The 460,890-nt window shown below is 38.7% G+C and overlaps 7 protein-coding genes, 1 long non-coding RNA gene and 3 pseudogenes across 16 annotated transcripts; 5 read left to right on the forward strand and 6 right to left on the reverse strand.

The window, feature by feature from the left end:
* Positions 1-392: 392 nt before the first annotated feature.
* On the reverse strand, positions 393-1,852 carry LOC306645556 (heterogeneous nuclear ribonucleoprotein F-like; annotated as a pseudogene). The gene has a single exon. The product of its transcript is annotated as a heterogeneous nuclear ribonucleoprotein F-like (transcript).
* Positions 1,853-11,859: 10,007 nt separating this feature from the next.
* Positions 11,860-317,366, forward strand: PLPPR1 (phospholipid phosphatase related 1). Its single transcript, XM_079112261.1, has 8 exons — positions 11,860-12,180; positions 179,287-179,394; positions 260,422-260,610; positions 280,000-280,132; positions 304,200-304,450; positions 307,851-308,027; positions 311,550-311,681; positions 315,474-317,366. Exons 2-8 carry the CDS (start codon positions 179,332-179,334, stop codon positions 315,504-315,506), a joined length of 978 nt encoding a protein of 325 aa, XP_078968387.1. The 5' UTR covers positions 11,860-12,180; positions 179,287-179,331; the 3' UTR covers positions 315,507-317,366.
* LOC306645557 (AP-2 complex subunit mu-like) lies at positions 72,649-105,118 on the forward strand (annotated as a pseudogene). Its single transcript has 4 exons — positions 72,649-72,847; positions 77,878-77,995; positions 97,649-97,739; positions 103,618-105,118. The product of its transcript is annotated as an AP-2 complex subunit mu-like (transcript).
* Positions 314,616-328,666, reverse strand: LOC306644998 (acyl-coenzyme A amino acid N-acyltransferase 2-like). 2 transcript variants are annotated; one of them, XM_079112252.1, is made up of 4 exons: positions 326,387-328,666; positions 326,038-326,240; positions 322,429-323,044; positions 314,616-320,474 (listed from the first exon to the last, which is right to left on the reverse strand). In XM_079112252.1, exons 1-3 carry the CDS (start codon positions 326,847-326,849, stop codon positions 322,451-322,453), a joined length of 1,260 nt encoding a protein of 419 aa, XP_078968378.1. In that variant the 5' UTR covers positions 326,850-328,666; the 3' UTR covers positions 314,616-320,474; positions 322,429-322,450. The 2 variants fall into 2 exon arrangements, with proteins under 2 accessions (XP_078968378.1, XP_078968377.1); XM_079112251.1 differs by having other exon boundaries at positions 314,616-323,044; positions 326,387-328,665.
* An 8,313-nt stretch (positions 328,667-336,979) lies between these two features.
* LOC306644997 (bile acid-CoA:amino acid N-acyltransferase-like) lies at positions 336,980-357,326 on the reverse strand. 3 transcript variants are annotated; one of them, XM_079112250.1, is made up of 5 exons: positions 357,243-357,260; positions 353,813-353,896; positions 345,225-345,749; positions 342,073-342,275; positions 336,980-338,427 (listed from the first exon to the last, which is right to left on the reverse strand). In XM_079112250.1, the coding sequence occupies exons 3-5, from the start codon at positions 345,688-345,690 to the stop codon at positions 337,834-337,836; spliced, it is 1,263 nt and encodes a 420-aa protein (XP_078968376.1). In that variant the 5' UTR covers positions 345,691-345,749; positions 353,813-353,896; positions 357,243-357,260; the 3' UTR covers positions 336,980-337,833. The 3 variants fall into 3 exon arrangements, with proteins under 3 accessions (XP_078968376.1, XP_078968375.1, XP_078968374.1); XM_079112249.1 differs by lacking the exon at positions 353,813-353,896 and having other exon boundaries at positions 357,243-357,326; XM_079112248.1 differs by lacking the exon at positions 357,243-357,260 and having other exon boundaries at positions 353,813-354,673.
* Positions 357,327-362,506: 5,180 nt separating this feature from the next.
* Positions 362,507-373,321, reverse strand: MRPL50 (mitochondrial ribosomal protein L50). Its single transcript, XM_079113322.1, has 2 exons — positions 373,193-373,321; positions 362,507-363,927 (listed from the first exon to the last, which is right to left on the reverse strand). Exons 1-2 carry the CDS (start codon positions 373,282-373,284, stop codon positions 363,540-363,542), a joined length of 480 nt encoding a protein of 159 aa, XP_078969448.1. The 5' UTR covers positions 373,285-373,321; the 3' UTR covers positions 362,507-363,539.
* A 246-nt stretch (positions 373,322-373,567) lies between these two features.
* Positions 373,568-385,061, forward strand: ZNF189 (zinc finger protein 189). Its single transcript, XM_079113321.1, has 4 exons — positions 373,568-373,862; positions 374,228-374,271; positions 374,626-374,707; positions 382,318-385,061. The coding sequence occupies exons 3-4, from the start codon at positions 374,674-374,676 to the stop codon at positions 384,036-384,038; spliced, it is 1,755 nt and encodes a 584-aa protein (XP_078969447.1). The 5' UTR covers positions 373,568-373,862; positions 374,228-374,271; positions 374,626-374,673; the 3' UTR covers positions 384,039-385,061.
* Positions 385,062-392,883: 7,822 nt separating this feature from the next.
* ALDOB (aldolase, fructose-bisphosphate B) lies at positions 392,884-404,751 on the reverse strand. Its single transcript, XM_079112256.1, has 9 exons — positions 404,662-404,751; positions 401,249-401,370; positions 400,242-400,453; positions 399,313-399,367; positions 398,322-398,482; positions 397,325-397,408; positions 396,279-396,453; positions 395,691-395,890; positions 392,884-393,412 (listed from the first exon to the last, which is right to left on the reverse strand). Exons 2-9 carry the CDS (start codon positions 401,358-401,360, stop codon positions 393,317-393,319), a joined length of 1,095 nt encoding a protein of 364 aa, XP_078968382.1. The 5' UTR covers positions 401,361-401,370; positions 404,662-404,751; the 3' UTR covers positions 392,884-393,316.
* Positions 404,752-404,884: 133 nt separating this feature from the next.
* Positions 404,885-458,757, forward strand: LOC306645013. 3 transcript variants are annotated; one of them, XR_013759498.1, is made up of 12 exons: positions 404,885-405,115; positions 407,126-407,237; positions 408,850-408,973; positions 411,442-411,705; positions 417,673-417,798; positions 418,548-419,335; positions 420,257-420,501; positions 424,002-424,154; positions 427,355-427,464; positions 438,967-439,133; positions 452,295-452,348; positions 456,549-458,757. It is a non-coding gene; the product is annotated as an uncharacterized lncRNA (long non-coding RNA). The 3 variants fall into 3 exon arrangements; XR_013759499.1 differs by lacking the exons at positions 452,295-452,348; positions 456,549-458,757 and having other exon boundaries at positions 404,886-405,115; positions 439,050-440,173; XR_013759500.1 differs by lacking the exons at positions 438,967-439,133; positions 452,295-452,348; positions 456,549-458,757 and adding an exon at positions 435,660-435,781 and having other exon boundaries at positions 404,886-405,115.
* On the forward strand, positions 427,479-435,033 carry LOC306645012 (protein SDA1 homolog; annotated as a pseudogene). Its single transcript has 2 exons — positions 427,479-431,231; positions 431,325-435,033. The product of its transcript is annotated as a protein SDA1 homolog (transcript).
* PGAP4 (post-GPI attachment to proteins GalNAc transferase 4) lies at positions 435,219-446,098 on the reverse strand. The gene is made up of 3 exons (XM_079112253.1): positions 446,077-446,098; positions 438,939-439,055; positions 435,219-436,984 (listed from the first exon to the last, which is right to left on the reverse strand). The coding sequence occupies exon 3, from the start codon at positions 436,905-436,907 to the stop codon at positions 435,696-435,698; it is 1,212 nt and encodes a 403-aa protein (XP_078968379.1). The 5' UTR covers positions 436,908-436,984; positions 438,939-439,055; positions 446,077-446,098; the 3' UTR covers positions 435,219-435,695.
* Positions 458,758-460,890: the final 2,133 nt, after the last annotated feature.

Here is a 460,890-nt window from a genome sequence, read left to right on the forward strand (position 1 = left end):
GCACCTTGGCCCTCTAAGGACTGAAGGACTGAGACCTCTGCAACTGTGAGTACCAAATTAACTTTCTTCATTTAAAATTGTTCTCCTCGGGTCTTTTGGTCACAGTAGTGAAAAAGGTGACTAAAACAGAAATTGGACTAAGAGCAGGGGTATTACTGTGACTTACCTGGCCATGTGGTTCAGAAGCTTTGGGAGCTTTTTGGAATTTGTGGGAAAAATTTTGAAAAGTTTAAAGAGGCAAGCTTGAAAAGCTTTAGAATTGTTATGAGTGGAGATAATGGATGCTTCTGATGGGAGCTCAGAAGACCAGAATACTGATAGGACTGTGGATAGGAAAAACGGCTGGTGAGGTTTCAGAGCAGAACTCCACTGGAAATTGGACTAGAAGTCACTCATTTTATGTTTATGTAGAAGTTGTCTACATTTTGCCCACTTCCTGAGACTTTCTGCATCACCTGGCTGCTGTAAGCCCCATCTAGGCCCCTGTTGTTGAATTCAGGAAGAGTTCTATATATGCATGTTGGCCCTGACTTTTGACATAGCTGCCACACCTTCTTCATGGTTGGCAAACTCAACATCTGCTTTGCATGTCACTCTACCATCAGGGCCAATCTCCATTTGGACTCTCACAGGGTTGAGTGGAGAGAAGAAGTTGTAAAAATCGTTCTCAGTTGCTTTGTAGGGCAGCCCCCTCAGGTGGACACAGTGGCCAGTGGTGCTCTGCACTGTGAATTCACCATCTCCATATCTATGGTCATACATTTCTGAGAAACAGTAACTGAGGTCTCTCCCAAACAGGTCGGTGGTAAAGCCGTAGCCATCACTCAGGCCGCTGTACTCCTCATAGCCCCCATAGCCTGTGCTGTAGGCACCATACCTCATTCTCTCCAGGCCTGCCTGCTTCAAGATGCCAGTGTACCTCTGGGCTGTGTCTGGCCGGTCATAGGGCCTCCACTGCTGCACAGACATGAACTTCAGAGGCGGATCAGAGTATGACCTAACCTCCTGACTGCTCTTAAACACTTCGATATACTTATGCCCTACTCTCTCCTTGTGCTTCCCTAGAGCCTTTCCAGCTAATTCCTGTGAGGCAAACTGCGCGAAGGCCTCCCCTGTAATCTTGCCCTCGGGGTCCACAGGAAATGTGATCCCATTTGGCACAGTTTCCAACCCTGAGAAGAACTGAACGATTTCTTCCTTTGTGCATCCAAAAGGGAGTCCCCGAGGTCACACGAAGCCGTCATTGGCAGTGTCGGCGCTGTCTGGACCACTGTGCTTCAGTACCCAATCCATCTCGGTTCTGTGTGACTTGAACACCTCGATGTACTGGTGTCCCATGCTTTCCCTGTCTTTTTTCAGGGCCATTTTTACATCATCTTCTGATTCAAGTTCAACAAAAGCCTCACCACTCTGCCTGCCTTCTCTAGTATAAATGAAATGGACACCTGCAACCCCATCATGAATTGTGCAGTCGGAGAGAAAGTTCTGCACATCCTCAATTGAGCAGGACCAGGGCAGGTCACGGAGCTTGACCACAAAACCTTCACCTTCCTCAGGGCCTGGCATCATGGACACTTGACAAGGCAGATGTCAGACAAGCTGGGGCACAGGTTTCTGTGGCTCAAGGAACAATGGCTGCCTTCAGTGGAAGACACTCAAAGTAGGTAACGAATTGTCCATTGAGGAAGATAGGGCTGATTTCTACTTTCATCAAGCAAACGCGGCTCCAGGCCAGAGAACCCCAAATTCCACCGGATGCTTAAAAATGCAGAAGGCTCTGGGGAAAGCACAGGTGCATCTTTTTTGTTCTTAACCTTCTTCAGGAAGACATGGCACAGTCCTGCTTCCACGATGGAGCTGAAGGATGCAAGGACCAGGATGGGCGCCATTAAACGTTTAAGCCAGCAAGTGGCATGGTCAGATTACATTTTAAATCATTACTGTATGCTGAATAAAAGATGGACCTAGTGAGGAGGATGAACCAAGAAAAATTCCTCTTTCTCTTGGAAGTTGGCACTCATGAACTGCACAACTCAGAGCTGTAGCGGATTGAGGGGCCCCTAGCAAGCCAGTCATATCGCCTGCCGATCAGCAGGTGACAGCTGCTCCAAGCACTCTCCTGACAATCCCTGAGGTGCAGGAACCTCTGGGATGGGAGAAGGCTTCTGCCTGCCTTATTGCCAAGGAACATCTGACGGAAGGTACAAAGCCATGATGGGCATATGTAACCCAGAGGCCTGGGAGGACCAAGGAGATTCAGTGCCACTGTCATCTTCAGGAGCCTAGAGAATCTGACAGTAAAGAGGACTCAGACCAGCCTTAGGTGGATAATGACAGAAGTGGTAGTTATGGAGTAGGGCTGGGCCTGGGGCCAAATGAGTTGGCAGGGTTTGCCTGGCCTCTGCCTTGCCCCCCTCAGCTCCATCTGTCTGACGGCGGGTGTTAGCCTTGAAGAGCACCAGCCTTCAAATCTGGCAATTCAGAAAAGGGAAGAAGGCACAGAAGATGTATGTTCATGGGCGAAAGACTGCCTAATATGTTCAAAGCTAGGAAACAGTCACAGTGTGGCCGCAGGATTCTTTACACATTATTCCCATCCTTGGCATGCTCTCCTTTTTGTTTGCCATTATTATTCTTAAAGGGATGCTAAATGAATGTGTCCATAAAGACATTTCTAATGGGGCAAGGGAAAGAAAACCTCATTTAAAATGCCTTAAGCAAAAACGAATTAACTGCTCAAGTCACTGAAATGTTCAGCAGTACTGTAAGGCACAGTAGGATCAGGGATTCAGAATCATGTGAAAGATTCTCTCATTGCATTCAAGGCTTAGAGTATTTTAGCTGCTTTGGATTCTAGTAAGAGCCCTTGCTTTTTCATGGAAGTAAAAGTCTAATTTTAGTTCAGTTTTACTGGTTTAGATCATTTGCTGTCTCAGAGACACCACAACAGCTAGGGATGTGGGAAATATGATTGACGAGGTTGGGTTCCATGCCCATGCTTGGAGGAGGGAGGGGTTTTTTCATTCCTACCCAGACCCATGGATTAGCAGTTGGAGGTTGGTGGGTTCTTGGGGAACTATGGGGACCGTTACTGGTCAAAGCAGGAAGACAGCAAGCAAAACCAATAGATATCCAACTTCAGTGAGAATTTGGCTTATCCAGCTATGTAGATTAAAAACAAATGATTCTAATGAAGATCACCTGCTGCTGATAATAGTGATGGTGTAAATCATCATGGTACTGTAGGAAGAGGTCTGTGTCATTTGGTTTAGAGTTTCCCAAGAGTTTTTCCTCATCAGGAGACTGGTTTAGGCACTTTGGTGGCTTAATGTGTGACTTAGTAGTTATACAGGACATGGGATTATTTAAGCACTAAGAGGCATGCTCTTCAAACATTTTAGTGAAATGACTAAATGATAACTCATATCTATATATGTTAGAGAGTTAAAATAAAAGTTTCATATGGCCATACTATATTATCCCAGCAACACGGTAGGATTGTTTTCAAATTAAGTCCTTAAGACTTCCTTCATACCTTTCATGGAATTGTTATTTTAGCAAATACATTTGTAATTTAAAATAACATAAAGGCACAAAGTCAGAATATCAGGCATGATTTCCTCTGAGTGCTATCTGGCGTTCCTGACTTCAAGTTCTCTGGCTATGTTGGCACCAAACACCTACTACCTGGGTTAAATAAGAGGAGTGAAGGCAAGACTATCACGCTCTAATCCCAGCAGGAAAGTGAAAAAATAAATGGCTCCCAAATCATTAGTAGATCACTGCATCCACCCAGGTGGGGGTGCTCAGGGTCTTACCTGGGATGCTGGTCCTCACGATGGAAAGAAGAGAGTCACGAAACCTTTTGAAGAAAGAATTTCCCTGCAAGGGTGACAAAATATGGTGACCAGTTGTACAGAGAAGCCCAGGATGACACCAAGTATTCAAGGTGGTTTGGGGGTGGAAATATGATGAGCGATGATGTTGATGATAGTCCCTGCTAATCTAGTGTTGATGACTTGCCAGACATTTAGTTTATCTTAATTATTTCATGATTTGGTGAGATAAGTTACTGTCCATATTATTGTATGAGAAAACTGAGGCATGAAGTTAAAACGTTCCCTGGCAGAGCTGGAATTTAACTCAGCTTGACAACCTATTTTTTTTTTTTTTTTTTTTTTTTTTTTTGGCACTAGGGATTGAACCCAGGGACACTTAACCACTAAGCCACATCCCCAACCCTTTAAAACAATTTTTTTTGAGACAGGATCTCCCCAAGTTGCTTTTAGGGCCTTACTAAGTTCCTGAGGCTGACCTCAAACTTGCAGATCCTCCTGCCTCAGCTTCCCGAGGCCCTGGGGTTAAAGGTGTCCACCACCATGCCTGGCTAGACAACCTCTTTCTATTAAGATCATAGGTGCCTTTAATAGAAATGTTTGAGAGGGAAAACTTGCTGGGAGAGAGCAACTGAGGAAGTAAATAAAACTTTTTATCTTAATTTAAAAATAGTGATAAAATATATGTGCCATAAAATTTACCACTTTAACTTTTTAAAAGTATAACTACCATCATCATCCACTCCTTCCCACACTGAAACTCTGTGCCATTAAATAATAACTCCCTGTTTCTCCTTGCCTACAGATCCTACGACCACCATTCTATTTTCTATCTCTATGAATTTGACTACACTAGGTCCTGTATTGTGACTTTATATTTCACTTACCCTTCAAGGTATGCCATGATATAGCATGTGTCAGAATTTTCTTCCTTTTTAAGGCTGTATTGTATTCCATTGTATGTATATACTATGTTTGGTTTATTCACTTTCCTGTCAATGGACATTAAACAATTCATTAAGATTGCTTCTGCCTTCTGGGTATTGTGAATTAATGCTGCTATATACATTGGTGTACAAATATATATCCCTTATCTATGCTTTTGTACTTTGAGGGTATATACCAATAGTGGAAAGTACTGGGAATACGGCAATTATACATTTAGTTTTTTAAAGAACTGCCATAGTGACTGTACCATTTTAAATTCCCACCAGCAGATCACAAGAGTCCAGTTCCTCTGTGTCCTTACCGACTTGTAGTATTTCCTTTTTTGTAATGGCCATCCCAGGGGATGTAAAATGTTATGTCATTATGGTTTTGATTTTCAGTTCCCTAATGATTAGTGATGTCTGGAATCTTTTCATGTGCTTAGTGGTCATCCATATATCTTCTTTGGAAAATTGGAAATTTTGGAAATTCCTTTGCCCATTTATTAACTGGGGTTTATGTTGTGGTTGAACTGTAGCAGCTCTTTGTATATTCTGTATGTTTACATCTTACCAGATATATAATTTGAAAATATGTTCTTCACTTTGATGGGTACCTTTTCACTCTCTTGATAGAGTTCTTTTAGTTTTGATGTAGACCAATTTAATTTTATTTCTTTCATCACTTGTGGTGAGATAGCCAAGAATCATCACCAAATCCAGTGTCATGGGCCTTCCCCCCCCCTTTTTAAAATAGTTTTATTCAGTCCTCATTTAAGTAAATTTGTGTATATGGTGTACAGGAGTCCAACTTCATTATTTTGCAAGTGGGTAAGCTGTTCTCCCAGCACCGTTTGTTGAAAAGACTCTTTTCTTTCTTGGATGGTTTTGGCACACTTGTCAAAAATCATTTTGACCATATGTGAGGATTTATTTCCGGAGTCTCTATCCTATTTTAGTAGCCTATATGTCTATCTTTATGCCAGTACCACACTGTTTTGATTTGCTTTGTAGTAAGTTTTGAAATCATGGAGAGTGAGACCTCCAATTTTGTTCTTCTTTTTCCACAATTGTTTTGGTAATTGGGATTCCATATGAATTTTAGGATGGATTTTTCTATCTGCAAAAATGCTGAGTTTTGAGTAGGAATGGCATTGGATCTGTAGATCCCTCTGGAGGAGTGAAAGTTCTAGATAGGTTGAATTTCATAACTTGGACCATGTGTTGTGAAAATGGTCAGCCAGCAACTCAATTTGTGTGAGTTCAACTCAGTAAAGATGTTACTCTTGTACCGGGACCTATATAAGGATGCATTCTTTCTTATTGGGCTTGAGTTTACTTATCTTTAGAGAGGCAGTTTTCCTAAGGTGATAATCATAATTGGAATATATTTACCTACTCTATTTTAATAGGAAAGAATATCATGCTCACATTATTTTTTTCATTTTCGTTTAAAATATTTCTCTCATAAACTTCTAGAACTACATAAGCTGGTTTTAAGCTAAAACTAGTATAGTTGCTGTTGCTACTACTGTTCCATGTGGAAAACATAGCCAAATGCTTATACACAGAAAAAAAAAGTTTTTAAAATTTTTTGTATTTTTGTTTTTGGAGTGTGTTCTTAAGATACTGTGAAAGCCATGCTTGCCAATAAGGAGCCCCTAAATTGACAATGGGCTAAGATTTCCTGCAGTCATGTCAGGGTTTTTATTATTTTCCTACAGGCAGGATAGAAAGCAAGGTTCAAGTTCCTTCTTTCCAACATGTTGCTGATGACAGAGGTGATTGGCAGAAAGTACAATATTAAACTCAGAGTTGGTGAACTGCGGCTTGTGGGCCAAATCCAGCCCACCACCTGTTTCTTTCTTTCTTTCTTTTTAATTGGAACATAGCCATTCTCCTTCTTTCATGCATTGTCTTTGGCTATAGAGTTGAGTAGTTGTGACAGAGACCATATGGCCCACCAAGCCTAAAATACATACTATTTGGTCTGATATAGCACAAGTTTGTTGACCTCTGGACTAGACTATTAAAAAGTGATGACAGAGTAATTTAGTTCAGATATTTTAAATATGATAAAAATTAAGATACTAATGTTATATATCAGCTGTTAGGAGTGAAGGGTTCCAGGTTGGCAGTGTGGGACATAATGAAAAAGATAGATGGGCTTTGGCAGATCTGCCACTCCTGTATAGAAGCAGTGTCTCCGGACAGGAAATGGTCCCAGTGAAAGGTCTACATCATGTGAAGTCCAAGGAAAGTTGAGTTTGTGATTCTCACAATGCCCAGTTAGGTTTCTAAGGAGATGAGGATGGCACCAGGAGGTGGAACCAAACAGTGGAGATCAGAGATGGAACCTGGAGACCAGTGTGCAGATGTGGAGAACTAGGCATGAGTTCCAGCAACACACACACATGGGTCCTGGGGCTGATCACAGGAGTTATTCACCCAGACTATAAGTCAGTTATGGGGAAACCAAGTATCAGAGCACATGAAATACTAAGAAGCATTAAGCCCAGGGTGGGTGAGATGAGTCAATAAATAAGAGAAAAGATTCTTGAGATTTATATCAAGCAGTGTCCCAGTAAGAAACACAGGATACTCTAACATTATGTTAATCTAAGGAGAGTGCCAGGATTGGTCTGTGTGATTGATAGATTGTGACTGAATTGATGGTGTATTATTTCTGATGTTAGGTTTTAAAAGACTTTAGCTTTTGTCTTTGGATTTCTCTCTCTCTCCCATTCATCTCATTCACTTTCTCAATAATGTCTCTTACTGGATGTGTAAATGAATGAAAGAGAAAAGATAAATATGATACTCATCACCTGGTGCTCTCATTTTCCTTTCCCTGGCTCAACATGCTGGTGATCAGAGCTGAGAACTTTCATGGTTTAGCCTTCCCACATCTCCACCTGTCCCCATCACTCAAATCCCCATCTGTGAAAATAGAACCAGCTTCTTACTGATTACTTTCATTCAAGATAGTTATAGCAGAAATGCTGGGGGTGGATTCTAGGGGGTGGTCCTTTTCACTTTTTGAATTATTCCTTTGAAGACAAAAAGTTCTAATCACTATTGAATTAATGATTTCATCCTACTTAGGGGGAAAGTTTAATAAATTAGTACATTATTCTGGTGGATTAGTTGACCAGCATGAGGCTGTCCTTTGAATAATAATACACTTTGAGCCAAAACTCATTCGCTTTCTAAATCACAAAAATAGAATGGGCTTGATTTATATGTTTCCAAGGGGATAAAAACTGTCTACAGAAACCTCCTTTGCTTTTCTCATCTCAACCCTCATTTTTAGATAATCACACACAAAAGCTTAAAGTGTCCACTGACTTCATCATCTGTAATAAGTGCCAAATATCATGGTACTTGGAAGTCTTTTTCAAAGTCAACATGTTACCAACATAAATTAATTTTGAACTACTTACTTATTCATTCTCTCTTTAAACATTTACTAAACATACACTACTTGCTTTCTTTCATGAAGCATCAGGAGCAAAATAAAAGAAATAAACCTCTGTCCAAAATAGCTCATAACCAACCCATGTGGGGGTGAGTCTGACATTAACAAAACTTTGTGTGTTAAAAGTCACAAAAAGAATATATGTAAAGTATTATTGGGATAGTTATATAATAGTTTTTGATAGTCACTGAAAATTTTTGACTCTTAACAGTAAGACATCACTTTTTAGCCCTTATAATCATAGCTTGATATTTTACTAAACCAGAAAAGATTGCCATAGTCATGGAATTTCTATAAGAAGAAAAAATTAGGTATCAATTTGTCTCAGTGGGGTGGCGTTTGGAAATTATTAAATGAAAGATAGGACACAATACAGATGAAATGAGATGCTTCATATTCATTAGAAAATATTCAGAATAGAACTTACGTACACACTGCATTACTATAAAGTTGTTATCTAATACATAACCCAATGAAATTATTTTCATACAAGTTTCCAAGAATCAAGATATCTCTATGGCACCCACAACTTTGGAGAATTTAATGTTCAATACCTTTATGTATTACTTGTTTTAATTATAGAATTTATTCTTTATCAGTATGTTTTGTAACAGCTAGTTATACTTAAAATTTATTAGCCATCTTTTTGAAAACATACAATTTCATACAGAGGCCACATGCTGGGTTATTTTGCTGATGTGAGAGGTAAAGTCATTAGACATTCTTGGAGAGAGGTACAAAGCTTAGGGACTGTCCTTTATCCAGGTTGAGGGGAGGAGAGCTGAGTCTGAAATCTGAACTTGAGGACCATTGAACATATTGCCACTAAAATTCTTAGTATTAATTTCTCTCAAACCATCTGCAGATGTGTGCATATTAATTGGCTTCAGGCATTCTGTCGTCTAGGAGGAATAACATGTTTGGTAGCTAAAATTAGAAGGAAAAAAAACCCCAAAACTTGGTGTGCTGATGTAGGTGGGGTGTTATAGCAAGAGACCCTACCAGGCAGGAGGGGTACTTAATCCCTGTGAAATGTAAGTGGCAAAAAGTGCTGAGGCATATTATGGAAGGATAATGCTGCTTCACCCTTGCGTCTAGATTTGAGGTTGGAAGGCTGAGAGCTAGAGTTATTCACCATTCACACTGCCACACGTTTTTACGGCATGCTTTTTATTACATGGATTTAAATACATCAGGGTGATGGGTGAGGGGGCGATGGAGGAAGCCAGAAGGGAAATTGGAAGGCATGTGGTTTTCTGCTGTTTTTTTTTTTTTCTGTTTAAGCTCATGGAAAGAAAAAAAAAAAAAAAAGATCTCCTCAGCCTTTTTAAAAAACAAAAACACTGGAGTAATGAAAATATGAACAACCAAAACAACAATAGCCATAAGTTGTGGAGAGTATGTTATATACGAGGCACAATGTTAAATGTTTTATGTATCTCATCTCATCTCATATCTCCTGTGCTTCCCCCACTCTCCCCAAACAGGAAAATTCTATTCCAGAACGGTTCCTTTCACACTGGATATATAGTAAAGGATTCTATGTTTACAATTCTGAATTTCTAAGATCTCCTTCACTCTTGACCTTGTTAGAGCTACTTTATACTTTGAGATGGTTAACAGGGTGCCCCTGAATGCTGAGGGGAATGAAGTCTCTTCCCTCCCCACCCAAAGCCAGGCTCAGACAAAGGAGAGTGTTTTCCTTGGGCTTATTGTCAAAGGAAGTGTCACCTCCTACTAGGAGAACTGCAAAGTTGAGACCTGCACCTACCTAGCTCCACCTCTCTGTTCTGGGTCCCATCCAGTTCTTGGACTCAGAGAGTCTCCTCTTACATAGTGCTTATAAGGCGCCAGGGTGTGGAGAATGGCTTTCCTGATTCAGGGAAGAGGACTGGCCCTGCCAAAGTGAACACTATTCACTGTCCTGAGAGGAAGGTGGCAATAAGGCAGATTGTTCTTGGATACCTTCCAATAAACCCAACACCAAAGGGAATGCCTGATGAAACAAGCAAGGAAAATCCTCAAATAATTCAAGTGGTTCACAGGGTGGATGAGGACTCAGACTCACTGTCTTCTAAGCAGAGAGAGGCTGTTCCCTTCAATGATCCACTGGGAGAAGGCACCTGCCACTACTACACCCTGGACATGTTCTCTTTTCGAGAACTCTTCCATTCTCTCCTTCCTCTTTTTCTCTTAAACTTTGCTATTGTTGGTGGTATTTAGACAAGCTGTTTTCTCTCCTCCGGGTGCGCTCCAGGATTTGATCTAATTGTCCTGCTGTTCAAGTGTCACTTGGCATTATTATTGGGAAGATGAATGGGACGTGGGTCAGAGTTCAGCAGGAAGGCATCTGCTCGCTTGCATGGCACAGTGGAAGCACTCAGAGGTGATCTTTAACGAAAGCTTGGAAAAGATTCGCACACAGCAGTCTGTCCTTCCAAATCTGGAGTGTCCAAAAGGTGGCCCTTTTCTACAGGGCCAGAAATCGAATAAATATGAGGTAGTAATATCTTTGCAGGAAGTTCCCTACTTACAATTTCTTTTCTTACAGGAAGAAAAATGGGGGAAAAAGTGTGATTAAACAGGGAGGAGAAAACGGAAGCTTCTGAATGGGTCCTAACCATTTTTTGACTATTTTGCTTATACAACAATCTCACCAAAGAAGAGTTTCCATTCCACTCACAAGGACTCTCACCCGGTGTCTCCGCGGGTCTCAGGTTACTGCACCATCGCCACCACAGGCTCAGGTTCTCCTACTGGGCTCTCCTCGGGTTGATAGTTCTTTCACTTAACCAAGTAGCCAGAAGCCCCACTTAGAAAGTGCTTTAGCATTTAAGACAAGTGGGACAATGGCCTCATTGTTCTTTTTGCCCTCTTGAATAGGACAAATGTCTCTTCCATCTACTCTGTCACCAAGGAAAGCTGTGTGGAGGTTCCTTGGAGACTCACCTTCCTTCCACTCCCCCTTTGTTCTTTGGAAGAGGGTTATTGTGTGTTCCTCTCAGCCCTCTACCTACCAAACATGTTTGGGGAACCCTAGTGGACCTTGCCCTTTTCTCCTCTACCCAGAGTGGAAGTTGGGAGGGGGGAGAAAGAAGCACAAACCAGGGAGCTTATTTTAGTTAAGGTGCCACCTGCAGCCTGGGATTCCTTTTGGACCTCCGGGCAGACGCTTCACGGTTCTCGGCGGGATTTCTGGCTGACACACTAAAAATATCCGGGACAGGGAGAGCCCGGTGTTACCCAAAGCTCGCGGAGAAGCGGTATCCTAGGATGGGTGGGGATCCGGCCACCAGCTTCCAGCGCGGCAGGAGCCACGGAGTCCTCCAGCCGGGCGCACCTTTGCGACGGGGTTTCCCAGCTGCCTTCCGGGAACCCCGCGGAGCCCCGGCTGCTCCGGTGGGTGCGATCTTCCTCCACTCTCCAGCAAACAAGCTCTCTTCGCCTGCAGGTCTCCCGAGCGAGCGCTCAGTGTCCTTCTCTGAGCATGCGCAGCCCGACGCCCTCCCCGCCCCCGCCTTCTGCCCCCTCCCCGCCAGCCTTTTGCTCCTTTCCTTTCATTAAACAAGCAGGAGATCCTGAAACCTGGACCCTGTGTAGGCGCCGCGTCAAGAGGAGGCGGAGAAGGGGGCAGCGAGGGATGGGCGTCGAGGGGGATCTGTGATCCCGCGCACCCTCCCCGCGCGCGCGCGCGAACACACACACACACACACACACACACACACACACACACACACACACACACACGCATACTCGCCACACTCTCGCACAAACACACACTCGTACACGCCCGCGCCGCGCGCTCGCCGGCTCGCTCTCCCACGCAGGCGGAATGCAGCAGCTCTCGGGGAGAGTGTCTCCAGCAGCTGCCTGAATGCACTTCGCTGCTGGGAGCCGGACGGCCCAGTAGGGCGCACCGGAGGACGCTCCGCCACTGGAGGTGAGTGTGGCGCCCGCCGCCGAGGGACAGCTCCCGGACGTCGCAGCTCCTGGGCAGTCCTGGGGGCAGGTTCCTGACCTGACACGGTGGTGCAGGTGGCCCACGCTTGGCTCATGGGTTTCAAGGTGCAGATGAAGGCGGCGCCGGGGCAGTGTCGAAGGACAGGGCGATCCCAGGGAGGGTCGCCTCCTGCGAGGTGTCAGATTGACCCGGCAGAAAGCTACCCCTCTCTGCTCGTAAACTTTCCTCTGCTGTCATTTGGGAAACGTGGAGACAAAGGGGGCGTGGAGGCTCCCATCGTCCGGTTCCACCCTCCTGACTGCATTCCGGGTTTCCACTCGAGCCGGTGCGCGTGGGTGGGCATGCGGGCCCGGGGCGCCCGGCAGGTAGGTGGTGCCAAGTCCTCCTCCCCCGGCGGGGATTCGGATACCTCACCCTCAGCTATCAGCATTGCGATTGATTTTTTGCCTCGGGCGTGGGCACTGTCATCTTTCCCTTCCACCCCCCTGCGCCCCAGGCACATAGTAGTGGTGTGTTGGAGGGGGGTGTCACCTGAAGAATTGGAAGGACAACCATAGGCTTTCGCAGTGCTGGAGGCGCCGGGGTGAGGCTCGGGTCAGTGGGGGGATGAATGATGAGTTACTGAAAGGTTTGCCATAATCACCTCCTAGAAACGCTGGGCGCCAGGATCGCTCCTCCCGGGGGAAGATGCTGCTTTCACGTACACCAGCGCTGCAGCGCTGGGAGCTGGACTGGGGCTGCTGTCGCGGCAGCGGTGGCAGGGGCAGCTGCGGCTTTATTTTTGCCTTGGGGTTTTATGACACACACGTGTGGAATATGTGGAGGATTCTGGGTTATTTTTCTTTGTGGGCATACCGGTTTTTCTTTCAGCCTTTTTCGTGGAAGAAATGTTTTGCTGCCTACAACCTGGTGTCTAGCTGGTGGTCAGGCACTGTTCTGAGTATCTCTTTGGCTCAAAAGAAAAGCTCCTGGGAAAAGGATTTCTTAAAATGCCAACCCCAGTGGGGCAGGATCTTAGAGTACAGAGTACTTGCCTGCATCAGGGAAATCTTGACATCTAATGGTCCTTTGAGACAACCAAGACTGGATCGGCATGTGATGAGTCCAGGAACTGGACAAAGGGGAACGCCAGAGGGACGGACAATGGTCTTTGGGGGAGATGTGACCAGAGGTTTATTAAGGCAGGAAGAGGTTGAGTGCAAGACCAGGAACTCTGTACCCTTCATTGAATTCACATGCCTTTTCTACTTCTATGGGTGGCAGCTCCTATTCATGCAGTGGGACTCTAGTTTGGAGATCTCTGGAATGTCACATCTGGAACATGAAGGACCGTGATTATTCTTGGGCTTACCCTTTACCATAATCACAAACTAGTTCTTTAGGTCTAGAAAGTACCAGTGTGAAAGTTTCTCCATCTTGACATGTTTGTGCTTGGAAGGTAGGATGGCCAGACAGGTATATTTTTGTCTCTTTGGTACTCCAAAGTCTCAGATTTGTTAGGGAAGCCAGGCCAATGTTGGCAGAAGGAAACACTGAAGTCCAGACCCAGTACTGGTCATCAGAGGGGATTCTCTTCACTAGGAGATGACAGGTGGGGTCTTCTTTCTGCTGCTGCTTGGGAAAGGGACCATTTTTGTTTTTAACATTTTTTGACTTTGAAGAGGGAGAAAACATGATACGCACACACATGTATATATATATGTATATATACACACATATATGAGATTCATTGAGAAAGTTCACATATGAAAGAGTTATTGACTCATAAATTAACATATCTGAAAGTGCAGAGGTTGGGAAAAAGAAAAGGAGAAAGAAAGAAAGAAGGGGAATTAAGAAAAGATGCATATTACTGAAACATTTACTTTTATGATTTTTCTAAAGTCAGAAAGACAGAAATCTGAAAGTGTTGGGTTTTTTTTTTTTTTCTTTTTCAAATGACAAGTGAAGTGAAGACCTTTCCAGAAATATTTTCAAGATGAAATTGGCATAGAGGGGGCTTAAAAATAATTGTCAGCATATGTTCTTTTTTATTTCATGGTGAATATTCTTATCATTTTCCTTGCAAATCTTGGCAAGAAAAGATCAAGATTTTTTTTTTTTTTTTTTGCTCCTTACTAGAGCTCTTTCTTCGCTCTACTACAATGTGTTTCTTCCTTCTTCATCTTCAAGATCACTTTATTTTGATCATTTTCAGATTCTGTTCACAAGTACTTATTGACTGCATATTCTGTATTTAGCAAGTCAGATAAAAAATGTATAACACTTCTGTTCCTCGAAGGGTTTACCATCTAGCTGTAAATACAAGATTAACATACATGAAATAATCAAAGTAGGATAACTCTGTATTGTACTGTGAGCTCTTTACACATGTGCTACACATTCTAACCCCATTTCCTGGATTTTCACAGCATTTAGAAAACATACAGCAGCACTTATTATATGCTGGAGCCTGGAGAAAAAAATAGGAAGTAAAAATTGGTCCCAGAAGTGGGGAATAGTTAGGTCTTAACTACCTATGATGTAATCTGATTAACTGTTACATTTGCAGAGTAAAACAAATACCAACAATATAGACATGTGATTATTTTTCTTCTGAGGAATTAGAACAGGTGATTTTGGAGATATTTTTGAAAAATGAATAATCTTTCCAGGGAAGGACAGAAAGGACATTCCAAGCAGAGAGAATGTGTGAGAGTGCTTGATAAATTAGGGTAGCTATAAGTCATCCTGTGTGGCTAGGGCCATACAAGGATGAACAGCACCTGGGTGACACTAATTAACAACTGATACTGTGGCATGAGTGTTTGGATAGGGATATGGCCAGAATGCTATGGAAGTACAAAGGGAAGACTTCCATCAAAGAGGGGACGATCAAGAAGATTTCTTAGGGAGTTTGATGTGAGCTGAGTCTTGAACAAGGGCAAGGAGAAGAGAAAGCCTTTCTGGGCAGATATAACCATGTGAGGGCTTAGAATTAGTTCTCTGTGATGGCAGTCCCTCATTGGAGGGACATGACAGCAAGCCCAAGAAGTCAGCAGGGATCAAGGGTGAATGGAACATGCAAAACAGCTTCAATTTTATGCAAATGGTCAGGAGCATTTGAAAGTTGGAAAAGCTGAGATTTGCATTAAAGAATTACAGCCATGACCACAGTGTGGAGGATGAGTTGTAGGTGGTGAGATTGGAGGCAGGGAGCTTATTGTGGAAATATAGGTAGGTGTGAAGTGATAAGGGTGATGGAGTAGGGTGGAGAGGAGGACCTCTCTCTAGGAAACAGAGAAGTAGAACCTGTTTATTTCCAAAGAAGGGCCAGCATCGTGTGCTCCTGTATCACTTTCTACTTCCTGGGTATTCACTTGTGTAGCTGTCTTTTCTCCTCAGTGAGGGCAGAACATTCACAGCTTCATCTTCCACATTCAGTGAAGGCCTGGTATAAAGTAGAGACTCAGTAAATATTGGTTGAATGAGTGATTAAATAAATGAATGAGAAACAAAGTCACGAAGTAATGATTCTGCACTAGCATAGCAAAAGCTAAATCACGATTTCCATTTCTCCAAGGCAATCAACTTTTGGGAGGTCAGTGACTTAAAATGTTCCAGAGAGACCACAGATCAAAACAAAAGCACTTTTCTCAGCCACCTCTATGAAGACCTGTCATCTGAGGTGCCACTAGGAAATGGTGTTGAAACATCATATTTTTTTTTATATTTAAAAATTTTATCATCACCACATCTTGAAGGCAATGTCAACCACACAATTAATTCCTGATAATATAGTATGCTAGTGGTAAATGGAAGTCTCCTTTTCCTTCCCTCTTACTTGTCAGAATTTTCTGCTTTCATGGAAATCAGGACTTTGTGAAAACTTTCAAAATCAGCTGGAACCAGGGAGTTTGTAAGCCACAGAGTATCATTTAAACAGCTCATGGCATACTGGCATCCTGGGATGTGGGCCAGACCACCCATCAACAGTGCAGCCTTAGGAACTAGGCCCCTTATTGAACCAAGCCCAAGCATATTGGTTTTCAATCTGAAAACCCCAATAAAAGATGTCAGAATGGAGAAAACAGTCAGAACTTATTTTCTACAGGTGGTGAAGGAAAGGAGTATCAGAGATAGTAGATGCATGAATGGTGTTGCAGGAATGATGAGGGAGGTTAGCTCAGGAAGGTAAAAACGCAATGCTGTTGTGCAGGAGTTGATTTTGGGGTGACATTGAAACATCTTGGAAAGCACTAGGACAGATCCCAGTATGTGGTGATTTCACAGTAAATGGCAAATATTGTTTGTGTTAAGGGAGAGGATAGAAAAAGTTAGAGACCACAGAGCCTGAGACCAAATTTCAGCCTGTAGGAACTAGGGATTAGGGATAGAAGCAAGCTCTGGTAAAGAATGTAGGAAGAGAATTCTCGGGTAAAATGAGAAAGAACTGGCAGGAAAGCAGAGCTTTAAGAATCATGAGAAGGGGTGGTTAGATTTCACAGAAGTGGCCTGGATCAGGCTTTGTACAAGTACCCACGTTGTGGAATCTCATTTTTACCGCACAACACATGTGACTCCTTTCTCCACTTTTTAGTCAAAGCAGCTGAGACTGGGAGTTCAACAGCTTGGCTGTGGTTAACGATCTTGTGTCAGAGTCAGGTCTCAAAATCTATTTTCATAATCCTACAGCCTGTCTCTCCTTGTGGAATGTGTAAATTATCAGAATGGTTTTAAGTGAGGAGAGACTGAAAGGATTCAAAGTAGGGGACTGAGAACAAGACAATGAATCAGAGTTTTGGGTGACTGTCAGGAAAGCAGTTGTAGCATAGCAGTGTGCTCAGAAGCCATATTTCAGAGGGGGGAAGGAGCTAAGAAACTCCAGGCAATGCACACCTATCAGTCATTCATGGAATCTGGCAGGGGAAAGAGTTATGGGGCCATTGGGAGAAGGATCAGGGAGCTACAAGCAAGTTCTTATCAAGCAGGAGCAGATGGGAAGAGTCTGCCTAAAGAGAACAAAAGCCGTGGGAACTGACTAGGAGAGAGGGAAGGATGTCTCTGCCTGAGAGCATGCAAAGATGCATTTGAGGACAGATACAGGGTTGCTGTTCTCCTCACCAAATGACCCAAGTGTTTCCTGAATGCCGAAGTGTCCTGGCAACCTAAGGAGGCTCTGAGTGCCAGGCACTAATGGTGTCACTTGGGCACGCAGGCTGATGTTCCTTGTTTATGTAGGATGGCAGCTGGGAGCATGGACTCTGGAGTCAGGTTGCTACCTGAATTAATTCTGCATCAATTTGGGATTCTGAATTGATTGATTTCTTCCTTCTGGCTCTGCCACTTCTTGACTATGTGACTTTGGGCACCCTGTTTACTGCTCTGTGCTTCCAGTTGCTCCTGTGTTAAGAAGGAGACCACAGTAGAACCTATCACAAAAGATTGTGAGGATTAGATAATTATTTGTATAGCTTGGTAGGGAGTAAGTGCTCAGAAAATGGTAAGTATTATGGGTGACAGTGACAGTGATGTTAAACACATATAGCTTTGACTTTAAGCCCTGGTCTCTAGAGATGTATATTTTGGCATCCATTTAAAAAAATCTATTTTTTTTTTCCTGGTTGGTTATAAATAACTGGCTCTACTCCTGTCTTCCTAAATGCAGGAATTAAATCAGCAGATACAAATATGGCAGGAGCAGACTAGCTCTGCTGTGAGACTCCTAGGTGGGCCAGACATGTGCCGGGAGGGTCTGCCAATAACTTTTGCCTGGTTGTCTCCTTCTCACACCTGTCTGGGGAAGGTGAAAGTTTGCTTGCCTTAAGCAGGTCCTTGCATTCTTCAGGCTCACAAGCATCACACAACAGGGACTTAGCTATTTAGCAGATCATTTTCAGGGAAGCGACTAGCTACATTAATTACAACACCTCTTTGGTACTGAGGAATATAAACTCTAAATATCTCAGATGTGAGGTTCATAACATTCCTTAGAAATCAAATGTCTCCTTCCCCATGAAAAAGTTTCATGTGTTCTATAGAATCTCAGTGAATGTGGGAAGCCTATCGTTACCTACCTGGCCATGGGGAAGAGACTAGAACCCAGGTCTGACCTGTATTCTGGTGCACTTTGTATTACACTCTGGCAAATACCTTTTGGTTGTTTTTCCATGCATCTTATTTATATTTCAGCCATACTTAACTGTGTGTGTGTGTGTGTGTGTGTGTGTGTGTGTGTGTGTGTGTTGTTTGTTTTTAGGATTTAAATACATGTCCTAATGTTGTTATTGGTTATACATGACAGTAGAATTCTAACTTTATAGTTTCCCCAATAAGACTTTTCTTTTTCATCTTCAGGCTTTTGACCTTGTCGTTCCCTGTGTCTGGAATTCCATCCTTGCTGTCCCCTGCCTAACTTCTTTAGTTTTCAGGTCAAAGTCACATTCTCGGGAAGGTTATCCTAATCTCTTACACTAGGTTGACTTCCAACTCTATGTCGTTTCAATAGTCTCGAGCCTTGTCACAGAATAAGTGCTCAGTAAAAATTTTGGATTGAATAAATCTTTTGGATGAATGAATCTTGCCCTTTCTAGTCCCCCAAATGCAGCTTTTTGTTATAAAAAATCATAGAATTTTCTTTCTAAAAAATGCATTTTATATGAGAGACAGAAATACTCACTACAGGCAGCATCCGATATTTTATAATTATTGTCCTTTTATTTCGGATTGTGGCAGTATGGGTTGTTACCCACTAAATCCTCCTTCAGTGGATCACAACCAGTTGGTTGAAAGACATTAGTCTGTGTATATCTGCTTTGGCCATGAATAAAAAATACTACCTTTCTTCCCCCAAAATCACAAATTTTCAAGTTTGATGATTTATAGGAACTTATCCAATCAGACTTCCTGAGATGAGGAATTGAGAACCAAAGAAATACAGTGATTTGACTGGGGCTGGTAGTCACTATAGCTAAGAAATATCACAGCTTAGATTGAAACCTTTGTCTCCTGGCTTCTGACTCTGAGTCTGCCTGGTGTTGGAATCAGGGTGAGGCGAGGAAAGAAGGAAAGCAAGCACAGCCTCAGATTCTTTTTTAAAAATTTTAGTATTTCCATCATTGAGGAACTTTGGTCTTAATTATGTTTTTAAAAATACTGCATTAAAATATTGTTATCATGATTACTGAGCACACTGGGACCCCTTTTTCCCCTGATACAAGTGCCTCGCTCACCTGACACTGGTTCTAGCCTGCTCTTTCCACAGAGTGGAAGGAAGGATATGCCACGCCTTCCATTGCTGCTGTAGAGTGAGCAGCACAGTGTGGCAGGTGCCCTGAGTGCAGCTGTCCAAGGAGCCACCAGTCAGCACGGCCATGAGAGCGACTGGTAAACGTTTCATTTCCTGGTTGATATGCTAATCAGCAAACATTGCATTCAATGGTAAAAGTAAGGCCAAAGGGATAAAAGTATAAGGTGAATAAAAGCTCTGTCTGCCTGTCATCTCTCTGTGTCTCAGGGTGTCAGGGTTAGAGATTGTCTAGACTAGTTCCTTCACTTATCAATTTATGCATGTGACTGTTTACTTCTCTATTTTTGAGTTTTTTGCAAATCCAAGTTAGTAAGGGGAGAAAATTATTCTGCCCATTAACTTGACTGATTTTGCCTTATTGCCTTGTTGAACTGTTTTGAAGATTTAAGGGCAGAATGGCAGTCTGACCGTTTACACACACACACACACACACACACACACACAAACACACACACACAAGCCAACCAACAAAGAGAAAAAAGTAAAAGGTGCAAGGATGGGAAGAAGAAAAAGAGTAAAGGAAGGAAACTTGATTGGTATTTATTAAGCACCACACAAAGTACTACTATGGACTATCCAAGGGCTGTTGCTTGTATTATTTCTTTAATCCTATAACACGCTGAAGAATAGTTATCAGTATCCCTATTTGACAGCTGAGCAACCAAGTCATAGGAAGTTGAGTTGCTTACCCACTTCTCTGAACTAGAGCTAGATTCAAATTCAGGTCTGACTGAGTCCAAAGTCTGTGCTCCCTCTTGGACTTGGTCCTTCTCATTCACAAGGTTTGGAATTTCACAACTGCCCTGGGAAGCCTAATGTGATGACTTCTGTGGCTTGTGCCTTTAACTGCATGGGAAGTCAGCAAGTGCCTCCACATCCTGCCGGTATTGCCTCCTTAGGTGGTACATTTGTCTTTTCCCATTCATCAATAACAACATGGAAAAGAGCTACATACGCAAAGGAAATAAATGTCCTCTTTGTGTGAAGATCATAAATTTTTACCTGACAGGAAAGCACATATTTTATTCTGCTTCCATTATGTGAGAAGAGCTTCTTCTTTGGGTATTATTGCATCAAGTGTTCTAGAAATGCTCCCAGACACAGACTGATGGAAAGGTGATCATATTGACTGGAGCAAATCTGTCAAAAGGAGGGTAATGTATTTGCATGCCTGACTGGGGTTTCTGGGGTGCCCTTTTTTATTTTCTGATGGGAAGCATGGAACAGTGGCCCCCTCATCAACATTTAAATTCAATAAAATATATAATCAAGTGGAATCAGATACAATTAGCAAGAAGAGTGTCTGGTCGAGAGTGCTGCTGTTTAGCTGAGCAGCTCTCCAAGCCAAGCGTGCTTTATCATTATTCCCATCTCCCTGGCTTCCCTAGCTATCGCTTCCAGGCAAACCCACTCAACTGCTTTAATAATCAGCCCACAGCCTTCTCTCCTGGGGGTCACTGGAACTGAAAAAAAAAAAAAAAGGTTCTTTTAATTCACACTTGTATTAACAAGAAAAAACATTACCTCTCTATATCTTTTTTTTTTTTTTCCTACAGTGTTTTAGCAAGGCAATATCTCTAGATTTGAAGAAAATCTTTTGGGTTTAGTTTTTTTACATTTTTACATGGGCTGACATGTAACATGTGACAGTTTCTGGTCAGGTGGTTTGGAACAATCAGAATATAATTCTCTAGTAATTAAAAATTAACTAAATCAGTTATATATGTGCTACAATGATGCATAAGATGCAGATATAATGAAGTTCCTAACAGAAAATAAATGTCACTCAAATTTCTGCCTGACTTATTTCTCTTGTTTGGTATAAGTTCCTCTAACATTTTTGGTTTATTAACATTTGCATGTTTTTAAAAAAAAATTTAAAGGGTGAGATTATACTTTATGTATTTTTCACCATTTGCTTTTTGTTATAATTTCAAAGAAGTGATTTCTTTTGATTAATAAACGTTTGTTAAATATTACTATTATATGAGAAGGATGAATGCTGCTTTCCATTTTAAGATAGAAAATGACTAATGAACAAATATTTTCTGAGTGTCTTGTGGAAGCCACTTATTACATCACATGCTTTTGAAGAGTTCACAATTCAGCAAAAGATCACATACTGAGGGCACTACGTTTTAACTTAATCAATGACAGCATCTGTCAATTCTCCTTGATTCACAGAATTCCTGGAAGGGATAGTTCATTCCAATTGTTTTATTTTTGCTGATCAGAAAGTTGAGGTCCTCTGAGGGTAAGTGACTTGCCAGAGTCCCACAAGTCTGGAGAGGCTGAGATGGTAGGGTATTTTCAGCCTGTTAAGCCAATGCTGATCTTATTACATCTGACTGTATCAGGAAGCAGGAACTAGGGAACTCACTTCACAAATACTAGCTTGAGCAAATGATCCCTACCAGATTGAAACTCATGCTTTATGTAAATGTTGGCACCCACAGTAAGGTGCAGAGATTGCCTCCTATCCTCACTCTCTGCCTATCTCCTCCCTCTCCATGCTCCATGGTCTGAGATTCTCACATTAGAGTAATACTTGGGAGCCAAGCAACAATCATGAAATGAAATGAGATGTTAACTAAGGAAGGTGTTCTCCTGCAAACATATTAGTAGAGATTTAGTTTTTCAATTTAGCTTCTTGCCATCTTAAACCTTAATGAATTCTAAAACAAATGCATTTTACCTGCCGACTTTAATCAAGTCAGGAAGTCTTCTTTTTAATAACTGATGATTTTTGTCCATGATAGAAACATAAATAGAATTCTGATTCTTAAGTACTTTACCTGTATTTCCCTGCTCAGGAAACAGGATCACGTGGTGGGTTAAGAGCTTAGCATGGAGATCAGATGGAGCTGAATTTGAGCTCCTGTTCTGCCATTCACTAGCTTTGTGATGTTAGGCCAGTCCCTTAGTCTTTCTAAATTTTAGATTTCTCATCTATGAGATCGTGATAATAGAAGACCCCTCCTCCCAATGAAAGTTAATGAGAAATAAGTATACTATTCACTTTAACATAGAGTCTAGAACATAATAAGGACTGAAGCAACTGTAGCTACTATTATCTTCATTACTTGTGTTCTACACAGGACATACTGCTGGTATAGCCCTCAGAACCACTTAAATATCAAGTGATGAGCCATGGATTTAGGAGCCTAGCTAGAGGTAGGAAAAGGGAGGGGTGTGATCAATATATCAAAATTCTGTTTTAAAAATAAAATCTCAGTCTTCTTTTCATTTTTCTACATTCATGGAAATGCTTTAGAATTCATAAAAGTGTATACTTTTCTTAAATGTGAAGACAACATTATTAATCTCTGTTGGCCAAATACATGCTTTAAGTCTTGTTTACCTTAGTTTTATTGGTTGTTTACCTAGATATAGACACACATTCATTGTTGCATAGAACCACAGAACCTGAGATGTGGATGGTAAGAATCCCAGACAGTCACACAGTACTAGGGCCTTTCTTTCCACACACATAATAAGAAGATGTCTGGTCTCTGTTTTCCAGCATTGGGGCTTCATTCCTCCCTATGTTGGTGACCACAGTGGAGGTACCCAACATAGGGACTAATTGGGTCTTAGCTGTGGTTGGCTAATATCCTAGAAGCTGGGGCAGAGAAAGTAACACTGATGTTCATCAAATGCCCCAAGTTTTGAACTTGGGGTCTTTGCACTTGTGGTTAGCTCAGTCTGGAACATCTGCTCTGTAGAAATCTGCATCTTCCTTCCATGTCACCTCATCCATCCATTCAACCCTCATCAGACAGGCTTTCCCTAATAACTCTAATACACCCAGTCCATTAATCTTTAACTCTACTTTGATTTAGATTTCTCATTAGTACTGATAAAACCTTACTTTCCATTTATGTGTTCAGTTGTTCATCTGTTTGTGATCTGTCCCCCCTATTAGGATATAAACACCACAAGAGAGACTCTGTGTATTTTGTCCATTATTACATGACCAAGACCTACAAATCTTTTATATTCTAAAATCAAAACTTATTGAATAAATTAATTAAATCAAAAGATAATTAGTGTCTTGAGAGTTAATCTGAGAAGCCAGTAGCAATCACCAAATCCAGAAGACAGAAAGCAGGTGAACATCTCAAAATGTGGGATGGCTCCAGAGTGGCAGAATGGGTTGGATCTTTGAATGCATGGTAGGAAATGGGACCCAAGGGAGGGGTTGGTCCCAGAGGATTAATGTGAATGAAGCAAAGATGTTTCAGCTGTAAACCCTGCCTTTCAGGTACATGGGAGCTCTGGTAGTTAGGACGCATGCCAGAGAGCTTACTTGTATATAAACGAATCCACTTTACTGTGCAAAACTTGAAATATTAAGATATTCTTCTAGATTTAACTGAATTCTGTGTCCTTTCTTTACCTATATGGGGAAGATGGCCAGGTTTGGGGGAGCATTTTGAATGGAAGAAGATGAAATTAAGGGGCACCCATAGAAATCAAGCTCCATTTCTTTGATTTTGAAAAGTATGAAGAGAGAGCCTACAGAATGGGAGAATCTTTGTCAGGTACTTTTCTGACAGAGGATTACTATCCCCCTGGAAAAAATCTATAAAAAACCCCACCCCAAAAAAACAAATCAATAAATAGGCTAATGAACTAAATAGACACCTTCAAAAAAAGAAATGCAAATGGCTAGCAAATATATATATAAAACAACATCTTTAGCAATTAGGAAAATACAAATCAAAATTACACTAAGACTTCATCTCAATCCAATTAGAATGGCAGTCTTAAGAATACAGATATTTGTAAATGATGGTAAGGATGTGGAGGAAAGGGTTACAAAGTTGGTGGGGTTGTAAATTAATACAACAAACTGCGGAAATCAGTATGGAGGGCCCTCAAAAGACTAGGAATGGAACTACCATATGATCCAGCAATACTACTCCCTGGTATTTAGCTAAAAGAATTAAAGAAAGCATACTATAAACCATACATGAATACCCATATTTACAGCAGCACAATTCACAATTGTGGAACCAGCCTAGGTGCCCGTTGACAGATAAACAGTCAAAGAAAATGTGTGTGTGAACAGGGGAGTTTTATTCAGCCATAAAGAAGTATGATATTATGTTATTTGCAGAACAATAAATGGAACTTGAGAACATTATGTTAAGTGAAATAAGACCAAATCAGAAAGTCAAGGGTCATATGTGGAGGTTGAAAGAAAGAAGGAAACATAAAGTTTGTTGGGGGAGCCCATAAAAATAGAAGGAAGACCAGTAGAATAGAGGAAGGAGACCAAGGGAAGGGAGAAGGAGAGGAAAAGAGGAGGTGCTGGGGAATGAAATTAACCACATTATGTTGTGTGCATGTAAGTAAGAATGTGTAACAACAAATCCCACTATTATGTGTAATTATAATACACCAATACAGTAAGAGAAATCAAATTTCATTTTATGTAAAGACTTTTTGTATAGTGCTTCAACAAAATAAACTAATTGGACCAGTATGAAGGAATCAAGGTAAGAAAATACCTTTGGAAAACTAAAAACATTTAGCACACATACCTTCTTTTTCTTTACATACAATCTATTATTGAGGAAATGTACATTTGTAAAGGGGATCTAGCATCTTGGTGCCTTTCAGTATGAGTTTACCCAGTTTCCCTCTGGTCACTAGGTTTAGCTTTCGATGAATTGCTGACAGGCATTCTGTATGGTTTGTTGTGGTCTTTGTGGTCTAGGGTGTAGCAGTCTGGGGAAGCTCTGTGGAGGACCATGGAGCCATGAAGAAGCCATGGGCTACCTTGAAGTTGTGCCCACACTTTTTCCTGGGGATGCTGTGTGGCAATGTCGCCTGCAAACAGGCTCAGGTCTTGATCTTTGTGAATTTCTTTGGAGAACAGTCATAGGGTCTCCTCTGGTTCTCTTGCTTTGAGTAGAAGACCTCACTCACTTAAATACCAACTTCATGGAGGAGATTTACCAAAGTAATTGAAGAGCAATATAAAACTTTTAGAAAGTGTTACCATGTTAAAAGAGAATATGATGCTCTACAGTCTCAAATGGTGTCAGCCTTTTGAAGTGTCACCAGGAAAAGCAACCCTGGAGGCAAATAGTGAAAAGCTAGCATCTATACCTCTGGAGAAAAGAGAGTTTATAGAGAAGGATAAATTTAATCATTCAGAAGTGAGTGTATGGATTGCCTGACTTTACAAGGTGGTTAAATTCACTAGAGAATAAATCAAAATTTACCAGATAATAAGTAGTTTTTCCAAATAGGGTTTCTGGAGGAGAGAATTCCACACACGGTCTTTCACCTTTACCCAAGGTAGGGCTTTCCCTTCTTCCATCCAGGTTCCCACCTTTGCCACAGACCTTTGTTCCTCTTCCTTTCCCCTTGAATTAAAAATTCTCTATTGTGGATACAAAGGAACAGCTCACAAGACTAGGACCTCTTTCTCCTCCTATTTCTTCAGAAGGCATGTAGGAATCATTCCAAGAACATTCTCTACCATGGAATTTTTTTGGATTACTGGGTCCTTCTAACAGAGATCCTCCCACCAAGAGGGTTTCTTATGTTTCTTCCCCAGGAATTAGATTCACTCCCCATCCTGAAGATAGTGGTTACTTGTAGATAATAAGTTACTTTCAAGATGGATTTAGTTTTTAAATAAACCTGCTACTGAATATCTAGGATTCCAATTTTCTTAATCTTCAAAAGTAATTTTGAATTATTTCTCAATTTGAGTTTAGGCAACATCTGTAGCTTAAGTGGTTATATGGTTGACCAAAAGGAAGCTGAATGGCATTATAATTCTCAGGATAGTATTTTGTAAATGAGGGTGATTTAATATTTTAAAATGTGAGTTAAAGATAATTATTTCATAGTTATAGGAAATGAAATGCATACTTCACCTCATCAGCCTGTGTTTGTCAGCTTTGTGTTGCTGTGACCAAAATACCTGACAAGAACAATTAAGAGGAAGAAAAGTTTATTTTGGGACTCATGATTTCAGAGGTCTCAGTTCCTGGATAGCCAACTCCATTGCTCTAGACCTGAGGTGAGGCAGGACATCATGGTGGAAGGGACTTGTGGAGGAAGACTGCTCAGTTCATGGCAACCAGGAAGCAAAGAAAGTGTGTGTGTGTGCGTGTGTGTGACTGAGAAAGAAAGAGAGAGAGAGAGAGAGAGAGAGAGAGAGAGAGAGAGAGAGAGAGGGAGAAGTGCAGAGAAGAGGAGAGGAGAGGAGGGGAGGGGAGGGGAGGAGATGGGAGGAGAGGAGAGACAAGATAGATATATTGTCCAAATGCATGACCCCAGTGATCTACTTCCTGTAGCCATGACCCACCTGTCTATAGTTATCACCCAATAGTCCATTCAACAATCAGTGGATTAAACCAGCAAATGGATTAATCCACTGATGAGGGCAGTGCCCTAAAATCTCCACCTCTGAAATATGTGCCATTGAGCATCATTCTTTAAAAATGTGAGCTTTCTGGGGGACTTTCCATATCCAAAACAAGTCCAAGCTCTGTGTGAACTTCACCTCTGGCATTTCCCCAGTCCTCTGCCCCTTTTTTCAGAGCTGATGTTACCTTGCTTTTGTCTTTGTCTCTATTTTCTTGCCCATTTTAGACAGCACTTTTTGCTGATATCTAATTCATGACTCCCACTCTCCTCCTAGACAACTTTGCAGACAATATTTGTCCCCAAGAAAGAGGATATAGAGATCATTTGGACATGGTGGAACATAGTGAGAAGAGTGTCAGATTTCAGTGTAAACATCTAAATATGAACCTTGACTACATCATTAACTGTGTGACTTGAGAATTTTCTTAACCTCTCTGAGATTTAATGATTTCATTTGTAAAATAAAGACAAGGATAATTTTAAAAATTCTTTGAAGTAATGTACAAGAGGATAACTTCAAACATTCTGCCCAAATATTCATTATTAATACATTATTACAAATTCAATACCATCATTTTAGGAAGGGAGATGGAATAACTCTTTCAGCAACGTGAGGCTCAAAATTTTACTATTCATTTGTCAGTTGAAAGCCAAAGTGTCTATTATGAGTCAGATAGAAATGCGTGTGCCAGCTGAGGATATAAACCACCTGAATATCAGATGTGTTTCTCTTTGCTATGACTAGAGTGTTCTTCAGTAAACAGAGTACGTGTTTGGCATTTGTACAGAAAATCACTTCACCTAATTTGCCCCAAATTACTTACCTAAGACTATTAAGTGATATGCTTTCCTGTCTTCATTTTGAATATGAAATGTCTGTGGTTACCCAGAGTCGTCAAGAAGGTTCTCAACCTTGATTGTAAAACTGTAGGTGGGTGAAAAGAGGGGCTGCTTGTAAAAGAGGAAAATGGAAAGGGCAAAGGGAGAAGGGTCTGAGCCGATCCCAGGAATCAGCAATGTCACATGAGCCTGAAACAGGAACACCAAGGCTTTGCTGACATGACTGTGCTGCTTGAACTCAAGTCTGACCTTAAACTCAAGGTCAGACTCGGGGTCCATTCTCTTTACCTCTGTAGAGCTGGAGCAACCAAAATCATTTGGGCCAGAATCGCCAGGAAAATTCAACTGTATGAATAGCTTGGACATAACCCGGTACGTTCCTGTTCTTTGATTTATTAGACATATTTAACTCTGCAGTAAATATTAGTTGGGTGGGTCGAATAAAAGGTAGTGATATGAGGCAGTGGAAGGGAACAAGAAAGTAAACCAAAAGAGCAGTGGATGACTGGGATGAGTCTGTGCTTCTGAGAGCTGGAAGCTGTCAGAATTATTACCTAATTGGCAATAGGTAGGGGGACAGGGAGCCAAAGGTGCACTGGATTAGGGATTCCAAATGACTGTTTTTAAGAAGTATGGTTTAGTGAGACAGGATCAGACAAGAGGCTGGCCCCAAAGCTGTGCAAGCCAGAGCCATGATGCTGGCTGATGCTTGAGAGTTCATGATATCCTCATACTGCCCCAGGGACACAGGATAGACAGATGGGGAGATCCTGGGTTCTGGATTCCAGCAGTTGGTTTTTCAGTCCTGATCTGCTAGCTTTATTTTCTATAATTAATTAATTTTTTTTTTTTTTTCAGTGCTGGGGATTGAACCCAGGGTCTTATGCTTGCAAGGCAAGCACTCTACCAACTGAGCTATCTCCCCAGCCCTGCTAGCTTTATTTTTGAGGGAAATGTTTTAATTAAGGAGAGTCTTATAATTTCCTCAAAGCACACTGTCTGGTAGGTGGACTCCAGCCTCCTCCATAGAAGCAGCTCAATAAATCACCATGCTGTACCCTATAAATATGTACAGTTATTATGTATTAATTATAACCAAATAAGAAATCTTTTGATTGAGTGAATCATCTGCTCCTTCATTCCGTTTGCATGCTGGGATGCTATTTGGCCTAACTTCATTTCTTCTTTTTCTATGTCTCAAGAACTATGTCAGGAGAAATGTGCCAGAGAAACAGGTCCATAAATAGATCATTACTCACGGGGAGAGATGCCAAATGGCCTTGTTCTGTGTCCAAGAAAACACTGGGACTCCTGAAAAGCAAAATGAAAAATGACAACCAAGCTTATCATTTCACTGGGAAGACAAAAGGCATTATAGAAATAGACAGCATGATCCTTGATCTAGCGAGCATTTGAGGGAGGGTATACCAGGCTTGCCCAAGCTAATTAAAAGCCACGGGAATCCTAGAGCCCTGGATCTTCTAAAAAAACTGTATAAACTTCTTACTGAGTCCCTAATATATTCCTAAGAGGAATCAGAGAAGAATACACAACTTTGGGAGGTAAAATTATTCAGGAAAAATGGGACTCACAGTGAGGTAGTAAATCATCCAGAGGTCCCTGCTCAGGAAAAGGTTACTTTTTCTTTAGGTAAAATATAAAGATTAATGCGATGCTGTCTCATTTCAGGGAGATTCATATAAGCATTGATTTTATAATACGAAACATGTACATCTCCTAATGCATTTGCATTGAATGTTCTACTTCAATACCCACAAATCCTCAGAGGCCAGAAAAAATCTTGATTCAGAACCATTGTCTAGAGGATGGCCATTTAGTAGTCCATGAGAACAATAAAGACTTAAACTGTGGGTAGACTGCAGTTATACCTGTGGTCTAAAATGGGTTAATAAACATTCTATCACAGAGCACCACAAAACAAGTAGATAATAGTAAAAGGAGCAAAATTTATGATCAAGAAACTCATAAAAGAGAAAATGCCAGTGGTCAATAAGTATCAGGTGATACCTTTAAGTTTCACGAATGGATGGAGAAATAAGTTTAAGGTACCATTTTGCAGCTGTGAGATTCATAAAAAATTTCAAATATTATTTTCATTGAGTGCAGGCACAAATGTGAGTGAAAGCAGATGCTGTGACACTGCTGATAGTCATGTGAATTACTATAATAGTTCTGAAACCTGGTTGGCAGATGTTTTCAAAGTTGAAAGTGTATACACCTTCTCATTCAGTAATACAACGTGGGAGAGTGTATTCTAAGGAAACACGAGCATGAGTGTTTAAGGATATACAGGATTTGCGATGCTTCCTCCTAGGATTTTTGTCTTTACAATGGATTTATCAGGGTAGTAAGTGCATTTTCAACTTATAATATTTTTGACTTATGATGAGTTTATCCCTTTGTAAGTAGAGGAGCACCTGTATATTCAGTGATACTGCATCTTATAGTTCAAGTATCTGAATTCTTATCAACAGGATACTATATAAATTATGAAATATTAGATAAATTGAAATGTTATGTCTCTTTGAAAATGAATTATGTCTATTCATTGGGAAGGATGCCCAACATAATATGGCAAGTACAAAAATAAAGTTAATAATAATAGTTAAAACATATTTACTACATGACATGTGCCAGGCCCTATGTCGAATACTTTGCATGGATTGCTTCATTCATTTTCACAGTGCCAATTAATAGTTGAGAAAACTGACGCAGATGTGGGTAGAACACTTAGTGGTAGAACGAGGACTTAACACTTGGTGGGTCAGCTCCAAAGTTGGCACTGTCAGGGACCACCGTGTACTTTTTCTCAAGTAATGTGGTAATGACTATTATAAAATCCTAATTTTGTATAAAAACAAAATAAAAATAGCCATATGTATGTATTTATACATATATGTGATAAAACAATGTTTCTAATAAGAGTTTTGTTTTTAAAAAAACCCAAGATAATACATGAAAGCAGTTCTTCTTTTGTTGATCACAACGAAACCACCAGAACAGGAGCTTTCTGGAAGAGTCTGAGAAATGTCAAGATCTGTGATTCAGCAATCTCTGAATTGATTGGAATCTTCCTCAATGTCTTTTGTGGGGAAAAAAGTAGTATGTTTTGAGAGAATTTCTTGTCTATACTGAGAGGGGAGTCATGGAGCTTAAATATGAAGTCATGGCTGTAAGAGACAGAAAAGGAATAAAAACCAAATGTGTATTTGAGTTTTCCAAGAAGGGCTGGGGTCTAATTAATAACCATGTATCTCAGAGAAAGACTTCCTAAATGAGTAGGTGCTATAGTTTCTGCCATTTAGTTGTTTCTGGCAAAACCAAGTGTGAAGGGATAGCATGTTGTAAGATATTATGGAGTAGGACAGAAGGAGCCCAGAACAAGGGGATGTATGATGAGAGGGCACCCAGTAGTGCTGGTCTATTAGTATCTGTAGAGGTGCCATTTTGATAAAACCCATTATCTATGAGTTAAAATTGGCCCATGGTAATGCCTATGAATAACAGTATTGATTGATCCAGGAGGAGCTAGAATTCTTCCCACTCCTCAAACCCAGAATTCTGAAACCCTTGTGTGACCACCCTCTTTGCTTTCATCTCACTGCCTCTGCCTGCCCTTCCACACTCTCAAGTAAAGGTTTCCTTAGCCTTCTCTTTGTCAGTTCGATCTTCCATCTGAACTTTACTGTCATTCTGTGTTCACTTTACTGCCGCTCTTGACTTCCTTGGCATTGTCCTTCATAGTTTTCTTTTTGCCACTAGTGCTTACTTTCAGCCCCCTGTTCTAGGTTACTTCACTCCATCTTCCTATAAATGCAAGTGTTGACAGGCTTCCATTCTCTGCCCTCCACAGTACTACTAGTATTGTTTCTGCTTTTCCTGTTCTCATCATTTTATCACTTTTTAAATCTCATCCCCTGAATGGTCTCTTGTCTTCATTTCCTCCAGTTCTTTGTCACTTTTACAATATTTATCTATCCACCCATCCATCCATCCATCCACCCATCCATCCATCCACCCATCCATCCATCCACCCATCCATCCATCCATCCATCCATCCATCCACCCACCCATCCATCCATCCATCCATCCATCCATCCACCCATCCATCCATTCATCCATCCATCCATCCACCCATCCATCCATCCATCCATCCATCCATCCATCCATCCATCCATCCATTCATCCATCCATCCAAAATGCATGTCTCATTATTACCCCACTTCTCAGCAATATCCAGTAGCTCACCATGACATCTAAGTTCTTCATTCTGACACTCAACATCCCCCACTAGCCCACCCAGACTTTCTCGCCATCTTATCCCCTGCTTGCTCAAGCCATCAGAACGCTCCCCTTTCCACAAGCATGTCCAGCATATTTCTGCTCCCATCTCTTGGACCTTCTTGTCCCATGTGCACTTTCCAAGTTTTAACTGTTGTTAGGACCTACTACCTTCTCACCTTTTCAGTTGCTTCTCCTCAGAAATAATTATTCTCGTCTTAATTTTTAATGTTTTATTTTGTAGTTTTCCCAGGGCTCATTCCATTTTTGTTCTTGCCTTGTAGCTAGTTTGTACATGTTCTTCTCTTCCATGTATTCTGCACCTCCTTGAAGGAAAGTAAATGTTTATTTTTTAATTTTGAGTTATAGAGATAGTGCAGATAATTTCGACACCCACTGGAGATAACCACTATTATATTTTGGTGTATATCCTTTTTAGTTTTCTGTATGCCTACATACAATTCTCAATTTTAAAAAATAAAATGATATTACTGCAATTTACATATTCTTTTATAGCCTGATTTTTGTACATAATGAGAAACCAGAATTCAATGAGAGTTTACTGAGTTATACTAGAAACAGATGACCTGAATTTAATCCCTGCTTTACTATGAACTTGTTAGGTAAACCTGATATATTTAACCTTTCTGCACTTCAGTTACCTAATATGTAAAATGTAAATCATAGTATCTACCTTTTATGCTTGAGTGATGATTTAATGACATCATTCATGTAAAATATACCATAGTGTATATGATGTAAGTATACAATATTGTTTATTACAAATATAAAAACTGTATCTGGACATCTCTGTAGTGTAATAAATATGGTCATAAACATGATCTAGGCCCATAGTTTTCAACTGGTGGTGATTTTACCTACATGGGACTTTTTGCCGTGTCTGGAGACATTTTTGGTCGTCACAATGAGAGAAGTAGCAACGTATACCTTCTTGTGGGTGCATCTTTCAATGCACTAGACATTCCCCCACACCAAAGACTCACCTGCCCCACATGACGGTAGAAGCAAGGCTGAGAAGTCACAATTCCACACGTCCATAGCACAGAGGATATGGCCAAGAGAGCCAAGGTGGCTGAGATGCCCAGGGAAGCTGGGGCTTCTCTGTTGTCTTTCTTCTTATAGGAAGCTAGCTTGAGCTTATTCCCATGGTAGGGGCAGTACCAAAGGGCAAAACCCCAAATCCAGACCTTATATTTTTCCCAGTTTAGGTCATGTTTTCTAATGTTCCATTGGGTAAAGCAAGTCTAGAGCCAAGCCCTGATTCTAGGGGCAGAGAAATAGGCTCCACTTCTTTATTGGAGCGACAAACCATTGTAGTTTTTTATTTTAATCTACCTCATAGAGTGGGCATACTTTTAACTGGGACTTATTCTGCTAGACTGGTATCCTTGAAGTCTATACCAGTTTATTCGACAGCAGTTGCTGTATTTCCTTACCTCACAATTACTTCTAAATTGGTGTTAAAAAGACATTAACATTTAAAGTCTTTGATCAGTCAGGTGAATGTAAAAGGATAGGATAGAAATAGAAATAAAATAGAAACTGTATATTAATTCATTTTTGATGTTTCCACTCAGAAGAGCTCAGAATCACATATTGAACAGTCTAATGGCATCTCAATTTGAATGACAGAGAGTACCTAAGACAAAAGATGTAAAAGTATTGACCTTCCCCCACAAAATGGCTTTTCCTGCACATCCCATTTCTGTTAATGGCACCACCATTATCTAATCACTGGAGTTGGAAAACCAGGTCTCCTCTTGGTGTCTCCCTCTCCCTCACTTCCTTTTTTAATCAGTCAGCAGGCCATTCATTCCTTTACCTCCTGAATGTCTCCCAGATTGAATTCATATTTCCCCACTCACATCACTGCAGGATTCATTTAGACTCTTATTCCTTTCTTGGATCATTGCAATACCCTCTGTGACCACTCCCAATTCTTTACCACACTTCACCTACTCTAATGCCTCCAGAGTTATCTTTCCAAAGTGAATAACAGAATGAGTCAACTACATGAAGAAAATTTCTTGAATTTTATGTCCTTTGTGGAAACTCCATGTCCTTTGAGAATTAAATTCAAATGCTTTAGCAGATCATTTATTTCTCTGCTCTGGGTGTAATGATAATTCTCACACAGCCCACCTTATGAGATTGTTTAGATACATAAATGAGATGCTGTGTATACATTGAATAAATGAATGAGTTTATGTATCAATAAATGAGTCAATGAATACAAAGAAGTCCTTTATGTGGCTGGACTTGGAAGTCACAAGGAAATGATGCAGCTTGAAGTGTAGTAGTCTCGGGCTCAATTGTAAATAGCCTTGTGTATCAGGGTGAGAAAAGGTTTATTCTGTAAGAAACTAGGGCCCTGCAATGGTTTCTGCTTATGACCTCTCCAAATAATCTCTAGAAAGAGAAATAACAAACTGTATTGACCAAATACTTTAATGTAAAATAATTATTAATGTGACTGTTCTTATGCATGTTGAAGCATAATTTCCTACAGAAACTTAATCCTCCTGACAGGTTGGGCTCTCTAACACAGAGGCTTCAAGTTCACAAGATAATTTCCCAAACCTCTCTCATGCATTTATTTCTTTAGACATAACCTTTGACCTGCATCAGAATATGATTCCAACAACATTCCCAAAGCACTCTGATGACACAGTGAGTTGGAACAAAATCCTGAATGGTATTGGTGCACTGGAGTCCAGGAGTGATATTTCTGTGAAGCCCTCCTGTCTTAAGCCCTGCTTTATACATGTCCAGTAGCCTTCTAATAAACAGGATTTGTTCCTCACAAAGACTTATTACCTATTATCCAGTGCCCTGTGATCCCTGAGGATATTGAAAATTGATTTGTTTCAGTGCCTTTCCTGAGTCCTAACCACTGAAATCCTTGACCATAGGCAGGGGAGAATTGCAAATAAATAAACAAATAATCAATGGACCTTCTTTGTTTCAAGTCTCTCACTCCCACTCTGCTGCAGACCTCTTTTGTGTCCATTTGCTGTGTCAGCCAAAAGTGAAGCAGGCAGGACAGGAATTGAGGAAGGCCATTAGGAAAGGAACCTGCCATGATCAGTGAGAGGTAGAGGTAGCCCCTGCCCTGCTGCCAGCATGGAGGCAGGGATGGTCTGCTAGGGAGCAGAACAGAGGTCCTTTTTTTTTTAGTAAAAAGATGGCCATAATTAAAAGGCTGCACGTGGACATCTTAACCCGAGCACTCAGTTTATTTGCTAGGCACTCAGTTTATTTGCTAGGATCCCTTTTAGTTGAACTATTGATTGAATAAAGAGGTTATCATTGGGATGGTGTTGGTCCTACTTTGAATAAGATCATGTTCTTTTCTTGAGGGATTTTTGCATCCTGTGCAGAATCATCTGCAATATTAATTTGTTTTTGAGTATTTATGCTAACAATGAAAAAGACCTAAATGTATTAGCCTTTCTTCTCCTGTGCTAATCCAAGTAACATCCTTTTGATGTCTACCTAAGGAAGACAGTCTCTAAAACCAAGTAATAGGCTGTGAACTCTGTTGTGAGTTCTCATTTCATTCAAGACAGAGTTTACCTGTAAGTCTCCAGCTGAGACAGTTGTGTTTATCTTTCCAAAAGCAGTTTGGCCAAGTGTTTCCAGTAAATCAAAAGATCAGCTAATCGCTTCCTTTATAGAATTGGATTAGATACTCTTCTTTCAAATGGCAGCTTTGTGCTTGCTCCTTGTCTTGCATAAACCTTACATACTCTACGCTATCTTGCACTCCATTATTTATGCAATCCCTGGCTCTTGGTATTCTGCTTTAGGTCATATAAAATCACTTACAGATATTTCAACAGGCACACAAAGGCCTTTTATGTCATAATCCAATTTGATGGGTTTTTCTCCCCTTGAGTTACCTCATGTGGGAATTCTTGTTTTAACTTTATTGATCTGTCGGGTTATTGTGTTGGGCTATGGCTCCACATCACATGCGTGGGATGGAGAGGTATAGTGAACAGATGTACATGTTTTGAGGTTTCCCTTGCCAGCAGACACAATTAGCACCATCTCTTTAAGTTGTCAGTTTTAAAGCCATTGTTTGCTTTAGAATACATTTGGAACCTACATCATGTTCTAAAGTTATCTGTCTTCTCTACCTGTAGTTGACAACTTCTACTTTATGCTGGTTAGTAACACAAAAGTCACAATAAGAACAACTGCCATTTATTGAGTCTTTCAAAATGCCAGACCCTGTTAAATGCTTTATATGCTTATGATATTAATTTTTTGACATTCTGAGAACGTGCCTATAGTCATCCATAGTATCCATGAGGGGCTGTTCCAAGAGCCTTCCAGACACTTAAATCTGCAGTTGCTGAAGTCCTTTATAGTAAATGACACAGTATCTGCATATAACCTACATACATCCTTCCATATGCTTTAAATCATCTCTAGATTATTTTTAATGGCCAATACAATATAAACACTATGTAAATAGTTGTTATATTATATTGTTTAAGGAATAATAACAAGAAAAAAAGTCTGTACAAATGCTTTTTTCTAAGTATATTTTTGATTGATAGTTGGTTGAATCCTGGATGTGGTACCTGTGGATGCAGAGGGCTGTGTTTGTATTACTATTATTATTGTAGTCTTCAGGTGAGAAGACTGAATAATGCAACTAAGTAGAGTTGAACCTCAAGATTAAAATTTATGATTTGTGACTCTCAAACCTGTGCTCTTAATCATTTCATCATATATGCCTTGAAGGTGGCCCATTACATCTTTCAGTTGTTACAGCACTTTGTCTCCAACCGATACTGGAATCTCTCCTCCTGGAGCTTTTGTTCACGGGTTGGCTATTTTGGCTAGATGAAGCAGATTCCAGTTCTCTCTGTAGATTATTGTTTTTACAGGTGAGACATCCCTCATTCCTTCTAGGAGCATGTACTGGGCACTTGATCCACAGGATTATGTATTACCATGAAAGTGTTATTCATGCCTTAGAACCATAGAGAACTTTTATAGAGGCATGTTTTCAATGCTTCTCCTTCATTCTAATATTTCATTAATATTGTCTTGGATCATTTCTGGCCCCTGGCTACTTTAGTAGATTTTATTACTGTGTGTCTATGTTAGATTTAAACCAGGCTGTGCCCACAACATCCTCTTTGCCAGGACAAGAGCACCTTCCAGTTTCAATCACCGAAAGTCATCCATAAAATCTGAGGCCATCCTCTGGGCTCAGGACAACTCAGTAGAGGTTAGGAATCCAGTTTGATCTAGGAAATTGGGTTCTTCATTGCCAAATGAAACCAAGGTTTAACGGCTGCCCAGCTGTAGCTAAGCTTCCTAGGATGAAATTGACTTCAAGTCAGATTCACAGACCTTGTGTTGACCTGAAGACTTTCTGAGTATTACCCCATGATTAAAATATGTATATATATATACAAATACATATGCAAGTATATATCTTTACGTGTGTGTGTGTGTGTGTGTGGTGGTGTAGGAGAAGAAGCATTCTTTAGCATTCTTTTATAGACATGTCCCAAGTCTTTAATTTTGAGTACTTGTGTGGCTGACAAGATTTCATTCTGGCAGATGCTTGTGTCATTTAAAATCTAGTCTCTGGGTGGTCGTTCAGCCCTTGGCTATGTGACTCAGTACTCAGCTGCAGAAGTCACTGACACTGCTGGTGACCCTTATTACCTTGGAGCTCAGTTACCTCCAGGGTCTGGTCATCTGTTAAGAGGAGCCAACTTCCAGTAAATGTTACTGGGTCACAGGCCTTTTGTACTCAATCTCTTGTGCTCACAGCTTTCCAAAGAGAAATGTCCAGTTCAATCCCATCTTCCTTTTCCTCTCTGGTGGCTTGTGAAAAATATTTTGAAAGAATTGAAAGGTCCCAGGTCCCGCATTCCTTCTTGCATCTCCTTTAGGCCCCCATACAACCTTGACTATTTCACTAAGGAAGAAAAGAAACAGAAGCAGAATTTCCAGACAGCCAGAAGAAGAAAGAGAAGAGATTCCCAACACATTAGAAATGTATTGCAAAGTATCAGTGACCCACAGTACTTCATTGACTCTGCCTTGGGTCTTTTCTGTCCTTCAGCTCTTTCTTTGGTTGGGTGTCCCTATCAGATCTGGCTGCACCCACATTTATTCTCTTTGTTAAGACAAGAGCACCTTTCAGTTTCAGCCACTGTAGGTCAACTGTAAAATCTGAGGCCGTCTTTTGGGCTCAGTGGAGGATCAAGCAATCTAGTTTGGTCTGGGAAATCCCATTGTCGAGTGGAGCCAAGGTCAAATGCCTACCCAGCTGCAGCTGAACTTAATAAAAGTACAGAATGAAAGTACAAAAATCCTGAGCTGCTCAGCTCTCCAAGATATAACCCTCTTCCTTTGTCTAGCCAGAGTCCCCAGGCCCTGGTGGGAGAAAGGGAAGGCAATGGTTCTTGCTTTGGTGACAAAGCACTTTTGCTTTATAGTCCAAATGTGCCCATGATGGAGAGAGCTGGAAGGGGAAGTAAGGAGAGCTTAGTTGAGGATTGGACCTAATGAAGGGCTTGACCACCTTTCTCTGTCAAGTAGAAACTGGGTGTGATAATAAAGAGAGATGGATTGAGGATCTAAAAGCAGAAGGACCCCACCTTCCTTTTCTTAGACAGAACCTGGGAAAGAACTAGATCTCAGAATTCCTCCATGGTACAGAGGGGTGCCAAGAGTTAGTTCTGGCCTTGGTGGAAACTTCTTTGGGGACTTCCTCAGTAAGGGTGGGTTTGTGGTAGAATACAGGGTAGTGGAAGTCTGGACCCTCTCTGAGTCACCTAACCTAGTCTTTTGAAATTGGCTTCTTTTACCCACCCACTCAACTCCCCGCCAACACCATAGGCCTGATTAAAGAATGACTGGGTGGTGTGATCAGAAAGATGGGGCTGGAGAGAGCATCTCAGATGTGCCTCTCTATGGGAAGGGGAACAGTCCTATGTTTACTGAGAAACCACGCATGGCACAGATACCATATAGAGAGCCATGGAGGTCCTGTGGTTGAGATAGGGGACAATCAGCAAACAAGCCAAGTGGACCAATATTGGAAGATGAAGCTGAAATGACCATCTCTCATTCGTGATCATCTGTCTAAGGTAATGACCAACTCTATCATCAGTGCCCCCAACCCCAGTACCTTGGTATAACCACGAAGCCCTCCAAAACATGGACAAACTCTGGGGAAAGGAAGATCTAATATAAAGAGGTTAGGTTTTGTCTTTCAGCAGAATGACTCTAAGATAGAAATTAAAATCATTACAGAAACATAAAAAGTATGTTACCTATATATGTTTTTTTTTCTTTTAAAATCATTTTCTTCTGGAACTTTAGATTATATAGAGGGAAATGAGAGGGAGAGGGTATGAAAAATGGTGGAATGAGACAGACATCATTACCCTATGTACATGTATGATTACACGAATGGTATGAATCTATGTTGTGCACAATCAAAGAGATGAAAAGATGTACCCATTTGTGTACAATGAATCAAATGCAGTCTGTAAAAATAAAAAAAAAATTACAAAGTAAAGATAAAAAGTAAATTCTTCTGAAATATTTGCACATTTAAAAGAGTTGCAAGAACAGTACAAGAATTTTTATACCCTTCATCCTGCTTCTCCTAATGTCATTATCTTGTGTAATTTTAGTACAGATATTAAAACCTAAAAAAAATAATACTGGTAATCCTACTACTGACTATATGATTTTATTCAGATTTCGTTAGTTTTCCCACTGGCTCTAATTAAGAGTCACATCTTTATTTGAGAGCGGGTACCAGGGATTGAACTCAGGGACACTTGACCACTGAGCCACATCCCCAGCCCTATTTTGTATTTATTTAGAGACAGGGTTTCATTGAGTTGCTTAATGCCTTGCTTTTGCTGAGTCTGGCTTTGAACTTGCGATGCTCCTTCCTCAGCCTCCAAGCCATTGGGATTATAGGCATGCATCACTGCACCTGGCTGAGGGTCATAGCTTACATTGAGTTTTCATGTATCCTTAATCTCAGTTTTTAGTTTTCATTACCTTGACACTTTTGAAGAATCCTGGTTATTGTGTAGAGTTCTCTTCACTTGACTTTGCCTGATTTTTTTTTCTTCATGGTCAGATTGAGGTATATTTTGGGAAGAATACCACAGAGACAATATACATCATACCCAGGGCATATGTGATATTGATATGTGCTATTATCATATGTGTGTTGTTAATCGAGACTGTTTTGTTAAGGTGATGCCTCTTGGGTTTCTCTGTTGTGAAATTATCATCTTCCTTTTGTAATTAAGGAGAAACAAGAAGTTTGCATGGTCTCAAAATATCTTTACACTTTGGGTTATAATCTAATACCCTCCTTATCTTGTTTTTCAAATATTCCAGGTGGCTCTTGTGTTCTTTTGACATCTTTAACTTTCACTTTTCTAAAAGTTACTTTATTTTTTAGATCAGTTTTAGGGTCACAGCAAAGCTGAGAGGAAGCTACAGAGACTTCCATTCTTCCCCCTCTGCGGCAGTCTCCCCCATTAGAGTAGTATTTGTTATAGTTGATGAATCAGTATGAGTTCGTCATTATCAGCTCGAGTTCATCATTTACATTAGGGTTCATCAACTTATGTGTTTTTCGTTTGTTCGTTTTTTGTGGTGCTGGGTATCAAACTCAGGGCCTTGTGAATAGTAGGCAGGTGCTCTACCATTGTCCACACAACCCTAGTCCCAAGTTACATTTTGAGGAAGGGAGCTTAGTGATAATTTTATCGATTCCTGAATTTTACTTTTCAGTACTGTTCATTTAATTTCGATTGCAATGGTGGCTCATTACAAGCCTCCCTATTTCATTTCACTGTGAAGTGTTGGCGGGGGAGGGAGACCTGGGACCCAGAGTGAGACTGGGGAACACCGTTTTTGTGAGGATGGAAGGAAAATTGTGCTTTCCTGCTAGGTATCATGTGACACCTCCCTGTGTCACATGTGAGGCAGATGTTGCTGACTCTGGTCTCGAGATGAGTTTTGCTAGATGAGGAATAAATTATGTAAGTGCACCCATCTATTACATTATGGTGGGGTAAGTTTTTAAAGCAAGATCTCTGAACTTTGAATTCTTGAAGTTTGGGATAAATCCTGAGAGAATTTGATTAGATGTTTAAAAAATTATTAAAGAAACAATGAATCATGCTGAGGTCATTGGCTATCACATTGACATGGGCTATCACATACTTATTTTAATAGGCGAGTACATCTTTGTCTCTCTCCAGCAAGATGCTGGGCCACTGGGGCAATTCATGTTAGAGAGCTGAATATGCATAGTGGCCAGTGGACCCAGAAAATCATGAAGATGCAGGATGAGACTGAAGCATCACAGCTTAGGTAGGGCACATGTATGTACTAGAGCAGATTAGAAGGAAGTTCACGTGTAAGAACCAGGGAAAGAATCAGACACTCTAACTCTGCATTCCAAAATTTTGTTCATTAGTTGTGGAAGAGCCAAAGGTGTAGGTAAGGAGATGTTGTGATTTTCTCTATGGAATGGTGAGATCCAGGATGGATGTGGGGTAGGATGAAGAGTTGACCATAGAGGAATGGTAGAGAATGAGGAACTCTGAAATCCACATAGTTGTTCTCCACTATTTCTCAGATGAACCTACCATATCAGTCAAGCCAGGCTTCTCATGACTGATTCCCTTGCCCAATGGTCCTCTTAGCCCAGGTTTCTAGGCACAGGACAGCTCAATGAACGCACTTCATGTGCCGAGCCTACCTGCTCATGTTGTCTATCACCCTTGAAAACCATCTCCTTTCCTACTCACCCCTGTGTCCAGTGCTTAGAGGAATGCTTTCCATGTCGTTGGCATTGATCTGTGTCTTTTGAATAAACGAATGAAATAATATAATATTAGCAAGTGTTTAAATGAATCCTTCTCTTATCTCCCAAACAGGTATCTGTTTTTTAAGTGCAATGCTAGATATTATAAGGATGACGAAAAATGATTTGATGAAATGTTTTGCTGGTTGAAAGAACAATAGTAATATTCTGCAAAATACAATAAATAACATTGCTATTTGGTGTTTATTGTTAAAATAAATTCCTCCCCCAAACAAATAAGGTAGCATCTGCATTATCAAAGTATACTTTCTATTAAAAAGTAATAATTTTATACTTTTATATATTAATGGTTATTATGGAAATGCATAATAAAGTGAGGGTGTGCAAAAAAAGATGCTTCATTTTTATAGCTGCTGATACTTTTAGTGCTTTCTGTGAGCACATAACTATGCTCAGTGTTTTATACACTTTTACTTATTTACTGACAGTTCTCTCAGGAGCTTCCCATGAAGGTATCCTTAATATTTCTATTTCATAGAAAAAGGCTTCGAGATTTGGAGACGTTATGTTAATATGTAAGAGGGCTGGAGGCTGAGTCCTCTGGCTCTGAATAGCATGGTTTAGCCAGTAGACTGTGCTCTTTTTCATTAGGAGTGTCTAGTTGAGCCCATTCACATCTACATTTATTACCAGCATGTGTGTGTGCACCTGAGGAGAATTAGCCTCTATTTGCATGAATCAACTTGGAGGCAAAGAAGAAAACAGTCCAGGGGAGTACAGCATGATGGCTATACTTGTCTTAATGATCTGCCCCTTGGACCCAAGGGAAGGCGACATTAAGCAATACCATGACAGGGTTTCCCTGAACACAGTCAGAGGGTCCAAGGTGAAGTGAGCATTGAGATATGCCATGTTTGGTGTGGGAAGTGACATCGGCCTATTGACAGCAGCAGGGAACCCACCTCAAACGGTTTTGCTGTTCATGAACACTGACCCGGAACTGGAGTGGGAAAGGGAGAAGCCAATGACTGCCACACGACGATGGGAACTACGAGAGACCCTGGTGATCACACGGAGGACTCCTTGTGGGGTGCGTCAGACATTTCTGAGTGAGACTCCATGAGGGTGGGGTTTCTCGAAGGTCTTTCCTGCACAGACGTAGCAGGAACCAGTGAAATTTGAGTTGTCATAGTGACTGTGATCTCATCTTTTGGTGGAACCCAGAGAAACTCAACCTCCCCAAACCAAAGTTGCCAATCCCCATTGCTCACAGATGATGCAACCGCTTGAGATGTAAGTTCTGTCAAGTTGGAAGTTCACTCTTCTCTCTAATGTGGGCAAAATCACATTTTGTATTTCCCAATAATATCCAGCATTGCAGACATTTAAGTTTTTCTTATTGTCTCATTTATTTTACACTGATCACTTAAGCAATAGTCCCATTTTATAGGAGAGAAAACAGATGCACCAAAAAAAAATTGCTTAACTTAAAATAATTTAACAGTAACAATAACTAATTGAACCCCAAAGCACAATGCTAAGCATGTTATACACACTATTATTAATTCCTAAATTTACTCTGTGAAATGAGTATTGTTATTTCCATATTATTGAAGAATAAATTAAACCTCAAAAATGTCAATTGACTTTTTCAGAATCACACAGCTGACAAATTGTGGAAATCTGTATCACCCCATGTCACAATCCACACCTCCAGCTTCTGGCTATCCTGGAAAAGGCAGAACTAGAACTCTAGATAACTTTTCTGTCTGTTTTTACTTATAGGGGAGTTTTGCATTGCATGTGAGGTAGACACTCTACCAAATTTTAGCCTGTGAGCTTTTCATTAATATGTATCTAAAGGAAACTTATGATTTTCAGATGGATTCATTTCTCATTTCCACTGCTTTCATTAATTTGAATATCAAAGCATTTGCTTGTTTATACACACTGAAGAATAAGCACTCTAAAGGGAGAGAAAAGCAACTCCCTGAAAAGGTTTTGGCATGTTTTTATGAGTAAAAAATAGTTTATGTGAATCATTCAGGATTTGTGTGCATGATGCACAATAAACCAAATGAGTATAACAAGTTAAATTTATGAATTAAAGATCTGGTAATTCACCAGCCACCTGTCTGTAAAAGATTTCTGAATTCAGTGTCTATGTAATGTTTCCTGTAATTCATGGAGGAAATATGCATTGTGGCCATAAAGTAATGGGATTTAAAATCTGTAAGAACTATCTCTACATCATACACCTGATAAGGGATTAAGATTCAAAATATACAAGGAACTCAAGCAACTCTAACAAAACAACAAATAATCTGATTAAAAATTGGACAAAGGACTTGACATTTCTCAAGGGAATACATACAAATGGTCAATGGGTACATGAAAAAATGCTCAAGGTCACTAATCCTCGGGGAAATGTGAACTAAAACCATAATGCAGTATCACCTGTATTAGGATGGTCTTTTTCAAAAAGACAAAAGGTAACTATTGTCAGTGGGGATATGGAGAAAAAGAAACACTTATAAACTGTTGGTAGGAATGTAAATTAGTTCAGCTATGGAGGCTCCTCAAAAAATTAAAAATAGAACTACAGTATGCTCCAGTAATCCCACTACTGGATTTATATCTGAAGAAATTGAAATCAGTGGGTCAAAGAGACCTCTATGTTCCCATGTTCATTATAGCACCATTCACCGTAGCCAAGAAATGGAAACAACTTAAGTGTTCATCAACAGATGAATAGATGAAGAATATGATATGTATTTATATACAAATAATGTAATACTATTTCATTACTATTGATTTTTTTCAATCATCAAAAAGAAGGAATTCTGTTAGTTGTGACAACATGGATGAACATAGAGGACACTGTGTTAAGTGAAATAAATCAGGTGCAGAAAGATAAATACTGCATAATGTCACTTATATGTATAGTAGAAAAGAGTTGAACCCACAAAACTGTAAAATAATGGTTACCAGAGGCTCAGGGTGGAAGAATTGGGGAGATAATGAACAAAAGACATGAAATTTCAGTTAGTCAGGAGGAGTAAGTTCAACAAATCTAATATATATCATGGTGACTGCAGCTAACATGTTGTATATTTGAAAATTGCTGAGTGTGGGATTTAAGTGATTTATCACAAAAATAGTTTGAGGTAATGCTTATTATATTAATTACCTTAAATTAGCCACTCCATAATATATATATATCAAAACATCATGGCATATACCTTATTAAAACATATGACGTGTACTCTTGTCAATTAACTGAATACTGGGTATTAAAAATAAAACATGAGAATTTAGATAATCTTATAATGTTTTCTTTATAGTGCAGTGAAATAATATGTTGAATGTAAGCTTTCTGCTCTATGGTAGGCTGGGGAATTTTATCTGTTTATTTCCAAAGAAGGGCCAGCATCGTGTGCTCCTGTATCACTTTCTACTTCCTGGGTATTCACTTGTGTAGCTGTCTTTTCTCCTCAGTGAGGGCAGAACATTCACAGCTTCATCTTCCACATTCAGTGAAGGCCTGGTATAAAGTAGAGACTCAGTAAATATTGGTTGAATGAGTGATTAAATAAATGAATGAGAAACAAAGTCACGAAGTAATGATTCTGCACTAGCATAGCAAAAGCTAAATCACGATTTCCATTTCTCCAAGGCAATCAACTTTTGGGAGGTCAGTGACTTAAAATGTTCCAGAGAGACCACAGATCAAAACAAAAGCACTTTTCTCAGCCACCTCTATGAAGACCTGTCATCTGAGGTGCCACTAGGAAATGGTGTTGAAACATCATTTTTTTTTTATATTTAAAAATTTTATCATCACCACATCTTGAAGGCAATGTCAACCACACAATTAATTCCTGATAATATAGTATGCTAGTGGTAAATGGAAGTCTCCTTTTCCTTCCCTCTTACTTGTCAGAATTTTCTGCTTTCATGGAAATCAGGACTTTGTGAAAACTTTCAAAATCAGCTGGAACCAGGGAGTTTGTAAGCCACAGAGTATCATTTAAACAGCTCATGGCATACTGGCATCCTGGGATGTGGGCCAGACCACCCATCAACAGTGCAGCCTTAGGAACTAGGCCCCTTATTGAACCAAGCCCAAGCATATTGGTTTTCAATCTGAAAACCCCAATAAAAGATGTCAGAATGGAGAAAACAGTCAGAACTTATTTTCTACAGGTGGTGAAGGAAAGGAGTATCAGAGATAGTAGATGCATGAATGGTGTTGCAGGAATGATGAGGGAGGTTAGCTCAGGAAGGTAAAAACGCAATGCTGTTGTGCAGGAGTTGATTTTGGGGTGACATTGAAACATCTTGGAAAGCACTAGGACAGATCCCAGTATGTGGTGATTTCACAGTAAATGGCAAATATTGTTTGTGTTAAGGGAGAGGATAGAAAAAGTTAGAGACCACAGAGCCTGAGACCAAATTTCAGCCTGTAGGAACTAGGGATTAGGGATAGAAGCAAGCTCTGGTAAAGAATGTAGGAAGAGAATTCTCGGGTAAAATGAGAAAGAACTGGCAGGAAAGCAGAGCTTTAAGAATCATGAGAAGGGGTGGTTAGATTTCACAGAAGTGGCCTGGATCAGGCTTTGTACAAGTACCCACGTTGTGGAATCTCATTTTTACCGCACAACACATGTGACTCCTTTCTCCACTTTTTAGTCAAAGCAGCTGAGACTGGGAGTTCAACAGCTTGGCTGTGGTTAACGATCTTGTGTCAGAGTCAGGTCTCAAAATCTATTTTCATAATCCTACAGCCTGTCTCTCCTTGTGGAATGTGTAAATTATCAGAATGGTTTTAAGTGAGGAGAGACTGAAAGGATTCAAAGTAGGGGACTGAGAACAAGACAATGAATCAGAGTTTTGGGTGACTGTCAGGAAAGCAGTTGTAGCATAGCAGTGTGCTCAGAAGCCATATTTCAGAGGGGGGAAGGAGCTAAGAAACTCCAGGCAATGCACACCTATCAGTCATTCATGGAATCTGGCAGGGGAAAGAGTTATGGGGCCATTGGGAGAAGGATCAGGGAGCTACAAGCAAGTTCTTATCAAGCAGGAGCAGATGGGAAGAGTCTGCCTAAAGAGAACAAAAGCCGTGGGAACTGACTAGGAGAGAGGGAAGGATGTCTCTGCCTGAGAGCATGCAAAGATGCATTTGAGGACAGATACAGGGTTGCTGTTCTCCTCACCAAATGACCCAAGTGTTTCCTGAATGCCGAAGTGTCCTGGCAACCTAAGGAGGCTCTGAGTGCCAGGCACTAATGGTGTCACTTGGGCACGCAGGCTGATGTTCCTTGTTTATGTAGGATGGCAGCTGGGAGCATGGACTCTGGAGTCAGGTTGCTACCTGAATTAATTCTGCATCAATTTGGGATTCTGAATTGATTGATTTCTTCCTTCTGGCTCTGCCACTTCTTGACTATGTGACTTTGGGCACCCTGTTTACTGCTCTGTGCTTCCAGTTGCTCCTGTGTTAAGAAGGAGACCACAGTAGAACCTATCACAAAAGATTGTGAGGATTAGATAATTATTTGTATAGCTTGGTAGGGAGTAAGTGCTCAGAAAATGGTAAGTATTATGGGTGACAGTGACAGTGATGTTAAACACATATAGCTTTGACTTTAAGCCCTGGTCTCTAGAGATGTATATTTTGGCATCCATTTAAAAAAATCTATTTTTTTTTCCTGGTTGGTTATAAATAACTGGCTCTACTCCTGTCTTCCTAAATGCAGGAATTAAATCAGCAGATACAAATATGGCAGGAGCAGACTAGCTCTGCTGTGAGACTCCTAGGTGGGCCAGACATGTGCCGGGAGGGTCTGCCAATAACTTTTGCCTGGTTGTCTCCTTCTCACACCTGTCTGGGGAAGGTGAAAGTTTGCTTGCCTTAAGCAGGTCCTTGCATTCTTCAGGCTCACAAGCATCACACAACAGGGACTTAGCTATTTAGCAGATCATTTTCAGGGAAGCGACTAGCTACATTAATTACAACACCTCTTTGGTACTGAGGAATATAAACTCTAAATATCTCAGATGTGAGGTTCATAACATTCCTTAGAAATCAAATGTCTCCTTCCCCATGAAAAAGTTTCATGTGTTCTATAGAATCTCAGTGAATGTGGGAAGCCTATCGTTACCTACCTGGCCATGGGGAAGAGACTAGAACCCAGGTCTGACCTGTATTCTGGTGCACTTTGTATTACACTCTGGCAAATACCTTTTGGTTGTTTTTCCATGCATCTTATTTATATTTCAGCCATACTTAACTGTGTGTGTGTGTGTGTGTGTGTGTGTGTGTGTGTGTGTGTTGTTTGTTTTTAGGATTTAAATACATGTCCTAATGTTGTTATTGGTTATACATGACAGTAGAATTCTAACTTTATAGTTTCCCCAATAAGACTTTCTTTTTCATCTTCAGGCTTTTGACCTTGTCGTTCCCTGTGTCTGGAATTCCATCCTTGCTGTCCCCTGCCTAACTTCTTTAGTTTTCAGGTCAAAGTCACATTCTCGGGAAGGTTATCCTAATCTCTTACACTAGGTTGACTTCCAACTCTATGTCGTTTCAATAGTCTCGAGCCTTGTCACAGAATAAGTGCTCAGTAAAAATTTTGGATTGAATAAATCTTTTGGATGAATGAATCTTGCCCTTTCTAGTCCCCCAAATGCAGCTTTTTGTTATAAAAAATCATAGAATTTTCTTTCTAAAAAATGCATTTTATAGAGACAGAAATACTCACTACAGGCAGCATCCGATATTTTATAATTATTGTCCTTTTATTTCGGATTGTGGCAGTATGGGTTGTTACCCACTAAATCCTCCTTCAGTGGATCACAACCAGTTGGTTGAAAGACATTAGTCTGTGTATATCTGCTTTGGCCATGAATAAAAAATACTACCTTTCTTCCCCCAAAATCACAAATTTTCAAGTTTGATGATTTATAGGAACTTATCCAATCAGACTTCCTGAGATGAGGAATTGAGAACCAAAGAAATACAGTGATTTGACTGGGGCTGGTAGTCACTATAGCTAAGAAATATCACAGCTTAGATTGAAACCTTTGTCTCCTGGCTTCTGACTCTGAGTCTGCCTGGTGTTGGAATCAGGGTGAGGCGAGGAAAGAAGGAAAGTAAGCACAGCCTCAGATTCTTTTTTAAAAATTTTAGTATTTCCGTCATTGAGGAACTTTGGTCTTAATTATGTTTTTAAAAATACTGCATTAAAATATTGTTATCATGATTACTGAGCACACTGGGACCCCTTTTTCCCCTGATACAAGTGCCTCGCTCACCTGACACTGGTTCTAGCCTGCTCTTTCCACAGAGTGGAAGGAAGGATATGCCACGCCTTCCATTGCTGCTGTAGAGTGAGCAGCACAGTGTGGCAGGTGCCCTGAGTGCAGCTGTCCAAGGAGCCACCAGTCAGCACGGCCATGAGAGCGACTGGTAAACGTTTCATTTCCTGGTTGATATGCTAATCAGCAAACATTGCATTTAATGGTAAAAGTAAGGCCAAAGGGATAAAAGTATAAGGTGAATAAAAGCTCTGTCTGCCTGTCATCTCTCTGTGTCTCAGGGTGTCAGGGTTAGAGATTGTCTAGACTAGTTCCTTCACTTATCAATTTATGCATGTGACTGTTTACTTCTCTATTTTTGAGTTTTTTGCAAATCCAAGTTAGTAAGGGGAGAAAATTATTCTGCCCATTAACTTGACTGATTTTGCCTTATTGCCTTGTTGAACTGTTTTGAAGATTTAAGGGCAGAATGGCAGTCTGACCGTTTACACACACACACACACACACACACAACAAACACACACCACAAGCCAACCAACAAGAGAAAAAAGTAAAAGGTGCAAGGATGGGAAGAAGAAAAAGAGTAAAGGAAGGAAACTTGATTGGTATTTATTAAGCACCACACAAAGTACTACTATGGACTATCCAAGGGCTGTTGCTTGTATTATTTCTTTAATCCTATAACACGCTGAAGAATGTTATCAGTATCCCTATTTGACAGCTGAGCAACCAAGTCATAGGAAGTTGAGTTGCTTACCCACTTCTCTGAACTAGAGCTAGATTCAAATTCAGGTCTGACTGAGTCCAAAGTCTGTGCTCCCTCTTGGACTTGGTCCTTCTCATTCACAAGGTTTGGAATTTCACAACTGCCCTGGGAAGCCTAATGTGATTGACTTCTGTGGCTTGTGCCTTTAACTGCATGGGAAGTCAGCAAGTGCCTCCACATCCTGCCGGTATTGCTCCTTAGGTGGTACATTTGTCTTTTCCCATTCATCAATAACAACATGGAAAAGAGCTACATACGCAAAGGAAATAAATGTCCTCTTTGTGGAAGATCATAAATTTTTACCTGACAGGAAAGCACATATTTTATTCTGCTTCCATTATGTGAGAAGAGCTTCTTCTTTGGGTATTATTGCATCAAGTGTTCTAGAAATGCTCCCAGGACACAGACTGATGGAAAGGTGATCATATTGACTGGAGCAAATCTGTCAAAAGGAGGGTAATGTATTTGCATGCCTGACTGGGGTTTCTGGGGTGCCCTTTTTTATTTTCTGATGGGAAGCATGGAACAGTGGCCCCCTCATCAACATTTAAATTCAATAAAATATATAATCAAGTGGAATCAGATACAATTAGCAAGAAGAGTGTCTGGTCGAGAGTGCTGCTGTTTAGCTGAGCAGCTCTCCAAGCCAAGCGTGCTTTATCATTATTCCCATCTCCCTGGCTTCCCTAGCTATCGCTTCCAGGCAAACCCACTCAACTGCTTTAATAATCAGCCCACAGCCTTCTCTCCTGGGGGTCACTGGAACTAAAAAAAAAAAAAAAAAGGTTCTTTTAATTCACACTTGTATTAACAAGAAAAAACATTACCTCTCTATATCTTTTTTTTTTTTTTTCCTACAGTGTTTTAGCAAGGCAATATCTCTAGATTTGAAGAAAATCTTTTGGGTTTAGTTTTTTTACATTTTTACATGGGGCTGACATGTAACATGTGACAGTTTCTGGTCAGGTGTGGTTTGGAACAATCAGAATATAATTCTCTAGTAATTAAAAATTAACTAAAATCAGTTATATATGTGCTACAATGATGCATAAGATGCAGATATAATGAAGTTCCTAACAGAAAAATAAATGTCACTCTCAAATTTCTGCCTGACTTATTTCTCTTGTTTGGTATAAGTTCCTCTAACATTTTTGGTTTATTAACATTTGCATGTTTTAAAAAAAAAATTTAAAGGGTGAGATTATACTTTATGTATTTTTCACCATTTGCTTTTTGTTATAATTTCAAAGAAGTGATTTCTTTTGATTAATAAACGTTTGTTAAATTATTACTATTATATGAGAAGGATGAATGCTGCGTTCCATTTTAAGATAGAAAATGACTAATGAACAAATATTTTCTGAGTGTCTTGTGGAAGCCACTTATTACATCACATGCTTTTGAAGAGTTCACAATTCAGCAAAAGATCACATACTGAGGGCACTACGTTTTAACTTAATCAATGACAGCATCTGTCAATTCTCCTTGATTCACAGAATTCCTGGAAGGGATAGTTCATTCCATTGTTTTATTTTTGCTGATCAGAAAGTTGAGGTCCTCTGAGGGTAAGTGACTTGCCAGAGTCCCACAAGTCTGGAGAGGCTGAGATGGTAGGGTATTTCAGCCTGTTAAGCCAATGCTGATCTTATTACATCTGACTGTATCAGGAAGCAGGAACTAGGGAACTCACTTCACAAATACTAGCTTGAGCAAATGATCCCTACCAGATTGAAACTCATGCTTATGTAAATGTTGGCACCCACAGTAAGGTGCAGAGATTGCCTCCTATCCTCACTCTCTGCCTATCTCCTCCCTCTCCATGCTCCATGGTCTGAGATTCTCACATTAGAGTAATACTTGGGAGCCAAGCAACAATCATGAAATGAAATGAGATGTTAACTAAGGAAGGTGTTCTCCTGCAAACATATTAGTAGAGATTTAGTTTTTCAATTTAGCTTCTTGCCATCTTAAACCTTAATGAATTCTAAACAAATGCATTTACCTGCCGACTTTAATCAAGTCAGGAAGTCTTCTTTTAATAACTGATGATTTTTGTCCATGATAGAAACATAAATAGAATTCTGATTCTTAAGTACTTTACCTGTATTTCCCTGCTCAGGAAACAGGATCACGTGGGTGGGTTAGAGCTTAGCATGGAGATCAGATGGAGCTGAATTTGAGCTCCTGTTCTGCCATTCACTAGCTTTGTGTTGTTAGGCCAGTCCCTTAGTCTTTCTAAATTTTAGATTTCTCATCTATGAGATCGTGATAATAGAAGACCCCTCCTCCCAATGAAAGTTAATGAGAAATAAGTATACTATTCACTTTAACATAGAGTCTAGAACATAATAAGGACTGAAGCAACTGTAGCTACTATTATCTTCATTACTTGTGTTCTACACAGGACATACTGCTGGTATAGCCCTCAGAACCACTAAATATCAAGTGATGAGCCATGGATTTAGGAGCCTAGCTAGAGGTAGGAAAAGGGAGGGGTGTGATCAATATATCAAAATTCTGTTTTAAAAATAAAATCTCAGTCTTCTTTTCATTTTTCTACATTCATGGAAATGCTTTAGAATTCATAAAAGTGTATACTTTCTTAAATGTGAAGACAACATTATTAATCTCTGTTGGCCAAATACATGCTTTAAGTCTTGTTTACCTTAGTTTTATTGGTTGTTTACCTAGATATAGACACACATTCATTGTTGCATAGAACCACAGAACCTGAGATGTGGATGGTAAGAATCCCAGACAGTCACACAGTACTAGGGCCTTTCTTTCCACACACATAATAAGAAGATGTCTGGTCTCTGTTTTCCCAGCATTGGGGCTTCATTCCTCCCTATGTTGGTGACCACAGTGGAGGTACCCAACATAGGGACTAATTGGGTCTTAGCTGTGGTTGGCTAATATCCTAGAAGCTGGGGCAGAGAAAGTAACACTGATGTTCATCAAATGCCCCAAGTTTTGAACTTGGGGTCTTTGCACTTGTGGTTAGCTCAGTCTGGAACATCTGCTCTGTAGAAATCTGCATCTTCCTTCCATGTCACCTCATCCATCCATTCAACCCTCATCAGACAGGCTTTCCCTAATAACTCTAATACACCCAGTCCATTAATCTTTAACTCTACTTTGATTTAGATTTCTCATTAGTACTGATAAAACCTTACTTTCCATTTATGTGTTCAGTTGTTCATCTGTTTGTGATCTGTCCCCCCTATTAGGATATAAACACCACAAGAGAGACTCTGTGTATTTTGTCCATTATTACATGACCAAGACCTACAAATCTTTTATATTCTAAAATCAAAACTTATTGAATAAATTAATTAAATCAAAAGATAATTAGTGTCTTGAGAGTTAATCTGAGAAGCCAGTAGCAATCACCAAATCCAGAAGACAGAAAGCAGGTGAACATCTCAAAATGTGGGATGGCTCCAGAGTGGCAGAATGGGTTGGATCTTTGAATGCATGGTAGGAAATGGGACCCAAGGGAGGGGTTTGGTCCCAGAGGATTAATGTGAATGAAGCAAAGATGTTTCAGCTGTAAACCCTGCCTTTCAGGTACATGGGAGCTCTGGTAGTTAGGAACGCATGCCAGAGAGCTTACTTGTATATAAACGAATCCACTTTACTGTGCAAACTTGAAATATTAAGATATTCTTCTAGATTTAACTGAATTCTGTGTCCTTTCTTTACCTATATGGGGAAGATGGCCAGGTTTGGGGGAGCATTTTGAATGGAAGAAGATGAAATTAAGGGGCACCCATAGAAATCAAGCTCCATTTCTTTGATTTTGAAAAGTATGAAGAGAGAGCCTACAGAATGGGAGAATCTTTGTCAGGGTACTTTTCTGACAGAGGATTACTATCCCCCTGGAAAAAAATCTATAAAAAACCCCACCCCAAAAAAAACAATCAATAAATAGGCTAATGAACTAAATAGACACCTTCAAAAAAAGAAATGCAAATGGCTAGCAAATATATATATAAACAACATCTTTAGCAATTAGGAAAATACAAATCAAAATTACACTAAGACTTCATCTCAATCCAATTAGAATGGCAGTCTTAAGAATACAGATATTTGTAAATGATGGTAAGGATGTGGAGGAAAGGGTTACAAAGTTGGTGGGGTTGTAAATTAATACAACAAACTGCGGAAATCAGTATGGAGGGCCCTCAAAAGACTAGGAATGGAACTACCATATGATCCAGCAATACTACTTCCCTGGTATTAGCTAAAAGAATTAAAGAAAGCATACTATAAACCATACATGAATACCCATATTTACAGCAGCACAATTCACAATTGTGGAACCAGCCTAGGTGCCCGTTGACAGATAAACAGTCAAAGAAAATGTGTGTGTGAACAGGGGAGTTTTATTCAGCCATAAAGAAGTATGATATTATGTTATTTGCAGAACAATAAATGGAACTTGAGAACATTATTTAAGTGAAATAAGACCAAATCAGAAAGTCAAGGGTCATATGGTGGAGGTTGAAAGAAAGAAGGAAACATAAAGTTTGTTGGGGGAGCCCATAAAAATAGAAGGAAGACCAGTAGAATAGAGGAAGGAGACCAAGGGAAGGGAGAAGGAGAGGAAAAGAGGAGGTGCTGGGGAATGAAATTAACCACATTATGTTGTGTGCATGTAAGTAAGAATGTGTAACAACAAATCCCACTATTATGTGTAATTATAATACACCAATACAGTAAGAGAAAATCAAATTTCATTTTATGTAAAGACTTTTTGTATAGTGCTTCAACAAAATAAACTAATTGGACCAGTATGAAGGAATCAAGGTAAGAAAATACCTTTGGAAAACTAAAAACATTTAGCACACATACCTTCTTTTTCTTTACATACAATCTATTATTGAGGAAATGTACATTTGTAAAGGTATCTAGCATCTTGGTGCCTTTCAGTATGAGTTTACCCAGTTTCCCTCTGGTCACTAGGTTTAGCTTTCGATGAATTGCTGACAGGCATTCTGTATGGTTGTTGTGGTCTTTGTGGTCTAGGGTGTAGCAGTCTGGGGAAGCTCTGGGAGGACCATGGAGCCATGAAGAAGCCATGGGCTACCTTGAAGTTGTGCCCACACTTTTCCTGGGGATGCTGTGTGGCAATGTCGCCTGCAACAGGCTCAGGTCTTGATCTTGTGAATTTCTTTGGAGAACAGTCATAGGGTCTCCTCTGGTTCTCTTGCTTTGAGTAGAAGACCTCACTCACCTTAAATACCAACTTCATGGAGGAGATTTACCAAAGTATTGAAGAGCAATATAAAACTTTTAGAGAAGTGTTACCATGTTAAAAGAGAATATGATGCTCTACAGTCTCAAATGGTGTCAGCCTTTTGAAGTGTCACCAGGAAAAGCAACCCTGGAGGCAAATAGTGAAAAGCTAGCATCTATACCTCTGGAGAAAAGAGAGTTTATAGAGAAGGATAAATTTAATCATTCAGAAGTGAGTGTATGGATTGCCTGGACTTTACAAGGTGGTTAAATTCACTAGAGAATAAATCAAAAATTAACCAGATAATAAGTAGTTTTTCCAAATAGGGTTTCTGGAGGAGAGAATTCCACACACGGTCTTTCACCTTTACCCAAGGGTAGGGCTTTCCCTTCTTCCATCCAGGTTCCCACCTTTGCCACAGACCTTTGTTCCTCTTCCTTTCCCCTTGAATTAAAAATTCTCTATTGTGATACAAAGGAACAGCTCACAAGACTAGGACCTCTTTCTCCTCCTATTTCTTCAGAAGGCATGTAGGAATCATTCCAAGAACATTCTCTACCATGGAATTTTTTTGGAGTACTGGGTCCTTCTAACAGAGAATCCTCCCACCAAGAGGGTTTCTTATGTTTCTTTCTTCCCCAGGAAGTAGAGTCACTCCCCATCCTAAGATAGTGGTTACTTGTAGATAATAAGTTACTTTCAAGATGGATTTAGTTTTTAAATAAACCTGCTACTGAATATCTAGGATTCCCAATTTTCTTAATCTTCAAAAGTTAATTTTGAATTATTTCTCAATTGAGTTTAGGCAACATCTGTAGCTTAAGTGGTTATATGGTTGACCAAAAGGAAGCTGAATGGCATATAATTCTCAGGATAGTATTTTGTAAATGAGGGTGATTTAATATTTTAAAATGTGAGTTAAAGATAATTATTTCATAGTTATAGGAAATGAAATGCATACTTCACCTCATCAGCCTGTGTTTGTCAGCTTTGTGTTGCTGTGACCAAAAATACCTGACAAGAACAATTAAGAGGAAGAAAAGTTTATTTTGGGACTCATGATTTCAGAGGTCTCAGTTCCTGGATAGCCAACTCCATTGCTCTAGACCTGAGGTGAGGCAGGACATCATGGTGGAAGGGACTTGTGGAGGAAGACTGCTCAGTTCATGGCAACCAGGAAGCAAAGAAAGTGTGTGTGTGTGCGTGTGTGTGACTGAGAAAAGAAAGAGAGAGAGTAGAGAGAGAGAGAGAGCGAGAGAGAGAGGAGAGATAGGAAGAAGTGCAGAGAAGAGGAGAAGAGTATAGGAGGGGAGGGGGTATGTTGGGCGAGGGATGGGAGTAGAGGAGACGACAACGAAATAGATATATTGTCCAAATGCATGAACCCCAGTGATCTACTTCCTGTAGCCATGTGACCCCACCTGTCTATAGGTTATCACCCAATAGTCCATTCACAATCAGTGATTAAAACCAGGCAAATGGATTAATCCACTGATGAGGGCAGTGCCCTAAAATCTCCACCTCTGAAAATATGTGCCATTGAGCATCATTCTTTAAAAATGTGAGCTTTCTGGGGGACTTTCCATATCCAAAACAAGTCCAAGCTCTGTGTGAACTTCACCTCTGCATTTCCCCAGTCCTCTGCCCCTTTTTTCAGAGCTGATGTTACCTGGCTTTTGTCTTTGTCTCTATTTTCTTGCCCATTTTAGACAGCACTTTTGCTGATATATAATTCATGACATCCCACTCTCCTCCTAGACAACTTTGGCAGACAATATTGTCCCAAGAAAGAGGATATAGAGATCATTTGGACATGGTGGAACATAGTGAGAAGAGTGTCAGATTTCAGTGTAAACATCTAAATATAACCTTGACTACATCATTAACTGTGTGACTTGAGAATTTCTTAACCTCTCTGAGATTTAATGATTTCATTTGTAAAATAAAGACAAGGATAATTTTAAAAATTCTTTGAAGTAATGTACAAGAGGATAACTTCAAACATTCTGCCCAAATATTCATTATTAATACATTATTACAAATTCAATACCATCATTTTAGGAAGGGAGATGGAATAACTCTTTCAGCAACGTGAGGCTCAAATTTTACTATTCATTTGTCAGTTGAAAGCCAAAGTGTCTATTATGAGTCAGATAGAAATGCGTGTGCCAGCTGAGGATATAAACCACCTGAATATCAGATGTGTTTCTCTTTGCTATGACTAGAGTGTTCTTCAGGAAACAGAGTACGTGTTTGGCATTTGTACAGAAAATCACTTCACCTAATTTGCCCCAAATTACTTACCTAAGACTATTAAGTGATATGCTTTCCTGTCTTCATTTTGAATATGAAATGTCTGTGGTTACCCAGAGTCGTCAAGAAGGTTCTCAACCTTGATTGTAAAACTGTAGGTGGGTGAAAAGAGGGGCTGCTTGTAAAAGAGGAAAATGGAAAGGGCAAAGGGAGAAGGGTCTGAGCCGATCCCAGGAATCAGCAATGTCACATGAGCCTGAAAACAGGAACACCAAGGCTTTGCTGACATGACTGTGCTGCTTGAACTCAAGTCTGACCTTAAACTCAAGGTCAGACTCGGGGTCCATTCTCTTTACCCTCTGTAGAGCTGGAGCAACCAAATCATTTGGGCCAGAATCGCCAGGAAAATTCAACTGTATGAATAGCTTGGACATAACCCGGTACGTTCCTGTTCTTTGATTTATTAGACATATTTAACTCTGCAGTAAATATTAGTTGGGTGGGTCGAATAAAAGGTAGTGATATGAGGCAGTGGAAGGGAACAAGAAAGTAAACCAAAAGAGCAGTGGATGACTGGGATGAGTCTGTGCTTCTGAGAGCTGGAAGCTGTCAGAATTATTACCTAATTGGCAATAGGTAGGGGGACAGGGAGCCAAAGGTGCACTGGATTAGGGATTCCAAATGACTGTTTTTAAGAAGTATGGTTTAGTGAGACAGGATCAGACAAGAGGCTGGCCCCAAAGCTGTGCAAGCCAGAGCCATGATGCTGGCTGATGCTTGAGAGTTCATGATATCCTCATACTGCCCAGGGACACAGGATAGACAGATGGGGAGATCCTGGGTTCTGGATTCCAGCAGTGGTTTTTCAGTCCTGATCTGCTAGCTTTATTTTCTATAATTAATTAATTTTTTTTTTTTTCAGTGCTGGGGATTGAACCCAGGGTCTTATGCTTGCAAGGCAAGCACTCTACCTACCTGAGCTATCTCCCCAGCCCTGCTAGCTTTATTTTTGAGGGAAATGTTTTAATTAAGGAGAGTCTTATAATTTCCTCAAAGCACACTGTCTGGTAGGTGGACTCCAGCCTCCTCCATAGAAGCAGCTCAATAAATCACCATGCTGTACCCTATAAATATGTACAGTTATTATGTATTAATTATAACCAAATAAGAAATCTTTTGATTGAGTGAATCATCTGCTCCTTCATTCCGTTTGCATGCTGGGATGCTATTTGGCCTAACTTCATTTCTTCTTTTTCTATGGTCTCAAGAACTATGTCAGGAGAAATGTGCCAGAGAAACAGGTCCATAAATAGATCATTACTCACGGGGAGAGATGCCAAATGGCCTTGTTCTGTGTCCAAGAAAACACTGGGACTCCTGAAAAGCAAAATGAAAAATGACAACCAAGCTTATCATTTCACTGGGAAGACAAAGGCATTATAGAAATAGACAGCATGATCCTTGATCTAGCGAGCATTTGAGGGAGGGTATACCAGGCTTGCCCAAGCTAATTAAAAGCCACGGGAATCCTAGAGCCCTGGATCTTCTAAAAAAACTGTATAAACTTCTTACTGAGTCCCTAATATATTCCTAAGAGGAATCAGAGAAGAATACACAACTTTGGGAGGTAAAATTATTCAGGAAAAATGGGACTCACAGTGAGGTAGTAAATCATCCAGAGGTCCCTGCTCAGGAAAAGGTTACTTTTTCTTTAGGTAAAATATAAAGATTAATGCGGATGCTGTCTCATTTCAGGGAGATTCATATAAGCATTGATTTTATAATACGAAACCATGTACATCTCCTAATGCATTTGCATTGAATGTTCTACTTCAATACCCACAAATCCTCAGAGGCCAGAAAAAATCTTGATTCAGAACCATTGTCTAGAGGATGGCCATTTAGTAGTCCATGAGAACAATAAGACTTAAACTGTGGGTAGACTGCAGTTATACCTGTGGTCTAAAATGGGTTAATAAACATTCTATCACAGAGCACCACAAACAAGTAGATAATAGTAAAAGGAGCAAAATTTATGATCAAGAAACTCATAAAAGAGAAAATGCCAGTGGTCAATAAGTATCAGGTGATACCTTTAAGTTTCACGAATGGATGGAGAAATAAGTTTAAGGTACCATTTTGCAGCTGTGAGATTCATAAAAAATTTCAAATATTATTTTCATTGAGTGCAGGCACAAATGTGAGTGAAAGCAGATGCTGTGACACTGCTGATAGTCATGTGAATTACTATAATAGTTCTGAAACCTGGTTGGCAGATGTTTTCAAAGTTGAAAGTGTATACACCTTCTCATTCAGTAATACAACGTGGGAGAGTGTATTCTAAGGAAACACGAGCATGAGTGTTTAAGGATATACAGGATTTGCGATGCTTCCTCTAGGATTTTTGTCTTTACAATGGATTTATCAGGGTAGTAAGTGCATTTTCAACTTATAATATTTTTGACTTATGATGAGTTTATCCCTTTGTAAGTAGAGGAGCACCTGTATATTCAGTGATACTGCATCTTATAGTTCAAGTATCTGAATTCTTATCAACAGGATACTATATAAATTATGAAATATTAGATAAATTGAAATGTTATGTCTCTTTGAAAATGAATTATGTCTATTCATTGGGAAGGATGCCCAACATAATATGGCAAGTACAAAAATAAAGTTAATAATAATAGTTAAAAACATATTTACTACATGACATGTGCCAGGGCCCTATGTCGAATACTTTGCATGGATTGCTTCATTCATTTTCACAGTGCCAATTAATAGTTGAGAAAACTGACGCAGATGTGGGTAGAACACTTAGTGGTAGAACGAGGACTTAACACTTGGTGGGTCAGCTCCAAAGTTGGCACTGTCAGGGACCACCGTGTACTTTTTCTCAAGTAATGTGGTAATGACTATTATAAAATCCTAATTTTGTATAAAAACAAAATAAAAATAGCCATATGTATGTATTTATACATATATGTGATAAAACAATGTTTCTAATAAGAGTTTTGTTTTTAAAAAAACCCAAGATAATACATGAAAGCAGTTCTTCTTTTGTTGATCACAACGAAACCACCAGAACAGGAGCTTTCTGGAAGAGTCTGAGAAATGTCAAGATCTGTGATTCAGCAATCTCTGAATTGATTGGAATCTTCCTCAATGTCTTTTGTGGGGAAAAAAGTAGTATGTTTTGAGAGAATTTCTTGTCTATACTGAGAGGGGAGTCATGGAGCTTAAATATGAAGTCATGGCTGTAAGAGACAGAAAAGGAATAAAAACCAAATGTGTATTTGAGTTTTCCAAGAAGGGCTGGGGTCTAATTAATAACCATGTATCTCAGAGAAAGACTTCCTAAATGAGTAGGTGCTATAGTTTCTGCCATTTAGTTGTTTCTGGCAAAACCAAGTGTGAAGGGATAGCATGTTGTAAGATATTATGGAGTAGGACAGAAGGAGCCCAGAACAAGGGGATGTATGATGAGAGGGCACCCAGTAGTGCTGGTCTATTAGTATCTGTAGAGGTGCCATTTTGATAAAACCCATTATCTATGAGTTAAAATTGGCCCATGGTAATGCCTATGAATAACAGTATTGATTGATCCAGGAGGAGCTAGAATTCTTCCCACTCCTCAAACCCAGAATTCTGAAACCCTTGTGTGACCACCCTCTTTGCTTTCATCTCACTGCCTCTGCCTGCCCTTCCACACTCTCAAGTAAAGGTTTCCTTAGCCTTCTCTTTGTCAGTTCGATCTTCCATCTGAACTTTACTGTCATTCTGTGTTCACTTTACTGCCGCTCTTGACTTCCTTGGCATTGTCCTTCATAGTTTTCTTTTTGCCACTAGTGCTTACTTTCAGCCCCCTGTTCTAGGTTACTTCACTCCATCTTCCTATAAATGCAAGTGTTGACAGGCTTCCATTCTCTGCCCTCCACAGTACTACTAGTATTGTTTCCTGCTTTTCCTGTTCTCATCATTTTATCACTTTTTAAATCTCATCCCCTGAATGGTCTCTTGTCTTCATTTCCTCCAGTTCTTTGTCACTTTTACACTATTTATCTATCCACCCATCCATCCATCCATCCACCCATCCATCCATCCACCCATCCATCCATCCACCCATCCATCCATCCATCCATCCATCCATCCACCCACCCATCCATCCATCCATCCATCCATCCATCCACCCATCCATCCATTCATCCATCCATCCATCCACCCATCCATCCATCCATCCATCCATCCATCCATCCATCCATCCATCCATTCATCCATCCATCCAAAATGCATGTCTCATTATTACCCCACTTCTCAGCAATATCCAGTAGCTCACCATGACATCTAAGTTCTTCATTCTGACACTCAACATCCCCCACTAGCCCACCCAGACTTTCTCGCCATCTTATCCCCTGCTTGCTCAAGCCATCAGAACGCTCCCCTTTCCACAAGCATGTCCAGCATATTTCTGCTCCCATCTCTTGGACCTTCTTGTCCCATGTGCACTTTCCAAGTTTTAACTGTTGTTAGGACCTACTACCTTCTCACCTTTTCAGTTGCTTCTCCTCAGAAATAATTATTCTCGTCTTAATTTTTAATGTTTTATTTTGTAGTTTTCCCAGGGCTCATTCCATTTTTGTTCTTGCCTTGTAGCTAGTTTGTACATGTTCTTCTCTTCCATGTATTCTGCACCTCCTTGAAGGAAAGTAAATGTTTATTTTTTAATTTTGAGTTATAGAGATAGTGCAGATAATTTCGACACCCACTGGAGATAACCACTATTATATTTTGGTGTATATCCTTTTTAGTTTTCTGTATGCCTACATACAATTCTCAATTTTAAAAAATAAAATGATATTACTGCAATTTACATATTCTTTTATAGCCTGATTTTTGTACATAATGAGAAACCAGAATTCAATGAGAGTTTACTGAGTTATACTAGAAACAGATGACCTGAATTTAATCCCTGCTTTACTATGAACTTGTTAGGTAAACCTGATATATTTAACCTTTCTGCACTTCAGTTACCTAATATGTAAAATGTAAATCATAGTATCTACCTTTTATGCTTGAGTGATGATTTAATGACATCATTCATGTAAAATATACCATAGTGTATATGATGTAAGTATACAATATTGTTTATTACAAATATAAAAACTGTATCTGGACATCTCTGTAGTGTAATAAATATGGTCATAAACATGATCTAGGCCCATAGTTTTCAACTGGTGGTGATTTTACCTACATGGGACTTTTTGCCGTGTCTGGAGACATTTTTGGTCGTCACAATGAGAGAAGTAGCAACGTATACCTTCTTGTGGGTGCATCTTTCAATGCACTAGACATTCCCCCACACCAAAGACTCACCTGCCCCACATGACGGTAGAAGCAAGGCTGAGAAGTCACAATTCCACACGTCCATAGCACAGAGGATATGGCCAAGAGAGCCAAGGTGGCTGAGATGCCCAGGGAAGCTGGGGCTTCTCTGTTGTCTTTCTTCTTATAGGAAGCTAGCTTGAGCTTATTCCCATGGTAGGGGCAGTACCAAAGGGCAAAACCCCAAATCCAGACCTTATATTTTTCCCAGTTTAGGTCATGTTTTCTAATGTTCCATTGGGTAAAGCAAGTCTAGAGCCAAGCCCTGATTCTAGGGGCAGAGAAATAGGCTCCACTTCTTTATTGGAGCGACAAACCATTGTAGTTTTTTATTTTAATCTACCTCATAGAGTGGGCATACTTTTAACTGGGACTTATTCTGCTAGACTGGTATCCTTGAAGTCTATACCAGTTTATTCGACAGCAGTTGCTGTATTTCCTTACCTCACAATTACTTCTAAATTGGTGTTAAAAAGACATTAACATTTAAAGTCTTTGATCAGTCAGGTGAATGTAAAAGGATAGGATAGAAATAGAAATAAAATAGAAACTGTATATTAATTCATTTTTGATGTTTCCACTCAGAAGAGCTCAGAATCACATATTGAACAGTCTAATGGCATCTCAATTTGAATGACAGAGAGTACCTAAGACAAAAGATGTAAAAGTATTGACCTTCCCCCACAAAATGGCTTTTCCTGCACATCCCATTTCTGTTAATGGCACCACCATTATCTAATCACTGGAGTTGGAAAACCAGGTCTCCTCTTGGTGTCTCCCTCTCCCTCACTTCCTTTTTTAATCAGTCAGCAGGCCATTCATTCCTTTACCTCCTGAATGTCTCCCAGATTGAATTCATATTTCCCCACTCACATCACTGCAGGATTCATTTAGACTCTTATTCCTTTCTTGGATCATTGCAATACCCTCTGTGACCACTCCCAATTCTTTTACCACACTTCACCTACTCTAATGCCTCCAGAGTTATCTTTCCAAAGTGAATAACAGAATGAGTCAACTACATGAAGAAAATTTCTTGAATTTTTATGTCCTTTGTGGAAACTCCATGTCCTTTGAGAATTAAATTCAAATGCTTTAGCAGATCATTTATTTCTCTGCTCTGGGTGTAATGATAATTCTCACACAGCCCACCTTATGAGATTGTTTAGATACATAAATGAGATGCTGTGTATACATTGAATAAATGAATGAGTTTATGTATCAATAAATGAGTCAATGAATACAAAGAAGTCCTTTATGTGGCTGGACTTGGAAGTCACAAGGAAATGATGCAGCTTGAAGTGTAGTAGTCTCGGGCTCAATTGTAAATAGCCTTGTGTATCAGGGTGAGAAAAGGTTTTATTCTGTAAGAAACTAGGGCCCTGCAATGGTTTCTGCTTATGACCTCTCCAAATAATCTCTAGAAAGAGAAATAACAAACTGTATTGACCAAATACTTTAATGTAAAATAATTATTAATGTGACTGTTCTTATGCATGTTGAAGCATAATTTCCTACAGAAACTTAATCCTCCTGACAGGTTGGGCTCTCTAACACAGAGGCTTCAAGTTCACAAGATAATTTCCCAAACCTCTCTCATGCATTTATTTCTTTAGACATAACCTTTGACCTGCATCAGAATATGATTCCAACAACATTCCCAAAGCACTCTGATGACACAGTGAGTTGGAACAAAATCCTGAATGGTATTGGTGCACTGGAGTCCAGGAGTGATATTTCTGTGAAGCCCTCCTGTCTTAAGCCCTGCTTTATACATGTCCAGTAGCCTTCTAATAAACAGGATTTGTTCCTCACAAAGACTTATTACCTATTATCCAGTGCCCTGTGATCCCTGAGGATATTGAAAATTGATTTGTTTCAGTGCCTTTCCTGAGTCCTAACCACTGAAATCCTTGACCATAGGCAGGGGAGAATTGCAAATAAATAAACAAATAATCAATGGACCTTCTTTGTTTCAAGTCTCTCACTCCCACTCCTGCTGCAGACCTCTTTTGTGTCCATTTGCTGTGTCAGCCAAAAGTGAAGCAGGCAGGACAGGAATTGAGGAAGGCCATTAGGAAAGGAACCTGCCATGATCAGTGAGAGGTAGAGGTAGCCCCTGCCCTGCTGCCAGCATGGAGGCAGGGATGGTCTGCTAGGGAGCAGAACAGAGGTCCTTTTTTTTTTAGTAAAAAGATGGCCATAATTAAAAGGCTGCACGTGGACAACTTAACCTGAGCACTCAGTTTATTTGCTAGGCACTCAGTTTATTTGCTAGGATCCCTTTTAGTTGAACTATTGATTGAATAAAGAGGTTATCATTGGGATGGTGTTGGTCCTACTTTGAATAAGATCATGTTCTTTTCTTGAGGGATTTTTGCATCCTGTGCAGAATCATCTGCAATATTAATTTGTTTTTGAGTATTTATGCTAACAATGAAAAAGACCTAAATGTATTAGCCTTTCTTCTCCTGTGCTAATCCAAGTAACATCCTTTTGATGCCTACCTAAGGAAGACAGTCTCTAAAACCAAGTAATAGGCTGTGAACTCTGTTGTGAGTTCTCATTTCATTCAAGACAGAGTTTACCTGTAAGTCTCCAGCTGAGACAGTTGTGTTTATCTTTCCAAAAGCAGTTTGGCCAAGTGTTTCCAGTAAATCAAAAGATCAGCTAATCGCTTCCTTTATAGAATTGGATTAGATACTCTTCTTTCAAATGGCAGCTTTGTGCTTGCTCCTTGTCTTGCATAAACCTTACATACTCTACGCTATCTTGCACTCCATTATTTATGCAATCCCTGGCTCTTGGTATTCTGCTTTAGGTCATATAAAATCACTTACAGATATTTCAACAGGCACACAAAGGCCTTTTATGTCATAATCCAATTTGATGGGTTTTTCTCCCCTTGAGTTACCTCATGTGGGAATTCTTGTTTTAACTTTATTGATCTGTCGGGTTATTGTGTTGGGCTATGGCTCCACATCACATGCGTGGGATGGAGAGGTATAGTGAACAGATGTACATGTTTTGAGGTTTCCCTTGCCAGCAGACACAATTAGCACCATCTCTTTTAAGTTGTCAGTTTTAAAGCCATTGTTTGCTTTAGAATACATTTGGAACCTACATCATGTTCTAAAGTTATCTGTCTTCTCTACCTGTAGTTGACAACTTCTACTTTATGCTGGTTAGTAACACAAAAGTCACAATAAGAACAACTGCCATTTATTGAGTCTTTCAAAATGCCAGACCCTGTTAAATGCTTTATATGCTTATGATATTAATTTTTTGACATTCTGAGAACGTGCCTATAGTCATCCATAGTATCCATGAGGGGCTGTTCCAAGAGCCTTCCAGACACTTAAATCTGCAGTTGCTGAAGTCCTTTATAGTAAATGACACAGTATCTGCATATAACCTACATACATCCTTCCATATGCTTTAAATCATCTCTAGATTATTTTTAATGGCCAATACAATATAAACACTATGTAAATAGTTGTTATATTATATTGTTTAAGGAATAATAACAAGAAAAAAAGTCTGTACAAATGCTTTTTTCTAAGTATATTTTTGATTGATAGTTGGTTGAATCCTGGATGTGGTACCTGTGGATGCAGAGGGCTGTGTTTGTATTACTATTATTATTGTAGTCTTCAGGTGAGAAGACTGAATAATGCAACTAAGTAGAGTTGAACCTCAAGATTAAAATTTATGATTTGTGACTCTCAAACCTGTGCTCTTAATCATTTCATCATATATGCCTTGAAGGTGGCCCATTACATCTTTCAGTTGTTACAGCACTTTGTCTCCAACCGATACTGGAATCTCTCCTCCTGGAGCTTTTGTTCACGGGTTGGCTATTTTGGCTAGATGAAGCAGATTCCAGTTCTCTCTGTAGATTATTGTTTTTACAGGTGAGACATCCCTCATTCCTTCTAGGAGCATGTACTGGGCACTTGATCCACAGGATTATGTATTACCATGAAAGTGTTATTCATGCCTTAGAACCATAGAGAACTTTTATAGAGGCATGTTTTCAATGCTTCTCCTTCATTCTAATATTTCATTAATATTGTCTTGGATCATTTCTGGCCCCTGGCTACTTTAGTAGATTTTATTACTGTGTGTCTATGTTAGATTTAAACCAGGCTGTGCCCACAACATCCTCTTTGCCCAGGACAAGAGCACCTTCCAGTTTCAATCACCGAAAGTCATCCATAAAATCTGAGGCCATCCTCTGGGCTCAGGACAACTCAGTAGAGGTTAGGAATCCAGTTTGATCTAGGAAATTGGGTTCTTCATTGCCAAATGAAACCAAGGTTTAACGGCTGCCCAGCTGTAGCTAAGCTTCCCTAGGATGAAATTGACTTCAAGTCAGATTCACAGACCTTGTGTTGACCTGAAGACTTTCTGAGTATTACCCATGATTAAAATATGTATATATATATACAAATACATATGCAAGTATATATCTTTACGTGTGTGTGTGTGTGTGTGTGTGTGTGTAGGAGAAGAAGCATTCTTTAGCATTCTTTTATAGACATGTCCCAAGTCTTTAATTTTGAGTACTTGTGTGGCTGACAAGATTTCATTCTGGCAGATGCTTGTGTCATTTAAAATCTAGTCTCTGGGTGGTCGTTCAGCCCTTGGCTATGTGACTCAGTACTCAGCTGCAGAAGTCACTGACACTGCTGGTGACCCTTATTACCTTTGGAGCTCAGTTACCTCCAGGGTCTGGTCATCTGTTAAGAGGAGCCAACTTCCAGTAAATGTTACTGGGTCACAGGCCTTTTTGTACTCAATCTCTTGTGCTCACAGCTTTCCAAAGAGAAATGTCCAGTTCAATCCCATCTTCCTTTTCCTCTCTGGTGGCTTGTGAAAAATATTTTGAAAGAAATTGAAAGGTCCCAGGTCCCGCATTCCTTCTTGCATCTCCTTTAGGCCCCCATACAACCTTGACTATTTCACTAAGGAAGAAAAGAAACAGAAGCAGAATTTCCAGACAGCCAGAAGAAGAAAGAGAAGAGATTCCCAACACATTAGAAATGTATTGCAAAGTATCAGTGACCCCACAGTACTTCATTGACTCTGCCTTGGGTCTTTTCTGTCCTTCAGCTCTTTCTTTGGTTGGGTGTCCCTATCAGATCTGGCTGCACCCACATTTATTCTCTTTGGTTAAGACAAGAGCACCTTTCAGTTTCAGCCACTGTAGGTCAACTGTAAAATCTGAGGCCGTCTTTTGGGCTCAGTGGAGGATCAAGCAATCTAGTTTGGTCTGGGAAATCCCATTGTCGAGTGGAGCCAAGGTCAAATGCCTACCCAGCTGCAGCTGAACTTAATAAAAGTACAGAATGAAAGTACAAAATCCTGAGCTGCTCAGCTCTCCAAGATATAACCCTCTTCCTTTGTCTAGCCAGAGTCCCCAGGCCCTGGTGGGAGAAAGGGAAGGCAATGGTTCTTGCTTTGTGACAAAGCACTTTTGCTTTATAGTCCAAATGTGCCCATGATGGAGAGAGCTGGAAGGGGAAGTAAGGAGAGCTTAGTTGAGGATTGGACCTAATGAAGGGCTTGACACCTTTCTCTGTCAAGTAGAAACTGGGTGTGATAATAAAGAGAAGATGGATTTGAGGATCTAAAAGCAGAGGACCCCACCTTCCTTTTCTTAGACAGAACCTGGGAAAGAACTAGATCTCAGAATTCCTCCATGGTACAGAGGGGTGCCAAGAGTTAGTTCTGGCCTTGGTGGAAACTTCTTTGGGGACTTCCTCAGTAAGGGTGGGTTTGTGGTAGAATACAGGGTAGTGGAAGTCTGGACCCTCTCTGAGTCACCTAACCTAGTCTTTTGAATTGGCTTCTTTTACCCACCCACCTCAACTCCCGCCAACACCATAGGCCTGATTAAAGAATGACTGGGTGGTGTGATCAGAAAGATGGGGCTGGAGAGAGCATCTCAGATGTGCCTCTCTATGGGAAGGGGAACAGTCCTATGTTTACTGAGAAACCACGCATGGCACAGATACCATATAGAGAGCCATGGAGGTCCTGTGGTTGAGAATAGGGGACAATCAGCAACAAGCCAAGTGGACCAATATTGGAAGATGAAGCTGAAATGACCATCTCTCATTCGTGATCATCTGTCTAATGTATGACCAACTCTATCATCAGTGCCCCCACCCCAGTACCTTGGTATACCACAGAAGCCCTCCAAAACATGGACAAAACTCTGGGGGAAAGGAAGATTCTAAATATACAGAGGTTAGGTTTTGTCTTTCTAGCAGAATGACTCTAAGATAGAAATTAAAATCAATTACAGAAACATAAAAAGTATGTTACCTATATATGTTTTTTTTTCTTTTAAAATCATTTTCTTCTGGAACTTTAGATTATATAGAGGGAAATGAGAGGGAGAGGGTATGAAAAATGGTGGAATGAGACAGACATCATTACCCTATGTACATGTATGATTACACGAATGGTATGAATCTATGTTGTGCACAATCAAAGAGATGAAAAGATGTACCCCATTTGTGTACAATGAATCAAAATGCAGTCTGTAAAAATAAAAAAAAAATTACAAAGTAAAGATAAAAAGTAAATTTCTTCTGAAATATTTGCACATTTAAAAGAGTTGCAAGAACAGTACAAAGAATTTTTTATACCCTTCATCCTGCTTCTCCTAATGTCATTATCTTGTGTAATTTTAGTACAGATATTAAAACTAAAAAAAAATAATACTGGTATCCTACTACTGACTATATGATTTTTATTCAGATTTCGTTAGTTTTCCCACTGGGCTCTAATTAAGAGTCACATCTTTATTTGAGAGCGGGTACCAGGGATTGAACTCAGGGACACTTGACCACTGAGCCACATCCCCAGCCCTATTTTGTATTTTATTTAGAGACAGGGTTTCATTGAGTTGCTTAATGCCTTGCTTTTGCTGAGTCTGGCTTTGAACTTGCGATGCTCCTTCCTCAGCCTCCAAGCCATTGGGATTATAGGCATGCATCACTGCACCTGGCTGAGGGTCATAGCTTACATTGAGTTTTCATGTATCCTTAATCTCAGTTTTTAGTTTTCATTACCTTGACACTTTTGAAGAATCCTGGTTATTGTGTAGAGTTCTCTTCAACTTGACTTTGCCTGATTTTTTTTTCTTCATGGTCAGATTGAGGTATATTTTGGGAAGAATACCACAGAGACAATATACATCATACCCAGGGCATATGTGATATTGATATGTGCTATTATCATATGTGTGTTGTTAATCGAGACTGTTTTGTTAAGGTGATGCCTCTTGGGTTTCTCTGTTGTGAAATTATCATCTTCCTTTTGTAATTAAGGAGAAACAAGAAGTTTGCATGGTCTCAAAATATCTTTACACTTTGGGTTATAATCTAATACCCTCCTTATCTTGTTTTTCAAATATTCCAGGTTGGCTCTTGTGTTCTTTTGACATCTTTAACTTTCACTTTTCTAAAAGTTACTTTATTTTTTAGATCAGTTTTAGGGTCACAGCAAAGCTGAGAGGAAGCTACAGAGACTTCCATTCTTCCCCCTCTGCGGCAGTCTCCCCCATTAGAGTAGTATTTGTTATAGTTGATGAATCAGTATGAGTTCGTCATTATCAGCTCGAGTTCATCATTTACATTAGGGTTCATCAACTTATGTGTTTTTCGTTTGTTCGTTTTTTGTGGTGCTGGGTATCAAACTCAGGGCCTTGTGAATAGTAGGCAGGTGCTCTACCATTGTCCACACAACCCTAGTCCCAAGTTACATTTTGAGGAAGGGAGCTTAGTGATAATTTTATCGATTCCTGAATTTTACTTTTCAGTACTGTTCATTTAATTTCGATTGCAATGGTGGCTCATTACAAGCCTCCCTATTTCATTTCACTGTGAAGTGTTGGCGGGGGAGGGAGACCTGGGACCCAGAGTGAGACTGGGGAACACCGTTTTTGTGAGGATGGAAGGAAAATTGTGCTTTCCTGCTAGGTATCATGTGACACCTCCCTGTGTCACATGTGAGGCAGATGTTGCTGACTCTGGTCTCGAGATGGAGTTTGCTAGATGAGGAATAAATTATGTAAGTGCACCCATCTATTACATTATGGTGGGGTAAGTTTTTAAAGCAAGATCTCTGAACTTTGAATTCTTGAAGTTTGGGATAAATCCTGAGAGAATTTGATTAGATGTTTAAAAAATTATTAAAGAAACAATGAATCATGCTGAGGTCATTGGCTATCACATTGACATGGGCTATCACATACTTATTTTAATAGGCGAGTACATCTTTGTCTCTCTCCAGCAAGATGCTGGGCCACTGGGGCAATTCATGTTAGAGAGCTGAATATGCATAGTGGCCAGTGGACCCAGAAAATCATGAAGATGCAGGATGAGACTGAAGCATCACAGCTTAGGTAGGGCACATGTATGTACTAGAGCAGATTAGAAGGAAGTTCACGTGTAAGAACCAGGGAAAGAATCAGACACTCTAACTCTGCATTCCAAAAAGTTTGTTCATTAGTTGTGGAAGAGCCAAAGGTGTAGGTAAGGAGATGTTGTGATTTTCTCTATGGAATGGTGAGATCCAGGATGGATGTGGGGTAGGATGAAGAGTTGACCATAGAGGAATGGTAGAGAATGAGGAACTCTGAAATCCACATAGTTGTTCTCCACTATTTCTCAGATGAACCTACCATATCAGTCAAGCCAGGCTTCTCATGACTGATTCCCTTGCCCAATGGTCCTCTTAGCCCAGGTTTCTAGGCACAGGACAGCTCAATGAACGCACTTCATGTGCCGAGCCTACCTGCTCATGTTGTCTATCACCCTTGAAAACCATCTCCTTTCCTACTCACCCCTGTGTCCAGTGCTTAGAGGAATGCTTTCCATGTCGTTGGCATTGATCTGTGTCTTTTGAATAAACGAATGAAATAATATAATATTAGCAAGTGTTTAAATGAATCCTTCTCTTATCTCCCAAACAGGTATCTGTTTTTTAAGTGCAATGCTAGATATTATAAGGATGACGAAAAATGATTTGATGAAATGTTTTGCTGGTTGAAAGAACAATATTAATATTCTGCAAAATACAATAAATAACATTGCTATTTGGTGTTTATTGTTAAAATAAATTCCTCCCCCCAAACAAATAAGGTAGCATCTGCATTATCAAAGTATACTTTCTATTAAAAAGTAATAATTTTATACTTTTATATATTAATGGTTATTATGGAAATGCATAATAAAGTGAGGGTGTGCAAAAAAAGATGCTTCATTTTTATAGCTGCTGATACTTTTAGTGCTTTCTGTGAGCACATAACTATGCTCAGTGTTTTATACACTTTTACTTATTTACTGACAGTTCTCTCAGGAGCTTCCCATGAAGGTATCCTTAATATTTCTATTTCATAGAAAAAGGCTTCGAGATTTGGAGACGTTATGTTAATATGTAAGAGGGCTGGAGGCTGAGTCCTCTGGCTCTGAATAGCATGGTTTAGCCAGTAGACTGTGCTCTTTTTCATTAGGAGTGTCTAGTTGAGCCCATTCACATCTACATTTATTACCAGCATGTGTGTGTGCACCTGAGGAGAATTAGCCTCTATTTGCATGAATCAACTTGGAGGCAAAGAAGAAAACAGTCCAGGGGAGTACAGCATGATGGCTATACTTGTCTTAATGATCTGCCCCTTGGACCCAAGGGAAGGCGACATTAAGCAATACCATGACAGGGTTTCTTCCCTGAACACAGTCAGAGGGTCCAAGGTGAAGTGAGCATTGAGATATGCCATGTTTGGTGTGGGAAGTGACATCGGCCTATTGACAGCAGCAGGGAACCCACCTCAAACGGTTTTGCTGTTCATGAACACTGACCCGGAACTGGAGTGGGAAAGGGAGAAGCCAATGACTGCCACACGACGATGGGAACTACGAGAGACCCTGGTGATCACACGGAGGACTCCTTGTGGGGTGCGTCAGACATTTCTGAGTGAGACTCCATGAGGGTGGGGTTTCTCGAAGGTCTTTCCTGCACAGACGTAGCAGGAACCAGTGAAATTTGAGTTGTCATAGTGACTGTGATCTCATCTTTTGGTGGAACCCAGAGAAACTCAACCTCCCCAAACCAAAGTTGCCAATCCCCATTGCTCACAGATGATGCAACCGCTTGAGATGTAAGTTCTGTCAAGTTGGAAGTTCACTCTTCTCTCTAATGTGGGCAAAATCACATTTTGTATTTCCCAATAATATCCAGCATTGCAGACATTTAAGTTTTTCTTATTGTCTCATTTATTTTACACTGATCACTTAAGCAATAGTCCCATTTTATAGGAGAGAAAACAGATGCACCAAAAAAAAATTGCTTAACTTAAAATAATTTAACAGTAACAATAACTAATTGAACCCCAAAGCACAATGCTAAGCATGTTATACACACTATTATTTAATTCCTAAATTTACTCTGTGAAATGAGTATTGTTATTTCCATATTATTGAAGAATAAATTAAACCTCAAAAATGTCAATTGACTTTTTCAGAATCACACAGCTGACAAATTGTGGAAATCTGTATCACCCCATGTCACAATCCACACCTCCAGCTTCTGGCTATCCTGGAAAAGGCAGAACTAGAACTCTAGATAACTTTTCTGTCTGTTTTTACTTATAGGGGAGTTTTGCATTGCATGTGAGGTAGACACTCTACCAAATTTTAGCCTGTGAGCTTTTCATTAATATGTATCTAAAGGAAACTTATGATTTTCAGATGGATTCATTTCTCATTTCCACTGCTTTCATTAATTTGAATATCAAAGCATTTGCTTGTTTATACACACTGAAGAATAAGCACTCTAAAGGGAGAGAAAAGCAACTCCCTGAAAAGGTTTTGGCATGTTTTTATGAGTAAAAAATAGTTTATGTGAATCATTCAGGATTTGTGTGCATGATGCACAATAAACCAAATGAGTATAACAAGTTAAATTTATGAATTAAAGATCTGGTAATTCACCAGCCACCTGTCTGTAAAAGATTTCTGAATTCAGTGTCTATGTAATGTTTCCTGTAATTCATGGAGGAAATATGCATTGTGGCCATAAAGTAATGGGATTTAAAATCTGTAAGAACTATCTCTACATCATACACCTGATAAGGGATTAAGATTCAAAATATACAAGGAACTCAAGCAACTCTAACAAAACAACAAATAATCTGATTAAAAATTGGACAAAGGACTTGACATTTCTCAAGGGAATACATACAAATGGTCAATGGGTACATGAAAAAATGCTCAAGGTCACTAATCCTCGGGGAAATGTGAACTAAAACCATAATGCAGTATCACCTGTATTAGGATGGTCTTTTTCAAAAAGACAAAAGGTAACTATTGTCAGTGGGGATATGGAGAAAAAGAAACACTTACTTATAAACTGTTGGTAGGAATGTAAATTAGTTCAGCTATGGAGGCTCCTCAAAAAATTAAAAATAGAACTACAGTATGCTCCAGTAATCCCACTACTGGATTTATATCTGAAGAAATTGAAATCAGTGGGTCAAAGAGACCTCTATGTTCCCATGTTCATTATAGCACCATTCACCGTAGCCAAGAAATGGAAACAACTTAAGTGTTCATCAACAGATGAATAGATGAAGAATATTTGATATGTATTTATATACAAATAATGTAATACTATTTCATTACTATTGATTTTTTTCAATCATCAAAAAGAAGGAATTCTGTTAGTTGTGACAACATGGATGAACATAGAGGACACTGTGTTAAGTGAAATAAATCAGGTGCAGAAAGATAAATACTGCATAATGTCACTTATATGTATAGTAGAAAAGAGTTGAACCCACAAAACTGTAAAATAATGGTTACCAGAGGCTCAGGGTGGAAGAATTGGGGAGATAATGAACAAAAGACATGAAATTTCAGTTAGTCAGGAGGAGTAAGTTCAACAAATCTAATATATATCATGGTGACTGCAGCTAACATGTTGTATATTTGAAAATTGCTGAGTGTGGGATTTAAGTGATTTATCACAAAAATAGTGTTTGAGGTAATGCTTATTATATTAATTACCTTAAATTAGCCACTCCATAATATATATATATATCAAAACATCATGGCATATACCTTATATAAACATATGACGTGTACTCTTGTCAATTAACTGAATACTGGGTATTAAAAATAAAACATGAGAATTTAGATAATTCTTATAATGTTTTCTTTATAGTGCAGTGAAATAATATGTTGAATGTAAGCTTTCTGCTCTATGGTAGGCTGGAGGAATTTTATACATGTAAATAAATGTATATTTCTTTAACACAGCCACTTTAGAATCTGTATTCATTTATTCCAGTAATACTGCCATTTTTTTAAAACACTTTCAAAACTTTCCTGTGTGAATTTTCCCCAGAATCACTTTATAAGGTATAGGAAAGTCAGTTTCATCAACTTAAAATTATAATCTTTCCTTTGTTTTAACAAGAGTAGTGATTCTTCATTTTATAATTCATCTTATTTATCAAACCAAGTTCTGAACTCCCTTTGACTATTTCCCAGAACAAGTTCAGTGCCCCAGTGTGAAGATCTAAAGGACCCTAGAGGAAGCCCCCCAATATTTCAAATAATTAACTTCCCAGTGAGGACAATACCCCATGGGGGCCAAGTGCCTGTCAGTGGACAGAATCTGATCTGCCCTTAAAAACGGCAGCTCTTCCCCAGTCTCACATGTACCCATACTCGCTAAGATTCCATTTTGCATTTCTAGTATCTCAATTCCTCCCTTGAAACCAAAAATAAATTCCTAGCTAATGTGAGCTCTTTTTCCCATTAACTTTCATTTGTGATGACTTTTTAAAAGTAACACATTAATTAAGATAGAACTTGCAAAGCACGTCAGAATTTTTCTTTGAGACAGGCTTTCAGGAATTGAAGATTTGGGCTGCAAGATACACTTCCGATATTGGATTGAAAAACAGGCCAGGAGCTGAAGAGATAGCTCCTCTTGGAGAGTGCTACCTAGCATGCTCAAGGACCACAGTTGGAGTCCCCGGACCCTCAGACGGGGTGGGGACAAAGAGACTCTTTGGAGCTGAAGAGAAAAACAGGCCAGTCAGGCCTCTTGATTGTGGAGCACGTGTCACTTTTTAAAAAATTTGTTCTAATTAGTTATACATGACAGCAGAATGCATTTCAACACATTGTACGCAAATGGAGAAAATGGTTGCCAACCAAGAATCTTATATCCAGCAAAAATCAAGCTTCAGATTTGATGATGAAATAAAAACCTCCCATGATAAACACAAATTAAAAGATTTTTGCAACTAGAAAACCTGCACTACAGAACATTTTCAGCAAAATATCCCATGAGGAGGAAATGAAGAAAAAATAAAAGAAAGAAAATCGGCAAAGGGAGGAACTACATTAAAGGAAAAACCAATCAAAGGAGAAACCAAGTCAAGTTAAAAACCAAAAATAAACCAAAATGACCAGGAGCACAAATCATATCTCAATAATAACCCTGAATGTTAATGGCTTAAAATCATCAATCAAAAGACATAGACTGGCAGATTGGATTTTAAAAAGGACCCAACAGTATGCTGTCTTCAAGACACTCATCTCATAGGAAAAGACATCCACAGACTGATGGTGTAAGGATGGGAAAAAACATATCACTCACATGGACTGTGTAAAGAAGCAGGATTTTCCATCCTCATATCAGATAAAGTGTACAAACAGAGAAACAACATGTATCCCATTTGTTTACAATAAAAAAAAAAAAAAGTGGACTTCAAGCCAAAGTTAGTCAGAAGGAATAAAGAATGACATTTCATACTGCTTAAGGGAATCATACGTCAACAAGGCATAACAATCGTAAATATTTATGCCCCAAAGAATGGAGCATCTATGTACATCAAACAAACTCTTCTCAATTTCAAGAATCAAATTGACCACAATACAATAATACTGGGTGACTTTAACACACCTCTGTAACCACTGGATAGATCTTCCAAATAGAAACTGAACAAAGAAATTATATAACTCTATAATACAATCAATAATAACAGACATACATGGAATATTTCATCCATCAACAAGCAAATACACTTTCTTCTCATCAGCACATGGATCCTTCTCTAAAATAGATCCTATGTTATGCTACAAAGAAACTCTTAACAAATACAAAAAAAAAATAGAGATAGAAATACTGCCCTGCATTCTATCAGATCATAATGGGAATGAAATTAGAAACCAATGATAATAAATAGAAGCTACTCCAACACCTGGAGACTACATAGCATGCTATTGAATGACAGATGGCAGAAGAAAGAGGGTTCTTAGAGATAAATGAGAACACAGGTACAACATATCAAAATCTCTAGAACACTGTGAAGGCAGTGCTAAGAGGAAAGTTCATTGCATTGAGCTCTTTCATTGAAAGAATAAAAAGTCAACAAATGGGTGACCTAACATTACATCACAAAGCCCTAGAAAAAGAAGAATAAACCAACACCACTAAGTAGAAGACAGGAAATAATTAAAATCAGAGTTGAAATCAGTGAAATTGAAACAAAAGAAATAATTGAAAAAAATTGACCAAACAAAAACTTGGTTCTTTGAAAAAAATAAATAAAATTGATCAACCCTTAGCTACACTTACTAAGAGAAAGAGAGAGAAAACTCAAATTACTTAAATTTGTGATGAAAAAGGAAATATCACATTTTAAAGTGTTGAAGCTTATTATTTCAAGTCCCTTGACATAATTCCCCAGACTGGTTTGAGGTTTCTCTGTACTCTCTGAAGTTTATTTAAAAAAAAAAAAAAAAGTAGGAAAGTGTGTGTGTGTGTGTGTGTGTGTGTGTGAGAGAGAGAGAGAGAGAGAGAGTAATCGCACAGGACCTAACGTATCAAAGAGCGGTTTGTCTTATGGGATTCAAAAGGAAGCATTACCTTAAATGGAAACAGTGAAGTAGTTGAGTTTTGAGTTTTGTCTTTGATGTCCTCTCCTTTAGACGATCAGAATCCTTCTCGTCCAAGGTGGCCCCTGACGCTCCTGTGTCCAGTTCCGACTGTGCCTTGCTCCCACCTACTCTTCACAACCATGTTAGAGCTTATTGCCCCTGTTCACAGGTCAGTTTGGTATTGGTAGTATTTAAGATAACATTTAGGGATAGAATGGTGACCAGGAAAGCACAAGTTAAAACATTGACAAATATAAACCCTGAGCACTGGCTGGAAAATTGAAGCTAAATTTACAAAAACCTTGAACCATTAAAGGTAGAACCTTTGCTTGGGAATGAGACCTCCTCTCCACTGAACACCTTATGTTTCATTCCCCTGAATTTTCTGGAACCTCTTTTCAATGACCATATATCATTTTTTGTCCAGATCTTCCCCCAAATACTTTTTCTATCTCCTTCCCTAAGAAATCTTGACATAGTCCCTAGCTCTAAAATTGCAACCCTGGACTTTCTCAGTTGGAGGCTCACTCTTATTCCCAGGTTCCCATCCAATTTCAAACAATTGTTTAATCATCTTTTTTACCAAGCTTACCAAGCCTGTTTTTACTTGAAATCTACAGTCTCTTCCCAGCCACATCCCTCCTGATTTTAATATATGATGGCTGGATTCATAACTCCTTCTTCCTTCTCTGGTTATTTGAACTTCCTGCACTGTTGAACTTTGATAGTCTTCTTGAGATTCTCCTCTCTAAATTCTCTACCTCCTGGCCTGCTTTTCATTCTTCTTATTGCCTCTTCTTTCTCCAGTCCTTAACTGCTCTTGTTAACCCATGACTTCCTGTCTCTACGCTTTCTCTCAGAATGACCTAATCAACACTGAATAGTGCTCCTCTTTATTTCCATTGTTGTGTAGCTCAATCACCTGCCCCACTGGATGAAACTCCTGTATCACGTCTCCTTGTCTTGTTCTCTTCTGCTTCCTACTCAGTTCCCACCATGTCTCCAGAGTCATCCTCTGAAACACAGACCAGTCTAAGCACTACATTCCTTGGAAATCGTTAAGGAATCCTGCTGCCTCCAAAAAATGTGCAAGCTGCTAAAGACTTGTGAAGGTAAAGGAAGGCGAGGCAGGGAAGGAGGGTAACAACGCAGGACGATGTGTCATGCTCTGGCCACTGTTTCATCAAGAGCCAAGGGGGATAGTTGAATAGAATGTCTGTCTACTTGGCTGCACAGGATGTCTTCAGAACAGCTTGTTCATAGATGTCATACCTCAGAGAGGCTGTGCAGTGGAGGGAGGGAAGTTTATCTTCTCAGATCTGTATAATCTTGGTTCTCCATTATTCAGTTAGTCTGATGGGACTTAATTCCCCTGTGTTGTGACATCCAGCTCTCTTAACACCTTATTCAGAAGTTGGAACCCGTGACTATGGTCTGGTGTTTCCCCTCCCTGGAAGTGGCAGGAGGAGTCAAAGAGCTAGTTGGCCTAAGTTCATGTGATAGCTTAGGTGGAAGTCTTATATTCCCAAGCAAGTAACTCCTTCCTGCCTTTGGGAAGTGAACCAGAGGTATATCTGAGGTCTCTTGGTTTCTGCCATACCAGGACAAGTTAAATGACTCAGAGTCTGAGACAGACAAATGAAGCTAATACAGTTTGCACTGTATTAAGTATCAGAAGTAATCTAGAGATGGTTTAAAGTATACGGGAGAGTGTACATAGGTTATATGCAAATACTATGCCACTTTATATAAGGGGTATGAACATTAAAGGATTTGGAGTATTACGGGGGTGGGGGACCAATCTCCAGCGAATAAGGGAGTATAACTTTATGAACTCCATGGCAATAGTGATTATAAGCAAAAGCTTAAAAAGGCTTAGGTGATCAGAAAACAAAAGATAGTGTGTTAGTCAACTTTTTGTCACTGTGGTCAAAATGCTTGACAAGAACAACTTAAAGGAAGAAAACCTAATTTGGGGCTCATGATTTCAGAGGTTCAGTCTGTGGTCAAATAAATCCATTGCTGTGGATCAGAGGAAGGGTATGGTGAAGGAAAGCTGCTCAGCTCATGGTGGCCTTTAACCAGAGAAAGCAAGAAACCAAGGACAAGACACAGTCCAAGGCTCAGCACCCTGTGACCTACTTTCTCCAACCATGCCTACCTGCATACAGTTATCACCCAGTAGTCCCTTCAAATGATTATTCCATCAAATGGATTAATCCACTGATGATGTTACAGCTCTCATAATTCAATCATTTCACCTCTGAACATGGCTATATGGACAAACAAATGAGCTTTTTTGATCCAAACCACATTACATGGCATTGAATGTAAGAGAGGAATCTTCTCTACTCAATATCAAACCAAAAGCTCTGGGCTATCCGTGACAGTGTATAAAGGGGATGGTGATGCCCAGTAAGTAGAGTTAGGCCTGGAATGCAGAGTGTATGCAGTGCTTCTAGAGATTCCTTGAAATATGTCAGTGAAGTCTTTCCTAAAAACTAAGGTTTTGGAGGAAACATACTGAATCAGTAAAAATGAGAATTTATGTCAAGATGAACTCATTTGACTATTTGAGGTCCAAGGTCATTCAGACAGTTAATTGTCCCTCTTTAGAAAATATGTATTGCATTGTATTAGAGGCTTATTTTCTAAAGGTTAAGGATGAGGTGGTACTTACACAGGGTTCTCAACCCTTAGTTATCAAAACTAGGGTAGTAAACATAGGCTAATGTTTATGGAATAAGTGAACGAATAATTGATCAAGAAATTTGGATATCAGTTGGAACAGCTTTGGGATGAACCCACTATAGCTTCTCTCAAATCTGAAAATCTTCTCATGAGAAAATAAAGAAAAACCTATATGACTGGTTTGAGTCTAGAATCTTCAGGAGAACTGAGAAGCATCATGCTTTTTGAAATGACTTTGTATATTTGTGCACAGTTGCATTTTTATCCTGCAGTTTATGTTATTGCATGGGTAATGCTAAAATCCCCAAATCTAAATATGGGTAATGTATTCAGTTTCCAACTGTCAGTCAAACTCTGCCCTTATAAACATTTCTCAGGCACTCACAGATATGACACAGTTTGGTGTGTGTGTGTGTGTGTGTGTGTGTGTGTGTGTGTGTGTGATGTTGTATTTTTCTTCATAAAACCTGAGGATTTCACATAAAAGTCAAGGACCACATTAAAAAACATTAATCACCAGTAAGGCAACAATGAAAATTCCTTAAAGCAGACAGATGTCCTGCTTGAAGGATAATTTTTAAAAATACTTTTTTCTTCACAGAGGATAAATATGTTCATGGGGCTCACCAATTGCCCAGATATATTTCAGGTTAGCAACATACAGACTTTATTATTGGTGGCCCTGAGTTTTTCAGAATAAGTGAAGCTTTTAATTGATTTTATGTGTATGTACTCTTGTAATGCTAGATCATAGGCACGATCCTTACCTAGTTTAGATTCTTTTGTTTTAGTCTCTGATTCAATCCTTTACAATTTCGGGAGCACACTTAAAATATGTCATGACAAATTATAATGGTATATTAAAAGTATGAATTAATGAAATATTTCACAGAGAAGAAAGATAACTGACATCACCCAAACTTTGTCTTTGGCCAAAAGATTCTTTGTTAGAAAAGACCCTCAAAGAAAAGTGGAATGCAGTAGCTTAGCGAGGTAAACCAAAGAAATAAAGAAAGACCCTACATTGTTATAGGATGTGTGTGCCTCTTTGGATAAACCTGCACTCAAATGACATCCAGTGCCCTCCCTTATGCCCATATTACATGTACTCTTAGCTGTCTAAGATGCTGGGTCTCCTGAGATCTCTTTGGGCTTGTGTTTGGAAGCATAGTTTACTTTGGATCATTCATTCACCATTGTGTCTCCTAGATTTTTTCAAACTTCATAATGATGGTATCTTAATTTGCCATGAAGTCTTAGATCATTCTCAGTTTGGCTTTTGGAGCAGCAGGAGGGGTCTTGACTTGATAAATATCACACTGTGTGGTCTTGGCCAGCTGTTTTTCATATAGCCAAGCAGTGAGAAGCCTAACGTAAACTTTCTTTAACATAGACAGGGCGAGTTGATATTTGAGTGGATTATGTTTTCTAAACCATCAAGTGTTTATTTTGAGAGTTTTGGAAAGTCTACAAGCTGTTAGATTGTGTACAGATGCTTCCTTGAACCAAATGGTTGTCCCTTTTTTATTTAAAATAAATTATGATTCTGTGAACTTTGCTTTTCTGGATGAAGCTGAGTTCTCAGTTGACAAATCATGGGACTTCCATTTTTTCACTTCATGTGACCCTTTGTGGCAACCCAACACAAAGCTTCTACTCGTTTGCCTTCTAATGCAATCTCTACAAAGACCAAAGTGATGGTGAATCAGATCATCTCACTTCTCTGCATATGGTAATGTGTTCTTATAGCTCTTAAAGTAAAAATCAAATTCCTTATCATTTTGAATGGCCCCTGGTTATGAATTCCTATTGAAACTTCTATCACTTTCTTGTTTCATTAAGGTAATACTAATTGCTGCAAGAGCTAACGTCTGAAATCTCATGGCTTCACACTAGTAGAGGATTATTTTTTATACATATAGGTCCAGGTGGTGTAAAGGAGAGAAGAGAGATCTATTCTCCATGCAATCACTCAGGATTCAGATTCATAGTGATATGGCATCTTCACATATGGTTTACAAGGACCCTCTAGAAATCAATATTCAGTTGCACTTAAGCAAAGAGAGTGGGGAGTATATATGGAACAGCTGTATTGTGGCACTTCTTAACCACATTCTGTTGACCTAGATTCAGTCAGATGACTATGCTTACATACAAGAAGGAGGAGGTAGAAAATAAAATCTCTTACTGGAAAGTCCACTCCCCAAATTGGTGCAACAACACAGAATAGGCATTCTTTGGTGGATACTAGCTGTCTATTCTATACTCCTCTCCCACATTAAGCTCCAGTCCCACTGATTTTAAACTGATTCCAGCATCTATGCATTTTTGTACCTCAGGGCCTACTTTGTTCTTCCTCTGGGAGTATTTTTGATGCTTTTAACATGTCTGGTCATTTCTTTACTTTCATGCCATTTGCTGAAATGCCATTTTCTTAAATATACCATTCTTAACCTCCCATCAAAAGTAAAAATTTCCCAAGCACCTTGTTGGTTTTCTTTATAATACTTATTGTAGTTAGTAATCATTTGTTTATTTACTCCTTTTATCTGTTATTCCCACTAGGGTGTAAACTCACAATGCTAGGTGTGTTAGTCAGCTTTGTGTTACTGTGAGCAAAATACCTAAGCTTAGAGGAAGAAAAGTTTATTTTGGGCTAATGGTTTCAGAGATTCAGCCTGTGGTGAGCTGACTCCATTACTCTGAGCCTGAGGTGAGGCAGGACATTATATGGAGGAAAGCTTCTCAGCTCATGGCAGCCATGATACAGAGAGAGAGCAAGAAGCTAGGGACAAGGTATAGTCCAAGACCACAGTCCCATTGACCTACTTCCCCCAGCTACACCCTACCTTCCAACAGTTACCACCCAGAAGTCGATTCAAATGATTAATCCAGCAAATGAATTAATCACCCAATCAGGTCAGAACCCTAATTATTGCCTAAAAGTCCCATCTCTGAGCCTTTCTGCATTGGAGATCATGCTTTCAAAACATGAGCTTTTCAGGGGACATTTCTAAATGTCACACAACACGGTGTCTGGCATATAGTAGATGCTTAAAAATATTTTCTAAATTATGCCAGAAGCTCTGAGTAATGAGGAAATAATTATACTATGAAATGAAAACACCATTAATTGACATTAATATAAAGTTGTATATTTATGATTTTATGGTCATGTTTGACATAACACAAAGAATCATTATTATCCTATACTGACATTTTACATAACCTAACACTTTCTTGAATACTTTTAATGGACTATTCCAGTCAGCTATTGCTATACTATGTATTACTTTAAAACTTAGTGGCTTAAAGAAGCAATAGTAATTTTAATCATCTTTCATATATTTTGTGGGGCAAGAATTCCAGAAGTATTAGGCTAAGTTATGTTGTCTCAGAATTTCTCAAATGGTTATGGTCAAATGGTGTGGCCAGGGCAGGCATACAGTCTGCAGGTTTCAGGGGCACATGTTCCTAGGTGTGAGGCAGAAGAGCATGGACCTTTATGGCCTAGCCTTGACAGCCTTGCATCACTCCTGCTGTGTGCTCTTGGTTGGAACAGACACAACAGTTCTCCTAGTTTCAAGTGACATAGACCCTAATTTTGGACAGGAGGAGTGTCAACAGAATTTGTGGACATATATATATATAAACTGTCACACTAACCAGGAGAAAATGACTTTACAGGGTCTTTTAAGGAATTGTTATCACCAGAATGTCTCTCTCAACATACCCTTTTTACACTGGAATTAAACTGCATATTCTTTAATATTGCTTTGGCACATTTGGGGAAAAGAACCTTCTCAGAATAATTGGTCTTGGATCCCCAGCATTAATATTTGACATAACAAATTCTGTTTCCATTAAAATGTTGTTTAAAAAAAAAATGGAGCAAATGTTCTTTAGCTTGGTTAGAATTTCAGAAGAAGTAATTACCATGAATTCTAAGATGCTGCTTTATTAATCATCTCACCAAAATTATTTAAGGAGACATTTTAGAAGGTGCATAATTTGGATTTGAAAACTCACAAAATGTTATATGCTCAAAGCTTCAACATGCATAGCAAACATTAATCAAATATATAATGTAATCCCCTCCACCTTTTTCTTTATACTGAGACTTCATATATAGTTAGAAATATTATATTGTTCCAGTATAACCTTGAACAAGGAAAATAACATTTTAATAAATTGAAAAACAAATTTTTCTTTAGAAGAGTTTAATATTTGCAGAAAAGTTGCAAGAACATTTCAGAAAGTTCTTCAGTAACTCTCACCTGATTTCCCCCATTGCCGACCTTACCGTGATACAGGTATTGCAGTTGATAAACCAGTACCAATAGATGATTATTAATGGAAGTCCATACTTCATTCGGAGTTCTTAGTTTTTACCTAAATGTTTATTTTCTGTCCTAGGATCCCATTCAGGCTACCCCAGTACATTTACTTGTCATGTCTCCTTAGATTTCTCTAGACTTAGTTTTTTAAATCTTCCTTGTTTTCAGTGACCTTGACATATTTGAGGAGTGCTGATCAGGCATCTCAGGTCTCTCATAGGTCAGCCTTCACTTTGAGTTTGTTAGGTGCTTTTATCATGATTGGACAGGGGTTATGGGTTTGGGGGAGGAAGGTAGCCAGCCAATCCCATCATGTCATACCAAGACTGCCAACGTGACTTGTCACCACTGATGGTGACCTCAGTCGTTTGGATGAAATAATGCTTGTTGGACTTTTCTACTTTAAGAGCAGCTTTTGCCCCTGTCCCCTTCATCCTGTGGAAGGAAGTCATTGTGCCTATCACACTTCAAGAGTATGAGGGGAAGTGGCCGTCTAAACTTTTTGGAGTTCTTCTGTATAGAAGATTTTAAAATTCTCTCCTATTAATTTATAACCATCTATTCCAATCAGTGTGGACTCATGGATACTTATTTTAACATTGAGAAATAATCCAGTACTACCTTTTGTTGCTCAAATTGTTCCAGCTTTGGATATTGGAAGCTCTTTTGATTGGGTCCCATTTACATACCCTCATCAGTATTGTTTCTTTGAGCACTTTCTTCTTTGGTGACAGTAAAGATATTCCAAATTCATCTTTTATATTTTCTGCCCCTACCCTAGAATCAGCCATCTCCCCAGGGAGCCCTGTCTCTTTTAGTGGTGAGTGACCTACGTGCTGAGTGTGCTCTTGTTACTGGGTTTGGCTCACTGAATTTGCCCAGCCTGCCACCTCGTGCCATTTTTTGAACAACTACTCTGAGCAAGGCATTTTAGTTACATAAGATGAATTAATTCTCACCCTGTGCCATACTGCCCAGATAAGGAAATTCTCAGTAATGTCCAATGCCTTGCCTAAAGTATATAGCTTGTAAATAGCAAAGCTAAGGTTCAGGCTTTGTTCTCTGTGATATCTTGGCCGGTGCTCTTTCTGTCTTACAGTGTTACCTTGATCTGGTTTCACAGTCATGGATTCTGCCCCTCATTTTAGTCATCTGTTTTGTACTGTGGATGTGCAATACAATGTTTCTATTTCAGTGCAGATCACCAAAATAATGGTCTCAAAGTCAGGACCTACATCTGATGTACAAAAAAATCATCAACTTCATGTACTATCCCCATCATTAATCCTGAAGCTCTTGGATGGGATTTTGGGAAGTGGAGTCAATCAGAGGAGAAAATATTTGGTTCCTGAGACCAGAGGGTATTCACTTTATAAAACAGATGTAGTTTCTTCTCTTATAAACACTGCATGGTTAACAAAGATAATCAATAGAAATGTATGATTTCATTAATAACCAAAGAACTTTTAGAGGAGAGTGTGCATCAGCAATCCTTTGGAAGTTAAAGGATTGGTGATGTTGAACCAGGAAGACTTCTTCCAAGAACAAATATTTAAGTAATGATGAAGAGCATGAGGAATAAGCCTCTTCTCATTCTGCTGAGAGAAGTCATCACCCACCTCCTCAAACTGTCTGGAGTGGAGATAAAAATCTTTCCTAACTTTTCTAAAAATACCTCCTAAACTCTTCAGCACAACTAGAGTTCTTTGCTTCTTCTAGGTGGAAGTTGAAAATGTCAAAAGTGGCCAGGAAGACCAGGCAGTGTTCTATTAGGGTTAGGACTAAGACAGTAGTCGTAAGGACAGAAGAGCCATGTGCTTAAATCCCAGGCTTGGCTTGGTACCTATTAGCTGTGTGACCTTGAGTGAGTTCCTTAACCTCCCTGAGCTTCAGTTTCATTATTGTCTAAATGAGGAATAGCAACATCTTCCTTAAGGACTGTTAGGAAAATGAGCTGAGGTAAAGAATGTGTTTAGCATAATGCTGGGAAGGTATTCAATTATTAAAAGGTGTCTAAAATAAAAGTCAGTCCACAGAAGCTGAAATTATAATATAGCTTACTCTCTGTTATTAATGACAATAATAATAATTAAACATTTATTGAGCACATACCATGCACATAAGTCACTACACATGGTCCGTGACCTATGAGCCTATGATGGTTTGATTTACAGGTTTTTGACTTTACGATGGTGTGAAAGCAACACGCATCCAGTAGAAATCGTATTTGGAATTCCGATCATTTCCTGGTACAATACTCATTTGCAATGACAAGGAGCAACATGAGCCCTAGTCCTGTCAGCCACGTGATCATGAGAGAAAAACAACCTACAGTCCACAGCGTTCTGTGCTACTGAGCTATAATGTTTTGTAGGTTGGGTGAATGAAGTCCATCTTCAACTTAAATATTTTCAAGTGATGACAGGCTTACGAGGACATAACCCCATCATAAGTCCAGAAGCTTCTGTGTTCCAGCCACTTTACTATAGAATTGAATTGGTTATTCTACAAACAGCCTTTATAGTTGTGTTTCTAGGGAAAATACTTCTGCCTGTTAAGGTATGAGAGAGAAGATAGATGACTCACCAGTGTGAGGAAAGCCAACAGGGAAGCCCAAGCAGGTGTCAGTACACTGATGGAAAGCTGAGGGGAAGGAGATGGAGCAGATGGGCCTGAGTGTGGGTTTTGCACAAGGGTATCTGAAGTAGGATTTTCATCCCTCTTTGACAGCTTTGACAGGTTAGAATTTGTGGTAAAGATTTTGATATCTTTGTTCTCAAGCTTTGCTACAGTAGCCAGACCCCTGGGTGCATTGGGAGGGCAGAATTTGAGGGCTGCCTAATGCTCAAACATTTGGTATGTGTGAAGATACATAAACAAAGAGTCAGAAAAACACTCTCACTTCTCAGGTTGCCCTTGACTTGGTAGAAATGGAAAGCTGGTCTCACTGGCTCCATGATCCTTCCCCAATTACCAAGAGACAGATATGCTTGTGACTTACTAATTAGGTGGAACCATCTAATGACTTGATTGCTTTTGCAGTTCCACTAAGAAAGTGTGTGATTCATGTAAGGCAATCAAAACTATAGTCCACAGCTAACAAATGAGCAGACAAGGGTGCCATTCCTAGTGAGCATATCAAGTTTGCTTATTATGCACAAGGTAACAGGAGATAGGGAAAGGGGTGTATCCCCTGAAAGATGACTTTGGATTGTTGTCTATTATCTTGTGCAAACATTTCATAAAGTAAAACAAAGGCTTCTACCCAGGGTAGCTTTGGGAGCTGAGGGCAGAGGAGGAAATTAACCATTGGAAAGAGTTCCCGTGATGGTGCTTAGGCCCATCCAGGCTTTCCCTAGTGATTGTTGTTATTTTCCACGTGGATACTGTTCAGGAGAAAAGCAAGAGAACAAACCAGCAATTTTTTTTTTTAAAGCTGCAATGCTGCAAAATCTCATATTTAATATCAGTAGCATCTTCAATTTACTGGCCCCTGTTACTTGCAAGGTGCTGGATAAAACCACCTTTTCAAAAATCTTTCAGTAGATCAACCATCAATATGTCAGATACAATGCCTTTCATTTAAGAGATGAAGAAGTTGAAGCTGGAATATGAACATTCACCTGTCATTTCTAGAGCCCCTGATTGGAACCTCTGAGAGACAGACCTGTGTCACACCCAGGCAGTGCTGATGATGCTTTCAGCGATGTTTCTGAGTTAGAAGGACCCTAAGAGATCCCTGTAGAAGAACCGCAGAAACCTAGGGCCGGGGGAAGCTGCTGAAGACAAGGGTCAGCAAGTACAAAGCCCTGGAGGAAAAGCACAGCTGATGTGCTCAAGGGGATGAGCGAGGACAGGGTGTTTAGAGGGGGTAAGGAGAGGTGGCAGAGAGCCACTAGGGTCGTTGGTTCTTGGCTTTCCCTGTAAGCCAGGAACTGAGACCAGTGAGCCAGTTGCACTCATGCAAGTGACATGCATGGTGGCTTGGATGAGGATGAGAGCAGTGAGGTCATGGAAGGAGGGGACATTGTGATGGCAGCCAGAGGAAGATACTGCATTCAATAGATACTGGGTAGGAGAACTGGTAGTAAAATTGCTATTCTCAACGTGCTGCACAGGAAGTCACCTGGAGAGCTTGTAAATATGCAGATACCTCCTTCCCACCCCAGAACTCTGGATTTAGTTGGTCTGGGTGTGGCATTGTTGGTAGAAGAGAGAGGTATTTAAAGGTTCCCCAGGAGGCTCCAGTATAATCCAAGATTGAGACCCACTGACCCACTGTTTGTGATTGGCCATTTTTGTGGCATGTGGGCTGTCAGCGTCACCAAGGACTTTGTTGGAAATGCAGACCACCAGCTTTCGTTCCAGGTGATGTGTGTGCACACTGAAGTCTGAGAGAATGGCATTGCTCAGGTAACCCCTAGAGAAGAGGAGTTAGGGGAAAAGAGAAGGGAACAGCATTCTAAGCTGGAGAGATAACAGCACAGATGTCCAGAGGAGAGAGAACGGCGTTTAAGAACGGGAACTAGGTCTTATGGCTGAAGCACAGCCTACCAAGGGGCTATAGGACCAGTCTTTCCATATCGGCTAGATGTGTTTCTGCCTCAGAGTTTGGTCTGGGCTACTCCCTCTCTGCTTGATTCACATTCCTTCACCTCAAACAATACCTCCTCAGTCACAGCCTGTTCTTCTCTTCTCATTTTAATTGTCATTTTTCCTCTAAACCCGTCTCTCAGGTTCCATTATTTGCTCTATTTCCCCCATGACATTTGTAACCTTCCAACATGTTAAATGATTCACTTACTTTTATCTTTACTGTCTATCATCACACTAGAACGTAAACTCCATGAATACACAGATGTTACTTGTTTTCTTCACCGATATATCTTCCACCGCTGAGAACATGATCTGGCACTTAGAAGTGGTCCTTCCTATCTATCTGTTGAGTTAATGAATTAACTAACTTATAAAAATCTGGGTGGGGCATGCTTATCTTGGGGCTTGATTATGAAATCATTCAAGAATCTTTATAGGACTTTAAGTGAGTAAAGAACAAGATGAGATTTATATTTGATTTTAATTTTTTAAATGGGGATAATGGTTAAAAAGTGGTGTTTGGGGATGATAAATATGATTTCACTGTGGACAATGGGATAGAGAGGGAAAATATGGGGAATAAGGAAATTTTAGTATTGTATTAAATCAGATACTCACTTATTTGACATCTAGTGCCAAAACCATGAGGTTTGCCTCCCATTTTTGTGAGTATTCCTGGCTCGTATTCCTGCCTGAGTGACTCATGATCAGAGTGCTGTCCCCCCAAATTGTGACTAAAGCCCCAAACCTCTTTATTTTTGTGGCTTAGCCTGCTTCTAGGTCTTTGGAGGCTCCTTCACTCAAGGAAAAAAAATCTTGAGAGGAGTCTATGGGCCACCCAGCACGCCCACATGCATTCCAGTAGCTAGACTGCAATCATATGGCTACAGCTCACTGGGAAACACTGCCTGTGTGCCCAGGAAGAGGAAACTGGTTTGGTGTATCACTATTTACCTCTGCCACGGGTAGTAAAGGTGAGAAATAATAAAAATTGATTGAGGGAACAGTGAGGAAGATATGCATTTAGTAGATACTGGGCAAGTAGAATTGATTGTAAAATTGCCATTGCTTGGCCAGGAGTGGAGGGCTGGTAAAGATTACATTTTACAAATGTAATTGCCACCAGTGAAAAGATGTTTATACCATATACCATTCAAATCATGTTAATATTCCTCAGATCTTAATGGGCTTTTTGATATGGGGTAATTGCTTGAGTTGGAAAGTGCGATCCTTCCTCCCACCCCCAGGTGTTAGTAACCAGTTGAGAGGGTGAAGTGCTCTGGAGGTGTTAGCATCCCTATATCTTTGCTTTGATAATCAGCTGCCTGTCCTTTGTCCCTGTCTCATTTCGAGAAGGAGACAGGAGAAAGATGCTTTAGCAATTCGTTGAGAAGATACACAGAGAAGTTTAGAAACTTTTGCACCAATAGGAAAGTTATTCATTCTTCCAATATCTTAAAAATAATTTCATCATTTAGTGTACCAAATTAAAACGTGAAGAAAGCAAATTTCTCACTCTGTGAGGTTTAGGAATTCTTACTGGTTTATTAAGGGTTAACAATTCAGGCACACAATGGGAAAAACAGTCTTTTGTTTTATATGCCTACCTCGACAAATCTGAAAAATAAAAGATAGCTACCACTATTATGTAGATACAAGAAAGGAAATTGAGGAGGAATAGATCTAGGTCGGGTGAGATGAGCCCAAAGTAATAAATCATGGCATGTTTGTTTAGTACATCTCTACTTTAAAACTCTAATTTTTACTGGGTTATTCCTCAAAGGAACTTCCAATTCAATTGTAGCTCACCAATATAGGATTCTCAGTTGAAATTTGTTTTGCAGCCAATCTATTGCACAAATTGAGGCAGCTGTGCACAGCATGCGTTTCATTTCAACCACTATATAGTAAAGGGGTGTTATGCAAAGGACCACTAATCAGGGAAAAGGTTCTCTTCAATTGGCAACTTTTCAGGGCCTCATATAAAGGAAGATTTGCATGTTTCATTAAGAATGAACAAACCTATTGGTTTGTGAACAACCTGGATCATTTACATTTTCGAGTTAAAAGAATGCTTAGATGCTATTTCCAGTCCCATGTCTTCCCTCAGTTCATTAGCCTGAATAAACCAAGTTCCCTTGGTAGAGAAATTGATTGTCGAACCGTGGGTTTCTGGGGCCTGGTGGTTGCTGTGTACCCAGATAACCTTAATAAGATTAGCCTTGTCTTTTCCTCTGGGCTTTGAGGATGGCAATCTACCACATTCTCCAATTAAAACCCTTGTCACACTTGGCTTTTGTTTTGCTTAATTTTTACAATGTGTTCAGCTTGAAGAATAAAAGTAGATTGATCTGTTTCACTCACTCTGAGTTAAGTTGCTCCTTATGTGGATTTCCATGCTCTGGCTCATGTCTGTGTATCTGCACCAAAGCAGCCGGTGCTAATCTATATGAATCTATTTTATGGGGAGAGAAGAAAGAAGATGAAACCATGAATATTAATATTCTATTATGTAATGATATTCTGAACACATGCACCATAGAAATCACAAAATGAGGAAGAAAGAATCTTGGGATCAGTGGTATAATTCCTGTCCCAAAGAACAGAAGCCAGGAAAGAGCATAAAACAAACTGTAATTCCAGGCCTGGCCAGAGTCACAGAATGTGGCTCTGAGGTCTCAGCTCTCAGTAGTGAAGTCCTAGGAGGTGTATTGATACATCAAGAAAAGTGAATATGGCATCCTGTGTCTTTGTGGATCAATAAAGTGCCAGACATGAACTTGATGGTTTGTGAATGCTGTATGTCAGTTCATGTGTCAGCCATTATGGAAATCAAGTATGTCACTGAGTGCAACATTTCCTTTTTCCTGGAAGGAATTATGAGACGTGGATCTAATTGATGAGCATGGAATTTTGTATCTCATTAGTCATCATAACTCCCTGATTTTTCTCCCAAAGGAAAATGCATTCCAGAGAGGCAAAGCAACTTCAAAATAACCCCATTAATTAATGACTGTGTTTTTGCCACATTTTTTGATAGTCCATTTTCAATAACAGGTCCATAGTCTTCCTCTCTTTGAATAAGCATCAAGTCTCTGTCTGCTCTTAAAGAAAATATTTCCCTTGAGAACGTGGGGCAGTGTAGACCGTCAGAGAAACAGGCTTCCTTTCTTGAACTGTGACTCCTTGCTCCTGTTCTCTTTGATGGGTATGTTGGTCATTGATTCATTTGTAACCATGGAATATCCCTGTGTGGTTGGTTTTCTGTGAGGTTTAACAGGGCAGCAGAGAGGCGTGTGTGAGAATGTTTGTGTACTGAGTGGGGCAAAGGATTACACCAGTGACCCAGAAGATGGTCCCCACTGTAGAAGCATCCTTGGTACGAAGGTGTCGTGGGTAGGACTACAGTCCAGGCTTATGAAGCGTCATTAAAACCCCCACCCCGGGTCTGGTTCTGAAGTGCAGTGTTTTACTTCCTTTCCCAACCAACAGAAATTGAGGCAGATCACTTGCTGTGTGCCACAAAATTTGAAGCAAACATTAAACATCTCCTGAAAATAAATCCCCATGGCCAACAGTTGTGAGACGCCATTCAAATGAAAGTCATACAAATTGGTTTTTTTTTTTTTATCTTTTATCTTTTTTTCTTTTTTGGGTAAGAGCTGCAGCACAGATTGTTGTTTAATAATCGAGTGTCTAAGGGAAGAGAATTTTTATGTTTTAGGTGAGAACTGAGTTATTCAAATGGCCCTAACAGCATTTTCAAAATATCTTGGAAGCCAGCATTTCCTATTAAAGATTTGCGGTTCAGTGACTCATTAAAGGTCATATGCCTGGGGTCACAGATGCCTGGATCACAGCTCCTTATCAAACTAAATTTAGTTTCATTTAAAAGTATGTTTAATCTGCTCACAACATGGTTGCTCTTATTACAAAATACCTTGATTGTCTCTGTTAGAAGAAGGCTAATATTACTATATTCATTCTCTGCTTAGCTCAACTTTCTACCAGCTTTGTGCTAAATTGTACCTCCTGGTCTAATTTTCTAATTACCAAAGACGTGTGGAATAAATTTTCTAATTACAGATAGCATAGGGAACACAAGGTTCTTGGATGAGAGTAATGGAAAGTGATCAGCAGAGGTGGAGGTGTCAGGTGCCTGCCTGGCTAATAATGGACGTCCTCTTACGACTCAAAAACTCTCAGTGCAGATCTGCTCTCCTCCACAGATTTATTTTTTCATCCCCAAATTATTCATCCTTTGCCTCCAATTGCCACAGGTAAACCACAGCCAGAGGAAGTGCCTGCCCACATGGCCCTTTCTCTCAGGAGGAGAGATAGATAAAGTGCTGAAAAGCAAATAATTGTCGCCTACCTCCAGATGAAGAGCAGCACCAGTTAAAGAAAATAAAATAGGACAATGGTGTAGATAGAGTGGTTGGGTGGGGAGTTCCTGAAGCTAGGGTGGTTGAGGAGGCCCTTCTGAGAAGGTCAAGGTCAAGGAGAGAGCAAGCTTAGGTAGAGGGAACTGAAGTGCAAAGACGTTGGAACTAGAACCACTCTGAGGAGCTGAGGCTCAGGGAGACCAGTACAGCCAAGCATTGTGGGTGAGAGATGATGCTAGAGATCTGATGGCCCTGAGCGGCGACAGATGCAGTAGTTCTCAAAGTGTGGTCCCTGGACCAGCATCATCAGCATCATCTGAGAATTTGTGATCAGTGCATAGTCTCAGGTTCCACCCGGACTCACTGAGTCAGAGTCTCTGGGGTGCAACTTGGCAGTCTGTATAATTCTGATATATGTACCCAGCTTAAGACCCGCTGTTCTAGAGCCTTGTTGATTGTGGTGAGGAATTTGAATTTTATTTTCTATGGGAAGGTTTTAAGCAGGAGAGTGAAATAATGTTACTTAGGTTTTGAGAAATAACTTTGGCCTTTGTGACAAGAACGGACAGATTAGTACTTACTCATTAATATATTTATTCTGACTAAAAATTGTAACTCAGTGGGAAAGAACAATTAGCAGACACATGCCGAGCTCTGTTTACTTTTATTATGGAGGATAATTGTGTTCAATCTCATGCCTGAATTCCAGATGTTGGTACCTGAAAATGCAAATAGTAATCCCCTGCTGTGAGATGTCAGATAACTAAAATTCAAACATACAAGTGGAAATGCAAACCCATTATCAATTGTCTTCAGGCACTAATGTCTTAAGCAGGGCAGATTTTCTAGTTGAAAAAAAAAATGGCTATAGCAATGGGATTAATTAGGACAGTTATAAATTAATATTAGTTGTCAATTTTATTCTGGATGTTAGCTTAGATTTGGAAGGGTGTGTGCATGCATGCACGTGTATGTAAAACATTTCTTGAGTGAGAACTTAACCTTTCTATCACAAAATTACTCTGGATATTTACAGTCTTCAAAGAAGGTTCTAGAGCACATATTCTTAACTACAAATTACCTCTGCCATTTTCCCTTTACATCTCTATTTCCTTTTCCAGTTTATGCCTAGTATAGGTATATAGGGATGTCTTGTCTGTGTCACGACTATCACAGGTATACATTTATCACCTCCTATTACTGGAGATTTTGCCTTCTGTAATATGCCCTTGTTGGTCTGTGCTAGCATCCCCATGTAGTGTTAAGGCTGCTTTTTTAAAAGGGCAAATCTCTCACATACTGTTGATGCCATAATCAGACAAACTAATCCCAAATAAATGCTGCTTCTACTTCTCCATGTGCCACCCACAGATACTGTGAAAAAAGCCACTCTCCATTCCCACTGATGCCCCTCTGTCCTTGGGGCTTGGGATGCCTAGGAGGTTAATTCTCTTTTGTTACCAGCCCCTGCATCTCCCATGCACCTGTCTTAACCCAAGCATTTGAATTTCTCTTTGAAATTTTGCTGCCCTTGTTTCTGCGGTTGACTTTACATGTGTTACAGCCACGTGCACTCATATTAAAAGGCATACTTTAATCCAAGTGGGGATGCACATTAAGTTACCTTAAGCCTGTAGCAGACTGTCTGGTAGCAAGAGGTTTATTGGAGAATGTGTTCAGAACACACCTCTGAGCAAGAAGGAAGCTGACGCTCCAGAGAGAAGAGGGAGCTTTAGTACCTCACCACAGAGGCCTCAGATTCCATTCAGGAGCCCCTGAGCTGGGAGAGACCTTCCTAGGCAAAGGGGCTGAGCCTAGGAACCCTGGGTTACCTGCCTTGTGTGCAGACTACCCCCATAGAGGGGCCTAACCTGGGGAAATTCTTAAGAGGGACACAGGTGGAAAGGGGTGACTTAGTTCTGAAGGGCGGGGAAGAGGACAGGACTGAATTCAGTACATTTACAGAAAGAACTTCATTTTTGTATGTGAGGGGAAAATAATTTGTGAATATTTATGATCATTCCCTTTCATGCTTTTGATGAGCTAATTGGTGGTAGGTGGGAAGTAGACCTGAAGGAGCTAGGGGAAGTCAAATGACTTTACCTGTGCAAAGAGAGAGTCTGGAAGGGAGGAGGAGAAGGTTCTGGAAGGCTCCAGGTGGAGAACAAAAGGCTGCCAATGAGGCCAAGTTCTGAGAGGTGACAGAAAAGTAGGGTCTGTATTGTAGGGTGACCGGGTGGATGTTTTTCCTCACAGAACGTCTGATATCAGCATTTTCTTACTTTTTTCTATGGCTGGGAATCCAATCTCCAGGGAAGTCTCTTCTAATCTGCCTGGCTGCCAAACTCTGGGAGCTGAGATGTGCAAAAGGACTGAGGTCTGAACATTCAGTGTGCCAGTGCTGTGACTGTCCATTGTTTTCACTAAGGGGCCTGCTCTCAACCAAACCTGTGGCCTGCTCAGACGCCCTTTGTTTTCTTTCCTAGAAATAAAGTTCCAGACTCTGCCAAGACAGAAGAAGTACAATAGCAAAAGATGTTGAGGGGGGAAAAAAAGATGTTGGGAGGCAATACTTCTTAGACCTATCTCTAAAAAATCTCTTCTTTTGGGCCTATCTTCTTTCCCTCTCAGACATATCTGGTGCCATGATTCCTAAGCCCACAGGGACTTCTGCAACACAGAATTTCTTGTCTTTTCCTGCTGCTGCTTTAAAATTCTGCTTTCTTGAGTCTGCCAAGTCAGTTACCACCTGTTTTAGTCAGCTTTGTGTTGCTGTGACCAAAAGATCCAATGAGAATAATTTAGAGGAGAAAAAGTTTATTTTGACCCACAGTTTCAGAGGTCCAGTCCATGGTGGGCCAACTCCATTGCTCTGGGTGTAGGAGGCGGCAGATGGGCATGGCAGAGGAAAGCTGTTCGGGTCATGAGAGCCAGGAAGCAGAGAGAGCACTCCACTCACCAAAATATAAACCCCAAAGGCAGGCCCCCAGTGACCTGCTTCCTCCAGCCAAACCCTACCTGCCCATAGTTACCACCCAGTTAATCTGTTCAAGTGAATTAATCCACAGATTAGGTTACAACTCTCATAACTCAATCCTTCCACTTCTGAATGCTTGTCTCACACAAGAGGCTCTTGGGGGATACCTCATATAAAAACCATAACACCACCCATCCCTTCACTTCCTGCCAGCATTTTAGTTTTTCATCTCCTTTCCCATTTTCCTTTGTGAGTTAATGCATTGAAAAAAATCCTTTACTTGGGAGTTAATGGATTTTGGGAGGGAACAGAAATAAATGCCAGTGTTTAATTTACCATTTTAAGTCAGAAGAGCCTTCGAACTTATTTTCTCCTCTCTAGTCTCTGAATTGGGTTAAGAGAAGTAGAGAGTTATATGAATTTTGGCATCCACAGCCCTATGATTCCTCATTAGAAATAGCTGCAGTTAACTTAGATTAAAAATCTTCTTCCCTCTGTGTTACATACTGGCATGATCCAATTCTGTTTCTGCTTGCCATAAGATGAGCAGGGATGTATTTAAATCTCAGAAAGGGAAATGGAGATTAGATAATAGCAGAAATCTCCTGACTGTGTGGGATGTTGAAATGTGCTATCAGGGGAATCCACTGCAGCTTGGGAGTAGCTGAATTGACAAAGAGCTAGGAGCAGAAGCATAGCTCTTAACTTGGCTGGCATTGCCTTTGTAAAGCACAGCAATTAGTGCAGGAAAAAGCACACTCCTCTTCTGGATTAAGAAATAGCTGCGATTTTAAGCAGATGCAGTGCTCTCATTGATGCCTATTTGGATGTTGCAGAGCTGTCCCTGAGATCAAGTTGCTCACATCTAATCAGGGCCTGGGCTTCATTGTTGAGAGTGGCAGGCAGAGCTGCTTCCAGGTGGACAGGGTAACTCGGTGAGGACCATGGAGGGGAGATAGAGGGGAGGTGTCTCTACCACCCAGTGTCACAAACATCTACCTGTTCATAAGATATCTTCCTAATTTGTTGGAAAAGCGATGGCTGGTGACCCCTCTACTTTTATAGAATCATTTGCTTTTCTTCTCTGTTATCCTTTATTTTATGTATGATACAATTTCACCTGAATATTTGAATATTTTGGGGGTAATTTTTTTATGGTGAGGATGAAGATGTTGTGATGAGCAGGAAAGCCTTTTGTTTTTTCAAGGAGAAGATTATTATTATTATTATTTTTTTTTTTTTTTGGTAAGCACAGTTTACCACTGGGGAGTCCTCTTAGGTATTTGTGTGTTTTTGCAAATTGAGAGGCCAGTGGCCATCAGGAGAGAAGCCATCCTTGCCATGCATGAAATTGAATTGGATTATATTTAACTACTAAGTTAAACTCGTGAAAATGAAGTTGTCATTTACTACTTCGCACTGAAAACTTGACGGCTTCCTGCCTTTCTTTGGAATACAGCCTTGATAAAATGCTTATTTATTTCTCCAGGATGTTCTAATCCCACATTTCTAGCAGCATTGTTGCTCAGGAGTATAGGTCATAGGTTTTGAGGTGAAACAGTCTTGGGTGCAAATGTGTGCAACTTTGATTAAGCTAGCTAATTTCTCGAATTCTCAGCCTCCTTATTTGTAAAATAGGATGTGTTAGTATTTCTCTTGGGGTGGCTGTGAGGATTAAATGAGCAAATATGAGTGAATTACTCAGCATGTACCAATGCAAGACGGCTGCTGTCATCACCATTCAAAGAAGGGACTGTCAGAGGGAGGAAAGGTAGAAAGAGGTGTTTGAGAAGAGGCTTGGGAGTGAGCAAAGATGAGGCCCAGCCTTCTCCTGTGGAATCCTGTTTAACACCTATGTGAACTTGGTTCCATGGCACAGATGAGCAAATCCTGCTTTATGAAATGTCCATTAGTTTCCTCCTAGAGTTTATCTTATCACCCACCAGCCATCTTTGTCAGATCCCAGGACAAAGCTCAGAAAAGTATCATGAAGGACTTCCACATCTCATTCACAAGAACGCTTCTTCCTTGCCTGTGCCTCTCCTGCCACACTAAACAGGCAGGAAACACTGTTACTATTGAGATAACCCCAGGAGAACACCAACAATTCTAAATTTATCATTTTAACTAAAATGTCATGAAAGTCCAAAATATTCACAAGAGGACTTGTGCAAGGTAGTAATTTATGCACATGTAAAAGTATCAGTATTCCAAACCTTCTAGCTAATATACTTTCAAATCTGGAGAGAGTCATTAAAAAAAAAAAAAAAAAAAGCAAAGTTGAGCTAGGAAAAGAAAAGGCTTCAAAGGATTAGTGATTCAGAACTGGGTTCCTAGCTTTAAAAAAAAAGAAAAAAAAAGGTAATGCAAAACTAACTGAAGAAAATAGCACTTAGTAAGCAAAGCCGTTGCTTTATATATCAAATCAAATGCATTTCATGCAGAAGCAGGAACCTTTTAAATAAATGCAATGAAGCTTCCTTTAAGCATTTACTCCAGGGACTAACAAAAATCAATTGGCTTCTCAAGGTAGATCTTTAATAAAAGATTAAATCAAAATGGTATTGAAAACTGCATCCATACCATAAAGAAGTGGCCCCTTAAGAGGGATGATAATTCACCATGCAGAATCTTTAGGACAGGTTCCATCATCTGTTCTAAAGGAGAGGATTCAATTGAGGCCTGCCACATTGAATACCAAAGTCTATTCTTCTATATGTTTACTTATTAAAGATCAGATTCTTTATCTTAAATAACCGAGAGAGGGAAGAGTATTTCCAAGCCTCATAATAACAAGAGTGAGTATATTTATGTGTAACTCTCAGGAGAACTCCACTTGGCGGATACAGCCTAATTAATCTTTACAGCTGGTCTGTAAGGAGGACACAGTTTTAATGTGCCCCAATCTGTACATCTAATAGTGGAGGAACACAGAAGATAAATTGTGTTTGCCCTGAATGGCTGTTTTAGAAGAGTTCTCTATGGTCACGTAATGAAGCCTATTCTAGGCTTTTTGCACAGGGGATTGGACTCAGCTTGCTGGGGTGGGATTCCCAGGAGGCCTTTGAATCAGGGGAAATCTGTTAGAAATGTTCAGGCAGTTCCAGCTCTTGAAGGAGCATCGCAGTCTTCGCTATGCTTTGGGGATCAGCAAGGGCCCACACTCTCTTCTGAATTCCAGGGACTGGGTAGGTTAGAGAGGCTGTACACCAGCAAGGTACATGGTGAAAATTCCTATCAAAGGGGAGAGAAGGACTGAAACTCGGTTGTGCCTCACCAGACACTGGATGGGGTGTATTAAGCAGTGTGGTGATGATCCATGATGGTGGTGATGACAGTGTCAGGGACAACTTCCACTGAGTGTTGCTCCTGTAGGCCCAGATCCAAGGGCTCTATTTGCTGTGTCTTCTTTAATTAATACAATATTCTGTGAAGTTGGTAGAATTTTTATACCCCGTGTACAGGGAAGGAAGTAAAATCCCTGGCTTTTGTGGGAAGAGAATAAAATGAGAAATCAGAGCTTTATAAAAGGAGTTGTGCTTTGCTAATGCAAGAGGTGGCGATTCACTTTGCAATGCTTCTTTGACCTTTTCACAATCTAGTCCAATTTTTGATTCAAGGGTCTCCTTGGGAAGTGGTGGCAGGAACTAGACTGGGTATTGAGCTCTGAGAAGTGAAAATGGCCTGGTTTCATTTTAGATTGGTCTACAAACCTAAATGCTTTCAGGGAAAGCCATGCAGCCTGACTGTGCTGAATCTGACAGGGTCTGAGGCCAACTGGAGAGGACATATCTAAATTAAAATAAACAGCAGCAACAAAAATCCCTACTGCATAAGCAGAACCCCTTTCTGATCTGGCTTAGGCCTGGCAACTATGTGAAACTTATGGACTAGATACATTCTAATTTCTTGACTAATAAGATGCTTTCTCTGATTTTTCATATTAAAATGAAGGCAGAGTAGCTGTACCTCTCTGATACGAAAGCTTCAATATAGAGACTTAGAGGCTTAGGAACTGCTGATGGCCATGACCTCCAGCTTTAAGGCTGCCCATGTAGTGAGAATGGAGAAGGCTCAGAGCAGCAGAGACAGGAGCATACGTGAGCAAGAGTCCAGATGGCATTTATGTCCCTGGCCCTAGCTGTCACGAAGCCCCTGTGGTACATTCCCCACAATTTGGTTGTTCAGCAGTTTTCTTCAAGTAAGAGAAAAATATCCTCTAGAATATCTTTCTGAGATATTTCTCCTCCTTTGGCCAAAGTTAGTTGAAGTTGTGTTTCAGTCACGTGCACCTAAAAGTATCTAACTTATTTATAGGGCTGCCCGTGAGGTCAGTAGGAGATGAGGGAGATTGGGGAGATATCCACAGGGTACAGGGCCCATTGACACTCATAATCCTAAAGGCGAAGACCTGGGGTCTTAGAAACAGTGAAGTTCAACATTAGAAGCCAAAAGAGACCATAGGCAATGGGGGAAAACTGACATAAGATGTAAGTTCCTATTTGGATCTGAATCTGTAATTAATGAACCTTTTTCAGAAAGTTGTTGGAAAGGGTTCTGGTAGGGCCAGCTCTCAGGAGGAGGGGAAAGAGCTGGAGGCACCAGAGTAGCCTATAAACTTACTTCCTTAGTTTGCCCCCAGAACTCACTCTGGCTTTTTTGGGTTCCTGTTCCCTCACTGGAGGTGGAGCAAGGGACTTTACTGGTCCATCTTAAAATGAATCTGAACTCTAAGTGTATGTCTGCCTTGTTCTTGGTCTGAGGGGGAAACTTTCAGTCTGTCCTCATTCAGTCTGTTTCTTGTAGATGCCTTTCATCATACTGAGAACGTTTCCTTCTGTTTCTAGTTTGCTGAGTGTTCTTGTCATGAAAGAGTATTTGACTTTATGAAAAGCTGATTCTGTAGCTTTATCTTGCAATCCATCAGTATGGTTTATTATGTTAATTGGCCTACTGTTTCTTTCTTTCTTTTTTTTTTTTTTTTTTTTTTTGCCTACTATTTCTAAAGTAGGTAGCCTCCTGAATGTGAGGACATGTACCTTTGTGGATTTGATTACATCATCACTTGAGTCCTCTGGAAGCAGATATTAAGGGTATCTGGGTTTCTGGGGGTTTGACAGGCTGATGGGTGGTCAAACTCTGTGGGAGAGAAAGGAGAAGGAAGTCCTGCCTGGAAGGATGATCTGGGCCCCTCATCAGTCTGTCAATCACATCGCCACTCACAGACATCTGAGATTCTGACCCAAGTTTTGTTGCAGGCATCAAAGGTTTGAATCCCAGAGGAGAACAGAAGTGCATGGATAACCCTCATACCCTGTGGTCACAGTCATGCATAGTAAGCTAATAGCCACAAATTTCAGAAGCAGGTCACATCTTAGCAGCACAAAGCAGTCTATACTCACCATATCCTGAGACTTTGGTGACCCATCTAACCTTTATCTCATGAGAGGCAGGGCTTCCCCATATCAAAAGATCATTTAAGAATAGGTTCCTGTTATCATTGATGACAAACACTTACAAATATAGGAAGTGAACTATCACTGATGTGATGCTCCCTTCATTTGAGAAAGGGAATTTTTTAAAACAAGGACTTGAAAATGTACTTTAACATGTCTGTTTTATTTTACATCTTTTTATTCTGCAGTCTTTTCTCACCTTTATCTTAATTTTCCAAAAGCCTCCATATATATAATTGAGAGACCCTGCAGAAACTGTGGGAAAAAAAAAAAAGAAAAAAAGATTTTAAAGTCACATCCTTTTTCTATCAAAAGAAGTGTTTATTATTCTAGGGTAAATACCCGGCTTACTGTGGGTTTGGCTTTTTATTACTCTGGTTTTGTTATTCTAGTCTCACTTTAGTTGGCCTCTAAAACTCACATAGGCTGGGTTGAATTTTTTTTCTTTGTTCTCAGAATGTGGTATAATGAACAGGAAGCCACATTAACACTAACACCAAGTGTTGGTATATTTTATGTGAATGATTCTCTAAGGCCTTGAATACTAGATTACTTGGGAAGTGGGGAGGAAGAAATTAACTCAAAGTTCCTAAACATTGGCCCTAATCTGTTCTGAAAGTGAAATTAACTACTGGTATTATTTTCTTCAGAATCATCTAGTTATTATTCTTTGAGTCTAATGATTCTTTTACGTATGAAATAACTAGTTGTTCCTTTAATCTGAAATTTGACTCATCAGTAGCAGGTGTCTGATTCATCTCTGACTCTGATACCCAGTGAGGATGACTAATTGAATTTAGAGATAGCAAGGAACTTCAAGAAATTTCTGCAAGAATATACAGGTACATCCAGTTGACTTGGAGGATCAAGAGTGCAGTAAGAGTCCCTAAGATCTACTCAGTGAATTCCTAACTATGTGAGAGGAGGGATATGTTAATATATTTGATTATAATACTGATTTCATTATGTGTATGTCATCAAAACATCATGTTAAATACATACAATAAAATAAACAGGCTGGGGAGATAGCTCAGTCGGTAGAGTGCTTGCCTTGCAAGCACAAGGCCCTGGGTTCGATCCCCAGCACCCCAAAAATAAATAAATAAATAAATAAATAAATAGATAAATAAACATAAATAAATGCTAAAAATTTTTAGACTAAAGTCTCAAAAGATATTCTAGTAAAATTAGTTTGTTTTCCATCTGTGGGAGTCACATAGGCCATATGGTAGGCAAATGAAATGACCACATTGATAGAATAAAAGTTGAAAAAAAGTCACTTAAATATCCTTACTTGGGAGTGGTTGGGCCACTGGAGTAGGGGCCACAGATGCCAGGTCAGTTCTTAGAGCAATGGGCAGAGGAGACTGAGCTGCCGCCATGATGGAGGCTTATTCATCTATAATCACAAGAGGTGGTGCTCATCTCCAGGGTTTACTGAGATGACATCGGGAGGAATGCAGCGGAGGCCTTTCCAGTCAGTGTTATCCATGTATGGCAGCAGGTACACAACCTTGTCACCAACATTGCTCACACCATCTTCTTCTGTGTTAAGTAGTCCAACATCTGACTGGCAGCAGTTACCAAGCAAAAATGTCAGTGTTGCCATGGTTCCTCTAAGATGTGTGACAGAATGGCTGCTTACTTTGGCAAAATCAGTGAGGAAACATCAAGAAAATTTTGTGTTCACATATGATCTTCTGGATTTTGGCTACCCACAGAACTCAGAGACAGGTAAACTGAAAGCCTTCATCCCATAGCAAGGCATCAAGAGTCAGCATCAGACAAAAGAAGAGCAGCCCCAGCTCACCAGCCAGGTGGCTGGGCAGATGGACTGGAGGCAGGAGGGCATCAAGTATCACTGAAATGAACTCTTCCTGGATGTTCAGAAGAGCCTGCATTTGCTCATGGTCCCAGGGGTAGGTGCTGAGTACCTATGTATCAGGCCGGGTAGTAATGAAGAGCTACCTGAGTGGCATGCCAAGCTTGTGATGAATGACAATATATTGTCATTGAAAAGCAGGACAAAGGTACAGCTGATGAAATAAGCAAGAGTGGGAAGCAATCAATTGCCATTGATGACTGTACCTTCCACTGGTGTGTGCGACTCAGAAAGTTTGACTCTGAATGCAGCATCAACTTCATTCCACCAGATGGAGAGGTCAAGTTCATGAGGTCTCCCACCACTGAGGACATCATCCTTCTTTCTGGGTCATCCCCATTGTGCGGGAAGTGGGATGCACAAAATTGGAGATCAAGGTGGTCATCAAGTCCAACTTTAAGTCCTTACTGATGGCCCAAGAGATTGAGGTGAGGATTCTAGCCCCACTGAACACAAGCAGGGTGCAGGTGATCTGCATGAAGGGGAAGGCCAAGTACAAGGCCAGTGAGAACACCATTGTGTGGAAGATCAAGCGCACGAAGGAATCTCAGATCAGCGCAGAGACTGAACTTCTGCCCACCAATGACAAGAAGAAATGGGCTTGGACCCCTATTTCCATGAACTTTGAGGTGCCATTTGTGCCCTCTGGCCTCAAGGTGCACTACTTGAAGGTGTTTGAACCAAAGCTGAACTACAGAGACCACAATGTCATCAAATGGGTGTGCTACATTGGCCACAGCGGCCCAGTGACTGCTAGCCCATCTACGACCTTCTCTGCAGGTCCAACTGCCCCCAGCCTCCACGCATCAGTGTCTCCTCCCTTCTGCTTTTCTGCCTTCCCTTTGCAACAGCCTGAGTCTAGGTCTGAACCAACTGTACTGGAACTGACGGAGCAGTCCCTGAGCTCCCTGGCAGGGTGGTTTCTGGGACTCCTGCTCTTCCCAATTCATCTGTCTGTCCTGGTCTAGAGCCAGGCTGAGTTCTGTGACAAAGCCAGGTGGGTCCCGTTCCTCCCCATCCCTGTGGCTACGCCTTACCTCAGAGCTCCCCCAAAGGCCAGTAATGGATCCTGAATCCTCAATCCCTATTTGGCTTGGGGATAGTGTGAGCTTCATTTTGTACATGTGACTTCATCCAGTTATGAACCCAATAAACTCTGTAGAGCAGAAAGAAAAATATATATCCTTACTTTATGTTTCCTCCTTCTTCCATTTTAAAGAGAATACAATGGTATAAATACAAATGGTATTTGATAGTGTTTGTTCTATAACATTGAGCAACTGCTAATTTCCACGATGACTGTATCAGACCATCTTAAGTAATGAGCAATACAATTTTCCATTGTTGAGTTCTATATGAGCAAAAAGACATTTTTGATTGCTCTTACCCTGTGAGATGCTTAGAGGAAATTACTGCAAGGATTACAAAGGAAAATGGTTGGCAATGACATTTCAGCTGTCATTTATCTTATAGTAATCAAACATCTTTTAACCTGCTTAGCCTTTTATTATTTCCTTTCTAGAAATTTTCTTTATACTGAAATTATAACTTTTACAGGGAAGATAGTATGAGCACAAAAGAGCTGCTCAGACTGGCTGTGCTGGATTATTGATCCCCGAATGTTAGTACTTAGCTAATGACGCAAATATTTTGACACCTTGCAGCAATTCCAAATGGTGAACATTTAAAACGCACAGAGATCTGCCTTTCCTGGCAAGCTGGTGTGGATTTCAGGTTCCTAATGAACTAATTCTAGAAGACAGGGTAACATTTATTGGCTACTTAGGATTTGCCAGTCATTGTTAGTGTTCATGATATCCCTTATCTCATTTCATCCTCAAAACAATGGAATAAAAAAGTTGGTATTCCCCTTTTACAGATGATTAAAGTGATGCATAAAAAGTCAAGGGATTTTCCCAGGGACATATAGTAATGGAGCTGGAAATATAGAGAAATAGAGATAGTATAAAACTGGAATAATATTGGGCCAACTATAACCTACTTTTTCACTTAAATATGTAGTGTGAACATTTTTCTCCACATCATTAGTTTTCTTTTAAAATGGTATTTTGTATGAACTTATCTAGTTGGTCAATTTTTTTTGATTAAAATTGTTCCTAATTTCCATCATTATAAATCTGTACAATGAACCTTCTTGTTAGTCTCTTTTTATTTCATTGTCATAAATTAATAGAAAATGAATCAAAATTATTATTTGAAGGGTACTTGATATATATCTCTAAGATGCCCTGGGAAGGTAATTCAAGGTACATTAGTTTTCTAGAACTTTGGTAAAAATTCTGCCTCAAATTGGGTGGTTTAGACCAATAGAAATTTTTTGTCTCATGTAGAAGCCAGAAGTTCCACAATGAGGTATTGGTAGTCCATGCTCCCTTTGAAACCTGTAGGGGAAGCCTCCTTCCCTGCCTCTTGCAGCCTCTGGCAACCCCAGACATTCCTTGGCTTGGGACGGCATCACTCAGTCTTTGCACAGCATGCTCTCTTCTCATTGTCTTCCGCCGTGTCTCTCTTTGTCCACATTTTCCTTTTTATGATGACACTAACCCTAGTGGAGTGGGGTCTAGCCCAATGACCTCATCTTAACTTGGGTCACATTCTGAGCTTCTTGGAATTAGCACTTCAACATTTTGTTTTGTTTGGTTGGGTGGGGTGGAGGGGTGGTAGATGTGGAGGTGGACATTTCAAACCATAATACAAGGTGTACAATCTTAAGTGTGAGTCCTTATTTTCCTGAACCTTCACCAGGGTAAAATTAATATGGAAACATTTCATGTTTACCAGTTTAAACATTGACACATTATGTCTGCAGGTGTGCACGTGTGGTTTCTATTGCCACTGTGACTTTTCCCTTGGATTATCGCACTCCTCCTCAGCTCCCTCAATCTGGCTTCCACTCCCTCCACTCCTCTGCACCTGCTCTTTCCAGAGGGCCATTAACTCCTTCCAATGAGTTCAGGGATCACTTCCCAGTTTCATAGTTCCCTGATCTCCTCAATAGTCATGCAGTCTCATGACCCAACTTTCCTTCTTGAACTTGCTCTGAATTTGCTTCATGGCTGGACTTTTCTGTTTTCTTTCTTGCTCACCGCTCCTTCTCTTCTTTGTCCATCCTCTAAGTTCTAGTGCCCTTCATGGTTGGGTACTGGATTCCTCCCTCCTCCTTCCCCTCTTCTCTCCTTCTCTCCCTTCCTTTCTCCCTCTTTCCATCATCTTTACTTGGTAACCTGTTACCACAATTGTTAATGACTCTCAAATCTTTATTTATTGTCCAGAACACTTTCTTGATTTCCAGATTCATATATTTACCTGAAGCCAGTATTTTAGAAACCCAAAACTAGTGTGTTCAAAAGTGAATCAAGATGGGCCCAGTGGCACCTGCCTGTAATCCCAGTGGCTTGAGAGGCCTGAGGCAGGAGGATCCCAAGTTCAAAGCAAACCTCAGCAACTTGGTGAGGCCCTTTCTCAAAGTAATAAAATAAAATAGAACAGAATAAAATAAAATAAAATGGACTGGGGATGTGGCTTAGTGGTTAAGCACCCCTGGGTTCCATCCCTGGTACCAAGAAAAAAATAAGTGAATTGACAGCTATTTCCTCAACTTTTCCTCCCTGTTGCTGTGTTTCCTAAGGCAAGCACCGTCCCACATCGCTGCCCACAGCCCAGTCTTGGCATCTTTTCTATCCCACTGCTCTCCCACTGTGTTAGTTTCATATTGCTGCTGTAACAAATCACTGAAAATTTAGTAACTTAAATTGCACAAATTTAATATCTTCTAGTTCTGGAGATCAGAGGCCCACAGTGGGTATCACTAGGATAAAATCAGGAAGTGGGCAGATTGCACTTTTGGCTTTTCCCATCTTTTAAAAGGCCACCATTGTTCCTTGGCTCATGGCCTCCTTCTTCCATCTTCCAACCCAGATAGGATAGGCCAAGTCTTTCTCACTGCCATCTCTCTGGCTCTCTCTTCTGCCTTCCTCTTTTTGTTTGTAAGAGTCCTTATGGTCCTATTGGGTTTACCTCAAAAATCTAGGATAATCTCCATATTAAGATCATCTGGTCAACAACCTAATTCCATCTGTAACCTCAGTACCGCTTTGCCATGTGGTCTAGCCTATCCAGAAGCTCCAGGGATGAGGACATGGGCATCTTTGAGAGGATGTTATTCTGTCTACTATACTATTGTTAGCTAGTCAGTCACTCAGTTTAATGACTTTTTTTACCTCCTAAATGTATCTTAAATCCCCCTAATTCCTTCATCTTCTGTTGTCCAAAATGTAACTCAGCTCTCATCATCTCTCACCTGTAATACGCTAACAGCCTTGTAAATGGTCTCCCATCTTCTTTCTGTCTTCTTTCTAGGGCACCTCTGCGGTCCCTTCCCTCAGTGTGCAGTCTGTACTTCTCAAGTGGAGTACAGGTCCCTTCATGAGGTAGCCCTTGCCCATATCCCCAGCTTCTTCTCTTGACAGGATCTCTTGGTACTTCACCTTCCTCCAGCCTGATGTGCTTTCTCTCAGTCCTGGGCCTGCACACCAGCTCCTTCACACTAGAATACCTTTTGTTTTTGTCTTTACCTTGATATGGTGTACTTTCCTTTCAGGTCTCAGTTTAAATGTCACTTCCTTTAGGAAGCCTCCGCTGATCCCCATCCTCTAGGATATGTTAAATGCCCCTACTTACTGATACCAGCACTTACTATTTTCGTATTGTGATTTTTGTTTTGTTTTGTTCATTTAACTATCTGTTCCTCTTAACTCTAAGTTCCATGAACACTAGGAGTGAGTCATAGCTGTCTTATCTACCATCCCTGGTATATTTTTATTGTCTACCTAGTACTTGACCTGGTAACTTTTCAATATAAATTGTTGTATAGGGGAAATGAATAATCACTATAGTTTAAATCCTATATCAGATGAGATGACCCTGCTTGGTCCAGCCATGCCTATCTCGTGAGCTTTCTGTCCCTGTCACACTTGCCATTGTCAAGGGCCGTGAGCTTTCTGTCCCTGTCACACTTGCCATTGTCAAGGGCCCTGGCTCCCTCATGCCTCAGAAACATTACCCATTGGCACCCTCTTTCTGAAATGAATTCCTGAAATGCATGAAACTACCCTGCAGATCTCAGCTCAGGCTCACCTCTTCAGGGAAATATCATTTGACTTTCATCCTGTTGTATAATGAATGTTTGTGTCCCAACCTCCCAAATTCCTATGTTGAACTCCAGCTCCCAATGTGATGGAGTTAGGAGCACTTTGGAAGGTTATTAGAGCTCGGGAGTCATGAAAATGGGGTTCCCACAATGGGATTAGTGTTCTTACAAAAAGAGAAAACACCAAAACCCAGTTCTGTCTCCTTACTATGCGAAGAGGCTGAGAGGCAGCCATCTGTGAACCAGGAAGGGGTCTCTCACCGCACCTGTACCAGCTAACACCTTAATCTTGGACTTCCAAGCCTCCAGAACTGTGAAAAAGTAAGTATCTATGGTTTTATTCACCCAGTTGATGGGATTTTGTTATGACAACTTGAGCTAAGATACACCTTCATCTGCTTTCTCAGTTAAACTCTCTTGTTATGTATTCTGCAAAAACACTTCTGTGAGAACTGAGAGCCGTTAACTGTTAGTATGTAAGCATTCATTAAAGGGAATATTTTATTTTATGTTTCTCTTCCTAATAGACTCTCAGGACCATGAAAACAGGAAGGAGCTATTTTGACTCATCATTGTGTCTCATTCAGCCACAAATAAATATTTTTTGGATAAAAAAAAAAATGCATGAACGAGTCCCTCTCCTTTCATCCTCTGAGTTTTGCTCCCTTTCCTTTACTTTTCACTGAGTTTTCAGTTATTGTGCCTGTTGGGGCAACTTGTCATAAATACACCGAATGTTTCTTTGCCTGCCTTAGATTAGCTATGGTGAGAATCCTGAGACCACCTGGGCAGTCTCCATGCCAGGTGGAAATTCATTTGCCTCTCCTGGGGCTTGTGTGGATAACTTCTAAAGAATGTCATCAGGTGCCGGTAGCCCATGATATGTCAATTCCTTACATTTTCTGATAGTTCTGATGGTTCTTCCCTCCTTCCATTTTCTTTTTCCTTCTCCGCTTCTCTCACTTCTCTTTCCCCTCATCCTTTTCTCTCCCTCCTCCCTGCCCTTTCCCCACTTAGTTCCCCCCAAATGATAAAGCAACCAGAGGACCTCCAGTTCCCATTTTCCTCTTAAAAAGCAGACATGTCCTGATCATGGAGGACAGGGAAGGAAGGAGAGAGGGAAGTCACCCAGCTTTGAATGATTTTCCAACTTGGTAAGAATGATAGTTGTGCTTTTATCCAAATCATAGACAAAAATGTTGAACAGGTCAAGCCAAGCACAGGAGACTGGGAATGCTCTTAAAACATCCCTCCAAGTTGACTCTGAAGCATTAATCAACACTCTCAAGTTATTAATGTGCCACCACCAAGCCCATGTAGCAAATGTGAATGATAATGAATCACTGTGGAATCTTAAAAGCCAGATTTAATATTTCAGAGAAATCCATTCATTCATCTATTCACCCAATTGAGTGGTCACTTAATATGTAGCCCTGACATTTTTAACTGAATATTTTGGTTGTGGCATCTATAATAGAGCTTTGAAATTTTGGAATGTCAGGCCTCTGCCCACACAGAAGTCATATAATTAGCTTCCTGTCTCTTTTTATTCAACCGGCAAATGTTCCATAGATACTGACCAATTTTGCATTTGACCCCAGGTCCTTCCGCTTTAACTTTAGGATTTCCGTTCATCCACTCAACTGGCACGTCAGTGCATCACCATGGCAGCTGCTTCCACTTTGCTTAAGTGAAGTGTGGATTGTGACTCTCTCTTCTCATTAGAGTAACTGTCTACCTTAGCATCCCAGCAGCAGTCAAAGCTCCAGAATGCATGACTGATCAGGAGTCTGTGAAGGACGTGCTGCTGGTGTTCCTGGATCCTTCCCCAAGGGAGCAGATCCTTGTTTCCAGCCCCGCTGCAATATTTAATCAAAACTTGCAGTTTTCCTGAAAGTGTGATAGGACACCCCCTGCCTGCAACCCTTCATCCACATGATCACCAAATCCTTTTATTTCTATCCCTTTACTCCATCTCCATCCTTCCAGTTCCTCCTTTATTCAGGCCATCAACATCTTCCATCAGAATTGTAGCAGAATGTTCCAGCAGCTCCCTTCTTCCTGCCTTGCCTCCCTCCAGATATTGTTCACATCATAGCCAGAGTGATGTACCTAGAAAAAAAATGAAATCAAGTCATTCTCCTGCTTAAAGACCTTCAGTGGCTCCTTATTACCTATAGGCTTGGATCCGATCTCCTATCAAGACCTTGAAGGCCCTCTGTGATGTGGCTCCAGGCTTCTTCAATGCTGCCTCCCCATTCTCTGCATTAGGTCTTTTGCTCCCTGTTTCTCTGAATGTGTCACCTTGCTATGCCTTTGTATTTGCTAGTGTGCTCTCCAAATATCCCCACATTCTCCCTCTTTTTCCTGAGTAACCAAGAATTTGCTCAAGCACATCAGTGAAGTTCTCTGGGACACAACCATCTCACCAAACCCAGGAGCACTGGCCATTCTTTCCCTTATATTTTTATTATTTTAAACCAGGTTAAATTAATGGATTATTGACCCTTTGAAGCTAGGGGCTATGTCTATATTTTCTATAATCACAACAACTAAAACATACCAGGTACACATTACATAATAGCTGAGGTAATTAATTCACAAATGCAGTCATACTAGAAAGTGCTTATATGATAGCTGGGTGTGGTGGTACATGCCTGTAATCCCGGCAACTCCAGAGACTGAGAAAGGAGGATTATAAGTTTGAGACCAACCTCAGCACCTTAGGGAGATCCTCAGTAATCTAGCCAGAATCTGTCTAAAAAAAATAAAAATAAAAAGGGCTGGGGATGTAGCTCAGTGGTAAAGCAACTCTGGATTTAATTCCAAGTACCATAAAAATAAAATGCTTATATGGTCCTTGGACTATGTTAGGCACCATTTTAAGTACTTCATGTGGCCTTATTTATAGAGTGAATGCATATAGCCAGGGGCATGCTTTGGTCAATAGGCTCTAAATTGTGGCTTAAATGTCACAGACACATGAAACCCACTTTGGCAACCACTCTGTCAGCATTCCATGGCTCCATTCCTTTGCTTTTACCTTTATCCACTCATTCATGACCTCCTGCAGGCTTCTATCTACCTCATAAACCATCCAAAGGAGCCCCACCCTCTCCCTATGAGTGCTAGTGTCACCCTGAGTGCTGACCATGTGTGGGCTTCAGGCTGTGTTGTCTGTGGCCTTGTAGCTAATCTAACCCAAAGTGAGCTGTCTCGACAGCAACCATTTAGTTCGCATTTATTGAGTTCTCTTTTTCATAGCTTTGAAATTGTCCATACTGGAACTATCCACTTGCGTTCAATTTTCCAAGCTCAATATCCTCCCTTCATTTATTCTCACGTGCCTTAATCAATAGGATGGGATTTCTTACTTAGTTTCTATTCCAAGAATTTATTTCAGCAATATTTGAGGTAATTGAGTCTTCTGTGCACCCCCACCCCTATTGGCTCTAGGCTCTTTCTGGGGAGTTCCCTGATACCTACCAATTGATTCCTAGTAGCTGATTGTTTGCTTGACTGCTGAACTTCTGATCACTGTCCCAACCATATCTTGGAGGTCTCCAGTCCGGATCTTTCTTGAGACTGTGATGGCTCTCTCTGTATGAGTGGAGCTTACCTCTCAGTCCCAATCTTACCTGCATGTGTCATGATAGCTTCAATGTGAGAAAGCATAATTTCTTGCTCTCATTGGGCTTATAAGACTCTCCTTTTTTTAAATGAACTTTTCTGGGTCCTCACATACTATGTGCCATGTGTAATACCTCCAAATAAAAGCTGCTGGGTGAACATCATTATCCATTCTACAGATGAAGAACTGTACCTCTGAAATATTAAATAATTTTCTCAAGTTCATGTAGTCAGTAAGTGGTAGAACCAAGATTTAAATTGGTATCAGACTGATTCTAAACACCAAACTTCTTTTCTGCAAGTCAGAGGAGGAAATACTTGAGACAGAGATGTATTTCTGGGCCATGAAGGAGGTTGGGCTTGTAATAAATGCTCAATCGATATTCTTTGCTTTATATGTTGACCTGGTATTGCTGCACAAGCCTATCTTATTGATTGTGGTCAAGGCAACTGCAAAAATTATGAAGTAGAACCAATCAAAAGTTTCCTTGAAATGAATGGACATGGAACGCCTGGTAGTTTATGACTGTGGGTTGCTATAAATGACAGAGGATGAGGTTGAAAGCACATTCAAACTCAGCAGAAGGTTTACACTGACTGAAACAATTATCTTCAGGAAGATGAGAGTATTTGGGTGTGGTGAACTGGTATAAATTCTGTGTCAACACAGGTATGCTTGGTCTACCTTGAACATCACACAAGGAGCAAGACGGCAGCAGGTACAGCAGTACATTCTGAAAAGGCAGTGACATGCCAACAGCATCACTAGAGAAGCTGTGTGCCGTAGAAGACTGAGTTGACTTTTCTGGAGAATACCATTATCAAGTTGGGAAGTGGCCAGAATAGTAACTGCCCCTTGATAATCTTTAGTATGGGTTGGTGTTATGGTTAAGATATTAGGTGTCTCCTAAAAGCTCATGTGTGAGACAATGCAAGAAAGTTCATAGGTGAAATGATTGGGTTATGAGAGTTTTAACCTAATCAGAGCATTAATCCTCTGATAGGGATTAACTGGATGGTAACTGTAGACAGGTAGGGTGTGGCTAGAGGAGGTGGGTCATGGGGAGCATGTCTTTGAGGTATATATTTTGTCTGTGGTGAGGTGAGCTGTTTGTCTGTCTGCTTTCTGGTGACCACGTCCTGAGCCACTTTCCTCCACCAGGCTCTTCTGCCATGATGTTCTGCCACATCTCAGGTGCAGAGCAATGGAGTAGGCCATCCATAGACTGAGACCTCTGAAACAGAGACCCAAATAAACTTTTCCTCCTCAAAAACTGTTCATGTCTTTTGGTCACAGCAGTGAAAAACTGACTAAAACAGTTGGTTAGCACACTGGTTGTGGAAAGGCAGTATAGGAATAAGTGAGCATATAATAGAACAACCCCATGGAAATGAGCAAGGGTAACCTGAATAGGCATAAAGGATATCAGAATAGGTTTGTGAAACATTTGTATTAACATGTGTATCATCTGAAAAAGGGTAGAAAAACATCTCAATAAGCACATAAATATCAAAGATAAAAGTGAATAGATACCATGTGGAAGCCTGAAGTAAGCATTGTTAATAACACAACGAACATCTGCATCATTTCCTTGAACTTGTGCACTATCTAGTGAGGGTTTGTGATATCTCAGGTGTAACATCTGAATAAGCACATGCACTGGAGCCAGGCATGGTAGCACATGCCTGTAGTCCCAGTGACTTGGGAGACTGAGACAAAAGGATCATAAGTTCAAAGCCAGCTTCAGCAACTAAGTGAGGCCCTAAGCAACTTAGTGAGACCCTGAGTCAAAATAAGTACCAAAAAAAAAAAAAAAAGCGCACACACACTGTGCACTATCAGTGTGTAATGTTGAACTGTTTACTGTCTAAGTGAATATGGGTTTTAAAAGTTAACATGTAATATTTCATTGAACATGTCCTTATCCACATGAGTAGAGACATAATCTAAGCAGTCAGGGAAAACAATGAGGGTGTGTAGTATCTAAGCAGGTGGCTCTCAAACTTGAGCTTGCAGCAGAATTACATGTAGGACTTTCAAAGCACAACTTGCTGGAACTTCACCCCCAGAGTGTCTGATTCAGCAGATTGAGAATCAGGCTCAAAATTTGCATGTGTAACAATTTTTTAGGTGATGCTGCTGCTGCTGGTCCAAGAACTACATTTTGAGAATCACTGCTGTAAGTATGTGTCACACCTATGCGTGATATCTAAGTGAGCTGATGAACATCTAAATGAATTTAAGTAGATCTAAGAGAACTCACATGACACTTAAGGGAAATATGATCTGCACAAGCATTGTGCCTTCTACATAATTACATGTTACAAGTATATGTCACATTTGAATGACATGTATATAATGCACGTGAACCTGTTGTATCACAGTGTTTGTAAAACATACAAAGAGCATGTGTACAATCCGAGGTACGTAGAATATGTGAATGAGAGCTCGTGCCATTTGAATAGATTGACATCTAAAGATATTTGTGTACTTAACATCAGAAAGCACTCATTGTCTGTAAGATTAGACAGACACATACAAATTATTACCATACAGTATGGGAGCTGTAGCAACGGGTATCCAAGGAACAAAACTGCACCAGAAACAGTAGCTATGTTAGGAGCAGAAGCCACCCAGAGGAGGATGTGGAGGTGGAGGCAATGACATGTGAGGTGTGATTTGAAAGCTGATTAGGAATTCTTGAATGACAGCAAAGGTAGGTGAGGAAGAGGTTTCTGTAAGATGGCTCAGCACAGGCAAAGGTATTGAACATAAAATAACCTGGCATGATTGGGAAAACCCTTGTGGCTTGGGATTTCTAGAATGCTAATATGAGATGGGATCAGGAGACTAAAGCTAGAGTGTTCATAAAAGATCAGATCATGTAGGCATGAGGTCCTCTTTGGGCCATGGTACAGAACACGTGGGTGGATTTTCTTTCTTCCCTAATAAGGGATAAAAAAATCAACAATGATTTTAAACTAGAAAGTAATGGGCTTGTTTTTAGAAATATCATTTTGAAGGCTGATCAGACATCTATTGCAACATCTCTTGACTCCAGATGATGAGGTCTTACGTGATGACAGAAACGTTGGAACGTATGGAACAAAATAAGGAGGTATTTTAGGAGGTAAAAATCAGAGGACTTGTAAACCTGTGCCTTGGTGGGTCATGAGCATCAAGTAGAATAAGTGGGAGAGACGGGGGAGGGGGAGAAAGGGTCGGGAGAGATGATGTGTTTGGTATTAGACACAATCACATTAGGACTTCTGCGGCCTTCAGAAGGGGGATCCTTGGGTCTAGAACTCTGGGGACAGTTCTGGACAAAGATAGAAATTCAGAAATACTTTGTCAGTGATAACTAAACTGACGGGCAAGGTGAGTAGAGAACAGAGAGGACAAAGATGGAACCCCCGGGGTCATCAGCATTTGAAAGACTGCAAAAGAAGAGAGTCAGCAAAGGGAAATGAAGTGGAACCATCAAAAGGTGCAGAGCTGCAGATGTCTGCGGTCTCCTTTAAAAGGAGGGAAAGTCACTTAGTTCAGATGACTTACAGATGGTTCTGGATAGTGTGTGGTTTCAAGAGGAACCATGCGGGAATAGGGAGTTCTGAGCACATCCTGGCTGTGCCACTGGGTACTTCTGTGGCCTTGGTTCATTAACTTGAGTCTCTAAGATTCAATTTCCAAATATGAAAAATAGGAAGGCCATCTTGAGTATAAGAAGGGCTTGGTCATTTCTGGTCTGCTTGTGGATGAGGGTTTGAGGGTCATTATTGCAGGGTCCAGTTCTGCAGGTGCTCAATCCGAGTTTCTAAGCCACATGGCACCCTACTAGTTCTTTGACCCTGAAAAAGTTATTTAATTCCTTTAAATCTCCTGTAAATAAGTGTAATAGATTTGTGTAGTATGTGTGTGTGTGTGTGTGTGTGTGTGTATGTGTGCGTGTGTGTATTTTAAGAGATAAACCCTATAAACCCTATAAAGTATTTAATACAGGGCTTGGTCCAGAGTAAGTTTTAAGCAAACAAACTAAAAAATCCAGCAACAGTCAGAACAAAGCCCTGTGAAAAATGTGGGGATGAAGGAAGTTGAATTAATTCACCCCTAAAATCCTTCCCAGCTCAGCACCCTTTTTCTCTCTGTCTCCTTTTTTTCTATCATCTTGTGATGAGCCGCTTAGTAGACATTTATGTCCTAAATATTGACTAGGAAGAAGGATTTGTGTTTTTTTTTTTTTATATTTTAATTTTTATTTGTTCTAATTAGTCATACATGACAGTAGAATGAATTTATGCATTCTGATAAATCATACATAAATGGAGTATAATTTCTCATTTTTTTGATTGTACCTATAGGAGGATCGATCACATTGGTCATGCCATCATATATGTACATGAGGTGATAATGTCTGTTTCACTCTACTGTCCTAGGATTTGTGTTCTTAATCCTGATATACATTGTAGAGTCAAGAGAAAATAATTCTAATGGAAAAAAAAGAAACACATAAAATGCAAATACGGTAAAAAAAATTTGGTTCATCAGCAAGTGCTCCTCCCCCTCCTCTCTCCTGGAGGCAGTGGAACAGCCTGTGCTGCGTGGAATCCAAAGAGAATCTTCCACTAATGACCCACAATAAATTGTTTCCTATGCTCAGTCACTGGGACTGGTGATTATATTTTCTCTGCATATTGCAGTAAAAATGAGACAGAGGTATAGATTTGGATTGATCTTTCTTTTCCTTGAATATACCTGGTCAGAAGGACTCATTTCTTCCTTTGCAAGAGTTCATCATAGGCATTGTTCCAAATATGTAATGAGTGGAAATGTGAAATTGACCAAAAGTGGGTTATTCATATGATCTCTCGTTAATTGTAGGACCCAGAAAGCTGAAAAGATAAGAGGGTCTGGCTTAAAGTATGTCACAGTGGAAAGTGAGATGAGAAGATCTCACCTCTGTGGGTGACAGTGACTGTTTTGCAATGCAAAACCGTTCTCATCTCCATTTGCAAAGACAGGCTAATGAGACCAAGTGGATTCAAGTTTGGACCTGGGAAAGAAGAATTAGGTTTTACTTTCTCATCACTTGTTTTTTATTATTTCCAAAAAAACCTAGGATTGCATTTTTCAGGTATTATTTGAGCTGCCTGGTTCTCTATGTTTTCCACTTGGATTCCTTACACTGCTTGCTTCTTGAAATGCAGCATCATTGCTATCAACCACTGAAAATAGGAGATGAGTATGGGGAAGTCTTTTAGAACACACATTTTTATACGCTAGCATTTCAGATTTTCAAAGAATTATTTTCTGATCATATAAGAGACAAACTTAAATAGTTTGTCAGAAATCATTCTTTGTTCTGGGCGCATGTACTTGTTTAGTTGTGATCGTTGCTCACATTTATTGAGCACTTCTAGCAGCCAGATGTTTTCCCAAAGACTTTGTCCTTTAATCCTCAGAATTAGAAACTCACAGTTAGGGTTATTAGGACACCATTAGAACCCTCCATCAGTAGCTCACCCAAATCACATAGTTTAACAGTGGTAGGGTCAATTCTGAATGCAGTCTGCCTGACTTCAAAAGTCACCCTTGGAGCCATTATGCAATACTTGTGTGTACAAAAAGGTATATATAAGTAAATTAAACCTTAAGAAATGCATACCTATTGCTGCTTGGGTTTCACTGAGCTTGGTGCAGGTCTTTGTGCATTATTTGATAACATGTTGCTTTGTGCTGTAATTTAGCTTATTATCAGTGGGTCTTGACTTTGTGTGTGTTTGTGTGTATGTGTGTGTGTGTGTGTGATGGGGAAGACATGGAAGCCTTTGAGGCTCTATCAAATTTAGGATCTCAAGGAAACATACCTGCAGTTAGACTGGGTTGATTCTTCAGTGATCACTTACATATAATATTGTTTTTCCTCCCATTAAGATAAAATCTGAGTGTCCTTGTATTTTCCAGCTTTTTGAGCTTACTCTTTTATTTAGTACTTCTTAAGGAAAATCCAGTTCCCTCTTGAAAATGTCTGAGTGTTTGCTGCAAACGCTTCTGAATCTCTCTTGCCATCTGCTAACCACTTGTTCCAGCTGTATCTCCAGAACAGCTTTGGGCAGTAGTTGACACAGTGAGATCGGAGGACAACTTAAAGTGTTTCAGAAGGAAACCAATAATTGGGCATCACACCTAACTACTTCTCAAAATTTCTTATTGATGCTTCACCCAAAACATAGTCATCCTGTTGGATAAAGGAAATAAAGGGCTGAATGAAAAGATAAATACAAAGATTCTTCAGAATGAACCAGGTAGTTCAAAACTTTGCATAAAACTATCATCTCCTAAGGGCAAAGAACTTTTTTCTACATTGTTCATCATTCTACCTAGAAGCTGATGCTTAAGACCTATTTGTTGAATAAATTTAAAGACTAAGTCTATGAATACAAAAAGACAGTTCTCTGTACACTATAGGGTAGATTTGCTCCTCTTGTTTAAACTTCCTGTAAAGTCACCTAGAAACCCTTTAAAGAGTATTTCCAAATACAAAAAATAATATTGTCTTCTAAAAGAAAATTCTGCCATCACTTCTTTTTATTCATTTATAAGTTGGTACCATGCCTCATAATATTATGATGTTGTGAAGCTCATAAGAGAAAGTGCTTTAAAAGTGGTAAGAGATAATGAGGAAACTCAAATCTGAAGAGATAACCATCTCATAGCTGCTCTGGACACCATTGATAATGGATAGCATTTGTTGCTGTCAGCTTCCAGGTACTGCATCCTTCTCTTTAGAAAATGGTTCATAATGTCAAAGAAGTTTAATAACTACAGGTTATTGTACCTGTTTTCAAATAATATAAATGGAATTATGTTATACATATTCTTCTTACTATTATGTTCCATATTGCTCTCTGTAGCCAAAACTTACCCATTCAAAGTTATTTATTATTCCATTGTTTCCCTTATTTTTGTCATTATAAATAATATCCCCATGAAAATACTTGCATGTATTCTCATATGAAAAAATGCAACTGTTTATATATTTTATTTATGTATGTGTGTGTGCATGTGTGTGTATGTGTGTGTGTTGCTGGAGATCAAACCGAGGACCTTGTACAAGGTAGGCAAACACTTCAGCACTTTATCACTGAGTTATGTCCTTAGCCCAAGGGAAAATTTTGAGTATTAATTCACATCTTCAGCTTTACTAGATAATGCCCAATGTTTTTCTCAATGGAATAATTTAAATATCAACTAGGAACATGTAAGTTTTCTGTTTCCTACAAGTCCTAGCCAATAGTTGACATGGTCAAACATTTTAGCATTTGCCAATCAAGTGGTTATGAAATGGTATTACCTTATGGCTTTGTGTTTCCTTGATTACAAAAGAGAATGATTATTATTTAATTCATTCATATAATATTTTGATTCCAGTGTGGAGTGCTTCATTTACCTTTGCCTGTTTTTCTGCCTGATATTTTGTCTTTTTTCTTATTTATTTGTTGATAGTCTTTATATTTTATGGAACTAATGAATCATTAATTTGTATGTATGGCAAATATCTTCTCCCAACTTAGATGTCAGTTTGTGTTGATGTGTGTGTGTGTGTGTGCTGAATGTTGGAAGACATCATTTTATTGTGGTCAAATTTAGTGACCTATTTCAGTGATTAACTTTTTGTTGTGTCTTATTGAAGAAAAAATTTCTTAACCAGATCTTATAAAATACTCTCTTATGTAGGCTTCTCAAAGGTGTAGAATGTTGCTGCTTTACATTTGTCTTTAATCTACCCAGAATTAGTTTTGGTATATACCTGAAATGGGCTGAATTTTATTTTATTTTTTCTTTGAATAACAGTGTCCCATAGCCAGATCTTGGAAAGGTCTTCCTTGGAAATGCTCCAACTCCGTCATGCTTGGGCATCTGCATATTGCGGGTCTATATTTCCAAGCAGCATTTTAGAAAGGGAAGCATCATTGTCTTTGCAGCCTTCATTTATTGAGCACTTACCTTGGGCTAGGGACTGTCCTTAAAACTTTCTATGTATCATTCTATTTTACCCTCAATAATCCTGTAGAGATTTATCAGTACTATTTATTTTATCCTTTTTTTACTGATGAGTAAACTGAGTCACATACATGAATTACATAAATTACCTCTAAGTAATCAACTCTTCCTAATAAGGGATCAGGAAATAAACTCTGTTAAAGATGTATTTAGTTCACAAGGCATCGTTTTGGCTTAAGCAATCACAGTGTATCCGTAAAACCCTGTGTTTCTTTAAAAAATTTTAATCCCTTCAAGTTTATATCAAATGTAGCCTCAGTTGAGAAAATGGAGAGAGTGCACACTCTCCCCCTCCCTGCTTCTGCCGTGCTATCTGTGAAAGCCTTTATAGAGTATTTACAGAACTGACACCCTTAATAAGGATGAATGAATTCATTGAACTGTGTAAACAGAAACAGTTCTCTGATGTAAATTAATGTGAGGAATGAAGCAAAACATTTATGATTAATTCTAGATATATTGAGTGTATTTCTTAATGCCTGCATTAGGCTGATCCCATTGACTCATAGGGTCTTCCTTATGTATCTGATCTGGGTAAAGATTAGAAATGAACTGACTAAAGTATTAAATTTAACTCATGTTTGAAAACCTTATTGGACAAAAAAAGGGTTCCTTTCATTATTATAAAAATTTCCTCTGCAGAGGAAATGCTCATTACTAGGAGTCTTTATTAATGAGGGGTCCCACCTTTTACAGAATGACAAAAGTGTGCAATATAAATAAATCTCAACAAATTAATACTTTTCTACACACACAATTCATGCCTCTTGTTCAGTTATTAGGACTAATGAAATTTTTCTACTACCTTTTACACCCCACTCCACCCACAAAAACAGAAATAAAATATAATTTTAATTGCTCATTAAGATGGAGATGTGTAGGATATCTAAAATATATGAAATAATGTGTATCAGGTAAATTGAAAATATGTAAGTAAAAACTGTCCTAGAAAGTCGTTAAAATTCCCCAAGTACAATTTTCTGTGTATTTCTATGGTAGAAATACAATTCTGGTTAGAAATACTCTTAAAATTCTTCAAAATTTAGTTTGTATTTTCTCTCTTTTCTGGAAGATGAGTTAGAAAAAATTTGTGAAGTGGAAAATTTCATAAGTTTAAATCTGAGAGAGAATTTTCTTATCTCTATTGTATTTTCCTTGTTTGGCCTTGGTTTGTTTCCTTCTTTCCCTCCATGCTGGAATTTTTTACATGGGGAGAATTGTACATTTATAACATGAAAGAGCTGAACGAGACTTTAGAAATCACCTAATTCTGAGATTCTCAAAGTGTAGTTCACGGGTTCACAAGGTCAAAGATATTTTCGTAATAATACTAAGATGTTATCTGCCTTTTCACTCTGATTCTCTCAGGGGAGTGCAGTGAGATTACCAGAGGCTACAGGGCATGTGGAATCACAGCAGACTGAATGTAGAAGCAGACAGGAGGAACCAGCTGTCTTCTATTTACTAGACATGAAAAGATTTGCAGAAGTTTAAGAATGCTGCTCTTATAATTGTTTTCTGTTTTGGAAAACATAGCTATTGATAAAACATCTTTTATGTCAACATGCAATGGGTTTATTAATGTTCTTAAGTGAATTAATAAATATTTTAAAATTCACTACTATTACATATTAATACAGTAAAGATGGACTGATACACCCCAGGTGAGCAAAAACTTTTTTCAGTCCTCAGTAATTTTTAAGGTTGTAAAGGGCTCCTGATATCAAGCAATTTGAGAATCTCTGATCTACTATAGTTAAGCACCGTTGTTTTGCAAAAGGAAACAGACTTCAACTTCCCAAGGTCATAGTTGGTGCATTTAAATCCACATTTTATTACCACCTCTCTTTTGACATTGCTAATCATTTCTTGTCTAGAACAAATATAGCAAGGATACTAGAGAGTCAGGGCTATGTCATAGGGCTTTGCTTCTAGTTAGGACAACCTAACTAGAATAATTTACAGAATATAACTAGAATATATATAACTAGTATATTCACAGAAAAGTTTCAGAATGTGCTTACTGAATAAAGTATTATCATGATTAATTTAAAAATCCTTTTGGTATGTTCCTCAAGGGATAAAGGTAGTAGGTTCATGCACAAAGCACTTGGTATTGGTTTTTTTTAAAGCATTTCCACAGGGAGATCAAGAATAATTTAGTAATTTGCAATCCTACTGCCCAGGGACAATCATTGTTAACATTTTGGGTGTATTATTTTATTCTGTTTTTTAAAATATGGTTTTGAGCATTTGAGTGTTACCTCATATTTTAATAAATGATAATCAGAATTAATTAACTGCATGTAATATCTGCCACTGGATGATTAACTCGAGACTCAGCACTTTCACAGTTGCTCTGAAGTCTTGGCAAATACAAAGGGGTGCACTTACCATGCTGTGTCTCTGAGGGGACTCTGTATTGGGGCGGGAAAGGTGGGAAGATTTATGTTCAGTCATTCTTCCAGAATAATATCCCAAACATGTGAATAGTTTGGCAATCCTGACAGTACTGAGTCAAAGCAATTCTTATTATTGTTTTAAATTATTGCCTATAAAATGATATGCACATGTGTAGTGAAGGATGTAAATCATAGAACAAATTTTAGACAACATATTAGTTACTTAAACTAATTGGAACCAAGATTTTCCCAGGCCTCAGAATCATGTGATGATTCAGTTGGATTTTTAAATTTTGAGTTTCAAACTAAGTGACTTCATTCATAATTGAAGAAATACAAGTGAAAATAACAAAAATAATACAATTTTAAAATTAATTCTATACAAATATATTTATGCAAATTTACAGAGCATACATATAAGAATGTTATATCGCTATAATAGCAAGAATGGAATAAAACCTACTACCCATCAAAAATAAGCTATGACATATCCAAACAACTAAATTTGATAAAATCATTAAAAAGAGTGATGTATAGATGTGCACACTGATAGTGCTCTCCAAGATATATTACTAAGATATAACCTGTTCATTTGTGCATTCTTTTGGAAGAGTAAATAAGACATTTTTAACAGTGGTTACTTCAAAAGAGTGGACTATAGGTTGGGGTGGGAGAAGAAGGGAAATCAGGTTTCTGCTTTTTGAGAAATTATGTTCATGTGCTATTTATATAATTAAAAATGATTTAATAAAAAGTCTTAAATGTGTACAGTTTTTGATTCAGCAATTCAGTGTTTTGGGATTCATCTTATACAAATAAATAGATGTGTCTTTTAGTAAGTTTTTCATTGCTGTGACCAAAAGATCAGACAAGAACAATTTTAGAGGAAGAAAAGTTTATTTGGAACTCAGGTTTCAGAGATCTCAGTCTATAGATGGCCAACTTCATTGCTCTGGCTCAAGCTGAGGCAGAACATCTGGGTGGAAGGGCATGGTAGAAGAAATTTCAAAACTCAGCAATCAGGGAGCAGAGAGAGAGAGAGACAGAGAGAGAGAGAGCACTCACCAGGGACAATGTATAAACCCTAAAGGCACACCCCCAGTGACCCACCTCTCCAGCCATACCCTGCCTGTCTACAGTCACCACCCAGTTAATCCACATCAGTGGATTAGGTTCTATCTTTCACTCTAATAATTTCAACTCTGAAAATTTTTGCATTGTCTCACATGAGCTTTTGGGGGACACCTTGTATCTGAACCATAACTGTATGTATGCAAACAGTGCTTCTGCAATAATCTTTTGTATTGCTCATGGTGAAGAATTAGGAGCAGCATAAGTGATCAATCATTGAAGAGGGATTAAATGTAGTTCATTATTAAAAATAATGTTATGAAAGAATATTCCTGATATATTGTTTAGATGATGGCCCTCAAAAAATTACGTACAATGCAGCTCAGCTCTCTGGAATGAGCTGTATGGAAACGTGACAGTGGGGATTAGTAGGTGATTTTTATTTTCTCTTTATTTTTTAAAGAAAAAAACGTTATTTCCTAAGCACTCTCCAAAGAACAGATATTATTACTGTTAAAAGAAAAATAAAGCAATACAAGTCATTTTCAGAAATAAAAATGAAACCTGAGAAGATATTCCTGCTAAGGGTAAATTGATTTCCTCTTAGTGTCCTTAGAATAAATTTTACTTTTTTTGTAGCCCAATTCTATTTCATAGTGCAGTAAAGTTAAGTTTTGAGGATCTATGATAGAATTTCTATATAACTGGTGCACTCAAGACTACTTAATAGTAAATTCTATAATAAAATTATTTTGGGGATTGTATGGTGAAATGTTTGGGGGGGCAGTATTTTTCTGTTGTACCTATATTTGCATGCCTAAACAATGTTAAATAATTCAGTGCAATACTATTTGTCAATATTCTGTTGATGCTGACCTAGCATTTATATGTAGTTTTCATTTATTTTGGCCAAATGAACAAATCATGAAGCACTACCATTAAGTCTGTGAAAATCTTAGATACCAGATGATGAATCCTTTATTGCACCACGGTAGAAACTGAATTATTATTTTCTGAGTCTCTCTGACCATAAAGCAGTGGAGGAATTTCTCTCTGCTGACCTGATTGAACCATATCATTTTGAGGTACCCACCAGCATTTCCCTGTCCCCATACATATTCCTTATCAGCAGGCATAACTGTCAATTGATGATTGCACTTGAAGACAATACAATTTGACAATCCCAAACAACCTACCTATGTATTAACTTAGCATCTAGTTCATCACCCAGAAGCTTATCACACAAAAACATTTGGGGTTTTAAGACAACTTTTCAGATACTGTCATTTTTATATTGCATTAGGAAGCATATGCATGTATATATTTATATTTAAATACATAGACAATCAGTACTGTATTCATGAGTACAGAGAGAAATAAAATCCCTATTCATTTACCTCTGGGATTATATTCTAATAGATGCAATTTGAGATTTTAGGAGCTTGACTATAGTCCATCTAAAAATATCCCAGATCAACAACTTCAAATGCAAATAGTGTTGTTTGCAGAAATTCAGTGTTGTAGCAGAGAAACTTCTTCCTGCATTTAATCATTGTTTCCCTCTGGCATGCAGGAACCCATGCATTGTTCCTCAGTTACCCCAAGCAGTGCAGAGCTGAGCTTAACAGTTTCCGTATGGTGTTTTACACTTTGGAGGAGAAGTGGGAATTAGGAATGCTGAGAGTGCGCTTTCACTCCCCCAAATTGAGACAGGCAGCAGTGCTGGCAGCTGTCTAACTGTGCAACATCTGAGCAGGTGTGCTAAAACTTCATTTTTACACTGTCAGATGTCAGGAGGTGATGCTGGTCGGGTAGTTTATAATTTATGTTCAAATAAACCAGCCAAAGCAAGTCCACGTTGATTCACCAGGAATGAAGCAGAAACTGACCTGAGCATTCCAATGTGGGCCTTGGGTATTTGGATATTTGTAGTGAACATTGTTTGGAGTTTGCAGGGCAGATCCTTTCCACCAGTATTTTACTTCTATTTTGGGGGGAGCTGAAAAATCCTGAGAGACATGCCTGAGTACTTATAGAAATGTGGCTGGAACCTCAACCATGGTTGTCTTGTTCTTATAGCTATAGACAAGGAGGCAGGAAAATGATGATCAGAGATTGGAGAGGAAGTGGCGAAGAGAATTTGTCTCTTGCTGAATCCTTAAGTGTTTTAATCCTTCCTCACTGTGATTCGGGCTTTAGTAACCTCACCATAAACCCTAAATACTGACTCTGATTTACTCAAACCAAAATCAAATCCCCCAAAACACAAAGAAATTAGGTCAATGTTTTTGAACATTTGTGACTTGATGCTCTGTTATTTGTTCTTTGTTTATTTTTATTTATTTATTTGTTTTTTGGTATCAGGGATTGAACCCAGGAGTGCTTTACCACTGAGCTACATCCCCAGTTCTTTTTATTTTTTGAGACAGGGTCTCGCTAAGTTGTCTAGGCTGGCCCAGAAATTGTGATCCTTCTGCCTCAGTCTCTCCGAGTTGCTAGGATTACAGGCATGCCCCACCTTACCTGGCTGCTATTTGCTCTTTAGAGAAGCTACAAGAAAATGATATAAGTAAGAAATATATGACTATAATTTATATTTTAATTTTTTTCTGCTAGAAATGGATCTTTCATAGGATGAACTGGAAAATTTATCATCCCAGGATCTTTACAAATCAAAATTCAAATGTTCCCATGAAACCACCATTTGTATTCCTAATGGGAATTTTTACAACTCCTTAAATATTCCAGTTTTGAATACGCTTGGGGGGAAATGTAATGGTGTTAAGAAAGATAAGAAAATATCAGACTTCTATTTTATGCTGTCACTGAAGCTTTTTCACATGCAAAAAAGGGAAAAAAAAAAACAAAACAGAAAACCCACTCCTATGATGTTGATTGGCAAATGCATATTTTTCACAAGAAAACTTTTTAAAAAATTATTTTTACATATTTTTACAGAAACTTGAGCCTCTAGGGCTCTTTTGTTGAGTGGTCTCTGCCCAGGAAGAAGTGAGGACAGGCGTGGAATGGTTAGTGGCAGGGACCATGGGCTGAGAGGAAGGGCTGGAAACTGGAGGGAAATTTCTTAGGAGAGGATGGGAGGAAGCTCGGTTGGTGCACAGGAGGAGAGGAGAGTAACCCTAGAGAAGGCAGTGACATGGCAGAGAACAGGTGCAGTTTCAGTGACCCCATAGGAGATCAGGCAAGAGTAATGGAGGTGTCCTGAAAAGCAGATCTGAAAATATGTAATACTGAAAAATTGAGAAGTTGAATAGCAGCACAAAGACCTAGGGTTCTGAGTCTGACAACAATTTTCCATTGCATATACAACAAAATCCAAAATCCCCTAAGAAAAAAATCTGCAAAATCCTACAAAATCTAGCTCTAACTTTCCCCTTCAGCCTCACAACTCTAACACTCCCAGTACTCACTCTCTTCAGCAAATTCATCTGCCTATAGTTCTTCCAAATTGTCCCTCCTTTTCTTCACTCAGGTCTTTTCCACATGCTGTTTCTTCTGCCTGGATCCCTGTTGCACCACTTCCACTTCCACCTACTGCCCTCTGATTTGTCTGACTCCTCCTTTAAGTGCCAACTTCAGGGTAACCTTCAGAGATGCTTCTCCTGACTTAATTTATAGAGTAGACATTCCATCCAGCTACACTCTGTCACAGTCTTGTTGAACCCTGTACCTGTTCTTTATAGGTCTTATTACAATATAGAGTTAATTGTTTATATGGGTCATTCACCTGCAGGCCCCATTAGACTAGATTCCATAAGGTGCGTGAATCATGTGGGTCTTATTTATCACTATGTAGTCAATGCCAGGCATAGTACCTCAGATACTTAATGTATGTTCAGTTAATTCACTCATTATGAATGAGTGAAGACAAGAAAGGAGATTACAGGTTAAAAACAAAAGAGATGCTTGTAACATCAATATAATTGAGAATGATTTAATGGTTGGCATCAAAGAAAATAAACTATAACTGAATTTGGGGAACTGTACAATGATTTGGCCTCAAGAATTTCTAGTTTCTAGGACCAAGTCATTAGATACAGCCTGAATTTCATCAAAGCCAATTTGATGCCCAGTTCTCTAAACATTGAACTGGATATTTAAATTTTGAGTAAAGATGTAATTGATCTGGGTCCAAAGGTGATTGTGGTGTGAGGGAAGGGACCCTATGCCTGTGGCCTTGGAGAGAGAAGTGTATCGAGTAGCTTTCCATAAGAGCTTCTCTGAACACTGTTTGCCAATTTTCTCTTACGGAGGCTTTGTTTAGCACTCCATCGTTCCACTGAGCTTGAGCTAAGTGTCCCTCCACCAGGCTTTTCTAAAATCTTCTTTTATTCTATATTTTAGTGAAATTCTCTCTCATAGCATATCCCTGTGGAAGTACCTCTATTCATTTTTCCATCTTCAGTGTTGGGTGCCTAGGTATAAGATAAACTGTGAACACTACCTTTTTCAATTACTATCGCATTTAGAGTTGGAAGCAGCCTGATCTCATTGTTTCATACTCTTTGCTTTGTCTTTCTGGCTAGTTTGTAAACTCCCAGGGGCAGGATTTATCAGCTCTACCCTATTGTTGTGTCTTGCCTAAGAACGTAGCCAGAGGATATGCTTCATCTGTATTTGTTGATGAGTTTCTTGATTGATGGGGAAGGTAGAGTGGACCACAACACAGAGATCAGGGGTATTGATGCCGTCACTGTGTCCTGGTTGCATGTGGCAGACATTAGTACTCAGTCACACCTCCTGATTCTGTCTCAACATAGTGTTCTGTGTTCTGTGGTTACTATCAATCCTTCAGAGTTGTCATACGAGATGAAACTAAATAATTGACTTCTCTAGATTAAAGTCATGGTCACCAGAGGGGACCTGACTTCACCTTTGGACTTTGGACTTGACCTCCTTGTGGTTTTGGATTAGGCAAGAAAACACCTTTTTTTTTTTTTTTTTTTTTTTTTAAATAGTTAAGTTTCATTTAGGAACCTTGAAAACAAGCTATGTTTGCCTCATATAATATAGCAAACATCAAATAAGACGATGTATAAAAAGTGCCTGCATGGTTATTTTCCTTTGCAATGAAAATATGTAATGCAAGAATGGGAATGAAAGTAAGGACAGTCTGAGGCTAAAAAAGAGGAATCTTCCCAAATTGAGCCTCTGTAGTAGCAGTACTTAATACTTCATTGAATAATGGTTTTACTGCTTTAAATGTGATATTTTGAGCACCTGAAATCTGGAAAAGTTTAGGAAATTGCCAAATTGCACACCAATAAATGGTGCAGCAGGCAGAATCCCAGCAGGAGGCAGGGTACACTTGGATTTCCCTGATTTAAGGAGACCTTAAACTTGAAGATCCAGGAAGCAGACGTGGCTGTGTAAACAGGGTCACCAGCTCAAGATGAAGGATAAGGCATGTGGCTGGCCCAAGGTGACCCTGAAGGAAGGAGGTAGAGTAAAGTCACAGAACCAGACCTCACTCTCCTTTCTCCTCCATCTCCTGCTAGTGCTTTCCCTGGGAAAGCAGAAAGGTGTGTGGGGGGGGGGGGGGGGGCAGTTGTCAGGATGTACACAGGTCAGCCTGAGGACAGAACAGGGTGAGAAAGGTAGATCTGTAGGTAAGCAGCAGCGATATAGGGATTTGAACTTAATCTGGTTCCAGGACAGATGCTCTCAGCAAGCACGTGTCCATATCTAAGTACAAAATGCTTAACTACCATAGCGCTGGTCCCAATTTAATGGAGATGAGAATGACCATTGTTTCCTGGTTTTCCTGAACTCCTTGAAAAGCACAGTAGGTGGAAGATCCCACACACGGGTCTCTACAGTGGGAGCCGAGAACTTGAGGACCATTTATGAATGATCTGGTTTGACTGATTTACTCAGTACATTTAGGAGGTGGTGGAGAGATCTCCCTTTTATTTTGTTACCTCTTGTAGCTAATTATGTTTCTCCGAGTAGTCTGAGCCCCGCAGCTTCTGGGGATGACTCTAGGTTCTTCTTGCATCACATCCCAGGGACAGCCTACATTTGATTCTGCTGCCTGGTCATGTTCTGCCCAATCTCTGTAGTAGGAAGGACTTTCCTTTACAACACCTCATTCCATTTCCAGGGCAAAGCTGTAGCCAAACCAAGTACCCTGCTTACTCCTGGAAGATGGCCTTCCTTCTTTGAAACAGAGTCTCAGGAACAAATGGGAAAAGAGGCAGCCTAACATTTACATGTGTCTCTACTCCCAGAGTATCAGCAACCTGCATAAATTTAGCCTAAGAAGGCAATTGTGATAATTGTGGGAACAGTGACTGGTTTCAATTGCACAGTTATTTACTGAGTGCCTACCATGGGCCAAACACTGGGGTACAGTGATGACTACAACAGATGTGGTCTCATTACTTTCAGAGTTTTACTTTTAAAAGTACGAATTGCCAGTTCTGATTAAAGAATGTGTCTTTTTCCCCCTTAGGGAATATAAGAGAGGGCAAGGGCTCAAACTTCAAAAAATCATGAATGTGAGAGACAAAACATCCCATTTTATAGAATAACCTTTTTAGCAACCATTACTTAAAGCAGGACAGTGGAGTGTGTGTATATACCATATGGCATGTGTGCATTATACTTTTTGTCACATAAAGTGAATGTACACTTAGCTGCAGCCTATCTTAATGAAAGGATTTCTATATTTCTTTATACTTGTGGGATTCCCACTGATTCATCTAGGAAAGAAAATAATAGCAACAATAAAAGTCATTTAAGGATGGTCAGTTAATGCCGAATTCCATCTCTCTCTCACAACTTAATAGTAGCTCTTGGATTCTATTTAACTCCCTGCAGTTTTCCAGAAAATGAAGAGGAAGCTCCTGTAGAGGCATAAGAGTGTGAAGATTCTCTAGGAATCACTACAAATCCAAATGTGACTCTGCAGCCAAAGGTCAGTATCATCTAGACCATCCAATACATGACTGTGGAGTACCTACTGTCTGTAAGAAAACCAGGACAACCACCCATAGGAAGAATGAGTTTGGAGGCACACCTTAGAGACCAAATATACTTTTTTAGAGAAAAGGTCTAAATGCTGGACTGAATAAATGGATAAAAAATTGGAGAGATATTAAAGAAGAAGTGAAATGATCTAGGACTTGTCTCAGAACTGGGAAGGGATGCCTAGATATCTCTCTCTCTCTCTCTCTCTCTCTCTCTCTCTCTCTCTCTCTCTGGGGTCTGGATGCACATTGTTTGATTTAAAGATGCATTCCAGCTGGACCAGCAGATAGATGTTAGAAAGCAACGAGAGCAATGGCTAAGGAAAGTAGAGGAAAGATTATGAAACCTCTAGATCATGCCAAGGGGATTCTATTCAAGCCTACAAGACATCAGGGAGCCATAAACTAACAAATTCCTTTCCTTCCTTCCTTCTAAACATACAAGTGGCATGATCAAATTGCTGTTTTAGAAAGAGTACCCTTAAATACTTCCCCTTAAATTAAGTTAAATGTTGTTTCCTCCATGTTCTATCACAGTTTAGCCCTTGCCACACGATGACTCATCTATTAACTATTTCTTCTTCCTCCATGACTGCCTTTCTCCTTCCAATTTTGGAAGTCATTGCAGGCAAACCATGCGTTTTAGTCTTTGATTTTTTTTAAGGCAAGTACATGGAATGTGAAGTTTAGATTTGCATGAGAAATTTGTTTCTGGAAACTCTTGAAGGTCTTGGGCTTGGATGCAGGTCTAGTTGCAACTAGAGTTGGGCTTCTGGGAATGGCCAGCCATAACTGGGCATGCAGCACTGGAGGCTCCTTGAGAGTCCTTTTCTCTGTCCTTCTTATCTGTCTCCTCTGCCTGTGTTCTTTGTCTTAGCCCTCAACCTGTGTTTACTATATGAAAGGTGAGGACCTCTTCTTTGAAGGATGGACAAGCTTGGATGGGACCTTCAGAGTGGTGCTGTCCCCTGTGTAGGGTATCTTTGTGTTCCTAGACAGTAAGTGACTTTGGCAGTGTTCAAGCCCATCTGGTCTCCTGAGATGCTTGTGTAAGATATTTCACACTGCCCAGAGCTGAGGAGCAAACCCTGGCCATCAGATGTGACCAGAGGAGGGCAGCAGAGGGCTACAGACCATGGTCCAGCTTTCCTCTGGAGTCCACTGAACCACCAGGAGATGTCTCTGTATGTGGTGGTACAGAGGACAGAGAAATGCCCACAGGCCAATAGCCTTTGGACAGAGGTGAGGCTGTGGATAAATTGAGGAACTGGCGCCTTGAAAACCCTAAAATAAATTAGGGAACACCAATGGTAAACTGGACACTGGTTGAACATGTGGAGTAAGGGCCGCCTTTTGCCTTCTGCAGACCACCAGAGGTGCTGTTGAGCGGTGTGAGGTGTCTTCCATGGAACCTCAAAGAAAACCTCAGTGGCCTTCAGTCTTTTTATCTTCCTGAAAGAGCACAGTGGCTCTGGGCTCTTCCATCCTTCTCCCAAGCCCTGCTTCTCTCCCCACCCAAACCACCCATTTCTTTTTTATATGTTGTTCTATAGTCAGTAGTAGAGGCCAGCCCTCTACTTATGTGAAAATTTGGGCATCCATTGTCTACCAGCAGCCTCACTAGTGAACATCTAATCTTGGTTTACCACAGCAATTAGTAGAAGTCAGATTTTTCTCTCTATTTTTAAGCCTGTGCTTTACTAAATTTTTGTTTACTGACTTAGGTCTCTGTTTCCTTTCTTGTAGCTAATTTACGCCTCCCATCTTCACACCCTGAATGATATCCCGGCCTCCTCTTACTATGGCTTCTCAGGATACAAATATCTTCACATATACGATAATAAAAATATCCACTAAGTGTGATAATGAATATACAAAAATCTCTCACGAGTTTTTTCCATTTTTCCCCCCTGTGGGAGTCTTCACTCCTACTGTAAGAGCCAATGGAATCAGTTGGGAGTTCCTGTTGTTGGCCTTGATGGTTAGAGTCACTGATATTAGGCTTTGTGCCTTATTTAAAAAAGAGATACCATTCAAATGTTCACATTTATTTTTTCAAGTCCATTGAACAATTATATCAATGTCTTTGCTCTTATTGTCTTTATTTCTTATTTCTCAAAGATACATCATGAATGACCTTATTGGCAGGAGTCTCATTGCCTGATAATGTATCATTCTAAATCCCTCATTCTTGCTCTTCTTTCCAAAATTAGTTAGCAATAGGTACTTTTGGGTGAATGGATGGCAAGTGACTATTATATAATAGTTGCCATTTCCCTTGTGTATCCTAGGACCTTGCCAAAGAAAATGGTAACATAGTGTTCAAAGCTGTACAAAGAAAATGGTAACATAGTGTCCCCTCCTTCCATAGATGTAATCATGGGATCAACCCCCAAAGAAGGGTTTGAGGACCAGTTAGCCCAGTCACTTATCCCATGTGGCTTAAGAATGTCTGTACTGTAGGAGAGGAGTATGATCCTATGAGGCTCTTTCTATTCCGTTAGATCGAAGATTTAGAGGCTCTTCCTTTTTATCACCATGATCAGATCCTTTGCTTTGAGCATATTGATACTATTCTTTGTGGTTAATGGACAGAATTAGAATCCATCAGTGGGTAGGTATTACAGGGAAGCAAATCTTAGCTCAATTTAAAGAAGCATTTTCTAATAATTAAACCTGCCCAGAGATAAATGTTGCTGATTCACAAGCGAGTGAACTACCATTTCTGGGAGTTTAGATAGAGGCCGGCAAGCTGCTTGTCACCACTGATTCTCTCTGATGGTCAGAGTCTTTGTTTTCAGAGTCCTTTTAGTATTCAGGATGCATAATGGTTATAGGCTTCCAGAATGGGTTTCTAACAAGTTTCTATTGATGCTTAGAATCTTAGCCAAAGGAATAGTGCAATACATTTTAAAAGCAGTACCTAACTTCTTTTCACCAGTTGAACAAATTAGCATTCATTGCGCTTCTATGTACCAGGTGCTCTGCCAAGCACTTGTACACATAAAGCTCGCAAGAACCCTGCTGGAAAAGGTTTTTCTTTTCATTCCATAGGTAGGAACACTGAGACTCAGAGGGTTTAAATCACCTGTCCAAGGTCATTTCATAGCAGAGTCCAAATTTGTAGCCAGATCTGTCCGAAGTTCTGCTTTTTTGACACACTCAGCCACCTTTCATGAAGATATAAAGGCCCTGCTTGCCAAAGCTCTATATCACCATGCATTTTAGTCACAAATAACAACATTTCCAATAGTAATTCATGATCAAGAAGCAGTTTGTAATTTTTTATCAATGGCTGCTGGGTAAACCCCACTCAGCTTCATTTCACATCCACCACAAAACATGTGCAATCAGTGAATTCCCACCCTCTGTGTCAGCAAACGGAGTGGATGTGGTGCTCAGAGGAGGCGAAAAATAACTCCATCTCAGATTTACAAGAATTACAGAAATATTATAATGGGCTATGCTGTGAGAATTGTGTGTATGAGCAAGTGAGAACAATGAGTTCTTCTGAGGGTAGCAGATTTTACCTTTGCTATTACACTGGCTGGGTCTGTCCTCTTCTTCAGATATGACATATGGACTAGGTGAGCCATTAAAATGTGGCCTTGAAAACATGGTTACATGATTTCATCAACTTGTGGTTTGAAGAACTAAAAGGTCAGAGTCACCCAAGGAACATGGAAGGAGCATTTCTCACGGCTTCCTGGAACACTTCCAGTCATCTTTGGTATTTATTTCCTTTTTGTGAAAGCGGACATGGAAACTTGCTTTGTATTCATTTGTTTTCCAGGTTAGCTCTTGCAGTTTGCTTTGAATGTGCATAGAGGGATTTTTTTTCAAGAGAAGGATCTGAGCCATAACAAGGAATCAGATCTGGCAGCCTTCCCTGATCTGTCACTGAAGGGTAATCTCACCACAGGAACATTGTCATACATCATAAAGATATATCCCCTTTCCAGGTATTTTAACACTCTTTCGTCTTTCCTTTGTTTTGCAAACACTGACATCAGTCTACAACTGGTACATTTAATAATATTACTAGCAAACAATTAATTGTACTTGCCGTGTGCCTGGCATTGTACTAAAAGCTTTTTATCTCACAAGAACTCTGATGATTCTAATTTTTTCAAGGTGAAATCTACCTCAAGCTTAATGCTTTTCCTTAATAGGTGAGAAGAAAAAAACAAGTAGAATTTTAAAAACCCTGCAAGCTTTAGGTATTTAATTTAAAACAAAACGAAAATAGTATCGAAGAAGTATGTTGTCGCATTTGTAAAGTCATAACTCTGTTCATCTTAGTTTTCAATCTTGTCTGAATTCATAGATGCAGGTAACTAAATTTATCATTAAACCATGGATCCTTGTGTAAAAAAAGCCAACTCTTAAATGAAACCTGCAAGAATTGTGAATCGGAGTTGTTGGCTTTTGCACATCACTTCCACCTCTATCAACATCTATCCTTTTGTTACCTAGTTTGCTCCCAAAGTCTGGTAGATTTCAGTTCTGTCCAGAAGAGCTAGATTCATGTTCTTCTGCATATGTTTTCAGATGTATATGGTTTTCTCCTGAGTGTGATGTTTTGGAGCTTCCTAAAGTAGTGTTTCCCTGACACCTGAATTTATTTTCAATTTGGAGGATTCCTCTGCACTTATGCCAAGGAATTAGTGTTCCTGTAGCTTCTTCCCAAGGATTTTGCTATAAATGATTCCTTCATAAGTCAAATCAATATATCTCTATATTTCTAAAATCCTAAATAGATTTCCATGCTGTAAAATTGAGACCAAGCATTTATTAATACAAAAGTCCTCCCAAATTGGGAATGTTGAGGAGCTTGTATTAGTCATCTTTTTCTGGTGACCATAACAAAATACTTGAAACAAGTATGAGACTAATTTATAAAATAAAGAGGTTTATTTAGTTCACAGTTTGGGTGGCTTAAAGTCCAGATGACATGTTGCAGGCTCTGGTGAGGGCTGCTCTTTGGCTGTGTCACCTCATGAAGCTTGCAGTGGTGGAAACGTGCAAGAGTGAGTGATCACATCACCAGACAGGCAGGAAGTCAGAGGGAGACAATCCCTTTTGAGGGCATGCCCGTAGTTGACCTAAGGACCTCCCTCTGGACTCTGCCTCTGTGAATTTCTACCATCTCCCGATATTGCTGTCCTGCGGACTGAGTTCACAGCATATGAAACTTGGGAAATACAAATCTCATTTCAATCGCAGCATAGTGCTACCTATAAGTCTCAAGGCCTTCAAGAGACCAAGAAATAAAACATCTTTAGGATTAGGCCTCCAAGCTTTGAAATCAAATGGCCTTGGTTTGGTGTCCTACCAATGAAAACAAATGTGGGTTACCATAAATGTACTGTACCCAGTGATGGGTGGATGCTTAGAGGATGGTAGGGAGCCTATAGGGAGGAGTGAAAGCTAGAAGGGAGTTGGAGGATCATTTCAAGAAGATGAAAGGGGAGAGGTAGAGAAGGAGTGGGAGGAGTTAAGACTATCTTCAGGTGATATCGGAGATATGGACAGGGCTGAGGTGCAGGTGAGGATTAAGGATTACAGAACTCTAGAGAGAGTAGTTCAGGAATTTTTGTGGGATCTAGAAAAGGATAAGCACCTTGTGATATTGGAAAGTTTCTTGGTATTTTGGAGAATCTGGGTGTTATGCATAGAGATACATTGAAGAAAAACTGAGTCCTATACTTTTGAAGAACCAGGAGGCTGTGGCTTATAATTGGAACACCATAAGTCAGTACATCCATTTGTAGTGAAACTATAGGGAAGAAAAACTATACTGAAGTCATGATCTTCCATATCCTAACCTAACAGCTTTTGTTTACATGCAGAGTTCTTTTCTTTAAAGGATGGGTACTTGCTTTTGAAAGTGAATAGAAATAATTTTTTCCTTCGAGATGTAATGATCATCTTACCTACTCTTGCCAACCTTCTATCTCATTTGAATCGCTCCATGGCAGACAGCGTATTGAGTGCCAAACGCAGTTCCAGTTGATGCTTCCAATGCCTGGTAAACCAGAACTCCCTTCAAAGCAGTGATTGGCTACTGCATTTGGCACTCGACAAGAGTGTAGGCTTAGCATGACAGGTGAGCGGCATTTGTGCTGCTCATGTGATTTGTTCAAGTTAAGCTGTGGGATCTCTCCAAATATGTAAGTAGTCATCTATTCTTTGCCTAAATTCATATAATCTGCTCTGTTGACAGACTTCTCTGATGACAGCTTTGGAAGAAGACAGTTTCATAGTACTCTGTCAATGACCCAGTCATTCTAATCCTAGATGTTTATCCAAGAAAAATGAAAGCACAAGTCCATACAAGAACTGTTCACAGTAGCTTTATTTATAATACCCCTGGAAATAAATAAATATCTACTCATATACAGGTGAATGGATAAGCAAATTGTGGTATATCCATACAGTGGAATACAGCTCAGCAATAGCAATAAAAAGGAACAAATGGTCAATACATGTGACAGCATGACTAAATCTCAAACTAATCATACAGATTGGAAAAGATAGACAACAAAGAGTATGTGCTGTATGATTCCACTTAGGTAAAGTTCTAGAAAATGAAAACTAATGTATTAAGACAGCAGATAATGTAGTTGCCTGGGCTTGGGAGGGCGAAGGCAGCAGATCATCAAAGGGCAATGATGAAACTTTTTGAGGTGATACATTGGCTCATCAACTTGATTATGGAGATGGTTCCATAATATATATGTCAAAGGTCATCAAATTACATTATAAATATATTAGGTGTTTTAGTTATACCTCATGAAAACGAAAGAAAGGCAAGACAATTGGAAAGAAAGGAAAATTTTTAAAAATTACGCACTGAAGCTATTCTACATCCTGTGTTTTCCCACAGCCTCCCTGTTTCTCTGGTAAAAAGCTTCTCCTTTGAGATCAGGGTGTAGGATGACATTGAACACCTCAGTGGCATTCAGGACAGACAGAATTTTTATGATCCAAGCTCTGCCACTTACCAGCTGCATGATGCTGGAAAAGCAGCTGGGGTCCTTACACTTTAGTTTTCTCCTTTGTGAAATAAAACTAATAAGATACCAACCCAAGAATTAGATTAAAAAGTCGGGTACTTCATAAATGGTACCATATATATATATTACTGGAAACCTATTTTTCTTATGAAACTGGTACACATTTACCCAGAACTTTCTTGCTTTTTAAAATTCTTGCTGGTTTCCAATTAATTACTAAGAATAAAACTACTAACAAAGAGAAGAATATGCTTGAGAATACAAATAATACCAAATCCCTTCTGGATCCCCAACTACTTCATTCTCCATCAGTTGTACTAAGCTGAGGTGCCAGTGTTGTGTTGATGTGTTCAGATGTTCTGAGTGGAGAGCAGAGTAACACAGAGAGTGTGTGTCAGGGCAAAGTGGAAATCGATGAGCTGAGGAGTCAAGAAGTACTTGAAAGATTATGAGTTTTGACAGGGTTTGGTTTGTCTGTCTGTCTGTCTGTCTGTCTGACTGACTGACTGCCTGCAGTGCTGGGGGGTCAAATCCAGGTCCTTGCACATGTTAGGCAAGTACTCTACCACTGAGCTGCACTCCCAGCCCTGGGTTTGACTTTAAATGGGAGCCTAGCCACTTACTATTTACACCTGAAGCCCTAGGTGGGTTATTAAACTGCTATGAACCTGAGTTCACTCATGTACATACTGTGGATAACAGAACACACATCACAAATTGGTTGTGAGAATCACTAACAGTTATGTTAATATTAGAAATAATTTCAAGGATAAATATTTGCATGTAATGGCTCCTCCCCTTCTCTTTTCTGGATAAGACCAACTGCATAGTTAACAATGAAAAAAAAAAACATGTGGTTTAACTTTTAATGTTTTTTAAAAATTACTTATTATATCACTCTTGTGAGTGCATTCTGAAACAATGGTGGATGTGTAGAAGTGAGAATACCTGATCTCTTCAGTTCTCCCACTATTATTTGTTTGAAGAGCAGAATCCCTATTTGAAAACCTCAAAGTGCAGGAGGGTGACAATAGCAGTATTTTTGTTTTAAAACATGAAGTACCCAAAAAGGTACCTGAAGTCAAGCCTCTAATTCCTCAGGCAATCCCAGGTTCCTTGACCCCAGCTGTGTCTGTTGGGTGGGTCATCAGGTTGAAAGGAGCCAGGTGAGGAGCACTTGGGGCTCAGATGTTTTGTTGCAGAAGTGGAGGCAGAAAGCAGGAGGATGAAGCAAGACTGTGGAGGGCTCTCCCTCAGACAGCAGCATCAGCTCACAGATTCACAGATGGGAAAGGTTTGCCAACCCTCACCTTCTCTTTCTTAGTTAACCTTCTATGAAGGCTGTTTGAGAAAGGTTCATTTTTTTACCTGATTTTGCAAATGGGGAAGTGAATATTACAGAAACAAGTAGTGAATAACTGTTTTGAGTGAAATTGCTAGCAAAAGGTTTAAAACCAAGCCATAGACGCTGTACTCAGATGCAGTTTTTACCTTTCCATTTACTAGCTGTGTGGTGTGGTTCAAGTTACTTAACCTTACTTTGTCTTGGTTTCCTCATCTGTAAAATGGTGATAATTAATAGTTCCTGACCCATATGGTTGCTGATGGCATGATATGGGCTAATGTGCTCAGAACAGTACCTAGCTTGTAGTCAGTATGACTTCTGTTTTGGCTCTGGTGCTTTGAATCTTTGCTATGGGAGTTTTCCTAAGAAAAGAAACTTTGGTTTATTGGGATCATTCTGGCTTTTGATAACTGCCTTTTTCCTGAATTATTTGACTGGTAGTGTCTAATGACATTGTAGTGGCTTTTAAAGCAGGTAGTTTGGAAACTGAAGGACTGTACACAGAGAATTCCTAAAAGACTTATGAAAAGATTAAGATCAATTACCACTACAAAATCTCTTACAGTGAGCAGGCTACAAATCCCTAAAGAATGCACTGGGACTGCATACCTATTGAAAATGGCCAAAGTCCAGAACACTGACAATACCAAATGCTGGCAGGGATGTGGAGCAACAGGAACTCTTCATTCATTGCTGGTGGGTGTGCAAAATGGTACAGCCACCTTGGAAAACAATCTGGCAGTTTCTGATAAAACTAAATTCATTCTTGCCATACGATTCAGGAGTCAGACTCCTTGGTATTTACTAAAAGGAATTTTAAATATAAGTACATTAAAAAATCTGCATATGTATTTTTATAGCAGTTTTATTCATAATTGCCCAGACTTGAAACAACTAAGATGTCCTTTAGTAAGTGTATGAATACACTGTGATGAATCCAAACAATGGTATATATCATTCAACACTTGAAAGAAATAGAATCAAGTTATGAAAAGACGTGGAGGAAACTTAAATGCATATTACTAAGTGAAAGAAACCAATCTAGAAAGTTTACATGCTGTATGATTCCAACTATATAACATTTTGGAAAAGGCAACTATAAGACGGTACAAAGATCAGTGGTTGCCAGGGGTTGTGGGTAGAGAAAGGAATGGATGGGTAGAGCACAGAGGATTTTCAGGGTAGTGAATATACTCTGTGTGACACTCTAATAATGGGTACATGTCATTTTCCATATACCAAAACAACTGTAATATAACTATGAACTTTGGGTGATTGTGATGTATTAATGTAGGTTCAACAATTATAACAATGTACTGCTCTGGTAGCGGGTGGTGGGAAATGTGGATAAGGAGGAACATTATGCATGTGTGGAGACACATGGGACATATGGGAAATCTCTGTACCTTTCTCTCATTTTTTCTGTGACCCTAAAACTTCTTTTGAAGAATTAAATTCTTAAGGAAAAAAAAGGAAGAATGTGTTGGGGAATTCTGTACTTATGTGGGTTTTGTTGCCTCTTTTTTTTCTCAGTCTGGAACTTAATTGATCTTAATCTCTTCATAAGCCTTCCAGGAATCCTCTGCATACAGCCCCCTCAGTTTCCAAACTACCTCTATGTCTTGAATGATTAAGCAAGGATTATGATTTGTATTCTCATGTCTAAATTTGGCCACCAGATAGATTCAATCATGCTACAAAGCTGAGCAACTGAATTAATGTTCAGCTGTGATAGAAATCCCTTGGAATCAGGCTTCAAGTAGGAAACTGTGTTAGAGGAAGATAAGCTTGAATAACAGTCTCAGAAATAACACAAATTTCCCCCTTTATTTTCCTATATATAGAAATTTCCCTGTCAATATCCACTTTGATCCACTCTGTACCCCCTTTGCTGTACAGGGTCCCTATCTCCTTCCATAAAATGTGCTTTTGATATCTTATACTTCAGTACCAATTTCCTTTTAGTAAGTGCAATGTTCCGCTGCTAGGAAGAACATAGATTTGATGATTTCCCTCTGACTTTGTATCTAGCTAAGCACTATAATTTATAGTCATATGAGAAAGAAGGAATATAAACAGGTTGAGTTTGGCTTCCAGTATCAGATGGAAATAAATTTGAATTCTAGCTTCACTATCTAAAGCCTTTTTTCCTTGGCAAAATTATTTATCTTAACTTCCAATTTATCTGCAAAAAAAGAACAAAAAAAAAAAAAAAAGGGAAATAATGGTTGCAAATACTATTCTTGAATTTATCACTTTAGGGAAGTGAATAAAATTAAAACAAGGTAAAACTACACTTGAGCCATACAGTAATGTGAATTTGTAGAGTGTGGGTTTATAAACCCAGACTCTAAATTTAAACAACCTGAGTTCAAGTCCCAGCTGCACCCCTTCCTGCTTTGTGAGTTTAGGCAATCTGCTCAACTTTCTTATGCTTCATTTCCCCCATATACAACTTAATTAATAATGCTGTATGTTGGTAGCTGTGAGAATTAAATGAGATGATATACACAAGGCACTTGGACCACAGAACTGGCACATTAAAAGCATTCACATACATGAATGAATGACGGTCAAGGAAGTCACAGATCACAAACAACTAAACTCAAGTTTAGGTTTGGAGGTCCAGGAATTGTGTAGAGATTTTCATTTTACTGTATGAAGATGAAGTTGGAATCCACTAATAATTTCTACTGCTCCTCAGGCCAATTTGATTATATCTCTGTATTAAGCCTTAACGGACTACTTATGCTTCATAGAGAATGTTCAAGTTTGCGGCTTGGCATTTGCTACCTAGTTAAATAGAGGAGCCTAAGTCATTGAAAATAATTTGAGGACGGCACTAGATAACATAGTTCAAGGGCTAAGTGATATGTTGTGGTCTGTAAGAAGAAGAACAATCAAAAGGTCAGTTTCAACTGATCAGAGAATCTGGGAATGACTTATGGAGACTACGGTAAATGACTAAGAGCTTAGAAGACAGAACTGACAGATTCAAATTCTAATTCAGGAGGCCCAGGAGAGCAAATGGTGGGAACAAGAATGACTTTTGTGGAGAGGACCAGGAAATGAATGATAAGCCTGCCTTCTTCGGGTTAATCAGAGGGTATCTGTGAACCAATAGAATTGAGACCAGGTGTAGTATAGGCAGTAACAAGATCTCTAAAGAATCAAGCTTAGAGTTCTGCTCTCATCCTTCCTCGTTTTACAGATGAGGTGATTAAGGCATAAAGGACTACTTTACGTAAACTTGCTTACACATGGAGTCAGAGCTGCTGTTGGACCTACCCTGCCAGCTCTGACTCTGACTAGTGAATGGACAACAGCATCGCACCACATGTGGGGTCTCAGTACAAAGAAAGGACTGCTCAGATTCCTTTAATACTAGCCCTGTGGTCATGTTTTCAATTTTATAGAAATTGAAATAGAAACTCCTGATCTACTTTTATTTTCTGTTCATATTTCCCAAAGAGAAGGAAGCAAATTTTGGTTCATTGGCCACTCAAAGTCCTCATCAGTCCCCACTGGGAACACTTGGTCCTAAGCTGGTCATTTGATTACGAGAGTGCTGGCTGAGAAGCCATTTCTGATTCCCGGGGCAGCATGCTTCCACAGTATCGCATTCCTTGCACTTATTTACTATGGTTTCAGACTCTTCTCTTAAGGATCTCCTATTTCTATTGCCGCTAAGCTAAATGACCCAGTTTTGGTTTGCTTTGTTTTTTCCTGCAGAGGGTGATTTTTTTTCTCTCTCTCACTTTTACCAACCACTTCAAGATCAATGAAATGTTATTATCTTCTCCTTAAATGGAGCGTCCAGGATTGCTCTCCCGGTTGCTCCTAAGATCTGCTGATCTGGAGTTTGCATTCGGTCAGGTTGTGTTCCTGAATCATACAGTTCATTAGATTAGAAAGAGGTTTCTCTCCTGCTCAGTCACCTCTGGCTTAAGGGTTACATGTCTGCTGTGGGCGTCCTTTGGGATCAAAGCTGGAGACTGACATCCTTTGGAGATCCCTGTTTGCCCCCATATTCTTGTGCAGTTGTTTCCACCTTTACATATTTCAGTTTTCCCTGTCTGCCTCCGTCTTGTTTCTTGTTCTCAACAAGAAAAGGAGCAGCAGGGGAGTCGGGTAAATCCTGTATGTTAACACAACCCCTGGTTTATTTTAGATAAACCAGATGGCTGTGCTGGTAAAAGGAGGCAGCCAGAAACTGCAGACAAAATGCAAAAGCAGATAGTATGTGCTGGGATTGAGTTCACAGGGATTCAGGCAAGTTTCTCTAATATATATTTTTTATATGATTTAACTTCTCTTCTTTGCCTCCAAGTGGGTGTAAATTACTTCTGAGTTTTTTTTTTTTTTTTTTTCCCTAGCCCTTACCTCTTCTTCCTCTTCTCCTTTCCTCCATTTCCTTTCACAGCCCTTAGTGAAAGGCATGTCAAAATTCATAGGGAACAATTATTTTATCTTCTCTCTCACCATTTATCAGCAGCCTCTTCCCTCTAGAATCTGAACTACTACTTGCATGTTGCAAATTGCTCTGGAGTGCCCTGAGGACACAGAATGTTCCTACAAACAGCTTAGGCTGTCAGAATTAAAGTTGGGAGAATAAATGCATGTATATTCATCAAATCAGAGGCTATTTCACAGGTCATGTTGAAATTTGAGAGTAAAAATGACCTGTGGGTTCTCCTTTTCTGGTCCTATTTGATACTATTCAACACATGGTTTGCATGACAATGTCCTCTTTCCTCTGACTTTAAACTGCTTTGATTACCCTAGCTAAGCTCCTGTTTTCTCTGCCTTTATGTACTTAGTTACTATTGAAACTTTCACTCATATATCCCATCCCTTCCTCCCTATTCACTTTTTGGTTAACAAGGTAAATGCATGTTTCTTTATGAATTGCATTTATCCTGTTATGCTTGCCTTTCAAAGCTTTGTGTACTTTTGTATGCATAAGCTTTTGTAAGTCATATTTGCATGAGGAGGACTTGACTGTGGATATCTGGTTTCTCAGTGGCAGCCCCTGCCCTTCTGCTCTTCTCACTGAGCCTACTTCTTTAGCTCTTTAGGGCAGTCCAGAGCTGACTGGCAGACTGGGGAGCAGATATGGATAGAAGGATTCTTGGTATGTTGGATTTGGAAAACACAGTCAAGAAGAGAAGCATCTGGCAGGGAGAGGTTCCATGGTGTTTTAAAGTATTGCTGACTGAGAAAGAAAGGGAGAAGTAAGAAGAGAATAAATCAGTAGAAATGGAAGTTGGAGAGACAAGAAATAAGTAGTAGAAATAGATGGAAGAAGAAAAGATGAGTTACAATGTACAATTACTGTTAGCCCATACTCTGCCTTTGAGCAAATTTTTTAAAAGATGACAGTTCCTCTGGGTCCTTCATTTTAAGGTGTACAGCTTAGTGAACAGAATGGGCTGTGTTTAGCTATCCTTAGCTCTCTTGGCTGGGTGCCCTGTGCAAGGCAAAGCCTGCATGCTGTGCAGGGCAGTCCTGGGTGTCCTGATCAGAAAAGGCTCTAAAGAGCAGTCTATGACTTTTAGCATTGTTATCTTGAGAATATAACTGGAGGCTTATGCAATGAGAGAAAATAGTCTGCCTCTGAAATGGTCATGATAACATTATTTTTCATAATGTATTTGGGTTTACAAAGTTCCTGAGAATCCATGCATCATTTGATCCCCAGATAGTTCTGTGAGTATACTGTTACCCCACTGTGCAGATGAACATATAAGTTCAAGAAATCAAGTTATTCACAGGTGGTACATGGTATCCAAGTAAGAGGCAGAGTTAGAATTTAAATCTACAAATCTACATCCTCTTACTGTAAATTCTGAGATTTTCTGCTGTACCAGGCTACCCACATGGCACAGAGATAGAATAAATGAGGCTGTGTGTGATTTAGCACTACCACCCTCATGCATATGCATAATGAAGTTATGAATATGCAGTCATAACAACTCTGTCATCTTGCCCATGATAACTGGTATCATGGAAAGTAGGCTATGGATCAACACAGATCCAGTTCTCCAACACTGAGGTGATCTGGAGAAATGAATTCCTAAACCTCAATTTCTTCATTTGTAAACTGAGTTCAGTAATATCAACCTTCTAACTCACTGGGTTCTTAAAAACCACAGTCATAGTTCTAGTGTTAAAATCCATAGATCAGAAGCTCTGTTTTATTTATTACTTTATCTCCTAAGACTAGAGCTGTACCTGACATGAATAGATTATCTAGATTGATTGAGATTTTATATTTATATGTATTTAGAGAATTAATGAATTTGAACAATTGCTGGGTGCTTGGTAAATGTTTTACAGACATTATTTCATTTACTCTTCATCACAATGCTATAGGCTAAGTATGATAACCTCTATTTTGCAAGTAAGGAAATCAGACACAGAATGAAGTAAACTCACCAGAGGTCACATGGCTTGTGAGAGGCAGGGCTTGGATGCAGACCCAAGATGGTCTGACCCTAGGGTTTATGCTCTTAGCTACTAGAATTGTAGTAAGGATTATAAGGTGGTGGATTTAGCACAATGCACACACAGAGATACTCAGTTAATGAGAATTTCTCTTTGCTTCTACTCTAAACCCCAAAATCATGATAGCTTTTTGAATGTCTTTAGAGTAACCAAATGTAAGAAGCTTTAATAGGTGAAGAACTGTAGGCCCAGTTTCTGAAGACTGACCTGTCAGAATGTCTCTCCCCATCATACCTTTGCTGATAATGATTTCATGGGGTGCCACGTGATGACTTTCTCCCTGAAGCCTCTTTAACTTGGGCAATGCATGCTCTCATGGTTCTCAAGGTATGGGAGACAATGATGCTAGATTCTTTCCAGGGATGTGGAGTAACAGCCAAAAGTGACTAACCCTGTACTCTGGTGAGCCCAGTTCTCTATCGTTAGAATGCATTCATCACAAAAGGCTGCATGGCAAAAAAATTAATTTTGCCATTGGTCAGCTTTTTAAAATCAATCTGTTATGAAATAAATCTGTATCTCATCACCTTTTGGGAACAGGAAAAATGATACTTAGAAAACATTAAATAAGTTGAAATTATTTATATTGATAAAACAGAATTGCTGGAACTCTCTCCAACCCCATATGTAAAAAAGACCACTATGTACCAGCCACAGGATAGGTACACAGGTCAGAAAGAGGGTCATCTTGGATCCTGCCAAACTCCGTATTCAGAGACAATCTGGGATAATAAACACATGAACTTTGGAGTAGAAATAAATACATGGATTTAAATCCTAGCTCTGCTACTTCTTAGCTTTGACATCCTGGGTAAGGCGTTATCGTCCATGAGCCTTGGCCACCCTCTGCATTTGAGGGTGATAATTCCTGCTTCAGAGGCACACAGGAGCATTACAGCAGAGTGCCTGGCATTTGCAGAGCTCTGTGAAGCTGGGTTCCTTTCCCCTTTGGGGCTGATGGTGTGGTGAGGAAGTAGTTGGCCACAATGCACCATGTGACAGCAGAGAGTGAAGAGTCAGCGTGCTGCGTTCAGACTGAGAGTACCGTCCTTACACTAGCTTTTGTAGGCATGGAAATGTAAACAGAAGTTACATATATTGGCCAACAGAAGGACCATTTTGTAGATATTAATAAACTCAATATTTTAGAAAAGCTTTAGGTCAACAGCAAAACTAAAAGTACAGAGAGTTCCCATACACCCCTCTCCCCCACATGCAAGTCTTCCTAGAACAACCATTTTGAAGTAAAAGATGGAGTTGACGTCGGTCCAGAGCCAAGGGCTGGGGACCTGGAATCTGGTCCAGATCCCAATCAGCTGGAGAGTGTTCCCTACTGTGCCTCCACTGCTCACCTGAGCAAATGGAGTGAACATCTGCCAGTGTGCCATTTGTGGAGTTAATGAGGCAAAGCTGGTGACTCCAGTCTCAAATGAGAGAGAGATTCCAAAAGGAACTGGGAAGTTATAATTTTCTACCTACCCACTCCCCCTCTCTCTACTTCCTTCTTTTTTCACCTAAAGAACTGAGGCTTTAAACTCTCATAAAAATTAGTTTTGAAGAATGGACTGAGTTGTTTCTAGAGAAACAAAATAAACTTAATAAGTGAACAGATTGTGTAAACCAGACTGGAGTTAAGTTCAAGCTTCCGTCAATCAGTGTTTGAGGTCAACTATGTTGTTGGTACTGCACCTACGAGATGCAGGTATTTGAAAAGCTGACAAGGAAAAACCAGCATTGAAGCTGTTGGGTGAAGATGGATGCAAACTGTTTTTTGTATCATTACATAGATTGGCAAGGGAATGAATGGCAGGGTTGGGTGCTGTATGCACCTGCAGAATAGCCTCTTTCCCTCCCACTTCAATAGTTCACTATCATCTCGTCGGTTGTAGAACAATAAATGGCTCCTTCTTGAATACACAGCATGGCAGGTTTTTAAGAACACATAACAACTCAACAGAGAAGCTGACAAGATTGTGATACCCTTAGATATAGTGTGGAGGAATGGGGATAAGAAGACAGCAACCGATTACTCACCATGTAGTTTGTCCAGCGTGTCGTGGGCAGAATTGTTGGTGGAAGGTGTGATAAGACTTAGTGACTCCCCTCAATTTGATATGAATGTATTCTGTGTAGCAACTTAGGAAGAGAAATGCAGGGTTAGAATGCTAGACTAAGGTAAGTAGCATAGCAAGACACCACGCAAGTGTGAGAAGCAGGTGGAGAGGGACCTTGAGGTGGTGACCGAGGTAGCACTTTCTGCTTGGAGGTGTTATGTTGCTGGCACCTGGCAGAATTGCCATGAGAATAGGATCCAGATGTGCAACTTTCTGTCTGGAAGGATATATGACACTTCTGTAGAGCTTATCCCTGTGTAGGAGTGTCATATCCATTCAGAAATATTCCTTGAATAGAAATTAAGCATTAATTACCAAATACAAAGGACATGGCATTCTGTTAGCCCCTGAGAGAAGAGATGGATCTCCTAGAAGAACCCATGGGAATATCCTGTGGCAAGAGGGAAGATTCTAGACTGTGAAGTATTGGCGATGATATCTCATGTTATTTAATCATTACCATCATAAATTCTTATGGACTAAGCATGTTGTATATCAAAAATAGCTGTAATTTACTGAGTATCTACTCTAGGCCAATCACTGGGGTAAGCATTTTGTGTGAATTTACCCTATTTTATTCTTGCTGTGATATATGAGGTAGATATAATCACCACTATTTTGCCAAAAAATATACCATAAGTAGTAAATCTCACACTTGCTGTTTGATGGAATTGAATTTAGGTCGAAGCCCAGATTCTTGATAATAACGATGGGTTTTTCCTAATACATGGCAGGCAGTGGTCAAGTGTCTCAGTGGTCAAGTGCCACTGAGTTCAATCCCTGGTACCCTCCCTCCAAAAAAGTTAATTATAGAGCTGGGGATGTAGTTCAGTAGCAGAGTGTTTCCCCAGCATTTGTACTTCCTTGGGTTTCATCCCCAGTACTGCAAACAAAAGTAAAAATAAAGTTAATTATATAGTAATTGCATGGATATGGGAAAATCGTAAGTATGTAAGTAACTGAAATTGGAAAACTACACTAAGACACATGTTCTGGCCCACTTCTTGAACCTCTATCACTGGCACCATACTCCCTAACACCTCATCCCTATACCCACTCAGGGACTCCCTAGATCAACCCCATGACTGACTTTCTCTGTGGTTTCTCTTTTGTGTCCTAACAGTATAAAAAATAAAAAGCCTAACCCTGCTAATGGCCATATGACTGCAGATATATCATTTCTGTCCCAGTTTGGTTCTCCTTTTGTCCTCAATTCCACTTTCTGTCCCCCAGTGGCTATCCCAAACCTTTACTACATTTCTCCATTCAAGTTCATCTGGTCACCATCTCACTAAATGATCTAAGCTTCCTTCTTCACCAAGAAAACATCTTATCAAAGTTTGTCTTGCATATAAGTAAATAAAAGCAAAGAAAGTTTGAGTAACTTCAAAGTCTCACTGCTAATTATGGTAGAGAGAACATTCAAACTTTGTCACTGTGACTATTACCCTCCTACATGGTATGCCTCTCTGTGGTCATCTGTTTGGAACAAGTTAGTTAATAATGAGTGAATGTGTTAAAGATTAGAACTAAAACTTTGGTCCTTAGCAGGTAGCTTCTGAAGTTGGGCTCATCTTTAAATGTGGTCTGGCTCCACGTGTCTTTGCTTGGACTTGGTTTGACTTGGTTGGCCCAGTAGGAACTCCCAGGAAAGTCCCTCTATGACTTAGTCTTCCCTCTGTCCCAGCATACATGTGGCCAGAACAGCTGTCCCTCTCGCCTTCCCCTGCCTCAGCTCTCTCCTATGCTGTTTCTCTTGCCTGAATGCTCTTTCTTTTCCATGGTGAGGAAAGGCCCTGCTGTCATGTGATGAAGGTTTTTCTGGGTCTGGCATGTTTCACTTAATATCCTCTGGTTTCATCCATGTTGCTCAAGTAGTAGAAGCAGAGAATAAAATGGTAGTCACCAGAGAATGGGGTCTTCAGGGGATGTTGGTCAGAGGACACAAAATCTCAGTTGACAGGAAGAATGAATTCAAGAGGTCAGTTGTACAACATGGTGACTGTAGCTAATGACAATGTATTATATACCTGATAATTGCCAAAAGTAGATTCTAAGTGTTTTCAACCACAATATGTGAGGTAACACATATGCTAATTAGCTGACTTTACCATTCCACAATGCATACATTTTTCAAAACATTTGAGTACAGTAAATATAATCAATTTTTATTTATTTAGAAAATAAATAGATAAAAAGAAAAGCAAAAGGAAAATATTTGCCTAAATGTAACTTTCTCTGGGAATCTATTAATCATCCCACAATTAGGGTAATATTATTTCTTCCTCTGGGCTTCCATAGCACTGTCTATATATCTTTTGGTAGCTCTCATAGCACAACATGATTCTTTCCATGTCTCCTTCATTGAGGAATTATTACAGCTTATTCATCTTTGCACTCTTAGTGATGTGCAAAGGGCCTGGCATACAGCAGGTGCTCCATAAATGTTGATCAAATAAATGGCAAGGTAGGTTTGGATTCTTATTGTAGTCAGAGAAAGGTTCTCAGAGCAGAGTCTTGAGTGAAGAAGTGGTAACAATACCTGATGATAAACCAATATTAAGCTTCATGGATAGGGTCCTATGTGGTAGAAAGTACATCTCCCCCAGAAGACCTCACCAACTACCACCCAATCCAATATAAGAAATTTGTTAACTAGGCAGAAATAAGGGGAGAACGCTTCAAAATCACTTGCTCCATGTTCTGTTCTTAGAAATTGCCTGGGGGAATTCAGAAACCAGTAAATCAGCATCACTGAAAGTTCAGCTGAACAAACTGGCTGAGCAAATCGGCTCCAAGCACGAGTTTCAGAAGGAATGAGTTCCCTTCTCCCAGAAAGGGCCTAAAGAGCATTAGCAAAATGCTCTCTCTCTAAGATCCCTCTGTGCCCCCAACCAGCAGAGCCTACTGCCTGTGCTGAGAGCAACGGCAGAAGATTATCTGACCGTCAGAGGGCAAGGTTCTGCCTCCAAAACACTTAAAAGTGCCACCAGAAATGCATGGGATTCGCTGTGAAAGGAGACAAGAGAGGCTTTGTTTTGTGATACTGATATTTTGCAACTTCGAGCCTTGTTCTTATCACACTTAGCATTAAAAATTTTAAAAGAGACTTCTGCTTCTGATTTATGTTGCTTAATTCAAAAAAAAAAAAAAAAAGGACTAGGATCTTAAGACCATGTTGCTGGATAAAACCATCATTTTGGCAGCTCTAACACAGTGTGGTCACAGCCCAGTCACTTGTTAACTTTAGAAATAGAGAGGAGCTGCCTCTGTGGGCTGGGAGTGACTCCCCTCCTCACACTACAAAAGAGATGCTGTGCTTGGAAGTACCTACGGGCTGGTCATGGCCTCGTGTGACCTCACTCGCAAGTTGCTCTCTGTGGCTCAGAGCAGAAGCCAACTCCATGCCTCGGGGTCTAGCGTATTTCCAGCGTCTGTACATTTGTAATTTATAAGGAGTGTCTCGTATGTGTGCACAGTAAGGGCTTTCTGTGAAATTCCATTTTGTGTCTCTGGGTGGTCTTTAGGAAGTAGGCGCTTGGAGGCCATGGAGGCAAATGTTTCTTCTTAATGCCAGGGATGATACCGAGAAGGAAACTCTGCCCCGAGTGCTTTTCTGGATCCTGTGAGTCTCTTTAGTCACAGAGGGGAAGAGCAGAATAGCAAAAAAAAAAAAAAAAAAAAAATCACAGGAGGGACAGACAGCTAATAATGGAGAGTGAAATTTTGGAGGAGGCAACTCAGGAAGCAGGACAAAGGAAAGGAACTTCCAGAGAAGGGGAGAGGACACACATGGAGGTGAGAGGAGATGTAGCTTTGGGAACCGGAGGTGACCATCTTGAGGGAAGCCAGCATCTGGAACCACAGGGGCCAGGTGCCCTTTACCATTTGATGTGTGTCTCAGGCTTCTATTTCATGAAATCCCCACAAGGATCCTGTGAGATATTAATATTGAAGGCATGGTCAGTGAAATTAAGTTATTTGCCTAATGTCATTCAGCAGTGGCTAAAATGGAATATAAGTCCAAGTGGGTTTTGACCTCAAAGGCCATTCTTTAGGGCCAAATCTAAGGTGCCATCGTTTTCCTGACTCCAGGTGTCCTACATACCATGGTCACAACTAAAGTCCAGTTTGGACACTGACTCATCTGAGAGTGGTCATGAGAAGGCCTTGTATGTGCAGAGTCTGGCTAGCTAAGTTCCCTCACCTTGTCATAGTGTGAAGTAAGCAGGATCGCTCCTACTTCCTCCTCAGGAGCCAGCCTGCTGGGACCTACAAACAGTTCATGCCCCTGTGCTCTGATCCCCTTTGCACCGCTCTGCTATTCCATATCCTGGGAGGAATCTCGGGCTCTCCTGGTTATCTAACTGTGAGCTTATCCTGCATTCACTTGTCTTAGCAGTGAGGTTATTTCCACACACAACTCCTGCCAAAAGCCCCAAAAGACTGAACAAATAAATTGCTAGCAGCAATTCACAGTATCCTGACTTGAGATTTAGATCACCCGCCCCCCACCACCACACATTCCCTCATTCCTCATTTTCAGACAGTGGCTCTGACTTCTTGTCTCATCTTGTGATCACTCTTATACATGCTTCTGCCACTGTGATACTATCAGCCATGAAGCCCTCAGAATAGCTAAATAGAATCTAGTGCCATGCTCTAACCCTGTGATCTAAATAAACCTCTTTTCTTTATAAAGTACCTGGCCTTAGGTATTTTGTTAGAGCAACATGTAGACTAATACATGTACCCGACATTCTCTATTCCAGGACATATCCAGAAAGTTCCCCGTTTATTTTTTCACAGAATTTCTCCTGGTTGGAAGGCATTCTGTCATCATCTCTAAATATCCAAATCAACCTATAATTCAATTGCCAATTACCACAAACCTTTCATAAGAGGTCCTCCCTGACCTGCTGTCTGAAGTGATGTCTCCCATCACTAAACTCTCATCACAATTTATTGAAAACTCTATGAAGGATCTTTATATTTTAAAATTGTATTAGAAATATTTTAGTAATAAGTACTGGTGTTATGTATTCTTCCAGGATTTTGCTTCACAGAATTATGACCAGTTGACATATTATGTTCTTCCTGTGTTTCCCACATACTACAGAGATACTAGGAAAACATTCTTACCAGAGCTGTGATGAAAAGCAGTAATTACCATAGAATGCTATAGTTACATCATAAATTAAATGAATAAAGCATAGATACAAGAACATAATAGGGACTCAAATATTTGTTGAATAAAGGAATGAATGGTAGATACGCAAATGAAAATTCTTTAAGAGCTCAACCTTTAAAAACCCCTTACCTTGTGATTATTACCCTTTAATATACTTCCTAGGCTTATCTATGATAATTCTAGTACCATATAAAGCCACACAGTCCTTCCTGTTACCTGGTATACCACCGGGGATCCATGGGGGTCTCACTTTCACCACAATCCATACATGTTGTGCTCTAGAGGCAATTGAGAATGAGAACAGTTTAGCTGGTTATGAAATTATGGGGGCACATTTTCTTCTCTTTAGAATTTTTTTTTCCATTTTGCTTCACCATATTCCATATTTACTGTTGCTAGAAAGAAGTCAGTGGTCAATATAATATTTTTATTCTCCTTGCCTTTTACAGGTGGATAGCTTTTATTTTAATCTTTGGAGTTCAGCAACATCATCAGTATTTTTATTGGGCATTTTTAGGGAAAGGTATGCCTTTTATTAATCTCCAGTTTCAAACCTTTATTCTAGGACCGTTTTAATCTTTTACATTTTTTAGTATTTTTATCCCATCATTTTTTCGTTCTCTTTTTCAGCAGCACCGATTATAGGTATGTCAGATTTCCTTTGTCTTACATGCCTGTCTTCTTTATAGTCATGCTAACATCTTTTTTCTTGTTTTATATCATTTCTTTAAGCCTCTCCACTATGTCTCTGGCTCTGTTTTTAGTTGTGTTTATTTCACATTTGTGCTTTTAGTGGGGCTTTCGTTTATCATGTTATTGTTTTTCTTTTTCAGGTCCTTTTTGAACACAGCTAACTCACTCCTTTTGTATTATCTTTTATAATCTTATAATACTCAACCATTTCAAATCCTCTGTATCTCCTTAGAGCTCTTTCTACGGCTATTGGTAATATTTTTTGTGGAATATTGGAATTTATTAGTGGAACTGTTCCTTTCATATTGTGTTATCTGATCTTAATCCATTTTTTTTTTCTTTTTTGTTGTTGTGGGAATTTAGTTTTTGTTTGGTTTAATTTTGCATGCTTTATTTTTGTAGCTTTCATGCCTAGGTCAGTTGATGCCTTTTTGATTATTAGTTATTCTTGACTTGGGCCACTTGTTTCAGAACAATATAACAGTGTAGAGTGAAAGAAAATCATTAAGTTGGCTTATCCTGTAGGTTTAACTGAGACTTCTGACCTCAAGTGCCTTCTCATAAAATCATGTATCTTTTGCATGTATTTTCTCTCTCTCTCTCTCTCTCTCTCTCTCTCTCTCTCTCTCTCTCTCTCTCTCTCTCTCTCTCTCTCTCACCCTTAGGCACCTGACTTTAATTTTCACCATTCCCAGATCTGGAATGGTTTCAGCCCAACCTCTAAGCATCATGCTCTGGCGACTGCTGCCTCTTGTCCATCCCTCACCCGGTTTTCCTCCGACAGTCTCTGTGTAAAGGCAGTTGTGCCGTGGACCGTGGCATGAAACACCCAGTTTCTGTTCCTCTTCAGACCCACCTCCCTGCTGATCCGTCAGGATATGACCTGCTTCTTTTATGATGCTGGTGTCCCCAGACCTCATTGCCTCAAGCAAATTGCCATTTCAGGAGACCTTACAGGGCAGTGGCTCTTGCTCTTGGTGCAGTCTGCTTCCTGCGTGAGTGCTGGTGAGTGTGTGCTGGCTCTCAATAGCCTCCACATTTCACCGTATTGCTCTGTGGTGCTGCATAGTTGGGCAGCATTGCCGTTTCCAATTAAATGGATTTCCTTCCTTCATAGTCATGTTAAAATGTGATATTTGAGAGAACAGAGTAAAATGGAAATGCTTTTCATCTTCTCTGCAGGTCCAGATGTTATGTTTTTTAAGGTCAAATCAAATAAAAAAATCCTTGTGTGGTTAATAGAAAAAAGTCTATGAACCAAATAACACCAAAGTAATGGATATTTGTTACTGTTATGATTCAGCTGTGTAATTCTTTGGAACTCTTTTCAGAATAAGAAACAACTTTTAAAATGTAGGACAATATTTAAATATAAGGTGGTAACATTTACTACAGAACAGAATTTGTATAAATCTGGGTCATCTTAAGAGACTTAATTACCAGCATACTCAAAGGCCTTTTTATTGATTTGGCTTCAATATTCGTACTTATGGTCAAAGGAAAATATGTTAGTGTATATTGAGCAGGGGAAGGTATCAGCTGTTGTAGAAAGGAGAGACAAGGACTTGTTGCTTTAAAATAGCCTGACTTAAGATGGAATAGCAGAACATCCTAACAAGAAATGAGCTAATTGTCAAGTTCTCGGGCATTCTGGATGAATGCTTGCGTATGTACGCATGAAGCCTTGTTTAGGGTGTTACTTGTCACCTCCCCTCCTTTTGATTTTCAGAAGGTTGATGGCTGTGTAGCACCAATACAGCTATTTCCCCCTTGCTGAATTCACAAGGGAGTGCTCATTCATCAACATAGATTTGATACTGAGATCAAACATGGCCTCAGAATCTTTCTCAGTAAAAACCTTAAAGCATCTTTTAAGTTGGCATGACAAAACAACCTGTTTGCTACTCCCGCTACTCTGAGTCTAATTCACCATCAGGCTTCTTGATTTATTCATATTCCAAAAATAATGAGGAACAGGCAGAAATATGCACAATTATGCAAAGAAAATGAGATTTTATGTCCAAAAACATTTGATTTGATTGTTTCACATGTCATTTGAATAGGGCAGCCATTTAAATATTCAACATTTTAACAATTAAGCAACATTTTATTGATGCCTTCCATGGGCCAGTCAGTACTATCAAACTAGAGTATAAGGATTAATAAACTATAAGGAGCTAGTCAATTAGTTAGTATATGTTTATTGAGGACTTCCTCTGGCAAACATGGCACTGGGTTACAGCAGTGAACAAAAGAGCTACTGACCTTGTTCTCATGGAACATGCAGTCTAGAAGGGAAGATGATTATTCAGAACACATAATGGTTGACTAACAAGCACATAAAATCCTTCAAAGTAGTAGACTATGTCCACTAGTACTAACATTTGACAGGAGGTCCTGAGTTGGTTGTGGATGGAGGGATTTGCAATCTAGAATTAGAAATAGCCACCGAAGCTAGCAAATAGAACTTGATATGATGCACGTAATAGCAGAGTCATAGACAAGAAACAGCAGTAAAATCAAAGACATAATGATTAATTCTGTCTTGCAGGTCAGGAAAGCACAGAAAGGGCAGACCCAGGGGAGATTTTAATGAATGAATAGGATGTCGATGGGCAGATAAGGAGAGCTAAAGGCTTTCCAGATAGATGAAATAGCTGGAGTTCAAAAACTAAGGAAAGCCATCACCTAAGTATTTTCAACCGTAAGTGATTCTGAATAGCAAGCAATAGTCAGAGTTAAGAAAGTCCCTGTATGACCTGTAAAGAGGCTTGAACTTTACTTTCTATGTGCTGGTGAGCCTGACATTGAAATAGTCCCACTTATTTCAGAAAGATCATTTGATAGCAGGACTGAGGATGGATTTGGTGGGTGGATTAAAACCTGGAGATAGAAACCCAAATAGGAGGTTATCATACCATATGAGGGAGATAATGAAGAATTATAATGAGCTATTATAATGACAGATTTGAAATGTCAGATTCTAAATATCTAATGTGGTTTACACTTTTTGTTCAGTACTTTCTTTGGTTTTTCTGTGATAATGGCGATGGAAAGCAGAACATATTTGAGAAATATTTATGAGGTAAAATTCACTTGTTAGTTGGTCACAATACTTGAGAGTGAGAACGGGTGACTGGATATTTGGCGCTTTCACTAAATAAGATAAATATTTTAGAAGATTTGCACTAAAATTGGTGAGTTTGGTGTTGGACATATGGATTGTAAGTGCCTGTACACATTCAGTAAATATGTCTAGTGGGTGGGGAGTCCATGGGTCTAAAATCAGAAGAATAATCCTGAATATATGGATTTGAGTAGTAGTAGCAGATGTTTTAGTCATGTTCTAACACATGCTAACAAACTGGAGTAAGTAAAATTACCCAGGAAAAAAGATGTCTGCAAAGAGAACCCTGGGGAACATCAATATTTAAATAGTTTGCAGAAGAATAGAATCTGGCAAAACAGGGTGCAAAGGAATCATCAGAAATAAAAGGGGGAAATCAACAGTGATGTCACAAAAGTGAAGGTAAATGAAATTTGAAGATGGTTTCAGCAGCATCACACGTTACAGAGAAATCAAGTAAATTAAGGTCAGAAAAGTGTCAGTTGGATTCAGCATTTAGAGGGTCGTTGTTGACATTTAGTGAAAAAAGTTTTGGTGGAGAGATGGGCACAGAAGCCAGATTGCAATTAGTAGACTGGGGAATGACAACATATGGAGCACTCTTTAGATTGGATGGGAAAGATAAGGGAGGGAGAGTTAGAAAGACAGCTGGACGAGGATGGGAGAGGGTTTCTTCATGGAGCAAGAGACTGGAAAAGAGAGAGGTGGGAGATGATAGGACCAGAATTTAAGTAAAGGAGCTGGCCTTTGTTATAATTTGGATCTCTACTGAAATGTGCTATGACAAATAAAGCAAGTATAACGGGTTTCTTTGGAAAGAACAGGAAATATTAGTCACGGAGTAGAAAAGTGAGACAGTGAAGGGAGACCACCAACAAAGGATCCAGCCAGCTGCCACTGCAAGTGGCTGGAGCTTCACCCCCTGGGGAAAGTCTGAACCAGTGTAAGGTGCACAGCTTAGTGTTTTCTCACCCAAGGGCCTGGGGAGCTGGAGTATCACCCCAGCTACCGTGGGACTTGGGATGAAGGCTCCCTTTATGAGTTTTTGTTTCTTGGCACTTCCAACCTCCATTGCAGATAGCTGAGCAAATACCCTCTGCTTCAGGTAAAATGGTCCCAGGTAAAGAGATGTTGCAGATACTGCACGGGTAGAAGCTGGGACAGGTCAATTAAAGTAGTAAGGTTCATGGGTATGTACTACACACCAACACCTTCTCCTGTAGTTTGGAAGATTGTTTTTTCAACTGTGTGCATGAAGTCTTGGTGTTGAAGAGACTCTTCATTGCCTCTCCTGTAGTAAGTTTATGTGTACTCAATTTAGTTCATATCTTTGTCGTGTGTGCTCAATGTTAAGTCAAAACATTCCTAAATAGGAATCTACGTGATTAAAAACCTCTCTCCCATCTTACATATATAATTGATAATATAATCTCATTGCTGCCTGATTGCATTTTTAATAGTAGTAGGTCTTATTTGATTCCCATAGTTTATCTTGCAAGAATACCCAAAATTGGATTTTCACTGTGAAAAATAAAGTTTGTGACTAAGTACATAAAAATTCAAAATCACCAATGGATGACTCTAGGTATTTAGGAATTCAACTAAAGTAAGGAAAACTTCACTCAAAACACATAATTTTTATTTGGTCTCTGTTATTGTAGCGATTTAAATATAGACATTGTCCTCAAGCTTATCCTGGGTGTTTATTTTTATTTTTATTTTTGCACAAAGGTTTGAACCCAAGGGCACTTAATCACTGAGTCACATCCCCAGCTCTTTTTATTTTGAGACAGGGCCTTGCTGAGTTGCTTAGGGCCACACTAAATTGTTGAAGCTGGCTTTGAACTTCGATCCTCCTGCTTCAGACTCCTGAGCTGCTGGGATTACAGGTGTGCACCACCAGGCCTGCCAAGTTAATCCTGTTTTGAGTTGTCTTGATTTGAAAGACTCAAATAGTAATTTAGACTGTGGGAACATAGATTCTTTGAAACTGTTTTTCACAAAAAAACCACAGTCTGGTTCAAAATGGTTTTTCCTCTCCATAATAATACAAATCCCATTATTTCCTCTTTAATGTGTGAAGCTTACTACTATATATCAGACGAAACATAATATTTCAACATGATTTTCTCTGCAGAGTGGGACACAGTGCTGAGCAGAGGTGGAGTCAGAGACTGACTGGGTTATAAGCCTTGTTTTATTTGACCTTTTAGACTCAGTGCATATCTTACTTTATATATTTTGAAAGGTTCTATGAAGAAAGCATGGTTTGTAGAACAAAAGAGAAAGGCTAAAAGAGGGACAAGTGGGAAGAGGTGGTGAGTCAGAGCTGTCATGCAAAAGAAGAGAGTCTAAGGAGGCAAGAATGAGAAAGTGGTCACTTTTGTCACTTGAAGTACACTATGAGTAAGAAGAGCATGGATAGGAACTGAGCTGGTTGAAATAAGCAACCCTTGTGTTCCAAGCTGTGGAATTAAACTTTCACATCTCATTTTTCAGGGACTGAGACACTCAGAGCTGGACCCTTAAGACTATAATTTAAGATTCTTCCATAGAGAGGAATTATTTTGCTTATTGTGACATGGTGGTGCTGGGGAAAAAAATGGACTAAGAAATGTTTTTGATGGTAGTGTTTGCATTATTTTAAGGATGAGGAGCCTAAATGGAGGGTAAGTGAAAGAACTTAGTACTTATTTGAGTTTCTAAAGCTGGGGAGAGTTGGAGTCTGTTAGATCCAGGAAGAACAAAAGGAAAGCGGTTTTAATCCCCTCTGGGTAGTGGCAAGCTGGCCTTCTTCTAATTAGAGAAGTATTTACCTCTGAGGACTTGGTTTGAGGATTGTTTTTGCTTAGTTACTACATAAAGCTGATCAGGTTAGTTGACCATTCTATTTCTGTTTCTCTCACAGTAAAATAGGAGGTGATCTCCACTTCTAAGGATTATGCGGGGACCCTAGGAAGACACCTGTGTATCGTCCTGCCGAGCTGATGATGCAAAGTGCCCATGTGCCTTTTGCTATCTTTACTTTGAGGGCATTTGGTACTTTCTTACTCTTCAGTCAAAATGAAAGCTTTTACTTGGGAAATCCATTTTGTCATTTGATTTGAGACTGAAAACTTTTGTCCAGAAATAAGCATCACTAATTCCATGATGTATGCAGAAAAATCATGAGGATTTAAAATGTGACCTCTAAAGCTATTAGAATGATTACTTGTTTCACATGGACCAAAGACCATCAAAATGCTCAGCTTTGATGGAAGAAAATTGGACAAATTCCTGGATAAAGGATGGTCTAATTATCCATCAGAATTCCACAAATATTTATACAAAAATCATAGAACTGGAAAGAATTGCAAGTTAAATGAAAATGTGATTTTAAAAGAGAAAAAGTTCTTAACTTCCTCAGTCACTCTAGCCTTTTCTATCCACTCAAAATGTCATTGAAATATTTTAAAAAAATAATTTAACCATTTTAGTGTGACAAGTTGTCTGTAGTTGGATGGTTGACTGGATATAAAACATTATACTCCTTCAGCTATTAAAGCTGTCCTTGAAAAAGAATATCTCTCAATTTCCTTCAAGATCACTTGTGCTTCAATGAATAGCATTAAACCTATTTGCCTTTGGTAATGTCACTTCATCAGCATGGTTTTTGCCCTTGACCTGCAAGAGATACATGTAGGAGGTTCCTAAATGAATTGCACTGTCAGCTGAATACAGGTATGATTTTCTGATCACCAGAGTTGCCTGCAAATAGAGCAATATGGAAGAACGTTTCTGTTCACTGCAGGTATTCAGTTACAGGGTCAGTACGTGGTAGTTAGCATGTTGCCTCAGTTATTCCACGGTGTTCTGGATCCAGCAAACCAAAGAGGAGGAGGAGTTTGAACATGCATTAGACTGAAGGAAGTAATGAGTTACTGGATACTTCTCTTAAAATTCTCCTTATCCTTTATGAGCCACATTAATAAACTGGATTTGTAGCCATTCTGGTTGTCTGACCTTAGACAAGTTATACAACTTCTTTAAGCCTCAGTTTCCTTATCCATAAAATGAGTTTATTGAAGATAGTGCCTGCCATGTAAGATTATCATGGACACTCATTAAGGCAATCCTCTGGAGCTTAGCTCTGCCTAGTTCACAGGAAGCATTCAAAATATAAGCTATTGATTATAAGGAGAACAGAGGGTCTTAACAGGGGATATTACCAGACCTTGAAACTACTTGTCTATCTGAAAAATTATTACCCTTTAAAAACGGTGCCAAAGCACTTTTCTGAAACTGTTAGCATAGGTTAGCCATGTGACTTAGATGGCTTACAGGTTATCTTCTTACCCTTAGACTCCATTATTTTAAGTATTTAATTCATGGTAACAATTTAGTGTAAATATTTTAATACTTTCTTCATCCCAAATGTCAATAGCCTGACTATCCTAGACAAGTGTTGTTTAGGACAAGGAGCTTGTATGGTAGAGAGTCCTCTGCCTTTGGAGCTCCATGGACCTAGTTTGTTTTAGCTTCAATACTTGTCAGACTTGTAATTCCCTGAGATGTTACTTAACCTCTCTCTATCCACACTGTAAAATGAGGATCAAATAAAATCTTCCTTAAAGAAATGCGGTGAAGAAGTAATGAGCAATTCTGTTATGTCATCTGGTGGTAGATAGCCACCAATCTTTCTGAAGGGTACAATTTTCTCCTTTCAAGCAGGTGTGTTTGCATGATTAAACACAGTCTGACAGTATTTTTTTTCCCCAACTCCAAACAGCAGGAGCATCTTCTGCCTTGCCTTTGTCCTGACATAAAATTGATGTAAGATTTTGGATGGCACCCAGGCTATGGTGGCACAAAGGCTCTAAGTAAATGCTTTGGTTAAAGACAGTTTGGGTATATCTGCCAAGCAGTCACAAAAGCGCCTGGCTTCCCAAGGGCAAAGCAAATGATTTTGTGACTGGCTTTATTTACTTAGAGAAGAACTTGTGAATTTTGTGCCAGCAGCACATGTACACATTTCTGCAGCTACCTCTTCTCCCTTTTTAGAGCCATTCAGGCATCCTAGCGTGATGTGCTAAACTAGAGGGAACAGGACTCATTAATTCATTATTAAGCTTGGGCATTCTAACTTCCACCTCACCATGGCTTTTGATTTTTTTGTTTTCTGGGGCTTCTAAAATCTTCAGAGCTTGACCTGCTACTTTGCTGGCATTGACCCATCACTGAGCTCCACACGCTGGGTTTTTATTTTCCTAGCTGCCTGGATGGGTTTGCTCTGTGTTGGGGAGAATGTGGTTAATTAAGGGCTTCGGGCAGAACCCACAAGTGCTTTTTAAGTTTTTCCTGCTGATTGGTTCATTGCTCTCCTTATCTCATTATCCAGATTTTTCCTCCAATCTCAAGAATGAATTTCCTCCTCATAAACCCTGCTGGATGATATGTAGCCTGCATAGTGCTACCTGCTTGATCGCCTTGTGGTTTCTCTGTGAGAAAATCATGAAATTAAGTCGTGTTCAAATCTGAAGCTTTTCTGAAAATATATGTGAGCAAATTAGGTGCCCTGGGAATTAGCCAAAGCTAAGTATCTAATAATCTTTTTATCTGCTTGAATAAGGAGAATGTTTAATAAGTATTGCTAATGTTCTATAAAAACAGTTCCTTCTTATTAAGCAGAATTGTATAATGGTTTCTTCCTAATCAGTGAGGTGTGGACAGTCAAGGACAAAAGTAGCAAACTGAAGTGCAATGACTAAGTGTAAGGAGCTTTCACTCAACACATGCTTACATAACAGCCGGCATGAGCTGAACACTGCACATGTCTGTAATTGACCTCTCGTGATACAAAGGAATAGAAGCTCATCAAGTCAGAGAGACTTGTTGCACAGCTAACTGGATTCTAGTTGGACCTGGGTTCAGACCCACCCTTGTTCAGACTATCAAATTCATGCTCAAGTCCATCAAACAAGTTCTTTTACAACTACATGCAAAGTTATTACATTTACTCACGTGATGTAGTTGATGCTGACCTAGGGAAGAAATCCTGTTATTCAGGTAGATTTTAGTGACATCAGATTGCAGCACAGGTTGAAAGTGAACCTGCCCAGGTTCCACTGTAGGCTATGAACTAGCAAAGTATAGAACCAAAGGAGAAGAGGTGTTAGCTTCTCCCAAAGCTTATTTATAGATAGCAACACGGTCAAATATCTAACTTTGTGTGTATGGGGGGAAGGTCATTTACTTATCTATGTACACTAAGTAAATGCTTATACATTTTTCTATTTCCACCATTTCTGTGATCCTTGCCTTTTGCCCTTTGTTTCCACTGAAAATTAAATTTAGTTTTTTTGTTTGTTTGTTTTTGAGTAATTTTAGCAAAAGGACCAGGTGAAAATCTGACCCAAAATGCTGTTGTCAGTTGTTCAACATCATTTATTTTCCTTCTGATTTGCATATTCATGACTGACTATGCATGAATCACAGTCTTTTGCAAATATGACAATTCATTAGACCAGCACTTACTGAGTGCCTACTTGATGCCCATCTGGTCTTTATTGCAGAGACACAAAGAACTTGTAAGTTGATCACTCTTAGAGTTTATAATTGGGGTGCAAAGATAACACAAGTGCTCCTAGAAAGTTAAATAAGAACTTTGTAAATGCCTCAAAAACAAAACAAGAGCACAAAAAGCAAAACATGGACTGGGCAGGGTTTAAGAGTTGCCTTCTCCCACTGTGTCATTAATGATGTAATGGTGCCTGTAATTCAGCACTGAATCAATGGTTCAGATGCTAAGTGTACACGGATTATTGATGGATCAAAGCACAATTGTTATGAATGAAGGGCTGAGTTGAAAACGGTTATCTCAGATGGCTTCATGGAGAGAAGCAGAAATTAAATGTGCCTGGAAAGCTATGGAGTTGGAAAGGCAAAGAGAAAATAAGTATGGCCTTAATATGTATTTAGGGACCCTGACTTATTTGGGGAATAAATTTACAATATGCTATTGCTTTGTTGTTTTTCTTTAAAAATGGTATTTTAAAAGAAGGGATTATGAGGTGATTCTCAGGCCTGTGCCTAGTGTTCCTAACTCTGTACCAGATGAAGGCTGACAGGAAATGATTAGGAAGACTGAAGAGGAGGCTGCAGGTGATTTAATGGGAGAGCAAGCAGAAAAGTTTTCATAACTACAGCAGACAAAAAAAAAAAAAAAAGTAAGATGTAGTTTGAGGCATTTAAATAAATATGGAAAAGCATTTTGACATTCACTCCATTCCCACTTTAGTCAATTACTAAATTCTAACTATTTGCTCTAATTATTATTTTTTTAATTCACTCCCTGTTCATCTCTGTCACCTTACCCTTAACCAAAGCCACCTCTTGTCTAGAGCAGAAACTTCAGCTGGTCACCTCACTGTGTTCATTTCCCGTCCAACTCTTTTGATTCCACTCTCTGCCACCTGCACAACCTTTAATAATAATAATAATAATAATAAAAAATCTGGGCCATGACAATGTTTTTTCCTTAAAACTTTTTGATAGAGTTAATTCTTAGAATTAATTCCATACTTTTTAGCATGGCCTGCCTGGCCCTGTCTTTGCTCCAGCTTCATCCCAGGTCTCCCTTACCTTCCTGTCTCAGCTATATGTTCATGCTTTCTGTCATTTTGGAAACTTCCCATATGTGATTCCCTTTGCCAGGAATACATTTTACTATCCTACTCTCCATTTTCTATGCATCCAAAGATCATCTCTTCAAAAGACTCTCCTGCCCCCCAGATTCTGTTCAGTACCCCTTGACAGATCTTGACGAGACATTGTTTTGATCTTGCTTGTGATGATTTGTTTAATGTCATTTTCCCAAGAGACACTTGGGCTACAACTGCTGAACAAAATAGTCTAGGAGCTGTGAAAAACTACATTTTGAAATTTGGAGAAAGATAATAAATCTACCTAATAGATTATACACTATATCAAATGATAAGTGGTACAGATAAAAGAGAAAAAATATATAGGGTAAAGAAGATCAGAATACTAGATGAAGGTAGCAACTTGTAATGTTAGGAAGAAAGGTTGGCATTTCTCTATCCAAATCAAAATTAACTAGAATATTATGGTGTTAAATGTAAAACCTAGAAGTCTGAAGCCTGGCATGGAATGGTCAGTCCTCAATAAATGTTCATCAAGGAGACTAATGAGCAACATTATCATTATTATTCTCATCCAAAATTCTAAGCTTCTTTCAGTCACAGAATATACACAGCGCTCCCTGATCATGTAGCAACAGTCCAGGTAAACCATGACTTACCCTGACATTGTCTGAATCCTTTTCCAAAATCTTTTGGTGAAAGGAATTCTTCTCACTTCTTTTTCCTGTCTTTTGTGAGATCCCACTGGGTCTGACAGAGTTAATTATCCTGCTATGAAGGAACTGGGAATTTCTCAATACAGTGATTTTTGGGGATACCAGAGCATCTACTAACAAACACTGGTTCAGTCAGAGGGTGGACGTACATGAGGATTTGGTGTCTCAACTCATGGACTGTTTCCCTCTGTCTCTGTGTCTCTTACCTCCCCAGACTCTGCCTTATCCACACACATTTTTTCTTGTTTCTCCTTCTGAAAACAAACAGCCTGGCTCCTAGGCAGCTTAGCTTTAAATTGGAAAATGCAGCCTTGCTTGGCAGAACAACAGTATCACAGCCTCCCTGTTGCGCACAACAGCTTGTGACATACCTCCCTGCAGGCAAGACCATAAAGGGCTGTCTAATACCCTGGAACCACCACAGCCAAAAAGACTTTCCTGTGCTGCAGCTTTAGAATTCTAGTCTATGGGGGCATCTCCTCTCTTCTCCAGTAATTTCTCACTCTGAACTTGATCTTAGGTTTCTTTTTCTTTCTGCTTAATTAATGATCCCTGTCTCTTGGATCATTAGAAATCACTGTGCCCTAGAGATGACAACCAGAACAGAATTCAAAGGTCAGTGGAGAGGAGCCACTGGCAGGAGTTCTCACAGGGCACTTTGGTCCCTCTAACCTTAATAGCATAACAAATGCCCTTTCTTAATAGAGGCCTAGATTCAAACGGGAGCTCCTATCCATCTCTTCTCCCTGTTCATCTCAAAAATGCAAAAATTGGATTGAAGCTAGCCCTCATGTGGTTCTAATTACTTCTTATCTAAATGATAGTTACCCTTAGTAATTCTCCCTTATCCCAGTGGTTACCTGCCACCACCCATTTTGCATATTCTTAGCCAAAGTTAATGAAGAAAATCTGAAGACCTTAGCTCTGCATTCAGCAACTCAGCCCCTATCTCCATTCTACCTAAACCCAGTGTTATTTTCCTCTGTATCACTGCTGTGCTGACCCAACTTGCCTAAACATAGTTTCATACCACAAATGCAGGAGGGGATATTCTGTTCCATACTTGGTTCATTCCATCCTTCATGTCTAGAAATTCTTTCTCCTGGGCCTTTTCATAACTTACCCACATTCACAGGCCCAGTACAACTATCATCCTTGAACATAATTCCTCATTCCTGTGAATTCTCACTGTCTACATTCATTTAAAAAAAAATAGATTCTGCAATTCTGCCAGCATTTTTTCTCTTGCTCAGTGTCAAGCTGCCTGCTGTCCATGCTTGCTTGAGTCATATTTATATCAGTCAGGGCCTAATATTAGGCCTTGAACCTAGTGGGTCCTTAATAAGGTCATATTGGATTGATGGGTGATTGGATACAATGGAACTTTCTTCTCAATGCCTGACTTCAGAATAGTTTAGTAATGGCACTAGAACACTAGAGCCTTTCTGTGATATAGACCATTTCAGAATAGAAGTTAACATACTAGAAATTCATGTTCAAGCTTACCAGTGGACATTTTTCAATGTAAGGGTGTTCTTACCATGATAAAATAATTCTTTACCTTCATATAGTCATTCTTTCAATATGGATCATGATGGCAACATGATAGGGGTTTAAATTATGAGTTTGTGGTTGGTAATTGCAATTACAGTTTTGCATTTGAAATTTCATAACCAGAGCAAGATGCAAAGAATACAGATACATAGGTATGTTTAAGAATCACAGTCATCCTTTTTATTTGAGAGCAATGACAAATTATTCTCTGTCTATTTCTCCCCAGACTTAAAACTGAGCATGACTTCTGCTGCACCTTTCCCAGTGTCTCAGCCTTTGGGGAAATGTGTGAGTGTGTGTGTTTATATGTGCCCCATTTCTCTCTTGCTGTGCTTCTGATTCTGGCTCCAGTGCTTCAAGGTTTCAGTTTAACAGAGCACCAAAACCTAATTTTCTTCCAGTCTTTAATTTTGTTGAAGGAAACATTAACTTACTTCTTTATAATTAAGAAAATCAATTTGTGCCCTTCTGTTTTTTGCAGCTGTTTTTTTTTTTCCCCCTTAGTGGAAAGTTACAGGTAAACAATATAATAACTTAAAAAACAAATCGGCAATACTCTGCTTCTTAGAGCCTTTCCTTACTTAGAAGTTCTTCTGGTGGTGAACCAAACGATGAGGCAGACTTCTCATCAGGGATTTTGATACTACCATGCTCTCTGGTTTATTCCCAACTGCTTCAGGTCACCTGCTGAACTTCATAGTTGCCATCATCCTTGTGCTTATCATTGTTCTGGAAAGACTAGTCTCTTAATAGAGATGACTTCCTTTTAGATGGACTTGAAGTCATTTTTTCAATATTCTTTTTGTGGTACTTAAGGCATATACTTTTTAAAGTAGTAATTGAAAGTGATTTTTTTGCATAATCCATAAGACCCAGAGGTAGAATTCAGTGGAATAATCCTTCCTCTTTCAATTTTACACTTTTAAATGTGTTCTGATTTACATTTAGTTTCCAGAAGTTCCAAACACTTTGTTTGTCACAGTTCTTGGTTCTAAGGTATAGTGAGTCTTAGCTATTTGGAGCAAATAGAAAGGATTGACCCAAGACCTGGATTGAGACCATATTGACTTCATGCAAGAATGTAGAAGGACTGACCCAAGACCTAAGATGGGGTCTGGAGCTGAGGAACTGATGCAGAGGAAATGTGGACTTATGATGGAACCAAGTAACTAAGGCACATTGTTTATGTCAATGTCTGTTGCAAACCTGCTACACACCAGGCACTGTATAAAGTGCTAAGGTTACAGCACCTCTGTTTTGTTCAGGAAAACAAACCTGGTTCTGGCCTCATAGAACAAACTGACAATACAGAAAAGAAACGTACATGAAACAATTACACAAAAAATGATGAAGGGGCTGGGGAGATAGATCAGTTGGTAGAGTGCTTGCCTTGCAAACACAAAACCCTGGGTTCAATCCCCAGCACTGCAAAAAAAAAAAAAAAAAAAAAAAAAGAAGGAGTAGTATGGTGAAAGTATATCATAGACCTAAACCAGGCAGGGAGGGCAATGAAATGTTCCCATTGAAAGTGACATTTAATTGGAGCTCTGGAAGATAGGCCAATATTTTCTAGGCAAATACTGAGGAGGAAAGAGTGTAGTAGGCGCAGTAGGAATGGTTTGTGAGAGGGCCCCAGTGAGAAAGAGCTTGACATACTGTGAACACAGAGTGAGTAGCCTGAATGCAGAGAGATGTGGGAGTTAAGCATGGGGTGGACAGGGTTGCAAAAAGGGACTGTGGAGGTTTGACAGAGGTATAGCAAGCTCAAATATGAACCAGGCCAACTTCTGCCTTGGAAGACCCACCCAGCTGTGAGGGGCTCAGTAGCAGGAACCTTAGATATCAAGTCATACACTGGTGGCAAGGGGCAATCGCTGCCTTGTAGACTGTCCATCTAGGCATAAGACTGAAGTGTGTACCAGGAATATTGGTAAATTCAAAGGATTCATGTAGAGAAATAGAGCAGCCGAGTCCTAGTCATTCATTGAGATTTAGGCATGGATCCAGGCTTAGAGAGACTGAGGAACTGTGAGAAGACTCATCAGGCCAAAGCAATAGGAACAAAGCAGACGACTGATCTTATAGACCAGGCCAATATACTATGGGAGCCCTGGAATTATCCCTTGGTCTGAAATTAACTCAAGAGCAATCTTGGGCCCCTGAATCTGGGTATTTTGCAAAGATCTGAGCCAATTCTAGGTTTCCCTCAATTGTGGGTTTTATGTTCTTTGTATCATTTTGTCTTAAGCTGAGCTAGTTTAGAAGCTGGACCATGAATCTGACTGTGAGAAACTGGAGGAAAGAGACTGGAGAAAAAGGGAGTGCCAGTCCCCCCTCCTATTGTGTGTGGGTCTGCACGTTGTCATCCTTGACAAGCTTTGAAAAGCATCTCTAAAATTGAACAGAATAAAGTGTTTCTCTTAAAAGCCTAAGTATGCACTCCTAAATCCCACACGACCTATTGATGAAATGTATTCTGCATTCACCTACATTCTCATTTGATTTGTTCCTATCCCTTAATGTCTGCTGCTTTAAAATATAGCGAGGTTTTTTGAGCTTTGGAAAATTAAATGCAAACTGTGATCCTGGTTGGAGATCATGCACTGAATAGAAATGATCCAGAACAGGGAGGGGTAGCTCAGAACCACCCAGGAAGTTAATGCCTATTTAACATGTGTTAAAGATGAGCAGCATTTGGGGATTATGGCTCACCCTGAATACTAGGGAATAAAATGAAATGTAACTCTTAACTCATATTTCCTTACTTTTTAGTTTTCTTTTTTTTTTTGATGCCAATCCTTTTTCACCTACAATTAAAATTTGTCATCATAGGAAATAAACTCTAGCCCCCACCCTTTGATTCTGGTTATATTCTAACTTTAATATTAAACCAACTGAATTTTGAGGAACTTCCAGGAAGTTTCCCCATGTTAAATGTTGTAGAATTCACATCAGAGATGTCTTTGCTATGGTCTGGTCCTTGGCTTGTGCTGTCACAACACTGGCTTTGGGTGGGTGGAGTTTGACACCAGAGAAAAACACAAATGCAGGACCCAAAGATTAGCCATTATGTGTAAGAAGTCTTACAAAAATTAAAGGAAACTTAGTGAATATTTAGTACTCTGTAACTAAAGGATAAAAGTTCCATGCTACAAAGAGTACTTCCCAGTATTACTTGGAGTCCCCAGAGGAGAAATGTTTCCATACTGGAGTTATTATTCTATCAAACCTCAGTACTCTCCCTGATACTTGGTGAGCTGGGAGGTTTCTTACTTTGGTTAGTAAAACCAAAAGTATCCTTGGCCTTGTGTGACCCCCAATGGCTATGGTTATTTGTGTTAATCCTTTTGGACAGTTTATCTCTGGATCTTAGGTAGTTTCATCCTCTGCGTGTGCTTATCAGTATTCTGCTGAAGACTCTAAGACCCTCTGCAAACCTCCAGGCATGCTCTCTATGCAGTGTTCTCCCCTCTGGAATTCTGCCTTGACAACTCCAGCTGTTTTGGCCTCCCACCCAGCTCAGGGAGACCAAGGATCATTTATTTGGGTTCCTCTCCTGTGGCTGGGACCGATAGACTCTCTCTAGGCAGTAAGCTGGGGCAATCACTGGCCTTACCACTGTTTTTTTCACTGTTTTGGGGATCACTGCTCTTCATGGCCAAACTCTTGAATAACTTTGTCTTGTTTATTCTTGTCTATGTTGTTTAGTTGTTTCAGGCATGAAATCCAGTTTGTTGCTTTGCCTTGGATGGAAGCAAATTCCCTTCAGGGCTATTTTAAGGTTATTAGGATTGTTTTCAAGGCTTGGTTTTAGAGTCCCTACTCCCTATGATTTAAAAAAAAAAAAATACATGAAGAATTGACATCCAACAGTAAATATTTATTTTGTGGCAAAGTGAAATGAAAAGATTTTTATGACTCTTCTTTTGGAATTACCTTTTGCAATCACTAATTCAGTTTACAATTATTTCTAGTTTCTCTGGAAATCTTTACAATAAAGAAAAATCTCACATAGAAATCATTTGCAGATTTTTATGAACACTAAATTTAGTAGTTAATGAAGTTGCCAGAGTTTACCATTTTGTATATCTCTTTATGCATTTGTTCATTTGATTTTCCATTTTTTTGGTGCTTCTAAAAATACTTGTTAGCTGGTCATGGTAGTGTATGCCTGTACTCCCAGCAACTCTGGAGGCAGAGGCAGGAGGATCACAAGTTCAAGACCAGCCTTGGCAACTTAGCAAGGCCTACTCTCAGAAATAAAAATTAAAAAAAAAAAAATTAAGAACTGGGGATGTAGTTCAGTGATAGAGCACCCCTGGATTCAATCCCTAGTACCAAAACCAAAATAAAAAACCTACCACCCAAACCAACAACAAAAAACCTCAACCAAACAAACCTAAAAATATTTCTTACATATTTTATGGGCTCTTAAGTAGCACACAGGCTTAGGAATTGGGCCTGTAGTACCCAGAGGATAAAGCAGCCTTTCTCTCTTCAAAGTGGTTGTAGCTACCAGTTACAGTAGCTTCAGTATTACCCCAACATGGTCTTTGAGCTTTGGAAGCCCCTTGTTTCCTCAAATGCCAGTAAGGTACCTTGACAATTTCCAGATTTCCTTTGTTTAGTACTAGGGCAAAACCAAATTGTTCCCTTGGTCAAAACTGTGGTCTTTCTCTCAGGAGAAACAAGTTCTTCATCACCTCAAAGGTCGTCCTGTCTCAAGGGCTCTACTTTTAATCCTAAATTAGTGATTCTATATCAGGAGTGTCCCTGGCGCCTCCTCTGCTTCCCCCTTGAAGGGGACATTTGGCAATGTCAGGAGACATTTAAGTTCTCACACTTGGTTGGGGAGGCTTGCCACTGTGGGCATCTTGTGTCTAGAAGCGGGGGATTTTGCAAACATACAACAATGCTCAGGAAAGGCCCTCCCTCCAAGCAACACATTATCTGGCATGTGAGTCAACAGTGACAGGGTTGAGAAACACTGTCCTAAATCAAAGTGGGCTCAAAGTATAGAATTCTTGGGCATACCGGGAAGAGTACAATTTTGAGTGGCCTTGGTTGCTTTGTGGATTTTTATTTTAGTGAACTCTCTTCATTCAGGCCATCCTAACCACCAGGGCATTTTTAGCAAGACTAGCTCAATATACACTACCTATACAAAGAGCAAGCTCTAGCTTACCCTAAACCATAAATACTGGGCTGCTGAGAATGACTGCAGGCTGTGACAGCTGGTAGTTTAACTCACACTAGGGCTGGGCAAAAGGCTTACTGACTCATGGGGACTCTTTTTCAAGAGCATTTTTGTTACTTGGAATTTCCCTGACTGGTCAGCCCAATCCGTCTTTGCCTAGGATAAAAACGAAGAGGCTTGTCTGCACCCTGCTGTCAGTGTGCCTTGTCACCAGACCCACCATGATTCATGATTACTTTTATTTATTCTGAGTTAACTAGGACTTGTTATATTTTGCATAAAGAGGAGATTTTATGAGAAACTCTGTGGAAACACATGAGATGATGCTCAGTTCTTTAGTGGGATTCTGATACTGCCTAGAAATGAAGAACTTATTCTGAGTTAATAATGAAGTGTAGTGTCTATCAATACGGATCCCTTTATTATTTTTTTCTTTTATGTTCCCATCAATTTTAGTCAGCCTTGTGTTACTGTGACCCAAAGACCTGACAAGAACAATTTAGAGATGAAAAGTTTATTTTGGCTCATGGTTTCAGGGGTTCAATCCATGGTCAGCCTATTCCATGGCCCTGGGCGGGAGGTGAGGCAGAACATCATGGTAGAAGAGCATAGCAGAGGAAATCAGCTCAAGATTTAGCATCCAGGAAGCAGAGAGAGCGCTCTACTCACCAGGGACAAAATACAAACCCCAAAGGCATGCCCCCAGTGACTTACTGCTTCCAGTCATACCCTACCTACCTAAATTACAACCCCATTAATCCCTATCAGTGGATTAATTCCACAATTAGATTATAGCTCTCGTTACCTAATCATTCTGCCTCTGAATATTCTTGCATTGTCTCACACATGAGCTTTTGGGGTCACCTAATATTTAAGCCATAACGTCATCTGATATGGAAATAACCAATCCTATTTCTTCCCCTTAAGGTATTCTGATTATGAGCTTTTGCATAAAGCATTGCATGTACATAAACAGAGTTTTGGAAGCATCTACATCTCGTTTTTGGATTTCATACATTTGATCTGGTTTGTTTTTCAGAGTTTCACAGACATGTTAGACTTATTCGTCTCTCTGAAACATTTGTTCCTGCTATTATCTTTAGCTAAAATGCTTCTCTCATCTCAGTCTGGTAAGGAAGCAACTAACATTTTTCAGTCAACCTAAATGGCCATTTCCTCTAACAAACCTCCTTACCTTTCCTCCTTCCAGTGCTACATTATTATTTCATGGGTCTTAGACACTTTGCCTCATGGGCCTCTTTCTCTGTGAAATGTAAAATTTATATTTCATATTTGAACTGTCATAAACTTGAATATATTATTATATATTAAAACCTTTTTTTCTATCTGAGTTAATTTTTTCTTTTCATTTCAAAAGAAATAAAAAATTTTCATAGGCTCCAAAAAGGTATCCTGAGTCCTTGACACTGTGTTTGCTATGAATAACAGAAGAGAGACCTCTGACCCCAAGATTTGGATCTGATGATTCTTTTGTGTCAACCTTATTCCTCTTACTTATTTTATGTTGGTACCTCTAGCACATTATTGTATTTGTTTGTATATTTGTTTTTTAATTTCTTCTTGAGACCTGTCATCTCTTGAAATTCTGTGTATTTGACTAGCTTATTGCTTCTAATCATGGTTATGGATTACCTGATATGAATTAGGGACTCATAAAGAATGAATGAGTGATGTAGTTTGTTCTGGTATTTTGAAACCTCAGGTACCAAAAAACTCAAATTCATGGGAACACAGCAGAGCTGGGCTACACAAGAATCTCCACCACTCTCATGTATGATACTTTTTCAAACAAGACCTCTGACAACTTCTGCTTCTGTGAAAGCAGAGTAGGATGTATTCTCTATTCCTCTCACTGAGTAGAATGAGAAACCTAGAACATGATATATAAAACCAACATAATAATTCTAAAGACAGAGAAAAGGCTGACTGGTTAAGGACCTTACATAATAAGGAACAATACAGTAGTGAGTTCCAGGATTTTCTTTTTATTTTACATATCTCAAATTGAGGACTAAAGAAGCTGGCAACTGCAGACATCAATAGCAACAGAGGGGAGTGTGGGTGGAAAAAGCCTGCTCACTCTAGCCAAAGGTCCAGGAAAAGCCTAACAAACCAGACAACTTTGAGATAATGCCCGCTGGGCCCCAGTCAAATGCTACCCCTGCCAGCAAAGCCTGGGTTGTGAGCCTAGACATTGACTCTTGCCAGACTATAAATAAAGTCCTCAGACTCCTGCTATGGCCGTGGCAGAGAAGGTCAAGTGGGGAGCCAGGACTTTATTTCCTGCTGAGCAACAGTGAGTTGCTACCCCCACCCCACAGTAACAGGGGAGAAAATGTGGGTTGTCGATATTGCCGTTCCAATTAGCAGTAAGGAGGCACCCCTCCCCTCTCCTCGTTGTGGTATTATCCAAGGAAGCCCAGTGGAAAGTCAGCTTTACCACACTCACCAATAACACAGCCCCACCTCCCCACAGAGGCCGTGGAGGTCATATGAGAAGCAGTAAACAGATACCTCTTCCCCTCTCTGCTAGCGTGATTTCAGTGGAGGCCTAGTGAGAAGCCTGAACTTCACCTCTGGCAGCTGTAACAATGGACGCCTCCTCAACCAAGTATTAGAAGGTCAAATGGAGATCCTGGACTCTCCTCCTCCTATGGCAGTACATGAGGATATTTCTCCTTCATCCGCTGAAGCAGTGTCAGAGGACAATCTCAAACTGAATAAAGACAATCAACCGACACCAATACCAGGATGATGTGGATGTTAGGATTATCTGACAAGAATTGTGAAGTAACCACCATACAAATGCTTCAATGACAATCATAAATGTGCTTGAAATCAATAAAAAATTTGAAAGCCTCAGCAAAGAAATAGTTTCCATTACTGAAGATTTATAATATATTTTGAAATCAGGAAATGATGCCTTTGGCTTTGTTCTTTAATATTCAAGATTGCTTTGACTATTTGGGGTCTTTTCTGGTTTCATGGGAATTTTAGAATTGTTTTTCTATTTCTGTGAAAAATGTCATTGGAATTTTAATAGGGGTTACATTGAATCTATAAACTACTTTGGGATGTAGTCTTTTTAATCACATTAACCATATTAATTCTTCCAATTCATGAACATGGGATGCCTCCCCCTACTTTGGGGTCGATTTTTTCATCAATGTTTTATAGTTTTCAGTGTTCAGAATTTTTAAGGCCCTGGTAACATGTAAGTAATGTCATTTTTTTGATGATGGTATTGTGAATGGGATTTTTTCTTTATTTTTGAAATAGTTCATTGTTAACATGTAGAAATGCAACTAATTTTTGTATAGTGAGAATTTTTCAAAGGGTATTTTTTTGTGGGTGTGGTGAAAAGAATGAGCATCTTCCACCATACTAAATACTGCTGAATCATTTTTGGATGTGGTTGTTCTGCAAGGTACTGCTTCCAGCTGTGTGGAAGAGCATCTGCTGCTCCACACTGCTCAGCCCTCGAAACTATCAGACTTGCTTTTTGCCAATTTCAGAAGTGTGAAATCTCCATGTTGTTTGTTTTAGTTTTCTTAACCTGACTTAATTAATGAGGTTGTGAATATTTTCATATGTTCCTTGGCCATATTTCTTCTACAAATTGTTTATTCACTGAATCTCTTTTTCTAAGTTGTTAGTCTTTTCTTATGATTCCTAACACTTAATTTCATTTTGTCTTGACCTCAACTTCTATATTTTTTGCATTTTAAATTGCTGTTGAAAATCTGGACTAACTGACTGGGAATGTAGCTCAGTGGTAAAGCATTTACCTAGCATGCATGAGTCCCTGGGTCCAATCCCTAGGATCACAAAAAAACGAAGCCAAGAAAACACTCCCCCCCACACACACCTACCTGTATTAGTATTCAATGGTCTTTGAAATTAAAGTTTAACAAGACTAGTCTCTGATTAAAAATTATTATACTAGTAAAATATGCATATAAAATGCATAATTAACAACATTAAAAGGCAAGGAAGAGGGCAGAAGAAAATAATTGCAAAATACATATCTGATAAATGACTTGTATCCAGAATATACAAAGAGGTCGAACACCTTGATGATAATAAGATGAATAATCCAATCATAAAATAAAAATATTTGAATAGATATTTTATGAAAAAAGATATGAGACTAGCTAACAAGCTCAAGGAAGAATGCTCAGCATTATTTGTTATTACCCAAATGCAAATTAAGACCCAATGAGATACCATTTCATACCCACTAGAATGGTTGTAATAAAAATGATAATAAAAATGTTAATGAGGATGTGAAGAAATGGGAACCCTTATATATTGCTGGCAGGAATGTGAAAAGGCATAACCACTCTGGAAAACATTTTGACAGGTCTCTTAAAAATCAAACCTAATTCAACATGTAATCTAGCAACTCTTACAGGTAGCTACCATGGAGAATTGAAATATATGGTCATACAAAGATTTGTACATTGATGTTATTTGTATCACTATCCATCATAACATTCGATACAATAAAAAAATTTGAAATGGCCTAAATTTCTACCTCTTGGTGGAGTTGTAATAGCCATGTGACAAAATACTATTTGGCAATAATAAGGGTGAAAATAGCTGATATGTGCTACAACATGAGTAAAATCTCAAACATTATGCTAAATGAAAGAATCCATATACAAGAGACCACATATTATATGATCAGATTGACTCAAAATATCCAATATAAAGTCAGAAAGTCGATGAATGGTTCTGGGTTTGGGAGATAGTGAAGGAGGTAATAATGGGTCTTAATAGAAAATAGGCATGAGTTCTTTGGGGTGATAAAAAGTTTTAAACTTTTTTTGTGTGTGTGATAGTTGTACAACTTGATAAGTTTCTAAAATGTTATTGACTTGTACGCTTGAAATGGGTGAATTGTATGATATATAAAATATACCTTGGTATAGTCCCTCCCCTTCCCTCTCCTTCCTCCCTACACACATACCCACACATACACACATACCCAGAAGAATGAAGATAAGGGAGAATTTTATATGATACCCCAAAGTTTGTCTTTCATTCTTCCTTTTATTGTACTTCTTTTTTAATTAGAGAAGTCATCTAAAATACTAGGTGTCTAATTTCTTGGCTTCTTCTGATGCCCCTGTCCACTTGGACAATAATTAAAATATTTCTTTTTTGTATATATGGCACTGTATTTAGTTGATGCTAGCAGGAAAACACTTCTGAATTATAAATACTGATAAGTGAATTCTAAGATTTGAGTTAATAAGGCTAAAATGAAAATAATACATGATTGCCAAATCAATGTGTGAAAACATATATGCATGTAGATTCCTTTATTGATGTAGAAAATATTCTTCTTAAATCAAAGATAGAAGGTGAGCTGGACACAGTGGTGCATGCCTGTAATCCCAGCCGCTTGGGAGACTGAGGCAGAAGGATCACGAGTTCAAAGACAGCCTCAGCAAAAGAGAAGCTCTAAGCAACTCAGTGAGACGTGTCTAAATAAAATACAAAATAGAGCTGGAGATGCGGTTCAATGGTCGAGTGCCCCTGAGTTCAACTCCAACCCCCCCCCCCAAAAAAAAAAATAGAAGGTGAAATAATAATGTATTGTGGGTATTATTTTTTAACAGATAACATCCATTTTTAATGGAAAAATAAGCTATCTAAAACCTTAAATAATTTAAATATTATGATTGGTAGGAACTTATAAAACATATAATATTAAATTTGGTCAGAGCAGGTTTCAATTCATATGTGAATAGTTGGCATCTCAAAAAGAGTAGGTAATATATTTTGAATGTTATTCCTGAAAAGAGAAGACTTAGTAATGAGAGAAATAAAGACATTAACATTAATTTGTGACCTTTAAAAAAAAGTACAGTTGGCCATTCAAGTAGATAAGTAATTCATATCACAATCCAGAAGAACTGGTGACACAGAACTGAATAAGTAAAAGATAATCGTCAAGAGCAGACACAGAAAACGTGTATCATTGCTTTAGTTAAAGAAAAAAAAGTGTTGTGGAAAAATTATTTTATCTGGGAAGTTTCATAAAAGCTTAAAATTCTCCATTCCAGTGCTTTTATTTAGAAGAACCAAAATTAACGGACCTCCTAATACAAGAACATTTTCAATTTGAAGCAGGTTGGGGATATTCTAATAAAATACTTTAACAGTTATCTGCTGTTGCCCACCTAGTCCATTCTTACAAGTTAGGAGAATGTAGTATTGCTTTAATGTTTTGTGTCTGGGTCACAAACTGGGCAGAGGGAACTCAGACAGATTGGTGATGTATTAACCCAAAGTAGTTAATGGCCATGTAGTCAAGGCAAATGATGGTGAAAGAAGGAAGTCAGAGGTTAGTGCCTACCCTGAATCATGACATGACAGCAGTCTCCCAGGTTAAGGACCTAAGCAATGCCCTGCAACTAGAATTCTATTTGCTATACGTCCATGCACAAGGGGCCCCTACCTGGTCACTTTGACTCTAAGACTATTTGCAGCTGGTGTACCTTATTTTCTTTTCATTAAAATGATTATTAGTCCTGCCTCATTGTGCCGTAGATCACTATTTTGCATTGTTTATACACAGCCTGCTTGTCTAGAGGGTTACTGATATTTTTATGTATGTACCTAAGGGACTTCTAAACATATGGCTCTTACACCATGAAATTTATTTCTGTTTCAGTCTGGACAGTTCTAGACGGTACAGTCTTGCTACATGATCTGAGAAATGGCTGTAGGAAACAACACTCAACGAAGTTATTCCATCATCCCATGTTTTATATTTGTTGAGGTATGTGTATTTTTTTAAATTTATGGCAAATTGTAATAAGAACAGATTTTATGCTGAGAGCTTGGATTGTTTTATAAGTTATTTAATCTTATGATTGATAAGTAAATTTTGGTTAATATTGGTAAAGAATTACATAAAATGTTTCTTAAATAGGAAGACATAAAGTAGGAAGGCTTTTAAACTTTATATTTGGGTTACAGAATAATTTTTTATCATATTTTATTTTCAATTGTGATCCAAATGTATTAACTCTGAAAGAGAATGCAGCATTTTAATTAAATTCTTTTTAAAAATTCAATATCCTTTTTCAGGATTCAATAAGCAAGGCATTTTACTGATGTTATTTTATGGTCTTTTGCCTTGGAGCCCAAATAAAGAAAAATAATCATAAAGTTGCCCATTTCCACTGGGTACTTTTCTTTGGTGAGGTGTCGGGAACTTGTATAACGTGTGGTTTCTTTTGGTCATGAATTACTTTGTTGGGTTGCCCCAGTTGTGGGCCAGAAAACAGTTTTTCCAGCATCCTTTTGGAAATTTTGGGAAATTTGGAATCATGATTTAAATTAAATAAAAATCTGTCTACCTGATTATCTCATAATAAAGATGTTGTTTTGCCAAAGATACTGCTTATGTCTTCTCAAGAAGATAGGGGATTGAAGGGATTGGTTTTCATCCTAAAGATCAGGTTTAAAATATGACAATATAAAGAGTCAGTGCCTGAGCTTCCTGTTTGCTTGGTAACTGCATAGTCGCCATCCCACAGGTCAGCCATGGCATATTCTATCACAGGCGTCTTTTTGACCTATTGTGGGAGGAACCTGCTTGTTGATATATTTTATTATCTATGTGAAAACAGACACTCGGGTTAAATAACCACTTAATTAGCAAAAATGGACTTTCAGTACTTAGGTTTTTTAGACATAGCTTATGAATCATTTTGATAATTTTTTTAAAATTTAAAATTAATTCCCCTTTGCAATAAATGTATCTGTGTCTATGTAGTGAGATCATTTTGAGCATTCTGAATTTTGGACAAATAGGTGTGTGTGTCTGTCTGTTGAGTTTCACCTTATGGATATTGCTTGGCAGTTTAATATTACTTGATGATTTATTCTCCAGTGATTTTCATGAACCAGGTTGTTTTACAGAATCAGAAAAATGTAGAGAAGGTTGGGACAGAGATGCTAATGTAAGTCAAGGAACACACAGACTTGGTCTAAGCTAAACCTCCGAGAGGATAAACAAAGACCTCAGCTCCCAACCATAAACAAGCCTCTGCATTCTCTATAAATATGCTGCACAGAGCCAAAGATAACTCCAGTCAGACAATAGCTACATGTTATGCATACTGTGGATTCTAGTTACTGTTGTTCTTGTGATAAAGGAAAAGGAATACTTATTGTTGCTGCTCATGCAGAAAGGATACAAGGTACAGCACTACCTTTTAAACTGTTTTCTTTGTCCCAAGAAAAATAAAATGTTAAAGTAAACTGGGAATAATTGGAGAATAAGTCATTTGTCATCATCTTTATCCTCCCTGCAGCACTTTTATTTTATATTTTCTCAAAAATCAAACAGGAACCAAGTCTCCAAGTAGAAGATTTAATTTATTGCTGGGAGCTGTAGTCTCTGAAGGTTTTCAGCTCTCTAATGCGTGAATGATGAACTTGGCTGGTAGAGCAGCAACTAGAGAGATAAATTAGTCCTCCTGTAGCTCACCTTGACACAAACATAAGTCTAAAAGGAAGAGGAAAAATGGTTTATTCTTTTTCTTGCTGTGTTGTTCTTATTTTGTATGGAAGTTTGAGATCTATCATGACTTCTCTCATAAACAGGCAGGAGGAAGAGAAAATGAAGTGTAATACAGAAGAAAAATTGAGGGAGGAGGTGATTCTCATGCATTTTTTAAAATCAAATGCTTAGTTACATGCCTCATTCCAGGCACTAGAATGGCGATATTAAAACACTTGGCCAAAAACAACCTGGCTAAAATGTCAGTTGGATCAATGAATGTATTTTCAACTGTTATTTTATAATTATAAAGGAATTTAAGCATGGAAAATAAAACAGACATATTCAAGACCAAACCTTAAAATTTCGCCAATTTTCTTCAAATATTTTTTCAAGGAAAACAAAATTTTGCAAATTTGCTAAAGTCCCGCTGTCCTAGATCCAGAAATGAGTACATATGTGAAGCTAGAAGCTTCCTTCCCCTGCATGGTTCCTATACCTGTTTTTGTATTTTTCTTACATATATTTATATTTATAAATAACATTTTAGGGAAATTTTACATAAATGATACCTTCCAAAAACTTCCTTTTGCAGCTTACCTTTTCATTCAGCATTATGTTTCTGAGATTTATACAGATTAACAGATCATTCATTTTAATCATGGCATTTTATTCTAGTATGCAAGTGTACTTTACTGAGGGACAATTTGATGCATTTATTTGCTTAAATTTTTTACTCTTTTTTTTTTGTAGAAAGTGTCCTTATTTCTAGTTTTGTGTGCATTTATACAACAGCTTCCTTGGATTGACACTTACAGTACACTCGCTAGGGGATTAGACCATTTTCTACATGTTTGTTGCTACAATATAGGATATTTGTATGTGAATTTTCTTAAACTTCTTCTAAACATTCTACTTATAGTTTTATGGCTGCGTCTGTGTATTTTGTAGAACTTTTCACACAATTGCATTATCTACAAATAGTAGTCTTCTTTTTCAGTTCTTATGCCTTTAATTCTTATTGATTTGGTTAAGACTGCCTGTATAATGTTGGGCAGAGGTAATATAGAAAACATATTTCTCTTGTTACTTGACCTTAAAGGGAATACTTTGGATGTTTTGTTATCAAATTATGATTAAGTGTGGTGGTTTTTTTTTTTCTATTCCTTATCTTTTAGATTAGATCACTTCATTTGTTTTAATCCCATTCCCCCCTCCTGGGCTATTGTAGGTATTTGCAGTGGAATGTTCTCAATTCATTTTTTTAATCTATAAATATATTCATTCATTCATTCAGCAAAAGTCTAGTCAGTATCTACTTCTTTTTCCAAGGCATATGTATTTTGCCCTTTTTGGATACTTTACGTAGTAACTATGTTCTATAACTTGAATCTCCCCAAGTTCTTTGTAGAGGTAGGATTGTTGGACCATGCCTTAACTGTGTGTTGGGGATACAGCACTGGAAAGAGAGAGACTTGCTGCCCATAGTGGAGTATCAATATGTATTTTCTTGGTGATTTTAATAATTATATGAGCATAGAGTTTGGACTTGTGGATGTATTGTTTGTGGTAGTCGACAGGGAGAATAGGTGCCAACCATCCTCTAAAATTCAAAGTTGCTGATGAATTAGGAGCCTGCCTGGACCCACCCAGAAGGCTGAATTAGTTATAGAGAAGCTCTGGCAAAGCAACATGCATCATAGAAGATCTCATGGTGGCAAAAACGTCAGGACCAGCCTTGCCCCAGGTACTCCTGGAATGGTGCCAGAATGAGCCCTTAGATGTCACTGGAGAGAGAACAAAGTTTGTGGATTACAAGAGCACATGTTGAAGGTAATGGAATGAAGGGGATGAACAGCAGGAGGAGAGCAGAATGGATGAAATGTGATATGAAATGGACAAAGCAGCTTTGGAAGTCAAGCCCTTACACGTTAGACCTGCAGAAAAATGTCTCCTTTATATATCTCCCGGTATCGGCTGACCTTTAAATGTACCTTGCTGTCCTGGCCAGAGTCTTTTAGGCTGAAAGCTTTTGATGATAGAATAACCATCATAGGGATAAAATATAAACTTTTATTACTAATAAGAGGGAAATCCAAAATCACTAAATTTCCAACATGGTCCACAAGAGTGTTTCTGACCAACCATTTTCAACTTTTCCCTGCTCTGATGAAACTAAAACAAATAAAAAATAGCGAATGCTGAACTAGACAAAATCTAGAGAAGTAAGGGAGAGAAGGAATAGGAGAAAATGAACCTTTTCATGAACATGGAACTATTTATCCTCTCATCCTCATTTTTGCTTTTTTTTTTTTTTTTTTATATTTTTAGTGCTAAGGATTGAACCCAGAACTTGTTCATGCAAGGCAAGCACTCTACCAATTGAGCTGTATTCCAGCCCCTATTTTTGCTTTTTAAGTTCAATAACATTAATTTTTGGTCAGGATAAAAGTGCCTACAACAAATGAAATAAAAAATGAAAATAGTGATAAAAATATCAAATAGCCTGTGTGTTTCATTCTTACTCCCTTTTTCTATTTTTCCCATCTTGGGCCTTCCCTGCCTCCCCTTCCCTCTGATTCTCTCTTCCTTCTTTCTTTCTCTTTTCTTTCATTTCTGCAATATTTCTCATATATGATTATCAACAAAAAGAATTCTTCTGACACACACTCGAGTTGGTGATTGAAACCTCTGAAAAACAAGATTGTGAGCCGTTTGAGGTCTCCCACGCTCCCCCACAACTAGTACCAGATGTATTTTTCCAAAATGCTTTACACTACCTGTCCCTTTTGACAGATTTTCCCAGATACCAGTAGACTTCTCTCAAGACAATTTTTCTGTCTTCTCTGTAAAATCATGAACAGCTTACACAGCCAAATCTCTTTCAAATATATTTGTGCTAAGAGCAAAACTCTAAATGGAGCTCAGCAGACAGTATTAAGCGCCAGGAATTTGGACATAATGAATGCAATTGTGGCTTGATGTGTACAGATATGACAGTTTTATCATTTTGATGGTTTCTTCTACTTGCAATTTTTGTTGCCTGTTTTTGACAACTTACTTTTCTCAGCTTGATCTCATGGGGTTATAAATCACAAACGTGAAAATAGATAATATCATGAAATTCCAGAACTTGATGATTCTGGGTGTGTTCCTCTAGGGCCAGCAGTGAAGGAATTCCACATCATCACTTTTGGACCCTGAATTTCATTTCTCTGCTTCTTGTTTTGTGTGACTCAAGTTTTGAAAGAAGAATGTCTCTTGACCTTGTGTTTGCAGGTGCTTAAATTCAGCAGCATTGGCTTTGTCTCTGCAACCTAGATCGCAACTCTCTTAGATTTTTATATTTTACTCTGTCAGCGCTAATTTTTTCAAAACTCTGCTGGTTCCTGCTAAAGGAGAAAGCATCAAAATCTAATTCTCATATATAATAGAAAGGGAAGAGAAAACAAGTTGTTGTCAAGTGTTCTGTGTTGGGCCACTGGCTCTGCCATTTGTTGCCGGTATAAACTTGTGTATTTCTTTTCTTCTTCTTCTTATTTTTTATTTTTTAATTTTTTATTGTAAACAAATGGGGCACAATTGGTTTCTCTGTACATGGAGTAGAGGCATACCATTTGTGTAACCATAAATTGACATAGGGTAATTGTGTTTGATTCATTCTGTTATTTTTTTCCTTCTCCCCACCCCTCCCAGCCCCTTTCCCTCTATACAGTCCCTCCTTCCTCCATTTTGCCTCCCTCCCACCTCCCATTATGTATCATCATCCGCTTATCAGCGAGATCATTCGCCCTTTGGGTTTTTGAGTGACCTCAGTTCCTTCATCTGTGAAATGGAAGAAATGCAATTCCTCATGAACACTTTTGAGAAATAATGAGGTGATGTACCTATACATTCTTGCCAAGTAGTAAGTGCTTAGTAAATATTCACATAAAAGTAATTTTAAAATAACAGCCCTACACAACAAAGATGAAAGGGCAATCAGCCCTGTGGACACACACAGATACTCTCAAGAATGTCAGAGCCCTCACACCCAGAGGAGGATGCTGGCAAGTTTAATCCCAGGTATGGGACGTTTCTGGACTTGGATATTTTTACGATCTATACTGAAGTGTGTTGGGTAAGGTATCAAACAAGTGATGAAAAAGTCATGGATCTGTTAAACTGCAAAGACAAATATTAATTATAAAGTTATTTTTTAATTAAAGCATCATATAACTAGTATGTTTAATACTGAACAATACTGATATTCAGGTATCTAGTTTTTTCTTAGAATTAACTTTAAAAATGAGATATTTTCCTGTCTTTAGATGCTCTTCCCACTGAGTGAGGCTGCCTGTGTTCTTCAGTGTGGAGTCTAAGTTGGATGTTTTGGAATCAAGATCTCAGTTAAAATAAATTATTAAAAAGGGAAGGGAAGTTAGGAATAAGAAAATGCATCTGGCCCTTGAGATCAAAGGATCAGGAGATGAGGAAATGGGGCTGTGAGGGAAATCAGGTGTTTAGGCCCCCCAAGGGAAGGATGGGGAGTTGGTCTAGAGAAACCCACACACTCAGCTTTCTAAGATCTCCCACTACAACTTCTTCCTGTTTTCTGTAAACGTCTGCCTTCCTGTCTCAACCTGCCTTTCCAAAATAATAAAGACCCAATCTGATTCTGGGGGGAAACACAAATCTCTAATAAGTATAAGAAAATAATGTACAACCTCATGAGCAATGCAGAAAACAGCACTGATAAGTGCTGTAAAATGCCATGGGTGGATTTTGAATGGGGAAGGGATGAAGTCAGCATGAGAGCTCCTTTGCTCTTGTCAACATTTTAATGAAATAAATAACTGCACGTATCTCAAAATGTAAGCCACCTGTAGTTCACATTTTAATATCCCCAATAATAGTATTCTGCCATTAAAGACAACACATTTGACATCTGTCTGCTATTCTAAAATGGACGACTTAAAAACATCCTTGGATAATATTGACTTTATTTGATAGAAGTTTTGTTTTTAAAATTTCAGATGAAAAACTGAAGTATAGAGCAGTTAATAGGTGTGCTCAAGGTAACACAGCCAATAGATTGTTTGAACTGAAATTTTAACATAAATGCGAATATCATGTTTCTCCCACTGTGTATGCACATGCTTCATTATTGGTCTCCTAGTCATGTTGAAGAGATGGATTTTCTCTGCTGGAGAACTAGTATTGAGTAAGGAGGTCCTTTCTCCTATGTTCAGAGGACACAATTTGACATATGAAAATATCAAAATGTGAACCTCCCTCTCTGCAATCTGCTTTAAGAGTTTAAAAAATAATTTTACATTTTTATTCAGATAAATCTCAACTATCTAGAAATCTTTGGGAAATAATCTTTTGTTCAATGGATTAGGTTAACTGATATAAATCAGAACTCCTTTTGCTTTCTATAATTTTTGTTAAATAATATTCTTTTAAAAATATTTTTTGAGTGATCTCAAGTATACTGTATCACAGAAAATAAAAATCATGGCTCAAGTACCATAACCTAGATATATAAATTGTACTATTTTGACATTATTGGTTCATATTTTGATAAAATAATAATTTACATGCATGAAGCTCCCATGTACTCTCCCTTGTAGGATTTCACTGTCTTCTTTGCCTCTCTGGAGGTGACCAGAAGCTGAATTTGGTGCACCGTTTTCTAAGATTTAAACAGTTTTCTAGAATTGTTCATTTTATGCCTAATACACTCAAAATACTGAAAATAATTCATTACTTTTCTGTTTTTAATGTTAAGATATTTGAACATGGGCTGTGGTTGGATGCTACCATAGCCATAGATGCATAGAAGATTGAATTAGATGTATAGACTGACCCAGGCTATATCTTATAAGTTGGTATTTTTAAATAACCTCTGCATAAATCTAATAGTCAGTATGGGATACGTTCTGCACTGATAATGGACTTTGCCTAAATCTCAGTGGCTTCACACAACACAACCCAATTTCTTACACTGCAAGTCCCATGTATGTCAATGAAAGGACTCTTTTTATTAGTTTCTCAGGGACCATCCTGCTGGAGACTCTATTTCAACATGTTTCCATGGCCACTTTGGTAAAGATAAGAAAATGTGGTGATTCACAGCACAGACTTTTAAGGTTTTATATTTAATTAATATGTCACCTCTGCTTATATTTAATTACCCAAAAACAAAAATATGTGGCCTTTTCCCATTTCAGAAGGAGGAGAGAGTTACATCCTACAAATATATTGAAGAGAGAGATATTTTCACAGCCTAAGTAACCACCACAGTGTTTTCAAGATTTTCTTCCTACTAAAAATTAAATCCCAAATCAAAAAGGTTTTACTCAGCTAGTTAATTGTGGCGTTTGCAAGTGTCATCAATTTTTAAAAATTATTAAATGATTAATATAGTCAATGGCACTGATAGAGTTTCCTTGTCACTCTGAATTTAAGCAATGACCAGTTTGCTACGTTACAGGAGACTAACTCTACAGGAGTGACTAGACCAGGAGGTCATTGACATTTTGCTATGAGTCCAAGTCACATTGTTCTGAAGATGACAGTCTGAGGACCATACATGCCCAAGTGGCATTTTCCAAATTCCACCCTAGAATGCTTCCCTCAATTTGCCACCTACTTTGTGTCATTCTCTGGACTACCTTGTCCCTGTGCTGTATATCATCTGGTAACATGCTCCCTCTCAGTTTCCCTGAGAATTAACATTTCATTACTTTAAACCAAGCATTCTTCATAATGTTGGATGGATACATCAATACTTTGATCCTCAAAGAGTGTTACATTCTTCCTCTATAGGGCATAAGTCCAGACAGTCATACAAAGATACTGACAGATTCTGAACTTAAACACGTTATATTTTTCAGGGACATAACAGATAGCATCTTGTCTCTTGATGCATATTATTTTGTTTAGGTGGAAATGGAATCTATTCTTTGTTTTGTGATGTATTTTCTTTCATAGAATTCATCCTTTTATAAATATAGTTATGAACCAGTCGAGGTGATCATTAATATGGTGATCGTTGGTATATGTGGTTTGTATTTCCTTTACATCTTAGTTCCAAATTACATGGAGCAGAATTTCTAAGCCAACGCAATACTGCCATTTACTTAAAATGTTCTAATCTATCTCACAGTCTATAAAAGTAGACTTTAGAGGAATGCTCACTTTTAAGAGAAGGATTATAAATTGCAATCTGTGGGGATAGTGGCTTGACAATGTGCAGTGAAATTTTTGAGACTTTGTATTCCTCTTCAATCCCCAAAGTATACTCCTAATAAATCTGTCTTACAGAAATAATCATGAACATAGAAGATTTTGCTGCAAGATTAATTTATCCTAAAATTGTTTATAATGTTAAAAATAAATCTCCAATATTAAACTACAGGACACTGATGAAAAAAGTTCATATTCATTCATACAGTAGAGCATTATGTAGTCATTAAAATTGTATTATAAAAAATACATACTCCCAGAAGGAAACAGCCATTTGAATATGCAACGAGAGGAGGGAATGGGTTCAACTCAGTTATAATCTAAGTTTACCCAGGCTTCATCAACTGTAAATAAGGATGGCAGTCATAGCATCAAACAGAATTAAGGTTCTAGACTTTTTATGCTAAACATGCTGTAGATCACTTATGCAGCCCCTTCTTGTTTCATGTAAGGTAACTGAGATTCAGAGAAGTTAAGTTACTTGTCCAAAATCACACAATCTGTAACTTTTGACCCTTTCAGAATTAATGACAACTTATTTGTTCATTAGTCAAATTTCAAAAGCAGAACCATAAAATTTATTTCAAAATGTTTATGGTAAGATGTTATGGTTTGAATGTGGGATGCCCCCTGCAAGCTCACATGTGAGACAACAGAGGAATGTGAGAGGAAATGATTAGGTTATGAGAGCTGTTACCTAATCAGTGGATTAATCCATTTGATAGATGAATAATTTGTACTGGGTGATAGCTCTTGGCTAGAGGGGTGTGGCAGGAGGAAGTAGGTCACTGGGAGCATACCTTGGACTGTATATTTTTGTCCCTAACAAGTGAGCTCTCTGCTTCCTGACTGCTGTGAAATGAGCAGTTTTCTTCCACCATACCCTTTGGTCGTAATGTTCTGCTTCACCTATGCCAGAGCTGTGGCATAGGCTGACCATGGACTGAACTTCTGAAACTGAACCAAAATATACTCTTCCCCCTGTAAGTTGTTCTTGTCAGGTCTTTTGGTCACAGCAGTGCAAAGCTGACTAAAGCACAAAAACAAGTTCATAATGTGCAGTAAGCTATCTCTTAATGTACTTAACACAATGTGAGAGGGAGCCTTCAAGAATAGGAAGCCCAGGCCTACAAAGATTCTTTAACAGCTCTGAGTCACCTTTGTATAGGGACCAGGGAAGCAACAGGAACAAGTTATATTTATACTACTGATGACTGGTAAGATGCTGTTCACGTAAAGGATAGGCTGATGGGAGGAGGGCTCCAGAAGGAAGGGGCAGCTTGGCATGGACCAAGACCTAAGAAGTTACTGAGGACTCAAAAGAACTCAAAGGATTTCTAAAAGGCTGGAGCTTAGAGGGTAAGTTTGGGAGACAATACAGAGGAGCCTGGCAAGGTAGACAGAGGCCAAATCATGAAATACCTTGCAGGCAATTTTATGCAGTTTATTTATCCTATAAGCTTTGGGAAATAAGAAAATTCCTGGTTATTTTAAGTTTCTACCTTACCTGGTGATATGCAGTGGTGGAAATTGTTGTAAAAACCTGAAACCATGGAAAGGAGACATTTTCACTGTTTGCAATAGATACCGTCTCTCCCCAGAATGGAGAATATTTTTCTCAGAGACAGACAAGTGCCGTGACCCTTGGGTTCTTATTGCTCACTTTCTGTAATACATAGTGGACATATGAGAAGGAAGTAAAAGAAGTTCCATGTAATCAACAAATTTCTGAATGTAGCAAATTGCTTTTAGAGCCTACCATGCCACCCTTCAGCATGACTCAGGAAACTGAAAAGGACAATCTCAATGATTGGCCTAGCTTTGATGCTTTGCAAAGCAAAACAGAAACTGTGACTTGAACAGTTTTTTTCCTAAGATTTCTAAATAGCATATATTGAGAGATGACTTTGTTTTCTGTACCAGTGTCAACTCTTCTATTTACTCCCAAAATTCACTCCTTCAGCAGAACATGTGTTGGAATAGTATGGCCATTCTAGTATAAGGGGATCTTATAATTTTTCTCTGGATGAAGCATTCATTGAATGTGTAAGTGATTTTTCATATAAGTGATTTTCCAAAACTGGACCAACAAGGTGTTAACTCATCTACACACTCATTATATTCTGTTTGTGAACAACAGCTTTTATTTTAAAAGTGGAGCAAAGTGGGTTATCTGTGATCAAGATAGAGATTTTTCTCTTTGAGTTACTGGTTAGCCCACATGGGGTTGAGTTGATGGTCTCTGATTTTACTAACATAGTATTTTCATGCTGTCATCCAGAGTATGAGCAGAGACCACCTGCTTTGGAGTGATTGGTGCACTTGTTAAATTTATGTACATGAACCCAGCCACTTGTCTTAATCAGAATAGTAAAGAGAGAGGGTAGAGATTCAAATTTTATATGTTGCAGCTCATTCTAATGTCCAGTAAAGTCTGAGAATGAAATCATTGTGGAAATGTACATCGGTAGATACAGGATAGCAGGTGCTGCTAGTGCTCTTCCCATTTTCCCTTGACCCAACCTGAGGGACCTTGTGAACAGGATTCTCTTCCTCTTCCTGAAGCTGCTCTCTAGCTGTAGAATCATGTTAGACCCTGTTGTTGAGTACGCCATTTTCCCTAGGCATTAACACTCCCAGGAGCAACCCTCAACCAAGGAAGGAGGAGTGATGGTGGATAAATAATCCAGCTTCTTCACTCTTCAGTGGGACAGCTCTGAAAGGAGTTTGATATAGTCTCTGAGAGGTCCCCTGCAAAATAGAATGCCAGTTTCCCATAATGACATCCCACTCATTAATGCAACTTATTGACCTCTCTCCCTTCTGCATCCCTAATGTGCTTCCTGGGATCACTTCAGAAATAACTGTTTGCATCCACATCATTGTCTCAAAATCCTCTTTGGAAGGAACCCAAACTATGACAGAGAATATATTTGAAGTAGAAAAGCTTCATTTTAATAGAATGAAGTAATAGGATTTGAAGAATGGAGGACAAATAAAAATTTTTGCAAGGAGTGGTTAAGGTAATTTTGTTAGCGCTAAGAGCTGTGTGGTTCAGAGTGCTTTGTCACTTAGTTAAAACTGAGTCCATTTAGGCGATTCTGTTTTTCACATTGTATGCTATCATTTCTACATGAGTACTCATCTTTCTATGAGATCTAATGTGTTCAGCACCTTCCCAAACAGTATATTCTTGTCATTGAATATTAAACCTGCAGTTTTCCTTGAGAAAATCTTCAGATCTAAGTTCTTCAGATTCTAGGGAAAAAGATTAATTGTATGTACAGAACATGGAGCTTAGGTAACATAGAAATGAACTAATTTTCTTTTAATAGACAAAAGAATGCTTAGACAAAAAAACAGTTTAAATACTAATTTTTACTCAAACTATGTGTTATTTGATCTAACAAATAAACTTAGTCTGTTTGTGCTACCATAAAGAAAATCTGACACTAGATAATTTATAAAGGACATCAATTTATTTTCTTAGAATTCTCAAAGTTAGGAAGTCCAAGATCAAGATACCAGCAGATTTGGTGTCCTGAGGCTGCTCTCTTTTTTTCTACGATGGCACCCTGCTACTGTGTTCTCTGGAAGGAAAGAAAGCTGTCTCTTCACATGATAGACAGATGTAAGACCTGGAAAACTGGAAAGGAAATGAAGGCTTTTAAAAAAAAAATAATAGCCTTAATATCATTCATGAGGGTGGAACCTTCATGGGTTAAAAGCCCCACCTCTTAATGATATCACATTGGCCATTAAGTTTCAACACTATATTACTAAAATGTAAGTTCCTCTCAGCTGACATTTATTCAAACTCATCTTTGTCATCTTCTGAGACAAATCATTTTGAAGCTGAATTATTGGTGTACTTTATTTTCATCCACAAGGAAGACAGCATGAACATTTGGGAAAGTTTGAATTTGAGATTCTGATGAAATATCCATATGACCTTCAACAGGTTACTGAGCATCTTTGAGTTTCAGTTTTCTTATCTATAAAAGCATACTAATAATACTTGTTTTACTTGATTGTTTTAAGGGTTAAATAAAATTTGAGTTTTTAAGGTGTCTAGCACATGGCAGTTAGGTGTTCAGTACACATTAGCTCACACAAGCAAGGCTAGAGGCATATACTATGAAAAACCAGTATTGTATCAACTCAGGGATGCCCTTGAGATTTCTTATCACGTGGTTTTATTCAGCTTGCTGTATTCTCATCATTTTATTCCAGTAACCCATCTTGGTCTGAGAAAGGCTTATTTATAGGATTCTGTCTGACTGCAACCCGTGAATATTTGACTGACTTTGGCATGGCCACTAACTCAAGTGAAAACTCAAAACAGCTGATTTGTCAACCTAATGACATACACAGACTCTGTTTAATTTGTTTGCTTTACACATAAATTAGTCTATTTTGACAGAACTGAATGAAAACACTGATAGTTTTGACACTTCAAACACAAGATGTGAAATAGATCATTAATCTTGTCCAATCAGTTTGAAGTTTATGTGTCTACTCTTGCCACTAAAAAGTAAACTCTGGTTGTATGAATTTCTCACCTTTGGATTTATCATTAAAGTTTGCATTGGATAAGCAATGACAAACTCTCTGACACATTTCCAAGGGAAATCCAGACCTTGATATTTATCTAATATGTGTAATGCTACTACTTAGCCATTTGACTTCATCCTGCTGTGGAGAATGTCATACCGAGTTCTTAGTGGCAGATTTCACTCTTCATTGTGAGCATTCTTCATTTGTCTTTATTGCATATTCCCCCAAATTTGTCTTCTGCTGTCTTATACATGTGGCTACATATGTAAAAGTCATATCATCCCTCCTGGCTTCAGCCTTTTGAGCGCTGGGACAATGCCCTTTGTTGTTAGTTTCTTCATCGCTGTGACCAAAAGACCTGACAAGAACAATTTAGAGGAGAAAAGTTTTATTTTGGCTCACAGTTTCAACTGTCTCAGTCCTCAGATGGCCAATTCCATAGCTTTGGGCCCAGGGTGAGGCAGAACATCATGGTGGAAGGGTGTGATGGAGGGAAGCAGCTCAGGACATGGCAACAGAGAAGCAGACAGAGAACTCCACTCACCAAGAACAAAATATAAACCCTAAAGGCACGACCCCAGTGACCTACCTCCCCCATCACTTTCCACCTGCTTATAGTTATCATCTACTTAATCCATATCAATAGATTAATCCATTGATTAAGTTACAACTCTCACAATCCAATCATTTCACTTCTGAGAGAGCAGGGAAATAGAAAAGGAATAAGACTAATATAAGGTGCATTAAAGAGCAAGTTCTCATTGTGGAGAATTTTGGCTTACTGCATTCTGAAGACTTCTGGGAGGCTGCCTAGACTATATCTCAAAGCTATGTCAATGGAGAGATGAGGGAGCAGAGTGTTTATCTCATGATTCTGTATCATGGTTTGATGTTCACTACCAGGGGCATTGATTTCTGGGCACTTTGGTCAGCCCTGCATGCAGTCAGTGTCCTCTTGAACCTCAGAAAACCCTCAGGGAGAATTATTCTTGTAAGAAACAGCTGGTGCCAATGGACTATATTGCAGGGTACTAGCCACCTCTGCTGTAGTACTCAATAAACTATTGCACAGAATTGAATGGGATTTGCCAAGAGCTATAAGAAATGTCAAATAACCCTAAGACTTCAAATCATTGATTTTTTTTTTACTTATTTCCTGTGGATAGTGTATTAAACAGTATCAACTCTGTCAGCACCAAATAATTTGGGGGTAGTGCCACCTCTAAATGCAGTAGTGAAGCAGTTTCTCTTTCAGTACCCTATTGGTATATGTCTCCATAACCAGGCTATGTTACAGATGAAGCAATAAAAGTACTTTTTATGCTTTTTAAAAACCAAGTAATATCTATCATGAAAGGCAAGAGGAAAAAAGACTTTGGTCCTTGGAAACAGTGTTGGGCCAAAAGTCAGGGAATTTGTGTTTTCATCTCATTCTTGTGTGTTCTTATAGCCATGTGGCCTTGAAGAAATCAGTTTGAACTGCGAGGCTTCATTTTGCTCGTCTGCAAAAGTGTTCAGATTGAATACTAAGATTTCTTCCAGATTTAAGCACTTTTAGTCTGCAAGATAAGGCAATGGGACATAAATATGCCATGCGGGTCAAGTGCGGACTGGGAGAAAAATATAGACTTGCACACGTGTGCAAATGCACGCATCTATTTCTGTAATGTGTGTATATATCTATTCTGGGGTTATTTTTACTTCAAAAATAAGAAATTATGGCATTGAGAATATATGTTTTTCAAATGATTTTTTTTCCTGAAAGCCAATATCCTTTACCACTTACAAATAAGAATATATCTTCCATATTAGAATCAGAACAGAGAAGGAATTTGAGAGTTGTATCTTTGTTTTTCTTATCCTTGCCATGATTGAGTGGTCTGTATCATACCTGAAGTTTCTGGGTTATTTTTTGTACCATAAACTCAAAGTTAAACAGTATTTTGCAGATTCATTTACTGTGACATATATCATTATAACTGATGAAAACAGTATGAACCTACCTTACATCTAGAAATATACTTATTAAATAAATAAGAGTAAAATTTTAAAAAAAGATGAAGGCCAATTAAAACTTTGTAAAAAAATAATTTAAGCTTGTTTCCCCAAGTGGTGCAGGTTCCTCTTAATTTCCCGTTTGTCTTCGGAAGCTCAGTAGGATTATGCTAGTATAGAACAATTTCTTGTCTCTTAGTATTTACAAAAAGAAAAAGAAAGCTTACAGTTTTCCCATTTAGCCTGTGTTCTAAATAATCTCGTGCTCTAATAAATGTAATCTTATATCCTAATTGTTTGAGAAAGAGAGTTCACTGGGGATTTGTAGAATTTACCTGCCCAACTTCTATCCCCTGGAGGACTTTATACCACACCCTGCTATAAAGGAAAACAGGTATTTCAAGATAAGTGTGCAAATCACGTTGTGTTGGAGATATTAAAAAGGAGGAGGACTCACATTCTCTGACAGCACAACCCCAATCATCCTTGACTTTGACCTTTCCACCTGAGTCCTTGAAGGGAGTGCCTTGGCTTGGCTGATACCCAGTTGAAGATGCAAAGCAGTTTTAGCTTTGGATTGGAGTACTAGCCAAATCAACAGGTACTCCGCTGTTGCTGTCCCCATACAGTGAGAAAGCCAGGCCCTTCCACTAGGACTTTGTTCACCTCCCTGGAGCACAGCCCCACTCCAAACAGCCTCAGGGCCCTGGAAGTACTGAAGGGGTTTCTAAGCTTCTGGAGGAGGTCAATATTTTCTTCTCAGGCTAATAGGATTACCTGAGATCACAAAAGATCTTTGAGTCAAGTTCAGCTTTGGATCTTTTTAATAACTAGGGACATCTACATACAGGAGACTATTCACAGGTCCATTTAGGTCTAGCACAAATCCTAAAAGGGATAATGATCTCATTACCCTATGTACATGCATGATTATATAAATAGTATAACTCTACTTGGTGTACAACCAGAGAAATGAAAAGTTGTACCCCATATGCATACAATGAATCAAAAAATAATAGAACAAATAAATAAATTTTAAAAAGTAAAAAATAAATAAAATCAGGCCTAGGGTATAACTCACTGGTAGAAAGCATTGGCCTAGCATGGGAGGTGCCCTGATTTCAATCCCCAGCACCACACACAAAAAAATTAATTAAAAAATAAATAAATAAATAGAAAAAAGGTGGGAGAGGTGATGATCAATTTTACCAGGGTTTCTGAAATTTAGATTCTATCTTTGGAGGGAAGGGGTGTGTGCGTTTGTAGTGAAAAGTGTGGTAACTAGCTCAAAGCCAGTTTTGTACCCTTTAAGATACTTGTGTTTTCCCTAGTGTTAAGTCCTTATCGTAAGAAAAAAAAAAATGGAGTTATTAATGCTTGCTAAATCCTTAGGAAGCTTCATAAGTTGAATGCATGTTTTTGTTTCTTTTTAGAGGTTACCTTTCCCTACTCTGAAGGTCTTAGAGCAGAGATTCTGAAACTTCAGTGTGCATGAGAATCAATAAATGGGTTTAAAATGTAGACCCCTGATTCTCCTCTGAAAGGCTGAATTCAAACAGAGTGGTTGACTAGGAATCTACATTTTAAATAATTACCCCTCCTAATGTTAAATGCTGTTGACAAGTGGATATGATTTTGAGAAAAACTATTTTAGAAAGGATCGTATATTTTTGGAAAATCTCTATCACAAGAAGAGGTCTTGTTAATGCCAGAACTTGGATATTTCTAAGAAGTAAATCATGGATAACTAATGCTTTGCCATCTACAGAGAAGTTCACCCCAAAGTCATTTGGGGGTGTGGAAGCATTTAGACACTTTGTTTCATATGTTCACCTCTTGTATGTTTATTAAGTTCACATTGACAGTGCCCTTGGATATAACAATTTAGTCATCTAACACGGACAGGCCTATGACCTTAACAGTGTTCAATGGGAGATTTTAGTCAACTAACATTTAATAGACACATGTTTGTTGAAATTTTTCTTTGTGCCAGGCACTGATATGAGGCTACATCTGAACTTCCACTGTAATGATATGCGTGAGAGTCCTGTACTTCTGGGCTTGTATGAAACACACAGGCTCAGACAAAAAGGTTACTAAAGCAAAGAAAGAATACTTATTTTTAATCTAGTTTAGGTACCATACTCTTTCTTATAATTCCAAGGGAAGATATACACTATGCCTTCTCAGAGAGAATGCCAACCTCTGATTAGAAGTGAGTAAGATAGTCATGGGGATGTGCCGACAGGTCATGCCAACACATTTCCCTTGGAATTCTGGTAAATGTGAGCATAAAGCCTTGGTCAACACAGGATGTATGGGAAATAGACTGTTCCTCAAAAGTGATGAGTCTGGTTGAAAAATGTTTAAAAACTACTGACAGATAGTGATTTTTTTTTTAAATTAGGTCTTTGTAAATAGGACAATCTGCAAATGTCTGATTCCATACTCAGGGAAAGAAAGGTAATTCAGGACTAAGTTTGAAAACTAGCTCTCTCTCCCTCTCTCTCTCACTATCTCTCTCCTTCTCTCTCTTTCTCTCTCACTATTCCAGGGCCTGCTGATTAACTTTCTAGAAGTTACCTTTGAATTCAGTCCTTTGTATCAAATGACTCTTAAGAAGTGTATCTGAAGAGGGTAGTTAGATGCTCACTGTCTTTATGTATTGACCCATGACTCTACTTACTCCATCTGCAGTCTGAGTTTCTCCTGGAGTCTTCAGCTGCCTGTCTTGTTCTCTGCTTTTGTGTCCTGAGCACATTGCTCAGGTTCTCTTGCTCCACAAGAGGGCAGAGGTGGCAATGGGGCAAAGGATCTGTGTAAGCTTGGATCCTTTACTAGGTGAGTCTCTCCATGAAAGGGGCTAGAAATTAAAATGTAATTCATCCCCTGACTGTAACACCTAGGTTTACCTGCTAAACTACTGAATAGCTAACCATAAGTGGGATGATTATACTTCTCCTATAACTTCTTTTTTTAATAATTTATTTATTTTGATTCATTGTAAACAAATAGGGTACAACTTCTACCTGTACCTTGAGGTACTCTTTCCTCCAGGACACAGAGATGCTTCAAGAACATACCACAGCAGAACCACTAGGGGTTTGGCACCCTCTGTAATGGCACAGAGTAGACCACCAAAGTAACCCCTCCATTACTAATCCAGTACTTTTAGTGAATATAATCTTCCTCCATTGGAATCTTCCAAAAAGTGTCCTCACTTATGCCTTCCACTCCAGGTTGGGAGAATAGCCATGCAGTAGATACCTAAATATTTTCCTCCATGGTTTGCATTTCTCTAATTTTAATATGTTTGCTTTCTTAATGTGTGTTTGTCTCTCCATAGACTGTAAACTCCATGTCTGACAAATGTAAGGCATTCAATTCATATCTGTTCACTGAATGAATAAATATACCCTTAAAGAAAAAAATTTAAGTATTCAACTTACTTTCTCTTCCACAACTTATTCCCCTTATAGGAAATGGAAGAAAATAAGACAGAGAAGGAACTAGAAGCATTAGTCTAGACTGGCCTGCAAAATTATTACTAGGGCTATCCCTTATTCTTGGTCTGTACCTGAGTTGGAAGAATTAAGCACAGCTATCTTCAAACCCTTTATTCTTTGGTTTGGCTTTTCTCAAAGCCCAGCTGGGGATTGGTAGTCTTTATACTCTGAGCAGTTAGGTAGAATACTTTCCTTCTTAGAGCTCACATGCATTTTTGGAAAGTCATTCCAGGTGTGTGAGAGAAGGCTGAGATGTGAGGAGTAAGTAGCAGGACCACTCTGGGGAATGGCACCTGAACGTCTTCCCCTTCAGACAGTTCCCTTAACCAACCTATGCAGCAATAGGATGTCCCTATTTGGAGTGAATGACCTGCCTACTTCATAAGAAGTTAAGGAAAGAAGAATTCTGAGCCTGTGAGACATTTTGATAACAGGAGTGCTTTTCAAAGGGGACACAGAATACATCAGGACCAGAGAAATACATACCTAAAGAAATTTGTAGCTGCTATAAACATTGATGTGGCTGCATTACTGTCCTATGTCGATTTTAAGTTCTTTGGGTATAAACCAAGTAGTGGGATGACTGGACCAAATGGTGGGACCATTCCAAGTTTTCTGAGGAATCTCCACACTGCTTTCCAAAGTGGCTGCACCAATTTGCAACTCCACCAGCAATGTAAAAGTGTGCCTTTTTCTCCACATCCATGCCAGTATCTATTATTGCCTATGTTCTTGATAATAGTCATTCTAATTGGAGTGATATGAAATCTTAGAGTTGTTTTAACTTACATTTCTCTAATTACTAGAGATGTTGGGCACTTTTTCATATATTTGTTGATCACCTTTATATCTTCTGTAAAGTGTCCAGTTCCTTGGCCCATTTATTGATTGGGTTCTTTGTATTTTTGGTGTAAAGTTTTGTGGAAATATACACAGCCATAAAGAAGAATAATATTATGGCATTTGTAGATAAATGGATAGAATTGGAGAATACCATGCTAACTGAAATAAGCAAATCCCAAAACATCCAAAGATCAAATGTTTTCTCTGATAAGTGAATGATGATACATAATGGGGATGGGGGATAGGAGAAGAATTTAGGAACTTTAGATTATATAGAGGGAAATGAGAGGGAGGAGGGGGTGGGGGTATGAAAGATGGTGGAATGAGACAGACATCATTACTCTATGTACATGTATGATTACATGAATGGTGTGAATCTACACTGTGCACAATCATAGAAATGAAAAGTAGTACCCCATTTATGTACAGTGAATAAAATGCAGTCTCTAAAAATAACAAACAAACGAAAAAGAAATTTGGAAAGCAAGACCAGAGATGGACTTCCAGGAGTCCAAGGAGAGTCCCAAATGGAAAGCTGGAGGCCCTGTCCTACTTAGAAATGTATTTCGTTTGGGTCATACAGTATTTGTTAGGAAACTACATGAAAAGACAGATTCTGATACATTTTAAAAGACTGGAAGATCTGGTAACATTAGGATCACATCCCATAGAGCAGTTATCTCCTGAAGCTGTGTGCAGTTCCCTTTCCAAAGGGGAATTTTTCTTTACCAAGTTCCACTACTTCCTATTATGGTCTCAATTTCACTCACTTACATTGGCCCAAGTAGTCCGTGGAGGTCTCAAGTCTGGTCTGTAAAATATATTTAGGGTTTTTAAAGGGCCAGTGTACCCTGGATATTTCATTGACAGGATGGAAGCGAATGGGCAATCACTATTTGCCTGATTCCATTGGATAGAAACAAAAGCTCTGAGGTGTGGTTCATACACAGTGAGTTAGAATCCCTGGGAGACTCCTGGAGAATGTCCCTTGACCATGAGTTTCGTATTGGTGGGTTTTCTGCTTCCTTGTAATAGTGTTTTTTATTTAGACTCCTTTGTATTTTAGTCACTTTGTGCTGATCTTCTGCAAACACTCTGTCCTCTTTTGGACCTCACAGCTATTCTTTAATCTTTATACCTCAACCTTCATTTGTTCCAAGTGGCTAAGTATCTTCCTACTAGAAAATTTGCTTAGTCTCAGCAAATGTGTGTCTGTTATTAGTCTAGATTAGTTTTGCCAAATCACTGAATATAATATCCTCAGGGTAAAATAAATTAATACATTTGTAAAGGTAATTCCACTAAGCATTTTTTTTTTCCCACAGCAGTCAGAAAAGGGAAATAGAAAATTTCTAATGAAGTCTTTGGAGAAGTTTTCTACATACCCACACAATTTCTATTAGTTGTAAACTGTAATTTGGTAGCTTTTGTATTTACAAAGATAGGATCTCTCCTTTAGTGGCTTCTCCTTTGAGCAGTCTAAACAAGAGAAGCATCTAACTCAGGCATGACATTTAGTTTCTCTGTGCCTCAGTTTCCCCCTTGGTTCACTAATCGTCATTTATTGAGCATTTGTGTAGAATATTGAACAGGGAAAGAGGCCTACTCTCAGAGAACTCAGAAAGTTAAAGAACTAGACCTGTGGCTCTCAGAGAAGGGTTCCAGCATCACCTGGAAGTTTGTTAGAAAGGCAGATTCTCAAAGCCCAGTCCAGACCTGAGGAATCAGAAAGCCTGAGAGTGGGAAGGGCCTGGGAGCCAACATTCTAGTAAGACCTCCAGGTTATTCTGATACATGAAAGTTTGAGAACAGGAGTGTTCTGCATTCTATTTATGGAAACTATATTCCAAGTTTAACCTGAAAAACTTCCTGAGAAACAAAATAAATAAGGCATGAGATCCATTGGTAGAGGCAGACTTTATTCCCCAGGAAATTTTTTCTGCCTAGTGGAAATGTGTGCTGCATGGGCATTTCAACATAAAAATAGGTATGTCCATGTTGCAGAGAGGACCAACCTTTAGGGTAATTGTGGAATGGGTGAGACTTTCGCTCGTTGTTTGTCTCAATTTGGGCCTTGATCAGTCCATCAGCAACTGCACAGCCCAAGACCTGTGCATTCTGCTTTCAATAACCTACTTCCCATTGTATGTACCTCAGAAAGATAGGATCAACCAATTCACAAGTGACTGACATTTGGTCCAAACTACAGAGATGCATGGGATTAAACCTCCAGCATGTTTTGAGCAGTTAACAATGCAGTTTTCTTTAGTGGTCAAAGTGTTTGATTTCCACATCAAGTGAATGTCAGGAGATCTGACCATTCTAGGTTTATCCATTTTTCAGCTCTTGAGGAAATACTGCAAGTGTGGATAATTTTTCTAGTGAGAAGTTTTAAAAATAGTACACCAGCTATCTTCTGGGTCACAGCCTTGCTGATGTAATCATTTGCTCTGTCTTTAAGATTGACATTGATTCCTGCAGACAGACAATTTGATTGTGCTGGGACTGTTAAGCCAGGTCTGAGCCCAGAAATCATGTCTTAGGTGTAAAGAATGAGCAAGATTTCCTGGAGGTGTATGGATTACTTTTATAACCACTTAAGTTTCCTTCAGATGTAGATTGTTTTTAAAACTGTAAAACCAAATCTTTTGTATATTTGATGTGTCATGGTAATTACTTTCAGTTGTGATCATGACTCTGCTTTGCAAATACCACACAGAGTAGTTAGTGCTGCTGTCAAATATACAATGGTATCCTCTGCCATAAGCAAGAGCATTCTGGCCTCAGGATAGTGAGGTATGAATTGTATGCACCTCACAGATATTAATGTAACTCGGGCTGCTTCAGAGCACCGCCGGGATTATCTGGTAGAAGACAAGGACTGTGTAGGTAGTGACAAGCAACCTGGAGGCTTTTACATCCCTAATACAAGAGGTTCAGAGGCCGCTTGGCTCTGTGGAGTTTGAATGGGAAGTCATCAGTGGTCACGAAGAGCCAGGAAAGGTAAGTCTGCTCATCCCCCTTTCCATCCCACTCTCCTGAGTCCACTGTGAGGGAAGCTTGTCCTTCTTTCTCTCACTCTTCACAATGGATTTTCAGTTTAAGAGGATTCATATTCTCTGATTTCTTTCCCCAAATTTGGTCTCGTATCATATGAATAGGATGAAATGAATACACTTCTGTTCATCGCTTTTGTTGATAAAAATACAGAAGCATTTAAATCCTAGAATTTGAAAGAAGAATGCAGTCTATTTTTTCTCTACTGTGGAGGTTGGGCATGCTTCCATTTTTAATTTTAATTAAATTTAATTTTATACTCATGCTATAATTATAATTATGGTTTTATGAGCCTCTGGTTGATTTCAGAATTCAGATATTGATGCTGAAAGTAATATTCAGAAAAGATAGGACTGTGGATTTCACAAGAGGTCACCTGATTTACTCAATCAGAAATGAGGTTAATTCGTGCAGTAAGAAAAAGAAAGCAGCTTTTGGCTGCCAGGAGCTGGCCTTGTGCTGTCAACTAGGCCTTGGCCTTCACCTGTAGGACATGGACAGTTCATGTACACTGTCATCAGAGGAGGGCTTCCTGCAAGTATGATGGATCAAGAGAAAAACAAGACCATTCAGTATTTACATCTGAACACAGACAAAACATGAACGTTTTCCAGGACAAAAAAAAAAAAAAATCAAATATTCCCCTCTCCTGGCTAAACAGAGTGACTGTGGTCTCTTTACCGATTATAGCTTTAGTTTCCTCTAGTCTGCTTGTACTTTGATAAGATTTATTAAGACCCAATCCTAAAATTTTCCCTACTTTCTAAAAGTACCTAATCAGAGGGAGGCTCGCTCCCACAGACTCTCCTCCAATTACTCCATCACAGCCCCAACCTGCATTTCCTCTCTGACTCCCTCTCCCAGGGACACCATGCACTTACCCAGGGTGTGCATTACCTGGACCACAATGAGTACAAACCAACTTGCTCAACTTACAGGGTATTCCTGTTACCCTTCACCCGGAGAATACTCTCATTACTTGCTTTTGTCCATGCTGGACTGCAAATCCAAATAGGCTAGTTAGTTTTGCCTCCTTAACTCTGGACCTAGCTTGCTGATGCAGCCGCTCTCTCCCTCTCTGGATTCAGTTCTTTGTGAGATTTGTTATTAATGGGCTCATATGCAGAAAAGATGTTAGTTCTTTAGATCAAAGATCATGCCCTTCTTAGAATCTGAACTGAAATTGAATCTTTCATTTTACAGATGATAGTAGCTAACAACTAATACTCTGTGTCAGACACTACTAAGTATTTTATATAAATTAACTTGATTTAAAACTTGCAACAAGGCTATGAGATAGATACTATTATCACCCGTTTTATAAATAAGGAAACTGAAACACAGAAGTGCATTAAATTGCTCATGATTACATAGCTAATGTCAAAGCAAGCGTTCACATTCAAGTTGTCTAACACCAGATCTTTTGTTCTAATTTTTATGTTCTACCCCTTTTAAGATGTCTCCTCTATTCCTTAGAATCTAATCATAGTAATTCAGACAGTCCACTATATCCAAAGCAGTGTTCATGATTCCAGGGGGTCATGTAATTGTTTAAATGTTTGCATATTTTACTTTAAGGTAAATGTAATTACTGACTTCATTCTTAGAATAGTTGATGAGACTGATGATCAAATTTTTAAGCACTATGTACTATAATTGATCTATAACTATAGGTTTCAGATTGTATAAGCAGATATTGTCAAATGAGTGTCCCTCTGAGTTATCAGGGATTATTGAAACAATAATTCCTATAAATATATGGGAAACTGTCTTTGGGTATGATAGACATTATCTGTAGCAGAAGAAACGAGACATGAGTAGCGTGAGGACTGAGCACAAGCATGTTGCGGTGGTGTCTGCTACAGCACATTTCCCACCCACTGCTCTCCCTCATCAATAATGGCTCGTTGAGTATCTAGACCTGGAAGTGCTACTCATTTTCCTGCAACGTTCCTCTCCTTTTCTTTTATCCAGTCATTCTCCATATTCACCATTTTCTGTCCATTTCAGTCACAGTGGGTTTTATTTCCATCTCATTGTCTACCTGATCACTCCTTTAATGCTAACTTACCACTCTTCCGCAGTTTGTCAGCTTTTAGAGGGTGGCTTAGGCATCTTATGCACTTCTTCCATTTTTAAACTTTTGATAAATGCTAGGAAACTGAGAGCTTACTTGAACATGCCAAAATGCATTCAACGTTTTGAGTAAATAAGTACCTAGGAAATATAATCCTTATAACACTTTTAAAAGGTACCATAGTAAATTCAAAATAAAAGATACGTTTAAGTTGTAAACACATACACACTGTAGAAATTCCTAAAGTTAATATTAATCTAGTAAATGTGGAGAAACATAAAATTCATAAGTAGACATTACCTTCTAGCCACTTTTCAATGTCCATTCTTCAGATTAGAAGGCATGACTTATAAAGGATCACTGTATGCTTTTCTGTCTATTAGTAAGACCGGTCACTGGAAAACCTATGAGCATCTGAGTCTTAGGGATATATTGTAGCATTTTATATATGGAATATTTTTACCAGTTCCCACGTAATATCATCATTTGTGTTGTAATTCATTTCCACAGTCTTCCCATTGTGTCATATTGTCAAATCAGATTCTAAGGCTGATCTTCTGTACCTAAGAAGGAAAATACACTGAAAAAGCAGAGGAAAAGTTAGTTTGATCTTAAGCCCCTCAAATGCAATTAGTTTTCCTGGTGTTTTAATATTATTCACAGAAGGTTAAATACTCAAAGAAAAAAGTGTGTGATCATTTGAATTAAATGTTTTGTCAGTGCTGCCAACTTCTGACTTTTTATATTCAGAGAGAAGACCAAAAATGTGGGCCAGTGTGGAAGGAAGTTCTTGTCTACAGTTTTGATCTCTGAAGAGAATGTGCAGTTCAGTCACTCTTGATTGCCCTGCAAAGCTTCCAGAAAAGTCTATAAATATTTAGATGAGGTGACAAAGCAGATCCTGGTGAAAAGGGGTTTAGGAATTTCTATCACTGAAGGACTAAGGATTAGATTAGAAGTACTTTTGATCAGATCCATTCAAGAATCAAGTACATTATTCTGCAGAGATACTAGGAAAATTACCATTTGACCTTCTACAGAGGTACCTTTCACCCTTGGTGGCTTGTGAACAACTTAAGCATGTCATTGCTTTGCCAATGTGTCCTAACCTAGCTGGCATATCCAATACTCTGCCACATCACATTAGTATTTTTAGAGGTCTAGTATGCATTTGTATTGTATGTACTCATATGCACACATAAACACACATAAATGTACTGTGTAATGAAATCAAAAGGCCAGTAATAACTAGTTTCAGAACAAGATCTGGAGCTTTTTTTCATACTACACGTTCAAATTAATATAAAATTCTAACTAACTAGAACTAAACATAAGAAGTCATATCATCAAAATGAACTGGCAAAAAATAGATTTAATGATCTGCTTATGGAGGTAGTGGTCACTGAAAGAAATTATCATAAATATTCTATCACGTAAAAATAAGCATCAATGTTTTAACACAAATGTCATAATTAAAACGGGGAATGATAGACAAAGAAAAAATTCAAATCTATTATAAAGATTCAGGATTAACGTGTAACTTTTTCTAGTAAAGAATCAGATGGTAAATGCTTTAGATTTCATAGAGGGGTAGGCTTCATGGGCATGTGACCCATACTTGGTTTAATGCTGTGCTGTGGCTGTGTTAAAATTCTTAATGACTGTTTAACCAGGGACTCTACGTTTTCATTTACTATGGGACACTGAAAATTATGTATTTGGTTCTACTGGTGGGCCATACAGTCTCTGTCACCTACCATGCAACTCTTCTGTGGTACCACAAAAGCAGCCGCAGACAATTAAATTCATAAATGACTGAGTGCATCTGTGTTCCAGTAAAACTATTTATAAAAATGAGTGGTGCATGAGAGTTCCCCTTTCTCTACATCCTCACCAGCACTTGTTATTTTTTTTTCTTTTTGATAATAGTGATTCTAACATGGGTGAGGACATATCTCATGGTGGGTTTGATTTGCATTTTCTGAAGATTAGTGAGGTGGAACATTTTTTTCATGTGTCTCTTTTATAGGTCGTCTTCTAAAAAATGTCTGTTCAGATCGTTAGCCCTCTTTTTAATTGGATATTTTTTTGCTGCTGAGTTCTTTAAGTTCTTTATATTCATTGAAATAAGTCAGGCACAGAAAGACTGCATGATCTCCCTTGTGTGTGGAATCTACACAAAGTTTATGTCATAGAAATCAAGAGTAGAATAGACCAGGGAGAGTAGAGGGGTGGAGGCATGGGGAGATGTAGGTCAACTGGCACAATGTCATAGAAGAATAAGTTCTGGACTCCTATGACAGTATTCACTCTACTGTGTGAATATAGTTAATAATAATGCATCATATATCTCAAAATAGCTAGGAGAGATAATTGTGAATGTACTTTCCTTAAAGAAATGATAGAAGTATAAAGTGATGAATATTGTAATTATCCCAAGTTGATCAATGCCTAGTGCACAAATGAATTAAAGAGGGAAATGAGAGGGAGGGAGGTATGAAAAAAATGGTGGAGTAAGACAGACATCATTACCCTATATACGTGTATGATTGCATGAATGGTATGAATCTACATCATGTACAACCATAGAAACAAAATGATGTACCCCATTAGTGTACAATGAATCAAAATGCAGTCTGTAAAAAATTAAAAGATAAATTAAAAAATCACTTTGTACCTCATGAATATGTATAAATATGTATCAATCAAAAAATAAAATTAATGAAAAAGTGGGCCATATTTGGCCCATGAATCATAGTTTCCTGACCCCTTGACTATATCCTACAGTATGTTTATAGAAATTGATAAAAAGAACCACATATTCATGACTTGTCCAACTCAATTTTCAGAAGAGTATCTGTTCATAGAAGAGAGCTTGTGGATAATACAAACTCAGAGTAATGATGAATTACATATTGAAGAAGCCAGGTTAAGTCTGGTAGCCTCAAGAACTACTCATTCCAAGTGTAACTTGGAAAAGTCTTTGAAGAATATGTTTGAGGAAATAGAAAAAGAAACCTGCTCTTTGACTCAATAACTTAACTCCCAGGCATTTATTCCAAGAAATTAGTCAAAATTAGCAAATTCTGCATGCATGAAAATGTTCACTAGACTTTAAGAGATGAAAAAGAACAGAAAATCACATAAATATGCTGCAATGGAAGCATGCTTAAGTCAAATATAATCTATCAATTTTGTGAAATAACACACTATCAGTAAAAATGATCTACTTTGTGACTATAACAGCTTGGAAAGTGTTTTTAGTATTCTGTTAAGTGAAAAAGGAAACAATAAAGTCTGTCAATGCTATGTTTGCAAAAATGTAAAAATTACGTGTGCATAATGATAAATACTGGAAGAAACCAGAGAGGCAGGAACTAAAATGTAATCTTTGAGTTCCAACTCTTGCGTGTTGAGTCCTGAGTCTGGCGGGGCACCATTTGGCATGACCCTGGCAAGTTACTTTACCTCTCTAAGACTCAATTTTCAAAATAGATGTAAAAAATATTATACTGCTTATCTCATAAGGATGTGGTGAGCTGTAAATGAAAACATATATTGTAAGGCATGGCACAGTGTTTTCAGGTCTTAGCTGGTGCTGTCATGATTATCATTACTATTTTTATGAGCAAAACATGGGAGAATAAAACAGTTCGTTTCATTTTTGTTCAGCTGTTATGTGGTTTGTGCAGTTAAAGAAACTTCTAACAGCTGTCTTTTAAAGCATAATGATTAAGACAAAAGCAATCTCAGCAGGTAACAAATCAAAACTATTAAAACAGGGATAATAAAAAGGAATGTTTTAAAGATTTCACCAATAAAAAAAGAGAAAATTGCTCAAATGCCTTAAAAGAAGCTTCTAAACAGAGTCACAGAGACAGAATGAGCACAGGGGAGGGTATGCTGCACAGATCTGTGGGCACACAAACTCACTCTCATCCAGAGGTCCTTCTGGAAAGTTGGTTAAGTCAGTGGAAGAGCAGAGGAAAGGAAAGTCATCATACTGGTCAGGTCATGGGCATTGTCCTCCACATAGCCTCTCCCCCTTTGAGGAACCTCCAGGATGATTTCCGCAGTGGTTGTGTTAATGTATAACCCCACCAACAGTGTAACAGTGTTCTTTTTCTCCACATCCTTCCCAGCATTTATTATTATTTGTATTCTTGATGACTGCCATTCTGACTGACATAAGCTAAAATCTCAGTGTAGTTTCAATTTGCATTTTCCTAATTGCTAATGTTGAACACTTTTTCATATATTTGTTGATCATTTGTATTTCTTATTTTGAGAAGTGTATTTAATTCATGTGCCCATTTGTTAATTAGGTTATTTGACTTTTTGGTGTAAAGTTTGAGTTCTTTATTTATTCTAGATATTAATCCTTTGTCAGAGAAATAACTAGCAAAGATTTTCTCCCATTCTGTATGTTCACTCTTCACATCCCTAATTGTTTCCTTTGTTGTGCAGGAACTTTTTAATTTGATGCTGTCCCATTCATTAACTCTTGGCATTATTTCCTGAACTTTAGGGGTCCTATTGAGAAAGTTGTTGCTGTACCTTATATGCTGGAGTGTTCTTCTATGAGATGCATAGTTTCTGAACTAATTTCTAGATATTTGACCCATTTTGCATTGATTTTTGTGCGTGGTGAGAGATAAGGGTCTAGTTTCATTCTTCTACACAGAACCAGTTTTCCCAGTACCATTGGTTCAAAAAGGTTTTCTTTTCTCCAATGTATGTTTTTGGCACCTTTGTCAAGGATCAGATGACTGTAAATGTGTGGGCTTGTCTCTGTGTCTTCTATTTTGTACCGTTGATCTGTGCATCTGTTTTTATGCCAGAACCATGTAGTTTTTGTTACTATAGCTCAGCAGTACAATTTTTTGTCAGTTATTATAATGCCTTCAGAATTACTTTTTTGGCTTTGAATTGTTTTGGCTATTCTGGGTCTTTTATTCTTCCAAATGAATTTTAGTACTGTTTTTTCTAGTTCTGCAAAGAAGGTCATTGGTATTTTGATGTGGATTGCATTAGTTTATATTTTGCTTTTGGTAATATGGCCATTTTAACAATATTAATTCTGCAAATTCATGTACATGGGATGTCTTTCAATCTTCTGAGGATTTCTACAATCTCTTTCTTTAGTATCCTATAGTTTTCATTGTAGAGGTCTTTCACTTCCTTGGTTAGATCTACTCCTAGGTTATTGTTGTTCTTTTCTTTTTCCTTTCTTTCCTTTTCTTTTCTTTCTTTTTTTTTTTTTTTTTTTTTTTTTTTTTTTTTGAGGCTATTGTGAATGGAATTGTTTTCCTAGTTTCTTTCTGAGCAGATTCATTGTTGTTATATTAGGAAAGCTATTGATTTTTGTCTGTTGATTTTATAAGCTTCTACTTTTCCAAATTTGTTTAATAGTTTTAGCAGTCTTTTACTGGAGTTCTTTGGGTCTTCTAGGTATATGATTGTATCATCTGCTGACAGTGATAATTTGACTTCTTCCTTTCCTATTTTTATCCTTTTGTTTCCTTCTCTTGCCTAATTGCTCTGGCAAGAATTTCTAGCACTATATCAACAGGAGTGGTGAGAATGGACATCCTTTTCTCGTCCCAGATTTTAAAGGAAATGTATTCAGTTTTTCCTCATTCACTATAAAGTTTGCTTTGTTTTTTTTTTTTTTTATATATATAACCTTTATGATGTTGAGGTAGATTTCCTCTATCCCTAGTTTCTTCAGTGTGTGAGTGTATATGTGTGTGTGTGTATGTGTGTGTGTGTGTGTTTATCATGAATGGGAATTCACTCCAGCCACTTGATGCCTAGAAATTTCATGAGAAAAAAAGCATTTAATCCCCAAATCTGGAAGCATTCTATAACTTCATGATAATTATCATTGTCACGAAGGACCCTGTCATGATTCATAGGACTGTCCTGCCTTTCTGCTCTCTGTTACACCTGGGACTATCTGTCTGACTGAACCAGGCGATGCTGTTTCCACACCAGGAGGTGCACTCACTCAGCAGAGAGATATGCATTTGCTATGTTTAAGGAGTATGAAGCAATATATAACAGAGGAGGTTAGTAACTGGTTAATGAATGAAGACATTCTGCTCTTTGTGATAGCACATTCTCAACAATCAGACTGTGTGCTTGAAGATGCAGCGAGCATTCCCACCCAGAGTTTGTGCCATGCACCATGCCCACCTGGACAGAACCCATCCTCTTGTTGCAGCACTGCTGTGAACCTTCATGGGCACACAAGCTTGCACTTGAGAGAGCTCCTTAATCTCTCCCTCTCCTCAGTGGGGCTCTTATCTTCTTCATTTACTCTGAAACCCACAGGTTGCAGAACTCTCTCAACCCTGGTGGAGGGACAGGGAGTCCCTCTCTTGTGCCTTTTTTTTTTTTATTATTTAAGCAAGTGGGATACATGTCGTTTCTCTGTTTGCACATGGAGTCAAGGCATACTATTTGCGTAATCATAAATTTACATAGGCAATGTTGTTTGATTCATTCTGTTATTTTTTCTCTTCCCCCCACCCCTCTCACCCCTCTTTTCCCTCTATACAGTCCTTCCTTCCTCCATTCTTACCACCCTCCTTATCCGTAACCCTAAACCTAACCCTAACCCTAACGCTAACCCCTCCTACCCCCCATTATATGTCCTCATCCGCTTATCAGCGAGATCATTCGTCCTTTAGTTTTTTGAGATTGGTTTATCTCACTTAGCATGATATTCTCCAATTTCATCCATTTGCCTGCAAATGCCATAATTTTATCATTCTTCATGGTGGAGTAATATTCCATTATATATATATGCCACAGTTTCTTTATCCATTCATCAACTGAAGGACATCTAGGTTGGTTCCACAATCTGGCTATAGTGAATTGAGCAGCTATGAACATTGATGTGGCTGTATCTCTGTAGTATGCTGATTTTAAGTCCTTTGGGTATAGGCCAAGGAGTGGGATAGCTGGGTCAAATGGTGGTTCCATTCCAAGCTTTCTGAGGAATCTCCATACTGCTTTCCAGAGTGGCTGCACTAATTTGCAACCCCACCAGCAATGTATGAGTGTACCTTTTTCCCCACATCCTCGCCAACACCTATTGTTGCTTGTGTTCTTGATAATCGCCATTCTAATTGGGGTGAGATGAAATCTTAGGGTAGTTTTGACTTGCATTTCTCTTATTATTAGAGATGTTGAACATTTTTTCATATATCTGTTGATTGCTTGTAGATCTTCTTCTGTGAAGTGTCTGTTCATTTCCTTGGCCCATTTGTTGATTGTATTATTTGTATTCTTGGTGTAGAGTTTTTTGAGTTCTTTACAGATTCTGGAAATTAGTGCTCTATCTGAAGTATGAGTGGCAAAGAAATTCTCCCACTCTGTAGGCTCTCTCTTCACATTACTGATAGTTTCCTTTGCTGAGAGAAAGAGTTTTAGTTTGAATCTATCCCAGTTGTTGATTCTTGCTTTTATTTCTTATTCGCTGTCTTATGTACTTGCTCACTGAGCCACTTCTCCTTCTTCATTTCCACAGTGTTTTGGCAGAAATGACGAAAGCCCAAGTATAATGTGAGCACTCCACTGACATCTACAGTGTGTCTTCTCTATCTGTACTTCTTAGCTTTGATACTAGGGACATTTGGGACTGGATATTTCTCTCTTGGGGGGTCTGGAGCAGTCTGTGTTATGTGTTGTAAGATGCATAGCAGCATCTCTGGCATCTACCCACCAAATACCAGTAATAGCTCTTCTCCAGTTATATGAAAAGTGTCTCCAGACATTGTCAGATGTTCACTGAAGGGCGAAAATGCCCCTGATTTCTAGGTGGCACTTCTGTATGACCTCCTGATTATTTTATGTTCAAATGACATTTGAGCACAGTGGTTTGAATATATTATTTCATTACTCTTTACCTGAATTATAAAGGGTACTTATTATTAAACCTCTTTTGTCAGGTGAGGAAATTAAGGCCCTGTTTGGTAAACATTACATAGCTAATTGGTAGTAATATCGGGAAAATAGTCAAACTGATTGATTCACATAATTGAAAACTACAGATGTATACTTACAGGCTTTAGGTAAGGTTTGATCAAGCAGTTCAAACACTTTGACTAAGAACCTTCTCCCTTCACCACCACTCCTGATCTCTTCACCCCCTTTCTTAATTCTCAGGTTTGGTCTAGTGACACGACAGATCTAGGGTTTCCCCTTATGGTAGTACTTCAGGTCTTACAGCCTCATAGTCCCTATTCCATGAAGAGGAGAGACTCTTCTGCAATAGCACCACAGAAAGTCAACTCTTTTTCTCTTATTCCCCAGAAAACATTTCACTGGCTCTCACTGAGTTATATATCCAAAGCAATTATTGCAACCAGAAGATTGGATATGTGATTGACTTTAGCCATTCAGGGCTCTGCCCTGAAGAAATGGCTATGGCCAGTCCTCCACAAATTACATAGCCAAAAATGAAGAGAAGTGTTTCCCCTAAGGAATTTGGGAATATGACTCCAGAAGATGGAAGAATGGATGATGGGGGCTGGGGGCATAACATACTTCAATACCAATTCTGTTAACATGCCTTCTACCGTTGGTAGGTTTTATAATTGAACAATACCAGTCTCCCACTCTGTCACTGAGACTGTACCCTAGATCTGTTTGTTTCCTTTGCTTGGCATTGGTGGAAACTCCTTGAGAAGTGCCCAGGTATAGTCCAGTAGTCAATAGACAAGCATAGTGGACCAAAGTCCATGACCCCCACACTACTCCTTGAAGAGTCCTCCCCAGCAGACCCCATGGATTGACTAAATCCTCCCTGCCTCCTGGAGACTGGAGAAGCAAAGCCAGTCTCACCCCATTGCAAGTAGTACAGCACTTCATTCTTCAGAGGGAAAGGACAGGGACTTTTCCTTTTTAAGCACTGTCTGCCCTGCTAATCATATGCCATTTTCCCCTACAAAGATCATTTAGTGAAGTGGGTGTTGGTTTTCAACTTTAAAAGTGAGGAAATAGATGTTCAGAGAATTTAAGAAAGTTGCCCCAAATCATCCCAGTTTATAAGAAATCATGGATCCAAATTGGCTCCTTCATCCCAAAGTCTGTGCTTTTGTCCCCCAAAGCGAACCCTTTAGAAGAATAGATGTTTACTGAGAATCAGAGAAACAACATGTATCCCATTTGTTTACAATAAAAAAATAAATAAATAAATAAAAAAAAAAAAAGATTGCATATTAATAAAAAAAAAAAAAAAAAAAAAAAAAGAAATATGCTCAACAGTATTTGGATAAGAGAGGATGCAAAGCCCTTTCCCCAGGAATGAATGAATGAGGATTGAAAGTAAATAGAAAGATAAAACCTTTGTATAATGAGAGTATTCTTAGCCATTCTAGTAGTACAGAGATTGCATAGGAAATCAACATCAACAAGTGTTAACAGAAGCATCTATGGGAACTGTGAAGCAATTTCTTCAGCAGAAGTGCAGTGTGTGACTTCTGTAGGTAGTAACACCAAGACCCCAGAGAAATTAGCAGCAACTGGGGAAGCCCTACAGCAACTTGGGAATTAAAGCAGGGCCTAAGAAATTGGGGTGCCCAGCTATGTGTTTGACATCCCATTATAAAGTATCTCAGCTCTGTCCCCAAGATGGTGCTTCCCAGGGGAATTTCTGATAGCAAATGAGAATGTAGCAATACACCAAGTGTGGATTTTGCCAAAATTCAAATGCTGTAGTTTCAAAAAGAATGGAGGGAATGTTTGCTCATTTCTACCTTGAAAAGCCAATATAACCAAAACACTTTTGTGTACTCCTCTCCCAAAAGAGTCTTATGTCAATTTCTTTCAACTCTGGGAAAGAATGTGCTGTTAGCTGCGTCCAAAAGCAATAACTAAATCCCCATTTGTCTCCATCTCTATATGCCTGCCACACAGACTTAAACGTTTGAAAGACTGTGAGCTGTCAGTTAAAATACATTCTTCGTTCCTTTGCCCCTGATCCATACTATACACATATAATGTGGGCAATTGTATATAATTTGACTTCTTCTGCCAATAGCCTAGAGTAAGAGCCCTCAAACTCTGTTCTGCAGACTAGATCTAAGAGTCTCATCGATGTTAAAGGTGGGGTCAGGAGGAAGCCTGTGTTTCCTCCCTCTACCACTTTTCATGGGCACCTCTGCTTGAGCATGCTTCTAATATCAGAGCTCTGTGTAAGATTGTGGCTGTGAACATTGCACTTCTAACAAAAGCTTAAGGGCCATGGTCCTAGAAGGAAGCACGTATTTATCTCTGAAATGTTTGAGCTACTGTCTGAAAGGCATATGAGGGGGACACCCACTTGTGGTGGTAAGTCTCTCAGGAATTTGCATGGAAAAATGTCAACTGGTACATAACAGTGCTGGTTCCAATATCCAAATAGTAGGATTTCCAGAATTCGTGCAGTCTGATCCTCTTCCCCCCACCAATGAGAATCAAATCCTTTCACTTATTCACCCACATTGAACAAGGACCTATAATGATCAATTCTAAGCAAAGTACCAGGACTTTAAGCCTTTGGATTGTGTGTAGGAGACTACACACAATTTTATTTCTGACCTTAGAGTATGAGAAACCACATTTAAGATATGGATTGGGAAAAAATCATGCTGTATTTTCAGATAACTTGAATGCCCCTGAGAGGTGATAAACTGATGGTTCTAGTGAAAAATAAAGCACCTCGTCAGTATAGTTGTGTTGCTATAAATAAAATTGCATGAGAATATATACATATATATTAAATATATAAATATGACAGCATATATAACACAATCTTTAGTACTTCATCATTGTAGAAAAGAAGTCATTTCCAGATTGTATTTTTCAAAGTTTTCAACAAGTATGTGACAAGATGAAGTTCACTCCCCATCCCACTCAGCTCCTCTCCCATTTTATTATTGATGCCTGGTAACCTATGGCTTGGTATCTGGGTGAAAATCTCCACTATCTTGTTAAGATGAAATAACAAACCCTTCAGCCTCCCTTAGTCAAGCTTTTGTGGGAAATAAATAAGACGATTCCACTTGCCATAGCCTCTGGCATTTGACAATTCGAGAAGCTGAATCAAATGGAAGGATTCTGCAAACAGGATTTTCTCTACAAACCTGGGGGTGAAGGTCTTCCCTTTTGTTGATGGTTGTAAACTAATAATTGTTAAAAATATTCTGCCAGGGAAATAGGGAGGATTCCAGGGTCATGTCCAAAATATGATATGATCTATTATCACATTTTAAACACTTATTTCCATTCATGGTGAGGGGCATAATCAAAAGCTTCCTTTGGGTGACTGAATTGATTTCCCTTCTCACTGAACCCAGAGTTAATGATGCTCAGGCTTCTATCATTGGTGAGTTTGGCTTCTTCCTTATAAAGAGAACGTTCTGGTGGCAGTCTCACTAAGAGATGACTCGGTGGGCTCTCTTGAGTGGCTGCAGAGGGTCTGGTTGGGGTTTCTGGACTGAATGGAGGGGATCCTGGGACTGAAAAGGCTTTATTGGCATGCTGGGCCTCGATGTGCGCCTACTCAGGAATTTGTCATTCAGAGCCATTTAAGGAATGAATTTAACCAGCAATTCCTCCTCAGTGAAAAAAAAATCATTATGTTAATAACTTTAGAGCACATGACATCTTTAATGTTTCTTATGGGCCATTTGTAGAGTGAAATATTGTCACTGCTCACAATGCAGCTTCCCTAAAATAGATGGCACTGCAGATGGATTTAATGAGGTCTGTACTTCACCCTGCTGCACAGGGCTGATTGGCTCCTTCCAGCCCCACACAGCTTTCCCAGACAATTGCCAGACCTCTGCCATTCAAGGACCACCCATGAACCCCTGGTTTCCAGAACTTCTCATCCCAATTGTAAAAACCATGCAGCCAAACACAAAGAAACAACACGCAGGTGGAGATGGTTGAAGGGGACAATGACAGAAGAACCAGCCGCTGTCAGGAGGAGTGAGATGCCTGTCGCTCCCTTGCACATTGAGTTCACTCCTGAAGCTTCGTCCACCCAGTCGGCATTACTTACCCACTGTTCCCTGTACCTGCCCAGCCAAACAATACAACTTCAAAGTGTCAGATACTAGGGATGATGATGTGGTGATTATTAAGATGCTTGGTGACTGTAATAGATTCTCTTCTGTTATGCCAAATCAATTACCAGTGTTGGGACTTTGAAGAACCTCTAGGATAAACCCATCAGTGCCGTTTGTTTTGCATCTGGGGAAAACAAGGACAAAAAGATTGAAGTTACCTGTTTCAGATCACACAGTAAGTTTAGTGAGAGAACTAAGACCTGGTTTTATTTCTCTTGACTCCCAGTTCAATGTTCCTTCTATAGAAACAAAGTGCCCACAGTTTATTTTCATCTTTTTATAACCTCACTTCCTGAGCTTATCCTCTGGCCTGGTCACTCAGCTGCTTGTACTAGAAGCAGGAGAATTTCCTTGGAATCCTTTTGCTCATGTAGCAGAGCAGTATTTTGAGATATTATTTTGTGCACACATGTGTATTGTGTGTGTGTGTGTGTGTGTGTGTGTGTTTATTCCCCCATTCCATTTACACACTCAGCAAGTAGCCAGGGCCTCAGTGTGCTTTTTAATCACAGGATATATTCCAGGGAAAACAGCTGAAACTACTCAAAGTTACTGACTTTTGTCTTAGTCTGTTTGGGCTGCTAGAACAAATTATCATAGACTGGGTGGTTTATAAATAACAGAGATTTATTCTTCATAGTTCTAGAGGATAGAGTCCAAACCCAATGAGCCAGCAGATGCAGTGTCTGGTGAGGCTTGCTTGCTTCTTGGTTCATGGATGACCATTTTCTCATGGTGGGGTGGCGGGGTCTCCCTGAGGCCTCTGCTATAGAGGCACTCATCCCATTCATGAGGACTCTATCTCCATAACCAAATCACTACCAATGGCTTCACCTCCTAATACCATCTCTTGGTAGCTAGGATTTTAACATATGAATTTTGGTGAAAGGGAAGCAAAAACATTCACAGCATAGTATTTGTCTTTAATTAAAGCCTAAACTCAAAGTGTTTATACTAGGAGACCTGGAGAGGCAGAGGAAGAAAAGGTGTGTCTTTGAGGGTCAGGAGGGGGAGAGAAAAAAACTAGAAAAGAAGAATAAAGTGCGTGGGCTTTTCAGATAATAGGAACACATGACCCCGTGAGTGGCAGATCTCCTGAGAGGGGCAAGAGCTCAAAGGTGATGACCATGTGGGGCACCAAAGGAGGCTGAACCTTGGACTCTGGGCTTCCTGGCCCCAGCAAAGATTCCTGTGCCTACGTGGCAAAGAAGTGGCAAAGCCACAGGGGCATGGAATGTGAGCTGCACACTGATAAGTGCAGAGCTCACTGGTGTGGAACAGCATCCTGAGGTCCTCTCTGAAGCACTGAGATCCTGTGGGAGAGTCCCAGAAATCACCACTAAGAATGTTTCTGTTGCACAATGTGATAGTAGCACAACCATGGATAGAAATTGACTTAAACAATAAATGGTGTTTTTTAAACACTCTTATTCAAAGGCAAGATTTATACCTGCTCCATTCATATTTTTTAAATTATCATTAAGCAAGTATAAGTATTATATCTGCCTCAACAACTAGAATCCTACCAACAGTTTTTGAAGTGTATAAAAAGGCCCAACTTCAAACCAAATGATTTGCCCCTGGTGGTTGGTTTATGATGAGATGGAGCTTTGTCTTCTCTGTGAAGTCTTTCCTGACCAGACACCCTCCTCTGGGTTACAGCTGTATCTTTTAATTGCATCTGAAATTGCTCTTGACCCTCTGCATTGTTATTATTTGTGGTAAGACTGTCTCCCCTACTAGACTTGGGGCTAATTTAAAGTAGAATCTGTGTCTAATTCTGCAGTGTACTCTTAGAAACCAACTCAAATGCAGGCACATAGGAGTCATCCATAAATCCATATGTGCTATGTTCTGAGCAGAGACTTTCCTGTAACATTGTCCCTGGAAAGAGTTCAGAGCTAATTTTCGGTCAGCAGCTCTACATAATTTCATTTTGAGTTTCAACAGCAGCTACCACTTTCAAACCTGTGCACTCTTCCTTTGACCTGATAAAAACAGAAGTACACAGTTATTTAGAAGGCTTCTAGCTTTTCCATTTCATTGTTGCTTTTATTTCAAGTCAGTTCAATTTGACAAATTCAACATGAGTATTTAGTATGTTTGAGGCACTTGTCTGTGTGCTGGGAGAATTCTCCCTCTCCCTCTACCTCTCCCTATCCCTCTTCCCCTTCCCCTCCCCCTATTCGTGAAGGAACTCCTAGCCTAGTGGAGAGAACAGGCAAAGCCAATATAGTTAGTGACTAGATTGCAACTAATGTTGCAAGTGATCTCACCCATAAACTCACTGTAGGCTCCCCTTGCAGGCCTAACATGAGCCCACCTGACCAGAGCTCTGGACTGTGAAATCAAGAAGTTAGGCTCAATATTTGGATCTTCATCTCTTCAATTTCTTAATCTGTTGGTGGTTTTGATACCTGCCTCAGAGGGCAGGTGAGAATATTGGAGACTTCAAAGTGTGGTGTTAAATAAAAGTTAAAAATATTTAGGAAAGTACTATAAATGAATGGAATTAAACATAAAGAAAAGAAAGAAGTAAAAAGAATAAAGTCTGTTTGCTTAATAAATTTAAACACGAGAGAAGAAGAAAAGTTAGAAGTTGAAATGAACAGTGAATTCCAGTGGGATTATATGAGGGAGAGGAGATTAGTTTAAATTTAGAACCATTTGAGCCCACTGTGAATGCTGGGCAGAAAATGGGCAATCATATTCTAAAAGAGAAAAATAGTAAGTTCGGTGTAGAAATAGAAAGTAATTGGTCAGGGTAGCGGTTAAATTTTAGAAAGAGTAAGTTGATTGGAGAAGAATAATAGGGAGTTCATGGAAACTCACAGGGGAGAAATACAAAATAAGTGACCTGGAATAATCAAATGAAGTGACTATCCTAAGTCACTCTATTGTTTACCTGGGAATCAATATAAAGTGTGCTCAACTGCAGCCCCCGAGGAGATTCATCTGACCAAGCCAGACATTTCTATGACCTGCTGTCAGAATCAGTGAGTTCTAAACTCAGAATGAGGAAATCCTTAGGTCTGATTCCAGAAGTTTCTTATTTGTGATTGGGTCAGAAGTTTGATATTGGATCAAAGCCATAGTGACACATTTATTTCTAAGCATAATTTTACATTGAAAGTAAAAATTATGTGCAGTCATTCAGTAAATAGAAAAGTACAGTACAAGGTTCAAATGTTATCTGTGTTCATTATTTTCCATTTCATCAAATTTGTCACTTTTCCAAGGTCTTTGGGACAGGAACAAAAATTTGTTCTCCTAAAGTACCCTGCAGATGGTTTGGGGACACTGATTAGTTCTTCCATGAGAATGTGCAAAGTTTGAGATATTAAAACTAGCTTTTTTTCCCATTTATAAAAGAAAAGTACATAAAATTCAGAAAAGAAAAAAAAAAGTCTCCTGATGTTCAATCCTTTAGAGAAATCCATTTCCAATAATTTGATGTATTTTCTTCCAGGATTTTCTGTGCATATTTTATTTCATAGTTGGGATCATACTATATTTCATATGGTGCTTTTACTTGTCTTTATCATTAAAAAAGGATATTTAAAAATGCCTTCTTACAGTGTCTGATTCTAATGTGCTGAATTTCTGCAATCAGATCTTAACAATGTCTTTAGCAGGAAGTAAAAAGCAACATTGAAACTGACCATAAATTTAAAGAACCAATTTGTAGGGCCACAGCCAGCAAAGTCAGCAGATTCTAGAGCCTCTCCAGAGGCTTTCTGCACCTTGCCAAGTGACTGAAGTGGAGAGCCAATTTGACTAGTGCCTCTGACTTTAATTAATGTTTAATACTCAGTGGCAAAAGTGTGCTTCCTCTTGTAAGTTCTCATTAAGTTCCTTTTGAAACAGTTAACACTCTGTTTATAAAGATGTGGATATTTTCTCTAATTACTGTAATTTTGACTACTGCTGTAAAAATCGGTGCTCCGTGTCACGCTGTCAGGGATCATTACAGATGCGTACAAGCATCTCCCCTCCCTCTCCTGGAACCAATCCAGTCATCTCTGGAAATTAAATGCATTAAAAGGTTTAAGAAAAGCAAGGGAAATCCAGATAGATCTCATTTCAGACCATTACGGAATAAAACTAGGATGTCTTCATTAGGATGCTGAAATATGATCTGTTTAAACACTAAGGATATTGATGCTGAGTTCTGCTACTTATAATAAATTTCATTATTGTAAAATCCAATTCATTCTGCTGAACAAAAGTGAATTGAGATGATGGATGCTCACAGAAGTACATTTCCCACACCTGGTATTTCCAATCATGTGCAGAGAGACACTGGGGGTATAAATCCTTCAGTATGTCCTCCCTATAGTGACTTCTCCCCTGGGATGGGACAGGTGACAGGAGAGGCAAGTTTCCAAGAGCTGGGCATGCGTGGCTCAGCTTCTTCCTCTTACCCTCATCTTGGGAGACCAAAGGAAGCATTTCCTAGTCTGTTCCTTCTTTGTGGGGAAGGACTGTGGTTTTCTATCACTATAATTGATGGGGTAAGGGACCCAATTCTGTTGTTCCATACCAGGAGGTCCCCCTGAGCCACATCCTCTGGTCCAGCCACTGAAAGTAACAAGGGAAAATTTTGATCTCTTATACCTTCTCTCTCTTAACGGATTCAATATATTGTAGGGGGTGGAAATGGGTGCTGTTTCCTGGCTCTCTTACAAGAACACAAGGGCTAGAAATTCAAAACCAAAACAAAAATACCACGTTTTTACATATGTTTCTAATAAACCCCTCCCCCAAATCAGTCAGTCTTTGTTCTCAAGGTTCACTCTATATTCTGTGCCTTTTGTATATTCTCTTCCTTTTGGGGGTTCTGTTGAATAAAAAGGAGAGGTGGAGGAGAGACCTAGCTATCAGTAGGCAGAATTTTCCTTAGCAGGAGGTGGTTACTCTTCACAAGTGAGGTTCTTCCTGAGTCACATTAGGAATGACTTTTCCTAGTTTGCTAAGACTCGGTTGCAATCAAGTGACTTGCCCAAGCTCACACATCTAGTTGGCAGCAAAGCAGAGATTTAGACTGTCCAGCTCCAAAGCCAGAACCTCTTCAGAGAAAGCATTCCACTGCATCTGTCCCTCCAGCCCACTGAGGCCCTGTCCTTGCACTGCCATAACCTTTGGAGGAAGGGAAAGAGGGAGTAAAGGATATAAAATGGTGCCCCCATAAAGAAATGTGCTGGAAGATGACAGAGGTTTGCTTGGGAGTCATCCATAACCCAATATCTCCTGGGTACAAATGGGGTCATATTGTTTTAGCTTTGGTTTCTTTCTTCCCCTACACAGGTTAAGCTCTATCTTGTAAATGGTGATTTAGTAGAATTTCTCTATTGCAAGAGTTTAATTTTCCTGGATATTTTTGGAAAAAAAAAAAAAAAAGCTGAATGGAAATTCCACATTAAAAAAAATATCTTGTTTGATTATGGGTTTGATTATGTTGATCTCACCAAGACTCTCTTCAGTTGCAGAACAATTGCAATGATGTTTTTCTTCCACATTTTTAAAATTGCATTGAAAATGTTACTACCAAAGCCAAACTTTCTTGAGCTTATTATTCAGGCAGTTCTTACCTTTGAGAAGGTGAAGAGTCCTCTTTGTCACCACAATAATGAAGCCCATATTTTAGTGATACATCCAGTTATTCCATTTGTTTTCATGGACTTTGCTCACTGTGGATTCACTCATTGTAATTAGTGTTATTTTCTTTCCTGTTACTGTAGGCAGCATCAGGGTGATTGCCAGGTTTATTCCAATTCATAATGACTCACGGTGTTCTGAATTTCCCTCATTATCTTTCTTATGCATTTCCACTTGATAAAATCTTATGCTTCAAACTTTCTATTTTTGATAATTACACAATGTGTCCCAGTTACAGTATAATCTTCTAAGCATTATACTTTGAAAGGTAAATAAAAAGATCATACACAAATACACATTTTAGCATTTTTATGTTTGCAGAAGTATATCAATGTGGAAAAAGAGACCTAATCATAGCCACATGTATATAAACAAAATATTTGTTTGAGTACAGTTAGTAATGGGAAGTTGAACTGATTTGCTCAAGACCAACTTTTTGGTGCTGCTTGGGTTTTTTTTAAATATCTTTCGAAGTAAACAACTGGTTATCCAAAAGCTTTCTGTGCAGGCCTCTGAGGCTCCCTGAAAACTCTAGGATGCAGCTCATCTAATCTCCTAGTTCAGCAAACACTGATCCAAGTGGACTAATGGCCTTGAACTAGTCTGTTCTCACTGAGATCAGTGTCCTGCTTATGTAAAAGGGCTACATTTTACTACCCCTGACAGTGTTGTGTTGGCAATTTTCTTCAGGTTGAGTAAATAATTTTGTCTATTCCCCACTTTTCCCCTACTAAATAAAGAAAGAAACTGAGGTTATATAGTCACTGAACTAATTTGCTCAAGATCATAGATCTAATGAGTAATATGGACTTCAGTCTCATTATTAATCTGTACTCTGTGAACTCTTAGGACTGTTTCAGGTCTCTGTCTTTATCCTATAATCACTTGTTTAGTTGCCTGGTTGTTGAGCTGCATCTATAGCTTTCTGGACAGACTAGGATTAGTATCAGCATTTTAACCCCATTACCACATCATCCTAGCTATGAGATATTGGGCAAGTTATTTTCTCTTTGTGGGTCTCAGTTTCCTCAATCTATAAAATGGGTATAAAGTAGATGTGGGGAAATCTTATGAAGTGAATGAAGGGAAAATGTCCAGTTGTTCATTGGGACCCAAAGACTTCCCTTTAGCTCATTTACTTTCTATTTTTTTTTATGTCAGCTGAAATAAACATATGTCTAAGCTTATACTGAGCAGCTTTCTTACCTGATCCAACAGCTGGGGAGCCCCATTCATAGAAGCATTCAGAATCTACCTGTATTACTCATGCATATGACTTATCTTTGCAAATAGACTTAAAGTAGCTTTCAAATCACACATAGATTAAGTCCACAATCCTTTTCTGAATTGAAACGCAACTGCAACTCCAATATTTTGTGTACCAATAGATGGCTGTGCTTACTAGTGTTTACTACTATGACGAGTTTCTCTAAATCAGACCGCATGTAGGTGTTTGCTTTTAGGCCCTTCTTCATTTAACTTTGAAAGCGCCATGATTGAAAAATTGTTTTGTAAGTAGAAAAAATGGATTAATGTTTTCTTCAAAAAAAATGGTTTGAGTGATTTTTTTTTAAATGTAATAAAAGAGATGATGATAGAGATCTCAACCTGTCCCTTAATGCTTCCAGAATGACCAGATGTGGATGGGAATTGCTGTGGTTTGAATATTTGTCCCCTTGGAAAACATGTCAAAATTTCATTGCCACTGTAACAGAAGTGGGGCTTTTAAAGTGGCAATTAGGCCATGAGGGCTCCGTGGATGGGATTATAAAAGGGAGAGTCTGGCTACCTCTTGCTTACTCTCACCCTGTTGCCTTCTACCATGTAATGATGGACAGAGGCCCACATTGGACTTCTCCTCCAGAGCTATGAGCCAGTACACTTCTGTTTTTAATAAATTACCTGCTTTCAGGTGTTCTGTTATAGCAGTACAAAACAGGCTAAGACAGGAGATTAGAATCTCAGGACCTCAGTTATTCAGGAACTGAATAAATAATTTTTATCTTTTCCCCCTAAACAAATAAAGAAACTGCGGGTACACAGTACCAGAACTAATTTGTCCAAGAACAACTTTGCATTGTAGGGTGTAAGGGAGTCAAAATACCATGTAAAAGTGAGTTGGAAATCCTCTGTGGGCTTCACTACCATGTAACTGCAATGTTGGCTAAGGCTACTTAACCGTTTAAAATCATTATAATATTGACTCAACCCTCTATTCCATACCTGCAGATGTCCAAAGTCCCACCTGAAGTTTCTGTGAATTCTTGAGTGTGTGTAATGGGGGTGCTGGGGTGCACGTAGGCATGAAGAGGAGGGGTTGCATTCTCATAGTCTCCTCTAACTTCATGTTCCTGATTCTGCATATTCAGTTTATATTCAGTTTCGTTTATCTCTCTGTACTTATCTCTTCAAGTTTTTATTGTTTTCCTTGCAACATCAACAATGTGGAATTGGGTTTCCCTTTTAGTTTTTTGCACTTGTTTACCTATATGCAAACCCACCCATAAGACAGTTGTTTGTAGAAAGCATGGAGCAAAGGGAGTGAGTTTACCTTGCAATATTGTAAATTATTTCAAACTTAATATTTAGATATTCTAGTGCCCTCAGATTTGTGCTGTCAAGAAAGATTTTACTGACCACTTCACCCCAAAGAATCATCTCATTGGTTTCTGTCCTTTCTTCTCTTCTCCCCATTTCCAAATTCAATAATTTATTAAAAATACTGATTCATGTAGTCCTTGGTTCCTACCTGCACATGTCCTTGAGTTTTACCTTCTCTCCAACTGTATTATCTCCAAGTATATTTTTCTTTAAGAACTAATAAAAGTTCTATACCTTAGATAAATAAGAGCTTATTAAGTTGAGATATCTGTATGTGTGTATATATGTATGTGTGTGTTATATACATATCAATGTTTTAGTCAGCTTTTTCATCACTGTGTCCAAAAGACCTAACAAAAACAATTTTGGAGGAGGAAAAGTTTATTTGGTGTATAGTTTCAGAGATCTCAGTCTACAGATGTCTGACTCCATTGTTCTGGGCCTCAGGTGAGGCAGAGCATCATGGCAGAAGGCGAAGAGGAGGAAAGCAGGTCAGGACATGGCAACAGGAAGCTGAGAGCTCTGCTCACTGGGGACAAAATATAAACCCCAAAAGGTGACCTACTTCTTCCAGTCACACCCTACCTGCCTACAGTTACCACCTAGTTAATCCATATCAGTGTATTAATTCACTGATTAGGTTAAGGCTCTCATAACTCACTCCTTTCACCTCTAAACTTTCTTGCATTGTCTCACACATGAGCTTTTGAGGGACACCTCATATCTAAACCATAACACTCAAGTTGAAATATATACATATATCTGCTGCAGGTTGACAGCATGGTCCCAAAGGTCAAGGCAAACTTTAGAAGGCAATACCCTACCCTGTGTCTGTGATTTACTTAGTAGGGGGTTCATTAATGTGTATTAAATGAATGAAAGCAAAAAATCGATGGAAATTAGCCTTCTCATGCTTCCAATAGGCCTGAATAAGAAAAACCTAGAGACGTGTGTGCACATGTATTAATGCATCCTTCCTTTTTAATATACCTTAAAATCTCAGATTTCATTAAGTCTCAAGATTTTGAGGTGGGAAAATAAAATATTCCTGAGGGTAGACTACCATCAAGAAATCTGGGATATTAAGGTTTTCTATAAGGTATAATAATTTACACATATATCTACATTTCACCTTCATGTTGTGATATATGTGGAAAAAACTGAGCTTATCTTTGCTGGTATTTAATAATCACTCCATGGCAGATGCAAGACTTGTGTGTGTTTTAAGGTGAATCAATGTAGCTCTTTGTCACATAGTCTGTGTGTCCCAAGCTGCACATTTTCCTTTTGTCCCCATTCCTTTCATGACTATGACTTTTCCTAGATGGGTAGAAGGGGAAACAGAGCAACAAACCAGCATTTGTTGCATTGGAGAAGTTTCTAACAGAGAACTGTTTAATTTCACTCTCATTATAGTTAAATGGGAGTGTAAGCATTAGTGATACTGGCTCACTAGGATGCAAAATCAGCTCTCTTCTCAATTCCTAGGGCTGCAAATGCTGACTCTGCAACTGCCATGATATTAGTCTCTTTCAAAAAAGAAAGAAAGAAATTTTTTAAAGGTCCCTAGCATCTTTCATTTATCTTGAAAAAAACAAATATGTACATGCTGTGCTTTCGTTTCCTAAAATTCCACTTAGAACAGATGACATTCCTATGTGGATCTTTCTAAGAAAAACAGTTTCCTATCTGCTTTGGCTTGTTGATTATTTTAAACTATTCAGAATTACCAAGAGCACTTAGTCTCCTGGGCGAATTCTCCTGCTGATAGAACACCAATGCCCCCTACTGATAAATTTCCCAAAACCTTTCCTTAGAAAATGAGAACATAGACCCCTCACTTAGAACAGGCGCTGCATTCACCAGCCTCCTCCAAAATAGACGTTTGCTTCTAGGGACCTCTTAGTCTGCCTTATTAGCCGCTCATTAATGTAATCTCCTCTATTAGTCTTTACTAAAGCAGCTCCAAAGTTATTTCATGCTTGACTGGCTTTATTAGAAAAACAATTTTAAAGGTATCAGCTGAGCTTTATACCTGACAAAATAGGAACCAGAACTAACATTTGATTATGGTAATGTAATTCCTGTTACATTGCATTTCTGTGTAAGGGGGAGAGTTCCTCAAAATACCTTTACATTTGTCCTTGTGTTTCTTCAGTACTTATAAAATTTCTGGTACAGAGGCTTTAAAGAATTGCTTGAATCCCCTCTAAAGACCTCTAATATACGTCATTGCTGGGACCGCAGTTGATTTACCCTAGCAGTGGAGAACGTACTACCTATCAAAGCAACTCTTTGTGCATCTTTGAACAATTCTCCAAAGAAAGTTCATGCAAATTTTTTTCTGTTCAGCTTCCAAACATTGGGCCAATTTCTACCCTCTATAACAACTTTTGCTATAATGTATCTGATTCCTCTTAATTCTTCAAATATTTGAACAGAGGACTCATGCCCTTTTCTTGGCATTCTTCTCTTCCCCAGGAAGGGTGATGTCAACTGTCAGAGAAAGGGCAAATATTGCTATAAATGTGAGACCCAAGGACAGAATGCCATAGGTTACTTCATTCCTATTTTAAGATGATGGACTAATTGTTGGTGTGTGTCTGTCTCTGTCTCTCACACACACACCTCCCTCGCTCTATTGCCCCCCAACACACACTCTCTCATTTACTTGCTGTCTTCATGCTTACCATAACTCACTTAAAAAATGACCGTATTTGAACTTAGCAAAAGAAGCAGGAGGCAAATTTAGCTTCTGTGATTATATGATTTGACTGTTTCCCTAAAGATGCAGTCTTAGGACTCCTGCATAAATGACTGGAAATTGTTATTAGACGTCTCTGCTTAGCTCACATGTCTTTAAACAGCTTCAGGTAGAGATTAATGGCAAGGTTGAGAAATGAATGAGCTTGGGCTGAGGCTTTTTGTTGTTTTTGTTGTTGATTTTCTCCTTTTTTTTTTTTTTTCCAATCAGTAAATGTTTAAATGTTTTACAGGGCCAATTGGATCTTTGTGACATTCTTGTCATTGAGAGTTCTGTCCCTTCTCTTCAGGCAGGGACACAATCAACATCCTGGTGCTCCCTCTAGCCCACTCATCCCCTTCTATAATTTGCAGTTCTAGTTTTGCGAAGTATCTAAGTTGCCAATAATGAAGTTCATTGCCGTGTTTTACTTCAACGATCATAAAACAATGACTTTATGCCATGAGTACCTAGGACCAATAGCCACATTAGTACTGATAAGCTTGTTTTGCAAGTTAAAACAAGTCAAAAGTTGCTCTTTACTGTTATAATGTTCTTGAGATAATACAAGATGGCTGTCTGCATTGTGTTCTCTTGGAAGCAGACGCTGAGATGGAATATGGGCATGTAACAAGTTTATTGGGGAGTAACACCTGTGAAAAGAGAGAGAGGCCGTATTGGGCAGGTGGAGACCACAGCCCAAGGTGCAGACAGAAAAGAGCATCTGGGCCCCATGGAGAAAAGACTACTCATTTACAGAGTCCCCAGTTATACAGAAATGGCTAGACCTTCATATTCCATCTAGTTTAGCATTGACTGGGGACATGCTAAGAATGTGGCATTGGCTACCATTGCCAGTCATTGGGGTAGGGGACTTAACTGAAAAGAGCAAGCTCACAGCTCAGCCAATCAGCATTTGGATTTGTTTCCACTATCTGTTGCTATGTAACAGATCACCTCATTTTCAAAGTTTGAAACCCCAAATTTTAAAGGTTTTTGAAAAATGTTTTGTACTCAATTTTGTGGATCAGAAATCCAAAAAGGGTTTGTCTGGTTACATCTTGTTTACATCTTTTTATGTGATTATGGTTAGATGTTGGTGGGGGCTGCAGTTGTCTGAAAACTCTTATCAGGCCAGGCGTCCAGAATGGTTTGCTTGTCATTGGCAATTGAAGCTGCCTATGAGCTGGGAGTTCTGCTGGAGCCAACAGAGAACCTGTGACTTCTTTATGTACCTTGGACTCACAGCAGGGTCACCTACCAGGTTTGTAGCATAGGAGACCTAGAAGGGACATTCAAAGAAGCTGGAGGGATCTTTCCAACCTAGTCTGTAATCTTCTGTCTCTTTCATCCCATGCTATTGCTCAAGCAAATGCCTTCCAGCACAGCAAAGAATTTGTCATCTCTAATCTACCCACATTGTTTTGTTGAAAAAGAGTGCTTGCTCCCAATACTTATTGCTCCCAATATTGATTTTCTTTTTAAGTCATGGTGCTTTACACAAATAATTCCCATCTCTTTAATCATTGTACCTTTGAGATGATGTCAAGTGTTTAATGTTTTTCAGTTTATATCTGCCTTAATCTAAGAGCAGCATCATGTCAGAACAGGATAATCTAAATGTAAATGGATCATCCTGGAGAAAAGCAGAATTATCGTTTTCTGTGGGCTATAGTCATGTTGATAGAGGCAGGGAGAACTCAAGCTTTTGTAGAGTGACATTGCAATATGCATTCACATTAATCTATTCCACAAACATTGATTGAGTGCTCACTGTGTGCCAGTAGCTAGAAGTTCTGGTATTACAAAGATAAATAGAACTTGTCACTTTCCTTGGGTTCATGGTGAAGATTGTCATGCAAATAAGTAATTACTGTTTGGTATTATGGCACATGTACCCTTCTGCACCAGAGCAAGATCTGAAGTTAGGAATCTAGCTAAGAGGCTAGAACTGGAAAGATATGATGAGGTCCTGAATAAAAGAGAAGCAGATAGAAAGAGGAATAGCTTCAAATAATAGTGAAAGACAGTTGATGTGTTGTGGAGTTTGGTTAAATGTGGAGTGGACAAAAAGAAACGTAGAGGACTCAAGGAAGACTTTCATTTTCTGGCTTGAATAATTGCATAAGTGGGTGGAATTTTCAAAGAAGGAAGTACTGCTGCAGGAGAAGTTTTCAGGAGGTGAAAGGAGGGGATGTGACAATTCAGATTGAAAGACCTTGTGTATGAAGTGTCCAATAAACATCTAAGGGAATTTAAAAATAAAGGTCTAGAGTTCAAGAGAAAGATCTGGGTTAGAGTCATTCATAGTCACCAAAGTATAGGAGGTGGGAGTTGATGCCATTGAGAAGCTCAGTAGAAAGCAAGTTTTAGAACTTAGGAAAGAAGTTTGTACAGCCATAAAGAAGAATAATATTATGGCATCTGCTGGTAAATGGATGGACTTGGAGAATATCATGCTAAGTGAAATAAGCCAATCCCAAAAACCCAAAGGCCATATGTTTTCCCTGATAAATGGATGATGATATATAATGGGAGTGGAGGGGTGGCGGGTGAGAGAAGAATGGAGGAATTTTAGATTACGTAGAAGGAAATGAGAGGGAGGGGTTATGAAAAGTGGTGGAATGAGACAGACACCATTACCCTATGTACGTGTATGATTATACGAATGGTATGAATCTACACCATGCACAATCATAGAGACGAAAAGTTGTACCCTATTTGTGTACAATGAATCAAACTTCAGTCTGTAAAAACTAAAAAAAATACTAAAAAAAGAAATAAAGATTTCCACATATGTAAGAAGCAGTTGAAATCCTGGGAGAACATGGATTCCCGCAGCATAAGCAGTGTAATTCTTGAGGTGTAATTCTGAGAGTTTGGAAAATAACCAAGAGAAGAAGGTAATTCTGACGATGAGTGTCAAATGCTGCAGAGGTAGCAAATAAGCTGAGGCCTGAAAAGTACTTTATGAATTTTGCAATTAAGAGGTCATTAGTATCTTTAATGAGCACAATTTGAGAAGAGTGGAGGGCACAAATGAAGTTAACTCTTGAAGAGCTTTACAGCATAGGAAAATGAAGTGGGCCGTAGCTAAAGACAGGAATAAAATTCAGAGAGGGTTCATATTTGTGTTTTATTTTGTTTGCTTTCGTTGTTTGAGATATGCTCAGAAACACCTCAGATGGAGGTGTTTAAGATTCACAAAGAGGAAAAATAATAAATAAAGAGCGTATCCAAGTCAGATATTTAGTCACCAGCTGATACCAAATAGGCGTTTTTCCCAAGTCGCGTTGCTATAGGCACTGCTGTTCAGTGAAGTTACACGTACGCCTCTCACAACACCCCACCCTGTATTTAAGCAATAGATTTTTTCAGACCCAAGAGTTGGGGTCTCTGTTTTTTATTTCTCTGAAATTTTTAAACTTAAAATCAGGCTTTCATTTCAGATATGTAATTGACTAGAATATTAGATTATTTGCACAAATCAAATTCCTGTAATTTGAAGATAATCTCTTTTCTGTGCTGACATACAATAAAAAACACATTTGTTATAGTGAAAGCCATACTGCAGACAATATTAAAACCAAGGATTTTTATTCATTTTAAAATGCCATAAAGAAAGTAAAAAGATAAGTCAGTAAACACCAGGGAAGATTTATTTGCCACCTATGTCTGATTTAAAAAATTGGTGCCTTGAATTAATCAAATACTAATTCAAGTGGATTAAAAGAAAAATACAAAAATAATGGAAAACTGCCCCCCAAAAGGGGACATAAATAGTCTTTTCATTGAAGAGGAAACATAAAGGGTGAAAAAAATATAGAAAAAGATGCTCAATCTGACTATTATTAGGGAAATGCATGCTACGACTACTGACTACTTGCTAGTAATATTTACTAGGTTGAAAGTCTCACCATCCAGGGATCATCAGTATGATCCTCTGGGTACTGAGAATTCTCAAACTCTACTGATGAGGATGGAAAGTGGAAAAACATTTTGAAAACAATTTGGTGATATCTTGCAAAGTTGAACATGTTATCTCATCCTGTGATCCAGAAAATCCACACATAAGCACTTACCCTTGAGAAACTTTATATTCTTTATGTATGCCTCAGTTGACATGATGAAGATTGTTCAGAGCATTTTACCTTACAGCGAAAATCAAATCAACCAAAAACCCCTTTCATACTTTCTCAGGGTATGCAAGAAAATTTTATACTGAAAATAAACGAATTTCTGTTACGTGCAGAAACGTGGATGAATAGTGGAACATAATGTTGAGTGAAAAAACGAGACTGTGATAGAATACAGTATTTATTTTAAAATACATATGTTTATAATTTAGCTAAATACACAATGTGCAAAGAAATAATAAAATTCAGGAAAACGGTGACCTTTATGGGAGATGTATTAGTTTGGGAATGCAACAGGATCCAGTAGGCTAAGATTAGAGCTGCATTTACAGGAAGTCTTTATATTATTGATGACATTCTCCTTCTAAAATCAGGTGATGTGTTTAGGTATTTTATTGTGTTTCTAACATTATAGATATTCACACACCCACACATCTATATTATGTGCATATTATATATATTCTTTGCATATATAATCTTGAACAATTAAAAAATAAGGATCCATTGGGCTTGGGAGAGCATGGTATTCTTATCCAGGTTTTTTTCCTAACTTGTTCTGGAACTTCAAACCAGTCATTTAACCTATCTGAGCCTTAGTTTCCCCATCCATAACAAGAAAGATTGGGTAATCTCTAAAGTGCCTTCCATTTCCAAGGGTCTGCGATCCCATGATCCAGAGGAATAACACAGAATGTAAAGCAAGGAACTTGCCCAAATCACTTTCTGATTTTACATGTTGACATGGACTCAAAATACAGGGAGAGGGGCCATGAATATTAATCTTCCAAGTTATTTTAAACAAATGAAAAATCCAAATAAAGAAGACCAAATAAAGTTGTACTAGATTTTTTGAAACTATATTTCATTACCACCAAGTTAAATAGCTATTTAACCACAAGCCTCCTTACTTGCCTCTTCCATAGTCCTTTCAAATTTTTAAAAAATCATAAAAATAAGGGAAAGCTTGCTAAAAGACTAGAGTCTAGGAGAAAGTCGCATTCAAATGACAAAGATTTCAATAAACATCTGTAGATATAGTACAGATTGATTCATAAGAAGAGAAAAGACACTGAAGCCAACTTTAAAATTTTCTTCCATACCCTGAGAAAGCAGTAGTCACAGATGAAATAAAAATAAAGTCCTTGTTCTTTTTTTTTTATTGTAAACAAATGGGATACATGTTGTTTCTCTGTTTGTACATGGAGTCAAGACATACCATTTGTGTAATCATAAATTTACATAGGGTAATGTTGTTTGATTCATTCTGTTGTTTTTTTTTCTTCCCCCCACCCCTCCCACCCCTCTTTTACCTCTATACAGTCCTTCCTTCCTCCATTCTTGCCCCCCTCCTTCACCCTAACCCTAAACCTAACCCTAACCCTAATGCTAACCCCTCCCACCCCCCATTATATGTCATCATCTGCTTATCAGAGAGATCATTCATCCTTTAGTTTTTTGAGATTGGCTTATCTCACTTAACATGATATTCTCCAATTTCATCCATTTGCCTTCAAATGCCATAATTTTATCATTCTTTATGGCGGAGTAATATTCCATTGTATATATATGCCACAGTTTCTTTATCCATTTTTCAATTGAAGGACATCTAGGTTGGTTCCACAATCTGGCTATGGTGAATTGGAAAAAAAAGAACAAAGAACCTTAATTAGAGATAATAAGCCATCATGTATAGGACAAATAATATGAACCCCGATTAAGTAAAAGGGGGTAAATGGCTGTAAAGTCATAAAAGTGGAAGTTAAAGCCGAGTACTCTTACTTTATGACTGGTGAGACTGGCTTACTTGATATTTAAGCTCAAACTTAGAGATTGACATTAAAGTACAGGGGCCAAGAAAACCAATATTTGACTTTTGCCCTCTGAGTCAGCCTAAATCCAGGGAAGGGGAGAACTTCTGTAAGGAGCTTTGTAACTCTGGGACACAAGACCTCCCAATCAGGGAGATTAATGAGACCACTAGAGGATGAAAATTCAATCAGTTCACCTGCTACAAAGAGGAGGGTCATTGAAAAAGGAAGACATCCCCAATGCTTCCAAAGGAAGCCACCTCATCAATGAGATCCTACATAGCAAATTGAAATAAAGGAGTTAATAAGCTGCTCTCAAGTTCTCCATGAGTGTCCCCTGTGGGAACACAGCTGACCCTTAAGAGCAGATAGAAACAAGGTCTGTTTGACCAGCTTGATCTTGAACACCTAGCAAAACAGTTAAAATCAAAATGTAACCATTCCTGGGCATTTAAAAGAAGAAACAATAGTCAAATGTAACTTAAGATGTATATTTGTGTTAACCCAAAGAATAAACAAGACTGGAGATGACAAAAGAGATTCTTAGGCAGGCAGGAGCGCCTGATAACTATCAAGAGAAACTGCTACGGTAAGAAAATTTTGGTCATTTTAAGGCCTACAGATCTTTCTAGACTTGATCCTTCAAGCCTGCTAAATTGCCTACAGAAGTTCCTACAAGATTATATATACAAATTCACCAACCAATCAACTGCTTCTCCTTCAAAACTACCAGCCCCTGACACACAAAACTGATACCTGCGATTTACTGTTGACACCTCTGACTCCAAAAACTCTGCTCCCACCTAAAGCCCTCGCTAATTTCCTTTTTACAGGAATGAGGCTCTTCATCCCTCACCAGCAGGAAGAAGGTATAGAAGAAAGACAATTGTCCCACCCCTGGTATCTATAAAAACAAAAAAGGATGAATATTGGCATCAAATCTGCCATTTTACTGCCACCATTATTCTATCTCTCCACATCATTTTACAGCCTAGATTGTTAGCCCAAGAACTTCATTTTTTAGGTTGTTAGCCCTCAAACTTTCTCCTCAGTCGTTGGTCAGATTATTAGCCAATGAAGTTTCACTACCTAAGAATGGCTCCCCTGCCATTCTCTCCCTCATCCTTGTGGTCAGGCACTCTGCCTGTCCACTTAACAAAATCACTAGAGTGAGTTCCCACATCAGGAGTGGTTTCTGGGTGATTTCAGATGGGATGCTTATCGATGTGTTAGCCCTTATTATATACACAACAAACTCAATGAATCACCAAAGAATCACAACATTTTTTAAATCAGTAAATGTTCTATAGTATATTTCTGTTTGTAAAACATTCTTGAAATGATTAAATCATGAAAATAGAAAAGGCTCAGTGGTGGCCATGAGTAGTGGGGAGGGCAGCAGGAGAAAATAGGTGTTGCTCAGGGGTCAGCATGAGGGGTATTTGAGATGGGAATGGTCTATACCTGAGCTATATCATCTTTAATGTCACAGGATGAACACTGGGGGGGTTCTGTATAAAGTGAACAGATGATATCTCTCTTTTTCTTAAAACAACTTTATATAAATCTACGATTGTTTAAGAATAAAATTACCTTACTTGAAAAAATAAAACTTTAAATGATTGAACAATAAAAAACAATAATAAAAATAAAAAAATAAAGTCCTTGGAAAAAGAACCCAGACTTCCTAGCATTTCCTGGCAAGGTAGACAGAGGTAGGACATGGGACATACAGGACAAACCACTTGACTGACTGTCCTTTCACCAATGCAAATCTACATAATTGCAAATCATAATAGCACATGGGTAGTGCTTACTAGATGCGAGGGGCTGTTCCAGCTTTTCAGATATAATTATTTAAATCATCGAATTAGTCCCCTATGGGTAGGTATTTTTGTCTCCATTTTATAGATGTAGTCACTGAGGTATAAAGAATGTCAGTGACTCTTGCCAGGTTGTAGCTGGTGAGTAGCAGAGGCAGGATTTTGAATCCAAACTCTTTGTATCAAGATTCTGGTTCCTCAAAGACAGCTAGACTACCCCTCAATAGCAAAGGAAGTCAGCAATATCTGGAGTCCATTGTTCCAAAAACATTGCAGAACAAGCCACTCCAAAACTCAGAGGCATATAGCAAGGAGCATTTATTTAGCTTACAAGTCTGCAGTTATTTAGCAACATACAGGTCACTCTCTTACTTCACTCATTGGTCTGAGAGTTGACCAGCCATTTTCTGTGATGCCCAATCTGGGAGTTAGTTTGCTGTCACCTGGCATGACTTGGTTCACCTTGATGTGACTTTCACATCCCTCAGCAGGTTAACCCAGGTGTCTTCTCTTAGCAAGAGTAAGTGTGAGCACACAAGTACCTCTGCCATGAGTCAAGTTGCCACACACCCCCATTGGCCAGTCAGTCACTTACTGAGAGGAATGACAAGGCCAAGGACATGTGTGCAGGGAGGTCTTGGAGAAGAATTGGGGTCTTTGACACCATTGATTCACCACAGTAGCCAATGCTGAGAGGGTTCCAAAGAAGCTTCTCCTGGACAAAGTAGACCCAACAGCATGTCCCCTGGAGCCAAGCCCTTAGGATAACTGCATTCAGAAAAGTGGCCTCAGAGAAGATTTTTCAAATGGAAATGAAATGTTAAAACAGAAGCAGCAGCAGAAGAACTCCACCAACTCCCGCCTGCTTCTCCAAGCTTCTAGATGACCTCATAGTCCTTACATAGACAAGTTCTTCACCTTCACCATCTGAGAGGAGGATTTTTACAGCCTCCTGACAAAAGGAAGGGTATCTAATAAGATATCTATAGAAAAAGCTTTTTCAGTTTTTAATAGGATCTAAATGTACCACCTGGCAGTCTAGAAAGCATGGTTGTTAATGGTTGTCTAGAGGCACTGGAGGGAATGTACACTGTAAGTGATGAGGTCTGTTTATTGGCACTCGTCCAGCTGTCCACATCTGGACCTTGCAAAATTCTGATTTTCATCTGTTAACTGAACTCATGGAGCAGCTACCATGTGCCAGGCTCTGAAGACACAATAGCTCTGCTGTGTGTGCAATCCCAGGGACCTCTATGCCTGGAACATGGATTTTTCACTGGCTCCCAGGCTCAGGTTGCTCCTTGGAGTACTACAGGAATTACAGTGACCTGATAATTGGTGTTTTGTCTCCTAAAACTCCTCAGTCTGTGAGCATGCTGAGTGACTATGACCTTCCCTTGAATACATCCTGCTATGAAGGTTTCTCCAGATTCTCAAGAATCTCAAGAATTCCTATCCTCCCTCACAGAACATAAAGGAGTCTGTGCCCAGGAAGAGGGTGGCCCAAGTCTAGGTGAGCTCACACAGCAGTACTTAACAGTCTTTAGGATCTACATCTGGAGAGCATAGAGGGGGTGATGCAAGGTGTAAGGTGTCAGGAGATGGGGCTCAGACCAGCACCCAGACTGCACATTCTAGTTAGGACAGTTCTGACATGTGTGTGTACTTACATCGACCTATTGAAGACACTATTGAAATGGTCTTTTACACACTGAGTTCCCAAACTTCTAGGGGCCATTGTGTCCAAAGTAAAAGAAAGGACTAGGTGTTGCTCAGTGGTGGAACACTTTTCTAGCATGCGCTAGGCCCTGGGCTTGATCCCCAGCATTGCAAAACCAAAAAATTAAACAGGGGCTGGGGATATAGCTCAGTTGGTAGAGTGCTTGTCTTGCAAGCGCGAGGCCCTGGGTTCAATCCCCAGCACCACAAATAAATAAATAAATAAGTAAATAAAACAATGAAAAACCAGGAGTCAAAAATACCAAGGTACCTGTGATACTAACTATTAACCACCTAGGAATACAATGTCCTGAACCTTTTCAGCTCAACATGCTTGGTCTAAATATGTCTCCTAAAGTAATTTTGCAGTTCATTGAATAAATTTCCATGGACAAGGCATGCTCAGTCAGAAGAACCCTGGAAGAATGGTAGCATATTTAAAGTGCTAAATGATACCAGAGTATGCATTATGCTGCAATCGGAAGGTTTCGAAATGGAATGATTATTTTTAAAAGGAACAAAAATCAATCCAAGAGGATAAAAGTAAGAAAAGAAGGCTTAGATTGCTTTGCAGAACCTCCAGCCAAGCGTGGACATCCCCAGAGTGACAGTTTTTCATCAGAGTTGGGCGATTACGGGCTCTGGGAGCCTTTGCCCTATCGTGTGTATTATTACAATTGTTCCTCTAATTCAGATCTCTAAGCAGCTTAATGCCTGTTCTTATCGTATTTCAATTTAGAGCACAACAAAAATGTCCTATCCGCTCAGTGTCTGCTGCTGTCAGTGAAGCTATTCTGAATTTATGTGGTTGACCTTCGAAATACAAGGTGGTAGAGAAAGCAGTCCTCTCCCAGGCCTAAACTCTCCTGAAAGGTGGTCCTAAGATTGTTAGGGAGGCATAACTTCTTCCTAACAAAATAATACTTTTGAGGATAACTTTACCAAAGATTATAGGGAAAATGAAATAAATTTTAAAATCTTTGCTCTATTAAGTGCCCCAAATTGCATAGTAATCATGCTATGCCAAGACTATAAATTGACAGATTTGGAGACTCCTGTGTAGCAAAAGGTAGCCCTCTTCACTGAGGCCATCCAGCTTCCTCTACATTAGGATAAATCATTCATTGAGCCAGCATCTGGCAACATGCCATACTAGATTGTCTTTTGTGCGTCTCTTCTCTGGAACCACAGTTTTCTTGTCTCAGGAACTTGGGGGCACTTTGGTGAACATGGGAATTATCCAAGCATCCATTTAAAATAACTCCAGTATTCTATGCCAATTCAGAACCAATTTCATGTATCTGAAATGTGCTCCTGCTTATGTTCTCAGGGGTGGCCCAGTTCTAATCCATCAGTAATGCCTATTAGTAGTACCACGTGGACACAAGGAAGGCTCTGTTAGTTTTATAACCTGTCATGATTCTGGATGGTGACACAGATAGCAGGCTTTTGTCATTTCTAGTTCCATTGATTCAAAAATACTGTTCTCCTTGAATTTTATCACTTCTTTATAAACATGGTGAAAGCCTGGTTAGGTGTGAGGCAGGTATAAGTTCTTCACATTTTAACAATGAAGATAGTCTAACATCCTGTTGTTCTCGGATTGTTTATTAGGTGCTTGTTATAAAATAGTACAGGCTACAAATACCCAACATAGGAGCACCAGGAGAAGTGGCCCCTTCTGGTCTGGAGACAGGGAAGATGAACCTCCTAGAATCCTAAAGAGCAGGAAACAGTCTGCAGCTGCCAGGCCTCTTGTCACTTGGTAGACAAAGGGTGCAGCTGTGTTTGATGGTTTGATGACATGTTTTCTGGCGACAGATGCTTTCCTTTCTCTCCATCTTTTTCATCCCTAGCACAATAGTAAAGGTTCAACAAAGAGTTTTGTGATGAGCGTTCAATCCCTACTGTCTAGTGTGAGATTGCCATTGGTGTAGCAAACATTCACCGTACAGTCATTCTTTAAGTTCCAGAGGTATAACTCAGTAGTAGAGTAGTCGCCTAGCATGTGTGAGGCCCTGTCTTCAATCCCCAGTACCACACACACAAAAATATTTAAATGGTCATTTTCCTATGTTAGCCCCCTAAGGTTTATTATTTTTTAAATTTCCCAGCACAACACAGAAGAGCTCTCTCTTCTTCCCCTTTCACTACAGCCCCACAAATCCACCTCAAAGAACATTGGGACTAATTATGTTATAATCTTTGTACCTGTCATGTCAATCATAATTAGAAAACAATGACCCTACCTCCTCTCACCTCGGGGTCTCTTGTGTCTGCACCTGATGAATCCTACCTTCCACCTTTCCCACAAATTTACCTGTTCTAAATTGAACTTATTTCCTCTAGCCCCCAAATCTTTTACCACCTCCCCCATGTGGACAGAGTCTTGTTTTGTGCACTGCTAATTCCCTGATGTTTGGCATATAGTAAGTACTCAATAAAAGTTTAATGAATAAATTATTTTATATATTCATAACAGTTAGAAACTAAACTGTCACAAACTGCATTTTATGTCCACTCTATTTTGAGATTTTTGTGAGCTTTCCCTGAAAATGTGATCACATAGAAGTACTAGAGACATCCTGAGTACCTGATAACTCACCTGTTATCAAACCTTTGTTCCAAATCTGATTTCTTTGCCTCAGGTCTCTGCCATAGTCTCAAACAGTACTGTCAGGGTCACCCTCTTGAACGATGGTCTGGCTTTTCCACTTTCCTGCTCAAAATTCTTTGATTATTTCCTTTGATACATTGAACTTACTCCATCTGGCATCCAAAGTTCTCCTCTTTAACTACTTCTCGTCCTTCATCCTGAGATAGGGGCCTTGATACATGAAACATAGTGACCCTAAAGATAATTAAAAAAAAATTTTTTTTTTAATTTCATGTTAAGTGAGATAAGCCAATCTCAAAAAAGAATGAATGAGTAAAATGTTTTTATTAGTCCTTTTTAGTTACACATGACAGTAGAATGTATCTTGGCATATCATATATACATGGAGTATAACTTTCCTTTCTTATGGTTGCACATGATGTGGAGTTACACTGGTCGTGTATTCATATGTGAACACAAGTAAGTAATGTCTGATTCATTGTACGGTCTTTCCTATTCTGACTCTCCTATTCCTATGCCCCCTCCCTTCTGTTCATTCCCCTTTGTCTAATCCAAAGTACTTCTGTTCTTCACTACCTGCTCCACTTACTGTGTGTTAGCATCTGCGTATCAGAACATTCAGCTTTTGGTTTCTTGGGATTGGCCTATTTCACTTAGCACAACAGTCTCTAGTTCCATCCATTTACCAGCAAATGCCATAATTTTATTTTTATTTATGGATGAATAATATTTCATTGTGTATATGTGTCACGTTTTCTTTATCCATTCATCTGTTGAAGGGCACCTAGGTTGGTTCCATAGTTTAACTATTGTGAATTGAACTGCTATGAACTTTGATGTGGCTGCATTGCTGTAGTATGCTGATTTTTTTAGTCCTTTGGGTATAAACTGAGGAGTGGGCTAACTGGGTCAAATGGTGGTTCCATTCCAGGTTTTCTGAGGAATCTATATAACTGCTTTCCAGAGTGGTTACACCAGCAATGTATAAGTGTGTACCTTTTTCTCCACACCCTTGTCAACATTTATTGTTGCTTGTATTCTTTTTTTTTCTTTTTTTTTTTTTTTTTTTTGTCTTTCTTTTTATTGTAAACAAATGGGATACATGTTGCCTCTCTGTTTGTACATGGTGCAAAGGCATACCATTTGTGTAATCATAAATCCACATACAATAATGTTGTTTGATTCATTCTGTTATTTTTTCCCCTTCCCCCCACCCCTCCCACCCCTCTTTACCCTCTATACAGTACTTTCTTCCTCCATACTTGCCCCCCTCCCTAACCCTAACTCTAACCCTAACACTAACCCTTCCCTCCCCCCCCATTATGTGTCATCCTCCACTTATTAGCGATATCATTCGTCCCTTGTCTTTTTGAGATTGGCTTATCTCACTTAGCATGATATTCTCCAATTTCATCCATTTGCCTGCAAATGCCATAATTTTGTCATTCTTTATGGCTGAGTAATATTCCATTGTGTATATATACCACAGTTTCTTTATCCACTCTTCAATTGAAGGGCATCTAGGTTGGTTCCATAGTCTGGCTATTGTGAATTGAGCAGCTGTGAACATTGATGTGGCTGTATCTCTGTAGTATGCTGATTTTAGATCCTTTGGGTATAGGCCAAGGAGTGGGATAGCTGGGTCAAATGGAGGGTCCATTCCAAGTTTTCTAAGGAATCTCCACACTGCTTTCCAGAGTGGCTGCACTAATTTGCAGCCCCACCAGCAATGTATGAGTGTACCTTTCTCCCCACATCCTCGCCAACACCTGTTGCTTGTATTTTTGATAATCGCCATTCTAATTGGGGTGAGATGGAATCTTAGGGTGGTTTTGATTTGAATTTCTCTTATTACTAGAGATGTTGAACATTTTTTCATATGTTTATTGATTGCTTGTACATCTTCTTCTGTGAAGTGTCTGTTCATTTCCTTAGCCCATTTGTCGATTGGATTATTTGTATTCTTGGTGTAGAGTTTTTTGAGTTCTTTATAGATTCTGGAGATTAGTGCTCTATCTGAAGTATGATTGGCAAAGATATTCTCCCACTCTGTAGGCTCTTTCTTCATATTACTGATAGTTTCCTTTGCTGAGAGAAAGCTTTTTAGTTTGAATCTATCCCAGTTATTGATTCTTGCTTTTATTTCTTGTGCTATGGGAGTCCTGTTGAGGAAGTCTGGTCCTAGGCCGACATGTTGAAGATCGGGACCTACTTTTTCTTCTATAATCTGCAGAGTCTCTGGTCTGATTCCAAGGTCCTTAATCCATTTTGAGTTGAGTTTTGTGCAGGGTGAGAGATATGGGTTTAGTTTCATTCTGTTGCATATGGATTTCCAATTCTCCCAGCACCATTTGTTGAAGAGGCTATCTTTTCTCCATTGCATATTTTTGGCGCCTTTGTCTAGTATTAGAAAGTTGTATTTATTTGGGTTTGTGTCCGTGTCCTCTATTCTGTACCATTGATCTACCTGTCTATTTTGGTACCAGTACCATGCCGTCTTTGTTACTATTGCTTTGTAATAAAGTTGAAGTTCGGGTATTGCGATACCCCCTGCTTCATTTTTCCTGCGAAGGATTGCTTTAGCTATTCTGGGTTTCTTATTCTTCCAGATGAATTTCATGATTGCTTGCTCTATTTCTGTAAGGTACGTCATTGGGATTTTAATTGGGATTGCATTGAATCTGTATAGCACTTTTGGTAGTATGGCCATTTTGACAATATTAATTCGGCCTATCCAAGAACATGGGAGATCTTTCCATCTTCTAAGGTTTTCTTCGATTTCTTTCTTTAGTGTTCTGTAGTTCTCATTGTAGAGGTCTTTTACCTCTTTTGTGAGATTGATTCCCAAGTATTTTATTTTTTTCGATGCTATGGTGAATGGGGTAGTTTTCATAATTTCTCTTTCTGAGGATTCCTCACTTATGTATAAAAATGCATTGGATTTATGAGCATTGATCTTGTAACCTGCCACTTTACTGAATTCACTTATGAGTTCTAACAGTTTTCTGGTGGAATTTCCTGGTTCCTCTAAGTATATAATCATATCATCCGCAAATAGGGATAGTTTGAGTTCTTCTTTTCCTATTCGTATTCCTTTAATTTCCTTGGTCTGTCTAATTGCTCTGGCTAGAGTCTCAAGAACGATATTGAATAGGAGTGGTGAAAGAGGGCATCCCTGTCTTGTTCCAGTTTTTAGGGGGAATGCTTTCAGTTTTTCACCGTTTAGAATGATATTAGCCATGGGCTTAGCATAGATGGCCTTTACAATGTTAAGGAATGTTCCCACTATCCCTATTTTTTCTAGAGTTTTGAGCATGAAGGGATGCTGTATTTTATCAAATGCTTTTTCTGCATCTATTGAAATAATCATGTGGTTCTTGACTTTAAGTCTATTGATATGGTGAATTACATTTATTGATTTCCGGATGTTGAACCAACCTTGCATCCCTGGCTTGTATTCTTAATAATTGCCATTCTGACTGGAGGGAGATGGAATCTCAGTGTAGTTTTAATTTGCATTTCTTTAATTGCTAGAGATGTTGAACATTTTCTCATATATTTGTTGACCAATTCTATTTCTTCTTCTGTGAACTGTCTGTGTTCAGTTCCTTTGCCCATTTATTGATTGGGTTATTTGTCCAAAGATGAATGTCCCTGCACATACCTGTGTGTTAATCAGGGCTCCTTGGCTGGAGTGACAAAAATGGGATTATGAAAGAAGGGAACACATAAGCTCCTGTAGCTGTAAATATCGCTCTGCGCCAACATAGAAAGATGGTCACACGTGTTAAGAGAAAAACCATAGAATGGCATGTGTGGTGTGATTCTGCTTTATCAACTTTAAAATCTACATATAGGTTGTATGTACTTATAAATCTTGGGAGAAATAAGTCTGGTGGAATAAATATACACCAAAGAGTAATAATGTTTAACCTTTACTGAGTAAAATTCTTATAGCTTGATTTTCTATTTTTATATGCATGTATTAGAATATTTTATACTAAAAAAGGTTCGTCTGTATGTTCGGTTCGTGATATCACCCTGCTAGTACAAGGCCATCAGAGTCTGTCCCATACATAAATACTAGCCATATATGGCTATTTCAATTTAGATAAATTAAAATGAAATTTAAAAATCCCATTCCACAGTCACACTAGCCACATTTCAGGTGTTCACCCAATTTCTTTCCCCTGAGTAACTGGCTTCCTCTACATGCAGCCAGAGTGAAGCTGGTGCAGATCTGAGCACCTAGGAGACGACAACCAGCAGATTATTGAGGCCCAGTTCTGTGCTCTTTTCATTGATGTGGAAACTTCTAATGTGTTTGGAAGTGACACTATCTTGCAGGCAACCTAATGGTGCCTTTAAAGAGAAATGAGAAAAATCCTTGCCCAGTGGTTTTTAAAGGAAAATGAGAACATCTAACTCTTGCAATGTGGAGATTTACCTATTTTAATTAGAAAGCAAAACAAACTGGTTGAGTTGAATGTGTTTCCTTTTCTGCCTAATTTCCAATTAACTTAGCAATGCATAGAGAGAAAAAAAGAATCACATTCCTTCTTGGCAGGGAAATTAGAATGGTATCATGAGTATTTCTGTTTACAGCTGTTTAAAGCAAACCTAGTTGCTCAACCTTGTTTCCTGTCTTCTTTTTCAGCTGGAATCTTTAACATTTTGTTCCACATGGAATGCAGAATACCCAGTGTTAGTTTCATTTTCTGTCTAATGTGGAGCCATAAAATCACTTTTTCAGTACCTTTTTTTTTCCTAAATAGATCCCTAATTTCAAAACTCATGATAAGAATTCTTGTTATAAGTAACAAGAACTCTTATTTTTTTAATTAAGGGATAAGTGTGATTTTAATATTTAAGTAGAAATCTATTATTCTTCTGATCTCTTTATGGTACAATTAATTATCCAGAATAGTGAGTTCATTGTAACATTTTCCTACGAGCATAACATAATTAGATGGATTCCACTCCCCAAGTTCTCCCCTCCTGATTCTCTTCTGTGATAGTCTCCCTTCCCCATTCATGAGACCCTCCCCACACCATTTTTTCTTCTTTTTCTCCCTCTAGCTTCCACATAAGAAAGAAAATATATAACACTTGTCTTTCTGGGTCTGGCTTATTTTTCCTAATGTAACGATCTCCAGTTCCATCCATTTCCCTACAAATAACAATTTGTTTTTCATGGCTAAACAAAAGTCCATTGTGTATATATAGCACAGTCGTCTCTATCACCAGGGAAATCAGTATGGAGGCTCATCAAAAACTAAAAATTGAACTATCATATAATTTAGCTATACCACCCTTCAGTCTTTTTTCTAGTCAGTGCATGTGAGAAATGTGCACACACCTATGTTTATCACAACACAGTTCACAATGTCCAAGTTATAGAATCAGCCTCCATGTGTCTGATCTTCTTTGAAGACCATGAACAAGTAGCTCTATGAAGAGATTCTTTATTTTTTGGAGCAAATGATCATACTGAATCTTCAATTAATGGCAGGTACCCATACCATTGTTGTGGACTCTGCAAGAGTCACAGCAATCGGATATCTTGAGGTTTTCCTTTTGTTTTTAGATAACAGATTAAGAAGGCATTAGCATGCAGCCTGATGCCTGTTTTCTACTCATTCTGCTCCTCTTTCAACAATTTGGATGTGCCACAACCACAAATTGTGAAAGCTCTTTTTTGAGTGAATTATCAAAGCAGTATTTTGTTCAGCACAGATACCCTCTAAGTCCGTAGGATGCTGAATATTCATTCATTCATTGAGCTCTTATTTGTAGTTGGTCTTTGGGTCTCCCACATTAAATTAATTGGACTCCTTGGTGTGTGGTACAGTCATTTGATTATTTGTCCTTACCATCCTGACTCTAATATATTTATGTCCCTGTGTACATATCCTGAAAAGCATTTTTAGCATGTGTTTTTAACTTAAATATCTTTATACTACAGATCTTTATTTCTTTTTTATTATTATTATTTATTTTTACAGACTGCATTTTGAGTCATTGTACACAAATGGGGTAGAACTTTTTGTTTCTATGGTTGTGTACAATATAGATTCACACCATTTGTGTAATCATACATGTATGTAGAGTGATGATGTCTGTCTCAGTCCACCAGCTTTCATGCCCCCACCCCCTGGTTCTTTGTTTCTTTGCTGTGTTTTTCTCTCAGTGCTTTTAAGCTTTGGTCAGTAGAGCACAGTGATTAAGATTGATAAATCTAAACCAGACTACATGTTGGCTTCACCAGAATGCTGACTTTTTCATTTGCATACTGTGGGTCCTTAGGCTAATCACTTAAATTCTCTGCCCCTCATTTTCCTTATTTATAAAATGGAATTATTAATGATATTCACTTTGCGGAGCTGAGGGTTGAATGAATTAATACATGTAAAGCCCTTAGAAAAGTATTTGCCATTTAGTAAGTCACATTTGTTTATTATTTTATGAAAATCTAATACATTATTTTTTAAATTATATAATTTTCCATCATATGCAGTACTTCATTTATGTTACCACCACGAACCTTTTTTTTTCTTTTCATATATATATATATTTGGCTATATCTTGTTGGTTTATAGGAATTTGTCATAGATGCTTAATATTAATCACATCCATGCTTTGAATATTACAAATAATTTCTCCTAGACTTCCACTGTTCTGCTGACTTAAAGAGTTACTCAACAGAATGCACTGAAATTGTATGTAATCAGATATTTCCATTTTTCTTCTTTGTGCCCTTTGCTTTTGGAGTCTCATTTAAGAAATGCATCCACTCCAAATGTGTTTATCACTATTTATTGAACAACCACCAAGTTACATTCTTGCTGCTTGGAATTCAAAGATGAATTCCTGAGGAGCTAACAGTTTAGTACCAAGAAAATATATACAATTAAATAATGGCAATACAATACAGAATGCAATTATCATTGCTACATTTTCAAATATTTAATTGTGTCTTCACAAAGCAAAACCATTTTTGTTTCAGTATTTTCCAACATCATATGTGCATGAATGATTAAAGATTGGAGCAATTGCTACCCTCAGAGCAATATGGCATTTTGTGATCTCAGTTTTGTACTGTACAAGTTGGAAGAGGTAAATTAATAATTCCTTATAACTTCATTAAGCATCCTAGCAGCTTGGGAATTTTGTTTGATGCATTTTGAGAAAGTCAAAGTTATCTAAAGATAACGCCTTGACATTACCTTACATCAGTAGTGGATCCAAGCCTACTGTTTCTTTGCTCACCCACTCTCCTGACCACACAGCCACTGTCCATCTTAATTTCCTCTCCTGCTTCTCCCTGCACTGCCTTGGACCTCCACCATATCATGCCATTCTCCTCTGTGTTTGAAATGCATCCAAAATTAGTCTCCTCTCTCTTGAAACTATTGCTCCAAACAGCTTTGCTGAGTTCAAAATAGGGCAACTGTCTTTTACAAAATAATATGAAGAAACTCAGGAGTTTAATTTTTAAAATTAAAAATCACACTTTCATTGAGTACTGTGATCACATAGGCCATGCCCAGATAAACCTTGGAGACACATTCCTAAGTCTTTCCAAGATGGTGGCTATAATGCTGAGCCTGACTGGAATGAGCCAGAAGAGCTTGTGTAGAGTGGAGGGACTCAAAACCATAGGGGGTGGGTGCTAATATGAGCAAACTTCCACTGCTGTGCTGTTGGCTTCACCACAGTTGCTTTTAAGCTACAAAAGGGAGTGATAGTCGTCATCACAGAAATCCCATGGGTGGTGCCAAGTGCTACACATACCATTGTTATAGCTGTTCTTGTTTGCCCCATTCTTTAATTCTCTGATCCCAGATTGACACAACAGATGGGTCATGGTGTTCCAAGAACCCAACTGGGGGGTGGGAGGGTCTCTGTTCCTAAACTGAGATGGCATCTGTACCTGAGATCCCCAAAATGGTGCAATCGAAATATTTCCATTTTTAACCATGATTATGGCTACTGGTTCAATGATGAAGGATAAATGGTAGTGCCATCCCAGTCGAAGAACTGAGCGAGGTGAAGCCTCCAGTTCCTTATTTGATACATATAAGTAGGTTGTTACACCCTCCCACCCAATACAACTAAAAATTTATATATTCATTCTTTTCCTTTTCTCCCTTCTTCCTTGACCACCTTTTTCCCAACAAGAAACCGTGTCTGCATTTTTCAAACCAAGTTTCATGAATATTCTGTAAGTTGATGATCGATGTGCCCCAGGAAGCAAAGGTGGGGTGAGTTTCATGATCAAATACATTTCAAAGACTCTGTACACTAAAATATACTTCTGGGAATTCTGAAATGCCAGTATGTCCTGAGAATATTCCAGTAATAAAACCTGTTGGATTTCTTCATTTAATCGATATATTAAATTTATGTTTAAGTTACCTTTGCTGGGATTTGCAATATCCCACATTAACGTTTCTATGTGAATATTATCATAACACAAACAGGATGAAGGTTGTAATGATGAAGTTCTCTTTTTCCTTGTACCTAGGCCCAAGACTCAAAATAATTTGCGAGGACATGTGAGAGGATTGAAAGCCATATTTAGGCAGAAAGTTAAACCAATTAGGAACTCAAAAACCACGCTGATCACAAGTTGGACTCAGGCTTTCCCATCAGGATTTGCTCACACAGAGGCTGTGTCTGCTGGTCAAGTCCTTATCTCTTTTACTGAAAACCTTTTTCAATTATGAATGAAGTTTTTAAAATGGCAAAAGAACTATCTTTTAGCTTTCACAGCTTCTCAGGTTCAGGTGTCCACAAAAGGCAGCACTTGGTTCCTGAGTTTTTAATTCTTGGACCCAAGTGGAGATTCTGAGAAACTTGCTTCTGATTCTTGGAAGAATCTCACAGGTCAACGTTGTGCCAGGTATAGACCCTTAGAAAAGTCAGCTACAGCCAGGGAATCGGTCTTATAATACAAGCATGACTGTGGGTTTAAATGTGCAATTCTCAAAGAAGAAAAATCACAGTCTAGGTGAATATCTCAAATGATGTGAACTACTAGGGTCAGTAAGCTGCTTCCTGTCTTTACAAATGCTTGAATAGAAGTGAAGCATGCGTTTATCCATGTCAGGCCTATAGGAATGACCAAAATATCAAATTCTTTGATGTCGGTTAAAATCACAAGTCAGTTTGGTTATTCTGCTTATCTTAAACCAGTCAGAATCTCTGCATCTATAATTAAGGTAGTTATTGTATTAAAATTAGAAATCAAATTAATTGTTCCCAAATAAATAGATGTTGGGTGTTAGGTTTTGTAGTTTGGGGAGTATAGAAGAAAATAATAAAGGCAGACTTCAGGACTGTAAAACTCAGGAACCTCAGTCTTAGCAAGGGAAAGATAAGTCCAGGCCCTACTGACTATGAAGAAGATTCAGTGAAGAACAAAGTCTGAGATTCTTCTGCCCCACTAGAGGAACCTCTGACCTGTTCATAGAGATCACCAGGGAGGGTCTTCCCTTTACATTATTTTCCTATGCTAGTGTTTTGGTCACCTTTTTGGCTGCTGTGACTAAAGGACCCAACCAGCACAACTGTAGAAGAGAAGTTTATTTGAGAGCTCACGGTTTGGGGAGGTCTTAGCCCATAGAAGGCTGGCTCCATTCCTCAGGGCTCGAGGTGAGGCAGAACATCATGGTGGAAGAGCTTGGCAGAGGGAAGCAGCTCCCATCATCAGGAGAGAGACTCCACTCTCCAGATACAAAATATGTACCTCAAAGCCACACCCCCAATGAACCACTCCCTTCAACCACACCCCACCTGCCTCTAGTTGCCACTCAGTTAATCCCATCAGGGATTATATCACTGATTAGATTAAAACTCCCACAACCCAAACATTTCTCCTCTGAACCTTCTTGCTTTGTCTCACACGTGAGCTTTTGGGGGATGCCTCACATCCAAGCCATAATAGCTAGGAAACAAATTATCACATATTTAATAACTTAAAACTACATGAATATATTATCACAGTTTCTCTGGGTCAGAAGTCTGGATACAAGTTAGCTGGGTCCTCCATTCAGTGTCTTCTTAGGTAAAACCCTACATGTCAGCTAGGGCTGCAATCACACCAGAGCCTCAGAGTCCTCTTCGCAGGCAGAATTCAGCTCCTAGAGGTATACCCTTTCTGGCCATGTAGTCTTTTCTATAGCATGGCAGTTGGCTTCTTACAGACATGCAAGAGAATGTCTCTGCTTCTTCCTTTGTTTAACAGTCTCAACCAATTAGGTCAGGCTCACCCATGAGAATCTCACTGTTTTATTAATTCAAGGATAACTGATTATGGACATTAATCACATCATCACAATCCCTTTGTCTTTGCTGTATATTGCAACATAATCAAGAAAGTGATATCCCATTACATTACTAGGTCCCACCCACACCTGAAGATAGGGACATACAGAGAATATACACCAATGAGAACATCAGAAGTCAACTTAAAATTCTGCCTACTACAATAAAATAGAGAAAGAAGAGTAGGGGTTGATCTTGGTTCAACTTCTTTAGGCATAAGTTTACCATCTTTGGGCCTGGAGGAGAATCACATCAATTTTTTTTAATAACTTTAAGCTGTCAATGGATCTTTTTATTTTATTTTATTTGTTTATTTGTATGCAGTGCTGAGAATCAAACCCAGGGCCTCACACATGCCAGGCAAATGCTCTACCACTGATCCACAACTCCAGTTCTCTCACATCAATGTTTATAGTAGTTCAATTCACAATAGCTAAACTATGGAACCAATCTAGATGCCCTTCAACAGATGAATGAATAAAGAAAATGTGGTGGAATATTACTCAGCTTTGAAGAAGAATGAAATTATGGCATTTGTTGGTAAATGGATGAAGTCAGAGAATATCACGCTAAGCAAAGTAAGCCAAACCCAAAAACCAAAGGCCAAATGTTTTGTCTGATATGTGGATGCTAATTCACAATAAATGGGTGGAGCGGGTGTAGGTAGAGAAGAAGAGAGTTACTTTATATTAGGTAGAAGGGAGTGAAGGAAGGGGAGTAAGTATGGGGGTAGGAATGATAATAGAGTGAAACAGACACTATTAACTCATGTACATATTTGACTATATAATCAATGTGATCCTACAGTATAATCAGAAAAATGAGAGATTGTACTCCATTTATGTATGATCCATCAAAATGTATAAATGCATTCTACAGTCATGTACAACAAATTAGAACAAATAAAAACATTTTAAAGAGATAAAATGTGGTTCTAAATAAGTAAGTTCATAAATTAAAGGAAATCCCACTCATATAAATATGAACACCTTCCCCAATCTAGTCTGAGCTCCTAGCTCCTTAGTGGCCAGATGTTTTCATGAAATTACTCGTTTAGTGTACATATTTATGTGGTGTTTTACCATCTGAGAAGTGTTCCTCCAACGCTTCTCCTATAATTCCACTTCACATGTGATCTCATGCCTGCTAGGGTATTTCCTCCCAGATGGGTCAATGGATCCCAGAAGCTAAAATCAGTGAAAGAACAAAGACCAAAGTCAGGCCTTATCACCAAATTCTGCTCCCTACCCCTTCTTGGTCCTCCTTTGAGTCATCTGAATGTGAGGGCTGAACATGCAGGGTCTTGACCATGATCCAAGGATGAGTTCAGTGCTCCTAAGAAACAACTTCCAGTGCTGCTGCTGTCCACCTGAGGAAGGGGTGAGCACAGAGTGTGTCTCCGTCTCCAATACTCCCATCTCTGAATGGTGGATTAGACAGGGCCTTGTCACTCCACCCTTCTCCCACAGGTCCTCAGGATTTGCGTATTGATGTGCTGGGTAATGCCTTGAATTTTGTGGTGTTTCTGATTGGTCAGTTGATTTTACATTAGGTTTCCCAGGAAGATGTGCTACTTCTGCTGGGGGAGGTTAAGGATGATCAGGAAAATTCACCTTTCTCAGCAAGTATTATAAGACAAGGACTAAAAGAAATCCTTTGCAAAAGGTAAAACCACCACACAAATATGTATATTAAGTGAGTAAATACATGAAAAAGCTCTGGCCAGTATAAGGGATAAGCAGCCAAGAATAAATTTGGGAGGTAGTCATGCTTATAGTATTGAGATTTCCTTTAATTTATGAACCTATTTAAATCCATCCTATTCTAACTCATATATATATTTATGTAAATGTATATACATAAATGAATTTCACAAGTCAGTGTTGCAGATATCATTGTTCCAATTTTATTTATGAAGAAACTGATCTAGAAAGACTTTGTTGTTGCCTAAAAACTGCACAGGGAGTAAATTGTCCACCTGGTACTGAGTCTGCATCTTTAAGCTCCGGAGACCATAAATATTCATTCACCAAGGCAACCAGCTCACATGTCATTGTTGACATGCCCCTTCTGTCTCTTATCATGTGTGAGTTAATATTCTCTTCCTGATGTCATTGTAATATCTGTCCATCCTTCCTCCCATCCACTCATCCATCATCTGTCTGATTATAACCACTAACCAATAGTGTTACAGCACTGAAAACTTGGTCACATGCTCATATTCTTGAAAAGCTGAAAGAACTTCATCTCTCCATTTTTACCAACCAGCTGAGGGGTTTGGCACATAGCTGGTATTTAGAAGTAGTTTGCTGACTCCTAATGCTTCTCTTGAGAGATCTCAGGTCAGCACCAAAAATAATACAGCAACACTGTGGCGTTTAGATCATAGAGATTCTTGGGAGATTGCTTCCATCCATTCCCCTCTTCCTTATGTACTTCCAAGAAGTATGTAAAATGCACATGAAATCACCTGGGACCTTCTTTTCCCAGACTTTTTTTTACCCAATCTCTTGTCCTTTTACTTCCTCAGTCATGAAGTGCGTACTGAGCTCTGCCCTTTCCCCACTCTGAGGCAGCCCTGGAGAAAGGCAGAGCCCATGAGCATCTCAGGCCAGAGTCCTGTGCTGTTCACTCTCTCAGGCCCTGAATTATTGACCACAAGAGCCTTGCATAGGGCATTGCGTGAATCCCTAAGGAATATTCCCCAAGGTCACAATCATTTTGAATTTTCATTCTACCCTCTCTGATCTTAGCTATGCCTGCCATTTTGATGCCACTATGCATTTAGCATCCTTTCTATGAATTCATCCATGTGACTGAATTATAAAAACATTCTTAAAAGCAGAAGATCAAAGAGAAAAATTTAACTTATAGCCAACACTGACCCCTGCTTTGTTATAATTATAAATCTACCTGGTAGTATTTTCATACACTACATTTCTCCATATAATCCACAATGAACAACCAACAGGGTTCAGTGGAAATGAAAAGCCTATATACAGACAAAGATGTGGTGTTTTTATTTGTTCTTTAATGGGTGGCCTGGTAGGAAAGTGTAGAAATCCCAGAGAGAGGGAGAGTGTGTCTTTTCTACTGACTGAGCAAGGCTCTGGTAGTCAGCTCAGGGTCTTGGAGAGTGAAGGGCACAAGACTCTGACTTAGACGCTATTTAGATGGCAGTCTTCTTTCTTCTACCAAAAATATGGGCACGATAAAGGTTCAATGCAGAGACATTTTCTTGGTTTACCTGAAGTAGTTGTCTTATCTCAAGCTGCCATAACAGATTACAGCAGACTGGGTGGCTTAAACAATAAACATTTCTTTCTCCTGGTTCTGAAGGCTTAAAACTCCAAAATCAAGGATAGCCAGCAGATTCAGGGTCTGGTGAGGACCCTCTTGTTGGTTTGCGAACAGTTGTCTTCTTGTTACATCCTACGGGGGAGAGGAGACAGAAAAGGGGAAGAGGAGAAATCGATACTGTCTGTCATGTCTCTTTTACTAAAGATACTGATCCAATTTATAAGGGTTCTACCTGCTTGACCTACGTCTTTCCCAAAGGCCCCACCTCCACATACTGTCACATTGGGGACTTGGACTTCAACCTGTGAATTTTGGAGTAAAACAAATATTCAGTCCCCACAAGGCAGTCACTGAAGATTCAAAGGAATATAAAGATGTAATTATAGCTACACCTTAGGATGGTAACTCTTTAACAGCAGGGTAAATGAAGGCACAGAGGGGCTAGATTCTAGAGGCAGTGTGGAGGCTGGATAAGGCAGTGGCAATGGGCATAAGAAAAATGAGATAAACACAAGGTCTCTGCAGTCAGTAACATTGGCAACTGGGTCTGGCATGAGTCAGAGGAAGGAGGAATCCAAAATGATGCTGAGATTTCTGGCTGATGTGACTAAGAGGATGTTGGTTGGATTTTCCAGGCTAGGGAAGACAAGAAAAATTGTATCTTGTGAGAAGAAATACTGAACTCCAGTTTAGACTTGTGGTAACTGTCTACAGAACACCACCATGTTGGTGATCAGGAGAGAAAATGGAGCTGAGAATGGAGACATATTAGGGAAAATGTAACTGATAAATCAATGGAAGTCACATAAAGAAAATGACAAGGTGGAGGTAAGGACAGATCCTTGCAGGGCACCACTGTTTATTTACCAGGCTGAGGAGAAGGAAAAATTAAAGGAGTTGGAGAAAGGATGATCATATACAGGAGAACATAGCGTTTTTAAAGAATTAACAAAGAATGGGTAGTAAGTAGTCAGCCTCTACTCTTGCCCAACTTTAAGTTACATTAAAAAATAGCACTGAAATTAAAAGCAAGAATAGAACAAAGCACTTAGCATTTTACATGTTTCATCTCACTTTGCTACTGCAGGTTTTAAGTATGAAAGAGTAATTGACACCAGAGTTTCAAATACTGGCTCTACCATTCATTAGTTCTGTGAATTTGGATAAGGGTCCTCTTCTTTAGATGAGGGTAACTCATTGCAGCTCATGGGATAGTATAAGTATCATATAAGATAACACATTTAAAGTTACATAGCTGGTAATATGGTCAATGAGAATTGCTATTATCATTTCTTTGAGCATATTTTTATAATATCCATCCTGAGAGAAAGCTACCTGAATCCAAAGACCATGCCTGTTTCAACAGTTGTGTTAAAATACAGATATTCCCAGTGTCTGTGTATAGTAGGTACTTGATTAATACTAGTTGTCTGACTCCATGATCTCATTCCATCCATACATCCTTGCCTGAGGGCACCCCTCTGATCCTCCTTAAAGAAGAGGAGATGGATTCTAATACACATACTGGTTCATTTCACAAGAGGCTGTTTTCATAAGAGGCTGTCTTTCTTAACCGCAGCTAATTGGTCTGTGTTTAACTATCTGAGAACTTACTAGAAGATAGTCTCTAATTCATTCCTTCCCGTAGTTTTGTAAACCTAAACTAAGAAACTACAGCTAGGTAGGAGCCCTGAAAGACACACAGTCCATCCACATTTCCAGAAAATGCCTTAGTGCCAGGAGTCAGACATTGCTCTCAGTACTTGAAGCACAGTCCTCACAACTAAAGAAGTAGTAGAGCTTATTTTCATACACCCACAAGCAGTAGAGCTTATTTCCAACCTAGACAGTCTTTTGGCTCTTAGCCTTGCATTGTCCTCTTTCAAATTCAACCTAGACTGAATTAGAATGCCCATGGCATCATTTTTGTGAATTTTTCCTGTATTATTTTTCTTATATTAAGCCCATATATTTTGTTTTTGCTTTGTTTTCACAGTGCTGGGGATGGAACCCAGGGGCCTTGTGTATATTAGGCAAGTGCTCTACCACTAAGCTTACATCAGGCCCATATTAAGCCTATATTGAGTTGAGATGAGGTGTCAGGTAAAGAATAGTGCAGTCTCCAGCTGGGGAGGTGCATATGTATAATCCCAGAGGCTCGAGAGGCTGAGGCAAGAAGATCACAAGTACAAAGCCAGCCTTAGCAATGGTAAGGCACTAAGCAACTCAGTGAGACCCTGTCTCTAAATAAAATACAAAAATAGGGGATGTGGTCAGTGGTTGGGTGCCCCTGAGTTCAATCCCTGGTTCCCTCCCCGCCAGAAAAAGAAGAGCACCATCAATACTCACTGAGTCATTACTTAGCATACCATACCCTTTATGAGAACCCCAAAGAAGAACTTCTGTCTGGTTACTGTACCAAAAATATTCTTATCCTTAACTATTTATTGTTTTTTCAATCCTACAAATACTGTGAAATGTGTAACTGACAAGCCTTTCCTTACTGCATTGACTCAGACAATTTATATTCAAAGATATGCTTCCTATCACCATACTTATTTTCCTCTCTGTTCCTTCTGTTTATTTATCCTGGTTTACTTTATTTGGTGGAAGTTCCTTTTTGGAACAAAATGAGAATCTAAAAATATGCCTCATTGCATCTTTATGAGATAGTTATTATTAACCTTCATACAGATGAGGAAACTGACCCTTGAAGTCATTTAAATAAACCATCCAAGCATGTGACACATAGTTCAGTGCTTAATGTTATGCTGACATATTTGTAATCTGGTTTTCCCCAGGCCACATAAATTTGTGTGGAAAGATACATTATGTTCATACTAATCATCCCAGGTTCACTCCCATGAGCTGTGTGACCTTATATAATTCATGTAATTTCTCTGTACCTGTATTCTTATAAGTAAAATGAAAATGATAATATACCTACCATGCAGGATAGCTTATGTAAAATGCTTAGAAGAGTTTCTAGGACACAGGCATAATATGTCATTATCATTTTATTCTCCTGCTTAGCTCTTGCCTCTATCATTTTGGATCCTCTGACCCCTCTCAAAGGGTCCCCAGTGACACTATCAGTTTTCTCATGTGCTTCCTTTCCAGCCTATTACACTGTTTTACCCTTCCATTGATGCTACTTGAAGATTTCCCACCCTGGGATTGTAAATTAGTACAACCACTATGGAAATCAGTATGGAGGTTCCTGAAAAGACTAGGCATAGAACCACCATATGACCCAGCCATACCACTCATCAGTGTTTATCCTAAAGAATTCCCCAGTTTGAAATATGCCCCTCCCACTCTAGACCAGGTCTCATTCCAATTTCATGTCTCTGTGCCACACAACAGATACACACACACACACACACACACACACACACACACACACACACACATCTGAGTGCTACCACCCTTACCTGGTGCTCTCTTCCCTGAAGCTTGTATCAAGTCTATAAATTTGTGGTCTACAATCGCTCCAGACTTTACATTCCCTTGCTCAAATCTGTGACATTTACTTTCCTCTCATCAGCAGAGGGCCTATGTAGAAACACTGCACTCTCAACCAGGACAGGCTGGATTTCAGATATTGCTGGCGTCTGCCTTCCGAATCCTTGTGGCATGATCAGCACTTAATGCACTTTCTTATATTGGAATGTCATTCTTGGGAAGTGAAACCGAGGAAAGTCCCTGGTATGTGAGCTCCCCACACCTCATTATCCTCTCACAGCCGTAATTGCTTCTGTCACACTGACATCTCCAACCCTTCCACCAGTACTCGGCCCGGCACAGCCTCACCATCTGCTTAAGTGACACCAACATTATGGCCTCCCTCCATGCATCCCTAAATGGGGTTGGGGAGGGAAGCAGAGATGGCAAGTGTGCCAGCTGGCACCAGTGACATAAACCTAGACAGTGATGGATCATGACCCAGGCCGGGAAGGGAAAAGGGAGAACATGGATGGCTAATTATAAAGCTCTGTCAGTGTAGCGGGTGGACCTCTCCACTCCTGGAAGCTGAATCAATGTGTTTCTTCTGTTCTGGCAGCAAACATGTCAGCTTCATTTTAATATATGGTTGCAAAATAATTTTACACTTCCATTGTACTTTCTAAGAAAGTACACTAGAAATCAAGATCTGAATTGCTTTAATTTTGTTCCTTTGCAACCTCTGAGGAGTTTGAGAATGAGAGAGTTCCTGGCTGCTCAAGAGAAGAGCCACGGCAAGTTGATCCATGGTGGGGGTCAGTGCTGTTGCATGAGCTCTAAAGGGCCCCACCTACCTGTACCACCCTTTGAGTGTCTCAGGTTCTGTGTTCTTTATGTCTTGAAACTGATTGATGAATTATCCGTTTCTCTCTGAATGCTGCTTCCAGAATTAAATCTATCAGGTAGTTATTCAAGATTTGTTCTATAGAGTTCAAATTTAGTCACGCGACATTGATTTTTTTGCTGTTAAATACACTAGAATAAAAAATAACATTAAGGCAGTTCTGTTTTAAGTTTCTGTTCTTTGATTTGTGTGTTGTGTTTTGCTTTAGTTTACTTCACGTTTCTTTTTTGTAAAAGGAAGTGGTAGCACAAAGGCACCCAGTGAAATTGAATGCTTTTCTTCAATAGAAGAAACTAGATGCCATTTTTGGTTTGGGTTTCTTCTTTGTCCCAAATTCTCCCATCGGTCATGCCTGTCCTCTATGCAGACATATTCTAAGAGATGATGGAAGAGACAAATATGCTTCCATCCACATGGATGAAATACACAAAAATCCTAGATCAGCCCTGTGCTGGAGACAGGGAGCTGCAGAGGCAAAGCCTCAGAACTGCTGCGATCTTAGTGTTTTCTCCCCTGCAAAACATTCAACACAGCTGGCTAGGTTCCTTCCCACCAGGTCAATTCAGTTGACGAGCCATGCACAAAGGAAATAGAAACATCATGGCTTTGACTTTGTAAGCTAGCTATAGGCAAGTGTACCATTAGCAGGGTCAGTTCAGAGCACCTCTCAGTCTTAGAGGAAATGTCATCCAAATCTCTTCCCTGTTGCTATAAGGAAGATAAATAACTTGAAACAGCATAGATAAATGTTTGTATGTGGTGCCAATAAACAACTTCAGGCATGGAGAAACAGATTATTGGAAGGTCAGAAATTGTGATGGGGAGGCCCTGGGGGGTAGAGGTTGCCTGGGTAGAAAATACCAGACACTAGAAGAATATAATCCTTGTAGATCCAGGAACAAGTTATGCACAAGGGATGGTGAATGGAGAGGGTGATGTGAGGTCCACCTGGAATAAAAGGAAAGGTGGTAGTGAGATGCAGCCAAAACAAAGACCTCTCTGTAGATGCCCAGGAGTTGGTACTTGAGCCACACTGCAGTGAGAGGCACAAAGGGCTTCTGAGTCAAAAAGGAAAGGCCCAGAGAAGGGGAAATTGGAGGAACAGGGAGCATTTTTCATGCTATGATGAGGTAGAATCGTATTGTCCCGGGAGCAGAGGCTGTGCTGATTCTAGGGTGGGTGGAGTGTGCGGCCCCGCCTCAATGCTGTGGCTGAAGTAAAGAGTTGGGAAATGGATATGAATGCCAAACAGTGCCTTTCTGCAATGGTACTGACCTCCTCTGCCTCCCCTCTCTCTCTTTATCCTTTTGTATAGAATGTAGTTTTTGACACTCTGACAGATTAAAAAAAAAAAAAATTGGATTTTGAGTCCTGGTTTTAGTACTTATTATCTGTGTGACTTTGGTTTAGTCATTCCAGGACTGGAAAAAAACTTTGGACTTCCTGAACCCTGAAAAAATGATGGTTTCCCCTCACTGTCCAATATATACTTCCAAATAAAGAAGTCCTACCTTGGGAAGCTGAAGCAGGAGGGTGGCATGTTCAAGGCAAAGCCTTAGCAAGCAATGTAATAAGACTCCGTTTCAAAATAAAAAGGGCTTGGAGTGTAGGTCAGTGGTTGACTGGTATCAATTCCTGATACCAGGGTCGGGGGAGATGTACTACCCTGTTATGATTTTTTTCCCATAACGATTATTTTGATGCCTTTAAACGAATCAACATTAAAGAATATATTTTCTCCATCTCAGTTTTCCTGAGTTGTGAATGCTTCATCTAAGCACATGTTTAGTTTACTTGTTGGACAAGCCTTAGTGGTCAGTTCCACATTCTGGACCTCAGTTTTCTCATCTATGAAGTGAAGGTGTTAGACTGGAAGAATCCAAGATCTCTTTTGATTCAAGGTTCTACGATTTCATAACCTTGAAAACCTGCTTTCTATCTACCTTTGTCTCTGTCTTACCTTAACATTTAGGTGTTTTCCAAATATAGATGAGAAAAATAACATTGCATTTAGCTATGCCCTCAATTCCATGTACCTATTAAAATCTATATCTAAACTTCAGTGACTTTCTAGGCAATTTGAGCCAAAATGAAAGGATAATTGTGTCTGAATCTTAGGAAGGATATATGTCTATAAGATATAATCAGATATATTTTTGGTTTACTGGTAGAAAGCATTTTGGAATAAAAGCAAAACTCTTTTGAAAACAATTAAATTATAACTTGGTGTCCAACACCTGCCAATAATTTAGGAGATGATTCTGGAATTTTTTCTTAATCTTTCTAGGCCTTAACTTTCCTCTTTGTTCATTCACTTACTCATTCAGTCAGTCATTTGTTCCTGATTTGTTGCCTCTAATATTTTGTAAGGTAAGTCTACCTCTAGCCTGTTAAGACATTTCTGATAAACAGATCTTACATCTGCATCTTGCTGACTCTGTGCCCTTTAACTCTTCACCTCTGTCCTGAGTGGAAATTCTCTGACTCTTTACCTGTGTTCTGAGTGAAAATATTGCCTTGGTTCCCATGCACACTCTGAGAGCGCAGCAGCAGAAGCTGGGCGTCTGCTCAAGCCTGGCTGTGGCCTGCCTTTCAGATGGGAGCTGTGTTTTATTTGCTGGAAGGTTTCTACAACAGATGTTACCAGGCAGACAAGCAAGCACACACTCCCAGAGCCCAGAGCACGCCGACCCAGGCACGCACACACTTGCCAATACCAATACCAGGAGAGCCACTGGGTGATGGAGGGAGTGTGCTCTGAGGGATCCGCGCTGCTCCGAAGCCCTGCTAATGTCTCTGTGTGGCCATGCTGTATTTTCAGCTTGTCATCATGGCTGGGACAGTGCTGCTTGCCTACTACTTCGAATGCACTGACACTTTTCAGGTGCATATTCAAGGATTCTTCTGTCAGGATGGAGACTTAATGAAGCCTTACCCAGGGACAGAGGAAGAGAGCTTCATCACCCCTCTGGTGCTCTATTGCGTGCTGGCTGCCACCCCAACTGCAATTGTAAGTATAGAAATAGACTTTCTTCTTTATTTCCAGATACCAAAGAATATTTCCTGCCTGCTCTTTCTCCTCTCCTCTCTTCCTGGGCACTCACCAGCAGCCTTATCAGTGGTATCCTGTTCCAGCCAACACAGAGTGAATGAAGCTTTGTGTAAAAACTCTCATGAAAACAGGTCTTGTCTTTTGTAGGTGGCTTTTGCTTTTTAGTATCTGGATTTTAAAATTCGTATTTTTTAAAAGCGTGTGTGAATGTCATAAATCAACAGGCATGATTAGCTAACGTGTTCAGAACAGCTTCTGTGCTCTTGAAAAAAATGTGCCATGGGTTGTGTGTATTCAGAAGAGATCCTGACTATAAGTGCTGGCATGAATGAAAAGACTCAGATCAGAGTGGAATAGAATCCCCCTGGCCAGTATCTCCTGCTGTGCAGTTTGAACTTCCAGAGGGGCCAGAGATGACAGAAATCACTTGACCCAAAGTTTGCTCTGATTCACTGTTGGATCTGTTCACCTTACATCACATTCAATTCAGTTATGACTCTACCTTCGTTTATTTCATTTTCTCTCTCACAGGCAAAATTTGGCAGACCTCGAGGGAGACTGTTAACAGCATAAAGCTGGCAGACCTGTGTTATATAACCAAATCATTTAACACTAAGATTTTAATTTTTAAAATGATATTTTGTGAGAGTTTTTAAGTAAGCCTGGCATTTCTGTGTCTAAATATGCTACAAGATCAGATTAGTTGGGACATAATCTCAGTACCACTTCATCTTTCCTAATAGCTGCCACCCCAACCCTCCCACCTTCCTTCCCACCTCCCCTCTACATACCCTCTACTCTTTGGGGGAGTAAATGAACTGGCAGGCTGAGGAATGTCCTTATTACTTGAACATTCAGTTCAAGTGTCATTTTCAGGGCAATGTTTCCACGCATTGAGATGAAAAAGGGAATATAATTTTGAGGGGAAATAATATAAACATAATGTGTCATAAAACTACAAGTTCTTTTGGATCACTGATCCCAGGCTCACAAATGCTTCCCCTGAAATAATAAGAACATGCTGTAGGGATCCCGGGAAGCATTGAGAAGCTGCAATGTGATGTATCCGGGTAGTTAAGAACACAAACTTTACAGTCCAACAACACTGGATTATATCCTGGCTGTGTGACTTTGGAGAAGTCACCATACTGATCCCTCCCACATAAAATGAGAATAATTGACTGGTTGTTTTATGAATTGTGGTGGAACTTAGAAATGACTTCATGTAGTGCTTGGCATGTACTAAATGATAAAGAGTATGGAACGAAGAGCCTGACTAGAAACCATTCTTTTCCTTCTTTGGAATTTTGGACCAATTGTCACTGAGAATGTTTATAGGGCCTCTTCTGCCCTGTTCTGCACTGACAGGAGACGGGCCCTGACCAGAAGGAGACTAAACTCTCCTCTCTTACTGCCTAGGGAAAAAAAGAAAGCTTAGAAGACATGCTTCCATGTACCACACAAGGCAACACACTTCACACCCTAGATAAAACCAGGAAGCCAGTCTGGGTTCTGTCTGGAATCAGAGACAGTTTTTTTGGAGCATATCATTTTCCCAGAAAATCATTTTCCTATCATATCATTTTCTGCAGTCCCAGAAAATATCACTTATCATTGCCTAGATTCTTCTATAATTATTTTTGTCATTGTAGAGACATTTTCCATTAAAAACAAAAACAAGAAGAGGGAAGCAGATTAATAAGAATTGTGAACAGAAAATTAGAATCAGAAAACAATAGAATTATTAAATAAAATTAGAAGCTAATTCTTTGAAAAGTAAAATGCAAAACCCCTGGTTAGTCTAACATAAGAAAGACAGAAGTTTAAATAGCTAAAGAAAAGAATATAGAAGCAGTTTGGGAGGTTGAGGCAGGAGGATCACAAGTTCAAAGCCAGCCTCGGCAAAAGCAAAGCACTAAGCATCTCACTGAGACCTTGTTTCTCAATAAAATACAAAATAGGGCTGAGGATGTGACTCAGTAGTCAAGTGCCTCTGAGTTCAATCCCCAGTACCCACCCCACAACAGAAAGATTATATAAGAAAAAAAAAATCCTGTCAAAGTCTATGCTATATTTCTATTTAAACTGTATGTAAAATTCTGTGCCAATAAATGCTTACATCTCAATAAAATTCATCATGTTATATACTAAAAATGCCTTAAAATAATGCAGCAAAGCTGAACAGATGAACAATAGAATAACATTCTGCATTTGTCTAAAATTTATTTCAAAAATAGTACTGAACCTACGTAACTGTTGAACAACTTCCACCACACTTTTAAGGAATGAAAAATCCAAGACTATATAAAATGTTACAGATCCTAAAAATAAATGGAAAACTTTTCAATGCATATTTGAAAACAAAAATATGGATTTCTAACACTTAGAAAGTCTGCATAATTCCCACAAAAAAACACCCTCATAACAACAGTCTCAGGAGTGTTGATACAAGCATATAAAAAAGAATAGGAAGATTTGTCTACCTAAAAATAAAAATTTGTATCGAAAGGTAAATAAAGACCGCAAAAGTTTGTGGTGGATGAGATTCAAATGTAAATATCCTTAATAAGTGGAAGGTAGGCTTTCCAAGGTAAAAACAAGAAAGAACAAGAATAGACAACTAACAATAGACTTCATATAAACACTTCTAAACTTATCAGCAATCAAAAAAAAGCATAATTTTAAAAGATACAGCACTTCCTTAGTATAAAATTAGCAAATGTCTTAAAGGAACATAGATCATTTTGTCAAGATGCAGATAGTTCCATATAATTCTAGTCTATTTTCTTTTTGAAGAGCAGCTTATAAAAGATGTCTTAACAGCCTTATAAATTTCAGAACCTGTCATTATTTTCATTCCCTAGATTTACATTAAGTAAATGATCACAGTTTTATACCAAGATTTGTATACAGGGATTTTCATCTCAGCAATAATTTTAATAGTGAAATGTTTGAAATTAGCTTAGCACACAATACTGGTGGACTGGTTAAATACATTATGGGTAGTTCAAACACTTTAAATTGTGATGGAACATGCTCATCATTTCATCCTTTTTTTAAAACACAAAAAAATTGAATTATAGTGTTATGGGTAAAATCCTTCCTTTCTATCAGATAATCTATTTCTTAAGTTCCTGGCTGAGAAAATGACCCCAGATTGACCCCAGTGAATTACATCTGTTCTCAGAGAGCTGTTATCACCTGAGGGAGTGCTAGGCTTTGATTCCCAACTTCAGTGACCATTGTGTGCACTGTAGGACCCTGGAAACTACAGCTATGCATGGTTACACCATATGTTGTCTCCATTGGACAGGCGCTTTTAAGCCAGGTGACTCCTGCATCCTCCAATGTGTGTAAATTTCCACATATCTGAGCTGTACTGCTCTGCTGAAAGCTGCAGTTCCTCTCGAGGAGAGCATCATCTAATGTAGCCTGTGGCTGTTTGTGGGTCTAAATATTCAAGAGACCCTGCAAAGATATCTTGTGGGTGTTAGAAATGTAAATCCAAGCCTATATTTAAAAAAGACTAGGAAAAAATAAACTAAACATTTTTAGCTGTTATCTCTGAATATTAATGTGTTAATTTTTTTCTTTTATATATTGTATTTCCAAACCCATGTGTGCATAGTATTTTTAAAATCAAAAGGTATGTTTTAAGAACAAATATTATACTCTAGTTTTTCTGGCAATAACTAAGAAAATGACAAAAGTTTTAATAAGGTTTGAAAATGGCAATTCTAATAAGCAAAAATACAAAATAGCAAAAGGGAACTTTGTAAAGAATTTTCTCTTTTCTCGAGACAAAAAAATGATAGAAATTCTCCAGGTTACAACTTTTGACCCTGCCCCTACTATTGATTTGCTTTCCCTAAATGACACAAATTAAAATGTGGGTCAAATGTTCCAGCAGGAAGCCAAGGGCATATGGTCAGAGGACAGTGCACAGAGCTCACGCTAGGTTCTCTAAGAGCCTGCAATTCCTCTTCAGCTCTCAAATGGAAACCCTGATTTAACCTTTCTATTCCTTTTTTTCTCTGGGTGACAGATATAACAAATCATGCTGACAAGTCCCTAAAAAGTGTCCTGAGAAATACCCCATAAATGAATAAATTTGGGGTGATTGTAATAGCATCTTATAATTTGCATATATTCTGCGACCATCACCTAAGTGGATCCTCACAGCAGCCCAGAGAATATAAAAGGGTCATTCCAAAGACTAGACAGTGTGTGGTCCATCTCCCTTCATTTTTTAGTGGCGAACATTGAGACTCAGTTAAATGAGTTGCTGAAGGTTCCAACTGGTTCTGTACACATCTAGACAGGCAGCCACCCATTTGGTTCCACTTTTATTTTCCCCCCAAATGAGCACGGCCAGGAACCAGAGCTGATGACAGCTCACAGATTACTGGTGGAGAGTCTTGCACCCCTGGTGATGGTGCTTGATCTTTACTCCAGACTAAATATAAGTGAACAGCAGCAGGACAGAATGCAGAACTCTTCTGACGCACAGGGAAATTTCCTGACAGCAAGGATCTGTGTTCATTTCTGCCCTACCTTGAAGACACATAGCTTGTCCAAGAGCAGCCTCTGTTGGGCCACTGCATCATGGATCCCTAGCTCCTAACTCCACCCACACCCCCACCTCAGAGTGTGAACCCTTCATCCTCCTCAGGCTGGGTCTGCCAAGACCCTGCCACAGTTCTGCTGTCAGTCAGTGTGTAACCCTGGATAAGTCATTCTCCCTGCGGGTTCAGTGTTCTCATCTTTACATAAAAGAAGGAATTCAGCTAAATTATTTCCAAGATCCTTCCAGTTCTCAGAATCCATGAGAAGTGAAAAAGGACCATGTTGCTGGAAGGTACCACATGTTAGATTCCCAAATCTCAACTCATTGTTTACTGTCTAGAGTTGAGTTTTGCAGTTCTGTGCCTCGTTGAGTGTTTCACAGAACTGCATAATTTCATTCCTCCTAAAAACCCCTTTCCTAGTCTCTTGAGTACAATGAAAGAAGGGCTCCTCTTGGATGATTTCTGCGCTCTTAACTAATGGTAAGTTTCCGAAAAGGAGCTCATCCTGAACTTGTCCTTGGTTTTCTGTGCATCATCCAGCACATCAACAAAGGCATAATCTAGCACCCTACACTGCTCTGGGTCTCTGTTGATGGGCATTAATAACCCCATTCACAACTGCAGGGATGTGCCAGAAAGTCACAAGGGAAAAGGTCTTCTGTATGACCTGTCATTTTCTATTTCTCCTTTTGTGCTTTGCTGTCAGAAAATATCAGCATCAAATTGTGTCAGGGCCACATGGGATAAGCCGCACAGGGCCAAGGCCACTGTTGTCCTGGATCTTTAGGAAAGGTTAGAGCATGGAGGACTTACTATGTCCAGAACTATTTAGTCAAAAGTATTGGACTGCACTTCAAAGAAGTCTGCAGAAGTCACTATTTTTCTGACCACCTGAAAAACTGGGATAACTCCTGCCTTGGGCCTTCTGAATAAACTCATATACTCAGGAGTCAAAGGAAGAGAGCCTGTTTGGATAAGAGGATTTACTCAGCAGAGAATCTGATTTGCCCTTATATTATCTCAGTCCCAGTGGCACAAGGCATTAAAAATAGCTATTAAACCTTTTACTTGGCCTTAAATGAAGTGACAGGGGAGTATTTAGTATGGAATCAGAAGAACATTTGATTCCCAGCCCAAGAGAACTGAAATAGCTCCCTGTTTACATGCTAGCATGCACACACACATACACAAGGCTCATCAGGAATTTCCTAGGAAAGGAAGAGACACACAAAATGGGATAGAAAGGCACAATTTGGAAGAAATCATGAATCTTCATTTGGGAATTTGTAAGCTGTTAGCTCTTACAGCAAATGTGAGAGCACAATGCAGATCACAAAGTGGACTCTGTAGTGCAAGCCTGTTGGCTGGCTGACGAGGGACCCAGCTGCCCAAGTGAAGGAGACATTGTAGGGCCTTGTGCTCCCTCCTCCTTTGCCTCTTGCAGGCTGAACAGTCGCATCTGTTGAAACTCTTTTTAACATTTTATAATTCACATCTTTCCCCCTTTTGTACATTAGCACATGACTTCCTTTTTAAGAGAAAAAAATTTTTCATGACATTTTCTTTGGTGCTAACATACTCAGTCTTTACCAGGTACATTTTTTCCCTAAGAAAGATTTAAACATATCCTCATTAATTTTTATGGACTAAAAAACATTAAAGAAATAAACTATTCTCCCATTTTCTGCCCACACTGTAGATTAGTGATGCCTAACACTGCAGATTAATAATACCTAACACTACTCCACAAAGAGACATGCTTCCAACCTAAAAAGTAACCCTTCTAATGTTGGCTTGACTGTTGTGTTAATAAACTTGATCATTTTTATTTTACTACTGATTTATTTTTACCTGGCACCAGTTTTTCTTAGCTTCTCAATTATCATCTGAAAAGAAAACATTCTAGCGTTTCTTGAAAAGATAGTTTGCCAAAAACTATGAGAGGATCAATTTACTTGATTATAATCCATTTTACTTTTTACTAAGAGCAATATTTTAGCTGACTTATTTTAAATTTCCATTTTTCTTGTATTCACTGCCCAGAAAAAAAATCTTAGAAGAGAACATTATGCCTTAGACTGCATACTACCACCTTGGTGCTCTAGTTATATCAAGTTTAACTAAGAGAGCTTTCTGAGTGGATTGCTGTGACCTTTGTATTAATAACAGTAGGAAGGCCCCACTAGTATCCCAGTTACTGAATAATTTTCAGAATGGCATCATGCAAATAATCTCATTCAAATCTTTGAAAGGTATAGGAAGCATCAAGAGCAGCGATCCATCATCTGTATCTATGTATGATAAAGCAGAAGTCAAGAACTCTTGGAACAACCAAAGCTCATCAAATAAGGGAACCAGAACTCTGCAGACCTCGGGCCATCAATGGCACATATCAGGAAAGATCAAAGCCAAGCAGGAAGATGTTAGCAGTCAGAACTGGCAGCAAAATCTGCATTTCTAAAATTTCCTGTGTCACTTTTAAAAAAAGTCTACAACAAAAACTTTTTTGGGAATGCTCATGATGATAGAATCCTTCAAGGGAGAAAACTGGAAGCATATACAAATCTGAGATCAGAGCTCTGAAATCACTTAGCCACAGTTGTGGGGGAGTTGTATAAAGAACTTTCTCCTCTTCCTCACAGGGTCAGACACAGGACAAGATCCATCACCAGCCTCTGCTGTCCTTTAAGAATATAAAGGACAGAGATAACAAGAGACATGATGACCATCTGGTAGGCTTTACTTTCAGGAAAGGTTACTTGGTGAGGACAGAGTCCCATGGGATTATAGAAAAGAATGACGACTGAGGGAAACAAAATTGCAAGAAATCATGATAGTCCTGGAAGTTTTAACAAACTGAATTGAGATTGAAGTATAATTATGTGGTTTTAGCTTCCTTTAATAAGCCCTCTCTTGTCAGCTGCTACCAAAAAGATCAAGATGTTGGAACCAAAAAAAAAATCACCTTACAAGTCTTCTATTCCAACTTTTTATGTGAAAAATGAGAAGGTGAGTCCCCAAAAGGCACCTGGTCCAAGATCAAACATCTAGTTAGGGGCAAATCCACGCTAGCCATGTGTCCTTATACAAAGACTAGGCAGAATGATTTCTTCTATTTCAATACATATTCTTGCATAAATAGCCCAAGGAATGAAGAAAGCAAATATTCATTGACTATCTATAGATGCTTTTATATAAGTTTTTTAATTTTCTCAATAACATTCTAATATAGTCACTGTCAGGTTCAAGTCATGAGAAAAGAAAAACTAAGGTTCAAAAAGGTTCAACTATTTACCCAAACTCTCATTAAAAAAAATGAGAGAGCTGGAATTTCAATTCAAAGGTTCACATTCAGCAGACAACAACAACTTTGATATTGCCAAGTATCAGAACCACAACTAGCATTTGTATGAAGTCAAAACATATATACTAGGAATTCCCTTTTTAATGGCAATTCCATATGACCTGCAGCAAAATACCCTCAAAACTTGAAATTATATCTTTCACTGACTTGTTTTTGGTATAGGCATTTTATCTTTTGAAATCTAAAAGCCATTCCCTAGGTTTTTCATTTATATCTGTTGTCACTTGCCATACCTTCTGTAAAACACTTATGGAGGGGAGGGGCAGAGCAAGAGCAGAGTAGAGCTCTCCAGTGACCATCCCCCCAACAGAAACATTCATCTGAATTATCCACACAGAAAAGTACCTTCATAAAAGCTAAGAAAACCTAATCAGCACAGTGGTAGAAGATACACTGAAGAGGGCAGGAAGGACAATTTTACATTACCTGCATCATCCCTCTCAAATCTCAGGCTTAAAAGCATAGATCATCCACTTGATGGAAAGAGAGGGATGTAAGAATAGGGTTTTACTTTTTACCCTAAAGCCAGGTTTGTTGCAGTAAAACCCAAAACCAGGCAGGCTTTCATGAACCCAGATTCCATGCCAGTATCCATGGACTGAGCTTCTAGCCTCTTCTCAACCCCAGACTTTAGGTTTGCAATGCAACTTGATCTCTGCTCTCTACCACCATCAGTCCAACTTCAGTGACTCCTGGATCTAGATAGCCCTCACCGGCAGGCAGGCCACAGCTTCACCAGGCTTTAGGTATGCCCCAGTGCCATGCCAACTTCCATGGTTCTGGCCTTCAAAACCACACCAGAGAGCCTACCCAGAATCTCTAGATGAGCCATGAAGGAATTCTTAACAAATTTAAGAAGACTGAAATCATATCAAATATGTTTTCTTAGCACAATGGTATAAAACTATAAATTGATAACATGAGGAAATTCAGAAAATTCATGAATACAAATCAATTAAGGACATGTTCCAGAATAGCCAATGGTCAGGCAAGAAATTAAAATAGAATTAAAATCTTTCTAGGCAATCAATAAGGGAAAACACCATACATCAAAACTCATGGGATGCCGAAGAGTAGTTCTAAGAATGAAGTTTATAGCTCTAAGTTTCTACATCAACAAAAAAGACATAGCAAGTAAACAACATAATGTTGCACCTTAAGGAGACAAAAACCCAAAAGCAAGCTAAACCAAACAGTAAAAGAAGGAAATAATTATCAGAGAGAAATCAATGAAATGGAAACTAGAAAAGATCAACAAAACATAAGAGTTGGTTATCACTGTTTTGAAAAGATAAACAAAAGTTACAAACCTTTAGTTAAAAAAAAAAAAGACAAAGGAAAAAGAAGGGAGACTCAAATAAAGGCAAAGATGAAAAAGGAGACATTACAACTGACAGCATAAATAAAAGAATCATTAGAGACTTATGACAACAAATTCGGTAACTTAGAAGAAATGGATGAATTCCTTGACACATATAACCCCCAAGATTTGAATTATGAAGAAATACAAAGTATGACCCCACAAATAACAAGGAGATTGGATCAGTAATAAAATTTCTTTCATTAAAGAAAAGCCTAGGACTGGATGTCTTCATTGTTAAAAATATACCAAATATTTAACAAAGAACTAATACCAATTGTTCGAGCTATTCCAAATGATTAAACAGGATGGAATATTTACAGATTTATTTTATAAGGCCAGCATCACCCTGATTCCAAAGCCAGACAAAGACATTACATAGGAAACTTGAGGCCAATATCCCTGATAAACATAGATGCAAAAATCTTCAACAAAATGCCAGAAAACTGAGTTCATCATAATGAATGCACTAATGAATGTTATTAGTGCATTACAATTATATATAATATACACATTATATATAATTGTAATGCACTAATAAAAACATAACAAAAATAAATAAAATGAAATTCATCCCAGGAATGTAAGGATGATTTAACATGTGTAAATCAACAAATATGATGTATCACATTAAAAAATGAAAGACAAAAATCATATGATCTTAACACAGATAAAGCACTTGACAAAATTTAACATTCTTTAAAAATCCTCATAAAACAATACAATAAAAGTCATATATGACAAACTTACTGCTAACCTCATACTCAACAGAGAAAATTTGAAAGCCATTAATATTTGGAAGAAGATAAAGATACCCAGTCTCATCACTTCCATTCAATATAGTACTGGAAATCCTAGCTACAGTGTTAGGCAACAAAATAAATAAATAAATAAAATGCATCCAAATTGGAAAAGAAGATGTTAATCTGTGCCTGTTTACATACTACATGATCTTATATATAGAAAACCCTAAAGATGCCACTAAAAAAAATGTTAGAACTAATAAATTCAGTAAAGTTGGGGGAATATAAAATCAACATATAAAAATCAACTGGAAAGCCATATGCAGCAGAATGAAACTAAACCCCTATCTCTCACCCTGCACAAAACTCAACTCAAAATGGTTCAGGGACCTTGGACTCAGACCAGAGTTCCTGCACCTTATAGAAGAAAAAGTAGGTCCAAATCTTCATCATGTCAGCTTAAGATCAGACTTCCTTAACATGACTCCCAAAGCACAAGAAATAAAAGCAGGAATCAATAATTGGGATAGATTCAAATTAAAAAGCTTTTTATCAGCAAAGGAAACTATTGGCAGTGTGAAGAGAGAGCCTATAGAGTGGGAGAAAATCTTTGCCACACATACTTCAAGTAGAGCACTAATCTCCAGAATCTATAAACAACTCAAAAAACTTTACACCAAGAATACAAATAACCCAATCAACAAATGGGCTAAGGAAATGAGCAGACACTTCACAAAAGATCTACAAGCAATCAACAGGTATGTGAAAAAATGTTCAACATCTCTAGTAATAAGAGAAAAGCAAATCAAAAGTACACTAAGATTCCATCTCACCCCAATTAGAATGGTGATTATCAAGAATACAAGCAACAATAGGTGTTGGCGAGGATGTGGGGAAAAAGGTACACTCATACATTGCTGGTGGGGTTGCAAATTAGTGCAGCCACTCTGGAAAGCAGTGTGGAGATTCTTTAGAAAACTTGGAATGGACCCACCATTTGACCCAGCTATCCCACTCCTTGGTCTATACCCAAAGGACTTAAAATCAGCATACTACAGTGATGCAGCCACATCAATATTCATAGCTGCTCAATTCACAATATCTAGATTGTGGAACCAACCTACGTGCCCTTCAATTGATGAACGGATAAAGAAACTGTGGTATATATACACAATGGAATATTACTCAGCCAAAAAGAATAATAAAATTATGGCATTTGCAGGCAAATGGATGAAGTTGGAGAATATCATGCTAAGTGAGATAAGCCAATCCCAAAAATCCAAAGGTAAAATGATCTCACTGATAAGTGGATGATGATACATACTGGGGGTGGGAGGGAGGCAAGAATGGAAGAAGGATGGATTGTATAGAGGAAAGAGGGGTGGGAGGGGTGGAGGGAAGGGAATAACAGATTGAGACAAACATCATTACCCTATATACATGTATGATTACATAAATGGTATGACTCTACTTCATGTACAACTAGAGAAATAAGTATTACCCCTTTTGTTTATAATGAATCAAAATAAATAAATTAGAAAGAAATCAGCATTTCTATACACTAATTGCAAACCTTCTGAAAAAGAAATCAAGAAAATAATTCTATTTACAATAACCAAAAAAAATTCAACTACTTGGCAACAAAATTAACCAAGGAAATTAAGACATTAGTGAAAGAAATGAAAATGATGCTAAATAGAAAGATATCCCATGTTCATGGTCTTGGAGAATATTATAAAAATGTTTTTACTACTCAAAGCAGTCTGTACAGGTTCAGTACAATGCCTATCCACATACCAGTGACATTTTTCAGAGAAATAGAAAAACAATTCTAAAATTCATATGAAACTAAAGAAGACCTGAAATGATGAAAACAATCTTTTTTAATAAATTTTTTTAGTTGTTGATGGACTTTTATTTATTTATTTATATGCAGTGCTAAGAATTGAACCCAGTGCCTCACACATGCTAGGCAAGTACTCTACCACTGAACTACAACCCCAGTCCCCCACTGATGAAAGAAATCTTGAGCAGAAAGAACAGAGCAATAGGCATCAAACTACTTGACTTCAAAATATTCTATAAAGCTCTAGTAACCAAAGTTGCATGGTACTTGCATAAAAACAAACACATAAACCATTGGAACAGAATACAGAGCCCAAATATAAATCTACAGGTTTATAGACAACCCATTTTTTTATCTTTTTTTTAATTTATCTTTTAATTTTTTACAGACTGCATTTTGATTCATTGTACACAAATGGGGTACATCATTTCATTTCTATGGTTGTACACGATGTAGATTCATACCATTTCCTTCTACATAATCTAAAGGGGAACACACAATGGGGAAATTATAGTCTTCTCAATAAATTGGTGTTGGAAAACTGAATATCCAAATACATACAGAAGAATGAAATTAGACTCTTATCTCATGACATATACAAAAATGAATTCGAAATGAATTGAAGACTGATTGAAGACTCAAAAGGTAAGACCTGAAACTAAAATTACTTGTAGAAACAGTGGGATAGCTTCATGACAAGGTTTGGGCAATGATTTCTCAGCAGTGACCACAGATGTACAGGCAACATAAGCAAAAGTAGACAAATGAAATTACGCCAAACTAGAGATTCTGCACAGCAAAGGAAACAATCAACAGAGTGAAAGGACAACACACAGCACTGGAGAAAACTCTTGCAAACAATATATCTGATAAGGGATTAATATCTAAAATACATAAGGAACTCAATAAGACAATAACTTGATTAAAAATGGAAAAATGACCTGAATAGATGTTTCTCAAAAGAAGACATACAGATGGCCAAAGTCACATGAAAATATGCTCAATATCATTAATCATCAGGGAAATATGAATTAAATATGAATGTGAATTAAAACAGCAATGAGATATCACCTGATACGATGGTTATTACCAAAATATAAAAAATTTTGGCAAGAATGTGAACAATAGGGAACCCTTGCACACTTTTAGTGAGGATTTAAATTAGTACAGTCATCATGGAAAAACAGTCTGGAAGTTCCTCAAAAAATTAAACGTAGAACTATCATATGATCCAGAAATCCCACTTTGAGGAATATAACCAAAGGAAATGAGACTGGTATGGTAAAGAGCTATTCATACTCCCATATTTATTGCAGCATTATTCACAATAGCCAATATGTGGAATCACCCTAAGTGCACATCAACAGATGAATGAAGAAAGTGTGTTATATAAACACACTGGAATAGTATTTAAGTATGTAAAAAAATATATATGAAACCCTGTAACAACAAGGATGAACCTGGAGGATATCATGTTGAGTGACATAAACCAGGCATAGAAAGACAAATACCACGTGTCATTCATGTGTAGACTCTAAAGGAGTTGATCTCAGAAGTGGAGAGTAGAGTATCAATTGCAAGGGGCTGGGGTGACTAGGAAGTGGGGATTGAGATATTGCTCGAAGAATACAAAATTTCAGTTAAAATAGCAAGAGTACATTCAAAAAGTCTATTGCACAATATGGTTACTCTAGTTAATATCAATATATTGTATTCCTAAAGAATGCTGAGACAATGGTTGTTAAGTACCCTCACCACCAAAATGATAACTATGTGGGGTCGTGGGAATGTTAATTACCTAGATTTAGTTACTCTTTAATATATGAAACACTGTGTTGTACATGAAAAATGCATATAATTTTATGTCAATTTTAAAATAATTTTTAAAGATTTTATGAGGAAAGGTAGTCTAAAACAACCAAAATATGTTTCAGGGTTGTTTTGTTTATTTGCCATTTGGGTTTTCATGTATGAAGGATTATTAATCAAAGTACAATTGCCCCATTACTTGAAGTATATTATTATCTAAAGGCCATATGTCACTTAAGACTGTAGCTGGCATGCTCAGGGGATGAAAAAGGACCAATGGAATTTATTTACTGTTCATTCATTGCCAGATATAGTTTGGCCTTGACCATCCTCACTGGAGGATACTCTGTTTGCCATGATTGATATGATGTTTGTTAGCCCACAATCAGAAGGCCCAAATAGTCAAGGCAGCCATGTCCAAACACACCAAGAGTCCCACATGCCACAGCTGCTCTCTGAGCAGACTGATAGATGGGAGACATGGTGGCGTGCAGAGGTACAGATGGAAGATCCCAGCCATTGCCAAAACCAGTCACAAATCTGCTTCCGTGTGCAAAATGGCATCAAATGTGGCTGAAGGCTGGACAGAAAGAAGACCTTTGCCTTCACAGTCTTTCGTTCTCTAAACAGAATCAGGGCCTATGATATTAGAGGGCCAGTGAATGCAGAAATCACTACCCTGTGTTTGGTTAGGAAAACAGAATATCTCTAAAGCTCATTCATTAGTGTATAGGACCTGAACTGATTCATCAGCCTTTATGTCCATCACAGTTTTTACTAAAATCCAGGAAATCTCAACATGCGTTAGTGATAAAATGATCAACCCCCTTCTTCCTCCCTTCTCTTCCTTCATTTCTCATGCAAACATTCATTAGCACTTAATATATTCCAGAAATTGTCATTAACTCGACATCTAAATTAGAATACACCCTTGCTCTGATTTTTTTTTTTTTTTTGTCTTATGCTTCATACCTGATTTGTGGTTTGAATATTGGCTGACCATACAATCTTTGTATGACTTATCACCTGTGGCATGGCAGTCTTAGAGCTTTCTACTTGTGGATTTATTCCCTTTTGCTTGATATCCTTTGTTTAGCCTGGTATTCTCTGGAGTGAATTTAGCTCTATTGTGTTTTCATGCAGATAAGTTATGTGTAGTCGTTCTACTTGCTATTTGCTTTCTTGCCACCTTGTGCGAACAGTGCAAAGCTTCACTGAATGGAGAACTTCTAGAATTTACACACCACCTTTCCTTGAAGGAAGAATGTTTGTCCTCTGAAATGGCAAAGGCCAACAATGTTCATTTCTTATTATTTATTCTCACGTATTTGTATTCTCTATCCCTTTACACTAGTTTGCTTCTTAATCATATGTAATTTAATGATATTTCCAAAGGAAAAAAATATTTTTCTATTTTCTTACATAATCACTCAACACACTACTTTTGACACAAGATGTGTTGGGACATTCCCCCCACCCACCACTACCACCAAACAATTCTCTAGCAGATACTGCTTGTATAATTTAACTCAATTCTGACGCTCTCTGCCTCGAGATAGTACCAGATAGATCTGCTCACACATCGAGGGATCAGTTCACAAGACTGTCCCCACTTCAGTATTAAAGAAATAGTACACTTGTATTTAGTCCCTGGTATTTATTTATTCTTAAGCAATATAACAAAAATTCTGTGATTTCTGATCTATATCGAGAATTTTATCAATTATTCGTTTTCAGGGAAATTAAAACTTAAAAGTTATCTCCATAAGTAGATTGTTTAAAGATTCAAGCTTTTATTCATTCAACAGTACTAATTGAACCTATTATAAACCAGGCTATGTTTGAGACATTGTACAAGCAACAACAAAAGTTCTTCCCTCAAGAATCTCACAGTCAGATGAGAGTGGCATAAAACAATAATTGCAACTAAATGAGTAGATGGCAGGCTAAAACGTGGTGGCAGCAGCAAGACGGGTCTCCCTTTTCCTGAGGGGGCCCAGCAAAGGCATCACCAAAGGCAGTGATGTTTTCACTGGGTCTAGAAAGATAAATGATAGAAATACTTTTTTCTTCTTTATAGTATGATTTGTTAAGCCTGTATTTTAAAGGACTTTTGTTAATATAATATGCTTAATTATTTAACATTAAGCAACTCCTATGTACTTCATCTTAGGTTAGGCCCTGGGATACAACTGACAATAAATAAGACAGGCAGGACTCTCCATAACTAAGAAAAACAATATGTGATTATTTGTGACAAGGCCTAGAAAAGAGAAACAAATTAAAATATTAGTGTACAATAAGAATAGCTCATCTGCTCTGTAAGACCAAGGAAAGCTTCCTGAAGGAAATACTATTTTTTCATTTGCCTGAGCAAATGCATGCATTTATCTGTAACTGTTTACTCAGAACAGTAATGCATATGTACAGGGACAAACAAAGTCTCTTAGCATCTTATAATGAAAGAGAGGTCTTAGAAATGAGTACATGAAGGTATCCAAATGTTTTTACATGATGGAGTATCATGTCATTGTGAATTCCAAAGGTATTAGGCACAAGATTTTTCTAACTCTGCAAAACCATCTCTAGACATCTGCCTGACATCTGCTGGGTCATTGCCTATGAATTCTGTGTACTTCTTCTTCCCACCCCAGTTCTGACTTGCTTGGTTCCCTCTGTGCCAGAATGAGCCACTATCTCACCTGCAGACCACCTGTGCTTATCCTATATCTTTGACCTCACTGACCCTCCCTGGTGTACTTCTTTGATCTGGTCCCCATGGTGCCATGTTTTTCTATACATCTGATCCCTCTCTGCTGGGGTCACTGTGCACCAGCATCCTCCAAGCCCAGGAAGTCTTTTCACTTTTTACAGTATGACAGAACTCTAAGGCAGAGTCTTCAGATCTAAAGGGACCATTTTATTCAGTTAAAAACTATATATATATATTTTTTTTCTGGTTAAGATATCCTAACAAATTTATTGTTAGACTAGTGTAACTACAAAAAATTTTTAAACAGTATTCTGCCAAATAATTAAGTGAACTTTTTACTATCACAATCATCTAAACCTATAAGTTTAATGACTTTTCTATTTTTAAGTTGTTCTTTGTCTTCTCTCCCTTCCCCATTTTCTCTCTAATGATGATGTGGACTATCACTGTTCATTTTAAGGTCCCACCATCCAGATTTAGGCTATCTCCAAGGAGGCAGGTTGTGAGTCAAGGAGACCTGCACAGGTCTTACTGAGCCACAGGGATATTAGGACCTGCTTCCTGTATGACAACAAGAATTCTCTAGGCCACCTAAAATGTTCAGTCTTATTTTCTTCCCTTAAAAATAGAATTCAGAAAAAAATTACAGAACTAACCATTTTCTAGGTTCTGGGTAGGGAATAGGGGAAAAATATAAATATTAATGGCTCTCAATGGGAGACTGAAGAAGTTCAGAATTTTTAGGAACAAATTGACATTCTTCTATGTGGGATAAGAACCACAATAGTTCTAGATAAGTGCTCTTGGCAGAGGAGGTGAAAATCCCTCATGTAAATAAAAACAGCATATTATAAATGTATAAGAGGCAAGAGCATCTTCTAGCCAGGAAGTACATATGGCATTAGGAATGAAAACTGACTAGAGGAAACCTGGCTCTCCCAAAGCAGAGAAATCCCTTCTACCCAGGAGACTTGGCTTCTTTCTACATTTGTAATTATGTAAGACACAATCTGTCTGATTTTACACAAAATCTTTTGTGTGTATATGTTCCTACTAGGTTATGGAGGATAGAAGTCTTTTATTCATCTTGGAATCTGCCTCACCAGTACTTAATAGTACTTAGTAGCACAGTACTTAATAGAAATAATGATAATGACATGTATCAATAAACAGTGGTTATTGTGGTGATTTAACAATAATGACCAGCTCCTCCTGTAGTACACATTATGTTCCAGGCACTGTTCTAAATAATTCATATACATAAATACACTCACCTATATGCATACATACCTATACAATGTATGCATATATGTGTACATATGTAGATATATGTATATATGTATTTGATTAAACCTAAAAATATTGTTATCTGGATTATACAGATGAGACACCTAAGTTACAGAAAGCGTATGTAGTATATCCAAGGTTATTAGAACTAGTAAGTCACAAACACAGCTTTGAAGCCAAAAAAGCCAGCCCCTCAGTTCTTCCTCTTAACCACTACATTTGTACATGGTAGTGACTCAATACAAATATTTGAATTTGGACTTAATATTGAGGACACCAACAGCAAAGCAGGTTAACTGCAGTATCCTTTACCCGTAGAAAGATTCACGATGTTAAGGTACGAGATAGTGTAGTGGAAATAGAACTTTGACCACATTCTAAAGCTGCTTCAGACACTGTCTGAGGTGTGTGGTCAAGTCCCTGAGAACCTTAGATTCCTTACCCATAAAGGGATGGGAAACCACTCATAGATTCCAGTTTTAAAATTTCTGTTACCCATGTGCCTTTCATGATGTTATCCTCTTCATACATCTAAACAGTCCATATTGGCAAGAGAAAATAAAGCATGGGAATTCTTGCAACACTGATAAACTTTCTCTAAGATTACAGGTCTATTGAGAGAAAGAAAAACATCTATAAAATCATATTTTTCTGGAGAAATGTTGAAATTGGGATTAGGGAAATTAAAATGGTGGGTAATATAGTGAGAAGTGTGAGGTTTGAATTGCGGTTGACCTTGATACCAATCCCAGGGCTCCACTGTGCCATCTGTATGTTTTAGAGGGTAAATTACTTAACCTCACTAAACTTTAGTTCCTCACCAGTAAAACAAAGGTAATTATACCTACACTAGGTATCTCGTGAGCATGTTACTGTGCTAAAAATTCATCCAGTATTCAACAGCTGGTGGTGATTATTAAGTTTTATTCTTCTTTGATGTGTCTCAGTCTTTAGTTATAGTAGCGTCAGCATTTGTTAAAACTTGCCCCAGGCCAATTCCTTGTTTCAAATAAGAACATACTGTTCTGAGTACTATGAGGATGGTTTTAAAAATGTAGGATGTGGACTTTGCCATCAAGGAGCTTTTAAACCATGTAAGGGTATTATGATTTAAATGGTAATGTATATTATTTCAAGGTAAGAGAGAAATGCCATCTCAAGGAGGGACAACCATGTCAGAATAGGAGAAATATATCAGGTAAACATGATGATCAAACAAGGATTTATAATGTAAACAGTGATAGTTTTATAAAATAATGAAGTAATAATTTATTGTGATATGTGTATATAATGCCTGCTTAAGCACATTGGCTATGTGAATCATTTCTCATCATTGCAATGCACACCCTGAGTTAAAAATTCAATTCCAGCATAATCCTTATCAAAAGTTCTATTACAATTTGTTATTTTAATGTTCTATATGACCTGAGACTTTAATATTATGTCCCAAACTCTCCAAAATTACCAAGGATTACTTTTTCTAATCCTTTTGAAGAATTAAATGTAAACAACTATCTTAACTGCCCACCTCTCCAACATGGTATCTTTTAAAGGATTTGTGAGCCCTTAAAAAATACATATTTTTTTTTAAAAAGCCAGTGATCTCTTTAATCAAACAACTCGCCAGCTTGACCTTTCTTAAACATTCCTTCCCCAGATTTTTATTGGTGAGATATCCATGTATTTCATAAAGTCAACAAGGGAATCACTGATGGCCCAGGAGAAAACAATTCTGACTGGAGAATGCTGTTACCTGAACCCCTTAGTCCGAAGGATCATCAGATTCATAGGTGAGTACAGGAGGCTGCTGGCCCAGCCCTCGTGCATAGGTAAAACTTACTAAACTTGAACACTTTTGGTAAAACAGTCTAAACTACAGAGCTGTCAACTTTAAAAGCAACGACTGCTTTGGGGATTTTCCAGAAAGGACAGAAATCAAGCCTTCTCCTAGTACCAAGTTGATCCTTTGACCCTTGAAATAAAGTGGCCTTCATTGTCTTAGGAATGGTTTCAATGTTGATTTTTATCCCCATACATTTATCTGAGATTTCCCCTGAATGTATATTTTAATATTGATTGAATATTGACATATACCCTTGAGAATGGTCAGGCAACAGGGAGAAGAGAGAACACCAATAAAATGAATTTAGAAATAATCGAATTTCCTGGTTAAGATTTTCCATCCAGTAGGGTTTTTTTTTTTTAATGTGGGAAATTTAACAAAGGGTATAAAATCTAATCCACCAGGGTCTTGAAAACAATGCCTTTCCAAAGTTGGAAAGAAATACTTTTATTAGTGTTTATGAGAAGGAATAATGAAAACATGTTCTATATCCCCCCTTCTAGGACTTTTATTAAAAAATTTCTAGGGTACCATGGATAATGATCGTACCTACAGGAACATGTGTATGAGCACAGGTAGAAATAAAGGTGTTTCAGAGTTCCTACAAAATAAACACTTGATAAATGATAAATATTACAGTGTTCTAATGATATCTGGCAAATATCATTTATATATAAATATATATACATATATATATTTATTATATATTCTATATATAATATATATTCTATATATATTCTATATTATATATTCTATATATAAATATATATATGTCGCTGGCTCTTTGTGGTACAAAATCCGTGGATATTTGTCACTGCTTGCAGCAACAATTTGCACGGGTCTTATGGGTGGTGGACTGGAAACTGAGCTACTTCTATCTTTCTCTTTAGTGCACTGCTTTCTTGCTTGTTTATAGAGGATAGAGGAAATGAGGTTTACTTGCTTTGAGAGGAGAGAGAGAGAGACTTTGCTTATCAGAGAGAAAGAGACTTTGCTTAAGAGAGTCTTTGAGAGAAGGACAGGCTTTGCTTAGAGGAAGAGAGACTTGCTACACCTTACTTAAGGTCTGTTGCTTCTTACTGGTGCGTCCTGCATCCTGTGAACTAAGGGTACGTCTACCTAAGGTGCTTTAGTGATGTGTCTCAGTTCTCCACTTTGTGATCTGCCTTCCACCGCTTCTTTCTACTAGCTACCGCCGTGTTCCTTTCTTTCTTCTTGCCCCATTCCTGCTAGCTGCTGCTGCTGCGTGTGCCTACTAGCTGCTGTTTCTGCTTCCTTTTTTCTGGCTGTTGCCAAGTGTGTCACGCTGTCTCACTCCGCCTATGCTTATATCACCTCCAGGAGGCGGAGAGCAGGGCCACGCCTCTTATGCAAAGATTAGGCCAGACGTTAGATGTCCGAGCAGGCACAATTAGGAGTGCTTGAGAACACATGCGCATACATTGTGTGCGTGGACGACAAATCACCTAAGTGTGCTTATGTCAATCAACCTCCTCACGCCGATGTGATCAGGCTGGCGCAGTCAACATGGCACAGCCCCCAACATATATATATTTATTATATATATTTATATATGTATAGGATCTTCCTGGGAGCCACAGTAAAACTCCCAAGCCATAAACTTGTCTGGTATTTAAACAAGCCATGGCACCATTTGGAACATGCAGAACTGTGATCCAGATACACAGTATGCTCTCAACCCTTTGGGTAATCATTAATCCTCCCGTGTTTTCCCCTCTTTTGTAAGAAAGGGTTAAATTCCCTCTAGTCATGAGCAGAGGCCCACATCAAAACCAAATATGCAATAATGTCTCTGAATGAAATGAGCATGAGGCAAGTAGTAGAGTGGGCAGTCTAAGAAAATCTAATGTAGAAGAAACAACCCTTAACCCTAAAATAGTCTTAGGAATTGACTAGCGATATTTACAGAAAAGTTTTTGTACACCACGGAGGACAGCAATTGTCTCATTGTGATACCGTGATCAATCTGATGCCACTACTATCTAGGTCACCCATTTCAAACCGTGGTGCCTTTCAAAATATCCAGAGTCAGATCACTTCCCACCAGAGTAGCTAGGTAACAAATCATCGAGGGGGAGGAAAAGGAGAGAAGAGAGTATTGACTATACTGAACACCGAACTGGACATTGTATGCACATTATTTCATTTACTCCCCCCACAACACCCAGTAAGATATTTTATGGTTCTCACTGTACAGATGAAGAATCTGATAGAAAATGAGGAATAGTAATTTTTCCCAAGTAATGTGTGTGTGCATGGATGTATATGCATGTACATAACTAATTAAAGAAAGCAGATTGTGCTCACCATCTGATCTGTTTCTTGTACATGTAATTAAACAAGTTATTCAAAGAGTTATTAATCATAATTGAATAGAAATCATCTTTAAAAGTCACTGTTATTTTTCCTTGACAAAGAAAAATCACACCCTAGCTGGGGACAGGGTCCAAAGAATAAAAATTTTAATTGGCATTTGCCATTTATGTAGACCTCCATGCTTAGTCAGAGCAAGTCTTTGTTCATTGAGGGATGTCCAAAGACCCCTACCACTCAAGAACAAACCTCCAGGTTGCCTGTTGAGGTGCACTATACTCCCACTTGAAGCACTGCACTGAGCAGGGTTTCAGGACCATCAAGTTTAAATAGAAATTTGTCACCTTGGAGGAACATCAAATTCCCCCATTCATAATTTATGACATGTTAGTCCTTTGGGGTCTATCATACACTAATGGGAAGCTGAATGCAGAAAGCCTAGAGCAGAGGCATTCAAATAGATCAGTTAGGGTTCAGCATCATGAAATGCTGCTCGTAAGGATGGGATGCTAGAGTAGAAGGATAGCCAGCAGTAGCATCAACCTTGGGGAAGAAGAAACAGCAAGAGGGAAGGCTGGGTAAAAACGTATTTGCTTCCTGCTTTCCCTCTTTTGTCTTATGATACCAGGATCTACCTGATTGCTGGTGTAGAAAACCTGGGAGACACCTAAGCCATCTGGGAAAGTGTTAGAAATGCAAATTCTGAGGCTTTATCCCATATCTACTGAATCAGAAAATCTGGGGATGGAGCCTGATAATTTGTGTTTTAACAAGTTGTCCAGGTGATTCTGATGCACACTAAAGTTTGAAAACCACTGGTTCAGGCCATTAAAACTTCTTGCCCTTTTACACAATCTCTCTACATTTTGTCCTGTGACTTACTTCCATTCACACCAACCCCACAAAAATACCATCTATGTACCATCTTGGCCATTGACAAGTCATTTAGCAAGTCATTCTCTGCCTAAAACCTTTGAATGGATTCCTAGTGTTCCTAACAGCCTACAGAGCCCTTTGCAAGCCAGGCTCCTCTCTGGTCTCCAGTCTCAACTCTCACCTGACTAACACTGCTTTACAGTTTCTCAAAAGGAGGGTAAAATGCCTTACCTCAATCCCTGTTCCTGTGCTGCTCCTTCTGCCTAGAATATTCCATTGCCACACCCTTCCCATAAGATCTGACCAGATCCTACTCATCCTTCAGAACACTATTTAAACTTTACCTGTTTACCCATCCAGACAGCTAGCTACCTCGTCTTCCAGGCCCCCACCCAGCCTCGCATCTACATCTTTTATAGGCAGCTATCACATTAGTATGAATACATAAATCTATTTCTCCTAATAATTTGTGATCACTTGGAGAACAGAGACTGTATCTTTTTCACTCTCTATTAAATAGCATATAGCAGAGTGCCTGGCACATAGATTTTGAATAATGGGGTTTTATTTTGTATTTTTTGAACAAGTAAAGAGCAAAGAGAAACTGTTATAGCATGTATTTGCCTAAAACTAATTTCACAAGGGCCAATTCCTAAATATTCACTTTCTCCCTTTTTTAATTACCTTTATTATCACTCTTCAACTGACCTCTAGGAAATTAAAATGCAAAAATATGGCAATTTCTAAGGGAAGGCCTGAAGTCTATTCTGACTTTTCATATAGGAGGGTCAAAAGTAGAAGGATGGGGAAGGGCCTCCACTGAGGACAATTTATTATTTCTGGGTGACTACAGATTGATTTTCTTCAATGAAGGAAGAAAATGTACTGCATGGAATAAAGACCCTTTAAATAGAAACATTTCTTTTGGCAAAAATTAAAGTAAGGTGGTTATCAAAATGTATTAGGAATGTTATTGTAAAGAGCTTAATAGTCTATTTTTCTAGCCCAGTAGTCACCAAAATACATACTATGCAATTGGCATTGGAAAATGACAACTATTTCAGATAACTATTCTAATTAAGCTGAAATGGCATGACTTTCCTCTTGCAGTTTATTTAATTATTCTAGAATCCATTACAAATAGTTTTTCCCAACAAATACAATCAGCTTCACATTGCAAAAAAGACCAATGGATTAGCAAAATATTTTTTAAAGAAAATAATGTTTTATGCTGCCAAGGATGAAAAAAAAAACCCTGGGATTCTAATACATTACTGGTAAGAGTAAGTTGATATGCCCTTTCTGCATTGAAATTTAAGAATGTATTTCAATAGTCTTAAAAATAATTTTTTTTACCTCAAAATTCCACTTCAAATAATATATCCTATGGAAACAGAGACATAGATTAATTTTATGGATTAAAGTCATGTTGTCATCATATAAATTAAAATATCTAATACAGTTTTTAATAAATAATACTGCCAACATAAGTTATAATCTCAGAAAATGGTATCAAGAATGTATAATAGAGGAAGAATATTCATGTTATGATGTTAGTCAAATTTTTCTTTAATTATTCCTAAATATAAAAAGGATACATCATTAAATAAGTATCTATATGTTTATGTGTTCCACAGAAGAGAGACTGAAGAGATGTACACTAAAAGTTAACTGTTGTTACTTCTGAGTTTTAGGATAATGAATGTACATTTTTTTCCAGATAACGGGTAAATATTTTTCTTTTTCATTATTTTATCATTTCTATTTTTAGAATGATGAATATGGGTAATTTTAAATATCAAAAAATTTAAATATTAATAAAATTAAAAATGATAATTGAGAAAATAAATAAATAAACTTGACCATCTCTAGAAAGATGGTCAAGTTCTCTAGTAGGATCTTCAGTGTCCAAAGAGAGTTTGAAGTGGTAACTGCACTCTGATGTTCTTGACCTGTACTTGAAGGGCTAGTTCTATCCCATCACCCCAAAGTTCCAAAATAAGTCTGAAGTGCTAAAATGTCAAGAATACCTAAATCAAAGAGGAAACATCCAAATTGCCTTGACCCTGACAGAGGGAACTGAATTCTCTGATCCACAAATCCAACAATAAGTACACCCAAGATTCTCATTAAAAGGGTGCCTGTCCTCCCATCTTTTGAGTATAAACCCTCATAGCTAAACTCCTTTTCTAAACCATTGGTTTTTTAAGTTGTATTTACATGATGTGGGATGGGAAGAAAGGGACAGATTGAAGTAACAAACTCAACTAACATTTTTAAAAAACAAATGTCAAGTTAATTACATGTACTTGGACTACTTTTCCTCAATCCACCCCCCATTCCTTTCCTTTCTTATTCCATTGCAATACACTTGATGGCAATAACAATCTGCAGATTCAAGTTCTCAGCAGAGATAAACCCTGGGCATTCCCTTTTCAGCAGTAAAGACTTAAATAAGAGAATCATTTTTTCCAAAGATTTATGAAGTTCAGTTAAATGCTATTCATTCAAATATACTTGAACAAACCTAGTTCTGTAAATAACAATGATTAAACAATAACTGATTTAATATTGAAAAATGCCAAACAGAAAGCATTAGAATTTGATGAGGATTTTTTTGGTGTGTTTGCCATATAGAAGAAAAACTAAATTAACTCTCTCTGCCTCAATAGCTATTTTCTTTGGAGTTAATGGAGAAAAAGAAAACTGATCCAAACATGCCAAGATTAGACTATTAACACCTAAAGAGTCTGTCATCCAGAAGCTATTTATCATGGCCTTTTCATTTGGGACCCCATAGTTGTTCCATTATTACTTCTAATAAAAATTTAATTAAATACTAAGCAAATTCTTTGCCATTTAGGTCAGGTCCAAGAATTAGACAGCACTGGACAGAATAGAAAATGCCATGGTAAACAGTTAATTCATGTAACACTAATTAATTGCCATAAATTAAGTGTGGTCTAAATGAAGCATGAATATTTTAAATGCAGTTTCAAAGGTCATGGTGTTTTATGGTTGTAAGAATTGATACCCTGAGACAAGTTTCTTGTCAGCCTTTTAGAGAACTAGAAAATCCTTTCTACTATTGAAAGTCACTTAAATTTACTTTATCTGAAAGAGACTTTATTTGATTAATTAAATCAGTTTATTGCTACTTGCATTAAGTATTTATAATTAAAATATAGACAAGGGTCTGGTCATGTCCATTCAATCTTCAACCAATAGTTTATAGAGCACCTACTATTATTCTAGGCACTAATTAAGGTATTGAGAATATATTAGTCAACCCATAGAAATAAATTTGTCCTTGTTGAGTTTATATTCTAAAGTGGAAGCCAGACAGTAAACAAAATAAATTATAGTGTTTGTTAGAAAATATGTGCTACAGAGAAAAATAGCCAGGGAAACGAAATAGGGAGTTTGTGGGAGCAGATATGCAATTTTAAATGGAGAGGGGAGACTGTCATACAATGAGTATTATGTAGAAGTTGACAATGACTTGATAGCAAGACAGGGATGATTCTAGCCAACTAACTGCCCAGGGAACGAGGCCAACTCCATCTGTTCACTGAAGAGGTTTGACCTGCCTAGGGAGTCTAAACCCAAGCCACAGTGTCTACATCATGAGTCTAGATCATAAAAGAAAAATGTCAAGAGGAGGGCAAGACAAGGGCATAAAAGCAGATGGAGATATTCCTAGAACTCAGCCATATCAGAGTTGAAGCTCTGGACCTAGAGCAGGAGGAGAGAACCAGGAAGGATCTTAGGGGGAAAGAAACAGAACCCCAATTTCTAAACCCCATGAGAAGCCAACCCACCAGAATTTGAGGCTAAAGGTGTTTGGTGCTTCCCACTGTGGGTGGGGTTCAAGTATGCAGGGGAGAAAGGATGTGAAACCTGGGAGCCATGGTTAGCCTTAAACACCTAGTCAGGGAGCAATCTCTGCTCAGGTCTCAAGACGTTGTGATAAGGCTGTTTCTCATTGCTCTGCTCAGAGCAGAAAATGAATCTATTCCCTTTTGAATGTCATCCTCAGTGAACCAGATTATTATAAAACTGAACAGATTCCTAGCCCAGAATCCTATAGGTTACCCTATTTATCAAGGGAAAGTTACTGAGTGATATGAGACTTTATTGATTCTTTTCTGAGGATCCTCCCCAGCCCCAGCACTTAGGGGCTGGACTCAAAAGGACTAATTGAGTGAGAACTGCTTTCTCTAGCACTTCACAGGTTAGCCAATGCAAATTCTTGGCACTTAATTGCTATAAATCCATGTTTCTCCCCTCACCACTATTGGCACTTTAGGTAAGACAGTTATATTTTGTACAGGAGTAGGGTACTGTCCTGTGTACACTGTAGGATGTTCAGCAACATCCCTGACCTCTACCAACCAGATTCCAATAGCATCTCCTCCTCTACTCAAAAATGTCTCAAATCATTGCAAAATGTTCCCTGGAAACAGGATCATACTTAGTTGAGAACTACTTATACAAAGATTTTAAGAAAACAAGATTTTCCCAGAAGTTATGAATATTTTTGCTCTATGAAATATTTCTTAACAAAATTACACACAGTGAGGCACCAAAATACTACCTGAATTCCTAAACTGGCTCCCAACGTTTAGTAAAAGGTAGTTTCAAAACTTTCTATAATAATTTTAAAAATGTGTACTTTGTAAACTATTTAAATTATTACATTAGAACATGATAAAAGTGATTATTAGGACATACATCAAACAGACAGCATTAGCATTATATCAGTGTCTCTAAATCACTAACAGGGCTGGCAGGCCCGTGGAGTGGTGGTGGTGGGTTCATTGCTAGTCTGGAGCTGGGAATTGGGCTAGACTCAGATTGCCAGCTTCAGCTTTAGAAAATTATAAACACAGAATCAGAAAGGGCATATTTGAGGAATTCTGAAGCCCTGTGAGAATGCAGAATGTGATATTCCTGTTTTTAGATTCCTTGGTCGATAACATTTTTCTCTCTCCACATTTAGTTTGTATCCAGGGCATACTTTCTGGATTTACATGCATCTACATTCTCCATCTATTTATTTTAAAATTATCATTGCTTCTGGCAAATTTTTAGGGGTTTGCTTCTCTACCAATCAGAATTTGGACCCATGCTACCTAGCAAAGCTAAGGAGCAGATATTTAGAGACTAGTAGGGGTGACAGACATTTGAGAGAGAAGGCACCAAGAAGCTATCCTGCAAGAGTGCACACACTGTAAGAGGTGTTTTATTAATGCAAAGGATGAACAACATATGATGTTAAATATTTGTCAAGTTTTTAGAATGATATGTTTTCTTAACTCATCAGTCTTTGGAAATAATTTTAAGATTAATTTATAATGAGTTCCTTCAATTCCAATAGTAACTAATATCTATTTATAGCTTATAATTTACAAAGTGTTTTTTATCAGTTTCCCATGCTTTGAATAAGAAATCTGTAATGCAGGAACCATTTAAAATCCATTTTAGAAGGAAGAGCCAAAGTAACAGGCTTGTTCTTACAATTTACAGTGAGTAACCATGGAACAGAAAAATCAGCAGAAAAATTTATAAGATTCAAAGACCTAGGCAGAAGATCTCAGGTTCAAGGTCAGTCTTGTCAATTTATCAAGGCCCTGTCTCAAAATAAAATTTTTTTTAGAAAGGGCTGAGGATGTGGCTCAGTGATTAAGTGCTCCTGGGTTCAATCCCCAGTACAAAAAATAAAAAAGATTCAAGAGGACATCATAGTAAGAAAAACAAGTTACCCTGCCACCCTGGTTCCACAGCTGGGGAAGGGAGTCTCTCCTTTTCAGGACTAAGGATGAAAGAGAGAGTCCAAGTAAATTATCAGTGTGGATGCTGGCAATCCTAGCTACTGCAAAGTTTCACAATCTTCACAGGTTTGTGGCCCACTTAAATAAGTAACATGGTCAAAGAACCAAACAGAAATCTTGCAAATGAAATCAATGAGTCAAATATATATATATATATATATATATATTTGAAAAAAAAAAAAAAACAAGAATACTCCAAACAACTGGAAGAAAATCACCAAAATGACAGGAATAATTATCTTGTATAAACAGATTATATCCTCCAGTTAAAAGACACTAACTAGCTGAATGGATTAAAACAACAACAACAATGGGCTGCCTATAAAAATCTCACTTCATAAGTAAAAATAAACAGACTGAAAGTGAAAAGATGGTAAGTGATATTCTAAGCAAATTAAAAAAAAAAAATATATATATATATATACCGGAAAACCTCACAACAAAGTAAACCAAGCAGAAGAAATAATATCTGAACTTTAAGACAGATTTTTTTTAAAATGTCATATTCAGACAAAAAAAGAAAGAAAATGTTGAGAGCACTCAAGACCTTAGGTACACCATTAAATGAACAAATATCTGCATCTGTGGAATATCTGAAGGTTAAGGGAATAGAAGACTCATTCACTGAAATAATAACAGAAAATTACCCTAATTTAGGAAGGCTATGAACAACTATGTACAGGAGGCCTACAGAACCCCAAATATACATAATCAAAACAGATCTTCACCATAGCATATCATAGGCAAACTATCAAAAGTATATGACAAAGGAAATTAAAACACCGCAAGAGAAAAGCACCAAGTCACATTTAAGAGCATCCTCACTAGACTAACTAAAAATTTCTTAGTAGAAAAACTACAAGGCTTGAAGGAAATGAAATGATGTATTTCAAGTCCTGAAAGAAAATAATTGCCAACCAAGGTTACTATACCCAGCAAGGCTATCCTTAAGAAGTGAAGAAGAAATAAAGACCTTCCAGGATAAACAAAAACTGAGGAGATTCATCACCACCAGACCAGTCTTACAAAAGATGCTTGAAACCTACATTCAGAAGTGAAAAAAAGATAACTACCATCATGAAAGCATGTGTAAATATAAATCCCACTAGAAAAATCAGTATGTAAAAGAGAAATAAAAAAGAAACAAATGCTATCAATACAGGAAATCATCAAACCATAAAGATGAACAAGAGAGAAAGGAAAAAAAAAAAAAAAAAAAAAAAAAACAAGAATACTCCAAACTTTTGCAAATGCAAAAGTTCTCAACAAAATTCTAGCAAACTGAATTCAAAAGCACATCAAAAGGATCATTCAGTATGATCAAGTTCATTTCAATCCAGGGATTCAAAAATGGTTCAACATATGAAAATCAATAAACATATTACAACAACAGAATGAAGGAGAAAAACCATATGATTATTTCAATAAACACAAAGTGGCATTGATAAAATTCAATATTCCTTCACAGTAAAGGCCCTGAACAAATTAGGTATAGATAGATCACACCTCAACATAATAAAGCTATGCATGACAAACCCACAGTCAACATGATACTGAATGGTGAAAAGCTGAAAGCTTGTCCTCTAAGATCTCATCACTCTGGTTCAATATTGTACTAGAGGTTTTATCCAGCCCAACTAGGCAAAATAAAGAAGTAAAAGGCATACAAATACATAGGGAAGGCTTCAAATGATCACTTTACAGATTATATTATTATATACATAGAAAAAACCTAAAGACTCCACCAATACTATTCAAGCCAATAAAAAAATTAAGTATCAGGAGACAGAATCAACATACAAAAAGCAGTAAGTTTTCTATATACCAATAACAAAAAAAAAGAAATCATGAAAGCAATCCCATTCACCACAACCACACAAAAAAATAAAATACCCAGGAATAAACAACCAAGAAAGTAAAAGACCTCTATCATGAAAATTACAAAACACTGATGAAATAAATTGTCGAAGAACCCTGAGAGAGAGCAAGAAAGAGAGAGAGGGTGAGAGAAAGGCTTCCCATGTTTATGGATTGGAAAAATTACTATTGTTAAAATATCCTTAAGAGCAGTAGCAGTGATGCATGCCTGTAATCCCAGCAGTAGGGTTGCAAGTTCAAGGTCAGTCTCTGCAACTTAGCAAGACCCTGTCTCAAATTAAAATTAAAAAAAAAAAAAAAAAAAACACCAGGGATGTTGCCAGTGGTAAAACATCCCTGGGTTCAATCCTCAGAACCAGAAAAAAAAATTTTAAATGTCCATACTACCCAAAGCCTTATACAGACTCAGTGTAGTCCCTACTAAAATGCTACTAATAAAAATGGACCAAATTGTTATGTGAATATATGAATATGTAACAATGAAGCCCACTATGTATAATTATAATGTATCAATTCAAAAATATAAAAATACTAGTGAGATTCTTCCCAGAACTAGAAAAAACTTTTACTAAAATTCATATGAAAGTACAAAAGACCCCAAATAGCCAAAACAACTTTGAACAAATTGAACAAAGCTGGAGATGTTACAATTCCTGATTTCAAGACATAATACAAGCTTTAGTAACAAAATTATCATCATATTAGTATAAAAACAAACCAATGAAACAGAATAAAAATCCCAGAAATAAACCCACATATTCACAATCAACTAATTCTCAACAAAGTCACCAAAAACTTTTGTTGGAGAAAGGACAGCCTCTTCAATAAATGATGCTGAGGAAACCAGAGAAAATTCCACATGTAGAAAATTGAAACCTGACTATTTCTCTGTACAAAAAAAGCAACTCAAAATAAATCTAAGACCTATATGTAAGACTTGGAACCACTAGAAGAAAACACTTCAAGACACTAGTGCCAGCAATGATTTTCTGAACAGGACCCCAAAAGCATGGAAAACAAAAACAATACTTGACAAATGGGATTATTTCAAACTAAAAACCTGCTTCCTAGCAAAGGAAACAGTCAACAATGATGAGACAGCCAGTAGAAAGGGAGAAACTACTTGCCAATTATTCATCTGATAGAGGGTTAATATCCAGAATATAAGACGAAAAAAACAAACAAAAACTAGTAACCAAGTTTAACCCAAATGCACACTTCTCAAAAGAAGGAAACAAATAGCCAACAAATATATGAAAAAGTGCTCAGTATCATTAGGCATCAGAGAAATGCAAATCAAAACCTAGTTACAATGTCTGTTATCAAAAAACAACTAACAAGCCAGGCACAGTGGTTCAGGCCTGTAATCCCAGTGACTCAGGAGGCTGACGCAGGAAGAACTCAAGTTCAAAGCCAGCCTTGGCAACTTAGCAAGATATTAAGCAACCCAGTGAGACCCTGTCTCTAAATAAAATACAAAAAAGGGCTGAGGATGTGACTCAGTGGTTGAGTGCCCCTGAGTTCAATCCCCAGTACACCCCACACCTGCTGGGAAAACAAACAAACAAAAACAAATATTATGTGGAGAAAAAGGGACTCTTTTCCCTGTTGGTAGGAATGTTAATTAGTGCAGCCATTATGGAGAACAGTATGGTGTTTCCTCCAAAATCTAAAAATATATCTACCATATGACCCAGCTATCCCACTTCTGGATTGGGTTATCTTTTCATCAATGTGACCGAAATATCTGACAAGAACAACTTAGAAGAGGAAATATTTATTTTGGCTTATGGTTTCAGAGGTTTAATCCATGGTCAGCTGGCTCCAAAGCAGAGACATCATGGTGGAAGGGCATGGTGAAGGAAAGCTGCTCAGCTCATGGTAGCCAGAAAAGATGGGGGAAAGAGGCTATGGACAAGATAAACTCTTCTAGGGGATGCCCCCAATGACCTACTTCCTCCAACTAGGGACTGCCTCCCAGTAGTCCATTGTGCCTCAATGAATTAATTCGTTAAGTGGATTAATCCACGAATGATGTTAAAAGCCCTGTTGAACCAATCATTGCCTAAAATCTCCTCCTCTGAACCCTGTTGCCTTGGGAACCATGCTTTCAACACATAAGCTTTTGTGGGACATTCCAGATCCAAACTATAATGTATGTATTTGTGTGTGCACATGCATATACACACGTGAGTATCTTCAAAGGAAATGAAATCAGCATACCAGAGATACCTGCCTGCCCATGTTCAGTGTGGCAGTATTCACAATAGCTTAGACATGAAATCAGCCTAAGTGTGCCTGCAGATGAAGAAAATGTGATATCTATGTATATGATGGAATATTATTCCACCGCAAAGAGTGAAATCCTGTCATTTGCAGTAAAACGGATGGAACTAGAGATCATTATAGTAAGTGAAACAAGCCAGTTAAGAATATGGACTCTAGAGCCTTTTTAACCTTCTACTTACTACAGGAGTGATTTTGGCCAATTGACCTCTCTGTGCCTCAGTTTCCTTATCTGTGCAATATGGAAATAGTAGTGTCTATCTCTTGGAGTTGTGGTGCAGATTAGGTGAACTGATAATGCAAGGCACTTAGAAGAATATCTAGTACATACTAAGCACAGCTACCATTGTTACCTTTGTGATAAGGATGATCGCCTAGGGCTGGGGTTGTGGCTCAATAGTAGGGAGCTTGCCTAGCATGTGTGAGGCACTGGGTTTGATTCTCAGCACCACATAAAAATAAATGAATAAAATAAAGGACCATCAACATCTAAAAATATATTTTTAAAAAAGATGATCACCTAGTGCCCATAACAGTCTAATTTAGATATCTCATCAGCTCAGTATGTCCTTACAAGGAAATGAGATGAACATGGCAAATGTAGAAGAATTTTCTCCATTAGGGATGGAAGTAGTGAACCATCCTGTTCACTGAAATAAGTCAAACTCAGAAGGTTAAGGGTTGCATGTTTCTCTCGTATGTGGAAGCTAGAGAGGAGAAAGGAAAACAAAGGTGGGGGTAAATCTCCTAAAAACCAAAAGGACCAAGGGGTGGAAGGTAGGTATGGAGGTGGAAGTGCTGGTGAGTGATATTGGCCAAATTATATTGTTATATCATGTGCATGTACATACATGTAAAAAGAAATCCCATCAACATGTGCAACTATAATGTACCAGTAAAAAATGTGGAAGAACGATCTTCATTTGAAAACTTCCAGTATGAATAAAACATGCTAAAATGGAAGCATGTCACCATCTTTCCTTTTCCTGGTTGTCATTACTGAATTGAGAACATATAGGCAAGAGCCTGATGAATTTCTCCATTAAGATGTTCCCACGGGTTTTTTTAAATGTTTTTATTAGTACATTATAATCATACAGAATAGTGGAGTTCATTGTGACATATTCATAGATTCACACAACATAATTTGTTCCATTTCAATCCCTACTATTTCCCTTTTCCCTCCTCTAGATCCCCTTTCTCTACCCTACTGGTCTTCCTTCTATTTATTTGTTTTTAAATTGGCACATTATAATTATACATAAAAGTTGGAATTCCTTGTGATATATTAATGCATGCAGATAGCATAATTTGGTCAATTTCATTTCAGTTTCCCCTTCCTCCCATTAGTCCCCTTCTACTGTTCTGTGTGAGATATGCTTTTTATTCCTTATTTCTCTTTAGTGTCTTATATGAGAGGAAACATCTGATTCTTGACTTTCTGAGTCTGACTTGTTTCATTTAGTTTATGGTCTCCAGTTCCATTCATTTACCAGCAAATGACATCATTTCATTCTTCTTTATGACTAACTGAAACTCCACTGTGTGTGTATATAGCACATTTTCATTTTTCTTTTCTGTTTTCTCTACCTCCACCCCATACTAAGAATTTAACCCAGGGCACTTTACCACTGAATAACATTTCCAGACCTTTATATATATATATATATATATATTTTTTTTTTTTTTTTTTTTTGAGACAGTCTCACTAAATTGCTAAGACTGGCCTCAAACTAGTGACCCTCCCATCACAGCCTCCAGCATTGCTAGGATTATAGGTGTGCACCACCACATTCAGTTATACTGCATTTTCTCTATCCATTTCTCTATTGATAGGCACTTAGGCTGGTTCCACATTTTAGCTATCATGAATTGTATAGCTATGAATATTGATGCATGTATCACTGAAATATGCTGATTTTAGTACTTTTGGATAAATGCTAAGAAGTAGAATAGCTGGGTCCTATGATGGTTCCATTTCTAGTCTTTTTGAAGAATCTCTACAGCTTTCCAAAATGGTTGTGTTAATTTTCAATCTCACCAAAGTATGAGTGTACCTTTTTCCCCATGTCCTCATCAGCCATTATCGTTATTTGCATTCTTGATGATTGTATTCTCACTGGAATGATATGAAATCTTAGTGTAGTTTTGATTTGCATTTCCCTGATTTCTTAGGATGTTGAACATGTTTTCATATATTTGTTGACCATTTGGAATATAAGACACAGAGACAAATCTATATGCAGTCATCTGATCCTTGACAAAGGTGCCAAAAATATACCTAGGAGGAAAGATAGCTTTTTTAACAAATGGTGTTGGGAAAACTGAATATCCATATGTAGAAGAATGAAACCAGATCTCTAGCTCTCACTTTATACAAAAGTTCATTCAAAGTGGATCAAAGACCTAGGAATTAGACCAGAAATACTGCAACTGCTAGAAGAAAAAATAAGTTCAGCACTGTAATATATTGACACAGACACTGACTTCCTAAATAAAACTCCTAAAGCTCAAGAAATAAAGCTAAGAATCGATAAGTGGGATGGCAATAAATTTAAAAGTTTCCACACAGCAAGGAGACAAGAGTGTGAAGAGAGAACTTACAGGATGGGAGAAAAATATTTGCTAGCTACTCTTCTGATAGGGAATTAATGTCCAGACTATATAAAGAACTCAAAAAACCTAACACTTAAGAAAAAACACAAATAACTTAATTAATAAATGGGCAAATTTACTAAACATGTTTCTCCACTGGGAGTTTCAATGTAATAAAAGGAAGAGCAAAATAACAAAATAAGTATCCATTTCTTTGTACCCTTGCAATGGTGATTTGATGGAAGAAATTCATCTAGAATTAAGAGCTAGTGGCTGAGCCCCACTGTAGTTTGAGAAAACAGAACACAGGAATTCCCAAGGGGTTCCCAATCACCCTTGAAAACTGCTGGAAAATCAGTGCATTTCCTTGCATATTTTTATATGTAGTAAGATTTTCCATCCTTTTCCCCACCAAAACAAGGGCCAGAAATTGATTTGAGGATAATCGCCTTTGTTTTGTGAGCATCATGGTAGAAAAGCTATCACAAAAAAAAAAAAAAAAAAAAAAAAAAAAAAAATTAAAACTGGTTAACTTTTTCTTTTTTTTTAATGATGCTCAGATGGAACCCAGGGCCTCACACTTGCTTAGGCATGAGTTCTACCACTGAGCTACACCCCCAGCCCTAATGGCTAACTTCTTAAAATAAGAGAATGTTCAAACATTTTCAATATCACATAGTTCTTTAATTATCTTCCTTTCCACCATTTTAGTATATAGAAACAAAAGAATGCTCCTCTTTTAACAATTCTTGATAAGAGGCTGAGAGCATACTTATGTTGGAGAAGGGTCGGGGCAGGCAGGGGTGACCCAGGGGGCAGTTCAGACCAAGGAGCTGCTGGTGGAGCAGTTGAGACCTACCAAGGTGGAAATGTCCCTTTTGAAAGACAAAGATGCAGAGGTTGCTGCTACCAACTTAACCCAGAGGACTGTAAGTCTTTTTCACTATCCTTTTTCTCTTTGAAAAGTTCCATGTAGGTTTCTCCACATGAAAATGTATAGGAGCTATATTTTTATATGCCCATGTGCTAATATCTAAAATGACAATACTGGCAACTTCTCAGAATCAGAAATAGGAGACTTCTCTCTAGTATGTGAATGCCTAAATAAAGCCGTACCTGTGTTTCCCAGGTTCACCCTGCCTTCCAGGTTCTTTGTGCTTCACAAATGTTTCTAACAAGTAGTTTTTACTATGTCTAGTGTGGATCTTCATACTCCAATTTAAGGATTTAAGGTTCTTTTTTTTTTTTTTTTTCATCTTTCCTACATTGAAAGTGGAGAAGGGGTTGATTTCCAAATTGTAATTTACAAGTTTTACAATTCATGAAACACTTCTAAACTTCCAGTTTTCAATTATTTTCTTTGCTTTCTAAGTGTCCAGCACTGAACTGGATTTCATGAAGTGTATAAGAAAGAGACATGGTCACCGCAACTTACATGTTCATTGGCTTGATAGCCACCCTATGTTCCATAGACTCAGACATGAGATACCAACATGAGTTAGAAAATATGGATAAGCACCTATGCTCATTTATTCTCTTCACTGATTAGTCTTCTCTGAAGTTTCATTTTTTGATCTCATAATTACCTATTAAATGATCACTATGTGCCAAATCTAATTATGAGAATGTTTAGTTTGTGCCAAGCTTGATGCAAAAATAAAGGTGTTCCCTGCTCATATAGAGCTTGAATATTCTATAATTTTAATGGGAGAGATGGACATTATTGGATAAGCATACCAATGTAAATGCCAACTAAAACAAGGAATACAAAAGGTAAGTATAATGATATTGTAGAAGTATTTTTTTCAAGACCTCATGTGTTTTAGTCAGTTTTATTTGTTTTGTTTTTTGCTATGACCAAAAACCTGTCAAGAACAATTATTTTGAGTCTCATGGCTTCAGAGATCTCTGTTCATAGATGGCTCCAGACCCAAGGTGAGGCAGAACATTGAGGCAGAAGGGTGTGGTGGAGGAAGGCAGTTCAGGACATGTCGATCCAGAAGCAGAGAAAGTGTTCCACTCACTCGGGACAAAATATATACCCCAGTGGCATGCTCCCAATGACCTACCTGCTCCAGCCACACCCTACCTGGCTACAGCTACCACCCAGTTAATCCATTTAATTAATGCACTGATTAGGTTAAGGCCTTATAACCCAATCATTTTACCTCTAAACTTTCTCGCTTTGTCTTACCCATGAGTTTTTGGGGGGACACTTCATATCTAAGCCATAACACCATCCTATATGTGCCTGTTTTCCCTATACACTGCACACATTCAGTGTTCACCACAAGAAGTGGGATTCATCTCCAGAGCTGCAGTTTGAGAGCAGGTTGTGGTGCATGGAGCTAACAGGCCACTGGAGTTCCTCTGCCTCAGAGAACTGCTTCTCCTCTTGCCCTAACCCCGTTTCCAGTGCTCTGTATCAATGGATGGGAGTCTCTTCCTGTCAGATAAAAGGTGCCATTGCTTAAGTGTCCCTGTCACTTCCCGCCTACTTGTTGTCTCTAAATTCACTTAGAAAAATTAGGAAGAAAAGGGGACAGTCCACAGGTAAATTCAAAGAGTAGAACTCATCTGATGAAGAGATGACAGCCTTGTTTTCTGAGCAATTGAATCCCTGGATCTGAGTCTGGGTCAGACAGCAGGGGAGAAAAGAAACTTCTCTCTAAATTTTCTTCTGTGGTCCTTGTCTTCTGAGAAACTTGAGTTTTCTACAACATAAAACTCTATGTATGTGAGTGTGTGTGACAAAGTAAGAAAGAGACACAGAGAGAGAGGAGGAGAGACAGGGAGAGAGATGGTGAGATTTAACCTACTCCATATGTAGGTTCTTGTGAAAACCCCTCACTGATTATCCCTGCACATTGGCATCACTTCTGGTTCTGAATTTTGTTATGAGTTTCCATTTTTTATTGCTGTCATCATGTATATTTTAGTGAACAATTGAGAGATGATCCATCAGAGGCTGTCAGCAAAGAGCAATTTTAACTGAAAAATTACACATTTATAATTTAGCACAGAGCATTTGGTCTTTAGTTTGGAGGTTCTGTCTAAGGTCACAGAATCCTTGAGGTGAGAAGAATTGCAGTCCCTCCCTGCTGACTATCACTCTGTACCTGGGTCTGGGCTTCCTGAGGAAGCCTGAGCAGAGAGCAAGAGTCCTTTTGGCACCTGCATCTGGTTACATACCTTGTCCAGGTCTGAAGGCATCCTGGCATGAACCCTGTTATCTTTTGCCAGCAGACAAGTGATCTGTGGCTTTGAAGATCCTCATCACACATGTTGCCAGAATATGTCACTGTTTCTATCTCATTCTTTTGGTACCAGAGCTTGAGCCCTGTGCTGATTTCATAGAAAGAACCAGGTCACAGAGTTTCACTTCATGTTCTAAACTGCTAGTGATCAAAGGTCCTACCTTGTCCAAATTCATCCTAACTGGAATCAGATGGAGTCCAGGTACAGCCCTAGACCAAAACATGAGGGACTTTTGAACACCTTCCTCTGTCTTCATCCTCTGGCTTGCCAAGCACATGTCAGTTCAGTTCTTTCAGGCCACAAGGAAGAGGCATGCTCTGGTTTCCTCAGATGATCCCTGTCACCATGGCAGGGTGTGCAGGTGTCACCAGCAAATGCCAATCTCTTTGTCCTAATTGCAGGCCCCTTCTCAACCCATCTGACCTACTTTAGCTGTTCCTAATGCAGTCACCCTGTTGCCCTGATGCCAAGCTGAATGTGAAACTTAAATCTAAGACATTGGCAGAGCTCTTGAGCAGTATCCTGGGAGGTGCAGGCCACCCTTCATCTGCATTTCCAAAATATCATTCTGGAGACTTATATCACCCCACCCCTGAGGCTCAATGACAGCATAAGGCAGGGAGCATGGCTGTGTCCCTTCACTCCTTCAGCACGATCTGGCCAGGTTCTCCACCTCATGTGACATCCTCTCTGTATTCACATCCTCTGCTGCTCTGTGGTTGATTTTTAGAAATTCAGGTGTTTCAGCCTCCACGCCATGATTCTTCATCTTCCAAGCCAAGCTTTTGGTGTTCAGAGCAAGCAAAGCAACAATAAATGTCATGAGAACATGGCTCTGGGAAATCAAAACTGCTTTACTTTTAGACTTTTTTGTCTGCTATAATTAAATTCAGAAATCCATTCTGAAATGCAATCAGCTCTCCTGAAGCAAGGACATTACTGATGGAATAGAGCCATAGTGGGGTGGGGGTGGGTAAAAGGATTGAAAGTGCATTCAAATTTCAAAAATATGATCTCAATTTTGGATATCAAACTAGGATACACAGGTATTTTTATAACATCTCCTTCAAATCATACCTTGCAATATAGGAGAACATAAATGGCATTTCACCAGACTCTAAGGACAAAAAGAGCTATTTTTAGCCTCTGAGGCTTGTAAAAATACACACAAGTCAGGGTAAAGTCGCAGAAGGATGGCTTAAGTTCCTTGACAAAAGCCCTGTGTGACTTCATGCTGTCTGTAAATCACCATGGCAGGTCTTACCACCTGTGGTTGGTGTGGCCTGAGCCAGGCACAGGGGTCCCCAGGCTGACACAATCTCCATCTAAGGACAGATCAAATGCACCAGAATGTTAGGAAAGCAGATGTCATTAAGCCATCAGGAGAAGCAGACTTAATCTACCAGAGGCCACAGAGAAAAGAAGGGGAAGCAACTCTCATCAGCAATACACAGGACAATGATGTGCAGAGCTGACAGTCACAGAATCACTGTGACCATAGAACTGACAGTTCATATGCTGATCTGAGGAGCCCAGAAATACTCTGTCTCAGAAAGAACAAACCTGCCCTAATTGGAGGCACTTCTGACAAATAAGATGCCGGAGGAAAATGCTGTCACCTTCCCTTTCTCAAATCATAAATTATCCTCATTTCCTGGAAAAGTATGTCTAGACAGACTTATTGCCCCTTGAAAAAGCCAGAGACCTGGTCTTTGATAATCTTGCTTGGAAATGTAAAAAAGTTTCCAATGATTCAAACTTCTAGAACCTGGGGGTGAAAACTGCCACGCATGATCAATGGGTTCCTGCCCTCAGAGATCAGACCCTGCGAGTGTGAGCCAGATGAAGCTATTAAGAGCCAGTTCTCATTGTGATAAAGCACATTACTGGCAAAGCCACAAAAAGGAAAATTATAGCAATCAATATAGATCAAAATGAAAACCAGATGAAGATTTCAGCCAAATTGTTCTTCACTTCTGATATAACAGATTAACTTTTTGGTGCTGAAATCAGCACAATTTGCAGATTCAGGACATTCACTATGGAAGTCAAAATTGGGTAGAAATTTAATTGAAACTGGCAGACCCTTGACACAAGTGTTAACACTATCTCTCACACTTTGTCAAGTTGCATTTGGAACATTGTCTTCAGGCTTTATAAAAATAGACAATATAAAATATATTGAAAATTATATAAAAATATAAATATAAAATAGACAATCTAGAGATGCTTTGAACAGACCTGGAAATGATTCACAGCAAAGTTTCCTATAAATAATTCTCTTATACATACAAAAAAACCAACAAGTATATGAAGAGATGCTCAACATCACTAATCATCAGAGAAAAGCAAATCAGAACCACAGTGAGATATCACCGCACCTCAGTAAGAATGGCTATTAGCAAAAAGAGAAAAAGAAGAAAGAAAGAAAGAAAGAAAGAAAGAAAGAAAGAAAGAAAGAAAGAAATAAAGAAAGAAAGAAAGCAAGACGGAAAGAAAGAGAACAAGAGCTAGTAAGGACATAGGGAGAAGGGAACCTCTGCCCACAGTTGGTGGGAGTGTAATTTAGAGCCGCCATTATGTAAATCAGTAAAAAGTTCCCTTACCAGCAATCCTACTTTTGGTATATATGTCCAAAGAAAAGGAAAGTAGCATGTCAAAGACACATCTGCATGCCCATGTTCATTTTACCACTATTCACAATGGTCAAGAAATGGAAACAACCTAAGTGTACATCAACCGAAGAATGGATAAAGAATGTGGTATAGATACATTGTGGAATACTGTTCAGTCATAAAAAAGGAATTAAATCCTGTCATTTATGAAAATGTGGATGAACCTGGAGATCATTTTTTTAATTGAAATAAGCCAGCACACAGACAAGAACTGCATGATCTCATTCATATGTAGAATTTAAAATATATATATTATATATATAAAATTTAAAATATATATGTATATGTATTATAGAAGTTGGGAGTAGAATAGTGATTGCCAAAAGAAGGTAAGAACTAGGGCAAGGGAGGGATGGAAAGAGGGTGATTAATAGATGTCAAGTTATAGTTATGGGAGTGAGAAGTTTGGGTGTGCTATTACACTATGAAAAACAATAATGGTAAATGGATGGAGCTAGAGAACATCGTACTAAGTGAAATCAACCAAACCCAAAAAACCAAAGGCCAAATGTTTTCTCTGATATGTGGATGATAATTCACAATAAGGTGGGGAGAGGGAGAGGAAAGAATAGAGTTACTTTATATTAGGTAGAGGGGAGTGGAGGGAGGGGAAGGGGTACGGGGGTAGGAAGGATAGTAGGGTGAAACAGACATTATCACCTCATGTATATATACAACTGCATGACTGATGTGATCTTATGATATGTATAATCAGAAAAATGAGAGATTATACTCCATTTATGCATGATCTATCAAAATGTATAAATGTATTCTACTGTCATGTATAACAAATTAAAACAAATAAAAGATTTTTTAAAAAATAACATAATGAACTTCAACAGGCTAGAAGTAGGGAGCTTTGATGTTTTTACCATAAAGAAATGATAAATGTTTGAGGAGACTGAAATGCTTGACTTGATTTAAAAATTATACAGCATACACATGTATCAAAATATCATGCAGAACCTCATAAACACATACAATTTTTTCTTCTATGTATCAGTTAAAAACAAATTTAAATTGAGTAAAAAAGAATTATGTTTATTCATGTTCAAACTTGTTGAGAATAATCCTGTGGAATTTACCAGAGAATAGATAAAATCTAGGAAGTATTGCCTACCCACAAGGTTCTCAGCCTAACAAGTCAGAATAGTGGCCCCTCTGTGAATATGTTACCTTACATGACAACAGAGAATTTGCAGGTGTGATTACAGAATTTGAGATGGAGAAAGTATTCTGGATTATCCAGATGGGCCACATTTTATAGTGAGGGACCTTGTAAGAGACAGACAAGAAGCGACCAAGTCAGAGAATATGTGGCAATGGAAGTAAAAGTTGAAATGATGTGAATGCTGGAAGGATCCCATAAAAAGAGGAAGGGAAATAGCCAGAAAAATAAAACTGGACAAGGAATGAATTCTACTCTGGAACTTTTAAAAGGAGCACAACCCTGCCAACACCTTGAGTTTAGTTTGGTGAAAACCTGCTTTGGACTTATAACTTCTAGACCTTGATGAGAATACATTTGTGTGGCTGTAAGCAACATAGTTTTGGGAATTTGTTACAGCAGCAATAAGAAACTAATACAGTCAATGAGAACCCTCCTGTAGTCTCATTTCCTGTTTCAAGCATCAAATAAAACATCCCATTCAATCAAGGTTTCAAAATAATATTTTCTGTTTTTAAGGACTGCTCCCTAAAAACCTTCATTTGCTGTCAACTGCCATGATACTATAGATAGCCCCTCTTTAGAAGTATTTGCATTTCCAAATAAGGCCAAGAAAAATATATTCTCTGTAGGTAGAAACTGGTATTCAGTAACTACTTAAAACTGTACACTCTACTGGGTGTTTTATATGTATTTTTCTTTGTCTTGCCAAACTTACCTCCTCCACTTTGGAACCAAGGATGTCAGGATTCAAAGAAGGCAAACCACTTATTCTGAATGGGTCACCCAAAGTGGCACAGGAGCTCAGGTCTGTGAGACTCCAGAATTTGAATTCTATTAGATGCTGATGATTCTAGATTACTTGTACAAAACAATAAAATGATAACAGTAGATTGTCTGCCTCGATTTGGAAGAAATGGTAACTTGGGAAGCAGGCAGCAGCCCCTGGAAAGATGAAGGTGAGGGAACAGTTTGATTCTGGGAGTTCTTAGGAGCTTTTTGACAGGTCATTGTGGATTCTCACTGCTATCTCCTCTCAGAGGCAAAAAAAAAAAAAAAAAAACCAACAGCAGATGCTGCCATTCTTAATTCTTTTAAATCTCCTTATAGGTGTGTTTGCATTTGGACTTTTTGCTACTGACATTTTTGTAAACGCCGGACAAGTGGTCACTGGGCACCTAACACCATACTTCCTGACAGTGTGCAAGCCGAACTACACCAGTACAGACTGCGGGGTGCACCACCAGTTCATAAACAATGGGAACATTTGTACGGGGGACCTGGAAGTAATAGAAAAGGCTCGAAGATCCTTTCCCTCCAAACATGCCGCTCTGAGCATTTACTCCGCCTTATACGCCACGGTGAGTGTGCAAGTCTTAAACCACCTCCCCCAATTTGGGTTTTTGCTGGGATGTGTCTCTCTGACTTCCCTACCCCCATCCTTTTATCATTGTCACTTATAGTGACCGTCTAAAGATCTTTACATGTTGCTTTCATATCAGCATCATATAATACAGGATGTCATACAGACCCTCGAATCTAAGCCCACTCCTAACATCCCAATAGAACATTCTGACTTCCTAGAGGATATTAGTTCTGGAAAGAAATGTCAATGATCCCCTAGTTACAGCCTCCCATTGGGCAGATGCAGCAACTGGGACCCAGAAAAGAGCCAAGAACACGCAGAGCTGGGACCCAGGCTCCTGGTACATGGCCTAGGACTCTGTCACCACCCATCACATCACTTCGCTAGGGCTTTGGTTGGCTCCAGAACAGCACACTTCTCAGGCCTGCCTACAGATCGTCAGGTGTGCCCATAAGGGAATGGCTGCCCTACCTGTGTGCAAACCAAGCACCCCTCTGCTTCTTCTGACATTCTTACTCTCACTGTGCTAGGAGAGATGGGTGATCCTAGAAGAACCCCAACACTCAAAAATTCACTTCTCACAGCTCCCCAGATCACACCACCTTTGACTGCCCCACAGGGTTATAATATCCTCTTTAGTTTTTTTGCTTTTCAAAGATGAAACAACAGGTTTCTCTTATTTTTCCTACTTTTAAACTGTATCTATGTTGGAAATGACCTCATTTCACCTTTCTCAAACCTGTGCTTCCTAGATTCCAGCACCCACTAGTACAGGGATCAACTCAAAGGCGGACATGACTGATATCATAAGGTCACTGATAGGGACTCCCTGCATTTGCCAGTGGAGGGATGACTGTTGGCCAAAACACTCCTTTCCCTTATCTCAGCTTGTATTCAGGATGTGACTCATCTAGTGGTTCTCAGTGAAAGACTGGGTGGGAGAAGGCAGGGGAAAGACCCTTTTCAAACTCCCATTGTTCCCAGCCATTCTGGTGTGCCTTGGGCCCATCCCCCTATCGAGTAGCTACAGAAAGCACATTCTGCCTCTTGGGGAATAGTGTTTCTACCACCACCCCAGAGTGGAGAAGGAGGTGATTGACTACAGCTCTGGTCCATGCGGTGAGAATTCTCTTTTATACAGCCTGGAGCAGATAGTGTCTTTGTGTCCCATTGATAGGTCTTGTCTACAAGACCAATTTTCTAACCACCAACTCCCCAATATAAATCTCTCAGTTAGCCTTTTAGATCTACTCTTTAATGAATGCAGTTGAAAATGACTTCAACTGTCCCCCACAGTGAGGAAACATGAACACAAATAATATTGAAGCCTGGGTTTTATAAAACAGATCAATTGTTGCTTGGTTAGACTTCTTTGATTTATCAAGAGGATAGGGGAAATCTATGCCATTATTTTTAAGCAATCCTTCTGATGCATTCAATGTATTTTCCAGTTTCCAGAGGATCAATTTGTCCTAGATTATCTAGAACCAAAGTTGTGAAAAGCAGTTTACTCTTGCACCTTTTCTTATATTTATATCAGAATCAAATCACTGTCATATTAAATTTATTTTGATAATGCCATTATAAAAATAAATCTTGTACTTAAACTACTGTCTCATCTTCAAATGAGACAAACTTCACAGAGAAATTAAGAAACAAATATAGCATACATCAAATACGTGTTGTGGTAGCACGTGTTTTCAAGGATTCATATAATTCCATCCAAACTATGCCTCACAAATGGACTATAATCAGAAACCCTGATACAGGATTCCACTTGTACAAACATCTTTTGAGTCTGTTGTGAGTTAAGTGTTTTTGGAAATTACTCAAGAGTTATTGATATGCTAATTACCCAGAGATGATCATTATACAGTGTGCACATGTATTGAAATATCACATTGTACCCCATAAAGTTCAATTATTATGTGTCAATTAAAAAAGACCAAAAAAATTACTTAACAATGATTTCTTAGGTACTAGTTAATACTGTGACTACTCTGAATTAATCATAGTTCCATGCTTTTAATAGCTCGTATTCTTATAGGAAAGATTTATAAAGGATATAATTAGAAAACAATGTAGGAGCATAAGAAACTATATTGAAAATACAAAGATTTGAAGTAACATTTCCCCATCTCAGATTGTTGTAATAGTATACTATAATTTCACTTTGATATAAGCACAGGCTTTTTTATTTAATTACTAGTGCATATTGATTGTCCCAATTAATGGGTTTCATTGTGACATTTCCATACATCCATATAACACTAACCAATTTTATAGGACATTTGCAAAGAATTAAAGAGACTCCTGACTTGTGGTATTCACAGCAGTATTGAAACATCTAAGAAATTAACAATTTCCATTGTAACATTGCAAAACACATCTGTCTAAACTTACATGTGCTCCAGCCATACACACATATTATAGAATAATTTAAAGATTGGCACTTTTTGACATTAAACTCATCACATTTGTTAAGAAAGGATGCATCAAGCATGCCCTCTACTGGTGTTTTGTGGTCATTGCCAAAGGTGATCTAACAACTCATTTGAAAGAGGCTTCCGAACGCTAGACCACTAGGGACACATTTGATAACTGAGTGTTTGAAACCTGTCTTCTGCAGCTTCTCACAGTGACATAACAGGCTACATCTCAAGTGCCACCAATTGCATCATTCTCTACTTCGCTCAGATCTTCCCACTTTTAGTAACTTTTCTATGTGTGTCACACACATAGAAATTTATTTAACATTTTTAAACACTGGAGTAAGTGAGGGGATGGGGCTGATCAGAGTTATTCCCAGAAATGTGGGAATCAACTTCCGGTCACAACTGAAACCTGTTTATGTGATGGTGGTTGGGCAGCTCTAATTGACTCCATCAGCTGGTCAGTTAATTCTTTTGTTGCCTGAAAGTGTACAGAAGCAGTCTGGACCGTGTAGGACACAAAAAGTAAAACGTACAGTCACTCACCTACCTGGTCTCCGCCATAAAATTTATTCTCATAGAGGGTGTAGTTGATATTGGAGGTTCTTATCTGAAATTATGAATACTCTCAAATAATTCTGATGCCTTGCATTTAAACTGCATGTTCTGACTCTTGTCGTTGTTCTGCAGCCATTTCTTATGCCAATATAACTGCCGTCCACATGTCCACTCCAATACAAAGGCTGGTTAAGGTCTCCCCTTCGTTGTCATTGCAGCACTAGCTTCCTACCTACACTGTCTACCAGGGAGCGCTAGTGAAGCTGTTTAGGGAAAGTGGTGACTGTGGCTGCTCCCGCGTGGCCCCTGCTTGTGTGCTGGGGTGTGGCCTTGCATACACGAGCATGCACCAGTACAGAGAGGCTGTCTGGTTTCTGTCACTCCTTGCTTTCTGTCCCGCTCCAGATGTACATCACAAGCACAATCAAGACGAAGAGCAGTCGACTGGCCAAGCCAGTGCTGTGCCTCGGGACCCTCTGCACAGCTTTCCTGACGGGCCTCAACCGGGTTTCAGAGTACCGGAACCACTGCTCAGACGTGATCGCGGGCTTCATCCTGGGCACTGCGGTGGCCCTGTTTCTGGTAGGTCAGCTTCTTTCTTCCTGCCTTGTTCTCCCGTATACTCTGACAGGCTAAGCTCATACTGAGTGGGGTTTCTCAGTCCTCACAGTCCAAGTCCATGCTTCTCTTGTCCCAACATCTTGGGGTACAGTTATTCTCCAGGTGTCATGCATCCTTTGGTTACAAGAGTGAATTCAAAGTACCTTCTTTTTTTCCAGAAACATGCTTGACCATTTTCCTCCTGGGGACCAGGGAGAGGGATGCTCAGGAAGGATGGCTTACTCTACTTCCTTCACTAGTGGTCGTAGGTTAGGCATGGGCAGACTGATGAGGTGGCACACCTTCACACCAGTGCCCTTTAAGTGTTTGTTCTCACTGTTTGGAGGACGCTAAGTGTTTCTTGGGAAAGCAAAGATAACAGAGCTGGTAGAAGCAGGCACCTTCTCCTCCAGCTTCCCAGGAAACTGAGCCCTGGTCCCTGGAGTCATCATAGTACCTAACTCTACTCAGAAATGGGAAACCCTGCAACTAGCCACAGCAATTTTTTTTTCTTTTTTCTTTTTCTGTTTTTTTTTTTTTTTTTTTTTTTTTTTGGAAGACCTCTTGTTATCTGAACATGGCTGCTGAGCATATTATTTGGACTTTTTGCTACTGACATGTGGCTTCTACATATATTCTTCTGGGAGAAGAATTTTGGTTAACACATTGATCTTCCAATCTTTACAGTTTTGATGTTGTTTCAGTTCCTCAAGTAGATGGGGGCTTGGCTTAGCAAATCTCTTAAGCTGTGTTGTATGGGAAAAGGTTAATTTGTGTTCTTTTTTTTTTTTTTTGTCTTGATTTTCTATTTCCCCCCACAGTTTTATTGATGTATAATAGGCAGATAACAAAAGACTAATAAAGTGTCCAATTTGATAAATTTTGGCATACAGACACAGTCATCTCTCTCACTCTTTCTTTCCCCTCATTCCCAGGCAACCACTTAACCTTCTGTCATTCTGTTATTTTGCCTTTTCTAGTATTTCACATAAATGGAGTCATATGATATATATTATTTTTCTGGCATCTTGCATCCAACAATCATTTTGAGACCCATTCATGCTGCAGAATATATCAATAATTCATTCCTTTTTATTGCTATGTAGTATTTCATTGCATGGACATATGTCCATAGAAGTGCTGTTTTTTTGTTTTAGTTTATCTCTAAGGATTTACAATAGACCCAGAAGGATTTACAATGAACCACCAGGCATAGAAACACATTCTGCATGAAATAAATCCTCTATCAATAGTCAGAAGGCCTCCCCAAGGAGAAAAGAACCATCCATTTCAAAGGACACCCCCCCACACACTCCTCATTCTGCCCTTTTCCATCCAAGGCCCCTTAGGAATGGCTTCCCAAATAGATTGTTCAGTCATATGACGTAACTCCTTTTCCTTCCCTCTTCCCTGCCCACTCCAACATACAGTGTGCCTGTCTCAGTCTGTAACTCAGTTTCCCAACTCTTATCTGCTAAGATGCCCACAGAAAAGGCTCACACATTTATTTATAACCCTGATTTTGGAGCTTAATTATAATTAGAAATTACTTTAAACAGACCCAAAGTTTCCTTCTGTTAGTCTCACCTAATATACTGTGGGTCAAATTACAGGAAAAGTGGTACTGGAATGATCTCAAGATGTCAATATCTCATAAGAGATAATTCCAGAGGAATAATTTTTAGAAGAGAGAAAGAGTATAGGTAACTTTAAGAAAAGAAGCCATTCAAAGGGAGGTCAATGGAATATAAGTGAAGACTTGGGCTCAAAAAAAAAAAAAAAAAAAAAAAAAGCCAAAACCAACAGTTTAGATATGCATCAGTTCTAGAACCAACTATCCCCAGCTCAGGTCAAAGAGTATTTCTGACTGTCCCCAGCAATTTCATGAGGTCTTGTGAGATGATATCTGTGAATGCTGCTGTGTTTGCTGGAGTCCCATAGACAAATTCTGCCCCACATTAAATTTCTTTGCTCTCAGTAACTTGCAGTCCTGTTTCCTACCACTCGGTTACTATCTGGTCTGTCATTATTTTCAAGGGACTTCACAATTGTCAAAATTTGTTTTCCAAGTGACGTTTACCTAAGATCCAGATCTGCTATTGAATTGAATTGGCATAAGAAGGACCACCCTTGCTGCATGTGCACATGCATGGCCCACAGACACATACTGGGTTAGGGAAATGGGAGAGAAGGGATGTCATAGTGGAGACTGAAGACATTCCAAAGACAGGAGACAGAGACGGAGGGGAGCAATAACTGAGAATGGCAGCATACTGGCTGCATATGCTCAATAACATTTTATATGTTTGTGTTTCCCATAAGCAAGAATATGAGGCAAGGGACAGGACCTTATTAGTTGAGCAATTACTATATACTCTACTCTCAGTTTGAACACAACAAATCACGTGCTCCTCAGGAAACCCTAGCAATATTTTTATCCTCATTTTATAGATGAGGAAGTGAGGTTCAAAGTCATCATACTTGCCCAATAACCACCCAACAATAAGCCATGAATCTGACCTGGGTCTCTCAACTCCAGGACTCCCACACCTTTCCCTTCTCCCAGTCCCCAAGCAGGGGGGTATTTAAGCAAAACTGGAGAGTGAGCTGGAGGTAAGCCAGGTAAAGAGTATTTATGTAAATGTTCTGCATGGTCTGAAGGGTGACAGGAAAGATTCTTAAATGTCAGGTGTAGACACAAAGATGCAGAATAATGAAAAAAAAGAGACAGATAAACACTATATAGGCAAAAGGAGCAAAGAAGATACTAAAAATGGTTATGACTGATAGAAAATGAAGAAAACTGAGTAATAATTTATAGGAGACATTTTAAGTGTAAAAGGAAACTACCACTAGTGAGTCATTTAATTCCAAGTGAACAGTAGTCACATAGTTTGAGGATGATCAACTTAGGTAGAAATTAAAGACCAGCCAGTGTTGCCTGAGTACTTGCTATGTGTTTGCCACTTGTTAAGAAGCAAAACAGTCTAGTGGTGTGATTTAAGGGCTCTGGAGTTTAAACCTCTGCATAGCATTGAAAAGTTATCCAACTTCCCTTATCTAAACTGGACACAATAACAGTACCTTCCTTGTGAAATGGTTGATTGGGTTAAATGAAATGAGATAAAACATTCAGGAAGGTGCCAGACACATAGCGGTCCTCAATAAATGTTCACTGTTACCAAGGGGTGATTTGCTTTTGACATCTTTAATTGCTACAGATCAATGAGGTGGGTATTCCTATTCCCATTTTGCAGTTAAAGAAACAGGCTCAATGGTGTGGATTGATCATTCCTGGCCATCTGGTGAATACACAGCTGCTTCCTCAGCACTTAAAATGTGCTTAGCAGATACCTCAGACCTTCCCTTTGTCCCTACCACCTTGTTCAAAGGGAAAGAGCGACTATGGGGATGATATGCACAGGAAGAGGCCTGGCACCCTCAGAGATGGCCAGGCACTGATGGCTCTAATCTCACTGCAATCTTTTTTCCCTCATCCTGCAGGGAATGTGTGTGGTTCATAACTTCAAAGGAACACAAGGATCTCCTTCCAAACCAAAACCGGAGGATTCCCGTGGAGTACCCCTAATGGCTTTCCCAAGGATAGAAAGCCCTCTGGAAACCTTAAGTGCTCAGGTATAGTAAAGTGAATTTAGCAAACCAAGCCCACAAGCTCAAACCTGTGACTTTGGGAGCTCAATCAATCTGTTCCCCTATTGGAGGCAGGACATCAATGAATCTACCTAGCATCAATAAAAATCCAATTCATTCATTATAAAGGTCTTCACAAAAGGAGTCTTCACAGCCTCCTTCAAGTAGTCCTGAATTCATTCAGGGATTTGGCAATCACGAATCCTCAGGAAGGTCTTAGAAATGTTTAACTTAAACCCAAGATACTTTAGTATATTTTGGCCCCCAATGAATTATCACATTTGTGATGTTTTGACTAATAGTTGCCTCTGTACAATATAGTTGACCCTTGGTATCTGTAGGAGATTGGTTCCGGGAGCTCCAAAGAATACCAAAATTCATTGTTGCTTAAGTCCTTTATATAAAATGGTATATTATTTTTGTATAACCTATATAACACAAATCTGTAGATTATCCATAACTAATAGGATGTAAATGCTAAGTAAATAGTTATATTGTATCATTTAGGGAACAGTGACAAGGAAATGTTCTATGTTCAGTACACTTTTTTTTTTCAAATATTTTGATCTGTGCTTGATTGAATCTACAGATGAGAAACCCACAGATATGGAGGGTCAACCATATTTGGGGGGGAAAGTTTTTATTACAGCAAGCGATTTAAGCTGGAGGCATAGTCAAAAGGCTACTAATTAAATGAACTTTTGGATCTGTTTAGATGACAACACAAATTCAATGCAACCCCCACTTCTTGATCAGTGTTTCTACAAGAAGACCTTGTTTCATGCTCAAGATACAAAAAATAATTAGACACACAGTCTTTGGCCTCAAAGAACAGGAAAGGCAAATATAAATGAGTCACCATAAGATGTACTGAATCAGATAAATGCCCAAAGTGCTGAATACAAATTAAGGGGAAAAAAAAAAAAAAAAACCCTATTCTGTCTGAGAAAATAAGGAAAGCCATAGAGAAAACTTGCCAACTGAAAGGAGCCTAGAAAGATGGTATTAAGCACTTATTTGGGCTCAGAATAATTGCTCAATGCTTCACAAATGTATTCTCAACAACCATATTGAATAGGCACTATAATTCCCATCACAGACAAAAATACTGAAGTCAACACTGTCAAATTACTTGCCCAAGGACAAACAGCTAGGAGTGGGAGAACTGGGGATAAGAGTTCTTCAAGCAAATGGGGACAGCTAATAATAAAAGTATTTTCATTAGAATGCTACTTGTTTCAAGAATTTTGGGGTCCTACTAAGACATCTCTTTTCTCTGGTATTCTATCTTAAAAGTTTGTTTATACTTGGTATTATTACTAAACCATTTTTACAGGTGGCACAAGGAGAAAGCAAAACCCCTACCATTATCATTGTCATGCACTACATATGAGTGCAGCATGAAATAATACTTTTTATTATTTAAAGATTGACTATCAGACATCTATCTGATTTAAGCTATCCTATGCCTCTTGATTTTAATGAAGTCTTATTTTATTAATGAACCAGGACAGAAAAATCATAAAGCTATTTCCGTTTTAGGAAAAATACTTTAGGGCTCATCATGCTCAATTTTTTAACTTGTTTTCCCTAGTTTTGTATTAAGATGAATATTTTCAATGGTCTAGTTAGAAGTAGCATATTGAAAAAGTATTTTTTGTTTATTCATATATAACCTGTTGCTACCAGCTGAATAACAATTTAGTCAACAACATCTTGTGATAAAATGGTTAAATGGAGACTCTCTAGTTTTTCTTTATTATCTAATTAAGTTCCTATGTCCAGTGTGGTCAGAATATCCACTACTCTTGAGATGAATTAACTGAAAACGAAGATGGATGTTAAAAGAGCAAAAAATATTTGCTGAGTTCTACAGTCATATCACTCTCTGCCTCCTTATAAATGCTGTCCCTGGATGTCTTGGTCTAAGAATAATTCCTTCATATACCATCATTCTGCCCAACCCTGCTCATGCATTACCTTCTTTCTGAAGCCTTTCTTAGGTATCTGTCTCTCTTCTCCTTCAAGACTATTAATAATTGATCAGGCCAGGAGATGTCTAGGACACATATCGAAAAATTAAATACCACACTAACACATTGTTGGTGGGACTGCAGATTAGTCTAAGTATAACCACCTTGGAAAGCAGTATAGCGATTTCCTGAAAGCCTAAGAAGGGAATGACTGTATGACCCAGCTATCCCACTCCTTGGTGTTTATGCAAAAGATCTAAAATCAACATACTATAGTGATACAGCCACATTGATGTTTATAACAGTACCACTCACAATAGCCAAATTATGGAATCACTCAGATGCCCATCAATAAATGAATAGATTAAGAAATTTTGTATATATACACAATGGAATTCTACACAGCCATTAAGAATAATGAAATTATGGTATTTGCTAGTTAATGGATGGAAATGGAGAACATCATGCTAAGTGAAATAGGCCAGCTGGAGAAAATCAAGGGTGAAATGTTTTCTCTCATGTGGGGAAACTAAAAATAAGATGAGGGAAAGAAGCCAGGGTGGGAGGTATAGGACACCATAAAGATAGGGAGAAGATCAATGGAGGAGAAAAAGGAGACCAGAGGGAAGGGAGATGGAAAGGGTGAGGAATTGAAGAATGAATTTAACAAAATCATACTATGTGCATATATAAATATACCACAGGGAATCCTACCTTTACCTTTATGTGTAAATAGAAAGCACCAATCAAGAACAAGTAAATGAATGAGCAAAAGGAAGATCAGGAGAGGTAAGAGAATGGCAGAGAGAGGAAGTGAGGGAAAGGGGGTAGGGAACAGGGACTGAAATGGAGTAAATCAGATTTTAAAAAATGAAGTTCCAGTTTTGAAAACTGCTATTCTTAAGATAGATAACAGATTCAAAATCTTTTATCTCAATAATAGCAGTAAGATTATGCATAAATTTATTGTCCACTAGGGGTTCAGTTGAATTTCCTTCAAATTTGTCAATGTATCTTTGTGGCTCTTATGCAGTCTCACCTAGATACAATACTTGACTTGGGTCTAGTATTTAAACAAAAGACAAGGCCTTGGGTTATATGAACAAGATATATAAGCAAAAATTGACAGAATTACAGGGGAAAATGCACGTCTGCAATCATAGTAGATTTTAACACACTTCTCTCAGTAATAAGTAATCCAACAAAATATAGTGAGGATACAGACAATAAGATAGGTCTAATATGCATTATGTATAATCCTCCTCTAAACCCATGAAAGTAAACAAATCATGAAGCAGAGCATGAAGCACATCTTAAGACAGTTTAATGGCTCTTACATTTTGTAGACCACTTTCTCTAAAAAAAAAAAAAAAAAACACTTAAAAGGTAACAAAAATTAAATTAAACCCCATCCGTTGGAAAATATTAACCTCATTTCTATAGAACTCATGACTCAAAGAATAAGTTCTATGGAAAAAATTTCATTGAAAATGTTGAATATTTGAAATCGTTTAAAAAGTGTGGGGTGCAGTTGAAGTTACTTTGAGATCCTTAAGTGCTTATGTTAGAAAATAGCTGAATAAATATGAGAAAATTATATAAATAAATGTTTCCATGAAGAAATGATCCTACTTTGGTTGGAAAAAAATCAGGGAAAATTTAAAGGAAGAGGAAATGGAATTTTGAGGGGTGGGCACAGCAAACTCAAGGAGACCTGAGAGAAAGGGGGTGTTGAGGGGTGCATCCAAATGTGGGGCCCAGCCAGCCCAACCCTAAAGTTTTATCTGCTGTGTTTGTTCTGCAGAATCACTCGGCCTCCATGACTGAAGTCACCTGAGCTGATCGATGTGACGCAAGCTGGGTTTTTTTTTTTTTTTTTTTTAACCACCTTCCAATTCAAAACTTCAAAACACACAGTTACTCAAGGTCAAACTGTGAAGACAAGTATTATGTTTATCTAGTTAGAGGCTAATGTTTTGTACATTTTTTGTATGACAAAGTGATGTAGCTTGCCCTGATCTCTTTTTTTTTTTTCAGCTTTAATATATTTATGCCAGAATTTTAAAACCAACAAAATTTTCTTCTTGTTCAAGTGTGCATTGAAGCATCACATTTATTCAATGGTTGATGTTGTTTTGTGATATTTGTACACAAACCTTTTTTTCTCAGTTTTATAGACACAAAATTAATATAACAATTCACTTTAACCTTTTATTACCACAGTTGCTGCCTCCTTCAGAATTTTTGAATTTTAAATGGAAGTTAAACTTTTGAGTTGCAGGGAGGACAATGTTGGTTAATGATAAATCTTAATCAATTGTGGGAAGAAAATCTTCAACAAGAACATTATGTTCTGAACTGTTAACAGGTTATTGCATCAAAAGTTAAAGTAATATATTAATGAAGTAGCTTGGTTACACTAAAAATTGGCAGAGAATCTTAGATTTGGTGGGTGTTGGGTTATGATTATTTCTTAGATAATGGCCTTGCCCACCTAAGAAACTGGAATCATATCTTTGGACAGGCAGGCAACAATGCAGCTTTTTCTCCAAAAAGCAGCCAGCACCAGCCTCCCCTGTCAACTCAATGGTTTTGTATATCATATTGTATGGACTTTATATGAAAATGAATATTTTACAGTTTGCACAGTGTTATTTTACAGAAAGGATATCAGAGCATCTACAACATAGAGCCCCAGAGCAACAGCTTCACTTTGGGCTTTTTAACTGTTCTAGGATTTTAACTGCATCCCAGTTTTCTAGCATGGTAATAACTAATGTGTCCCTCCTTTGAGAGAAGGAGCTCCTTGTCTGTACTTATCAGAATGTTTTCTTGACACTTCCATGTTGGCTCTTATTAGCATTTTTTGTACATATTTTTTTTCTAAAGAGAAGAAAAAAAACGTTATCACAAAATGTATTCTGGCTCATGTCCTTTGTTTATGTTTCACCTACTGGGCAAATATATTTGAACAATCATCATGACAAATGTTTATGCCTTTCATACCATGTGAAATAGGGAATGACCAAGAGGTCATTCCAGTGAGTGTGTCTACACATGTGCATGTGTGTTTAAGCACAATAAAGGAATTTCTTAAATTTTTAAGATACTTGGATGCACATTTAGGATACCTAGCATGATATCCCACATGTACCTCTGAGTTGTCAAAAAATGTTAGATGTTCATTTTCAGGAACAAAAGTTAACGTCTGCTAAAACTTTCCTGAAGCCTCCATTTCATTCTGGCCTACACACACTCTCACACACATCTTCAAGAGAAGAGAAGTCTGTCTAAAGCTGCGGAGGAATATATAATGCCAAAGTCATTCCAGAATCTAAGCCACATCATGCTTTCACATCCATAATCTAGTTGTTTTCCAAGCAAGGAGCCCAGAGAAGCTACTAGAATCCAAAATTAGTACTACACATAAACACCAACATTATAATCCAGGTCTGCTTGACTCCAGTTTCCATTCTTTCCATTACATCAAAATGCCTTTGAAACAAGTCCACATCTTTTCATAGGTTTTTCAGTGTGATATACCTACTTAGATAGTTCAAAAGATGGCTCTGGAGAGAAAAAAATCATAAGAAGGAATCATTTGCAAGATCTGAGCTCTGCAATTTTGTATAAGCTACCTAAGCATAATATCACCCAATTTCTTTTCCTAAACATAGGTTAGTAATTAAAAAACAAAGTAATGATGGCTCAATTTTATTTCATTTATCATAAGACATTCTGAAGAATTTGGCAGACTAGGTTATTTGTGCAATGCCCATTTTTTGTCACGGTGAGAGGTCATTTAAATATTTGGTCATTGGATCATATTTCCAAGAAGAAAAGTTAACTCCACAAAATGAGTCTTATTATTCTTCTACATGTACTTCTGTGAAAGACCTATCTATAGCGTTTTAAAGCCCTGGCTGCAGATTTGGTTTTCCTAGCCTTGGACTTTGCACGTTATCAGTGTGTGACTGAGCACCATGCTAATAAAACACTCCAAGGGTTTTCTGGGAATCCTCAACTCTTCAGCCAGTCTGTTTTCTTTCCCTTATAACTTGGTGACCTTGATGTTGCCTCTCTTTAGCACCAAAATCCTTGACAGGTCTTAGATTTATCTTTCTCATTCAAGTCTGCCATGTGCAATTCATTTCTTCCTGGGGACCTCTCTGGTAGATCTTCTGTCAAGGACAAAGCACTCCATCCAAATAGGACAAGTACTCACTACTGCCTAAGAGAAAATAAATTCTGCCTACTTTTCTTCCTCTTTTTCAGGAAGGCCCAAGAGGAGCCTGAGAAAGTCTAATTCCCTGTGAAAGGGAATTGAAAAGAAACAAGAGAAAGGCCAATGAAGTGTGTTCACATAAGCAACCTCACCAGACTATGAACCCTGTAGATATCCACTACACCTTTAATTTCCTCAGTTACATACCCAGAACAGGGTCTGATACAGAAAACACTTCATGAAAATGTTTCCAATAGATGGATGCCAGAATTCTCCTTAACTTGGTTAAAGGGAGACCTGACTATGACTTATTTGGAAATAAGGAGAAAAATAATAGGGCCTGAAGGTAGCAGGAAGATGAAACACATTCATATGTAGGGATCATAGTGGTGAAGAAGCTGCACTCAGCAGTTATGAACAGATGAACATCCCTTCTGGTAAATACTAAAGATCTCTCTATTTGGTTGTGTTAGGGAGAAGGATTGTGGGTAACTACTGAACCAGAGAATGCAAACAGCCATAATCCTATACTCAGAAGGAGAAGAGTAGTTATCATTGGGACTATTTTATGAGTAGAAGAACAGCAAATGACATTTTAGTTTCAAAACACTTAGCTTGATTCGTTATTATATGCAACTACCAGAACCTCAAGGGTGTTGAATATCTTGGAGGCAGATACATCAATTACCTGATTGCCTGAGTTTGTTTTAAGGAATAGGTGACACTGAAGTCATGATATAATTTCTGCTCTGCTGAATTCAATTCAAACTAAAACTAATGTCATTTACTCTCACACCCTGTATTTTTATGAAAATTTTGTAATGAACACCAAAACTCTTGCTCACATCCTACCTCTTGATCTAGAATGTCTCAGGATTCATGCATTCCTTCCTAAATATTTAATGAGTATCTGTTATGTGATATGAATTTTGTTAAGAACTAGGGGTATGCAACAAAACAAATTGACCTGCTTCTTACCCTCATGAGACTGAGAGTTAAGCACAAGAAAAGGAAGACAACCACAAGATATTTGATACATAGGGTTTTGAAGGGATACCTATTTTAGATGGGGAAGATAGGTTAGTTAACAGTAAAGGCTTCCATAAATAAGTGACATTTATGTGGGACTATTTAGAAGGAGTAGGAGATGACTAGACAGCAGGAGGGAAAGCATAATAAGCCAAGAGTAGTATATACAAAGACTCTGGAGCAGGAAAGAAGAACTGAAGGCAGGCCAGTGTGGCTGGAAGACAGTGAATGAATGAAGGAAAGACACTTGATAATGCTGGACACCATGTTGGAGACTTTGGACACCTTATTGTGAACTTCGGAATTTATCCTCCAGTGACAGGAACCCTTCAGTAAGCAGGAGAATGGCATAATCAGATTTGTAGTCAGATTTTAAAGAGCCCTTCTATAAATGTGTGTGGAATGGGTTGAAGAGAATTCCAAAAGAAAGAGAGATCAATGAAGAGGCTCTTACATGGGTTAAAACAGGATTATGACTTGAACTAGGGTGGTGATAGTAATTAAGAGAAGGTGGGTTAGAAGGATGTGAAAAATTGTTAGGATGTTGCTTCAATAGCTTGAGAATAGCCTGGGTGTGGAGGGATGGTCACTTTCAGTAATGTTTCCTCCTCAGAGGACACTTTTCCAAATCAAATTTCCCCAGCTCACAGGAGCCTGATGATGAATGAAAATTAAGAAAGAGAAATCAGGTTTGGATCTACTCCCCAGCCCACTGGTCCCATGTGAGAACCCAGGTCACTCTATATACACTCCCAATAGCAGAAATGTCTACCAGAAAATCAGCTTTCATACTACTCAAAACTGGTGCCTCTGGTCTCACCCTGGTGTGCTCATTTTGAGATCTTGTGTGTCCACATCTGTAATAGGCTATCTTCTATGGCCTTTCCATGAAGCCACATAAGTCTGTGTGGACGTGGAAGGCAGGTAAGGGGCAGCTCTTTTCCTCAAAGACTTTCTTTGAGGGAAAAATGTTCTCACTTTTCCCCAGTTAACCCTAATAGAACTTCCATCTATCAGTTCAACTCAAATATTTTGAAACAGAAAACAGTTCTTCCTTTGGGATAACATTTAATGATACATAAAGTTATCTCTCCATTGAGTCATCCTATAAAGCAATGTTTTCTTTTAAATTTCCAGTGACGTCCTTCCACAACTGGGTAAATCTAGGCTTACTATAGTCACATTTATTTCTGTACAAAATAGTTATGTCCTCTTTCTTCTCATTCTCCATCATTATGGTCATCCGTTTCTACTTCTGTGTGGTCCATCCAGTGTAGTCAGGCATTTCTCATTTCACTGTTTGTCCATTCTATTCTTCAATAGCCATAAGGGGTTAGGGTAGAGACAGGTGGGTGCATCTCTACCCCAGCTGCCTGTGGACCCAATGAGGTCCACATCTAAGGCTCATTAACTAAACAGTACAGTTAGAACTAATTTATCCTTTGGGGGTTTGAGTTAAGAATGGCAGCCTTAGAAACAGATTTTCAAACATTTGTTAAAATCATGCCAAGACTAAACAGTGGAGCTGGGAACTGAGATTCCAATAAGGCCCTGCAAAGAAGAAAATGAAGATGTGTTTCATTTTGCTGACATAAAATCTGGGTGGTACTGAGATAGGCAGTTTACTGAATCTCAATAAGAGGAACTTCATGTGTTTGGGTTTTTTCTACACGGGGTGTGTTCAGGAAAGCCACAAGTGAAAGGAGGAAAAAGAAAGGATAACCTAGCTATAAAACAAGACTCCACTTTAAGAAAATACCCAATTAGAGATCATGGAATTTAAAAATAATCTTCAAAATAAATTCAAAACCATGAGCTAAATAGTAGGTAGGACATAGTTGAAGAACAAATTAATGGGCTATACAACTTAAATTGAGTTCTCTAAATATGCAAGGGGAAAGTGTACAATGAAATTAAAATATGAGAAAAATATTCATGAAGGACTCATCCAGAAGCTTCAAAATCTTCATAATAGAAGTTCCAGAGGAAAGAACAACAATAACAACAATAAAAAAAAATAGAAAGCAAGAAGTGGTCAAATAATGAATAGAAGCAAATGTCCTAAAGCTGAAGATAATCAGTTCATTTGTACTGCTGCTAACAGAATACTTGAGATTGAGACTGGGATAAAAACGAGAAAATCATTTCTCACAGTTCTGAAGGCAGGTGTCTAAGATAAGGCACCAGCAGACTTGGTGTCCAAGCAAACCAAAAGCTTCCCCTTAAGAGATAAATAAAATAGACAAATATTTGGTGTTGCTGTACCAAAGTACCTGAGGAAATAAATTTAAAGGAGTAAAGATTTATGTTGGCTCAAGTTTCAGAGCATAGTCACTTGGCCACATAGCTGTAGACTCATGATGGGACAGAAAATCATAGCAGGCAGCACATGGCAGAGCAGAGCTGCTTCACCTCATGGTGGCAGAGAGAGAAAAAGGGTCAAGGGACAAGATACACCCTTCAAGGACATACTCCCAGTTGCCCACCACCTCCAACCAGGCCCACCTCCCAAAGTCTCTACCACCATCCAATAACACCCCAGGCTGGCAACAAACACATGGCCTTTGGGAACATGGTAGATCCAAACCATAACATTCACCAAGTCAGACAAAGAGAGAAGAGAAAGTAAATAGCAGGGGCTATGTGAAAAATCATAAAACAAACAAAAAAAAAGTGTTCTAGAAAATATGAGTGAAATTCTGAAATACTACAAATGAGGAGATGTGCACCAAAAGAAATTTTAGAACCCAAATTAGTTAATATGAGAAATTTAGCTACTAAAATTAGGTTAACAAGCAAAATTAGTTTATTAATGAAAGCAATTCACCACAGTAACAGACGGAAAGAGGAAAGCATTATGAAATTAATAACGGTTAACTTTTATATGGATATAGCTGTGTGCTAGGCACTGTTCCAAAAGCCTTAACTATATTTAACTCATTTAATTTCAACAAATACTAAAAGGCACTTGATTAAATTCAATCCTACTCCTGATTAAAAGAGTAATAAATAAATGGAATAAAGAGAAGCATCATGGTGTAACATTTTAAAAAATTATCTACTGGAAATCTACAGGAGGCATCATACTTGATGGTGGTTTTAGAACTTTCATATCAAATGTCAGAAACCCAACTCAAAATTGTTTAAATGGAAATTGTACTCCTGCAAGTAACAGGAATTACGGAAAATTTCAGCGAATTCATAATGATTAGCAAGGCCTGGATCCAAGCCATCCCTAAGGCATGTGGATAAAAACTAAACAGTTTGCAAAAGTATCACAATTTTGAAATAGCAATGCCCGCTAGTGGATACAAACTAGGATTCGATTTACAAAAATTCCAAGCACATTTAAACTTGTCAAATACATGTGCCCTGGTCCTTGGATTTTTGTTCGATTTCCATTCAGTCGATTGAAGATGGCTGTGAATCTAGAGAAACCGGACGAATCCCCCTTCCCTGTCTCCTCCTTCTTTCCCCCGCGTGCCCCATCCCAGCCTCTCCTCACCCCATCTTCACCAAGCTTTCACTTAGAGTTTGCTTCCGGTCCCACTGAAGTGTTGTCTGAAGAATTTCTGTATCTCTCGCCAGGAGTGCTCCTGGGCTGCAGCGTGGGCAACAGGATCCCCTCCCCAGAGCACAGGGCGGGGGAGTGCTGGACTCCAGGATGCAAAGCACAAGGGAGCATAGGGCGGCTCTATGAGGTGGCCCGCCCCAGGGTATACCAGCATCTTTCCACTGCTTCTGCCGTGGCTCTTCAGCTGGTCCATGGCCTGCTCCGCATATGCTCGGGTGTTGAGGCATTCGTCATTCTCGCCTACGATGAAGAGGATGCACCCTTGTGCCTTTTCCACAGGAAGCACGCTCTGCTGGTTCATCTCATTCCGGGAATCTCTGTTCCCACTGCGGAGGCGCACAGCCCCAGAGACGTGGATCTGGATGCACTCCCAATCAAAGCGCATGGGCGTTACAAGCAAATCCCTGTATCTGAGCGGGATCTCCAAGATGGCGTTGGACCCACTGATGCAGACGGTGGCCACCACCTGCTTCAGATAGCAGGCCATGGCCAGCCCAATCTCTGCACCTTTGGACACGGAGATCACGCCAATTCCTGGCCTTTGGATCTTAAGCACAAAACAAAAGGAAAACCCATATGACCCATACTCAAGAAGCTGCCTGTAGGTCAATAAATCAGCATAATGAAAAGAGTCCAAAAAAAAATGGCTGAGTTCTGGCACTCAGGGCCCCCAGCTTCTGGGATGAAGAATGTTACCTGCTCACCTTCTCTAAGCTTCATGGTCTTACAAGGGTGACAATTCCACCTACCTTACAGGGTTGTTATGAGGATCAAGTGAAACAATACAAATAAAAACATCAAAGGTCAAGTTCTATACATGCACTCAAGAGTCCAGCAATACTGGGCCTCAGAAGAACACAGCCAATAAGCTTTTCAAAGAATCACATCTTTGTCCTCAGCTAGAACAAGATGCTTGTCAGGTTCTCTCAAATATTCTAAGTGTAATTCCCACTTAAATAGCATTTTACAACTGTTAAGTTTTCATATATGTATTATTGCATTAATCCAAGGGCTAACTCTGAAAGTATTAAAAATGTATAAATGAAAAGCTTGCTCTCTATAAACACTGAATTACCATTCCCAGTCCAATAGAAAATGATAGTGAACTGTACAAGGGAGTCCTTAATTCTCTGGTCTATTGAAGATGCCAAGGAAAGGGAAGAAGTCTGACAGGCAAGGGAGGAAGGGAAGGATGTTCTGGACAGACAACATCAAGCACAGAAAGACCTAATTGTTTATTTTGCTCACAACAGCACACTCAGTCCCTTTCTGTCATCAGAATCACCTGAACTTTTTTTTTAATTAGCCATCCAATTTTTCAGGTATCTGCTTCAATAGGTCTGAGTGGGACAAGAATGTGATACTGAAAAATGTCCTCAAAGAAATCTACATTTGAGACGCATCCATGTGAAGAACAGAGGTGGTGTGAGAGAGGGTGTGCCTGGAAACAGGAAAGTGATTGATACACTACGGGGGTGTCATAGGTAAGCAATGATGAGGGAAGGAACAAAGTGGCAGAGAGGATGAAGAAGTTGTGATGTATTGGGAAAGATTTAAGATAGAACCTAAAGCACTCTAGAAGGGGTTGAAAATTTAGGGCAAGAGGGAGGAAACCAGATAGGCAAAAATGACACATGGATTTGTTGAGAATTTACTACATGCTAGGTCCTAAGCTAAGTACTATGCACTTATTGTCTCAGTTGGTCCTTCTTATAGGAACACTGAGATGTGGGAAGTTTAAAAGATCTACCTGAGGCCACAATTGTATCCAGACGCAGAAGAGGAAGTTCAACTACTGAATCTAAATCTGAATTGAATTTTTGCAATTGACTTTCTTCCTCAATGTCACAAATAGTTACATTTGAAATTTTTAAAAATTAACTTGAAAATATTTTATCTGGGACTTAATTTCTTTGAAGCAATTCTTTTAAGGAATCCAGGTATTCTTGGGAAAATCATACACATTTCACCAAGAATGAAGATAAAGAAGTTGTCAAGGCACCAATGGAAATAGATCCTCTCTCCTTGAGGCAAGTCAAGGCTCTCCAGAGCTAGAGTGGAGAGAATGATAAAGTTAGGGAATCAAGCCCACTTAATGGTTGGAACAAAGCCATGTCATGCTGACTCTTTCACTTCCTGTGTAGTTTGGGCACATTACTTAATCTAAGTATGCTTTCTATCAGAAAAGTGAGAATGATGTCAACACAGGTGGAATATCCCTTATCCAAAATGTGAGGGACCAGAAATGTTTCAAATCTGGAGTTTTTCAGACTTAGGAATACTTGCATAGATTTTATTGGTTGTGTATCCCTGATTTGAAAATCTGAAATCTGCAATGGTCCTAAATAACTTTTTGAGCATCATGTCAGTGCTCAAAAAGTTTCAAATTTCAGATTTTGGATTTTTGAAAGAATGCTTAAGCTACAATATTTATGTCAAAAGGATATTGCAAGGGTGAAATGGGATGGTGCACATAAAGTATTTAGCATAAAAAATAGCCACTCAATGAATTTTAGCTGGTACACTACTATTTGTTCACCACTATTAGGTTGAACCATAAAAAGGAGTTGATATTCTAACATCCTTTACCTACCAAATGATGTTAATATGGTTCAATTTAAAAGAATGTCAACCCTGACACCTGAGCAGGTAGTAGTTATTCCTTTTCTTTTTTGTCATTAATGCAAATATCAGTCTCTTGAATCTTCTCAAGACAACTAAATCATAATTCAACTGATAGAAAAAGCTGGGTTACAAGATGTAATATTCCAGTGCTCAGACTTGAATGTGCCTAAGAATCACCTGAAGATGCTGTTAATATGCAGATGTTGATTCAGAAATAAGGAGTAAGAGTGTGCATTTCTAATAGGTGATGTGGGGCCACTGGGCCACAGACCACACTTTCATTAGTACAATGATACTTGACAAAGAGTTAAAAAAGCAGACACTGCCTTTTCAGATTCCTTTCATAATCCTGGCTCCTAGTATTGGACGTTTACCTTAAACTGTACCCCCATCTCTGAAACTAACTAAAGAGCTAATTAGGTTAATCAGTTGTTGCAGCCAAGTCAGTTTTGCTGGTACTCCTGCTCTAATCTTATGCTTCAATTTGAGTACTGAATTTCTAAATTGTTCTTAGTCTCAGAGCCCTTTAGTAGGACCTACACTAACATCACCCCATGCAGAGATAATCACTGAAGTTTGAAAACATGTCAAGCTAGAGAATTTATTATTTGAGATTAGTGGCTGATAAAACATTCAAGAGCCACTTATGAATAAGTTACAAGCACTTCAAATGTAAGGAGTCTTGGCTTTTTCCACTGAAAAGAATCATAATATATCCACCAATTATTGTCTTCCATGTGCCAGTAAACACTCATTGCTAATCAACTCAACAATCCTACAAGGTCATTATTATCATTATTTAAATGTAAGCTGTGCTACACCCAAAGTCTACACAGTTTGATTTAAAAAATATCTTACATTTGTGATTTCCCCCCCCATAATTTTGCAAGATAATATAAAAAGTGCTTTAAATACCTTGGGATGAGCTAGTAGAAAGTTGGCAGCTTCTTCAAAATATTCCAAGTCCAACTCCAGCAGTTTGTCAGGCAGGTCTTCATAGGCAAAATATGCCAGTGCCAACACTGCGAAGCCATGGGTCGCCAAGAGACTGGCCCGAAATTCAACTAGCCCCCCAATGCTCCCAAACAAATCAATGATTCCTGGGAAAGGGCCTTCCCCTGAGAGCAACAAAGAAAAAATGGAATGATGAGAAAAGAGAGTCAAGCAGAACCATGAAAGAGTGAGCAAAATTGATTCTATCTGAAGACACATTTTTTTTTTCCCCATCAACAATGTTTACTATATCACCAAAGATTACTCTCACCTGGAGGGATAAAAAGGGCTCCTCTCACACGACCTTCTCTGATCTGCTTCCGCTGCACCCCAGGGCCCAAGAACCAGCGCTGCACCATCTGGCTGGCCCTGGGCTGAGCTGTGGTTGAATCTTGCAAGCAAACAGAGTCATACAGGTCCAGAGTGACCTTAAAGGGATTGTTTATCACATCCCTCTTCAGCAGCCTCCGGAAAGCCTTCTCAGGCTTCAGAGACCAGAAGAGGCCCATTGCATGGACCCCTACATAGTCACCCCCTAATGCAGGAGCCCGCTCCAGGTCTACCTCACCAGCTTCATTAGCCCTGTAGAAGGCTTTGGACTGGAACAAATTCCCCTTCTCATCTTTCAGCGAGGCCTTGAGGGTAACCATCTGGGCTGGGGGCAGGCCTGTCACTCGGATGTGCACTGGCTCATCTGCAAGGCCATTTGGCGGAGTGGCTGTCAGCTGAAACATGGGCAACTGGCAAGTAGAGACCAAGTGGAGCTTCCTGCCCTGAAGTGGGCAAGGAGACTGAGCTGGAGATGTAAGTTCCAAGGAAAGGCCCAAGGCAAGGCTGATGTCAGGTCTGACAATATTAAACAAGTTAAACTCTTCTAGAGACTTGGTGCAAAATACTCAGAACTTTAGGAAAAGGAAGAGGAAAACATCCAGAGTCCTCATTTTATTCTCATTTTACAGATGAGGAAGCAGGTTAAGTAACATGCTCTGAGACTCAAAAATAGTTGCTAGAACTGGGAATTCAAGCCAGATCTGACACCACCACCTTCTGCCTTATTCATTGTAACACAAGTAAATCTTAATTTTGTGGTTTTGAGTAAATTGAGCTTTAATTCATCAGTTGAAAGAACACCTGTCCATATGACCTGTTTCATAAGGTATTTGTTAGATTCAAGCGGGGGAGGGTAATTTCTGCTAAAGAGCTTGGAAACAGCAAAAGCAGAAAAACAGTGCAGCTTTCCAGCCCCAAGCCTGTCTAAGGTAGTTACATAAACAAACCACCTATTATGATGGCAGTAGTGGTTTCTTTGTCTCTAATCCACACCTACTACTGCTAGATTTCCAACTTTTTTCAGAGTCTCCATTATATGTTCTTTTTAAGGGAAAATAAAACATCATGTCCTTTGCTTTTATGCCTTTCCAATAGAGTGATAAATGCCCGTGTTGTGTTTGGTAAAGAGATGTCAACATTCATTTGATCAGTCATTTCAAACTGTACTCCATTATAGAGAATATTTTAGTTCTTTCCTCCTTCCTTTTCTTTCTGCCTTTCATTCTTCCTCGGTTCTACCTCCCTCCCTCTCTATATATATCATTTCACAAAGGATTTGAACTTGCTTACAGATAACAGATAAAGAGTAAAATAAAGTAGAACCTGGGGACATATGAACCGGAATCATAGACATCAATCAAAGAATACTTGGAACATGAAAAGAAGAACATTTGGTAATCCCAGAGATTCAGGAAGCTGAGGCAGGCAGATCACAAGTTCATGGCCATCCTGGGCAAGACCCTGTTTCAAAATTTAAAAAATAACATAAAGGGCTAGGGATGTAGCTTAGTGGTATAGCACCCCTGGGTTCAATCCTCAGTACCATTTAAAAAAAAAAAAAACACATAAGAATAAAGAGAAATGCAAGATTGTAGGTTTTAGAAAACTGGAGTCTTTGAGGGAATCTTCCATGTAGTTAAGATTTTGTTGTGGGTTCTTAGCACTCAGCTAATTATTGAATGCTTGACTATTTGTCTACTAAGTTTCCTGGAGTGCCTGTTAAATATGTTTATTTATTGATCCTGATTTGCCATGAATTTCCTATAATGGCAATTATTATTTTAAATCTAAGCTTTTGCCATTTATACCAAGATAAATGTGAGAAATTAGATGATAGTAAAACTTCCCATAAGGAGTTCTTCCAGGGGGATTATATCGTTTTGACCTAAAACCATGAAACAAACCTATTGGGTGCAGTCTCTGGTCTAATGCCTAGGTCCTTGATCCATTTTGAGTTGAGCTTTGTGCAGGGTGAGAGATAGGGGTTTAGTTTCATTCTGCTGCATATGGATTTCCAGTTTTCCCAGCACCATTTGTTGAAGAGGCTGTCTTGGTTGTACATGAAGTAGAGTCACACCATTTGAGTTATCATACATGTACATAGGGTAATGATGTTGGTCTCATTCTGTTATTTTTCCTTCCCCCCACCACCTCCCTACCCCTCTTTTTCCTCTATACAATCTATCCTTCCTCCATTCTTGCCTCCCTCCCACTCCCCATTATGTATCATCATCCACTTAACAGAGAGATCATTCAGCCTTTGGGTTTTTGGGATTGCCTTATCTCACTTTGCATGATATTCTCCAACTGCATCCATTTACCTGCAAATGCCATAATTTTATTCTTTTTATGGCTGAGTAATATAATATTCCATTGTTAGTGTGTGTGTGTGTGTGTGTATATATATATATATACATACATATATATACCACAGTTTATTTATCCATACATCAAGTGAAGGGTACCCCATTTGTGTACAATGAATCAAAATTTTTTAAAAAATGAATTTTATGTACTGCCACTCAGCTGCATCCTGATACTAATAGTTTGACAGGATAAATAATGGAAAAGAAAAATTAAATTATAGTCCAAAAATCCATTTGTGCACAAAATGTAATGCTTTCTCTATTTTTCTAGATTCAAAGTAACTTCTATCTTGAGCCCTTATTCCTCTGGGTGGCAGAGATGTAACCTCAAAATTTTAATTAGGGAACTTTGTTTTCCCCAAAGTCCAAGTAACTTTCCTCTGACTTCTACAGTGCTGAAAGACTTGGTGCTGGGAAGCCCAGCTCATACATCATTATGCATTTTTCTAAACATGCTTTACACAATGTATACCAAATTCACATACCTATAGGGGCCAGGCATGTGAAGTAAATCTGTACATCCCTGGCTTCCAGGGATGAATGAAATACAGGACTAATACGAACTTAAGAGTACCTTCCCAGGTTACAGGCATTTAAAATTGAATTGCATTTTAAAAAATTAGACTGCAGGATGTGTTGGTACACACCTATAGCCCAAGCTACTGAGGAGGCTGAGGCAGGAGGATTGTTTGAGCCCAGAAGTTCAAGGTGAGCTTAGGCAACATAGCAATACCTTGATTTGATAAAACAACAACAACAACAACAAGAAAAACCCCCAAACATAAACACTAACAATAAGGTATTAACCAAATAATACACACTTATTTGTGACTTCTGGAATGCATTTTGACCTTTAGATTTTCTGTAACTCTAAAAACCAGGAAAATATTTTTTTGTTTTTCTCTTTTTGACTTGCCATCTTTTTCTAAGGCAATGGGCATTGACTGGCCTCCTATGGGTGGAGGAGCAACAACAAACAAAAATGGAAATGCAAAAATGTAAGGGTAGGAAGTGAGGGATGAAGATCCATCAATTAATATTTCCAGTGATTTATGCAAGTTTCCAACATCCAAAGCCCTCAAAGCTTCTTGCCTCCTCTCACCATGCTTCATCTGTATGGCATTTTCCTGCTTTTCTCGTATTCCACTTCTGTGGTCTTATTCTCAATAGGATCCCAACTCGTTCACATAAATAGGGATTAATACCCTGGTCTTTCTAACTAACCCAAATCTATTTAATAGTGTAACAAACCATTGTATTAGAAACTCAGCATATAATGTTGTAAAAATCTTCTTTATTTGTCTCTCCCTTTTATGCTCTATTCAATAGCCACTAGCCACATGTGGCTAAATTCAATTAATTAAAAATAAATAAAATTTAAAACTTAGTTCCTCACTTATACTAACTGCATTTTAAATGTTCAGTAGCTACGTATAGTTAGCATATTGAGCAGTGTGAATATAGAAGACTTCTACCATCAGTGAATGTTCTATTGGGCTACACTACTATAGATTACAACTGCCTCAAGGGCAGAAAGTCTACCTTGTTCAAGGCTGTATTTCTCTATTCCTAGGATAGTGCCCAGCACATAGTGGTCGCTAAATATTTGATTAATGAAAGAATGAGCGATACATGTAAAAGGAAAATAGAATGAAATTTCTCAGAGAGAGTATGAATAAGATAGGACAAAAGAATTTTTAGAAGTTTTTATAAATTCTTTTTATAAAAAGTTTTTATAAATTCTCTTTATAAAATTTGATGAAAACTGAATTTTTATAAGGACAGGAAACTGTACAACATTCAAGGGAATAGATTTTCTAAATTTTCCCACTTCTGTGCACCACTGGGCAGGACTCTGCACATGGAAGGCTGTCAACACAACAAAGAACACAAATGAGCAGAGGACAAGCAACAGGAATCTAACTGCCCCGCACAGGGTTAACCTTGAAGTAATTGGGGAAGGAGCCCTCAACAACATAGAAGCAGGCTTATTAGAAGCTGAACATAAAAGCCAGGGATTTCAGCAGGTCCCAGACCTTCAGATTCCCACGATGCAGGGGATCAAGTCTATAACACTGGAGGAACATGACTTGTTAGAAGAAATAAGTTAAGAACTAGTTATGGTTTGGATATGAGGTGTCCCCCAAAAGCTCACATGTGAGATAATGCAAGGTTCAGAGGAGAAATGATTGGTTGTAAAAGTCTTAATCCAATCAGTGACTTAATCCCCTGATAGAGATTAACTGAGTGGAAGCTGAAGTGGTGGGGTGTGGCTGGAGGAGATTGGAATTGGGGTGTGGTTTGGGGGTATATATTTTGTATCTGGAGAGTAGAGTCTCTCTCTCTCTCTGCTTCCTGATGATTGTGAGGTGCTTCCCTCTGCCACACTCTTCCATCATAATGTTCAACTCAAACCCTGAGGAATGGAGCCGCCTTTTGTGGACTAAGACCTCTGGAACCGTCAGCCCTCAAATAAACTCTTCCCCCTCTACAATTGTGCTTTTTAGTCACAGCAGCAGAAAAACTGACTAAAACAAACTAGGCAGCAACATGAGAAAGCAGGAAACAAAGAATAAAAGAGAACAAAAGTTCACCCATAGCAGATAAAATTACTAATCGGGAAACAGAAATTCTATACTCTTTAGCAGTCTATTGCTTTTCTTTCTTCATCACAAGAGTACTATGTCATTCAGTCCAGAAAGGAATATTGCCATGCCAGCCCATTTTTCCTACACTCATGAACAAAGCTAAGAGAAAAATTGCTTGAGTCAAGAAACAATTCCTCTATAAATTCACATTAACTGGACCTTGACTTTTGCATTCAAGGTGACCCCCTAAACACTCACCATGAATTCAGCTACAGAGGTAGTGTAGAGCAGGATGCTTGCTGAGGGTAGACGCTGACCTAGGAGCACTGGCTTTCACCTGTTGTTTGCAAATCTATACCATTCAAAATACCCAACACCCTGTTGTTGAAAGTTGAAATTATCTCCACAGAAACCATCAACTGCACCTGTTGTCAAGTAAGCAAAAGCTACCACAGGATCTTGGGGGAGTCTGCCTCTGATGTCTGCCTTTTGGTCCAGATGTTTCATAATGAAGTCTAAAATTTCATCACAAGCTCCTCCTCTCAACTCCTAGCACCACTCTCTTTTGCTTCAGTTCTTCTCTATTTCCTCTTTTAAGTCAGTAGTCTTTTAATCAGCTTCCTCTGTAGCAGCTCCTAAAATGATGGATCTCAAATAACCATCTTTGGAGTAATGTGAGTTGGTTGCAAAAGACTGACCTGAGGGACTGGTAAAAATAAATGATTCCTGTTCACCATGCCCAGAAATTCTGATCTGATAGGCCTAAGAAAAGGTACTGGAAGTTTTAGAATGCACTACAATAGATCATCAAAAATTTGCAAACTGACATTTTAGTTTAATGCAACTCCATTAAAGAATCCAGTTGCTTTGAAAGTTATTAAGGTTTCTTGTATACTAATATTGTATGGAAGAGACTATGATGAGTTCAACAAATACCATTCTTTTCCTTCTATGCTAAATTACATTGCCCATCTTCCTTGCAACCAGGCAGTCATGTAACTGAAAATTCTTGTATGGAAGGTGGGTGTCTTAGTCCATTTAGACTGCTATCACAAAATATCTTAAAATGGGTAATTTACAAATGACAGAAATTTGTTTCTTACAGTCCTGGAGGCTGGGAAGTCCAAGATCAAGGTACCAGCAGATTTGATGTCTGGTAAGGACTTGCTCTCTGTTTCATAAATGGCACCATATTGCTACTTTCTCACCAGGCAGAAGGGCAAAGCAGCTCCCTTCAGCCTCTTTTATGAGGCAGTAATCCCATCATTCCCTTAAGAGGCTTCACCTCTCAATATCATCATCCTTCAACATATGAATTTTGAGGGGATGCCAACATTCATACCACAACTCTTGGCCTTGTCCCCTCCAAATTTATGTTGTTCTCACATGCAAAATACATTCATTCTATTCCTGTAGCCCCAAAGTCAACTCAAAATTTCCAGCACCAACTCTAAATCTAAAGTTTCATCTAAATTAGATAGATATAGGTCAGACTCAAAAGTGATTCATCCTGAAGCAAATGCCCCTTCATCATGGAGTCTCTGAAGCCAAACTAGTTATGTATTTCCAAAATATAATGATAGGACAGGCACAGGGCAGACATTTCCTCTCCAAAACAAAGTAGGAAAGAAGAGATAATAGGTTCCAACTCAACCCTAAATATAATAGGGCAAACATTACATCTTATAGCTCCAGGATAATCTTGACTCATTGTCCCAACTTCCAGACACCACCCTGAGGGCTTTGCTCAGAGCAACCCACAGAGCAACTCTCCAACGTTGGGTCTTTTGACTGTGGTTCTCCCAAACTGGAGTTGCTTGTTGATAGCTTACTGTCTGGAGCCATCGGGTTGTGCCCTGCCCCTACAACTCTGCTAGGCATCACTCTGTATGGTAGCCACACCCTCATAGCTCCAATAGACATTGTCCTGAGAGCTGTCTGTGCTGGGTCTGCCCCTGTGGCAGATCTCTGCCTGGGCTGATGTTCTCTGGTGTTCACCTTTGAAATCAAGGTGCAGGTGACCAGGCTGTCAAAGCTCATGCACTCTGTACCCTGGTGAAGATGGTACTGCAAGGGCATCACTAATGCTCTTCTCTTTGCTTACCAGAGGGGTGACCAAGTTATACCTGAGCCCGCTTAAACCACACCTGGAGCAGCTGAGTATCATCACTGTACCAGATAGAGGAAATGGAGACTTGAGATGTCCTGGTGCCAAGGTTCTTGGGATACCTGAGGCCCCTCTTTTGACATGGTTCTGTCCCCAGGCCTTAGCATTCTGGGCCTGTAATAAAGGGACAGCATTAATCCATTGTCAGGGTGGACAGCACCTAGTGTCTGCCTAACTCTGCTGTTGTGGTTTGGATGTGAGATATCCCCCAATAGCTCATGTGTGAGAAAGTACAAAAGGTTTGGAGAAGGAATGACTGGGTTGTATCCTTAACTTAATCAGTGATGGGATTAACTGAGTAGTGATTGAAACCAGGTGGCTAGAGAAAGTGGCTCCCTGGAGGCCTGGCTATGGAGTATGTATTTCATATTTGGAGAGTGGAGTCTTTCTCTGCTCTCTGATCATCATGTGAGCTGGTTCCCTCTGTCACACTCTTCCACTATGATATTCTGCCTCACCTTGAGACCCGAAGAATGGAGCCTGCTGTCTGTGGATTGAGACCTCTGAAATCACGAGCCCTGAAATAAACCTTTCCTCCTCTACAGTTGTTCTGGTCAGATCCTTTTATCACAGCAGTGAAAAAGTTGACTAAAACATATGCTATCTCCTTATCAAACAATTACTTAGCCACGCCCTTGGTGTTCTCTACTGGACTGGTTTTCCAGGCTTTACAACACAGTCACACTGAGGATTTTCCAAACCTTGAAGTTCTGCTTCTCTTCCAATTATAAATTCTACCTTCCATTCATTTTCCTCTCACATCTTACTATAGGTAATCAAGAAAAACAATGCCACACCCTCGACACTTTGCTTCGAGATTTCTTCCACCAAATATCTATTTACATCACTTGTAAGTTAAACTCAATTCAGCCATGTTCTTTGCCATTTTAAAACATGGACTGCCTTTTTTCTAGTTTCCAAAAACATATTCCTCAATTCCATATTAAACCTCATCAGAATGATCTTTATCATCCAAACTTCCATCAACATTCTGATCATGAGCTCTTAGGTAATTTCTAACATTGAAGCTGTCCCTATAGCTCTCCTCTTCACTGAGTCTCACCAGAATCACCTGTAAAGCCCCTTTCATGGCATTGTACCTCAAAATTATCCCAGCCTTTACCCATTACCTCGTCACAAGACTACTTACACATTTTTTAGGTATTTGTTCTAATATTGCTCCATCTCTTGGTATGAATGTCTGTCAGTCTATTCTTGCTACTATAATAAAATACCTTAGAATGGGTAATTTATAAATAACAAATATATTGCTTACAGTTCTGGAGGTTGGGAGGGTAAGATCAAGGTGCTGGCAGATTCAGTGACTAGTAAGTGTTCATTGATAGATGAATGAAGGGTTCATGCATAGACATACCTTGTTGCTGAATCCTCACATGGTAGAAGAGGCAATACAGCTCCCTTCAACCTCTTTTATAAAGCATTTATCCCACTATGAGGACATGGCTTAATCACCTCCCCAAATGTCCCATCTCTGAACCTCAGAGGACAGGTTTCAACATATGAATTTTAGGGAGACTCCACAGCAATAGGAATATGTAATGTATAAATCTATTCCCTATACTTGTGGAGCAAAAGTAAAAATATAGATCTACATACAGTATCATACCTATTTAACATTAGTAAGTCAAAAGAACAAACAATTCAATAAAATATGTTCTCTTCCTATCTGAAATACACCTTCATAATAACAAAAGTTATTTGTAAAATTATAATATTTCTATCACTAGAAGTCTTAAAATATCAAAAATCCCAATAGTATTATTATAGTACAAGTCTAGGTATTCTTTTGACAGGCCAGCAGTGTTTCAAATAAGTAATAAAGATATTCATAATTAATAAACTGTTACATATTCTTTCTGTGGTATGTTAGCAAAATCACTGATTTCTATGTTGTTATGACCAAGATTTTCACATAATTTCTGTCCTCTTGACTGTAATTTTTAAGCAGACACCTTTCTGTGGATCATTTGAGTTATTCATTTTAATGTGAAGCAATTTTGCTTTGGAGAGAATGAAGAAATTGAAATAACCAATAAATGTATTTCTTTTTCCTTTTTTTTTTGAGTACCAGGGATTGAACCCAAGGGCACTTAACCACTGAGCCACATCCCCAGCCCTTTTGTGTATTTTACTTAGAGACAGGATCTTGCTAAATTGCTTAGGGCCTCACTAAATTGCTGAGGCTGGCTTTGAACTCACAATCTTCCTGCCTCAGGCTCCCGAATCTGGGATTACAGGCATGCACCATGGTGCCCAGTCCATTTCTTAAAGTAATACTTAAATTCAGTAATAAGTCATAAATTTATGAAATAGTTTGTGATAAATGATCATTGCAGAAATTAATTTCATCATATAAACTGCTATCAATAACATTGTGGTTTCACTCTCAAAGCGATGTCACCAACACACTTAAGAATTGGCATCAGAGTTCACACCTATTTATCTGAACATACAAACACACAAATTTAAGATTCATGTAAGCTATTTAATATGCAAAATGTTCTTCGACTGCCAATTGCAACTGTTATAACTATGAATCTCTCTATGTAATACTGCTAGAATTCCAAATTTGAATAATAAAAAAACATGTACACTGTACACTATTGGGAACATTTTGTTAATCCAAAAATCTGTTGCATTCATTAATTCTAGTGATGCTGAAAAAGCATGTGAAAAAAATCCAAAACATTTTTGGTTTTAAAAAAATTCTATAAAACGTATACTAGGGATTGATGGGCAGAGACATTCTTCCTAAAACCCACAACAGGAAATGAGAAAACTCTCCACGTTGTGGGAATTATTATGTAACATAGTAGTGGAGGTTATTAGCCATTACAACTGCATGATTATCATAATCAATGTCAGGTTTCCTGATAGACCATATAGGTGAAATCTGACCACTTCTTTGAATGAGAGAGGAGGGAGCTATTTGTTTTCTTTCAACCAAATGGGATTATTTTATTCTAAACAAAGGAAGTATCAGAAAGCAGGCAGACACAACTGAAGTATCCTCATTTTACTTCTGTTATTCTAATTTCTCATTGGCTATGCATCATACCTACACAATCATCTCAAATACATTTCTACTGGTTCATCTTTACCTTGATTAGCCACCAATCACTGTTTATCCACTGAAATTAGGTATCTTAGGAATAGTTGGACTATGGTTTTCCCTTTAGAGAACACATAGCAAATTTGACCCTGGACAAGGTTATTTGGATTGCTCTATACCTAGGGTCATCCAATTTCACCCTGTGAGCCATATTTGGCCTATAGCCTATTTGTGTGCTGCTACTGGGTTTAAGAATGTTTTTTGCATTTATAAGTGCTTAGAGAAAAAAATACAAAGAAAATTGTTACTTTGCAATATGTAAAAAGATAAGAAACACAAATTTCAATGTCCATAAATAAAGTTTAATTGGAACGAAGGCACCATCAGTTGTTACACAATTACCTATGGCTTCTTTTGTGCTATAATAGAGCTAAGGAGTAATAACAGAGACCTTATAGTTCACAAAGCTAAAGATATTTAGCATCTGGCTACTTTACAGAAAAAGTAGCCAGATGGTAAATAGCCAGTCCCTAATCTAGAGGCATACAATCCCCATTATCATGGCTACCTCCCTGAATTATAAGTCTATGAATCTGATTCCTGCTCTCTCATTGTTGAGAATGCCAACATGTACATGCTCAGACATAAAAGTAATTTTATATTTTTGAATTATTGATTGCAGACTGATTCAACAATCTTATATCCATGATAAGCTTCCATATTGCCTTAGAATAATACATTCTTCACCTGGCTCTAGCCTTCCAACAACAAAGTTACAATGAGATATGAGCATATTTTTAAATGAGGAAACTACAAATATTTGAGTTTTAGGAAATAAATAGATGTCAGCATCTGATTCTCTTTATATCTGGTTTACATGTCTGTGGTTCATTGTTGGTAAATTTTCCCTTGACAATTGCTATGATTGAGAATTGTTGAAATGATGACTATTTCAGGGCAGGTAGAGCCATAAGATTATTTCTACAAATATTAAGATTCTCGGTGTATAATGTTTGGTTCAGTGGAAACCATTTACCTTTCAAAAGTCGAGACGTTACCATTCCCAGTCCTCCTGCCCTTTTGTTATCACAACTTCCCTCTTAACAATAAGAGATCAAAGACGTTCCTCTATGAAATCAAGAGATGCTAGTAAAGAGACTTTTCTTCTCAGTTTCCCAGAAATATCTAGTCTTCTCAGAGTTGACTAGTCACCACTGGAATGAGGTGCTTCCTGAGAAATTTCTGGATCTCCTTCCAAGAATGTTCCTGTGCAGCTGCATGTGCGATAACCTCTCCTCCCCAGCTGATAGGTGTGCAAGCATTGGGCATCTTTGACGCCCAGCACAGTGGAGAGTAGGGTGGCTCTATCAGGTGACCTGCCCCAGGATATGATAGCAGGGTCCAGTTCTTCTTCCCATGTCTCCTCAACTTTTCTATGGCTTTCTTAGCATGTTCTTTGCTATTGATACTTTTATCATCTTCTCCCACAATGAAGAGGAAATGTCCATGGGCCTTTTCAATGGGAAATAAAGACTGGCTAGCCTCAACTCCAATTTTCTCATAAATGCCCTGAAACTCTATAAACCCCAAGGCATTGGTGGATAGAAACTGTAGAGAGTAGGGTATGGACTGATGGGTATAACCACGATATACATATGGAATGCCATAAGGGGAGTTTGGCCCATTAATAAGTATGGTGGCTGTGACTTGTTTTAGGTAAATAGCCATAGACAGTCCAATCTCTGCTCCTTTGGATGTAGAGATTACCCCAATGCCTTGGCCAAAGACCTGAAAAATAACAGAAATGAGATGTTATTCTACTCTTCATTTAGGAAAACCCACCATCTCAGACAACCAAAAACTTCAATGACCAATGGGAACAAAGCAAGTAAAAAAAAATCCCCCCACATACTCATATACCTCATGTGTAGAGTTCTGGAAGATAGAATGTGCACTCAAGGAAATACTCCTTCAAAAATGTATCAAGCTTTACTGACTAAATACTATAGCTTCAGCATTGTGTTTGGTTCTAAATTGCCCTCAAGAAATATCAATGTCTTAAGGAAACTAACTAAAATGCATGTACTATTGTGAATAATATGAGTCAGGGTATAATGGTTAATAAACTTTGTTACACAAATTCTGAGCTCTCTAAAAGTTCAAAGGAAAAGGCACCCTATAGGAAGAAACTGAAAAAGAAGTTGGGTCAGTAGGATAGAACATGAAATTTGAATAGAGGACTCAGCTTGCTTTCGTTGCAAAAGATTTCAAAAGGGAGTTTTGTTCAGTTTTCTTTATCCTTGCCAATCATCAAGTGAGCATTTTTAGATCATCTAGCCTGTGTCAAGCAGTGGGGGCCCCAGAGAGAAAAGGCTCAATCTCTTGCCACCAAGGAACTCCCTATCAGAAAGAAATGCAGAAGAAAAACAGATGATCAGAGTATTATAAAGTCTATAATAATTAATAAGAATGTAGAGAGACAAGGATACCAACCCAAGGAATAAATGCAGGATCAAAGAAAGACTTTCAGAGGAAATGGACTAGGAATTGAGACTTCATGTAAACAATAGGAGCCAATAAGGAGTAATATTCTTTTCTGAGTGTAACAGGCATCATTAGGTTGCCTATACCAGAATCATTCTCTACAATTTCAAGGCTCATGTGTAGCTGCAGAAATATGCAAAATTCAGATCATAGAAAGTTTGTCTAACATTCTAGGAAGACTGGCATTTATCCTGTAGTAAAGGGGAAGATCTTGAGCAAGTGAGCAAAACAGCTGTGCTCCAAAAAAGGCTAATCTTGCAACTCTGACTTGAAAAAATAGAGGCAGAAAACCCAAAGTTTATTACAATAGCATAGGCAAGAAGTGATGGCATCTGAACAAAAGGGGACACCAGTGGAAATGAAAAGGAAACTATGTGGTTCCAAGTTACTTATGTGTGTTAAACGTACAGCTAGCTCTCAGTCACTAGCTAGGTACAGGAGTGCAAAGGAGGAGTTCAAGACAAGATGGTTCTGTGTGACACAAAATACAGCCTTAATTCTCTTTGAGCCCTAGCTCCTTGTAGAGTTTCAGAGAGAAACATCTTTTTATCTTTCTCTTTCTAAATTGATCTTCTGTATTTTCAGGGAATTTTATCAATTAAATGTTTGGGATTTCCCCACTATTTAGAAAAGCATGAATGAGAATACTACTTATGGCCAGATGATAGAAATGAGACAAATAGGACAAAGGGGAAAAAACTAAACAAATGGAATGAGGAACGTATTCTCCCTATTTCCCATACCACACACTAAAAGGTTGGTTTGAATCAATTAAAAGGATCTTTTAAAGATTTGAAATTTTTTTAATTTTCATTTTTAATTGACACATAACAATTATAAATTTATGAGGTATAGTGTGATGCTTTGAATCATGCACGCGTTGTGAAAAGAGCAGTTAACATATTCATCACTTCAAACTTCACAAACTTATCTTTCTTTGTGTTGAGAACATTTAAAATCTCCTTTATGAATTTTGAAATATACAATGCATTATTAACTATAGGCACCATGCTATGCAATAGACACCAGAATTTATTCCTCTTGTCTTACTGAAACTTAGTATCCTTTACTAACCTTTCCCTTTTCCCAACCCCAATTCCCCTTTTCTGAAATTCTGTGTCTTAATATAGAAGATAAAGAGCCACAGTTATGGCAAGGAGAAATGGGAACTCAATGCATTTGGCCATGGAAGATAAAGCAAAAGCACTTATAACATAAAATAACTAAAAAGTGTGACTCAATATATGTACTTTATCTAAATTTTTTCTGATCCTTGGAAGAACAGTAACTCTTGCTAAAACTTCTGTCACCAATTTTGGGGTCAGGGAATTCAAAGTTTTCAAAAGTCACTTAAAATCAACAATTCCTATCAGGAATGCAAAGATCTCTGATTTAGCAGAAGAGATATTGTGAAGCAGCATTAATGAAAGTACTCAGGGCCTAGGAACAAAGTCTGGTTTCTAGCCTGGATAAATAGTCATTAACTAGTTATCTTGATGACATTGCAAAAACAGTGATGGAAAAGTCATGCAGCAAGTATAAGGGGAACCAGACTAAGAAAGTGAAAAACAGAATCACATAATCTCTTTATTTCTCATCCAAGCCAAGTAAAGGGCTATCATAATGATAACATTGCCTATCTGACTGTTCAAGGAAAATTCCATTTTATGCATCATAAATAGCCATTTAAAATTTCAGTACATTAGTAAATTGTCAGTAATTGTTGCTTGTCTTATTATTGCAAACCTGATTCTATATTGGTGATCTTTATATGAAAAATTATGTACTAGTTACATTTAATTTTAATTTAGTTCTTTATTTATACATGTGAATAAACTATTCTAAGTAAATATTTATTGCTTGTTTCATTTAAATAGTCTTCTTCCTCATAAAATAGCATATAGTGACATATGTCATTATATGGATTAAATCTGAACAACAACTGCAGATTATAAAACAATGTTTATAGCACAATATTGTATGCAACTTTCACCCAGTGGGGCATGCTTTCTATTTAAACACTGTAGTTGCAGTTGTGAAGGTTTTTTTCTTTTTTTCTTTTTTATTCATTGTACACAAATGGGGTACAACTATTGTTTCTCTGGTTGTACATGAAGTAGAGTCATATCATTTGCATAATCATACATGTACATAGGGTAATGATGTTTGTCTCATTCTATTATCTTTCCTTCCCTCTGCCCCCTCCACCCCTCAAAATTAACAAGGGATAATAAGTGCCAACCCTATTATAGCAACAAAGTAAACATTTTAGGATTCAAAGAAGGATTGTAGATTGGACTACAATCAGAGTACTAGTACTAGAGTATTATGTTCAAGTCCTCTCAAATAATTAAAGACTTGGACCCACTCTTCAAAGAAATGTATAATAGTTATCTAGGTAAATATGGTGATGAGAAAATAATAACTATAATAATTGAGCGTTTAGTACTGTCAAGTGCAATAATACTGTATTGATTACAATACTATATTACCAAGTACTATAATAAGAACCTTCTTTCTATAATAGTCTTCAAATCCCACCATAACTTTATGAAGTTATATCATTACAATATTATTTAACAGATGAAGAAACACTAAGTAACTTACCCAAATTCCCTGAACCAGATGAGATGAAGCTAGAAATAGAACTCATTTCTGTCTAAATCAAAGCCAATGCCTTTCAATACTCTGATGGACACAGGTTAACTTCCTATGCATTTTGTTTTTCTGAGCAAAAGAAATTGGATAAGAAATCAAGTGAACAATATGGGTATGTAATAGAATTTTGGGTTCACTAGGGAGAATCTTAATTGGAAGTTAAGAGAAGTAACAGAATATTATGGTTATAAAAAAAACTGGGACTCAAATTTACTAAAGAGATAAAATTACCTTAGGATGTCTCAGGAGAAAGTTGGAAGCTTCCTCAAAATACTCTAAATCTAGTTTCTGTAGTTGAGAAGGTAGGTCTTTATAGCCCCAGTAAGCCAAGGCCAACGAGGCAAAGCCACGACTAGCCAGGAGACTGGACCGGTGTTCAGACAGTCCGCCGATACCTCCAAACAAATCAATCACCCCTGGAAAAGGGCCCTCTCCTGAAAAAGAACCAAAAAAAAAAACCAAAAAACAAAAACAAAAACAAAAAAAAAAAACAGGGTTTAAAGAATGAGGAAAAGGTAATAAGAATATGAAACCACAAGGGAGAAAAGCATTAGAAATCTTGAAATTAATGCATAAAATTTTAAATAGAATTCCCAAATTTTCAGCTTTATAAGTGGGACTGAATTATGGCCTATTGACAAGGTGTCCATTTCCATAGTTTTAGAGTAAAGAAAGTCAAAAAATTGGGCAAATACTTCTTAACCTATAAAAGGTACATAAACAGACCTCAGGAAAACTTGGAAGATCCTAAAATTATGTGCAAAAATAGAATATATGTTTAAGTGTGCATTTTACTGATAAGAGGTGCTATAGTTTGGACTGGAATGTCCCCCAAAGGCCCATGTTTTAAAGGCTTGATCCAAGGATGACAGTATTGGGAGGTGGTAGAATCTTGACAAGATGAAATAGTAGGAGGTCTTCGGGTCACTGAGGGCACACCTTTGAAGGGGAGAGCGGGACGCCAGCCCCTTCCTTTCCCTCTCTTTTGCTTCCCACATGGTGAGCAGTTTTCCTCCACCACACACTCCAGCCAGGATGTGTTGCTTTGCCCAAAACAAACAACTGATTAGGTACTGAAACCTCTAAATCTGTGAGCCAAAATAAAACTCTTATTTATAAGTTTACTTTGTCAGGTATTTGTTACAGCAATGAAAAGCTGACTAACACAAGGGGTGGGGGAATCCAAAGAATTAACTGGGTTTTCAAAGAAGCATATGACTCAAAAGAATTTTTTTTAAAGATTACTTTTGCTAACATCCTGGCTTATTACTGTTTGGTTACACTAATCTGACTACTTTGATGAAATCTCCCACCTAAGCAGATATAAATGATGAACTCTCACTAAGTAATGCTTTTTATTCCCTACACCCTAATGCTGGGTAAAAAAGAGGCATGTTAAGAGAATCATTCTATACTCCCTTTCTGAATAGCAAGCAGCTTATTTTCAAAATAAAGCAGAGTCCATACACTGAAAGAAATTTACAGTGGATTTACTGGGATAATTCTATTGTTGGATACATGATTTTATCTAATGAAGAACAGCCCCACCCATGTTTAAAAGGAGTGATTTGATTTTAAAAAGTATTAGGAATTTTTAAAAACTGTTGTATTTACATTACTTTGAGAAAAGAAGAAGTGATACTTAATATATCTTGGTTTAAAAATGTCACTTTAATAGATGAATAAGTTTTGCATCTTCTGCTTGGAAGGAAAGGGGAGAACTATTAAGAGTACCTTATCTATAAAGAATGGTGCAGTAGAGAAATGTTTTGAGACCCAACTCAACCTTTTTATGACCCATACAACTCATCCTTCTGTGTTCCCACAGAATAAACACTTCAAGTGGAAAACCCAGTATATGCAATGTCAAAAGGGTTCCCAAATAGTACATCCGGAACCAGCACATCATTCCCAACATGGAAGAACTGTATCAATACACAAATTTTTAACAGGGGTGGAGTACTGAAGAAACAAGTTTGTGCTACTTACTTCCTGATCCTGCACACAAGTCTGCATACTAATTACTAGATATAAAAAGTTCAGAATTATCTAAATAAGTACATATGTCATGCTAAATTTGAAAAGGGAAGATTAGTTCTATACCATCTTTAACTCTTTGTTGCCAAAAATCAACCTTAGTACATCAAGGGTCCTCAAATCCTCTGTTATAGTTTAGATATTAGGTATCCCCCAAAAGCTCAAGCGTGAGAAAATACAAGAAAGTTTAGAGGTGAAATGATTGGGTTATGAAAGCCTTAATCTGAGCAGTGCATTAATCCCCTATCGGGGTTAACTGGATGGTAACTGTTGGCAGGTAGAGTGTGGTCGAAGGAGATGGGTCTTAGGGACATGCCTTTGGGATGTATATTTTGTCCTAGAGAGTGGAGCTGTCTCTTTCTGCTTCCTAGGGCCATGTTCTGAGATGCTTTCCTCCATCATGCCCTTCTGTCTTAATGTTATGCTTTATCTCAGGTTCAGAACAATGGAATTAGTCATCTATGAACTGAGACCTCTGAAACCCTGAGCCCCAAATCAACTTTTCCTCCTCTAAAATTGTTCTTTTCAGGTCTTTTGGTCAGAGCAGAGAAAAAGATGACTAAAACACCATCTCAGTTCTATAAGTGAAAAATTAAATAAAGCCAATATATTCTGACGAGGTGATGGCTATGTCCCAGATAAAAGCACCTGTTTGAAGAAGTAGACCTCAAACAGATCAGAAACCTAGGCCTGGTGAAGTCTTCTTGGAACTAACTTTGCTTCATTCACAGCCAAAATAAACTCTGACCAATAGATGTTTAAAACTATTTACTGGTATGAGGAGATCATGGGAAATAATGAGTTGTTCTGGTATGTTTTTTAGCCATTAGGAAGTATTCTATATTACCTGATTTATGGAATATTCTATATGCAATATTTACAGACTAATGGGAATAAAATTTCTTTGCATTATCTTAATTTATTGCAATCTTTCAATCCATCATACCACCGGCTTGTTGTGACAACAATGCAGTAACATATGCTTATACTGAAATGCAACATGATAGATAGAGCCTCCAGAGGTGCTGACACAGCTTCTGTGACATCAAAATGAGAATCTTCAGAATAGTCAGGGTTTAAAGCAGATAAATTTAGTATAAATCCAAAACTTTAGAAATCCCACAATGTAGGGATTCCATTAACTATATTAGGCATATCCTTAGACAAGCTCCAGACTCAGAGTTAAGTGGAATATCATGACATTCTTGTTTTGATGACCTAAAGCTAACTCTGATTCTAAGGCAGGCAAGTAGAGTTCTATTATCCACATCAAAACTAAATTGCTAGAAGGATTAAGGATTCAAAAGAAGAAAAGCAAGGATAATAATAACAGTAATTCAACTCACCTGAAGGGAGAAAGAGGGCTCCTCGAAGGCGACCTTCCTCGACTGGGATCCGTGTGACACCCGGTGCCACATACCACCTTTCCAAAGTCACGCTGACCATTGAGGTACTAGTATCTTGATTTCTTAGTGGTGACTGTAGGTCACAAAGTTTTATTTGAACTCGGAAAGGGCTATTCATCACATCTTTTTTCAATAGTCTAGTTAGCAACTTTTTAGGTTTCAAGGACCAGAAAAGACCCATGGGGTGAACTCCCACATAGTCACCTCCAAGTGCAGAATCATATTCCAAATCCACCTTGCCAACTTTATTGGCCCTATAGTAGGCATGAGAATAAAACATATTCTCCTTCTCATCTTTCAGTGATGCCTGAAGAGTCACCACCTGAAAAGGACTCAGGCCTGTAATTTGGATATGCACTGGCTCATCAACAAGTGCACTTAGAGGAGTAGCTGTCAGCTGAACCATTTTTGCTGCGTGGCAATCTCAGACAATTCTTTAGGAATATCTTCAACAAAATCTCAAAACTGAAAGAAAGAAGGAAATAAGGTATTAAGTTAATGAACTGTGAAATGGACCAGTAGTCAGACCTCTTAAGATTCAGTTTAAACCCTCCAGTGGTTTAGCATATATCCTGTTATAATCTTCTAATGCAAGATGCCTGAGGGCTTTCAACAAATTTTTAGAAGACAGAAAACAAGATGGTAAGTTTTATAAGAATGAATCAAGGTTGAGAAAGCAGCAGTCCAAATGCACATGAATGATGTCAGCACTTCAGGAAGATATCACAATTTGCAATGTGGGAACTCTTGAAAAATAAGGTATAATGAATTATAAAACTGAGAGGCAGGATTGAAAACAGAATGATTTATTGAATGTCTGAATATAGAACAGCTGGCTCCATTACAAATCCTTTCCCCAAACCCTGTAAATTGAATGTATAGTATGGAAGAATTTACCTATGACAGCACTAAAATAGGAGAACCTTTTCAAAATAGAGTAAAATCTTTCAAAAACAAATCTGATGTGTGCATTGTTGCCTAGAGAAAAAATATCTACCACTTTGTATTTAGGATTTAGCAGTCCTTAAGCAAAACTAGAAGCTGACAAGACCTTCAGGGATACAGAAGTCTTGCTGAACTTTTTATAACCTCACTTTTAATAATTAATCTTTTGGTTAATGAGAGAAAACCACAAGAGTGACCACTCTTCTTACTCTAGCAACCATAACTATCTAAATAAACTACAAAATCAGATTTCATTTCTTTAGTTTTTGCCTTTGTTTTTGTTTTAACTTATTAGATTACTGAGAATGCCAAGAATCCAAGTGAATTGAACACCAGCAAGTGACACATTACTCATAGGAGACAAGAAATTTTCTCTCCTACATGCTGATTTTCAATTATGATACAGCAGAGAAAAAGAAACCCCATAGAGAAAAGTGAGAAGTCAACAGAACATTTAATGGACTTTTAATGAATATGTGGAGGCTAGTTTGACAGATAAGAATTTTGAGAAACTCGAACCGTAGTCTTTCTCCAACTGCCAACTTTCTATAGGACTTCATCACATGCTCAAGGACAGGATGTCAAAGTCTGAGTGCACGGAGGCATGCTGGGAGCTGAGATAAACTCTGAGGCACTACAGGCCTTTGTATAAAGTAAGGCAGTTGCACTCCAAAGGCTGAGGGCAGAAGAGCAGAGATGTCCCCACCCAAACTCAGGAAGCCAGGAGCATAACTGCAAAGAAAGCCCATAGTGCCTCTTCTAACAGAAGAACTGCAAATCAGAATTTCCCAGTTTGAAAAGCCAGCATGGCCATAAAAATAAAGATCTATCCAGATGTTCCTTAATGCTGAGACCACAGGCTCTTCTGATGAGAAAAATCCAATCCCATAACCAAAACTATTGGAAACCAATGATGCACTGATCACATAAAGCTGCAAAGCCCAAATTCAGCTCAACCACAGATTAAACTGATTTAGCCCCTACTTCCCACTTTCTGAGGGAATAAGAAAACACCCGTTCCTGGAGGTAAATTGTTTTTAACTCATCATTATTATTAACTGTTTTAGCACTGGGAATTCAGACTCAGGGAAGGGCACCTAGGCAAGCTCTAGCACTGGGCTACATTCCCAGCCCTTTTTACTTATTTTGAGATAGGCTATGCCTAAATTGCTAAGGCTGGCCTTGAACTTGTGATCCTTCTGCCTCAGACTCCTGAATAGCTATACTACAAGTGTGCTCATCTCAGTCCTTATTTTTATACAAAATATCCAAGAATCAATTCTTTAAAAAATTATGAGGGATTATAAGTCAATTGAGGAAATCTGCAATATCTCAGTGGTCCACTGATACCTGAACAATATGAGAAAACAAGGTAAGAAAATGCCCCAAACAACTCTAGATGTTACATCAATAAAACCCAATAACAGCATGGCAGAAGAAATGACAGAAAAGGAGTTCAGAATGTACAAAATTAAAATGATGAGGGTAGCAAACGATGAGATGAAATAGCAAATGCAGGCACTGAATGATGAGATGAAAGAGCAAATGCAGGCATTGAATGATCGCACCAATCGACAGTTAAAAGAGCAAATACAGGAAGCAAAAGATCATTTCAATAAAGAGTTAGAAATATTGAAAAAAAAACAAACAGCAATCCTTGAAATGAAGGAAACAATAAACCAAATTAAGAACTCCATAGAAAGCATATCCAATAGGATAGAACACCTGGAAGACAGAACCTCAGACATTGAAGACAAAATATTTAACCTTGAAAACAAAGTTGAACAAACAGAGAAGATGGTAAGAAATCATGAACAGAATCTACAAGAACTATGGGATATCATGAAAAGGCCAAATTTAAGAATTACTGGGATTGAGGAAGGCTTAGAGAAACAAACCAAAGGAATGAACAATCTATTCAATGAAATAATATCAGAAAATTTCCCAAATCTGAAGAATGAAATGGAAAATCAAGTTCAAGAGGCTTTTAGGACTCCAAATACACAAAATTACAACAGAGCCACATCAAGGCACATTATAATGAAAATACCTAACATACAAAATAAATACAGAATTTTAAAGGCTGTGAGAGAAAAGAACCAAATTACATTCAGGGGGAAACCAATACGGATATCAGCAGATTTTTCAATCCAGACCCTAAAAGCTAGAAGGGCTTGGAACAACATTTTTCAAGCTCGGAAAGAAAATGGATGCCAACCAAGAATCTTATACCCAGCAAAACTTACCTTCAAATTTGACGATGAAATAAAATCCTTCCATGATAAACAAAAGCTAAAAGAATTTACAAAAAGAAAGCCAGCATTACAGAACATTCTCAGCAAAATTTCCCATGAGGAAGAGATGAAAAACAAAGAAGCAAATCAGCAAAGGGAGGAATTATCCTAAAGGAATTGTCAAATAAAGTCGTGTCAAATAAATAAATAAATAAATAAATAAATAAATAAATAAATAAAACTTAAAAAATGAACCAAATGACCGGGAAACCAAATCATATCTCAATAATAACCCTGAATGTTAATGGCCTGAATTCATCAATGAAAAGACATAGACTGGAAGATTGGATTAAAAAGAAAGATCCAACAATATGTTGCCTGCAAGAGACTCACCTCATAGAAAAAGATACTCATAGACTAAAGGTGAAAGGATGGGGAAAAACGTACCATGCACATGGACTCAGCAAAAAGGCTGGAGTATCCATCCTCATTTCAGATAATGTGGACTTCAAGCCAAAGTTAGTCAGAGGGGATAAAGAAGGATATTTCATACTGTTTAAGGAAAGCATAAATCAGCAAGATATAACAATCATAAACATCTATGCCCCAAACAGTGGCTCATCCATGTATGTCAAACAAATCCTTCTCAATTTCAGAAACCAAATAGACCATAACACAATAATACTAGGTGATTTTAACACACCTCTCTCATCACTGGACAGATCTTCCAAACAAAAATTGAACAAAGAAACCATAGATCTCAATAACACAATCAATAATTTAGACTTAACAGGCATTTATAGAATATACCATCCAACCAAGAGCGAATACACTTTCTTCTCAGCAGCACATGGATCCTTCTCTAAAATAGACCATATATTATGCCATAAAGCTAATGTTAGCAAATACAAGAAGATAGAGACACTACCTTGTATTCTATCAGATCATAATGGATTGAAGTTAGAAATAAATGAAAGAGTAAAACACAGAAACTACTCCAACACCTGGAGATTAAACAATATGCTATTATATGATGAATGGACAACAAGATATTAGGAAGGAAATTAAAAAATTCATAGAGATAAATGAGAACAAAGAAATATCATATCAAAATCTCTGGAACACTATGAAAGCAGTACTTAGAGGGAAATTTATTTCATGGAGCGCATTTAATAAAAGAAGTAAAACTCAACAAATAAATGACCTAACACTACAGCTCAAAGCCCTAGAAAAAGAAGAACAGACCAGCACCAAAAGTAGTAGAAGACAAGAAATAGTTAAACTCAGAGCTGAAATCAATGAAATTGAAACAAAAGAAACAATACAAAAAATTAACAAAATAAATAGTTGGTTCTTCAAAAAAATAAACAAAATTGATAAACCTTTAGCCACACTAACAAAGAGAAGACGAGAGAAAACCCAAATCACTAAAATTCGGAATGAACAAGGAAATATTACAACAGACACAATTGAAATACAAAACATAATTAGAAGCTATTTTGAAAATCTATACTCCAACAAAATAGAAAATTTCGAAGACATCAATAGGTTTCTAGAGACATATGAATGCCTAAACTGAACGAGGAGGACATACACAATTTAAATAGACCAATTTCAAGTAATGAAATAGAAGAGGTCATCAAAAGCCTACCAACAAAGAAAAGTCCGGGCCCAGATGGGTTCTCAGCCGAGTTCTAAAAAACCTTTAAAGAAGAGCTCATTCCAATACTTCTCAAAGTATTCCATAAAATAGAAGAGGAGGGAACCCTCCCAAACTCATTCTATGAAGCCAATATCACACTGATACCTAAACCAGACAGAGACTCATCAAGGAAAGAAAATTTCAGACCAATATCCTTAATGAACATGTACGCAAAAATTCAACAAAATTTTAGCAAATCGCATACAAAAACATATTAAAAAGATAGTGCACCATGATCAAGTGGGCTTCATCCCAGGGATGCAAGGTTGGTTCAACATCAGGAAATCAATAAATGTAATTCACCATATCAATAGACTTAAAGTCAAGAATCACATGATTATTTCAATAGATGTAGAAAAATCATTTGATAAAATACAGCACCCCTTCATGCTGAAAACAATAGAAAAAATAGGGATAGTGGGAACATTCCTTAACATTGTAAAGGCCATTTATGCTAAGCCCATGGCCAATATCATTCTAAATGGTGAAAAACTGAAAGCATTCCCCCTAAAAACTGGAACAAGGCAGGGATGCCCTCTTTCACCACTTCTATTCAATATCGTCCTTGAAACTCTAGCCAGAGCAATTAGACAGACCAAAGAAATTAAAGGGATACGAATAGGAAAAGAAGAACTCAAACTATCCCTATTTGCTGATGATATGATTATATACTTAGAGGAACCAGGAAATTCCACCAGAAAACTTTTAGAACTCATAAGTGAATTCAGTAAAGTAGCGGATATAAGATCAATGCACATAAATCTAATGCATATTTATACATAAGTGATGAATCTTCAGAAAGAATAATTAGAAAAACTACCCCATTCACAATAGCCTCGAAAAAAATAAAATACTTGGGAATCAATCTCACAAAAGAAGTGAAAGGCCTCTACAATGAGAACTACAGTGCACTAAAGAAAGAAATTAAAGAAAACCTTAGAAGATGGAACGATCTCCCATGTTCTTGGATAGGAAGAATTAATATTGTCAAAATGGCCATACTACCTAAAGTGCTATACAAATTCAATGCAATTCCAATTAAAATCCCAAAGGTGTGCCTTACAGAAATAGAGCAAGCAATTATGAAATTCATCTGGAAGAATAAGAAACCCAGAATAGCTAAAGCAATCCTTAGCAGGAAGAGTGAAACAGGGGTATCGCAATACCAGATCTTCAACTCTACTCCAAAGCAATAGTAACAAAAACGGCATGGTATTGGTACCAAAATAGAAAGGTAGATCAATGGTACAGAATAGAGGACACAGACACGAACCCAAATAAATACAGTTTTCTCATACTAGACAAAGGGGCCAAAAATATGCAATGGAGAAAAGATAGCCTCTTCAACAAATGGTGCTGGGAGAATTGGAAATCCATATGCAACAGAATGAAACTAAACCCATATCTCTCACCATGCACGAAACTAAACTCAAAATGGATTAAGGACCTCGGAATCAGACCAGAGACCCTGCAAATTATAGAAGAAAAAGTAGGTCCAGATCTTCAACATGTCGGCTTAGGACCAGACTTTCTCAACAGGACTCCCATAGCACAAGAAATAAAAGCAAGAATCAATAACTGGGATACATTCAAATTAAAAAGCTTTCTCTCAGCAAAGGAAACTATCAGCAATGCAAAGAAAGAGCCTACAGAGTGGGAGAAAATCTTTGCCAATCATACTTCAGATAGAGCACTAATCTCCAGAATCTATAAAGAACTCAAAAAACTCTACACCAAGAATACAAAAAATCCAATCGACAAATGGGCAAAGGAAATGAATAGACACTTCACAGAAGTAGATCTACAAGCAATCAACAAACATATGGAAAAATGTTCAACATCTCTAGTAGTAAGAGAAATGCAAATCAAAACCACCCTAAGATTCCATCTCACCCCAATTAGAATGGCGATTATCAAGAATACAAGCAACAACAGGTGTTGGCGAGGATGTGGGGAGAAAGGTACACTCATACATTGCTGGTGGGGCTGCAAATTAGTGCAGCCACTCTGGAAAGCAGTGTGGAGATTCCTTAGAAAACTTGGAATGGACCCACCATTTGACCCAGCTATCCCACTCCTTGGCGTATACCCAAAGGACTTAAAATCAGCATACTACAGAGATACAGCCACATCAATGTTCATAGCTGCTCAATTCATAATAGCCAGATTGTGGAACCAACCTAGATGTCCTTCAATTGATGAATGGATAAAGAAACTGTGGTATATATATATATATATATATATATATATACAATGGAATATTACTCAGCCATAAAGAATGATAAAATTATGGCATTTGCAGGCAAATGAATGAAATTGGAGAATATCATGCTAAGTGAGATAAACCAATCTCAAAATACCAAAGGTCGAATGATATTGCTAATAAGTGGATGAGGACACATAATGGGGGGAGGGAGGGGTTAGTGTTAGGGTTAGAGTTAGGTTTAGGGAGGGGGGCAAGAATGGAGGAAGGAAGGACTGTATAGAAGGAAAAGAGGGGTGGGAGGGGTGGGGGAAGGGAAAAAATAACAGAATGAATCAAACATTACCCTATGTAAATTTATGATTACACAAATGGTATGCCTTTGCGCCATGTACAAACAGAGAAACAACATGTATCCCATTTGTTTACAATAAAAAAAAATTATGAGGGAGGGACAAAAGAAGTTTTAAAATTGACTTATGATTACAAGAGAAAACAATTGGTAGAGTAGAAAAGAAAATGGCCCAGATATTGGAATTGAGACAGAAAATGGAAGAGTAAAGGACCTGCCAACATAAGACAACTCAACTGAAAGTAGCCAAACTAAAGTACAAATAGAAAAAAGAGTATAAAAGAAGAAGAGAGCACTGGAGATGTGTGGGACGATATCAAATACTAATTAGAAATAGGAGAGAGAGACACAGAAGACATACTTGAAAAAATAAAAAAACAATGGGTCAAATTTCCCCCAATTTGTTGAAAACACCATGCCACAGTTACAAGAAACTTGACCAAGGCGGATAAAAGCCAGGAAAACCACGACAATTACATGCAGTCAAACTGGTCATATAAAGAACAAATTTTAAAAGCAGCGGAAAAAATAGAAACATTACATTTAGGAAAATGACTGATATAACATTTGAAACAATGAAAAGCCAGAAGAAAATACATTTTTATGAAATTTAAACAAAACACTAAAAATGCCTTATCTAACAAAAATACATTTCAAAAATGAAGGGAAAATAATTTACAGGAAAACCCTGAGAAATTATGTAGGTGACCAGCACTCCAAGAAATGCTAAAATACTGAAGGGAATTGTATGAAAGGGAGAACTTAATCTGTTTGTGAACGGTGAAAATGAAGAGCAAAAACTGGTAGTCATCTGGGCAAATATAAAAGTCCTTCTTCAAAATTTCCTCATATATATAGACATGTGTATTTTAAGGCAATTAAAATAAAAGCAAATAAGGTATAGAAATAAAAGGACAAAAATGTGAAAGTGATCAAATAATAAAAACATATAAGATGTAGAAATAAAATAAAATGACAAAAAGGTGAAACTGGGATAAGCATAATTTTCTTGTTTTAAGACTCTTCTATCACTGTTTTTTCAAGTAATAAAAAATTATTTGCAGTTAGACTATGAGAACTTAAAGGACCTACCTGTCAGGAGTTCAGCTGAGCTGGGAGAGAAAGGGAGAGCGGAGCTACCTGCCAGGTATCAGAGTAGCCAATTAAATCAACAAGCTAAAAACAAAAGAATTAAGCCATCAGTCATTTACTGTGTTGTCAAAGCCAAAGGCTAAATTAGAGAAAGTGCTTAGACAATGCAGAAAAAACGTCAAGGGATCAGTTCAGACTCAGAGGCCATCTCACTTTGGAGGGAGCCCCAAACAAAAGGCTCTGGCAATTTTATGGACCCCTAGGGCAAGGAAGTGGAGGGGAAAGTTGAGGAATTGAGAAAATGCTAAGTTATGAGTCAGAGTAGAGAAAAGTGTCTAAATCTTTCCCTTCCTCCGGGCATGAGGAGGCCTCAGTAGAGGTGTCTGACGGGAACGTGGAAATTGGACTTAATCAAAGATCTGAGATAGATACCTAAAAATAAAAGACCCTGGGCTAGAAATGCAAATATGTGAAGAACTTTGTAGACCTGAGTCTTTGACTGCAACTCTTTTCAGAAACTGCAATGCACTGCCTTATCATGAGGCCATCTTATCTCTGTATCACAATGTCTGATATTAACTGCAAGACTCAAAAGCAAGGGGACAAAAATCATCTGGGAATCATTCTTTCACATATCTGGGAGTTCTTTCACATCATTTCCAGTATATGTGAGTCTCACTGTGGTCTTTCTGCATAGGATAGTTTGAATTTCTTCACAGAATGGTGTGTTGGAAAGGCAAATATTCCAAGAAAGATAGAGATAGGTATAAGTTATAATCTCTGCCATTATATATTGGTTCAAGCCCACATTAAAATTCAAGTGGAAGGATGTAGACTTCTACTTATAGTGGGACAATTAGTCACATTGTTGAAATAAAAAAAAAGGACGTGGGATGAAATGCGTATTTGTATGTATATTTGTACGTCATTGGCAACCTTAGGAAATACAATCTGCCACAACAAGAAAGGAGGAATAAAGGAGCAAATAATAAATAGGACTAATAGAAAACAAAATACCAAGGTGGGAAATTTAAACCCAATGAAATTTAAACCCAATTTCATTAAATCTATGTGAACTAAAGACTCCAATTAGAAGACACATGTTGTCAGATCAGTTCAAAACTTAAATTGTTCTTTTTCAGAAACACTGTTGAGATTTAGACATATAAAAGTAAAAGGGAAGAAAAATGCACGCAACACAAACATTGAGCAAAAGAAAGCTAATGGGGCTATATTTACCAATTTAGATGATATGTTTTATATAATTACATATTTATTAACATGTATCAAGTTATATGTCAAGATAGTTGTTGGAGAAAATGAAGGATGTTTCAATAATGATAAGAAATAGTTTGTTGAAAAAAATTCTAAACGCATAAGTACTCTGCAATAACAAGAGTTTCAAAATGCATACACCAAAAAAGTATTCACAATCATAGTTGAGGATTTTAACTTTACTCATAGTAATTTAAACACATTTTTAAAAATTAGTAAGATAAAGAAGATTTAAACACTTGCAACCAACTTGATCTAATTGACCTAATTGACATTTATAAAACACTACACCCTCAAACTTCAGAATATACTCTTTCAGAAGAACATATACTCTTTCTAAAGAAACCAGTGTACTGATTTTTGCTTAGAATGTAGAAGAGTGGATGTAGAAACTTCGAATGTAGGGAGCTGAATGTAGAAACTGATGTAACAGTGTTTCAGTCACAGTGAGTGCTGAGCACTTAAAATGACTGCCCAAAATAATTCAAAGGTCAAAGAAGAAATCACTAGGAAATGGGAAGACATTTTTAACAGAATGATATTGAAAACAAAATATATTTTAAGTCTTGTGAATTTAATTCTGTGAGGACAAGTACAACCTTCTCTTGCAGGCACTTAACACACAAGGTCAGGGGCAGCAAGAACTGTAAGCTCATGCTTTGTGGGTAAAAACCTGCCCTCTCTCTCCTCTCCATCCACCTTTCCTTCCTAATTGCCTGGAAGACTTCAAGTTCCAAAACTCCAGAATCAGATGCAAAGATAACAGTCTTTCAGACTGTTAAACCAGTTCCTTCAATTAATTGTATAAAATCAAATCCTCTATTAGTGGGATTGAGGAAGCTAAAAGAAATTTCATTTATTTACTATCAATTGATATTTCAAGCAAGTTCAGTTCTGAAACTGCCACTGAATATACTGCATGTTCATCCTTGTAATCTTTTATTAGAGAGAAAATATGGTGCAGGGAGGCAAAATCTGGTAATATAGTAGGGTTGAAGAATGAGTATGACAGCTGAGTTGATCAAGAATGAGAACACTGAAGGCTGAAGAGCTGGTCAAGGAAGAACTTGCTGTGTGTGTTATTTTGAGTTTCTCCATGAGCTGACCTTGATATAACAACTCAAGAACCAGTAGTTTATTTTGAAGGGATTCCAGGAAACATCAGTAGAGGTGAGAACCAAAAAAATGATCAGTTGAGGGCCATGCACGTGTGTGTGTGTTTGTGTGTGTGTATAGACAGACATGAAAAAATGCTAGTGAGAATGAGCCTTTTGAGACAGAAGAGCTGAGAATAAGAATTCAATGAGTAAGAATCGCTTCTTTGAGTCTATAGATCCAAAGAACCATATTGCACTTGTAACAATATTCAAGAAAATGAACATTTAAGTTCAAACAGAAATACATGGCAAAGCCAGGAATGGAATTCATATCTCCAACTCTTAGCCAAATTGATTAAGAGATCAATAAAAATTTATCAAGGATCTACATGTAATACTCACTGGAAGATTAAGTAAATACCTGTTCTAACTAAGCTTAAGGTCTAGTATTTCTTCCATATATTACCCATTTAGCTTCTATTTATATATCACATCATCCACTGTATCCAAACAGAAATTGACTCATACTTGTTTTCTTGGTATGTTTTTTATCATGATGATTACACTTACCTACTGGAAATCATTCCTGAGTTGTATAAATAGGTGTAACATGTAGTCAAGGCTTCAAGAAATATTTTCACAAAATTTAATTCTAACATGTCATTTATCTTACATTAAAACAAAATTGCTGGCTAGGGATGTGGCTCAGTGGTAGAATACCTGCCTGGTACACAGAAGGCCCTGGGTTTGGTCCCCGGAAGGAAGGAAGGAAGGAGGGAGGGAAGGAAGAAAGGAAGGAAGGAGATAAATAAATTGCCCTTCTAGCAAAATATTTACAAAATAGGACCACAATTTAACTTTCCAGTCTAAAAGGGTTTCTTTCAAAGCTTAGAAAACAGTTGTTAAAAAGAGGGAAAAAATATTGAAGGGGATGGAAAAGACAAAGAAAAGTCTTCTGATAGCCTTTCATTTTCTTAAAAACATACTGAATATTCTCATTCATAGCAAGTTCCTATTTACATTCTTTCTAAGCAAAATCTGACCAAAGACACTCTTACCTGAGCACTCTTGGGAACTCCACAGCTCTCGGAGATTATGAAAGCAGAGAAATTGTCCTCATAAACTGCTAAATTTCAAACACTAGAATAACCTCATTTGTATTTCTAATTCAAGAGTTGAGATTTTAACCTATTTCCTATCAGTACAGAAGAAATAGTCCTACATACCTGATTTTTTTTTTTTTCTTCCTCTTAAGTCTTCTTTCCCAGCAGTAAAGGAAAAGGATAGTTACTCGTTGCCCTAAAGGCCAAAATCTCAAATGTCTTTTGCAAGAGCTAACAGCACCAGTGTACCCACCACCTGACTCTAGTTTCCTATTAACTTTTAAATTTTAGTGAAACTAGCCCCCTCCCTTTTCCCTCTTTTCATGTTCTCTTGAGATTTCTTCCTCTTAGGGATCGACACTACATTTTACTCACATATTAATTTTCTTTATAAACAAGTTTTTGTTTGTTTTATCTCTATTGACACTATTTGGGCGTATCTGCCCTCCACAAATAAAGAACTACTGAAGAACTCTGAATTCGCAAAGACTTTCTTTCCCAAGGCCATACCAGCTGGCAACTATAAATGTGGTCACAGTAATGGATAGCAAAATATTTTTTCTAGGGCTTAATTCCAACTTTCAGAGTTTGGGGAACACCAAATCTCCTCTAAATTCCCTCTACTTCCTCATCTAATTCAGAGAGATTTTTGAGGCAGCTAGTGAAATAACAAAAAAATAAAAGAATTATCTCCATTAAAGTATTAGGTCTTATATGAGGTGATGGACAGCATTTTAAAGTACAAACTTAAAAGAAATGATTTTTAACTTCTTTAATTTTAAGGACTTTTGATCAGTCAAATACTCCTTTAAAAGACCTAGAAACACAAGCTACTAATTTGCAATTAAATTATGCTACACAAAAAACTGGTTTAGGATTATTAGCCAGAATATGTAAGCACTTCCCACCAAAAAAACTGATTTATAAAAAATCTCAATAGAATATTTGTTACTTGGTGTCTTAGGCCAAAGTTAACATTTCCACTCTGGGGAATCCAACAAATCAGGTCGAGCCACCTGCCCCAAAAGCCAAACAGGAATAGCAATGGTGAAAAGCATGAAAGGAAATTTAACTTCAACTCTGTCTTCCAGGGTCTGTCAATGTCTTTGAGGTTTCATTGAAAGGAATGAAGACAATAACTGGGTACTTTTCACAGTGGCCAAAAGCAAGTGATCTTGATCAGGTGTGGTCAGTTCATCACTATCTCAGGATTGGCCTTGTTTTCAATTAGAAGGTTGCTGTTGCCTGGAGGTTAACTTCAACTTATCACAAAGATGGTTATAAAATCAGACCTTGTTCCTGGAATCCAAGGTGACTTAGCAAAGGAGTTGGATGCAAAATGGAGGCAGAGATGCCAAATCTTAAATAGTGCTTTTAGCCAACCATTAGACATTTGTAGGTGAAAGTGAGGAGGAGTCTATACCCTTGTTACATATTGTATTAAAAAAAAAAAAAAAAAAAAAGACTGAAAAGGGCATTTTACAGAAGAGGAAACAAATGTATATTTACAATGTAATTTTCCTGCAATTGTTTGCAGGAAAAAAAAAACAAATTAAAATCATGGGGTATATATTTCACAACTATAAGATCAGCAAAAATTAATAATTCTGAAAATAAGAATTGATTAGGAAGTAAATCACCAAGACTCAAATCCTGCTATGGGAATATACATAGGTACCTTCACCTGAAAGCAATTTGCCATTATCTAATAAATGATCTAGCAATTCTATGTTGAGAGATAAACACAACAGAAATGTGTGATCACGCATAAGAATGTTCATTGCAGCATTTTTTAAGACATTATAAAACTGGAAACAAGTATCTCTTAGCAATAAAATGAATGAATTGTGGCAAATTTATGTGGTAGAATATTATAAGTAATAAAAAGAATCAACTAGAAGCAACAATCTTGATGAATCTTAACAAACATGAGCTTACAAAGAGTCATAAAAGAATATATACAATTGAATCTTACAAATTTACATTGCTGAACTGAAACTATAGAGCACATTTTTAGGATAAATCTTTAAACAAAAGCAGCAAAAAAAGGATTATCCAGAGTCAGAATTGTAAGACCATTTATAAATGTAGTTAAAATTAATAGGTAAATGAATGAGAAAAATATATACCATGCAACAGTAAGTATAAGAAACCTGATCTCTGGCACCATACACACACATACACACACACACACACACACACACACACACACACCCTAAAGTGGCAATACTACTGTCAGAGTAAGTGGATTCCAAGACCAAGAGGACTTTCAGAGACAAAAGATAATGATAGGATCATAAATATCATAAATCCATGTGACATGATCATAAAAATCATAAAAATCTCATCGTGGATATCAAATATATGAAACAAAAACTAACAGAATTAAAGAAACAGACAATTTCACAATCATGGTTAAACACTTTAGCATCCCTCTCTCAGTAATTGATAAAACAACTTGAAAAAATTCAGTAAAGGCATATATTTAAATAATACTACCAACCATCTCGACCAAATTGCTATTCACAGAACACTAATGCCAACACCTTCAAGCATAGGTAGTAATTAGTTAATAGGTAGTGATTAGTTAATGTCTCCTCTGCGCTAGTGGTCAACAGATATTCCTCATTCTTTCTTGATTGGTACCCAGGGGTGTGCTTCAATTGTGCTGATCCTAAGCTGATTAGCTGCCTTAGGTATATAGGACATTCTCTCCGCCTGGGCAGGGATTGCAGGTTATAGGACGTAGGCTGCATGCCGTACCTCCAAAGAAGTGACCTACCTTTAAGAAGCAGTAGACCTTTGATAAGCGTAGACCTCTGAAGGAATAGCACCTCTAAAATTGGGTGGAGTCTTTCTTCCTCTAAGCAAAGTCTCTTTTCCTGATAAGCAAAGTCTCTTTTCCTTTAAGCAAAGTCTTTCTTCCTCTCAAAGCCTCTCTTCCTTTAAAACTAAAAGTAAGCAAAGCTTTTCTTCCTCTATAAACTAGTGAACAAGCAAACAAGCAAAGAAGCAGCTCAGTAATAGAAGTAGTTCAGTTCTAGTCCACCTCGGATAAATTACCGCGAGATTCTTGCTGCAGGCGGCAACAAGTTTCTATTTCTGAGTAGGTGGAAAAATAACTTATGAGTAGAAGGAATTTTATAGCAGATAAATACTTAAAGAGCTAGAAAAACCAGCTTAAAACAAAAACAAAACAATAAAAATTGGAATAACTTAAATATGCAATAATAGGCAATTGATTGAATAATATCAAAGTATGGAATAATAAACTATTAACCAAATTCATTTTTCTTAAAGACTATTTAATGCAAAAGGAAATGTTCATAAAGTGGAGGAGCAGAGGACATGATGCCATAAGCATTATAAAATACATGAAATATTATATTTGTATAAAATACATGAAATGTTGGCCTAAGGTAGTCCTCAGACCAAAGTAATTCTATTTTGAAAATCAGCACCCACCATCTTAAGAAGCCCACCCAGGCATGACCTTGTTAAGCCCTCCCCAGAGTTCCTGACTACTGAAACCACAAGAAAGAGACCAAGTGACAATCCCAGGGTTATTTTTTAACTACTTCATTGTACATGACTATATAGTTCAGAAGTTTTTTCAGCAGGCTGCTACACCTTGCAGAAAGGCAGCCTAGCAGATATTCTGTCAATAAACCTTTGCTTGACTCAGAGCTATCTCTGTGGATATTTGTGCCAGCTACCCTAACAAATATTTATTTTCCCATTTGGAAATATACCAGAATGTTAGATGATTATCTGAGTAGAGGAATAGTGACAAATTTTCCCCCAATTTTCTAAAAAGAATGTACTATTCCTATAGTCAGAAAAAAATGTTAAAATTAAATGAGGAAGTCTTATACTACTTAAAATATATAGTTTATGCAATACCATTTTTATTGACCCTGAATTTCAAAAAAGATATTAGAAGGCTTTATATATGTACATACTGAGCTTATAGAAGGTCCAATTAAGTAAAATTAGTGAACTGATAGCCCTTTTAAATAGCAATCATTAAATTTTTTTAAAATGTAAATCTATTATATATGTTTGATTATCTCAGTAAACAAAGTAGCAAATGTTTCTTTCCAGGAAAACTAAAGTTTATTATTCTGAAAGTCATTGTATTGACCCATAAATCAGTGATGCCCTCTACAAATACTGATGGCTGTGAAGCTTATCTTCCTGCATTGCTGAATTTATCAGAACAGTTGTTTCAAGGAATGATTCTTCTGTTGCCTTTTAATAAGCCTCTAGGGTCATATTATTCAAAACATCATCAGCATCACCTATGAACCTTTTATTTATTTATTTTGGTACTGGGGATTGAACCCTGGACTTTCTACTAAGCTGCATTCCCAGACTTTTTAAATTTTCATTCTGAGACAAAGTCTAAGTTGCTGAGGGCCTCACTAAGTTGTTGAAGCTGACCTTGAGTTTGCAATCCTCCTACCTCAGCCTTCCAAGTCACTGGAATTACAAGATTGTGCCGCTGTGCCCCGCTACTACGCTTTTCAGACATGCAAAAGTTCAGGACACACTTCACATTTACTAAATAATCTACATTTTTTACTAAAAAAGATTCCCAGATGACACAGATGCACATTGAGACTTTGAGAAACTCTGATCTAGACTAAAAAGGAGTAATTTCTTCTGTCTTAACAATAACATGAACTCTGGTTTATACAAATACTTCTCCATTTGTAACCAAGAGTGCTTCCCTACTGACCTCCCCAACTCTTATTTGCACCTTGTCATTGTATGAGAAACACAACCAAATCCTGTACATAAAACTCAAATGTTTGGGCTGGGGTTGTGGCTCAGTGGCAGAGTGCTCACCTAGAATGTGTGAGGCACTGGGTTCGATCATCGGCACCACATAAAAATAAATAAAGGTATTGTGTCCATCTACAACTAAAAATTAAAAATAAAAAATTTTTAAGAACTCAAATGTTTTCATGCTGAATCACTCTATCACATAGCTGAAGCAGAGAAGAGAAGACATGATTATATCAGTTATAATGTCTAAACTCCAGGGCTCCAGACACTAACACTTTTCAAGTTCTTGAATGTTGTAGTGCCTGTGTCGATTTTATAGGGCATGACTATACTGTTAGATAATTTTTCAAATGAATATGCTAAAATTTATATACCCAACTGATTTTTCCCTCTTCAAAGAAGTCATTCAGGGAGAGAATACATGCAACTTCCTTTTCTATCATTTTTATTTCAGAATTGTCATTAGTCAAAATAAAACAATATAAGACATTTCTTCTTCCTGCCTCAATCTTCTTTAATCCTATCTAAAGTCAGAAAACAATTCCTAATTCAATCATTTAATTCTGTCACTTAGAACCATCTGGTAATTTTTTATTTGAGTATGTTCCATAAATTAAGTACATCAAAGTACAAAGATTAGCCACCAGTGGATTCTTACTCTAATGACACTTTTTAAAAGTTACAGAAAAAGGTTTGAAGTAAGCTCATCTCCTCTGAAGAGAGTATGCAATTAAATATAAAATCTAGCATATCTCTTATTTTTAAAAAGTCACAACATTAATAGTTGCCACATGTTCTAATGTTTCAAAGTTATAATATTTATTTTAAGGGAATGATAAGGTAAAGAACAAAAGCAAATTCACTTAAATTTTAAAGATACAACACACTTGAAGAAATCTACTTTAATTCCAAGAGATTAATCCAGAATGCACTATATATTTTCTACTATTTCTACTCATGCAGTAAAACAGTGAAAGTAACAACTTTTTGTAATATACAACAGACTTTTTCTTTTATAAACATGTATTAAGTTTCATTACTTATGCATTTTACATATGATAATTACAGCTTAGATTTAAGAGTCCTAATAGAATTACAACATTTTCTTGCAATTATTGCTTTATGCCTATGAAGGGTAAAGAATACATCTGAACTTGTAATGACCTCCTATCGAAAGCCCGTTAGTTAGTGTCCTCTGAAGAAACTATCCATAAATTCTTAATGACCTGATTCCATTTAAAAAAAAAAAAAAAAAAAAAAATGCTTTCAGCAAATGTGAAAAGAAAATCTTGCTATTTCTTTGTTAATTCATGATATTGGGGGGAGGGAAATAATGCATTCCTCTATGGAAAAAATAGATTTGGAGAAGAGTTCTGATAAGTAAAGTATCAAAAAGTCTAAAAGCAGTCCCCTTGCTCAAGGCAACAACTATGACTTCAATGTGCTGATCTTCTGAACTGCTCAGTAACTCCAAGTGATTTTCAAATTGGGAGGCAAATCACTAGCAATAAGTTCATCAAATTTAGATCTATCTTGAACAGGGACGTTATAGAAATCAAGAACATCTCTAACCCTGCACATCTGGTAAAGCCTGGAGTTAGGCATCGCATGGCCTAAGTCATCAGCTAAATGTGCCAAAAGACTGAACTTCATATGACAATCTTCCAGTGAGATATCTTGCCAATTACTAGGGAGGGATGAACCAAAAACTTCTTTCACATGAGATTCCAAACGACTCTGAAGATCTTTGGGAGGTATGTATGTTCGGCTTGGTATGGGAGGACACACCAGAATAGGCTCTTTTTTCACCTCTTCTACCGTCTCAGTCTCCACTGGCTCTTTCTCTTTTCTGGAATGATCAAAAACAAATATATGAATCTTTGGTTCACTGCATTAATGAAGTTAACAAATACCTGACTGAATCTTGTTCACCAATCCAAATCAACAAGTAATTTGCATACTTACTACTTTCTGGGACTGGTGAAGACCAGAAAAGAATAAGTTTCTACCCTTGGAATGCTTATAGTTGAATGAGTTGGCACGAACAGAAAACAAAAGCTAAGTACATTTTTATATACTCTAAAAATTCCTAGGAATGGGTAAAGAAGTAAGGGAAATCATTCTGTCTGGGATTCCTCCTAGTCCTCGAAGATGTAACCTCAATCTACCTCTCTAACCTTACTTCCCACTAATCTCAAACTAAATACACTCCGACTTTTCTGACGTTATATATTAGCTCAAGTTATATCCTTTCTTATTATGTTTTACTTATAGAAATCTTATCCTGTAAGTTCTAGGACAAAACTGTTGTCTTTTAAGAAACTTTAACTTGATTTTCCCAAATGTAATTAAGTTCCTCTCATCTTCTCAGCACTTTATATTGCTCTCACGAGTTTATCACACCTAAGTTTTCATTTTCTTTACATTCTACTTTTCTAATGAGATCAGAGTTTTCCCGTCTCAACTATATTTACATTTTGGACTAGATAATTCTTTGTTGTTGGGGCTGGGGGACATGAACCCTGTTCATTGTAGTATTTTTAGTGGTATGCCTGCCCCCAGTCATGACAACCAAAGATACTGCCATGTGTCCCTAGTGGGTGGGAATCACTATACCAAACCATGAATTCCTTAATACAGACTATCTGTTTAATTGATTTGGGGGTTCTTTGAAAACACAATAGCTATTTAAATAAGTTCTGAGTAAATAGGTCAATGGAAGTGAATCTGCCTGACATACCACTTACATGCTTAATATAAGATTTGTTTGTGAACTACCTAGGGAATCCTGTTTCTCATGGAGTTAGCATCTGACTGGGATTGATTCCCACAGAAAGTGGGAGCACCAAAAATGAAATCATGAAGAAAATGTTTTTTAATATTTTTTAATTCCTCTTTGCCTACTTAAAAGACTTTCTTTCAGCAACTAATCCCTTTTTCTACATATTGCTCATCAACCTCTTACTACCTACTTTCTATGAAAAGTAGGTTCCCTGAAGTTCCCTCTGAAGTTCACGTCTTAAGACAATGAATCCCCAAATTCATATATTAATGGTGTTTGGATATGGGGCCTTTGGGAGGTAATTAGGATTAAATGAGGTCATGAGGGTAGGAGATCCCATAATGATATCAGTGGCTTTGTGGAAAGAAGAGAGACCCAAGGTAGCATGCTTGCTTTGTCCTGCTACATGATACCTACTGCCATGTTATGAGGCAGCAAGAAGGCCCTTGCCAGTTGCAGGGCAGATGATGGCACCATATCCTTTGACTTTCCAGTTTCCAGAACCATGATTTTAATCAACTTCTATTCTTCATAAATTACCTATTCTCAGCAACAGAAAACAGACTAAGGTCCTACTAAAGTAATGCCAGTGTAAAGAATATGATATAATATCCCACATTTTTAAAGAAAAAATTCACCCTAGATTCTATGCTGCCCTTCAGTTACCACTCACCTTTCAACAAAAATTCTCAAGAAATGTTTATACTTAGTCTCTATACCCTTAGCTCCATATTGTCCTTAAATCACACCTCATCATACTCAGAATGAAATGTAGTTCATGTGAATGGACTAAACAGCCCAAACAAGACATAGTCAAGATAATCAAAAACAAGAAAAGTTTGAGAAACTCTCACAACAATCAAAAACAAGTCTAAGAAACTGTCACAACAAGGAGAAGACTAAAAGATCATTAATTAGTACTTAAATAAATATTAATAAAGTATGCAATGTATACACTAATAGTATTGGTTTGTTAATAATAGTACAATAATTATATAAGTTGTTAGTAGGGAAAACTATTGACTATATAGAAGTCTCTGTAGTATCTCCCAAGATTTCTGCAAATACAAAACTTTGTATTTACATAACTTGTCGCTGCCCCCGGCAACAATAGCGCGAGTATTTATCGGAGGTGGACTGAAAATAAACTACTTTTCCTATATTCACTAATTTATAGAGGAAGAGAGACTTTGAGAGAAAGATAGGCTTTGCTTATAGAAAGAGAGACTTTGCTTTTAGGAAGTTTTAGAGAAAGAGAGGCTTGCTATGCTTATCAGAGATCTATTTCTTCTTAGAGTTTTACTGCTTCTTCTTAGAGGTGCGTCCTGCATCCTGTGAACTAAAGGGTGCAACCTAGAGGTGTGTTCTCAGTTCTCTGCTCTACGATCTGTCTTCTGCCGCTGCCTCCTGCTTTTCACTGTTAGCTGCTTCTTCTCTCTGCTAGCTGCTTCTTCTAACCTCCTGCCTACTGCCCGCTTATATTCCCTCCAGGAGGCGGAGGGCAGGGCCACGCCAGTTGAGATCAGGCGAGCAGCCATTTGCCCGATCATGGCAAAGGTCAAAACAAGCAGGCACGAGCAGGAGCACTTGGGAACACCTGTGCACGCATTGTGTGCATGGACTTAATTGAATACGGCCAATGATAAATCACCTGGGTGTGCTTATATCAATCAACCTCCTCACTGCCCATGTGATTAAAGCAACCTCCGGCTGGCCGCCAGGTGCCATCCCGGCACAGCCCACATGGCACAGCTCCCAACATAACTAAAAACAAATTTTATTGCCAAACAAAGAGTAAGTGGCTAAATGGATTTAAAATCAAGATCCAACTACATGCTGTCTATAAGAAATTCATTTTAGATTTAAGGACACACACAGTGTGAAAGTGAAAAAAGATATTGCATGCAACTGGAAACCAAAAGAAAGCAGGCATGGTTATATTTCTACCAGACAAAACAAACCTTCAAGTCAAAAACTTTCTTTAGAGATAAATAAGGTCATTATAAGAATGATAAAATAAGTTTATTATATAATGATAAAATGGTCAATTCAACAGGAAGATATAATTTATATGCAAACAACATCAAAGAACCTAAGCAAATAAAGCAAATATTGGCAAACCTGAAAGGAGTAGGTGACTACAAAACAATAGTAGGAGAATTCAATAATCCATTTTCAATAATGGATAGAACATCCATACAGAAAATCAATAAAAAAAGAAACTGAATAATACTATATTCCAAATAGCTCTAACAGATACATGCCAAACTTTCTATTCAACAACAGAAGAAAACACATTCTTCTCAAGTGTACACAGAACATTATTAGTATCAATCACATTAGGTCACAAAGTCTTAACAAATTTAAGATCAAAATCATACCAAGTTTTCTGTCAACAAATGAATAAAACTAGAAATCAGCAAACAAAAATTCCACAAATATGTGGAAATCAAGCAACACACACTTGAACAACCAGTGGTTCAAAGAGTAAATCAATAGGAATTTTTTAAAAATCTCACAATAAATGAAAATGAAATGTGACACAGTTACAAGATGTAGAAAAAGCAGTACTAAGAGGAAAATTTACAGCAATAAACACCAACATTAAAAAAAGATTTCAAATGACCTGATATTAAAACTATAAGGAACCAAGAGTTGGTATTTTGAAAACACAACCAAAAATTGAAAAACCCTTACTAAAGGAAAAAAAGAGAAAAAGAAAAGGCGAGAGAGAAGACTCACATAAGTAAAAAGAAATTTAAGAGAAGATATAATAATAGATGCCTCAAATCCAGAAAGTATCATATGGGACCATTATAAATAATTACAGGCTTATACATAGAATATTCCATCCATCAACAAGTGAATACACTTTCTTCTCAGCAGTACATGGATCCTTCTCTAAAATAAACCATATGTTATATACCACAAAGCAGCCCTTAGTAAATACAAAAAAATAGAGATATTACCTTGTGTTCTATTAGTTCATAATGGAATGAAATTAGAAATCAATGACAAAATAAAAAACAAATCACTCCAATACCTGGAGACTAAATAATATGCTATTGAACGAAGCATGGATAACAGAAAACATCAGGGAGGAGATAAAATTCTTAGAGGTAAATGAGAATGACGATATAACATATCAAAATCTCTGGGACACTATGAAAGCAGTACTAAGAGGAAAATTCATTGCATGGAGTGCATTCAAGAAAAGAATAAAAAGTCAACAACTAAATGACCTAACATTACATCTCAAAACCCTAGAAAAAGAATAGAACAACCAAAAGTAGAGGAAGACAGGAAATAATTAAAATCAGAGCTGAAATCAATGAAATTGAAACAAAAGAAACAATTCAAAAAACTGACAAAACGAAAAGTTGTTCCTTTGAAAAACTAAACAAAATAGACAAATCCTTACCACTAACAAAGAGGAGAGAGAAAACTCAAATTACTAAAATTCATGATAAAAAAGGAAATACCACGACAGACACCAATGAAATACATAACATAATGACAAGCTACTTTGAAAGTCTATACTCCAAGAAAACAGAAAATATTGAAGACATCAACAAATTTCTAAAGACATATGATCCTCCCAAACTGAACCAGGAGGACATACACAATATAAACAGATCAATTCCAAGCAATGAAACAGAAGAAGCCATCAAAAACCTACCAACCAAGAAAAGCCCGGGACCAGATGGATTCTCAGTTGAGTTCTACAAGACCGTCAAAGAACTCATTCCAATACTCCTCAAAGTATTCCAGGAAACAGAAAAGGAGGGAACCCTTCCAAACTCATTTTATGAAGCTAGTATCACCCTCATACCCAAACCAGACAAAGACACATCAAGGAAATAAAATTTTAGACGGATATCTCTGATGAATATAGATGTAAAAATCCTTAATAAAATTCTGACAAAAGGCATACAAAAACATATTAAGAAGACAGTGTGCCACGATCAAGTGGGGTTCATCCTGGGGATGCAAGGTTGGTTCAACATCTGGAAATCAAGAAATGGAATTCATCACATCAATAGACTTAAGGGTCAGAATCATATTATTTCAATTGACGTAGAGAAAGCATTCAACAAAATACAACACCCTTTCATGCTCAAAGCAGCAGAAATAATAGGAATAGTAGGAACATACCTCAACATTGTAAAGGCTATTTAAACTAAACGCACGGCCAACATCACTCTTAATGGAGAAAAACTGAAAGCATTCCCTTTAAAATTAGAACAAGACAGGGATGCCCTCTTTCATCACTTCTATTCAACATTGTCCTTGAAATACTAGCCAGAGAAATTAGACAGACCAAAGAAATTAAAGGGATACAAATAGGAAAAGAACTCAAGCTGTCACTGTTTGCTGATGACATGATTCTGTATTTAGAGGATCAAAAACACTCCACAGAAAACTTCAAGACCTCATAAATGAATTCAGCAAAATAGCAGGATATAAAATAAACATGCATAAATCTAAAGCATTTTTATTTATAAGCGATGAAACAACTGAAAGGGAAATGAAGAAAACAACTCTTTCACAATAGACTCAAAAAAAAAAAAAAAAACTTGGGAATCAATTTAACCAAAGAAGTGAAAGATCTCTACAATGAAAACTATAAACATTAAAGAAAGAAATTGAAGAAGACCTTAGAAGATGGAAAGATCTCCCATGTTCTTGGATAGGCAGAATTAATATTATGAAAATGGCCATACTTTCAAAGGTGCTATACAGATTTAACACAATTCCAATTAAAATCCCAATGACATTTCTCATAGAAATAGAGAAAGCAATCATGAAGTTCATCTGGAAGAACAAAAGACCCAGAATAGCCAAAGCAATCCTGGGCAGGAGGAGTGATGTAGGAGGTATCACAATACCAGACCTTAAACTCTACTATAGAGCAATAGTAACAAAAATGGCATAGTATTGGCACCAAATAGACAGGTAGACCAATGGTACAGGAGAGAAGACGTAGAGACATACCCACATAAGTACCATTATCTCATACTAGACAAAGATGCCAAAACTTACAATGGAGAAAAGATAGCCTCTTCAACAAATGGTGCTGGAAAAACTGGAAATCCATATACAATAAAATGAAATTAAACCCCTATCTCTCACCCTGTACAAAACTTAACTCAAAATGGATCAAGGATTGAGGAATTAGACCTGAGACCCTTCACCAAATAGAAGAAAAAGTAAGCCTGAATCTCCATCATGTTGCCTTAGGACCAGACTTCCTTAACAAGAACCCCATAGAACAAGAAATAAAAGCAAGAATCAATAAATGGGATAGATTCGAACTAAAAAGTTTTTTTTATTAGCAAAGGAAACAGTCAATAATGTGAAGAGAGCCTACAGAGTGGGAGAAAATCTTTTCCACACATGCCTCAGAGCATTAATCTCCAAAGTTTATAAAGAACTTAGAAAACTTTACACCAAAAATACAAACCCAATCAATAAATGGGCTAAGGAACTGGGCAGACACTTCACAGGAGAAGATATACAGGTGATCAACAAATATAAGAAAAAGTGCTCATCATCCCTAGTAATTAGAGAAATGCAAATTAAAACCACCTTAAGATTTCATCTAACTCCAATTAGAATGACTATTATCAAGAACACAAGCAATAGTAAGTGTTGGCATGAATGTGGGGAAAAAGGCACACTCATACTTTGCTGGTGGAGTTGCAAATTGGTGCAGGCGCTCTGGAAAACAGTATGGAAATTCCTCAGAAAACTTGGAATGGACCCACCATTTGACCCAGCTATCCCACTGCTTGGTCTATACCAAAGGACTTAAAATCAGCATACTTCAGTGATGTAGCCACATCAATGTCACAGCAGATCAATTCACAATAACTAGATTGTGAAACCAACCTAGATGCCCTTCAATTGATGAATGGATAAAGAAACTGTGGTAGATATACACAACGAAATATTACTTGGCCATAAAGAATAAAATTATGGCATTTGCTGATAAATGGATGAAGTTGGAAAATATTATGATAAGTGAAATAGGCCAAGCCCAAAAAATCAAAGTCCAAATGTTTTCTCTGATATGTGGATGACGATATATAATGAGGGAGGGTGGCGGGGGGAGGGGGAGAGAAGAATGAAGAAACTTTGGATGGTGTAGAGAAAAATGGGGTGGGAGGGGTGGGGGATGGAAAGATAGTAGAATGAAACAGTATTACCCTATGTATGATTACATGAATGGTGCGAATCTACACTGTGTACAACCATAGAAAGGAAAAATTGTATCCCATTTGTGTACAATGAATCAAAATGCAGTCTGTAAAAATAAAAAAATAATAATAAAAATAATTACTGGAAAGTTGAAAAAAAACAATTACACATCAACAAATGGATAATCCAGAAGAAATGAGTAAATTCCTAGAAACATGCAACCCACCAAGACAAAAATCAAGAAAGAATTGAAAGCCTAAACAGACCAATAACCAATAAGGAGGTTAAAGTAATCAAAAAACTCCCAACAAATAAAAAGCCTGGAGCCAGATGGCTTCATGGGTTAATTCTACCAAACATTCAAAGAAGAAAATTTAGTGCCTATCTTCTTTTTGTTACTAGTAAGTGAGCTCAGGGGTGCTGTACCACTGAGCTATATCCCCAACCCCTTTTATTTTTAGACAGAGTCTTGCTAAGTTGCCCAAACTGGCCCCAAACTTGAGCTCCTGCTTCATTCTTTCAAGTTACTGGGATTACAGGCATGAGTAACCAAGCCCAGTTACTAACCTTCTTAAACTCTTGCAAAACTTAAAAAATAGAACACTTTGAAACTTATTTTATAAAAATAAGTTATGAAAGCCAACCAAAGATACTACAAGAAAACTATAAAGGGGAAAGATCGTAAGATGATACATCTATGAATATGGATGAAAAAAATCAGAATTAAATATTAACAAACCAAATTCAACATCACCTCAAAGACTACACTATGACTAAGTAGGATTTATCTCTGGAATGCAAAGTTCCTTCAACATGTGCAAATTAATAAGTGTGATATACTGCATTAACAGAATGAAAGTAAAAATCCACATGATCTTCTCAATAGATGCAGAAAAAATCATCTGACATAGTTTTAATGCTCATTCATGATTAAAAAAAAGAAGAAGAAGAAAAAGAAAATTAGTTAGAACCTACCTGAACACAAAACACATCATTTAGGGAAGACCACAGTTAACATTATAAACAACAGAAAAAAACAGTAAGTCTCCCCCACCCCACAAGATTTAGTAAAAAGCAAGGATGCTTACTCTCACCACTTCTATTGAACATAGTACTGGAAATCCTACCAAGAGATATTAGGGAAGAAAAAAAAAAAAAAAAATAGCGAGCATCCAAATCAAAAAGAAGTAAAATTGCGTCTGTTTGGAGACGACACTGTTTTGTAAGTAGAAAACTCTACAAACTCCATTGAAAGAAAGCTTTCAATGCTCCTTCTTCAACCTCCTGAGATACTGACTTACAGGAGTGGGACAAGAAGGAGGGCACCACCTTAAATTTCAATGCCTCAAACATGATCGAGGTCAGATTGACCTTCATGGGATTCCACACAGTGCAGTGGGAAAAACAGTAGATGGGCAGTTAGGAGACCAGGGTTCTAGATCCGACTCTGCCATTAACTTGCATTGTGACTGTGGGAAAAATAATTCCTTTTTGTGGGTTTCAATTTCCTCATGTGTCAAGAGTACTTTGGGGCGGAAAAGGAAATTTGCTTCTGCTACTATATCCTACACGCTTAGACAAATGCCAGCTCAGGAAAGGAATTTAATAACTACTTGTTGAGAGAATCAGTGAATCAACAAACGAACAACACAGGAGACTGCACTTCGTTTCTGAATCTGCTTGTGAAGCAACATGATTTGTTTTCCAAGCACTTTCAAGTGTTGGGGTGGGTTTTGACTCCCATTAGATATACACCGACTTTCACGTTCAGGTCGAAGTTGGTTATTCCTAACGAGCCGTCTATTTGCTGACACCGCACTCGGTGCCCAGCACACGTGGTTAATACTCTGCTTAAACAAGAGTGAGGTGAAAAGGGAAGGGGGTATTTTCGTTACTGGAAAACCAAGACAGAGAGGGGAAGTGACTGGGCCCACCCCTCGCGGAGACCCGCACTGAAGATTCTGAACTCGGAACCCTAACGCCCTTTCTGGGTCCTTAACCTGATGCGGCTCAGGTACAGGGTCCCGTCTTAATGGCATGGCACTACCTCCTGAATTCGTCCCTTTACTCTCCTCAGTTTCTTTCCTTACTTTTCAGGAACGCAACCCTCCGTTCAAACTTCAATTTTTACCTGGATCCAGACCAAAATTCTCTGCGTGTTGTCCCTAAGACTATCCACGTCAAGCCTCTTCTGGCAACGCCGGGCACGCACAACGCCGCCATTTTCGCGGAATGCCTGCTACCTAAATCCTGCTCTCTGCAGGCGGTGACGCACACAGACCAGCCAATCGGATGCAAGTTTAGTGACCGGTGTTTCCTTTTCTCTGCCGTTGCCCCGCCTGTTGCACGCCGGGAAATGTAGTCCGATAGTCGTGGCCGCCGGAGGCTGGGTCGCGGTGAGCTCTCGGAGCATGATGGGAGTTGTAGTTGTGGGGGCGTCCCGGGAAGGTTCCGGGTGACGCCTTCTGGTCCGGGGGCGGGCGGTCGTACAGCTGCTTGGCTGTGAGGCAGAGGAATTGGCAACCGAGGGGAGGCTCTAGCGAGATCTGAAAGACTGCGCAGCCAGGCAGGGGAGGGGATTCGACGTTGCGGGGACAGCCAGGGTGCGTGTCCGATATGCCGCTGGGAACGTGACCGCTCGGGGACCGAGGCAGGACCTCGCCAGACTCATCCAGGGAACCTCGTCTTCGTTGGGCCTAATTTCCAGCAGCTGGATAGGCCTCACCAGAGCCTTTCCGTGAGGCCGCTGCTCTTCTCTGGCAGGGAGAATGGCCTCCCCCAGTCCCCCGCTGGAGCCAAAGGTAAGTTGCCCTTTCCAGGGATCCCGGTTGTTTCTCCATGACCCCAGCTGGGCCTTTCCCTGCCCTCCCCCCAACTTGCTGACCGCCATTGTCGTGCAAGGAACCCCCCAGTCCCTGCCGGTGCTCTGGGGCGCGGTTCACTTAAAAACTGCTCACTGGCTCCTTTTCTTTCTTGAGCAACTTGATAAATCGGCTGGAGAAAATTAGGAATGCTCCTAGCTAGCTCTCTCATTTTTGAGTTCTTATAGGTAAGGCACCATTTTTGACCTTCTTCTGTGTCTTCTGCGCCTGGCACGATGCCTGGACCCAAGGTAGATGCTTAAAGAACCTGATGGAATTGAATTGAATTGAATTGAATTCAATAGGGTCACAAGCGAATGCGTGTAGAGAATTGGAGCGGGACAGTGAGGTAAGGGAAGCTTGGAGAGGCCTTGGGGCAGTTTTCTAAATTAAAATATTAGGATATACTTATTAAACTAGAAAATGCCTTTTCCTTAGGTCCTTCACTTCCTAGGACAAGAATCCAGCCCACCTACCCGCTAGTCCTAGGGGCCTGTTTGTTGCAGTCAGTTCCCAGAATTGGGCACTTTTGGGCATTCTTAGTTACTGTGTTCTTTCCAGACCACCTGGCCCTGATAAGTAATTGCTTCTGCCACTTTCAGTGGTAGAATTGTCCTTGAGACAACAGGAACTGACTACAGAAATCATACTATTTCAGGGGTTGCTGTCATTTGAGGATGTGGCTGTGTTTTTTACCCAGGAGGAGTGGGATTATCTGGACCCAGCTCAGAGAAGCCTCTATAAAGATGTCATGATGGAGAATTATGGGAACCTGGTCTCACTGGGTAAGAATCTGTTGTTTCTGTAACAAAAACATCTAAGAAGGTACTGGAAATCAGACTCAGAATGTTTGGACCAGTACTAGTACCAAAACTCTTTGTTCCAAAGTTCTGATTCAAACCTTTTTTAGTTGTTTCCTTGAGACTCTTATCCTTAACTTCCTTGCAGTGACCAAAATGCAAGCTTTTCTGGCTTCCTGACTTCATAATCTTATTCCCATATTGCTCTGTACTTTCCCTCCTGGCTCATCCTCCCACTGCTTTCCTCCTACCCCTTTTCACTGCGCCTTCTGGAGCCCCTGTTCTTCTTCACATAATGTTCCTTACCCGTCCCTGCCTTAACTGAAACCTGGCACTTGCCCAAGGACACCACTTCTCTGGCAGTCCTTTGAGTGGGGGCTGCTTATTCTCCCACTTCTCCTCTCTGTCCTTTGTCTGGAGTCTGGAAGGGAGAAGTTACTGTACTTCCTGCTTTTCAGTGCTGTTCCCGAAAGCACTAGCCTTCTACCTTCAAACAAACTCTCCTCCTTTGAGGCCTCAGCACTCTTGTCCTAACCATTCAATTTCTTCCTTATCCTCTGTCAGCTTTTTCTTTGGTTCTTCACATATAATTTTGTCACCTATTCCAGTCTTCTCTATTTAACCCACATCATCGAGGACCCAGTCAATACTTGAACCTCAGTGGATCTGAACCATGTGTTGTCTTGCAGACCCACATTTACTCAGCTACTCATATCATTGATCATATCCTTAAATTTTTCATGAACAGGCAGGTATTAAACCCCAACACCCTTTTTTCTGACCACATATTCAGTCAATAGATGTGTATTGACTGCAGCTAAACAATGGTGACTAAAGGACATACTTCTGCCCTTATAGAGCTCACTGCAACTTCTTACCTTCACTCTCTCCTACACCTTCCCATCTATATCTTTTCATTGTTAATAGTAGTGTTTCCTCTCCTGTTACATGTCTTCTTCTTTACCATGGTGTTTGTCAGTCCTCTCCTTACTACCTTCTCATCTAATTAACAGCATGCTCTCTTATCTCCTTGGTAATAAATTATGTCCATTTGAAAACTTCAAATCCTATTATTTGTTATAAAAATATACTTTTTCTCCCTCTTCTGCTTGAGTTACTAAACTCAAGGGAACAGTCTCTAACCAAAAGGACTGATGTCTGTGTGCGTGTATGTATGTATACATGTATATGTATGTATATGTGTGTGCACACACACACCCACGGCGTTTTTTTTCCCCTAGTTCCCACTTGGTTTACATTTCAGCAGGGTTGGTTGGTTGGTTTTGATTTTAGTGTTTTTCTGTTTTTCTTTTGTGGGGTTTTGTTGTTGTTCTTGTCCTCCATAGGCCTAGTTCCCTGTTCCTTTTGTGACTACTTCAAAAAGTTAAGTTTTCCATCATTCTCTGGACCTCACCTTCTATTTCACAGAGAAAATAGAAGCCACTAAACCTGAACCCTCATCCTCTCTGCCCTCATTTCACACTTAAAACTAGTCCTGTCTTTTCTCCAAAAACTTATCAATCATTTTTTTTTCCCCTAAATAGCCTTCAGTCTCTAGTCCTTCTCTCTCAGTACCTTTATTCTCATGATAGGTCTGTTCTTGGCTTATTCAATTGAGGAAGAAGGGGGAAGAAAGAAAAAAAAAATCTTTGAACCAGAGTCTCCTTTTTATTGCTCCCTATAACTTGCTACTTGTCCTCTTCATAGCCAAGTTTTTTTAAGAGTAGTTATTGTGAATTCTGTACTACTTTACCTTCCATTATCTCTACACCTCTTGTCTTGCCTCTAACACACCCTTTAAGTTGTGTAGCAGAGATTTATAATAACCTCATTGTCAAATGAAGTAGGCTCTTTTCTGAACCTTATTCTATTCACCTCTTTATGAATATTTGAAATTCTTTATTGCTTGCCTCCATTGTCTTATATTCTGACTTCCTCTCTGAACACTTTGCTTGGATAATATTATCTACACTCAGGCATCACTGCAATTATGTGATACATCCCTAATCTTTTATCTCCACCTCAAAAGTAAGATGGAACGTAATTGTCTGATTCAAATCCTGGTTCCACCACTCACTAGTCTTGTGGCTATTGGTGACTTACTTGACATTTCGGTACCTCAGTTCTTTTTTTTTTTTTTTTTTTAATAAAATGGAAATAAGACTAGCACCCACCTCTTATAGTTATTGTATTTACTGAGATGGTATATGTTTTAAGCACTTAAAATACTGAGTCACACATAGGAAGCATAGTATAAGTATTTAACATTACTCTCATCATCATCTTCCCTGTATTTTGAAGACCATATAAGTAACTCACACTGGACAAGTCTCAAAAAGTCCATTAAGATCTCCTGGGCCTTATTTTCTCTGTATTTCCAGTATTTAACATATTATCCTATAATCATTCTTTATTTGTTATCTCTCTAACCATCACAAGGACAATAGTTTTACCTTTTTCATTTGATTTCTCCAGCTCTTATCACAAAGCCAGTCCTATGTTATATGCTTCTTAAATGTTTGTGTGACTGAATAAGTACAGTTCATTTAAGACTTTGCATCTCTTAACTGGATTATTGCCATAGCCCTAAACTAGTCCATGGCCACCAATCTCTTTTTTAAAAAATATATTTTATGTATTGTCACCAAAGTGATTTTGTGTTAGTTAACTACTTAAAACTTTTGATGGTTCCAGATAGCTTAAAGGGCAAAAATCTTAATTTCTTACCATTTCTAGGACCTCCCTAATATAGTTTCTGCCCAACTTTCTTGTCTCCTCTGCGATTTCCTGCATACCACTTCAATCTTCAACTGTTAATTTTTTTTTTTTTTTTTTTAATGCCATGGTGTCTCTGAGTCACTGCCAGTTTATCTATAAGTTGACTCTTTAGACTACTTGAGTCACACTGGACAGAACTAAGAATTGCTGAATTTACAAGACCTTGAACTCCTTGTTTTTTTTTTTCTTTAATTATATTCTTTCCCCAGTTATTTGTTAAATTAGTCATTCAATTAATTGTTATTGAACCTGCGGTAGGTCCTAGAAATTCCAGTTCTTCCCCATTCTCCCACTCTGTTAGCCAGAAAAACTGTTCATTTTATACTCCATTGGATAGTAAGGTTGGCAAATATGGCCCACAGGTCAACTGTGGCCTGTGGCCTATTTTTGACATAGACATACTTATTCCTTTATTGTCTTTAATTACTTTCATGCTACAATAGCACAAACATTATAGTTCACAAAATGAAAAATATTTATTGTTCTGGCCTTTCATAAGAAACCTTTCTTCTGACCTAAAGTTTGCCCATTTACCATCTTCTTACCTTCTCTTTCTCTACCCTCAGCAACCATAGTATTAGAACTGTTGAGTTAAAAATTGTTAAAATTAATCAAGCTAGCATAAACCTACAAGGGAATTATTATGGGGATATGTTTTATATAATATATGAGCATGATTATAACTGAATATCTTCAAAGGACTGAAAGCAGAAATTGAATCAATCTCAAGAAATAAAGAATTATTTTGTCTTAGATTAGGCTGCAGTAACAAAATTCAGTAGGCTGGGCAGCTTAATCAAGTCACTTATCTCACAGTTCTGCAGACTGTGAAGTCCAACATCAATGTACTGGCCAACTCAGTTTCTGGTGAGGGCCCTCCTTCTGACTTAGATGGCTTCCACTCTGTAGAGTGGAAGAAAGGGAGAGAGCCACTTGCCTTTCTTCTATTTCTGAAGACACTATAAACCCACCATGGGGACTCTACCCTCATGACCTCATCTAAACTTAATTACCTACCAAAGGCTTCACCTCCAAATATTATTACCTTGGGGCTTATGGTTTCAACATCTGAATTTTCAAAGGGTATACACCATTTTGTCCATAACACTCTTCTTGCTTTATTTCTTTCCCCTTAGCAGAATAGTCTTTTGTCGTATGTCCACATGCTTCTGCCCTTTTAGCTTCCAAGTTGAGTTTACAGTTCTAGCCACATTTAAATTAGCTATTTTAATTTCAGTTTCCACATTCCTGGAGAGAAATTCACTTTGAGTCAGATGCCTACTGTGGATAAATGATCAATGACCACAAGATGGGAAGATATACAAGCACAGCACATAATCACCAAGCTGGATGTAATAGATAATCATTCCAAGTCTACTCTGTATGGAAGCCTCCACTCATTTTCTTCATCTTCCTGTCCTGTTAACCTATTTGTTTCTATGCCAGTGTCATTATTTCCTTTACTTTAACAATATATTGTATTTTATGTTTCATAAGATAAGTCAGTCTTCAGTTTTTTTTTTTTTTAAGGGTGTACTTAACAAGCTAGTTGCATACATTCTTTCAATTGAAATTTAGATATATTGGTTTTTTAATTGATTCATGTGATTTTGATTGTAATGTTATTAGTTTCATAGATTAATTTAGGAAGAATTGCAGTTCTTATAATATTGAATCTCTTTAGCCACTTGGTTGACTATTTAACTGTCCTTTTGTCTTTCAGAAAAATTTTACAGATTATTTTTACAGGTCTCGTACATTTTTTACTTACTAGTTGTTTTATTTCTTTGTTTTTAGTTAATTTTTGTCTCTTTGTTTTTTGAAGTAGACTCCCACTGTATTGCCCAGGATGGCCACAAACTCCTGGGCTCTTGCTTCAGCCACCTGAGTAGCTGGGTCTACAGGGGTATACCACCATGCCTCAGTAGAACATTCCTTGCTATATTTATTCCCTAGGTTTTATATTTTTTGTCACTACTGTGAAGAACATTTTATATTTCTATAGTGTTTACTGACTGGTTTTCTTGATAATAACTAATATTTATGATCTTGTTTTTGCTCTTATATTTTCATTTGATTCAGAAAGTTTAGGTAGACATTAATATCATCTTTAAGTAATGTTAACTTTGTCTTATTTCTTTGAGTAAAACCCCTAGAACAACCCACTGGATAAATATTACAGAACTTTTCCTTCCCACAAGGATTTTATGAATCAGTGAAAGAGACCAACACATGACAAACAGTTAAAAATGTTAATAGTGGCATCTATTGGCAACACTGTGGAGTTATGGACAGTAATGCAGAATTGGTAATTAAAAAAATGGAACACCTAAATGTGTCTAGTGGACTTAGCAAAGACTTTCTAGAGAAAGTTGCTTTGAGCTGAATCTTAAAGAACCAAGAGTTGCTCAGTTAGCAATGCTGAGAGACACTTAGTAAATAGGAAATGCAAAGATAGGGCATGAAGAACTAACACAAGCAGTTTACCTACAAAAGTATGATAAGTAGGTAGGAGGGTTGAGTTTGGAATTAGAGACCATGTCATGAACAGTTCTCAGTCTCATAATAAAGAGCTTTGATTTGATCTTAATGTGATATGTTACTGCTGGCTCTGTAAGTGATGACATGAATAGAATACCATTTCCTAAACATCTCTGGAATCAGGCAAATATAATGTGAGGGCAGCGTAAAGTTCAGGGCCACAGGTTATTACATAGCTACATGATTGTGAGGGTTAAAAGGACATGGTGGATACTAGAAAGGACTCCATGATTTTGGTGATTGGTTAACAGAAAGAAAGGAGAAATCTAGGACTTTAGTGTCCACTGAAAGTGAATTCTAGAAGAAACATTGTAAGTAGCAAAGAAGTTGAGGTTCCAGTAGTTGCTTAGGAGAGTAAGAGAAGTAAGTTTGTTTTGCTTTCAATAAAATAGCTTAATAACTGGTTTGAAGTAAGTCAAAAGAAAATTCAGAGATGGCTTCACATTTAAAAGATAAGAATATTGACTGGTTTTCTTGATAATAACTAACTTTTATAATCTTGTTTTTGCTATTATATTTTCATTTGATTCAGAAAGTTTAGGTAGACATTAATATCATCTTTAAGTAATGTTGACTTTGTCTTATTTCTTTGAGTAAAACCCCTAGAACAATACCCCACTGGATAAATATTACAGAGACTTTCCTTCCCACGAGGATTTTATGAATCAGTGAAAGAGACCAGCACATGACGAACAGTTAAAAATGTTAATAGTGGCATCTATTGGCAACACTGTGGAGTTATGGACAGTAATGCAGAATTGGTAATAAAAGAAATAGAAGAGGTTTATGAAAAATTTAAGGTCAAAATAAATTTCATAGTGATTGAATCTTCTGGTGGCATTATCAGGCAGCAAGAAAGATGAAAAATCAGAAAAAAAAGTCAGGGGCAGGATTAATCATCCTATAAACCACTGTGTTATTAGATTATTATGCTATATTTTCTTCAACATCTGCAGGATTTTTATTTCTCAGATGTAATACAGATTGTCAGCTGAAAATAAGGTGATGAACCTTGAGTCTTATATATTCAGAAGGTTGAGAATCATTTGTACTTGGAAGATTTGTGGTAAGTGAAGGCATAAACTGCTGCATACTTTTTTCATCCATTTCTCTGAACATGTTCCTGTATACTTTATTTCTTCTTTCTAGACCATAGACTTTAAAGAAAACAAACCAAAATAACCTTCATGTCATTTCAACCTTTTTTTTAAAAAAAAAGACCCATTTATCTATATAGGAGCTATTTATTGCTTGAAATTTTCTTCTTTATTTCCCCATTTTTACTCTATTATTTTCCCATTTTTACTCAATGTCCATTTGATCTTGTATGGGGCTTTATGACTTATCTTTGAATCCTGGCTCACTCCATCATGCTAGTCAGTAATTCCTATTAATGAATAAATTGTAGCTTTCCCCTGGTTCTTCATCTTTTTTATCTTTCCCAGAATCTCTTATGTGTTCCTCCTACCAATTGGTCTATTTATTCTGCTCAGATGCTTTCTCGTCCTAAATTTTTCTGACCTTACTGTTTTCTTTCCTTGCTATCCTTTCTTCCTTAGACTGGTTAATCCCACCCCTACTTGTCTTCTTTGTTTACCCATCTTACTTTGTATCAGTATTGATTTGACAGCTCTTTACCCCAACTCTGCTTGGCTCCTACTGTCTCATTCTTTGCCGCCTGAACAGTCTTGGTATCCATCTCCAAAAGAGCCAGTTTATTTCATCAGATAACACCATTAAATAATAATATTAAGTCAAGCTGTCATCCCAGGTATTTGGGAGGCTGAGGCAAGAGGATCTCTTGAGCCCAGGAGTTTGAGACCAATCTGGGCAACTTAGCAAGATCTTGCCTCCTAAAAATAAGAAGGAGTAATATTTATATACGTTATATTCTTTGTCATATACTGTTCTAAATGGTTTTTCATGTGGGCTAATTTAATCTTCATAGTAACACTCTGAGTTAATAAACTGTTTTATAGTGGAGTAGATTAATTTGTCTTGATTACTCTTTTTTTTGTACTGAGGATTGAACCCAGGAGCACTCTATAACAGCCACATCCCCAACGCTTTTTATTTTTTAGTAAAGACGAGAGTCTCACTAAGTTGTCCAGGCTGGCCTCAGACTTGAAATCCTCCTGCCATGGCTCCCTAAGTAGCTGGGATTACAGACATGTACCACCATATCTAGCTTGATTTTCTTATTTTTCTGATAGTTTCTGTTTGCCATTAAAGAGCTTGGCTGATGTTTGGATTATATTTATTATTTATTATTCCAGATGTTTTGAACAGAGATAAGGATGAAGAACCAACTGTAAAACAAGAAATTGAAGAAATTGAGGAAGAAGTGGAGCCACAGGGTGTAATAGTTACAAGAATCAAAAGTGAAATTGACCAGGATCCCATGGGTAGAGAAACCTTTGAACTTGTTGGTAGGTTAGATAAACAGAGAGGAATCTTCTTATGGGAAATACCACGGGAATCTTTAACCCAGGAACAGAAAATATTCAGAGGAAATACTAATATTATCCACAAGAAACAAAACTCAGAAGAAAAATGCCATAAATGTGAAGAATGTGGAAAGGGTTTTGTCCGCAAGGCCCATTTCATTCAACATCAAAGGGTCCATACTGGTGAGAAACCTTTTCAGTGCAATGAATGTGGGAAGAGTTTCAGTCGTAGTTCATTTGTTATTGAACATCAGAGAATTCACACCGGGGAAAGGCCCTATGAGTGTAATTACTGTGGAAAAACCTTTAGTGTGAGTTCAACCCTTATTAGACATCAGAGAATCCACACTGGAGAAAGACCCTACCAGTGTAATCAATGCAAACAGAGCTTCAGCCAGAGAAGGAGCCTTGTTAAACATCAAAGGATTCATACAGGTGAGAAACCCCATAAATGTAGTGACTGTGGGAAGGCCTTCAGTTGGAAGTCACACCTTATTGAGCATCAGAGAACTCACACTGGTGAGAAACCCTATCACTGTACCAAATGTAAGAAAAGCTTTAGCCGAAATTCATTGCTCGTTGAACATCAGAGAATTCACACTGGGGAAAGACCCCATAAATGTGGTGAATGTGGGAAAGCCTTTAGATTAAGTACATACCTTATACAACACCAAAAAATCCACACTGGTGAGAAACCTTTTCTTTGTATAGAATGTGGAAAAAGCTTCAGTCGGAGCTCATTTCTTATTGAACATCAGAGGATCCATACTGGTGAACGGCCTTATCAGTGCAAAGAGTGTGGGAAAAGTTTCAGTCAGCTTTGCAATCTTACTCGTCATCAGAGAATTCACACAGGAGACAAACCTCATAAATGTGAGGAATGTGGAAAAGCCTTTAGTAGAAGCTCAGGTCTTATTCAGCATCAGAGAATCCATACCAGAGAGAAGACTTATCCATATAGTGAAACTAAGGACACTTTTGATCCAAATTGCAGTCTTGTTATACAGCAGGAGGTCTACCCTAAAGAAAAGTCTTACAAATGTGATGAATGTGGGAAAACTTTTAGTGTAAGTGCTCATCTTGTACAGCATCAAAGAATCCACACTGGCGAAAAGCCCTATCTGTGTACTGTTTGTGGGAAAAGCTTTAGTCGGAGTTCATTTCTCATAGAACACCAGAGAATCCACACTGGTGAGAGACCCTATCTCTGCAGACAGTGTGGCAAAAGCTTCAGTCAGCTTTGTAATCTTATTCGACATCAGGGTGTTCACACAGGTAATAAGCCCCATAAATGTGAGGAATGTGGAAAGGCCTTTAGCCGGAACTCAGGTCTGATTCAACACCAGAGAATACACACAGGAGAGAAACCGTACAAATGTGAGAAGTGTGACAAAAGTTTCAGTCAACAGCGCAGCCTTGTCAACCATCAGAAGATCCATGCAGAGGTGAAAACCCAAGAAGCCCATGAATGTGATGCTTGTGGTGAAGCCTTCAATTGCCATATTTCTCTTATTCAGCATCAAAAATTGCATACTGCATGGATGCAGTAAATGTAGAGAAATATGTAGGCTCAGTTTAATTTGAGACTAGCTACCCAAGTGCAGTTTTAGTATGGCCCAATATGGGTCAGATTTTCTGATAAAGCAAGTTGTCCTTGGCCTCAGGCAAATGGTTTCTAAAGATCCTGTGAGTAGTGGACACATGCCCGTGGGCAATTGACTTCTAATTACTCCGTTTTCATGATCATGGACAAAGACTCACTAATTTATTTAACTATCTTTTAACAAATCTTTCAGCAGAGAAGTCGAACCCAGGTGAACGTGGAGGTGCTCTGAAGGACAAAGTTGGAATGAGTGCCAGGGAACTGGGAGCAGCTGAGTTAGAAAACCTGAGAATAGTGATTCAGAGAATCTTTTGCCACCATCTCATGGTGGTCCTTCAATTCCATTATGTTTGGCTGTGCATGCCAAAGCCTAGTGATTAGCATATGTAAGTTGTCAAACAAAGCCCAGATGTTTTTGAAACCAGTATACAAAGTTTTTGTCATTTGTTTAATAAGAGAGTTAATTGTTTGGCATGTGAGTTAATGAAAGGCTGTTACAGTGCCTGGTTATTCCCAGATCAGTGAAGTGAGTGAACCATTAAGTTTACATGCAAAGATCATGTGAGTAATTAACAAACCTAGCCTAGCAAAGGTGTTACCAAGCAATCTTTGGGAGTGCCTTTTTTCCCACCCAGATGGGCCTAAAAAGTGGAAGAAGATAATTGATCTTTTGTGCTGTCCCATCTGTGAAAGATATTTGTAATACTATATGAATAAGCTTATTCCTGCACAACCAGGAGCATGTGAAAGTGTACATATTTTGATTACCAAGAATTGGAAATAAAAAAGACCTGGAGTTTATGCTAGGAAGCTCGAGATATTTTGGTATTGCTTTGGGTTTTATGGTATCTAGATTTTGCATGCAATTTTAAAATTCTTATTTCTGGTTCTAGGGTTTCCCCTAGTTAATGGTTGTTTTATAAACCTGTTAAGTCATCGTTTTAATCATTAAAACCAGTTTTGTTTTTTGCTTTGTGTAGGAGTTTTTGTTACTTTAGTGTAAAACCAGTCCTGTCAACAACATTGCTGTTTTTTTTTTTTTTTTTTTAATTTAAGAATCAAGGATTTGAAGGAATTCATTCTGCCTGTGGCTAGTTAACTTTTTCTGGATTAGGTCAAAATAAAGTTAAGTCCAGGTTCTTTAATTTCTGAATATAGAATTCCAAATTATCAGAACTCCCTAACTTAAACTTCCCAACAGTTTGAGCAAATATCCTTTTTCCTATACCATGGCCATTGTAAAAATCGCTTCCAATTTTTCATTTTCTCATTATGAATATCATGTGTTTATATGTATTCATATAAATGTCAATTATACATGTAATAGATAAATACCTATCTGGGCACTCTTATTATTCAAGTTAGGTACTTGTATTTTACAGTTAAGATTTCAAAACAAGTACTTGTCACCTAATGGAAAGTATGAAAAAGTAACAAATTGCACATGATTCCACAGAATTATCCTCCTTTCCTGGATAGTCAGTTTTCTTTATTTTATACCAGTGGTTCCCAGACTGCTAATGGGATCTCAACCAATAATGAGATTCTTAGACCTGTACTCAGTATTTTTAAAAACCTAGTGCAAATTGTGTTTTCATGGGAGGTACACTAAAACATTACTTTTTCACTGAAATTATAAGCCCTGGCTGTTTACATTTACCTTGTTGTAATTCTGGACCATGGTTGTATGAGATACTCCTACTAGATTTGCATAGTTTTTAACATCCTTGGCTATGAATCTGGAGTCACAAAACTGTAGCAATGGACAATTCTTGATCATATGTACAATTCATTGCTTTTTAAAAACAGCAAGTGACCAAGTGAGGTTGGAGCATCAGTTGCACCCAGGAGTTTGAGATTAACCTGGGGAAGATGACAAGACCCATCTCAAAAAACAAACAAACAACAACAACAAAACCAAAATATTTTAAAAAGTGGTTTTGTTTCCCAGGAAAATGATTGATGAATGCAGAGACTAGAAAAGGAGGGAAGGAAAATGTTGTCTTTCAAGAGGAGTTGCTTGGCATGAGTCTAAAAGATGAGAACCAGTGAAAATAATAGTGTCTGTGAGATAACTTGGTAGCCACAGAGTAGGATGGTAGCCTAGGGTCTCAGGAATGTGAAGGGGAGGAAATACAATGCTTAATGAAGGCAGATGGAGAGAGTTGTGCCAAGGAGACTGTTCTGCATTTTAACTCACAAGGTATTATAGAGGTTAATGGGAGGGAAGAGATTTGGGACCATACTTGACCTTTCTTAGATCTGTGGATCTTACTCTCAGAAAACTGTATCTGCAAAATAATTGTTCAAGAATTTATGGTTTCCATGTGAAGATACTCAACAGGCCCTTATAGAACAGTTGAGAGGTTATGGTGCTTCAGCCAAGCCAGTGGGAATGTGAGGAGACAGATTTCAAAAGTATAAACGGTTGGTAATTGAAACATAAAGGTAAAGAAAAATTAGAAGTTTAGAGTGTGTTTGGGTGCTCTTATCTGATGAAACGGGGTTGAGGACCACAGTATAGAATGAGGTGATTGCTGAAGTTGTTTGAACTTGGTCTGTTGATCTGTCCAGGAGACAGACTCAAGAGCCAATTGGAGATGTGGTGCTTACCGAAGAGATCTGGGCTAAAAGTTGATTTAGGAATTCACCAGAAATGGAAAGAGAAAGATTAAATTTCAAGGAAAGAATAAAACTGGAAAAGAAGTCCAGAGTGAACGAATCCCAGGGACCACTCTTATTTAGTGAATGTGCAAGATACAAAGAGATCAGAGGGAAGAACAGCAGAAGCATGGAAGGCCCAGCATGTAGTTGATAACTGCTATAGGAAAGTGACGTGGAAGAGTGTCCTCTGGACTTGTCCATTAGAAAGTCAGTAATGAGTTTCTATGAGAGCACCTTCTAGAGCTGGGAAAAAAACCATTTTCAGAGGGCTAAGTAGTATCTGGAGAGTATAGGTCATCAGCTCCTAAATCTGCCAATTCAGACAAAAATTTTACTACATTTAAGTGGTGAATGTAAGAAAAATATATATCTTTGTAAAGCTAAAATGGTTAAAGACCTTTATTCTGAAATTATGCCCTGGTAAGCCCTTTTTATGAATAATAGTGATTGGGGGATACATTGTTTAAAGTACATCTTAATTGAAAAAGCAAATGGCAACCCTTTATTTGAAATTCTTATTCATGTTGATCTGTAAAAAGCAATAAAAGTAGATGATTAGACTGTGAAAATAAAGAGGGCTACATCACACTCCATAAATGTATATAATTATTATTTGCCAATTAAAAATTAAATTTAAAAAGAGGGCTGTAGATTGAGATTAAGGAAAAATTTATATTTTTATGATCTGAAAATATAGCCAGTTGAAGGAGAGTGGAGGATAAAGATCAGGTGGATAACTGATTTAAGTTACTGGATGAGCTAAAAGGAATCCTAGCATTAATGGTCCTAGCATTTGGAAACCATCTTCCTCAATTTGGGAGAAAAGAAAAGAGAACAGATTTAGAGTCTTGTGCCAGAAATGAAATTGAATTCACCTGAGGGGATCCGTTTTTTAAAAAAATAAGTTTGGAGAGTGAGGGAAGGAAATGTGCTGGATGTGGTGTGGGGTAGAGTTGGGGCCTTGTCAAAATTAAAAGTTTGAAGAAGCAATTGGGGAGCATGGAAGTGGAAGAAGAAGAAAAAAAAAAAAAAAAAAAAACCTGGGGAGAGCTTGGGGTTTTATTTAGAGCCTAGTCGAAGTACAATACTATGAACTTGATGGAATCACTCTAATTCCTTCTGGGAATTAACGTGGAACAATTTTGAAAAGAAAGTAGGGCTTAAGTAAATGAAACAAATTATTGGTTAGCAGATAAAATTTTATATGAGCAGGTAAATGGAGTCTGGTGGCAAAAAGACTGGAAACCACTATAATATTTCATTTATTTGTAATTTTTATTAGCAACACATTCATCTGTCTTCCTAAGGGAGCATGTCATCAACCAGTCTGGCACATACAACATACACAGTTGGGCATAGTATTTGCTTGCAGAATAAATTTCAACTTTTAAAATCTAGTTCAGATATTCCAATCATTTTAAAGTTACTGTTCCAAAACAGTATCAGGTGCCTGTGATGTTCCTTCTTTGCTTCCTTGAGAAGTGTATTGTGGCCTTGGTGGGCATGGCTGATTGTTTTCTTTTTTATGAAGGTCATTTCTATAAGACATCTGTTATAAGTTCAACTACCATGTATTTCAAAAGTACCTGCCATATGCTAAGTATTTTCTGTAAGTATAAAATGCCCAGTTGCATTGACAGCCCTTTGTCCTCAAGGAGATTTACAGAATGAACAGCATCCTATATATAATACATACAGTAAAAGATTGGAGAAAAATCACCTTAATTTCCAAAACACTGAGTTTTGATGAGCTATACATTTTGCACAAATAAAACATGGTGTGTGCCTCTGCCTGTGTTGTTACCTGTCCAGGAGCCATGCTTTGAGGAACAGGTTTCTCATGTCAGTCCAGTAAGATAAGTCTCTTCACATGACAGTCATTACATCCCTGGAACCAAGAGGTATACTCTGATTTCTTTTGTAAGTTCCCCAAGGGACAAACGGGCAGGACAAGCAAGAGTTGGAAGTGGCTGCAGAAATATGCCTTGAGTTGCAAGATCTAAGGAAGGCAGCGTGGCTTTCTCTTGACACCTGAGACCTTGAGCTACAGCCTAGCCCTGACTGTCTTACACTGCCAGAATTTGTACTATGTTTAGAACATGTCCTATTTTTCATATGCCACAGTATTCAAAGGACTATGCATGTAAGTCCCTTTTTGAAAACTATATGAAGACAGATTTTGAGCTTTTATTTGTCCCTAGTGCTTTGCCTATCAGCACAAATAGAGACTATTGGGGTGTCATATGACTGCTGATAAGGAAAGTTAATTGTTTTCTGAAGATGCCATGTCTACTCACCCACCACAGACAGTCCAGACCTCACTGGCTTGTTAGACATTTACCTGGCTCTTATTTTCCTCCTGGGCCTCTACTTTCTGAAAGTAATTTTCAGGAATACTCATGTCATTTTTTTTCCTTAAAAATCATCCATAGTTCTCTGTTTCTCATCACTTCAAAAGTTTTCAAAATATCCTTTCCCAGCCCACCACCCTCTCATTCTGCTGCACTTGACTTCGACATTCAGAGTGATCTCCTGCAGTTCCTTCAACAGATATAGTCTATACTCTAGTCAGGACACAGATAGTTCACATTCATTCCCACTTAAGTGACGACCATTCTTCAAGAGCTGGCTGACAGGAAAAATATATTTATTCACTATATATGTGGCATTATATAATCAACTATTGCTAGCCCTCCTAACCATACTGTTTTACAGATATAGGAAGAGGCTCAGAGAGACTTCACCAAGATCATATAACCTGTAGTCAACTGCCTGCAGCTCATTATCCTACCTCTATAAAGAATCCCTTCCCTTTGGATCTCAGCAGCTAGAATGTGTCACCATAATTTAACACATTATTGTATACTACTTTGTTTCTTAACTGTATCCTTGACTTCCTCATTTCAATAGTGAGCCTGTAAGGACCATGCAGTATCCTTACAACACTGAGCATACAGTAGGTGCTGAATGAATATTTGTTGACTGACTTTTATGTATATTCATGTATACTGATGTCCAGTACTGAGTAGCTATACTATTTCAAGAAGCCTAGTACAGACTGTTGGAACCAGAAAATCATGTTTGTTTGAGTAATGGAAAAGAGCTGTGACTGGCTGTGTTGAGTTTTACATTACTACTGTCTCTTAATTCATCCTTCTTAGAAATGGACTTAGGGACTTAGTAACATTGCATGAGCTCCCGCCCCCCACCAGGGTCTATTGAACATGGACAGTTTATCTGCTACTCTAGAATTGTGACAGATATTGTACTAAGGAAAGGTCTACAATTCATTATCTAAAAACCTTGAGACTATACATGTTTGGGAAATCAGAATTTTTCAGATTTTGAAGAGTAAATATAATGTTTATGTTATATATTACATAACCCTCTCTGCAGGGTCTCAGGAAGCACCTACTATCAATCACCCTAATATTTCTGCATCCCACAAGTGGAATAATGATGATGGACAGCCTCTTGTCAGAGTTTGCTACTGAATAATTCCCTGCAAATTTATGAGAAAACTTTTGGTTTTCAGAGCTTTTTGGATATCATAAGGGACTGTGAACCTATTACTGAAATGTGTTGACTCATTTATTGTCTCAACGGTATGTGAAAATATACTTTTACTTATTTTGGAGATTTAAGATACTAAACTATAGAAAGGTTGTTTGCACAAGGTCACAGAGCTAATCAGTGGCAGAGCCAGCATTTGAATCTAATCTAATTCTAGAACCTGTGCTTTGAACTACCATGAGAACACCCTTCCAGGAGGACATTGCATATCACACTGGCCCAAGTCTCGCTAACTGGTTATGTGACTCTGGACAACTTCCTTCGCACACTAGAGCTGTTTCCTCTTCTATTGCTGTGAGCAACATCTGGATGTCAGTAGGAGTCTTTTCCTTGAGAGGGCTAAATCAAATGGACCCTTTTGTACTTTGTGTAAAGCCTGCCCCAAGATTTCTGTAAGTTTCTTAAGGCCCATATTCTCACTGTCACAGTTAGCTTCTGTGTCTGCTAAATTCATTCATATGAATTGTTACAAATCATTTCAGTATCTCGTTTTTTAAAGCATAATGTACACTCATATGTGAAACTAAGCTCTTCATCCCAAGAAGACAAATATCTTTGGATTACTCAAGAGTGTCTCTTCTTCAAAGTCCTTTAGTCACGTCCCCTTAATTACATATTGCCTTAGCATCTTCCTGTCTCCTTTTCCTTCTTTTTCTTTTCTTTCTCTTCTCCCTCATTTCTCTGCCCCTTCTCTCCTTTTTCTCTCTTCCTCTTCAGAGAAAAAACAATTTCCTGTTTTTGTTCCTTCCAGTATTGAGTCATTTTTTGTGTCCTTGGCTCTTGATATTTATACCTTCAGAGTATCATATTCAAGTGACTTAACAAAGTGTTTTCTTGCACAAAGTCAGTCCCCTTCCTTTTGTCATCCTGTAATGTCTAACCCAAATGCCATCTCCTGTTTTGTTACATGCAGTCATCTGACTGGATTCTCCTCCCCATAACCCACCCCCAGTCAATGACTTGTGTATGTCTTGTCAGGCTATGTAAGCTGATCTGGTATGCAGATAGGGCTATCCTAAAGATAAGACATCTAATTCCTTTCTATTTGTAGTACCAGATTTTATTTTTGGTATGTGTTCAATCACTCCTAGAATAAATCTGACAGGTTACATAAAAGTAGGAAACCACTAATACATTTACTCAGTGATCACAGAGTTAGTCAAAATTGAAATCTGAAGCTTTATAACACTTGTATTTGTATTACCCTGAATATAGGAAGCTAATGGATTTGAGATTTCAAAGTAGCTAGTCTTTTAGTGGGAAAAAATATCAGATGGGAGCCACAGAAAATGCATTGTATAAATCCTCATCCCCAGTGCAACATAATTCAACCTTGGCCGAAGATACAAATAACTCAACATTGGTTAGAAATTCACACTCAGCCACTAAATGGGAATCTAAGAAGTGTCTTCACAGCACAGGTTCAGTTATGTCTGGATAAATATTTTAACTGTGTGACCCTTGGCATGTAATTTAACTGCTCTGGGTTTGGTTTTATGGTGTGTAAAAGGAAAACTGCTAATGACCTCTGAGAAAGGACTGAATTATTTAAGTAAATATAATTGTTTTTAGAAAAGTAATGACAGGCATATAGCAATAAATAGTCAAATGCTATAGAGGGTACAAAATAAGTAAAAGTAACCTCTCCATTGCCTTACTCCCAGGTCTTTCTCCTCAAGCCCCTTTGGACCAATTCTGTCTAGATAGAATGTTTATGACTTTTTAAAAAATTATTTACTCTAAGCACTATCTTTCATCTTTGTAATGTTCAAGACAAGAAATTAAATTTTCTACCCTCTTCTGTATTTTAATTATAGATATGTGAATATTGATGATTTATATTATTTCCTTTATCACCTTGATAAGACTTACAGCACTATTTCTTAACCCATTAGTTTTACATAATATTCCTATCTCCCTTTGCTTTCCTCAACTTCTTTGTGCCTGTATATATCCCACCTTCTGTCAGTTAAATTATTTCTGTATTGTCCAAAGTTATGATGTACAAATTCTCTTTTGTAAGTATGATTTTCTTACATGCTTCTTCTATAGATTAATCCTGAGCATTGAAAGTCAACACATTCTAATTATGTGAATATTATTTACTGCAATACTAGGAAATGTGGTTGACCATGCAGAGGGAAATGTAGTTCCGTGTCACTGACCTGGACACTGGAAGAGCAATGTTCCAAACATCAAAGTCACATCTGTCACAAGTTACTGGAAATCATTCCACATTTTAGTTGGCTTCATACTATGAATGGATTTAATTTTATAATATTCTCAAACTTGAAATTTAGACTGGTTGTTCTCAAACTTGACTGAACATTGCAGTCACCAAGAGAGCTTTTAAAAATCTGATAACGTGAGGATTGCACTTCTAGAGTTTCTGATTGAATTGGGCTAAGGTGTAGCCTGAGCATCTACCATTTGACTCCAATGAGTAGCCAAACTGAGGACCCTGACCATTAATGCCAGGTACATCTAGTAGAGTCAAAGACAATGAAATATACTGAGTCTGTCAACAACAGCAGAAAATCACACCCAATACCAACTGAAGAGTTATAGAACATTTTATTTCTTTTTTTTGGATTGCTACTGTCTCCTTCATAATCTCCCAGTGAAAAAGGTTTTTCATAAGATATGCTTCCCATTCAGCTTTTGAGGTGTTTTACTCTGCAGTTGTTATTTGGATGGAGAATGGGTTTTCTTTGAAGAATGTTCTTTTCTTGGGTGAATACTCTGGAGCATGGGGAACTAGAACTGTAAGGAAACTACTGTGTGAAAGTCATCAGATCTTTGATGTTCATATTTATGTTTTAACAACTGATTTGGTTTCTCCCATGTCTGATATTTAGCATGTGTTGTGTTTCCAGCAGTTCCGATCTAATTTTGTTTAATTTCCAGGGTCGATTGAAAGACTGTTCCCTGTCGGCTTTCCTACCCAGACACCTAGAGGAGTTGAAGCCAGCTGGTGGGTGTCAGGGCCTAGTAGGTGTAGCAGGCGGTGAAGAGCGACTGGGTAGAAGCAGCACTAGAGGAGCCTGTGTGAACATACTGTCCTTTGGCTGCCTGGCAGTTAGCCTGAAAAACAAGTATGAGAGAGGACACCGAATTAGAGGAAACATAGCCCTTGACTTCACACTCATTGGAAACCAGCTACACCTTCAGTTGCATTTTTCTTTTTTTCTCTTTACAGTGCTACTGCTAAATATTGAGGCTGATGCCTCCCCTTCCTTCCATGTTATCTTCCTTTTGGACTAGTTTTCTGATCATTTCCTTGGTAAGTTTAGGTTTGTGTCAGTTACTGGAAAAGTCTCTTTGTAGTACCAATCATACTGCAATGACAGTACTGGAAAGTAAAGTTGAGAAACTTTTCCATAGTATAGTGTACTATTACAAAAAGAAAGTGTTTACATCTTTTTCTGTGTTCTACCTATATTCATCCACAAGTATATGTAAGTTTGATATAGTTGTTAGCATAGTATCATTTGATTCCCTGTGTACATTCCAATTAAAGGTAAATTCGGAATAATGAAAATTTTATAATAATAGTTGGTACCATATCTTCTGTCAGTCACTGTTGCCATTGTCTGTTCTCTCCAGGACTCTCCAAGATTTGAATATCTTACATCATTTGTTCTCAGAGTCTTTCATGGACCATCAGCATCACTTAGGATCATGTTAGAAATGGACACTCTGACTTCACTCCAGACCTACTGAGTTCGAAATTCAGTGGAGAGGGCTCCACAGCCAGCATTTTAGCAAGCCCTTCAGGCTATTAGAATGCATATTCAAGCTTGAGAACCACTGTCCTGGGTGATAAACTCAACTTCCCTTTCTCTCTGTGGATGGCTTTTCTCACCCATACTTTTCATGATTCCTCCATCCTGTGAGATCCACCTCTCCATCCCATCAGCCACATACCAGCATATCCATTCCCTGCCTTCCATAATCATGGTATCTTTATGCTCCTCTTCAGCCCCAGAGATGGTTTTTCAATTTGGGGTGGGGGGTTTCCTTTCCTTTATGGTCTCCTCACCAAACTTCTGATTAACTTGATTTCTTGTGCAGACTTCCTTATGGTTAGCAAGGAAATGAACCTATCACTCCTCTCTCTCTACTAAACTTTTACTCTTTTACCCTGCTTTTACTCTTTTTCTCATTCAAGTTTGTCTAAATCTCCCTGCAGGCCTTAGAACATCTTTAGGAAAAATTAGGAACTAAGCTAATGTACTACAAACTCACTCTCATTTCACTTGCATGTGTACCTTACTTGATACTTGGCTATGTGTGGCTGTAATGTCTGGTCAATTTCCTAGTAGATTCATTCAACGGCTTCTAAACTTCCCCACTGTCAGGAATGAAATCTCATTTCTTTCACATTTTGTGCAACTGCAATCATGATCAACTGCTCCATCTCAACTCTACCAAGCTGATTCCAAACCTGTTCTTTCTTCTTTTTTGTCTTTCCTTCTTTTAGTCTGAGACCAATGATACCATCCATATTTAATCCTTAGTATCATGCAATCCTTTATTCTTTAAGTCCTTTTACTCTTAGTTATTTCCATTCCCTAATGTTTATCTCTCCTCATACTCCTTTTGATTACATTTTAAAAGGCCAATCTCTCCCCTATTTCACTAAACTCTAAACTGTCTGAAAAAAAGTGATTATGTCTGATTTGTTCACTCCAGTGAGTACTTGGCTCATAGAGGGTATTTTTAAAGTAATGGTTACTAGTTAACTAAAACCTTTATTCATTCATTCATTCATTCATTCATTTGTTCATTATTATTTGGTCCTCATTTCTCCTGATCACTTTTCCTGGTCTTTTCTAGACAAACTTCTTGAAAAGGCACCTTTCTTCTTTTTTTCTCTACTGAACATGTTGAGGGTCACTGATATGCTCCTAAATGCCAATCTCAGTGCCTTTCCTCAGTCTTTGTTTTGAATCTCTCTGCAGTATATAGTTACTGACCCTTAAAACTCTTTTAATTTGTTCCCAGAATCCTTGTTTCATCCTATTATATTTTCTTGGTGACTTCTCTTGTTCATCTTCCCAAAATGAAAGGTGACTTGAGTTCAGACTTTGGTGCTCTTATCTTCTTCCCTCTGAAGTGCCTCTTTGAAACCAAAGAACCTTCGATTTACTGTCATTAGTGCTACTACAAGTATGAATAATTCAGAACTCTTTCTAGCCGCAATCTTCCTACTGAGCTCTCATGCCACATTTTCAAATACCCATGAGGCACCACCTATAGGAACCTTCGTTGCCTGAAGAAAATGATGCTCCACCATTGCAAGAACATCAGGCCTCAAGTATCAACTTAATCAAGTAGATAAGAGGTAGAAGCATCTTACCAAGGCCCGCTTCATGAAAGCTTCCTGGGTTGCCTTCTTGTTTGCAGCCTTGCCGCCCCAGGCATCTAGTGCACTGGCCTGCAGGGCCCGTCCATAGGAGAAACTTAGTTTCCAGGGCTTTGGCAGTGGGCAAAGGTTGATAGCATTGAGATTAAGAGTAGCATCCTCTTCACTCATGCCACCAGACAAAAAGCAGATGCCTAGAAAGAAAGAAGCCACTCCACTGTATTAGACCCTCCTTATATACCCTGCTCAAGGTACAAAATGTACTATCTTGATCTTTTCTCCACTTGATTTGCATGGGACTGGGTCAAAGAAATCAGTTTGCCTTTGCTGAAACTAGTTGGTTAAGCAGAAAATGGATTTAATAAATAAAAGGGGGCAATGAAATATCAAGGAAATAAATGGATGTGAGCCGTTGGACTGACTTGGCATCATAGAGTGGGAGGGGAAGTGCTGGCTGCCTGTGAGACCATGGAGGTCTCTTTCAAGGGTAGAAGCAGATGCCACAATAAGCCCAAATGCTTGTGGCATTCTTTCAAAGACAGAGGGCTGAGATCTTGACTTAGAGAAGAAAGAAGGCCTCACCAGGAACAGCTGCAGGAACAGTGCGGTGGAGAGCTGTGACAGTGGCCATAGCCACTTGCTCGGGCGTATACTTCTTGGTGCAAGCATGTCCAGCAGTCACCATGTTGGGCTTTAGCAGGGTGCCCTCTAGGTAAACATGATGGTCACTCAGGGCCTTGTAGACCGCAGCCAGGACCTGCAGGACAAGGGGACCACACAGGTGAAATTCGAAGTCAATTTTAGAGTCCTCTAACTGTAATACTTCAACAGTACAAAGATGCATAATGGAGGAACTCCATGCATTGCTTGGCAAGAGCTTCTCAATCAGCCTCCAACCCTATCTGGGCAATGCATTGTAAACTGTAGCCACTGAGCACAACCATGCTGGCTTTCCCCAGCATCTCTACTTCAGTGGTTCCACTGTGTGAACTATGGCATGGTTTTACTTCCTAGGGTCCTTTGACTCATTTCTTCCCATTATACCCTTGGTCAATGTCATCCCATAATAAGACTGCCTCAATATAGCTAGTTGAGAACATCTAAACTGGCCTCCCTTCTCTATTCCCATAAAAACTTAGTATAGACAGAAGTGCTTTCAAATATCATTTCAGTCCACATAACTTTGTAAAGGGAGAAATTAAGTTCAGGTGACATTATGTCTCCCACTTTCTCAGTGTATGAGAAAAATCACCCAAGAACTACTATGACTAATTTAGAAAGTCAACTGTGAACAACATGCTTTCTCAAAGCTTTTTCTCATGTTGGTCTTATTTTAAAATTTCTTAGTGTATACATAATGGAAGTGAAATCCAAAAGAGATAATATGACTTGCCCAACCAAGATCCCATAGTGGAAAAGGATTCTCCAACCCATTTTGGTATGCAAATATTTTCTTCTTTCATATACCAAACAATGAAGCGCTGATAAGCACCTCCTCACCTTCTCCATGTTACACAATGATTTCGAACTAAAGGCTATTTCAACTAAAACACGTTACATGCTAATAACAGCAGTTACTTAAAAACAAGATTTTATGCTGGAGTTGGATCTATATATTTAAGACCTACCTTCTCAGTTACATACTGGCAGTGTTCCAGGTCATGGTCTCCATCAGGAATTACCTCTGGCTCAACAATGGGTACCAGCCCATTCTAAAAAGGAAAATGGGGTGGGGAGGTGGGTGGTCAAAAATGAAGCTGTGGGCACTGTGATTAATCCCTTCCTTAGGAGCAGATTCAACAGATTCAATTGGTTTAAACAAAATCTATCATATACATGAGTTAAAGGAGGTGAAAAGAAACTGGAGTATCTAGTGAGCATTTGTGGCTTAGGTAAAAGAACTGTGAAGTTAAAGAAAAGGTTTTTAGGAATAGGATTAAAAAATAAATACAAACCCTTAATTTCTGTATCTTGTTCCAGAGATTATTCTAGTTACCTTAGAACATAGCTGCCATCCTTTTAGGGAAGTTAAGTTTAAATTACTAAGAAAGGTGCCTCTTGTGTAAGTTAATTGAAGAATTCAAGCAGAGTTTACACTTTTAATTGGGAATTTCCGGGTGTCTGCAACTTTAGTAACCCCAACACAGTACTCACAGAAGTACATCAGAATTAACTTTGCCCCGGAAATACTTCAGCATGTGTTGGTTGGAAACTTGGGTGTCAAGCCACCATCCTCCATGAAACTATTTACACTGGGACTAGATCTGAGCTATTGCCCTCTGGCTAGATAGCTAAGAGAGTCATATCTTGGACATTATGGATCAAAGACAAGCAAGTACCCTGGCCTCAAGAACCTTATTGTTTTTAAGAATTGGTTTATGGAGCTTTGGTAAAGGGCAGCAGTTGACAGCCCTGGCCTTTGAGCTCCTTGCTTAGTGGGGCTTCTACCAGTTTATGGGACCAAATCTCTCCCTATTCACTTGGCTATAACAAATGTAGTAAAAAATGCCACCAGTATATAGTGAGGGAAGAGGAGGAACTACATGTGATTATAGTAAAATCAAAAAGAGAGGCTCTGAAGAAAGTTCTATTTTACTGTTTCTTAACCCAGGAAAGGCAGAGCACCTGCTGACAGATGCTGGCGTAGCGGGCCAGGGCATTGGCATTTTCTTGGATAGCAAGGCTGGAGGGGCACTGGTCAGCAATCCTTAGCACAGCACGCCACTTCCCAAAGTCAACACCATCTTTCTTGTACTGAGCACAGCGCTCTGAGAGACCATCAAGCCCTGCAAGTCACAAAAGACAGAATGGCTTCTTTGCACTCCTGTGCCTGATCTGTGTGTGGGACCACTGACAAAGTGAAGTTCTCTTTTGGCTTAGCCTTCAGACCACAGAGTTTGGGACTGACAACACCCAGGAAAATAGCTTTAATCACAATAATGGTCCACAAGACCTAGAACTAATGAATATGTTTTTTATGTACATACTGGACACTTCATAGTAGAACAGAGGTAACTAAGAGTTCATATTATACTCATGTTACAGATGTGAAAACTGAGGCTCCAAGTGGTTAAGTCACTTTACCTTACAGTTTGAAAGACTGAAAGTAACAGCTGTGATTCAAAGTCTGCTTAACTAACCCAATGCTGAGGTTAAGAATTGTCTACATGGCAGTAAAGTACCTTGCAAAATTATCTGTGTAGCCTGGGATGGAACAAGGGTTCAAACCCAGGTGTGTCTGATCTCAAAACTTGGGGACTTTCCTTTCTACTGCTGCTGGATTTCTCTTTAGAGATAATAGTTCCATGTAGAATATCTCCTTTGTGCAACACACTGTGGTGACCACTTTGTGTACAATGTCTGATATAATCCCCACAACTACTCTGCGAAGTAAATGCTGGTATCCCATATATAGGTAAGAAAACTGAAGCTCAGAACATTTCAATGACTGGCCCAAAATCACACAGATATTAAATGGAGGAACTGGTATCAAAATCCAGGTGTGAATGGCTCTAAAATGAGAGTAATATTCATATTTCATTTTCCCTTTCTTCTTTAATCACCTTCATTTCTAGCCTATATGAGGATGACTCAAATCAGGAGGTGGTAGCCTTACCTTGAATGGAGGTTTCTTTGTTTGTTCCTGCAAGGGGAGCACCTCCTTGGTCTAACTGTGGATACAAATAATTAACAAGTAATTAGCAGATGCTGAATGTCAGCAAAATATAAAGCAAGCCTCCTGGTACTATTCTTGTCTTTCACAAGCTAAGGAGCAAATTAGGAAGGTGTACAGCGGGAGTGGGGTTGGGAGACAGATCCAGTTCAGTCCACTGCAGAAGGGAAGTTACCTAGAAGGAACAGAGTGAGAATGTCAATCCTGACATTTACTGAGCCCCTGCACCTACTAGGCACGGTGTTTGGACTGGAGGTAGAGAATAAGGATGCAGCCCCTACTCTTCGCATCAAAAGAGCAGATGCTAAATCCACAACTCATTAGACAGTCTGAGTATGGGCAAAGTATGTTACCTCATGTGGTTCAGTATTCTCAACTCATCTCTAAAATAAGGATAATAAATGAGTCTACTTCCAGAGGTCGCCCAGAGGATTAAATGAGTGCTTGGGATTATAAGCACCCAATGAATGAATATTAATTTTTACTGGAGAAATTCATGCAGTAATAGAAAACCTAGTTAGAAGACAGAACAATAGGTACTTTAACTTAAATAGCTGCCATTAGTCAAATAGTTATGTGATAGGAACTGTTTAAAAAACTCATTTTATCCTTACAAGAACTTTATGAGGTAGGTGCGAATACTCCCATTTTGAGAAATGAGGAAGTGGAGATTCAGAGAGATTAAGTGCCTTATAGAAAAAGCAATTGAAAGACAAGGACACCAGAAGAAAAGTCTAGGAGAGGATCTGGTTCTCCGTGGGAAGAAGATGATGACGGGGAGATGAGAAATGAGATGCTGAGAATGCCGGGTGTCGGCCCCGACCTGCCCAGTGTGCTTGGAGCTTGTCTGGGAAGAGGCAGGAAGTATTCACCTTGATGCCCACCACGATGCCCTTCTCCTTGAGGATGTTTCTGAACAGCTTTCCCTGACTGTCCTTCTGGTAGAGGGTCTCGTGGAAAAGGATCACTCCCCCGATGCTCTGGTTGATGGAACTGTCCACAGAGAAGAGGATTTCTCGGAACTGCCTGCGGTTCTCCTCTGTGTTTTCCACCTTGATCCTCTGCAGGCGGTTTCCCATGGTGCCTGATGGGGGTGGGCCAAAGGCAGCATAAGGAGCAAGCCACGGCTTTCCTGTGGTCCCTCTCCACATTTAGTGATCCTTGCCAGGATGGAAAGCAAGACTCTCTCTTTTTAAATTCTGATCTTCAAATCTCCTGCCTGAATTTTTGTCTCCCAGGGGAAATTTGCTAGTTAGCAGCTGCATGGACTGGGCATGTAGGGGTCAGGTTGGAATCTACCTTTGGGACCAGATAGATATGGAAGGCCCTTAGTCCTCTCTAGCCCTCCCCTGATCTAGAGCTCAATCTCACTGAATGTATTTGCAGTGGAAGGAAAAAGGGGGAAGGCTCTTAATTTTAGCTTCTATCATTTTGGGCCAAGCTGTGCAAAGCTTCCACAGCTCTCCCCAGTGCCACCCTGGGGTTCCCTTAGCCATGAGCCCTGGTCCACTACAGATGCAGATTCTACCCTGCAGACTCCTAATTGGGCTGACTTTAAACTGACTTCTTACTAGCAGCAGACACCTGCTTATCTGATCTCCCCCTGATTACTGAGTTCTTGGTCTTGCTACAGGCTAGATTTAAATGACCCTAGCAAGGGCCTTAAGGTGGAGGGTTGGAGCCTCTCTTGCCTTGGTTTTTCAGAATCTACCTACTGGAACTATAGGTTTCAAAAGATTTACGCTCACTGAATCTTCTGCTCCCTCTCATATGTACCTACACTCTTACTTCCTCAGAGAGAAAGGAGAATGATTATAAAGTTGCTAAGTGTGGAAACAAGAGTATGCTGTCGCATGACACGACCATGTCTCACACTCACCTACAGATTCATCTGCAGCCAGGATGCCCTTGCCATTGGCAACAATGCGCTGGGCAATTTCAGAAAGTTCCTTCTTCTGTTCTGCAGTGAGGGCTGGAAATCGGTGGGCCATGGTGACAGACCTGCAAAAAGAGCGCGAGAGAGCCACGCACAAAATGTGGGTGCTCAGATGGGTCTGTGACCAAGGCGGCCAGCACAGATGAGCTTTGCAGGCCCCTCTGAACTTTCTGGCTCATTTCCACAGCTGAATAAACAAATAAGATATGTTTTCTCCCCCTTTGCCTAAGTAGTTCCAAATAGTCATAATGGATGAAGGTAGGATGCCAAATACTCATGGCGATCCTAAATAAGATGCTTTCCAGGAGACCTGGAGGTCACTGATTCTGAGGCTGAACCAACTAATCAGTGACTCACTAAACCCTGACAAATAGAGGGAACTTCAGCAAGGGGCTAGCTCTCTGTTCTGTGGATTTCTGGTGTCATGGTAACCTTTAGACCAAGGTGCAATTTTTCCTTCCCAGTTTAATTATTTGCACAAAGGAGATGAAAATTACCAAAAAATAAAAATGTTTCCTTAATGAAAGGAAAGGGAAAAAATAGCACGATAACAATTAAAAATTACCATTTATTGCCAATCATTCTGCTAATTGGTTGACATATAATTTAGTCCTCACAATAATTCTAGAGAGCAGTTGGGTTCTTTCCCTTTTTTACTTAATAGACTAGAAAATAATGAGAAATAGAAAATAATAAAAGAGTTTTAATTATTTGTCTAAGGACCAATACCCAATAAGGCACAAAGTTGGGAAAAGAGATGGTACTCCCACCTATTCAAGGAAAAGAGTGAGGATGGGGAAGGAAATTGGCCTTGGGATGGATCCTGGTGTCCTTGATGACAGTCCCGGAGTACCTTAGGCTATGAATCATCACACCACAGACATTAGCAATTCATAAGGGTCTGACACATTCATCAGCAATTTGGGGTTTGTAGATCAGACAGACCTGTGCTCAAAGACCAGTTCTGTTCTACCATTCCTAGCTGGGACTTGGGCAAGTCAGTAACTTCTCTTAGTTTATTATGAATTAAATGGTGGTAATATCTACTCTGGTCATAATATTGCCAAGTGACTCCATGCAAACTTCAAGTACCCTGCTCACCATAGTTGCTCAAAATGAATTTGTAGAATTGCATAATAAATATGAAGGTGCTTTATACAGCATTGTAAAAGTGCAAGATGCATATTTATCTCTTTTTTGAACTTTTAAAAAAATAATCATCTAAACGACTTCCATGTTTCTATTTACTACAAGTTGTTTTCCCCCTTCTGGGTTTGCTGACTCAACCAAATAACAGAGAAAAGTCAAGTCCAACTTATACTATTTGCAGGAAGTTAAACTTATGCAGAAGGATTAAAGGTCTGTACCACATCAGCACAAATGTTGTCTCTCTGTTAATCATAAAACAGGGTCACAGGCCAATGTTCACTGCCAGGAGACAGAAGGCTGGCCTGGAATGGATAATAAGAATCAATTATTACTGTGCCCCTAAGCCTCTGATCGCAGAGGTCTCATGCTAACTGTTTTTTAAAATTGCAATGAGAAGTTGTTCACATTATGTTAAGTGAAAAAAGCAAGTTTCAGAGAAATATGCAATCATCACCCTATTTTTTTAATAAAAAAAGTATATTCACATACTATTTGTAGGTCTGTATATACAAACAGTAACATTCTCATGTTACCTTTGGGGAATGGGATAGTGTGAGGAGACCCTCATAGTTTACTTCATACATCCTTAGTAATGTTTGATGTTTTGATGAGCAAGTATGTAAATATATGTATACACACACACATATATATGTACATATACATATATATGTACGTATATATATATATATTTATACATGAATCTGGCTGAAGGTTGTGAACATTAACATGTATTAACACAGAGTAACTACAGAAGACCTTAGAGAAATATTTGCATCAATCCTACCACTTTAGAGATGAGGCCTGGAAACTGAGGCCCAGGGCCACTCTGTCTATCTGATATCCCTTCTGAATTGTGAAGTTCTAGGATCGCATGTCACAGTCTCCTGGCTTATGACTTAGAATCTGATTTCTAGTCCTTCTTCAGTCAAATTGTCAATAGCATCCTACAGTGTGGTTCTTTCTATCTTCCTAAAGAGGTTCTATGAAATAGTCATTTATAAAATATGGACATTTAACTCCCAGAGAATTATAAGACAGCAGAGAATCCATTTGCTTCTGTACAAGGCAGATGGGTTTCTAAGAGGATAAACACAGAGCAGGGTCATGCCATTCATTGAAAGCTCATGATTGCTAAGCACTGTGTGCAGCACTCTCATGCACAGATGCATGAAGCTGTCCACAGCTTTATTACCCACCCCAGTGCCAGAGAGACAAGTGCAGTGAGATGATCTAGGGCAGCCCTGGTACGACCTGATCCCCAGTGCCTTTGAACACATGGTACAGCCCAGAAAGAGACCTGAGTGTTGCTGTTTCCACTGAACTGTCATCTAAACCAAAGGAACTCTCAGATTTCCAGCAACTACACCATTCCCTGCCCTAGCACCTCTGACCCTAACCTGGGTGTTCCACAGATTTGCCTTGGCTAAAGTGGTAAATACCACAGCTGTGGAACTCAAGCCACTGCTGCATCCGAACTGGCAACTAGAGCCCCAGGTAACTGTTTAAAGAGAAGTTTGTGAAAAAGATAACGTATTTTCATAACATGCCTATTTTTCATAAAGTAGAGCAAATGTACTAAAATAAATCAGAGTCATCACATTGTCTGATGCCAGAGAGAAATGTGACAGAAAGCATCAAGTGAGCAGAGGACTTGAACATCCATAATCGCAGAATGACCATGCCTGGTGACGTTTCCAACCCTGTTGTTTCTTCATTTGAGCAGTGGGTGAGGGCAAAGAGCAAAACACTCCAAGGGCTCATTTTGGTCACAAAGAAACTTCAGTGCTAGTGTGGGTACATGTGGGAAGAGAATGTAGAAAATGACATAAGGCAATACATATGTAAATAACTCACTGAAATAAGTAGTTATAATAAAAGGAAAGTAGAAGTGAACAAGAACCTCAAAACTGACTGGGCTCTAAAAAATTAGAAATGTTCCAGTAAATTTCGCAGACCACAGACTCCTAAGTGCCTTGGGCAGGTAATGAGGTAACTGGCAATCAATCTGGACCATTTGGCCACTTGAGGAAAAGTGCTCGGAGTCTGTGCTGAGAGAGCACGCTGTGATTTCAGCCCCTCTGCCAAGCTGCCGCCTGGCTTCTCCGGTAAACAAAGGCAAGCAGGACTTCCCCTCCAAGACGCAGGGCTATCATTAAGCCCTGATTCACTGGTGCTGTCCGGATATTCAAAGGAAGTCTTTTACTTACGGTTTGAGAGAGGAGTCCTCTGAGATATCAGAAGCTGTGGGTGAGGTCGCAGCTGCCTCGTAGCACGATCTTTGAAAGCACACAGTTTTTATAGACTTCTCATCAGTCTTTTTTTTTTTTTTAACTTTTGTCCTCCCCTTCCTACCTTGGCCTGGTAGGGAGGTGTTTATTCAATAACTCCGATTGGTTCATAATCAACCAATCCTTCTAATCATGCTCACACCCTCCTTAGACTCATAGAATGTTAAAGCTGCAAAGGCTGACTTTAGATCACATGACTGCTGATCAACACCTTACATTTTGCAGGTGAGGAAACTGAGGAATGGTGGACTCGGAGAGGCCCCTGAATCACACAGCTAGAGAATGACTGAGCTCTCGGGTCTATCAAGGGATCCTGGGAAGAAGTCTTATTACTTTAGTTCCAGTACTTATTAAAAACATGACCATGATCAAGGTATATATATATATATATGTATTTATATATTTATATATATATGTATTTATGTATTTATATATTTATATATATATGTATTTATATATTTATATATATATATATATGTATTTACTCTGAGCTTTAATTTCCTCCTCTGCAAAGTAGAATTTCTCCTTCACAGGAGCATTGAGTTTATAAAATACTTGTATACAGTAGGCATTCAAGAATCATTATTTCCAAATTAGACAAGCAGTGCTATATTTTCATTATTTATCTTCAATGCTTTGCTAGTGGCAAGTTCCAATAACTTTATTCTATAATTTAAATTAAATTTGAATCATCTTTCACTGGAAGAAATAGATTCTGAATTTTGAATTCCCTATGTATAGATTTTGTTTTGATGGAAAATAAAATTCAAATATCTTCTTTTAAAAAATCATCTTTTTCCCATCCTACCCAGTCTACAAAAATTAAGTGGGGCTTCCTGATGTAGGATCACCAGAAGCTACTATCTTTTGGACCTTTTGTCACTTTCTTTCAACGTTTCTACTTTTGTCTTCAAAGTTGGTAAAAAACAGAAGTAAAGTCCAAGTGTTGGATCAAAGCCATCAGCTCTCCCAAATGCAGCCATAAGTACCAGTTCATTCTACAAATTTTTTTCCTTGAGCATTAAACCAAAATTTATTTTTTGAGAAAGTAAGTGAAAATATCAGATGCTTTCTGAGGCAAATAAAAGGGAGAAATCTGAAACATAATACAATGACTATGATTATAGGAAAATATAAATTCTCTGGAACATGTTCCTTTGGAATAACTTATAAAATGGAAAACAAAAGAAAACATAACCAAAGTGGTTGATGGTGCAGAGCAAAATATGAACAGTAGAATCTATTTAGCAAGAAAATGAAATACCAATAACATGAAGGAAAAAGAAGCAAGAGAATTAGGTTTTCCAAATACAGTAAGACTCTATTTCTTAAAGTAGGAAGTGCTAGACATTGTGTCTCATTACTGAAGGAAACTGGACTATCTGAAGCAACTGGGGTTCCTTTGATGAGGGAAGTTTTGACCAAGGCTGACCTGAGAATATCAGAGGGCTAGACCAGGTGAAGTTCTCATCAGCCACCTTGACTTCATTTTCTGTTTTCCCCCCATCTTCACCTGGTGCTCATTCAAGAACAAGGTACTTGATTCTTGAGACCAAGGTGACCTCATCTGGAGACATATGGATTTTGTTAAAAAAGAATGCCACATCAATGTTCACAGCTGCTCAATTCACAATAGCCAGATTGTGGAACCAACCTAGATGCCTTTCAATTGATGAATAGATAAAGAAACTATGGTATATATATATATATATATATATATATATATATATATATACACACACACACACAATGGAATATTATGCAGGCATAAAGAATAATAAAATTATGGCATTTGCAGGCAAATGGATGAAATTGGAGAATATCATGCTAAGTGAGATAAGCCAATCTCAAAAAACCAAAGGATGAACAATCTTGCTGATAAGCCGATGATGACACATAATGGGTGGTGGGGGGGCAAGAATGGAGGAAGGAGGGACTGCGTAGAGGGAAAAGAGGGGTGGGAGGGGTCGGGGGGAAAGAAAAAATAACAGAATGAATCAAACACCATTACCCTATGTAAATGTATGATTACACAAATGGTATGCCTCTACTTCATGTACAAACAGAGAAACAAGTTGTATCCCATTTGTTTACAATAAAAATTAAATTTAAAAAAAGAATGGAGGAAGAAGAGGCAGATGGTGATGAAGACTGGAGAGTGAGTGACTTTGGAGGCCAAAGCTGGGGTAGTCAGAACTGTGACTAAAAGATTCAACCTGCCAAAAGATGCAGCTATTTTTATTTTTGGTGCTGGGGATTAGAACCCAGAGTCTTGTGCATGGGAGGTGAGCACTCTACCAACTGAGCTATAGCCCCAGCCCCTAGGTACACCTATTCTTGTTACAATAATGACAATCACCATAGCTATCTTTTCTCTTTTAAGGCTCTGTGGTGCACCTAGTTCCTTTTCTACATGATCTTCAGTCTTGGTACCTCTCTGAGGAAAGGCTTGTTACTCCTATTTTATGCACAGAAATAATTCGGGTTCAAAGAAGGTAAATAACTTGTCTGGAGTCACAGAACAGTTATGAGCCGACTATGTCTTGCTCCAAGTCATTGGTCTAAAGCAGACCTGTTTACGTGTTAGTGAACACAGACAGTATAGATCGGTCTTTTCCCTGTCTCCCTCTCTGCAGTTTATAACCTTGGACATTCAACCTGCATTAATCAGAGAGGAATGACTTGCGTCGGCAGACCTAGGTGTCCCTGGTCATGCTGGGTGTAGTTTCACGTGAACAGCAGACTGGCTAGGCACGTCAGAGGAGCATGAGGACACCTGGCCCTGAGCAGTACCATCCTGCCTGCTGCTGCTCCTCTGGCATCAGCATTTGCCCACCTCCAGGGCTTGATGTGCTGCTGAAACTCAAAGTTCAGGAAAGCCAAGCTAAGGGTTTACTGGACCTTAGAAAGACAAGGACCCCAAGCAGAACAGATTATTTATTTTGGTTTTTTTTTTTTTTTTTTTGGTTGAAGTTGTTATTTTAAAAAACCTTCTAACCCTGTGAAGTGTTCAAAATTGAAATACCATGGGACTTGGAGTCTGTGAAACATGGGGGAATTTCTCAATCTTTTCTGTCTTTTTTTACAACACTGGGGGTTGAACCCAGGGCCTCCTGCATGGTAGGTAAGTGTTCTGCCATTGAGCTACATCCCCAGCCAAGTCCTCACCTTTTTGGTCCATTGTTTCACCGTCTGTTAAATGGGCTAGTAATGCCTCCACCAGAAATGAATTGTGAAGCATGAACATTAGTGGTCTAACATAGGGTGAATTTTCATGAAATAGGTAAATATGAACACACCTCTGATTCAGAGATCTCCAATTATTGATTATTTTAAGAGGCAGTACATTGATGTCATTCATAATCATTACTGTCAGTACCTCCCACAACTGCCAAATTATTCTCCACTCTCTGCCCCATTCCCCATTCTAAGTACTTCTAGTTTGAATGTGATACAGAAACCAATCATCAGGCCATAGAGTTAAATGTATTCAGGCACACAGCACAAGGTGTGAGATGAGCGACAAACTTGTTTATGTAAGTAAATTTTATGTATCATAGAGTTATATTCACTATAGGATTAATGAAATTGTGAGAAAGAACTTTCATAAAAAGAAGCCCACACCTACACAATGTAACTTGAAGAATCATGGCTGGAATTTTAAAATATCTCCCCCAATCCGTGATATAGATATTTTCTTGTTAAATTGCACTCTGATTCAGTGGTTGGGATGGTTTCATAACTCTGAAATCAGCCGTCATGATTTTGATTATGGAGATAGGGCTAGTGTTATCTCAGCATAGTTGACAAAATCTTTACTGAACTTCTATGTGTAGTGTTGTGGTAGTTGTGGAGACTTTTGTAGAGGATATATTTTGTGAAGAATATAAAATGAGTAAAAGTGACTGAATCTTAGAACACTTCACAGCATCAGGTCCTGAAAGACAGCGTTGAGGTCAGGAATTAAATCACACCAAACCAATGAGTATGAAAAGTAGTAAAAGGTGGTCGTGGTGGTGGCTGTGGTTGTTCTTCTTACTGCAGTGTTCGTGGATGACTCTGACATAACACAAAAGAAAAGACCTAATAAAAGCCTACCTACTTCAGATGTTTACACAGCCAATGCATGCTTCATACCAATTGCTTCAACTCACCTGTTGAATGCCAGAGGGAAGGTCCAGCGATGCTTCACCACTGTCTGCTCAACTTCCAGTCCCATGTCTGGAATACAGTAAGTTACCAATCATTTTTTTTTGAATAAATGAATTAATTAATATATTAATGCATTAATATAAATCTCAAAAAAGCCCAGAGTAACTGACTTATAATTAGTATCCCTGTAATATTTGTAATCATTGACAAGTAGAATATAACCTTTGCTTTCTTCTAAAAACATCCTAGGGCTTGAAAGCTTTCCTGTCATTATTCATTTGTAATTTCATGGGAATCCAGGTTGCATCTCCCCTGCAATGTTACACAAGAACCATAGTTCTCCACTCCTCAAAATACTGTGCTAAAATACACATGAGATAAAATGTACCATCTTAATCACTTTTAAGTGTCCAGTTCAGTATCATTGAGTGTATGTACTTTGTTCTACCATCAATCTCCAGAACCTGTACAAAACTGAAGCTCTCTACCCATTAAACAACTCTCCATTCCACTCTGCACAGAGATTCTGGAAACCGCCATTCTATTTTTCCGATTCTATGGGTCTGGCTACTCTAGGTACTTCATAAAATCATAGTTGTGTGTTTGCAACCAGCTTATTTCACTTAGTATAATGTCCTCGAGTTTCGTGCATGTTGTAGCGTATGTCAGAATTCCTTCCTTTTAAAGACTGAATAATATTCCCTGTTGTATGTGTGCCACATTTTGTCCATCCATTCAACAGTCAATGGACCCTTGGGCTGCTTCCATCTTTTGTCTATTGTGAATAATGATATCATGAACATGAATGTAAAAATTTCTTTTAAAACTCTGCTTTCAATTATTTTACTAGTGTATCAGCCTCATTAAACTAGAGCCACGTACTACACGATTCACTCATTTTTAAAGGCTCAGAATTGGAGTGTATCGTCTTAAGGCACCATAATGAAGCTCAGGGCAACATGGGAATAAAAGAGTCAGTACATTTCTTCATGTCAAATTTTCAAACACTCTTCATTGCTAGAAAATCTGAACTCTATGCATTCTATGACTAGAGTGGCTGTGTAAATTCATTATTCAATGTAAGTGAATGTGAGAGTATTCATATTCTAGGAATTAGAAATATCACCTCCTTTGATACTAGAGGGTAAAACTGAAGCTTGAAATGGAGAAAGAACTTTGACGAAAAGGGACCACATCTACACAATGCAACTGGAAGGATCATGGCTGGACCCTAAAATTATCTTTTTCAATCTGTGATTTGTGTGTTTCCTTGTTTACTCTAACCTGCTTTGGTGTTTGGAATGTTTTCAAGACTCTGAAATCAGGAGTCATTATTCATCAAGAATTCATTCATCAAGAATTTGAGGTTTTCCTTAACTGAGGAAATAAGTAGATGAAGTTAGGATGCTGCGGAAGCAGACTCATTAGGAAACAATTTTAGAATTACTGAGGGACCGGTATTTATGTGACGGGAAATAATTACACTGTGGTCCTCAGAGGCCACCAATCCCCATGTTCCCACGTCCCCTCACATTGAGTTATTTACCATCTCCTCAGTGTTTTCTCTTTGCCTTTTGCTCAATCATCTCAAAGTCCAATTTTCCCCTCACTATCTAATCTGGTTGTTGGTTACTTATGTCATTTATAAGCCCCAGTCTAATATTTCTTTCACTGTTCCTTATCTCTGTGGTAAAGCTGTTGGCCTTTAGGTGGAAAAGCACTGTGTGCAAGAGGAAAAATCTCCAGATGAGGAAACACGAGGTCTGGGTGCTGGATCCAGTCCTGCTCCTGACCACAGACCCGGCGGAAGCCCCTCCTCCCAGCTCCCTTCTGTGCTATGTACAGTGGGCCCAGCTCTCCTGTGTTGCTGCATTGCTCAAACGATAGCATCTGAACCAGTGCTTTGAAATCTAAGAATCCCTACATTATTGTAAAGACACTTCATGTTACTTCACAGAAATAGACATTCCACTGCTCCTGCGGCATGTATGGCAGACACACACACACACAGAGTTTCAGAATCCAGAAACAAGATTCTGGTCCTAACTCTACCCTTCATAACTAGATGGCATTGCTCATGAGGGGGATTGCCATTTGTTGAGCACCTCCTCCTTACAGGGCACTTCCCAAACAATGCACCACTAATCCCCATTCATCAGCAGCCTAGGCATTGTTTTGGAGAGGAGGGCAATGATCTGATATCTTGCCCAAAGTCATGCCATTAGAAAGCAGGGCAGGGACTGAAACACAGGTCTATGAGTATAAGGTTCTCCACAAGCTTTGAGCTTCTTATCTATGTGAAGGAAGGGTTTCTTCAGGCTGTGATAGTCTATATTTTCCCCTAAAATGGCATGTTTTTGAAACATAGTTGTCCTGGAACAAAGGAAATATTTTATGATAAATCCACAAGAAACTTCAACTGTAAAATATTTTCTTTTAGAAAAATTGGATTATGTACTGACTCTTACTTAGAGATCTTCAAAATGTTGGCATGCATGAAAGACAGGAAGGTTCTAGCCCCCTGCCTCATTTCCCCTTATTTTTCAGGTTGGCTTCATCCCACTTCAGCACTCTTCAGGAATGAGGAGGGCTGACTGGAATTGATCCAGAACTGGTAAATTGGGTGAAGGCTCAGACTGCCCAGGGGCCAGTAGCTTAAGCAGGTGGTAGACCAGTCAACTGGCAATGGCCACCTTAGTGCCACCTTCTCTCCCATTAAATAAAGAACAGGGCTGCTCAGCCTCCCCGGCAATTAATTCAGTCATCTACAAATTCACCTCTTTCTTGACGGTCCACCCATATATTTTCTTGGTAAGTAAGTTATAACAGTCATTAAGAATTTGGACTTTAAGGTCAGATAGACCTTCAAATTCCAGTTCTGAGCCTTCTTGCTATGATACTTTGGGAAAATTCTGTAATTTTTTCTGAGCCTGATTAGTAAAAGGATGATAGTAAAAGTTACCTCACATCATTGTTAGAGGATTGGGTTGAATAACGAATCAGGGTTAAGGATAATGTTGGCCAGAGGTAAGGACTGTGAAAACAACAGGTGTCGCCCATTGTCATCATTCTGTCTCTCCACATTCTCCAAGTTCCCTTCTCCTTCTTTGTCACCAAGGAGGAGTCATTTAAAAGTACCACATTATCTCCTGTATCCTTCATCCAGAATCTTCCCATCTCACTTCTACCTACAAGATATTTCTCCCTGTAATATATAGAAAAATAAAGCTGAACCTGGAGTCCATCCCAAAGTTGTATACACACACACCCATGAAGAGGTATCCCCTTTTGAAGGGTATACAATTGATACACGAAAGGCCACAGAGACCAGTGGAAGCAGGTCTGCGAGGAATAAAGACAATGGCAGTTTTACTTATGGAAATGTATTAAAGGGGAATGAGGGAAGGAATGCCGAGATAAGGCCATGTACCCATGCCTCTGAGTCAGGAGCAGATTGAGTGGCAGGGAGGGCCAGCCTGCCAGGCAGGCCGACAGGTTCACCTCACTAGCCCCTGTGTCACATCGTTCAAGGTGCGTGGCAGGACTGCGTGGAGACAGCATGTCCTCTGTGGCACACCAACCCCCAGGCAGGGTAACACCCGCCTTGGGCTGCCACATGGTGGTGTAAGTAAGATTCTGAAACAAGTTATCTCCCTGGCCGGGAGCCCAGGGTGCTTTGCTTCCAACTACTGACCTCCCAGCAGGAGGCTGCATGCAGAATGCTCATGATCAAGTGGCAGAAGACCTGGTGGGGAAGGTGGGGTGGGAAAGGAGGGAGGAGTTATTCTCTTTTAATCTGTTTCCTACCCTGGTCCTGCCCTCTTCTGCTACTCTCTTTTGCGGCTCTTCTTTGAGTCAGTTACCAAGGGAGAATAGAGTTCCTTTGATTCCAGGGAGGAATGTAAAAAGCTGTCACTTTTAAAAGTGGGAAGAGGGCTGTAATCCCAGGCACTTGGGAGTCTGAGGCAGGGGGATCAAAAGTTTGAGATGAGCTTCCGCAACTTGTCTCAAAACAACAACAGCAACAACAACAACAATCCAACAATAACAACAACAACAAAATATGTAGCTCAGTATTCAGTGGTAGCTCAGTGGGGATATCCAGTGCTGATTAAAAAAAAAAAAAAATAGCAGGAGGTGGGGGATAAAAAGGCAAACGGTTCTTGAAGGATAATTCTATTTTGGAGGCTTCTCTTATTAGAGCTTTCACTGTGTGAAAGCAAATTTGCCAGTCAGTTTTCAGTGTCCTCTCCCCTCCTCCAACTCCCTTTCTCAGAGGCTTCTTCCTCAAGAAGCCCATTTCCCCTTGTCCTCCCTGAGGGAAGCTGTGAGGGAGGCTACCTGCACGAGCCCTGGTCCCATTGACACAGGTCTGGCAGAGAAGAGAATGAATGATCACAATTAAGTACATATTTCAGAGCTAGCTGGACTCTCCTTGCCCTTTTAGATCCAGATAAGATTGGTTTGAACCTCCATCCTGGGACCTACAGAAAGTCCAGTACCTTCCCCCAATTTGGGGAAAACTTCCAGTGGCGGGTGTTATGTTATTGAGATCACTCTGGCTCAGAGCTTCTCATTTCGCCCAATCAGTTGAGTCAAATTCATGGGTCATCACTCAGCCCCAGCACACCTACCCTGTCCTTGCCATAATGGGAACCTCGATCGCTTCATTTGATTTCTAATAAAAAAGCAAGAAAAAATATGCAATTTCATTTGCACAAAGCCTTTGTGTGGACATAAATGTTTTCAGAGAGGAGAAAGTATTACAGGGTGACAATAAAGTAATTTAAAACTGATCATTAGTCATCTACATCCCTAGTCCTTTGTTCTGTCTACTGCTGCAAATTCGACTTCTCTTCCCTTTCCTTGCGTCTCTCTTCCTCCCCTCTTCCCTTGCAGATTTCCTTTATAGATCTGAATTGCTTTTTCTCTACTAGGAGGGACATCCCAGCTCCTCTCAACCTTGAATCTCCAATCACAGCAACACAGAAGCCTTGAGATTTCCTTTCACACATCCCACCAGCCTTAAAGGCACCTCTGGTGTTACAGCACAATTTTGGTTTTTCTTTTAAGCATATCCCAAGGTTGTATGGGGAAGACCACAGGAGACGCAGGGAGAGCTCTGTAAGTTTGTAAGTGAGTTCAAAGGAAAGGTGGTCTCAGAGACCGTTAGGAAGAACCAAAGCGAGGAATCTGTGGACAGAGTTGGGAGTGTGCTGCTTCCTGCTCTGAAATAGAACTTGCAGGTGTGTGTGGCTGGGCTGGGCGGGGGTGGGGATGGAGGATGGAGGTGGATTAGAACTGTGGTGAGGAGAAGTCTTTTTCCTCCTTAGCCATTTTGCTCTGTGACTGGGGTTGAAATAGAACCAGGCAACACCAGAGAAGAATTAACAATAGACAGGCATTCCTTTATACCCAGACGATGTAATTTCATTTTCTTGAGTTAGACACGACCAGAAGTTAAAGGTAACTTGCAGGGGCAGTGAAAATGTGGGGCTCTGGTTCCAAAAGAAGAAAGGTAGTAAAATTATGTGGGTTCAGTGGCACTCGCCTGTATCATAGTGACCTGGGAGGCTGAGGCGGGAGAATCACAAGTTTGAAGCCAGCCTCAGCAACTCAAGGAAACCGTGTCTCCTAATAAAAAATAAAAAGGACTGGGGTTGTGACTCAGTGGTAGAGATCCCCTGGATTCAATCTCCAGTACCACAAAGAAAAAGTAGTAAAATATAAAGTTTTTTTTTTCTTCCACAGTCTCACTTTTGATTTCTCATGGTACTTTTTATTGATGTTTAATGTTAAGAAAACGTAAAATTTGAATCATTAGTATGAATTTTTGCCACTCATCTTTACATCGCGTTATGCCAATTTTGAATACAAATACAGGAACATTTAACCTGTGTGTGGGATCACAAAAACGACTCATTTTATGTTTTGTAGTTCCCACACGCATATGTATTTCATTCTTACCAGGCACATAGAAACGCTGCACAAAACTCAACAGCTTTATTTTACTTCTTGATAACATGTGTTCTCTCACGCGCTCTATCTTCTACTTAGTAAAGTACTAAGAGGAACAGGAAGTGCAGGCTGCTTTGCTTTATCTCCCCCCCCCCCCCCCCCAATGTCATCCTTTTCAAGTTAGGTGGCTAATACAAGAAAGTGACACAAAGAAGAAAAGACGTGAAGCATCCCTGTGGTGCTGATGGTTGTTCATGTTCTTAACAGCATGGTTTCTTCCTGGAGCAGAAGCAAGCTCTGGTTTGAATGGAAAGCTTGGCCTTTGCAGATGGTATTCTCCCTGCTGTCCCTTCCTTGAGACTCTCCTGCACTCCCATGCATCAAGGGTCTTCTGCAAGTCTGTGCTCACAGAGCAGAGTCAACACAGGGTGTAAACACACATGCTGTTTTCCATTGTCCCTTTGGATTTTACTTATAACACAAGCTCAAATGTTAAAATCACTAAGACTTTCAAGATGGCAATAGCAATCCTTGAACCCTCCTGATTGTGAGGCCCTATGTCAAGCACCCATAAAGCCAGCAGAAAGCAGCACCCCAGACTGCCTGCCTACTGCGTGTTTCATGAGGTCGAAATACATTCCTATCTAAAGATGTTGTATTTTGGGGCCTTTGTTACATTTTGCTTCCTGACTGATGTCAACACTTTTCCTTCGCAAAACACATTGCCAGATCGCATAAACAAGAGAAATATCTTTCTATTTAATTAACACTCCCATCAGCTGGGTATGACTATGTATGTTTTGAAGTTCTCACATGCATATGTATGAAATATGCATATGAAATATATATGCAAGGGGGAACTACAAAACATACATACCCTTGCTGTTGTCTCCATTGTGATGTTTCACTAGCACCTCTAACTTAAAATGCCCCAACTCATTTCCCCTCCTATATCAAATGTAGATGCAAAACAACGAACAGTTAATTATCTTTAAACATGTACCAAACATTTTATATTCTTATCTACTAGTTATATCATATTCACTACCATTTTCCAGATGAGGAAATGGAAGCTTAGAGAGTGTAAGCTGAAACATGATCACTGTATTTATGACCCCAAAGTCTATGTGATTAATCCCTTCTCTTTCCTCATCCTTTTTAGGATTGCAAGATAATTCCTAAAACAATGGCTGTGAAATGATTGTGAAAAGAAAGGTCTTTCTTTGATCTTGCAGCAAAGCAGTGTCTCCAATAAATCCAGAACCCTGGTGTCCTATCAGATCACTTTGGTATATGATCTCTACCATTGCCAACAGATATCCTAAAAACTAGTGTGTTCAGCCCAGAAGAGTTTCTTAGAGAAGCAGCGGTCCTTTATCCCTTAGTGACCTCTTGTGGCAAACGGACTACCTGCTGTGAACCAACTTCCAGAGGATAAACAGTTTATCAATCACTGTTATGCCCAACCCTGGACCACAAAACGGCTTCAGGGGAATTTGGCTAGGAAGTGGGATATGTGGTCTCACACACACACTGACGTGCCTGGAAACAGGCTTAGAGGAGGCCATCACTCATCATTCCAGAGTGAGCCAAGAATACATGTAAAAGTGTCACGTTTTCTGTTTCTTGGACTTGTCTTTGTATCTTTCCCCTCTTCCTTCTCCTCTCTTCATTTAGGTGAGGAGAGAATGCTGTATTGAAGCATAAATCAGACTGGAGAATTAAATAGTATTATAACAAGCCGAGGGACACAGCCATGTGTACAAGGATGTTAACTACAGTGTTGATTTTAACAGAATAAAACTTTCAAATATAAATATCAGTAGAAGCTTTTAAGTGATTGTATTAGCATGTACACAATGTAATACTATAAAGGTATAAAATGTGTATATAATGGGGACAGGAGAGTTGAGGTAAAAAACCAAATTAGCTGTGTAGCTCAATGATAGAGCACCTGCCTGGCATATGTGAAGCCCTGGGTTCCATTCCCAGCACCATGAAAGCAAAAAACCAAACAAAGAAACCACATTACACATTTTATCTGTTTGTTTTGTTTTGTTTGGGTGAATTTCCATGCAAACAGAAGAGAAAATCACCAAAATGTCAGCGTGGTAGTTATCTCTAAGTGGTGGTATCAAAGATTTAACATTTTTTCTCTGTATTTTTATGTTTCAGTGGTTCTCGGTGCCTTTAAAGTCTGTTATGCACCTGAATGCTAGACAATTAAGTCAGAATTGTTCAGGGGGAGGCTTGGATGTTGGTAAAAATTCCTCCTGACGATTGTAATGTGCAATCAGTTTTGAGAACTAGTATTATTTTGTTTGGCTTTACAATCAGTGTTCATTTTTACAAGTCAGGAAACCAGACAAAGTTATCTCAATTTACCAATTTATTGTGCAATGTGCATGTGTATATATAGGCAGTTGCAAACAAACAAAAACTGAAGCTAGCAAAAGAATCCAAAGGAAAACAAAGTGACCTAACTCATCATGGACTCTGAAGTCAGGAAAACCTGGTTTTGTTTCATTGTTCTAATTCCTCCTGGCTGTTAATGGGAGCAACTTCATCTGTTTGAGAGTCAGCTTCTTCTTTAATTAAGGCAGGCAGAGATATCTGTCCCATAGAAGGGTGAGAATTACATATCGAATGTGCTTAAGTTGTTAGTTATAAGAAGGATGGAGGAGAGAATAGAAAAGAAGGCAGGTGAAATAAATGAGCATTGCAAGATAAAGCATGACCATCCAGCAGTTTAGTATTTTTTGTTTTGTTTGTTTTTGTTTTTATTTCCCATGGATGTTTTCATTCTTATAACAAACATAGTGCTGAGGGCGTACCATCCACCAGGAGCCATTACAATGGATGGAGAAGATCTAAGGGCAGTCTTGTTACCCTCAAGGACATCATTCGTGTAAAGGAAGGATGGGCTGAGATACATTGTTCAATGTGGTAAGTGCCCTAAGAAAGAGGCGCCTAAGGCAGCCAGGAGGCTGCATCTGGTGCCTCCTCTGGGGAAAGGCTGACACACCTATTAAACACACCCGCAGCATCTGGGGAAGCGCTGCCTCGCACTCTGTGCTCTAGGGGGCGCTCAAGGCTTTCTCCTCTGACCCCCTGGAAGGAATCTATTTCCAAAGGGTAAAGGTAACAAAAGTCAGAGCTAGCCTAGGATAAATGCTTCCCACACTCGGAGACTTCTTTTAGGTGTTTCCTTTTGAATTGTTTCCCTCGTTCCTTCCACACAGCTGGCACTGTAGGAGAATTTTGGGATCTCCCTCCTACTTGAAAAAATTGCTCTCTCCACTTAAAGGACTGGACAAAAATGAGAGTGACGCCTCATGGGCAGAAAAGGGATGCAAGTAGTGTAGTTATTCTAGCCTACCTCAGGAGGATGGATGACATAATGATTTGGGTGGTTTTTGTTTGTTTGTTTGTTTGTTTGTTTTTTGCAATAATTTGTCATCTGAGTGATGGTGTTTGCCAAGGCACTGAAAGAAGGTGGCAGATAACAAAAATCATTATGGAGGTACTTCGAAAAACCAAAATCAGAAACTCATATGATCCAACTGCACTATTCCTTGATATTTATTTAAAAAAATACAAGTCAGAATACTTTAGAGATAACATGTATACCCATATTTATCATAGCACGATTCATAATAACCAGGTTATGGATCAGTCTATGTGTCCATCAACAGATAACTGAATAAAGAAAATGTGGTATATATACAAAATGGATCAGTCGTGAAGAAGAATATTGTGTCATTTACAGGAAAATGAATGGAATTAGAGAGCATCATGTTAAGTGAAGTGAGCCAGATTCAAAAAGGGAAGTGTCATGTTTTTCTCTCATATGTGGGCTCTAGTAGGGGAAATGAAAGGACATCATGAAAGTAGATGGGAGACCAACAGCAGAGAAGAAGGGAAGAGGGGGAGAGAGGAGGGGAGGGGGAGAGGAGGCATTGGGTAGTTAAACTGATCAAATTATATTATATGCTTGTACCAGTATGCCAATAATGAAGCCCACCATTCTGTGTAATTAATTTGCACCAATAAAAAAAGAACTATAGCCAAGAGTGCGCGCGCGCACACACACACACACACACACACACACACATATATTCTTCTTTTTTTTTTGGTAGTGAGGATTTAACCCAGGGGCTTTCTTTAGAACATGAAAAAACAGGTCATTCTAATGAATGAGGTGGAGATAATAACTGTAATAAGTAGGGCTATGCATGTGATTCTCTTGGCAGAGAGTGGAATGAAGATGTAGATGAAGTGAATGTCATTATGTGCCACATATTTTGTATATGTCTGTTCATTAACGCAAGTGAATCCTCACAATATATTTTCCTTCCCAGTATTTCCCATTTTATTCATAGAAGCCAGCCTACTTCACAATTCTTAAAATTTGGGATAGTTGTGAAGTCATTGCCTGTAAGGGAATATTCCCACCACAGATGGGGTCCATTCTTGACAATTGGTAAGTAGATAAGCCTAAGTTTGGCCTTGTGATGACCATTATTTATCAAACCCTCATCTCCAATCAAGTATGAGTAAAGAGGGAAAAACTGTATTTGTGTGATTTGGAAATTCCATGTGGTTGACAATTTTGTGTATTTTATTTACTTATTTTTTAAATGAATAGTTAAGGGCTGGGTCAATAGCTCAGTGATAGAGTGCTTAGCGTGTACAAGGCCCTGGGTTCAATCCCCAGGAGCACAATAAACAATAACTAAAAATAAATTAATTAATGGTTAAAGTTACATGTATTTGTCAAGTAAAGCGAACAAACAAACAAACAAACAGAAAGATGTTGGCAAGACAGAGTTCAGAAACTTGTTACCCAGACCTATTTATCAAATTCTCCACAACCCACCGGCCTGTCTAGATCCCTTTTTCATTAATGTTTCATACTTTGTGCTCTAGATTTGAAGTTCCAAGTTTCTTTTGAATCTTGCAAAAAAAAAAAAAAAAAAAAACTCAGTTTAGGAATTTTCTAAAATTCATTTTTTTGTCATAGGAGCTATACTTCATTGGAAGATATTTTTCTGATTCCTAGACTGAGTCCCTTTTATCTTTTTATCATCTATAAATGTTTCCATTTGCACAGTCTTATAAAAGGAGGCATAGGATAGTTTTTGATTGTCTTGCATGGAAAGTTAAGATGGAGTCTTGCAGAGTTTGTATGATGTCCAAATGAAGGAACATATAACATTAATTTTATTTTAGACTTCCTTTGCCACTTTAGAGCATCAAACTATCTAGATATAGGATGGAAGGAGCCAGGTCCAAAAGTGGGTGTGGCTGGGAACTTCATTCATATATAATAGAACTTCAAATTGCTTGTTTACTATGTAATTAGAAGTAGCTTGGCCCATGTCTTTATTCTTTGCTTGGCAAGATTGGGCCTGTTGGAGATCAGTGTTCTGAAACAACCTAATCCCAGTACATGAGAACTGAAGTTGCCATGAGACCAAAGAAAAGAGGCAGACAGATCCAAGATTGAGGACTTAATTGACAGAAGTGTGTTTGTGGACATCAGAAGACCCGGTGGACCCCTGCAATTTGGGTCAGAAGGAGAGGCATATATATTGGTCAGAACAAAAGTGACTTCGTTCTAGCCAGAAAGTACCTGGTGTATCTTAGGTAATATCAAAGAGTCACACACATTTCTGATGACACTCTAATGGATTTTTCTATTTATAGTCTGCTGTGAAAATATGTGGGGAAAGCTAACTGGTGTTACTCAGGGGTAATCATAGTGATTAAGACTCATGTTAGCTGAAGTCACGTCAGGCTGAATCTATACAACCAGCCAGAGCAATGCCCCAGATATTTGCCAAGCATTTTTATTTGTCAAAGGCATGATGACAGTAAGTGACACTGGAAGAACCTGTTTGGTACAACCTCCAGTGTTGGGTAAATTGTCCCAGAGTGGTTTGGGGGTAGGTGTAGACATGCCCCCAGTCCATCTCTTGCTCCCCTCTTGCCTCCAATTCTAGCTCCAAAAAAAATGAGTGGGTCGTGCTGGGTTGCAGGCCTTTTCTGAGTTGTTCCTGCTTGTAACCTAGTTACAGCAGGTAGGAATGGCCATTTTTTTCCAAAACAGCCCCTTCGTGTCTTGCAGAAATCCCCCTAAGTCTCTGTGAAGTGACTCTTCCTTTTCCTAAGATTGCTAGCATAAATTCAGTGTTCTCTCTACTTTTCTATTCTGTGGTTGTTGCAACAGAGTCAATCTGGGTATTTGAAGTAGAGATTAGATAAGAATGCTGATGTCAACCTGTGCCCAGATTTCTTTTTTTCTACACCTCAGTGGAGGATACAGAAACTTTCCACCTCCCTCATAGTTTCCCTTCACACTTAGAATAAAATGCCAGTTTCTTGCTGTAGTCTAAAAATCTTCCTTCTCCATTTCATCTCTGATCACTCTTCCTTTCTTGTTGCACTACAGCCACATGATAATGCTCGTTCAACAGACAGAGCTTGTGTCCACCTCAGGACCTCAAGCCACTTGCTGTGCCTCTGCCTGGGATCCTCACTCCAGATTTTCACACAACCTACTTACTCATATCTCTCACCATCCCTTCAGAAAAGCCTCCACCATTTCTTAGCAGAAACAGCCCCCACACCTTCCACACCCTTAAACAGTTTTGCTTTTTCTTACTGTGCTCATCACCATCTGAATCCATACCATTTTCCATCTGTACCTATTTTTAAAACTTGGGATTTTTTGGTAGAATATTAGCTCTATGAGATCTGGGACCCTCATCTGTCTTATTCCTTGCTTTATTCTTAGAACAGTGCCAGGAGCTCAATAAATTTCTGTTGAGTGAATGAACAAAAAAATGATTATCAATTTACATTTTTAAGAATTAAAATTGAATTCTGGCTCCAATTCCAGCATCAGGGATTCTATGGAATCTGGGAAAAGGAAAAAATTTCCAATGCTCAGTATGAAGTTTGGGGTTTAGGGTACTGCTTCTACTTTAAGAAGATGATGCCTGAGACTAACCCTGGTGCAGAGATCACAGTCCTGGCACCTTGAATTATAAAGACTGGCCCTGCACACACCTTTCCACAACCCTAGGACTACATGTGACATTGAGTATACTAAAACTTCCTTTCGAATATGTTTGAAACCGGAATGCATCTTATGATTAGTGTACTATCAATATATTTCATTTGCACACTCCCCACCCCACCAAAAAAAAAAAGGTCTGTTGAGAAAAGCTAGGAATAGGAATACTGTGGGTCTTTGATAACTGAGGGCAGCTTCAATTCAAAGACATAGTATATTTTCAAAATTCCTCATTAATATAATCTTAGATTCATAAAATAGAATAGTTAGGGGCATTAAAGATCAGATGATTCAATGGATTTTACAAGCTTTTCCCACTGTTTTATTTTCCTTTTTTCTAAGCCTGGCCTTTTTGGAAGGAAATCTTTAGAGAAACTATGAACAAACCAACAGATAATAGCACAGTGGAATGACAGGTAACCCAGAGCACTCACCTCTCCTGTCTGCTGACCTGAACTTTTAGAAGAGCTGCCAAAGAATAATTTAACTTAATGAAAATATGCAAGTCAGTTCTTTCATCTTTAGTTGGTGCAAAAACCACCATATAAAAGTCTTATTAAATAACAACTTTGTGAGATATAATTGGCATAATAAACTGCATATGCATGTGAAGTATAAAACTTGGTACGTTTTGACACATGTATACACTTATGAAACCATCATGGACATATTAATTATCTTTAAACATTTCCTAACATACCCTTATAAACCCTTTCTCCCTGCCTTGCCCCACCCCATCCTCATCTCCAGGCAACACTGATTGGCATCCTGTCTTTGTAGTAGTTTGTTCAGTTTCTATAATGTTATATAAATAACATCATACTATACATATTCTTTAAAAAAATCTGTCTTCTCTCATTGAGCATAATTATTTTGAGGTTTATCCATATTGTTGCACATGGCAGCAATTCATTCCTTTTCATTGCCAAGTAGTCTCCCATTGTATGACTAGTCCTCAATCTGTTTGTCCATTTGCTGCTGATAGACACTAGAATGGTGTCCAGATTGAAGCTATTACAAATAAAGCTCTATGACTATTCACACACAAGTCTTCATGTGGACATATATTTTCAGTTTTGGGGGGGCATATAACTAGGAGTTGGATGGTTGGATCTGATCAAATGATAGAAGTGTAGTTCACTTTTTCAAGAAACAGCCTATTGTCTTGCAAAGTGGCTACACTACTTTATGTTCCTACCAGTGGTGTACAATTCCACACTGGGTACAAATGAAGTTGATCCACAGCCTCATCAACACTCAGCATAGTTTTTAAAAATGTGAACTATTCTGTGGGTGTATGGTTCTCTCTCACTGTGGTTCATTTGTATTTCCCTAGTGACTAATGCTATAGAGCATCTTTTCATGTCCTTACTTGCCATCTTCTGTGGTGAAGTGTCTGTAACCACAACTTCTGTTTTCAGTTGTCTCAGTCTCTTCCCCTTGTAATGATTCTGTAGCAATGAGAATGTTTTGAGGAATTGTATGCTCTGTCCTAAAATGTTGTTGACAAAGCTACTTAATAAACAGCAATAGTGGTTGGAAATAAAAATCTATATTAATCTAACAGGGAACTACCTAAATAAGCTGATGTTTCTGGCATAGAGACTTATTCAGACTTGCAGAAGTGACAGTGAATGGAAGAAATAACAATGTATAACTAAGTGACATTGGGAGAGGCCAGTAGAGACCCGGAAAGATTTTGAGTAATTTTGTTCCATTCTAAGTGTCTCTTCCTGTACTGTTTATTTCACATCCAACTCTTCACAAGGAATTTACTCACCACCAAAGTATTTTTTTCATAATTATGGATAAATTCTGTGCTGTTTTATAGCAAATATGTTAATGAGATGGGTAGCTCAGCAGTGGACTCTAACTATAGGCTACTCCTTGTGGCAAATTTGCCAGGAATTTTTAGTAGTAAGGTTCATGATGAGAAATCCATGCGTGGGAAGAAGAAAGTTCATATGGATGCCTGTGTCAGTGTATAGCAAATTTTGTGTTAGAAAAAAGGACCTTATTTATATAAACATGCAGTTATAAGCCTAGAGTTTATTTCTCTAGCCAGCAGGTATGGAGGAGTGAGGACACCATCCTCGACTGTGGTGTCAGGAGAGAGTTTTGTCATGGAGTGGAACGGGCATGACCCCTGGAAAAGGACAGCTGGGTTTGGTCAAAGAGGAATAGCATTCGAGGAGAAGATGAAGATGGGCAAGGCACTCAGGTAAGAGGGAAGGGGAGTCGGAGAACTCCTAGCCAGCTCTTCTCCCATTTCCACCTCAGCCCCTGGTGGAGGAGGCATTTCCACCAGTCCCAGAGCTGCCTTCCTTCCTTCCTTCGGTCTACCAGAGAGAGGAGGAGTTAGTTAATCAAGCAAATGGGACAGGGAGCACCCAATCTCTGCTTATGTGCTATGTGTGTATGTTGCCTCTGGTCTGTTCCGGACTCTTCCGTTACCCAGGACAGAAATGATAGAAGTAGATCCCTGCACTGGGAGAAATTTTGGTGTTTACTTATCAGTTTTTAAAAAGATTTTTATTTTCCACTTGGTTATTGTTGTTATGTGCATATTCCTCAATTTGGAATCCCTGAAGAGATGTGAGTAGTAGAATTTCAGTTCTTAAACAAAAAGCTCAGTGGTAGAGCACTTACCTAGTGTGAGTCCCTGGGTTGAATCCTAAATATAGCAAAAAACAAAAACAAGAACTAGAAAAATCCAAACCCTGACACTCTCATAATTAATCCTAAATAAGATTTTTTTTAATCCAAAAAGGGCTTTGAAAAAGTGTCTAAAATTGCATCTAAGTCAGAAGGATGGCAATTAGGGTCAAGGTGACTGAAATTCATTGAATATGTAGAAAATGGAATAGGCTACCTTTGTTGCAGCATCTGTGGGTGATCATTTAACATTTTCTCCCACCATTGGGCTAGGTTGATATCCTTATAGAAATAGAAATCAGAACCAAATGATAGAGCTTACTCATGAAAACATCTTTCAGTTTCTGGGTATAAGTAGCATTCATTTGAGGATCAGGTACCAAAACAATGAAATGATTAGAAAGAGGACCATTGTTTTTACCCTTTCCTACAACCCAGTAAATGACCTATCCCAAATAGATCCCAAATGATCTATCCCAAATAGATATTACCAGTATTCACCAAAATCTGCTTTACTCCATTTCATACATACAGAAGACCTCTCTGCATTTTTGGTCCTCTTGCCCTTAAGCAGAACTATGGTGTTTAGTTCTGACCATTTGAATTCTGAAGCAAAGAGTTGGTGAGTAACCATTACACTATCTCTTTTAGCCCTGCTTGGTTGACCAAGGAGGTTTCCTGCTTCTGATGAGATAGCTGTAGAGAGGAATCTCCCTCAGACTAAATTGCTGAGTTATTACATGGAAAACAGTTACCCTGCAGAGTTTTCTTTATTAGATTTTGTGGAAGCAAGAAATAAACTTTGGCATCTGACCTTGCTGTACCATAGTCTATCCTAGCCTGGAAAATTGGCAGTTGGGGAAGCATTGAGAAAGAGTCCCCAGTGCACAGAAACTAGTGTTCTCAAAAGAGCTTCCTTAAGCAGGGGTGAGAGAGGGGCCCTTTAGAGTAACTTGGCAGGCAGTATGGAGCCAGAGCAAGAAAGGAAAGATAAAATAGATGCTTGTTTAACAGTTGTAGTTAGTAAGCTTCTTTAAGAGTGCAGATTCCCAGAAATATCTAACTGGGACTTTGGGGGTTCACATGCTGCATGACAACAAGGTAAATCATCTTTGAACAAGTAAAGTTGTTTGAGAGTCAACTGTTTTTTAAAGTACATGTTTGTGCCCCACCTCCCACACACACAGTTTGCAGGACTGTAGAGGAAATTTGGGGTAACTTAAAAAGTTTCAATGCTTTGGGGTAACTTACAGACAGCACATGGTGACACTGACATCCCGTGATTTACCTCACTGTCCTAACTCTCCCACTTGGCACCAGGGTTCTGAAAGGAAGAAAGCATGTCTTATTCACTCACCTTTGTGTCTCCATCACTCAGCACAGCACCTGTCATCCCATAGACACTCAATAAACACAATTGATGTATGAGATTGGACACTGGCTGCATTTCATGGAACAAAAATTAATTTCTCCTAAAGGAGACCGGAGGTGCAATTCTGAATTTTAATGTATGTCTGCCTTAGCTTGAGGATTAATGTTTTAAGTGTGACAATGAGGAATTAGTTTAACTGAAATAGTTCTTTTCTTCCTGCTGTGTCATCTAGGAAAATGAATGATAATGTGATTCTAATCTCCTCAGAGCCTTTTCTGTTTCAAATATGGGAGTTGTTTCTGCAGATTAGGGCATTTCAGCCAACGGTTAGGCTATATTAAAGAAGAAGAAAGCTTGAGTCAATTGAATGCATGCCGCTAACAGGATTTAGGCATTCATTAAGATGGAGATAAACTGCTAAATTTAAACTTACTTATGATTAACTTGTTTGATATATTTCCTTTCAGAATAAAACACAAACTATATAACTTTTAACATGACATGGGCACATGCAATTTTTAAAAAAGTTTTAAAATGTAGATGCTGCTGTGGTTTGGATCTTAAATGCTCCCTAAAGGTCCAAGTGCTGAATGCTTGGTTGCTAGGCTGTGGCACTATTGGGAGATGGTAGAACTGTTAGTGGTGAGGTCTAATGGAAGAAAGTTAGGCCACTGAGGGTATGCCCTTGAAGGAGGTACTAGGCCCTGAGCCCTTTCCATTTTCTTTTTCACTTTTCAGCCATCATGAGGTGACCATCCTCCTTTATCATGTACTCCCACCATGATGTACTTACCGTGCCACCACTGGCCCAAAGCAACATGGTTGAATCACCATAGATTGAAACCATGAGCCAAAGTAAACCTTTCTACCTTTTAAGTTGATTATCTCATGCACCTCATCCCAATGACAGAAAGCTGACATGATTTTTCCTTTTCTTGCTCAAGATGGCCATGCTCCACATGTACATTCCAGAAGATGCTGGAATCCTCCTCCTTGATGGTGAACCCCCTGGGAAGGGAGGTAGATAGAAACCAAGCTTTTGCAGAACCCAGCTAACTATGAATTTTGGATGGAGGAGTTTGGTTGAGGACAAAAGGAATTGCATAGACATGTTGCTAGAATGAAATCTACACAGACTGGATGGTGTGAAAACTGGCATATCAGCAATCTCTTGCCTGCTTGGGTAAAACTAGAAAAGGTAATCCTACTTCTGCAAGTAATGTGCCTAAAAGGAAATGCTTTGGAAAACCCTGATTCTGTGTATTTCTTTTCAGGGAAATTAAAGTACTGACTGAAGTTCACACACAAAACACAAAACCAAACACACATGATGGGGAATTTGATACAGCTGTTTGCTTCAATATTGATAACTGATTTTGTTGTCTCTTAAATAGAAACATGTAGACTGCATTCTTTTTGTTGGTGTTTGAAAAGAAAAGTGGGGAGAATACTACAATGCAACTGGAGAACACCAATGTGGAAGGATCAATCTAATCTACCTTAGGTACAGTCCTTATTTAGGAGAATTTATTTAATTGGCAACCTGATTTGGGTGGAGAGGCATTTTAATTGAATTGATTACCGTGGGATTTTCACATGTACTATGATGCACTGTGAATTACAGCAACACATGATGTAAAATTGGATAATTTTAAGCCATATGAATCATTTGTATATATGTTTTTTATCCCAACGATAATGGAATTTACTGAGAAATGCTATTAATTGGAGTCATTTTTTTTTGGTTGGATATTATTGGAAAACCTTTTGGGCTATGTCAATAATGATTCGAAATTTCATAGTACTAAAGGGGAATAAAGTACAAATATTACAGATGCGTGGCGATGTGCTGTGGCTTGCATGTCACTCCAGTTACTAAACTGCAGCTTTGTTCTGAATCATCACTCTCTAGTGGATGGGAATCTATGGTTTAGAATAACAGATTTTCTTGGCCTTTTTCCTGGCAATGTACAGAAAAATATGAAAGAATGCACTTATCCCCTCAAAAGCACTTATATTAACAATTGGAGGATAAAAACAGATAAAAATCAAGAAGCAAATGATGAATTTATCAAAAAGAACCAAGGAACAGATGGCCTAAGTATGTGAGGAACAGGGTAGCTTTTAAGGTGTCAGAAAGATGGAAGAGGACAAAGATGTCTTGTGAAGCAGTCTCTGCATCTGTCATCTGTGCTTGGTGTCTCACACTCTCTTATGTAATATGTCTCCCATGTACACCCCACTGTCACAGAATCTTTATAGGACCAGCCTATGGAGAATTCAAAGGATCTAAACTATGGATATCAATGCTCTGGAAAAACGATTCAGTAACTTGCTAGGACCTGGCTTCCCATTGCATTTAGAATAAATTCAGACACCTCCACCACCAGGCCTGCTGTGATCTGGCCCTGCAAGTCTGACTTCATGTCTTCCCACCCATTCTAGTACTTCAAGTTCTAGCTACACTGCCTTTCTTTCCCTTCCTTCTACCTTCTACACGGGTTCTTATTGCCAGGCCCTTGGACTATCAGGAATGTTTCCCCTTAGCTAAACCTTTCCATATAGTTCAGGTCTGAGCTAAATTTGAATGTCTTTTAGGAGACTTTGTATCCTATCTAAAGAGGCCTACCCCTTCCCTACTCCCACCACACTGCTCAGATCCTTCACAGCTCTTAACTTTACCTGAAATTCTCTTATTTGTTATTTTGATTTTTCTGCTCCACCTCCCCCTCTAGAGCAAAAGCTCCACAGGGTCAGGGGTCTTTGGTTTCATTCATAGCTCTATCCCCAGCACCTAGAACAGTACCTGACATAGTAAGCAATGAATGAATGAATGAATGAGGCAGAGGACAGGGACCCACAGTAAAACAGTCTGGAAAAAAAAAAAAAAAAAAAAAAAGAATACTGAGCAAAGAGAAATAGGGTGAGAAAGGAAAACTAGAAAGAAGAACAAAGAGTAAGGTCCAGGTAGTGAGAACTGGTTCCTGTGTACCTTTTTGGGAGTTTTTTTTAACATGCATTCAAGGCAGAAGGAATGTGATGTGTTATAGTACCACATATGGCTACTTTTCACCTTGTTATTATGGTTTTGTTTTCAATGCGTGTGTTGGGGGTAGGTCCTTGTCTGTGTGTTTCTCTCAGGAAAGCCTGGGTTTCCTTCTGTGGGTATTCCTGCATCTTCCTGGTATTGCCAGAGGAAATCTTCTAGACATGTAGGGACTTTAGGCCAAGAGGCAGGAAAGAATGAAGGAATGACCACAATGTTGCACTAAGTTGGTATCAGCGAGACGTGAGGTGGTCTGAGTGGCCCCAAATTTGTTTTTATCAAGAGAAAGAATCAAGCCCTGGCACTGCTGTGGCCTGTGACCATGGTTGCTTGTACATTCAGCAGTCTGTATTTTTAAATGGCTGCCTGAGGACCTGACCACTGTGTGTAGGTGGGTGGGTGGGGGGTACATGCTATTTGCCACATCAGAAAAATTCATCCATAGAAAAGGGAATGACAGAAGTCTTTTCAGAAAGCTTCAGAGGATGGCCTGCTTTTATTTTGACATTATTTCCTATCTATGCAATACACTCAGTCAAAATAAGAAATTTCTTGGGCCTGAGTATATTTATATTCTGAAAGGCAGGTGAGATCATTATAGGCCTCCACCCTCCTGATAACTTATGTTCCTTGGTGTGGAAAGGGTACTCAGCTTTCCTCTAGCCTCTTGCTTGGGACTAAATGAACTTCAACTTCAGTATAAAGCTTTCAGATGCCTGAATCAAAAATTAGATTCTAGGAATAAGGGACAAAATGGAGGAGGATCTAGAAGTGGGTGGGGAAATGTCTAAGAACGGTTTGCTAAGATCAACAGGAGTAAACATCTTGGGGTGTAGGTGAAGAAAATAGACAAGGAAGGGTGACCTGAGTCACCCAGAGTGGAAGAGTTAGACAGGGAACGTTTGCATGCAATGGACAATTGAATCAGAGCAAAAATGTAGATCAGCATTGATTCTCTGTCTTGGACCTGTCTGGCTTAGAGTGCCTCTCCTGATATTGGTCAAAACCTCTCAGGAAGAGACCCAATTGCTAATGTAACAAACTCTAATGAGTATGTCACAGATGATTCAGTTTTTAAATCCATGGGTGAACCAATTACTGGGGGAGGAGGAATGAAGAAGTGGAGTCTGAACATTGTAAGAAGCCATGTAGTAACTCTAATCATTTTGAACATTGCTGGGGTAAATGACAGCTCACTATAACAACAGTACACATGCATCGAGACTAACTTAACAATGGATTTCTACCAATATAGTGAACAGACATTATTTAGGTTATTATCAGATTTTATATCAGACTCTGACCACAATAGTGTGGTTAAGAAAAAGTACATGTGCAGGAGTCCAGGCCGTAGCTGGGACTGCCCGGCTGCCAGGGGCTATGTGAACCTTCTTATAACTGCTGCCTAGGAAGCCAGTCTATAGCCAACATGTCCAGCAGAGACAACAAGCAGCTATCCAACAACCTGCCGCAGTTACAGAGTCTGATCAAGCAGGACTTACTGGACTACATCGATGAGAAGTTTAGCAGTATAATCATTATAAATCCAATGTGGATATTTTCAAGGTACAACCAAATAAACCCAGCAGAGCTGGAGCTGATGATGTTTATGGCACAGATTGGTTGCTGCTACCCAGAACATCTAAGTGACTTTCCTCAAGAACTGAAAGATCTTCTCTCCTACCATCATACTGTCTTGGATCCAGATCTTCAAATGACATTTTGCAAAGTTTTGAACTTGCTGAGAAATAAGAATCTCATCAATCCATCGAATTTACTGGAATCTTTCTTTGAACTTTTATGTTGCCATGATAAGCTTCTGTGAAAGACTTTACACACACATATTGTAACTGATATCAAGAATATAAATGCAAAACATGAGAACAATAAAGTGAATATACTTTTGCAGAATTTTATGAGTACCAAGTTTACAGACAGCAATGCAACTAAAGCCAAGATATCTTTCGACATGATGAAAGAACTCTACAGAAGGAACATCTGGAATGATGCCAAAACTGTTAAAATTATCACAATAAGGTCACCAAGATACTCGTTGCTGCTTTGACATTCTTCCTTGAGAAAGATGAAAGTGAGAAACAGGACAGTGACTCAGAATCTGAGGGTGAATGTCCCACAGCAAGAGACCTGCTAGTGCACTATGCCGCAGGAAAGAAGAGCTCCAAGAACAAGAAAAGGTTGGAAAAAGCAATGAAAATACTCAAGAAATGAAGAAGAAGAAGGAGGAGGAGAAGAAGGAGGAGAAGAAGGAGGAGGAGGAGGAAGAGGAGGAGGAGGAGGAGGAGGAGGAGGAGGAGGAGGAAGAAAAGGAGAAAAAAACCAGAGATGTTTAACTTTTTAGCTATTCACTTGATTCATGATTCCCAAGAGTTTGCAGGAAAATACTAAAGCAGCTAGAGATCTCTAAGGAAAGGCTTGAAGTGAAGATGATCCTCATGAATCCCATCTCCAGACTGGTAGGAATTCATGAGCTTTTTCTCTTCAACTCTTATCCCTGTGTGCAAAGGTTTCAGCAGCCTCACCAGAGAGAAGTGAAAAAAAAAAAAAAAAAAAAAAAAAAAAAAAAAGATCCTTCTGTTTGCTGCCCAAGCAAACAGAAGGAGTACCCCCAGAGAGCATTCAGTCATTGCTCATGACTGTGGCCAAGAATTGTATTACTGACAAGAACTCTGGGGAAGTTATGACAGTAGGAATCAATGCTATAAAGGAGATAACAGCTCGATGTTCTCTAGCTATAACTGAAGAACTCCTCCCAGACCTGGACATAAGACACAAAAGATAAGAATGTAATGATGTCTGCTAGAACTCTGTGTCAGCTCTTCCAAACACGGAACCCTCGGATGTTGCAGAAGAAATTCCGGCGTAAACCTACAGAAGCCTCTGTTGAAGTGAGAGTTCAAGAATCTGGTGAATTGGATGCTGAAGATTACATTCCAGGAGCAGAGGTTCTAGAAATTGAGAAAGAAGAGAAAACTGAAAATGGTGAAGCTGGATGGGAAAGTACCAATCTCAGTGAGGAGGATGCTGATGGTGAATGGGTTGATGTGCACCACTCTGTTGAAGAACAACAACAAGAAATTTCCAAAAAGCCGAACACCATGCTCATCGAGGAGAGGAAAGCCAAAGCTGCAGTTGAATTGATGATGCCCTTGGGAAAGTCCCAAAACCAAAATACAAAGGGCTGGGGAGATAGCTCAGTAGGTAGAGTGCTTGCCTCACAAGCACAAAGCCCTGGGTTCAACCTCCAGCACCACAAAAACAAAAAAGAAAATACATTGATGACACACAGTGATGAGGAGCCTAGGGGTGAATTACTTTCTCTTTGGAACATTGGATGCCTTCATAAAAAGCCAAAGTCTGACAAGGAGACAAGACTAGCAACTGCTACGGCTAAAAAGACAGACTGAAAGGAATTTGTGAGGAAAAAAACCAAAATGAATCCATTTTCTAGTTCCACAAATAAAGAGAAGAAAAAGCAGAACTTCATGGTGATGCAATGTAGCCAGAATGTCCAGTCAAAAAACAAGTGTTCCTTCCCAGAAAAGCAGCTAGTGCTACGAGATGCACTTTTGAAAAAGAGGCCAAGGATGAAGTAACTTCCAAGCAAGTTTTCCATTTCAAGGAGAATGACAAGCTTGTGTCATTACTATGAAAAGTAGTGAATCATGAATGTGTGCTTAGATTAAAAAGTCCAGAAGTACTATATCACAACAACCACAGTAAACTTGGTGGCAGTTTGGTGTTTTTAATTTGGTGATGGGTAATGGTGGGCATGTTTAAAATGTAAATATTAGTGATATTATAAAATCATTTTCATTTAAACATTCATGCAAAGAAAAGTAATTGAGTGTCTAATAACTATCATTCTAAATTTAAAATTGAATGAGCCACAGCCCCTTCATTCAAGGCATTCACAGATATTGGGGGGAAGGGAGGCAGGTGTTTATATGTGTGTTTACAGTGCAGTGTATACAGTTCTCGTGCAGAACTGTATTTCTGTAGGGTCACTGAGGCCTTATGGACTAACTCTACAAGGATGGGAGTTATATATTCTCTTAAAACAGGACAATGTTATAAGAGTAAGAGGTTCTTACTTGTAAATAGGCTTATTTGCTGAAAACAGGTCTCTGATGTATAGACGTTGGATAGGCAATTTAGCTCTTTTAGTCTATCTAAAAGAAATACATTTTGTAATGCTATGTAAAGGATTTTTTCTCAGACCTCATTTTTTAAAATTGCCTTAAGTATAAATTGTAACTGGAAATGTCTTTGGTTCATCATTGGATCTGTCGGCTCTTCATGTTGGTTTCCTCTGCCTCCTTGGATACTATCATATTTTCAACTCATTGTTTGCCATGTCCTAAATAAAGAGTTTCTAATATTAAAAAAAAAAAAAAAAGGATGAAAGAGTTAAAAAGCACATGGGCTGGAAGTCAGAAGACCTGTTTCCTTACTGGCTCTGCTGTTGTTCATCTGTATGAACCTTTTAAACATCTCCGGATCTCAATTTGTTCATCTGTAGAGCACGGGTTGTCAATCCCTACATTTTCCCTCAGTGTTCTTAAGCAGATATGAAGACAGAGCTTACTAAGAAAATTTAAAAACAAGTGGAAGATGTGGCATTGGATCAAACTGGGCAACTGCTTGAGCTCTCTCATATAATCCTCCATTGTTTTTTTCAAAAATATTTTGTTGCAGATGAACACAATACCCTTATTTATTTTTATGTGGTGCTGAGGATTGAACCTAGTGCTTCACATGTGCTAGGCAAGCATTCTACCACTGAGCTACAACTCCAGCCCTAATCCTCCATTCTTAAAAGGAACTTGCTGGCTACTAGTTTATGAAGTATTTTCAAAGGACATGTATTTCTAACTTTTGAGAAAAGTGATTTTCAAATGTTAGTCTGGGAAGAGGTTCAACAGGAATTTCAGTTCATTTCCAATTTGAATGAACAGTTCTTACTGTGGCTTAGTCAGAGGTGGGACTGCTTGAAAGCTGAGTTGTATAATCTTCAGAAACCACAGTGAAGTCAGCCTCTCTTCTAACAGTGTTTGGTCTGGACCAGATGCTCTGCAGGTCCCAGCCCCATGTCCCATGTCACACTTTAAACATCATCACTAGCATCTTTATCCAAAACTCACTTGCATTTTATGTGCTTACGTAAAACTACCAAATTTTTTATGCTCTGGTATCCTCCAAAAGCTTGTGTGTGAGACAATGCAAGAATTTTCAGAGGTGAAATGGTTAGATTATGAGAGGTGTGACCTCATCCGTGGATTAATCCACGCAGTTGAGCATTAACTGTAAGCAGGAAGGGTGTGGCTGGAGGAGGGTAGGTTACAGGGGAGGGAGGGGGCATGCCTTTAGGGTAAATATTCTGTCCCTCGTGAGCCAAGCTCACTTTCTGCTTTTTGTTGCCATGTGTTGAGCTGCTTTCTTCCACCATGTCCTTCCACCTCTTGGGCCCAGAGCTATGGACTCAGCACTGTCTATGGACTGAGACTTCTGAAACCATGAGCCCAAATAAACCTTTCCTCCTCTACCTTTTTTTTTTTTTTTTTTTTTAAACTTGTCATGTCACTTGGTCACAGCTATACAAAGCTGACTAAAACAGCTTATTACAACAGTGAAAAAGCCTGCCACATGTCCTTTATGGGCTAAGCATTTGCTGGTGTTTCATATCCATTTTGCTATTTAATCCTCAAGTGTACTTTAAAAGGTAGGTCCTACTGTCCTCATTTTACGTGTGAGGGAGACCTAGAGGGGTCAGATGACTTGCCCAAGGGCATGGAAGAGATATGGTCCATGCCTTCTCTTCCACAACATCACACACCAGAAGAAAAGGAAATGTGGTTGAACTGTTAGGTCCAAAAGTTAGGGAAGAAGATTGCTACTAGTATAGAGTTCACCCATTCTGGATCCTTCTGAAATGTCCAATTGCCAAAGAGTCAGAATATGACCAAAAAAAATTAATATTAAGTTACAATTGAACAGAAGTAATTGGATTTTGACGATTCAGAGAGCTCTTCCAGATCTGGCTATGCCTTAAATTTCTCACTAATAATATCAATTATCAGTGTACAACAGATTGATGAGAAAAGAAAATGCCACATCATCTGCCTACAAGATGCCAGAGACTGTATATATTTTATCAGTTTTTATTACACCAGGTCAAGGAAACAAATGGAATATATCAACATGGTCCTGCCTCTTTAGGCATGTATTCTAAACATACATTCATTCTCAAAACCAATGAGAAGGAAACTTGTCAGAAAGATCTCACCTTTCACCAGATTCTACCCTTAAAATCCTAAAACAGTTGTGTACAAGATTTTTGGCAGTCACAAGCTCTATCACAAAGAAGAGCTTACAAACAACAGAAGAATATAACTGGTATTTAAATGTACCCTCGTTGGGTGGGACCGACTGCATGAGGCAGTGTGGCTGTGTGGAGGGAGAGAGGTCCAGACCTGTGGCAAACTGCAACTCCTGCCAGGGGCTACCAAAGCCAAGGCTCTTGACTTGGGTGTGCCCCTCAACCGTCCCAGTGCCTTTACTCCTAGCAACATTAAACAATGAAATATTTGCAAGCAACCATGTCTGAATAAAGAGCTCAGTATTTGAATTTCCAGGAAGTGGCCAACTTCAGAAAGGCGTTTCTTGGCACTCTAGAGCAGACTGGGATGAAAGTTGTACCGGAGGCTGGAGAAGAGCCCAATGTGTTTCACCAGGTTGGGCTCCACCACATAGGCCCGCTCTCCCTTGGCCCTCAACAGTGAGTACAGTGCCATGTCCTTGCCAAAGCCCTTGTGGCAGTATACCTGGGACAGGTAGGTGAGGGTCCGGCGGGCTGCAGGGGCAGGGAAGAGCATGGCTGGGGTGCAACACTGAGAAGCAGGAACCACACTGTACAAGGAAGGACTCAGGCGCCGCAGTTCCAGGAAGTAGTGCCGGCCCACGAGTTCAACCAGCCCCATGCTATACAGGGAGAAGAAGAGCATGACAGGCCAGCTGAAGCCCGGACGGCTGGCAAACCTCATGTATATCCAGGTGAGCAAAGGCCCCAGCAACATGCCCACGCCGACCCACTCCAGGATCCGCATGGGCTCTGGGTTGATGTAGTTCTGAAGCCTCTCGGGATGATACAGCTTTAGATACAGGGCATCTTGGAGATGTGGCTCGGAGAAGCGAGCCCGTAGCAAATGCTCCAAGACTGGGAAGATCTGCTCCTCCGGAACAGCATCATCTTCCACCATCAGAACGTAGTCTGGGTTGTAGGTCTGCAGTGATGACTCCAGGCAATAGACATAGTCCTGTTTCTCTTTCTCAAAGGAGTTGGTCGAAGGGTCGTCACCGTAATCATCCTCAGTGCCCTCATAGCGGTTGGCCACGGGGACGTACTTGGAGAGCAGTTTGGCATCAAAATGGCTCACACTGCGCTCCACGTTGCACAGGAAGAGCTGGTGCCCCTCGCACTGGGGGCCGCACTGCTGCAGAAGCCGGTGGAACTGGGATACCACCTGCAGGACATAGTGGAAGCCTGGCTGCCTGTCCACAGTGATGATGGTGATCACCAGCCAGGGCCGAGGAGTGGCCTGCCAGACAATGGGCACTGAGCCATTGGCAGAGGGCAGCTCCTCAAAGTAATGAAGGGCAGCCTCCCCTTCCTTCAGGCTTTGCTGCAGGAACTCTTGGCTCATTTGGTTCAGATGCCAATGGCGCAGATAGAAGTAAGAGTGCAGAAGCCGGTGACAGGCCAAAGGGGCCAGCAGGCCAAACGTCACCACCGTTAGGATGAAGAGCTGGACAGCAGTGCTGCCCCAGGAGAGTCGCCGCAGCCTCCGGAGTAGCATGGCAGCTGAAGAGGTTGATGTGCTCATGAGGTCAACTTTGGGTCATGTCTGATCCCAAGAAGAAAGCATCCTGGAACTCAGGCCAGAATCAAAGCAAGTCAAACCTAAGGAGAGAAAGTAGAGTGGTTTTAAAAAAAAAAAGTTCCGAGGACCAAACCCAGCACATATCAAACTAGAATTTCTAGCTGGAGGCTGTATAACTACCAGAGGCTTTATATTCTGTAGTGAACTCATCTTTAGTTATACCTGTTAGTGATCTCTGGGATACCCTCTTAGTTCTGTAAGTATCAAGATCTTGGTACATTCAAGTCCCCAAGCTCAAAGATGCTCAGTTACATTTACAGTGTCGAAAAAATCACCAGCTAGACAGTTAAAATCCTTATGTCTATTCTCCAACTATATAGACATGGGTTCTTAAAAGGGACACCAAAAAACTAGGCTTGGTATAAACTCTTGTCTTTCCTGCACATCCCGAACAAGAAAAATAATACTTGGGATTCCCTAAAATGTCTGTTAATTTAATATCATATCATATTCATTTTTCTCTGATCACCCATATAATCTCATACATATTCATTTAGTCCTGATGTTCTCTTATTTTTATAGAACTATCATGGAAACCAGTGAGAGCAAGTATTGTGGGCATATTGAAAATGCCATTAAAATGAATCTGTTTTCAAACTCAAGTAATATTTTAGGAGAAAGTAGGACTAATGTTCTGACAGAAAATAGATTTGCACCAAACAATAGAAACAGAAGGACAAAGCCAGTAAAAAACCAGTGAGGTCAATGCAAATTTAAATGGTTTCCATAGTACCAAATATAAACCTCTTGCTTCAGAAGCATGATAGTTTGTACACATTTGGAAGAAAATGGTCAGTTTAATTTTTGTGAAGAACAGATTGTCCAGGCCCCATGCAAGATTGTGGTAGTGGTCTGCTCCACATCCGTGATCTCCCCTTCTCGAGCACACACAAACCTAGCCTGTCTCCTCCCCGGTGGGGTCATATGACTAGAGTTTGCCAGTAAATGTGGGCAAGCTTAAAGGTGTGACTTCTGGGCCAGGCGATAAAGAGATGTGTCCTCTCTCCACTTCTCTTTTCCACTCTGCCAGCCAGAAATAGAGGAGGATGGAGCCACTAATAGCAAGAGCCTGTATCCTTGAATGACTGCATAGAACAGCTCCCAAAGATCACCTCCCAACCTTGAGGGGTCTCTGCCGTGAGCAGTACATAAACCATGTGTCTAGCCACAAATGATTTTTGGACTTGTTTATTGCAGTAGTTAGCCTGGCCATCCCTCTATGGTAGTGTAGAATACCAAACCTCTCTGAACAGTTTGATGGAATAATAATTCAAGGAAGTAAAAAGATAAATCTAGTGAAATTTTAGTGACAGAAGCAGATTATGCTGGGTGACCCCAGAGGTGAGATAGATTATCCTACTACTAGTAAGAGACCTAGATAGTACTCAAAGAGGGAAATTATGAACTTCCAAGATACTGCAGACTATTTGTTTTTCCCTTTGATTTGCTCAGATCTTACATGGGATTCCACATCCACATGGCCTCATCAGTCCCATATCATACTTAGTGGATGCAAATACTGCAATAGGGCTAAGGTCATGCTCCTAGTAGAATAGCCCTGGGAGTAGGGGCATTCAGGTGACTTCCTGCTAACACTTCCTTCTGTCCTTTCCCTTGCTATAACTCAAGGGAGCTGGATCCATATAGGGGAGGAACTAAACAAAGTCAACAAGATAAGGCAGGAAGCTTGGAAAAGGTCAGGCACACAGTAAGCAGTATCACTTACTATGATAAGGTAGGTGGGCCAGAAATAGGAGCACTAAGAATAGACATAAACAGGACCTTTAATCCCAGGTGATTTTCTTTCCTAGGGACAATAAAATCATTAATATTGTACAAAGTTCCTTAACAAATAAGGTTACAAGACAGCAGGTTCATTGATGACCAGGGAAGGTGAGGGATTCAGCTGAATCCCTGCCTGCAGTTATCAGCTCTTGCTAGGGTGATGAATGGCCCCAGACCTTCATAACTTACAATAACAACATGCATTTCTTGTACACAGGTCTGTGGATAGCTGTGGCCCAGCTGGACTCAGGTCTAGAATGTAGGTTGCAAGCAGATCATCAGTCGTGTCTCTCCTTCCAGATCAACCTGCAGAGGGAACAGTTACCTGGGGAGTGATCTTATGTTGAACAGAAGCTGCACAAGAGGCTGAGTAAAAACATGCAGGTACAGTTACATCCTTGTGTGGGTGTGCTACAGATCAGGCCCATTCACCACCCACTGGCCCAAGCCAAGGGGCAGGGAAATTCACTTCTCCCACAGAGCTGGGGAGGGGGGTTGTGAAGATTCCACAGAAAGAAAAAACAGGCCAACTGTTAGACCCTTAGGAGAAAGTAAGGGATCTATCAATCTATCTACAGAAATTTCTAGAGTGCTGACAAGGCATAAGACCCAGGCCTGCCATTATTCTACACTGTATGTATCAGAACAGGCTTTAGTAATGATCTCCAAATCTCAGTGCTTTATAAGAACTAAGGTGTTTTGTTTTGGTTTGTTTTGTATTTTAATGTGACAAGGGAACACAGTTCAGGTATATATAAGAAAGAAGCAATAAATATATTTTATTATAAATATGCTACAGGAAAAATAATCAAGAAATCATGATAAAATGCATTTCTTCTTTTATTGTTAAATTTTAAATAAAAAGATTCTGGAGTACTTTTTAATTACTCTGAAAGTTTTTTTAGGTGTATATATGAGCCATAAAAACAAGAGAACAACACCATTTTGGAAACAAACTGTGTAATTAGATTTACCTATTCATATTGATATAACCATAAAGGGGAAATACTCTGTTTTTCAATTTCTACAACCCCTACATAATATATTAGTTTTTTCTTTTCTTCTCCCCCCTCCTCTATTTTTTTAATGACTAAGGTTTATTCCCTGGTCATGTTACTTGTCTGTGCCTCTGTTCCATGTTTCCATACTCCAGAACCCAGAGAGGTAAACAGCCTTATTTTTGAATACTATTTTGTGGCTGAGAGAAAAGAGAAATAGTGAACCACAATCTAGCTCTCAAGCTGCTGTTCAAAAGTGACACCATCATTTCCACCCACATTTCACTGACCAGATCAAGTTACATAATGACTTGAGTTCAGCAGAGCAGGATATGGAATTTTCCTTTAGGAAGAGGATACCCAAAGCCTGAAGTCAAAGACTGAAGAAATGCACTTCTCCTTTGAATAAAAAATGCAATCTAGCACACCTACCTTGGACCACACGAGATAATCCGATCCTTCTCCTAGAATTCTAGAGTCACCCACTGTGTCACCTGCTCAGGCCCACACCCCAGCAACACTGTAAACTGATCGGCACCTGTGAGTTGGCCTGGTAACAACCATTACACTCTCAATTTAATGGAACAATATTTACTGAGTTCTTATCTGTGCCTTGCAAGTGAACCTTGAAACCCAATCACTCCCCAAACTGGATTCTGCCTGTTACCATGCTAGGTATAGGACCCAGGAAAGACAGCAAAGAAGAAAGATACTAATAAACATGAACTAGGGCTGGCATGAATAAATGGAACGTCAATAACAGTTAGGTTTTGGTGCCGTTTCTGAAAATTAAACTCAAAGTCTGAGCAGCAGAACACCAGGCTAGGAATCAGGAAATGAGCACTTGAGGACTAGCCACATTTCTCAAGTCTGCTCCTTCCTGAATGACACCAGGTTCTGACTTCTCCCTCCATCCAGTCACTTTCCAGTGCCACCTCCATGGTCTCTTACTATGCCTCTCTTTTCTCCTTCCCTGTCAATTGTCATGCCTTCCTCACTGCACACCCTCGTCACCCTCATCACTTCCAGGTCAGCTGATTGCAACAGGCTTCTAAGTGGACTTCCGAACTCCAGCATGAGTGACAGATTTGAAATTAAAAGATCTGGGTCCAATCAAGGGCCCAACACTCATTAATGAGATCAGTTTGTAGAAATAAGTCATTCCTTCCCCTGGTCCTATTTTGTCTCTTTGCAAAATAGTAAAATTGAAAATTATCTAATTTATTAGGTATTGTTTAGATGAAAAAGACGCAGGTTACAAAAGCCCTATGTCAGGCATGAGACACTGTGCAAATGATGGTGATATTTTACATTATCGGTGTCCACCTCATCCTTTGAAGTACAGGTCAGAACACGGCACTCTTTTCTGGAAAAGCATTCAATGATTCTTCAATGACTATGGAATAAAGTCCGAAGTCTTTGCCAAGATTCTTCACAAGCCAGTTCTATCTTTCCAGCTGCATTCCTTCTCCAGAAAATGCTAACACAACTGTCAAAATCAGATCAAAAGGCACCTCTTCCACAAGTTAAGAATAATTTCCTCTAACCAGAAGTAAACTCTTTTATACATATTGGGATTCTTTCTATGTTTTTCCCATGACATTCGATTGTTACTTCCTATTTTAGTATGCACTATTGTTGAAATATTGAGGTTCCGGGAACACTCCCCACCAATACCAAAACCTGCAGGTGCTCAGGGCTCTTATCTAAAAAGGCATAATATTTACATTTAACCTACTGCATATCCTCCTGTGTACTTTAAAACATTTATCATTTATAAGCTGGGCATGGTGGTGCACGCCTATAATCTCAGTGCCTATGGTGGTTGGGCTAGAGGATGTCAAGTTCAAAGCCAGCCTCAGCAACTTAGTGAGGCCCTAAGTAACACGGCAAGACCCAGTTTCAAAGTAAAACAGAAAAAGGGCTGGGGATATGGCTCAGTGGTTGAGTGTTCCTGTGTTCAATCCCTGGTACCAAAAAATAAAAAATAAAAGTAATTTATATAATACCTAATACAATGAAAATTGTATTTGAGGCATAGTTGTACTATATTGTCTAGGGAATGACAAGAAAAATAAGTCTGTACATGTTCAGTAAAGATGGATTTCTTTTTTTGAATCATTTTTGATTCACAATTGGTTGAATACACAGTTGTAGAACCTGAGCTACAGAGGGCTGATTGTACCTATTTATCGCTACCACTTATTAATTCCCTACAATGTATCCCAGGGTTGTGTGAGACCCTTTACTTTTTCTTCTGACTAAAACAGCACCTTTCAACTAGCAATGCAATTAATCCCATTTAGCTGAGAACAGAAATAAATGCTAGTAAATCAAAAGCGGGAAATTCAAACACGGGACAAATTTAAAGCCCATGTGTTATCCAGGATGCCTACTGCCTCCATCATTTTATTTATAGACCTTGACTTATGCCCCAGTTGGACTTCTAAATCCCTTTTTAGTGGATTCAGACTGATACATCTTTGATACCCCTCATGGACTCAGCGTAGCAGTCTATATGTAGATAAAGCTTAACGACTGTTGAGTAAATAAAAGGCCATGTGAAAACCTCTATGGGCCTTGATTTCTCAGTTATAAAGCTCTGAGAGTATTAAAAAGTCTGATCACATAATGGGCAGAGACCAACTTACTAGTCAATATTGATGAGCATTTACGTGCCAGGCACTGTTCTTAGCAACTCATGGATCCTCAGAAAAAGACCATGAGAAGTCATCAACCCTATTTTATAGCTGAAAAGACTGAAGCACAATTAACTTGTACCTGAGGTTAACAAAGCTTTTAAGTTTGGAACCCAGGCAGACTGGTTCCAAAACCCATATTCTCAACCCATATATACTACTGCCTCTGCACAGATTGGAAGCATAAGAAAATCAGCTGAAAAACAATTAAAAATGGCCAAGGATTTTGGAATGTGGTAGGCAATATAATTAACATATAAAAATAACATACAAAATATATGCATTTATATATACCTTATAACTCTGAATACCTCTGATTATATACTTACACTATAAATATGTATATGTGTATAATATACTTAAATGCTTTTCATCAATAAAAATTAATTAATGAAATATAAGGTCTCAGTCAAAATGGAAAAATAAAAACCCAACTAAAACACCTAGGAATAAATTTAAGAAATATACAGAATATACACACACGCTACAAATTCTACTAAAGGACATTTAAAATGTCATTAATAAAAAACATTTTACCAAAGACTAGTAATTGAAAGAGGTACCTTTCTCCAAATTAATATCTATATTGAACATAATATAATTATAACTCAATTAAAGAGGGAATGATGTAGATCAACAAATGAGCATTTGCCTATAAAATGGTAAAATTTTTAGAGGTAACATTGGGACATTATTTATAAATATGTTATATGTTCTCCACCTTTGACATAGCAATTCCACTTCTAAGAATATATCTGACAGAAATGCCAACACATGGTACCAAAAATGGATAAGGAATTTTCATTTAAGTTTGGTTTCACAAAGAAAAAAGGAGACAGAGGAGGAGAGGAATGGAGGGAGGAAAGAAGGAAAAATGGAAGGAAAGAATAAATCAAAGAAAGGAGAAAAATATAGCAAAGAAGGGGGGGAATTAATTTCAGGCAAACAAAATGTCCAAGAATGGGGAAAAAGATTTTTAGATAATCACAAGAGTATGCTGGGAAGACATTAAAAAGTCTGAGAGGGGGGTTAAATATGCTAAAATAAAAGAAGTGCTAGCTAGGTCTCCACTATGGAATGAATTTCTGTATCTGTACAAAATTCATGTTAAAACCCTATATAATTTCCAAATGTGATGGTATTCCAAGATCCAGATCAGATCTTTGGAAGGTAATTAGGTCCTCAGCCCTCACAATGGGTTTAGTGCCCTTATAATAAGAGATAATAGAAAGTTTGCTTTCCTGTTCTCTTCACCTCAAGTCAGGACAGACTGAGAATCCTGCCCTGCAGTCTCTAACCAGGAAGAGGGCACCCTGACCTGAAAATGTTCAGCCTCCAGAACTGTGAGAAATTTCTGTTGTTTAAGGGGCTTGGACTGTGGTAATCTGTTAGAGCAGCCCAAACAGACTAAGACAATTTCTAAAAGAAAATGCAAACTGTCAAGGCAACTGCAGAAAAATGTACATACTCCGGACACTTTGCTTTTTAAATGTGGAGTATCATTTGGTGAAGGAGAGATGAAGGGTAGGGGAGATGGGGGTTTCCTGTTTGCTTTCCATACTTCTGCAATGAACATAAAACTTTTATGATCATTACTAAGCATTTGATTCACTAATACTTGAGTCTTATGCCAGGCACTGGTATGGTGAACATGAGAGCCAGGGAGCCTAAATCCATATTTTTATCCTTAATTGAAATGGCTTAATACAATTATGATATATTGAATGATTGTATGTTTGCATGTGAGTAGACTTTTGCATCTCTCTGTTTGTGTATTTTGGTGCCAGAATCATGCCAGCTTAATTACTGAAGCTTTAAAATAAGTTTTAATACCTATTAGGCAGATTCACTCTTCTGGCTTTAAGGAAAAAAAACTTTGAGATACACTTTACATACAAAAAAATGTACCATTTAATTTTATAATTCAATGACACCTATCAAATTTATACACCCATGTAATCACCATCACAATTTAAAAATTGATGGAAGTATTCTAAAGATCATCTGGAATTAAAACTCAAAATCTAACAGGAAATGCTCAGTTTGATGGCAACATATATGACAGATAATCACTACTTTTTGTGTAGTATATAAGGAATGCTTAAAAATCAGAATGGGGGATGTAGCTCAGTGGCAAATTGCTTGCCTAACATATGGGAGGCCCTGGTTCAATCCCCAGTACTGAGAAGAGTGGAAAAAAAAATAAAAATAAAGAAGAGAAAGAGTTCAACTGAAAAATGGGCAAAGGAATTAACAGTCAATTCAACCACAGAAACGCAGAAGACTAATATTCAGAGGAACAGTTGATTCGTATGGGTAATCAACAACATGCAAATTAAAACAAGAAACCGTATTTTTGGGGGGAGGGGTCCATGTTAAGGATTTAAAACTTCAAGTGCATGTAGTAAAGAAAATTTTAAGAAGATACCCTAAAATCTCAACAAGCTAGAAGTGAAGTTTTAAGTAACCTTTATCTTCTCTTTAACATGCTTGTTTCCTAAATATTCTGTAGAAAGTTAATCTTTTAGAGAAATTGTAATAATTCTGTTAGGCAGGCATAGTTTTCTCTTCTCACTGCATAAAGTACCTGGTGCATGCCCTCTAGAAAAAGAATTGCCCCTAAAACAACTATTTGCCCTGACAAGGTTTAGTTTTCTTGAGGTAAACACACACGAGTACACAAATGCACACACACCTGCAGGTTTTGCTAATGGTCCGCATAGTGAGATCATCATTGGATCCGCCCTGCGGATGCGCGGGGAGAGCGTGGGGCGAGCAGGAGATGCTTGGGTCACACCGACCCTGCAGGAGCTCGTGCCCCAAGACACTGAGAGCGCAGTGCGGCACCGGTGACACCGGAGCTCAGCGGCCAGAGGGAGGGCGAGAAATGCCCAGAATGTCCTATCGCTCTTGGGAAAAGAATGCGGTCGGGAGATCAGGGTCCGGGATCTAGGGTCTGGCGCCAACCTTGGGCAGTTCCCCTATGCCCAGGCCTCAGTTTTCCTTCCCAAAGGCCGAGGCTGAGCGTATACATCGCTTTGCTGGTTTCTTTCAGCTGGTGTTTTCCGCGAGCTGGGAGGGGCGCCTTCCTCTGCCTGATCACCTTCGCCCGGCTGCCGAGCCGCGAGAAACCCCACGCTGCAGCAGCGCTCGAGGCGCAGCCGGCGGCCGGAGGGGCGGACGTGCGACGAGGTTCAGCTGCCCGGGGGCGGCCATTAAGCGACCAGCCCTTAGACGCTGCGTCGGGCTGGGCTCGGTAGCGGTCTTGACCAGGCTTGCACGCGCCCAGCTCGGGTCCTTTGATCCACGCCGCAACGCAGCGGGCGCGGGCAAGGGGTGAAAAGGTGCTTTCCTCCCTGAGCTGACGACCGCCGGGCCGCGCGGCGACGCCCTTCAGCGGTCCCTGTGGTCCCCCGGCAGCAAGCGGCCCGCAGCGCGAGCAGGGCCGCAGCGAAGCCAGGGTGCCCGGGGCGCACGGCCGGGGTGCAGGCTTTTCCAGGCAGCACCATACCCCCGCGGGTCCGCTGCAGCCACCCCTGATCCCGTCCCCTTCCTGCGGCGTGCCTCCGGAATGGGTGCTCCCACCACCGTGCCAAAAGGCTGGGCAGACCGTGCGCCGCGCAAACCTACCCGGTAGAGGCGGTCAGCTCCGTCCCCGGCGCACACCGAGGCCGCCTATAGCGTCTTCCAGGCCGGGTGGCTGGCTGATTCCGGTGGAGGCGCCATCCCCGGGCTCCGAGGTCCGAGCAGCCGGAGCGGCGCGCGTTGGGTACGCCGCTGAAGCCTCACCTCCTCCCGCCGCGCGGCTCCGGCGCAGGGCTCCCCTAGCTCGGGAAGGCCATGTGACCTGCGAGCTGCGGAGCGACTGCAGCCCCCAAAGCTGGCTTGGGGAAAAAAAAAAAAAAAAAAAAAAAAGAACGTCAATAGGCGCCAACTGATGGGCAGCGAGGGAAAAGCAGGGGTCGCCCCAAGTCCAGGGAACGGGAAGCCATATGTCCCTTTTGTGAATGGGACTAGAAACCAGCATTGTATTTTATCAAATGGGGACAGAGATTGCTTCACATTAATGAAACATCTCTCAGTGCGTGTAAGCACTTCATTAGAAAGTAATTACTTTGAATTCTGAATGGTTTTCATTCTTCCAAAATCCTTCTATTTAAAACTTATGATCCTGAGAGAACAGTGGAGATATGAGAAAATATGCACACTGCGTTAGAACAATCCCTAAAGAGCAACACAGGAAAAAGATGTGAAATTACCCAAAGAGAGAGAAAAAAAAAAAAAAATATATATATATATATATATATGTCGAAAGAAAAGTAGCAGCCACCTTCATATTACCCTGTCTTTCCCTTCTTGCCAGTTTTCACCACAATTTTATTGTTTTTCTCATTGCTACTATTTCTAGGTTAGTTTGCCTGTCTAGGCCAGGGCTTAGCAAATTAAAAGAATATTTCGAGATGTGAGAATTATAAAAAATTCGAGCTTTGGTGATCATAAGGTTGTATTGGAGCATGTCTAATCATTTACATGTTGTCTATGTTATCACACCAAAATGACACATGGTTGAGGCAAAGACCTATAAAGCACAAAACCTAAAGCTTTTTCTACAGGGTTTACTAAAACTTGCTTTAAACGAACTCTTCAGTAGTCAGTAGGGGAAACTTTAGAGCCAGCAAATCTCCATATGATTTCTTCTTGTGTATGATAGTTGATACTAAATACTAAATTCCTTTTGTTGCTTACATCCATCCACCCAAGCATCTCTTGTCCTCTATTCTTTCAACCAACATTTACTGAAGAATTATACTGGTATTAAGGAATGTAATTGATCAAAGTATGTTATGTGCATATATGAATATATCACAATGAAATCCACCATTTTCTATAATTATTATGCACCAATAAAATAATTACTCTTAGCAGTGTCGACATTATATGGAAGAATGAGATATGAATCAGATATGAATCCTGCACTCAAAGAATTTATCTTTAGGAATGTGGGAAAGCCTATACATGGCTGGACAGTACGACAGCTGTGTTCAGTACAGGAAAGGAGGTTGGGAATATATTCCCATCTCCTGGAAGAAAGACTAGCAGTCCTATACTCTGAAATCAAAGGATTGCGACAAACTTGAGTCTAATTCAGATCACTGTCAATGGCCCATTGCTGGCTTCCAATCTATTTACTGGCTGTGACAAATGAGTCCTTTGTGCCTCAATGTTCTCATCTAGATAATAGAGATGTTTCCTTTATAATTTGAGAGGTTTACATGAAATAATGTATATACTTATCTCTAGACCTGGCAAAATGTCTAGCAAATAATACGTGGTGAATATTTATTCCCCGTTTAACAAAAATTTACTGAGTATCTATTATGTCGTGCCAGGCAATGTCTGTACTGTCCAATCTGGTAGCACTATCCACATATAACTATTTAACTTTAGATTAATTAAAACAAAATGAAATTTAAAAGTCACTTCCTGGGTTGTGCTATCCACATTGTAAATGCTCATTACCTACCTGTGGTTCATGACTATTATATTAGTGCAGATATAGAACATTTCCATCATCATAGAAAGTTCTATTGAAAAATGCTGTTGTAGACACCAGAGATTCATCAGTGAACAAAATCAAGTCTTTGCCTTTAGAGAGCTAAATCTGAATGAATTACAAATGATAAACAAATAAATACATAATTTATCCATTGTTAATAAATATTTTGAATAATAAAATCACTTACCCATAATTTTTGATGGCTAATGTTACTCTAAATGAATGTTTTCAATATAAGAACTTTTTTTTTTTTTTAAATTTTGTAACCAGGGTGCTATTACATTAACCAGGTTGACCTCAAAGTTTTGTTTTTGTTTTTTTTTTTTTTTTTGCGGTACTGGGGATCACGCACTCTACCAGCTGAGCTATCTCCCCAGCCTGACCTCAAACTTTTGATCCTTCTGTTTTAGCTTACCAATGACTGTGTTATCAGAACCTGGGGCCAGAGGGTGTTGAGGTCCCAAGTAACTGGATTTCAATATAAGAAGTAAGAGAAAATGACATAAAAAGGAAAAATGAATTTAATCACAGTTGGATCAAAATTGGGAAGGCAACCAATCTGCCTTCCCCATTCTACAGAATTTTTATGATATATAGGAACAAAAAGCCAGAAAATATACAGTGTAAGTTCAGCCAGGTTGTGCTGGCCAAGGGCTGACTTACAAGTTCAGTTTTCCCAACCTTTGTTGGTGCCAGGACTTTGGGGGAGAACTGTCCTATCTTCTAATCGCAGCATGAGATGACAGTTTGCTGGGATGATGGAAACTGGGATGGAGAAAATAGCTTGACCAGGAAATGGAGAAGAAAAAACAATTTGCAGTTTCTAATTTAAAATGAGCCCTGCTGCAGCTGGGATTACAAGAACATGGCACTGCACCTGGATTTCAATATAATAACTTTTAACTACTATAATAACCCCATAAGATAAGTAAGCTAAGTAATTTACCTAAAGTCAAACTGCTGGAGAGAGGTAGAACCAGAATTTGAACACACAAAGTTGGGTTCTAGAGTTCATTATCTGAATCAACATACTGCACTGCCTCTAAAAGCAAAATAAAAATAGAAAGAACAACAAAGAATAATAAAATAAGGGGTTAGACTATAATCATTATTTTAGTAATCACTTTAACATTCATACAAATAAGGTGTTCTATCAGGCTAGCTCCAACCAGAAATAGCACAGTTTAACAGGAAAATTAAGAAGATTTTAATTAAAAATCTCTATATCCGATGGTTGGGCAGTTAAGGAAAATTACCTATGCTTGGGTACTTGACCATCCCAATATAGTAGATAACACACAGCATAGAATCAGAACAGCAAGAAATTTTTACTAATCTTAGGCCTAAAGGGTAAAATAAGGGAATAGTTATTAGAACCACAAAAAGAATAATTGTAAAGAGGTGGTCATACTATGGGACCTGTCACCTTTAATAGAATGAGGCAGTGAATCTATAGTGACCCATAAAATTAAGAACTAGATCTCCCATTGACTGAACCCAACCAGAAGCCAGAGGCAAGGAAGTCCCTGATGCAGTCCACAGGGACGGAATTCCCGGGTCACAAAGCAAGTTGGATGATCAAGAGACACAGACAGGAAATATGCAGTAACACATGCCTCTTCAGCCTTTCTTGTTCTTTGTTCATATGAAAATTGAAAACATCAGTAGGGACACATGAAAAGTGTCATTGGGTATCATATCATAATTGGGTAATTTAACTTGGACATACTCCTACCTGAAACATAAAATGTGAATCATGGTTGTTACTTTTCCTACAAGGTCGGGAGGAAAAAGGACTGGGGATGCAGATACTTAATTAATATGAAACATCATTTTTAGGATCCCTGTTTATATAGTTGGCCATGAGTTTTAGGTTTAGAATCCTAGAGTCTTTTTTTCCCACTACTCATCGCATGTTCCCTTTCTCTCAGACAGCACTTCACTGTAATAAGGTTCTTTCCAGAGTGACCCAAATTATTAGTCCTACAGGATTTGATTCCTCAGTCTTCACTTTTTTTTTTTTTTTTTTTTGAGTTGCTATAGTTCTCCACTCATCAGGACCATTGAATATGTAAGTACTCACGTGGATTTGTCAATGAATTCCTGGGTTTTAGATATAGTCTTCTTCCTGATTGTTAGCAGCAACCCAATTTCCATTGGTATTGAAATAAATTATGAAGAGCCCGAGAGTGACTCCTTTATTTGCGTCTCAGTTTCCAATTCAAAAGACTGCGAAGTCTCTGGTGGAAGTATTCCTCTAAGGATATAGTTCTTAAATCCACTAAGTGCAAGTCTAAGGGACTAGGAAGAGGAAATTCCTTAAGTAAGTTGCTTGGTGTAACAATGAGAAGACTATTTCCTTGTTCCTTGACCTCTGAATTCTGTCATAAGCAGATGGTACATGGCTATCCATTTAAGGAGTATCTACATTTTGTAGGACAGCATCCTGACCTCTAATGGCATTGTCTCACAGCTGGTGTCATAACTGAGCCTTCTGAAAACCATTGCACCATTCAATAATATTAGCCACTTCTGAGTAATGGAGCCTGAATCACACCATTGCAAGCCAGCTTATTCTTCCTTGGATTTCAAATGGGTCCCCCTGGGTCAAAAGCAATGGAAAAGTTATTCTGTAATTGTGTCAATAATGGAATAAAATAATGGAGCAAAAGAGCTGTGGCCTAGAAAGGAAAATTCAAACCCAGAATATGTATCTATCCTTTGAGGACAAATTGTTGGTCCCACCATGATATTTGATGTGCAATATAATCAACCTGCTGCCAGTTAGCTGGTTGATTCCTGTAGGAAATAATGCCATATTGAGGAATCAGTTTCTTGCTATTGACAGGTTGGGTACTTAGCATGGGAAGTAACTAGATCAGCCTTATGAATATGTCTTATTATTGAAACCACTCAGACTCTGTGTCCCTGAAGCTAATTAACAGTATGAGATAGATCGTGTTGAAGATCTGAGTATTTTCAATTTTTTTCTTGTAACTTCTTCTTTAACTTACATGTTAGGTATACATTTTTAACCTTCTTAATAGGGCTTCTCTATTTGTATCTAATTTTTTGAAATCTGAAACTTTTCCTGAAAGATTTTTTTTCTTTGAAAATTTGTTGAGGCTAGGTGCAGTGGCAAATAATTGTAATCGCAGCAACTCAGGAGGCTGAGGCAGGAAGATCACAAGCTAGAATCAGCCTGGGCAATTTAGTGAGACCCTGTCTCACTAAAATAAAAAAATAAAAATAAAAAAAAGGACCATGGCTGTGGTAGAGTACCCCTGGGTTCAATCCTCAGTACCACAAAAAGAAAAAAAAAATCTGGTGACACTTTTCTAATGGTCCAGAATATAGCCCGTCTTTGGGAATGTTCCATGTGAACTTAAATAGACAGTTGTTTTATATATCTTGTTGCTGTTACCAGGCACACATGCCTTGATTATTCTACCTTTTATTGTTATGAAATATCTTTGTCTCTAGTAATAGTTTTTGTCTTAAAGTTTCTTTGTCTGACACTAAAGTAGGCATTATAGCTTTCTTATGCCCCTTTTTCTTCACCTATCTAATAAATTTTGCTGAAAAATGGACACTGGGGATATAATACTGCAGCAACTCTGTATTCTATTATTTTCTTCTGAGGACTGTTGGGTTTTTGTTCTAGTAGGTAGTTCACTTTCTAAATTCATATTTTGAATTTCAAACTGTATGTCTCCTACAGCAGCTTATATCCCTTCTGAGTTTTTGTTCCCCTCACTTCCACTCCCCAGCTTCTGCTTTTTTAGCCTGGTCTCCAGAATGTCTTTCCTGTGTCTAAGCAAATTAGTGATCATCTGAGTATCTGAGCAGAAACTACTTAGAGTTTGGACTCATCCTCTGTGTTTCCTTGCAATGCCCCCTCTAAATTTTAAGTTTCAGGCTTTGTCCCCTGATACCTCAAACAAGTGGGCCTCTGCTTTGAGCTGCCTGAACTGTGCACACTTAAAAAAAAAAAAAAAAAAAAGACAATGGGGGTGGGTGTTGGTGGTGGCTGGGATGTGGCTCAGGGATCAATCCCTGGTACCAAAAGACTCTTCTGATCTCCAAATGCTTTTTGTTGGCCTCTTGGGATACTGTCCAGGAATGAGTTTAGCAGTCAGCCAGGGATTTCGACAGAGTTTATACTTAAACCATGAGTCTCATTCTGTTACTGTCTTACTTCTCATATTCCTTTCTAATTTTCCAGCTGTTTTTAGCACTGACCTGTCCCTCTGACAACCTACGCTTATAAAACTGTAATTTTCTGTTCAAGGAGCTGTGGAGATTGAAGAATAACGTAAAGGGGACATCTCACAATTTATCAAAAGTAAGCTCCCCTCCAATGACTGCCTCATTTAGATTTCTTTTCAGTGCATTTACTTTTTGTTCGGATTTTATAAAAGTCATTTGCAGAAGAGTGATCCATCAATTCACTCCCTGTTACTGGAAATCAGACCTTTAATTATTTAGGTATTTTATAACCACCTCTGTTTCACTCTGTATGTCAGGTATGTAGAAGGATATGCAGATAATGATCTGTAGTACTATATTTAGTAGCAGATAAAAATTAACCTTTGGTAATTGTCATTGTTTGTCTGCTTCCTTTATTCTTCTACAAAATCAGGTATTTTTTTTTTTTTTTTTTTTTTTTTGGTGCTGGGAATTGAACCAAGGGCTTTGATGCAATGATTTGCTTTTGATTATCCACATTCACATCCTAAGGGAGGTTTCAAAAAATTTAAATTTTGCTGCAGTGACAGTGGAGATACCAAATTTTCATAGTATCACACTGAAAATGTTAGGACATCAATTAATTTAATGGCAAGAAGTGTGAAATACTGAAACAGGTATAGTTATCAACCACCAGGAAGCAAAATTCGCCAAGAATGATGTTAGACATAGGGAAGAGTTTCTCTTCATAAAATTTAATGTTGACCACATGGCAAACAAAAAAATAAGTATTTTTTTTCTTTGATTATAATCTACTATGGCTCCTAACTTTATACTTTTCATACTTCTTTCTAGAAATAAGACAATAACTATTCAATATATTCTCAATGGAGGGAAAAATGACAATGGTTGAAAAAAATCCACTTTTTAAAAGATTATTCTAATGGCCCATAAAACGCAGTGATAGAAACAATCTCTGGAGTGCTAGACTTACAAATTTGAGACTCTAAAATGACACCAAGTATGACTGATGCTGGTTGTTGAAAATAAAAGAGACTTATGCAGTGATAACAAGGTGCCACTCTCTGAGCCTTCCTTTATAGACTGCCATAGAAGAGTGTGTTCTCATTGACTTCATCTCTTGGGCTCACTTTACTTGCAGAGGCAGGTGGGGAACAATCTACTTTTACAGGTTGGCAGGTCCGGGACTGGAGGGAGAAGGGAGGGGGCAACCATGTTACATGCTGATGTAGATGGAGCAGAGGAGACTGTTGGGGAGAGCAGTATTGCATGGAATCTTAAGAGCAGAATGCAAGTATTGGTCCACATGGCTTCTGTAGTCCTGCCAGTCTTTGGTAAAGGCTACCAAGATCACACACACAATGTTTGTTGCAATCATATTTCTAGTGAAATAATTAGAAGGTCTGTTTCCATTTGATGTTGATTCAAAGCAGCATAGCTCTTGAAGATAATCACTGGGAGAGGGTAGACCTCACACTCCGGCCATGAGGATCCTTGATGTCATCACTGAAAGGAACTTAAGGATGGGTCAAATGAGGCACAGATTGATTTTATCAAGAGAAAGCAAGGAGTAGACACTGAGAGATAGGATAGGGGGCAGGAATTATAGAGCAATATGTTGACCTCACCTTAGCATGGCATCTTTATATATGTAAAATCTATAGTATAGAGACGGGATATCCAAGGATATTTTTAGTTCTCATTTGTATTGGCCACTGGACATGTTAATCATTGCCTGCAAGGGGGTGTCTTCTTTGTTTTTGGCAAAATAGCTATTAATTTCCCCATCTGGAGATTTCATTGTTCTGCTTTGTGAATTTAAACTGTACTAGCTGAAGGAAGTGGCATTCACACCTGTAATCACAGCAACTTGGGAGGCTGAGGCAGGAAATTATAGAAAATCTATCTGTTCAGCAAAACATGTTCTCAGACCTTTTTTGTTTGTTTGTTTTGCTTTTAGACCCAGGTCAGGAAAGAGGTGTTTATGGATCTGTGGATAAAGTTTGATAATAACTGAGTAGTGTTGTTTGTGATCAGAGTATGTGGAAGAGGAATTTAAATCTGGGGTTTAACTCACAGCCACTCTCATTTTGTCCCATAGGTCTCCTTTCTACCTAACCTTATGTCTTCTATCCTTCCTCATCCCCCTCCCTCTGAGGCTTTGGTCTGTTATTTATTTATTTATTTATTTATTTATTTATTTATTTTTTGGTAGCAGAGATTGAACCCAGGGGAGCTTAACCACTGAGCAACATCCCCAGTCTGCTTTATCCTTTTTATGTTTTATTTTGAGACAGCATTCACTAAGTTGTTTAAGGGTCTTGCTAAGTTGCTGAGGCTGGCTTTGAACTCATGATTCTCCTGCCCAAACCTCCCAAGTTGCTGGTATTAGAGGTGTGTGCCACCACACCTAGTTGATTACTTATTCTTAAGGGAAGATAAAGGTTTGAAGTCCTGTCTTTTGAAAGATTTTCAATCTGACAGGGTGTGATGTCCCTGCATAACCAGGATCCACAGTCTCAACCTGACTGGTCTAAAGGAGGCATGGGAAGGTTGAGTTCTATTGTGTGGAGAGGCATTCATTTTTGATGATCTGGAAAGAGGGCACAGGCATTTGAGATTGTAGTCTAGATGACATTCCATAGCAACGATATCTGAAACAGCAAACCAATATTCCAGTGTCAAATATAAGAGCTAAGAAGAAAAAGGTTTTCTTCTATCATGAGGGTCCAGAAAACCGTAAGAACAGTAAACCATTAAAGCTCAAGGTAGAATCAGACATAGCACTGATCTGTGAGCATAAATCATGAAGCACTGGAGAAGCACTGCTGGAGTTACCAGGAACACATATACAACATTCTACTTTAATAATTGCGTAGGTTCCAACTTGGGCCACTGTCAAGATGTCAGGAGTCATTCCATTGTGTGCGATGGCTCTCTCATCACTGATACCTCTGAATTTAATAATAAAATACATTGGATGGTACTTTAAAAGTGTTTTAGGTAAATTTGGCAAGAGATTCAATATGTAATATAACATCCTCTAGTGCTGCTACTTGTGGGAGAAAGAGACCACATGATCATACGAGTGGAAAACAGAATGCATCTACCTATTTTGTAAAACTGGGAGATTGGCTGGTGTAAAGCCTTAATTCCTTGTCCTTGTACCCAAGGATATTCTATTGTACACCTTCCCAACCATCTGGGTGGCAACTGGGGCCACAGACTAGTACCACAAAGCCAATGGGCTCTGTTTGGAGCTGACCATCTTATTCCTGGTCTTCAAATCCAATCTGTTGCAAAACAGTCCATTTTTTTTAAAGAAGTAGGATGAAGATATAATTTTTGATACATATTCAATTCAAACTTTGAGTTGTGTTTCCATAATGACCCAGGAAATGCTTGCTTTGTTCCCAGCAGATAGGAGCCATTTGAGCAAGTTTTCATACAGTGTAAGTAAGCCAAATGTAATCATCCCATATCTGAAAGTAACCTAAATGTCTATGGTTGCATTCTCTCATTATAGTTTTATCTGGTGTTTTATCTAAATGGGCTAGGTATAATTCCACATTTGGGTTTCTGTCTCTGAGACAGAAAAAAATTTCTCATGGCCTTTTATGTGAAATCTTGTATTAACAGGTCATCAGGATACATTAAATCTTGTGGCAACTGATAAAATGGAGGAGTCAACCTGTTGTTCTTTTTAAGTGTTTGAAGGTTAGTTGAATCATTTCCTTCAAAGAAATAATCCACCAAGTAAACCATGAGGTACAAAATGTTCTTATTAATGTCTTTAGCATGGTTTTGGGCCCAGTCAAGGAATGAGTTTGACTCTTCACAGGAAAAAGGAATGAAAAAGATGATGAGCAGCATATATATTGGCCTTATGAATATATGCATTGTTTTTTGAAGTTCCTAAGGACATACATATTAAGGTGAGTAGTAGAATAATGAAAACACTAAGGCCAAAGCAAGTTCCTACATATGGCACAGGTTGAGATTGATAGGTTCCTCCTGAAAAAAGGAGGACAAGAATTCCTGAATGTAGAAAGTAATAATAAGCCTGGAATATTATACACAGGGATTTAACTTAGATGCAATTAAGTATTAGTAGGATAAGCAATTAAACTGAAGAGGATAATCCCCAACTGAAAACACACAGTTAAATAAATCAAAAGAGTCAAATGTAGGGTTATTTGTCTAATACATAAAAGTGTACCTAAATTGCAAACAAGAAAAATGTAAACATTTATTTAAGTATTTATGCTAACAGTAAGATCCAAGACTTAGCTTAATCATTGATGATCAGCCTCTTTGTCTTTGTTCTTTTTTCCAGAAAATGATCTTTAAGTCTTCCAAGACAAGAGACAGGATCTTTGATTGGTTCCCAGAACTGTGAAGGCTTAAGAGAAATAGGTGTTATCCTTGACACATGAATTCATGAAGCATGTCTTTGAACTTTAACTTCTGTAGAAGTGTTTAGAAGAACTCAATAAGACCAGGCATGGTAGGGCACACCTGGAATCCCAGTAGCTTGGGAGGCTGAGGCAGAAGGATCTCAAGCTCAAGACCAGCCTCAGCCATTTGGCAAGGGTCTAAGCAACTTAGCCAGACCCCATTTCAAAATAAAAAAAATGAAAAAGGCTGGGAATGTAACTCAATCCCAGCATCAAAACAAACTAATAAACAAAAACAAAAAAACTTGATAAGGACCCTTGCATCTTGGAAGAAGCTGATCTGGGGGATAGTCTTAAGTAAGACATGATCCCCAGGTTCTACTCTTGTGTAAGTTATACTACCAGGAACCAGAAGAATTTTGTTGCCATATTCTACAAAGGTTTTTAGTACTTGGCCTAAATCGATTACATATTTAATCACCTGTTGTATCATAGGATCCATAAGTGGATCTGTACCAAGAAAGGCCTGCCACACAGTATTTCATAAGGGCTTAGTTGGAAAGAAGTCTTAGGAACAATTCTAATTCTTAACAAAGCCATAGGTAACAGAAGTAGCCAAGACTCTGAAGTTTCCCAGAACAATTTTGCCAAAGTAGTTTTAATATGTATTTTAGCCCTTCCAGCTTTTTCTGATGACTGGGGACATCCAGAGGTATGAAGATTAAAAGTTATACTTAAAGTACATGAGGCCTCCCTTCTGTGTTACCTTGGAGAAAAAAGAAGATCCATTGTCACTGAATTATCTAGGAAGTTCAAACCTTGAAATAATTTCTTTTAATAAAGTCTTAGCAACTTATTTGACCTTGTCACTTATGGAAGGGTATACTTCTATCCATCCAGAAAAAGTGTGAGAAAACCTAGAAAATTGTTATATCCTTCACAGGGGGGCATTTGAGTAAAGTCCAGTTGTCAGTCATCTCCAAGGAATGTGCCTTGTCATTAAGTACATGGGTAAGTAAAGGTAGTGGCCTGATTCTCCCCCTCTCTCTCTGGTTACAGTGGAAGCAGAGGGAGGAAGCTTCTATGATCTTTCAAATAGGGGATTTGAAGCCTTTCCCTCAAAATCCATGGGTTACAATAGTGGTTAATTCATTTCTCCCAATTAATATGAATCATAGATCCCTTTAATAATTTCCTATTGATCAGACTGTGATTGTAAAACTTTGTGATCTCTCTCCTTTATTCATCAGCCATTTTCATTCATTCATATCCTCCTTGGCTTGTCCCTTCTCCCTTAATTTTTGAGTAAGATAGACTTATATCTAAATCTGGAGTCAGGTATGTTAGGCCCATTTCTAAAACACTTTGAAGTGCTACTTGTCTGTCACTTTGACTAGCAGTTTATTTCCCTGAACTATAGGGAAACTGCTCTTTTGATGTCCGCTGCAATGTATTGCTGATACCAGGGCAGGCAGCCTGCTTGCTTCAGGGAAAGAATTTCAGGCTGGTGTTTAGGGAATCTTTCCAGTTTCTCTCTCTTTCCATATAGCAGCAGGGGCATGGAGGACTGAGAGAGCATATCTAGAGTTCTTATATATGTTTAACTCATTATTCTTTCTTCAGTTCTAAGTCTAAGTGAGGGCAATTATTTTGACCTTTTATGCTGAGGTGTTTGGTGAGAGTGGCTTTGCTTTAATTACTATCTGGAAGCTGATTATTACATAACCTGCTTTTTGAGTTCCCTCTTTCATGTAGCTGCTTCTGTCTGTAAACCATTTAAATAACCAGGGTTATTTAAAAGGAGATCTATAAGATCAGGTCTGCTAAAATAAATCTGCTCTATAGGTTCCAAAATGAAGCAAATGATTTTCTTCCCCTGGGGTGGGAAGCAATTTAGAGTTTGGCAGAACTTGGGAGTGATTTCTGGAGATTCTAATCTTGGGAGTGATTTCTGGAGGGATTGATATTTAGATAGTCATCCTCTAGTTAACCATTGATGCCCTTTAATTTCAAGTATAGCTTGAACTTGGTCGGAGGTTTGGACATCTAATGAATGCCTACTAGCAGTGCTGTGGTAGCTGCAGCACAGAGGCACCCAACCTCTCCACATGATATGGAGTCAAATTAATCAGAAAAGTAGACCACAGGCTGTGGAATGTCACCCAGCTTTGAAGTGGGGACCTCATAGTCACACCTTGTCTTTCAATTACACGTAAGGTGAATGACTTGTCTAAATCTAGAATTCCCAAGGCTGGGAAGACGAAAGATCTGGCTATTCTCCTGTCCAATCCAAGGGCTCATAATTGGGTCCCTGTGTGGCTTTATACAGTGCTTTGGTGGAAACTGGGGATTCAGATTCTGCAAAATCTAGTCATTCATAAGAAAGCTCTGAGTTGTCTCTTGGTCTTAGGGGTCGTAACTTTAAAAGGGCCTCTTTTAAATACAGGTTGAGAGTTTGTTCTCCTGGATTAAAATATGGCCCCAATATTATACTTTTTGTTGAGAAATCTGAGCCTTTCATGGAGACACTCGGTACCTTGAGACTTCTAGAAATTTAAAACATTAATGGCATTAATGACATTAACACAATAGTTAGTGTCCAGATTTGAGGGACTTCAAATAAAATGATAATGCACATATTGAAGTAAATATTCATTTTCCAGAGTTCAAGATCTTAATTCTTTAGCTTAAGCATTTCCAAAGAAGTGAGGGCTCTCTCTAAAACCCCAAGGCAGCACTATCCAAGTGTATTGGGTGATCGTCATACTGTCAGAACCAGTCTCTTCAAAAGCAAACAGATATTGTGAGTCAGGGTATAACAGGACGCAAAAGAAAGCATCCTTGAGGTCAAGAACAGTGAACCACATGAAACCACCTGTTGCTTGAGTCAGGATAGTTTATGGATTAGGAATTGTAGGATGGAGTGAAATTAAAACTTTATGAATGATCTGTAAGTCTTGGAGTAGCTGATATTCTCCATTAGGCTTTAGAACTGTCACATAGGGCTATTACAGGGTGATTGACAGGGACTAAGAGTCCTCCGTATCTAAGGAATTTAGAGATAAGAGGCTTGAGGCCTCCACACACTTCTGGCTTGATAGGATATTGTCATTATGTTGCTGTGCAGAAATACACAGAGGGAAAAGGCTAGGGTCTATTGCTTATGCTCCACGAACATGCAGGAATCAAACTGCCTAGGAAATAGGTTTTATTCAAAACTGGTTTTGAAGGAAGGTAGAGGAAATTTTGTTTCAAATTACCATCTTCAGAGAACTCAAGGGCCAGGAAGCTTTTATAAGAGGAGCCAAGGCAAAGTGGGTCAAAAGGCAGGAAATCCACATATGCAGATTTAGCTAACAGAGAACTGGTCAGAATTAATTTCTTGGCATCTGTCAGGTCGGGGCAGTCAATCTCTCAACCTTCACTCTCAGTATGAGGAAGATGGGAAGTTAGTCCCCAGTGCTGGAAAAAAAAAGAAAAAGTAAAAGAATAAAAAGGTTAAAATAATTTGGAGTTTTAATTCTCAGTATGAAGAATTTCAAAGGGAGTCTGTTTCAGTTTGTCAAGGTAAGCTTTTGGACCTTTTAAAGAAAGAGAGACAGGTTGAGTATTGATTGTCTTTTCTGGGATTTCAATATCCTAGCCTGAGGATCTACCTGAGATAAAATCTCCTCAGGTATATTTTTGGTTTCTTTTCTATTGATCCCATTATTAATGCTTCTAAAAAGGGTGAATATCTTAGTCACCCCAGAGAGGCCAAGAAATCTCTTCTCAACAAAGGACTGGGGCATTCTGCAAGTACCAAGAAGGCTTGAGTACAAATTCAGTCTTCCAATCTACAAGTTAAAGTCTTTATAAATATTTTGACCATGGAAGTTTCATTAACATCATTCACAACACAAGTTTATTAGAAAGGGATCCTGGAGGTTCAACGAGCAGAGAAAATAGCGCCGGTCAAAGAGAAAATTAGTAATCTCACCTGCTACTTCAAGAGTTACTTGAGTCTCCTTAAGTAACATTTTCAGCTAGCTGAAGAGAGTCTCATGGGGAGGACTTGGAATTCTATGGTTCGCAAGGGCAGCCATACTGAAGCTGACCGCCTCTCCTTCCTTCAGAGATAAGAACATTTTTGCTTCCAAGGGTTGCTTTCTTTACAGAGGGAACAAAACCCTGGTTTCTAGGACCTTTATTTGGGCAATCCTTTTTCCAAAGCCCTGGCTCTCCACAATGGTGGTAACCATTAGGCCTGTTATAGTCAGTCAACCTTTTTATTCAAAGGAG

This window comes from Sciurus vulgaris, assembly GCF_902686455.1.
Source record: "Sciurus vulgaris genome assembly, chromosome: 15".
NCBI lineage: Eukaryota > Metazoa > Chordata > Mammalia > Rodentia > Sciuridae > Sciurus > Sciurus vulgaris.

Coding starts and splice junctions, on each gene's coding strand:
- PLPPR1 (XM_079112261.1), top strand. CDS start 179,332: ATGGCTGTAGGAAACAACACTCAACGAAGTTATTCCATCATCCCATGT. Junction 179,395..260,421: donor CATGTTTTATATTTGTTGAG/GTATGTGTATTT, acceptor CTGTATTTTCAG/CTTGTCATCATGGCTGGGAC. Junction 260,611..279,999: donor CTGCCACCCCAACTGCAATT/GTAAGTATAGAA, acceptor TTCCTTCCCCAG/ATTTTTATTGGTGAGATATC.
- LOC306644998 (XM_079112252.1), bottom strand. CDS start 326,849: ATGTTTCAGCTGACAGCCACTCCGCCAAATGGCCTTGCAGATGAGCCA. Junction 326,241..326,386: donor AGCCCTTTTTATCCCTCCAG/GTGAGAGTAATC, acceptor TGTTGCTCTCAG/GGGAAGGCCCTTTCCCAGGA. Junction 323,045..326,037: donor TTCTACTAGCTCATCCCAAG/GTATTTAAAGCA, acceptor TTTGTGCTTAAG/ATCCAAAGGCCAGGAATTGG.
- LOC306644997 (XM_079112249.1), bottom strand. CDS start 345,690: ATGGTTCAGCTGACAGCTACTCCTCTAAGTGCACTTGTTGATGAGCCA. Junction 342,276..345,224: donor AGCCCTCTTTCTCCCTTCAG/GTGAGTTGAATT, acceptor GTTCTTTTTCAG/GAGAGGGCCCTTTTCCAGGG. Junction 338,428..342,072: donor TTCTCCTGAGACATCCTAAG/GTAATTTTATCT, acceptor GTTATTTTTCAG/GTCTTTGGCCAAGGCATTGG.
- MRPL50 (XM_079113322.1), bottom strand. CDS start 373,284: ATGGCGGCGTTGTGCGTGCCCGGCGTTGCCAGAAGAGGCTTGACGTGG. Junction 363,928..373,192: donor GAATTTTGGTCTGGATCCAG/GTAAAAATTGAA, acceptor TGATCATTCCAG/AAAAGAGAAAGAGCCAGTGG.
- ZNF189 (XM_079113321.1), top strand. CDS start 374,674: ATGATGGAGAATTATGGGAACCTGGTCTCACTGG. Junction 374,708..382,317: donor TGGGAACCTGGTCTCACTGG/GTAAGAATCTGT, acceptor TTATTATTCCAG/ATGTTTTGAACAGAGATAAG.
- ALDOB (XM_079112256.1), bottom strand. CDS start 401,360: ATGGCCCACCGATTTCCAGCCCTCACTGCAGAACAGAAGAAGGAACTT. Junction 398,483..399,312: donor CAAAGAAACCTCCATTCAAG/GTAAGGCTACCA, acceptor TGTGACTTGCAG/GGCTTGATGGTCTCTCAGAG. Junction 396,454..397,324: donor GCCAGTATGTAACTGAGAAG/GTAGGTCTTAAA, acceptor CTTGTCCTGCAG/GTCCTGGCTGCGGTCTACAA.
- PGAP4 (XM_079112253.1), bottom strand. CDS start 436,907: ATGAGCACATCAACCTCTTCAGCTGCCATGCTACTCCGGAGGCTGCGG.